The sequence below is a fragment of the Geotrypetes seraphini genome, chromosome 14, assembly GCF_902459505.1.
Source record: "Geotrypetes seraphini chromosome 14, aGeoSer1.1, whole genome shotgun sequence".
Taxonomy (NCBI): Eukaryota; Metazoa; Chordata; class Amphibia; order Gymnophiona; family Dermophiidae; genus Geotrypetes; species Geotrypetes seraphini.
The window spans coordinates 13,792,965-14,369,680 of NC_047097.1; the positions used below are offsets into that span (position 1 = coordinate 13,792,965).

The following is a 576,716-nucleotide window of genomic DNA, read 5'->3' on the forward strand; positions in this document are numbered from 1 at the left end:
CATTTCAGATCTGACATATTGTAATCAGAAAACAGAAAATAAAAATTATTTTTGCTATCTTTTGTTGTCTGATCATTTTATTATTCAAATCATGTTGGTCCCAGGCTCTGGTTTCTGTTTGTTTTCTGTTAACTTGCTCACCAGAGTCTCCTGCCCATTTGATGTTTTTTTCTTTCTATGTGCTCACCATCCATCTTCCATCTCTGTACCTTTCCTTCCACTATCATATTCAACATTTCTTTCCCACTGTCTACCATTGCTCTTCTCTGTCTCCCTGCCTTGTGCCCTGGGTCAAATCTCTCTATTCCCCTCCATGCAGCATCTCTCCCTTCCTCCCCTCCATGATCATGTGCAACATTTCTTTTTCTCTCCCCCATGCACCATCTCTCCCTTCCCTCCACCCTATGTCCAACATTTCTCCTTTTCTCTTGCATGTCTCCCTCCCCTCCGTCATATGCAGGATTTCTCCCTCTCACCCCTTTCTACCTTTTTGTTGCATATCCCTCTTCTCCAGCCCATGTGCAACAATTCTTCCTCTCTCCCCCCCCCAATACAGTACAGCAGCTGCCCATCCCCCCCTCCTTTCCCCTGTGTAGAAGGGCATAAATTAAGGAAGGGACTCTTGATCCTCTCTCCTCCTTGCCTCCCCTCTCTAATAGCCTTTCCTGCCATTACTATCACACATAAAAACAACTTTAAATTACTTCACACAGAAAACACAGATACACAGACCTTTACCAAATATAGAACTGGGAATGCCAAGAAATTAAACTCGGCAAGAGAGCTCTTAAACAAATCCTAGCTCTAGTGCATAATGCTGAACACTGAGTGCCACGATAGAACCCTGTTGAGAGCTTATGCCTCCCAGAGCTGGGCCTATCACATGGGCTGTGTGGACACTAGAGAGTTGCGTGGGGACAGAAATCCCACCCGTCCTCACCTGTCCCCGTCAAAGTCCCACCCATCCCTGTGAGGAATCCCTCCATCCCCACCTGTCCCCGCGAGGAATCCCCTCCGTCCCCACCAGTAATCCCCTCCGTCCCCGCCTGTCCCTATAAACTTCAGAAATAGTTATTTCATTTAATTATGCTACTGAATTAAAGGCTCTGGTAGAAACCCATTTACAAATAAGCAAAGAGACTTTATTAATTTGGAAATATTAATTGGGAAGAATACATACTTTGTAAACGGATTTCTACCAGAGCCTCTAATGTTTATAAATTTTTATCAACACAACTAATATACTACTTTATCCTGAAACAAAAAAAAGAAATAGAATTTTTTTCCTACCTTTGTTGCCTGGTTTCTGCTTTCCTCATGTTCTCATTCAGTTCCTTCCATCCACTATCTCTCTTCTCTCTGCGTCTTCCATTTGCTCTGTTACTGTGCCTCTCTCTTTCTCCCCCCTTCCAAATTGGTCTGGCACCCATCTTCTTCCCTCCGCTCCCCCCATAGTCTGGCATCTCTGTCTTCTTCCCTGCCAGCGTCTTCACTCCACTCTCTCTTCCTCATTTCCTTTCAGCGTCCTTCTCCCCCCCATCTTCCCCATGTCCTGTCAGTATCCTTCTCTCCCTCTGTCTTCCCCGTGTGCTTTCAGTATCCTTCTCTCCCTCTGTCTTCTCCATGTCCTTTCAGCATCCTTCTCCCCCCGTCTTCCCCATGTCCTTTCAGCATCCTTCTCCCCTCCCCCTGTCTTCCCCATGTCCTTTCAGTGTCCTTCTCTCCTCCCCCGTCTTCCCCATGTCCTTTCAGCGTCCTTCTCCCCCCTCAGTTTTACCCATTTCCCTTAAGCGTCTTTTCCTCTCCACTCCACCTTTCCTCCCTTTCTCCCTCCCTGCCCCTTACCTTCGTAGCGCTTCCCTAGCCGATTGACAACAGAGCAGGCCCGGTCCGACAAACCTCCCTGCCCTGAATCCAGCTGATGTAAGAAGGTAATTTAGATTCGCGGCTACAGGGCAGGGAAGTTTGTCGGACCGGGCCTGTTGTTGGTCAGTCGGGGGAAAGCGCCACAAAGGTAAGGGGATCTGGCCGGCTCTGCACCCCCCCTAAGGCTGCCCCGGGGCGAACCGCCTCCCCCTTGGTACGCCACTGCCTTGAATTTATCCTACCTGCCCTGCCGCAGCACACAGCCGACCGGAAGTCTTCCCGATGTCAATGCTGATGTCGGAGGGAGGGAGGGCTTTGCTTAAGCCCTCCCTCCCGACATCAGCGCTGACATCGTGGAAGACTTCCGATCGGCTGTGTGCTGCGGCATGACAGATAGGGAACAGAAGACGAGCCTCACGGCTCGAGTGCATCCAACCCCGCAGGAATCCTGCGACCCTAGGGGGAACCCGTGGGATCCCCGTGGGTCCCGCAGGATTCCTGTCATCCCCTTTCCCGTTCCGCTCTCTAGTGGACACCCAACACTGTCTTACTTGTCCAACTGAAGTGAATTCTTACTTTCATGGCATTTCAGGTTGTGAGTATTCAGGGCTTTTGGGGAGCTCTAGCTTCCTTCCTTTGGGATCTGTTGCATGTTTCTGTCCCTCTCTGTGTGTTTCATATGCTATTTGCTCATTTCTCTGTGTATTGTGTCTGTTGAAAAACTTATTTTTGAGTAAATGCTATATCCTGGGGGAAAAAGTATATTCTAAATTACTGGTTGGCTGATGTTCCTCCCTCCTTCTGGTACTGGAGGAATAAATTACACGAACTTATGGGATGGAAGGCCAGAATGGCTTACTCCTCTCGCCGCAGAAGCAGAGACTTTGTCTGTACTTGGTCTCCTTATTTGGATATTTTGCATCCCAGGAGTTGTCGTCGTATTTTGAATAGACTGCAGCAGTATCCTACCCCACCTGTCTGACCTTGGTTACCTTTTTTTTTGTCCTTGAACTTGGGGGGAGGGGGGTTCAGGGGAGGGTATGCTAGGGGGGTCTGCCAGGGGGGATTGGGGGAAGGGGTGCCTTTGTAACCCATGAGGACATTAGAGTCCAGTCCTCTTGGGGGGGGTTCCTTTCTTGTATACTTTTAAATCTCTTGTCTGCCATTTTGCATTTGTTGGTTTGTGGTTCTTTTTTATTAATAAAAACTAAACTTGGCAAGAGAAAGAAAACCAGATATTCATTTTTTGTACTGAACACACAGGGATCCTGGGCCCAGAATTTCCTAAAATTTGTCACCTCTCTTGCTGGTGGGGATCCCAAAGCACTACCAGCTGAAGACCAGCTCCTCTTGTCTGGCAGCCAGAAAGCTCCAAGCTCTGCAGCTGGCAGCAGTGTCCCCGAGCTGCCACCAGCTGCAGAGCTTGGAGAATTCTGGCTAATGGACTGAAGGAAGAGGTCTTCAGCTGCCAGGACTTTGGGATACCCCATCTACTTAGTTATTTATATTTTTCATTTGGGAAAGGGGCATGGGGAAAGGCAGGGAAAAAATTTGTTGGTCATCCATTTTGGGGTCAGGGCCACTGCCTACCATCCCTCCTCCATCACCTGTCTGCTAAACCACTGAACACAAAATAAAGATCTGTGATAAATATATCCCAAAGCTAACACATTCTGGTTAATAAATTTAAAATAAAATACTTTTTCTACCTTTGTTGTCTGGACATTTTATTTTTCCATCATGTTGGTCCCATTTTGTCACTTCTGCTTTCCTGTGTCTTCTGATAATTCTCTTTCTAGTGGTTGTTGTCCATATGCCTTTTCATCTCTCTCCTGTCTTGTTTCATTCCCTCCCTACATCTGTCTTTGATATAGTGATCTTTCTTTTTTAGCTCTTCTCACCCATTTTTTCTTTTCTGCCTCTCCATCCACTCAAATTTCACTCTTCTTTTTACTTTTCAGCTACCTACCAACTTTCTATCTCCATTTCTCATGCCCTAGCTCTCCCTTGTCCCATCTCACTCCTTTCCCAGCCCACTGTTTCCTTCTTCCTACTCCCCATTACCACATTTCTATTACTATACTCACTTCTCTCTCACTGTTTCTTATTTATCTTGTCACCCCCCTTTTGACCTCTTCCACAGGGCTCCATCATTTCCCCTTACCTCTCTGAACTATTGTCAGGCTAAATCTCTCTGTCCCTTTCTCCCCATCCCCTAGCATCTTCTTATCCCACCTCTCTTCCTGAATAAAATGGAAGGAATAAAAGAGATGCTGCATCTCTCCCTTCCACCCCCATACCTATCATTTCTCCTTCCCTCCCTTCCATCTCAAGACCCAATTTCTCTCCCTTTCTCTTCCCAACTGCCCTCCTATCTCTCTCCCTCCCTGGTCCATCATCTCCAGTTTCAAGTTTATTTTTTATTTGATATACTGTCTATCAGAAATTATCTAGATGGCACGTGGCCTCCATGCGTTCCTTCTGCTGCACTCAGCCCCCAATGATGCAACTTCTTATTTTCTCTTTGCTGCGGACTGCGGCAGAAAGAAACATGGAGGAGTCCGTGGGCAGCTGTTCGGTCAGTTGGTCAGCGGGATGGAGAAGACAGGGTGACAGTGGGCTGATGCCAAAAGAAAAGGAAAGGCATGCCGAACCACAGGAGGTCCTAACGCTAGCCCTGCTCCCATCCCCCTGTATAGCACCTCTGGACCTGACCAACCCCCTCCCCTCATGAGATTTTTTTTGTGGCCTGTTCCACCAGGGCTTTTCTCTGCCACGTCATCAGTGACGTTGCAGAGGGAAGGCCCCGGCAGGCTACAAAAAGCATAGTGTTCTCTTGTCAGAAGCCTTAACTCCCTGCTGCTGGTATTGGACCTTCCTCTAGCTTCTGCGAAGGCAGGACCTGACAGAGAAGAAGGCCAAACACCGGCAGAGCAGTGAAGTTCCCGGACCATGACCCCAACTCTGGGAGTACCCCCTTATGGTCCGCACCCGGGGTGGACCGCCCCTCTCCCCCCTTTGTACGCCACTGGCCCTCTGTGCTTTTCTTGGGCACAATAAAGTATAAAGAGTATCTGCCTGTGCCTGAACATAAGAATAGCTTCACTTGGTCAGACCAATGGTCCATCAAGCCCAGTAGCCTGTTCCCATGGTGTCCAATCCAGGTCACCAGAACCTGGCCAAAACCAAAGGTGTAGCAATATTCCATGCTACCGATACAGGGCAAGAAGTGGTTTCCCCTATGTCTTTCTCAATAACAGACTATGGACTTTTCTTCCAGGAACTTGTCCAAACCTTTCTTAAAACCAGCTACACTATCCACTCTTACATCCTCTGGCAACGCGTTCCAGAGCTTAACTATTCTCTGAGTGAAAAAAAATTTCCTCCAATTGGTTTTAAAAGTATTTCCCTGTAACTTAATTGAGTGTCCTCTAGTCTTTTTGTAATTTTTGATGGAGTGCCCGTTCTACTCCACTCAGGATTTTGTAGACTTCAATCATATTTCCCTCAGCCATCTCTTTTCCAAGTTGAAGAGCCCTAAACGTTTTAGTCTTTCTTCATGCGAGAGGAGTTCCATCCCCTTTACCATCTTGGTCGCTCTTCTTTTAACCTTTTCTAGCACCACTATATCTTTCTTGAGATAAGGAGACCAGAATTGAACGCAATACTCCAGATGAGGTCACACCTTGGAGCGATACAGGGGCATTATAATATTCTTAGTCTTGTTAACCATCCCTTTTTTAATAATTCCTAGCATCCTGTTTGCTTTTTTGGCTGCCGTCGTACATTGGGCGGAAGATTTCATCGTATTGTCTATGATGACATCCAGATTAGAGAATGACACGGGGAAAAAATATGTCCCCGTCACCGCCCCGTCCCCGGCCCACCATCCTCTGCATCATCCTGTCACCGTCACCGCCATCCCTTTCACCGCCCCATCACCGCCACTGCCATCCCTTTCACCGCCCCGTCACCGCCACTGCCATCCTATTCACCGTCCCGTCACCGTCCCCGCTGCATCCATATAAGCCTTAGTACTGTAATATTTAGCTTATTCCTTTCTTATAAATCAAAGTTCCTGCTGCTGAACTAGAGAAAGAGATGTTCAGCTGGCAGGGCTTTGTTTATAATTTTTTATCAACACAACTAATATACTACTTTATCCTAAAGCAAAAAATAAATAAATAAATTGAATTTTTTTTTTCTACCTTTGTTGTCTGGTTTCTGCTTTCCACATCTTCTCATTCAATTCCTTCCATCCACTGTGTGTCTTCTCTCTGCATCTTCCATTTGCTGTTACTGTGCCTCTCCCTTCACCCCCTCCCCCAATTGGTCTAGCACCCATCTTCTTCCCTCCGCTCCCCCATAGTCTGGCATCTGTTTTCTTCCCACTCTGTCTTCCACATTTCCCTTCAGGGTCTGTTCCTCTCCACCCTCCTTCAATGTCTGTTCCTATTCCTTTCCACCACCACCCTTCCCTCCCTCCTTTACTATCTGATCTTTTCTACCACCCTTCAGCTCCTCTTGCGTGGCCTATCTATCTACCTTCCTCCCTCTTATTTTCATGGCACATTACAATGTAATTTGTGCAAGCCACTGGAGCCTGCGAGCTCGGTCCCTGTCCCATCCCCACAAACCATCTCGCTTCTGTGCTCCTATTTTCCCCATTTCTAATATCTCCCCTATGTATCTGCCATTGTCCCCCCCCCGTGTCCATATACCATCCCCATGGCATGTCCCCTTTATGTCTCTGTCCCTATGCCCCATGCACATAATTTCCCCTCTTTCTGTTACCTTCCTGTGTCCAGATTTCCCCTATCTTCCTCTTCCATACCAGTGTGTCTCTTCTTTTCAATCCCATCTAGCTTTTTTCCCTCTTTCTTAACCTCCCCCCCCCCCCTGCTTCTAGCATCTGGCTCACCTGCCTGTCCTTCCCTTTCTTTCCTGCTGTGGGTTTTTCTTTCAGTCTTCATCCCCTTGGCCCAGAATCCTTTTCCCTTTCACTCCCTCCTTCCAGTTTGAGCCGGGAACACGAGCGATCGCACGGTCCCCGCAGCCACCACCCGCCTGCCCAATCGATCCTAGTGTTTAGCCAGCTCTCTCCCTTCTCCTCACCTTAGTTTGCAGGCTTTCTTTTTCGGCGACCTGCACGCTTTCCCAAAGAGCCGCGCACGTGCGGCTGCTCAGTGTTCAATCTTCTGCTCTGCTGCAACTTCCTGTTTCCGGTTGCGTCAGAGCAGAAGATCGAAACTGAGCAGCAGCGGGTGCGCGGCTCTTTGATAGTGTGCGGGTCGCCGAAAAAGAAAACCTACAAACTAAGGTGAGGAGAAGGGAGAGAGCTGGCTAATCACTAGGATCGATTGGGCAGGTGGGTGCGGGCTGTGGCAACCGCGCGATCCTTCATGCCTCACTGCGGGGACAAGACCATTCACCGCTCCACGGGGCGGTGAATGGCCTTGTCCCCGTCCCCGCAGCGACTGCTAGTTTTCGTTCCCCGTTTCGGCGGGTTACCCGTGGCTAAACGTGGTGGCCGCGGGTAAACCGCCACCGTGTCATTCTCTAATCCAGATCCTTTTCTTGGGCACTATTCCCCAAGATGGACCCTAGCACCCGGTAACTGTGATTCAGGTTATTCTTCCCAATGTGCATCACTTTGCATTTGTCCACATTAAATTTCATCTGCCATTTGGACGCTCAGTCTTCTAATTTACTAAGGTCTGCCTGCAATTTTTCACAATCTGCATGCGTTTTAACAACTTTGAAATGTTTAGTGTCATCTGCAAATTTAATCACCTCACTCGTTGTTCCAATTTCCAGATCATTTATAAATAAGTTAAATAGCACCAATCCCAGTACAGACCCCTGCGGCACTCCACTGTTTACTCTCCTCCATTAAGAAAAATTACCATTTAACCCTACCCTCTTTTTTCAATCCGATAACCAATTCCTAATCCACAACTGAACTTTGCCACCTATCCCAAGACTCTTTATTTTTCTCAGGCTTGTAGATCAGAGGAATTATGTTGCTTATGCCAAACTCACTCTGTACTGATGTTTCAGGAGGTGAAGACTGCTGTGATACCAGGACTTTTTGTGTGTTGCATTAGGAATAAATGTCTGAATAGGGGCAGTGGTGTTTAAGGCTGTTTGCAGGCTCTGATTCCAGCTAATAAGGCTAGTGAAGATGGGCTACTGGGCTAGATGGACCATTGGTCTGACCCAGTAAGGCTATTCTTATATTCTTAGAAGCTTGCTCCTCAATGGGTAAAAAAAGGAAATCCACAGGAAAGAAAAATAAAGGGGACATTCTATATGCAGTGTTCTTCCTAGGGCCTTTTAGCCGGGCACTCCGTGCGGCTAATTTAGATGACCATTCGGCTGCCATCTATTGCGAATCCTACCGCTGCTCAACATTTAAAAAAACAAACAAAAAAACTCCACCTCTCACCGACTTGGAGATTTCCCGCCTTAGCTCGTAGCGAACTCATGCTTCGGGGCCAGCACACACACCTTAGAGCCCCGAAGGATGAGTTCGCTATGGGCTAAGACAGGAGACAGGTCAATGACATTGGGAAGCTTACAACTTGCTGCTTTTACTTGCTTCGGGCCTTCCTCACTGCCGGGTCCTGCCTACTTTCTATTTCCGTGAAGGGAGGACCCGGCAACGAGGAAGGCCCGAGGCAAGGAAGAGCAGCAAGTTGTATGCTTCCCTCCATCGCTGATCTATGGAAAATAGGTCAGCGATGGAGGGAAGCTTGTGATTCTGCTGATGGGAGGGATGGGAAGAGAAATGCTGCTGCTGCACCCAATTGGGGAGGGGAAGAAAAGTGCTGCTGCTGCTGCACCCATTTGGGGAGGGGAGAAGGAAGACCAGGGAAGGGAGAGGAGAGGAAAGAGATGCCAAGACCATGGGAGTGAAGAAAAGGAAAGGAGCTACCAGACCATGTAGGGGGGGGAGAGATGTCGGGGCATATGGGGGGAGGGGGAGGAGGCAGATGCCAGACCAGGTGAAAGGAAGGAAGGAGAGAAAGAAAGGAAAAGAGATGCCAGATAATGGAGTGGGAGGGGGAGATGGAAGGAGAGGGGAGAGATGCCAAGGCATGGGGGAAGGAAGGGAAACTAAAGGAGACAAAATGCCAGACCAGAAGGAAAGAGAGGAGAGGAGGTGCCAGAGGAGGGAGAGGGAGAGATAGGAGGGAGATGCAAGGGCATGGGGGGAGAGAAGGGAAGGAGATAGATTTGCCAGACCATGGGGTGGAGTGGGAAGGAAGGAAGGAAATGAGAAGAGAGAGATGCCAGAGCATAGGGGAGGGGGTGAAGCTGAAATGAATCATGTACAAAGGAGAGAGGGCACAGGATATACAGTTTATTGAAGGGACATAGAAAGAGGGAAGATGCCATATGGAACAGAGAGAGGGCGGACACTGGATAGAAAGGGCAGAGAGGGTGGACAGTGGATGCAAGGTGCAGAGAGAGGGTGGCCAGTAGATGAAAGGGGTAGAGAGAGGGCAGAGGCTGGGTGGAAGGGGCAAAGAGAGAAGACAGATGTTGTATGGAAGGGAGCAAGGACAAACGCTGAATAGAAAGAAGAGAGCGAAGAGATGATTAAAGCAGAAACGACAAAAGGTAGAAAATCGATCACGTTGCTTTTGCAATCTTTTTCTTCCTGTCTCCCCGAGCCAGGTCAGGCGTGTACAAGCCAATTGCTGCCTGGCTGGCCTGGAACTTTCTCTCTGATGTTAGAATTGACGTCGGAGGTGAAGTCTTGTGAGTCCGGCACTTGTACATGCGTGGCCTGGCTCGGGGAAGCAGCAGGGAGAAATTGGTGTGGTGGCTTGGGGGGTAGGGAAAGAATCAGGGAAGTGGAGAAATCATTGCGGTGGCTTGGGGGAGCAGGGGGAGAGAGAAAGAAAGACAGGCAGGCAAGGGGAGAGAGAGAGATAGAAAGGCAAAAATAAAGAGGGGGGCAGGGGGCAAGAGAAAGAAAGACAGGCAGGGGGGAGAGAGAGACAGAAAGAAAAGGGGAGGGGCAGAAAGAAATATTGGATTTACAGTCAGAAGAAGGAAGTGCAACCAGAGATTCATGAAATCATCAGAAAAAAAGGTAGGAGAAATGATTTTATTTTCAATTTAGTGATCAAAATGTGTCCGTTTTGAGAATTTATATCTGCTGTCTATATTTTGCAATATGGCCCCCTTTTACTAAACCGCAATAGTGGTTTTTAGCGCAGGGAGCCTATGAGCGTTGAAAGCAGCACGGGGCATTCAGCACAGCTCCCTGTGCTAAAAACCGCTATTGCGGTTTAGTAAAAGGGGAGAGGGTATATCTGTCTATTTTTGTATAGTTGTTACTGAGGTGACATTGCATATTTTAAAGTCATCTGCCTTGACCTCTGAACCCCCGCCCCCCTGAATATAATAATAATTAACATTTTCTCTGCGTAGTGTGCTCTGTGTTTTGTTTTGTTTTTATTTTATTGTTCGTAGATGATTTTGACTTGGTCATTTTAAAAAGTGCTCACAAGCCAAAAAAATGTGGGCACCCCTGCTGTACTGTCTTGAAGAAATATTTGGCCTCTGAAATCTAACTGAAAAATGGATTAGTCCAATAAAATGGTATTTTCTTATTTCTCATTATTTGTTTTATTTCTATTTGTTAATTTGTAAAGTGGTGATTGTTATGTAGCAGTTTTTTTCAAATTTACATCTACTGTCTTTATATTTTGCATAGTATTAGGGGACATGTCACTGTTTCTGTGGTGTTGCATTGTATGCAGAGTCTGGTTTCTTGGTTCAGTTTAACTTTTGTCTACATATTTCTATTTTTAGTTTGTGATTATTCCATAATGGGCGAGGGTGTATCTGTCTGTGTGTATGAAAAGGACATGGCTTTCTGTTAGCATCGACTGTAGAGGATCAATTGACTCTGCAGGATCTGGTTTGTTTAGTTTTACATTGCGCTTGTTGGTGTTCTAGTGCTCTCTGCAGTGTTTAAGATGCTGCCTTTTCCTAGATGCACCCTTGTTGTGTGACTCATGGATTATTACTAAAAACATCTTTTTTATATAGAGGAGGGGGTTGTTAAAAAATGATCAGCACTGGCTGTTACATATACTAGGTACGCCACTGGATTTAATGACCCTATTCTAACTTTACTGTTGATGTAGGTGTTGTCCCACCCCTACACACACTATAAAGAATTAAATTAAAGTTGTATTAACATCAAGCAGCTTTCAAATGACGTTATAAGCAAATAAAATATTTTTAATACATGCTAATTATTACCTGCATCTTTACCTAAACTGTTTTGCCCTAGCTCTCACTTTGCACAACAGCAAATATAAAAGTAGCAGATAAAGATCAATCACACAGGTCTCCTTCAAGGCTTAGTAACACCTCTCCATAAATTATGTGGAAGAGGTCTGGAAGTGGGGATCGCATCTATTTCATATCCTCATTGAGACCTCAGGAAGAAACCTAATGATCAAAACATTATTAGAGGTGCTGTAGAGCCATTTCTTGTATGACTGGATGAGCTATATTTATCTTTTTTTTTTTTTAGTTGTTTAAATTCATGCAGAAATAAATGGCTAGATTGAACCTAATGACTTCATTAACGCATTTCCCATTTAAAAGAGAGCAAATATCTAATTAGTCCCTTCTAGAATTGGATACTTCTTAAATTTAGTAAAAATATTCTGGCACAAGTATCAAATCTTAAAAAAGGAAGTCATATTGAGCATTGGAAAATAATAATAATTAACTAATAAAAATAGTACACATTTAGGGCTCCTTTTACTAAGCTGCGATAGCGGTTTTAGCATGCGCTTAGCGAGTGCAGAATTTCCACGTTTGGTAGACACTAATGCCAGCATTGAGCTGGCATTAGTTTTCCCGCGAAGCGCGGGGTATGCATGCGCTAAAAACGCTAGTGCACCTTAGTAAAAGAGGGGGTTAATTTTCCCCACCACCAAATTTCCCCATCCCGCCTCACCCGGCTAGAAAAAATTTCTGGGGAGAACACTGCTCAGTTAGAGTTGGTTTCCCACAACGCGACCACTCCCAAGATTTCAAAATGGCCGCGGTGTGTTACAGCCAAGATTTAAATACCTCCCCTCCAGGAAGTCAGGTGACGTCCGGACCGCCTCCAAGCTGGGTCAGCAGAGTCTATGCTGACATCAGCAAGAGGGCGGGCTGACAGACCTACTGGGAAGGGAAACTTTTATGTTTATGTCAAATCTCCCTAAAGGAGACTTCTATGAATTTTTTAAAACACTCCCTACTTATCCATTAGATCACTAGGAGTTGAAAATGAATCAGACAAAACCTCATATAAGTGTAAGCCATTCTAATTCCAGATTTAAACCCAGAGGGGTAACAGTGTTCAAGCGATATATCCACCTCTGTTCCAAGAAATTCAGTTTAGCCTCCAGATCCCCCTCCACCCCTTGCACTATTAGTTTATCTATTATTCGCCACCTAATCTGATCCACCCTATGTTTTTTTGCTATCCAATGTTGGACAAGGGGGGCTGACAGAGATTCAGTATTGATCCGCGACTTATGTTCATTCAAGCGTAAATGGACCGGATGTTTAGTCCGGCACACATATACTAAGGAACATGGGCACACTATTATGTAAATCACCCAGTCAGATTTACAGTTTGTATTTTCTCGAGTTTTAATAATTCTACCTATTTGGGGATCCTGCCAACGGTCTCCTTCGATGGTATTAGGACACCATTGGCAACGAGAGCATTTTGTATGTGTACCAACCATGTTTTCAAGAAAACCTCATCCTTCTAACACCTGTCCAATAGTTTTCCCCTTAGTGTAAGCTATCATAGGTGGCTCTTCCAGGCCCCTTAATGTTAGTAAAATGGGCCAGTGGGATTTAATGGAGCTCACCACTCCTTTAGTAACATCTGAATAAGGGAGAACACATACAAGTCTAGAAGGTTTATCATCAGGATAATCAACTCCCTCCTTCTTCTGTAGCAACAACTCTCGGTTTGCGAACCTTGCTCGCAAATATGCATTTTTAATAGATTTTTGAGGGTACCCTCTCAAACGGAAACGTTCCTTCATATCTGCAGTACTTAAGCTTGGACTAGGCTTTGTCCTCCAGGAGGGCCCTGATTTCTTTAGACTGAAAATTGCTTTCCATAAATTTATACGCAAGTTACAAATTAAAATATTTTTCCAGCAACAACATATGGATGATGACGATGATGATAATAAAGAAGATAAGAATATTAATGAAGAAAGGGATTGTTCTATCTGTAGGGCTAAGTCAACTTGGACCCCCCCCCCCCATGGACCCTGCTGTTTCTATTTTTCGAGATCTAGTTTTGTCTGATATTACAAGTTTGGAAAAGAGTTACAATTTTAAGAACCAAAGATATAATTTAACGTATGGCCAGTACAAAGTATTAAAAGATTTAGCAGATAGGGATGATATTGTTATAAAGTAAGCAGATAAAGGAGGGGCGCTTGTAGTCCAGAACCGTTCCAACTATAGGGCTGAAGCTAGTCGCCAGTTAGGTGATGTAACATCTTATAATATATGTAGTCAACATCCAGGCGAGATATTGATGAGAGATATATTTAACTTCATTACTACGACGTATGAAGAGGGTCAACTTACCAAAGTGAATATAAATTTTTAATAGAGAAATTTCCTAAGACACCTAAGATCAAATTTGTTCCGAAGATTCATAAGGACCTGGAAGCTCCTCCAGGGAGGCCTATAGTGAACACTAGAGATAGCCTTCTGGAACCTCTTGAAACAGGCAGCCATCAAAGTACGATTCTTCTCATTTTTTGAGGTCCTTCAGTGAAATCCCGGAAGTTCCTGAAAATTGTCTTATGGTATCTTTGTACACTAAAATTCCGCAACAAGGTGCTCTTGACATCATTAGAGATACCCTACTGGCAAGACCAGTCCCTCAGAGGATTACTACTGAATTCCTGTTAATGTTAGCTAGATGGGTCATAAAAGAAAACTTCTTTGAGTATGAAGGCACCTATTACAAACAGGTTCAAGGGGTGGCTATGGGAGCCACGTTGGCCCCATCAGTTGCCACCTTATATGTGGGAAAGTTTGAGGAAGAAGTAGTATACCCCTCTTTATAATATTCTGTTAATATCCTATACTGGAAACGGTTTTTAGATGATATATTCCTACAGTGGTGACATTAGAGACCATTTTGCAGGCCTTGCAAAGGCTCGACAGTATGCTAACGAAATCAGCACAAGAGGTACTCAATCTCTCAGGGAAGGTGGATAATTTGTCTAATTAAATTGAACAAATTAAACATGATTCTGTTGAACAAATATCTTGTGTTAAAATTGAAGTAAAAGATTTAAAGGAAATAACATCAACTTTGGTTAAAGATAAAAGCTATGGGGTTCATAATTAAAAAAAAAAAAGTCTAAAAAGTGTCCTACATGGCTACTTGGACGATCAAAAAGCCTGATCATCCAAGTACCCATAACCAAAGCTGGTTTTTAGACATATCTAAAACCAGCTTAAGCCTTTCCACCGCCTCTAAATGCACAGAGAGAAAAGAGGCGTGTTTAGAGGAGGGGAAAGGGTGGGCGGTGGGCGGGAGGTGGGCCGACCTACACCTAGGCGTGCAACAGGTATAACCAAAACCGTAGCCAGGTTGCCTAGTCGGCACTTATACCTTTTTGACTTAGGTCTAAGTGCCGAAAAAGGGGCCGCTGAGCTGATGGCTGCTGGCGTGATCAGTTCAGCGACCCGGCAACCTACTCACCTCCTGCCCTCGACATGACCCCCCTCCCCCCAACGACCTCTCCCCCGTACCCCCGATCGCCCCCCCGGCTGACCCCAAAATAGACAAATATAGTGCAAAATATAGACAGCAGATTATAAATTCTCAAAGCGGACATTTTTATCACTAAATTGAAAATAAAATAATTTTCCTACCTTTGTTGTCTGGTGATTTAATTAGTTTCTGGTTGGACTTCCTTCTGATTGTGCATCCAACATTTTTTTTCAGCCTCCTGTATGCTTCCTCTCCTCTGGATCGCATTCCCTTCCCCAACCAACGTCTCTCTTTCTGTCCTTGCATGAATCCAACTTTTCTTCTTCTCTCCTCCACTCCTATTGGCAACATGTCTCCCACTCTCTCCCTCCTCTGTTATGATCTTGCATCTCTCTATTCTTCATCAGGGTCTCTCCCCCTCTGTCTCTTCTGTCTGCACCTCCCATAGTCTAGCATCTGCCTTCTGTCTTTCCCCTTTGGTCCAGGCTTTCTCTCTCTCTCTCTCTCTGTCTTCTGTTTACAACCCCCTCCCCATGTCCAACATTTGTTCTCCTTTCTTCCAGGTCTTTCTCTGCCTCTCTCTCTCCTTCCTTCCTCCTTGGTCCAGAATCTTTCCACCTCTCTGAAGTCTCTTTCTTCCCTCTATACACCCCCAAGTCCAACATCTGCCCCCTCCCCTTTGTTTCAGGTTTCTCTCTCTATCTGTCTTCCTACTGCTAACATTTTGTGTCCTCCCACCTTTGTTCCAGGTCTTTTTGTCTCTCTCACTCTCTTTGTCTTCCCCTTCCCCAAGGCCTGGTGTTTCCCCTCTCTTCCCCCCTCTATTCCAGCATCTGCATTGTCTTTTGGTTCAAGTCTGCCTTCCCACCCTGCCTCAAGGTCCTTTTCTGTCTCTCCCCCTGTAGTGTCCAGATCCAGCATCTTTATGGCAATCTCCATCCCGCCAGGGCCCTTGCAACGGGCAGGGCCTTACCTCCGCTGCTTCCCGCACCCAGCAAGAGAGGTCATCTTCTGCATTGTGACAGCTGCTTGGTGAGGAACAACCTTTAAAATTAATTACCACAGCCTGCAGAGGATCGCCGGTGCTGTAGCGAACCTAGCAGGCTGCCGGCAGCCTCCGCAGCACATTCCCTCTGCCGTGGTCCTGCCTCTCCTCTGACATAAGGGGACAGGTCCACGGCAGAGGGAATGTGCTGTGGAGGCTACCAGCAGCCTGCTAGGTTTGCTACAGCACCAGCGATCCTCTGCAGGCTGCCGTAATTACCTTTTAAAGGTGAGACTAGGGGAAAACATGCAGGTCTTTGGCGAATCGGGCAGCACTGGTGCCATACCACGTACAGACCCCGAAGCTGGGCCCTTAGTTGTGTTGCAAAGGGAGTGTGGGAGAGACACCCTGAGGAAAGGGGAAGTAACATAAGAGAAAATGTCGGCATAAAACTTTTTTTCAAAATGTTAATTACTCCTGGAGAAAACCCTCCATCAGCATTGAAGGTCGACTGCAGCAGCTGCTGGTGCAGCGGTGAAGAAGGGGGAAGGCGATTGCTGGGTTACATCCCCTCAGCCATTTCTTTTTCAAGCTGAAGAGCCCTAACCTTTTTAGTCTTTCCTCATACTAAAGGAATTCCATCCCCTTTATCATCTTGGTTGCTCTTCTTTGAACCTTTTCTAGCACTGCTATATCTTTCTTGAGATAAGGAGACCAGAATTGAATACAATACTCCAGATGAGGTCGCACCATGGAGCGATACAGGGGCATTATAACATTCTTAGTCTTGTTAACCATCCCTTTTTGAATAATTCCTAGCATCCTGTTTGCTTTTTTGACTGCTGCAACACATTGGGCGGAAGGTTTCATCGTATTGTCTACGATGATACCCAGATCCTTTTCTTGGGCGCTAACCCCCAAGATGGACCCTAGCATCCGGTAACTGTGATTCGGGTTATTCTTCCCAATGTGCATCACTTTGCATTTGTCCACATTAAATTTAATCTGCCACTTGGATGCCCAGTCTTCTAATTTCCTAAGGTCTGCCTGCAATTTTTCAGAATCCGCATTCGTTTTAACAACTTTGAACAGTTTAGTGTCATCTGCAAATTTAATCACCTCACTCGTCGTTCCAATTTCCAGATCATTTATACCATATAGACTCAAATATAAGTCGATCCGAATATAAGTTGAGACTCCCATTCCCCCCCCCAAAAAGGAGGAAAAATGGCTGACTCGAATATAAATTGGGCGGCTTAATATTCAAATGTCCTGCCCTGCCAGGTTCTGCACCCAGCCCCCTTCCTTCCCTGCCCTCAGTCCCATTCCCTACCAGGCTGTGAAGCAAGTCCCCCTCCCTGCCAAGCTCTGAACACTGTCCTATCTTCCTTCCCTGTACCCTCTTCCCCCTAAAAAGAGCCAACCTCATCCGTCACAATGGGTTGATTGTCCCATACTCCCTTCTGCCTTCTAACCCAGACAGATTTACCCTTCCCCTTAACTTAAACCACCTAGTGGTAGGCCGGGACAGGAGGTATCCTCCCGTCTCCTGCCCCGGCTGACATTAATAATTACCACCCTCCCTCGCGTACTTGTTCCCTAGTGGTCCAGCGTGTATCCTGTACTGAAATCCTTTAGATTGTAAAGGTAGTAGCAAGCGGTGCACCCGGGCCAGCATGCAGGAGTGAGCTTTCATGCTCCTGGCCAGCCCTGCACCGCTCCTTGATAGACTGCCACAAGTTCTTGTGGGATTCATGGTTCTCATGGCAGTCTATCAAGGAGCGGTGCAGGGCTGGCTGGGAGCACGAAAAGCTTGCTCCTGCGAGCCGGCCCGGGTGCGCCGCTGTCTACTACCTTTACAATCTTAAGGATTTCAGTGCAAGATACATGCTGGACCACCAGGGAACAGGTACACGAGGGAGGGAAGGAGGGAGGGTGGTAATTATTAGTATCGGCTGGGGCAGGAGATGGGAGGGATCCCTCCTGTCCCGGCCTAAGGCAGGCCTTCAGGATGTCCGGGAAGGTTTTGGGTGGTCACTGGGGGATGACCCGAATATAAACTGGGCCCCCCATTTTTGGGCCAATTTTTTGGCCCAAAAATACCAGTTTATATTCTAGTATATACGGTAAATAAGTAAAATAGCACCGGTCCCAGTATAGACCCCTGTGGCACTCCACTGTTTACTCTCCTCCATTGAGAGAAATGACCATTTAACCCTACCCTTTGTTTTCTATCCGATAACCAATTCCTAATCCACAACTGAACTTTGCCACCTATCCCATGATTCTTTAATTTTCTCATGAGTAACTTTATCAAAAGCTTTCTGAAAATCAACCGACTCACCTTTATCCACATGTTTATTCACACTTTCAAAGAAGTCAAGCAAATTGGTGAGGCAAGATCTTCTTCAGCTGAACCCATGCTGACTCCGTCTCAAAGTCATGTTTCTCTGCGTGTTCTACAATTTTATTTTTTAGAATTGTTTCTACATTTTGCCTAGCACTGGTCTGTAAATTCCCTGGAACCCTTTTTAAAAATCAGCGTAACATTGGCCACCCTCCAGTCTTCAGCGCTGACATGGAGTTGGAGAGGGCAAAAAGGGGGGGAAGGGATGAGGTGGGTGTTTGGGGGAAACCCTCCCCCAATTTATTTGGGAAAAGTGAATCAAATAAAAAAATGAAATTGAAATTTCCTCCCCTGAATCGGGCAGCACTAGTACATAGCACACATCAGTAGGATTCCACCAAGGATCTGACTGTTCGTTATAGGAGTGGTATTCAACCCAGTCGGGTTTTCAAAATCTGTCATCCATATTCATTGTGGATATCCTGAAAACCCGACTGGCGAGGTGGTCCCTGAGGACTGGGTTGAATACCACCGCTTTATAGAACGAACGCGGGGTTTTATTAAATCGCGGAAGAGCTTCTTATTACAGGCCGGCAAGGTACTTGCTTTAGTGCTCATAGGATTAGAATGAGCATAGGAGCATTCACCTCCCTGTCCCGCAGCAAGCAGCTCTTTCACAGTTTAGTAAAAGGAGCCCTTTAACACCTCTTACACCTTAGCACCAGCAGCTACTCAATTTTATAATTTTAATTATCATTCTGTACCTGTTGCTCTGGGACTTGTGTCCCAAGAATCTGAGGAAGTCATCTGATCTTTTGATAAATGTGACCTCAGCTGTGTGTTCTTCACTCAAAGACCCTAAAAGAAAAAAAAATGTAGGGGGTCTAAGAAATAGGTGAAAGGTGGGGTGGGGCAGAGGTGTGACTGGTGAAAGGTGGGGGGATTGGGGAGAAACTGGTGGACAGCAGGACCAGAGTGGGATAGGATGGGTTGGGATTGAGGCCAGGTCATGTGTTTGACTTTACAAATATGATAACCATAGCCTCTGTTAGAAGTGTTGACAACAGGGGGGAGCTCGTGAGCAAACCACCCACCGTTGTATGAACTGCTAACATCAGGCTGTATGTGAGAGAGCCACACACATACGTAGTAAATGACAGCAAATTAAGTTAAACTGCCAAAATTAGAAGACTCTTGTAATCTGTTGTTTGTTTTCGTTTCTCTCTTTTTTGTTTTTTATACCTGCTAAAGAAAACGTGCCTACCACACCACAACGTATGAGACTGTAGAAAAATACAAACAGTAGGTCTGAGAGTGGGTGCCGGCTAGGACGGAAACTGCGAGAACACTGCCAGAGCCTTAGCGGGCAGCTCGCGCACATTCTCCCCGTCGTCGCCTATCTCCGCGCGCACGCGTGCGTGCGTGCGTGCCTGCGTGATGCACGCCGGGGGCTCCGCGGCGCTTCCGTCGCCAGTACGTTGCGCCAGTGGGGCCCCTGGAACCGGGATCTGTGCTTTACCCCGTTGCCTTCCCTCCCCCGCTGTGCTCTCCATCCATGCGCGGCGGGTAGAAGGCAGGGCTCGGACTGCGGCGGGAAGCTGGCGCCGCCCGGGTACTGCAGGGCTGCGGTCGCTTCCTCTTCTTCCAGCCGTGGCCGAGACATGCTGGTGGTTTTGTAATGTCCTCGGAACAAGATAAGGACCCTATCGGCCTGAAGAGAGCTCGAGGTGAGGTGCCGCTTCTGTGCTTGCAGGCTTCGGCCCGGGGAAAGGGGCGGTCAGAGCACCGCGGGCCTCTGTTTTAGCGCTGCTCGGTTCGCCCTTGGTGGGGAAGGCGACTGAGAAAGCTCGCTTCACCGCTGCTGGTTGTCTGTGTCTTCCAGCGGCGGCCGAGATCTGTCACGGGAAAAGGGGAAGAATTTGCTGCTGTATTTCGGTTTGCCTCGTTACTGTCTTTAAAGCAGCCCGGCGGTGGTTCGGATTTTCCAGATTATTTAACTCTTATCGAGAACATAAAGACAATCAAAAAGGTGCAAGTGAATGAAACGGATCTTAGAATTCTAAAAACTATAAGACATTAAAGTATTGGAGTTCAGCTCCTCATCCTTCCCTGTTTTTAAAGACATGGGCCTGAATATGAGCCTTGTAGAAATCAGTAAGAACAAGCAACGATTAATGAGCCACGTTCACTGTTACTAAAAAAAAGTAACACTTTCATAATTCGCAAGGCATGTATTTCATATCTACTAGTCCAGACGTGCTTGCATGTACTGTAGTACATTTAATATATAGATATTAGTCAAAGAAAAACTGCAAATCTAAATAGTAAAAAATGAATGAATCTGTATGCTTTGCATTTTTGCAGTACAGTATCTTTCTTTCTGCAACAATGTGAAGTTTTGATTTGTATCTAACTTCTCTGATGTGAAAATGGGAGCCCCCCCCCACCCTCTTAAACTAGACAGATGTTCATTTTCTGAGTATCAAGTTTATTATTAAGTTTATCAAGTTTATTAACAGAATTTGATTTATCGCTTATTGAAATCACTAAGCGATGTACATTACAATATATAATAAGGTAAAAGAGTTTCACAAATTAACAATAAACATTTGACTAAAACAAACAAGTAGTTGGGATGGAAAAATTAAAAGTTACATATTTCGTTTAAAATAGAAAATTGGGGAAAAACGATAGGTAAGGGTACATAAAAAATCTCAGCTATTAAAATATAAAAAACATTATCTGCTTTAAACATTGAAGGCATCTCTAAATAGATAAGATTTTAAAGATTTTTTAAATATTAAGACATCTTTTTCATCACGAATATATTGGGGAAGGGCATTCCACCATAGGGGACCTGTCACTGAAAAAATATCTGCCCTTCTAGTACCAATAATCTTCAAGGAAGGAACTGAGAGAAGGTTTTGGTTAGAGGAACGAAGTGAACGTTGAGTATTATAGGGTATCAAGAGCCTGGATATAAATTGGGGTTCTTCACAAGCTAAAGTTTTGAAGATGAGTAACATTATTTTAAATGTGATTCTATGGCTAATAGGTAGCCAGTGAGAATCTATCAACAATGGAGAAACATGATCGTACTTTTTTGCATGGTAACTCTCTTATCCTCTCATGTTCAGGCTTAATCCCAAGGTAAAAAGAAGGTTACTGAAACAAGCAGGTGTAGTTAGAAACTGTGTTGGTATTCATCAACTGTCTTGGTCCATTTAATTTTTCCAGTTAGGCCTTTTGCTGCTACATTCAGTCTCTTATTATAATTTGCCTGCATACCGGATAGGAAATGATTACTTTTTCTTACTAAGCATTCAATAGGACAATTTCCCAAAGCTGATTTATATATTTTTGAAACAGAGTGGTGACAAAGTGCCCTTGAGTTCCTGGATAAGATGATGGTGTAAGTATATCGCTGTTAAATGCAGAACTAAATTTTATCCTAACTCACTGTTTACAGACAGGATAGTACTGTATAACTGAGACTGGCAGTTCTTTTGTGCACCAGAGTAGTAGTCTCTTTAACTTTTATATTTCTGTACTTGCAGTAAACTCAGGTAGGACAGGGATAATGCACAAAGTAAATGTAAAACAGAAAAAAATATTTTTAAATCTTTTAGGTGGTGATGGTGGATTGGATGGGTTAGGAGGATCAAGCATACATTTGGGAAGCCCTGATAAGAAAAAGCGCAAATCAAATATACAGGTATTTGCTTTATTACAAAAACTGTACTAATAATTTTCTTATTTAAAGGAAAGGAAAAGCTGACCTGCAGAAATCAGACTAATGGGATTAGTATTTGGAAATACTCCTGTTATTTGTACTGAAAGGAATTAGAAATCTTGTCTTAACATGGAAAAACTAGAAGGCACTGAAAATAAAACTGAATCATATTGAGGACAGTATTTGTACACTCTTGAAATTGTGTATTATATTGATAATATAGCACAGGATTCCTCCAGATCAGTGTTTAGATAAAAGTTCCTTGATGTACACTCATTTGAAGCTAGGAGAATAAAAACTTTGCATCTAGGCAGTACCTACCTGAGCAAGCAGGTGTTTTTTTTTCTGTTAGCAGATGGAGGTAGTAAAACTGATCTTTTCCAATATGCTCATAGGAAAACACCAGTATTTTTTCTACCTCTAGCAGACAGTAGGCTGTTTAGGCTGGTGCTTCTAATCCCTGGTTTAGCTTCCACCAGTGCAGGTTTTTGCCTCACAGCTTGGTCGAGCTTAACAATTGGCTTCCAGATTCCTGGATCCATGGACTAGACCTACATAAGAACATAAGCAATGCCTCCACTGGGTCAGACCCGAGGTCCATCGTGCCCAGCAGTCCGCTCACGCGGCGGCCCAACAGGTCCAGGACCTGCGTAGTAGCTCCCTATCTATACCCCTCTATCCCTTTTTCCAGCAGGAAATTGTCCAATCCTTTCTTGAACTCCAGTACTGTACTCTGTCCTATTACGTCCTCTGGAAGTGCATTCCAGGTGTCCACCACACGCTGGGTAAAGAAAAACTTCCTAGCATTTGTTTTGAATCTGTCCCCTTCCAATTTTTTCGAGTGCCCTCTTGTTCTTATATGTTTTGAAAGTTTGAAGAATCTATCCCTCTCTACTTTCTCTATGCGCTTCATGATCTTGTAGGTCTCTATCATGTCTCCTCTGAGTCTCCGCTTTTCCAGGGAGAAGAGCCCCAGCCTCTCCAATCTTTCAGTGTATGAAAGGTTTTCCATGCCCTTAATCATTCGTGTCGCTCTCCTCTGGACCCTCTCAAGTATTGCCATATCCTTCTTAAGGTGCGGTGACCAATACTGATCGAGATCGGAGCAGTGTTTTGCTGTCCTCAGTCATCGTATGATAGTGACCACTGGATGAGATATTTGGCTCGACTCTATAGGGCCCCACTAGAGGTGCAGGACCCCGTCCCCTCTCTTACTGCTCATGCACCCTGTTGACTGTTTCTCCCTGTGGACTCCCCTGCAGCTCTCAGGCAAATAATTTAAATTCAATTGGCCCTTGTCTGTATTAGCTTTATTCTCTTGTACAGAGAAAAAAACTAATTGCAAAAAAAAAAAAAAAAAGCAATAGCTGCCTTTGCAGCTTAAAAATAAAACCAACAAATGTCAGCACTCTAGAGAGCAGGGTGACAGTGGAGACACTGAAGACCCAGGGCTGCAGCTAGCCAAAAGACCGTCAGGTCTATGCATGTGGCTGGGCATGCCAGCTAGCCAATACTACAAGATCTGCAGGAGCTGAGAGCTGAATACAGCTGCTGGCTTCTTGTGCCCTTCTTGTGACAGACCGTTTCCAATTTCAGAAATGTTGGTGGGGTGAGGGGGGGTCCAAACTTGTTCTGTGGTTTCCTGCCTGAAGGCATCTGTACTATAATCCTGATATCTTCGACAGAAGCAGTGACCATTTTGTCTGCCATGGGTTTTTGTCCTACTGCTGGAGGCTTCTCACCCCCTTATTGTGGCTTGTGGGTGGATGAGAATTGTTCTCGCATACTAGCTTCAGGCAGAAGCTGAATACTGCCCTCTATGGGGGCCAGATATTGGGGGTAGAGGGTGATGACTGAGGCCTTAGTTGTGGCGGAGCACATTTTTGAGGAGCTGAAGGATCTTTTAGACCCCTGCTCACTGATTCTGAGTTAGAGCTCCCCCCCCCTCCAAGGAGGAAAAGGAACACCTCGTCATTCTACTCTTTTTAGGTGAAAAGAAATTTCTGGTCTCTTTAAGGGTGTTCACTGCTGACCCTTTTAATGGAGACCTTATTTTGGAGGGGCTTCAATGGTCTGGTTGGGCCTTGAAGCATCAATAAATGAGGAATAACCAGGAGTCTCCACATTATGAAGAAAGTAAGCCTCATGATATAACAGCAAGATATCTAGTGGTATATAAGAACATAAGAAGTTGCCACCGCTGGGTCAGACCAGAGGTCCATCCCGCCCAGCGGTCCGCTCTCGCTGCGGCCCATCAGGCCTATCACCTGTGAAGTGGTCCCTGACTATTCCTATAACCTACCTCTACATCAAGTATGCCTTATTTTAGGCATCATCAGTATGCAGGTGTACCTTTTAAACCAGTGGTTTCAAACTCATGGCCTGGGGGGGGCCACATGCGGCCCGCCAGGTACTATTTTGAGGCCCTCAGTATGTTTATCATAATCACAAAAGTAAAATAAAACAGTTTCTTGATCATATGTCTCTTTAGCTATAACTTACAATATTATTATTAAGACTTAGCCAAAAGGAAAGATTTATAAACTATAAAGAGTTTTACCTCATGCAAAATTATCACTCTTTTTATCCCAGGACAAGCAGGCAGCATAGTCTCCACTTGTGGGTGACATTGTCTACGGAGCCCCAATCGGACACTCTCGCAAGCAAACTTGCTTGAAGATCTTAAAGCTTGTGAGAGTGCCGCGCATGTGTGGGTGCCTTCCCGCTCGAGCTAGGGGATGCGTCTCCGCCTCGTGGCCTCTGTTCTTCGTTTTCCGTGGAGCCAGAAGCCCAGTTCTCTGCTCTGTGAGATCGGAGTGCCTCTTGCACCGCGGCTTACTTCGTTTTTTTATTTTCGGGTGAATCGCTGTGCGGTGCGTTTCAAAAAAAAAAAAAATTCTATTCTTAAAACAGTTTTTCTTCCGACTTCTGTCATTGACCCAGGGCTCTGGGTCCGACTTGGCCGGTGAGCATCGCATGGCTACGGCGTCGCTTGGGCCTATGTCCCGGCCGGTCTCTGGTTTCAAAAAGTGCACTCAGTGCGGTCGGGTGATCTCTATCACTGACCCCCACCGTTGATACATTGAGTGCCTCGGGACCGACCATTGTTTGGACTCCTGCCCGCATTGTGCTACTCTTCAACCGCGGGCGCTTCAGAGGTGAAGGGCCAGGATCCTCGAACTGTTTGTCATGGATCCAGTGGAGGAACCGACCTCGGCATCGGCCCCGGTGGGGGCCTCGAAGGCCTCGACTTCATTGAAGTTGCCCTCGTCTGTCAAGTCCTCGTCTGCCTTGACGAAACCTGTGGCTCCGGGTAAATCTCCTCTTCCTCCCTCAGGTTCCTTGGCGAAGAAGCCTACCCCAGGGTCTCAGGGGGGTGCGATGGCCCATGCCCTGTCCAGACCTCCTCCAAAGCATGCCTCCACTCAACGGGAATACTCTTCATCGAGGTCGCCCTCGTTGGAGCGCACTGCTGCACCTCCTCGATCTGATCCGATGGTCTTGGTGCCGATGTTCGAGGACATGCTGAAGGCCATCCTGCAGACGCAGATCTCCTCAGTCCTAAGCCAACTTGCCCCGGCTTCGACCTCGACCCCAGCTGGCCAGCCTGAGCGCCCGCTCGACGCCCCTTGCGGGCGGACCTCTAGTGGGTCGTCCCCTGCTACTTTGATGCCCGGGTCCCCGCCCCGTGTGCGTCGATCGACACATACCTCGAAGTCTGTTCCTTCGAGGCTTCCGCCCTCGAAGACGTCAAGGGACTCGCCTCCTCGGGGCAGATCTCCTGCCCCACATTCCTCGAGGCGATTCAGGGAGCCGGTACGATCTCGACACACTTCTTGCTCCAGTCGGCAGTCCTCCCCGTCAGTCTCCTCGGGTTGGGGTGGTTCGGGGTCGAGGACCCCTCCCTCGAGGCCCTCGGGGACGTTGGTTTCCCCTCCGGTTCCTCATACTCTTGGCTCTTCACCCGGTGGGGGACGCCGTTGGGGCTTCTCTGCCTCTCCGGGCCCTCGGAGCCAAACGCCTTCTCTGTCCTTCTCCCGGGACTCGGACATGCCTGCTCTTTATTCCAGGGAAGCGTCCCCGTCCTTTTCAGCGGCTCGACATTCTGGATCCTCCTCGCCTCATGAGACCCCTTCTTCTTCTCGGACCTCCTCTTTTGCTAAATTTGTCTCAGACATGGGTAGGGCTCTTCAGCTGGATCTCCAGTCTGAATCCCGGTTCACCAAGGAATACCTGGATAAGATGGAGCTGCCTCATCTTCCTAAGGAGTCCTTGTGACTTCCTCTGAATCAGGTTCTCAAACATACCTTCCTCCGTAATCTGGAAGCGTGTTATGCCATCCCGGCCATCCCTTCCAAGATGGAATCTCGATACCGTACGGTACCATGTAAGGGTTTCGAGAAGTCGCAGCTCTCCCACCAGTCCCTAGTGGTCGAGTCCTCGCTCAAGAAGTCCAACCCCTCCAGGGTCTATGCTGCCGTCCCCCCGGGCAGAGAGGGCCGGACGATGGACAAGTTCGGTCGCCGCCTTTATCAAAACTCGATGATGCCGAACCGCGTCCTTAACTACAATTTTACGTTTACTTCTTACCTCAAGCACTGCCTGAAGGTTCTGCAGTTTTACCTTCCTGACGTCCCCTCCCGCCGTCAGCAGGCGTTCAGTCGCCTTTTGGAGATGTTGTCCAGTATCCGTCTCTACATGCTGCAGGCTGTGTACGATGCCTTCGAACTGTCGTCCCAGGTCACAGCCTTTGCGGTGGCAATGCGTCACTTGGCTTGGCTGCATCTGGTGGACATGGACCCCAATTTGCAGGATTGCTTGGCGAATCTCCTCTGTGTAGGGAACGAGCTCTTCGATGACTTGATCGAAGCAGCTACGGAACGTCTCTCGGAACACGAGAGATCCTTCGCCTCTCTGGTGCGCCCTAAGGTGAAAGCCCCTCCTGCTTGGCAGTATAAGCTTCCTCCTCGGCGCTATCCGCAGAAGACCACTCCTCCTCTACCTCGTTCGCCGCCTCGGTGCCCTCAGCAGCAGCGTCCGGCCAAGTCTCAGATGCCTTTGGTGGCGAAGCCGATGCCGTCTTTTTGACAATTATGGGTCGGACACTCTGGTGTCCTGCGTCCAGGAGCCTTCCCCCCTTCCCATCGGGGGTCGTCTTCATCTTTTTACCATCAGTGGGAGGTGCTGACGGCCGACGCTTGGGTCCTCTCCATAATTTGAGAGGGGTACTCTCTTCGCTTTCAGCATGCGCCTCCGGCCCAGTCATTCTGGGAGTTTCCTTCCGACGCGGCACATCTTCCCCTCCTGCTTCAGGAGGCCCAGGCTCTTCTCCACCTTTGGGCGGTTGAGGAGGTTCCGGAGCATCAGTGGGACTCGGGGTTTTACTCCCGTTTTTTTCTGGTCCCCAAGAAAACAGGGGACTTGCGTCCCATTCTCGACCTTTGGGCTCTCAACAAATGCCTGGTCAAGGAGAAGTTTCGCATGCTCACTCTCCTGACATTGTATCCCCTCATGGACGAGGGGGATTGGCTTTGCTCCCTGGATCTGAAAGAGGCCCATATGCACATCCCGATTCATCCGGCCTCTCGCCAATTCTTGAGATTTCGAGTGGGGAATCTCCATCTGCAGTACCGTGTTCTCCCCTTCGGTCTTGCATCTACCCCAAGGGTGTTCACGAAGTGTCTGGTGGTGGTTACTGCGGCCCTGCAGATGCAGGGGCTCTAGGTTTTTCCGTACCTGGACGACTGGCTGATCAAGGTGTCGTCTCGTTCGGAGGTTATCTTAGCGACCCGACGGACTATTCTATTTCTGCAAAGTCTGGGCTTTGAGATAAACTTTCCGAAGTCCCAGTTGTGTCTGTCCCAATCTCTCCAGTTCATCGGAGTGGTGTTGGATACACTGCATCTATGTTCGTTCCTACCTTGTCCTCGTCAGGATGCCTTTGTCGACAGGTCTCCCTCCTTTCGACCATCTCGGCCTAAGGCATGATGATACTGCTGAGGCACATGGCCTCCACCGTGCAAGTGACGCCTTTTGCCAGACTTCGCGTTCCGCAGTGGACCCTGGCCTCACAGTGCCGTTGGGATTGAGATCCGGTCTCCGCCAGGATCGCGGTAACTCCTTCCTTGAAGTGATCTCTCCGCTGGTGGATGCGCTGTTCCAATCTTTCCATAGGTTTTCTGTTTCATTCTGTTTCACTCTTCCTCTGGCGCAGAAGGTCTTGACGACCGACTCGTCCGCCTACGCGTGGGGAGCTCACCTCGACGGCCTCCGGATGCAGGGGCCTTGGTCTAGCGTGAGCAGCGCTGTCACATCAAGCTATTGGAGCTTCAAGCCATTTTCAACGCACTCAAAGCCTTTCTTCATCTGCTTCGTGGCCACATAAGAACATAAGAGTTGCCTCCGCTGAGGCAGACGATAGGTCCATCTTGCCCAGCGGTCTGCTCCCGCGGCGGCCCATCAGGCCTATTGCCTGAACAGTGGTCCCTGACTAATTTTATAACTTACCTATAATCTTGTCCCTATAATAATATTCCTCTACTCTTATCTGTACCCCTCAATCCCTTTGTCCTCCAAGTACTTATCCAAAGCTTCTTTGAAGCCCTGTAGCGTGCTCCTGCTTATCACATCCTCCGGTAGCGCGTTCCATGTATCCACCACCCTCTGTGTGAAAAAGAACTTCCTGGCGTTTGTTCTAAACCTCTCCCCTTTCAATTTCTCTGAGTGCCCCCTTGTACTTGTGGTTCCCCGTATTTTGAAAAATCTGTCCCTGTCTATTTTTTCTATACCCTTCATGATCTTGAAGGTTTCTATCATGTCTCTAAGTCTCCGCTTTTCCAGGGAGAAAAGCCCCAGCTTTTTCAGTCTGTCAGTATATGAGAGGTCCTCCATGCCCTTTATTAGCTTAGTTGCTCTTCTCTGGACCTTCTCAAGTACCGCCATGTCCTTCTTGAGGTACGGCGACCAGTACTGAACACAGTACTCCAGGACATCTGGATGGACAACCAGGTGGCCATGTATTATGTCAACAAACAGGGGGGTACAGGGTCCCTGTCTCTTTGCTGGGAAGCTCTCAAGATTTGGGAATGGGCGATCCGCCACAACATCTTTCTCAGAGCGGTCTAAATTCAGGGTGAGCAGAACTGCCTGGCCGACGGGCTCAGTCTCCTCGTGCAACCTCATGAATGGTCTCTCAGTTTGCGGATTCTGCGTCAGGTGTTCGATCAGTGGGGGGCCCCACAGGTAGATATGTTTGCTTGTCCCCTAAACCACAAGCTGCCTCGATACTGCTCCAGGATCTATTCCCCACACCGTCTCAAGGCAGATGTGTTCCTCCTGGACTGGGCGGGCCTGTTTCTCTATGCGTTCCTGCCCTTTCCTCTGATTCTGAAGACTCTAGTCACGCTTAAGTGTGTGCATGCCACCATGATTCTCATAGCTCCTCGGCGGCCCAGGCAGTCCTGGCTCTCCCTGCTTCTTCAACTCAGTACCAGGGAGCCTCTCCTTCTTCTGGTTTTTCCGTCTCTGCTTTCTCAGAGTCGGGGTTCTCTTCTGCATCCCAACCTGCAGTCCCTGCATTTGACGGCTTGGTTTCTCAGCACCTGACCGCCTCTGTCCAGTTCTCTCAATCTGTTCAGGATGTTCTCGAGGTGCCTAGGAAGCTGTCCACTCGACAGTGTTATTCTCAGAAGTGGACTAGGTTTTCCTCTTGGTGTTCGTCGCTAAGCATGGAGCCACGGTCTGCCTCCTTGCCTTTTGTGCTTGATTATCTGTTGCACTTGTCCCAGTCTCAAATCCACTTCTCTTCGAGTCCACCTGAGTGCCATTGCGGCTTTTCATCGGCTGCTTGAGGGGAAACCGCTTTCAGTTCATCCAGTGGTTTCTCGGTTTATGAAGGGCCTTTTCAACATTTGTCCTCCCCTCAAACCTTCTCCGTGATCCCAATGTTGTCCTTGCTCAGTTGATGAAGCCTCCTTTTGAACCTATCAATCGGGCTCATCTGAAGTATCTCACTTGGAAAGTGGTCTTTCTTGTTTGCTCATGTCTGCCTGCAGGTCAGTGAGCTGCAGGCTTTGGTTGTGGATCCACCTTTCACCGTCTTTCATCATGATAAGGTGGTTTTCCTCACCCATCCTAAGTTCTTCCCTAAGGTGGTTTTAGATTTTCATCTCAACAAATCCATTGTTCTTCTTGTGTTTTTTCCTAAGCCCCATTCTCATCCTGGAGAGGTGGCTCTTCACACTCTTGACTGTAAGAGGGCGTTGGCTTTTTATCTGCAACGCACTCAGACTCATCGGACTGCTCCTCAACTCTTCTTATCTTTTGATCCGAATCGGTTGGGGCGTCCCGTATCCAAGCGTACCTTGTCCAACTGATTGGCTGCTTGTACAGTGGTGCCTCGCATAACGGACGCCTCGCACAGCGAACGCTGCGCACAACTAACTTCAGGTCTTGCTTCCCACAACGAACTTCGTTTCACACAACGAAGTCGCCCGAGCTGCATCGCTTAACTGCCCTCTCTCCGCCTGGCTCCCTGTGCAGTGGCGCTACATATTTTAAACCCCCCTGCCGCCGCTGCTGCATATTTTAAACCCCCCTGCCGCCGCTGCTGCATATTTTTAAACCTCCCCCGCCACCGCATATTTTTAAACCTCCCCCCGCCGCCACATATTTTTTTAAAAAAGCCACCACTGCTGCAACTTTAATCTCACCCGCTCACTCGTGGTGGTCTAGCAAATTTCCCAGCCAGAAGCGCAGACAGAGATCAAGAGCAAGCCTTCTGTGCTACTGCCTGGGCCTGCGCTGATCTCTGAATGGCTGCAGTCAGCTCTCGCGGGACTCACAAGAACTAACTGCAGCCAGCTCTCGCAGGACTCACAAGAACTAACTGCAGCCATTCGGAGATCGGCATGGGCCCACACAGGCGTGCAGAGGAATTGCTCCTGATCTCTGCGCTTCTGGCCTGTACGCCACTGGCTGGGAAAGATGGGAGGAATTAAAAAAGGTACTGGGGAGTATGTGGGGGGTGATTATAATACACAGCAAGGATCAACAAAACCCCTGTCTCCCCTCCCCTTCACATATATCCCCTCTATATCATGCTAACAGCTCTAACAAGATAAATTTATCTTTTTTTATGTCATCTTAGCATATTTTATGCTACAGAACGAATTATTTTTTTTAACATGTATTGTTATGGGAAAACGCGTTTCACATAACGAACTTTTCGCATAACAAACTTGCTCCTGGAACGAATTAAGTTCGTTGTGTGAGGCACCACTGTATTTCTTTCTGCTATGCTCAGGGTTGGGACACGGGGCATAAAGTCAGAGCGATGGCGGCGTCTGTTGCTTTCCTCAGGTCCATGCCTATTGAGGAGATCTGTATGGGTGCCACATGGTCCTCGGTTCAAATCCAAAATGTGGCCCTGCAAAGGGTTTGAGTTTGAGACCACTGCTTTAAACTGTCACTGGCTGAAAGACAGCTGACAAGCCTTCAATATAGTTGTAACCACATAGATGGAGCATTCCTTGGATTTGATAGCAACAGCTTAGATTGCCAGGACAGATGGAAAATGTCATGCTAGCTCCAAAGCTTTATGACAAGTTTCTCATCAGCTGCTTAAATGTAGGATATGTAATCCTGATGACCATTGACTGGCTGAGATGCCCCAAGGGCTTGAAGAAGCTAACAGTAGCATAGCTGCTTTGGCTCAATAAAGATGCTACTGTGACAGTGACCTCTAGAGTTGAATGACCCATCTCATACTTATGAGTAAATCGGAGTCTCATCCCCAGCAATAGAACTAGTCTGAAATATAGAAGATCTACCTCTGTGGGATACATCAGGATGAGGAGGATTTTTTATGCCTTTGCAGGGAGAAGCATATTACTCTATGGAGGATTCAGATTCCAAATATTATAGACCTTTCTGCACTTGAACTCAAGGGGTTTGGCCATATATTATGGGAAGAATTCCATGATGGAGTGGGTTTTATTTTTGGGTGGGGTGATAGGAACAAACAAACATTTCAGGTCTCATCTAGGGTGGGTCGTGACACCATGAGGCTTGAATTTGGTTTTTGGTAGTTTAGGTGAACATTCTTTTGAGCCCTTCAGGACAGCTTATTGGGGAATACCTCAGAAAGCCATTTTTCTAGTAACTTATTCTATTGACCATGAGGATCTCAGAACTCCAGGCCCTAATTTGAAGAAAGCCATATCTAATAATAGTTAAGGATAGGGTGACCTTGCACACAATACCATTGTTTTTCTTGTTGAAGGTAATTTCATCCTTTTATCTCAACCAGACAATTGAATGGCCTTGCACTGTAAGATAAGAGGATGAACAAACTAACAGGGTACTACAACTCCTGAACATCAAAAGGTATCTGAAGATGACTGAACCTTTATAGAAAATAAAAAAAAGTTTTTTTGTTTTTTTTGGTGGTCACTGAAGAGGTGTGGCAGTTTTGAAAGCCACTTAGATCAGATGGATGCAAGAGAGTATCATTTTTGGATTATGGCTCATTTAGACATAAAGGATTTGAAAACATATTTGACTGAGGCCCAGGCATCTTCATGGGTAGAATATGGTGCTCATTAGGGTGGTCCATATGGTAAAAATTCAGCCTTATCAGAACATCCCTCCACAAGTCTGAATATGTTCTACCTCATGTAGATAAGATATGGCTAAAATTTGAAGTAGTTTGGGACAAATTTAGAGGTCACTCACGGTCCTTCAATATCCTAATAATGTGGCTAGCTATTCATGGTAATGTGGTAGAAGCTGTTACTTAATATTGGTTGGACTAAATAGCTATTTTGAAGCTGTTGTTACAACAGTTTTATTGTTATTTGAATAACAACTTAGTACTAGTACTGCTGCAAAACAGAAAGTTAAGTTTAGTGATATATAGGCAGTTGAAAACCAAGTTAATGTCACATTTTAGGATAAAAACTAAGAAGTACTTATGTGCACAACAGAACAGCGGGACTTGGGTGTGATTGTATGTATCTTAAGGTAGCCAAACAGGTTGAAAAGGTGACGGCGAAAGCTAGAAGGATGCCAGGTTGCATAGGGAGAGATATGGCCAGTAGGAAAAAGGAGGTATTGATGCACCTGTATAAGACTTTGGTGAGTCCTCATTTAGAATATTGTGTACAATTCTGAAGGCTGAACCTTCAAAAAGATATAAAAAGGATAGAGTTGGTCCAGAGGAAGGCTACTAAAATGGTATGTGGTCATCATCATAAGGCATATGGGGACAGATTTAAAGATCTCAATCTATATACTTTGGAGGAAAGGCGGGAGAGGGGAGATATGATAGAGACATTTAAATACCTATGTAATGTAAATGCACATGAGTTGAGTCTCTTTCATTTGAAAGGAAACTGCATGAAAGGGCATAGGATGAAGTTGAGGTGACAGGTTCCGGAGTAATCTAAAGAAATACTTTTTTACAGAAAGGGTGGTAGATGCATGGAACAGTCTCCCAGAAGAGATGGTAGAGACAGAGACTGTGTCTGAATTCAAAAGGGCATGGGATAGGTACGTGGGATCTCTCAGAGAGAGAACAAAATAATGGTTGCTGCAGATGGGCAGACTAGATGGGCCATTTGGCCTTTATCTGCCATCATGTTTCTAAGTAATGTCAAAAACTAGAAGCAGTGCTGAAGTATGGCTGCAAGGGAAGGGCACTGATGACCTGTCCAGTTCACATCTTCCAACCAATGGGGATGTTCTTTGATTGATGATGTACTTGCACACTGACAAAAAGGTTGCTTGAAAGAGTCAGCTCATCTGGCCACATTCAAATTCAAGGGCTTGGAAATTTGGCAGCATGCAAGAATACCACATGAGTGAATAGACTCAGGGATTCACATATTGATGAAGCTTTGTGATGAATATGAGAAGCTAAAAAAGAACCAGCACAGATGCAACAAATGTGATCTGGTAAAATAAGCCTTCACAAAGAATCTCATCATAAGAACATAAGAATAGCCATACTGGGTCAGACCAAAGGTTCATCAAGCCCAATAGCCTGTTCAGGTGGCCAGTCCAGATCACTAGTACCTGGCCAAAACCCAAACAGTAGCAACATTCCATGCTACTAGGGCAAGCTGTCCAATATTTCTTTCTGTCTCCTGCACGCTTTCTCTCCCCTGGGCCTCATTCCCTTCCCCAATCAACATCTCTCTCTGTCCCTCCATGAGTCCAACTTTTCTTCCTTTCTCCTCCACCCCTATTGGCAACATTTCTCTCTCTCGCCCTACATGAAAAAGGACATAGTACTACTCGAAAGGGTCCAGAGAAGAGCGACAAAAATGGTTAAAGGACTGGGGGAGTTGCCGTACGAGAGGCTAGAGAAACTGGCCCTCTTCTCCTTTGAAAAGAGAAGACTGAGAAGGGACATGATCAAAACATTCAAGATATTGAAGGGAATTGACTTAATAGAGAAAGATAAATTGTTCACCCTCTCCAAGGTGAACGAGAGGGCACTTGCTAAAGTTAGAAGGGAAAAGATTCTGTACAAACATAAAGAAGTTCTTCACCCAGAGAGTGGTAGAAATCTGGCATTTCTTCTCAACCAGTCTTTAGTGCTGTCTGTCTTCTTTCCAAGACCACATTCTCGCCCTGGTGAATCTGCACTCCACACAATGAACTGTAAAAATGCTCTAGCTTATTATTTGGATCGGACCAAGCCTCACAGAATTTCTACCTAGCTGTTCTTGTCATTTGATTCTAACAGACTTGGAGCTCCTATCACTGAGAGCCATCTCCGCATGGTTGGTGGCTTGTATCTCCTTTTGCTATGCTTGGACTGGGACGATGCTTGACGGCCATGTCACTGCACATAAAAATTTGAGCAATGACAACTTCAGTAGCTTATCTATGTTCCACTCCCATAGAGGACATCTGTAAAGTAGCCAACTCAGGTCCTCAGTTCATATCTTCACATCCCAGTATTGTTTGGAGAATCATTCCAAACGGGATAGTCAGTTCAACCAAACAGTTCTACAAAATTTATTCTCCACTTAGATGCCAATTTCCCTCCAACCCTTTTAGTTTAGCAAGGCTTATGGTAGTTGTCAACCCTCTTCCCAGAGGCATGATCTTAACAGCTAGGGAGCATATGTGAGAATAAGCTGCCTGCTTGTCCTCAGGTAACATATATTCAACAGTTTCAAACTTTCTTAAGCATTTATTTAAGGTCAATACTGCATTGTAGAATAAATCAAAGGCAACCTTAAATATTCAACTCATAAACCTCAGTAGTGCAGCTGCGTGTAGTGTAAGTTTCACACAGACGAATAGCATCAGACTCGTCACTAGTCTTTTTTTTATATTATTTTCTAAAGTGCTTTAAGTAACAAGCATCAAGATGAATATTTGCTAAGATATATTTATTACACTAAGTTATTAAGCACTTAAACTACTTTAGAAAATAATATAAAAAAAGACCAGTGACAAGTCTGGTGCTATTCGTCTGTGTGTATGAAACTTACAGTACACACAGCTGCACCGCTGAGGTCTATGAGTTGAATATTTAAGGTTGTCTTTGATTTATTCTGTCCTCAGGTAAAGTATAGTTACTCACTTGTAGCAGGTATTATCCGAGGACAGCAGACAGATATTCTCACAATCCTCCCACCTCTCCTAGTTGGCTTCTTAGCTTTGTCACTACACTGATGGTCCTTTGAGCCAGTTACAGGTGGGAAGGCACCAGCTTATGTATGGTACAGGTGGTCTTCAAAAGAATTAGTGACAGTGCACTTTTTGACTGGCCATACCAGGGCTCCATGGATGACATCACCCATGTCTGCCTGCTGTCTTCTGATAATGCCTACTACAAGTGAGTAACTATGTATTTTCTGTGGGGGTGGGAAGCGGGTGATTACTTAAACTTACTGCAGATTGAAATTAAGTAATTTAATTTTCTTTCTAAATATTTTCAGGTGTCCCCATTTCCTCCTCTCTCGGAATATGCACCACCACCAAATCCAAGTTCTGATCATCTTGTAGCTGCAAATCCTTTTGATGATAATTATACTACATCTTACAAACCACTTCCTTCAGGAAACCCTTATTTTAGCAATCCAGGTTATCCAGGAGTTGGGGGTTATAACACTTTCAGGATGGCGCCTAGAATGTCATCACCATATCGTGGCCCATATTCACTCAGAAATCCACCACATCCATTTTCACACAACCCTGGGGGAATGGGTTTTAATCGACCCTCCAACTTCAATTTCGGTCCACATGAGAATTCCACTTTTGGGAATCAGTCAATGTTTAATAGTAGCATTGGTCAAAATGTTAATATGCCAGGCCATTACTTTAGACCCAGTCCTGGTGAAAACTATAACCCTATGCTAGCGCAACATTCAAACCAAACATCTAATTCTGATATGGCATCCAGTTTCGGGCCTAGCAACAACCTGAACTTTAACCCACAGCTAGAATCAAACTATTCTTTTATTCAGTCACAAAGTACTTACAATCAGCCCAGAGTATCTACTCAAAAGCAAGACTTTAATCAAGGAACAAATAAAACCTTTAATCAAAACTCTACTACGCAACAGCGTTGTCATAATTCTGAAGATGTGAACCAAGACAATGCTGATTTAAAAAATATGAATAGGAGCAATGCAGTAAATCAAGATAATACCCACCCCAACAGTGCAGATAATGTGAATGGTAGTCATTCAAATGGCACACGAAATAAATCTCATCTACCCAGAAGTACAGCTGAAAGGATCACATCTGAAAAGAGCAATAAAATGCCTCTCCATCACAGTCGACGTGGACATTCCTCATCTGACCCAGTCTATCCATGTGGAATTTGTACAAATGAGGTCAATGATGACCAGGATGCCATCCTGTGTGAGGCTTCTTGCCAAAAATGGTTTCATCGGATCTGTACAGGCATGACTGAGACTGCTTATGGTCTTCTCACTGCAGAAGCTTCAGCAGTATGGGGCTGTGATACTTGTATGTCAAACAAGGATGTCCAGTTGATGCGCACTAGAGAAACAACAATGTCATCCACTTTGAACATTGATGGGTGATGGCAATGTAAGTTGAGGAAAGCAGCTACATTTTTATGCATGACAGGTCAATCTGATTATCAAAAATCTCATATTTCTGTGGACAATCAAGCTTTATTTCTTATAATATTTGAATAATTTGCCTTGTGTGAACTTACATTATGGTCCTTTAGCCCTTTATTCTTATGGACTGAAACTTTAATGAGGCTGTGGTTTACCTGATCACTGACATTTTGAAGGTCTGAAACTGTATACTTAAATTTAAGTACCGTATTTGCCGGCGTATAAGACGACTGGGCGTATAAGACGACCCCCCAACTTTTACAGTTAAAATATAGAGTTTGTTATATACTCGCTATATAAGACTACCCCTTCTTCCGCACACCTTCTGCACAACAAATAAAACTTAAAAGAACATCAGAATTTATTTCAACAATTTTAATTAATTCACTAAAGCTGAATAGAACAATAAACCCATGGGAGCTGCCATGCTATTTGTTTTCTAAACTGTTAACCAAACTGAAACTGTCAATGATAGAAGGAAGATAACACATAGAGGGAGAGAGCAAGTGCCGGGCAAGTCCCTAGCAAGTTTGCTGGCATGACAGTTTCCCTTTAAAAGCCTTCAAAAGCCTCCTGTTCGCCCCCGCAACTTCCTTAAGGGCTAGACTCCACACACGGCCGCATGTGCGAGAGACGTAGTAAAGAGAAAAGGGGTGGGGCCACAGCGCCGCTGCTTCCCGCTGCGCAGGATGAAGGAGCTGGCACCCTTGTCACACTGATGTCCCGCCATGGCCCCGCTGATGTCCCGGCAGGTTTACTAGTACCGTAAGCAGGTAAGGAAGGAGATGTTAGGGCATGTAAAGTAAGGGCATGTAAACTAGAGAGTTGCGCGGGGACAGAAATCCCACCCGTCCCCACCCGTCCCCGCCAAAGTCCCACCCGTCCCTGTGAGGAATTCCACCCATCCCCGTGAGGAATCCCTCCGTCCCCACCCGTCCCCGCGAGGAATCCCCTCCGTCCCCACCCGTCCCCGCAAGGAATCCCCTCCGTCCCCACCCGTCCATATAAACTTCAGAAATAGTTATTTCATTTAATTATGCTACTGAATTAAAGGCTCTGGTAGAAACCCATTTACAAATAAGCAAAAAGACTTTATTAATTTGAAAATATTAATTGGGAAGAATACATACTTTGCAAATGGGTTTCTACCAGAGCCTCTAATGTTTATAAATTTTTATCAACACAACTAATATACTACTTTATCCTGAAGCAAAATAAAAAAAAATAAATATAATTCTTTTCCTACCTTTGTTGCCTGGTTTCTGCTTTCCTCATGTTCTCATTCAATTCCTTCCATCCACTGTCTCTCTTCCTTCTGCATCTTCCATTTGCTCTGTTACTGTGCCTCTCCCTTTCTTCCCCCTTCCAAATTGGTCTGGCACCCATCTTCTTCTCTCCGCTCCCCCCATAGTCTGGCATCTGTCTTCTTCCCTGCCAGCGTCTTCTCCCTACTCTCTCTTCCCCATTTCTTTTCAGCGTCCTTCTCCCCCCATCTTCTCCATGTCCTGTCAGCGTCCTTCTCCCCCCTCTGTCTTCCACATGAGCTTTGAGTGTCCTTCTCCCCTCTGTCTTCCCCATGGCCTTTCAGCGTCCTTCTCCACCCCCCCCCGTCTTCCCCATGTCCTTTCAGCGTCCTTCTCCACCCCTTTGTCTTCCCCATGTACTTTCAGCATCCTTCTCCCCCCTCTGTCTACCACAAGTGCTTTCAGAGTCCTTCCCCCCCGCCCTTCCCATGGCCTTTCAGCATCCTTCTCCACCCCTTTGTCTTCCCCATGTCCTTTCAGCGTCCTTCTCCACCCCTTTGTCTTCCCCATGTCCTTTCAGCGTCCTTCTCCACCCCTTTGTATTCCCCATGTGCTTTCAGCGTCCTTCTCCCTCCTCTGTCTTCAAGTGCTTTCAGAGTCCTTCCCCCCCCTCCTCCCGTCTTCCCCATGGCCTTTCAGCGTCCTTCTCCCCACTCCTTCTCTACCGCCCCGGGTGCTGCACAGCCGGCCAGGTCCCCTTACTTTTGTGGCACTTCCCCGACCGACTGACAACAGCCCCGGTCCGACAAACCTCCCTGCCCTTAACTGCGAATCTAAATTACCTTATTACAGCTGCTGTAAGAAGATAATTTAGATTCGCGGCTATGGGGCAGAGAGGATTGTCGGACCGGGGCTGTTGTCGGTCGGTCGGGGAAGTGCCACAAAAGTAAGGGGACCTGGCCGGCTGTGCTGCAACCGGGGCGGGGTGTGGCGGGGCGGACCGCCCCCTCCCTTGGTAGCCACTCGAACCGCGAGGCTACTCTCCTCCTTACCTGCACTGCCTGCAGCACAGAGCCAAACGGAAGTCTTCCCGACGTCAGCGCTGACGTCGGGAAGACTTCCATTCGGCTCTGTGCTGCAAGCAGAGAAGGTAGGGAGAAGAGCCACGCGACTGAGTACATCCAGCCCCGCAGGAACCCCGCGACCCTAGGGGGCATCCCCACGGGATCCCCGCGACCCTAGGGGGCGTCCCCACGGGATCCCCGCGACCCTAGGGGCGTCCCCACGGGATCCCCGTGACCCAAAGGGGGAACCCGCGGGATTCCCGTTGTCCCCGTTCCCGTGCAGCTCTCTAATGTAAACAGTACCCGGCGTATAAGACGACCCCCGACTTTGGGGAGGATTTTAAGGTACTGAAAAGTCGTCTTATACGCCGGCAAATACGGTACATTGCTGTTGTGATATGTGACTGTACTGACATCTAAGAAGATTAGTGTCTACTTTAATTCCACATACTAGGTACAGAACAAAAATGTGATTCAAGGATACAACCATCTGGCATTTGGCAAAGAGTAAAAATGTATGATGGTAATCTGAATTTTCTTTATTCAGCAAACACTTTTTGGTAACCAGGATTAGTTTAAATGGCTGCTGACATCTCCTTTCCATCATCGGCTTTATTGCACCCATGTTCTCCAGCTCCAAGGTATTTAAATTGTGTTCTAATTCATGGATGTTCATTTTTTGGGGGCCCAAGGATCACTGTGGGAGCCCTAACTGGGTTGGAGGACTGAGATCTAAGATCTGACTAGATTTACTAATGTACATTGATTTGTTTTAACAAATTGTTCCACACTAACGTGCATTAAACTACATTAATGCATGTTTGTTTGACTGTTAACAAGACTTTGAAATTGGCAGTATATAATCACAGTGGTTTACATATTAAAACCAATAATTGGGTGGTAAAAAAATTTAGGATGATTCTCCTGTTAATGTGCAACAACATATTGTTATAATGCACATTAATAAATCTAGCCTTTAGTCAGTGGGCCAGAATTCCCCATGGGGAGCTGGTGAGAACCCCCCCACCCTCCCTCTGGCATGCTGATTTTGGCACACGGGCCATAGATTGCTCACCCCTTCTGTAGTTGATGGCATAGATGAACAAATGAGGCCATGCTATTGGCCATAAGAGCTGATGTATCTTCCGACTGTCTGTGAACAGTTTTAGTTTACAGAGTAGAACATTTTAAAATGATCTAGGTGATTCAGTCTTCCATGAAGTGTTGCTGCTTTAAATTTGGATCCCTGAAGGAAACAAAGAAACTGTGGAGTTAGCAGACTTTCACTCATGCAGTGCTCATTGAGAAAAGCTGAAAGGGGAATTATATTTGTACAATTAGGACTCTGTGCTTGGCTTACAGTGTATTAAATAAGGCAAGAATATTCTTTCTCAGATCTGTGTGCAGGGCTTTTGAATGTGGAGGGGAAGCGCTAGCTGCTGTTCATATGTTTAAAATGCATTAACTAATAAATTGTAGCAGAGCATCTAAATCTTGTAGCTTTAAGCAGCTTCAACAATCAGTGGATAAGATTAGTATTCACCAGATAAGTTCCCCCAACTTTATTTTTGCTTCAGTTTAAACCCTGATAATTCAGTGACAGAAATTATAATGCTAGTGCAGAATGGAGAGCTGTAAGTTTTTTGTTTTTTGGGGGTTTTTTTTATGTGTATTTCTTTTTTATTTAATTTTTAATTTCTTTCTTGCATTCCTTTTGTGGTATTTTCCTGCTGCTCCTTATGAACTTCCAGCTTGGTTAGGAAGGATCTTTGTTGAACTGTAGCACCATGAGCTTTGATTTGCAACTACTGTATCTGAAATACCTTCTCTATCATAAACTTCCATATTCTTGCATTTAGAGCCATTCTTGAAAAATGAATGTAACTTCTCCCACCCAGGATTGTGAATTGTTTTGTGAGATTAGTTTCATGAATTCCAAATAACACTAATTTTATTTCAGTTTGTGCACTAAAAGATTGAAAGAGTACAGTATAATAAAAGTTACATGTACTTTTTTTTTTTTTTTTACTATTAGTTCTGCAATCTTCAGATGATGGCCTTTAGCAGAATACACAAAAAAAGCACAAAGGGCCTTCAAGTTCTTGGTAATTATACTTTAATGATAGGCCTGACACGGGCCGTGTTTCGGCATCTCTGCTTACATAAGGGATCAGAAAAGATCAAAATACTGAAGTCACAATGAAAATCTTTGCCCAAATTGGTGAAGAAGAAACATGCTCAGTCTAGCAGTTAAGCTACATGCATACAAGCATTTTGCTGTGCAATGTTAGACTGAGAGTGTTTCTTTTCCACCAGTTTGGGCAAAGTTTTTTCATTGTGACTTCAGTATTTTGATCTTTTATGCTGAACTACAAGACTGACATCTGACACAAACGGAGATGCCGAAACGCACCCCATGTCTGGACCATCAAAGTAGAATTACTGGAACTTGAAGGCCCTTTGTGTATTTTTTGTGGTTTGTACTCTGAATCCTCTTCTTTTCGCTTTAATACAGGCAGTCCCCAGGTTAAGAACAAGTTTCATTTTTAAAACCGTTCTTAAGTTGAATTTGTATGCAACCTGGATTATGTGAGAATCTGTGTATTTATGTTCTTCTGTACAGTATACAGTCTATAAAAACATTAAAGAAACAGTTTTCTAAATAAAGTATAGTCAAACCTCGGTTTGTGAGTAACGTGGTTTGCGAGTGTTTTGCAAGACAAGCAAAAAACTTCTGCAAACCGAGCATTGACTCGATATGCGAGCCCCCACCCTGGGAACCAGCTTTGCACACCCCCTGCGGCCCACCCCTAAACCCTTACCTCTAGCGGACACTGGCACGCACCAACCCACAGGACATACGTGTGCTGGTGCCGAAAGAGCCTGCCACGCCTGCCGCTGATATGCTGGGCTGTTGTGGGGCCTTGAGCATCTGCACATGCTAAAGGCCTTCTGGCTCCCACCCTCTTTGAGATTCTTGGAAAATTTGAGAATCTCATGAGAATCTCAGAGAGGGTGAGAGCCAGAAGGCCTGGTCTAGCATCTCCCCCATGTCCTGGCATCTCTCCCTCTTCCTGGTCTGGTATCTCATTCCCTTCCTTCCTTCCCTCCCCTCTTTCCCTTCCTTTCCATGGTCTAGCATTTCTTTCCTCTCCTTTCCCTTTCCTGGTCTTTGCTCTCCCCCTCCTCTCCTGGCAGAGAGGAAGGCAGGACGCCAGTAGAGTAGTAAATTGTGAACACTATCATTGCCAGAAGAAGTTCACTATGCTGGCCTTTGGAGCACCACCTTATGGGCTGCATCTGGGGTGGACCATTCCCCCCCCCCCAAACACCTTGATACAAATTGCTGTTCTGGCCGGTTCTTTCCTCCCAGCCGCACTTCTCTTCACAAAGCCTTAGCTACGGATCCTATATGCAGCTTGTTGCTGACCTTCCCTTTGATGTCAGAGGGAAGGCTTCTGGGTCAACTGCAGACAGCTTACAAGATCCACTGCTCATGGCTTTGGGAAGAGAAGTGTGACTGGGAGGAGGGAGCCGGTCAGAGGAAGTAAACGCCTGCCAGAGGAAGGCACGAATTTGGGACACAGAGGGAGGGAGGGACACCAAGGGACGCGTTGGGACACGGAAGAGAGGATGAGGGTCACATTGGGACATAAGAGGAGGAAGAAGGACGCGTTGACACAGGAAGGGAGAAGCATGACCCCAGTTTGTAAGTACAAGTTCCATGTAAGTCAGACGTTCTTAACCCGGGGACTGCCTGTACAGAAGTGAGATTTGCAGCTTTTTTTGAATACACTGTATAAAATAAAAATATTTCTATATCAGTTAATTTTTTATCCATTTATAAGGTTTTCTGTTCACTAGAAATTATATGTGGGACTCAGTTTGTAATGAGGTTAGAAATAGCACTTTAGCACTAACTAAACCTCCTTTGCTCTGGGGAATCAAACTAAAACTGGCCACCTTGTGTTGTTTTTGCCATTATATATCATTCAGGAAAATAATTTCACAAAAAATATTTTTGTGCTCAAAAAATCCATAAATAGTGCCCAGTGTTTAGTCAACAAAGGCATCCAATTTTTCTGTCATTGCACACTAATCCCATCAAAAATACAACATGCTATATATATCTAGAACAGAAGTTCAGGCTCAGAATTGATGTACTTAATTTAGCATGTGCTGATGTCCAAAACATACTTTTCAATGATGATCAATACTAAACAATATTGAATAAATAGAAAATGTTTGTTTACGGGACCCTGTTTCCACTATCAACAGGGACAATGTAACAAAAGAGAGTCAGAAAAGATACTGTGTAAACAAAAACAAACCGACTCTATAATGGTAACTCAACCCACGAGGAGGACCCGTTGTGCTAAAATACAGCTCAGAGGTATAAAACTCTAAAGAGGAGGAGGTAACCCCCTCTTAGGAAAAAGAGTTTATTTTCCAATCATTGCTTCATAACAAACGAGTCCAACTCAAAGGTTTGATTAATTGTAAAGTGTATATGTCTTACTAATGATGCAATATGCATTCAAAAACGTTTTTCAAAAAATAATCAGAATTTCTGCATTCAGGTAAGCACTAAAAACTTTGCATTCATATAGTAAATTCTCAAAAAAAGATACTTGTCAGGGTCCCGACGTGGCCCCGTTTCGGTGTCTACTTCAGGAGACCCCGTCTGGCTGATTAGCTTGCTTACAAATTGACAACCATGTAACATTTAAATGGAAGATCTGAAATGCAAAAAACAGAATCAAAAAATGCAATAGAGATGGGCTGACACCTTCTAATAGCCACAAAACCATGCATAACTTAATAAGGCTTACGACTAGCCAGCAGGACAGGAGCACAAAAATGTACGTACCGTTCAGCAGATGAAAAAATTATTTGTGCTACACAGTGTACCCGCCCCCGCTGCGGTATTTAAACCATAGAAAGGCGGGAAAACAAACGTGGCAAACGTGATGACATCACTATTATACTGAAAACAGAGTACAATGCAAAAAACTTCAGAAAATGTTCACGGGAATCAGACCTGATCAGAGGAAAGCCACCCACTCGATTTCATTATTGAGGCCATAAGGGTGAAGAGTATTAAGATCGTAGATCCATTTCTGTTCCTTTCTCCACAGCATCCGAGCTGTATCGTCCCCTGGTGTTACTGTAGCAATCCAAAACTGTAAATCGCAAATCTGTAATGGCATGATTGTTATTCTGCCAATGCTGCACCAGGGGAGCTTCTTGCACTGCTGTGCGTATACGGCTCATATGTTCCCCAATACGATACTTTAAACTGCGGGTGGTGTTCCCCACATATACAAGTTGACATGGACATGATATGGCATAGATAACGTGGTGAGTGTTGCAGTCAGTCGCACGCTGAGTATACTTGCGCCGAAGAGGTAGAGACATTTGTGAAGTAGTCACACTGAACTGACAATATTTACAATGCCCACATGGTAGATGCTGACCTCTGGCAAAACTAGTAAACTCTGGATTCAAAAATTGTGAATGCGTGACCCGCTGTTTCAAATTGGAAGCTTTGGAAAAAGCAAATCTAGGAACTTCTTGAAATGCTTCATGATATTGTAGAATGGACCAGTGACGTTTGATGATTTTCTTTATCTGAAAAGCGTGAATAGAATAAGGTATCACACAGACCAGTGAACTAGCTTCAGATCTGTGTTGTGATTGCAATAACAAAGACCTATTAGCGTATAATGCTCGTTTGTAAGCTTTTTTAAGGACAGAAGGGGGATAACCCTTCTCCAAGAATCTGTGTTGCATTTCATCCAATCTGTGTACATATTCTTCCACCGTTGAGCACAGTCTCCGGAGTCGTAAAAACTGTCCCGTAGGGATATTATTCCTCAAGTGTTTTGGGTGGAAGCTGTCATATTGTAACAGATTATTTCTGTCTGTGGACTTGCGGAAAATAGATGTATTAAAATGTCCATTGGTGAATGTGATAGTAATGTCCAAAAAAGCAATTTGATGAATGTCCATGGTCATAGTGAACTGTAAATTAGGGATTTACACTTTGGATTGGCACTCCAGAGGACCTAGCACGGTTTTATGATTGGCTCAATAGTTGTGACCCTAATTTACAGTTCACTATGACCATGGACATTCATCAAATTGCTTTTTTGGACATTACTATCACATTCACCAATGGACATTTTAATACATCTATTTTCCGCAAGTCCACAGACAGAAATAATCTGTTACAATATGACAGCTTCCACCCAAAACACTTGAGGAATAATATCCCTACGGGACAGTTTTTACGACTCCGGAGACTGTGCTCAACGGTGGAAGAATATGTACACAGATCGGATGAAATGCAACACAGATTCTTGGAGAAGGGTTATCCCCCTTCTGTCCTTAAAAAAGCTTACAAACGAGCATTATACGCTAATAGGTCTTTGTTATTGCAATCACAACACAGATCTGAAGCTAGTTCACTGGTCTGTGTGATACCTTATTCTATTCACGCTTTTCAGATAAAGAAAATCATCAAACGTCACTGGTCCATTCTACAATATCATGAAGCATTTCAAGAAGTTCCTAGATTTGCTTTTTCCAAAGCTTCCAATTTGAAACAGCGGGTCACGCATTCACAATTTTTGAATCCAGAGTTTACTAGTTTTGCCAGAGGTCAGCATCTACCATGTGGGCATTGTAAATATTGTCAGTTCAGTGTGACTACTTCACAAATGTCTCTTCCTCTTCGGCGCAAGTATACTCAGCGTGCGACTGACTGCAACACTCACCACGTTATCTATGCCATATCATGTCCATGTCAACTTGTATATGTGGGGAACACCACCCGCAGTTTAAAGTATCGTATTGGGGAACATATGAGCAGTATACGCACAGCAGTGCAAGAAGCTCCCCTGGTGCAGCATTGGCAGAATAACAATCATGCCATTACAGATTTGCGATTTACAGTTTTGGATTGCTACAGTAACACCAGGGGACGATACAGCTCGGATGCTGTGGAGAAAGGAACAGAAATGGATCTACGATCTTAATACTCTTCACCCTTATGGCCTCAATAATGAAATCGAGTGGGTGGCTTTCCTCTGATCAGGTCTGATTCCCGTGAACATTTTCTGAAGTTTTTTGCATTGTACTCTGTTTTCAGTATAATAGTGATGTCATCACGTTTGCCACGTTTGTTTTCCCGCCTTTCTATGGTTTAAATACCGCAGCGGGGGCGGGTACACTGTGTAGCACAAAGAATTTTTTCATCTGCTGAACGGTACGTACATTTTTGTGCTCCTGTCCTGCTGGCTAGTCGTAAGCCTTATTAAGTTATGCATGGTTTTGTGGCTATTAGAAGGTGTCAGCCCATCTCTATTGCATTTTTTGATTCTGTTTTTTGCATTTCAGATCTTCCATTTAAATGTTACATGGTTGTCAATTGTAAGCAAGCTAATCAGCCAGACGGGGTCTCCTGAAGTAGACACCGAAACGGGGCCACGTCGGGACCCTGACAAGTATCTTTTTTTGAGAATTTACTATATGAATGCAAAGTTTTTAGTGCTTACCTGAATGCAGAAATTCTGATTATTTTTTGAAAAACGTTTTTGAATGCATATTGCATCATTAGTAAGACATATACACTTTACAATTAATCAAACCTTTGAGTTGGACTCGTTTGTTATGAAGCAATGATTGGAAAATAAACTCATTTTCCTAAGAGGGGGTTACCTCCTCCTCTTTAGAGTTTTATACCTCTGAGCTGTATTTTAGCACAACGGGTCCTCCTCGTGGGTTGAGTTACCATTATAGAGTCGGTTTGTTTTTGTTTACGGGACCCAGCAGTTTTGCATTGCCTCTGTGGACTTCTATCATGGCCGGGAGCTGGTATCAAAAGCCTTCATTTGCAATGACCAGGTGATTTTTTTCCCTATGTTATATACAGTACTTTCCCTTGCTTAGCTTAGTTGTTACAGTGAGTGGCAGGTTCTTGTCCAAGTGCTTCTCTCCCTCACTCTCTTGTGTTCTACCATTACTGTCTCTCTCCCCTCTCCCCTTCACGGCACATCCCCACAGTTCAGGAGACCTCACTAGCTTAAGAGCTGAAGAGTCCCCTACATTAAGTCATTTCTCACTGCTGCTTGTTGACCAGCAGGAACCTCCATGGTATCCACAACCATCTTCTTGCCACTTGTAGCCCTGAATGCACAATCTGTGTGTCATTTTGACTTGGTTTATCCTGATGGATGTGGAACAAATTGCATAATTTAAAAGATGCTGGCATTGATTTAAGAGTAAAGTTGTCAAGATGTTATCTCTGTATCAATACTTAATAACTGTGCATTATTCTGCATAGTTACAGGAAGGTTATATACTTCTTCCTCTGAATTCACGGGTTTAGAACTCGCAAATTTGGTTATTTGTGATTTTTTTTGCCTCCTAATTTTTAAAGGCTGCCTCTGATCCATCCCTGCCTCCCTCCTGTGTCTCGGACCTCCCCAGACCTTACCTGGTGGTCTAGTGGTGATGCGGGGCTGACACAATCTTCCTATGCTCCTGTCCTGTGCAGAGCTGTCAACAAAAATGGCTGCCTTGAGTTCCCAGATCAGGTCAGAGTCAGCCCTAAAAGTTATTCATGATTTTCCATATTCACAGGTCGGCTCTTCCCCTAACCCTCGCAAATTCAGAGGGAGAAGTGTATCTTTAGTAACAGCATTGTATATGACTGTTAGGCAAGCAATACAGTTCTCAGGTGGTTCTGTTTAAAAAAACAAAACAAAACCCAGATTGTGTGTGCAAGCAAAAAAACCTGAAGATTTGTCTATAGTAGATGGTGCCAGTCATTAATCAGCATCCTTCTGGCCCTTCTTAAAAAGCAATAATTTATCACTGGATACTGTTTGAATTCTGTAAGTATAGTGAGCAGCGTGATAGCCAGACTTCTGATTAATCTATAAAGAATATTCTTAGAGCACTGAAAGAAAGATAAGTGGGTTTGTTTGTTTTTTGAAAAAAAAATTTTAATAAGCAGTGAAATAACTTTTTAAATGTATAAAAAAATGATTGCATTAATTGTGAGTTAATTGGGATTGAGACATTTAATTGTTAAAATTGAGTATTCTTTTTATTTCAACATTGAGAGCAATCATCTGACTTTACTATATGTGTATATATACATATATATTTTTAATTGTGTGTGTATATACACACACACTTATGTATATAATTATATATATATATTATTTTTTGCCTGCAAGTTAGTGTGTGTTTTTTAAAATAAGTCATGCCTCTTACTTTATATTATGTCACTCAAATGACTGTTTCATATTAAAACTAGTCATTCCTTATTGTACTGCTTACATATACCTGTTCTGGGATATTAGTTCAGTACTCTTAACAATTTATAAGTGTGTTCCACATTGGTGACCTGTACATTTTGGGAGGGGGGTTCAATTAAAGCATGTCTGAAGTAACACACATTATTGCTGTGGTCTGTGACAAAGTTAATGTATGTAATTCAAATTGGAGAAAAAAAACATTTGTAGACTTTGTCCAATATGAGCTTCAATAATTAGATATTAGATTACTGTGTAATAAATAAGACTATATATTGGTGTGTTTTATACAGCTCCTAAAGACACTAAAATACATTTAGTGGATTTATAAGCAAGATTTTGCAAATGAACTGTAGACCATAGGAGTTGATATTTTATATGGTACTGATCTTCATCAGTTAACCTATGAATGAAGTACGGTAAATTTTAGATAGGTGATATAGTCTATTCAAGTCTCTTCTTCCTTAGTTGTTATGTTGGTTTATTTTTTTTGGTTTTTTTGGGGGGGGGGTTCCTGGATGTTTAGGATTTTTATTACAACAGAAGTGAATCAGAGCAGAAATTTGACTACTAATTTTTCTGAGAAAACATCACAGTTTATTTTGGTGGCTAGAAATATGAAATGTGGTTCAGCCTCTCCTTTTCTGTCACAGTGGAGGAGGGGAAGAGATGGGATTAAAAGGACTAGAAATTGCACTGGGATGTGCAGGTAGAGGATTCCCAAACAGAATTCTGTGTTGTGTTAACAATTAAACGGTAAAAGTAAAAACTGATTTTATGAAAGCTGGGGAGTTTGCAAAGGAAGGCCCTGACTTGCATTTCCATGCACCTTACCAGTGATAGATCTGCTTATAACTTTGGGGCACAGGTGACTTTTCAGTTTCCTCAGAACTAGACTGCTGTGCACATAGTTTTTTTTCCCCCAAGCATTTAAGAATCAAATGGAGCTAGTAATGAAGTTTTAAGATTAGAAAATGGACCTGGAGATATGAATAACTCAGTAACAAGGACTTGGTATTAAATTGTAAGGGTTTTCCACTAATTTTCTCTTTGGATAAGGACAGTTATATAGATATCAGATGGGAAAAGAAAGCTTTCTGTAGATATGTTCCATACAGATGTTTTCAACAGAGGTATTCATTAAGTTGTAAATAAGATACAGTGGTGCCTCGCATAACGGACGCCTCGCACAGCGAACGCTGCGCACAACGAACTTCTTGTCTTGATTCGTACAACGGACTTCGTTTCACACAACGAAGTCGCCCGAGCTGCATCGCTTAACTGCCCTCTCTCCGCCTGGCTCCCTGTGCAGTGGCGCTACATATTTTAAACCTCCCCCCGCTGCCACCGCATATGTTTAAACCTCCCCCCGCCGCCACCGCATATGTTTAAACCTCCCCCCGCCGCCACCGCATATGTTTAAACCTCCCCCCGCCGCCACCGCATATGTTTAAACCTCCCCCCGCCTCCACCGCATATGTTTAAACCTCCCCCCCGCCGCCACCGCATATGTTTAAACCTCCCCCCCGCCGCCTGGGCCTGCGCTGATCTCTGAATGGCTGCAGTCAGCTCTCGCGGGACTCACAAGAACTAACTGCAGCCATTCGGAGATCGGCATGGGCCCACACAGGCGTGCAGAGGAATTGCTCCTGATCTCTGCGCTTCTGGCCTGTACGCCACTGGCTGGGAAAGATGGGAGGAATTAAAAAAGGTACTGGGGAGTATGTGGGGGATGATTATAATACACAGCAAGGATCAACAAAACCCCTGTCTCCCCTCCCCTTCACATATATCCCCTCTATATCATGCTAACAGCTCTAACAAGATAAATTTATCTTTTTTTATGTCATCTTAGCATATTTTATGCTACAGAACGAATTATTTTTTTTTACATGTATTGTTATGGGAAAACGCGTTTCACATAACGAACTTTTCGCATAACAAACTTGCTCCTGGAACGAATTAAGTTTGTTGTGTGAGGCACCACTGTATATGAACATCTCTGTTAATTTACTCCTAAATGGTTTGTTTCAATTGATATTTTATTGGACATAAGCATTTAAAATATTTTTATTACACTTAAGCCTTCCTGTTAAATCAGCTTATTCAAACCTGTGCAGAGTACAGGATAAAAGCAAGCTGGATATGTGGAGTTATAGCCAGTAGTGAGGTAGTCCATTGAAGCTGTGGTCTGACTCATCTTTTTGCAAATTTAGGAGAGCTTGGTAAAAGGTTGGTTGGTTTGGCCTTGTCAATTAAAAAAAGGTAGCTTGATGAGGCTTAATAAGGCAGCTTGATGAGGGTAAAGATAATTGCAGTTTCAACTTTTCAAAATTCATCTCTGTACAATACAGAAGCCTAGTAAGGATTTCCAAAAGCAGGTAATTAGTGTGATATATATGACACTTAGCTTAAAGGATATTTTGGGATGAACTATGTGTTATGTGAAAATACTCATTACCTTATCCCACCAGACCAATCCAATAGGTTTGTGCTGTCCTGCCAGCAGGTAGAGACTGAACTACTTAACTGTGATTTTATTGCTTGAGAACCGTGTGAAACCCCCTGGCCAATTAGTATTTCTCAGTCTCCAGCAGATGGTAGGCTTTCTATGTAGTGTCTAGTAGATCTTTCTTTCTTTCCATTTCCTTGCTCAGTCATAAAAAAAATTAAGGGTATAACACCTGGAGGTCTCAGTACCTCCCCCCAACGACCCTTAAGAGATTAGGTTTTTCTTGGGCCTTAGTTCTTCCCTTGGGGGAAATTTGTGAATGACTGAGTTTAATTGCTGTTTAATGGACAGTTTGACTTGCATTTATCAGTTTGGGTCTTTATCCCAGGACAAGCAGGCAGATATTCTCACATATGGGTGACGTCATCGACGGAGCCCGGATGCGGATGCCTCGTAAGCAGACTTGATTGAAGAAACTCGAAGTTTCGAGTCGCCCGCACCACGCATGCGCAAGTGCCTTCCTGCCCAGCATAGGGCGCGTCTCCTCAGTTCTCCGCGGAACAGAGAAGTCCGTCTTTGATTCTCTGCGTTTAACTTCATTCACTTTGTCACCTCTCTGAACCGCTGTTTGTGTTTTTTTCCTCACGAATCGCTGTTTTATTTTATTTCTTTTATTTTAGTTAAAAAAAAAAAAAATTTCTTCCGTTCGTTTTCCGGGACAGGCCGCTTGGCCACAGCCCGAGGGCTTCGATTTTGCGGCGGCTATTTTTCCGTCTGTGTCCTGGCCTGCTACGGGCTTCAAGAGTGTCAGCGCGCAATCTCTCTTACGGACCCTCACGGACGCTGCCTCAAGTGCCTTGGGCCAAAACATCATCCTAGGTCGTGCCTGACTTGCCAAACACTTCAGCCTCATGCTTTCAAGCGTTGTTGCATTTTGGTGGACAAGCTCTTCAAGATGGAGTCTCCTACTGATAACTCAACTTCGAAGGCGTCTTTGGCCTCGACTTCCACCGAGGCTCCTTCTGCGCCTACTGCTTCCACCTCGAGCCTCATCAGGCCTTCGTCATTTGCACTGGCTCTTGCTTCGACGTCATCTGCTGTATCTTCCCCTGTTTCCTCAGGTCAGATAGCTCAGCAATTGGTTCCGCCAGTGGTGATTAAAGTGTCTAAGACTCCCAAGTCGAAGCACACTCGCACTACCTCAAAGGAACCTCCAGCCAAAGCAGGTGGTCCGGTTTCAGACGCGGATCCATCCTTGCCGGCTTCTTTCCAGACCATGTTAGAGAAGCAGTTCCTTACGTTCCTTACTAACATGGGACCCAAACTGCTTCCTCTTATCCAGCCTGGGCATTCAGCAGACTCCCGCGAGGTTGAGCCGCTTCCTTTGCCCCAGTCTGAACTTACACACTTTTTGCAGGGAGCAGAGTCTCTGCGAGTGTCTGGTCTGGCATCCAAGCACATAAAGCAAGGAGCAGATTCTTTGCGAGTGCCTCGACGAGAATCCTCACACTCTATACAAGGAGCAGAGTCTTTGAGAGTGCATCGAGGTTCCTCCATTAAGCCTCTGGAGCTTCGATCTACAGCCTCTACTTCTATTCATATATCGGCATCGGCTGTCCACGTCTTCGAGGCAAAATCTCCTCGATCCTCAAGATCTGGTTCCAGACACAGTTTTCACCGACATTCGAGGCCTTCATCGAGGCATCCTTCAAGGCATAGTTCTTCCTCGAAGCCTCGATCTACTCCAACCTCGACCAGACCACCGACTCCTCGTTCGAGGTCTCCGATGCCAGACCTCAAGGATGTTCCGGTCTCGATTGCCTCGTCCAAGTCACCAGATTCCTTTGATGCCTTTTTTCCCTGCCGAAGCTTCTTCTTCGACACAGACTGCCTCGTCGTCCTCGAGTCCTTCTTGAGGCAAAGCATTGGCAGATCAGCTATCTTTCTCATCTTTCCTTCGTCAGATGGCTGTGGACTTGGATCTTCAATTAGATACTGGCTCCAAATACTCTAAGGAGTATCTAGATGTCATGCATCTTCCTCAACTTCCGGCAGAGTATCTTAAACTTCCACTTCATAAGCTTTTGAATCAGACTTTTGGTTGATGCATGGAAACATCTTTTTCCAAACCAGCTATTCCAGGCAAATTGGACTCTAGGTATAAAACTGTGCATCGCAAAGGATTTGACAACTCACAGTTATTTCATCAATCCCTCCTTGTCAAGACCTCCTTAAAGAGGTCCCATCCTTCCAAGGTTTATGCCATCGTTTCTCCTGGAAGGGAAGGGAAAACTATGGACAAATTTGGACGTCGCATCTATCAAAATGCTATGATGTCCTCTAAAGTCCTCAATTATAATTTTCAATTTATTACTTATTTTGAATTTCTTATTTATTTATTACCAAAGTTCTTGAATTATCTGGATTCTCAAATGCACTTTGAATTTCAAGAAGTTATTGCTTCTTTGTCTCAACTCCGTTTGCATCTCCTCCAGTCATCTTATGATGCATTTGAGTTGTCTGCTTGAGCAGCTGTTTGCTCTGTGGCTATGCGTCATCTTGCATGGCTTCGTACCATTGACATGGACCCTAATCTTTAAGACCGCTTGGCTAATATTCCTTGTGAGAGCAATGACCTCTTTGATGAATCTATCGAGGCAGCCACTAAGAAATTGTCTGACCATGAAAAATCTTTTGCTTTGATTATCAGACCTAAGCCAAAGCCAGCTCCTGCCAAGCCTGCACACCCTGCTCTTATCTATCAACGGCGTTATGCTCCAAAACCGGCTCCTTACACTCGCCCTCCTCTTAAGAAACAGCAACCTCAGAAGCAACAAAAACCTCAACCTTCTGCTGCACCTAAGGCTTCTCAACCTTTTTGACTGTATACAACAGAGCATAACCTCCACTGTTCTGACTCTGTCTCATTTTCCCCCTATAGGACTTCGTCTCCATCATTTTTACGACCGATGGATGTCAATTACCTCTGACCTCTGGGTGCTTATCATCATCAGAGAAGGATACTCTCTTCATTTCACTCAGGTTCCACCAGAGCTTCCTCCAAGAGAGTATCCTTCCAATCCATCCCAGTCCGCCTTTCTTCTTCAGGAAGCTGAAGCTTTGCTTCATCTCCATGCCATCGAACCAGTTCCCTTGGAGCAGCAAAACAGGGTTTTTTACTCCCGTTACTTCCTTGTTCCGAAGAAGACGGGCGATCTGCAACCCATTCTGGATCTCAGGGCTCTCAACAAATTTCTAGTCAAAGAAAAGTTTTGAATGTTGTCCCTGGCATCCCTTTGTCCCCTTCTCAAACAGAACAACTGGTTATGCTCTCTGGATCTCAAGGAGGCCTACACTCATATCCCCATTCATCCGGCCTCCCATCAGTACCTCAGATTTCTGGTGGGGAATCTGCAATATCAATACAGAGTACTACCATTCGGCCTGGCCTCGTCACCCAGAGTGTTCACCAAGTACCTGGTAGTGGTAGCAGCAGCTCTAAGGAATCATAGTCTTCAGGTGTTTCCCTACCTTGACGACTGGCTCATCAAAGATTCCACGTCTCAAGGGGTTATTGTAGCAACCCAATGGACTACCTGGTTCCTACAACGTTTGGGATTCGAGATCAATTTTCCCAAATCTCAGCTTCAACCCTCACAGACTCTACAATTCATTGGAGCTGTTCTGGACACTGTCCAACTCAGAGCATTCCTTCCACAACAACGTCTGGAAGCTCTACTTCAACTCTGTCATACAGTGTCTTCCCAATCTTCCATCTCAGCGAGACACATGATGGTACTCATAGGTCATATGGCCTCCACGGTACACGTGACTCCTTTTGCCAGACTTCACCTCAGAATTCCTCAGTGGATCCTGGCATCTCAATGGACGCAGGTTTGCGATCCACTTTCTCGACACATCACAGTCGCTCCTTCATTGAAGCAGTCTCTCCGTTGGTGGATGCTCTTTTCCAATCTTTCCAGAGGCTTGCTTTTTCAAACGCCCCCTCATCAGAAGGTCCTCACGACAGACTCTTCGACCTACGCTTGGGGTGCTCATCTCGATGGTCTCCGTACTCAAGGCCTCTGGCTCGTCAGTGTCATATCAATCTGTTGGAACTCAGAGCGATCCTCAAAGCTCTCCATGCTTTTCAACATCTGCTTCACGACAAAGTAGTCCTCATTCGGACGGACAACCAAGTCGCCATGTATTATGTCAACAAACAGGGAGGGACAGGGTCTGCCTCCATTTGTCAAGAAGCTCTAGAGGTTTGGGACTGGCAATCCGCCACAACACCTTCCTCAAAGCTGTCTACATTCAAGGGGCAAAGAATTGCTTGGTGCACAATTTGAGTCGTCTACTGCATGGACACTCCATTCTTCGCCTCTTCATCACATTTTTTCACAGTGGGGAATGCCTCGGATAGACCTCTTTGCGGCTCCCCACAACTACAAACTGCCTCAGTTCTGCTCCAAGATATACTCTCATCATCGCCTTGAGGCAGATGCTTTTCTTCTGGAATGGAAGAATCTCTTCCTCTACGCATTCCATCCATTCCCTCTCATTCTCAAGACTCTGGTCAAGTTGAAGAACGATCATGCCACCATGATTCTAATCGCTCCTCGGTGGCTGAGACAACCTTGGTACTCCCTTCTACTTCAACTCAGCAGCAGGGAGCCATACCTTCTACCAGTTTTTCCTTCTCTGCTTACACAGAGTCAAGGATCTCTGCTTCATCCCAACTTGCTGTCTCTACACCTGACAGCTTGGTACCTCTCAACATAACCCCTCTTCAGTTCTCTCAATCTGTAAGAGATGTTTTAGAGGCTTCTAGAAACTTACCACTAGACAATGCTATCACCAAAAATGGACTAGATTTTCTACATGGTGTTTTTCTCATCATAAGGAGCCTCAGCATTCCTCCTTATCTTCTGTTTTGGACTATCTTTTGCACTTATCCAATCCTGGCCTCAAGTCTACATCTATCCGAGTCCATCTCAGTGCAATTGCAGCTTTCCATCAGCCTATTGAAGGGAAACCCCTCTCTGCTCATCCAGTGGTTTCCAGATTCATGAAAGGACTTTTCAATGTCAAACCTCCTCTCAAACCCCCTCCTGTGGTTTGGGACCTCATGTTGTCCTTACTCAACTCATGAAGCCTCCATTTAAACCAATTGATAAGGCTCATCTGAAGTATCTCACTTGGAAAGTGGTGTTTCTCATAGCCCTCACTTCTGCTCGACGAGTCAGTGAGCTGCAAGCTTTAGTTGCTGATCCACCATTCACAGTGTTCCATCTTGACAAAGTGGTTCTTCGTACTCATCCTAAATTCTTCCCTAAAGTGGTCTCGGAATTTCATCTCAACCAATCCATTGTTCTTCCAGTGTTTTTCCAAAGCCTCATTCTCATCCTGGAGAATCAGCTCTTCATACTCTGGACTGTAAACGTGCTTTGGCCTTCTACTTGGAACGCACCAAATCACACAGAACTGCTCCTCAACTTTTTGTTTCCTTCGATCCAAATAAGTTGGGCCATCCTATTTCTCAGCGTACCATCTCCAACTGGATGGCGCCTTGTATCTCATTCTGCTATGCCCAGACTGGATTACCCCTTCACAGTAAAGTCACAGCCCATAAAGTCAGAGCAATGGCAGCATCAGTAGCTTTCCTCAGATCTACTCCTATTAAGGAAATTTGTAAGGCTGCTACTTGGTCCTCAGTTCATACCTTCACTTCTCACTATTGTCTGGATACTTTCTCTGGACGGGATGGACAGTTTGGCCAAACAGTATTACAAAATTTATTCTCCTAAATTGCCAACACTCCCATCATCCCATTCTGGTTAGCTTGGAGGTCACCCATATGTTAGAATACTTGCCTGCTTGTCCTGGTATAAAGCACAATTACTTACTGTAACAGGTGTTATCCAGGGACAGCAGGCAACTTAGCTTTCAACTGTGTCAGCATGTCCCGACATGGACCATGTTTCGAAATTCTTTCTCAAGGGACCCAGAGGGTGATGTAAACTGCTCAAAATGCCAATGAAATAAGAGTAGTGTGATACAGGCAAAACACTTTGTAATCATATACATAACATAACTTTGCTTCACTGCTGACACAATTGAAAGCTAAGTGGGAACTTCTTTCTCTCTTTTGCCATTGAAAATTAGTTGAGCACTTGAACAGTATCTTTTTCAAGCTCTTTTTCAAAATAAGTCATACACAGTGATGAGGCAGTGGGTTTGGCTATAGGAGCTAATGCTCTTGGTCAAATTTCACAATTCTGAGTGTGTGTGAACACTTTACTTATTTTATAAGTTAGATATATATTTTGCATATTTGCATACTGAGAAGTCTTATTCAGTTATACAGTAATTCTTTGACTTCTTTGCCCTATAAGCTACGATTACACACACCCTCTACTATATTCAGTGGGATGGATAGTAGACATAACAGTGTGAATCAGTGCAGCCATTAGTACAGGATTAGCAGGTGAACCCTTAACTGCCTACAAAATAGGTAGCAATAAGGGCTCACATGCTAATTTTTGGCAGTGGCTGCATGCTAATGGCATCTTTAGCACATGGCCAATTTTCCATTTTCTGAATTGATGGCCATTTTTCAGATGTGGTAAGAATGGCACAAGAAAATTTCACATAAGGGCATGCCGCTGCTTAGTTAAAAGACCCCATAAAGATTAAGAACAAAACCACAAGGGTGATGATACGTTTTCTAAGGCAAACCTTTTCAACAACACTACTATACTTTATTCATGATGAAAGCCAATCTGTTTCCTGTTAGATTAGGGTGAAACATGCATAAGGACTTATTTCACTATAATTTCTTTTTATTTTTTTAAGTTAATGTAAACCAGCTGTTGACTTAAAAATTGAGAGACTGTATGAATGTATATCTATATGTTTGTAGTCCAAATTGTAAATGTTAATTATTCAATGTGAGGGACAACTGTAACATGTCATTTATCGTAACTGCATCAGTGAAGATAGGTGATGGATGTGACTTTCTCAAATAATAAATGTATTATATGTTTCAGGATTTATTTTTTTTTTTTTTTTAAATAAAGCTGAACTCTTGGGGAAAAGCCTATTTTTTCTAATGACTCCTTATTTTCACATTTTGATAAAATGTATGAAATTCTGAAGCTGAAAAACAGTGCTGGTTTCTAGGAAGCTTATTCATTATGTAATTTCCCTGATAAAATTGTAATCATGTTTTCCATTAGCCCTAGATTCCAGTTCATAATCAAGAATAAGTGACATTTCCAATGGTCTTCATCAAATGCCTGTTCCTTTTTAACATTTGGTGCAGTGGTCTTTTTGAGAGGTCTTTTCCTGATGAAGGTCTTGAGACTTTCAAAAAGGGTCAGGGAAAAAAAAGGTCATTCTAGAACAAGGTCATTCTAGAACATGCATCAGCCACATATGGGCAATGTCATCCAATAGCTCAGAGGGATATATTTCTTTTTAAATCCTGTGATATGCAGTAGTTACCGTTACCCTTACCGGGCAAGCCCAGCCAAGCCCACTGCCTACCTCAGTCTGATGTACCTCTTGCACTAGAACTGGTTGTTATATTTCAGGTGTATTGAATGAAGTGAATGAATGGAAAATTGACTTTCTTTTTTCATATTTGTTTGAGAGAACTGAGAATGGATAATAATGAAAACTGAAGTTTTTGAATTTAGTTAAACCCATTTGGATGCTTATTAACTGGCATTGTCTTTTTATCCTTTTATATAGCCCCTTGTCCTTTCTCTTACTAGTAGGGATTATTTATAGCAAATGTTTTGTGTAGCAAATTTAAAATAATAGAATTAAACTTTTCCCTAACATTTCAGCTCTGATAAGGCAAGAAATAGAAGGGTAATAGTTTTTTTCTGTCATCATTCTTTTAATTTTTTTGTTCTTTTTTCTTACCTATCAGTTTCCTCCTTTACTCTCATCACCAAATCAACCATTCTCCATTCTGTCTCTTCTTTCTCACACAGACCCATTTCCTTTTTCCAACCTCTTCATTTTGGTGGGGGGGGGGGCCCGCGTTGCTGATTGATGCTGGAAGGCTCCATCGCCGTTTGGAAAAAACAATGTTGATGCCCTCCTTCATCGAGCCCCCCTGATCATTTTGGCCCTGAGGCTCGTGCCTACTTGGCCTATTGGTTAATCCTGCCCTGTTCCTGACAGCACTTTTCTGTCCTCTACTATTTAACCCTTTCACCCCTTCATTCCTTCTACCTTCCAGCCAGTAGGAGGAGAAGAGTGCTTAGCCTTCTTTAATGGCTTCAAGCTGACGGCTAAAATAGGTAAAGTACTACAGCGTATTATGTATTCAGATATCATATTTGAGGATTTAGGAACATACATGAAGCACTGATCTGTTAGCTTGAGTGGTAAATATTTCATCTGCAGATCATTACTGGGGTTGTGGAAATACTCTTCCATGGAACACTGATTGAAAAGCACAATGTAGAGGAAAACTGAACCTTTGAAGTTAGGATGGCAGCGTTTTCATGTTGCAGAAATACTACTCCAGTTGGACAAATAAAATTCATCTCTGTCCTGAGATTTACTTCTGCCCATATACATAGATGTGAAACAGATAAGTGTCGGTGGAGTCTACCTGACAAGGTAGAATATAACATTTTGCTGCAATTTCTTCTAGTTCCCTTCGGATTATAATGGGAAGTATTTTTCTTTCCCTGTCAGCTTTGGAAAATGTATCTGGGTTAAATGAAAAGTAATGCTGGTATTTATTAGTTATAGTTAAAAGAAAAATTCATGGCTTTAAGGTAAACGTGTCTAAAATGGTTGGACGAGCTGTTGGTCTGGCTTCATCAGCCTTGTTTAATCTTTGTGTTTCTTTCTCTATGAAATAGGCCTCTGATACTGTTCACTATTTGGGCGTCCAGTTAACCAAAGACACTGGTGCTATTTTTGCAGCTAATTATCCAACTTTAGTGCGTGAGGTGACCAGAGACTTAAAACGGTGGGACTCCATGAAGCTGTCTTGATTTGCTAGGATTGCCACTGTGAAAATGAATGTTTTACCCTGTTTTCTGTTTCTATTTCAAGTACTTCCGTGTCAACTCTTGAGATCCTTCCTGTCTGGTCTTCAGGACTGTGTGATTTGTTTTATGAGACATAACAAAAGGCCTGGACTTCTGCTTTCCTTTCTTTATAAGGACAACCAGATGGGGAGATTGGGAGGTCCTTGTTTAATTTGGTGGTATTGTGCAGCATGAGCTCCTCTTGAGTGGTTCCAGGGATGTCCTCACAAACTTTGGGTTCACATTTGAATAATCTATGGTCGGCATTCAGAAATCAAAATCCTTAAGTTGGCTCCCTTGTAATTCTGACACTTGGTGGTGGATTTGTCCCCAACTATATTGACCATCTTTCATTATTGGGATTCCCTAAACATGAGTTGTCTTTGTTGTGTCATACTCCGATTACAGATTTTTTCAATTTGATATACTGCAAACTTACAGTGCAATCTAAGCAGTTTACAATTTTAAATAAAATCACATATTGGAAAAGAACTCCATATACTAGATTGGAAAGACCCCACCAAAAGCCCACACAAATATCCAAAAACCCAAATAATTATTTTATTTTTTTTAAACCTCTAAAGATTGGTTTTAATCTCCCATTTTCTCTGGGGGTGCATGTTGCTGTCTTTTCATGATTGGCTTCCCAGGATCTTACCACCTGGGGGGCAATTTTTTGATGAGGACCAATTGGTATCCTTTTCTTTGTTGTAAGAAGATTATCAAATTTTTCTTTCTGATGTACCATATTTTTTGCTTTATAAGATGCACTTCCCCCCCTCCAAAAAAAAGTGGGTGGAAATAACGGTGTGTCTTATGGAGCGAATCCATCTCCCTCTACCTTAATTCCTCCGGCGGTCCAGCGCTGTAGGGCACGAGCTTTCAGCCTCCTGCCTTTTCCTCTGACTGACTCCCGAGCAGCAGCGGCAGAGTGGCATGAGCTTTTAGCTTCCTACCTTGTCCCACGCAACTCTGTGAATGGTTGACGGCAGCCATTCACGGAGCGGCACAGTGAATGCCTGCCTTCTGCGCCGCTCTGACTCTGCCGCTCAGGAGTCAGAGGAAAGGGCAGGAGGCTGAAAGCTCCTGCCCTACAGCGCTGGACCCCCGGAGGAATTAAGGTAAGGAGAGATGGGGGGCCCTGCCTGCCACTAGGCCCGCCTGTTTGTCCTGTCACTGCCTGCCTGCCTGCCCTGGCCTACCACTAGACCACCAGAGTGGAGGCAGGGCGCAGAGCCTGGCAAGGAGTGTGGGGTTGGGTGCGGGGTTGGGAGCAGAGCCTGGCAGGGAGAATTTGGTTCAGAATGTTTTAGTTTTTTTCTTGTTTTCCTCCTCTAAATCTAGGATGCATCTTAAGGTCAGGTGTGTCTTATGGAGCGAAAATTAGGGTATATACCTATACCCAGTTGAAGCATTTTTTGTTAGCTTCTACCATTTGCTCATGTGTAGCGAGGGAAAAATACTTTCTGGAGGATATTTGTGAAGACCCTAGGAGTCTTCTCACTTGTCTTTATAGGTACATTGGTTCCTGGTTTCCCTGTAGAACCCTTCACAGAGTTAATTTGGGGGGTGAACTTGCTAGGGGTGGTGATTAAGTCCTTGTCTTAGTAAAGAAAACAACAAGCTAGAGGATTTAAATTTTTATTTACTTCACATATTCACCATAGAGCTCTACACACTTATGATTTTGTTGGTCTAACTTCTTTAACCCATCCAAGAAAAATTATTGTGGTTGTGCTGCAAACCACTTGTCCACAGCTAATGTGGCATCTTCAGTGCTTGAAACCTTTCTTCCCTTGAGGTTAGGAAAGAGGTAGTAAATCTGAAGGGGCCAAATCAAGTAGGTAAGCCAGGTGTTTCAGAACTTCAAAGTGAAGATATGCCAATTTCTGCTACATAATGGCCGTTTTGTGAGGAGTGGTTTTATCTTGAAGAAAAAAGATTCCTTTCAAAAGCTTGATTTAACATTTGGAGACCAGTTGCTGCTTCAGTTTGTCTAGAAGTGCAACATAGTACCTTAGCATGATAGTTGCACCCCTTTCCAAGTAATCTACAAGCAAAATTCCAAATTTGTCCCAGAAGACAGACACCGACACCTTGCTTGATGATTTCTGTGTCTTGAACTTCTTGGGACATAGGGGACCACTGTGTCTTCATTCTTTACATAGTTCTTTTGTCTCTGGATCATAAGTAATTGTGATGATGGGCCTCATCGTTTTATATACACACTGCAAAGGTAGGTGAATCCAAAGCACAAATTATGAAAAATTATTCACCTTAACTAGAATCTCAATCTGCAGTTAGGTGAATAAGAAATAAACTTGAAATAGAATAATTTATCATAAATAGGTGGAGAAAAAGACCTCAGTATATAATTGTGCTCTAGTATAAACTGAAGTTGCTATACTTTCTATCATAGGTTATAAAAAAATTAATGATATCAATAAAATAAGCCTAATACACATGGAGTTTCATTTTCAAAAAAAGCCACATAATTTTACAGAGCCTTATTTATTTGATTTATATACCATCCTTCCTAAAGAACTCAGAACAGGTTACAAGATGACATACATAATTAAACAATAGCTGTACTTCTCTATTATCTAGTCAAGAAGGTCTCTTATCACCACCCTTTTCTCCACTGTTCTCATTCATCCAACAGGGTACCTGTTTTGCAAACAATTGCTGCTTCAGGTGAAAAAAAGGCATTAGAGTCTTTTAATCTGTGGCTCCCAAAATGGCTCACAGTTTTATCCCATCTGCCATATAGTCTAGATTTAGCACGAGATTTTGGTTTTTCCCATCAAAATTGAAGGAATATCTTTGGAGGCATCTGTTCAGCTCCACCTAAGAGGTGGCAAGGACTGTGAGCAACTTGTTGATGAAGAGATAAGATGTGGATTTCTTTTGTGACGGCAGAAATATGTGGTGACTACAGTAGAATCTCAACTGGTACTTTCATCCAACTGGTAAAAGAATTGCCAGAAAAAAAGTCCCTGAAGCACCAATGGCAGCAGTCCTGAGCTACACACCCACCTCCCTCAAACCCTAAAGCCATGAACCCCCACCTCCCTCCTGACTTGAAGCATAAGTATGGCAGTAGTCCTGAGCCACAAATCCCCCTTCACCCCACCTCCAAGCAGCAGCAGTCCTGAGCTGCAAAGCCCCCCTCCTGCAAGCCCTGAAGCAGGCCATGAACCCCTCCCTCCCTTCCTCAAAGCAGCAGCCAGTCAGCAGGAGGCAGCACTCAAGACAGGCTGCTTGTGGCCAGCCCCGGCAGGGCCTTTCGTCTCATATGTCAAAGGAAAGGCCCTGCCGGGGCTGGCCACAAGTGGCCTGTCTTGAGCACTGCCTCCTGCGGACTGGCTGCCGCTTTGGGTAAGGAAGGGAGGGAGCAGGTGAAGGGGTTTGTGGATCAGGACCACTGCTGTGTTGGTGCTTTGGGATGGGAGGGGAATTGAAATCTATCTGAGAAGATCTGCCTCTAGTGAATCTATGTTGTCTCGGATCCTGTAAGCTAGTGGCTTCCAGAAATGTCACTATTCTCCGTTTTAAAATCAATTCTTTATTGTCAAAAGAGGAAGTGTTTTGGCATAAGCCTTAACCAGAAATCCAAATCAAATTCTGTGCTGATCACACAATTATTACAGGGGTTCCAGATCTCCCTGAAACTGAAAGAGGACCAGCCTTCAATGAGGCTTTGCCCCTCCCCTCATCCAGGGCAGGATTCATTCTTCAAGGGCCCCTAGGTACACAAATGCACTGGGCCCCCCTGGCCCCACCCCCATTTATGTTTTCTTATTTTCTTCTTTATTTCCACTTGTATTTCTTTAAAATTCAAAACAAAGATTAGCATACCAGTGCAGTTTTTCTTTTATGCAACCCCCAAACATCTCTGAACAAATCTCCCTTGCTTTTTAATCATCTTGTCTTCACTCTCTTCTTTCTAGACAGCATCTGGTCTTCTCTCTTTCTTCCATGCAGCATCAGCCCCTTCCATCCACTGTCCACTCTCTCAGCTTCACCCCCTCTCCATTTTTCTGTCTTCACCCCCTCCCCTATGCTCTGGCATCTTCCTCCTTTTCTTCCTTCTTCCTTTCCTCTCCACCCCATGGTCTGGCATCTCTATCTGCTTCCCTTCCCCCATGCCCTGACATCTCCCTCCATGCTGTGGCACCTCCTCTCCCTCTGGTCTGACATTTGTTTCCTTAGTTTCCCTTCCCTCTCCCCATGCTCTGGCATATCTCCCTCCCCCTCCATAGTCTGGTATCTCCTTCCCATAGACTTGGCATCTCTCATTCCTCTCCCTTTTCCTTCCCCCTCCCTCAAACACACGTCGGCAGTGCAGCATTCACCCCCAAATTACCCCTCCTGGACAAAGTGAAGCATTTGCTTAATACTGCTGATCCCTTACCCGTTCTCCAGCAGAGTCACGCAGAGCACTGGGTTGTTGGCGTTGTCCATGGAACAGTGCTGTAGGTTCCATGTGGCCATGTGCAGCAAAGGTCGGCCCTCGTGTACACTGGGTAAGGGCTTGGGTGCTTGTGCCACCCGCAGCTGCCCTGGGCTGCCAGCGGGGAGCTCGAGCTCTTCACGCTCAGCAAGGTGGGGCTGGGCTGTGGCTTGCATGCCAGCTGCGGCCCCCTGTTGGGCTCCCAGTGGGTGAGTGCTGGCTCATGCAGATCTCGAACTTGACCTGCTCCAGCATGGTGGCACCCACCCCACTGACCAGTGCCAGGTCCTCCACCTTCTTGAAGTTGATGTGGTCGTGGTACTCAATGATGTTCTTTGCCACGACCTGGCTCACCTCCAGCAGGGTCATCAGCTCCTCCTCAGTGGCCGCATGTTCATTCGCTCCTCAGTGATGTTCATTCACTCTGGGCTCACCAGGATCTGGCTGAAGTTGCATGCAGCACTGAACTTGCGGCTCTTGGAGCAAAAGTCCGAAGGGTCTTGGGGAATGGAGCGGTGGTAGCCCAGCATGCTGCCCTTTTTTTTAAAGTTATTGATGCTTCCAATGGTGTTTAAGTGCAATTTTTAAAAAGTTGCCAAAATGATGAAACCTCCAAAACTGCTGGTTAAGGAACGCGGCAGCATAGGGAGAGTGGTTCTAGACTCGAAGGGCCCCCCTGAACATTTTGGGCCCTAGGCTCATGCCTACTAGGCCTACCCTTTAAGCTGGCCCTGCCCCTCCTTCAGGCGCCATCATGTTTGGTGCTAACCCTCTCTCTATTCTATTTCTCCCTCTTTCTTCCTGCCACCAGCTTTTTCTCCCCCTCCATTAATCCCAACCTTGCCTTGACCAGCATTTCTCTCTCCTCTCTAAACTTCCACTGTCCACTAGCTCTCCCTTCCTTGTGGCCCAGATCTATCATTTCTCCTCTCTCCCTCCCCCCATTCAGCATCTCCTTCCTAATTCCACCACCACCACCACTTTTGCATTCATCCCGAAGTTTTCTGACAAGTACCGCCAAGGTGGAAAAAGGCAGAGAGAGGGAGGGAGCTACCGGACCCCAGGAGATTTCCATTGTGTGGCTTAATTTGGCAACACCCCCTCAACAAGGGTGCACTGTTGCTGCATGGGCCCATGCCCCCACCAGTGGCTACATCACAGCATTCACTTCTCCAGCCGCGTTTCTCTCTCTTTTTTTAACACTGAAAACAGGTTCATGTGCTTTGGAAAGAGCAGTAGGTGTGTACATCAAAAAAGCCATAGCCCTAGGTTTTCTAATGCTTGCTTTTATATTTAAGTAAATGTCCAGTCACTCCTTTAGCATTGGTCCATATTTTACGTTAAACACCAAAAGACCAATGTGAGCTAACTCATCAACTTTACAATTATTTTAGGGCTTCAGACATGCCATTTTTGTTCGCCCATATTTTTGGCGATACAAAAAATTGTTTCTTAGTGGCTATGGCTGTGGCTTCTTCATTCGCCCACTCACTCAGAGTTTTTTAAATCTTTTTTCTATATATATTTTTTGTATTTTTCCTTATTTTATATATAAAGTGCTTCTCATAAATAATTATAATAAAAAAGATAGATCAGAAAGTTTGGATATCGGGATGGTCTGTTTGAACTGAAAAAGGGGAACTTAATCTTGAAAAAGCCTTACGGCGAAACATGTCGATGTGACAAGCCCCGACCCGATCCTATTAAGGAAATGACAATTGGTTAAGTTAACTTTTTTATTATAATTATTTATGAGAAGAACTTTATATATAAAATAAGGAAAAATACAAAAAATATATAAAGAAAAAAGATAAAAAACTCTGAGTGAGTGGGCGAATGAAGAAGCCACAGCCATAGCCACTAAGAAACAATTTTTTGTATCGCCAAAAATATGGGCGAACAAAAATGGCATGTCTGAAGCCCTAAAATAATTGTAAAGTTGATGAGTTAGCTCACATTGGTCTTTTGGTGTTTAACGTAAAATATGGACCAATGCTAAAGGAGTGACTGGACATTTACTTAAATATAAAAGCAAGCATTAGAAAACCTAAGGCTATGGCTTTTTTGATGTACACACCTACTGCTCTTTCTAAAATAATTATAAAGTTGATGAGTTAGCTCACATTGGTCTTTTGCTTTTATATTTATACATAAACATCCAATTAAACCCATATATATAAAACAAAAATATGTAGTCGCCTTCCTTTGAAACGTCTGAAACCAGTGACTTTCTTGCCTCCAAATTCCGCCTCCCAGGGCACAAGTTGCGGTCGGTAATTCAAGGGAAAGCGACTACTATAGAAGGTACCGTAGAGACGCTAATGTGAGGTTTGGAACACACTGAAGAGGCAATTGGAGCATTAGAATGAGGCTTGGAACGCACTAAGAAAGGCTATTTGAGTACCAAAATGAGGCTTGGAGTTGTACCCAGAGGCATTCGGAAGTACTGTATTAGATTGAAACCTGAAACAACAGTGAATACCGATCGCTTTCAAAACCACACGTACCGTGAGAAAGTAGTAAAAAACTTGTAACCTAAAACAGTCTTCTAAAGTAGTGCAACTGACCCCCACGGCCTAGCTTTCATGGAAGCGCTCCACAAGGCGTTTTGTTTCCCTTAGTAACAGTAGGGGAAGCGTCTTCTATGGCAGGATGCCGCTTATGGTAAAGGATTATACATGGGAGCAAACAACTTCTGAGGTATTTGTCTCTGTACCTATGAAAGGTGTGACCGCTGCAAAGGCTGATGTGTTCTGCACGGAAAGCTATTTGAAGGTGAGCGCCGCTTTTAGCTTTAAATTAAACTACAAAAATTGCCGTTTGTATTGGACTTTCAAGTGTAGTAAGAATTAGCCACCTGCTGGTGCAATTAATAGTTATTAACTCGTTTAACATTTCCAGTGCATTTTGAGCTAGCCTTCTTTTATCCTCTAATATGAAACTAAACTTAGCACTGATTCTGCTTAATATGGCTGCAATTAGAATTGGATTAGCTTGACTGAAAAAAACCCAACAAATTGTTAAATTTGTAAGTAAAGGCTATATATTCTTAGTCATTGCTGCATCTGTTCTGCATTTTATAGGATTCCCCAAGGTTTTCAGTGTTTCAAGGGCTAGATTCACTAACCTGCATCGATCCGATCCGACGCATTCACCAACAGTCTTTATGCAGATAAAAGGATTGGAGGCCAGCCCCCATACCGACCAGACGGATCGCTGAAGAGCGATCCTGACACATGTGCAGACCACCTTCTTTGCCTGTAGATCACAGTTCTTCAACCGCCGGTCCGCAGAAAATTCCTGCCGGTCCGCGCAGGGCTGGCGAGATGGACGCCGTTAAATTTCCTGCCCCGGTGGTGTTCGCGGAAATCTTCTGTTCCTCCCAGCCTCGGGCGATCAAGACAGGCTGCCGACGTCGGGCATTTCCTCTATGAGTCTCGCCTATGCGGAAACAGGAAGTTGAAACAAAATAGGCGGGACTAAGAGAGGGAATGCCCGATGTCGGCAGCCTGTCTTGATCGCTGCCCCTGCCGAGTCGCCAAAGAGGGCCCTGGGGAAGGTGCAGGTAGAAGGGAGATGGTCAGCGTGTGCGGGAGGGTCAACGTGTGGATTGGGGCCATCAGCAGCGTCTGTGCTGAGAGTCTGCCCACGTGCAGGATGCGGCAGGTAGGGGCCTCCGGCGGCAGGGCCTGCAGTGCAAAGCTGTTTTTGTCGGCTTGGGGGGGGGGTCGTGAATGTGCAGGGAGCCTTCAACAGTGGCTGTCTCCTCTCCTAGCAGCTCAGTACTTACCAGGGCAGTGATTCACTTTGGCAACTTCCCCTTTCCTCAGAGGCGGCAACAGACCCAAGACTGCCTAAGAAAATCACTGCTGCAGGCAAGTACTGAGAGCTGCTGGAAGGAGAGGAAGCCACTGTTGGAGGCTGGGAAGCTGCTGGATAAAGGGAGAGCTGCTACTGCACCTGGAGGGAGGTAGAAAGAGAGATGCTGCTGGGAGGGGAAGAGGGAAAGGGATGGGAAGAGAGCTACTGTTGGATAGGGGGGGAGGAGGGAAGGGAGAAGGAAAAAAGGAAGGAAACAGCTGGCAGGGAGATTAGAGGAGGGAAAGGGGAGAGACAGGAATGAGAAAGTAGAGAGAGATTGATGCTGGAAAGGGAGTCAGCAGAGAAATGAGAGAGGGATAAAGATGCTAGATCTGGTGTAGGAGAGATAAAAATGAAGAAAGTGAAGCTGGAATGAATGTGAAAAGGAGAGAGGAGGCACAGGCTGGATGGAAAGGGGAGAGGGGCATAGAAAGAAGTCAGATACATATGGAAGGGGGAGAGGCCACACAGTGGATGGAACGGGCAGACGCTGGAAGGAAAAGAGTGAAAAGAAGATGAAAGCAGAGACCACAAAAGGTAGAAAAAAATCATTTTACAGTATTTCTATTTTGTCATTACAATATATCAGATTTGAAATATATATCCTGCTAGACATAACTGGGGACTGCAAAGCCTAACACTATTCCTATCATGTGTGACTGCAGTATTCTGTTAGCATGCTATTTTTGTGTAGCATTCTGTAATAATTTGGCTTGTTCAGTATTCTTGATAGTAGAGGGGATATATGTGAAGGGGAGGGGAGACGGGTTTTGTTGGTCCTTGCTCTGAATATTTATATTTATAAAATGACAATTGTACAGAATATTGTTTCTTTTTATACTTTAATAAAATACGTTCAATATAAAATCATAACTGAGGCTTGTGCAGATGGGATCAGATGGTTTGTGGGGACCGAGCTTGCGGAGACGGGGCGGAAATGTGTTTTTTTATTTCGGTCTTAGTAGTTTGCTGGTCCACAAAATAATTCTTTTATTTCTGCTGATCTACGGGTGTAAAAAGGTTGAAGAACACTGCTGTAGATGGTCTGTGCATGTGCTTGTTCCCATGGCATAACTTTTTTTAAAAAAATTTATTCCTGAGCCCCTGGTTTTAACCTGCGGTTTAAAGCTTTAAAGCGGGGTTGCACAGAACACGGTGTAGTGCAGCGGGGCACTGCAGGGAAGGGCGGCAGAGAGCAGGTCATGGCAGAGAGTAGGAGACTCGAGGAGGCAGAGGACAGGTTCTATTTCAGAGTGGCAGAGAGCGGGTTTATTTCAGGGCTGGAAGGACAGTTGGAAAGGACTTGAGCGACTGGTCCCCAGCAGTCGCTTCTTTTTGGATCGGCCAGCCCAGTCGGTGTTCCCGATTTTGTTTAATGAATCGTGTCCTTCCTACTTTGCATGTCGTTTCCCCTCATTTGCATGCACGGATTGGATCGGATCAGATGTTAATCGGCCACAAGGTTAGTAAATCAGGTCGGGGAAAAATCAGGTCGCTAAACAATCGCAAACACGATCGGTGGGATTAGTGAATCTAGCCCCTAATTGTTTGAGTCTCAACCAATTCTTGAAACTCTGGAATCAAGGCTGGGGGTATCTGATGTTCTAGATCTAGGATTCTAGGCAAACCTTCAGCCACCTCCCCCACTTTCTTGGTGGCTGCTCAATACATTCTGCTGCCTGAAGCAAGGGGTAAAGTGGGTTTACCTCCTTGTCCCCTCACAAAGGAGGCCCTTGGAAGAGTTCTGAGTGAAGGGATCCTCCTGCTTGCTCCCAGACCAGATCACTGGGCCAGCAGTTGCTCCAAGAATATGCAACCTGTATTGCCAGGTTATATATATAAGGGGAGTGTGTGGCGTAGTGGTTAAAGCTACAGCACTTTTAATCTATGAACCACACATTCAATTTCATCATAATGAGTTAGTTCTACATCAAATTTTTACCTAAGGTAGCAAAGCCTTTCTAATTTGAGGAAATGGTGCTTCTGAAATTCTTTCCAAAGCCTCTTTAACAATCCACATGAGAGAGCCCTCCATGTAAATGGACCCTGGCTTACAGTTTCAAGGGAACAGTCGATCGAGAGGTTTATGCAGCTTTTTGTATTCTTTGATCCCAGCAGAACTGGCATACATGTTGCAAAAAACAACTTTAATAAATTGGCCGGCATCTAGTGTTCCTCTAAGTAAAGCCTCCTCAAATTAGAGCCACTGTAGCCAGAGTGATTCTCCTAAAGTCTGCCTCACTGGATATGATCTGTAAGGTATGATGTGGTTCTTGCTTCTTATGTTCACTTCATACTACTGCTTGGACCAAGCCACAGTGAAGGACTGTGCTGGCCAATCTATCTATCTGAAGTAGCAACTTTCACTTTTTTTACTACAGGCTGCTTATAGGTATGTGACCATGAAAAAAAGCAAGCAACTGTACACTTGGGTTTCAAACTCGGCCCTGCTTGTTATTGGAAAATGCATTTTTGCTCACCTATAACAAATGTTTTCTTTAGACAGTAGGATTGATCAAGTGCAGAGTCCTCTCACCTTCTCCAGTGTTACTTGAATGCACATGGAGGGCTGCTTAAGTTTAGAACTGTTCAAAAGTTTATAAGCTCTAGGACAGCTGTTCCATCCTGGTGATGTATGATAATGTCACCATACTTGTGTGCGTGATCATTCCTGCTTTCTATAGAAAATGCTAAATTGCTTCTAACTGTACATTTTTTTATGGCATGTGAAATGGGACCTGGGTGTTTGGATTAAATGTGGGTTCTTCCAGAAGAAGAAAACAAAGCCTGAAGTATTCTGCATGCAGAGAAGGTGATTGAAGAATGTACATATGAACAGTGGCAGGAAGTAGGCCATGGGGATGGTTTTAGCTGGTGCTTGTTTAAGTATAGGGAACTGATATGCTCATTTACACAAATGCTACAGGACCAGAGACACCTTGACAGATATAAGTAGAATGGACCTTATTTGCCAATATCTGCTGTTACATTATTGTAAGAAATGGAGTTGTAACATGAATGAAATGAAAGATGGATTTATCAGAAATGTTTTTTCTGTCATTTTTATAGGTTAATTTCCCCCCTTTTCTATATGAAGCCTTTTTATACGCTCCCATTGATGAAATCAGAAGTAGTGCACAGATTGGTAATGGAGTCATTATCTTTACTTTGTTTAAGAAGGAGTCTGCCTTGTGGGAAACACTTACTTTGACAGATGGTAAGTTTTCTGTGTTGAAATGCTGTACTTGTACTTGGTTCTCTAGTGATATTTCTCGTGTTGAAATTGTGACACAGGGGATCCTGAAACGTTTGAATAGTGTAGCAAACTAAGTGAGCCATCATGTATTGCAAAATCCAAACAAAGGGGTCCTTTTACTAAGGTGCGCTAGCCGATTTAAATATTAGCGTGCTAAACGCTAACGCATCCATTATAGTCTATGGATGCATTAGCGTTTAGCATGCGCTGATGTTTAGTGCGTGCTAAATCGGCTAGAGCGCTTTAGTAAAAGGACCCCAAAGTCTCTTGTGCACTGAATGTTTGGAAGACAAAAATAAAACTACCATCTATCCATTTTCAAATAGAACTGTAGGAGAGAAAAAAACATATTTAGAAGTTGTAATTATTTGTCTTGATAAATAATTGGGTTGATCAGAGCAGGATTCTTCTGGGCACTGCTGATTAGTGCCAGTGCCTGGTTAACTATGTGGGCAAATTGGGCCAGATGAAATGCTGTCCTGACTTGCCCAGATAGCTATCCAAGTATTGGTGCTGAATATAGGCGGTAACCAGATAACTTTTGGCTCTACTGAAATACCAGAGATATTCAGCATCCACGCCGATCTTCAAAAAAGGTTCGAGGGGAGACCCGGGAAACTACAGACCGGTGAGTCTGACCTCGGTACCGGGAAAGATGGTAGAGGCGCTGATAAAGGACTGCATCATTGATCACCTTGATGGACATGGTCTGATAAGGACCAGACAGCACAGTTTCAGCAAAGGCAGATCATTTTGTCTTTCTGTTTTTAAGAGCTTTTCTTGATTTGTTGTATTGCTCCTGAGTTTCAATAAAACTACTTCTATTAAAAAAAAAAAAAAAAGTTGACCGTTATGGACTGCTTGGATTTTTAAATTTTTTCTAACTGAAATAACATTGCATTATAGTGCAGATCTGTACAGAATGCCATTTACTAATGTGCATTTACCAATTAAGTTGCATTAATGCACAGCAGCATACATTAATAGGAATTAAGTTCATAGTTGGTGAATAGCCATTTAGAACAGTGGGGTATTCATTATTATAAGGTCATTTTTATAAGGAGTAATTTTTAGATAAGCTGCTACTTGTGTCTCAGCTGGAATGCATCATGTGACCCAGTGGATGCTGAAAGGACGTCAGTCACTGGGTTTAAATCTGCCTGCCACTTGCGGTCTGTTGCTGTGGTGTCAGAAGTAATGCTCTTTTTTGTTGTTTGAGATGAGCCCTTTTTCCTGAAGCAGCGAGGATACGCAAAACAAGGCTCTTGTAGAGAAAGGGTTTATTATATTTTCTACCACTGGCCCGGAGTGTGACCTGTGAAAATGAAGTGTTTAGGCGGGGCCGAAGTGAATTTGGGCCCTGGTCCATTTGTGCCACAGCAGTATCTGGAGGCTTCAATAGCTGGAATAACTTTTCTGAGATACGCTGAAAGTGTGTGAAAGAGAACCCAGTGGATTACATCAAGTGCAGCAGTGGATTGAGGTCTTGAACTGGTAAAGTGTGCATACTGCAGGTCGTGTGGATAAGTCTCTCCAAAGGGAAGCCTCTACTATTCTCAGCTAAGTACTTGGCTTTTTTTGCATTTTTTGTTAGGTACTGTTAGGTACTGTTTTGTTTTGTAGCTCTGTGTTTTATTATCTCTGTGCCCGGGTGCAGCTCAAGTTTTTCTCTGATTTCTGAGTTTTTTTTACTGTAACTCCACCCGGACACAAGAGGAGCCTATGATTATTGGACTCTAGCCAATTGGCTTGAATGGTCTGCCTGTCTTTCTGAGGCTCATTTTGATAAAGATTTGTGATGGCCAGTAGCCCATGACAACACAGTGCCTTTGTAAAAATTTTGTCAGGTGTTTGTCAATACTTCCTGCATATCCATACATGCATTTTACAAAAGGCTCTTCTGTTTTCAGCAAGCCTTAAAATACCTGAGAAGTTTTGAATATTTTGACTTGGATGTTGAAGGAAATTATAAACCTATATTTTCTGCTGTTATGAATTGTACATTTGCAGATAGTCAGTATTGCAGGAATGTGACGGGAGTGCAGAGGCCATTGATCAGTATTTCTCACTGAAGGCCATTACTGGCAAACAGAAAGGGAATCTGTACAAAAACATATATTACATATTGAACATATGTTTCTGCTGAGTTCAGTGATTTATTATGCCAGATACTGTGGGTGCTAGGAGCTGCTAGGAATGTTTACTCTTTGCCAGAATAGGTGGCACTAAAGGATATCACTCATTAGTAGGGCTGTACATTGCTTAAAAATTTTAATCACACAATTAATTTCATAAAGTGTCCCCTCCCATTTCCTCTTGTATACTGCAATATATAGATAGCAGGTATAACATAGTAAATGACAGCAGATAAAGACCCAAATGGTCCATCCAGTCTACCCAACTGTACATGCTCTATAAATTAATAATTTAATTTAAATGGTCCATTTTCTTAGATATTTCTGGGCCAGAAACCCAGAGCTATGCCCGGTACTGTGCTTAGGTTCTATCTACTGGAGTCTCTGTCAAAGCTCACTCCAACCCATCTAAATCATCCCAGCTATCGAAGCCCTCCCCAGCCTGCCCTCAACTGAATGGCCATATACAGGAAAATTACTGTGCCCAGTACTGGCCTTAGTTTTTCATTATACAGTATATCCATTATTTTCCGATTAGAGATCCTCTGTGTTCATCCCATGCTTTTTTAAACTCTGTCACCATTTTCCTCTCCACCACTTCCCTCGGGAGCGCATTCCAAGCATTAACCACCCTCTCCATAAAGAAGAATTTCCTAACATTACTCTTGAAACATAGAAACATGATGGCAGATAAAGGCCAAATGGCCCATCTAGTCTGCCCATCTACAGTAACCATTATCTCTTTCTCTCTCTGAGAGATCCCATTTGCCTATCCCAGGCCATCTTGAATTCAGACGCAGTCTCTGTTTCCACCATCTCTTCGGGGAGACTGTTCCACGCATCTACCACCCTTTCTGAAAAAAGTATTTCCTCAGATTACTCCGGAGCCTATCACCTCTTAACTTCATCCTATACCCTCTCATTGCAGTTTCCTTTCAAATGAAAGAGACTCGACTCATGCACATTTATATTACGTGTGTTGAGTAACAAAATAAACACACCTAAATCCAAAATATTTTACTTGCCAGAGATGGGCTGTAATCTCTAGTTAACCATTTGCTACAAAAAGGTGGAGAAAAAGCCTCAAGTTGCATAAATGTTTCAGCAATCACTCATGATTCAAAACTACATAAATTCTTTTCATTGTCAAAAAACTCCACCACCGCCAAAATGTAATTCTCAGTTGAGTACTACACCCATCACTGTGCACAGGGAAAAAGCAAAAGTTTACTTAGCTTGAGAACATGGTCTGATGAATCGATATCACAGCCGTTGAGAATTCTGCAGTTCAACTGTTAACAATAGCGACGGCTGCCAGATGTAAAGTCCAGAACACATGCCCTAATCCAACAAGTGCCTTGTTTTTTCGCTTCAGTAAAGCTTCATCAGGGATTGAAAAATTGCAAGAAACTCCACTGTCCTCCCGTGCACAATGGCACAAGAATGACGCACTGCTTAAAAAAACCTCCAGATCCATTTCTGGGAGCACTTCCAGGTTGTGACATCAAATCAGCTGTCGATCATCCATAGAACACTACCCATTCTATCCGCTGATTCAGCCCCTTAGGCCACAGTGTGTCAAGGAAAAAAATCCAGCGTTGCTCGTGCTGGTACAATGTGCGTTTAACATCCCCCCCTCCTCAAATGCACAAATTCATTTAAATTATGCTGCTCTTTAACACAATGACGGGTTAAAATGTCAATTTCTTTTTTATGGGTTATGTTGGACCAGTGTTCGAACAGCCTAGTTTTGAAACATCTAGACCAGGGGTGTCCAACCCTTTGACTTCCCTGGGCCTCATTGGCCGAAAAAAATGTTTCTAGGGCCGCGCAAACACTGCAGCAAAACAGAGGAGGGAGCTGGCAAACCAGTAAACACCCAGGGGCAACACAGGAAAACACTGTATCGCCCTCGACCAGGGCCGCACAAAATACTTCAAGGGGCTGCAGGTTGGACACCCCTGATCTAGACTTTTGGCCAATGTATGATAACCCACAGGGACATGTCATTCCATACACCACTCCTCTAGTTTCACAAGATGTCAAGGATCGTAATCTGACAGCTTTCCTTCCTGCTTAACATTGCATGCCATACACCTTCCACAGCGAAAATGACCCACCCTCTCCTCCTCACGTGTAGACCACACATCAGCTTTATATAACATGTCATTCAAATTCCTGTTTCTTGGGAAAACAATCTTGCACACTTGATCTGAAAACACCCCATGGTTTGCATCATAGGTCAAATATTCTTAATCTTCCTGCCCAAACATTGAAACACAGAAGAAAATTTCATAATACGTGGCACCACATCTTCATCCGATGTCCGTGATCTATACACCAATAGCTGATCTCTAGGGCTGAACTGTGCCCTCTGCCACGAGTTCTGTATAAATCTATGGAAATAACCTCTATCCCTATTGCGCTGCTTCAAAGGTTCAGCTTGCCTCAAAAATTGTTCAGTCATATTACAAATCCGCCGATAACGGAAGAATTAAGAGGCAGTAAGGTTATTCTTAAGCCCCCCAGGGTGCATACTTGTGTATTCCAAAAATGTATTTCAATCCAAAGGTTTCAGAAACACAGACGTGTAAAACTTGCCTTCTTGTAAGGTGATTTTCACATCCATAAAGAATAACTCAGTGCTATTTGCTTCCATTTCAAACTGGATTGAAGAATGACAATGATTCAGAAACTCCAAAAATGCATCCGATTCCGCCCTCGTGGAATCCCACAGGAAAAATATATCATCGATGAAGCGCTTCCACATCTGCACATGGGCAAAAAATCCAGATGAATAAATCCAACAACTTTCAAAATCTGCCATCTATAAATTGGCAATGGGCGGGGCAAACAATGCTCCCATTGCCACACCCATTCGCTGTTGAAAAAATTTCCCATCAAACAAAAAATGATTCTTAAACATGGCCAATGTCGTTAATCTCAACAGAAACTCAGTAGGCACTAAATGTGGGTGAGCTCTCCCATCAATAACTTTCTCAACAACCACAAGAGCTTCATCCTGAGGGATGCATGTGTAGAGGGAGCTCACATCCCATTTCCCCCACCCCTTTTACTAAATTAGCTTTTTCACTATTATGTGAGTTGATCAGTGTGTTTCTGATATTTTGCTTCCTCTGTGTCAATTTATTATACATTTTGAGTGATATTCACAGTATACCTTTAGCTTATTCTCATTGGAAGAACCTTTTTGTTTTGTTTTTTTATTACAGCATTCTCTCAAGTCCCATCTTGTAACTTTGTTTCTTTCATACAGTCAATGCTTTTTTCTTGCAATTGAAACATCCAGTGGCGTAGTAAGGTGGGGGGTTCCACCCCGGGTGCTGTCTTGGTGGGGTGCTGGCACCCATCCCCCTCTCTGCCCCCTCCCTTCCTGGTTGCATGTGTACGCCCCTTCCCTTCACTCATACCTCTTTAATTTTCCTGGCTTGAGCAGCATCACGAACTTGCTGCCCGCATCGGTGTCGGCTCTCTCTGACATCACTTTTTGATCCCGTGCCTTGCAAGTGACATCAGAGGGAGAGCAGACGCGGGCAGCAAGTTCGTGATGCTGCTTGTGACGGAAAAATAAAAGAGGTATGGGGAAAGGGAAGGGGCCGTGTCAGGAGGAGTCAGGAAGAAGCGGGTGGGGGAGGGGCACCACCGCCCTGGGCAACATTCACCCTCTCTGCTCCACTGGAAACATCCCACCCTTTCCCAATTAACAGCAGTTGTCTGTGTGAATACCAGTTGCTATGTGTGACAGAGAGAAAAAGAAAAATTCATGCATATTTCTCAAAAAATATGAAGAGATCAGCCACTTTGTTATTGGCACTCACAGAAGGCACACATACGTATGGGCATTACCTAAAGATTTAAAGTGACAGTGCCTGCTGTCCTCGGAGAATACTTGCTATAGGTAAGTAATCTTTGCTTTTCCTCCAATGACCATTCCAGTAATGCTTGGGATAGCTCAGAAACCTGAGGAATGCTAACATTTTTAGCCTTACAGAGACCATAACAGGGGATGGAAAGAGTTCCTTAGATTCTCAATGCCAAATATTTGGAATTTTTTTTTCCCTCTCCTCCAAACCATTTCTTTCTTCAGTGCATTTCAGTGGAAATTTAAAGACTGTTCCTTGTTTTAGTGGCAAAGGGTGTGATGCAAAGACTAAGAGAAGAGGCTGTCTTTAAAGCACAGCAGAAGACAAAAGAAGAGGCAGAAGCAAGAGCCGCCAAGAAACAAGAAAATAAAAAATATTCCCTGGATGTGATGATGAAGGTAAGTTTTAAAAATTGTACTGTTCTTTAAATCAAACAGAATAAGTACTAAAGGTTTCATGTGAAATGCTTTGATTTGACACCAATTAGGAAATAGAGCAGTGATTTCAGGTGTGCCGCGACACACTGGTGAGGAGAGTCGTCCGCGCCAGCTGACTGCCTACAGGATGTGCCTCTCATATTATGAAGTCAGCTGATGCAGATGACTCTCCTCCTGGCCGGCATTTCTCCTCCTCTCCCCACACCTCCTGGATCCCTCTACCGAAGCAGGTCGCGACCAGGTGAGCCTCTGCAAATGCGATGACATCACACACTTCGGGTGCCTTGCAGCCGGGGCACTGGATTTAGTGTGCCGCCGGCCAGAAAGTTTGCAAGACACTGAAATAGTGTGGTTGAGTAGTAGTATCAGACGCCTGTCCTTCCGGTTATCAGGTTTACTTTTAGGTGGGTGGGTGGCATTGGTTACAAAGCAGTCATTAGGCTGGACCAACAAAGTAAATTCAGGTGAAGAAGGTGGAATGTAAAATTTTGCTAAGGATAATTAGAGAGGTGTTCATTATATGTGCCACCTGGTCAGAATAGTGAGGGGTGGGTTGAGGCTTTTGATTTATTGGCAGAATTAAATTTGATTATGAGAAATTCTGGTTTGATAGTGACTTTGTAGATGGCCCTGCAAGTTCCACTGCTGAAAATGATTGTTGGAGTCTCTAATGGCACTTTTATGAGATTGTTGCTGGAGATCATTGTAGCCCCTTTGACAGCAGAGATTGCATGGCAGGAGTAACTGGGGATTGCTCCTGATCTAACCACACCAGTGGACCACCATTGAGAAAGGATTAGCTCTAAATTTGCTAGTTTCCTTGTTGCACAACTTTTTTTTTTTTTAAATTGTCTTTGATATCTATAAATTCTTCCAGATAGAAGATGCAGAGAGGAAAAGAATAGAGGATTTGAAGGAGGAAGAACGGAAGAAAGCAACGCAGGATCTGGAAAACTGGAAGGAGCAGCAGAGGAGAAAAAAAGAACAAGAGAGAATTCAGAGAGCAGAAGAATTGCATCAAGAAAGGAAACGGAGAGAAGAGGAGAAAAGGAGACACCAGGAAGTAAATAAAATGAGAATGCTCTCTGCAGAGTCTGCAAAACCTCAAAGCTTAGACAGACAAGGTATCGTATGTGAACCTTTTAGATATTGTAAATATAACATTGTGTTACTATTATACTGTTCTTCATAAAGTTTGTCCTTTACTGTTGCAGCATATAAGAATGATAGATGCTGCCGTCTCTGGGGCAAGTTACCTGAAAAATAATCTTTGTGGGACTTACAGTTCAGATTCTTCTGCAGTGGAAAGGACAGCGTTATGCTGGGCCAAGTTGTATAGTGAGATAATGGGTCTCAACTAGAGACACCCCTCAGGAAATATGAGTGTATACATAATTCAGGGATAATTCGAAAAAGAGCTGCCTAAATTTGGCTTTGGGCTATTCTGTAGCTTTGATAGCATATGGTTTGCAGTGGACATTTACATGAGCAGAGTCTGGGTAGAGCTCACACTTATGCACATAACTTAAAGAATGCTATAAGTTACATGTTCCTGAATCAAACTGCAAGCATCTATTTACACCAGCTCTATGGCTGTGTAAGTGCTTGTGCTTGATATATGTACCCAACTTCACATTAAAAAACAAATCATACACTTTTTATGCCTAGGATTAGAGAATTATTTATTATCCAAACGGCACTCAATTTTTATAAATGTTCTTGTGAGGATCACCAATCAAACTGTCACCAAGATATGTACCAGACTCAGTATACCTGTATATCTCAAACTCCTCACCTCCAATATATAATCCCCAGCAACTCAGAAGTACCACCTTGGAATTAATATTCTGTGGTCCAAAATGTCGGTGTAAAGCTTGCTAAGGGATGATAAGCCTTGAAAAAACCTTCTGTAGGTGAAACATGTTGGCTCCTATTTCCCTGAAAAGAAAAGAAGACCATACTTAAAGTTAAGTACCCTTGAAATATGCTAGAAGGGTTGTTAAATAAATAAAAATTAAAAATTAAAGTCTGTTAATAAAAAAATTGATAGCGGCTCCAGTGAGGAGGTAGTACATAAACCATAGGGCAGGGGGGGCGTGGCTTGGAAGTGCATGACAGTGGTCGGGAAAACGGTGAGCTCCGTCCCGATAGATCTTTTAATAGATTATTTAAGTTACAGAAATTAACTTTTCTTGTTGGATACAGGAAAGTTGATTAAAGCTATGGCATTCGGGAAAAATAATAAGGCTGATTCAGCTTTTGTTACACTGGCAAGCGCTAAGAGAGCCAAACCCGAGCCTCCGACCCCTTCGAAAAAACTGGCTGAGAAGGAAACTGTAGATACAGTTGAAATCTTGTGGGAGCTTAAGGCAATTAGAGAGATTGTCTTGGAAAACTCCAAAGATATTAAGGAGGTTAAGGCAGAAATTAATATTCTCAACAGGAAAATAGAGTTAGTTGAGAATAAGATTGTAAATCTTAATGATAGAATGCTGGCAGTTGAAACAGATTTATTTAAACTGAAGCTGGTGCAGAAGAAAATTGATCTACTTACACAAATGCTGGAAGATTGTAGTAATAGGGAGAGGAGTAATTTAAGACTATTAGGGATTCCGGAAGGGGCAGAAAAAAAATAATATTACTTCCTTTCTGGAGAATCTCCTCCCTAAAATCCTCCCTCTACACACGAAATATCCTATAGAAATTGAAAGAGCTCATAGATTACCAGTCAGGAGGAGTGACACTCAAAGGGGACCTCGTCCAATTATATTCAAGCTCTTAAGACATCAGCAAGTACTGGATATTGTTCGACTGGCTAAAGAAAATAAGAATTTAAAGTTTCAGGACTCTCGCATACACTTTGTGCCAGATTTTGCTCCTGCCACTGCAGCCAAGAGAAAAAGATTTCTTGATACGAGACCACAGTTAAGAAGTCTTGGGGCAAAATATGGGCTGATTTACCCAGCGTTAATGAGAGTGACTTTTAAGAACAAAACCATGAATTTCAAGGAACCAGAAGAGCTGCAGGAGTTTTGCAGAAGCAAGAGGAACAGATGATTACCTAAAGTCATATACTTTAATTTTTTTTTTCTTTTTCTTCTCTCTCAAGAGATATGTTCTTACATTTATATTTCTTTAGAATATGCATATCTCTGTATTGAAGTTTGAAATACAGTTATTACTTAAAGTTTACAGTTTATTGGCTTTGAAATGCAATGGTTTCCTATTTGGAATGTTATCCTTTTATGGGGTTGTGGAATTCATTATCGGGATGTCAGTTTGTTTTAAAAACTACAGTAGTTTATATGAGTATTCACATATTGTCTTACTTATATAACACTTTGTTTTTATGTTACATATTTTTCTTTTTTATATTTTTGGTTTGATATGATTTGTCTAGTGACATTTCTTTATTTTATTTATTCAAGAGTATAGGTTTGACAAAGGAATTTGGTATGTGTTGCTTTTTTAGTATAACACTGGTTGGGATTCTACAGGACTTTCTGACATTCTAAGTCCAGATTGAACATAGAAACATGACGGCAGCTCTCTATCTCTATCTCTGCCTCTGTCTTTATATTTTTATCTTTACTTTTCATAAATTGTTTCTTCAGGTACTTTAGTTAGATTGTGAGCCTTTGGGACAGTTAGGGAATTTTCCAAGTACCTATCTTATTTATTTTTATTTATTGTATCTTTTAATGCATCATTTTTGTAAACCGCTTAGAAACCTCACGGTTATTAGCGGTATATAAGAATTAAATTAAATTAAATATAATTTTGTCTATATGCTTATTTGCAGAATATTAGTTTAAGGAGTTTCGGTTTGTTATTAGGGATTTTGGGAAAGAAATTATTTGTTCATATATTCTTATGTAACTTATGGTTATAGATCATTTGTTTTTGATAGTTCTATGGGGGGAATTCTCTTTACCTGATTATCTATGTGTGTTTTTAAGTTTACACAATTAGTGATCTTATGGGGGGAAGAGGGGAATGGGGGGGTTTGGGGGATTTATATGGGTTTGTGTTCATTCTCAAATGTTTCAGTTTAAGAAGATGATGTCTGCTCATATGATTCAATATTTTTTTAGTTATTTGATCTCCAATAATTTTATTATTTATATTTACCATGATGGCTTTTAAAGTTTTTTCACTTAATGTAAATGGTCTAAATCATCAGATCAAAAGGAAAAAAATATTAGCCTTTCTGAAAAAGCAGAACGCTGATGTTTGTTATATTCAAGAGACCCACCTGAATTTAGTGGAATCAAAGAAACTGGAAGGGGGTTGGGTAAAGAAGTGTTTTTTTTTGCTCCTGCAGTAGGGAAAAAAGCTGGGGTGGCTATTTTAATCAATAGGAAGTGTAATGCCAGTTTTAATTTAATAAATTCTGATCCTTTAGGCAGATGGCTGCATGTTGATATGAGAATGGGAAATCATACCCTGACTTTGTTAAATATATATGCCCCTAACTCAAATCAACAGGACTTTTTTCAATCTTTGCAGAGGTTGATACTCCCACTGGCTGCTTCTAAATTAGTGGTGGCAGGGGATTTCAATGCTGTTATGGATCCTTTAATAGATAAAAAACCATGTAAAAATATAAAATCTTTGGGGTTAGATAATTTGGTTAATTCATGTGATTTGAAAGATATTTGGTGTATTCTTCATTTTAATGATCGGGAATTTTCCTTTTGTTCACCGGTTCATAAATCTTTTTCAAGAATTGATTATATTTTTATTTCTACGCTCCAGGTGGGGATGGTTTCACTGTTGAATTTTATAAATCATTTCAAATTCTTCTTTTACCTCATTTATTAAATTTATATCAGTCACAACTTACTAAAGGTTGTATTAAAGGTACTATGGCGGAATCTTTGACTATTTGCCAAAGACAAATAGAGATTTTACTTTGGTTTCAAATTACAGGCCTATCTCATTAATAAATGTGGATGGGAAAATATTGGCTAAGATTTTGGCTTTACGATTGGCTAAGGCTCTCCCTCATATTATTTATATGCATCAAACAGGATTTGTTGTTAAAAGACATTCCTCTAATAATTCTAGATTAGCTTTACATATGCTAAATTTAACCAAAGATATGAAAGATCCAGCTTTTTCTGTTTCTTTGGATGCAGAGAAGGCTTTTGATAGGGTTGAATGGAAATTTATCTATCAGGCTTTGGAATGGTTTGGTATAGGTTCCAGATTCATACAAATGATTAAAACATTGTATAGCTCTCCTTCTGCAAGATTAAATATTAACAATAATTTATCTGAAAGGTTTGATTTGCAGAGGGGAGTTAGACAAGGCTGTCCTTTATCTCCTTTGTTGTTTGATGTTGTATTAGAACCCTTATTATTGGCTATTAATCAAGCAAAGGGGATAGTGGGTATTCCTTTTTCAGATTGGGAATATAAAGTTTCAGCATATGCAGATGATATTCTGCTTTATTTGAGGAATCCGGAAACTACCATTCCATGTTTATTAGAACTGATTGATACTTTTGGAAAATTTTTAGGTTACAAAATCAATTGGAGTAAGTCTGAAATTCTTCCTCTAAATGTGCATTGTTCTAAAGGATTATTCAATTCTTTTCCATTTATATGGAAAGAGGAAGGTTTAAAATATTTAGATATCATGATAAAAAATATTCTTGATGACACAGTAAAAGAGAATGAAAAACTTTTATTAAAAAGAGTTACAGAGTTATGTGAACAATGGAATCCTTTACATCTTTCTTGGTGGGAGAGAGTTCAAACAATTAAAATGATGATATTGCCTGTAGTTTGTTATCAAATGAGCATGATACCAGTTTTTTTTCATGGGTCCTTTTATAAAAAGCTTAATGGTATCCTTACAAAGCTTCTTTGGCTTGGTAAACATCCTAGAATTGCTTTAGTATCTCTTCAAAAACCAATTGAGGGGGGGGGTAAATTTTCCAAATTTTTATAGGTATCATCAAGCCTATATAATGTGTCAGGGTATGTATTGGATCCTCCCAGAACTTATTGATAATGCACCTGATTGGTTGTATTTGGAATGGCGCCTTTTGTTTCCTTTACATTTAGCTCATATTCCTAGTATTAAACTACCTAGAAGATATAAAGATAATAGAATTTTAAATGATACATGGAAAACATTGAGGTACATTAATAATTTCACACCTATTCCAATTAATAAATCAACAAATCAATCTTTGTGGATAAACTCCAAGATTCAAATTGGCGGAAATAAAATTCTATGGAAGGACTGGATTATTGCAGGCATACGAACTCTAAATGATGTTATTTCAGATGGTAAGCTGCTTGATTTTTCACAGCTACAACATAGATTTGGTCTCAATAAATCACAATGTTTTAAATGGTTGCAGCTGAAGCAGGCTATTCAGGTGGGGTTCCCTGAATGGAAAACTCTTGATAATCAATTTAGTCTGGAGTTCCTATGTTTTCAAGCAGACTTTCTAGGACACCAAGCCGCATTGTGGTATAAATTCATATCTGGTTATGTAAATAAAAAACCTAAAAATGGTCTAAGAGACATTTGGAGCATTGAGATTAAGCAACAAATTTCTGCATTTCAATGGCCACGAATTTGGTCTTGGAAAATTTGGTCAGTGTCAGCATCTATGAGGCAAACTTGGTTCTTTTTATTGCATAGAGCATTTTGGACCCTATTCTTTACAAAAGTTGGATAGCTCTAAATCTAATAGATGCTGGCACTGTAATCTTGAAGTAGGGACATTGGATCATTTAATCTTTTTTTTGTCCCTATATTATGTTATTTTGGAATGCAATTTGGACTCAAGTTAACTGTCTTCTAGAGCAGTGTTTTTCAACCTTTTTTGGGCAAAGGCACACTTGTTTCATGAAAAAAATCACGAGGCACACCACCATTAGAAAATGTTAAAAAATTTAACTCTGTGCCTATATTGACTATATATAAAGTAATTCACTTGAGTGCCACCGCCGCCATCGGGAACAGGCCGGTGCCAAGTTCTCCCTGCTTCTCTTCCCCGCGGGGCCGACCAACTCTCGCCACCCGTCGTCAATTCTAACGTCGGAGAGGACGTTCTAGGCCAGCCAGGCAGCGATTGGCTGGCCCAGAATGTCCTCTCCGACGTCAGAATTGACGCGAGTGGCGAGAGTTGGCCGGCCCCACAGGGAAAAGCAGGGAGAACCTGGCGCCGGCCTGTTCCCGATGGCGGCGGTGGCACTCAAGTGGCTAAAGAGCCGCAGTTTGCCGGCCTAGGGACAACACTGGAGGGTGGCCAGCTGTGCACCCCCTTGGGATGTAAACCCGGGGTGGGGCAGACTGCCCCCCCCACCCTGGTATGCCACTATCTGTACCTCACTCCCTCCCTATGACCAAAAATTCTCCTTTCTTCTATTCCCCGTGTACACAACCATCTCTTTCCCTCCCTTCCTCTCTCCAAAGTCCATGCCTTGTGTCCAAACACTCATTCCCTCCCCCACCTCAGCATCTCTTTCCCTCCCTTCCTCTCTCCCAAGTCCATTTCTTCTGTGTCCAAAAACGCATTCCCTCCCCCACCTCAGCATCTCTTTCCCTCCCTTCCTCTCTCCCAAGTCCATTTCTTCTGTGTCCAAAAACGCATTCCCTCCCCCACCTCAGCATCTCTTTCCCTCCCTTCCTCTCTCCCAAGTCCATGCCTTCTGTGTCCAAAAACGCATTCCCTCCCCCACCTCAGCATCTCTTTCCCTCCCTTCCTCTCTCCCAAGTCCATGCCTTCTGTGTCCAAAAACGCATTCCCTCCCCCACCTCAGCATCTCTTTCCCTCCCTTCCTCTCTCCCAAGTCCATGCCTTCTGTGTCCAAAAACACATTCCCTCTCCCACCTCAGCATCTTTCCCTCCCTTCCTCTCTCCCAAGTCCATGCCTTCTGTGTTCAAAAACGCATTCCCTCCCCCACCTCAGCATCTCTTTCCCTCCCTTCCTCTCTCCCAAGTCCATGCCTTCTGTGTCCAAAAACCCATTCCCTCCCCCCACCTCAGCATCTCTTTCCCTCCCTTCCTCTCTCCCAAGTTCATGCCTTGTGTCCAAAACGCACTCCCTCCCCCCTTTTATGTTCTGTGTTTGCCTCCCAGCCCATCTTTACAACTTTCTCAGTAAAACGAAGCTCAAGCCGCGAGGCTTGTCTTCTGCTTCCTGCCTGCCCTGCCGCGCACAAATAGCCGAACGGAAGTATTCTCCGACGTCAGTGCTGACGTCGGAGGGCAGGCTTTGCTTAAGCCCTCCCTCCGACGTCAGCGCTGACATCGGGGAACGCTTACGATCGGCTATATGTTAGCTGCAGGGCAGGCAGGAACAGAAGACAAGTCTCGCGGCTCGAGATGTATTGAACTCCGCGGGTCCCCCGTCCAGCTCTCTCCTGTCCACGTGGGGCGGACCGCCCCTCTCCCTAGACTGTGGCCTAGGACCCTGAGGGAGCCCGGGCCCCTGAATGCAGGACTGGTGGTACTGCCCTGATGGCGGCCCTGACCGTACGGCACACCAGGCAACATCTCGCGGCACACTAGTGTGCCGCGGAACAGCGGTTGAAAAACACTGTTCTAGAGAACCATGTTGCGTTATCCTATGACACCGTTTTGTTTGGTATATCTATGAGGAAAAAAAGTCAAATTTCGTCATGTAATAATAAACTTTTGTTAATAATGACAGGGGTCGCCATTCAGCATATTACTAACAATTGGAAAAACTACCCTAATCTTAACTATACATTTTGGTGGAATTCAGTATGCCATATTTATAAGATGGAAAGAGCTATTGCTATGCAGAAAGGAACTTACAATAAGTTTATAAAGATCTGGGGACCAATGGAAAAGTATTGTAATGAGTAGACATCATTTTTTTTAAGGGAGATTATATTTACACATTGGGGGGTGGGGGGCAATATAATTTTTATTTGAAAGTTTGTTTTACTTACTTTAAGAAGGGTGGGAGGGAGGGGATTTCTATTTTTGTTTATGAGGATTTGATTAAGAATTTTAAGTGCTGTATTGAAATTATAATGGATATATTTATGTACACTTATTGTCTGTTTTAAAATGACTCAAGAAATTTAGTTACTTTAAGAAGGGTGGGGGGTAGGGATGTATATTTTTGTTCTAGATGATATGATTAAGAATTTCAAGTGTTATATTGAAAGTTTAATGGATATTTTATTGTACACTTGTTTAAGATTTAAAATGAATAAATAATTTAAAACTAAAACTAAAAAGCGTAGGGCAGTGAAAACTTTTGAGCCCAGGTGGTACTTCTGAGGAGCTGGGGATTATATATTGGAGGTGAGGAGTTTGAGATATATACTGAGTCTGGTACATATCTTGGTGAGAGTAGGATTAGAGAATGACATGGGGACATATTTTTCTCCGTCCCCGCAGGAACTCAATTTCCCCCTCCCCATGGGTTTTGTTGCTGTCCCTGTCCATTCTTGTAAGCTCTGGCTTAACTGCATAAGCCTCAAACACATATGATCTTAGTGTTTGAGGCTTGTGCAGATGAGGACGGAACTTGCAGGGATGAGGCAGGGACAGGAAAAGAACTGGCTGGGACGGAACAGGAAAATGAGTTCCCGCGGGGATGGGAAAAATTTGTCCTCTTGTCGTTCTCTACCTAGGATGGTCAATTCGGAGTACAGCTTATGTGAGCTATATTACTGGTATGCTGAAATGCTGTGCTTACTCCGTGAGTGTGCCTGATTATTTGTAAGGGCCACCTGAGACTTTTTTTCCTTCATTATTAATAGTGACTTAATACATACATTGATTTAAATTCACTGGAGTGAATGATTTGTTTTGTGAAATTGATTTTTCCTCCAGTCCTTCAGTTTTTTTGACATATGTACCCAACTGCACTACAAAGGAAAGTAGGTGCCTACTTTTCCTTAATATAGTAGGCTCCATAAAGGCTCTATAGCAATGGTTTTCAACCTGGGGGTCACGACCCCTTTGGGGGGTCGAACGACCCTTTCACAGAGGTCACCTAAGACCATCGTAAAACACATATTTCCGATGGTCTTAGGCAATGTTCTTCAACTGCCGATCGTAGGGCACGTCCATCGGGCGAAGACAGCGTTCTTCAGCCGCCGGTGTACGGTGTGATACGCCCACATACATTTATTTGTAATTAGAAATAAATATTGCACAATATATAATTACATATTGTTTTTGTGATTAATCACTATGCTTTAATTATGTTCAATTTGTAACAATGAAAATACATCCTGCATATCAGATATTTACATTACGATTCATAACAGTAGCAAAATTACAGTTATGAAGTAGCAATGAAAATAATTTTATGGTTGGGGATCACCACAAATGAGGAACTGTATTAAATGGTTGTGGCATTAGGAAGGTTGAGAACCATTGCTCTATGGGTGCTTGGAAGAAGCGCCCAAGAAATGGATCTAGGTATCATCATAGACAATACAATGAAACCTTCCACCCAATGTGCAGCGGTGGCCAAAAAAGCAAATAGGATGCTGGGAATTATTAAAAAAGGGATGGTTAACAAGACTAAGAATGTCATAATGCCCCTGTATCGCTCATCTGGAGTATTGCATTCAATTCTGGTCTCCTTATCTCAAGAAAGATATAGTGGCGCTAGAAAAGGTTCAAAGAAGAGCGACCAAGATGATAAAGGGGATGGAACTCCTCTCGTATGAGGAAAGACTAAAATGGTTAGGGCTCTTCAGCTTGGAAAAGAAACGGCTGAGGGGAGATATGATTGAAGTCTACAAAATCCTGAGTGGACTAGAACGGGTACAAGTGGATCGATTTTTCGTTCCATCAAAAATTACAAAGACTAGGGGACACTCGATGAAGTTACAGGGAAATACTTTTAAAACCAATAGGAGGAAATATTTTTTCACTCAGAGAATAGTTAAACTCTGGAACGCATTGCCAGAGGTTGCGGTAAAAGCGGATAGTGTAGCTCAGGGGTGTCCAACCTTTTGGCTTCCCTGGGCCGCATTGGATGAAAAATTTTTTTCTGGGGCCGTACTAACACTAGCAAATGAGCAAAAAAAAAAAAGATTGAGCAGGTCCTAAATTTGCAATCACTAATATAAAAGATGTACATATCTAATAATAAAACTTCATTAAAGGGACACTGTAAAGAGGAACCCAAAAAAGCAGTAATACTTACCCTGATTGAGTGATCCTCTAGGTGTACTGCTGACAGTGGGAGCAGCCACAGACTTCCGCATCCCCACTCTGATGAGAAGGGATGCACGCTCCTGGTTCTCTCATTCACTTCTATTACAGCTATGGTGAGCCTCATCAAAGCGGGGATGCTGAATCAGCTGTCGGCAGCGCACCTGGAGGATCGTTCAGTCAGGGTAAATATTACTGCTTTTTTGGGCCTCCCACTTTGAGCTTAGGCTCCCTTAAAATGAACATCTCCCCTGCTGTAGCTAGTAGGGATTCCCAAGCCTCACCAACTAATGGCCTCTTCCACCCCCTCCAACTTCCCAAGTTCTGCAGCTGGCAACAAAATTGCAGAGCTACTGCCTTCCCTCCTCCCTGCCCCCCTCCCCCCCTTGGCTTTCATGCATGCAAGTGGCAGCTTGAGGATATTGCCATTGACTGCAAAGCTTAGAGATTTTGAGTTGCCAGACTGGAGGAAGATGTCTTCAGTTGGCAGGGCTTAGGAATCCCTACTAGCTCAAGTATTTATAAATTGCACTCAGGCAGGGAGAAACTTTGGTGCCCATCCACTAATTTTGGACTCCAGTCCCTCCCCCAAATCAACTGTATATGAATACGCCACTGAATACAAAAATAATTGTGATGCACATATCCCAAAGCTAACATATTCCAATTAATAAATTCAAAATAAAACAATTTTTTTTTACCTTGTCTGGATGTTTTTTTTTTTCATCATCTTGTTTCTCTTTCTGCTTTTTGCCTATCTTCAATTAATTCTCTTTCCAGTGTCTGCTGTCCATTTTTTTCTCCTCTTCTCTCGTTCCATTTCCTTCTTATGCCTGTCTCCAATTTTTCCCTTTCAGCTTTCTTAACTTTTTGTTTTCTTTTTTGCCTCTGTCCACTCAAATCTTGCCTTCTTTCTCACCCTTCTTTTTAAATGTTCAGCTACCTCTCAATTCTCCATCTTCTCTAAGTCCCTAGCTCTCCCATTTCCCATCTCACTCCTTTCCCAGCCTTCTACTTCCTGCTATCTACTCCCCATTACCACATTTCTACCACTGTACTCACTGCTCTCTCACTCATCTTGTCATCTCTCTTTTGACCTCATCTACATGGCTCACCACTTTCTTAATCCCACTCCCTTTCTTTCCATCTCCTAGCATCTTCTTATCCCAGCTCTCTTTTCTCCTGCCCTCCCATGGGTCCATATCTCCTCTTCTATCCCCATGGTCCAACATTTTGCTCCCTCTCTTTTCTGTTTTTCTTCTTCCCTCCCCCCTTGATGCTGAACAATGAAATGGAGGGGGAAAAAGAGATATGCTGCATCTCTCTGCCTCCCTCCCTTCCATCCCCAGATCCAACTTCTCTTCCTTTCTCTTCCCAACTGCCCCCCATCCCATCTCTCCCCCTGCCTGCCTGCCTCCCTTCCCCAGGTCCACCATTTCTCCCTTTCTCTTCCCAACAGTTCTCCCTTTAAGTACCTCTTTTCCTCTTCCTCCACACCACCCCAGGTCCAACTTCTCTCCCTTCAGACCATTGCCCACCATCTCTCTCTGTCCTCTGTTTCTGGCCCCATAAGCTCTCCCCCCATGCCCAATCTGGCACTTCTTTTAATACCCTCCCTCTCTTTACTTAAAAAAAAAACACCCAACCAAAAAACAACTGTCCAGGAGGCTTCCTTGGCCAAGCATGTTCTCCCCCTTCTCTCCGCGCCCATGCATCTCTACCTCACTCCTCTCCCACCACCATGTCCAATAATTATCTCTCTCTCCCTCCTCTCTCTGCCCAACAGTTCTCCTCTTTCTTCATCTCCCCATGTGCACCCTCTTTCTCTCTCTCAGACACCCAATTCTCTTTTTCTATTTTCTCCCTCACCTCAACATCTCTTTACCTCACTCCCTCCATTATTTCATCTTATAGCTCATGCTCCCCTCCTTCTTTCCCTTCATTCTGTGTCCTAAGTTCATGCCCCTCCTTCCTTCCATCATTTATCCTGTTTGTGCTTCTTCCCTCTCAAATCCCAACAAGTCCTTCTCCCTCCCTCCCTCTCAAGTCCCAACATGTCCTTCTCCATCCCTTCCGCAGGTGTTTACCCTCCTCCATCGTGCTGTAGTGTTCACTCAAAGCCGCGGGCAGTGGCTCCTACACGCCCCCTGCAGCTGATCTGGAAGCCTTCTCTCTGACGTCGCAAACACTGCAGCAAGACAGAGGAGGGAGCCGGCAAGAATGTAAATACCCGAGGGCGGCAGAGGAAAACGCCGCATCGCCCTCGAGCGGGGACGCACGGGTTGAACATCGCTGGTATAGCTGGTTTTAAGAAAGATTTGGACAGTTTCCTGGAGGAAAAGTTCATAGTCTGTTATTGAGAAAGACATGGGGGAAGCCTTCTTGCCCTGGATCAGTAGCATGGAATATTGCTACTCCTCAGGTTTTGGCAAGGTACTAGTGACCTGGATTGGCCACCTTGAGACGGGCTAATGGGCTTGATGGACCATTGGCCTGACCCAGTAAGGCTATTCTTATGTTTTTATGTTCCTTTACAGAACACTGAATTATATAATCAGAGTACCCAAATAGTTGTGAGAGAGCGTGTCATATGAATATACTACTTCAAGAGTGGTCCAACTTCGACCACCTCTTAATCCCTCTCTCATATGATGTTAGTCACCTAGACCCTCAGAAATGCCACCAGATACTATGAAATACTCAAGTGTATTTCATAGTATCTGGCTTTATGCATTTAATCTTCAACGGGTCTCTTACAAGAATTTTAATATTTTTAGTGAGATGTAGTTATGTCCTTCAAATTCATAAATATTATAAATAATTTTTAATTTATTTAATACTTACCGTATTTGCCGGCGTATAAGACGACTTTTCAGTACCTTAAAATCCTCCCCAAAGTCGGGGGTCGTCTTATATGCCGGGTACTGTTTACATGCAGTGGCGTACCAAGGGGGGGGGGCGGAGGGGGCGGTGCGCCCCGGGTGCCAGCCCTAAGGGGGTGCTCCCGGCCTTGCCGTTCAATCCCCCCCCACCCCCGAAGGACCGCTCGCCCCACTGACCTTCCTGCACCACCTGTGAAGCAGTCCGCAGCAGGATCGCGAAGTCAGCGTCAGCGATCCCGCCCCTCCTCTGACGTCAGAGGAGGGGCGGGACCGTGGCGCAGGAAGCAGCGCAGGGATCGCTGACGCTGACTTCGCGATCCTGCTGCGGCTGCTTCATAGGTGGTGCGGGGAGGCCAGGGGGGCGAGCGGTCCTTCGGGGTGGGTCGGGGCATCAGGCCTTCAGGGTGGGGCGGGCGGGCAGGCAGGCAGGCTTTCAAGGGGGAGGGGGGTGACAGGCAGGCAGGCAGGCCTTCAAGGGGGGACAGGCCTTCAAGGGGGGAAAGGCAGGCAGGCAGGCCTTCAAGGGGGAGACAGGCCTTTAAGGGGGGGACAGGCAGGCAGAAGGTTGTGCAGAAGGTGTGCGGAAGAAGGGGTAGTCTTATACGGCGAGTATATAACAAACTCTATATTTTAACTGTAAAAGTTGGGGGGTCGTCTTATAAGCCCAGTCGTCTTATACGCCGGCAAATACGGTAACTTAAGTGGTCAGGTTCTGAGGGATTAGTAAGCCGACATGTTTCACCCAGAGGGTTTCTTCAAGGCTACTATCCCTTTGTGAAGCTAATCACCCACATAGCGACCAGAGAGTTCCTATTACCCGACATGTTTCGCACTGATGTGCTTTATCAAAGGTTCCCCAAGGCTGCTAATGTCATCCGACTCCTAGAATGCTTTAAGGAGTCGGATGACATTAGCGGCCATGGGGGACCCTTGATAAAGCACATCAGTGTGAAACATGTCGGGCCATTTCCTCCCGGGTCACGCATAATAAGATAAGTGAGGTTAAAATTTAGCATGACAAGTCAAGCTAAATCTTATTTAAAGGTTATTAAATGATATTTATGGAATCTATTATATATTATTAAATTATTTAAATTAGAGTCCAAGCAATAAGTGCTGGGGCCAATGATGAAGAGCCACATAATTCTTCCCGCTTGAAGTTTTTGCTAGGCGGTGGAGTGGTGGGTCTGAGGTCTGTGTGCTAAATAAGTCTTTGTAAATCCAGTCACACTCATTAAAAGAGGCGGATGTGCGGTGTGGTGAACAATTTTTGTGATTAAAGTAGCACCACCCCTGGAGAAACTAACGTGAATACACCACCCCAGTAATGGGTATGAAAGTTATTCAAATAATGCCCAAGGTGTATGAGGTCTGAATGATTTGAATATATTGTATCAGTTTGCTCTCTTGATGGTTGTGGTATTTATAATTTTTTGAGTAAGTTTTTAATATTTTCACTTTGAGTCTGTTTTTTTAAAATCTGTGACGTGGTTTCCATAAACAGTAGGATTATTCAGGCACACAATCCCTCTTATCTTCTTAAAAACTGCATTCATTCCTGAGCTGTGAGATTAACTGAGGGAGCTGGAGATACTGTTGTGCATGCTCAGAATTACTAAACTAAACCTTAAGTTTATATACTGCATCCTCTCCATGAATATAGAGCTCGGCACGGTTTACAAGAGCTTAATAAAGGAAAAGAATAACACATTGAGTTTGGTGGATTAAGTATAGGGAGGAAGGAAAGCGTTAACATTTTTGTGAAAAGACTAGTTTTCAGGTGCTTACGGAATAGTTGGAAGGAGACCTGATTCCGCAGAGGGGTAGTAAGGTTATTCCACAGCCCTGTGATTCTGAAGAAGAGAGATTTTCCTAATTTTCCCGCATAGAGGATACCTTTTAGTGAGGGGAATGATAGTTTACACTAACCCTAACTATCTAGCATGGTAAAATATAAAATTTCGGTATCTATTGTAACTTCAAATCTATTGTCTATGGGGAGAGCAATTTTCTATTGCTAGATGTTTGGATATGTTCCACAGCTTTCATACTTTAGTTGCAGGAAAAGCAGGCGTTTGGAGAAAGAATTCAATCAAAAATACACATACAGTACTCCCCCCGAAATTCACAGGGGTTGCGTTCCAGGAACCCCCGCAAATTTTGAAAAACTGTGAATACGGTTTTTAGACAGAGGAGACAGGAGAGGGCAGCTGGAGAGGCAGGAGAGGGCAGCCAGAGAGGCAGGAGAGGGCAGCCAGAGCGCCGGCAAGTGAAGGAAATCTTCATGTAATAAAGTTGGGCCTCACCAATCAGTAGCTGCTTTGACACTCTGGTTTTCTCCTGCTGAGCCCTACACAAATATGTGCAAAATATGCATGTACTTTTTAAGTAAAAACATGGAGTTTCAAATGTGTTAAGTGACCCATGTATTTCAAACTATATGGACTGCTTAAATATTTGTGAATACTGAATATTGCATCTTCGTTTCATGCTTTCTATGAATTTGTCCGTATATATTGGACTGGAATTGATATTCTTTTTCCTGGATGCATTTGGTGGTTGTTTTCTTGAGCTTTTTTCTTCTTTTAAAAAGCCTATTAAGGAGAGTTCTGTTTCTTAGCATGGTCTTCACGTATTCTGGCTTCTGCTAACCAATGAAATTCTCAAATTGTTACCTCTTCCAAACTGTTTCAAAATCTGGCAAAACCCTACTATATAAAAATTACTTTAAAATCCGAACGAAGAGGTCCTCATTACGTTAATAATGTGAATTTATATTATTAACATACAAACTGCTGTTTTGCATTTTAGATTTTTCTGATTTGAAAGCCATAGTGGGCTTTTAATCCAATGACCTGCCGGCAGACGCACTGCTGGGCTCGGAACTACAATTTGGGATCCACTGCCATAAGAAATCAGTAGCAACTCTTTACCCACAGCAGTTATGCTCTTGAGAATGCTAGATAAATGGAGGGAATTATAAATGTTGTAGCAGTTTTTATATGTATGAACAGAATTTCTTGTATAGTATGTTTCTGCAATCCTGTGTTTACAGTTGGGAATATATTCTCCAAAAAGCTGGAAGAAGAATCTTTGCCTGCCCCTCGGTCTGCAGGAAGCATTAAAATACATTTCACACCCCGGACCTTCCCTACAGCGCTCAGAGAATCTCTAGTTGCAGAAGAGGAGGAGGTAAGGTCAGCTGAACAATGAGCAACACTGTGCTACTTTCACCTTAGGGCTTAGAATAGCACAAGGAACTCTGGGTGCTGGGTCTTCGATGTGGGAGAAGGTGTTCTCCAAGAGCCCAATTTAGAATAATCATGGTTTAAGCTGAATTAACCAGGATTAGAGAACAAGAAAAGAATGTCATAAGTCTCTGTTTCTATTGTTTTATGTCCACAACTGCTATTTTAGTATTTTGGAAATGATACAAATTGTTGGTCAGGGTATAAGGAGGAAGAAGGGGAGAACTTGCTTGCCATTTTCTCTCCTCTTCTATTTAAGTAAGGTTGTGGGGAGGGGGGGGGGGTGTTGTCTAAAATGGTAAAGGTTTAGTTAAAACATCTCTAATATTTTAATCTTTTTTTTTTTTTTTTAAATTTCTTGTCCTTTCCTAAATACCCCAAAGCAAGTTGGAACTAAAAGCAGTTCAATACAAATACAGTATTAAAATGGAATAAAATCCCTTAAAAGCCACCTAGGCAATGGAAAGTTTAAAAACCTAAAAAACAACTAAATACTGACCTCTGTTCTTACTGCTAAGAAACTTGTTCCAAATAGCCATGCTTTCATATTTTGGGGCTAAACACTCCAGAGATGAGGGGCATAAAAGTTAAATTCTCTTATTTTGGAAATTGATAGTCTAGCAGAGCACAGCAAGTGACTAGCTAACAAGACTGAGATGATATCAGGTTCCTTCCCAGTGCATAAGGCTATAAAAGGTCCACTAAATGTTGTGGTATTATTGCTCATAGAGGTGAAAACCAATGGCCAGGACTTAGAATGTCAAACAACATTGGGTAATTCTTTCAAATTGGGATACTCGTATGTTATTAGACCTGGCATCTATTACTTCATTGCTACAGTAAGAGTGGTCCTCATAATTGTAATAAATTAGGATTTTGCCATGTGACAGAGGCCCAGCAGGTTTAATGCATCCTCAGTATTCCACTCCCGATTCTTTTAAAAGACTAGTTTGGAGGTTTTCTAGTTTCCTCTACTTTGAAGAAATAAGTAATATTTTTTTTACAATTGCCTTCTGCTTTTTCCTCTAATTGTACAGTATTTCAGATTCTCAACTTTTCATTCTCCTTGCTAACAAGGAGCAGGTTCTTTAATATTGTAAACCAATTTGTTAAATACTTTTATCCTAGAACAAGCAGGCAGCATATTCTCACATGTGGGTGAGACGTCATCCATAGAGCCCTGATACGGACAGCTTTGCAAGCAGACTTGCTTGTAAAACTTTAAGTAAGTTTGTGACTGCCACACTGCGCATGCACGAGTGCCTTCCCGCCCGACACAGGATGCGCATCTCCTCAGTTCTCAGTTTTCTGCGGAGCCAAGAAGTCCTTGTTTTGACGCTCTGCGCTAGACTTAGTTTTACTCGTGCCTTCTCTCACTGCGACTCGTGTTTTTTCCTTACAGGGTCGCTGTGTTTATTGCATGTTTCCTTTTTAAAAAAAACAAACAAAATTGAGTTTTGTTTATTTTCTTCGTGTCACAGCAGGCTTCAGCCTGCGGGCTTCGATTTAGCCGCGGCTGTGTTTCATTCTATGTCTCGGCCGGTCACAGGCTTCAAGAAGCATGATCTCCCTCACTGACCCACACAAATGATGTGTACAGTGTTTAGGACCTGACCATTGTCCGGAGTCTTATGCCCACTGTGCTACCCTTCAAACTCGAGCTCTTAAACTAAGTCGAGTTCAAGTAGAAAAAATATTTGGCGGTATGGATAAGCCTTTATCTAAGGCCCTGACCCCAATTCCAACCCCGACCTTGACCCCAATTCCAGTGAAGTCTTCTATGGGGTTACCGCCTTTCACCTCCACCTTGACCTTAATCAAATCTTCCTCGTTTGGGAAGTCCTTGTCTTTGGGAAAATTAGCTAAATCTTCTCCTGAGGAGCCATTATCCTCACTGTCTCCCTCAGGTAAGATAGCTAAGCAAACTTCCCCGGACATGCCACCCTTAGAACTGGTGGATTTGAAGCTCCCCAAGAAATGTGTCTCAAAATTGAGACTTCTTTCTTCTTTGAGGTCGTCTTCCTCGGAGACTATAGCCACACTAAATGTACCAGATTCAATGGTCTCGGTGCCAGTTTTGCAGAATATGTTGGCAACTATTCTCCATCAAGAGTTTGGTAACATACTTGCCCAATTCACTCCTGCCTCGACTCTGCTTCCTGTAGTTCAGCCTGAGCACTCAGCAATATTACAAGGAGTCGAGTCCTTGGCAGTGCCTTGAACTCAACCTAGTCACTCTATATAAGGAGTCGAGTCCTTAAGAGTACCTCCAGAAGAATCTACACACTCTATACAAGGAGTTGAGTCCTTGAGAGTGCCTTGAGCTCAGTCTACACACTCTATACAAGGAGTCCTTAAGAGTGCCTCGAGATACCTTGTTACAAGAAGCTGAATCCTTTTTGGTGGTGTCTTGACCTCATTTTCCAACTTCCAGCCCTACCTCTTCACATAAGGCGTTGCCCTTTTCGAGGCATAGAGCGAGGACGCCTCAACTTTCATCTTCCAGATTGGATCCGACTCAATCACGAGACCATGATTCAAGACATACTTCTCCAAATCAGCTGTTGAGGCATTCATCGAGGCCCAGGTCTTCCTCTCGAGACAGGTCTCATTTATCCAGGCATCAAGGTTCTTCGAGATCATGTTTTCTGTTATGGGCCCACAATGGTGGAACTCTTTACCACAACATATTACAAATGGAAAAGATCTTCTTTCTTTTAAAAAATCTTTAAAAACTCACCTTTTTAAAGATGCTTTTAATACTCAATATTAAAAATGTTTTAGTTTTTAATTTTTTACCTACCCCCGTTTCCTTATGTTTTTTCCCGTATTTGTTTTTCTAGATATAACAAATGTAATCTTTGCCCTTCTTTCCTCCCCATTTCAAGTCTGTCTTGTCTTAAATTGGATGTTAATGAATTTTAATTTGTATCTCTATAATTTTATCTCTTTTTTACTTGTGTACATCGCTTTGTAAACAGATTCAGCGATACATCAAATATTAATAAACCTTGAAACCTTGAACCTTGAACCACACACTCCTTCGTCGAGCAAACCTGTTATAGAACCTCACTACTCTCGTCAGTCGAGTTCTTCTCCTGTGAGGTTCTCTTCACATTCCAGAAGTGGGTCATCTTTGCCTCTGGACTCAGATATCAGGTATCAATACTCCAGAGAGGCTTCACCTTTGTTTTCTGCTATGAGAGGTACCTGAAGGAGTTCTCGATCACCGTCTCCCCAACGAGGTCATTCCTCTTCAGACCCGGTATCTTTTACCAAGTTTCTATGTAAGATGAGTAAAGATCTTAACATATCTTTAGAATCTGACTCAAAATACTCTAAGGAGTATCTGCAAGAACTGGGAATGCTTCATCCTCCTAGGGAGTCTCTCAAATTACCTATCAATGGCATTCTTTCTCAAACTTTCAAATGAAATCTTGAGACACAATATTCCTTTCCTGCTGTGCCAGCGAAGTTGGAATCTTGATATCGAAAGGTCCACTGTAAGGGATTTGAGAAGTCTCAATTATCCCACCAGTCTCTTCTTGTGGAATTTTCTTTAAAACGTACCAATCCTGCCAAGGGCAGGACTATGGACAAGTTTGGTCATCGCTTGTATCAAAATTCAATCATGACAACACGTGTTTTGAACTACAACTTTGTCTTCACATCTTATGTCAAGCATTTGGTCAATGCCATGCCTGATTTTTTTCAAATATCTTCCCCAGCATCAACTTCCAGAGTTTCAACAATTACACAACACTCTGGGTCAACTTCACATGCATCTTGTTTAATCTGCTTATGATGCTTTTGAACTGTCCTCTAGGGTCATTGTCTTTTTGGTGGCCATGCGTCGCCTTGCCTGGCTTCGTACCGTGGACATGGACCCGAATCTGCAAGATCATCTGGCTAACATCCCATGCCAGGGCAATGATTTGTTTGATGACTCTATTGAGACAGCTACCAAGCGCTTATCTGAGCTTGAGAAGTCCTTTGCTTCCATCATTAGACCACTGCCAAAGATTATAGGCCTGTTCCATCCTACCAGAGGCATTTTCCTAAGAAGGCAGCTCCTTATTCAAGGCTGCATCCTAAGAAACAACAGCAGCAACAATGGCAGCAAAAACCTCAGACTCCTGCTGCTTCCAAGGCCTCTCAGTATTTTTGACCATCTCACACAGAGCATAACCTCAATCGTTCTACCTCTGTCCTCTCCATCTTTATTACCATCGATTAAAACTCATTACATCCAACCTCTGGGTCCTCTCTATCATCAGGGAAGGTTACTCTCTTCATTTCATCCAGATTTCTCCAGATCTTTCCCCAAGAGAGTATCCTTCCGATCTGTCCCAGTCCACCCTTCTTCTTCAGGAAGCTCAAGCTCTGCTTCATCTCCATGCCATCGAGGAAGTTCCCCTGGAACAGCAGAGCAGGTGTTTTTACTCCCATTACTTCATAGTTCCTTAAAAGACGGGTGATCTGCGACCTATTTTGAATCTCAGAGCACTCAACAAATTTATTGTCAGAGAAAAATTTTGGATGCTGTCTCTGGCATCCTTGTATCCCCTTCTAGATCAGAACGATTGGTTATGCTCTCTGGATCTCAAAGAGGCTTACACTCACATTCTCATTCATCCAGCCCCTCGCAAGTTCCTCAGATTTCGGGTGGGAAATCATCATTTTCAGTACAGAGTGCTACTCTTCAGCCTGGCATCATCTCCCGAGTCTTCACCAAGTGCTTGGTGGTGGTAGCAGCAGCTCTGTGAAACCATGGTCTTCAGGTTTTCCCGTACTTGGACGACTGGCTCATCAAAGATTCAACATTTCAGGGGGCTATGTAGCGACCCAATGGACTTCTTGGATCCTCCAAATCTTGGGGCTCAAAATCAACTTTCCAAAATCCCAGCTATAGCCCTCTCAGACTCTACAGTTCATCGGAGCTGTACTGGATCCTGTGAAACTCAGAGCATTCGTTCCTCAACAATGTCAGGTTGCTCTCATTCAACTTTGTCACAAAGTGTCATCCCTCACTTCACTTTCAGCGAGACACATGATGGTTCTTCTAGGTCACATGGCCTCTACAGTTCACGTGACTCCTTTTGCCAGACTTCACACAAGAATTCCTCAGTGGACCCTGGCATCTCAGTGAGTGCAGGCAGCTTTCGACCCACTCTCTCAGCACATTACAGTGACTCTTTCATTGAGACAGTTTCTCCACTGGTGGATGCTCTCTTCCAATCTCTCCAGAGGTTTACTGTTTCAAATGCCTCCTCATCAGAAAGTCCTCACGACAGATTCCTCAACCTACTCTTGGGGGGCTCATCTCCATGGTCTCCGTACTCAAGGCCACTGGTCCAGCATGGATCGTCACTGTCACATAAATCTGTTGGAACTCAGAGCGTTCTTCAATGCTCCTAAAGCTTTTCAGCATCTTCTCCACAATCAAGTAGTCCTCATTCGGACAATCAAGTTGCATGTACTACATCAACAAGCAGGGAGGCACAAGATCTCTCCCTCTCTGCCAGGAAGCTCAAAAGGTGTAAAATTGGGCAATCCTTCACAACACCTTTCTAAAAGCGGTCTATTTTCAAGGAGAGAAAAACTGTCTGGCGGACAAATTGAGTCGTCTTCTGCAATCTCATGAATGGACACTCAATTCCTCACCTCTCCATCACATTTTTTCTCAGTGGGGAACCCCTCAGATAGATCTCTTTGCGTCTCCCCACAACAACAAACTGCCTCAGTTCTGCTCCAGGATATACTCAGTGGGGGACCCCTCAGATAGATCTCCTTGCGTCTCCCCACAACAACAAACTGCCTCAGTTCTGCTCCAGGATATACTCTCCTCATCGCCTCAAGGCAGATGCTTTTCTTCTGGAATGGACAAATCAATTTTGGTATGCATTTCCTCCATTTCCTTTCATTCTCAAGACACTCGTCAAACACAAACTTGCCACCATGATTCTCATAGCTCCTCGGTGGCCCAGATAACCACGGTTCTCCCTTCTACTTCAACTCAGCAGCAGGAAGCCACTACTTCTAGCAGTTTTTCCCTCTCTGCTTACTCAGAGTCAGGGGTCTCTGCTTCATCCCAACCTGCAGTCTCTACACCTGCCAATTTCCATTTCTCTTAATTGGTCAAGGACATTTTAGAGGCTTCTTGGAAGCCTACCACTCGACAATGTTACAACCACAAATGGACTAGATTTTCTGTCTGGTGCACCATTCATCACAAGGAGCCTCAATCTACCTCCTTGTCTTCAGTTTTCGATTACCTGTTGCATTTATCTCAATCAGGCCTAAAATCCACATCCATTCGAGTCCATCTCAGTGCAATTGCTGCTTTCCATCAACCTATAGAAGGGAAACCCCTTTCTGCTCATCCTGTGGTTTCCAGATTTATGAAAGGACTTTTCAATGTCAGTCCACCTCTCAAACCACCTCCAGTGGTTTGGGATCTTAATGTTGTTCTTGCTCAATTGATGAAGCCTCCTTTTGAACCAATGGCTTTGGCTCATCTGAAATATCTTACTTGGAAAGTGGTTTTTCTCATTGCTCTCACGTCTGCTCGCAGAGTCGGTGAGCTACAAGCTTTAGTAGCAGACCCACCTTTCACAATATTCCATCATGACAAAGTGGTCCTTTGTACTCATCCTAAATTCCTGCCTAAAGTGGTTTTAGAATTTCATCTCAACCAATCTATTGTACTTCCAGTGTTTTTTCCAAAGCCTCGTTCTCATCCTGGAGAAACAGCTCTTCATACTCTGGACTGTAAGTGTGCTTTGGCTTTCTACTTGCAACGCACTAAGCCACACAGATCTGTTCCTCAATGTTTCGTCTCCTTTGATCCAAACAAGATGGGACACCCAATTTCCAAGCGCACCATCTCCAACTGGATGGCTGCTTGCATCTCTTTCTGCTATGCTAAGGCTGGACTGCATCTATAGGGTCGAGTCATAGCCCATAAAGTCATAGCCATGGCAGCATCAGTAGCTTTCCTTAGGTCTACTCCTACTGCAAAGCTGCCACTTGGTCCTCAGTTCATACTTTCACCTCTCATTATTGTCTAGATTCTTTTTCCAAACGGGATGGCCATTTCAGCCAGGCAATTTTACAAAATTTATTCTCCTAAATTGCCAACACTCCCACCATCCCATTCCGGTTAGCTTGGAGGTCATCCACATGTGAGAATATGCTGCCTGCTTGTCCTGGGATAAAGCACAGTTACTTACCATAACAGGTGTTATCCAGGGATAGCAGGCAGATATTCCCACAACCCGCCCACCTCCCCTGGTTGGCTTCTTGGCTAGCTATCTGAACTGAGGAGACGTGCGCCCTGTGTCAGGTGGGAAGGCACTCGTGAACTTTCTTAAAGTTTTACAAGCAAGTCTGCTTGCGAGGCTGTCCGCATCTGGGCTCCATGGATGACGCCACTCACATGTGAGACTATCTGCCTGCTGTCCCTGGATAACACGTGTTACTGTAAGTAACTGTGGTGTATGAGTACCTGAAGCTTGTCTCTTCTGCTTCCGACAAGAAGATGAGAATTCTTTCCTGTTTTCTAGTATCTAAAGAGAATTGAAAGTCCAGTGAAGTGTTTTAAGTGCAGTGTTCTTTTTATCACAGTGGCTACAAAAGCAAGCAGAAGCTAGAAGAACAATTGATGCTGATGATCTGGCATTGAAAGACCTAACAGAAGAGGAAAAGAATCCAGAATGGTTAAAAGATAAAGGAAAGTAAGACTGAACATAACATTCCATTTTCAAACTATATTTATAGGAAACTAGTGTTTAAGCCCGTTAGATTAACGGGTGCTAGAATAGATGTGTAGACTTAACAGATCACAAAATTTAATGATAACTTACCTTGTGAGCTGTCTGACTTTTTTTTCTTTCTCTCTCTCTCCTTGGCTGCTGGCTGGCTGTTTGGTTGTTTTTTGTTTGTTTGTTTTCTTTCTCTCTCTCTCCTTGGCTGCTGGCTGGCTCTCTGGTTGTTGTTTTTTTTTTCTTTCTCTCTCTCTCCTTGGCCACTGTCTGTCTGTCTTTTATTCTTTGTCTCTCTCTCCTTGGCCGCTGTCTGTCTCTCTGGTCCCCTGTCTGTCATTCTTTCTGTTTGTCTCTCTCCCTGGCCCCCTGTCTGTCTGTTTTGCTTTCTTGCTTTCTGTCTGTCTCTCTCCCTGGCCCCGTCTCTGTCTTTCTTGCTTTCTGTCTCTCTCCCTGCTCGCTGTCTTTCTGTGCGTCTGTCTTTCGTTCTCATGCGCTGCCTACCTGTCTTTCTGTCTCTCTCTGTGGCCCCCTGCCTGTCTCTCTCTGTGGTGCCATGCCTGCCTGCCTTTCTTTCTGTCTCTCTCTGTGCCCCCCTTCTGTCTCCCCCCCCAGAGCAAAGCAAGATTCCTGCCTGCTCCCCAGCACACCCCTCTCCTCAAAGCATAGCATGTTTGCTCCCTGGCCTCCTTTCCCTCTCCCCCCCACTTCCCTGTGCAGCAGCAGCAATTCCCTCCCATCCTTCCCTGTGCAGCAGCACCCCTTGCTTGTTCCCCCTGTCCTGTAGTAGCCCTTCTCCCTTCCTTTTACCTCCCCCCTGTCCAGCAGCACCCATTCCGTTCTCCCTGTCTTGCAGTAGCCCTATTCCCTTCCTTTTACCTGCCCCTGTCCAGCAGCACCCCTTCTCTGCTCCCCCTGTCCTGTAGTAGGCCAGCCATCAGTAGCGTTTCTCATCCCCCCTCCCCTCTCCTCTCAGATCTCACACTGCCGTTGGCAGCGCAGCATTCACAACTGGCTGCTCCTGCTTGCTTCGGTCCTTCGTCGCTGCCAGTTCCCACCTACTTTCTTTTTGCGCGAAGGCAGGAGCAGGACCCAGCAGCGAGGAAGGCACAAAGCAAGCAGGAGCAGCAGCGAGTTAAAGCCTCCCTCTCTGCCCTAGGCTGGAAGCGACGTCAGCAATGGATAAAATCGGCGTTGCATGCTCCTCTTAAGCACCGCAAATCAAACCGCCACAGACTCCACCGCCGCGCATGCACCGCACATAGAACACGGCCACGGAAGCACAAATCATGGTGGCAGGGATCACGCCGTTTCAACTACGCATGTGCGGGTAAGGGTTTTATTATATTAGATGTTTTTCAACTTCCTGGTGTAGGAAGATATAGCAAACACAAAATCAAAAAGACAAAAAAAATCCCACTGAAAAATCAAAAATGATAAACGACAAAAATGTGGGGTGAAATAACTATTGCCAAAGATCATAAATACTTCATTAATCAATACTGAAAAGAATGGTAAGGCTGAGCTTTCATTCAAAACTCATTTGTGGTGCGACCTCAAAAATTAATTCCCCAACTCACTATAGGGCAGTCTAAGGTGATCCATGCGGGGGATTAATTTATCAATCACCAGTCAATCACCACTCACCACCCTTAATGCAAAATCTTATCATGTTAAAACAATATAAATATTATAAATATCATAAATATTCTGTAAACATTATAAGTGTGGAACTTAGCTTCAAACAGCAATGAAACTTCACAATCGTTTCGCCCATGGCTTCGTCAGGAGATCAAGAGAAATGACTATAACTGAACATGTTCCAATCACATTTAACATCCAGTGACCATGTCACTATGTAATCATCCTCACTAGGACTTGTGCTCCATAACTTCTGCCCTGTAATGGTGTCAGCCTGAAAAAACGCCGTGGCACTTTAGTTTTTGTTTTATCATTTTTTTTGTAGAAAGATATAGAACATAAATCTACCCAGACTGTTCTAATTTGATTATATGTCATATTTAAGAACATAAGTACCTCTGCTGGGTCATTTAATTTCAAAGTATTCAAAATATGTAGTTTCAATCTCCTATCTATAACGTTCATGGCTTTTCCTTGCTTTGATTCTTTTAGTACTACATTTTTTAAAAAAAGTGAAATATTTTCTATTCCTTTTATTTTAGCAAGTTGTTTGAAGCAGGAAACTATCTTGCTGCTGTGAATGCTTACAATTTGGCAATCCGAATAAATAGACGCCTTCCAGCTTTATACCTGAATCGTGCAGCCTGCCACCTCAAACTCAGGAACCTGCACAAGGCCATTGAGGACTCTTCTAAGGTAAGAGTTTGGAGCTATCTTTATAACAGGATGCCTTTATCCAAATTATATATAGATACCTAGGTTAAGCCTACTTTATAAAGGCCACTTAAGTGCCTATGCATCTTCGTAAAATAGGCACCCAATACCAGCCTCAAAAGTGTACAAATTTACAAGTTCTCCCAAAAAAGCAGGGTAATATTTTGCATGTATTCTTGGCTTGTTCTTATGCATTCTATAAAATACATGGGTACATTACAACTCCACGTTGGTTCTGTCCCAGTGACAATTCAGGGAACACTCATATGAACACAGTGAAGATGTCCAGAAATGCTGTGATGTTTTTATTCAGATTTGAATGACTTGGCAAGTATGTGTTTCGGCCCTATGGCCTGCATCAGTAGTCTCTATGATTTAATGTAGGCTTTGAATACAAGAAAAATTCCAATTTGAATATTTTAAATTACAAAAGTCCAAAAATAATACATTCAGATTAACAGCCAGTGAGGTGAACTATTCCAGATCAAGGAGTAGTAGAGAAAAAGACCTTAGGATAACTATAAAGCAGTCTATCCTGAAGACAATCTAGCTTCAGATCAATATTTGAAGAAGATGACACATCCTCAGTCATAAAAAAAACCCCACTCAAATAACACTACTCTTGATTTACTGATTTTCAAAGCTGTATAGAAATAATCAATCTAAACCAGACATGGGCAAACTACGGCCTGTGGGCCATATCCGGAGCGTTTAGATGTTTAAATTGGCCTGCTGACCGTCCGGCCCTTTTGCACAACTGGTGTGTGGAAGGAGCATGAGCATCGCCACCGCTGACCTCCGTCAGCTTGTGGCAGGCGCGAGCTGCAGCACTTTAGGGGAGCTGCTCCCTGTGCTCTTCTCCTGCAATCGGCCCCACTCAGGGGGCGGGCGACTGTTGTGTGGAAGGAGTGCGAGCGTCACTGCCGACCTCTGTTCGGTGCAGTTTAGTGGGTGGTGCAGTCGTGTGTCGCAAATGGCCTAGAGGAGACCTCGCACCTGAGTGGATGAAGTGCTTGTGGCAGGCACAAGCTGCAGCGCTTTAGAGGAGCTGCTCCCTGGTTCTTCTCTTGCGCAGTGGGGCCACTGTACAAAGCACCAGCACTGCTAGTCCAGGCAAGTACTGAGAGGGGAGGGTTGGGGCCTGGGAAGCTGCTGGACTAAGGAAAATAAAGGGAGAACTGCTACTGGACAATGAAGGGAGGGGGCTGGGAAGCTGCTGGACTAAGGAAAATAAAAGGAGAGTTGCTGCTGCACCAGGAAGGGAGGGTTGGAGGCTGGGAAGCTGCTGGACTAAGGAAAATGAAGGGAGAGCTGCTACTGGACAGGGAAGTTGCTGAACTAAGGAAAATAAAGGGAGAGCTGTTACTGGACCTGGAGGTAAGGAGGAGAGATGCTGCTGGGAGGGGAGGAGGGGAAGGGAAGAGAGTTACTGTTGGATAGGGGGGAGGAGGGAAGGGAGAAGGGGGAGAAAGGAAGGAGACAGCTGGCAGGGAGATTAAAGGAGGGGACAGGGTCAGGGTGGGAGAGACAAAGGAATGAGAAAGTAGAGAGACTGATGCTGGGAAGGGGTCAGAAAAATAAGGAGAGAGGGACAAAGATGCTAGATCTGGTGTAGGAGAGATAAAAATGAGAGCAGTGAAGGGGGAGAGGGCAGACAGTGGATGGAACAGGCAGATGCTGGAAGGAAGAGAGTGAAAAGAAGATGAAAGCAGAAACCAGAGACAACAGTCTGCTCTTTGGGAGGGGGGGTTCTTTCTTTCTGCCTTAGCCCTGTCTCTTACCATCATCATTTTGCAGCGCCTCAGAACTCGGTTGCCTGGTGCTGGCACCGCCCCTCCCCCCCCCCCCCGAGGTCGCTCGACCCCTCTGGCAAATTTAAGAACCCATTGTGGCCCACGAGTCAAAAAGTTTGCCCACCCCTGATCTAAACCATCTAGATAGAAAGTTGAGTGGCAATAAATCCACTTTTTGCGAAACAGGGGCCCTGTTGGGAGACTGCTATTTTGACTTTGTGGGTGTATTGCCAGACTCGATATTCCTGACAAGTACCTTTCTTGTCTTCCTATACGAAGCCGGGTCGAGGAGACATCCTTGGAAGATAAGTGTGTTAACCAATCAGGCGAGACGAGGTAGACCTGCTTTCAAGGCCACCATCTCTAGTTAGATTCGTAGAGCAATATCCTCTGCATACATTGGCTGTGGATATCAACTGCCTATTTCATTGAAAGCACATTCGACAAGAGATGTGGCCTCCTCTTGGGCAGAAGCTCTGGGAATTCCACCCAAAGAGATTTGTAAATCTGCAGCTTGGTCCTTCCTTCATACCTTTACCAAATTCTACAGGGTGGATATAGCAGCATAAGTGGATACCTCTTTTGAGTCCTCAGTACTTTGAGCAGGCTCATCTATACCACCCTAGACTTTGGGGACTGCTTAAGTATGTGCCTGTGTTTCAGCATATCATCCCAGCAAACAACCTGCTGCCTGTGTTACCAAATAGGGGCAAGGTCACCTGAGGCTAAATAAAAATAGAGGTGCTTTCCGCCAAAAATGGAGCTGAACCGCCAAAAAAAGAACCTCCATAGACCTGCAGCGGCTAAGAGGCCTAAACCATCTCAGTCACTAAGCAGGAAAACCCGTCATCAGCTGTTAAGGGAGCCCCTGGCCGCTTCACGGTATGGGAATCCTTTGTGCCTGACTGTTGGCGGCTAGGGAACCTCCCGCGTGGGCGGCAAGGGAAGCCTGGGCTTCCCCACAAACAGTTGCCGGCCACGAGACACTCGTGAAGGGGGATCCCTGGCTGCCAGCACCTGATGCCGACGAGGATTCCCCTTCGCAGCGGCCTGCCTCGCTCGAACAGGCCAGCCGCAAGTGCCTTGCGACTGGATAACAATGAGCACTTTTCCCCTTACAAAAGTGCTCATTGCTCCAGATGCGACCTAGCTAGAGAAAAAAGTGCCAGTTAGCAGAAAAAGACAATAAAATACAGTAAATTTAAAGGAAAAGAGCCCTTTAGACCAGCATAGCTTCAGGATTTTTTTTTTCTTTCAGAACAGATTTCACAGCTCTCAAAGCTGGAGGCCTGACCGGTATTGGTGGCCAGGCTGCCAACTGGGGCACCACTACAGAAATGTGGGGCGGTGGAGGAAGGGGGGGAGGGACCCAGCACAAGACCTGCTGGGTTTGACACCACCGGGTTTGACACCCCCAAGGCCTGATGGATCCCCAAACAGGACCCGTCCAAGCTCCGTCCGGCACTAAAAGGAGAACCAGGAGTCCTAAAACAAATTCTAATAGGCCTAACAGAAGGAGCCAGATTTTTCTTACTTCTACCTGCTGGAGACTGAGAAAAGACTGGGTTGGTAGAGGGAGCCTCAGCTAATATACTACAACCAAGTTTTGGTCTCAGTCTCCACCTGCTGGTCACAGTGAGATATAACCCATCTGTAAAGATTAACTACCGGTCTACAGGCTAACAGAAAAAAAATTAGCAGATAAGAATCTAATTTCTCCTTTTCTTGTATTCATTGTTCCTCTCAGAGGCTTGCTAATGTTTTAACTACATTATTGTTTCTTTAGTGATTGTTTTACATTCATCAGAGCAGATCACAGACACTTCGTTTCGGTAAATTCCCCGTACCCCTCCTCCTGTCTTCTACTGTAAGGCTGTTACCAGCTTTGGTACGAACTGAAGCGGGCAGCAAAGACCAGGGAGAAGGGGGAGGAGTTAAAAAGCTGTGATTGACATCTTCTGTAGTATGCTCACAAGCACAGATGGATTACTCTGTGGTTCAGCATGCCATCCTTATCCAATGGAAAAAATATCAAGGTACCCTCGCCAAACTTACTCTCAAATCAACCATACGAGAAGCAACCAACCACTACGTCAAATCAGTAAGTAAATGGCGAAGAAACAATAGACCACAATGGTTCTCTACGGAGATCTCAGAATGGAGGAAGACCTTGCGAAGAACGTCAAGAAGGGCGATAAATCCTTCTTCAGGTACATTAGTGAAAGAAAAAGAAACACAGATGGGATAGTACGCCTTAGGAAACCCAACGGGAACTTTGTGGAATTAGATTTCGAAAAAGCCAAACTGTTAAATAAATACTTCTGCTCGGTCTTCACTTGCGAGGCACCGGGATCCAGCCCTCAGCTGCCGACAAGGGAAAGCTCGGAAGATCCATTTCAAAATTTTGAGTTTACGCCCAGTAGTGTCTATGATGAGCTATCTAGACTCAAGGTGAACAAAGCCATGGGACCGGACAAACTACACCACAGGGTAATCAGGGAACTGAGTGACGTCCTGGCGGAACCGTTATCCGCGCTCTTCAATCTTTCCCTAAGTACAGGAAGAGTTCCGTTGGATTGGAAGACGGCTAACATCATTCCACTCCACAAAAAGGGAAGCAGGACAGAGGCTGAGAATTACAGACCGGTGAGTCTCACATCGATAATAAGTAAACTTATGGAAACACTAATCAAACGCCAATTGGATACAATCCTGAACGAGGAGAAACTACGGGATCCCCGTCAACATGGTTTTACGAAGGGAAGGTCCTGTCAATCAAATCTGATCAGCTTCTTTGACTGGGTAACAAGGAAGTTGGACATTGTGTACTTAGACTTCAGGAAAGCATTTGATAGCGTCCCACACCGCAGGTTATTGAGCAAGATGAGTTCGATGGGACTGGGTGTAACATTAATTGCATGGGTTAGGGACTGGCTTAAGGGTAGACAACAGAGGGTAGTGGTTAACGGTACCTTCTTCGATACGACAGAGTGATCAGCGGAGTGCCGCAGGGCTCGGTCTTGGGCCCGATCCTATTTAACATCATCGTAAGTGACTTGACTGAGGGGCTTCGAGGTAAAATTACATTATTCGGCGATGACGCCAAACTATGCAACATAGCAGGCAAAAGCTCATCGGACGTTAGCACAGTGCCCGACAAAATGCCTGACAGTATGACGCAGGACCTACTCCTGCTTGAGCATTGGTCAAAGACTTGGCAACTAAGATTCAATGCCAAAAAATGCAAGGTCATGCACCTTGGTGGCAAAAATCCATGCAGGACTTACACCCTAAATGGCGAGATCCTAGCAAGGACTGTTGCAGAATGCGACTTGGGCGTGATCATTAGCGAAGACATGAAGACTGCCAATCAAGTGGAGAAAGCTTCCTCCAGGGCTAGGCAAATCATGGGTTCTATCCGTAGAAGTTTCATCAGCCGTAAGCCCCAGGTTATTATGCCATTGTACAGATCCATGGTGAGACCCCCATCTGGAATACTATGTGCAATTCTGGAGGCCGCATTATCAAAAGGATGTGCGGAGAGTTGAGTCGGTTCAGCGAATGGCCACCAGAATGGTTTCAGGACTCAAGGATCTCCCGTATGAGGAACGGCTGGATAAGTTGCAGCTATACTCACTTGAAGAACGCAGAGAGAGGGGAGACATGATCGAGACATTCAAATATGTCATGGGCTGTATCGAGGTGGAAGAAGATCTCTTTTTTCTTAAAGGACCCATGACGACAAGAGGGCATCCGTGGAAAATCAAGAGTGGGAAATTTCATGGTGATACCAGAAAATATTTCTTCACCGAAAGGGTGGTTGATCGCTGGAATAATCTTCCACAACAGGTAATTGAGGCCAGCAGCGTGCCAGATTTTAAGAAAAGGTGGGATTAGCATGTCAGATCTCTTCATGGAGATAGATAGGGGGTGGGTCTTGGTGTGGGCAGACTGGATGGGCCGTGGCCCTTTTCTGCCGTCATTTTCTATGTTTCTATGGTATGAATCTAATCTCTTTATTATGCATCTTTCCATTATTGAGAGAAAATCACAGATCATAGCATATGACTTTCCTTCTTATCATGCTACCACATCAAATAGAGAAGATGTAGAATCAAGTTATTCATTTCTGGCTGCATGAAAACTAATTGTAGTGTTTGTTTGATTTGGTAAACACAAATGTACTGAATTACTAACCAGAATCCTGCTACTGTATTTCCTAAACTCAAATCGCCAAACTTACCAGAAGATCAATGCTCAAATTATCGACCAATAGCCAACCTCCCATTTATATCCAAAATTATAGAAAAAATTATCTTCAACCGAACTTCCACCTTCCTTGAAAAAACAAATGCCTTCCACCCGAATCAAACCAGATTCCATCAACACTACTATTCTACTGAACTTTCTTTAATCGGACTTACCACCTCCATCTGCTATTACATTGACCATAGGAAATCAGTCTTGCTAATTTCTTTAGATCTTACAGCAGCATTTGATACAGTTGACCATAATCTTCTCTTAAATCGACTTCAATCAATAGGTATCACAGGTTCAGCTTTAAATTGGGTTTTTTCCTTCTTCCATGACCACGAATACAAAGTATGTTTCAATAACTCCACTTCCTCTAATATCTCTCAGCAACATGGTGTCCCTCAAGGCTCCATATTAACTCCACTTTTATTCAATGTTTTTCTTCTTACACTAGCTCAATCGGATTCACCTGCTTTGCCTATGCTGATGACATGCAATTACTCCATCCCCTAAACCCAAATAATAACTCAGACATCTCAGAAATCAACCTCAAACTGTCCAAAATTAACTCAAGGCTTCAGCTAAATATGTTATCACTAAATGTCAATAAATCAAAGTGTGTACTGTTTCCTGCCACCGATACCTATCGTCTAGCTCAGGGGTAGGGAACTCCGGTCCTCAAGAGCCGTATTCCAGTTGGGTTTTCAGGATTTCCCCAATGAATATGCATGAGATCTATTTGCATGCACTGCTTTCAATGCATATTCATTGGGGAAATCCTGAAAACCCGACTGGAATACGGCTCTCGAGGACCGGAGTTCCCTGGTCTAGCTGATCCCATCAAGATAGACTCCATCCCAGTTCAGTTAAACACTAAGGTGAAAATATTCGGAATTATTCTAGATCAAAACCTCTCTTTTCACCAGCAAATCATTCGATGTCTTTCATCTTTACTCAATCCCCCCACTTTAAACATTTTTATTCACTCCCTCATCATTGCAAACATTGACTACTGTAATTCCCTTTATCAGGGTATAAACCAAAAAGAGATACACAGACTTCAAATCTTACAAAATATGGCTACCATGCAAAAAATTTGATCACGTTACTCCGCTTCTACGTGATGCCCACTGGCTTCCAATCCCTTATCATATTACATTCAAAATTTGTTATTCACCTATAAAATCAAACAATACCATACCCCTGGCTTTATAGACAAACATCTAATCCCTTACGCCTCCTCTCGCACACTCCGCTCTAATTATCAAGATCTTGTCCCCTCCATCTGAGAAATTTTCTATGACACCACCAGAAATTCCATCTTCTCAGTCATGGTGCCCTCACTATGGAACACTCTTCCCCTACATATAAAGCAAGAGTCCTCTCTCCCGCTATTCAAGACAAAGCTCAAAACTTTTTTATTCGAGGACGCCTACAATACCTAATCCAGGAATCCCGTCTGCTCTCCCTGAAATATTTTTTATACTTCAGGTTCTTAACCCCAAACGCCTCGCTAGAGGCGAACTAACCCTAATGTCTTATCCACCCCTCTCCTTCATTTATATATTTTTTATCTTGATGTATTTTTTTGCCACCTCTTGTACCTTCCACCCCTGTGATGACAGTCTTATGTCATGTTACCTCCCCCCCTCACTAAATTTTGTGATGGGTTGAGGGGTTTTTCTCTTTTTATTTTTCCTTTTTAACATTTGCTTTTAAATTGATTTTTTACTGACTGTAAACTGTCTAGATATGTCTTGGACAGTATATCAACTTGGAAACTTGGTCTGCAGTTTTGCTGATTGTTAGGATGTGCCAATTTCCTTCTGATTAGAGACTTACCATACTTAGCTTTCTGCATCCATCTTACCATCTAGGATTGGCAGCCTCTAAACTTTGATTCTCAGAATGGCTTTCTCTGTATGAATAGGATATCTATGTTTGAGATGAAATAATGAATGCATTCCTCACCCTGGATATTTCTTTGATAAAGGCGCTTGATCTGCTGACACCCCCCGTTCCAGATAATGCTGATTCTAGAGTGAAAGCTCATGTGAGGCGAGGCGCTGCCTTCTGTGAACTGGAGTTGTATGTAGAAGGTAAGAACTTACTGTGGAGTGAGAGTCTTATTGAAAAAAAACCCATGGAGGGGCATAATAATAGTAAAAAATCTAAGTTCCTTTTTGGCCTAAGACTTTAAGCACCCAAAGTAGGCAGCAGGGAAATGTCCATTCTTGAAAATAACGTCCAAAATGTGGGTTTTTTTTTTAGAATGGCCTATTTGTACATTCAGGCATTTAATTGCCCAGACCACCACTACATCTACCTTTAAGCTCTATTCTCGAAAAAAAAAAAAAATCGCCAAAGTCCCAAACATCCAAAACAAGACCTTTTAGGCATGGGAGGGACCAGTCCTTCACCTAAAAAGATGATTCTCTAACCGGCGTCTGTCATAAGTTCCATTTAGAGAATCATGAAATCGTCTCTCCCCCCCCCTTGCAATGATTGCGGCAGGAGAGATGCCCCCTGAGGACTCCTGTAGCCAAAACATGGTCCGTTTCAAAAGAATAGCCTTACTGGGTCAGTAGCCCGTTCTCACGGTGGCCAATCCAGGTCACTAGTACCTGGCCAAAACCTAAGGAGTAGCAATACTCTACGTTACCGATCCAAGGCAAGCAGTAGCTTCCCCCATGTCTTTCTCAATAACAGACTATGGACTTTTCCTCCAGTAACTTGTCCAAACCTTTCGTAAAACCAGCTACGCTATCCGCTCTTACCACAACCTCTGGCAATGCGTTCCAGAGCTTAACTATTCTCTGAGTGAAAAAAAAATTTCTCCTATTGGTTTTAAAAGTATTTCCCTGTAACTTCGAGTGTCCCCTAGTCTTTGTAATTTTTGATGTAGTGAAAAATCAATCCACTTGTACCGGTTGTACTCCACTCAGGATTTTGTAGACTTCAATCATATCTCCCCTCAGCTGTCTCTTTTTCAAGCTGAAGAGCCCTAACCTTTTTAGTCCTTCCTCATACGAGAGGAATTCCATCCCCTTTATCATCTTGATCACTCTTCTTTGAACCTTTTCTAGTTACGCTATATCTTTCTTGAGAGATAATGAGACCAGAATTGAGCGCTATACTCCAGGTGAGGTCGAACCATGGAGCAATACAGAGGCATTGGAACATTCTTTTTTATTTATTTATCAATAATTTATTCCTTTTTCAACAAAAACAATTATTGAACAAGTCAAGAGCCCAATCTCATTACAAAGATAAAACATCTAAACAAGTTAACAATAAAAAATAATACATTTTTTTTAAGTCTCTTCCATAGCCCACATTTCGAGAGAGACAGTCACACATATCAGAGGGAGTGATATTGAAACAAAATTAAAATACACATTTCCAAATTATTAATAGTGGCTCCTCCCCATTCATTTAAATGGACTAGCTCAGTATGATTCTCGGTCCCCTGCATTGATACCCCCTTTCCTTCAAGGAAGAATTGTAATTGGGAGGGTTCATAAAAAAATATAAGAATTTTGATCTAAATAAATCATACATTTACAAGGAAAACATAATTGGAATTTTGCCCCCAATGCTTTCACATTTTCTTTCTTCTCCAGGAATCTTTTCCTTCTTGTTTGCGTAGATCTTGAAACATCTGGAAAAATTTAAATCTTTCCATTCAGAAAGGAGACTTCTTTAAAAAGAGATGAAGACGTGCTTCCTTATCCTGTTGGAATACAAATGTTACCAATAGCATAGAACGCAATACAACTTCCTCCTGAGAACTTTCCAATATATTAGAAATATCTAATGGAGTTGAAGAAATCACAGAAAGCAAATTTTCAGGTTCAGAGGTGGAAGGTTTCTTAGAAGGAACTGGCAGAAAATATATCTTATGTAGAGGGGGAAGACCTTCTTCAGGGTAATAGAGAACTTCCTTCAAAAATTTGTAAAATATTTCTTTACATAACATAGTAATCATTTTAGGAGAGTTCAGCAATCTTAAATTTAGTTGTTTCGTATAATTTTCAAAATTTTCTATCTTCCTCAATAGAACTAATTTGTCCTGAACAACAGTTCTACAAGTTGTTTGAAGACCTTGTACTAATGTCTCTAAACTGCTGAATTTCTCTCCTTGGGTCATCAATTCCTCTTCACATTTTTTTACCTTTAAAGTTTGTTCTTGAACAAGAGGAAAGGTTTCCAGGCATACCTGTTACGGGGAATCTAATGCAGTCCAAATCGAACCAAGAGTAATCTTGGCGGGTCTAACGAGGGGCTGAATAGGTGGCATTTCCTCTCTCTGCGCTGAAATTGCTGTGTCCTCCCTCACAGAATATCCTCCGGCCACAGTTTCCTGCGGGGTCAACCAGCCTGAAAGCTCCACAGAAGGCGTTGGTTCCGCTGCTATCGGCACTGCAGGCACACCCCTCTCTCTCTGCAAGGGAGGCGCTGGTCCTGCAGGGCTAAGTGAAATCTCGCTTCCCATGTCCGGCTCAGCGGGAGTGCCCTGGGGCGAAGAGGAGAGGAAGCCCATGAGAACTCCGTGCCGCATTAGGACAGGTTACGGTTGTTGGGCTGAGACTGCCATCCTGCCCCTTCTCTTTGGTATAGCAGAAATGCTTCCAATCACAGAAACAGAGGTAAAATTTCCCCAACAGGCAGGAGCTCTACTGTGGATGTCCGTCCACTATGGCATCATCTTGTCTATGCATTAGAGCATTCTTAGGGCTCCTTTTACAAAGCCGCGCTAGTGGGTTTAACATGCGTGACTTTTCATCATGCACTAACCCCTGCGCTGGCCAAAAAACTACTGCCTACTCAAGAGGAGGCAGTAGCGGCTAGCACGGCCAACGGTTTAGCGTGCAGCTTTGTAAAAGGAGCCCTTAGTCTTGTTAACCATATCTTTTTAAATAATTTCTAGCATCTTGTTTGCTTTTTTGGCTGCCACCATACCCACCACACATTGGACTGAAGGTTTCATTGTATTGCCTACAATGGGCAGAAGTCAATAAAACAATTTATAGCATTATGTTCCTTGACTGATAGCAACCCCAAAAATATAATTTCTGAACAAAAACGCTGTAAAATGCCACAAAATTGTGCAAAAAAGATGCAAATATTTTGCATTTCAGCAGCCATATTGGAAGCATGCTAGCGATGCAAATGACATCATTGAATTGCTAGAAATGCAGAAAACAAATTCTAAATGTACAAAATGCCCAGTATCGATAAAAATGCAATAAATAACTAAACCATATTGAATATATTGAGGCAAAAATGTAAAAAATGCTTAAATGATAAAAAACATATTAAAATCTGTGTGTATGGAAGTCTAAAACATGAGGGAAATTAAATACTTGTAAAAATACATGAATGCTTCCATGTATATAAATCACATGGGTATATAAAATGTTAAAACATGATAAATTCAAAGAAATACAGGTAGGATGTGCCAATTACCTTCTGATTGGTAGGTCCATTTCCTGATTTAGATCTTTTAGCTCTACATTGCCAAATTTAAAAATTAACCTCTGTTCTATCTGTAACTAAGTTCTGTCATTGTCACCACTTCTCCAACATGGGTTTTCTTTCTGCATATAGGCCAAAATAGGGAGAAATATAATACAAAACCCTCTGCGCAAAAAAATATACTTCTCTAACAATTTATCACGGAGTGCAGGTGATCGAGGCAGACAGCATGCCAGACTTTAAGAATAAATGGGATACCCATGTGGGATCCATACGAGGGTCAAGATAAGAAAATTGGGTCATTAGGGCATAGACAGGAGGTGGGTAAGCAGAGTGGGCAGACTTGATGGGCTGTAGCCCTTTTCTGCCGTCATCTTCTATGTTTCTAGTATGCATTACAAAACATAATCATTAAATATGAAAATAAAATGTTTTATGTGAAGTGCTCAGACCAATCACTTACGTGTTCAATGGATTCAAGCAACTGTGGCTCATAGGGCCATCACAGCACCCAAAAAGTCCCATACTGCCCAAAACCTTCAAATAAAGCCAAGATACTTATCTTTGCCTTATTGGCGGTGTTATTCCATTTCAGTCACTACTTGCTACCCTTTGTATGCAGTTACACCATGCTACACTCCCCTGTGAAGTGACCCCCGATCTGGATTTTGCAAAATCTTCATCAGGAGAGGAAACTCTCAGAGACTACATAAACAATAAAGCGTAAATCCTCAAAAATATGAGCTACCAGAGGTTTATCACTAGCTTTTCTTTTTATAGTATTGTGTTGTTCAATAATTCTATTGAAAGCTTGTTTTGTCTTGCCTATATAAAGTAAATAGCAAGGGCACATCACAACATAGATTACATTTGTAGTTTGACAATTTGAAAACTGTCTCAATTCAAACTATTCACCTGTTTTTGGATGGACAAACTCATTTGTTTTAACGTTCACCAGACAGAACAACATAGGCATGGGAAATTCACCAAACTTTGTCTCTTACGTATGAAACAGGGAGTGCAGAAGGGAATAAATTCTTTGATTTCTTAAAAGCAACCATGAGATTTTTGTCTAAGAAACATGGAATATTTTGTATAATGGATCAATGTTTTCTTAATAATTTTATTATGTCATATGATAAGAACATAAGACTGGCCACACTGGGACAAGACTGAATGTCCATCAAGTCCAGTATTCTGTTTCCAACAATGGCCAACCAAGGTCACAAGTACCTGGCAGAAACCCAAAGAGTAGCAACATTCCAGAGCTGATATTGTGATGTCATAATGCCTCATTCCAGCAATGCCTAAGAGCCAACCTCATCAGTGATATCACAGTGGTTTGATTATTTTATACTTGGCTCGCATAAGAACATAAAAGTTGCCATGCTGGGACAGACCGAAGGCCCATTAAGCCCAGCATCCTGTTTCCAACAATGGCCAATCCATGTCCCAATGGTTGTAATAAAGTGGACAGACCACCATATCAGTACTTCTTTTAGTTTTCGTGTGCAATAATGATTTCTTGTCTTGTGATCCAGCTTTGTAAAGACCTTCTTAAATTAATTTGCTGGGATAACCTCTATCCCTGAACCTAGAAAACGTGGAGGGGCATAATAAAAAAAAACATCTAAGTCCCCTTTTGGCCTAGGCCCTAAATGCTGAAAAAAGAAGCAGGGAAAATGTCCATTCTCAAGGAGGTTTTTTTTAAATAATGGCCTGCATCTACGTTCAGCTGTTTAAACTCCCAGACCACCACTACGTCTACACTTACAACAGAATAATGAACCCCAAAAAAGCCTAAGTCCCAAACGCCCAAAACCAGACCTTTTAGGCAAAGGAGGAGCCAGTCCTTCGCCTAAAAGCTAGTTTCTGTAACCGGTGTCTGTCAGAAAGAACATTGGTTAACCCAGGACAAGAAAGCAGCATATTCTCATTGATGGGTGACGTCACCGACAGAGCCCCGGTACAGACACTTGAAGAACTTGAAAAAGTGCCTTCCCGCCTGTCGTAGGCGCGCGGTCCCTCAGTTTCTTAGTTTCCACGAAGCTAAGAAGTTGTGTTTTAAATGCTGTTGAAAAATTTTTCATTCTCTGCCTTCCTGCTCTCGCGGTTTACTGACTTTTTGTCAGTTTCTTCTTTTAGTTTTTTTATAAGTTCATACTACATTAAAACCAAAAAAAAAAAGAAAAGAAACAATTAAACTTTATTTTTTCTTTATCGTTGTCGGTTTGGCCTTGTGGGGCCTTATGGATTGCCATTTTCTTTTCTCCCCCCTGCATGGCTCTTGTCCCGGGCTGGTTTTTCCTGCCCAATCTTCCTCTACGCAGTGGTGGAACTTGTCTTCATCGACATCCTTCTGTTATTTTAGCAATGTTGGGCCCTCGGCCTTGCTGTTTTTTTTCCTTCCATTGCTTTTTTCCTCTTCAGCGCATTTTCATGTGTATTCTCCAGAAGCAGTTTTCCGTCGATGCCGGTGATCCGGTACCCAGTGTTACTTCCAGCACCGATTCTCCAGTCCCCACCGTTGGTGGTGATCTTTTGGTAAGTTGGTTTTTCTCCTTTGGGCTTCTGGTCATTGTAGCAGTGAGTCAAGTCCTGCTGACCTTTTTTTAGCCCTATATCTGGCTCTGCTTCAATGTCGATGACTGTCTTGATATGGGCATGTTCATCTTGGAAGCGTGGAGCGACATCGATGGTACCGATCATGAGACAAAGGTATTGGTGTTCTTTTCTTTTCTTCTATTCTGGAGTCACACCTATGGTACCAGTCATCAACCAAGGTTAAACCAAGGTTCTTTTCTTCCTGCTCTGGAACCACACCAATGGTACTGGTCGGGGACCATGGGTACCGGTGTTCTTTTTTTCTCCTCCGGGAGGGGCACCGATGGTACCGGTCATGGGTCCTGGGTGCTGGTGCTTTTTTCTTTCTACTCTGCACAGACACCATAGGTACCAGTCATGGACCAACGGTACCGGTGTCCTTTTCTCTCTGCTTGGCAATGACACCATTGGTACCGGTCATGGACCAACGGTACTGGTGTCCTTTTCTCTCTCCTTGGCAATGACACCACGGGTACCTGTCATGGACCAATGGTACCAGTGCCTTTTTCTCTTCTTGGGAATGACACCATCGGTACTGGTGTTCTTTCCTGTCTGCTCCGGTGGTGGTGTGTGCCTTGATACCAGCTTTTTTCATCTCTGGAGTGTTGACCCTTGGTCCATTGTATCCATTGGTACCGGTTCTTCTTTTTTAACAATGTTTTCTTTCATGCTCACGATTTCAGTCGGCATCTGCATGTTTTCATTGTGGGTAGTGATGACGTTTCTAATGGGTGTCGACCTCCCTGCTCGATGTCGACTTCTCTATCGACGCCATGTTATTGTCGTCGGTTCTGATTGATGTCGCAGTCCATATCGACATCCAGCTCGAGGTCGGACTTTCTTATTGACATTGACATGTTCAACTGTGCTCCAGTTGTTTCAGTTCTCAGCCCTATCTCTTCTAGTGCTGCACAGTTCAATTTTTTGATTCCGGGGACATTTTCACGTGAGTCTTCTCTGCTTTTGTTGACTCCTATCCCATGACACCAGCTGTCATTGCAGTTACCGGTGTCAGTGTTGTATCGATTCCTTGGTAGTCTTGGTTTTGACTGGTTGAGAGGCTTGGGGTGGCTTTTGGAATTACGCCCTATCTCTCTCTGAAGTGGTGGGTGCTTCTTCATCATATGTGCTTTTTCCCCTTGAGTGGGGTTCGCAAAGCCTTCATATTTGCATGACATGTTGTTTTTTTACAGATCCATTAGGGAATTTTCTATAACTGAATTCCTTTGGGAGTTGACTTTGTACAGTCATTTCTTTTCCTACGGAATTTCTTTTCCTTCTTTGTACTTATCTCTAGGGTCCTTTACTTCCCTTCCTTGATTTCTATAGGGACTTTTTTGACACACTCTTTGAAGCGGTTAACATGTGTCATTGTTTCCCTCCTGGTGGAGTTCATCCTCACGGTTAAGGCTTCTGTCTTTCTGGGCAGAGTATACAAGGCTAGAGACCGGTTAGCCAAATGGGCTTACTAGATTCCTCTCCTGCCTGAATGGTTTTCCTTGGCATACATTTTGTGTACACATTCCATGTAGCCGCTTTTCAATTTCCTTACCTGTTTTTGCAGATCTGTTTTTTACGGATCTGGTCTGCATCTGAGTGTCTGGTTTTATCATTACTCAACAGGACAGGTTATTGAATAAGTATGCTTTGGGGAGTGTTCCTGGGGCTGTGCTGGAATATGTTTCCTCTCCATTATGGACCTAGTGAGTTTCTCTGGCCGCATCTCTGTAGCAGTTTTCACTTTAACGGCGGCTGTCTTATCAGTTTTCATGTATTCCTAAGAGCCTAGCTTCTCTGAGATCTCTTCACGTGGAGGCTTTATCCACTTAATCATTTTACCCTATTCTCAGACTCTGTTTTCTTTTGAGAGTCTACATGGGATCTTAGGCTGTCTTTCCTGTTTTTCTCTTGCTAATTCTTCTTGCAGGGTTCTCTTCGTTTACTGGTCTTTCTCTTAATTGTCAAGGCCACTGGATGATGGTGTTTTTTCTGGATCTCAGACCTCATGGCTCTGCTTCCTGATTTTCCGGGCAGCCGCTACAGGTTCCAATTCATATGGCTTTCGAGCTGTGTTCTTAAAACCATTCTCCTTACCAGTTTTGGGTTCTTTCATTCCAGATTCAGGGGGTGTCTACTTGTGCTGGCCACATCTATTCGATTACAGGGCCGCCTTGTTTTTCCATTTCTGAACATCTGTTTTTTTACTCGGTTGTTTTTTCCCTGAGAGATGGTTCAGCCGTTTTCTCACCCATCTAATTTTCTATACCGTTTCATTTTCCATACCCGTTTTCCTGTCTGTTTCTTTGGGGTACTTTTTCACCCCACTCTTCTGAGAGTGTTTCTTTTTCAGATTGTTTCAATCTTCCACATGTTGTTTCTTTTGAACAACAGGCATTCTCCTGTTTCTGTTATGCCATGGACCGGACTACATTCTTGTACTCCTCAGTGGTCTTTTGTTTTCCAGTGGTACCAGGCGAGGGCTTGTATATCTTTGATCTCCTCTAGTCTCTAAGGAGGTTCCCTGCATGGTCTTCATGCTTGCTGCATCTAATTTCTGCTGGTGGGTTCATATGGACATTCTACAACCTCAGGGTCTTTCGACTGCCAGGCATCGGATTTTTCCCATTTTTTTCCCCTAATTTTTCTTATGATATTTTAGGACCTCATGATTTTCATCATCTACTCTGTCCTCAAGTCCTCCTTCCTTGCACAGTCCTTGGAGGTAATTGGTCTCCTCTTTCTGCTTTTCATGGGGAGCTAAATTTCATAGCAGCCAGTTTCAACGGTTCTTTTTCTCCTGGATTGGGTGAGCATATTTTTATATGCATTCCCTTTGCTTCTTTTCCTGTTGAGCTTTTTCATCAAGCTCATGAGTGCTGTTCCCACCATGATGCATGGTGACCCAATCAACATGGATTCTCCCTTCTTCGTCCACTCAAATATTAGGGAGCCCTTTCTTCTCATTTTCCTGCTCGGTTCACTCCGACTCAGGAATCTTTGATTTCTTCCAAACTTCATTGTTTTTTTTCTTTGGATCTGCGTTCGTTTCATTTACATCTTTCTCAGCCCATTTGTTGAATTCTGCCAGGACACCAGCCACTCGCCCTTGTTGATATCAAAAGTGGTTTCGTTTTCTTTCCTGGTGTATTTTTCTCTGCCTGTTTCCATCTTCTTAACCGGTGGTATTTTTGTTTGCTTCTAGTCTTGAGTCTATAGCTCTCGAGACTTCTTTTTAATGCTATTGCATTTTTCCCCTTGATCTGTCGAGAAGCGCCCTCTTTCTGTTTTCTCATCTGGTTCCCAGTATCATGTCAGGGGTTTTTCATGTGTATAACCACCATCTGTCTGGACTATTCCTGTGGTCCTTCCTGGTTGTTGATGCTACCATTTATAACAATGGTGTCCACTTGAGTGTATTCGCTGGAAAATGGTTTTTCCTTCTGTCTCTCACCTCTTCCAGAGAGATCGGTGAGTTTCATGTCCTGCTAGCAGCTTCCTCCTTATCAGTCTTTCATCAAGCCAAGGTGATTCTGTGTCCATGTCCATGTATTTTCATTTCGCTCAGCCAGTTCTTCTGTCTGTGTTGTTTCCTGCACCTCGTTTTTCCCTACTAGAATCCTGGCTTTAAATGTTTTGTCCTATAAGTGGTTTTTTGTCCTCCTTGTTACGCAGGTCAGACCCACAGTGATTTTATTCCAAACTTTTCTTTTGATTCAACTCAGTTTGGATATCCTATATTCATGGCAACGATTTTCGTTTGGCTGATTGCCTCCCTCTCGTTCTTCTTTACTAAGACTGGTCTGGCACGGGGATATCGTGTCCCAGACCCTAAGTTTGAGTTCTGGCAGCTTTTGTTGTTTTCCTTATTACTGAGGAATTCTGTACAGTTGCCACCTGGTCCTCAGTTCATACCTTCACTTCTCACTACTTTCTGGAGTCTTTCTCCAGACGGAATGGGCACTTCGGCCATTTTGTTTTACAATTGTATTTTCTTTAGCCAACTCTCCCACCATTCCATCTCTGTTAGCTTGGAAGTCACCCATCAGTGAGAAATGCTGCCTGTTTGTCCTGGGATAAAGCACAGTTACTTACCGTAACAGGTGTTATCCAGGGACAGCAGGCAGATATTATCACAACCCACCCGCCTCCCCGGGTTGGCTTCTTAGCTGGCTTATCTTAACTGAGGGACCGCGCGCCTACCACAGGCGGGAAGGCACTCGCGCATGTGAGGTGCGGGCGTCAAGAACTTTTTCAAGTTCTTCAAGTTTCCGTACCGGGGCTCCGTCGGTGACATCACCCATCAGTGAGAATATCTGCCTGCTGTTCCTGGATAACACCTGTTACGGTAAGTAACTGTGCTTTACAGAATCCACAGCTCACACCCATCCCCCAAGCAAGGATTGTGACAGGAGAGATGGCTCATCTCCCCTGCCGCGATAACGATCCCTATGTGCCGCCAACCGCGGCACTTCAGTTCGCTATCGCAGCAGGAGAGATAGCAAATCTCTCCTGCCGTGATCGCCTCCCCCCTCGACATGACCGGAGCAAGAGGGAGCCCAAGCCCTCCTGTTCGAACAACCCCTACCCCTACCCCCACTAAAATACAGGCAGGAGGATCCCAGGCCCTCCTGCCCCGACGCAGCTCCCCCACATCCAGCCCCCCGCACCCCTGATCGCCCCCCCCCCCCCCGAACACCTCCACTGACCCCACCCCACACCCGTACCTTAAGAACATTGGATGGATGGACGGGTCCCAAGCCTGTCCGTCCGTCCGGCCCGCCATCCTCAGAATAACAGGCCTTATGGCCTGGGCCAACCGGAATTGGCCCAGTTGCCTTAGGTTCATCCTGTGGGCGGGGCCTTAGGCACATGGGCCCAACCCATGTGTGGGTCTTTACTTTGTCTCTGCAGTGGTTATCTGGTCACTTTGAATACCTTTTGGGTACTTATATTTGTTTTTACATCATTTAAGTTACAACGTATACGTTCCATCCAGGAAGTCTTGTAAAACCTTCGATTATCCCTGCAGGACGACTAAGTCTAGGCCGTACCTCGAATACTGTGTACAGTTCTGGTCGTCGTAACTCAAAAAAGATATAGCGGAATTAGAAAAGGTACAGAGAAGGATGACAGGAATGACATTCCTATCAGGAAAGGCTAAAGTGGCTAGAGGTCTTCAGCTTGGAGAAGAGGTGGCCAGGGGTGATTATATGATAGAGGTCTATAAAATAATGAGTGGAGTAGGAAAGGATAGATGTGAATCTCTTGTTCATTCTTTCCAAAAATACTAGAACTAGGAGACATGCGATTAAGCTACTAAGTAGTAGATTTAAAACAAACTGGAGAAAATATTTCTTCACACAACGTGTAATTAAACTCTGGAATTCGTTGCCAGAGAATATGATGAAATCAGTTAGCTTAGTGGGGTTTAAAAAAGGTGGATTTCCTAAAAGAGAAGTCCATAGGTCATTATTGAGATGGTCTGGGGAAATCCACTGCTTATTTACAAGCTTCTTAAAAAACCGCACTTACCAGGTCAACAGCGAAGGAGCCTTTTCCCATTTCTGGTGTAACCCCTGCGGAGTCCCACAGGGCTCCCCTCTCTCCCCTTCTCTATTCAATGTCTACATGGCATCACTAGGACATATGTTATCTGATTTAAAATTGAAATTGTACATATATGCGGATGACATTACTATCATCATTCCCATAACCTCACTGTCTCAAGAGACAGAATAATTCGCTTCATCTATCCTCACTAAGGTAGAACAATGGACCACTCAATTCAAACTAAATCTGAACCCAGAAAAAATCAAGCTTTTCCTAGCAAGTCCCAACCACAAACTAACGAATACTTCCTTGAAATTAAACGGGTTAACTTACCCAATCAACCCTACCATCAAAATCCTTGGAGTCATCCTAGACCGATGCCTGTCATTTGAAGACCATACTAACGCTCAAGTAAAAATATGCTTTGGCACCCTCTGGAAACTTCGTACCATCAAACACTATTTTGACTTTCTCTCCTTTCATTTGCTGGTTCAGTCCCTAATATTAAGTACCTTAGATTATTGCAATATCATATACTTGGGTTCCTTCAAGAAAATCACTAAATGAATGAGAATCATTCAGAATACAGCCGTCCACCTCATCTACGGTCTCAAAAAATCAGATCATGTAAGCCCGTACTACAGAAAACTACACTGGCTGCCGATGGAGGCAAGGGTCATCTTCAAATTTGCCTGCCTCTGCTTCAAAACCATAACCGGTCTATCCCCAATCTACCTATCGCATCATTTTGAACTTCCAGGCACCACTTGCACACGTAATGCCTATCTGTTCGCCTTCCTCTCCCCGAAAGGCTGTATCTACAAGAGATTCCTTGACAGAACACTGTCATTTCAAGCAGGCAAATGGAATAAATATCTAACTACCCTCATTTCCAACTCACCCTCCTACCAATCTTTCAGGAAATCAATTAAAACCTATCTCTTTGACAAATTCCTCTGACTTCTTCCTGCCTTGTAACTTCTCTGAAACATTTCCGGATAGACCTAGCTATTCCCGGCTTACCAATGTAATTAGAAATTTTTCTCTGTAACATCGCTGTATATGTACAGTCTCTTCCTCTGTAAACCGCTCTGAACTTCTTGTGGTATTGCGGTATACCAAAATAAAATTGTTATTATTATTATTATTCCTAGGATAACAGCATAAAATCTGTTTTACTACTTGGGATCTAGTTAGGTACTTGGGACCTGGGTTGGCCAATGTTGGAAACAGGATACTGGGCTTTATGGACCTTCAGTCTGTCCCACTATGGTAATTATTTTGTTCTTATTTATGTAACCCAACTGCAATGTAATTTGAGCTGTCCTAGTTAAAACCTAGATTTTTTTCTGTGTTTGTGTTTTCATGCCTTGTACTACCATTAGGCAAACTGGGCACTCTCCTAGAGTGGCAGAAAATGCCCCAAAAAGCTGTTACAGTGGCAGCCTCCAAATTTCCAACCCTGTCATTATTGCTGCTATGCTCTTACCATATCTTTATGGGACCTCTTGCAGCAGTAATGCTGGTAATAAAACAAAATGAAGAGTACCAAAACCAGGACCTAAGGCAACAAGAGGGCATCTGTTAAAAATCAAGGGTGGGAGATTTCATGGTGACACTAGGAAGTATTTCTTCACCGAAAGGGTGGTTGATCGTTGGAATAATCTTCCACTTCAGGTAATTGAGGCCAGCAACGTGCTCAATTTTAAGAAAAAATGGGATAAGCATGTAGGTTCACTTCGAGGAAGTGCTTAGGGGGGAGGGTTCTTAGAGTGGGCAGACTTGTTGGGCCGATGGCCCTTTTCTGCCATCATATTCTATGTTTCTAAGTAACAACCATAAGCCCAGCAGGCTGTCTGAAGAAGTAGGGCAGCAGACTGTTCTGTCACTGGACATTTAAAACAAAGGAACAATACCACACCTTCTTGTGGAGTTCTTCACCAACTTTACCAGAGTGAAATTATATACATATAAGCTGCACATAAGTGTTGTAGAAGGCTTGGATATTTTAGAATTCAGAAAAATTTGTTATAATTTTTGAATATCAATAACTTGTGCATACTCATATTTAATTTATCCTGGGCAACAGAACCATTTTGTATTGAAGCTTTCTAAGCTAGGCATGTATCATGTAATTGGAAATCCTATATTTCACTATTGGTAGGTCTGCAAGACTATGAAGCAGCAATTAAGATTGCTCCCTCTAATGAAAATGTACAAAGAGATGCTGAGAAGATTCGACAGATAATTCAAGAAACTGTGCAAGAATCTGCTTGAAAAATGTATTGCAAATATTATTGCTGAAAGAGGCTACACTGGAACTAGCCTAATAGTCCACTGGTTTGTGGTACACATGTCTCTGTAAAAAAAAGTGTGTTCTTATATTCCTCAGACTGGCTTCAGGTTTTGCCCATGATTCCTGAGGGAAAATGGAGCAGGGCAGCACATCCTGGCAGTTGGGAGGAGAATGGTATTACTGCTTGTAGAGATTTGGAGTGGAGAAGTGGTGTAATGGCAGCTGATTGAGAACTAAAGAAGCCAGGGTTCAAACCCTGCTACTGCTCCTGATATTGGACAAGTCTCTTTCTCTTCCACTGTCTCAGATAACAAATTTAGAGCTAGATTTAGTAATGTGTATTGATCAGTTAACCTATGTTAATTTGTATTTAGTGGGTAATTTTATAACATAGGTGCCTACATTTACACATCTATTATGCATGCAAATTTGTACACATATGTGCTACCTAAGTGCTGTTCTGCAAATGCCTGCTTAACTTATATAAAATCTGTGAAACACTGACCTCTGTTGGTGGGATCACATTTTTTGTGGAGGAAGACTATTGAAAAACTACACCCCCTCTTTATGAAGCTGTGGCTGTAAAAGCTCTAATGCTCATAGAATTCCTAGGAGCACTGGAGCTAATACCACTGTGGTTGGCAATAAAAAAGCCTAATGTGGCTTCATAAAAGGGGGCCTAAATACCTTAACACTATTTTGCATTGTACATAGATTTTGTTATATTTTTGCATTTTATTTAAAAGTTTCTATAAATTATGTGATGACTCACATGGAAAGTTTTTCTTTCCAGCCAATGACTTGAATATCCTATAAGTCAATATTTTAAAATATTGTCAGGGAGTCTGAGTTTTTCCTTCTGTTTTTGACAATTTCTCTATAGCTGTAGATAGATGGGAAAGTGGCAGGTTTGGTGAACTACACTCCATTTCCCTATACAGCATCAAATAGCTTGCCATCTACTCTAAAGTGTATGTGACAGTTTGAACCATAAAAGATTTATATCCATTTATTTTTAGGTATAATACTCTACATTCTTGATATACTTAATGTCAAAATGTATAAACATGTTTTATGCATCTTTCAAGAAAAATAATTGAACAAATTTTCTGTACCATTCTGTTGCTTTTGAGACCTTTAAAAGATATCACACGGTATGTTGCAAAATTGGATCATCATACACTTTGCTTCTGTCAAGTGCAGTATTGAAGGAATGATTGCGATACATGCCACAGATTCCTAAAGGATCTGAAAAACGTTGAGTCAGGGGGTGGTGGGAACAGGGTGCTATCTCACAATAAGTAGGGAGAGCTCCATAGCTATCTGATGTAGTTTTGTACAAAATGCTGTGTGCTTTTGTCAAAGACATCTTTGATGGAGGAGCCCTAGCATCTATCATGCAAGAGAAAACCGGGTTTCCAGGGTTTGTACAGGACAGAGATTCTTTCTTTCTACTGAAGCTTGCTGGTGGCACATCAGTGGAAGCCATTTTGACCTAATTAAAATAAAGAAACAAATTAGAACAGGAAAGACTAAGATTGCTACTGTAAGGGCTATAAGTTTGTTGACAGTAGGTGCCATCCCTAGACACTTATTTTCCTGTTCATCCTCTACACGGGTTAGGTTCTCTTCTATACCCATGTCTGAAAGGTAATCCAATTACCTTCCCAGATGATGTAAAAACATAGGCAACAGAATTTTTGGGAAGATTGTACCAAAACCAGATTAAAAATGTATAGTTGGACATAATATTATCCTTTTTTATACTTTAATAAAACAATTTAAATTTAAAATCATAAGTGTTTGAGGCTTGTGCAAATGAAGACAAAGTCTGCAGGGAGCAGTGGGTACGAACTTTGTCCCCATGTCATTCTCTACTTTAAACCAGGTTCAAATTCCACTTTAGTTCATTTTTTATTGAGTTCTCCAGAAACAGAAAAATCACAGTTACTTACTGTAACAGGTGTTATCCAGGGACAGCAGGTAGATTTTTCACATGTGGGTGACGTCATCCATGGAGTCCTGGCACGGACGGTCCCAAGTGCACTGGTACTTTAAGAACTTTAGAAAGTTTGCGACTGACCACACCGCACATGCACAAGTGCCTTCCCGCTCAACGTAGGTATGTGGCTCCTCATTTCAGATAGCCAGCTAGAAGCCAACCAGGGGAGGTGGGTCGGTTGTGAGAATATCTGCCTGCTGTCCCTGGATAACACCTGTTACGGTAAGTAACTGTGCTTTATCCCAGGACAAGCAGGCAGCATATTCTCACATGTGGGTGACCTCCAAGCTAATCAGAATGGGATGGTGGGAGTGTTGGCCCTTTAGGAAAATAAATTTTGTAATATTGACTGGCTGAAGTGCCCATCCCGTCTGGAAAAAGATTCCAGACATTAATGTGAAGTGAATGTATGAACCAAGGACTAAGTAGCAGCCTTGCAGATTTCTTCTATTGGAGTAGAATGCAGGAAAGCTACTGAAGCTGCCATAGCTCTAACTTTATGGGCTGTGACTCGACTTTCTAGTTGCAGCCCAGCCCGAGTGTAACAGAATGCCAGCCAATTAGATATCGTTCTTTTGGAAACAGGATGCCCCAACTTGTTAGGATCACAGAAGACAAAAAGTTGAAGAGATGATCTGTGTGATTTAGTCCTTTGTAAATAGTAAGACAATGCTCATTTGCAGTCCAAGGCATGAAGAGCCGTTTCTCCTGGATGGGAATGAGGCCTTGGAAAATATACTGGAACTAAAATTGACTGATTGAGATTAAATTCAGTAACCACCATTGGTAAAAACTTTGGATGAGTACGAAGTACCACTTTATCATGGAGGAACACTGTGAATGGTGGATCCACCACCAAGAGTTGAAGTTCGCCTACTCTTCTGGCAGAAGTGAGAGACAGGAGGAAGACAACTTTCCAAATAAGATATTTGAGATGAGCTGTAGACATTGGTTCAAATGGAGGCTTCATTAATTGAGCAAGAACCACATTGAGATCCCATACCACTGGAGGCAGTTTGAGAGGTGGTTTGACATGGAAAAGTCCTTTCATTAATCTGGAAATGAGAGGATGGGCCAAGAGAGGTTTACCATCCATTGACTGATGAAATGCTGTGATGGCACTGAGAAGAACTCTAATAGATGTAGATTTGAGTCCAGCTTCAGACAAATGAAGAAGATAATCCAAGATTCAAGAAACTGAGATGGACGTCGGTTGCCCCTAATGAAGAAGACACCATGAAGAAAACCAAGTCCACTTTTGATGGTAACATTGGTGAGTGGACAGCTTTCTGGAAACTTCTAAGATAAGTCGAACAGGCTGAGAGAGATGAAGATCAGCAAAACTCAGCCCGAGAAGAACCAAGCTGTCAAGTGTAAAGACTGAAGGTTTGGATGTAGAAGAAAACCTTGACTCTGCGTGAGTAGAAATGGAAATATTTGAAGAGGTATTGGTTCCTTGATACTGGGTTGAAGTAGAAGGGAAAACCATGGTTGTCTGAGCCACCTAGGAGCTATCAGAATCATAGTGGCAGACTCCTGCTTGAGCTTGACAAGTGTCCTGAGAACAAGAGGAAAAGGTGCAAAAGCATAAAGGAACTTGTTCGTCCAATCCAGTAGAAAAGCATCCACTTCCGGGAGATGAGGTGAGTAAAGCGTTGCCAGAGGATGTGGTAAGAGGGGATAGCATAGCTTGTTTTAAGAAAGGTTTGGACAAGTTCCTGAAGGGGGTGGCAATTCAGCAAATTATTAGTAATTGGAAAAATTATACCAATCTTAATTATTCATTTTGGTGGAATTCACTTTGTCATATTTTTAAAATGGAAAGAGCAATTGCTATACAGAAAGGTAACTATAATAACTTCATAAAGATCTGGGGGCCATTAGAAAATTATTGTAATGAATGAACACTGTTTTCCTTTTTGATTGTTACATCTATTTAGTTGGGGGGAGGGGGGAAAATTGGATGCTTAAGATTTTAAAATAATGATTTGATTTGGGTTTTTTATGGTTATATTCTTTAAAAGACTGGTGGGTGGGTGGGAGGGGTTATAATTTTTACATTGAGGGATTATATGTATAAGAATATCAAGTGTATATCTTATTTGTATTGTATTGTTATAATGTTTATCACTTGTTTGTCAGTTTTAAAATGAATAAAGAATTATAAAAAAAAAAAAAAGAGAAAGACATGGGGGAAGCCACTGCTTGCCCTGTATCGGTAGCATGGAATATTGCTACTCCTTGGGTTTTGGCCAGGTACTAGTGACCTGGATTGGCCACCATGAGCACAGGTTACTGGGCTTGATGGACCATTGGTCTGACCCAGTAAGGCTATTCTTATGTTCTTATGAACAGAAGCGGGGTAGCTTGTGATTGTGGGGAGATGCAAAAAGATCTACTTGACGTATCCCCCATTGGGAGAAAAAGTGATGGAGAGTGGCTGGATTCAGAGTCCATTCATGAGGTTGAAGAATGTGACTGAGCTTGTCTGCCAGAGAATTCTTTTCCCCCTGAATGTAAAGGGCCTTGTGAAAGATGTTACAAGGAATTGCCCAATTCCAAATCTTTTGAGTTTCCTGACAGAGGAGAGACCCTGTCCTTGTTTGTTTACATAATACATTGCTACTTGATTGTCCGTTCAGACAAGGAGAACTTGATCTTGTATGAGATGCTGGAAAGCTTTGAGAGCATTGAAAATCACTCTGAGTTCCAATAGATTTATATGATGGCATCACTCACTGGAGGTACATAGACCTTGAGTGTGTAGGCCATCCAGATGAGCTCCCCCAAGCATAGGTTGATGAGTCTGTCATAAGGACCTTCTGATGGGGAGGCATTTGAAAAAGCAACCCTCTGGAAAGATTGGTAGATTGCATCCACCACTGTAGTGACTGTTGAAGAGATGAGGTCACTGTAATGTGTTGGGAAAGAGGGTCTACAGCCTGTGACTACTGAGAAGCCAGAGTTCATTGAGGGATTCGTAAATGCAGTCTCGCAAATGGAGTGACGTGGAAGCCATGAGCCCTAAGAGAACCATCATATGTCTTGCTGACAGAGATTGGATCTGGGCAACCTGTTGACAAGACTGAAGAAGGGCATCTTGAGGTTGTTGCAGAAGATATGTCCTCAGTTGAGTCGTGTCCAAAAGGGCTCCTATGAATTGGAGTTTCTGAGATGGTTGAAGTTGAGATTTGGGGAAGTTTATTTCGAATCTCAAACTCTGAAGAAAGGACACCATTTGGTGTGTTGCTGAAAGCACAGTTTGAGAAGAGAGATCCTTGATTAGCCAGTCGTCCAGGTAGGGAAAGACTTGAAGGCTTTGAGATATCAAGGCCGCTGCCACCACTACCAGGCACTTGGTAAAGACCCTGGGAGAGGATGCCAGACCGAAGGGTAGAACTTTGTATTGGTAGTGGTGTTGCACCATTTGAAACCTGAGGTACTTCCTGTAATTCTGATGAATGGGAATGTGAGTATAGGCCTCTTTTCAGGTCTAGAGAGCATAGCCAATCGTTGTGATTCAGTAGGGGATAAAAAATTTCTAGGGATAGCATTCTGAATTTCTCTTTGACCAGAAATTTGTTGAGAGCTCTGAGATCCAATATAGGTTGAAGACCCCACCCCCCTCCCCCCCGTCTTCTTGGTGACAGGAAAATAGCACAAGTAAAACCCTGTGTTCTCCTGTTCTGGAGGAACCCTCTCGATGACATTGAGCAGAAATAAATTCTTGACCTCCGGAAGAAGGGAGGGCTGAAGGAGATTGGAAGCACTCTCTTTGAGGGTGATCTGGAAATATGATGAGAAAATGAGTATCCTTCCTGAATGATCTAGAGAACCCAGAGGTCAGATGTTAAGTCCCAACGATGAGAATAAATTTGCAGACGATCTCTGATGGGTTGAGGAAGAGGCAGGGACAACTGGATTGAAACTATGCTCTCGAGTAGACTGTCAAAAAGACTGAGTAGATTTTGCGAGAGAAAATTGCTGAGGTTTCTGAGGCCTCTGCTGTTTTGGTTTCCTCTGATCAGGTCTTTCAGCAGCTGGTTTAGCAGTATAACATCGCTGGTAAGACATAGATGGTGTAAAAGGACGTGACACTGAAGGCTTGGGCTTAGGCTTGACTAAGGAGTCCCAAGATTTCTCATGCTCGATGAGCTTTTGAGTAGCATTCTCAATTGTATCTCCGAAAAGCTCATCCCCAAGACATGGAATGTTAGCCAAGCAATATTGAAGATTCATATCCATGTCTGCCACTCTGAGCCAGGCTATTCTTCTCATGGCCACAGACACAGAAGAAGCATGGGAGGACAGCTCAAAGGAATCATAGGCAGATTGTACCAAATGTTGCCGTAACTGCAGGAGGGTGGAAACTAGTTGTTGGGAAACCCTGAACACAGTGAGAAGGAATATATTTTTGGTACATAGGTAATTGTTTCAACAATTGCTTCAAATAGCATGTGAAATGAAAAGTATAATTGTTTACTCTACTGTCTACCTTTTTTCCCCGGTGGAAAAGAGGCATACACCTTAGCAGAGGTAGATTTTTTAGTGTACTCTACCACTAAAGATTGGTGAGAAAGCTGAGCTTTGTCATACCCTGTAGTAGGAGCAACTTTGTACATGGAGTCCAGCTTTCTAGGTGGCACTGATAAGGGAGATTCCAAGTTTCTAAAGAGTTTCCTTCAATATTACATAGACAGGAAGCTTAAGCACCTCTTTCAGGATCTGTTTAATATCCATAGTCTCACAATATTCAGGTGTATATTTTGAGTCAGCGTCCAACTTGAGACATGTCCTTGCCAAGTTGTCTAATGAAGCAAGAGAAAGAAAGAGACTCTTGAGTAGATGACTCTTTAGGAGTGGAGGTGGAGAACACTCAGGAGAGTCATCAACTTCGGTTGGAGAAGGCGAAGCACCCAGAGAAGATTGTACAAAGAGGTCAGAGTCCAGTATTGGTGATTGAGATCTATGTTTCTTTCGCCCCCGGTACCGATCCTGAGAAGGGGTCTGATGTTTACGCTTCTCCGAGTGCTTAGCAGAGAGGTGCTTCTTGTGCGCAGAAGAGCTATGACTAGAAGCAGTAGTCGTGGATGTATACCTGAATGGTGCCGTAATTCAGGAGATGGTAGCGAAGACTGAGTACTGGTACCGACATCCCTGGGATTGGTATGCTCAGGCTGGACTGGTACCAGCAGTCAGTGCCAGGGTCAAAAGATTGAAAATGTTACCATACTCTGCGCCAAAGAACTGCTCAAACTATTCTTTCAAAGTAGCTACCGGTACCTGTGGCATTGTCGCTGATACCATCGGTGCTGCTACTTGCTCCACAAGAGGCCAGTGCTTAGTTGCCAGTACCATTGGTGCTGTGACCCACTCTGAAGAGGATGAGTCTGAAGAGGATGACTCCGAAGAGGAGAAACCCCTGGAAGTTGGAACGAGTTGCATCAAGGGTCGTTGTTTGGCCGGCATGATTGGACTCAATGCCATAGTGCCTGACTCCACCTGGGAGACTGGCGACTTCCTCGCTGGCTTACCCGAAGGAGCGAGAGGTTGTGACTTCAAAGTAGAAGGCGGTGACGCCTTTGGATGATGGTGCCTTCAACAGTGTCGCGGAACGCGGTGCCTTCACTTCCAGTGCCTTTGAAGATGGTGTCTTGGAAGTTGAAGGGGAAGATTCTTCCATATCGGCACTGAAAAGCTGTTTTTGTTGAAGAAGGCGGGTTTTGAAGGTGCACTTTTTTAATGTAGAACAGCGTGTGCATGAGTCAGTGTGGTGTTCCGGCCCCAAGCACTGTATACACCAACTGTGCAAGTCTGTCACCGAAATAGTGTGCTGAGACCTGCTGTACTTCTTAAAACCCATTAATGGTTGGGACATGAAATTAGGAAAAATTGCTTCAGCCAAATCAAACTTGAGAGGCTGAGAAGGGATGAAAGGCCCCGCCATGTGCGAAAATGCGACAAAAAAAATAAGAGCAATGCTTTACTTACTTTTATTAAATATATGCAAGAAATAAAATACATATAAAATATACATATAAAATCCATGTGAGAAGGAAGGCAAACACAAAAATTTAATGAACGTTCAATGGTACAACTAAACTACTCCGTGGAAAACATTGAACGGAGGACCGTGCGCCTACGTCGGGCGTTAAGGCACTCGCGCATGTGCGGTGTAGTCAGTCGCAAACTTTCTAAAGTGCCAGTGCCCTTGGGACCGTCCGTGCCGGGGCTTCGTGGATGAAGTCACCCACATGTGAGAATATGCTGCCTGCTTGTCCCGGGATAATATATATTTAGGTACAGTATAAGCCATCTGCAAGTCTGAAGGCTAGTGAAGTGGTATACATTCAGGTACCGTATGTATATTTTTGTTCCTGGAGGGCTCAGAATTACAAAATAAGAGAGTTAAAGTGGGATTTGAACCTAGGTCCCTTGGTTTAAAGTTCAATGCACTAACTACTGGGCTGTTATAGAGATGTCCTTGTCTCTGCTTTTTTGCCATTCATATGTTGGATGTTGCAGTTTATAAATGGCTGTTCATGCTGGACATCCTCAGCACAAGGCTGTCTATCATGTATTTTTGAACAGGAAATTTTGGCATATTTTGTTGGACAACGCATGTGCGATGGATATCTGTTTTGGACATTATGAGCTGGATGTCTCTATACTGACTTGGATGGCCTTTGGAAAATGCCCTTCCACATTGTCTAGGTGCTTAATTAAATCTGCCAAAGTAATTGGAGAGCTCAGGAGAGGTGGATTCACTGAGAGGCTGAGGTACCACAAAATTAAAACTTACAATTTTGTTAACAGCATAAAGTACAGTAGTAAAATGACCAAATATAAACACAATGAATGAGGTAAAGTCAATATCAATACATTTAAATTATTAATAGGACTGCCATGAAACAGTTTAAAAAATATATTTAACAGCACTGAAATACAAAGAATAGACATACTAAATGGGAGACATAATATTTATGAAGCACCTAATGAGCACAAATCAGAACACTGAAATAACTTAGATATGATGCTAACACTTTTCTATAATACAGCTTATTCTACAGCCAAGGGGAAAAGTGTGGCGCAATGGTTAAAGCTACAGTTAAAGTTGTGAGTCATACCCGTGCTGCTCCTTGTGACCCTGGGCAAGTCACTCAATCCTCCCATTGCCCCAAGTATATTATTAGATAGATTGCCTGAATAAATTAATATAAACCATTCTGAACTTCCTGGGAAGAATGGTATAGAAAAATAAATAAATAAATTAGTACCATAAAACTGCTGCATCATTAGAGAATGACATGGTGGCTGTTACCCATGGCTAGCCAAGGGTAACCCGCCGAAACGGTGGAGGGAAAAAGTGCTCACTGCGGGTATGGGGACAAGGCCATCCACTGCCCCTGGAGTGGTGAATGGCCTTGTCTCCGCAGTTAAGGGAGGGAACGCGCGTGGTCACCGATTGCATAGGGCTCCCTCTCTCCTTCCTACCTACTGGCTGCATCTATCTCCCTCCCCCTTACCTTCCTGGCGCATTAGTGTAATTTGTGCAAGCCGTCTGAGCCTGCCTGAATTCGCATGTGTCTGCGGGCGGAAGCTTCTTCTCTGATGCAACTGGAAGGTAAGGGGGAAGGAGATGCTCAGACCGTGTAAGGGGTGCTGAAGGGTGGTGGGAAAGAATTGAACAGATGCTGAAGGGAAATGGGAAACAGAAAGTGGGGAGAAGACGTTGAAGTGAAATTGGAAGAGAGAGTGGGGAGAAGACACTGAAGGGAAATGGGGAAGAGAGAGTGGGGAGAAGTCACTGAAGGGAAATGGGAAAGAGAGAGTGGGGAGAAGTCACTGAAGGGAAATGGGAAAGAGAGAGTGGGGAGAAGTCACTGAAGGGAAATGGGGAAGAGAGAATGGGGAGAAGACAAGGGAAGAAGACAGATGCCAGACTATGGGGGGAACGGAGGGAAGAAGATGGGTGCCAGATCAATTTGGGGGGAAGGGGGTGAAGGGAGAGGCACAGTAACAGAGCAAATGGAAGACGCAGAGAGAAGACAGACAGTGGATGGAAGGAATTGAATGAGAAGAAGATGAGGAAAGCAGAAACCAGACAACAAAGGTAGAAATTTTTTTTTTTTCCTTTAGGATAAAGTAGTATATTAGTTGTGTTGATAAAAATTTATAAACAAAGCCCTACCAACTGAACATCTCTTTCTCTATTTGATTTATAAGGAAGGAATAAGCTAAATATTGCAGTATGCTTGTATGGATGCTACTGGGACAATGGTCACGGGGACAGTGGTTGCAGGGATGGGGCGAGAACAGGGACAAATTTTTTCCCTGTGTCATTCTTTATGCAGTATGCTCGGATCAATAAGCATGCAAATTACTGCTGTTAAAATTATGATAGTAATTCACAGGCTCATTGCTAAATATCAACTTTCTTATCATTATCTAAGTGATGATTGGCTCAGACACTGACAGAAAGGGTTGGCAGCATTAGATATCCATATATAAGCTCAGTCTTCTTATACAGAAAGATATCTTGATCTGTCAACTGATAATTAATTTTCAATGATATAAAGGATTGTAACTGACTATTTTCAGCTAAAAGATAATGTAACAATCTTATATCATTCTGCCCCCATCTCTGAAATGGCATCATATTAAGTCCTGCAGGGAATTGCAGATTGCACTGAATAAGCAATATAGATTTACAAGTCCATTTTCAAGCTTGACTTACTGGTCTATATACAGGATACTGCTGTATATAAGTGGCAAAATATCAAACTTGGGCATACAACAATGCACTAACATTATATTGTGAAAGTTTGGCTATTTCTATTAACATGAAAGAGAACCATGATGGCCCTTGTAGCCAATCATTCAGTTGTCACAAGCCAATAGTAGCCCCAGGCCTCCTTTGTCTTTAGTGTAATTTTAGCATAGAAGTCTTATTTTCTTTCCAGTCAATAAAAATCTGTTTATCACCCTTACCAAATGATTATGTAACCTTACAGACACCCTTTCATGGAATAATAATGAAGAATGTCTATATAAAAGGCCACAAAGTCCTCTCTACTGCCGATTGCTTACCCGGTTTTCATCTGCACCACGGACAAATAGTCCCTTGTAGGATTACCATATGGCTCCAGAAAAAGTAGGATGGATTGAGACATCTAGGCTTTACTTCCATTGCTTTCAACCCAAACGTCTCAATCTGTCCTTACTTCCATTGCTTTCACCGGAAGTAAAACCTGGATGTCTCAATCCGTTCTCCTTTTTCTGGAGCTATATGCTAACCCTAGCTGGTACTGTTCTTTGACCAAACCTTTCCTCTCCCTTCTCTGGCTGCAACTGTGGACTCCTGATTCTGTAAGTGTTGCGGATTTCGTCTCCATGTGGGAAGAAACAGCACGAGTGAATTTGTAGCAAGTGTGCACCCTGCGGTTTACTGTTCTCATGCTCGGGAGCTCTGCAACAGGAGTCTTTGGAGCCTTTGCTGTTCTGAGTTCAGATTGTAAGCTCAGCTCTTTGGGGAAGGGACTGTCTCGCGTGTTTAAGGTAAAGCTCTGCGTGCGTCTGGTAGCACTATAGAAATAATAAATAGTACTACACCTTCCGGAAATCCTACGGGGGCGAGGCTGGTGCTTCCCTCGTAGAACCCGGTGCTTCCGCTCTCAATCAGTTGTAGCTCAGTTTCCATAACAACCAGCTCTGTGAAGCAGCGAGCAATGACGTGTGTGAAGGGGGGGTTGACTTCACAATCCCCTCCCCCTCGCACTATTGTGTCATACTGTTTGGTTGATAGTCGCCGCTTCGTGTAAGCTTTCTCCCAGGGCCCGTGGCTCTCTAGGAAATGTAGTTCTGTTGCTTCGCCAGGACGGCGGCTGGTGGCGCGCAGCCTTCCACCTGAGACTACCTTTCCCGGCGCTCCGCGCGAGCTCGGCTTCTCCGTGGCCGTCTCGGTTGATCGCCGATGCCGAGCCGTTTGTTGTTTTAGTAAGGCGTCACTACCGAAGCAGAGCGGTGGTGCGGACGGAGAGAGGCGGCATTCATGCTCCACAGTGGGTAAGACTCTTTCGTATGCTGTTGAAGCGACATTGCACAGTGTTTTTCCTGTTGGTGAGCTCGCGAAGGATCGCATTTGCGCTGATGAGAGAGAAGAGAGGTCTCATTGTGGGGTTTCGGGTTATTTTATTTTATTTTTTTGATAGGCTGACATACTATGTGAAGACTTTTCCACCTGCCATGGCTAAATTCAGTTGCTTCTTTTAAAATGCCTAGGGAAGCGGGATTAATGCTTTCTGGTTACGAACGCTGCCTGCAGCTGGACTGTTAACCTTTAAAAAAAAATTATAAAGGGATGTAGAACGTGAGCCAATCAGATGATTGCACTATTGATTTTTCTTCCTGCAGAGCTGATTGCTTCTGCCAATTTAAATGCCGTTTTTCAGTTGGGCATATGACCCTCTTAAGTTTGTAAGACAATGTGACCGTCTCTTTCTCCCCTCCCCCCGCAGCTTTTTAGCTGGCTTTGTCGAGGCCGGCTTGTTCAAGTTTTGAATGTAGCAGTAGGTGGCCTCACAGTTGGTGCTAGTTCGAGAAATGATGCAAGTCATGTTCCTTTGGTGGCCCTGGCCCTTATCATATGGGACTGTCGGCTCATATCTAAAAACATTACATATTTTTAAAAAAAGTACGTGTTTTCTGCAGACCTTGCTACATACACTATAGTTATTTCATGGCTGGAGCTGTTCTAGCTTGATAGTACTTAAATATAATAGGAAAGAAGTTAATTTAAAAGCGATATATAATAATATGAAGTATTCAGAGAGAGAGAGTTAATTGAAAATATAAAAGTGACTTCTAGTGCTAGGTATGTTCATAGCCTCAGGGGCTTAAGGAGAGCATACCTGTTCTTGGGTCCCACAATTACAGTTGTTCAGACTAAGTTCTGGTGCCTGGTCCATCCCAGTTGTGGTCTGTTCCTGCCATAAATGACCTAAAGGAGCTGAAAATGGATATAAAAGCCCCCGGTAGTTACATAAATCCCCTTAGGTGAATCTCTTCATAAATGCGTCTAATAAATACAAATAAATAAATGAAAGCTCATGGGGCCTGATTCTATAAACAGTGCTAGCATGGTTTTCAATCAACTGCTAGGCACTGCTTATAGAATCACGCTTAGTGGTGCCTAGGCATCCCTGTGGTAGGCACTGGTAATTTATCGATGCCTATTTTTTAGGTAGGCATTGGAGGGCACCTCCATTTAGGCATTGCTAGGTGCCACGTGGGTATCCATGCGCAACCTAAATCATCAAATACCACGCCATTTAACCCATAAAAAGACCAAGTTGTGTGTAAATTTTAGTTAGCTGTTGCTAGGCATTTGTGATTAGAGTGTTGTTTAAAGGATCAGACCCATGGTGCTTGATCCATATCCTGGTTTTAACTGAGTTGGAGAGCCTAACAGGATAATAGAACTGAAGGGTATGATGGAGTGGCTGGACTAAATGAGTTGAAAGTAGATATACAATGATAGGGAGGAGGGTGGATTAATTTTTTTCTTAAGTAGATACATAACAGTTTTAAGATTATTACTTTAAGGAAGAAAGTTATCCTACATTCATTTCAGCCATGTGAAAAAATAACTTTTCCCTAAAATTTAAAAAACACACAATATAGCACAATAATTGCAATCAAACACTTCTTATAATTTGATATCAGGCTTTCACATTGCTCTTGAGGAATCTTAGGCTGTTCTTTGCACAACTACTTTAATTCAGACACAGTGGTAGGTTTTTGTGCATGAACTGCTGGTTTCAGGTATCTGGGTTCAGAAGGTCAGGTCAAGCTAAAAGCCATTCAGATGTAGATTTGCTTTTATGTTTTGGGTCATTGTCTTTCTGCCTTACCCAAGTATGCTTCAGCTCAGGGACAGATAAAAGGACATTCTTCTTAAGAATTTTCTGGTATAGTGCAGAATTCATGGCTCCTTTAATAATGTCAAGTTTTCCAGGTCCTGAGGCAGCAAAGCATTCAAGCGCCAACCCTCTTATCGCCACCATATTTGTGATTCTGGGCATATTTGACCTGCTGATTCCAAAAATGGCACCAGTTTTCTCCTGTCAGCTCTAGTTTTTGAGATACAGAACATGTGCCATATACCACTGTTCACTCTGCTCGCCCATTAAAAAATATTAGAATATTTTATCTTTTACGCATGAAGGAAACATATTAAAAATTAAAAGAAAAGTGTACAATGTGAAAATCTACTTATTTCATACCAAAAGCACAATTTTATGATACAAACTTTCCAGTCATTCAACACACAAGTAGCTCCTTTTGTAAAACTTCTGAGAGTGGGATCTGCCAGGACACTCCCACATAAGATTCCAACAGTGCCATCATATGTGCATCCCATCTTCCTTGGTATCTGGCTTCCGGTGTTCAATCTGCAAAAATGAAATGATATGAGTGGGAATATACACACACCTATATGATCATAACTATTATACAGTTAAGTTACTTACCTTTTATAGTCCAATGATATGTGGAGAGTGATGAGGAAAAAGCAAATGTTCTAAACAATTACTTCTGTTCTGTGTTCACGGAAGAAAAACCTGGAAAAGGACCGAGATTGTCTGGCAAAGTAACACAAGAAAATGGAGTAGATTCTGCGCCGTTCACAGACAAAGGGTTTATGAACAACTTGAAAAACTGAAGGTGGACAAAGCGAGGGGACTGGACGGGATCCATCCCAGGATACTGAGGGAGCTCAGAGAGGTTATCCCAGGACAAGCAGGCAGCATATTCTCACATGTGGGTGACGTCATCTACGGAGCCCCGATGCGGACAGCTTTTCAAGCAAACTTGATTGAAGATTCAAGTTTGCTGTGCTGCACCACGCATGTGTGCCTTCCTGTTCCACTAGAGGGCGCATCCCCTCCTCATGGTCTCCAGTTCGTTTCTTTCCGCGGAGCCACGAAGTCCTGTACTTTTAGGTCTCTGCCCAAAGGGCCTTCTAGCACCGCGGCTTTCTTATTTTTCCTCCGGAGAGTCGCTGTGCGCATGTGTTTTAGCGGTTTACATTCAGGGGGAGTGGAACTGTCTGGCGGACAAGCTCAGCCGCCTTCTCCAGCCGCATGAGTGGTCGCTGCATTCTCGGGTCTTGCGACAGGTGTTCAACGGTGGGGGACTCCTCAGATAGATCTGTTCGCCTCCCCCGTCAATCACAAACTGTCTCTCTTTTGTTCCCGGATGTACTCCCCGGATCGTCTCGAGGCCGATGCCTTCCTCCTCGATTGGGAGGGGAAGTTCCTCTACGCGTTTCCGCCTTTTCCTCTGATCCTGCAGACTCTTGTACATCTCAAGTCGGCGCGAGCCACTCTGATCCTGATTGCTCCTCGGTGGCCTCGCCAGCCTTGGCTCTCTCTACTTCTTCAACTCAGCGTCAGGGAACCTCTGCTTCTACCTGTTTTTCCCTCTCTGCTATCTCAGAGTTGGGGTTCGCTTTTACATCCCAATCTTCAGTCTCTACATCTGACCGCTTGGTTCCTTTCCCCCTGACTTCTCTTCCTTTGTCTCAGCCAATCCGGGAGGTGTTGGAGGCTTCTCGTAAAGTCTCGACTAGACTCTGCTACTCTCAGAAGTGGACCAGATTCTCGTCCTGGTGTTCGTCTCATCATCTCGACCCTGTGTCGCTGCCTGTGTCTTCGGTTCTGGAGTATTTGCTTTCTTTGTCTCATTCCGGTCTGAAGATGACTTCTATTCGGGTGCATCTTAGTGCAATTGCTGCCTTCCATCAGCACCTTGATGGGAAGTCCCTTTCCCTTCATCCTTTGGTTTCTCGTTTCATGAGGGGCCTCTTGAATGTCCATCCTCCTCTCAAGCCTCCCCCTGTGGTTTGGGATCTTAATGTGGTTCTGGCTCAACTTATGAAACCTCCGTTTGAGCCTATGGATAAGTGTCATCTCAAATTCCTCACTTGGAAGGTGATCTTCCTGCTTGCACTCACTTCTGCTCGGAGAGTTAGTGAGCTGCAGGCATTGGTGGTGGACCCGCCTTTTACTGTATTCCATCATGACAAGGTGGTTCTCCGCACTCATCCTAAGTTTTTGCCTAAGGTGGTGTCTGATTTTCATCTCAATCAATCCATTGTTCTGCCGGTGTTTTTTCCCAAGCCCCACTCTCATCCTGGCGAGGTGGTGCTTCACACACTTGACTGTAAGAGGGCGTTGGCCTTTTATCTTCAACGCACTCAGTCTCATCGGACGGTTCCTCAATTGTTTTTGTCCTTCGACCCTAATCGGTTGGGATGCCCAGTTTCCAAGCGTACCTTGTCCAACTGGTTGGCTGCTTGTATTTCTTTTTGCTACGCTCAGGCTGGTCTCGCGCTGCATGGTCGAGTAACGGGACATAGGGTCCGAGCGATGGCAGCTTCTGTGGCTTTCCTCAGGTCAACGCCTATCAAGGAGATTTGTAAGGCTGCCACTTGGTCTTCGGTTCATACTTTCACCTCCCACTACTGCCTGGATACTCAGTCCAGGAGCGATGGCTGTTTTGGCCAATTGGTTTTGCGTAATCTGTTTTCTTGAATTGCCAACTTCCCTCCGTCCCTTTTTCGTTAGCTTGAAGGTCACCCACATGTGAGAATATGCTGCCTGCTTGTCCTGGGATAAAGCACAGTTACTTACCGTAACAGGTGTTATCCAGGGACAGCAGGCAGATATTCTCACAACCCGCCCTCCTCCCCGAGGTTGGCTTCTTTGCTGGTTATGTGAACTGGAGACCACGAGGAGGGGATGTGCCCTCTAGTGGAGCAGGAAGGCACACAAGCGTGGTGCAGCACAGCAAACTTGAATCTTCAATCAAGTTTGCTTGAAAAGCTGTCCGCGTCACATGTGAGAATATCTGTCCGTGTCACATGTGAGAATATCTGCCTGCTGTCCCTGGATAACACCTGTTACGGTAAGTAACTGTGCTTTCTGGTGTGTCCTATTAAAGACTTGTACAATAAATCTCTGGAGACAGGAGTGGTTCCTAGGGATTGTAGGAGAGCGGATGTGGTCCCTATTTACAAAAGTGGTCATAGAGATGAAGCGGGGAACTACAGGCCAGTAAGCCTGACTTCAATTGTTGGAAAAATAATGAAAGTGTTGCTGAAAGAAAGGATAGTGAACTTTCTAGAATCTAATGGGTTACAGGATCCGAGGCAACATGGCTTTACAAAAGGTAAATCATGCCAGACGAACCTGATTGAATTTTTTGATTGAGTGACCTGAGAACTGGATCGAGGACATATGTTAAGAACATAAGAAGTTGCCTCCACTGGGTCAGACCAGAGGTCCATCGTGCCCAGCGGTCCGCTCCTGCGGCGGCCCATCAGGCCTATGACCTGTGAAGTGGTCCCTGACTATTCCTATAACCTACCTCTACTTCTATCTGTACCCCTCAATCCCCTTATCCTTTAGGAACCTATCTAAACCTTCCTTGAATCCCTGTAGCGTGCTCTGGCCTATCACAACCTCCGGAAGTGCGTTCCATGTGTCCACCACCCTCTGGATAAAAAAGAACTTCCTAGCGTTTGTTCTAAACCTGTCCCCTTTCAATTTCTCCGAGTGCCCCCTTGTACTTGTGGTTCCCCACAGTCTGAAGAATCTGTCCCTGTCTACCTTCTCTATGCCATTCAGGATTTTGAAGGTTTCTATCATGTTTCCTCTAAGTCTCCGCTTTTCCAGAGAGAATAGCCCCAGCATTTCCAACCTATCAGCGTATGAAAAGTTTTCCATACCTTTTATCAGTTTAGACGCTCTTCTCTGAACTCCCTCAAGTACTGCCATGTTCTTCTTGAGGTACGGCGACCAGTACTGGACACAGTACTCCAGATGTGGGCGCACCATTGCACGATACAGCGGCATGATGACTTCCTTCGTCCTGGTCGTGATACCCTTTTTAATGATACCCAACATTCTGTTCGCTTTCTTTGAGGCTGTCGCACACTGTGCTGATGCTTTCAATGTTGTGTCCACCATCACCCCCAGGTCTCTTTCAAGGTTGCTTACCCCTAGCAATGATCCCCCCATTTTGTAGCTGAACATCGGGTTCTTTTTCCCTACATGCATGACCTTGCATTTCTCTATGTTAAAGCTCATGTGCCACTTTTTTGCCCACTCTTCCAGCCTCGTTAGGTCCCCTTGCAGGTCTTCGCAGTCTTCTGCGGTTCTAATCCTGCTGCAGAGTTTGGTGTCATCCGCAAATTTAATAACCTCACATTTTGTTCCCGCCTCCAGGTTGTTAATAAATATATTGAACAGGAGCGGTCCCAGCACCGACCACTGTGGAACTCCGCTCATGACCCATTGCCAGTCTGAGTAATGGCCCTTTACTCCAACCCTCTGTTTCCTGCCTGCCAGCCAGTGTTTGATCCATCGGTGGACATCCCCTTGTCCCCGTGGTTCCACAGCTTCTTAAGCAGCCGTTTGTGGGGTACCTTGTCGAAGGCTTTTTGGAAGTCAAGATAAATGATGTCTATGGATTCCCCTTTATTCAACTGGCTGTTTATTCCCTCAAAGAAGTACAGTAAGTTCGTGAGGCACGACCTTCCCTTGCAGAAGCCGTGCTGGCTCGCCTTCAGCTGTCCATTGTTTTCTATGTGTTCACAGATGCTGTCCTTAACCAGTGCTTCCATCATCTTTCCCGGAACCGAGGTCAAGCTCACCGGCCTGTAGTTTCCCGGGTCACCCCTTGATCCCTTCTTAAAGATGGGCATGACATTTGCTATTTTCCAGTCCTTCGGGATCTCCCCAGTTTTTAAGGATAGGTTACATATATGCGAAGTGTAGCCGCTATTTCGTTTCTCAGTTCTTTTAGTACCCTTGGGTGGATGCTGTCCGGACCTGGTGATTTGTCACTCTTCAGTCTGTCTATCTGTCGGAGGACATCCTCTTGGCTTACCTCTAGTTGGACCAGCTTTTCATACTGATTCCCACTTATGATCTCCTCGGGTTCTGGAATATTGGATGTGTCCTCTCTCGTGAAGACTGACGAGAAGAACTTGTTTAACCTGTCAGCTATCTCTTTTTCCTCCTTTACCACTCCCTTCTTGTCTCCATCATCCAATGGTCCCACTTCCTCCCTGGCCGGTTGCTTTCCCTTCATGTACCTGAAGAATGGTTTGAAGTTTCTTGCTTCCCCTGCCAGTCGTTCTTCATATTCTCTTTTTGCTTTCTTAATCACTCGGTGACATTCCTTTTGGTGTCTTTTGTGCTCCTTCTAGTTATCCTTGGTTTGGTCCTTTTTCCATTTTCTGAACGATGTTTTTTTATCCCTTATCGCCTTTTTCACTGCATTTGTTATCCACACCGGGTTTTTTGTTCGATTCTTTTTGCACCCTTTCCTAAACCTGGGACATACAGGTTCTGTGCTTTGAGCACCGTGTCCTTGAGTAGGGACCAGGCTTTTTCTACGGTCTCCATCTTCCCTGAGCTGCTGCTGAGTTTCTTTCCCACCATTTTCCTCATGGCCTCATAATTCCCTTTTCTGAAATTGAGTGCTGTCGTTGTGGTTCTTTTCACCTTTGATGTTCCTATTGCTAGCTTGCACTGGATCATGTTGTGATCGCTATTTCCTAGTGGCGCTAGTACTACCACCTCCTTTGCGGGTCCCCCTAGCCCTTTGAGGATTAGGTCGAGAGTGGCATCTCCTCGTGTTGGTTCCGTGACCAGTTGTTCCATGAAACAGTCCCTCATAGTCTCCATGAATTTTGTTTCCCTCGTGCAGTTTGAGTGTCCAATACTCCAGTTTATTCCAGGGTAGTTGAAATCCCCCATCACCACCACACTTCCGCTTTTGCATACCTGCCTCAATTCAGCCTCCAGGTCCTGGTCATTTGCTTCTAATTGTCCTGGCGGGCGATAGTACAGTCCCAATTTTATGTCTGCTCCATTTCCTCCTGGTAGCTTAACCCATAGTGATTCCAAGCCGTCCGCCCGTACTATTGTTTCCATCCTGGTTGAAGGAATGGAGTCCTTTATATATAGTGCTATTCCTCCACCCTTCTTGTATGTCCTGTCTCTCCTACAGAGCTTGTACCCTGGTATGACCACATCCCAATTGTTGTCCTCGGACCATCATGTTTCTGTGACTCCAATTATGTCTAGGTCCTCCTTACTGGCTATGACTTCTAGCTCTCCCATTTTGGTTCTTAGGCTCCTTGCATTAGTGTATAGGCAATTTAAGTCCCGGTTGTTTACCTTCCCTGTTGGTTTTCCTCATGGTTTGGTGCTCCTGCCGACCCCCTCATGGGCTGCCAGTCCTCGAGCCTTGTTTCGTTCATCTTCCTCCTGTGGTATGTCTGTTTCGTCCTCCTCCTGTGGTGTGTCTATCTCGTCCTCAGCCTGCTTCCCCATTTTTGGATCTCCCTCTGGCTCCTGCTGTTCTCTCTTCTTCTTGTTCTTTAGTTTCGTTTGTTCCTTGGGCCCCTGTATTGCATCTTTGGGTCCTTTTTTTCCAAAAATTCCCACTCAGTCTCGAGGCTGGGGCTAATTTACTTAGATTTCAGTAAAGCCTTTGATACGGTTCCTCATAGGAGGCTGTTGAACAAACTTGAAGGGCTGAAGTTAGGACCCAAAGTGGTGAACTGGATTAGACAGACACCAGAGGATGATGGTTAATGGAAGTCGCTCGGATGAAGGAAAAGTGAGTAGTGGAGTCCCTCAGGGTTCGGTGATGGGCCAATCCTGTTCAATATGTTTGTAAGTGACATTGCTGAAGGGTTAGAAGGAAAAGTTTGCCTTTTTGCAGATGATACCTAGATTTCTAACGAGTAGACACCAAGGAGGGAGTGGAAAACATGAAAAAAGATCTGCAAAAGTTAGAGGAATGGTCTAATATCTGCCAACTAAAATTCAATGCAAAGTAATGCATTTGGGGATTAATAATCAGAAGGAACCATATATGCTGGGAGGTGAGAAGCTGATATGCACGGACGGGGAGAGAGACCATGCGGTGATAGTGTCTGAAGATCTAAAGGTGAAAAAACAGTGTGACAAGGCAGTGGCTGCAGCCAGAAGGATGCTGGGCTGTATAAAGAGAGGCGTAGCCAGTAGAAGAAAGAAGGTGTTGATGCCCCTGTACAGGTCATTGGTGAGGCCCCACTTGAAGTATTGTGTTCAGTTTTGGAGACCGTATCTGGCAAAGGACATAAAAAGACTTGAAGCGGTCCAGGGGAGGGCGATGAAAATGATAGGAGGTTTGCGCCAAAAGACGTATGAGGAGAGACTGGAAGCCCTGAATATGTATACCCTAGAGCAGTGGTCTTGCTTGCGGCCCGCCAGGTACTATTTTAAGGCCCTCGGAATTATAATGATTCTTTATGGAAAACTTGTGCCTTAAGGCTTGATTCTGCAAAGTGCTCATGATTGTAGGCAGCTGTAGGCATCCTACAGCTATCTAATCAGCCAATCGGGAGGCACTTTTTCTATTTAAAAAAAAAAAAAATGCTCCCCAGGTAGGCCGCCTATATTGAAGGCACCTCCAGGGAGCCTAGAGAGACCCGTAAGCCCACCTAAGCTCGCCTAAGGCTAGACAGTAGCCTTAAGCGAACCTAGGCGGCCCTACACGTCTCCCTACCAGAACGGGAGATGCTTACAATGTAGGCTAGCAAAATGCTGGCCTACATGGTAAGTAAACGCGGCCGCTGTACCTAATCGCAGCAAGAATCTTCCTGCCATGATTAGTATAGTGGCCGTGGCTATGGCCACAAGTCCCCCCTCCCCCAGCGATCGCGGCAGGAGGGTACCCAACCCCTCCTGCCGACTCCCCCAATGGCCCTCCCGACAATCGCGGCAGGAGGGTACCCAATCTCTCCTGCCAGCCCCTCAACAAACACCCCCACCCCCACCCCGGAACCCCTTCCTTGGTCTTACTTTCAAGTTGGATCAAACGGCTTCTCGCACGTTCGGCCAGCAGGCCCGCCTCCGTCCAAATGAGGCGGACCCGCCCCTCCCCTGCCCAATCCACAGGATCCTAGGCTCTGATTGATCCAGGCGCCTAAGGCCCCTCCCACTTTAGTGCCTGCCTCACTGCTGTAACCTCATGCAAGTACATGCCTGTGTCTGTACGTGATTGTCCTCTCCACTCCACCTCACAATTGCATACAGACGCAAGAAAGCGCTTGCATGGGGTTAAACCAGTGAGGTGGACAATGTTCCAGAATGTAAGGTAACCATCGGAGGCAGTGCAGCTTGTGCATGTGTCCGGTGCTGGAGGAGGTGAGAGTTGAAAGCGATTGCGACAGTGACCGCCGGACACTTAAGGCACAAGTTTCCCATAAAGAATCATTCTTTATAATACTGAGGGCCTCAAAATAGATGGTCCAAAATCTTGTCTCTTGAAGTTGATACTTTGATAGTTTTTCACTTTCTGCTTATTGCACTGCTTTCAGCTGTGTATAGCTGAATTATCAGATGCAATTAAGGAAAGATTTATAAACTATAGTTTATAAATATTTCCTTAATTAATTCTGATAATTTCAGATAATCCACATTTTGGATTTGTAGGTACTTACCTCATGCAAAGTTGTCATTTCTTTAATAAGACATTATTTTTTCTGTGGCCCTCAAAAGTACCTACAAATCCAAAATGTGGCCCTGCATAGGGTTTGAGTTTGAGACCACTGCCTTAGAGGAAAGGAGGAACAGGGTCGACATGATTCAGACGTTCAAATACTTGAAAAGTATTAACGTAGAACAAAATCTTTTTCAGAGAAAGGAAAATGGTAAAACCAGAGGATATAATTTGAGATTGAGGGGTTGTAGACTCACGAGCAATGTAAGGAAAGTCTACTTTATGGAGAGGGTGGCAGATGCCTGGAATGTGCTACCGAGAGAGGTAGTGGAGAAGAAAACAGAGTTCAAAATAGCATGGGATGAACACAGAGGACCTAGAATCAGAAAATAATAGTAAATATTGAAGGACTAAGGCTAGTACTGGGCAGACTTGCATGGTCTATGTCTATATATGGCCTTTTGGTTGAGGATGGGCTGGGGAGGGCTTCAATGACTGGGAGGGTGTAGATGGGCTGGAGTGAGCTTTGATGGAGACTTCAGTAGTTGGAACCTAAGCACAGTACCGGGTAGTGCTTTGGATTCTTACCCAGAAATAGCTAAGAAGAAAAAAATAAAAATTTAAATTGAATCAGGTTGGGCAGACTGGATGGACCATTCAGGTCTTTATTTGCCGTCATCTACAATGTTACATAAAACTACAGTTGGAAATATGTAAACACTCTCAATATATCTGCTAACCTGTATGCAAAAACAAATCAGGTAACAGAAGACAAAGTTGAAAATCCCATTAGAATTTAAATCTATGTGCAACCTTTGAGATACAAATTTATGTAGTCTAAGGCAGTGTTTTTCAACCGCTGTTCCGCGGCACCATTACTACCAGTCCTGCATTCAGGGGCCCGGAGCTGACAGGGGGCCCGAGGCAGGGGCGCCAGTAGCTCGCCAAGGCAAAGTGAGTCGATCACTCAGGACTCACTTTGTCTTGGCGATCTAATCTATCGAGCCGATAAGTCTTCTTCTCCCCGACGTCAATTCTGCAGTCGGAGAGGAAGTTCGGGCCAGCCAATCGCTGCCTGGCTGGGCGGAACTTCCTCTCCGATTGCAGAATTGACGTCAGGGAGAGCATGCGTCGGCGTCGGCTTTGGGGCCTGTTATCCATTGGTGGGTCCTGTTCCCCGATGGCAGCGGCAGTGGCAGTGGCAGTGGGGAACGGCAGGGAGAAAAAAAGAAAGGGGGCAGGCAGGGAAACAGAAGGAAAGAAGAGAAACAGAAAAAAAGAAAGAAAGGTCAGGGAGAGAGGAAGAAAAAGTTGGGGGAGAGAATGAGGTGTGGAGGAGAGAAAGCATACAGGCTGATAGAAGGGAAGAAAGATTGGATGCACAGTCAGAAGAAGAAAGTGCAACCAGAAATCACCAGACAAGGTAGGAAAAATGATTTTATTTTAAATTTAGCAAAGTGGAGGCAGTATTACCACAGTTTTCAAAGGAATTTGCCCAAATAACTTAATAGTTAACTGGGTAAATTCCCAGAGATGAAAACTTCCCTTCACTTACTATGCACAGTTCTGAATTTATATCTGCTGTCTATATTTTACAATATGGTCACCTTTTACTAAACCGCAATAGTGGTTTTTAGCGCAGGGAGCCTATGAGCGTCAACAGCAGCGCTGGGCATTCAGCGCAGCTCCCTGCGCTAAAAACTGCTATTGTGGTTTAATAAAAAGGATGGAGGGTATATTTGTCTATTTTTGTATGCTATAAAAACCAAATACAGAGAGAGACTGAGAGCTGTTGACGAAGAGCTACGTGTGTGTCTTTCTTTGATTCCAGCCAGAATATCAGCTTTGTGTTAGATTGTGAGCCTTCGGGACAGTAAGGGAATTTTTCAAGTACCTTTCTTATTTCTAATCTTAATGTATATTTTCTGTAAACCGCTTAGAACCTAACGGATGTAGCGGTATATAAGAAATAAATTACATTACATTACATTGTGTTCAGCCAAACAGGCCCAGGTTTCGCACTGAATAAAGTATTTTATAATTTTTCACTATTCTGTTTACTTAATATTTCATAATAAAGTAATTTTAAAATACTTTCTTTGTGTTTATTTGATTCCTATTCAAGAGAATTACTTTATATATAGTCAATATAGGCACAGAGTTAAATTTTTTAACATTTTCTAATGGTGGTGTGCCTCGTGATTTTTTTCATGAAACAAGTGTGCCTTTGCCCAAAGGTTGAAAAACACTGGTCTAAGGAAACCATGTTTACCATCTAAATTTTTTGCACCTAATTATGTAATATAACAGAGCAAAGGTGATTTTGTTATTTGAGCTTACATTTTTATGCCAGTATGCATTATAGGAAAGGAAGTAGATGAATAGTTGTGAAACAAAGGTCATTATACACCAAAAAGTGGATAATTTAAATACTGGACATATATTTCCCATTCAAAAAAGAAAGCTTGTTATGACATCCCGATTCTGCAGAAGAGATCTTTTAAATAGCGATAACAAAATTAATAAATTCAACCACATTTTAGAAACTTCCTCCCTCACTTTCCCAAAGCAGCAGTGTCAGCTGGTCTGCAGAGGCAGCATTGTAAACAGGCTGCTCACGGCCAGCCCCGGCAGGGCCTTTCCTCTGCTGCGCGGCTTCTGATGCAGCAGTGGAAAGGCTCTTCTGCAGCTGGCCACGAGCAGCCTGTTTACAGCGCTGCCTCTGCTGACCAGCTGCTTTTTGGGGGTAGAAAAAGTGCATCTTATGGCCCGACAAATATGGTAAATGTAGTATAAATGGAAAAAACAGTAGCAAAGTCATTATTTGTGTTGTGGTATATGAATCAACCCCAGCAAGTACAGGTGCCAATTTAGATTAAAAAAAGACTCTTCCTCTCCCATGGAGGGGCATAATCTGAGGTTGGACGTTTTGTGCAAGACATCCACAAACTCAGTAGGAAAAACAGGGCTGTGGAGTCGGTAGATAAATGTTCCGACTCCGACTCCTTAGTTTTTTGTACTTCTGACTCCGATTCCGACTCCCCGACTCCAACTCCTCAGTTTTTTGTACTTCTGACTCCGACTTCGCGTGAAACAAGATCTTCATCCGCGTAAAAAGATGTTGTGCGTACAGTGGGAGAGCTTGGTTGGATGAATTTTTCGAGTCTACACCAGGTGATTTCTACCAACGAGGTATTGAAAACCTTGTTGAATGTTGGAAATAAGTTGTAAACAACAACAAGGGAGAATACATTTATAAGTATTGGTGCTCCGAATTGTGCGTTGCGTGCCATATAGTGAAGCACGTGTTCGTTTTGCGGTTACGTGAGGCACTGCATGCATTGGTCTTTATTACAGTAGAGAAGTCATTATAACTTTTTGTGAATTGGGACATTTAAACTTGCTTTTTTTTTAATTCCAATCTAAATTTAGTCGGAGTCGGTGCATTGTTTGGCAACTCCGACTCCGGGTACCCGAAATTTCCTCCGACTCCTCGACTCCGACTCCACAGCTCTGAGGAAAAATGTCCATTTTCAAAGCCGCCAAACGTCTGTCTTTTATTTTTGAAAATGAGCTAGCTATAAGTTTTGGTCCGTAGGATGTCTACCTTTTTTGCCCATTTTCAAAAATAAAAACGTCCATGTGAAAAGCGCACTAAAGCAAGTTTTGTAGATGTACTCACCAGCTACCTTTGTCTAATCGTGGCAGAGGAATCCCCATCACCTGAGCTGGTTTCAGGAATTCCTGGCGGCTCAGCTGATGGGGAATTCCCCCTGCTGGGATCCGCTGAGCCCTACACCCCTCTTCCAACATCCCCTGACATCTTGCCCCCCCCCTCAAATTCCCCCAATTTTCAGTCACCAGAGTCTTCCATCAAACTCTGAGTGTATCCTGTGCATCAGCCATCACTCTTCCGTGGAGGAAGCCGCAGCTGATCACTCCAGCCTCTGTTTGCATGGCTGGACATGACACCTGACTTCGATCTCAGAATCAGGGCTATCCCTGCTGTATTTAGATGGTCTTTTTTCACTTGCTGCAGAATGGCTGTCCTCTCAGTACTGTGTGTAAATAATTCTACGGAGAGCATGAGCTAAAATTAAGTACATAAATAAACAACAAAACCTCATGTGGGGTCAGCAGCTTCCCCGTCACATCGAGAGCAGTGCAGCAGGTGGTGGAGGGAGTTCCTGAGAATGTGGCAGCTGTTCAGAGGAGCAGATCTGAAACAAACATGAGAAAGCCGGAACTGTGTGTTGTTCGTACAAGATAGTTTAGCCTCTATAGTTAAGCCTGATTCTCTTAGAAGTATGTCTTAACAAGTTGTGGAACACTGCTCATGTTTAGTTTCAAGTTTATTAAAATTTTGATAAAACGCAAATCAAGACTTTTAAGCATTTTACAATTTGTATTAAAAAGGGGGCGACGATAAACAAATACCCACTAAACAATACTTGACAAACATAAAAACAATAGGAAAGTTGGGAAAACTACAAATTAACAGTAAAGAAAACATAAAAGGTAAACCACAATAGGGAAGCTATGGAATAAGGATTATTGAACAACTCTGGCTGTATCCAAGTCTATTTTGCAGTCGTATGCATCTTGGAAGAGGTAAAACTGTAGATTTCCCTTAAATTTGTCTAAATTTTTTTCTCTTCTGATATGAAGTGGTAAGGAATTCCATACTGTGGGGGCCGTAGTTGCGAATGAGGTGGCCCGGCGTGTGCTAAATGATTTTCAAGGATGGTGTATGAAGAAGATGCTGAGAAGAGGATCTAAGAACTCTTGTCGGTTCATGTGGGATAAGAAGTTTGTGAATAAAGGCCGGTTCTTTAGTGTTTTGAGACTTGAAGGAGAGGATGACTATATATGATTTGATGTGGAATTGGTAGCCAGTGTGCATTTTTTAATAGGGGAGTGTTATGGTCAAATTTTTTCCTATTTGTGATAATTTTTATGGCAGTATTTAGATAAAGGTGGGTCTGAAACTCCGGGCTGCAAAGCTGGTCTGTAATGACCACCATCACTTTGAAGAATGTTTGCGGGGCTCTTGTGTGGCCAAAGAGCCACAACCAAAACTGAAACTGCCTGCCCAGAATACAGAAGCACATGAAATTTAATGTGGACTATACTCGTGCAAAAAGAAGGCAGAGGCCACAACCACAGCTACTGCTGACTGTCACAGACTTGCCCTGGCATACAACAAAGGTGGCACCTGCAGCAGCAAAGGGAGGCTGGTTATTATTCTCTGGGAGCTCACTCAGCTCCCCTGCCAACAGCTCCAACCAGGGGTCTCCCTACCTCGGCAGTTGTGGTCAATTACCTGCAAACTACCTTCTCACAGTGACAGCAAACTTGAACCTGCTGGCTCTTTTAAGAGAAACTCTGATAAATAGGTGAAAGGAAGGAGGAAGAGAAACATTTAACCCCAGAAAGACACAGTCCTGCAAGACCTCTGCTAGCTCCTTATTTCCCAAGGTGAAAGCCCAGAGGCCAAGATCTGGGTGCCCCACAAGCCATGCTGGTCAGTGCCTCACCAAGTCCAAGGCCTACAATTTGAGAAACAGAGCATGAGAGGGAACATTCTCCTGCTTCAACAGGCCAAAAGTTCATAGGCTAACCCTCGAGAGCCCATTGGTATGAAGGAGAAATAGCTCCCCAAGCCCAATGGCAGGCTACAACTGTTCCACCTGCATAGAAATATGATGGCAGATAAAGGCCAAATGGCCCATCCAGTCTGCCCAGTCTGACTGATAAGATCTGATTGGAGGCCAATCCAGAACAGTCATGGCTCAAGCAATTCGACTTGCTTGGCATCTATGCTGGGTCATCAAGTTTGCCAAGAGCCTTTTTCTATTCCAGATCTGTACTAGAACGGAGCCTGCCTTGGTAGGACAGTTCAGGTGTCTCTTGAAGGGAGTCAAGAGATCTAGCTAGGGACCTGGGTTGGCCATTGTTGGGAACAGGATATTGGGCATGATGGATTTTCGGTCTATCCCAATATGGCAATTCTTATGTTCTAATGGAGTCACTCTGTATTTCTTCTGAATGGGTTGTGGTCACTACCAACCAGCTTTTGGGGCAGGGGGTCCCATTATTAAATTTAAGTGGCACAGGCCCTGGATATGCTGGGGGAGGAGGGTTTCCATTTGAACAGGGGTTGGCATTTAGTTCCCTCAAGGTTTAGGTTGCAACACTCGCTTGTTGTAGAAGAAAGGTCTTTGGGATCTCCTTGGTGAAGCATGTGAACATTGTGTGCTTAGCTTGAGGATATCTGCAAGGTGGTGACCTGGTTATCACTGTATTCCTATGTGAAACATTACAGATTCAATGTTTTTGCCAGATGACAGTTGGCCTTTGATTGAGCAGTTATTCAGGAGGCTTTGTCCCCTCAACCCCCGTGCAGTTTTGTTTTGGTACATCTCACTTGTTCAGACTGGTATGGCAGAGATGATAAGGTGAAATTTAGAGGGATACATATTAATCTTGCCATACCACTCTGGGACCTGCCCTGGAAGGCTTTTGCTTTCCTTTTCTAGTAGTATAGGTATAAAAATTCTATGCTGCAGTGGTCAGTGTCATTTTGATCTTATGAAGAAAATCCGTGGCTCCTACCTAGCATCCCTAGGGTGGGGGAGTGGGGGGATGTATGTTCAACCTGAATCCCCGAGAACTGTTTTTGGCGAGTATAATGTGCATTCTATGCAGCTTTCCTTAGTAGATGGCTGTTTCAGTGCGATGGCATGCCACAAGTTTGAGCAAATCAATATATTTGGGTCTGTGCTTCAGAGAAGTGTGTTCTTGCTTCATGGTCTGGTCCCAGGACTCCGCAAAGAGCAATAGAAGTTAAACTCATGTAAGGGGGGGGGGGATAAAGGATGAGATTTCTGTGGTTACAGTCAAAACGGTTTGCATATTATATTTATTTTGTACCTGGGACAAGGATCTGCAATGGGAATCAAACCCCAGATTCTCAGGCCACCACTAACCACTAGACTACTTTTGGTATCACAGTGTTATTTTGTTCCTTGGCTTCCCTTTGTCCTATTACTATGCCTCCTTTTCTTATTTTTATGTCCGAAAAAAAGTGGGCACCTTTTTCTTATGCCTATACCCTCTGTTTTTATAAATCTCCTTTCCTGAAGCTACTTATGCCCTGTCTATGTGCTTGCCACAAGGAGCTATGAGACAGACCATTGCCACAGTCCTGGGTGTACTGGCATCCCTAAAGGTAATAGGGCTTATTTTCAAAGCGCTTAGACGCACAGAGTTCTATAGGTTGCTATGTAACCTTGTAAGTCTAAGGGCTTTGAAAATATGCCTCAGTGTGTTCAGAAATGAACAAAGACCCTCAGAACTGAAATCAAAATGGAAACAGATAAATAGCCTAACTGGGTCAGACCAAGGGTCCATTTAGCCCAGTTTCCCATCTTCATGGTGGCTAAACCAGGTCTCAAGTACCTGGCAAAACCCCAAATAGTAGCAAAAATAGTTGTGCACCAGAAAGCTGAAGAATCGTATTTCTGTCCTAGTAACACTACGTCTCTGTGCCTGAACTGTTTTGAGGATTTTCTCCTGCTTGAGTTCGCAGTCTGCTATTGGCCACGGAGAGGAGAACTAGAGGCTGTTAATGTGTAATCTGCTGGTGCGTGCTTGGGGGAATGTGATGTTATTACAGCACTGGAACAAAGCACGGAGGGTCCCAGCAAAATAAACTGAAGGTATCAGTTCAGATGTGATATTACACACTCACATTCTCCAGTGTAAAAACAGATTGTAACAATGCATTAGCAGTGAACTGCTTTAAGAAAGGGGGTGGGGGGCTTGTATTTGTTTTATTCATGAAATGTTCTTTAAAGTGGGATCGGGGGAATGGGACTTGATATACTGCCATTCTGCAGTTACAATCTGAATACTATGTACAGGTTCTTATTTAGTGCCCAAGTCAATGGGGGGTTAAGTGACATGCCCGTATGTTGTTCTCTGGATTTAAGATCCAGCTGAAAACAGTTTGTTGGTAAAGGGAGCAAAATTCTATGTTGCTAAACAATCTATTTTTACTTGCAGGTATTTAAAAAATGTCTGGCAATTCAAGTGACAGTGAATCATCATCCTGTGGATGGACGATCATTAATCACGAGGTATGAGTTCTTCTACTTCTACTAATCATTTCTGTAGCGCTACTAGACCTAGGCAGCGTTGTACATCAAAACACAGATGAGACAGTCCCTGCTCAAAAGAGCTTACAATCTGGTCAAGACAGACAAACCGGACAAGAAGGCGCATCAGTCAATACACAGTGCTCGGGTGGGGGAATTACAGAGGGAATGATAAGATATTGGTGCTTAGAAGGTGGGTTGGAGTTTGGAATTGAAAGCAACTTCAAATCTCAAAGCCCACGTCTTTGGACAGAGCTTGATGTGCCGAGTCAGGCAGTTTGTTTCAGGCATACGGTGCAGCAAAGGAACGGAGTCTGGAGTTGGTCATGGAGGAGAAGGGTACAGATAAGAAAGACTTACCCAATGAGTGGAGTTCCCTGGGGCGAGTGTGGGGAGAGAGATGAGAGGAGAGATACTAATGAGTTGTGGAGCTAATGCACTTGTAGGTCAGTAAGAGGAGTTTGAACAGTATGTGGAAATGGATAGGGAGCCAATGAAGCGACTTAAAGAGAGGTTGTAATGTGGGCATAGCAATACTGGCGGAAAATGAGGCATACACAGAGTTCTGAACCGATTGAAGGAGAGAGAGATGGTTTAGCGGAAGGCCAGTGAGAAGCAGGTTGCGATAATTAGGCAAGAGGTGATGAGGGTATTGGCAGGACGCTCAGAAAGGAAGGGTCTGATTTTAGCAATATTGCAGAGAAAGAAACGGCAGGTTTTGGCAGTTCTGAGGAATTGCCATCTCGTTTACACAGCAGTGAACCAGGAAGGTCTCTCATGCTGAGATTTCAAAAAGCAGTTCTGAGAGTTTAAAAGGCTTTAGTAAATAAAAAGAATTCATTCTATACCGTTCTCCGAAAGGAGTTCAGGATGGTTTACATTAATTTATTCAGATACTGAAGCATTTTTCCCTATCTGTCCCGGTGGGCTCACAATCTATCTAGTGTACCTGGGGCAATGGGGGGGATTAAGTGACTTGCCCTGGGTCACAAGGTGCAGCGTGGGTTTGAACCCACAAACCCAGGGTGCTGAGGCTGTAGCTTTAACCACTGCGCCACACTTTCCCCTCCCCTTTTCTAAAATTTCTCACTTGAGTGAAATAGTGTAATAGCTATGTTATTCTACTTTCTAAAGGTAATAATAGAAAACACGGCAATCAGACTTCTAAAAAACCTCCATCCCTGCAACCCTGTCTCCCAGGTTCTATCGTCAAATCACTAGATGTCCTTAGCCAAACATTGCGTCTTCAAGGGCCTGATGCTAGCGTTCAAATCCTTGCACGACATGGCACGGAGTTACGTGATGACCAAGCTTCCTCTTTACTTGCTGAACAGGTCCCTCCGCTTCGAGGATGAAATATGCCTCAAAACACCCCCTGACCGTGCCCTTCAACTGCAAATTGCCAAACGACTTTCCAATAAAAACATACTAGTTCACCTAACTCCCCCGCCCACGACCGATAGATTACAAAGAAATGTACATTGATACAAGATCCTCGATATGTTTGTTTGTTTGTTTATTTATCGCCTTCACTTATCCAGGGTGAGTTACATGTTAACATACAAAATAAAACGTAACATTTACCATACAAAACACATTAAGACCAACACTATAACAACTACATACATACATATAAAATCAGATTGCATAAAACATACTAACCAATCCTATCCTACATCAAAATGTGTCTTGATAGGATAAAAACTTGTATTGAAAATCTTGCACTGTAACTGGCAGATGTAACCTGTAAACTGTATAGTATGAATATTTATATTAAATTCCTAGTATGTGTTAACTTAGGATAATAACTTGTACCAGAAAAAATTTGTACTATAACTATGGCAAATTGTAACCTGTAAACTGTATAATATGTATGTTAACCTGTAATCCGTCCTGAGCTCTTTGGAGAAGATGGGATAGAAAACAAATTAAATACAGTATTACCTTGGATTACGAGCATAATCCGTTCCAGGAGCATGCACGTAATCCAAAATGCTCGTTTATCAAAGCGAGTTTCCCCATAGGAAATAATGGAAACTCGCTTTGATGCGTTCCCCCCCCACCCCTGCGATCAGGCACCCCCCCTGCAATCCGGCACCCCCCTGCCTCGAACTGGCACCTCCCTCCCGCCACGATCCGACCCCCCCGCCACGATTGGGCACCCCCCCCCCGACACGATCCGACACCCCCCCCCCGACACGATCCGATATCCCCCCCGACACAATTGGGCACCCCCCCGCCGCTGAGCATGCTCAAGGCTTGCGAGTTCACGTTCAGAACATGAACTCGCAGGCCTTGAGTATGCTCAGATGCTCAAGGCCCAGCAGACGAGGGCCGATTTTCAAGAGTGCCCAGATGAGGGTAAGAAGCGGCGGGGGGGGGTGCCCAATTGTGTTGGGGGGGGGTCGGATCGTGTCAGGGGGGTTCCCAATCGTGTCGGGGGGTCAGATCGTGGTGGGGGGGTGCCCAATCGTGGTGGGGGGGTGCCGGATCGCAGGGGGGGTGCTCATAAATCGAGCCATGCTCGGTTTCCGAGGCACCAATTTTGCAAATGTTTTGCTTGTCTTGCAAAACACTCGCAAACTGGTGCACTCGGAAACCGAGGTACCACTGTACATTAATTAATTAAACCAAAGCAAAAGGATATGATGATACCATTTTTATTGGATTAACTTTAATACCTTTTTTGACCTTTTGAAGGCAATATTTTCTTTGGGTCAAAAATGAGCAAAAGATGATAAATATCAGCATATATAGAATGAGTGAAACACATGTGACAGCTCTGTGGGAAAGCACTTTGCAAGATTAGAGCATTGTACCAGTGACTTTATGGCCAGAATACTAAGGTATTCTGTAGATTGGGTAGGATGTGCTGTGTTTTTATGTATTGTTTTAATTTGTATGTTTGTTTTGTAAATTACCTAGGTTTAGGTGGTGTATAAATTTTAAAATAAATAAGGACATTTTGAAACAATCCAGGAACATAAGACCTTTGAAGTTGAAATGATGAAATAAATCAAAACAATAAGAGGTCTTGACAAAGATCTGGGTTTCCAATCTCATTATAAACCATAAAATTATACTGCTTTTTCACCTTCAGATCAAGTATCCATCTCTCCTTGTTTCTCACCCCCTTATCTTTTCCATTGTAATGCTTTTATGTTTCACTTATATATTCTGATATTTGCTATCTTTTGCTCATTTCTGGCCCAAAGAAGAAGGTATTGCCTTTGAAAGCTAGTCAAAAATGTACTAAATTAGTTCAATAAAAAGATATTGTCCTGTCGTCTTTTTCCTTTGTTTAAGAATTCTGAAAGTTTAACTAGACAGCTGCCCCTTGTTAAGATGGAGGAAAGACATGGCATCCATGGTTAGGTAACTTTTTAAAGAAGAATGCATGTTAGTTGCCATTTCAGTACCTGAAGTATTTTTCTCTCAGTGACTTCCTTTCTCAAGGGTCTCTTTTCTATGTGCCCTGCTCTTGTTTGGAGCTTTTGAAGTTTCCAGTGTTGCTTTGGGCTCATTTATATCTGGTATGTAAATCATATTTGCCTATAGTTGTAGGAGAGGGGATATGTTCTTTGTATCTGTGTTGCTAGTTTTGTGGATATGAATTTATAAAAGCAAAGAAAACATTGTTGCATACTTCTTTAAAAACTGTGCAGGAGATTTACGCTTTTCCTTTGGCTTCTATATCTTCAGCTATACTACTACTACTACTACTTATACTTATCATTTCCATAGTGCTACTAGGCATATGCAGCGCTGAACATCAAACATGGAAGGACAGTCCCTGCTCAAAAGATCTTACAATCTAGTTATGACAGACAAACTGGACAAAAAGGTGCACCTACACAGTGATCAGATGGGGAATTACAGAGGGAACGCAAGGCAGATGGGTGCTAGCAGATGGGTTGAAGTTAGGAATTGAAAGCAGCTTCAAAGTGGGCATTGAGCATAGTTTTGAATACTGCCAGAGATGAAGCCTGACTCACCGAGTCGGGCAGTTTGTTCCAGGCATACATTGCAACAAAATAGAAGGGACAGAGTCTGGAGTTGGTCATAGAGGAGACTGGTACAGATAAGACAGACTTACCTGATGAGCAGAGTTCCTGGGGAGGAGTATAGAGGGAGCTGATGAGTGTATACACTTGTAGGTCAGTAAAAAGAGTTTTAACTGTTCCAAAATGGATAGAAAGCCAATAAAGTGACTTGAGGAGAGGGGGAGGGTGTGCATAGTGACACTGGCAGAATATGAGGCTTGCAGCCTAGTTCTGGACAGATTGAAAGGGAGAGAAATGGTTTAGTGGAAGTTCAGTGAGAAGCACGTTACAGTAGTCTAAACAAGAGGTGATGAGGTTATGGATGAGTGGCTTAGTAGTACCCTCAGAAAGGAAGCTTTGGGTTTTAGCATTGTTGTAGAGAAAGAAACAACAGGTTTTGGCAGTCTGTTAAATTTGAGGAGAGGTGGAGAAGGACGAGTCAAAGATCATCCTGAAGTTGCGAGTTGCCAGGACAGGGAGGATGAGGGTGTTGTCTACAAAAATAGAGATGGGGGAGAGGAAAGGTTGGTTTAGGAGGAAAGATAAGGAGCTAAGTCTTGGCCATGTTTAGTTTTAGATGGTGGTGAGACATCTAGTTAGCAATGTCAGACAGGCATCCTGAACGTCTGTAGAGATTTCAGATGTAGAGAGAGAGAGATCTGTGAGTTGTTGGCATAGAGGTGATACTGAAAGCCATGAGAGGAGCACCAAAGGAAGAAGTGTATAGGGGGGGAAAAAAGTGCCTGAAGACAGAGCCCTGAGGTACCCTGACCGATAGTGGGATAGCGGTGGAGTAGGATCCAAAAGAGCATACGCTAAAAGTATGATGGGAGAGATGGGAAGAAAACCATGAGATAATAGAGCTCTGAAACCTAAGTGAGGACAGCGTATCAATGAGAAGACAGTGATCTACTGTGTCAAAAGCCACAGATAGATCAAGGAGGATGAGGATGGAGTAGAGGCCTTTGAATTTGGCCAGGGGCAGGTCATTAGAGACTCTAGTAAGGGCAATTTCTGTAGAATGGAGAAGGCGAAAGCCCGATTGAATGGGTCAAGGCTAGCTTGAGACGAAAGTAAAGACAACGGTGGTGAACAGCACATTCAAGTAGCTTAGATAAGAAGGAGAGGAGTGAGATGGGGCAATAGTTAGTTAGAAGGGCAGGTAGGGTTCAGTAAGGGTTTTTTGAGGAGAGGCGTAGCGACATGTTTGAAGGCGTCGAACTCAGCTGCAGTGGAGAGTGATAGGTTGAGGATATGGCAGATATAAAGGATGACAGTAGGAGCAGTAGTGATAAGTAGATGGGTGGGGATGTGATCAGAGGAACAAATGGTGAATTTGGAGGAGGAAAGAATGAGTGGTTTCCTCGGTGATTTCAGGAAAGGAAGAGAAGGCTGCGAGGGCTGAGGTGGGGGTTGATGGAGCAGGCTGGAGGTGGCTCTGTGGAGAACTCAAGGTTAATTTTGTGAACCTTGTCATGGAAGTACTCGGCCATAGTCTTGAGAGAGAGTGATGGACGGGTTGGAGGTGGGGGGACCTTGCTTAAGGAGTTCAGTATGGGAAAGAGATGGTGAGGGTTGAAGAAGGTTGGAGCTGAGAGAATCAGTCTGGCTGAACTGGGCAGCCAGTGATCGGATTGGAGTAAAGAAGAGAAGTCATTTAGTCATAGCGATTTGCATTATCCAATAGTTTTATAGCAGTTGACTGAACTAACTGAAGGTGTTTCAAAGACACCAAGGGAAGACCATTTATAAAAGGAATTACAGTAGTCTAAACAAGAGATACCAGTTTGAGCATTCTTGTAAGTGGGGGAATGGTTTTGACTGGACAAATATGGTAGAATGCAAGAAAGAAGTTGTGAACCACCAAGTTGATCTGGGCCTTGAAAATGAGTTTGGGATCAAATATAACCCCACAGAATATATGCTGTGTCCTGATAAGAAAGACAGACTGAGCAAGAATTTGGGAGGAATTAAAAAAAAATTGATCTAGCCAAGTGGAGACAGCCTAACAGCAGAAATTAAGAGAAGAAATATCAGGAGAGTAAAAAGAATTTGTACATCAGTATAATAATAAGGGCAAGTGGGAATAATTGAAAAGAGTGGGGGGGGGGGTGCTATAATTGTCTCCCTGAGAAACACTGCAAGGTAAGGGATGGGAACAAGAGTAGGAGTTGCCACCATGGATTTGGAAGGATCTTACAAAAATATAGATTGAAACCAGAAATAAGCTACACTTGTAATCCCAAGACTGCGAAGAAGTCAGTCCGGTCAACTAAGACAATGTGACACTAGAATGACAGAATTGAGGTGATCTAGATCTCGTTATTAAGGTCTGTGAGTAGAGATTTGGTGCTGTGTCCTGAGCGAAAACCTGCCTGGCATAGATAGAGTGCAAAGAGTTTTTTATCTAAAAAAAAAAAAAAGTAACAGTTGATTTAAGATGGTTATTTTTAGCCATTTAGTGAGAAAAGAACATTTGAAATAGACCCAGTCAACCGGTTCTGCTTTAGGTCCAAGCGAAGCTTTTTTTTTTAAGATTGGAGATAACGACAGCATGCGTCCATAAACTAGGCAGGCAGTCACAGGAAAAGCTGGTTTGGAGAAGCATTTTGAATCAAGGAGAGAGAACTTCTGAAAGAGAACTGTGGACCAGTGATCTAGCAGAGAGAGTAGAGACACATTTTGTTGCTGCTGCTAGAGTGAGAAAATTAAAGAGTACTTCCAAGTAGAAGGTGGGTAAGGGGACAGTTCAGGGAGGAGGGAGCAATCACAGTCAAAGATGAATGCTCAAGGACACAGCAGAATAGAGATTTTCATCTGCCAGGCAAGAGTTTCAGGGTGAAGAAATGAGGGTAGATAAGAAGAACTGGGGGAAGAGGGAGGGACATTGGCATTAAGGATTTAAAAGAGCTTCTGAACCTTATTTAGGAAAGTGAGATAATGCCTTCAAAGTAGGAATGTTTAGCTCTATAAAGAGTAAAATGAAGTTCTCAATACTTAGCTTGAAAAATGCAATTGCTAGAGCGGATGTGAGATTTATACCACAGGCAATAACCACGTCACACCTGCTGCTTAAAGCAAGTGAAATCCTGAATGAAGCCAAGGAAAGTGTTTACTGGAACTATTTCCAAAATATCTAAGCGGTGCAAAAGTATCAAGAAGTGAGAAGAAAGATGCATAAAGAGTGCATACTTCTAATCTAGATCAAGGGGTCATTGGGCTGGAAAGCTAGGAGAGAAACCACTTGATCTAATAAGCTCATGGTCAAGAGAAGGCAATGGCTTTTTAACACAGGACAACATGGGCATGTGGACACAGATAAGAGTAAAAGTGATGAAGAAGTGGTCAGACCAAGGAAGGGAAGCAGCAGAAAAAGAACAGGGCCAATAGAACAAGGATGAGTAGGAGAATACAAGATCAAGAGTATGCCTGTGTGTATCGGTAGGAAAGATGAATGTTGAATGTACCCAAGACAGTCCAGAAGAGAGAGAAATTTCTTGGCTGAATTGGAAGGTGTAAGATTAAGTGGAGAGCATGAGAGACACAGATGAGCAAGTAAAAAGGAGAGCTCTTTGATGGGGAGAGGGTGGTAAACTAGGGCTGGAAAGAAGAGGCTGCACCAGGTGAAATTCACTTGGCCCAAACTTCTGAGAAAGAGAGGAGGTTAAAGGACTAAGGAGAGCCATTAAAAGTAGAGGAGTGGAGAAACTATTCTGCCCCCTTTCTAAAAAGGCTACAGTGGAGGGCCTCAAGAACAGTTTCTCTTGGGCTAAGCCAGGAAATCTGGAAATTGAATAAGAAGAAAAGAACTGCTATGAAGAACCTATGTCCATGCTATCATTTTCTCTGCAAAAAGCTCCCCAACCCCTATCTGTCCTAATTAGATTGTAAGCTCTTCTGAGCATGGGACTGTCTGTCACATGTTTGATTGTACAGCGCTGCATACACTTTTCAGCACTATAGAAATTATATGATGTAACTGCTAAGATAGGGCCTTTGTGCTGCATAGAGCTAGCTTTAAGAAGACCCAGTTTGAGAACAAATTGAGAGCCCAGAGGTGATCCAGACACCAAGGATTTAGCAAAAGAGTTGAGATGCAGTGCTGAGTGTGATTGAGGGAGGTTAAGGAAGGCCATAAATCTCTGTTCAGTTTGGGATGATGATGCAAGTCTCCTGGAAGGCAGCTGACATCTTCTGAGAAGAAAAACGATACAAGATAGGAGAGAGCACTTGCTTTAATTTGGAACACCACCCCAACACTACCAGTTCCCCAGGACTATTAATTACAAAGATGGAGCACTTGCTGCACTTGGGACCAATCCGACATGTTTCCCTATCCGGCTGTATCAGGGATGTCCTCTAAATTTACAGCTGGATGATGGAACATGTCAAATTTTAGTCCCTAACTGCCATTATATATGGAAATTAGGTAAGTGCTTGAAAGTATTTTAAATTTTGAAAAGGGATTGATCAAAATTAAGTAAACAAAAAAGAAAAGTAGTTATAAATTGCTGAAGCAAGAGATAGATGACAAAGACTGTACATTACCTTATGGAAGAAACTAGTTCATAAGCTTCTGCATCGTAAGTTAGATTTGAAAGGATAATGGGATGTACAACACTGATTGTGTGATATAGTGGATGATAGTAGTGACACCATGAATGCTTTGACTTAAGCCATTTATTAAATGCATAGGAATTAAGGATAATAAAAATGCTGTTCTGTTTTCAGACTCTCGTGTGTGCACCTTGTAGGAAAAGTTCACGCTACATATTCAACTGTGTAAAATTACAGATTTTTTTAACATGAGGCAATGTTAAATTTTCAAAATCCCCACCAGATTTAGCAGAATGGGTGGAAATATTTATTTTTATGCTTTGTTGGTCTGATTGCTCTTCCCTGCAAGAGCTTGTAGCGCCTGGGCTCAGCCTGCCTAAAGATCACATCTGTTTCCTTCTGGTCGAACTCCTGAATCTTGGCCCTGGCTGTGGCTTTGCACCTGTTATACTTAAATAGCTAATCAGTCTGTTTGCAAAACAAGCTGGCTTGAATCCAGAGTAAGTTAATCTTTTTCCCTCTGGCTGATTCCTGCTCATGAATGATGAAGGGTGTTGAACTGGCTTTGTGTGAGCTTCTTGTGTGACTGCGTAAGTTTGAGCCTGTCTACCATCTTTTCCTTTTCAGGGCTCTGATATTGAGACGCTGACCTGTGAAAATGGAGAAAATAATAGTGACCTTGCGTCAGAAGAAACACCTGCGATCCTTGAGATGGAGCTGGAAGATAGGCCACAAGAGTTGAGAGGTAGGGACTTTGTACAATACCAGAAGGCACCATATAAGAAAACCAATTGCCATAAGCATTGAACAAAAAAAAAACATGCTAAAAGTAAAACTTGGGTTTTGTATTTAGGATAGCAGTTAGGCTGACTGGTCAAAGGAATTTCATATTTGTTTTTCCCAGTGAAACTTTTATATATTAACATCCTTCCTGAGTGCCCTAGCAGGTTTTGTCAGGGTAAAAAGATTTTGTATTGGTCTACATTTCCAGTGACAGTAGACTCTGTTATCTAGCTCCCATGGGGATTGGTAGATGCCGGATAAATGTAGTTTCTGATTGCATGAGAGCTACCATTAAAAATAGGCCTAACTAATACTATGTACTATACCATAAACTCTGTATTTACTTGATATTAATATTGAAATACAGTAAATAAAAGCAAAGCATTCCCTTATCCCAAGGCCTGAAATTCCTTTCTGCCTTTTCTTTCTCAGGTTCCAGCCTCCTCTCTTCTCTCTCTCTCACTCCAGCTGCAGTTATGTCTCCCTTCCCACCTCCCCTTTCTGGTCTGAGTCACTCTGTTTTCCTCTCTCTATCATTCTCCCACCCCCATTTGTAGGTCCTGCATCTGTTCCTTCCTTAGCAACAGCAGCAGATGAATCCAGAGACCAATGGGATAGCACACATCTACCAGCAGGCGGAGATAGAGAAACTGATTAACAGGTGGTCCTATTGGCTGGCACTCCTCCTGTATCTCCAGTATGCTCTATCTCCCAGCAGGTGATGGTCGCTATTCGAATAGCTCCTGGATTCTGGCTGTGACTGGAACTTTATTTTCTCCTGTTGAGGTTTCTCTTCAGTGAGACTGCCATTCTGTTTCTCCTGTTGAGATTTCTCTTCAGTGAGCTGGCAATGCTATTTCTCCTGTTGAGATTTTCTCTTCAGTGAGACAGGGGTGTCCGGCTTTAGGGGTTACACCTAGACCCCCCCCCATGTCCCTGCCTCACCCTCCCTCCATTGCTAGAGGGTCTGACTGGGTCTCGATTTTTTTCTTCTTTCCCTTCTATGTTTAAAAAAAAAAAGGAGACCACAGCTGCTACATTCTGCCCTGTTATTGCTGCACAACCAGCTCTTACTGGCTTCAACCGGCCCTAACAACAAGCTTGTGAGTATGTATGTGTTTTTTACTGTTTGAACTTCAGGTTCTGTTTGGGAGTCTTAGTACTGTGGGTTCGGTCAACATGTGTTTAAGGAATGGATATTTTATTGAGGCTAAGTTTTATGACTAAAAATCCTTTGAGGGGGCCGGGACTTTCCCGTCCTTTGCATGCACGCACTTGGTTTCTTTGTTGGCTACAGTGCGGCAGTAGCGGTGCGATTTCATGCTTGCACTTGTTATCCTTTTTGGGTTTCAGTGCAGCAGTAGTAGTCCTGTTTATTCTGAGGCTCTCTTTCATTGGTGTTTGTCACGGCCATGTGCAGCTGATTGTGCAGGTGCAGGTTTATAGCAGCGCGCATGAGATGGGACATGTTTTTTCCGGCGCTGTGGGAAGCACCGCACCGTTCTTCTGGTTATTCCCCGAGTCTGATTTTCTTTCTATGCAGGCTGCGGCAGGGTAAATTTTGCAGGGCTTGAATCCGACTATGTTTCTAGGAGCATTGATGCAGCAGCCACGTGTCAGCGAGAATCAGGCGTGCGCTTGGGTCTCCGGCGATGGCGGGAGAGCTGCAGCGTTGCGGTAGTTTATTTACAGCTGACTTTGGTCAGGGTATGCCGCGGCTTCTTTCCGGTTCAGACAGGTTGTACGTGTTTCACCAGCTTTGGGACAAGCTTGGGCAGATTTATATGTCTATGTCTGTGTTCCTGCTTTATTCCCTTGAAGGAAACTGCTAGTTTAATCGGACTCTGGGGTTAGCACTCAAGGGGATTACCAGACAGACTCTGACCTGTGCTAGGTCACCCAGTCTTGGTTTGTCTCCGGACTGGGTCGACATACGGCAACTCACAGCACAGTGAGATCAGCAGCAAGATAGTGCCCTGTATTTCACACGGGTATCTCATTGTCTCTCTTGGGGTCCCTGCAGATTGAGCCTTTGTCTGTTGGTAACTGTCCTTCTTATTTGGGCCTCTGTGCTGCGCTGCATGTGTCTAGTAGGATATATATGCCTAAAGGTAGTACTAACAGTTTCCAAGTTCGGGCTGTCTCTATGGGCATAATGACACTTTGCATCTTCCTGCGGCCAGGACTCTCTTTCTCTATTTCTGAGAGGGCCTGGACTTCAGATTTCCATGCTTATCACGCTGGTTTCTCCTGTCGCCATCTTCTCATGGCACATGCTAAACGGACCCCCTGACCAGACAGGAAGGGCTGTGCAGCTCCTTCTAACCAGGAGCCAGTTACCTATTCTATCAAACCCGCGGAGGAGCGCGCGCTGTATGGTGGTTAGCCTCATCCCTGAAGCTCTCATTAGCGATGTGAGCTTTGTCTGATACCTGTTAGGATGCTGTTGTTTTCCAGGGGGCGGTAGATGCAGCATCTTGATTGCGTCTAGTACGTATTCACTTTAAAGGACATACGTATTTTGCTCACGTTGCATGGAGTTAGTACTGTTTTCGTGGTTCCAGTATACTCCTCTTTACATTGCGAAACTTGATTTTTCCTAGGAGAATTTCTTTCTTCTTATAGATCCTACAGTTCTCATCCTGCCGTTCCCTGACCTTCTGCACTTCATTCTGAGGGGATCTTGACTTCTTCCAATGACTCTTCAGGCTTTCTCATGAGGGAGAAGACGCTATAATGTCAGGTCAGGGGGCTGTGAACATTTTTCAGGATGCTTGCAACTTTGCATCCTCCTCCAGGTTTCCGGTTCGTTCTTGGAGTCTCTATGTTTTGTGTTTCCCTTTTAAGTGTTATTGGTCCTCAGGGCAGTTCTTGTAGTTCTTCAGGAGCTAAAGGACGTTGTTCCACTTACTGCATGGTGCCCAAGACAGGGGCATTGGGTAGGCTGGATCCCATTCTGCTGAATTAGTTTCTCAGGGTTACACATTTCTGCAGAAAAACTGGGAGAATATTTACATTTTCACTATGGACTCCGAATCTGCACTAGGTTTGCTTGCTTCTCTTGGAGCAGCACTTTCAGTTTTGGCACATGCCATTTCGCCTACCCAAGGCTTCACGAACATTTTAGAAGATGTGGGCAGTGGTACCGTTTTGGCGCTACTAGGCAATTCACCTAATTTCTTCTTGACTGACTGCTTGATTCGGACGTCTTCCAGTTGGGCCATTTGACTGACACGAAAAGGGTGGTTTCTTTTCCTCAGTTCTTTGGATGTGAATCTTCTAATTTGCACAGCGCTCTTTTCTCCTGTACTATTTATAGGTATATTGGGGAGATGTTTTTATTCATTTAGGAGAGAAATGTGTTTCTTCCCAGAGACTAGGGCGATGGGTCACAGTCTCAGGTTTGCATTCTTCTTTGGTCACCATGACCAAGAGTATGGGATTCTGTACAGCTTATGAGGAATTCAGAAAACGTCTAAAAACTCAATTGTTCCTAAAGTATCTAGACAACTGACCCACTCATCTTCTTTCTCCTCCATAGTGATTCCTCTGTCCTATTAATCTCTTTCTCCTCAACAACGCATTTCCGGTCCTATTAACTCTCCTCTCCCATCCCTCTTAAATTCAATCAATTTGTACCTTGCTTAATCTATTGTAAACCGCATAGAACTTAAACGGTATTGCGGTATATAAACTGTTATTATTATTATTATTATTATTACTACAGGTTCTAGGATCCATGTTGCTGACTCCACTGGGAACTTTGGCTTGCTTTCCCAATATAACGCTACAGAGTCTCTTTTATTCCGATGGTTCCCGGTATCTCAGGGCTCCAATTATTTGGTAGGCTCCTCAAGCATCGCTCTGTATGATTTGGTGGCTCAGCGAGATTTCTCTTTTCAAAGGCATGTCTCGGTCTTTGCTGGACTAGCTCATGGCCACCAATAATCCCAGGCTGTCGAGTGGGGGGGCTCGGTTCCTTCCATCCTCAACTCCAGGAGTCTGGTCTTAAGAGGCGACTCAGTACTTGTTCATTCTTCTACTCTGGAGCATGGTCAGGCTACCGTTTCTGGAGCTTCAGACCATTCTTCCGGAATGACGCTGAAGGTCTTTTCAGTCAGTATTATGATGGGGGTATTTCTCTACAGCCTGGGCAGTAGGTGATGTGCTCAGTTGGCAGGTAAAGTTGTGGTTCTACTTCAATGGGTGGACTCTCATCTTCCTCTTCTGTTGGCAGATCATTTTATGGGTCAGGAAAAGAGTTTGGATAGACTTTCTCTCTGTGAAATCTGTGCATGGCCCATTTATTGTATGTTACAGTGTACAGTGCTGTGTACGCTCTAGAAAGTGTAAATGTTAGTACTAGTGAAATCTTCTATATCCTGGAAGTTGAGAATTTTGGCTCATGCGTTCCAGCTCTTTTTATGGAAGTGAGATCTCCTGGAACTAGACCTCATGGCCTCGTCTCAAAATTCTAAGCTTCCTAGCTTCTTCGGCGGGCACAGAGAGTGGGAGTCAGAGGGGGTAGCAGCGTGGCTTCTTTCTCGCCTCTGGTTTTTCTTTTTTCAGTGTTTTCCCCTGGCTGATGATGGCTTGGATTTGTCATCTCAAGCTCGCGTTCAGGGCACAGTATTTATAGAATCTCTGGATTGGCTGCCCCTTCCTTGCTATGCGGATCTGATGAGTCTTTCGACAGCCGAACTGTTGAGTTTCCTGGTATCTCTGGATTTGCTCACCTAGGATCCGATCAACATGGATATTCGTACTACTTTGGTATTGCGACCTAGCATTTGAAAAGTCATGGCTGACGTGTAAGGGTTATACAAAGCAGGTTGTTTCTTCTCTTATCAAGGCGATACAGTCGTCTTCACCTGTGGCTTCTGCTTCCTTTTGGAGGATTTTCCTTTCTTGGGTACTTCTCAACATTAGAGGGGGGAAGGGTGGGAGTTAAGTATTTATCACTGTTACCATTGATGATTATTAAATAATATAGATATTGTTAATTTGTTTGGACATTTTATCACACTTATTGTAAGTTTGAAAATGAATAAAGAATTAAAACAAAAAACATTTGCACCCTTCCAGAGTTCTTTTTTGGCACAAGTGTATATTGCCAAGGGCTTATCGTTCAATTCCCTTCTGCTTCAAGTGCCATTCTTAGCTTGTTACAAGGGCTAGGTATATTGCTCTTCGATTACTTCTCAGCTTCATGTAGTTCAGTTCCTAAACGGAGTACGGTATATTCGTACACCTCTTAGAAAGCCCTGTCCGGAGTACAGTCTTAAGGTACTTCTTTGCAGTTTACCGAAGGCTTTATTTCATCCTTGCCTTTTGAGACTCTAAAGGGCTGTGCCATTGAACACGGGGTTTCTTGTGGCCATGGCTTCAGCTCGGCGGTTTTCTGAGTTGCAGGCCTTGTTTGGCGGGGATTTCTATTTCTGATTTTCAAGTTTTTTTCAAGTTTATTAGGATTTTATATACCGCCTATCAAGGTTATCTAAACGTTTTTTGCAATCAGGTACTCAAGCATTTTCCCTATCTGTCCCGGTGGGCTCACAATCTATCTAACATACCTGGGGCAATGGAGGATTAAGTGACTTGCCCAGGGTCACAAGGAGCAGCGTGGGGTTTGAACCCACAACCCCAGGGTGCTGAGGCTGTAGAGCCAACCACTGCGCCAATCTGGGGTGTCAGTTCGGACGGTTCCACAATTTCTTTCTAAGGAGGTGTCATCCTTTCTTTTATGACACGCTCACTTTTCCTTCCTTCCTGGGAGGAGAAATGGGGAGACGTGCTTTTGCTCACTGCATTTTTTGAAAGTGAGTAGCGTTCTCCGCAAGCTAGGTTTCTAACGACTTTTAGTTGTTTAGATCACCTTTTTGTATTCTTCACGGGATGCCTCCAATGTATGGCGGCGTCCAAAGCCTCCATCGCTCGATGGGTCCATGGGGACATTCTTTACGCTTGCTTGATGGCAGGGAAGCGGTTGGCGAAGGAACTTCATGACCATTCCGCCAGAACAATGGCTATTTCTTGGACTCGGTCCAGAGGTTTTTTTCCTTGGAGGAGTTTTGTCTCGTGGCTACTTGTTCTTCTGAGAGTGCTTTCTCTCACCATTACTGGTTGGATGTGGGGGCGCATGCGGTAGATGCATTTAGTGCTTCAGTTGTTGCGGAGGCGGCATTTGCTTCCCACCCAGATTGAGGATTGCTTTGCTATATCCCATTGGTCTCGGGATTCATCTGCTGCTGCTAAGGAAGGAAAAATTATGTTCTTACCTGTTAATTTTCTTTCATTTAGACGCAGCAGATGAATCCAGAGCTCCACCCTTTCTGGATATTGTCTGTCGGTTTTTTCTTTTCCAACTTTCGAAGTTTGTTGTTATTGATGGTTGTATTGTAATGTAATGTAATGTAATTTATTTCTTATATACCGCTAAATTCCGTTAGGATTCTGTATTATTGCCTTTTGAGATTTGTTATGGGAAAGTTTTTTAAATGCTATGCCTATTGATGGTTACGGATGCTTGGGCAAGGAGCTATACTGGAGATACAGGAGGAGTGCCAGCCAATAGAACCACCTGTTAATCAGTTTCTCTATCTTCGCCTGCTGATAGATGTGTGCTATCCCATTGGTCTCTGGATTCATCTGCTGCGTCTAAAGGAAAGAAAATTAACAGGTAAGAACATAATTTTACCTTCCTTCCCACCTCCCCTTTCTTGTCTGGGTGATTTTCTCCCCCCCCCCCCCCACCACACACACACAGCATTACAGCACTGTCTCCTCTGCTCACCGGGTACTGCTACTGCTTTGGAGGAGGGAGGGGGGTTGTCAGGACTTGCTGTCACTGCTGTTTCAGTGGCTGGAGGGAGGGAGATTTGTGGCTGGATTACTATCTCTCCAACATACCGATAACAACGACTGATTACAAAACATTCCGAAAGGAAATTAAAACCTTGCTATTCAGAAAATTTATCAAGACAAAGTGATACCTCACCTTTAACTATTCCCAATTTTGTAAATGTCCCAGCTAAGACTTAATCACGTAATTAGTACCCTATCCTGTAATTCTCCTGGAAATGTCCAGTTCTCCTCTTTTGCAATCTGCCTAGAACTGCAAGGTATTGGCAGAATAGAAGTCACTAATATAATGTAATTTAATTTGTAGCTGCCACTGATGCTTCGAGGGCTGGAGGAAGAGAGGGAGTGAGATTTGTGGCTGCTGCTGCTTCAAAGGAGGGAGTGAGATTTGTGGCTGCTGCTGATGCTCCGGTGGCTGGAGGGGGGGGGGGGGGGGTTGGGTCAGGAGCGCATGACTTTGGAGGTTGCTGAGTCAGGAGTGCGAGACTTTATTTTTTTGGTGCTGGTTAGTTGAATACCGGTTAACTGGGATTCTACTGTACCCATAATCCCTCTAAAGGGTGAAATGCTTAGGATGAAAGAGTTTGCTGGGCAGACTTGTACGATATATCCCATATACAGCAGTCCAGTTTAGGATGGGCCAAGGGAGGACTTTGATGGCAACTTCAGTAATTAGAACATGAGGACAGTGCCGGGCAGACTTTTATGGCTTGTGTCCCGCAAATGACAAGATGGATTCAGATAAGCTGGAGTGGGCTTTGATGGCAACTCCAGCAGTTGGAACCTAAGGATGGTGCCAGGCAGACTTCTCTGGCCTGTATCCCAGATATGCCAAAGAAAGACAATTATGAGTATATCGCATTCATTGTTGGTTTAATCATGAATTGATAATGAGCTTGACTGTTGGGCAGATTGGACTTGTAATTCATACATCAATACTTATCAATATTGATGGATTAGTCTTTAATCCTGTCTTGTGAATTACATTTAATTGTAGTACAATGCTCTATCATGATTAATTTGGTAAAATTATGCCAGGAGTCTCATCTTATTATTCTTTTAGAAAATCAGTAAAGACACAGCTATTTGACAAACTCGTAACTTAAGCTCCCTAATGTTTTTATATAATGTATTTCCTATGAATTGTAGAAACAAATATATTTTCTATGACTTGTACATATTCGCTGAATGTTCAGCTTTTACTTTGTTGTGAACCGCTAAGACCGTTTGTGGTCCGGCGGTATATAAGAATAAAGTTATTATTATTATTATTTTTTGACAACAGGTCTTTTTTCTACAGTCATTTAGTATGCTAGTATTAATTCTCCAGTTCAAGGGAAATTATGGTTAATGAGACATTACAACTGGAGGACCTTTTCTGGTCCCAGTAACTTCAGTTTTACCTAGTTTCTTAGAATATTAACTTGTGGCAGAATGGCCTTTGGTACAAATATAGTTTTTAGGAGAAATAAGCAGCAAATTGTACTACACAGCAGTGAGAACGCCCAGTATACACCCCTTCTTTTTTTAAAAGGTATGTTTGTCGGTGCAAGGCACCTATAGCCAATGCTGTGTCTGTTTGAATCCAGATATGAGGTGTCCTATCTCTGTCTCAAGTAGAGAATGATATCTGGACAAATTTCTTCCTGTTCATGCAGGATCTATCTCAATCCCTGCCCCATCCCTGCAAGCTCTGTCTTCATCTGCATAAGTCTTGAACACTTTAATAACTGTTTGAGTCTTGTGCAGATGACAGAGCTTGCAGGGACAAGGATGGAGGACGGATGGATGGATGGATCCCATGGGGACGTGGACATATTTGTCCACGTGTCATTCTCTTATTTGGCTGAAATCTGGTAGCATGGCCTCTTACTGAGTTTCCAGCTCTCCTATCAAATTCCATGACAGTTTGTCCATGAAGCCAAGCAGAGAAGAGGGAGTTAATGGTGCAATGAAAAACACAACACAGAGAGCATGTGGGCCTCAGGAATTGGTAAGAAGAGTCATCTTTATTGGAAGACCTGACATGGGCCGTATTTCGGCAAATACCTTCTTCAGTGGTCTGCCTGCAGAGCTCCACCAAATGCGCAAAAATAACTCTAATCTGCACACGGTGCAGAATAAGTGCATGCTGGTGCTGTGTTTTTATGATTTGGTGGAACTCTTTAGGCAGACCCCTGAAGCAGGTAGTTGCTGAAATACAGCCCATGTTGTGTTTTGTAATAAAGAATGCTCTCCACTCAGATTCCTGAGGCCCCTATGTTTTTGTGTTGAGTCTGACAGATAACAGTGGAGGTTCGAGAATCGTGGAAGTATGAAAACACACTGCACACGCTGAATATGGATTTCTACGATTTATTTCCAGAGTGACTTTGAATTTCCATTTTCTTAAAAATTGTGACCGTGAGTTACAAAGGCTCCTGAAGCAGGGCGTATTGGCCGAAACACGTGCATGTCGAGCCACCGCAAAAGACTATGATTTGTTGAATAAAATTGCACATCTTCAATTTCGAACCTCCACTGTTGTCTGTTGGTTCTGATTGTATGTGTGTAGGTTTATCTCCTGGTTTTTGCCTTGACTTTGTGTTGAGTCTATCCATGAAAAGCACCCGCTGTGGGTTTTCACAATTACTTTTATTTCACAAGTGCCTTTTCTCTCAGGTTACTGAATTCAGTTTTCTGGAACTGTCCAGAATTTGTATTTTAGAAATAAGCTGGGTATTTCACCTTTCTCCTTCACCCCTCCCCCCTCCCAAAAGCTTTTCCTACCTATAGTCAGTGTTGAGTATGATTTCAAATCAAGCAAATTGAAACAACTTGAAATCATTTTGTATGGTTTTTTTTTTAAATTATAAAATGTATTGAGTTAGTCCAGTAAAAAAGATATTACCTTATTTCCTTTTTTTGTTTTTATTTCTATATATTACTTTTTATTGTTTGAAATCACTCTTTTATCCTAATTTTTATTTTAGATCTTGAAATCACATTCAAGTGATTTTGAATCTTTTTCAGTTATTAAATCAAAAATCATTGTTGATGGATTTTGATTTAATCTTAAGATTTCATGGATGTATTATTGTGAAGGTCAGTAACACTGGCGAGGTCTAAACTTGAGCCTAAGCCACCAAAGTCCATAAACACTATTTATATATTAATTCTTGCTATATATGAACTTGTAATTCATACATCTACACTTACCAATATTGATGGATTAATGTGTAATGCTGTCTCGTGAGTTACATTTAATAGTAGTATCATGCTCTTATCAATTTTTGATTGGAAATCATTTGACTGATTTCGATTTGAAATCACACCTGGCTTACTGATTTTGATTTCAGTTTCATTTTGTACTTAGTGATTTTGATTTTGACTTGAAATTTTCATCAAATGATCCTCTGGAATTGGAGCTTGATTTTCTAGGAGACTGATCAAGCAGTGCCAAATTATGAGAGGTTTCACAATAAGGGGCCTACATACCCAGGCAGGCGTAACTCTTCCCTGAATTTGTCGTACCTCAGTTTAACTTATGGCTGTTACTGCAGAGACTAAATGTGATTTTTTTTGTTGTTGTTGTTGTTGCTTCTTTGTCAGGGATAGAAATTTGGCTCTGTTTAATTATTGCCAACATTATAGAATGAATTTGTAATCACAGGGGTGACAGAAATAGCATGTAAAATTTGTATTTTGAGAAATTCATTTGCAGTGATGGTCTAAAAACATAAGGCTTAGGGTCAGGAAATGTTTTAATTTACCTTGATCAGGATGTTTTATGTTGCAGCAGACTGTGAGGATATCACTCTGACAGCCATGGCAAGTCCTCTTTCACTCTTGGATCAAACAATGCCAGCTACTGAGGTAATTATGCTTTGTTTACGATTCTTCTGTAGGAACACGGACCTGGGAGGTTTACATACGACTGCCAGGAAACAGACGGATATCACACACTGTTTATCACACACTGTTTTACTCTTGGTTCATCAAGGTTCAAACATACTGTTTATGACATGCCTTTAAAATGGTGCATTTAATAACCTGAAAATATATTACACCAGGGTAAAGAGCCAAAAAAGACAAAGGGAGCACTCCCATGTAGGGACTGGACCAAATCAAACAGAAGTAGGAGTCAGACATGGAGTTGTGTTTCTGCCTGCCTCAGGAGTCAGAACAAATAAATAACATATAAAGCAAACGATAAATTGTACATGCTTTAAAATGAACAATGGAAAGTACACACATGCAATAAATAAATTTGTGCCTTACATATGTAGTAATCCAATTCTACTTAAATAGAAGTTCTGGATAACTTAACTATTGTAAACCAAGTTGAGCTTTCTTTGAATGAAGACTCGGTATATAAAGTCAAGCATTAGATTAGATAACCTTCTACACAGATAACCTATATGATATAAAAACGTTTATAATAAAGAATAAAATTTAATATAATCAACAGCTCCAATGTTCAGAAAAACACAACTGTTTGAAAAAGTATATGCATAACTCTAAATATCAGTACATGCCAAACTTATTGACCAAAATAGTACAAACAAGTGCTTTAAATGAAACCCGAACAGTGCCACCATAAGCTACCAAACATATCATCTACTTTAAAGAGAGCCATCTGACGTGTTATTCCAGAAGTATACATAAAGATGAGGCAAGTTTATATTAACTTGAAAGTCTTTTGGGTACCTGATCTAGTAAAAACTGAAATGCTAATGCACTACATCACCCACACAGTGAATGGCCTTTGTAGTTTATAGAGACAAGACTAGGTTTCAATGAAAGTAAGGCAGATGGCATTAATTTCTCTTAGTCTAAATCTTTGTTTTATTTCTTTAAAAAACTATAAGCATTGTCCACATAGGTATTAAACGGACCCAACGAGGGCTGTGCTTCAGTAAAACACCTTCCTCAGGGGTCCGATGTTATACAATGACATTGCTAACAAATGTGGAGAAACATAAGCGCTGCAGCACAAGTTGTTTCTCCACATTGGGAAGAATAATCCAAATCATAGTTACTTGATGCTAGATTCTACTTTAGGAGGCGGCACCCAAGAAAAAGATCTGGGTGTCATTGTGGACAATATGATGAAATCTGCCTAGTGTATGGGCAGCCAAAAAAAGCACAGGATGCTAGGAATTATTAGGAAAGGGATGGTAGATTAAAGTGCATAATGATACATTTTTTTAATGTACCTTATCTACGTTAGCTGCTTTATATTTACCTTGTTACAAAGTAGCCCTGAAGAAATTAGTAGGGGTTTTTTTTTGTTGTTTTTTTTTTTTTTTTTTTTTTTTGGGGGGGGGGGGGTTTACCTTTTTGGATTTCTTTTTTAAGTAACTTAATGGTACCAAGATTCTGTAATAGAATACTAGCATAAGTCTGCATTATCATATGTATATTTATCCCAGGACAAACAGGCAGCATATTCTCACTGATGTGTGACATCACCGACAAAGCCCCGGTACAGACCAGTTTAAAAGTGCATCGCCACTTTAAGTCTTTTAGAAAGTTTGCGATAGCCCTCACCGCGCATGTGCAAGTGCCTTCCTGCCCAACATAAACGCGCAGTCCCTCAGTTTCTTAGTTTTCGCAGAGCTAAAAAGATGCGTTTTCAACGTCCATTGAAATTTTTTTCACTTCCTTCCTTGACTGTTTTAGTCATTTTTTCTTTTTTTTTTTTTGCCTTGTGTAAAAAAAATAATAAATTTTCCTCCTCCCCCCCCCCCCCCCTGTCTCGCTGGTGAGGCCTATTCAGCCACCTTGGCCTCCGATTTTGATCTTGCCGGGGATGTCTTTACTTCGATGCCCCGCCCGCAGATGGGTTTTAAAAAGTGTGGACATTGTGCTCGCCCCATTTCCGTGACTGACCTGCATCACTAGTGTCTTCAGTGTTTGGGGCCTGAGCACCGTCCGGAGACCTGTTCCTGCTGTTCTTCTCTTCAAAAAAGAACTTTGAAGAACCACCTCATTCAACAGCGACTTCTCTTTGGCGTCGGGATGGAAGGGGACTCGACATCGCTTCTGGCATCGGCAGCGCCGTCTAAGTTGACACCGTCAGAAACAACTTCAGTGTCGCAGCCTTCTGTGGCTAAGCCAGCTAAGAAGCCTTCCCCCACCTCGTCTGGACCTCAGGTCAAAGTTGCAGTGAGCCAAGTCCTACCATCCTCGATGAAGCCCAAAAAGCGCTCTGCTCCGATATCGGTGAGTACCTCGTCATTGGCCTCCTCATTGCTGGAGCATAGAGCCGCACCAAAGGTACCTACAAAAAAGCCAGCGGTACCGGTGCTTATCCTCAAGCAAAAAATTGACAATTTGCTTAGGGAGGAATTGGGTGAGCATTTCCAAATACTGGTGCCGACCCAACTTGTGCCCATGTCAACACCGATTCACCCGATGCCAGTCTGGTCTGAGCCCTCGACACCTGTTGCAGCTGAAGTGCATACTCCATCGGTGTGCAGGCTTTCCACAAGGGAATCAGCCCCTTTGATTCGCCGGTACCAGTCATTCTTGACGCAGACATCACCAGACATCCGGTGCGGTCCTGGAAGGCATTGCAAAAGCTGAAGCACATTGAGCCTTTGACACCGAGCTCTCGACACCATCCGCATTCTGTTCAAGATTCAGACTTGTGGGGAGACTCTGAACAGGATCCTCTTCTTTCAGAGGATGAGGGTTCTTCTGATGACAACTCACTTCAAAATTCATCTCAAGAGGCTCCTGTGTTTTCTGAAAAGTCATCTTTTTCCAAGTTTCTTCATCAAATGTCAGAAACTTTGTCCATTACACTAGAAGCTGATTCCAAACATTCTAAACTGGACCGCTCAAGGAACTGCTTAAGCTTCCCCTTTATGACATTTTACGAGAAACATTTTATAAAAATCTGGAAACGCCACTTACCATTCCTGTGGCTCCTCGCAAGTTGGATTCTCTGTACAGAATGGTTCCTATTCCTGAGTTTGACTAACCACAACTTCCACATGAGTCTCTCTTGATGGAGTCTTTTTTAAAGAAGTCTTCAAGGGCTAGTGTTTACACATCTGTGCCCTCTGGTAGGGAGGGCAAAGCCATGGATCGGTTTGGCAAACGCCTTTATCAAAATGCCATGTTGGTCAACCGCTCTGGCAACTATAATTTTCATTTTTCATTTTACCTCAAGTACATGATTAAGCAGATTGCTCTTTTCCAGAAATACATTCCAGAGAGTAAACTTCCTGCTTTTCAACATCACATTTCTGATCTGTTTCAACTGAGAAAATATATGGTATGTTCTACTTACGACACATTTGAATTTACCTCCCATGCTGCAGCCATGTCCGTAGCCATGAGACGTTTGGCCTGGCTTCTTATGTCTGAACTGGATATGAACCATCAAGACAGACTTGCCAATGCTCCGTGTCTTAGAGATGAGCTTTTTGGTGCCTCCATGGACACGGCTACACAGAAGTTGTCTGCTCATGAGACCAGATGGGACACTCTGGTCAAGCCTAAAAAGAAACCTCCACCTTCTCGTCCTTTAAGACTGGTTTCTTACCAGTGACAGTTTGCTGCAAAATCTGCATCTCCTGCTCAGTCTCAACCCAGAAGGCAGAAGCAGCAACCCCATCAACAACAGAAACCACAGGCTGCTCCCCAAAAGCCTATACAGCCTTTTTGACATGTTTCTTCATGGCATCGCCACTGTCAGCATCTTACAATCTTTGCCTCAGCCCATCGGAGGCCATATCCAATTTTTCATCGCTCGCTGGGAGCTCACAACATCAGACCTCTGGGTCTTAACCATCATTCGTCAAGGTTACACACTCCATTTTCACACTCTGCCTCCATATCATCTTACAAGAGAGTCTACTTTGGACCCTGCATAGACAGACCTCTTTTCTCCAGGAAGTTCAGTCCCTTCTCCTGCTGAATGCCATCGAGGAAGTTCTCTCTCTCAACAGAATCAGGGATTCTACTCCTGTTACTTCTTAGTTACAAAGAAGGCGGGAGGACTGTGACCCATTCTGGATCTCAGAGCTCTCAACAAATTTATCCTTTCCTCAATCAGAACGATTGGCTATGCTCACTGGATCTCAAGGAAGCCTACACACATATTCCAATTCATCCGGCTTCCAGGAAATACCTCCACTTTCAGATACACCAACATCACTACCAATACAAAGTCTTACCCTTTGGCCTAGCATCTTCTCCCAGAGTCTTCATGAAGGTGCCTGATTGTAGTGGCTGCATCTCTTTGATCACACGGTCTCCAAGTCTTTCCTTACCTGGACGACTGGTTGATCAAGGCTGTTTCATCTCAGGAAGTGGTCCACGCAACATCTCAGACCATTTCTTTTTTTCAGGTTCTAGAATTTGAAGTCAACTTCCCCAAATCATAAGTACATAAGTACATAAGTAGTCGCCTCCGCCGGGGCAGACCAGAGGTCCATCCAGCCCAGCGGTCCGCTCACGCGGCGGCCCATCAGGCATATTGCCTGGTCAGCGGTCCCTGACTAATTTTATTGCCTACCTCTACACTTATCTCTAAACCTTCCACTGCTCTTATCTGTAACCCTCAATCCCTTTGTCTTCCAGGAACCTATCCAGGTCATCCTTGAAACCCTGTACTGTGCTATTTCTTATCACGGCCTCCGGAAGGGTGTTCCATGTGTCCACCACCCTCTGTGTGAAAAAGTACTTCCTTGCGTTTGTTTTAAACCTGTCCCCCTTCAATTTCATCGAGTGACCCCTCATTCCAACTCAGTTCATTGGAGCTATCCTAGACATCACTCTCATGAGAGCGTTTCTCCCTCAGGATCGTCTTCAAACTCTCATCCGCCTTTGTCAGCAACTGCTTCCTCTTCAGTCCATCTCTACAAGACACATGATGGTTCTTCTGGGCCATGTGGCTTCCACTGTGCATGTGACACCATTGGCACAACTACACCTTTGCACTCCTCAATGGGCCCTTGCGTCTCAGTGTTCTCAAGTGACGGATCATCTCTCACAGCATATATATGTAACATCATCTCTTCTGCAGTTGCTTCAATGGTGGATGACCTCCTCCAATCTATCCAGAGGTCTCCTTATTCACTTACCCCCTCATCACATCATCACAAGGTAATCACAACAGATGCATCTCCTTATGCTTGGGGGGCACATATGGACGATCTTCAGACTCAGGGTCTTTGGACCGCCAGGGAGTGGAAATTTCACATCAATTTCCTGGAGCTCAGAGCAATGTATTATGCCCTCAAGGCCTTCCATCGTCTTCTCTGTCCCCAAGTCCTCCTCCTTTGCATGGACAATCAAATAGCAATGTACTACATAAACAAGTAAGGGGGCACGGGCTTACTCCTGTTATGTCAGGAAACCCAAAAAATTTGGACTTGGGCGACGGCTCACAACCTTTGCCTAAAGGCTGTCTATATTCAAGGGGTGAAGAATTCCCTAGCAGACAACCTCAGCAGAATTCTTCAGCCTCACGAATGGACTCTCAATTCTGCAGCTCTCCAGTCCATCTTTGCTCAGTGGGGAACTCCACAAGTGGACTTGTTTGTGGCTCCCCACAATCACCAGTTGCCCCAGTTTTGCTCCAGGCTTTACTCTCCTCTCCATCTGAAAGCCGATGCTTTTCTCCTTGATTGGATGGGCCTGTTTCTATATGCATTCCCTCCAATTCCTCTCATGTTGAGGACTCTGTTCAAACTCAAATGAGAGGCGGCCACCATGATTCTTATTCCTCCTTGGTGGCCCTGGCAACATTGGTTCTCCCTTCTACTTCAGCTCTGCTCCAGAGAACCAATACCTCTTCCAGTTTTTCCTACTCTACTTACTCATCAAGAATCACTTCTACATCCCAAACTGCAATCATTACACCTGACAGCTTGATTTCTCTCGGGCTGAATTCTTCTGATTTACATCTCTCTCAGCCTGTTTGACATATTATCAATGCCTCCAGGAAACCAGCCACTCAGCAATGTTATCATCAAAAGTGAACTAGGTTTTCTTCCTGGTGTCTTCTTCATCATCTTGATTCCACTTTCTTGTCAGTGGAATTGGTGTTAGATTATATACTCAATCTATCTGACTCTGGTCTCAAGTCTATATCTATCAGAGTCCATCTCGGTGCTATTACAGCTTTTCACATGCTAGTCGAGGGAAAACCTCTTACTGCTCATCCTTTGGTCTCCAGATTCATGAAAGGACTTTTCAATGTTAAACCACCTCTCAAGCCTCCGCCTGTTGTCTAGGACCCTAATGTGGTTCTTTTCAGTTTGATGAAGCCACCATTTGAACCAATAGCCACAGCCCATCTCAAGTTTCTCACCTGGAAAATTGTCTTCCTTGTTGCTCTCACCTCTGCTAGGAGGATCAATGAGTTACAAGCATTGGTGGCAGATCCACTTTTCAGTTTTTCACCATGATAAAGTGGTTCTACGCACGCATTCAAAGTTTCTACCCAAAAGTTGTCACAGAGTTTCATCTCAATCAGTCGATTGTTCTACCAGTGTTTTTTCCTAATCCTCATTCTCATGCAAAAGAAACTGCTTTGCATACTTTGGACTGTAAACATGTTTTGGCCTATTATATCGACTGGACAAAGCCTCATCGGACTTCTCCCCAACTCTTCGTCTCATTTGATCCAAACAAGTTGGAGCATCCTGTTTCCAAGAGAACGATTTCCAACTGGCTGGCAGCCTCTATCTCATTCTGTTATGCTCAGACTGGACTGGCACTAGAGAGTTGTGTCACAGCCCACAAAATTAGAGCTAGGGCAGCTTCTGTTGCTTTCCTCATAGCTACTCCCATTGAAGAAATCTGTAAAGCTGCCACCTGGTCCTTAGTTCATACATTCACTTCTCAATATTGTCTGGAGTCCTTCTCCAGATGGGATGGGCACATCGGCCAATCTGTATCACAAAATTTATTTTCCTAAAGACCAACTCTCCCACCATCCTATTCTTGTTAGCTTGGAGGTCACCCATCAGCGAGAATATACTGCCTGCATGTCCTGGAATAAGGCACAGTTACTTACCGTAACAGGTGTTATCCAGGGACTGCAGGCAGATATTCTCACAACCCACCCACCTCCCCGGGTTGGCTTCTTAGCTGGCTTATCTTAACTGAGGGACCACGCACCTACATCGGGCAGGAAGGCACTCGCGCATGCATGGTGTGAGCTATCGCAAACTTTCTAAAAGACTTAAAGTGGCTAATCACTTTTAAAGTGGTCCGTACCATGGCTCCATTGGTGACGTCGCCCATCAATGAGAATATCTGCCTGCTGTCCCTCGATAACACCTGCTATGGTAAGTAACTGTGCTTCAGGTGTGCTCACTTCTGCTTTATCATGGGTGCATCTGAATGACACACCTAACTTAAAGTAGTCCATATGCTGTGAGTGTAAGTGGGAGATATGCTCATGTCTTACTCATGCTCTGCCTCCTTGTATGCTCCCCCTCACATTTACACATTAGAGCAGTTACAGGTTCACATAGAATACCAAGTGCAAGTCTTGACTTACACATGTAATTATGCATGATACATGTATATATGCTCAGATTCTATAACAGGCGTGCATGAATGGTGCCTACCTTTGGATGCCCTGTTAGAAAATGTGAGGGATGTATTTTTCTAGTCGGTGTTGCTGTGGCATGATCTGGAAGGAACGCGAGCAGATTCACAAAGTACACATATTCATTATTAAATATGCTAATCTATCAGGTCTTTGCACACTGTTCTCGAGCAGGCATAATGTCCTTGCTTTCAATCTAGGTGCAATTGCTGCACAGTTTTTGCTAGTATTTTATAAAGTCACATAGGCGTTTGTGTCTTTTTATAAAATAATACCAAAATAGGTACCATCCTGTTCACTTAACCTGGGAAACCTTGCTGTAAAATTACACCCTCTGAGGATAATTCGATAAGGCACGAATATTTAGCAGTGAAACATGCACATAAGAGACCAGGATACCACATATTTTACTTTTTTAATATAAATCTTTATTCATTTTTTAAAACTTACATCAAGTGTACAATTAATAAAACATTTAAGATTAAATATATCACTTGAATTTTCTTAATATATTAAGATACATAAGTTTATTCCCTTCCCACCCACCCATTCCATTCATATTTAAACAAAAATATATAAATATAAATACTCTTATTATATATGTTAAAACCTTCCATATAATTTAGACAACCCACCCTCCCCCTCTCCCCCCATTTGCAAATATACTTCCAATAGAAAACGGCATCTATTCATTACAGTAAGCTGCCAATGGCCCCCAGATCTTTATAAATTTATTATAATTACCTTTTTGCTTTCCATTTTATAAATGTGACATAATGAATTCCACCAAAAGGTATAATTTAATCTACTATAATTTTTCCAATTACTTGTTATATGTTGAATGGCGACTCCTGTCATTACTTGATGAAATCTGGCTCCTTGTTCTCATCGACATACCAAAGAGAATTGTATCGTATTAATGCTACATGATTTTCTAACATACAATTAATTTGGGACCAAATTGATTTCCAGAAGGCCATAATAAAGGGACAATAGAATAATAAGTGATCTAGAGTCCCTACTTCAAGTTTACAATGCCAGCACCTATTAGATTTAGAGCTGTCTAACTTTTGTAATCGAACTGGGGTCCAAAATGCTCTATGTAACAAAAAGAACCAAGTTTGTCTCATAGATGCTGACACTGTACACTTCATCCTCCAAGACCAAATTTGTGGCCATTGAGACGCAGAAATTTGATGCTTAATTTCAATGCTCCAAATGTCTCTAAGACCAGTCCTTGGTTTTTTATTCATATAATCAGATATCAATTTATACCACTGTGCGGCTTGGTGACCCAAGAAATCCGCCTGAAAGCACAAGAATTCCAGACTATACTGATTATTAAGATTTTTCCATTCAGGGAACCCCTCCTGAATAGCCTGCAACCATTTAAAACTTTGTGATTTATTAAGACCAAATTTATGTTGTAACTGTGAAAAATCAAGCAGTTTACCATTTGAAATAACATTTAAAGTTCGTATACCTGCAATAATCCATTGCTTCCAAATGATTTTAAATCCGCCAATTTGAATCTTGGAGTTTACCCAAGTTTAAAACATTTTTAATCCAAGGCAGCTCACAAATTTCCATACATAAGTTTCCATACATAAGTTTAGAACAAATGCCAGGAGGTTCTTCTTCACACAGAGGGTTGTGGACACATGGAACGCGCTCCCGGAGGAAGTGGTCAGGCAGAGTACGCTACAGAGATTCAAAGAGGGATTGGATGGATTCCTGAAGGATAGGGGGATTGAGGGATACAGATAAGGGTAGATAAGAGTATGGAAAGAGTATAGATGAAAACAAGGGGGCTATAGGGCTAAATCAAGATAACATGACAGGTCATGGACCTGATGGGCCGCTGCGGGTGCGGACTGCTGGGCACGATGGACCTCTGGTCTGACCCAGCGGAGGCAAATTCTTATGTTCTTATAATAAAATACAAATTTAAAAGGAGACATATATCAGGTAGAGGAAAGTACAGAGGCATGATATTATATCATCACATCTTCAACAGGACTTAAGCAATTGTCAAGTAACATCACTCTTCAATATGATACATAGCTTTCCAGTAATAGCTCAAAAAAGAGTTATATTTTCAATCAAAGAAAGCTTGAACAAACAGATGGGTTTTAAGCAACTTTCTAAAGTTCCTACATGTGTGTGTATGTATATGTGCCTAAATACCAATATTCTGGCCAGGTTCTATAAAATAGTCCCTAAATTGGATGTAGACATAGGTGGGGAAAGGCGGCGGTGCATACATAAAGAATGACACGGGGACAAATTTTCCTCGTCCCCATGGGATCTACCATTCCCCATCCTCGAGAATTCTGTCCTTGTCCCTTCTCCATTCTTGCAAGCTCCATCCTCATCTGCACAAGTGTTCGAGGCTTGTGTAGTTAAGCCAGCGCTTCAGGAATTGGATAGGGACAGAACTTGCGGGGATGGGACAGGGATATTGAGATCCCGCTAGGACGGGGCAATCTGTCCCTGTGTCATTCTCTAGTTAACACACACAAATTTTTGGATATTATAATTCATACTCGTTTTATTTTTAAACAATATAGGTAGGAGCATTTATACCAGCTCTGTGGCTTGCATAAGTGGTTGTATGAATTCATATGTGCAGATTTTACTTGTTAACACTAGTATTCTACATGGAAGATACACACCTGCTTTATAGAGTTGCCCTCAAAATATCTTAAGATTGATATCGGGGAAAATACATTGTTTCTGCTATATTTTACTATATAGAATGGCATTGTTTTCCAATGTTTGATCTGTTCAGCCTGGCAGCTGACTTAACCCTTTCAGGACCATAAGGATCGTAGGCCAATTTTTGTGGTTTTGACAACATTTTTATGGTAAAAAGGGCTTGCAGATGCCAAAAAATTGATTTTTTTTGTGAAATATCATTATTTTTATTTAAAAAAATCACACTTCTGGCTTTAGGACAGTGTGGCAAGTGAATCTTCTCATCAATCTAGCAACGACGCTAATGAATGAATGTCGGAACCAGTTTGTTTACATAAAGGCAGTATCATATGGAATCCATACATATCAAATTTAGAACTGTAGACTATCCCAATCAAAATTTATAGGATTTTAAAGTTATGGGACAAATATGTCCCTTGGTCCTGAAAGGGTTAATGTGGATTCCATCCCACAGTTTTTCTTCTGCTTTGGAAGGTGTCACCGATATTGCTTTTTTTTTTTTTTTTTCTTTTTATAACTCTTTAAGTTAACAGGTCATGCCCAGAAGAAAGAACAAATAAGAGCATGTAGTAAAAATGTCCCTTCTTAAATAAGTACAAACCAAAGAAAATTTAAATGAATATCTTCTAAAATAATATTACCCTGTTCCCCCGATGGTAAGACACTGTCTTATTTTTTTTGGAAGGCCAAAATATGCTCTAGGGCTTATTTTCGGGGGGATGCCTTATTTACATTTTTTTCTAAAAAGGGGGGGCTGTCTTATTTGATGGCTGAAGAATCGGTCGGCTGAAAAATCGTACCGTGTATGGCCAGCTTTATCCATCATACCATATATTGTACCATTTAATGTCCCCACTGTTCTCCATCAGGGAAATACAGTAAAGAGATTATTCTGTAGTGCAGCATCAGAGGGGACTTGACAATGTGAAACCATTGTTTATATACCGTATGCAATTTAAACAGGCTTTATATACAGTAAGTGGTATTGCTCATAGCAAAAGAAACCTGTCTGCGTGTCTCACTTTTGGATGTTCTGGCCGTGAACAAACTCCTGCAGTCTCCGTTACGGAGGGATGAGGGAAGCTGCCTGTGTTTCCTTGCGCGGAGTCACGTGCGCGCGCTGCAGTCCTGTCACTTCCTCCTCTTCACTTCATGACGAGGCGCGGCACGCAGTCATGGAGGCAAATACGGTAGACGGAGGGACCACACGGAGTCACCCATCGTACCACCCGATTCGGGTAAGCGCAGGTAACGGTGGGTGGCTTATTTGCGGGGGGGGTGCCTTATTTTACATTTTTTTCTAAAAAGGGGGGGCTGTCTTATTTGATGGCCCTGCCTTATCATCGGGGAAACAGGGTAGTTAAATTCAATAGTTGTGTGCTCAGTGACGTGAACATGCAAATATGCCAGTAAAGGGCTAAAAGATGTTCAATTCCTTACATCATTGCACTAGCCCTCCCTGCCTCTATTGTGGAACCGTAACTCAAAATAATATATGATAAAAAGTTACTTAGCTCAATAGTTCTTGTGGACTCTTATGATTTCCAAGCAGGGGGGCACAAATGCATGAGGTGCAATGGCGTTCTTAATCAGCTGGCATCCAAGTCTGTGTGCTCCCAAATCTCTAGTAACCACAAACAGGTGCACAAAATAAAGAATAAAAAATAAAGTCCTTAATTCACTTAGTCCATACATTAGAAATAAATCCACACTCTTGCTTCCTCGACGCAGATCGTGTTTCAAGAAACTCTTTTTCAAGAGGAAGATAACGGGGTTGGAGAGCAGAGACGACACACTACCAAGCTCAGCGGTGTATCAACCGCCGAACCAACACACACGTGTTTGAAAAAGAGTTTCTTGAAACACGATCTGTGTTGAGGAAGCAAGAGTGTGGATTTATTTCTAATGTATGGACTATGTGAATTAAGGATTTGGAACAACATATTTTATTTTTGATTTTGGACTATTTATTTTGTGCATCTGTTTGTGGTTACTGGAGATTTTGGAGCACACAGACTTTGATGCCAGCTGATTAAGAACGCCATTGCACCTCATGAATTTGTGCCCCCCTGCTTGGAAATATTGAGCTAAGTAACTTTTTATTATATATATATATATTTTTTTTTTTTTTTTGAGTTACGATTCCACAACGGCGGCAGGGAAGGCTAGTGCAATGATGTAAGGAGGTGAACATCTTTAAGCCCTTTACTGGCATATTTGCATGTTCACGTCACTGAGCACACAACTATTGAATTTATTTTAGAAGATATTCATTTAAATTTTCTTTGGTTTGTATTGATTTTTCTTGAGAATGTATTTGTTTGATGCTTTTTCGCTCGTTGGTATTTTCTTTTTGTATTAACCCTCTCAAATAAGGCCCTAATTAACAATCTATCTGTGTATATCCACTCTGAGGTATCAAGAGCCCATTATCTAGCACACTGCTCCTGAAATTTCCAGTATTCTTCCCCCCCCTCCCCAATACACACACACACACTTGATCATGAGCATCACTCTTTGTGAAAACCGATAAAACCGATAAACCAGAGAGGGCGAGATCTTCCAAAAAGTAGCAACCATAAACCATGCAGCATAGATGAGGTGTCTAGCCAGCCTTTTGTCCTCCCATAGTCCAACAAGTAATATAACGGAGCAAGAGTGAAGGACTGTTCCACTATTGCTTTTAATGTATAGATTCTGGAGAACCAACTTAATCCCTTCATCTTTTTTAGGTGGAGGATGATAAAGATAAATTATCTGAAGTTGGCTGTATTGGGAGTATCAATGATGACTCGGATATTGTTACCTTGGAGCCACCTAAAGTGGAAGAAATGGAGAGCCAGGAAGAAGTTGGGCCTGTGAACGAAGATGTTGAGTGCAGTGAGGACTTTAACATGGGCACCTCCTCCAGCAGCCAGTACACCTTCAGTCATCCAGATACTGGTGAGAAGGCAGGAAGCTACCAAGTGACTTAATTTTAGGGTAAAGAGCTAGGGGAGGGGAGGGTGGAAGAGACTTTGGCCCAGGCCTGGCTTTGTTTTGATACTATAGCACTATTTTCTGGTAGTCTGTAAATGATTTAAAATAGTAAAAAAAAAAGACTGCAGACACTCCAGTACACCTAAGATATCCAAAGGCAAGGAAAGTTCAAAAATCATCTTTTTAGAACTGGGGGAATTTGGCTATAAAGCATTTTACCATGCCTTTTAGAAGCAGTTTTTGCAGTTTTGTTGATTTCCCGTCATAGACGTGTTGGTCTTCATCTCCTCCTCCTTATTTAAATAAGAGTTCCGGTGTGAATTTCTCCAGTACTGTCTTTTAGTACGGTAAAGGTTGAGATAGGTCAAAGTCCAAGGCCTGAATTTATAAAAAAAAATATTTATTATGCACATGTTAACTACTTTTTCTGTTTGAAATTTTAAAAGGGAATACAGTTCCTGGGTGCTGATGCAGAATGCTTCTGAAAAAAAAAAATATTTTAGAAAATTCAGCCCGGGGGCTTGTAGCTGCTTTGTAAGATGATTTAGAAGAGCTTTCATTCCTCCTCCTCCTCTATAGACTGTAAAGTGACAGCATGCCAAGTGTGTTGGGTTTTCTTGAGGTGAGGATGTGTGTTTTTGAAAGGATACAGCTCAGTTGGTCTCACTGGAATCATGAAACTAGTAAGAATATAATCTGACCAGTATCCTGAATACAGGAACTTGTTTGTGTACAATTTAGTCTATTTATCCTATGGCTGATTTGAATTATTGTGCCATTTGATTAATTTTTTAATGTAAATTGGGTTTTTCCTTTTATTCTTATTTCCCATAGTGCAGAGGACTGGAATCATTGCCTTAATTTGAAAAGTAATGAGCTTGGTGTACGAGCCAAGGTACATATAAAGCAAGTCAACCCTCACGAATTACACTTCTCCCTCCATATTCACAGTTTCAGCAATCATGGTTCCGATTATTCACGGTTTTTAGCTTGCTGGCTCCTCCCCTCAAAATTACATCAGCTTGCATAGAGAAATCGCCGATGCCAAGCGTTTACGGAGAAAAATCGCCGATTCCCAGCACTTTCTTCACCATGTTTTGCCTCTCCTTCAGGAACAGACTAGGTTTCCCACCATGTTATTTGCGGTGTCACCATATTCACGAAGGTTTTTAATAGAAAACAGTGAATAGCATATGAAAAAGTAATTTGCGGTTATTCTGTATTTGCGGCTCTGTTAATCCCCTATCATAGCGGAGGGAGAAGTATACACACAAAATGCTGGCTGTAGGTAAAATCATGTATTCTTCCTCTTCCCTTCCCTTCTGCTTTTTCCATTATCTCCTCAGGAATGGTGCTGACTGCTGTAGTTCACTGAGCATTGAACTGTGGCAGGGCTGGTGCGCCTGTTAGGTGAAGTAGGCCCAACATACCAAGATTCTGGGGGCAGCATAAAGCTAGTGGATATATGTATTTTAAATTTCCTCCCTTCCCTGGTGGATTAGTCCCCAGAGCTGGCAGGAAGGAGGGCAATGACTTGCACAGATTCTTCTGCACCGAGGGTCAGTCTTCTAATATCAGCTATGAGATTCCATTCCCTTGTAGCTCATAATGAGACGCTGGCCCTGCATGGCAGGAGAAACTGACATGCTGTAAACTTGCTTCCCCCTGTTGTGCACAGGGGCTGAGGTGCTGAGGAAGCACTGGAGTGGGGCCTCCAGAAGAAGGAGAGAATTTAAAGCACCTACATGGCTGACTTTATCTCGCCAGAATCTTGAAGCGCTGTCAGACATTAGGTTTTGGCAGGATTTTTACCTAAGGCACTCAAAATTCTTCTGCTGACCCCTGGACTGTGAGCTGTTGTGTACTTGGTCCTATAGTGGCCCCACCCACTTTGAAAGCTACTTGGTCTTTAAACTAGAAATCCTTAGGGTGGGGGTGTTTCGGGGAATGTGACATGTTGGTTCTCATTAAAATTTTTCAGCCAGTGCTTCATCTACCACATGCGACTACTGATGTGCCAGGTAGTCATAGGGTGGAGAGTTGTGTGTGTGTGTGTGTGGGGGGGGGGGGTGTGGTCTCACATTTTTGAGGATTGAGAAAAGTGTGAGAGGATGAATGGTGATAGGTCTGAGACCGCTCTTCGGTATTTTATCATGATTTAAATTTCCTTGCACAGCAATGTGACCCTGTTCAGGCCTCCTGTTTCCTCTTTCTCCTCCTACTTTATTAACTAGTCTCTTCTTCAGCTCCAAATAACACAAAACCCGTTCGACCTGCCCAGCACATGCCTTGGCAGTTGGTATACAGGCAGTCCCCAAGTTAAGAACGAGTTCCATTTTTAAAACCGTTCTTAAGTTGAATTTGTATGTAACTCAGATCATTGTATTCTTCCCACCATCTTCACCTCCTTGAGGCCCCTCTTGCATCCCTTTCCATCCATCCCATTGTTCTCTCTCCACCACCATAGCCAACATTTCTCCTTCTCATTTTTCTCTTCCCCATGCATCTCTCACTCCTCTCCCACCACCATGTCCAATAATTCTCCTCTTTCTTCATTTCCCCGTGTGCACCATCTCTCTTTCCCTCTCACTCAGACACCCAATTCTCCCTTTCTATTCCCTCTCCCACCTCAGCATCTCTTTCCCTCTCTCCCTCCATTCTCCGGCCCAAGTCCATGTTCCCCTCCCATTCTGTGTCCCAGTTCATGCCCCTCCCTCCTTCCTTCCATTCTTTATCCGAAGTTTGTGCTCCCTTCCTCCCTCCTGCGTCCCAATGCATCTCCCCCTCTCTCCCTCAATTCTATGTCCCAAGTTCATGTCTCTCTCCCTTGGGTGTTCACCTTCTTGCCGGCTCCCTCCTCCTTCAAGCCACAGTTGCTTCTTTTCACAAAGCTGCGGGCGTCCAGGTCAGCCGTGGTTGTAAAGAGAAGCAGCTGGGAGGAGGGAGCCGGTCAGAAGGTAAATACCTGCGGGACAAAGCATGAACTTAGTACACAAAATGGAGGGAGGGAGGGAGGCAGCGATAGGGACGTATTGGGACATGGGAGGGAAAGGGGCACGTTAGGACTCGGGAGGTAGAACGAGGAGCCCTGTTTATAAGTATGAGTCCGATGCAAGTCGGGGACAGCCTATATATGAAAATGGGGCATTGAGCTTGACTGAGAGATGAATTTGCTTACTAAGTTTGTACCCAGTACATGGGGACAACAGAATTATCAAAGCATTGTGCCAATGCAGTGCTCATGTCAACTTCTGACATAAGGGGTTAAAGGTATTGGTGGCACTCCCTCTTTGAGTCATATTTTCCCTGGAATACATTTATTATTCCATTCAAACCCCAGGAGGCAGCATGCAACCTACTGCTTGCTATTTTCTAAAATATATTTTTTTCTCTTTATTTTTTTCACATAATATCACTTGTGCATGTTATAAAACTGAAATGCCTTAGATTTTCTTGAACCCAAACATTACAGACAGATGGTGCCATTTCCCAGATGGACTTTATCATCTAAACAGAACCTACTGGGTCCATGGTTTTTTTTTTTGTTTGTTTTTTTTAAATCAGAGTAAGATGTGCTATAAGGTATTGTCAAAGGAGTGATCTGAGGTGGGCTGACCCAGATTGTAAGTGCTGGTCCTGTTATTGGGAAAGTCTTTGGTTCAATCCCCAAGCCAGGTTCTTCGCTTTCTAGATTACTGAGGATACCACAGTAGTCCAAGTATTTAGAAAATAAAAAAGTCCACAGAGCACTGTAGTCCTTATTGAAACGTTGTACTTTGTCTGTTTTTTAATTTCATGTCTTCTCATCTCTTGTTACAAAGAAGGTTGGTTGAAGTTATGGAAGATTCCAGAGCGTGTAAGGGAATGGGGTGATCAGCTGAGAGAGCATGTGACTGGCAGCTTCACTTTCCAAGGTGGTGTGACTGTAGTTGATTGACGGTGCTTGTGCCTGGCAAAGCTTGTATAGAATGAATACCAAACAGATCTGCTCTCCTTGTGATGTCAGTTTCAACAGATGTTCAACTGGCCTTTCCCAGAGGACGTGGCTAGATTGATAGCCAGCTTTGCAGCTACTGGCTAAATCTACATTGGACTTCCCAGTATCATTTGGAAAGCAGACTCATCCAGCCCCCCCGTGTTGTAATGCTTGAGCAACTAACAGTCTGAGGAAAGCAACCTCCTCTCTTTCTTACTACTCTGAGCTGAGGCTGTGCATCACACTGGCACTTGTATTTGATAGATTTGCTTCTGAAAAAGAAAAGGCTGTGGTTTTGTTTCTTTATCTTGGCATATGGCATGCAGTTTGTCTTTATTTGACCAATGTGAAATAAGTTCTCAAGATGTTAAACTGTAGTGTAAAGTAACAGTTTAGATATGGTTGACTATTATGCCTTTCTAGCTCCATGTGGGGTAGGGGTAGGCATGTGTAAGCTGCTCCAGTCCTAGTTTTACTCCTGTTGCCTGCATGGAGATGAAGTGTGATTTCTTGGTGTGCTGTAAATAAAGCAGTACTTTATCTGCAATCATGGGAAGGGTTAAAGCCAGACCTGGCTCATCTTGTCCACCATGGACATGGAGTTACCTTCAAATTTGAATCTGAAATTAAGCTTCGGGTGAATCGATTCAAATCGATTTTTTTTTTTTTTTTAAATCGGCCTGGCCGATTTGGTAACTGACCCTCCGCCCCGTGCCTTCCTAGAGCAGGAGCGACAGTGCTGCCTCTTGCTGGCCTATCGCTCTTGCTTTAGGGGGCGAGGGGGGAGGGTCAGTTGGGAAGAGCTGCAGAAATTCTGGTTCTGCCTTGTTCTGTTCTTTGGCGCTCTTTCCTGCATCGTCTGGCTTCCCCCCGGGCCTCTCACTCTTACCGCAGCCTGCAGAGAGGATCGCCGGTGCTCTAAGCGATCCTTGTAGGCTGCCACAGTCCTCAGAAGCACTTTCCCTCTGACACAATCTTGCCCCTGATGTCAGAGGAGGGGGTGGCGTGGGACCGCGTCAGAGGGAATGTGCTTTTGAGGACTGTGGCAGCCTACAAGGATCGCAGGCTGCGATAACAGTGGGAGGCCTGGGGGAAGCTGGAGGACCTGCAAAGAAGAGGGGCGGGCCAGGCCTTGGTGGGGAGGCAGGCTTTTGGGGGAGGGGTCCCTGGTCTAGAAGTACACAGAGGGAGGGAAAGGAGAAGGGGTACTGCTGGACAGGGGGAGCAGGGAAGGTAAGGGGGAAGGGGTACTGCTGGATAGGGGGAGCAGGGAAGGGAGAAGGCGTACTGCTGGACAGGAGAGAGGTAAAAGGAAGGGAGAAGAGGTGCTGCTGGACCTGGCAGAAAGGGAGGGAAAGGAAAGGTGCTACACATTGGAGGGGAGGGTGAGATGGTGCATGGGGAGAGAGCATGTTGGGTTGGGGGGTGTAAGAGGCAAGGACAGAGAGAGACAGCGTATAGGAGACAGAAAGTATTGGACTCATAGAGAGGGCAAGATGGATGAGGAAGGAAAAATGCTGGATGAAAGGGTAGTTGAGAAAAAGAGAGATGGTGGATCTGGGGATGGGTGGGGTCCATCGATGCAGCTGCGTGGATGGAGATGAAAAAAGGGAAGATGCCAGACCTCCAGGGGAGGGAAGGGGAGGACAGAGATGGAAGCTGGATGGTTAGCACGGAGAAAGAAGAAAGGAGACTCTGGCAAGCGAGTTAGCAGAAGACAACCAGAGCCTGGGACCAACAAGATTTGAATAATGACCAGACAACAAAAGGTAGAAAAATAATTTTATTTTCTGTTTTGTGATTACAATATGTCAGATTTGAAATGTGTATCCTGCCAGAACTGGTGTTAGACTGCAAACGTAAGCTATGATTTAACAGAGAGAGGAAGTCTTTTTTGTTTGTTTATTTTGTTTACACCACAATGCCAGTGTGGGTAGGAGAGGGCAAAGGAGGTGAAGAGGCTATAAAAGGGGTGAAGAAGCTATAAAATAAACCCACCAGGATGTTTGAAAAAAACACCCACTTGGGTAAGAAAATCGAATTGAAAAATTGATTCAATAGGCTGAATCGAATCAAATTTTTTCCCCTGAATCAGGCAGCACTATTGCTTACTATGAGTGTGTTTAGGACCTATTAATAAAAATTTAGTTTTGCCTTTGTTTAATTTTAAGTAGTTTATGATTTCATCCAAATTCACAATTAAATGATGTAAATCTTATTATCTTAGAGTCAACCTGAAATAAAATGGTAATATCATTAGCATTAATAAAAACATGGTAATCTCCTTTCTCCAGTTTTCTTCCTATTGATGAAAGTAATACATCAAATAATGTGGGTGACAAAGGGGAGTCTGGCAGCATTCCTGATGGTGGGGACCATTTTTCTATTGGGAAATATTTTGGATAATAATTTGAACTGAATCAACTCAGTGAGTTGAATCAATAATGGCCATCTCTCACCTGTGGCCACCTGTAATAAGTGTAGCAAGACTTTTAGATCACCCCGGATAAATAAAATTGCAATAAATCAGGTGGGAGATAATGACAGTTCTTCCTCTGTATTCTCTAAAGAGTTGTGTTTACTCTCGCAGTTGTCCCACATCAGGCCAGTGCTGACGAGTCTAGCAGCGATGAAGCTAGTGACGAGCCAGGCCCCACACTCAAACGGCGTGCTAAGAGGAGAACTGCGTCTGTGTCAGACTCAGATGATCAACCTCCAACAGAGCAAGATGCTCTGCAGCAGAAAGAGCCGCCCAGCAGGTTGAGCAACAAACTAAACAGCTGCATTATCCTTGCTCTGGTGATTGCTATCAGCATGGGGTTTGGCCATTTTCATGGTAAGTTGGTAGACTAATTTTGTGTGTGCTTTGTGAACCATATATGGCAATACTGAGTTCTAGTATGTTGCTTGAGATCTATTGTGTGCTTTTGTTGATTCCTCAGATTTTCTAGACCAGTGGTTCCCAACCCTGTCCTGGAGGACCACCAGCCAGTCAGATTTTCAGGATATCCCTAATAAGAACATAAGAATGTAAGATTGCCACTGCTGGGTCAGACCAATGATTCATCGTGTCCAGCAGTCCGCTCACGCGGTGACCCTTAGGTCAAAGACCAGTGCCCTATTTTAGTCTAACCTTACCTGCGTATGCTCTGTTCCAGCAGGAACTTATCTAACCTTTTCTTGAATCCCTGAAGGGTGCTTTCCCCTCTAACAGCCTCTGGAAAAGCATTCCAGATTTCTATCACTCTCTGAGTGAAGTAGAACTTCCTTACGTTTGTACGGAATCTATTCCCTTTTAACTTTAGCGAGTGACCTCTGGTTCTCTTCACCTTAGAGAGGGTGAACAATCTCTCTTTCTCTACTAAGTCAATTCCTTTCAATATCTTAAATGTTTCGATCATGTCCTCTCCGTCTCCTCTTTTCAAGGGAGAAGAGGCCCAGTTTCTCTAGCCTCTCATTGTATGGTAACTCCTCCAGTCCCTTAACCATTTTTGTTGCTTTCCTCTGGACCCTTTCAAGTAGTACTATGTCCTTTTTCAGTGTTGGACGCAGTATTCCAGGTGGAGGCGTACCACGGCCTGGTACAATGGCATGATAACCTTTTCAGATCTGTTTGTGATCCCCCTTCTTAATCATTCCTAGCATTCTGTTTGCCCTTTTGGCTGCCACCGCACATTGCGCGGACGGTTTCATTGACTTGTCTACAAGTACTCCCAAGTCTCTTTCCTGGGGGCTCTCTCCAAGTATAGCACTAGACATCCTGTATTCGTGCATATGATTTTTGTTACCGACATGCATCACCTTGCACTTATCCACGTTGAATCTCATTTGCCATTTTGCGGCCCATTCCCCGAGTGTGTTCATGTCTCGTTGTAGGTCTTCGCAATCCTTCTGTGTCCTCACTACTCTGAATAACTTTGTATCGTCCACATATAATGGAGGTGCCAGCAGGGCAGGATTAATTCTTTGAGGTCCCCTAGGCACACAAATGCACTGGGCTCTCTAGCCCTGCCCCACCCATGCCCCGCCCCCATTCATTTACCTGTTTTCTTATTTACTTCTTTATTTCCACCTGACTGGCTGGTGGTCCTCCAGGACAGGGTTGGGAACCACTGCTCTAGACTTCAGGAATGCTTACAGCCATGGTTTGCAAGACCCAATGATTGCTTGCAACTTGTGACCAGTGCATTGTAGGCTATATTAACCAAGATCATCATCCTATCTCTCATTATAAGGGAGAGCCATATTCAATGGAAGAATATTTTAGAGCACTGGTTCTCAAACTGGTCCTGTGGGACCCCCAGCCAGTTGGGTTTTGAAGATATCCCCAATGAATGTGCATGAGCGAGATTTGCATATAATGGAGATGGGCGTCATGTAAATTTGGCTCATGCATATTCATAAGGGATATCCTGAAAATCCAACTGGCTAGGGGTCTCCCAGGGCAGGTTTGAGAACCACTGTTTTAGAGCAAAAGGGAGAACTACCATGTTTCCCCGAAAATAAGCCCTAGCAGGATTTTCGAAGTAGGTCTTAATATAAGCCCTACCCCTAAAATAAGCCCTAGCCCCCCCTCCCGAGCACCTGCCGAGCAGCCAAATCGCCATCCTTCCCTCCCTCCCTCCCATTGGAACCTTGCCACGAGCCTTACTTACATCCCTAAGCAGCATCGGGCCGGCAGCATTCTAACAGGTTGCTTCGGCCTTGTCTGCCCATGAACTCTGCCGCGTTACTGATGACGTCATCAGTAACACGGCAGAGTGAATTCATGGGTGGACTAGGCCGAAGCAGCCTGTTAGAGTGACGCTGGTTTAGGGAGTTAAGTAGGGCTCGCGGTGGGGTTCCAATGGGAGGGTGGGAAGGATGGGGATTTGGCTTTGTGGTGGGGTGGGCAGTGCTTGCTCAAGGGTTCTGCTGCACAAGGGATGGGAGGGAGGGGAGGGAAACTGGGTAAGGTTCCTGCTGCATGAGGGATGGGAGGGAGGGAAGCTAGGTAAGGGTCCTGCTGCATGAGGGAGGGGAGGAAAGATGCTGCACATGTGGGGGAGAGAAAGGAAAGAGGAAGATTTGGGGTGAAGGAGAGGAAGGGAGAGATAATGTGCATACCCCAAAAATAAGTCCTAGTGCCTTTTTTGGGCCTAAAATTAATATAAGACACTGTCTTATTTGGGGGGAAACACGATAATAGGCACATGCAGAAGACAAGAAATCTGAAACTGCAATAGAAGATTAACCTTTTAAATGTTACTTTGGGTAGTAATTAACATGCCACAAAATATTTTCACATTCTAAATGTGTTTTGCCTGTGTTTGATTTACTAAGCATGTGAAAATTTTACTTTCCCAGGTAAACTTGGAGGTAAGAATCAGTGAGTACAATATGAGGAATGCAAAGCTTTTGATGTATGGGCATTGTGGTAATGAACTCTAACCTGGGCTTGGATGATCTTCAAATCATCTCCTTTTAAAATAGTCTCCTCAAGTGACCATAGCATAGAAGGACAGTTTTGCTCAATATGGGACTGGGAGAAAGTGACGAGCGGCGTGCCCCAGGGCTCGGTTCTTGGGCCCATTTTATTCAATATCTTCATAAATGACCTAGAAGAGAAAACAACAAGTAACATAATCAAGTTTGCAGATGACACAAAACTATGTCGGTCAGTTGGGTCGAAAATAGACAGAGATGCACTTCAAAGAGATTTGAACCAACTAGAGAAATGGGCGGAAAAGTGGCAGATGAAATTTAATATAGAAAAATGCAAAGTGATGCACCTGGGCAGGCAAAACAAAGAACAAGAATATAAAATGTTAGGTGTAACATTGGGCAAGAGCGAACAAGAAAGGGACCTGGGTGTACTGATAGACAGGACCCTAAAGCCGTCGGCTCAATGCGCAGCGGCGGCAAAGAAAGCAAACAGGATGTTGGGCATGATCCAGAATACTGCAGCCAAACTGATCTTCTCAAAACGCAAGTCTGACCATGCCTCCCCACTCCTTGCCAAACTTCATTGGCTCCCAATAATCTCCAGAATCCATTTCAAATGTTCCTGCCTGGCTTTCAAGATCATTCACGGAATCCTGCCTCCTCTTATCCCACTGTCTTTCAACTCCTCCAGTCCCTGACTCCTCCAGAATTGCCCAAAGGCTTAAACTAGCCTTCCCCTCTCCACGCGGCATCCACTATTCAGGCAAACTGGGAAAATCCCTTCTCTTCAAAATCACAGGTCTTTGGAACGACCTCACCACCCCGCTGCGGATCCTGAGCTCCCTTCAGTTATTCCGCAAACAACTGAAAACCTGGCTTTTCAGCAAATTGTAGCTCTATCCTTCCCCCCTTTCTCTCCCCCCTTCTACACATAAGTTCATGTAATCCTTTTTCTTCTTCTCTACCCACTATTTTAAGTTCTTGTAAACCGTGTCGAGCTCCATTCTCAAGGAGATGATGCGATATATAAACTTAAGGTTTAGATTAGATTAGATTAGATGATAAAGAAGGGCATCACGAGTAGATCAGTGGACGTCATAATGCCGCTTTATAGAGCAATGGTCAGACCACACTTGGAATACTGGTCTCCCTACCTAAAGACACTGGTCTCCCTACCTAAAGAAGGATATAACCCTGCTGGAGAGGGTGCAGAGACGAGCCACGAAACTAATAAAAAGTATGGAGAATTTGAGCTACAAAGAAAGCCTCGAAAAACTGGGATTGTTCACCCTCCAGAAGAGAAGGCTGCGAGGGGATATGATAGAGACTTTTAAAATACTAAAAGGTTTCGACAAAATAGAGCAAGAAACTTCGTTATTCACATTGTCAAAAGTGACTCGAACAAGAGGTCATGGACTAAAACTGAGGGGCGGCAGACTCAGGACTAATGTCAGGAAGTTCTGTTTCACACAGCGAGTGGTAGACGCTTGGAATGCTCTCCCGGAGGAGGTTGTGACAGAGACCACCATTCTGGGATTCAAGGGCAAGTTGGATGCACACCTTCTTGCAAATCATGTTTAGGGATACAGGTGATCAAGGTGTCCATTTGGGAACACCTAGCTTGGCCTCCGCGTGTACGGGTCGCCGGACAGGATGGACCTTGGGTCTGATCCGGTGAAGGCATTTCTTATGTTCTTATGTAAGCCTATTGGTAGTCTCTACTGGTAAATTTTGAATAATGCGCTAGCATTGCTTTTGCCTCTGTATGCGAGCTTGGCTGTAGCTGAGAGGAATGGCCTGTTCATAGATTTGTACTGACTGTCTTCCAGGAGATCTTGTAGCCAGTGGATGGACACTGTCCCCTTCTCCTCTATACTGATACAGTATCCTGACTGCAGCTTAGTAATTGGTGGATCTCAGGCTGAGCTGAGGAGTTGAGGTGGAAGGGAATAGTATATAAGGGCAAGAGGGAAACTGAAAAAGACAAAAACTTTACTTGTAATAGGAGTTCTCTGTGGACAGCAAGGAAATGCAGCCACATGAATGGGGACATTATCCCTGGCAGCTCTTCCATTGAAATGCAGCCATTCTCTAATGCTCACAAAAACCAACAGAAGGGGCCTTATGAACACTGTGGATGATTCTGTGCTGGTAACCTACCCATTAATCTAGCTTACTTAATAATATAATTGTGTTTTGCGGTTGGTTACAGACTGATCTGGTAGTTGTGTAGAAAATTATTGAAATGTATGTAGAACAATGGTCTTTGGTCAACTTTCTCTCCAAACAAGTTATCTCCAAGATGCATCAGCTAAAGAGCTATCAGGCAAGTCTTCTACAAAACCAGAAGCTTCTGTTATCCCAGGACAAGCAAGCAGGTATTCTCACTAGTGGGTGACGTGATCCAACGGAGCCCCGATGCAGACGCTCACAAGCAGTCTTGCTTGAAGAAACTCGAAGTTTCGAGTCGCCCATGCGAGTGCCTTCCCGCCCAGCGCAGGGCGCGTCTCCTCAGTTCTTATTTTTCCGCGGAGCCGAGAAGTCCGTCTTCGACTCTGCGTGAAGTTCGTTCACTTGAGCCTTCTAAAGTCCGCGGTTTGGAGTTATTTTTCTCTTAATCGCTGATTTTCATCTTTAAAAAAAAAAAAAAAAATTTCTTCCATCCGTTCGACCGGGCAGGCCATGTGGCCGCAACCCAGCGGCTTCGATCTTGCGGCGGAGCTTTTCCGGCCTATGTCCCGGCCTATTACCGGTTTTAAAAAGTGTGCCAAGTGCCAGCGCGCAATTTCGCTGACGGACCCTCATCGACGCTGTCTTCGGTGTCTCAGGCCTCAACACCTTCCAAAATCGTGCCGGCCTTGCGCCACACTTATAGCACGTGCTTTCAAGTGTCGTTGCTTCTTGTGGGAGCAGTTGTTCACTGTGGAGTCTTCAATGGAGCTGTCGTCATCAAAGGGTGCTTCACCAGCTGCTTCGCCTGAGGCTCCCCAGGCTTCCACGTCTTCTGCTCCGAGCCTCATCGGCTCCGTCTTCGACGCAGGCTGCGATGCCTTCCTCTGTCTCCTCAGGTCAGGTAGCGCAGCAGCCTATTCCTCCGGTGGTGCTTAAAGTGCCCAAGGCTTCTAAGCCCAAGCACTCTCACACTGCCTCAAGGGAGCGCGAAGCCTGTGCAGGTGGTCCCATTGCTGATGCGGATCCCTCCTTGCCGGCTTTGTTCCAGACCTTACTTGAGAAGCAATTCATCGAGCTCTTTACCACCATGGGGCCGAAGCTTCTCTTTCAAATCCAGCCTGGGCACACGGAGGTCTCCCGCGAGGTTGAACCGCTTCCAGTGCCTCAGCGATACACACACTCTCTACAGGGAGCAGAGTCTCTGCAAGTGTCTGGTCTGGCATCGATGCATGCATCGCAAGGAGCAGAGTCTTTGCCCATGCCTCCACTAGAACCGATTCACTCGATGCAAGGAGCAGAGTCTTTGCGAGTGCCGCCATTGGAACCGATCCCATCGATGCAAGGACTCGAGTCTTTGCGGGTGCCTCGAGGTGCTTCCAGCCAGCCACCTCTGCTTTGATCCACCGCTTCCAGCCCCATCCACTTGCTGGGGGCCTCGGCGAAGACTCACTCGCCTCGAGCATCACGGCCTACTTCCAGACACAGCTCGCATCATCGATCGAGACATTCTTCGAGGCACTCTTCCAGGCATGCCTCGCCTCATCGGAAGCAGCTTTTCCTCAAGTATTCACCACCGGCTACTTCGCCTCTTCCTCTGCCGGAGCTCGATGACACAATGGGATCTTTTTCCCCATCTCGATCCCCGTCCTCATTGGATCCAGAGGCCTCGACGTCCTCGAGTCCTTCTCGAGGCCTTTCTCTGGTTGACCAGCTGTTTTTCTCCTCTTTTCTTCGGCAGATGGCAGCGGATTTGGACATTCAACTGAATTCTGGGTCCAAGTTTTCCAAAGAGTATCTGGAGACGATGCATCTCCCTCAACCACCTGCTGAGTCCCTCAAGCTTCCTCTTCATAAGCTGCTGGATCAGACCTTTGTTCGCTGTCTTGAGACACCCTACTCCATCCCCGCGGTGCCCAGTAAATTGGATGCCTGGTACCGCACGGTTCACCATAAGGGGTTTGATGGTGTCCAACTCTCCCATCAATCCCTCTTGGTGGAGTCCTCATTGAAGCGGTCTCGCCCCTCCCAGGTCTATGCCACCATTCCACCTGGCAGGGAGGGCAAGACAATGGACAGGTTTGGCAGGCGCATTTACTAGAACTCAATGATGACATCCAGAGTTCTTAATTATAACTTTCATTTCATCACATATTTTGAATTTTTCTGTCTGTCCTTCACAAGTTCATGCCCTATTTGGATTCCCGAGCCCAGTTTGAGTATCAGGAGGTTCTGGCTTCGTTGTCCCAACTCAGGTTACAGATGATGCAATCCTCCTATGATGCCTTTGAATTATCTCCTTGGGCTACGGCTTGCTCGGTGGCCATGCGACGCTTGGCGTGGCTCAGGACAATCGACATGGACCCCAATCTACAAGACAGGCTTGCTAATGTCCCATGTACTGGTACCGACCTCTTCGACAAGTCCATTGAGGCGGCAACCAAGAAGCTCTCGGACCATGAGAAATCTTTTCAATCTATCCTTCGTCCGAAGCCCAAGCCTGCACCTCCTCGTCCATCTCGCCTGCCTTTGATATACCAGCGGCGTTTCCTGCCATCCGTCAGCCTGTGAAGAGGCAGCATTCGTAGAAGCAGCCCCAGAAGCCTCAGCCATCTGCTGTCCCCAAGGCTCCTCAGCCTTTTTGACTGTCTCATGGAGAGCATAACGTCCGTTGTTCTGCCCTTTCCAATTTTTCCCCCGATAGAAGGTCGTCTCCATCATTTTTACCATCGATGGACGACTATTATCACTGACCTCTGGGTCCTTTCCATCGTAAGGGAGGGATACTCTCTTCAGTTCCATCAACTTCCTCTGGAACATCCTCCAAGAGAGTATCCTTCCAACTTGACCCAGACCGCCCTTCTTCTTCAGGAAGCTCAGGCTTTGTTGCAACTCTGGGCTGTCGAGCCGGTTCCTTTGGCTCAACAGAACAAGGGGTTTTACTCCCGGTACTTTCTTGTTTCGAAGAAGACGGGCGATCTGCGCCCTATTTTGGATCTCAGGGTGCTCAACAAATATCTGGTCAAAGAAAAGTTTTGCATGTTGACCCTGGCATCTCTCTATCCCCTCCTCGAGCAGAACAATTGGTTATGCTCTCTGGATCTCAAGGAGGCCTACACTCATATTCCCATCCATCCAGCCTCAGATTTCGGGTGGTACATCTTCATCTTCAATACCGAGTGCTCCCTTTCGGCTTGGCCTCGTCACCCAGAGTTTTCACCAAGTGTCTGGTTGTGGTGGCCGCAGTGCTCAGGAACCATGGTCTTCAGGTGTTTCCCTACCTGGACAACTGGCTCATTAAGGATTCCACGTCTCAGGGAGTCGTCCTGGTGACCCAAAGGACTATCTGGTTCCTATAGAGTCTGGGGTTCGAGATCAACTTTCAAAAATCCCATCTGCAACCTTCCCAGACTCTTCCCTTCATTGGAGCTGTTCTGGATACTATCCAGTTCAGAGCGTTCCTCCCTCCTCAGCGTCTGGAAGCTCTTCTTCATCTTGTCATTTAGTGTCCTCTCGCCCATCCGTCTCGGTGAGACTCATGATGGTTCTTCTGGGCCACATGGCCTCTACAGTACACGTGACTCCTTTGCCAGACTTCACCTCAGGATTCCTCAGTGGACCCTGGCATCTCAATGGATGCAGGTTTTCGACCCTCTGACTCGACACATCCAGGTCACTCCTGCTCTGACACAGTCTCTTCGCTGGTGGATGCTCTCTTCAAATCTCTCCAGAGGTTTGCTGTTTCACATGCCCCCCCATCAGAAGGTTCTCAAGACTGACTCTACGACTTACGCTTGGGGGGCTCATCTGGCTCATCTATGCCACATCAATCTCCTGTAACTCAGAGCGATTTTTAGTGCTCTCCATGCTTTCCAACATCTGCTTCACGACATGGTAGTCCTCATTCTCACGGACAATCAAGTCGCCATGTATTATGTCAACAAGCAGGGAGGCACGGGATCAGCCTCCCTATGTCAGGAAGCTCTGAAAGTGTGGGATTGGGCGATTCGCCACAACACCTTCCTCAAAGCTGTCTACATTCAGGGGGCGGACAGTGCCTTGGCGGACAACTTGAGTCGTCTTCTACAGCCTCACGAATAGACTCTCCATTCCACGCCCCTTCATCACATCTTCTCTTTGTGGGGAACGCCTCAGATAGACCTCTTTGTAGCCCCCCACAACTTCAAGCTGCCTCAGTTCTGCTCTAGGATCTACACTCCTCATCACCTCGAGGCAGATGCTTTTCTTCTGGACTGGACGAATCTCTTTCTATATGCGTTTCCTCCATTTCCTCTCATTCAAAAGACTCTGGTCAAGCTAAGGTCCGACCATGCCACCATGATTATGATTGCTCCTCGGTGGCCCAGGCAACTTTGGTACTCCCTTCTACTTCAACTCAGCAGCAGGGAGCCCTTCCTTCTACCAGTGTTTCCATCGCTGCTTACACAGCATCAGGGATCTCTGCTTCATCCCAACCTGCAGTCTCTCCACCTGACAGCTTGGTTCCTCTCAACGTAACTCCTCTCCAGTTTTCGCAAGCTGTGAGGGATGTTTTGGAAGCTTCACGGAAGCCTGCTACTAGACAATGCTATCACCAAAAATGGACTAGATTTTCTACTTGGTGTTTTTCTCATCATCAGGAGCCTCAACATTTCTCCTTATCTTCAGTTTTGGACTATCTTTTGCACCTTTCTCATTCTGGCCTCAAGTCTATATCGATACGTGTCCATCTGAGTGCAATTGCTGCTTTCCATCAGCCGCTTCAAGGGAAACCTCTCTCTGCTCATCCTGTGGTTTCCAGATTCATGAAAGGACTTTTCCATGTCAATCCTCCTCTCAAACCGCCTCCAGTGGTTTGGGACCTCAATATTGTTCTTTCTCAGCTTATGAAACCTCCATTTGAACCTATTGACAAGGCTCATCTGAAGTATCTCACTTGGAAAGTGGTGTTTCTCATTGGCCTCACTTCTGCTCATCGAGTTAGTGAGCTTCAAGCCTTGGTTGCGGATCCACCTTTTACAGTGTTCCATTATGACAAGGTGGTTCTTTGCACTCATCCAAAATTCCTTCCTAAAATTGTTTCGGAATTTCATCTCAATCAATCCATTGTTCTTCCAGTGTTTTTTCCAAAACCTCATTCTCATCCTGGAGAATCAGCTCTTCATACTCTGGACTGTAAGCGTGCATTGGCTTTCTACCTGGAATGCACCAAACCGCACAGAACTGCTCCTCAACTTTTCATCTCCTTTGATCTGAACAAGTTGGGATGTCCTATCTCTAAGCGTACCATCTCCAACTGGATGGCGGCTTGTATCTCTTTCTGCTATGCCCAGGCTGGATTACCCCTTCCCAGTAAAGTCACAGCCCATAAGGTCAGAGCTATGGCAGCTTCTGTAGCTTTCCTCAGATCTACACCTATTGAGGAAATTTGTAGAGCTGCTACATGGTCTTCGGTTCATACCTTCACTTCTCACTATTATCTGGATGCTTTCTCCAGACGGGATGGACAGTTTGGCCAAACAGTGTTACAGAATTTATTCTCCTAAGTTGCCAACTCTCCCCCTATCCCATTGTGGTTAGCTTGGAGATCACCCACTAGTGAGAATACCTGCCTGCTTGTCCTGGGATAAAGCAATGTTACTTACTGTAACAGTTATTATCCAGGGACAGCAGGTAGCTATTCTCACGTCCCACCCACCTACCCTGGGTTGGCTTCTCTGCTAGCTATCTGAACTGAGGAGATGCGCCCTGCGCTGGGTGGGAAGGTACTCGCGCATGTGCAGTGCGGGCGACTCGAAACTTTGAGTTTCTTCAAGCAAGACTGCTTGTGAGCGTCCGCATCGGGGCTCAGTTGGTTCACATCACCCACTAGTGAGAATAGCTGCCTGCTGTCCCTGGATAACAACTGTTACGGTAAGTAACATTGCTTTTTGTGTGCTCCTATAACTGTTCCTGATCCAATATCATAAGATCATAAGTGTGGATTGTATGGAATTAAATTTACGCTCATCAGACTCTTTTTGAGGAGAAGCAATGTTTTAACTTAAAAATTTGGAAGGGATGATTTGGCGACTGAGATTGTTGTATTTTACCACCTGGCGGAAGCACTGATAAAAGACAACATTGATGAACATTTTGAAAGAAACAAACTTCTGATAACCAGCCAACATGGTTTCTGCAAGGGGAGATCGTGCCTAACAAACTTATTGCACTTCTTTGAAGGAATTAACAAACGGATGGACAGAGGAGACCCCTTAGACATCATATATCTAGATTTCCAAAAAGCTTTTGACAAGTTACCCCATGAACGCCTACTTCGGAAACTGAAGAACCATGGGGTGGAAGGAGACGTACATAGATGGATCAGAAACTGGTTGGCGGGTAGGAAACAGAGGGTAGGAGTTAATGGCCACTACTTGGACTGGAGGAGGGTCACGAGTGGTGTCCCGCAGGGCTCGGTGCTTGGGCCGCTGCTATTTAATATATTTATAAATGATCTAGAAATAGGGACGAAGTGTGAGATAATAAAATTTGCGGATGACACCAAACTATTTAGTGGAACTCAAACTAAAGAGGACTGTGAAGAATTGCAAAGGGACTTGAACAAACTAGGGGAATGGGCAACGAGATGGCAGATGAAGTTCAATGTTGAGAAATGTAAAGTACTACATGTGGGAAGCAGAAACCCGAGGTACAGCTATACGTTGGGAGGGATGTTATTGAAGGAGAGTACCCAAGAAAGAAACTTGGGGGTAATGGTGGAAATGACAATGAAGCCGACGGCACAGTGCGCAGCAGCCGCTAAAAGAGCGAATAGAATGCTAGGTATAATCAAGAAGGGTATTACTACCAGAACGAAAGAAGTTATCCTATCGTTGTATCGGGCGATGGTGTGTCCGCATCTGGAGTACTGCGTCCAGTATTGGTCACTGTACCTTAAGAAGGATATGGCATTACTCGAGAGGGTTCAGAGGAGAATGACACGTTTGATAAAAGGTATGGAAATCCTTTCATATGCTGAGAGATTGGAGAAACTGGGACTCTTTTCCCTGGAGAAGAGAAGACTTAGAGGGGATATGATAGAGACTTACAAGATCATGAAGGGCATAGAGAGAATAGAGAGGGACAGATTCTTCAAACTTTCGAAAAATAAGAGAACAAGAGGACATTCGGAAAAGTTGAAAGGGGACAGATTCAAAACGAATGCTAGGAAGGTTTTCTTTACCCAACGTGTGGTGGACACCTGGAATGCGCTTCCAGAGGGCGTAATAAGGCAGAATATGGTACTGGGGTTCAAGAAAGGATTGGACAATTTCCTGCTGGAAAAAGGGATAGAGGAGTATAGATAGAGGATTACTGCACAGGTCCTGGACCTGTTGGGCTGCCGCACGAGCGGACTGCTGGGCATGATGGACCTCAGGTCTGACCCAGTGGAGGCATTGCTTATGTTCTTAAATTCAACATGGTACTTTGGAAGACTTTTTTCTCCCTGATGCATCTAGTGTTCTTGGGTCTTTACCTGGAGACATAGTGGCAAAAGCTTTTAGGGGTTTTAGTTTTTAGAGCTGCCTTTACCACCAGTGGAGGAGCTGTTTATTCTCATGGCATAGAGATGGTTCCATTTTGTATTTTATATCCAGCTGCTAGGATGGAGCTTGAGTGGACCAGGGTCTGCTATATATATCTTCAGCTTCTAGGTCTTGAAAAATTAGAAGAACTTGGCTCATAGATTGTAGGAGGATATAAAATCAAGTCTGTCATGATGTACTGCTGATATGGGTGACAATGCTCTGGAGAAAAATTTGGCATAAAATGTGTCTTCAGGCTTTTCTTGATACTTCATGTCCTCCAAAAGACTGCTGACCAGACGATTCTGGTCAGCAGTCTTTTCCTGAGGCAGGAGCTCATATCCCGAAAGTATGCTTCCTCCTGACGACGCGTGGAGCAAAACTCGAGTAGAGGGATCGGGTCAAGGCACCAGCGGGATATATGGTTTACTTTTATGAAGTTTGAAGTCATTTTGGTTTGTTTCGTGCACAACAGAGAGCAGCTGAAAGTGAATAGTCACATCTTTAGATAAGTACAACTTTACATCTAACATACATAAGTTATTTGCATAAAGTATAGTCAGTGGCTTTGGGACAGTACTGTGGCAATGACGGTCCCAACCGGCTGCCTCTGCTTTAAGTTATGTTAAACACAAGGTGAGCGGATCTGATCATAGCACTAAAAAATCCTAAAAAAATATATATAATTCTTATTGTTATTAATATATAACAATATTTTTAGTTGATGTTCTATATTAAAAATAGAAGAAGCCTGTGAGAATGAGATAATATTATGCTTTTCATATGCCATCTATTAAGTATCTTTGTCTATCGTACCAGCTTCTACTGGGCAGACTGGGTGATCTCCTTGTCCTGTGAGTTGAGACTCGCCAGAAAAGTTTTCTGGGGATTCCTTTCCATGTTCTGGCTGATTGGGAGAGTCCTGAAGATGATAGGATCCAAGGAGAGGATCTATATGCTCTGAATGATGTGATTCTTTTTGGTGGGTTGGAACAGGAGGATCTCCTGCCCACTGATGTGTCTTGCAAGAACATTTGCATTGTTCTTAGAGCTAATGTTGGAATCCTGACTGGGTCTGAAACCAAAGCATCTTGTGAACTTTTGTGATTGCTGCTTATTCTGTCCCTTTAAGAGCACTATGCTGCTTTTTGGATTTTCTTTCACGGCAGATTTACTAGAGTTATTTCTCTGAGCAGGAGAACTTGGAGAGAGCTTGAATTGTCTGTAGTTTTTAACCACATTTGAACTGCCTCCTACTAGTAAGAAAGGTGACTGCCACTTCATATTTTTTTCCATAGTAAACACCTGCAGATACCAGAAGTGGTCCTCTGGAGTAGTGGCATCTGAGCCAAGGCTTGCTATTGATAGCAAAAATAGAAAATAATTTTTGTGTGTTTTTTTCTTAATAGAAACATGATGGCAGCACACATCCACAGCCCATCCACAGCAATCACTATCTCCTCCTCTCCCTAAGAGATCTCACATGCCTGTCCCACGTTTTCTTAAATTCAGACACAGTCTTTGTCTCCACTACTTCTACCGGGAGACTATTCCATGCATTTACCACCCTTTCTATAAAATAAAGTATTTCCTTAGATTACTCCTGAGCCTATCACCTCTTAACGTCATCCTATGCCCTCTCATTCCAGAGTTTCCTTTCAAATGAAATGTGAGAACTGACAAAGTGTCTAAAGAAACTAAGCTGGTGGGGAAGTTACCTGTGCAGGAACACATCTGCATACTCAGGGGGTTCCTTCACATGTGTTTTCCTTGCAGTATGTTTGCTAAGGGGAGAAGATTGTTCTTATCATGGTACCTTTTGAAAGGGTCTTTCTTCTGTCACACAATGGAAGCAACCTTATATTGACTAGAGTGCACTAAAATAGTGGATTCCTTGAGTGTGATTAGGACATTTGCTTTACCAAGTTCCAAGTTTATTTACAGTTTGATATACTGACCATCGAACAAATATCTGGACGGTTTAAATTGCTAAAATTGGAGTTTAAAAAATAAAAATATATAATATTTTAAACAACATTGAGATGATTTTTAAACAGCTTATGGGACCTTCAAGGTAACTTTCAACGGAAGCTTCCCTAGTGAGGGTGCAGAGTTTACAGGTGCAAACTCCATGTGTATGTTACAGGACAAACCTGGTCCCCCCCACCCTCTTTCTTCGTTCAGTAGAGAGGGGCAGTTTTCAGAAGTTACATAAATAGCTTAAAAAGTCTTGAAAATGTTTTTCCATGGGAATAATTTTATAATTAGGAGCCCAGGTGGTGGAGACAGAGACTGTGTGTCTGAATTCAAGAACGCGTGGGATAGGCACTTGCGATCTCTTAGAGAGGAAGAGATGATGGTTACTGCAGATGGGCAGACTGGATGGGCCATCTGGCCTATATCTGCTATCATATTTCTATGTTTCTAGGTCTAAAAAGCCCAAAGACAGATATGTTGCACCTGTGTACCTTTTCTAAAGTTGCCTCCCCAAAAGCTCACACTACATAGTTATACCTCTGGGGCGGATATAAGTTGGTGAGTGTAGGTGCACGCACAGATTTTGCCAATCCTGCCTCAACTATATTCAGTCTCCACACCTGGGAACGCCTGTCCATATAACACCTAGCAGTAGGCAATATGTTTTCTGAGTGCCTGTTTTTATGCATGCATCCCTCTGAGCAATTTTTATAGGCACCCACTTGAGCCTGTAAAACATTGTTCTCCTAATTTGTTAAATATAAAATTAACCTCATGTGTATGTGATAAGTGTGCTATGTGCTTGTAGTGTAAACATTCCTACTGCTAGCAAAGTATTATGGCTTGGAACGCTCAAAAATTTTGCTCTGAAAGCATGAAGTATGGCTTGATGCTCACTTATATTCCTTTATATAGTGGGTTATTTATGAGCTGTTTAAAATTGAAGCTTCCATTCTGTTCACTCAGGCAGAAGGTAACTTCAGTGGCAGTATCCGGATAGAGGCTGCTGTTGAGTATCTGGATAGAATGGAGAGTTGACAGATTTAGCTGGATAGCAAAAGTATTCATCCACATTCCAGACAGCTTATCCTTTTAGGATAGCGTTTTTGCTATCTCAAGTTATATGGATTGCAGCAATGAAAATCACCACTATCCAGATAGCATGGATCTCCACCCCAATTCTGCTCCTGGACTACAACAGCACTGTTCAGAGTGCTGCTGAATAACTCTTTCAACAGCATTTCTCCTTAGCGAAATGCTTTTAACCATCAGCCTCTCTGTTTATTCTTGCCTACAAGTCCTTTATTTTCCTGATGCGCCTGCATTCATTGTATGAGGGGCTGCTGAAAAGTCCTCAGCACAATCAACAAAGTTGGGGTAGTCTTCATCAAGGGCTATACACTTGGTCCAGCGATATTTTTTTTATTTTTCTGCCAATACCTCTTCGAAGTTCACAGCGGTTCACAAACAATGAATTATCTAATATTAGGTGCTTTGAAAAAAAATCCCTAACTGTCCAATAGGCTCACAATCTAACTAAAGCACCTTTATGAACAATTGCATTAAATAGCAGGGTTAGAACCGCAGAGGAATGTGAAGACCTACAAAGGGACCTGAACAAACTGGAGGAGTGGGCTAATAAATGGCAGATGAACTTCAATGTAGAGAAATGCAAGGTCATGCATATAGGGAAAAAGAACCCGATGTTCAGCTATAAAATGGGGGGATTAGTACTAGGGGAAAGTAACCTTGAAAAAGACTTGGGTGTGCTGGTGGATACAACAATGAAGTCAACGGCACAATGCGCAGCAGCCGCAAAGAAAGCAAACAGAATGTTGGGTATTATTAAAAAAGGTATTACAACCAGAACGAAGGAAGTCATCATGCCACTGTATCGTGCGATGGTGCGCCCGCATCTGGACTACTGTGTCCAATATTGGTTGCCGTACCTTAAGAAGGACATGGCAATACTAGAGAGGGTTCAGAGAAGAGCGACGAAAATGATAAAAGGTATGGAAAACCTTCCATACGCAGACAGGTTGGAAAGGCTGGGGCTTTTCTCCCTGGAAAAGAGGAGACTTAGAGGAGACATGATAGAGACTTTCAAGATCCTGAAAGGCATAGAGAAGGTAGAGAGGGACAGATTCTTCAGCCTATTGGGAACCACAAGAACAAGGGAGCACTCGGAGAAATTGAAAGGGGACAGGTTTAGAAGCAATGCTAGGAAGTTTTTTTTCACTCAGAGGGTGGTGGGCACCTGGAATGCGCTTCCGGAGGTTGTGATAGGACAGAGTACACTACGGGGTTTTAAAGAAGGATTGGATAAATTCCTGAAGGATGTGGGGATTGAGGGATACAGATAGAGGTAGAGATAGGATTATGAAAGGGTATAGATAGAAGCATAAAGGGGAATAAAGGGTTTTAGACAAGGATCACCTGATGGGCCGCCGCGGGAGCGGACTGCTGGGCGCGATGGATCTCTGGTCTGACCCAGCGGAGGCAACTTCTTATGTTCTTATGCTCTTACTAAAGAAGAAGACCAAAAGAAAAACTAAAATAACAAAATTGAATCAAAATAAAACAAAAGAGTAATTAAAGTTAAATAAAATAACCCTGTCAGATTAAACCTGCATCATTGCACCTCTTCTCTGAGTTTTTTAGCATGGGTTTATAGATTAGGAGAGTATAAATTTTAATTGTAGGAATTCTGAGATCCATATGTCCCACCTGGTCTAATTAGAGCTTGTATACTTCTCATAAGGAAGGTCAAATTTGGAGCCACCTGCTAATTTTCTTTCAGCGATTCTTGCTACACCAGTCCAGAATGCACCAATAGAAGTCATGGCGGTATAATCTCTTGATCTGAAAAATTCAGAAAGCTAATAGTAAAGTATGTTTTAGCCCCCTCTGAAGGTAGTTCTGTCCTTGGTGAATGGAATTCTCATTCCATGACTAGAGACTACAAGATAATTTGGACAGCATCGTATTTGGCTTTGAGAGTGAATTGGAAACTCTAAAGTGTAACAGGTTGGATGTGTATTTTATCTAACAACAAAATCATAACTATAATAATTCTACAAAAGACAACAATGGGCCCCAGATTAATTTAAAGTTTTTTGTATTCCCTAACAAATCAGCGTTCATTTTCTCATATTTATAAGTTAGACATAAACTTGCCCACCAGAATGTAAAGTTGAGATGATTCCAGTTTTAGCCAAGTTTGTGTAATCATTTGTATAGCTGTACTAGTCATAATTAATAAGAGACGTCTTATATTTATCTAAGGGATCCTTGATATGTAAAATGGTACCACAAATTACTATTTCATAAGTTAACGGAATCTCAGATTCTAAAATATTATTTATATGTCCCCAAATTGATTTCCAGAAAATCAGTATCTTATGGCAATAAAACAGTAAATGATCTAATGTTTCTATGTATAGATGACAGTGCAGCATCTATTAGATCTAGAGTTATCTAACTTATTCAATCTAATTGGGGTCCAAAAAAAACGATGTAACAAAAAAAAACCTAAGTTTGTTTCATAGATGCTGATGCTATACATCTCATCCTCCAAGACCAAATACGTGGCCATCGAGATGCCGAAATATATTGCTTAATCTCAATGCTCCAAATGTTTCTAAGAGCGTTTTGGGGTTTCTTATTCATAAGTTCAGATATTAATTTATACCACTTGGCGGCTTGATGTCCTAGCATGTCTGCCTGAAAACATAGGAATTGCAGGCTATAAAAATTTTTCAAATTACGCCATTCGGGGAACCCTTTCTGAATAGTCTGCTTCAGTTGCAACCATTTATAAAATTGAAACTTTGAGATACCAAATGATTGTTGCAACCGTGAAAAATCAAGCAGTTTCCCATGTGAAATAACATCCTCTAATGTTCTTATGCCTATTGCATCCAATCTTTCCAGGCAATTTTAGACCCGCCTATTTGTATCTTGGAGTTCAGCCATAGGGATTGACACAGAGACTGTTCTATAGGAATTTCAGTTAGCTTATTAATATTTCTTAGGGTCTTCCAAGTATCCAAATCTTTAGCATAACTGGTAGCTTAATGTCCAATATATGAGACAGACGCATTGGGGACATAATTTTCCATTCCAAAATTAACCAGTCTGGATAATGTTCCATGAGATCAGGCAGGATCTAATACATACCTGACACAGAATATAGGCCTGATGATACCTATAGAAATTTGGAAAATTTATCCCTCCCTCCATAATTGGTTTTTGTAGAGATACTAAAGCAATTCTAGTTTTGCCCATCCAAACAAAATTGATAAGAATACTATTCAATTTCTTGTAAAAAGATCCTTGAAAGTAAATTGGTAACATTCCCATTTGGTAACAAACCACAAGCAAAATCATCATTGTAACTGTTTGGACTCTCCCCCACCAAGACAAATGTAGCGGATTCCATTGCTCACACATTTCTGTAACCTTTAACAATAAAGATTTTTCATTCACTTTCATTGTCTCTTCTAGTGTTTTATATATCCATATTCCTAAATATTTTATACCATCTTCTTTACAAAGAAAAGGGTACTGATCAAACAATCCTTTCTGACAATGTACATTAAGTGGAAGAATTTCTGATTTACTCCAATTTATTTTATATCCTGAAAATTTCCCAAATTTTTCGATCAAATCCAGCAAATGTGGAATAGTAGATTCAGGATTTCTCAAATGAAGCATAATATCATCTGCATATGCTGAAACTTTGTATTCCCAACTAGCATAAGGAATACCTTGAATCTCATCTGCTTGTTGAATAGACAAGAGTAAGGGTTCCAATACAATATCAAAGAGCAGAGGAGTTAAGGGACATCCTTGTCTAACTCCCCTCTTTAAACCAAAACCATCTGAGAAAGTATTATTTATATACAATCTGGCCTTAGGAGAGCTATACAAAGCTTTAATCATTTGAATAAATCCAGAACCCACCCCAAACCAATCCATTGCTTGGTACATAAAAGTCCATTCCACACGATCAAATGCCTTCTCTGCATCCAAAGATACAAAGAATGCTGGATCTTCCATGGGTTTTGTTAAGGTTAACATTTGAAGCGCCAATCTGGTATTATGTGAAGAATGTCTGTGAGCAACAAACCCAGTTTGGTGCATACCTATAATATAAGGGAGAGCCTTAGCCAAGCGCAGAGCCAATAACTTAGCCAAAAGTTTTCCATCAACATTTATCAGAGATATTGGCCTTTAATTTGAAACCAATAAAGGATCTTTATTTGGTTTTAGCAAAACTATAGTCAAAGATTCTGCCATAGTACCTGAAACACAGCCTTTATTTAATTGAATTTTATATAGATTTAGTAAATAAGGCAATAATGTATTTTGAAATGATTTATAAAATTCCACAGTATAACCATCACCTCCTGCAGTGGATCCAATTCTGAGGGACTTCAATGCTGTCTGAATCTCTTTCAATGTAATTGGTGCATCAAGAGATCTTTTTATATGCTCAGGAATTTTAGGACCCTCAATAAAATTCTAAACCATCATGTTCTTTATTGGAATAAAGCTCAGAAGAATACAGAGTGTTATAGTACTTCAAAAACTGTTTTAATATATTATCCATTTGAGAATGAGTAACCCCATTTTCATCAGTAATAGCCGCAATCTTTACTTTTCTTTTTTTTTGTTCGAGTTTCCATAATACAATGCCTGTTGATGAAATAATTCCTTCCTAGCCCATTTAGAAGAAATCTCATATTTATATTTAGCTTTTAAGAGGGACTGGAATATGTCATGTTCCCAATTTACAGTTAATTTTGTTTATAATTCTTTAATTTTTCCCTCCAATTCAGAAGAATTCCTTTTTAGATTGAGTATTGACATAAACTGAATATGAAATTATGTGCCCTTTCATGTTGGCTTTAAAAGCCTCCCATAAAGTTTCCAATGAGATTTCTTCTGAGGAATTAAGTTGAAAATATTCCTCCATTTTTGTCTGAAATTCTTAAATAAATTTTGTATCCCCAAGTAATGCATTATTGAACTTCCAAACAGGTCTATTTCCATCTCGTTCTGCCAATTCAATCCATACACCACCATGATCTGATAAAATAATTGGATCTATGGCAGCTTTCCTGACCTGTTGTACTAGATTATTTGAAACAAAAACATAATCAATCCTAGAAAATGATTTATGAACATATGAATAGAAAGAAAATTCCCTATCATTAAAGTGTAGAATCCTCCATATGTCTTTCAGTGCACAAATTTGAATCAACTTATCCAATCCTAATGATTTTATGATTCTTCTAGGTTTTTTATCCATCGGAGGATCCACAACAGCATTAAAATCCCCCGCCACCACTAAATTAGTCGCAGCCAGAGGTAGAAGAATATGTTGAAGTGTTTTTTAAAATTCGATTTGATTCGAATTAGGAGCATAAATATTAAAAAGCGTCAGAGTATCATTACCTAAACTCATGTTCACATGTACGCCTCTTCCCATAGGATTAGCTGATATAAAATTAAATGATGCCTTATAATTTTTACTCACTAATATAGCAACCCCCGCCTTCTTTCCTATAGCACAGGGGTGTCCAATGTCGGTCCTCGAGGGCCGCAATCCAGTCGGGTTTTCAGGATTTCCCCAATGAATATGCATGAGATCTATTAGCATACAATGAAAGCAGTGCATGCAAATAGACCTCATGTATATTCATTGGGGAAATCCTGAAAATCCGACTGGACTGCGGCCCTCGAGGACCGACATTGGACACCCCTGCTATAGCAGGAGCATAGAAACAGTGTTTGACCCAGTCTCCTAACTTTTTAGATTCTATATCTGACAAATGGGTTTCTTGAATATAATAAATATCTGCCTTTTGTTTTTTAAGAAAATTAAGTGTTTTTCTTTTTTATAGGGTGTTTAAGCCCATTGACGTTTAATGTAAACATTTTCATATACATTTTAAAATGTTAACAAAATCTTTCCTATCACATAAATATATAGCAAATTTAAATTTAAATTATAACCCATGTACATCCAGAGCCCATCATTCCCTATATCCCCCCTTTCTCTTCCCTCCCCCCTTTGAATAACACGAATACTTGAAAGCACTTATCTAGACCAGCAATCATCAGCTCCCTCCAGGCATATAACAAAACCATACTAAAATTTATGTAATCTTCCCTCTTTAATTTCAAATCTATATATTTTATTAAATCTTTATCTTAAATAAACATCCTCTTCTATAATTTATTAATTGTCAATCTTTTAAATGACTGCATATAAATATTAAGCTTATCTAAATTAATATTTTATTTATTGAATCATTGAGTCTTTAAAATTCTATTAAAATTATTCATCTATGTCAAATTATCCCATTTTCATGAATTAAAAACGATTATTATTTAAGTAAACACCTTTAATCTTTAACTTAAGTTCCCTAGAAATAAGAAATATTATAATAAAATCTTACAAAAGAACAATATGTCTTATTCAATTCATCATAAATGAGCACCATACAGGCCTAAACAATGTTATTTACTCTCCCCTCAATGTTCCAGTTGTATATAACTAATTCATTCTTAGGCATGTAATTTTTATTGAAGACAATTTTAAGTATATTAAAATGTGAAGAAACATAGAAATGTGATGGCAGATAAAGGCCAAATGGCCCATCTAGTTTGGCCCATCTAGTCTGATAAAGGCCAAATGGCCCATCCGCTGTAACTATATAGAAACATGATGGCAGATAAAGGCCAAATGGCCCATCTAGTCAAAATTGGAAGATGTGCTTGAAGTATTTGACCATCCTAGGGATTTGAACCTATGACCTTCAGAAGATGGAAGAGCTGACTTTAACCACTGAGCCATAAGTGCTTTGTTTTTCTATCTTTCTTAGCAAGCAGAGAATAGCCCTTGGCTACAGTGGCCCCCTCCCAAGTATGAACTTGTAATGACGTGCTTAGTGGTTTTTGTATAGTCAGCTTGTTGCAGTGAAATAGCTCTCTTCTGAACTTGACTCTTCACTATCGAAGCTGCTATCTTTGAGCCTAGCATTGCCATATTGGCTGTAGCTCAATTTGAGCTTCCCACAGTCCTGTCTGGGATAATTGCAGATACCAGCTGACAAACTGTAGGCATCTAGTAATTTTCCTTCCGAGTATGGTAGGTCATGTAGAGCAGTGAGAGAGAAGAGAATAAAGTTTATTTTCATAAGTTGAGGCTCTGCTTTAAGTTAGGTTAGATTTTAAGATTGACGTATTAAATGTTTGGAAATTAATGGTGATTAATAAAACCTTGTTTTTATAGGTACAATTCAAATTCAAGAACGTCAAAAGCAGGTAGAAAAGATTCATGAGGATGAGCTGAATGATATGAAAGATGACCTTTTTCAGTGCCAGAAGGACCAGGAAATAACAGTATACCACCATACGGTATCAATTCATTTAATCTTTTTTTTTTTTTTTTTTGCCAAATGTCTTTTTTGACTACAATTTGCTATTTTTTATTTTTTTTCTTGCTACTTCTAGGTCATTTTAGAAACCTTATGTGATATTTACTTATGTATGTAATATCTTAAAAAATGCACATCCAATAATCCACCCAGCACTACACACATCAGTACCATCGAGCCCCAATCAAACTCAAAATTGGAGAAAATACCTCAATGTCTAATAGCGGTATCTTCAAAATTCAACCCCTATTAAACACTGAGGTTTTTTCTATTATTGGATGTGCATTTTTGAAGATATTATATTGGCATCCTTTCTTGTTTTTTTGTAACTATTGTATGTATACATATAAATCAATTTTATGTTATTTACATGCTGCAAAGTTTTAGTAAAAGCTCTAATTTCTCCAAAATATTACAGTTAAACTTATATTTCATTAACCTAAATATGTTCACTCGACTCCTTTGCTACTTAATGGAAGATTACTGTATATACTCGAATATAAGACAAAATTTTTGGGCCAAAAAAATGGCCCAAAAATGGGGGTCTTGTCATATTCGGATCAACACCCTCCCTCCCAACCCCCCGGCATACTTTTTTAAATCCCTGGTGGTCCAGTGGTGTTTCAGGCTTGAGTGAGCTTTCCGCGCTCCTGCCCCATGCTGAGCCCCTCTGAATAGCTGCTACGAGTTCTTGCAGTCCACCAGTTTACCGGGCAGGAGTAAGCTTTTTGTGCTCCTGCCTGGCGCTGAGCCACCATGGGATCTCCTCCCCCCCAAAAGCAGCCACCTCAGTCAGTTTTGTTGAACTATTCCCAGCTAGTCAGCTAGCCTCTTGCTTTCAGCCACACTGCTTCCTGCCAGTGCAGCTGCTTCAGGCAGGTGCACTGACAGGTCTTGAACAGAAAGGATCTCAGAGATAACACAGGGACTAGGGTAGGGATGGAAGAAGGGGGCTGGAGGTTTATAAGGGTACAAGTGGGAGATGTGAGCTTCTGCTGGGAGAAGGGGGCTAGTGCATGAGCTGTGGTGGGAGAAAGAAGACAGAAATTGGGGCAGATGTAAAGGCATATACAAGGAAAGATGAGGATGGAGAAGCAAAGGGATGGGTTTAGGGATAGAGCTGGGAGGGCAACAAAAAGGTATTCCACTGCCCCGATTCAGGCAGTAATTTTTCTTATGATTTCGCAAAATTATAATTATCTTTACTGAATAATATTTAGAGCAATTTTACAGCAAACTTAGGCAGGTTTTAGAGAAAAAAAATTAGTTTATTCAATATTGTGACTGGTGCTCCAAAGAAAAGGGATGATGGCTTTAGAACATATTTAGGTTATTTTAGAGGGATTAGGTGTCATTGCATGTGTAAATAAAGATTTTAGAAAAACCATTAGTAATATATACCTGCAGGAGACACAGTTTTGAAGCAGACAGAACTGAAAAGTATATGTGCTTTTGCTGTTTTGGAAGGGAAAGAGACCCACTCATAGGCATGCATAAACCTTAGATTTGCAGGAACAATTGAGAGGACAGTTGTGCTTCCTTTGATAGCATCTAAGTTTGGGGGCTTGGCTCATTAGTTGTTTCCCTTTGGTTGTGTTTGTAAAATCTGGGATTTACACTAGTAAGAGATGATGCCCTTTGTTTTTGAATATATTTCTTTGTAAAATGGCTCTTTCTCCTGTATGTGTGTCAAATACATGTGTTTTTCCTGCAGTCTTATAGGAAATTTACAAAAGGTGCTGCATTTTTAGTAAGTCTCTAGTAAAATCCTTTTTCCTACCTCAATGTCATGTAAAAATTGGGCTTCACATTTTTTGTTTTCTTTTCTGTTTTCACTGCATAGGTAAAATCGAAAGGTCCTACTACCTGCTTGAAAGTTACTGAAGTAGAAAAGTTACCTTTTCAATCCCAGAAGGATAAACTTGTTGTTGAAAACCAGTATTTGAAAGAAGCTCTGCGGAAAGAAGAGAGCGCTTTGTCCTCGCTCCAGGAAGAGTTAAGGAAGCTGAGAGAACAGATTAGAAACTTGGAAGAGAAAGATATAGGAACAGAATTGATTCTTACAGAAAATCAGAAACTAAAGGAGCATTTGGATGAAGAAAAACAAAGACTCAGTAATTTTCTGAGCCAGAGGAAGACCTACTTGGCAGAGGCACAAATGTTGAGAAGAGAGTTAGACAAAGAACGCCACATCACTGAAGCACTAAGGGATGAACTGGAGCAATTGACTTCTATAAGATCACCAGAAGATGCAAACACTCAGAAGACTCTGAGAGAAAATCAAGAGATAGAAAGTTTACAAGGCAGATTAACAGAGTTGGAAAGAAAGTTGAACTTTGAGCAACAGCGCTCAGATTTATGGGAAAGACTTTATATTGAGGCTAAAGAGCAAAATGAAAAACCAGAAAACTATGAAAAAGAACAAAAGAAAGATAGCAAAGACGACAAGATGAAAAAGAAACCCAAAGGCTCTCTTTTTGGTTCAGTTAAGGATACACTTGATGCTATGAAAAACTCAACAAAGGAGTTTGTACGACATCATAAAGAGAAGATTAAGCAGGCTAAAGAAGCTGTAAAGCAGAATCTGAAAAAATTCTCCGATTCGGTAAAGTCCACATTCCACCATTTTAAGGACTCCACTAGAAACATGTTTGACAGAAACCGGAATAGGAAGACAGGTGAGAAAAAACAAGAAGATATTAGAAAAGCAAAAACTGCCTATCGGGAATACCAGGACTCCCATCCTAAGCCTCATCCAAGAAATGCACCTCGACGAGCACCAGGTATGCAAACCCAGTCTGCAGAGTCAAGGCCACACAGACCTATTCATTTAAAGTATGGGAAAGAGAAAAGTATAGAAAAATGCAGCTCTGACCAACGGGGTAGAAGAAAGGGCTGCCTTGGAGTATTTGAATGTGCTCAACAAGAAGCTGTTAGCCTTTTTAATAGAGCAGTCAACCCTGTCAGGGCAGATGAATTTAACCAATTGTTACAACAGTATCTGCAGCAAGAAGTGGAAAATTTTCATCACTGGGGAGAACTGGAGAACTTCATCAATAGGTTTTTCTGCAATGGTGTCTTCATTCATGACCAGATGCTGTTTACCGACTTTGTGAATAATGTGGAGGATTACCTGGAAGGCATGCAAGAATACCAAACACACCTTAAGGATGATGTATTTCAAGATTTGGATGAATTTGTATATAAACATTTCTTTGGGCACACTCATTCTATTCTACATAGATCCAGGTAGGTTTGTCATTGTTCCATCTTAGAAGCAGAATAAATATTCAGTTTGAGGAAAGATTCTGAGGTATAATGGACTTTGTGAAGATATCCATCTCTTGCTAGTCATCCATTTTTGATAGGTTTCATAATGTATAAATCAGGTTTTTGTAGATTGTCCATTATCTGCAGCCACATTTGTGCAGGTCTTAAAATTGTGTTTTGGAGAAGTGAGAAATGCATCTAATATAAATATTTACTTGTTTCATATTTTGAATCTCACTATTCATCAAGGTCTATACCCTGCTGATGTCAAATGTTAGTCCCTTCATCAGGGACCCTACCTGTATCAAATATAATATATACAGTATGGTATGAAGGCAGGCACAAAGTCTATGGATACTCTACTAAACTGACAAAAGAAACGAATCTAGGGATAATTGCTTATGTTTCCAAGGTTGTAAAGATAACTGGTTATGTGTTGGCTTTGAACTTTGATTTTTTTTATATGCCCATTTTCCTAAAATGGATATTTATGCATAAACATCTAACTTCTCTTATATTTGTAAACCTTCATCAAAAAAAGTCACAGCTGAACATCTTAGCCTGTCCTGTACATCTTTTGTCTCTTGGTCACTCATTCTCTAGACTGGCTGACTAAAAATATTTTCAGGTGGAGAAACACCATTCCTCACATTCCCTTTGTTCATTGTCACCATACAAGCCAACATTCTGCCTGTGACTTGCCACTGCACAAATATTTTTAGCATTTAAAAACTGTGCTTTAGTTTGCAGGTAGAAGAATTTTTTATTTTCTTGTCATATTGCTACAGTGGATGGAGAAAAAAATTATGCCATCACGCTAGCACAATACCATGTTCCCCTTGAGATAAAGATAACTGCCCTTCATAGGAAGTACTTGTCTGCTTTGTGCAATCAGTTCTTACTTTCTGGACATGCCTTATAATATACTGTATTTTTCTTTCTATAAGATGCACCTGACCATAAGACGCACTCACCTGTATAGGAGGAAAACCCAAGAAAAAAAATTCCCACTACCCTGCTCTGTACCCCTCTGGTGGTCTAGTGGTAGGCCGGGACAGGGTCCATAGGCAGCACAGGTACCGCCCCCCCTACTGCTTGTCTTCCTCGCCAATTGGTGAGTTGCGAGAACTGATGGCAGCCAATCGGGGAGCGGCACCAGACCAGGCAGGAACGCGAGCCGCAGGTGCTTACGTTCTGTGTAGCTCTGCCCAAACAGAAGGACAGCCGTCCAGCGAGGGAGACATACAGGAGCGCAGAAAGCTCCAATGGACTTAAAAAAAAAAAAAAAAGATACCCGGGGGGTGTGTGCCTGTGCTGCATATGGGGGGGTATTTGCTCCATAAGATGCACCTTTATTTCCACTTTTTTTGAGGAAAAAAGTGCGTCTTATGGAGCGAAAAATATGGCAATCTCCACAGCAGAGAAAGGGATCAAAATACACAAGAAGTCAGTAACACTCAGAAAAAGGTATATAGAAACATGACGGCAGATAAAGGCCAAATGGCCCATCCAGTTTGCCCATCAACAGTAACCATTATTTCTTTCTGTCTCTGAGATCCCATGCCCTCTTGAATTCAGACACATTCTCTGTTTCCACCATCTCTTCCGGGAGACTGTTCCATGCATCTACCACCTTTTCTGTAAAAAAGTATTTCCTCAGATTACTCCGGAGCCTATTACCTCTTAACTTCATCCTGTGCCCTCATTGCAGAGTTTCCTTTCAAATAAGAGACTTGACTCGTGCACATTTATATTATGTAGGTATTTAAACGTCTCTATCATATCTCCCCTCTCCCGCCTTTCCTCTAAAGTATACAGATTGAGATCTTTAAGTCTGTCCCCATACGTCTTATCATGAAGGCAAAGAGGCAAATCTTACCCAACAACCCTTCAGCAATATTGTTTATAAAAATGTTACAAAGAACAGAGCCTTGAGGCACACCACTGGTAACATCCCTTTCCTCAGAGCGATCTCCATTGATCACTACCCTCTGTTGCCTTTCACTCAACCAGTTCCTGACCCAGCCTATCACTTTGGGATAGGTCCCAAGGGCCCTCATTTTATTTATTATCCCAGGACAAGCAGGCAGCATATTCTCATTTATGGGTCCCCGGTACAGACACTTTAGAGCAGGAGTGTCCAACCTGCGGCCCAGTGAAGTATTTTGTGTGGCCCTGGTCGAGGGCGATGCAGTGTTTTACTCTGTTGCCCCTGGGTGTTTACCATCTTGCCGGCTCCCTCCTCTGTCTTGCTGCAACGTTTGCGCGTTTGTGCAGCCCCAGAAACATTTTTTTCAGCCAATGCGGCCCAGGGAAGCCAAAAGGTTGGACACCCCTGCTTTAGAGTGAATTGCACTCTAAGAACTTAGAAAGTTCTGCGCAAGTGCCTTCCCGCCCGACGTAGGTGCACAGTCCCTCAGTTTCTTAGTTTCCGCGGAGCTAAGAAGTTGCGTTTTCAACGGCTGTTGAAATATTTTTATTTTCGATGCTTTCCTGCTCTTGCGGTTTTCTGACTTTTTTGTCAGTTTCTTTTTTTCTTTTATCGTTAGTAAAAAAAAAAAAGGGGGGGGGGGACGTGGCTTGGAAGCGCATGAGAATGGTCGGCTAAATGGTGAGCTCCGTCCTGACAGACCTTTTAAAAGATTAATAAGTTACAAAAATTTTTTTTTATCCGGTTCAAAAAGGTGGATAAAGTATATTATGGCGTCTGGAAAGCAAATAAAGGCTGATTCAGCTTTTACAGCAACGGGAAGTGCTAAAAGGTCGAAGCCCGAGCCAGCTACCCCCTCGAAAAATCTATTACTGAAGGACAATCTGGATAATAATGATATCCTTGTTGCTAGCAACTAGAGAAATCGTATTGGATAACTCAAAGAAAATACAAGAGGTAAAGGAGGAAATTTCAATTCTCAATAAAAAAATGGAGTTAGCTGAAGGCAAAATGGATAATTTAGAGAAAAGAATTGAGACCGTTGAAGTAGAAATAATTCAAATAAAGCCTGATCATAAAAAGATTGAAATACTTACTAGGGTGCTTGAGGATTGTTGTAATAGGGAGAGAAGGAGTAACCTGAGACTATTAGGGCTACCAGAAGGGTAGATAAAAATAATCCAACTTCCTTTTTAGAGAACCTCCTCCCTAAAATCCTGCCAATTAAGATGAAGTTTCCCTTAGAAATAGAAAGAGCCCATAGGATACCTTCAAAAAGGATTGACAATCAAAGGGGATCGCGTCCAGAAATCTTCAAGCTTTTAATGCACCAACATGCATTGGAAATATGTCGCCTTGCAAAGGAGAATAAAAATTTAAAATTCCAGGATTCCCATATTCATATTGTGCCAGACTTTTTCTAGATTTAAGGCCGCAATTGAGAATCATCGGAGCAAAATACGGTTTGATTTATCCTGCGATTATGACGGTGACATACAGAAATAAAACAACCAATTTCAAGGAGCCAGAAGAATTGCAAGAATTTTTAAAACAAGTAGAAGAACCAATGTCTTCATAAATACTTTTGTTTTGAGAGGTTTTACTTGGGAAACTGAGTTATGACATATAATTTATTTGAGTCTGTCATTATATACATTAGATATGAGGAATTACTATAGTTTAAACATTTAAAGGTTTTAACAGTTCAGGAGAGGAAACGTTGACAATAGAATGTCAATGACTGCTTAGGTATTGAGACGTTACTGTTACAACGGATTTTCAGAACGGAAGCAGAGGAAAACTTTTGACAAAAGGAATTACACAACTGATAAAATTATAATGCTAGTGGGACCATGAATTAAAAATATGACAGGGCATTTATCACCAAAGGATCAGTGAATAGATGGGATCTAACAGCTTTGAAAAGCGAATAGGTAGATGTATATTGAAAAGTTTCATGACACCTATTTCTTTATGATACTAGCCCTGTTTTACATCTCAGCAAAATTATATTGTCTATTTCTTCTGTTTCCACAACCGCATATTGTTTATTTCATATTAATAACAACATTAATGTATGTTGGGTGGTCATTATAACTAATTAAAGTCTAATAATAAATATTTGTTGGTATAGTAGTGTACAAAGTGGATTTACTGGAAAACTTTGGAACATGTACAGTTTTAGAAGTTTCTGTTAATTGATAAGTTAATGATTTTATTTATTATTGATTTAAAAGGTAGATATCCAAGTGAGATATTAATTTCTTCATTCATTCATTATTTAATATGAGTTCATATTGATATAACAAGGAATTGCATAGTTAAAATAGCAAGATATTTATCTACACTGTTTACACTATTACTTTATTTTTTATGATAAAATATTCATTTTTAAGATGTAAATTCAAAAGGTAAAATGAAATTATTATTATTATTAGTAGTATTTATAGGGGGAATATGTTTCTCCATGAAAAATGCATTGAATATATAATATTAAAGGGGGAAAACATGATTAGATATGTAATTAAGTATAGGGTTGGAATACATTAACTATTATATCAATACTCTATTACTTACTCTAGTTGGGTTAATAAATTAATGATTCTTAAGGACTAATTTTAAGTTAATGATTAGCTCTGTTATTTTTGAAATGGATAAGTTTTTAGATGAATTATGATTTTTTAAGTAACTTATTTTTGTAAAAGGAGTTAATAGTTAGTCTGTCGGAGGTTTTCTCTTTACCTGATCTAATATGTGTGTTTTCAAGTTTTCACTTTTTCTATTAATATGGGGGGGGTAGGGTAGGTGTAAGGGGGGGTTTGGGTGTGTTAAAATGGGAAAAATTTTATGTTCAAAGTTTTAAATATGGGAAAATGGTATATGTTCAAGAGATTCAGAATGATATTAGATACTTGATTTTGATTAGATGTTTTGATTATAAAGATTATGATGATGTTTAAAATTTTTTCGTTGAATGTTAATGGCCTCAACTATCAGATCAAAAGGAAAAAAACACTCACTTATTTGAAACAACAGAATGCTGATGTTTACTATATATAGGAGTTATTAATAAATGCAGTAACGTATGCAACCTTATAGCCAACCAAGGGACCCGACACGGTCCATGCTTCGGATAACACGCCTTCCTCAGGGGTCCATGGTGGTTAAGGTATAAAGCAAACTGCATAAAAGATAACAAACACACGCCAATCACGATCAAATGGGGTCAAGCAAGTCTTACATAATGGCCATTGTGTAAGACTTGCTTGACCCCATTTGATCGTGATTGGCGTGTGTTTGTTATCTTTTATGCAGTTTGCTTTATACCTTAACCACCATGGACCCCTGAGGAAGGCGTGATATCCGAAACACGGACCGTGTCGGGTCCCTTGGTTGGCTATAAGGTTGTATACATTACTGCATTTACTAATAAACAATGCCTGCATCTTGTACATTATCTGCAGTCTGTTCGTTGTTTTCTGGTTGCTGTTGTTTACTGCAGACTACGTTGGATTTTCTTTCTCACTTTTGTATTATATACAGGAGACTCATCTGTCTGTGGTAGAATCAAAAAAACTGGAAGGGGGTTGGGTGAAACAATGTTTTTTCGCCCCAGCAATAGGGAAAAAAGCAGGGGTAGCTATTCTTATAAATAAGAAATGTTCAGCTAATTTTCAATTAATTGGTTCAGATCCCTTAGGAAGGTGGGTACATGTAGATATGAGTATGGGAAATAATACCCTGGCATTGTTCAATGTGTATGCCCCTAATTCGAATCAAAATGAATTTTTTAAAACATTATAGCAATTAATACTTCCACTGGCTGCTTCTAAAGCAGTTGTAGCTGGAGATTTTAACGCTGTTATGGATCCATTAATGGATAAAAAAACGAGTAAATGTATAAAATCATTAGAGTTAGATAATTTGGTACATTCTTGTAATTTGAAAGATATATGGCGAATACTTCATTTTAATGATCGAGAATTTTCCTTTTGTTCACATGTTCATAAGTCCTTTTCAAGAATTGATTATATTTTTGTTTCAAATCAAATAGTTCAGCAGGTGACAAAGGCCTCCATAGATAAGAACATAGATCCAATTATATTGTCTGATCATGGTGGTATATGGACTGAACTTCAATTAGATGAAAAAGAAAATAATAGATCTGTATGGAGATTTGATAATACATTGCTTGCGGATACTAAGTTCCTTGAAGAATTTCAATTAAAAATTAATGAATTCTTTCAATTTAATATATCAGAAGAAATCTCCATGAAAAATTTATGGGATGCCTTTAAGGCTACCATGAGAGGTAATATTATTTCATATTCTGCTTATATTATAAAACAATTTAAAAAGCAATTTTCTAATTTGGAAAAAGAAATTAAACAGCTAGGCCCTGATTCTACAAAGTGCGTCCCGATTTTAGGCAGCTGTAGGCGTCCTACAGCTGTCTAATCAGCCAATCGGGATGCACGTTTTTTTAAAAAATGCTCCCCAGGCAGGCCGCCTATATTGAAGGCGCCTCTGGGAGCCTAGGGAGGCCCGCAAGACGCCTAAGCTCGCCTAAGGGCCTTAGGCGAACCTAGGCAGCCCCACGCGTCTCCCTAGTAGAGGAAGAGACACTTAAAATGTAGGCCAGCAAAATGCCTACATTGTAAGTAGACGCGGCTGCTATACTTATGGCAGCAAGGGATCTCCCTGCTGCAATAGTATAGCGGCCGCCTGTCCCATTGCCAGCAGGAGGATGCCCAATCCTCCTGCCGGAACCCCCCTGGAACCCCCCTCCCCCCCAAACTGGTAATCGCCGGCAGGAGGATGCCTAATCCTCCTGCCGGAAAGCCAGACGACCCGACGACCCCCCCCCCCAAAACTAACTTCCTTCCCCCAACTAACCTTTAAATATTGGTCGGCTGGACGGGTCTTGCTGCCGTCCAGCTGACAGGCCCGCCTTGTGGAAATGAGACGGGCCCGCCCCTTCCCGCTAAATCTAAGGCCTGATTGGCCCAGCTGGACCAATCAGGCCTTAGGATTAGTGGGGATGGGCGGCCTGCTATGCCTAAGGCCTGATTGGTCCAGGCTTCTAGAGCCTGGGCCAATCAGGCCTTAGATTTAGCGGGGATGGGCCGGGAAGGGGCGGGCCCGTCTCATTTCCATGAGGCGGCCTGTCAGCTGGACGGCAGCAAGACCCGTCTAGCCGACCAACATTTAAAGGTTAGTTGGGGGAGGGAGGTTAGTTTGGGGGGGGGGGGCGTCGGGCTTTCCGGCAGGAGGATTGGGCATCCTCCTGACAGCGATTACCAGTTTGGGGGGGAAGGGGGTTCCAGGGGGGTTCCGGCAGGAGGATTGAGCATCCTCCTGCCGGCGATTACCAGTTTGGGGGGGAGGGGGGTTCCAGGGGGGTTCCGGCAGGAGGATTGGGCATCCTCCTGCCGACGATGGGACAGGCGGCCGCTATACTTATTGCAGCAGGGAGATCCTTTGCTGCCATAAGTATAGCGGTCGCTTCTAATTTAACCCGATTCTCTAACCGGCGTCTGTACCATGGACACCGGTTACAGAATCGGGGTTTAGTGTAGGACCGATTCTGTATAGGACACCTCTCCTGGGCGTCCTATACAGAATCAGGGCCCTAGAGTCTAAATTGATAATTAAGTCGGAGCACTGTACTCTACAGGCTCTATTAAAAACAAAAGGTAAATATAATGAATTATCTTCAAAACTGGTAAGGAAAGATTTGTTTTCCCAACAAACTCTGTATTATGGAAATTCAAATAAGGCGGGAAGATTATTGGCAAATTATCTTAAAGGAAAGAAGAGAAGAACAAAAATTATTGCAATTAATTAAGGATGAGAAAGGGTATAAACTTACTCAAATTGGTAGTATTTTAAATCAATTTCTAAATTTTTATAAAGACTTATATTCTTCCGAGCCTTATGATAATAGAGAAAGGGATGGAATAGAATTTTTGAGGTTAATTACTGGTCCGAAGATTCCTGATCATATTAAAAGAAGTTTAGAAGAGCCCATATCATTAAAAGAATTAGAAACAGCGTTGAAGTTTCTTAGAGTTGGATCCGCTCCAGGTGGTGATGGTTTCACAGTAGAGTTTTATAAATCATTTCAAAGTACCCTTTTACCACATTTATTAAATTTATATCAGATTCAACTAACTAAAGGTTGCATTGTAGGTACTATGGCAGAGTCATTAACTATAGTTTTGCCAAAGCCAAATAAAGATCCCACTTTGGTTTCAAACTACAGGCCTATCTCATTAATCAATGTAGATGGAAAACATTTGGCTAAGATATTGGCTTTACGCTTATCCAAGGCTCTCCCTTTCATTATTGATATGCAACAAACTGGGTTTGTTGCTAAGAGACATTCATCTAATAACACCAGATTGGCTCTTCATATGTTGAACTTAACAAAAGCCATGAATGAGCTGGCTTTTTCTGTATCCTTGGACGCAGAGAAGGCCTTTGATCGGGTGGAATGGACCTTCATGTATCAATCTATGGAATGGGTTCAGGATTTATATGAATGATTCAAACATTATATAGCTCCCCTGCTGCTAGATTGTATATTAATAATTTTTCTGAATGTTTTAGTTTGCAGAGGGGGTTAGACAAGGCTGTCCCCTGTCTCCTTTGCTTTTTGATATTGTATTAGAACCCTTTTATTAGCTATTCAACAAGTAAAGGAAATACAGAGTATTCCTTATTCAGATAGGGAATATAAGGTCTCTGCGAATGCAGATGATATATTGCTTCATTTGAGAAATCCTGAAACAACCATTCCATGCTTACTTGAATTGATTGAAAAATTTGGAAAATTCTCAGGTTACAAGATAAATTGGAGTAAATCAGAAGTTCTTCCACTAAACGTGCATTGCACAAAAGGATTGTTTGATTCATTTTCTTTTATAGGGAAAGAAGATGGATTAAAGTATTTAGGAATTTGGATTAAAAATACGTTGGAAGACACAATGAAAGAGAATGAAAAATCTTTATTACAGAAGGTAACAGAAATGTGTGAGCAATGGAATCCTTTACATCAGGGGTGTCCAACCTTTTGGCTTCCCTGGGCCGCATTGGCCAAAAAAAAAAGTTTCTGGGGCCGCACAAACACGCAAACGCTGCAGCAAGACAGAGGAGGAAGCCGGCATGATGGTAAACACCTGGGGGCAGCAGAGGAAAACACTGCATCGCCCTCGACCGGGGCCGCACAAAATACTTCACGGGGCCGCATGCGGCCCTTGGGCCGCAGGTTGGACACCCCTGCGTTACATCTTTCTTGGTGGGGGAGAATCCAAACGATTAAAATGATGTTGCCTGTGGTTTGTTATCAAATGAGTACGTTACCAGTTTTTTTAGAGGGTCCTTTTATAAAAAGTTAAAACAGTATTCTTACCAAATTTGTTTGGCTAGGTAAAACTCCTAGAATCGCTTTAGTATCTTTACAAAAACCAATTACAGAGGGTGGGGTAAATTTTCCCAATTTTTATAGGTATCATCAAGCCCATATTTTTCGCCAGGGTATGTATTGGGTCCTCCCAGAGCTCATACATAATACCCCAGACTGGCTATGGTTGGATTGGCGACTCATGTTTCCTCTGCGCTTATGTCATGTTCTTAGTATTAAAATGCCTAGACTATATAAGAAAAACAGAATATTAATGGATACATGGAAAACATTACGATATATTAGTAATTTAACATCTGTTCCAATACATAAATCAACAAATCAAACTATATGGCTAAACTCCAGGATTCAAATTGGCGGATTTAAGGTCATCTGGAAGAATTGGATGATAGCAGGGATACGTATTTTGGATGATGTTATTTCAAATGGTAAACTGCTTGATTTTTCACAGTTGCAATATAAATATGGCCTCAATAAATCGCAAAATTATAGATGGATGCAACTGAAGCAGGCCATTCAGGCGGGGTTCCTTGAATAGAAAACACTTAACAATCAATATAGCCTGTTCTTATGCTTTCAGGTGGACTTCCTGGGACACCAGGCCGCACAGTGGTATAAATGGATTAGTTAAAAAGAAGCCTAAAAATGGTCTTAGAGATATTTGGAGCATTGAGATTAAGCATCAGAATATTGTGTCTCAATGGCCATGAATTTGGTCTTGGAGGATGAGATCTACAGTCTCAGCATCTATGAGACAAACTTGGTTTTTCCTCTTACATAGAGCTTTTTGGACCCTAGTTAGATTGCAAAAGTTGAATAGCTCTAAGTCTAATAGATGCTGGCATTGTAGTCTCGAAGTTGGGACTCTAGATCATTTATTATTTTATTGTCTCTTTATCTTAGCCTTTTGGAAATCTATTTGGGGTCAAATAAATCGTTTATTGGAGAACCATGTGGCATTATCTTATGATACAATTCTATTCGGAATATCAATGAGGACACAGAGTCAAATTTCATCAAACAATAATAAGTTTTTATTAATCATGACAGGAGTCGTCATACAACAAATCACATTTAATTGGAAGAATTGGAGTAGACTCAATTATTGTTTCTGGTGGAATTCATTGTGTCATTTATAAAATGGAAAGAGCAATTGCTATACAAAGAGGGAATTATAATAAATTTAATGAGATCAGGGGGCCATTGACAAGATATTGTAATGAATAGATACCATTTTTCCATATAAATACAATACAAAGGAGGAGGTGGAGGGAGGGATTTTAAAATTTTATTAAATGTTTAGATCAATAGTAAAGAATATGGTATATGAGGTTTCTGATTGCATAGATTATGTTTGGGATGGGAGGGAGTGGGTTAATGTTTTAATGTTGAAGTTATTCAAGTGATGTATTCAATTTCAATTGTTATTGTTACACTTGTTGTACGATGTAAAATGAATAAAGATTTTTTTTAAAAAAATTTCTACACCAACTAAACTTTTATAGTTTATTTCTTTTTTTTCTTTACTGTTGTCGGTTTGGCTTGGTGTGGGGCTTTATGGATCGCCATATTGTTTTCTCCCCACTTCATGGCTCTCGTTCTGTGCAGGTTTTTCCTGCTCAGTTTTCTTCCACGCAGTTTTTTTTGTTGTGGAACTTGTTTTCACCAACATCCTTCTGTAATTTTAGCGATTCGGGATCTCGGTCTTGCTGATTTTTTTTCTTCCCTTACTTTTTTCCTTCAGTGCATTTTCATGTGGATTCTTCAGAAGCAGTTTTCCGTCAGCGCCACCAAGAATCCGGCACCAGCCAACGTCAGTGATCCGGTGCCAAGCTTTCTTCCGGCACCGCTCCTTCAGTCCGCACCGATTTTGACGGGCTCGATTCTGCTCTTGTTAAGTTGGTGCTCCTTTCTTCCTTGGGCTTCAGGTCATTGTAGCAGTGAGTCAAGTCCTGCCGACCTCTTTTCAGCCCCATCTCTGGCTCCGCTTCGATGTCGATGACCTTGATATGGGCATGCTCATCTTGGTAGCATGGAGCGACACCGATGGTACCGGTCATGGGCCAAGGGTATTGGTGTCTTTTTTTTTTCTTCCTGCTCCTTTAATGATGTGTGCCTTGATACTGGCATTTTCATCTCTGGAGTGTAGCACGATGGTACCGGCGCTGCATCCATTGGTACCGGTGCTTTATTTTCAGCAGTGTTTCTTTCATGTCTATCGGCATGTTTTTACTGTACCTGTCGACCTGTGTCGATATCGACGTTTATGGTCGATGTCTATGATTGGTGTCAATGCCCGTGTCAATGTTGACATCTATGATCCATGTCGACGTCTATATCGACTCTTTTGTCAACATCGACATGTTCAACTGTGTTTTCAGTTATTCGGGTCATCAGCCATGTCGACACCGTCTCTTCTGGTGCTGATCCAGTTGAGTTTTTGATACCGGTAGCATTTTCACAGGAGTTTCCTCTAATTTTGACGACTTCTATAACGCGACGCCAATTGTCGTTGCAGTTACCGGTGTCTATGTTGCTCTGGTATGGGAAGGCTTTGCAGTCATTAAATTGTATTCGGCCTTTGACATTGACTTCCTAACTGCATTGGAATTTTCTTTCTGAGAGGATAGGGGTGTCTTTTGGAACTACACCCCATATCTCTCTGAACGGGTGGGTGCTTCTTCATTTCATGTTCTTTTTTCCCCCCTTCCGTGGGGTTGAAAAAAAAAAATAAAAAAACATCAACACAGCACACCATAAGGTTCCCTCAGGGAACTGTCTGTAAAAGCATTCCTTTGGAAGTTGACTCTGTACAGTCATTTCCTTCCCTAAGGATTTTCTTTTCCTTGATTTGTAGTTATCTACTCAAGGTTTGTTTGCTTCCATGATATCTACGAGAACTTTTTGACAAGCCTTTCGAAACAGTCAGCATTTGTCATTGTTTTCCTCCTGGTGGAGTTTTTTCTACCGGCGAGTGTGTAGGCCTCTGTATTTCTGGGCAGAGTGGGCTTACTAGATTCCTATACTGCCTGAATGTTTTTCCTTGGCATACATTTGTTCAAACATTCCATGTAGCTGCCTTTCAATTTTTCTGCTTACACGTACAGTGTCTATGTTTTCAGTACCTGTTCTTGCAGATCTGGTTTTTACAGATCTGGTCTGCAATTGAGTATCTGTTTTTAGGTTCAAACAATTTTTGTTGTTGCGAACAACAACAAATACAATGCCAAGGCACCCCCAAGGTGCTCAATACAAACAAATATGCATCATATATAATAGTATAACCAGTGTTCTCCCCAGAAATTTTTTCCAGCCGGGTGGCATGAAAAAGTAGCCGGGTAGGGCGGGATGGGGAAATTTGGTGGTGGGGAAAATTAACCCCCTCTTTTACTAAGGTGCGCTAGCATTTTTAGCGCGCGCAAACCCCTGCGCTACGTGGGAAAACTAACGCCAGCTCAATGCTGGCATTAGCATCTAGCGCGTGTGGCAATTCCTCCGCGCGCTAAGCGCACGCTAAAACCACTATCGTAACTTAGTAAAAGGAGCCCTAAATGTGTACTATTTTTATTAGTTAATTATTATTATTATTTTCCAATGCTCAATATGACTTCCTTTTTTAAGGTTTGACACTTGTGCCAGAATATTTTTACTAAATTTAAGAAGTATTTGCCCTCTTTCAAATGATATAGAGGTTAAAAAAGGGAAAGGCGTTAATGAAGTCATTAGGTTCAATCTAGCCATTTATTTCTGCATGAATTTAAACAACTAAAAAAAAAGATAAATATAGCCCAGTCATACAAGAAATGGCTCTACAGCAGGGGTGCCCACACTTTTTGGGCTTGCGAGCTACTTTTAAAATGACCAAGTCAAAATGATCTACCAACAATAAAATTTTTTAAAAAACACAAAGCACACTGTACGCAGAGAAAATGTTAATTATCATTTATATTCTGCGGGTTTTCAAAGAGGTCAAGGCAGACGATTCTATGCAATGTCACTTCAGGAACAACTATACAAAAATAGACAAATATACCCCCTCCCTTTTTACTAAATCGCAATAGCGGTTTTTAGAGCAGGGAGATGCACTGAATGCCATGCGCTGCTCTCGATGCTCATAGGCTCCCTGCGCTAAAAGCCGCTATTGTGGTTTAGTATAAGGGGGCCATAGTGCAAAATATAGACAGCAGATATAAATTCTCAAAACAAACACATTTTGATCACTAAACTGAAAATAAAAGCATTTTTCCTACCTTTTTGTCTGGTGATTTCATGAGTCTCTGCACTTCCTTCTTCTGACTATAAGTCCAATATTTTTTTTCTTTCTGCCCCTCCCCTTTTCTTTCTGTCTCTCTCCCCCTGCCCCCCCAAGCCATCGCGCCAATTTCTCCAATTCCCCGATTCTTTCCCTACTCCTTAAGCCACCATGCCGATTTCTCCCTGCTTCCATGAGCCAGGCCAGGAATGTACAAGCGCCGGACTCGCAAGACTTTACCTCTGATGTCAATTCTAACGTCAGAGAGGAAGTTCCAGGCCAGCCAGGGAGTGATTGGCTGGCCCAGAACGTCCTCTCTGACATTAGAATTGACGTCGGAGGTGAAGTCTTGTGAGTCTGGCGCTTGTACGTGCCTGGCCTGGCTCGGCTCAGGGAGGCAGGAAGAAAAAGATTGCCAAGGCAACGCGATCGACTCACATTGCCTTTGCGATCTACTGGTCGATCGCGCTCGACCATTTGGGCACCCCTGCTGTTATGGTATCCCGTTCTGACCTGAAGAAAGAGGTTTAGTCCCCCCAAAACTGCCTTATTTCCATTTCCTATTTATAAACTTTAATCAATAGATACAATACTACTTGATTCTATGTAAAGCAACAAAAAAAATTTTTTCTACCTTTTGTCGTTTCTGCTTTAATCATCTTGTCTTCACTCTTCTTTCTAGCCAGCATCTGTCCGCTCTGTCTTCCATGCAGCATCAGCCCCTTCCATCCACTGTCTGCCCTCTCCCCGTTCCATATGGCATCTTCCCTCTTTTTATGCTCCAATAAACTGTCTATCCTGTGCCCCTTCTCTTCTCCTTTGTACATGATTGATTTCTGCTCTGCCACCTCTCCATTTTTCTCTCTCTGTCAGCACCCCGTCCCCTATGCTCTGGCATCTCTCGCTTCTCCTTTCCTTCGCACCCCACAGTCTGGTATCTTCCCTTCCCTGATTCTCTGGCATCTCACTCCTTTCTTTTTCTTCCATCTCCTCCTTCCTTTCCCCCTTCCTTTTCCCTTGGTCTGGCATAATTTCCTTCTTCCCTCCATGCCCTGGTATCTCTTCCTCCCTCCCTTCCCTGGCATCTCGTTTCATTCCCTCCCTCATCTTCTTTCTCCCTCCAGTTGGGTGCAGCAAGTCTCTCCCCCTCTGCTCCCTTTCCTCCTGTCACCCAAGGCCTGGCATCATGAACTTCTTCAGGCAGCAGCATTCACAATTCACTGTTGTTGCCAGCTTCGGGCCTTCTTCTCTGTCAGGTCCTGCCTTCATGGAAACAGAAGTAGGCAGTACCCGGCAGAGAGGAAGGCTTGAAGCTGGCAACAGCAGTGAATTGTAAATGCTGTTGCTAGCCAAAGAAGTTCATGACACCAGGCTGAGCACCCGGGGCAGACTGCCCCCACGACCCTCCTATCTCGAGACTCTAAACAGCACTGCTCTACTCTAAGCAGGCTGCTTCAGAGCTTTCTCCTGCCATGATTCCCTCTGGCACGTCACTGATGAGGGAAGGAGGTAAAGGAGGGTCGGATCGGGTTGGGGGGGCGCCCGGGATAATGAAGAGGTTGCTACTGCCAGTGAATCCAGCAAGGGGTAAGGCCCCAAAGCACAGCACTGGCAGGCCCCCCATGACCATTTTGGGCCCTAGGCCTGTGCCTACTGGGCCTATCCTTTAATCCGGCCCTGCTTCCCCCCTCCCACCATATGCCCTGACATCGCTCTCTTCCACTCCATGGTATGGTATCTTTCCCTCCCTCCCATGGTCTTTGCATCTCTTTCCTCCTTTTCCTGATCTTCCTTCTCCCTCCTCCCCTCTCTCTCCCCAATTGGGTGCAGCAGCATTTCTCTTCCCCCTCCCCCCATTGGGTACAACAGTATTATCAGCATTTATCTTCCCCCTCCAATTGGGTACAGCAGAAGCAGCATTTCTCTTCACCCTCCCCCCTAATTGGGTGCAGCAGCATGACTCTTCACCCTCACCCTATTGGGTACAGCAGCAGCATTTCTCTTAACCCCCCCCCCCCCACAATTGGGTACAGCAGAAGCACCAGCATTTCTCTTCCCCCTCCCCCTCTAATTGGGTACAGCAGCTTTTCTCCTCCCATTCCCCCCCTCCCCGGTCTCACACACCCGGCAGATTCCTACAGACAAAGGCAAGTTGCAAGTTTCCCTTCATCGTTGACCTATCTCCCAAAGGTCAGCGACAGAGGGAAGCTTACAACTTGCTGCTCTTGCTTACTTCGGGCCTTTCTCGTTGCCGGGTCCTGCCTTCGCGGAAACAGAAAGTAGGCAGGAACCGGCAGCGAGAAATGCCTGAAGTAAGCAAAAGCAAGTAAGCTTCCCTCCATGGCTGGCCTATCTCTCGCATGCTCCGGGGCTCTAATGATCCGTGCCGGCTTCTCTTTCCCCCCCCCCCCCCCCGATGTAACTTCCAGTTTCGGAGGGAAGCCAGGTTTGAGTTGCTTGCTGGGTTTTGTTTTAAGTCGGGCGGGAGTCTTACGGCAGCTCTTCAGGCTGCGCGTTAAGCAGTGGAGGCAGCAGGATTCGGCAGATGACAGCTGGGCGGGCATCTAAATTTGCTGGGCGGAGCATCCGGCTGAAAAGCGCTGGGGAGAACACCGAGTATAACAAACATGGACAAAAGAAAAGGAACATCAACCAAACTCCCCCAGCCCACTCTACTGAGGGCAAGCGAGGGTAAGGAAAGTGGAAAGGCACTCCGAGGCCCTGGACTCTTATGAGCCCCGAAAATGCCACACTCCCCCCCCCCATTGAATCCCCTGTACTGACCGTATCTAAGTTCCAGAACCTTCCCAAACCCCTCCCCTCCTCCCCAATCCCCTCCCCACCAGTACTCTCTCAGCCCGACTATCCGGGCGCCCAGATTAGGACACTCATCTTAAGACTGCACTGCGGCCCTTTGGATGCAATGCTTGCAAATATGGTTCCCAAATATTTAAGAACAACGTCTTTCACTTCCTAGCCCCTCCTGCATCTCGCGCCTCTCAGATGGCCAACTGAAGCAACTCGTTCCACCAATGCCAAAACTCTGGAGGGTCAGGGACCGTCAAGCATTGAAGAATATATTTCCTGGCCAGTAAACTCATCTTCCTGCACAGAGCCCGATGTCCCCTAGGCAAATGGCCAAAAGCCTCTGGCAAATCCAAGAGAAAGTGGGCAGGGGTACTGCGCAGGGCTTTCCCAACTAACCCGGACATGTAAGAGATTATACGCCTCCAGAAGCACTGGATAATGGGGCAGGTCCATCACTCACCAGGACAGCTTAATGCAGTGGTCTCAAAGTCAAACCCTTTGCAGGGCCACATTTTGGATTTGATGGTACTTGGAGGGCCTCAGAAAAAATAGTTAATGTCTTATTAAAGAAATGTCAATTTTGCATGAGGTAAAACTCTTTATAGTTTATAAATCTTTCCTTTTGGCTAAGTCTTAATAATAATATTGTAATTTATAGTTAAAGAGACATATGATCAAGAAACTGTTTTATTTTACTTTTGTGATTATGATAAACATACCGAGGTCCTCAAAATAGTACCTGGCGGGCCGCATGTGGCCCCCGGGCCACGTGTTTGAGACCACTGGCTTAATGCATATGTCTGTTTTAGGGAACATTTTTTGGTGTTCCCAGGACCATGCTGGGACATGTTTTCTCCGCACAAAGGACCAAGTGAGATTTTCTGGTCCCATCTGAGTAGCAGTCTTCGCTTTCACAGAGGCTGTTTTTTCAGTTCTTCATGTGCTACTAAGAGCTTTAGCTCTCTGAGTTTTTTCTTCATATGGCAGGTTTTCTACATTTAATGTTTTCACCCTGCTTTCAGACTCTGTTTCTTTAAGAGAGTCTCCATGGGATCTTGTGCAGTCCTTGTTCTCCTGCTAATTTTTCTTGAAGGTTCTTTTCGATTAGTGGAGTTCGGTATTCTCATCCCTTCTTTTTATTGATTTTCAAGTACACTGGAAGACTGTTTTTTCTGGTTCTCAGATCTCTTTTTTTCTAGTTCAGAAGTTCTTCAGAACTAGTTTTCACCTTATTCAGACCTCATGACCTCTGCTTCTGGATTTTCAAGGCAGCCGCCATATGCTCCCATTCATATGGATTTTGGGCTCTGCTTTTCAGTTTTACTCAGCCGTTCTCCTTCCCAGTATAGGTTTTTTCCTTTCGACTGGCATTTGCTCCCAGATTCTTCAGGAACTGTCTATTCAAAAAAAAGAGAGAGAGAGAACCTCTGGGTTTTTTTCCCCGGCTGTTTTTCATGGGAAATGGTTCAAATAACTTCTCAATCTATCTCATTTTCTTTAGCTTTTGAGTTTGCATACCCAAATTCATGTCTATGTTTCATTGGGGTACTCCTTGACAACACTCATGTGTGAGTGTTTCTTTAAGATTGTTTTCTTTCTCATCCATCTTGAGTCAGCAGTTGTTTCTTTTTCAATCCTTTCCTACCAGAGGCATAATGGTTCTTTTGAGCAACAGGGCTTCTCCTGTTTCTGTTTTGACATGGGTTGCACTATGTTTTTGTACCCCTCTGTGGTCTTTTGTTTTCCAGTGGTATCAGGCGAGGGTTCATCTCTCAAAACATGTATATCTTCCCTCTGCAGTTACTCCACTTAGGGCTGATCTCCTCTACTCTATCCGGAGATTCCCTTTTTTATTTGTCCCCTCTTTGCATTGTCATCATGCCTGTTGCATCTTTTTCTGCATGGGGGGTTCATATGGACAATCTGCAGCCTCAGTCTCTTTCGACTGCCAGGGAACAGAATTTTCGCATCCTTTTTCCAATTTTTCGAGTGATGTTTTTAGACCCTCATGGTTTTTTCATCATCTACTCTGAACTCAAGTCCTCCTCCCTCCACAGCCATTCAGTGGTTATACACTACATATAATTGATCAAGGAGGCTAGGGCTCTCTCCTGTTATGCCCTACTTTTCTGGACTTGAGAGGCAACTTGCTATCTGCTCTTGCTGCTATCCTTGGGAAGCTGAATTTCCTAGCAGACAATTTCAGCAGGATTCTTTAATCTCCTGCATGGACTTTTCATTTTACAATCTTTAGTCCATTTTTGCTCCAGGGGGCATTCTACTAGTGGATTTGTTAGCGACTCATCACATTCACCAGTTGCCCCAGGTTTTTACTCCAAACTTTTCTCCTTTCTGGCAACAAGATATTTTTCTCCTGGATTGGTCGGGCATATTTCGATATGCATTCCCTCCACTTCTCCTGTTGAGCATTTTCTTCAAGCTCAAGAGAGATGTACCACCATGCTTCTCTTTACTTAATGGTGGCCCAGGCAACATGGGTTCTCCCTTCTTCTTCAACACAATTTTAGGGAGCCCTTTCTTCTTCTGATTTTCCTGCTCGGTTCACTCCAACTCAGGAATCTTTGATTTATTCCAATCTCCGTTGTTTTTTCCTTGGCTGCGTCTATTTCATTTACATCTTTTTCAGCCCATTTGTTAATTTCTGGATGTCTCCAGGACACCAGCCACTCAACCTTGTTAATATCAAAGTGTTTCGTTTTTTTTTCCTGATGTCTTTTTTTTATTTTTTATTTGCCTGTTCCACCTTCCTAGCTGGTGGTATTGCTCTTGGCTTATTTTTTCTTTTGTTTGATTCTAGTCTCGAGTCTATATCTCTCAGACTTCTTGTCAATGCTATTGCTTTTTTTCCCTTTGTCAGTCAAGGGTCAACTTTTTCTGCTTATCCTCTAGTTTCTAGATTCATGACAGGGATTTTTTACATTGTATAACCACACCTCATACCGTCTCCTGTCATTTGGGCTATAGCCTTTTCTACTGGGTTTCCAGGTTTATTGAGGGAATTTCTTTATCCCTGTGAACCCATCTCTACGGTCTCCTCCTGTTGTCTAGACTCTTCCTGTAGTTCTTTCCTGTTTGTTGATGCTACCATCTTTAACAATGGCATCACCTCAACTTGAATTTCTTACCTGGAAAGTAGTTTTTTCCTTTTGTCTCTCACCTCTGCCAGGAGGGTCGGTGAGTTTCATGCATTACAAGCAGATTCATCCTTAACAGTTTTTCATCTTGACGAGGTGGTTCTATGTGCATGTCCAAAGTCTCTTCTACAATTTTCGTCTCACTCAGTCAGTTCTTCTGTCTGTGTTTTTTCCTGTACCTCGTTCTCCTATGGGAGCTCTTGCTTTGTATCCTTTGGAATATAAGTGGTTTTTTGTCCTCCTTAATTCAAAGCCGCAATGATTTTCTCCCTAACTTTTCTTTTGATTCAACTCAGTTCGAATATCCTATATTCATGAGAACGATTTTCACCTGGATGATTGCCTGCCTTTTGTTCTGTTATACTCGGACTGGACTGGCACGGGGATATCGTGTTCGAGTTCTGGCAGCTTTTGATGTTTTTTCTTTTCACTACATTTTTGAGGAACTCCGTTAAGCTACCACTTGGTCCTCAGTTCAAGCCTTCACTTCTCACGTTGTCTGGATTTTTTTTCTCTAGACGGGTTGGGCACTTCGGCCATTTTGTATTTCAAATTGGTTTTTTTTGGCCAACACTCCCATCATCCCATCTCTGTTAGCTTGGAGGTCACCCATCAGTGAGAATATGCTGCCTGCTTGTACTGGGATAAAGCACAGTTACTTACCGTAACACGTGTTATCCAGGGACAGCAGGCAGATATTCTCACAACCCACCCACCTCCCCGGGTTGGCTTCTTAGCTGGCTTATCTTAACTGAGGGACCGCGCGCCTACATCGGGCGGGAAGGCACTCACGCATGCGCGGTGCGGTCTAATCAGAACTTTCTAAGTTCTTAGAATACAATTCACTCTAAAGTGTCTGTACCAGGGCTCCATCGGTGCTGTCACCCATCAGTGAGAATATCTGCCTGCTGTCCCTGGATAACTGTTACGGTAAGTAACTGTGCTTTAGATGTCTGTGTGGAACACTGTCAAAGGCTAAAATCTAAAATTTACACCACATCTAGTGCACATCCTCTATCCAATTCTCTGGTCACCTAGTCAAAGAAATTGATCAGATTTGTCTGACAAGACCTACCATATATACTTGAATATAAACTGTGATTTTTGGGTCAAAAAATTGGCTCAAATATGGGGGTCCCAGTTTATAATTTGGGTCGCCACATCACCACCAGCACAGCTGTTCTCCTGTGCATCACTCTCCTGCATGCAGGTCGACCGCTATCCTCAACATGTGCAGCCACTGACATCCGTGCCCAAAACCACTGACCTCAGTGCGCAGGCCCACCCTCAAAAACCACTGACCTCCTAGTGCCATGGCAGATCCGACCACTGACCATAATCACCCCCAGAGCCGCTAACACACATATGGTACATAGAGCCGCCTATCCCATCCTGCCTTGCCCCGCCCCCTAGAACCACTGATCTCCATGCTTCCCCCCCCAATCACTCCACCCCACCCCCCGGAGTCACTAACCTCCATGCATGGAGCCACTGAGCACTACTCACACCCCGGAGCCACTGACATCCATACCAAGACCGTTGGTGATCCACTCTGTTGAGCCAGTGTGGGGACTTGAGCATCTGCGCATGCCCAAGGTCTGATGGCTCACACCCTCTCTGCCGGTAGACTCTGAACAGGTGGAGACGCTCAAGGCCCAAAACTAGCTCAGCATAGAGTGGATAGCCAATGGTGAATGGATGTCAACGGATCCAGGGGCTCTGTCTCCAGGAGGATCTGTGCATGGAGGTCAGGGACTCCACTGGGGGAGCAGCTGTTTTCGGAGGGTGCAGGAGCCGCCATGCCTTGGGCATGCGCAGATGCTCAAGGCCCCGCACACGATCAGCATAAGGAGTCGTGGTCGTCGTCGATAGATGTCTTCAGCGCTGAAAGGTAAAGCTGTTGTTTATTAGGTGATTTAATTTCTAAGTGGTTTATTGCAGATAGATTTATTCTTTTCCCTGTGTGGTCACACTGTACCTGCTAACTATGGGGGGGAGGGTGTTCATTCTTGTACTCATTCTGAAGTTGATGTACCGGTAAGGATTTCAGGGCAATATATTGTAATGCTTTAGTTTCAGGGCAAAGTATGGTAATGCTTTAGTTGGTACCTCTTTATTGGTTCTTCTGTAAAGCCTTGGCACATCCAAGGAGCATTTCAGACAGTTGAAGCAGGAGTCACTCAGATCTTGTATTATTCTATTACTAGTGTTTAACCCTTTCAGGACCATAAGGATCGTAGGCCAATTTTTGTGGTTTTGACGACATTTTTATGGTAAAAAGGGCTTGCAGATGCCAAAAAATTGATTTTTTTTGTGAAATATTATTTTTATTTAAAAAAATCACACTTCTGGCTTATGGACAGTATGGCAAGTGAATCTTCTCGTCAATCTAGCAACGACGCTAATGAATGAATGTCGGAACCAGTTTGTTTACATAAAGGCAGTATCATATGGAATCCGTACATATCAAATTTAGAACTGTAGACTATCCCAATCAAAATTTATAGGATTTTAAAGTTATGGGACAAATATGTCCCTTGGTCCTGAAAGGGCTACGCCCGTTACATTAACATGTGCTAGAGTAATCCCAATCACTTGTCTACCTTTATTTTAGCTAGCTCCTCATGAACACAACCCTCTGAAAATCGATCAGGGTCTAATACTCCTCCCTCCTTATTGACGTTTGTCTTCTGCGGTCCCGCTCCTGGCGCTTCAGCCGTGAACACAGAACAGAAATATTTGTTAAGCAATTCTGCCTTTTATCAGCTTCTACATATTCCTCCCCTTCACCTTTGAGTCTCACAATGCCACTTTTATACTTCTTCCTATGACTAATATGTCTAAAAAAAAGTCTTGTCTCCCTGTTTTACCGTGTCAGCTATTTTTTCTTCCATTTGCATCTTTGCTTTCCTGACTACATGACCAGCCTCTCTTAACTGTTCCAGATATTTTTACCTGTCATTCTCTTTCTGCGATCTTTTGTAGTTTATGAAAGCTAACCTCTTATTCCTTACCTTCCCAGCTTCTTTACTTACTTGCCTCACAAAAAGGTTTGTTGCCCTTATAATCGCTCCTTTAAGTTTTGCCCACCGCATTTCTACTTCCAGATGTTTCCACCCAGACAACAATTCCTTGACGTAAACCCCCATCTGAACAAAGTTAGTTTTTTTAAAGTCTAGAACCTTTGCTTTTGAATGAGCCCTCTCTATACCCATCTTAATATTAAACCGTACCATGCAATGTTCATTGGATGCTAGATGATCACCCACTGTATCATCAGATAAACTTTCCCTGTTTGTAAGCACTAAGTCCAGTATGATCCAATCCCGCTTGGGTTCCATTATCAACTGCTAGAACAGTTATCCTTGTAGAGAATCCAGGATCTCCCTACTTCTAGAAGACCCCACAATAGGGATACCCCAATCAACATCCAGCATGTTAAAATTACCTATTAGCAAGACTTCCCCTTTTTTAGATATATTCTGAATGTCTACTATTAAATCTCTATCTACTTCTTCCGTCTGTCAAGGAGGCCTGTATATCACACCAATGTAAATATATTCACCATTCCCTCTTTCCAAATTGATCCACAGTGCCTCTTCCTTGCCCTGCAGATCTTATAATTGTGTGGCTTTAATATGATCTTTAACATATAATGCTACTTCCCCTCCCTTTTTCCTATTTCGTCATTCCTGAACAGATTATAGCCCGGTATAACTACATCCCTTCCTGAACAGATTATAGCCCGGTATAACTACATCCCAGTCATGGTTCTCCGTGAACAATGTCTCCGTGATCACCACTATATCCAACTCCTCTTCCATCATAGCTTCTAGATCCAGAATCTTGTTTCCCTTACTTCGAGCACTAGTATATACTGCTTTCCAGACATTGCCCCCTTTTCCCATCCGTGTAGAACAGTGGTCTCAAACTCGCACCCCACCAGGTACTATTTTGTGGCCCTTGGTATGTTACCATTGTTCTGGAACATTGCCCACCTCACTGCTGTAACCTCACACAAGTGCTTCACTGCGTGTTGCACTGCTTTCAGCTGTGTATAGCTGAAATTATCAGAAGCAATTAAGGAAAAATTTATAAACTATAACAAGTTTTACCTCATGCAAAGTTGCCATTTCTTTAATAAGACATTAACTATTTTTTTCTGCGGCCCTCCAAGTACCTACAAATCCAAAATGTGGCCCTGCAAAGGGTTTGAGTTTTAGACTGCTGGTGTAGAGGTATTCAGTGATTTACTTACCTGAGGGCTTATACTCACCTGGATGCTATGATCACCCTGCCCCATCATTTCTAGTTTAAAGCCCTCTTCAGTAGATTAGCTAGCTTGCCGGTAAAGACACTTCTTCCCTTTGTTGATAGATGCACACCATCCCTGCTCAGCAGCCCTTGGAAAATCATCCAGGAAGCCAAAACGCTCTCGACAACACCATCCATGGAGCCACGCATTCATCTCCAGGATGCGAGCTTCTCTGCCCTGGCCTTTACCCTTGACAGGGAGGATGGACGAGAATACCACCTGCGTACCTGACTGCGTCACCTTCACTACCAGAGCCACAAAGTCACTTTTGAGATGTTCGCAGGGGTACCTGGTAGTATCGTTAGTGCCAATGTGGATGATCAGCATCGAATAGTAGTCATCAGGTTTGATGAGTCTCGGCAAGCTCTCTGTAACATCTTGGATTCTGGCACCAGGAAGACAGCATACTTCTCATGACATAATGTCTTGTCTGCAGATGGACGCTTCTGTACCCCTCAGAAGAGAATCACCAACTACCACTACCTTACGCCTCCTTGTGGTCACAGATCCAGTAATTTGGGGGATCTCAAGCTTTGGTCCTTCCTCTCCTTGGGATGCTCTCATCTCCACTTCCAGGACAGCATACTGGTTCTTCAGTTCAAGTGCAGGGGAAGTCACAGTGAAAGGGCGGGACCGCCGGAAGAGGAAGCAGCGCAGGGCTCACAGAAGGGCCGGGACCGCCAAGATGAAGCAGCAGGACACCGGTAGGAGCGTCTACATGATGGGGGGGTCGGGAGGCTGTGGGGGTGCGAGCGGTCCTTCAGGGTGTGGGTGTGGGTGGGAGTGCGTGCGAGCGGTCCTGCGGGGGGGGGGGGAGTGAATTGGACGTCGGGGGGGAGGGGAAACTAAACTATGTAAAAAAAAATTTGTACAACGCGCTCACGAGTATAATGCATAAGGTTATGCACGGTTTGTAAAATCGTGTATAACGCGTGCGTTATATGCGTGAAAATACGGTAATCTGGTGAAAGTGGATAATAAATAAATTGTATGGATACTCCACTTACTGATTTGAGAGCATTATCTTAATGGAAGACAAAGCCTCAGGTTTTTGTTTTGGTAGGGCATAAATGCTCAAACCTCCTCCACCCACATCGGCAAAATACTTCCGAGGAGAATGTGCAAATACCACATTCAATTATTCGTGCAGGACTGAGTCAGCTGCTGCCTTTATATTGCATGGAAACAAGTAATATTTAAGTGATAGCCAATGTTTCACTGTAAAAACCGTTTCTTCAGGGCTTGTTCACTTTCACTCTTCAATACATTTCTGTGAAAATAAGTAAATAAATACTACTTGTGTTTAATTCACTCACCGCTATGTTTCTTAAAAGTCTCTGTCTAAAATACTCACTGAGTTGCTTGCTCATTCTCACCAGCGTCCTGTCGCTGTGGCCATTTCTCATTCTTACTTTAAAGAGAAGTACACTTATCAAATTCCGCCACGTCTATTATGTGGAGAGTGTAGACTGCTCATCTTAATTGGCTGGCTCAGCCCTGGCTATCATGGATAAGTCGTCTTTGAAAAGTGCGGCTTATTATTCATCCAATACCACAATGACATGTACATGTTTCTCCCAGATATGTTTGGCTTCGTGCACTGTTGCAAGAAGTTTTGATACTATAGCATATCCTTTGGCATTTCCGTGACGACTCACTAGGTTTTCCACACAGTTTGAGTCCTGAGGCAGGCCGGTTAGGCTGAAACGTGTATATGTCAAGTCATTGTGGTATTGGATTAATAAAGCCATTTGAACCATTGGATGAATAAAAAGAACATTTTTGTATAAGTTTGTATTCACCAGACTTACTTGGACAATTCCACTCCTTATATTTCTGTTTTTCAGCCCAAATAATCTCCCTCATGGAAGATTACATTAGGAAAGAACTAAAGCAAACAAAATCAAAGCAGCAAGCTATGGAAACTGAAAGCACACAGTAGAGGTTCCTCTGTTTAAAGACCAAGGCAGCAAGTTTTATAAGAGACTCCAGGCAGGATCTGTTAAACAAATATCTGATTATCCTTGGGGTTATTTCGTTTGTTATATTTAGCTCAAGGCTCTATTTGACATTGAGACAATTATTTTTGAAAGTGAAATTAGGTACAAAACTACAGTACTCCCTTAAAATTCACAGGGGTTATGTTCCAGGAGCACCTGCAAATTAAAAAACCCGCAAATGCGGTTTAGGAGCAGATCAGAGGCAGGAGAGGGCTGCAGGGGTGGCAGCGGGTGCTAACCCCCCCCCCCCCCCACACACACACAATATTTAGAATGGCAGGGGTTTTGGTTGTGCAGAAGGCTGACGGGAAGGGGGGGGGAGAAGAGGAGGAATTGGCTATGCAGAAGACTGATTGGCTGACCCGGGGGAAAGGAAAAATCGGCTGTGCAGAAGGCTGATTTGTGGACTCAGTCATTCCTTGTATTTTCTGACCGGAAGAGGCAGTCAGAAAATACCACGAATGACTGAGTTCATGAATTGATAAGGGTCTACTGTATATAGACCACTGAGGCAGGCTTGGGCTGAAATGCTAACAGTGTCAAGTATCTCGTCAAATAAAGAATTATTGATTCCAGTGCTGGTGGCCTGTACACCTTTTTTTTTCTGAGTCCTAATATAATCTCACCATCACTATCCTGTGAATTCAGTATTAATTACTTGGGCCCCTCATTGTGGAACAGCTTACCACTAACAGCTGTGGTGAATCTTCTTATTCTAAACTTAAATCATTACTTATATCTAGACCCATCTGTTTATTGAATCATTTGATTCATCATCAGTATGCGTCTCATCCTCCTCCTCTTATTTGTATCCTTCCCAGATTTTATTTATTGTAAACTGCATAGATGCTTTTTTTTTTTTTAATTAATTGTGCTATATCAAACACATAGAATAAATAAATAAATTAGGGCTAGATTCACTAAGCCCACAATCAACTTCCAACCACTTAGTGACCCCTTTGCGACCTGATTTCCCTTCGACCCGATCATTCTCCGATCTGGCATGCAAATGAGGGGGAACAGCATTCAAATGAAGGCAGGCACCGATTCACTAAAAAAGGACACCAACTGGGCTGAATGATCCAAAAATAAGCGACTGCTGAGGACCAGTTGCTCAAGTTCTTTCAGACTGCCCTGCCTTTTGCCATCCTGCTCTCTGCCCCAATCTCCTGCTCTCGCCCCAACTTGCTGCCCTCCTCTTGCCCTGGATCTCTCCTCCTGCCCCAGCTCTCCTGCCCTTCCCTGCAGTGCAAGCCCATGGTTTTAACCCACAGGCTTGAGAAGAAAGAAAAAAAATTTCCTGCTCTGCCAGGCACGGAGGGCTAGCACATACACAGACCATACAGATGGTCTCTGCGCATGCTCAAGGATCACTGTTCAGCGATCTGATTCAGTTGGGGGGGGGGGGTGATTCTAATTGCCCTCATTTGCATGAGGGCAATTTGTGAATCAGCCTCCCAGACACAGATCGAATCTGATCTGTGCCCTTAGTGAATCTAGCCCTTAGTGTTTCTACATGTAACAACTGTTAGATTAAAATAGCCATCCTATGCAACTGACCAAAGTTTCATGGGATAAGTACCGTGTTGCCCCGAAAATAAGAGTGTCTTCTGTTAACTTTGGACCCAAAAAATACACTAGGTCTTTTCAGGGTAGAGCTTATTTTTTTCATGTACATGATCATCACTCCCTTCCTCTCCTTCACCCCAATTCTTCCTCTTTTCCCCCACATGTGCAGCATCTTTCCTCCCCTCTACAGTATCTTTCTATCCCTCCCTCATGCAGCATAACCCTTGAGCACCCCCCCCCCCTACAAACCTCCCTCCAGAGCAGTGTCGGGCCAGCAGCACTCTAAACAGGCTGCTTCACAGCCTTCTCTTGTCAGGGGGCCTTCCGTCTGCTGCATTACTGATGACATGATCAGTGAGGCAGCAGAGGGAATTCCCTGATGAGAGAAGGCTACGAAGCAGCCTGTTCAGAGTGCTGCCGGCCCGACACAGCTGGAGGGAGGTATGTAGGGCTCGGAGTCGGTGGGGTTCAGATGGGAGGAAAGGACGGAGTGTCAATGGAGGTTTGGCTGTGCGAAGGGGACAGCACTGCTGCTGGCAAATCCAGGAAGTAGGGCTTATATTATGCTAGGGCTTATTTTTTGGGAAACATGGTAATTATAGGCATCTTAACATTTTACTTAGAATTAGCACAGCAAAAGCACTTTCAATTCACCTTGGATTCCACTGAACTGGATCTAACTTTAATCTGTAATTGTTTCATACCGCTTCTAATAGGCTTGATGTAGAGCAATAATTTGCTCAATAAAGGCAGAAGCCCTAAAGAGACTTAAATGGTATCGATCATTGCACCGGGTTGTAAAAGATGTTGTGAAGTGCTAATAAATGGTTTATAAAGTTCATAAGTCCAAAAAATTGCAAAAAGGTTAATAGTCCAAATTTTAAGCAACTTTGTATGATTAAAGCTTCAGTAGAGTAAACAACTTAGCTGAGATATAGAGAATGCATAGGTGTAACTGGGTCCTGACGCGTTTCGCCTCACTGGCTTCTTCAGAGAACCCACTCGCAAACTATATATTCACTGCTTGTACTGTATATAGGTCTGTTGATTCTGTAATCTTTCAGGTCACAGGAAACTGAAAGATTACAGAATCAACAGACCTATATACAGTACAAGCAGTGAATATATAGTTTGCGAGTGGGTTCTCTGAAGAAGCCAGTGAGGCGAAACGCGTCAGGACCCAGTTACACCTATGCATTCTCTATATCTCAGCTAAGTTGTTTACTCTACTGAAGCTTTAATCATACAAAGTTGCTTAAAATTTGGACTATTAACCTTTTTGCAATTTTTTGGACTTATGAACTTTATAAACCATTTATTAGCACTTCACAACATCTTTTACAACCCAGTGCAATGATCGATACCATTTAAGTCTCTTTAGGGCTTCTGCCTTTATTGAGTTCTTTAACTTTCCATCTTGGAATCTGAGCACCACTGTATGTTAAAAGACATTTGAAGTAGATATTGTTCCTTTATGTGTTACTCTATTGTCATGGCCCTTTAGGAACATTCCTTTGAATATACCCAGTTGTTTATATTGGGAGCAATAATTTGCAACACATTTCTGAATGTGGCTAATGTCAGAGATTCAAGGAACACAGAAGGATGTTGATTAAACAATTTATTTTAAAAAACTGCAATGTAAGTTTTTAATATGGTCTATAATATGGTGAATTTAGGAAACATCTAAAAACATACCTGTTCTTGAAGTACCTAGGTAACGAATCTGCACAATCGACCCCATCACAATCTCACCCCCCATCCGATCCCATAAACTGTCAACCACTAATCTCTAGCTATGAATGTTCCATTCAATTTGTAGAATCTTCTAATTCATTGTAAACCGCATTGAATCTTTCTAATTCATAGAATCTTTCTAATTCATTGTAAACCGCATAGAACTTCACTGTCCTGCAGTATATAAACTGTTATTATTATTATAAAATATTGCTATAGAAACACAGAACATGATGGAAGTTTGGCACTCAGCTTTGCAATCCTTTTGATTTCCTTAGAGATTCTCTCTGCTTGTTGCATTTGTCTGCCTCCACCACCTTCAGTGCAAGGCTCTTCCATGCATCCACCATCCTTTCCAGAGTACACTTTTAAATATTTTTAATGCACTAGGAGTAGTCCTTTTGCCCAAATGTATGTACCAGAAGTATTGTGCCAATGTGTTTAATCTTTAAGAGTACGTCATGTTGATGTCAGCAGCTGTAACAGAAACTGTTCTGTCCAGATTATTTGTAAAGGAGCTAGCTGTTTTATAACATTAGATAAACAATTTTTTTTTTCTTGCAGCCAACATTTTAAAATGCCACTTCACAAAACTGTTAGAGGCTCTAGGCATGGAAAACCAGATGAGCATCAGCTGCATTATAAGAAGGAAGGTAAATGGCACAAACACGGCCGTACTAATGGAAGATACATGGCAAATTTGGAAATAGAATTGGGGCAGTTACCTTTTGATCCCAAATATTGACCAGCCTGAACAGCAAGTAATAATCATGAAGGGCAACCGGGAACATAGAGCCACCTGATTTTATTATATTGCACAATGCACTTCTGTATTGGGTATTTCCAACATACGTGCAAGGTACTTTGTCTTCAAATCTTAGGTATGGTGATTTTACACGGTAATTCCCAGCACCAATCAGCAGCTTCCAAACCTGCATTTTGTGTAGTTAAAGCTTTGCTGAATGATAGAACTAGTTTGGTTACAAGTTTAACGGAAGCTATGCATGGTGTGACCTGTGTGCATGAAAAATATCCCTGTCATGGCAGGTTATCAATTGTTTAAAGTTACATCATACAAGATGTAAATCATAAGTCTGTTTGATGTGCTAACTTTTAAAACTATTTTTCGGGAAGTATGTGATCTGGTGGAACTTTGTCAATGTGTGGTAATCTTACACCTGTCTACCTTCTTGTCTTTTTGGGGTAAAAGCGCCTGTTGATTTGCGAAGACAGGTGTGTGCTGCGCTGTAATCAGCTTGCTGACTTGTTCGTGTGTAACATCTCTTGCACTATGGAAGGAAAATAAAGAGGCAAATTGGGAAAAAATGGCTGTTAAGACCCCATGTGGTGTGTTAAGACAATACTATAAGAATGCATTTTAGGAATGTTACTGTTCTTCAGCGCTTGGCTTCTAAACACTCCACCTTTGCAGAGTCCTAGGTCAGTATTATCCTGACTTGGGTCCCCTCTGCGCAATATAGTGGTCTGGCTAGTTATTAAGCTGCTTCATTTAGGTTTCCTTTCATACACATAGATGTGGCTTCCAGTGCGACCATCAGGTAGGTGGGTATGAAAGAATGTTTCAGCTTTCATGTAATTAGATGAAACCAGAAATGGTGTTATTTCCTATAAGAAGCATAAAAAAACAGACTCAGGACAAATTTATGTACAGTTTTGTTTTTTTAAACTTGCTGACTACATAAGCCTGTGCTTAAGGTTGATGCCTTGTTTTCAACTGGGTCCTGGTGACAAAGACTGGCCCAAGTTCATGCTAAGAATGTGTATCCTGAGAGTTCTCCTGAATTACAATCTATTGGCCTAACCACCACACTGTTCGGTTCTGAACTTCAGCTAACCTGGTGAAATTTATTGCATTTGCCCCAATTTAGGGGTCCTTTACTAAGGCACCCTTTATATTCTATGGGCACCTTAGCATTTAGTGCATACTAAATCGATTAGCGTGCCTTAGTAAAAGGACCTCTTCATAAACTAGTTATCCAACACAAAGCAAAATAACCTCAAGCAATAAGCAGCCTACCTTTCTGAAGACACTGTGCATATAGACAGATAAACAGAAGAATCATATACTAGAACAAACTTGAAATGTTAATTATAGTACTAGATGCTGAACAAAGGAAGGAAAAAACTTTAAAAATAAAAAATTATCCATAAGTTTGATCATTTCACAGCGGGACATTAGCATGGGTCCCCTTTTACTCTCAGCAGGCTAAAGGTGAAGGATGCCTTAAACCCAATCTGCCCTTTTAAAAGATACTTAGACTAGAGGGCACATCTCATCATTTACTGTACACTTCTCCCTCCATATTCATGGGGGTTAAGTGCAGAGCCAGACTGGACCACAAAGTGTGAAAAACCGCAAATAACTTCTCAGCCAGTTCTGACCCACCCCCGCCTTCCCGGACCTTACCTGGTGGTCTAGCGGGCTTTCGGGGCAATACTTAAGTTCAATACTTAAGCAGTACTTACACCTTTTACAAACACAGAGTTTGGCCACTTGTTCTCTTGGAAGTATATTAATTAAAACATTCTATGTGATAACCATTTTGCCCATACTAAAAAGGTTGGGGTTTTTTTGTTTGAGGGGGGGTTGCTATCCCATAAAGAGTCTAAATAATGTATTTTTCAATGGTTGTCACCAGTCCACTGAAAAGCATCAGGTTCCTCCCCAACAGCCATTCAAACAGCAAGTCGAAATAGCAACTCCTAGGCTCCTGAGTAACCTGTACAGCGTCCACATTAATGCTGATTACTGACTGTAGTACACTTCTCCCTCTGAATCTGCAGTTTTAGCATCCATGGATTTGGTTATTCGCTATTTTTTTTTTTGGAGGGGGGGACGATTTTAATTTTTTCACCTATTTTTAAGCCTTACCTGGTGGTCTAGCAGGTTTTTGAGGCAGGAGTGATCTTCCTACGCTCCTGCCCCGTGACTACGACGGGAACTCCCCACAACCATTTCCTATGAGTGATCTGCACGGGGCAGGAGCGTAGGAAGATCACTCCTGCCTCAAAAACCTGCTAGACCACCAGGTAAGGCTTAAAAATAGGTGAAAAAATTAAAATCGTCCCCCCCTCCAAAAAAAAAAATAGCGAATAACCAAATCCATGGATGCTAAAACTGCAGATTCAGAGGGAGAAGTGTACTACAGTCAGTAATCAGCATTAATGTGGACGCTGTACAGGTTACTCAGGAGCCTAGGAGTTGCTATTTCGACTTGCTGTTTGAATGGCTGTTGGGGAGGAACCTGATGCTTTTCAGTGGACTGGTGACAACCATTGAAAAATACATTATTTAGACTCTTTATGGGATAGCAACCCCCCCTCAAACAAAAAAACCCCAACCTTTTTAGTATGGGCAAAATGGTTATCACATAGAATGTTTTAATTAATATACTTCCAAGAGAACAAGTGGCCAAACTCTGTGTTTGTAAAAGGTGTAAGTACTGCTTAAGTATTGAACTAAAGGAATGAGGGTTTAGGAAATCAGAACTAGCTGTTTAGTACTGTGGCACAAAACCTCCCTGCCAATTCAACCAGCTACATCGAGGGCTAATAGAGTGCATTGTTTTAAAAGGAGCTGTCTGTTACAGAACAAGCTAAACACTAGCTGTGTAATTGATGTAGTGTTTGTTCTTACTGATCATTACTGAGGGTAGAGATAGCTAGCTGTCAGGCCTAGGTACAACATTTAACCTTTACATACCTGTTCAAGTACGTTGAAGATGACTAAGTGTGTGGGTAATAATGTTTCATTATAAAACTCTGCCCTGAGCCAGGCCAGTGGACTCATGTAAAATATATCTGCTTCATCAATGTAGTTATCGTTCTCCGCGAGATCCGGGGGACATTCAAGGAAACTCATTTGTAGTTGACAGTGAACGTGGCTTAAAAAGAGAAACATTTGCTTTGACAGCTGCTATGGCTTTAGGGATACGATTCTAAATTGGTAAGAGCTGCATTTTCTTCTGTGATAGGAGAACCAGGCTATTTTCCCCCATGGCCATAGAAGCAAACTAATACAGTTCATCCTCTTTTTAAGTTACATGCTTTTTGTCTCATTTGAATGACATATTAGTTGAGCACTGATCCTCAATGTGTGCTTTTATCCTCTTTTGAATAAATTTCAGCCAGTTATTTTCTCTAGTGCATTTTGCATTATTGTTAGAGTTTAAGACATATCATTACTCCAGCAATTTCTAATAGGATCCCTCAAATTAATCTTATGTATCCAGGATTTTGTGTGGTTTGTGTTTAAGCAGGTACTGCCATCACCTTCTAATCTAGTTCTGTACAAACTTAATCCTAAGGCATCTCTTCCAACTCTGTTCTTAGGATATCCACACTCAATCATATGAAGATGTCTCATACACATGAACTTGTGTATTTTTTTTTATCCCAGGACAAGCAGGCAGCCTATTCTCGCATATGGGTGACGTCATCGACAGAGCCCGGATGCGGAAGCCTCGCAAGCAGACTTGCTTGTAGAAACTAGAAGTTTTGAGTCAGCTGCACCGCGCATGCGTGAGTGCCTTCCCATGCAGCGCAGGGCGCATCTCCTCAGTTCTGATTTCCATAGAGTCGAGAATTCCGTCTTTGACTCTGTGTTTAACTTTATTACTTTGTGCCTTCTCTCACCGCGGTTTGTGTTAATTTTCTTCACGAATCGCTGGTTTTTTTATTTCTAGTTTTTAAAAAAAAAAATTATTTTCTTCCGGTCGACTGGAAGGGCAGGCCGATTGGCCACAGCCCAGGGGCTTCGACTTTGCAGCGGCTGTTTTTCCTCATGTCCCGGCCAGCAACGGGCTTCAAGAAGTGTAGCCAGTGCCAACGTGCGATTTCCCTTATGGACCCACATCGTCATTGTCTCAACTGCCTTGGGCCGGGCCATCAATCAAAGTCATGCGAGCGCTGTGCTACTCTTCAACCTCGTGCCCGTAAACGTCATCAAATTTTAGTGGAGAAGCTTTTCGTGATGGACTCTTCAGTCACACTCTCTTCTTTGAAGGAGGCCTCGAATCTACCTTCTGCTGAGGGTCCTCCTGCCTCCATGACTCCGACCTCGAGCATCATCAAGCCTTTCTCGTTTGCGGCAGCTCTTGCTTCCAGTACATCTGCTATATCTTCCCCTGCTTCCTCAGGTCAGATAGCTCATCAGAAAGTTCCAGCAGTAGTTATCAAGGTTGCTAAGACTTCCAAGTCGAAGCATATTTCAACTGCCACTTTGGAACCTTCAGCCAAAGCAGGTGGTCCGGTTTCAGACGCGGATCCATCCTTGCCAGCTTCTTTCCAGACCATGTTAGAGAAGCAATTTATTCAGTTCCTTACTAATATGGGACCGAAGCTCGCTACTCTAATCCAGCCTGGGCATTCTGCAGACTCCCACAAGGTTGAGCCTCTCCTTATGCCTCCGACTGAAGCTACACCCTCCATACAAGGAGCAGAGTCTTTGGGAGTGCATCGAGATTCCTCCACCAAGCCTCCTGAGTTTCGATCTACAGCTTCTAGCCCCATCCATTTCTTGGTGGCAACATCTGCTTCCATCTCCGAAGCCAAGTCTCCTCGAGACCTGCTTCCAGGCACCATTCTCGACGTCGATCGAGACCTTCCTCTAGGCATACCTGCAGACATAGCTCTTCTAAGGAGTTTCCTTCTTCGATTAAGCCTCGATTATCACCTGCCAGCTCTACTAGACCTCAGACTCCTCAATCAAGGTCTCCACTTCCAGACCTCGAGGACTCAGCGGCTTCTCTTGCTTTGTCCAAGTCTCCTTATTCTTTTGATGCCTATTTTCCTGCCGAAGCTTCATCTTTGACCCCAGCTGCCTCGAGGTCCAAGAGTCCCTCTCGAGGCAAGGCATTGGCAGATCAGCTATCTTTCTCTTCTTTTCTTTGTCAGATTGTGGTTCTAAATACTCTAAGGAGTACCTCGAAGTCATGCATCTTCCTCAACCTCCTGCAGAGTCACTTAAGTTTCCCCTTCATAAGCTTCTGTCTCAGACTTTTACACAATGCCTGGAGACTCCTTATGCAATTCCTGCTGTTCCAGGCAAGTTGGACTCCAGGTATAAAACTCTACATTGCAAGGGATTTGAGAATTTGCAGTTGTCTCATCAGTCTCTGCTTTGAAGAGATCCCATCCTTCCAGAGTTTATGCTACCGTTCCTCCTGGAAGGGAAGGGAAAACCATGGACAAGTTTGGACCTCACCTTTACCAAAATGCCATGATGTCCTCCAAAGTCCTCAATTATAATTTTCATTTTGTCACTTATTTCAAGTTCCTCATTGATCTTCTTCCAAAATTTCTCAGCTATTTTAGATACTCAGAAGCACTTCAAGTTTCAAGAAGTCATAGCTACTCTCTCAACTCAGATTACATCTTCTCCAGTCTTCTTATGATGCCTTTGAGTTATCTGCTAGGGCAACTGCTTTTTCTGTAGCAGTGTGTCGCCTAGCCTGGCTTCGCACCATTGACATAGACCCTAATCTTCAGGACCGCTTGGCTAATATTACTTGTGCAGGCAATGACCTCTTCGATGAATCTATCGAGGCAGCCACCAAGAAATTGTCTGAACATGAAAAATCCTTTGCATCTATTGTCAGACCAAAACCTAAGCCAGCTCCTGCCAAGCCTGCATGATCTCCTCCAATTTTCCAGAGGTGTTGTGCTCCGAGAGCGGCTCCTTACACTTGTCCGCCTCCTAAGAAACAGAATCAGAAGCAACAGACGTTTGAACCTTCTGCTGCACCTAAGGCTGCGCAGCCTTTTTGACTGTTTAAAACAGAGCATAATCTCCATCGTTCTGTCTCTGTCTTCTCTTCCCCTCATTGGAGGTCATCTCAATCATTTTTATCACCGATGGGAGACAATTATATCCGACCTCTGGGTGTTGTCAATCAAGGAAGGATACTCTCTTCATTTCACTCAGGTTCCACCAGAGCTTCCTCCAACCATCCCAGACCACCCTTCTTCTTCAGGAAGCTCAAGCTCTGCTTTGTCTCCATGCCATCGAACCAGTTCCTTTGGGACAGCAGAACAGGGGGTTTTACTCCCGTTACTTCCTTGTTCCGAAGAAGATGGGCGATCTGCGACCCATCCTGGATCTCAGGGCTCTCAACAAATTTTTAGTCAAAGAAAAATTTTGAATGTTTTCCTTTTATCCCCTTCTGGATCAGAACGACTGGTTATGCTCTCTGGATCTCAAGGAGGCCTATACTCATATTCCCATTCATCTGGCCTCCCATCAGTACCTCAGATTTCGGGTGAAGAATCTGCATTACCAATACAGAGTGCTGCTGCCCTATGGCCTAGCTTCATCTCCCAGAGTGTTCACCAAGTGCCTAGTAGTGGTAGCAGCAGCTCTGAGGAACCATGGTCTTCAGGTGTTTCCCTACCTCGACAACTGGCTCATCAAAGATTCAACATCTCAGGGGGTTATTGTAGCGACCCAATGTACTATGTGGTTCCTACAAAGTTTGGGATTCGAAATCAACTTTCCCAAATCACAACTTCAGCCCTCTCAGAATCTACAATTCATCGGAGCTGTTCTTGACACTATTCACCTCAGAGCATTCCTTCCGCAACAATGTCTGAAAGCTCTCCTTCAACTCTGTCATGCAGTGTCTTCCCGCTCTTCAATCTCAGCAAGACATATGATGGTATTATTAGGCCACATGGCCTCCACAGTACACGTGACTCCTTTTGCCAGACTTCACCTCCGCATTCCTCAGTGGACCCTAGTATCTCAGTGGACGCAGGCTTGCAACCCACTTTCGACACATTACTGTCACTCCTTCCTTGAGACAGTCTCTGCTGGTGGATGTTCTCTTCCAATCTCTCCGAGGCTTACTATTTCAAACGCCCCCTCATCAGAAGGTCCTCACAACAGATTCTTCGACCTGTGCTTGGGGCGCTCATCTCGATGGTCTCCATACTCAAGGCCATTGGACCAGTACGGATCGTCAGTGTCACATCAATCTGTTGGAACTCAGAGCGATCTTCAATGCTCTCAAAGCTTTTCAACATCTTCACGACCAGGTAGTCCTCATTCGGACAGACAACCAAGTCGCCATGTACAATGTCAATAAACAGGGAAGGACGGGATCTTCCTCCCTTTGTCAAGAAGCTCTGAAGGTTTGGAACTGGGCGATCCGTCACAACACCTTCCTCAAAGCTGTCTATATTCAAGGGGCGAACAATTGTTGGTGGACAACTTGAGTCGTCTTCTGCAACCTCACAAATGGACACTCCATTCCTCGCCCCTTCATCACATCTTTTCAAAGTGAGGAACACCTCAGATAGATCTCTTTGCAGTTCCCCACAACTACAAACTGCCTCAGTTCTGCTCCAGGATATATTCTCCTCATCGCCTCGAGGCAGATGCTTTCTTAATGGAATGGACGAATCTCTTCCTGTATGCATTCCCTCAATTCCCTCTCATTCTCAAGACACTTGTCAAGTTGAAGAACACTCATGCTACCATGATTCTGATTGTTCCTCGGTGGCCGAGACAACCTTGGTACTCCCTTCTACTTCAACTCAGCAGCAGGGAGCCATATCTACCCATTTTTCCATCTCTTCTTACACAGAGTCAGGGATCTCTGCTTCATCCCAATCTGCAGTCTCTACACATGACAGCTTGGTACCTCTCAACATAACTCCTCAGTTTTCTCAACATGTAAGAGACATTTTAGAGGCTTCTAGGAAGCCTGCCACTAGGCAATGCTACCACCAAAAAATGGACTAGATTTGCTACGTGGTGTTTTTCTCACGACAATGAGCCTCAGGGTTCCTTGTTATCTTCTGTTCTGGATTATCTTTTACACTTATCCACCTCTGGCCTCAAGTCTACATCGATACAAGTCCATCTCAGTACAATTGCTGCTTTCCATCAGCCTACTGAAGGGAAACCCCTCTCTGCTCATCCGGTGGTTTCCAGATTCATGAAATGACTTTTCAATGTCAAACCTCCTCTCAAACCGCCTCCAGTGGCTTGGGACCTCAATGTTGTTCTTGATCAATTGATGAAGCCTCCATTTGAACCTATGTCTATGGCTCATCTGAAGTATCTCACTTGGAAAGTGGTGTTTGTCATTGCCCTCACTTCTGCTTGAAGAGTCAGTGAGCTGCAAGCTTTAGTTGCTGATCCACCTTTCACATGTTCTATCATGACAAGGTGATCCTCCATACTCATCCTAAATTCCTCCTGAAAGTAGTTTCAGAATTTCATCTCAACCAATCCATTGTTCTTTCCAAAGCCTCATTCTCATCCTGGAGAATCAGCTCTTCATATTCTGGACTATAAACATGCTTTGGCCTTCTATTTGGAACGCACCAAACCACACAGAACTGCTCCTCAACTTTTTGTCTCCTTTGATCCAAACAAGTTGGGACATCCAATCTCTAAGCGTACCATCTCCAACTGGATGGCTGCTTGTATCTCATTCTGCTATGTCCAGGCTGGATTACACCTATAGAGTAGAGTCACAGCCCATAAAGTCAGAGCAATGGCAGCTTCTGTAGCTTTCCTCAGATCTACACCTATTGAAATTTGCAAAGCTGCTACTTGGTCCTCGATTCATACTTTCATTTCTCACTATTGTCTGGATGTTTTCTCCAGACAGGATGGCCATTTTGGCCAGAGAATATTACACAATTTATTCTCCTAATTTGTTAATGCTCCCACCATCCCATTCTGGTTAGCTTGGAGGTCACCCATATGTGAGAATAGGTTGCCTGCTTGTCCTAGGATAAAGCACAGTTACTTATCGTAACAGGTGTTATCCAGGAACAGCAGACAGCTATTCTCACAACCCACCCACCTCCCCTGGTTGGCTTCTCTGCTAGCTATCTGAACTGAGGAGATGCGCCCTGTGCTGGGCGGGAAGGCACTTGCACATGCGCGGTGCGGCTGACTCGAAACTTCTAGTTTCTACAAGCAGGTCTACTTGCGAGGCTTCCACATCAGGGCTCCGTCGATGACGTCACCTATATATGAGAATAACTGCCTGCTGTCCCTGGATAACACCTGTTACGGTAAGTAACTGTGCTTTTTAGCATAACCAAATTATACAAATCAATCATGGGATTGAAATATTAAACATGGGTCTAATCTAGAAATTTATACTACCAAATTCTAAAATTCACCAAGGACTTACTCCTGCCAGCTTGCCAACACCCCACTCCCCCCCCCTAAACCCCCCCAACAAAAAGCAGTTGAATCACATTATTATGACCATGACCTGCCTTTGACATCAGCGATGCACAGCCAGTGAACAAATGCACATGTTACATGCAGACTTTGGGGGTTGCCAATATGGAAGTTGCCAATATGGTAACCATGGCTGTCATGGGGGAAAAAGCATGATCATCGGATACTAACACAAAGGCAGCAGCATTTCGGAAATGGTGCAGCTTGTGAACTGTTCACAGGCCGCTGTGGTTAAATTGTATGAATGGAACCTTTTCAATGACCCGATGTCCTAACTGCAGCACAAACCATTAATGCACGAGGTGAATGGTGACTGATTGGCATGCTACCATAGAGCAAATAAAGCAGGGGGCTTCCAGATGTGTGTCCAAAATGACTGTGCAGTGAACTCTGTTGTGAATGGGGCTCTGGAGTAGATGGCTGGTGACTTCACCCATGCTTACTTGGGTTCATTGCAAAAAAAAAAAAATAGCTGCAATTTGCACTGGAGTACTGACATTGAACTTGTAGTGAGTGGCAGAGGGTTGCCTTCTCTGATGAGTCACATTTTGAGCACCATTGAACAGATGACATTGGCATGTCAGGCATGAAATTGCCTAGAACAAATACCTAGCAACCATTGTTGGGCTTACACAAGCTGCTGGTGGCAGCCTAATGGTCTGGTGAATGTTTTCTTGGTTATGGTCTGGGTCTCTTGCTACCTCTCAAAGGCACTCTCAACTAATATGTGTCTCTCGCCATCCTTGCCGATCAACTATAGTCCATTCTTAACCGGTACTTAAATTGCCGTATAGTCCTTGTACTTAAACTACTGTGTAGTCTTTGTATTGACCAAATGTACTCCACTGTGAATGTTTGCTTGTAGGCCATTCTGAGCTACTGGGAGGACGGGATAAAAATATAAATAAATAAAATAAATAAGTAAGTACACCTGTACATGTTGGTCTTCCCTGGCCTCCAAATTTCCCAAACATCACAATTGAGCACATTTGGGACCACCTCAATCTACATGTTTCAACAACTGGATCCACCACCACCATGCAACTGTCAGCCACAATGCAGCCTGCATTGTTGTAGATACCTCTAGCAACCATCAAGCATCTTACTGAGTCACTCCCATGACATCTGGGTGCCAGAGGCAGTTATTCTGGATATTAGCAGGTGGTCATAATAATGTGACTTGTTAGGCTGGAGTGGTTTGGCAGAAGAACATGATGATATATTAGTATATTTCAACCCTGATGTATGCACACACTCCCACACAGATGAAGTCCTCTCTTCTGTTCCTTTCTCCCCAATACACTTAGCCACCTCTCTCTCCTCAGCTTCGATGTTGGTCCAAGAAAGTCTCCTACCCTGCCCCTTGCGCCCTCTCATGTTCTTCTCCTGCAGCTGCTTCACTCTTCCTCCAAGACCTCTTCAACCATTCTACCTCTCATCTGTGCTAAACCCAATGTTCCTATTCCCAGTGCTACCACTTACTCTTTCTGAACTCTGATGGGTGCTAAACGCCCTTCTGTTAATGCCTCCTCACAAGCCCTTGCCTGTTGCCAGCTCTTTTCTAGAATGTAAACTTTCACTAGCCCGCTGTCTCAAGTTTTATTTTGTTATATTCAGCGTTAGAGAAGTTTGTATGCTAAGGTTATCTTATGTTGGAAGGACTAATAAATAATTGCTTTTATAAAGGCTGGAATTTAATGTTATTTGTCTAGTCTGATTACAAGTGTGCTCTGGTGGACTAAGAGCAATTCAGCTAATTTTGCCTCCTAGGCTCATATTCTGCTCTTCTTGTCAGTTGGGCCTGTGGCTTTTGCAAAGGCAGCAATCTAAAATATGAAAGAAATACTGGCTTACAGAATGGCTGTCTCCCATCTGTTTTGGCTGAGCAAATTGCTCATACAGCAGAGACTGCAAATTGTCCAGTTAGCAAGGGCCAGTTCTAGCTTTGCTCCAGAATCTAAATACCCTGTTCTGGACACCCATTTTAGACAGTCTGGGCCCAAAATATATTCTTGGCATAAAGAAAACTGTATTAGTCCTATCTTTACCTGTAGAATGGTGTAGAGTGACAAGGCATCAGAAAGAAAACGGATGTGGTAGCAGCAGTCGAACCTTTGGTTCGGCAGAGTTGCTGAATGTGAGTCATGACATCAAGAGTCCCCCGCTGATGGATCAGACCAGTGTAAAGGGCTGGAATAAGGTTGGAGAAAACCAGAAAACTCACTGCTGCTTTCTTCCAAGTTTTCAAATGTTTTAAAGAAAACCCTGCAGTTGTAAATTTAAAGGAAAACAATTGCTAAGTACAGTAAATAACAGTGGTTTTAACGCTGTCTTTTTTAATAACCAAAAATTAATCTGACAGACATCTTTTCAACTTACCTGAATACAATGAATTAACCTTCCCAGTAATCCCGTAAATAAACTAAGACCCATTCTATTCCTGACTTTTTCCAAGACTTTCAGTATCCAAAGTCTTGCTCTTGCCTCTACATACCCAGCTCTTTCCATTTACTGCAGTGGTCTTTTATAAGAACAGGAGCCTCCAGTAGATGGAAATTCTGTGACTGCTACTACCAATCTCACCTCTGTGCTTTGCCTGGGGTGAATGGATTTTATTAGTTGGGGACATGGAGGAGCTGGCAGCAGAATCTTTATAGCAGTTGAGGCCTATAAAGGAGTTTGGTCAAGATTTAAGGGACTAGAGTGGAATGGTTGGCGGTATCTTGGGACAGCATCTGGATCTGGAAGGGAAGTTAAGCAGCTGAGGGAGAAGAGAGTGACTAGGTTGCAAAGTAAGAGACACATTTTTTTTAGTTGATGGACAGAAAGGACTGCACCTGGGTGGGACAGGAGAGTGCGCACTCACAAGGGCTGAATTATGCCAACACAACATCTTAGACATTTGGGAGGTTCTGGCAGAACGACATAGCACGTATGCTTTATCTCTGACAAGCAAATCCTGGGGTAAATTTTAGAATCTCTGGTCAAGATCATCATTTTTTCTGATATTATGTTATTGGTGGTCTTGTGTCCCACAAATTCTCCCAGGTGGAGTTTGAGGAGGGTTACAATATCAAATGTAATTTCTAGGTTAAATTTTTGTGCTTAAAATGTGAGGAAATATGGGATCTTTATTCTGAAACAACATGTACCTTGAGTAATTAGCATTTCCTCAGAGTACTGACTGAAGTCAGGGAAAAGCTTTTGATTATTTCAGCCCAATTACAGGGCCAGCTTTTCCAGTGCAACTCTTCCCTATCTTCAGTCCCGGACCCCTTTTTTTAACATATTTTTTGATGCAAGGTTGGTGTACTTTTAATAATAAAGAGATGAACTAAGTGTTTTGGAAAAATTGCTGATATTTACTTGTAATGCTTTCTTTATGGCAGTAAAAAAAGGCTTATCCACAAATCACAAAGAGTTTGGCTATGAGACAGAGACAGAACTAGTTAGTCTCTTGAGTACGGATGCTGAAGACACTTGCCAATACTGCATAAAGCAGAGGAAAGCTCGGAAACACTTACCACAGAACACCATGCAGAGTGGTAGCACTGGATAGATAAACCGGAATTCTTTGTGACTAAACAAGCTGAAAGCAAACATTGGCAAAAACATATTATAAGGACAGTTTTGAGTTCTGTTGGTTCATGAATCTCTCAGAATTTGCATAGTATAGATTATACAGTTTCCACTGCAATTATATAACTGCAGAAAAAGCACACGAAACAACATCCTGTACACTCGTCCTGTATTTTTTTCAATAATCTTCAAGTAACATGGACTCCTGAGGAAGGCCATGTGCCAAAATATGGACTGTGTTGGGTCACCACTATCTGGATCATTTAAAGGAACGCTTATGCTATCTGGATAGCGTCAGGGTGTTCTAACAATTTTCAATGGTACTATATGGATAGGGCTATTGAAAATGAACAGATAGGGCCAGCCAGTGGTACTGATCCAGCTAGTAGGACCTGTGCTTTTGAATATCAGGCCAATGTTTTTATGTATGACAAGAGACCGCAAAAGTAATTTCATAAATGTTGTAATCTACTAACAATTTTCCATTCTTGCAGATCTGACATGGAACGGTGAAAACTCTTATTTTTCACTTTACAGATTTTACATAAACTGAAGCACATAATCCCTGTGGAAGATTTTAGATCATTTGAGCAATGTGTTCTTAGTAAATTAGATTATCAATATTTTAGATTCTCTAATTAGAAAACTAATGGTATAAATTTATGAATTGAGGCCAGTACTGGGCAGACTTACATGGTCTGTGTCCCGTAAATGGCAATTCGGTGTAGGACACTGCTGGGAAGACTTTACAGTACGTGTCCCACAAATGACGAGATGGTTGGATAGGCTGGAGTGAGCTTGGACGGCAACTCCAGTAATTAGAACCTAAGGGCAGTACCGGGTGGACTTTACGGTCTATAGGCCAGAAATATCAAAGAAAAAAAAAGACAATTTAATCATGAATTTATAAGGTGTGTACCTAATGGGCAGACTGGATGGACGGTTCAGGTCTTATCTGCTGTCATTTACTATGTTACGTATTAACTTTTCTTGTATTTGGATCTTTCCTAAGCTACTATCACAGCCTTACAAATGGTACAAAATACTGCCATCCATCTTAAACAGGGTCATCAGAACAGAAATCCAGTTCTTAAGAAATTACATTGACTCTCTAAGGAATTTTATTTAAAATTCTTCTGATGCATAAGGCATTGAGTTTTAATTCTTCATTTTATGTTTCTACTATTTTTTGTAACTTAATTTTTAATGAAAAAATTGTAACAATAAGATTTATATACCAACAAGTTCATTGTAGTCACAGAGTGCCAAATAGCTAATTATTCCAGCCCTCAGAGACTAGCCATTGTGCATTTTCAATTGCGGGCCAACGCAAATGGAATCAGATTGCTCATAGATACAACAATGTTTAGGAAACAGCTGAAAGTTATCACAGGACTCTAGAATGAGAGTTGCAGTTGTTAATGTGGATAATGCAGTATTCTATGTTGTTTTAATGATTGTGTGCTTTATGGTTAAGAATCTGGTGTTCTTACTTATACTCTGCCTTAGTAAAATATAAACAAACAAATAATAAAACAGGATTCACATCAAACTGTTTAGCAATAAAGCACAATAGGAAGAATTTTCTAGGATTAATCAATAGACACGTAATATCTAAGCTTTTCTCGAAATTGGGACGATGAGTGAGGTGATTAAATTTGCAGATGACACTAAACTGTTCAAAGTTGTTAAAACACATGTGGATTGTGAAAAATTGCAGGCGGACCTTAGGAAATTGGAAGACTGGGTGTTCAAATAGCAGTTACCAGATGCTAGGGTCCACCTTGGGGATTAGCACCCAAGAAAAGGATTTGGGTATCATCATAGAGAATACGATGAAACCTTCCGTCCAATGTGTGGCGGCGGCCAAAAAAGCAAGCAGGATGCTAGGAATGATTAAAAAAGGGATGGTTAACAAGACTAAGAATGTTATAATGCCCCTGCAGCTCCATGGTGTGACCTCATCTGGAGTAGTGCGTTCAATTCTGGTCTCCTTATCTCAAGAAAGATATAGTGGCACTAGAAAAGGTTCTAAGAAGAGCGACCAAGATGGTACAGGGGATGGAACTCCTCTCATATGAGGAAAGACTAAAATGGTTAGGGCTCTTTAGTTTGCAAAAGAGACGACTGAGGGGAGATATGATTGAAGTCTACAAAATCCTGAGTGGAGTAGAACGGGTACAAGTGGATCGATTTTTCACTCCTTCAAAAATTACAAAGACTAGGGGACACTCAAAGAAGTTACAGGGAAATACTTTTAAAACCAATAGGATGACAATTTTTTTCACTCAAGAGAATAGTTAAGCTCTGGAACGCATTGCCAGAAGTTGTGGTAAGAGCGGATAGCGTAGCTGATTTTAAGAAAGATTTGGACAAGTTTCTGGAGGAAAAGTCCATAGTCTGTTATTGAGAAAGACATGGGGGAAGCCACTGCTCATCCTTTATCGGTCAAACAAACAATAAGGGCAATAATCTCTCGAAACTGAGAGTAGAGTGATCAAAAAGCAGTGAACAATGTAAACGATGAACACTCAGTATCAAATGTAAACTATTATGTACAACTGATAGTGAATCATAATGCTTAGAGATATGGAGGTGATAACAGGGAAGTCCTAACACTATCACCTCACCGCCCAATCATCGCACAATTCAATGCACCAGCTGTAAAATATATTGGGTATGCACAATTGCTTTGAGTGCACTAAGCTACTGATTTTGTAAAAAAATAACAAACACTAGTTAAGTGGTCTGAAACAGCAAACTTATCTTGAGCTTGCGGATTCCGACGTGACACAGACACGTTTCGCTCCTGCCTCAGGGAACCAAAGGAGAATTTGCAAGGATACTCAAAACGTGTGGGCGAGAGGAAACTCACATATTTAATGCATTTCTACCAAACGAACGGCTTTCAAAAGCATAAGCATGGAATGTTGCTACTCCTTGGGTTTTGGCCAGGTACTAGTGACCTGGATTGGCCACCATGAGAACGGGCTTCTGGGCTTGATGGACCATTGGTCTGACCCAGTAAGGCTATTCTTATGTCCTCTACGAAAACTAAATCCTACAAGAAAATTAACTTGCTTCAAAACCCTTAACAGTTGCCTTAACCTCCTGGAAGTGTTGAAAAGCAAAAATAAGAGCAGAGGAAGGGGGTATTTTGCTTTTGTGTCCCAGCTTCTGCTCAGAACAATGTAATTCTCTCTGTCGCACTTCGGTTGTTGGGATAGCCCACTCGAGACCTAGCTTTATATTTGAAAACCAGTTTGTTTGCTGGTCTGATGTGCTGCACTGCACTGTTTACTCTTGATTAAATTATGGTAGTATACAATTGATAGCTGATGCTCTCGCATTTTGTTGAACTGTTTTACCTTACACTCGTCCTGTATTTTTTTCAATAATCTTCAAGTAACATGGACTCCTAAGGAAGGCCATGTGCCAAAATACGGACCGTGTTGGGTCCTTTTTAACTACATTTGTCTAAATGATATAGACTTTTTATTGGGTTCTGTTTACTACCATGTTTCCCTGAAAACAAGACAGGCACAAAAAAACACACGGTCTTATTTTCGGGGTATGTACATGATCATCTCTCCCTTCCTCTCCTTCACCCCAATTCTTCCAATTTCCTTTCCCCTACATGTGCAGCATCTTTCCTCCCCACTGTCATGCAGCAGGACCCTTGCCCAGCTTCTATCCTTCCCTCCCTCCCATCCCTTGTGCAGCAGAACCCTTGAGCAAGCACCTACACCCACTGCGTAGCCGAACCCCTATCTTTCCCTCCAATCCGAACCCCGCCAACCAACCGCGAGTGAGCCCTACATAGCTCCATAAGCAGCGTCGGGCCGGCAGCACTCTAAACAGGCTGCTTTGGCCTTGTCCGCCCATGAATTCACTCTGACACATTACTGATGACATCATCAGTAACGCGCAGCAGGAACAAAAAAAATCCAACGAAGTCTGCAGTGAATCCACCAAACCAGAAAAACCAAGCAAAAACTGCAGATAATGTTCAAAGATGCAGGCAATATTTATTAGACCAAAATTAAAATACAGTTATATAAAACCTTTTTACCAACCAAGGGACCCGACACAGTCCATGTTTCGGACAACACATCTTCGTCAGGGGTCCATGGTAAATAAGGTATAAAATGATTGCCTGTGTGATTCTTCCTGCAAAGTTGCTGCCAAAAGTAAGCCTGCATCTTTGTACATTATCTGCAGTTTTTGCTTGGTCATCAGTAACGCGGCAGAGTGAATTCACGGGACAAGGCTGAAGCAGCCTGTTTAGAGTGCTGCCGGCCCGACGCTGCTTAGGGAGGTACCGTATGTTGGGCTTGCTCGCAGTTTGCAGGGTTCGGATGGGAGGGAAAGATGGGGGTTCGGCTGCGCGGCGGGGGCAAGTGCTTGGGGGGGGGCGGTGCTCGTTCAAGGGTTCGGCTGCACAAGGAATGGGAGGGAGGAAAGGGAAACTGCCAACGAATTCTGGGACTAGGGCTTATTTTTGGGGTAGGGCTTATATTTAGGGAACATGGTATTTATTGTTTATACAAAACAGACTTATTGGTCTTAATAAAACCCATTTTTACCACACATTTTTTGAACTTTTATTCTTTCTGTTCCAATCTGGGTACCATATATTTTGTCCACTTTCTCTTTGCATCTTTTTTTGTGGATTTTTCCCCCTTTTTGGGGGGCATTACTGTTGTGAACCATCAGTTTTCATGCAAGTTTATTTACCATCTACAAAGGAGACTGAATATGGATTTTCATTTACAATTGATTTAAGAGACAATAATGAATTTAAAGGACTTTTGGACAAATCTCAATTGAGCTCTACATTCGTAATGAAACTCCAGAACCTACCGTTATATTCTTCTAGAGGGGTGATGCAGTAGCCTTATAAAAGCACAACACAAATTAGATTTTAGTTTGTAAAACAATTTGTGGCTCTTATTTTTTTACTACTTTACTTTAGAGAAAAAGGTAACTATTAAAATAAAGACTACATTTTGGGAAGTGAGCTGTAAGATGAATTTGATAATTTGCTTTTTTAGGTGGCAGGATTTCTCATATCTTAATAGTACCTTGTTGCACCCGTCACCAAAGTACCCACCTGTAAATCAGCAGTGTCCAAGCCACAGCTCCCAGCAGAATCCAATACTTCTTGGGGGCCAGGAGACAGCCATGGATAAAAAAGGGGAGGTGAGTCCCCATGATAACAGGGAAGCCCTGAGTGAGGTACCAGTGCCATGGATGAGATCCATAAAATGTGGCCACATCTTGAAGTACATTAAACCTTAGGAAGTTCAGTTGGACCAGTGTCCACTGGGGAGAAAAAACCCAAATAAAGGTTAGAACAAACAAGAAAGAAGTGGCACATGGCATGGACAGCCAACCAAACTATGCAAAGCCTTAAGACAGCAGTCAGAGATAAAAATTAGTATTTAAACAGATCAAGAATTGTTAAGACATCCTATTTATCATGCTCGAGGGACATTAAAAAAAATAAAATATACAGGTTTATTTAATCTCTCTTAATCACCTTGTTTTATCTAATTCTACTTATACCAAAGTGAAGCGAGCAGGATAAGCTGAAAACGTCCCTTGAATGCCTTCTCTGGTAGAAACTGCTAATTTGTTAATGTGAAATGATCATCTCCAGCAAGCAAATAAAAAATAAACTAATTACTGAACCTTCAGCTGAGAGAGTACAGCAGAATGTAAGGATTCGGAGGATCCAAACTAGGAAGGGGGATTACAAGTTAATCCCCCCCCCTTTTTATGAAGTCCATTAAGCAATTTTTTATTGCCAGCCACAGTGGTAAAGATTCCGGCACACATAAGAATTCCGTGAGTGTCGGCAGCTTTAACCGCCGCAACTGGTAATAAAATATGCTAACGTGGCTTCATAAAGGGGGGGAGGGGATTAGTAAGTTTTTGCAGATGCTTTGATTTTTTTGCTTTACAGGACACAAGGTTCGTTAACAACGGAACAGCTTGAGGAACTGAATGTTAATGGACCTGGTGTCTGGTTTCTGGGTAAATTTGAGTAAATCAGAGATATTAAATGTGAATTTAAGGGGAGAATCGAGTTTGAGAGTTACAGCAGCTTTTTCCTTTTAGATGGGTACGTTCGACTAAGATATCTGGAGACCTACTTTGGACCCCTTGGGGCAAATCTTTATGATCTCAACTATAAACTGCTCTTACATAAGATTCGAAGGGACTTAGATAAATGGAAGAGGATGAATTTTTTGTGGTTAGGACATATTGAAATAGTAAAAATGATGATGTTACCCCAATTATTTTATTTATTTAAAAGAAAGACTACTGTTTAAGCCCGTTACATTAACGGGTGCTAGTAAAGCCGCCTTTCCCTCACATGTCCCCTATTTTCAGCCCCAGCTCCAAACCCATTTTTACCCCCCAGCCTCCTCCCATATTTTCTCTTTCAGCCCCAGCCCCCTTTTTTCACCAGCAGCATTTCCCTCCCCACCCCACTTCCCTGTGCAGAAGCACCTCCCTCTTCCCTGCTCACCTGGTCCAGCAGCAGCACCTCCCTCTTCCCTGCTCCACCGGTCCCACTTCCCTCCCTGCTCCCCCGGTCCAGTAGCACCTATTCCCTGCTCCCCCTGTCCCTCTTCCTTAATCCCCCTGTCCTGCAGCACTTCTTCCCTGCTCCCCCGGTCCAGCAGCACCTTTTCCCTGCTCTCCCTGTCCCTCTTCCTTGCTCACCCGGTCCAGCAGCACCTCTTCCCTGCTCCCCCGGTCCAGCAGCACCCCTTACCTGCTCCCCCGGGTTCTGCTCCCCCTGTCCCTTTTCCTTGCTCCCCCGGTCCAGCAACACCTCTTCCCTTCTCCGGTTCAGCAGCACCTCTTCCCTGTTCCCCCTGTCCCTCTTCCTTGCTCCACCAGTCTAGCAGCACCTCTTCCCTGCTCCCCCGGCCCAGCAGCACTCCTTACCTGCTCCCCCGGGTCCTGCTCCCCCTGTCCCTCTTCCTTGTTCTCCCAGTCCAGTAGCACCTCTTCCCTGCTCCCCCTGTTCCCTGCTCTCCCTGTCCCTCTTCCTTGCTCCCACGGTCCAGCTCCCCCTGTCCCTCTTCCCTGCTCCCCTGGTCCAGCAGCATCTCTTCCCTCCTCCCCCTGTCCCTCTTCCCTGCTCCCCCATGTTCTGTTCCCCCTGTCCCTCTTCCTTGCTCCCCCTGTCCCTCTTCCCTGCTTCCCCAGTCCAGCAGTACCACTTACCTGCTCCCCCAGGTTCTGCTCCCCCTGTCCCTCTTCCTTGCTCCCCCGGTCCAGCAGCATCTCTTCCCTGCTCCCCCTGTCCAGCAGCACCTCTTCCCTGCTCCCAATGTCCCTCTTCCTTGCTCCCCCGGTCCAGCAGCACCCCTTACCTGCTCCCCCGGTCCATCAGCACCTCTTCCCTCCTCCCCCTGCTCCCCCGGTCCAGCAGCACCTCTTCCCTTATCCCCCTGTCCCTCTTCCCTGCTCCCCCGGTCCAGCAGCACCTCTTCCCTGCTCCCCCAGGTTCTGCTCCCCCTGTCCCTCTTCCTTGCTCCCCCAGTCCAGCAGCACCTCTTCCCTGCTCTCTCTGTCTAGCAGCACCTCTTCCCTGCACCCCCTGTCCAGCAGCACATACCTATTCCTTGCTCCCACTGTCCCTCTTCCTTGCTCCCCCGGTCCAGCAGCACCCCTTACCTGCTCCCCCAGGTTCTGCTCCCCCTGTCCCTCTTCCTTGCTCCCCTGGTCCAGCAGCACCTCTTGCCTGCTCCCCCAGGTTCTGTTCCCCCTGTCCCTCTTCCTTGCTCCCCCGTTCCAGCAGCACCCCTTTTCCCTGCTCCCCCTGTCCCTCTTCCCTGCTCCCCCGGTTCAGCAGCACCCCTTACTTGCTCCCCCCCGGTCCAGTAGCACCTCTTCCCTGCTCCCCCGGTCCAGCAGCACCTCTTCCCTGCTCCCCCAGGTTCTGCTCCCCCTGTCCCTCTTCCTTGCTCCCCCAGTCCAGCAGCACCTCTTCCCTGCTCTCTCTGTCTAGCAGCACCTCTTCCCTGCACCCCCTGTCCAGCAGCACATACCTATTCCTTGCTCCCACTGTCCCTCTTCCTTGCTCCCCCGGTCCAGCAGCACCCCTTACCTGCTCCCCCAGGTTCTGCTCCCCCTGTCCCTCTTCCTTGCTCCCCTGGTCCAGCAGCACCTCTTGCCTGCTCCCCCAGGTTCTGTTCCCCCTGTCCCTCTTCCTTGCTCCCCCGTTCCAGCAGCACCCCTTTTCCCTGCTCCCCCTGTCCCTCTTCCCTGCTCCCCCGGTTCAGCAGCACCCCTTACTTGCTCCCCCCCGGTCCAGTAGCACCTCTTCCCTGCTCCCCCGGTCCAGCATGGTTGTTTGCAGCCTGGTGAGGATCGCGGCCGGCTTTTGCGAACCTCACAGGCCGCTCTACATCTCGATAGCACGTTCCCTCTGACGCAATCGCGTATGTCAGAGGAAATGTGCTATCGAGGTGCTGTGTGGCCTGTGAAGTTCGCAACAGCTGACCGCCATCCTCACCAGACTCCTTTGAAGGCGTCGGCAGTGGTTGGTGAGTGAGGGCGGGAGGGGGGAAGCTCCGGAGTGTTCCCTGCCGCCGTGTTCTATAACAGAATTCAGCCAGGGAACAGAAAACAGGGTTTTATTATTATTGATTTCTTAACTGCCTATATTTCAGACACTCCCGATATGGATAGGGTGATCTGTTTTGGATAGTTTGCAACAGAAACTTTCTGATTTTAATTGAGTTCATAGGTGACCTAAAGCGGGGAGGCAGATATTCTTTTGAGTACAAGAGAGGGGGATATGGCTGTTCCCAATCTGGTTAAATATCAAGCAGCTCAGATGAGGGTGATTCTTGAATGGCAGGATTATGAGTGCAAAAAATGGGTGGCGATGAAGCAATCTTTGATGGGCCACATTCCCCTAATGTATAGATCCTGGCTTCCTCGAGCCAGCATAAAAATGCAGTCCACAATCAGTAGAAACTACACTGTGGTATTGGAAGGGAGTTAAAGTGTTTCTTTTAGAGGGATGCCGGTACTTGAAATTTAATCCTGAATTTATCTCGAGTAGGGGAGAAGGGGTGTTTGCTTCTTAGGTGGTAAAGGGGCTAGTGCACTGGTCTCAAACTCAAACCCTTTGCGGGGTCACATTTTGGATTTGTAGGTACTTGGAGGGCCGCAGAAAAAATAGTTATTGTCTTATTAAAGAAATGACAATTTTGCATGAGGTAAAACTCTTTATAGTTTATAAAACTTTCCTTTAACAGTTAAAAGGAAAGATGTATAAACTATAAAGAGTTTTACCTTATGTAAAATTGTCATTTCTTTAATAAGACATTAACTATTTTTTTCTGTGGCCCTCCAAGTACTCTATTTTTTTTCTGCAGCCCTCACATTTAAAGTTTAATATCTTTTCTTTCTCAAAACTGACACATTTCAATTAGTATATTGAAAATAAAATCATTTTCCTTACCTTTGTTGGCTGGTGACTTTAGTTTTCTGTGCTTTTAACTATGTTTCCAAGGTCTTCTTGTCCTTTGACTGTTTTTCTCTCAGTCTTCACTTTCTGCTTTGCATCCATCTTTGGCATTAACTTAATATTCAATTTTTCTGCTTTCTTTTCAAAATCTACATTTCCATGTCTTCCCTTCCCTTCCTATCTCTCTCTTCTTCCGTCCTATTTCCATGGTCTGACATCTTTCTTTCCTTTCTCTCCCTCCCTCCTTCCTTTCCCCTGGTCTGGCATCTGTCTCCTTCCCTCCCCCCATGTCCTGGCATCTCTCCCTCCCCCTCCATGGTCTGGTATCTCCTTTCCTTCCCTCCCTCCCATGAACTTGGCACCTCTTGTTCCTCTCCTCTCCCTTGTCTTCCTTCTCCTTCCTTCCCTCTCTTTCCCCAATTGGGTGCAGCAGCAACAGAAGCAGCATTTCCCTTCCCCCTTTCCTGTGCAGCAGAGGCATTTCTCTTCCCCCTTCCCTTCCTTGCTGAGCAGCAGCGTGTCTGGCCGGCTCAGTCGATCGTTCCGTTCAAAGACGCGGGTGGCGGCTCCTCGCGAGATCCGTGCCTGCGTCTGAAGCCTCTCTGATGTTGTGACGTCAGAGAGGCTTCCGATGCAGGAGTGGATAGCACAAGGAGCCGCCACCCGCGGCTTTGAACGGAACGATCGACTGAGCCGGCCAGACATGCTGCTGCTCAGCAAGGAAGGGAAGGGGGAAGAGAAATGCTGATGTGAATGGCGCCAGGAGCCGCCACCGGCTGCACCTTTGACTGGAAAAATCAACTGCAGCAAGGGAGCAGTTGATTATCACGTCCAGACCGCAAAATAGCACCTGGAGAGCTGCATGCGGCCCGCAGGTCGTGTGTTTGAGACCGCTGGGTTAGTGTGACATTGATACTGGGCAGATTTGATCATTTCCAGAGCTCCAAGCCAAATATGGATTAGCTTCTTAGAATATATTTCCCTATTTACAAGTTAAATGTTATCTATTATCCTCTAGGTTACTTTGAGATACATTTGGGGGGAAAACTGCATTTGAAAAATTATTAAGTTCTCGTCTACAGAAAGGGGCAATCTCAGCAATATATATCAATGGTTAAATACTAATTGGGGAAAGACCTTATAAATGAAACACTGGGAATAGGACCTGGGGCAGGGGGAAGACAGAAAAGAGTGGGAATTGATCTGGTGTATTGGCAAAATCGGGAATAGCAACACAGTTGGTGGAAAATGGGTGTAACGTGCTACTGTGCTGGTACTATACTCCTATGCATCTGGCTAAAATGAGTAGGAGAGAGACTGGGAATTGCTGGCAAGGATGTGGGGAACTGCAGTCTGGTGCAAGGCTTTTGGATCACAAATATTTGGGAAAAAGATGCCTGCCACTTGGGAAGTAGCGCTTTTACATAGGTATTGGACAGATTTGGAGGAGGGGGAACTGAGCTTCTGTCAAGTTTCAAGTTTATTTTTAACTTATTGAATCGCTTATTTAATTTGCTAAGCGATTTACAAATAAAAACAAAAGGTGTACACATAAGCTTATTTATAATAAAATACATGAGTTTGACATATTGACATACAAAGGGAAAAAGGGCAGAACTACAATTGTATTTAATAAAGCATAGAAGAAGACATAAATGGTGAGAACAGGAAGGGGGAATAAGATCTAAAAAAGAAGGTAATCTAAATCTAAAGGTAATCTAAAAAAGAAGATATAATTATAAATTAAAGGTTTTCCCACCCTGGAGATCCTAACCACCAGTTGGATAAACAGAGGGGGGGGAGTGGCTTAAGGAAGATGGCCGCGGGTGCTTGGAGCTAGACGCCACGGATGTTCCCGGACTGCTGTTACCTTTGTAATGGTGAAACGAAAGTCCAAACCTCGGGTTTTTCCCGACGAATCTTTGCCAGCAGCAACGGGCCAGATGGACGCCTTTCTTCAGCGAGGGACGCCAACACAGCCGGAAGCTTTCTCGGCTGGGAGAGACACGCTGGCTGAAGCGTTACAGCTCTCCCTCGAGGCAACATCTCTAACCCCGGAAGAGCGGAGTCCTCCGAGTCGCCCGGGGGCGTTTGACCGATTGATGGAAGAACAAAGTCCTCCAAGTCGTTTGGGGGCGTTTGATCAGTCGACGGTGGAGGAAATGCCCAGGGGTGTTTGCTCTCCAGACATGCTGAGATCGGGAGTCGGCTCAGCAGGAGGAGGGGTGAAGCCAAATCAACCATCTGTGCATTGGAAGGAGTTGGAACAGAAACTGCCTCAGGATTTCCTAACACTGACTTCATCGCCTGTTGAAGTTCCAGGTACTTTTTCATCAGAGGTTCTGGGTGCTGAACTGATACCAATGCAGAGACCCAAGGTCTTTAATATGGAGACAATTTGGGAAGCAATATCTAGTTTGCAAATCTCTCTGGGAACTCAAATGCAGCAACTTACCACACGCTACACCTCTGTTGTGTCTGAAAATTTGGAAATGAAAAATAGGATATCCAGCGTTGAAAATAAAGTGGATGGACATGAAACTAGAATAAAAACAGTGGAGTCCCAGGCTTCGGTCTGGGTAAGAGATAGTGGAAACCTTAATTTTAAGGTGGAAATGTTGGAAAATATGACCAGAAGAAGTAATCTTCGGATTATCAACTTTCCAAAATTACCACTTATCTCAGCGCAGGATACATTTAAAAAGTATTTGAAAGAAGTTTTGAAAGTTCCCAAAACCTCCTATCCGCCTCTCACTAAAATATATTATTTACCAACCAGAGCATCTGTTCAAAAACCAAACCAGCAGAATCTGTCTGCTGATAGTTTGGATTTGGATAAACAGAGAACTCTCTGCAACCTTTACAGATGTAGTCTCCCAAAAGACCAGGACAGCCCTGAAGGACTACTGACGTGATAAGGGGTTACTCTGCATCCCCTGAGTGTACCTCATATGAAAAGAGACAATAGAAAGGAGAACACAAGGAAGCAAGATACGGAGCAATAGGAAAGTTAATCAAAATGGCAACTTGTGTTGTTAGTTATACAGTATGTGTGTGTTATAAAGAATATTAACTGAATAATCCAGTTGGTAATAGTCACATATCCAGCTGATATTTGGCATTCTTCAGATTTCTTCTTACCTCTAGTTATCTATACATATATAACTTGTATTTTGGTACCAAAATAAGAGAAATGAAAATATTCTAAGATGGCCACCCAAAGGGGCGTTTTCAAAAGAACATCCAAGTCACAATTGGGACACTGAAGTCATAACCATCCATCTCACAGCCATTATTCAAACAGGAAAATAGTCCAAATTTTCTATTTGAAAACATGTAAGGACATTCGTGTGCTGAAAACATCCAAAATATTAACACCAAAAAAGTAGACACATAATTGTTTTATGTGCCATCATTTGTACAAAAATTCAGAGCAAAGGGGTAGCCTAGTTGTCAGTGCAGTGGAATTTCAAACGAGACCCAGGTACAAATCCTACCTTAATTCCTTTATATGTTGTTATGAGTCCTCTGGAACAGATAAAAACCTATTGCACCTAAAGATACACCACTACACTAGCCATCATGCTTGTAGGTGTCTTATAAATTCAGGTACAGCAGGTATTTTTTATGTTCCATGTAGGCTCACATATGTGTACAGAAATAAGAATTGAATAGGAGTTACACTTGGGTCCCCTGCTCAAAGTCCACTGCACTGACCACTAGGCTACTCCTTATACTTGCTTGCTGTTCCAGGAGGAATGCCCATAATACCTGAAATTGTCATAAAGCCCAATATGACACTATCGCTTCTTGGTGTGGGAGGGGGGCTCAGTCATAACCGAGAGCTGGAGGGGTCATGCCGTTATCCCTCCAGTGGTCAGCTGGATGTGACAAACAGATCTAGATAAAAATGTCCTTTTTTTGCCTTGAACATTTCTTCTCATCCATTATCGCTGAAAGATGTCCTAATTTTATGTCCACCCTAGTCCTACCCAAAATATGCCTTCAACACATCACATTACTATTTGGATGAACAGTGTAAGATAACTAAATTCTGTCTTATGAAAATTTGGATGTTTTCGGCAGATGAACTTTTTGGGGGGTCATTTTGAAATCCATCTGCTTTGTAAATGAGCCCCACAGTCTCTTTTATGTTTAATCTTACTCAATGGTATCAGAGTCAACTGATTCAGAACCTGGAATAGGTGCAGTTGGCTGCTTAAGATTTGCAAAGTTACGATAAGAGAAGCAAGATGGCCGCGGTGTAGTGAGGATGCCGATAACTTGTTCTCCTGCCAGAAATTTCTACTTGTGTTTACCGAGGTTTGGCTCGATGCCTAAAAGGAAGGGGGAGAGCGGCTGCCACAGCCCGGCAACCTGAACTCACCTCACGATGGCAGGGAACGATGGATGGCTTTCTTTAATAACATATAAAAAGTGGCAAAACTGCGGGCCTTCTCACTGCTGAAAAGCACAAGTGTGTCCTCAACTTATGCAAATCCATATCATTACCAAATGATACTAGAACATACGCTACTGTGAGCTCTTAGTACTTTTGCCCCCGCTTTTATATTCTTCAAAAGTCATTATTAAATGCAATTGTGCACATATTTTCATTTTTAATGCTAAGGACACCCCTACCCTTCTTAATTTGGTGGTGGTTATGAAGTCAGAAGTTAAACTTACCTTACCAAAATATACCCTGTCTATCATTGCAGAAATCCCCAGAGTGACAAGTCTGCAAAAGAACGACAAACCTTACCAAAGTATCAGCAACCATTAAATATTTATTTAGTGTATGATTATTTCTAACATATTAATTATTCCATTAACTAGACCCCAAAAAGTATAGCCGCGGGTAACAGCCACCATGTCATTCTCTAGTGTGGATCGTGTAATTGGCAAAAAAAGACAGAAGGAATAGAATCTGTTCAGAGTGCCAGAAACAACTCTTGTTGAGCAAACTGGAGGAACTGGGTAGGTCTTTACCAACATTTACTATGTTACATGGCATTCTTTCCACCATAGCAGTGCATCAGGAGCTGAAAAAGACTGCTGAAAAAGACCCAGCTTTGAAACAGAAGAAAAGTTTCTGTGGCACATTTTACAAAAAGAGATTATCATTCCACTGTTACAGATGGATTTTCACTGCCGTCCTACAGATAAGCTTGGCAGAATATTCTCTGTAGAAAGAACCTACCTAGACTTAGACAAAAATGTATCAGTGCTTGTGTCTTATTAGACAACTTCTAGCAAGACCTAGCTCTACTCAAGGCTATCATATCTTTAGTATTTTAAATACATTGTAGTACATACAATCATGCAATATATATGAAATACTGAACAGTGTTTTGGATTAAAGTGCTATACAACAAGAACCAGCTTCTATTTCCCAATCTTACACCAAGAATACTAGTCTAAAGCCGGTGATAATTTGTACCTACCCAATGGGCACACAGTACTGCAGGAGGAGATCCAACTTCTTCAGTTCATGCAAAAAATGGCAGACAAGCAAAGGGATCCACAGAATGACAGCCGTTGGTCGGATAACAAATGCAAGAGCTACCAAAGTTAAATATTTGCAGCTGAAAAGAAGAAATGGATTTAGGATTTGAATTTTAAATTTAATTACCTTTTCCAAATCTGAGTTCAAAGCGAGTTAGCATTCTAAAGCAACTTATGCTAAAGTTGTTAATAATTTAGGAACATAGCATAATAATTCAGATCAAAAGTCAATCTAGCTCATCATCCTGTTTCCCAGCAGTGGCCAATTCAGGTCATAAGTACCTGGTGGGACCACAAAGAGTAAATCTATTCCTCTTTACTTAAACCAGGGACAACCAAAGTCTTTTCCAAATTTAAACAGCTGTTAATGTCTTATGGACCTTTCCTTTAGGAGCTTGTCTAAACCCTTTTTCCTTTTCATCCTGCTAAACCAGTCCAGATAAGCGAGTTGAGTCCCTTCCTACCAACAGATGGCAGTACAGATACTAGTAAAAAGTCTGGTGCAGCCTGGAATTCTTGAGTACTTCTCAACTTCTGGCATATGGTGTAGCATAATGCCTAGTGCAGGCCTGACTCCCCTGGCCCAATCCACAGTCTGTGTCCCTTGTGGCCGAGTTTGGTGGCCTGGGTGCTCTTGGGGTTCAGGCCATCTTGGGGTTCAGGCCCTAGTCCAGTAGAGGTCAGGGGTGCCCTGCCCTATGCAACCTCAAACTTCAGCTCAAGGACCTTAGCTTGGTGGGGCTCCTGTGGCAGTCCCTATGGGGTCCCTGCTGGCAAATAGGTGTGTGGTACTCCATTTCCCCCCTACAGCAGCCAAAATAAATTATTCTAATTGGCTGCTATTTATTCCCCTATCTTGTCAGGAGTATAAAGGAAACTTAAGTTCACACACACTATTTTAGGGATATGAGCCAGGAGGCAGCAATAAGCCTGGCATGGATCCTGTAGAATGTTAGTGAGATCCCAACTCCTGGATGATGAGCTGGGCCATGTCCTGAGATTTGCCAACGGCCTGCAGGAGCTGAAGGTGCTGCTGCTGGCTACTTTTGCTCTATTTGTGATGGGCAGAACCTGTCCTTAGACCTGGGAATGTCAGGAGAGTTGTTGGGATGGGAGGGGGAAAAAAATCAAGGTGTACTGGATCCCTCTCCTGATCAGTCAGTACTAACCTTGGCCCTGTCGATTTTGATGGGAGTGGCAGACATTGTGCCACCACCTTCATACCAGGTGGCCTGTGCAGATGACAGGGAATGCCCCTGGTTAGGAGTGGGGAAACCCCTTCTGAAACAGGAAATACATGTTTCTTATTAAATACATTTAGTGCAGATTTACATGTGTAAATCCCAGCTTTCTAAAAAGCAACAGAGGGATCAATGGAAATCGCTCTGAGGATGTTACCAGTGGTGTGCCTAAAGGATCTGTTCTTAGGCCTGTTCTTTTTAACATTTTTATAAACGATATTGCTGAAGGGCTGTCGGGTAAGATTTGCCTCTGCAGATGATACCAAAATGTGCAATACACCTAGGATGGTGTGGAATAACATGAAGAAAGACCTAGTGAAGCTTGAAGAATGGTCTGAAATTTGGCTGCAAAAACCCGAGGGAACGGTACAGTTTAGGGGGTGACACGACAGAAGTGTGGAACTTGGGTGTGATTGTATGTGATGATCTTAAGGTGGCCAAAAAGGTTGAAAAGGTGACAGCGAAAGCTAGAAGGATGCTAGGTTGCATAGGGAGAAGTATGGCCAGCAGGAAAAAGGAGGTATTGATGTCCCTGTTTAAGACTTTGGTGAGACCTCATTTAGAATATTGGGTACAATTCTGGAGGCTGCACCTTTAAAAAGATATAAAAAGGATGGAGTCGGTCCAGAGGAAGGCTACTAAAATGGTCATAAGACGTATGGGGACAGACTTAAAGATCTCAATCTGTATACTTTGGAGGAAAGGCAGAGGAGATATGATAGACACGTTTAAATACCTACGTGATGTAAATACACATGGGTCGAGTCTTTCATTTGAAAGGAAGCTCTGGAATGAGAGGGATGAAGTTAAGAGGTGATAGGATCAGGAGTAATTTAAGGAAATACTTTTTTTTACAGAAAGGGTGGTAGATGCATGGAATAGTCGCCTGGAAGAGGTGGTGTCTGAATTCAAGAAAGCCTGGGATAGGTACATGGGATCTCTTAGAGAAAGGAAGAGATAATGGTTACTGCAAATGGCCTTTATCTGCCATCATGTTTCTATGTAAATGCCAGCAATTGTCATAGCGCTAAAATGTCATTTCGCGCAATTGTCTTGCGCTGAGTTGTCTTGGTGCAATTGTCCGCACGCATTTGACTTGTCACCTCTAAAATAAGGGCCTATATCCTCCAATGCACTTGTATCTATTAACCCCTTCAAAACATATTGGTAAGGTAAGGCTTCCCTTTTCTAAATCCATGTTGGCTCTGTCCTGTTTATCTATCTATCCAGGCAGTAATGTTGCCCTTCAAAATAGCTTCTCTGGCACCAATATCTGGTTCACTGTCTGTAGTTTCCCAGATTACCCCAGAGCCCTTTTTAAAAATTGGTTTTACATCTGCCACCCTCTAAAATGAAACTGCAGATTTATTAGCCACCCTTATCTTCTCATTCAAATTGGAGCTGAGGATTCGAGTTCTTATAGTACTTTAGGGTGTATGCTATCTGGTCCCTGCGTTTTATAACTTTATTACATCTTCCTGGTTCACCATGCTCAGTTCCTCTGGATCAACACCCAGTGGCGTAGTGAGGGGGGTGATCCGCCCCAAGCGCGGTCTTCTTTGGGGTGCAAGCACCCTTCCCCCTGCCGCATGTGTGCACCCCTTCCCTGTTACATTTTTACTTTGGTAACAGCGAAGAACTTGCTGCCCGCGCCAGCTTCAGATCTCTCTCTGATGTCACTTCCGGGAGGAAGTGACATCAGAGAGAGCTCCAAAGCAGATGTGGGCAGCAAGTTCTTCACTGCTTGTGCTGAAGTTAAAAAGGGACGTAGATGGGTGTGCAAGACGGGGGAGGGAGGCGGGAGAGGGGCGCCACCGCCCCTGGCGCCAGTCACCCTTGCTACGCCAGTCAACACCCTCAAAGAATGTTTCTATCTCAGTCCACAAATATTTTCTTCTATAAAGATGAAAACGAAGAATCCATTTAGCCTCTTGTTATGGCCTTATCGTCCCCAAACACTCCATTTATCCTTTTGATCATCTATTTGCCCAATCAAATCCTTCATATACATCTTGCTTTGAATATCCAAAAAATGTTAGAGATTTTTCCTCTCTGGCAAGCTTTCCAAATTATCTTTTGGCCTGCCTTATTGAAAGTTTATGCTTAACTTGCCAATGCTCATACTCTTCCCTATTTTATTCATAGACCTCTGCTTTCTTGTTTTTAAAAGACATGCTTGTTCATTTAATAGTTACCAAAAACACATACAGAAATCTCTGTTTCATAAGACAATAATACATTTATTAAAAAGGAGAAATGTCTGTGTTGTAAGGATTCTGTTTAAAGCCTTCCAAAAATTCTCCATGCATGAATTTCTATGTTTAAAAAAAAAAAAAAAAAGTTGTAATGGAAAAGTCTTTATAACTTCTAGTGCAATAAGTGTGTCATTCTGGGGATTGGGATTTGTATGCCGCCTTTTTGTAGTTTTACAACCACACAAGTAGTTTACATACAGGTGCTTCAAACTAGGAAAAAATTTGTCCCCGGCACCACCATCTCTCTCATCGCCCCATTCCCGTCACCATTGTCCCGCCCCATCCCATCCATACAAGCTTCAGTACTACAATATTTAGCTTATTCCTTCCTAATAAATCAAAGTTCTGGCTGCTGAACTAGAGAAAGATGTTCAACTGGCAGGGCTTTGTTTATAAATTTTTATCAACACAACTAATATACTACTTTATCCTAAAGCAAAAAAAAGAAAATAAATATAATTTTTTTCTACCTTTGTGGTCTGGTTTCCTCATCTTCTCATTGAATTCCTTTCATCCACTGTCTGTCTTTTCTCTGCGTCTTCCATTTGCTCTGTTACTGTGCCTCTCCCTTCACCCCACCCAATTGATCTGGCACCCATCTTCTTCTCTCCACTCCCCCCCCCCAATAGTCTGGCATCTCTGTCTTCTTCCTTTCCAGCATCTTTTCCCCACTCTCTGTTCCCCATTTCCCATCAGCGTCTTCTCCCCACTCTCTGTTCCCCATTTCCCTTCAGCGTCTTCTCCCCACTCTGTCTTCCACAATTCCCTTCAGCGTCTGTTCCTCTCCACCCACCTTCAGCATCTGTTCCATTCCTTTCCACCACCACCCTTCCCTCTCGCCACCCCCTTCAATGTCTGTTCCTTTATACCGCCCTTCCTCCCTCTTACCTTCGTGGCATGTTACAATGTAATTTGTGTAAGCCGCCGGAGCCTGTGAGCACGGTCCCAGTCCCGTCCCCACAAACCATCTCGCTTCTGTGTTCCTATTTTCCCCATTTCTAATATCTCCCCTCTGTATCTGGCATTGCCCCCCCCCCCCTGTGTCCATATACCATCCCAATCACTGTGGTGCAAGCTTTCCTCCAAGTAGGTCTCAGAGTGGCGTTGCTCATGGTCCAAGTGGCGGTCCTTTCATGCTTCAGAACCTGTGGACGCAAAGCTCCCCAGCTTCTCATTCTAAAGGAGGCACTAAGGCTCAAACCACCAGTAAAACAAACTGTTCCATCATGGAATTTTAACATGGTTTTGCAGGGCCTCAGTCAGGCTCCTTACCATCAAGACCATTTTCCTCATGGCTATTATGTCAGTGAAATGAGTCTTGGAGTTGTAGGCCCTGTCACGCAGGGAGCCTTTCCTCAAGATCACGGAGGCAGGAGTTTCCTTGCGCATGGTCTCATCCTTTTTGCCGAAGATCGTTTCAGCATTTCATTTCAAAGTCTCATAACCTCACACCTAGATTACTGCAATCTACTTCTACCTGGTCTCCCTCAGTGTCGCCTCTCCCCCTTGCAATCTGTGCAAAACTCTGCTGCACGACTCATCTTCTACCAACCTTGCTATGCTCATGTCACCCCTCTCCTTAAGTCACTTCACTGGCTCCCTATCTACCATTGCATACAGTTTAAGATCTTATTGCTGACCTAAATATCTCTCTTCACTTCTCTCTCCTTATACACATCCCAGAGAACGCTGTTTCTCAGATAAGCCGCTCTTAGCTGTACCCTTCTTCTCCACTACCAATTCCAGACTTCATCCTTTTCATCTAGCTGTCCCTTATGCCAGGAATAAATTACCCAAGTTTGTCCATCAATCCCCTTCCCATGTTTAAAAGCAGACTGAAAACCCATCTTTTTGATATAGCCTTCAATCTTTAACTCTACTCCTTTGCCCTTCAATCCAGCCAGCTGATTAACTGTTCCCCTTAACTGCATCCATGACATCCTGTTTGTCTGTCTTGGCTGTTTAGATTGTAAGCTCTTTCGAGCAGGGACTGTTTTCTTCTTTGTGACTCTGTGCAGCGCTGTGTGCGTCTGGTAGTGCAATAGAAATAATTAATAGTAATCAAGAGATAAGATTGCCAGCATTCCAACCCATATGGTCAAAAAAAAGAATCAAATTCTGAGAAAGCTGGATGTGAGGCGAGTCCTCCTACGTTATCTGGAGGTCACTAATGAGTTCCAACTATCGAACCATTTTTTTGTGCTCACCAGTCAGTTTAGATGCGGTAGACCGGCATCGAAGGATACCATCTCAAGATAGATACAGATGGCCATATCATTAGCATACAAGGGCTGTTCAAAAAGTATCAGACCTTTATTCATAAAAAATACTCGTATTCAGATACAGCAATCTTATATTAATCTCCTTCAAACTAGTCTTCTTGGGCTGCCACACACTTCTTCCAACGGTTCTGCCACTGTCGGAAGCAGCGCTGGAATGCCTCTTTTGAGATTGCTCGCAAATGGTCCGTTGCATTCTGCATGGTGTCTTCTCTTGACTGAAATCTGGTCCCATTCAGGGGCATTTTCAGCTTGGGGAAAAGCCAGAAGTCACACGGAGCCATGTTGGGAGAAAAGGGAGCCTGAGGAATCACAGGTGTGTTATGTTTGGCCAGGAAACTCCATATCAAATGTGAAGAATGGGCAGGTGCGTTATCATGATAGAGTTGCCAATTGCCCACAGGTCCAGCCGTTTGCGTCTCACAGACGTTACGAAGGCGACGCAGAACCTCTTGGTACTACCCCTTGGTGATGGTTGTGCCGTGTGGTGCGTACTCGTGATGAACCACGCCACTGGAGTCAAAGAAGCTTGGTTGGGTTGTACCCATAAACCCAGGACTCATCGCCAGTGATCACTGTGTTGAGGAAGTTGGGATCATTGTTCAGTCTCCAGCATGTCCTGTGCGATCTCCAAACGGAGTTGCTTCTGCTCGATAGTTAGCAGCTTTGGCACGAACTTCACTGAAATTCTCCTGAAGCCCAAATCCTAAGTAAGAATGGAATTAACGGATCCAATGCTGATGCTCGCCTCGTCTGCAAGTTTTCTGATCATGATTCGACAATCCTGCATCACCAGGGTCCTCACTTGGTCAATGACGATCTCATTTCTGGATGTTGAGGGCCTACCAGAACGTGCTTCACTCTTCATTGATGTGCAGCCATCTCTGAAGAGGTTGAACCACTCCTTTATCTGTGTGGTGCCCATTGCTTCGTCCCCGAAGGCCTGTTGAATCTTGCAGATCGTTTCCACTTGGGAATCGCCAAGCTTTACACAAAATTTAATGCAGTAGCGTTCAACTTTTTCTATCATTTTGTCAAAAATGAAAATCTGACAGCATTCACTTACACTTCCTCACTCATTGGTGGTCTGCCGGCGACTGACAGCTTCTGTAGGCAGGAAAAAATCCAAGCAATGTGCAGTAGGATCGCCTACATACCTCCCTAGCTTTATTTATTTAAGCAAGAAAAATTAAGGTCTAATACTTTTCAAACGGCCCTCATATATTGCTTATGGAAAGCAATCACCGGTCTACTTGAGAGCACATTCCATAAGAAGCGTGGCTTCTTTGTAGGTGGAAACTCAAGCAATTTTGCCTTGGGAGCTATGAAGGGCAGCGACCTGGTTGCCAGGGAATTTTGTAGGGCAGCGACCTGGTCCACTCTGAATACGTTCTCCAAGTTCTAAAGTAGACGTGGCAGCATTGGGAGTACACCATCTTTGGGTCCTCAGAGCTACGAGCAGGTGCAGAGGTCCCACCCTAGATTTCTGGGACTGCTTTTGAACGTCCCTACTGTCCAGAATGACACATCTGTTGCACTAGAAAAAGAGATTAGGTTCTTACCTTACTAATATATTTTCTAGTAGATAGGCGTATCATTCTGGAACCCTGCCCTGTCAGTTATTTACTCCAACTGCCTACTGTCTCAATCAGGAAGTTCGAGTCAAAACTGAGATGTTGATGCCAGTCAGTCAGTCCTTAAGGGTATGAATAATAATTGTTTTAACACATTTTGGGAATGTTTGAGCTTCATAAATGTTTCTAACTGGTATGGTTACTTTAATGTTTTGATTGTTCAATTAATATGTTTAACAAGTTTGTTTATTATACTTTTAAAGCAGAACAGATTTGTAGTTTGGGGAGTCTCCCTGTACCCCCTCCTTCTTGTGTATTCCTATATAGGACTATTGCCTGCTTTAAGAGTGCAGGAGAGTCCCCTGGAGGAGGAGGCGTTAAAAACCTGGAATGGATTTCTTCTGTACAGCTTGTGAGCATGGGGAAAATACCTTACTGTCCAGAACAACAAACCTATCTACTAAAAAAGATATTAGCAAGGTAAGAACCTAATCTCTTTATGTACTACCATGGCTAAGGATTGCAGATACCAAAAGGTTCTGAACTGACCCTAATACTGAAATCTTATTTTCAATATAGATTCAGAATTTTAAAAGTTTGAAATATTTTCAGGGTAAAAGATGAAACGACTTTGTACTCATGCCTTCAATTCTAACTCCCACTCAATGTAAAATCACCTACTGATCTTTCGTCATTCTCTCTGCAAGAAACTCCCCAGCCCCTATATGTTCTGTCTGTCTGTCCAAAACAGATTGTAAGCTCTTCCAAGCAGGGACCATCTATTGCATGTTAAATGTATAGCACTGCGTACACCTTCCAGCGCTTTAGTAGTAGTAGGTTGACCCCTTATTATATGATAGGGCTCTATATCCTGAGCTGTTTAGGTTGTTGGGTTTACATATTTATAGCTCAGTTGTCTGTATCCTTATTATTAATGATATCATCTTTTCAAGACCCAATAACCAGAATAAAATTAAAATAGAAATATACCTTCCCTAATCAGTCAGTCATCATAAATACAAATAGTCAAATTCATTCACATTAAAAAAAAAAAATCACACATAAATTTATATCATATAATGACAACATATATCACTTATATCACTAATGACAACAGTCTAGCTACCTTCCTCCCACTCCCTCTCAAGTATCTTCCTATAACACCTTATTTCACCTTTAGGAGCTCTCTTGTTCCTCTCTATAGAATGTTAATTGCAAGAACAAATTTGTGTTCCCCTACATATGCCAGGGCCTAGTATGACCTGTGGTAGCCTCAAGAAACAATGCAATTGGAAGACTCACTGACTCTTCAAAGACACTGTCCTGCAGTTTGAATAGTGCTATACATATAAAGAAACCCTTTAGTACGTGCTAAATGCTAACGCGTCCATAGAATATAATAGACGCGTTAGTGTTTAGTGCGTGCTAAATCAGCTAGCACACCTTAGTAAAAGGACCCCAAAATTAACTAAATTGTCTTACTTGCTCTTTGTCTTTGATCCTTGTATCGGATAGTAGTAAAGGGTAAAGATGGTAAGGACAGTTTCCATGGTGTTTGTTAACGTCCTAGTGCAACAATACCAGGTGAACCAGGAGCATAGCTGGCAAAAATACTTTAGTGAAAAGATAAAGGTTTTGTAAAATATTTCAATAATAATGGGATTACATGAAAATATCTGAACAACAAAACACATGGTAAAAGCAAACTAATGGGGGCCAATTACCAAGGAATTTCTCCCTTTTGCTCTAAAGGAAAAATGCTTAAGAGATAGGGCCCATATTTAGAAAACTAGACCCAACAGGATCACTGTGGAAATAAGGTGATAAGCGTTTCTGTATACTATATTGTTCATTTAAAAAATATATATATATTGTGAATAGAAATGGCGCAAGGTCATAAAGAGCACAGGACATCGGCCATCCTAATAATCATTAATTAGATGGGAGAAGATATCAGGTTAGTAATGGGAAGAATTTTGCTAGTTGGATGGTCTGCAGCAGCTAGCAGTGATGAAACAAGGACAGGAGACACAGAGCTCTGTTAACATGGTAAAAAATACCGGGTTGGGAGAGATTTACTTTTACCAGGCTAAGCTCACACAAATAGCATGCAAATCATATGCATGCTATTTGTCCAGAATAGCTCGGTAAATGAAGAGCAATTGCTAGGCACAGCTCCTCCTCCTGCCTGCAGCCGCTGTTCTCCTTCCCTCTGGCCCAGCTGATGGTGGCTCTGGAGCTGCACTCAGCAGAGAGCTGGCAGAGGGGAAAGCAGTGGCTGCCCGCTCAGCTGATTCGCAAATTCCCCTGCCGGCTCTAGAGTTGCAATCAGCTGATCAGGCTCCAGAGCCAGCAGGGGGAAACTCCAGTCAGCTGACCGCAGCTCCAGAGCTGGAAGGGGAATCCATGAATCAGCTGAGCCGGCAGGCACTGCTTTCCCCTCTGCTGGCTCTCAGCTGATTGTAGCTCCGGAGCCACCATAAACTGGGCAGAGGAAAGGAGAAGGGCAGATAGCTGCTGCAGGCTGGGTTGGTTTTTTGTTTTTTTTTTAAGAGGGGCACAACTGTTATACATGTTGTGTGAGCGCACAACAGCTACCAAAAATTTCCTCATAAAGGAGGGGGGGTTGTCTCTTTAGTGCATCACAAGGAGAGCTCAGTAGAATACTAATGAGCTCCTTGCAATGCATTTGCAGTGTTCTTAGTGGCTGTTACAAGGATCAAAAGCTGTATTTCCGTACCAGTAAGACTGCTTTAACGACTCTTACTGGCATGGAAAGCTTTTGAGCATCAGGGCCCATGTGATTGTTGTAGTAAACACTTTACAGTTAAAAATGTTAAGTATTAATACTGGAACATTCTTTACTTGCAGATCCTGATGATTTAACAATCAGGATCATATTCTTTGTTCAATTAGGGAATGGCTATTTTTATGCTGAATTCTTCTAGGATTTAACCCCTAAAGTTTGATGCTGTTATTTTCTCTTTTTTGTGATTCTGAATAAAAATGATTTTAATTAAATAAATACCCAGGCTCAGATTCTGATCTTTTAGAAAGAGGAGGATATAGTGGATGCTGCGGATGGGCAGACTGGATGGACCATTTGGCATTTATTTAACACTGTATCTGTGCCTAAAGTTCTTTAAAACACAGAGCTGCAAGATCTCTGGAGTGCTATTGAACTGATGTGAGGATGGACATTATCCAAGAAAAAAAGAGGTCAGGGAGAGGGCAGACATGCTGCCTCATAGCACCTGCCCATACTATAGAGAATGACACGGGGACAAATTTGTCCCTGTTGGAACTCAATTTCTCTGTCCCCGCCCCATTCCTATAAGCTCTGCCTTAACCGTACAAGCCTCGAACACTTTATAATTTTAGGGTTTGAGGCTTGGGCAGAGGAGGACAGAGCTTGCAGAAATGGGGCAGGGCCAGGAAAAGAACTCACCGGGACAGAGCGGAAAAATGAGTTCCTGTGGGAACGGGGGAAAAATTTGTCCCTGTGTCATTCTCTAGCCCATACTCTAAACTCCAACTAGAAAATTAACAGTGTCAGGTCAAAAGCGCGCCGGGACAAAGGCGCGCGCAGACAATTGAGTGCAGCGCGGAGGTGCGCGCCGCAGAAAATTACTGTTTTTACGGCTCCGACGGAGGGGGCGTGGGGGGGGAACCCCCCCACTTTACTTAATAGAGATCGCGCCGCGTTGTGGGGGCATGGTGGGGGGTTGTAACCCCCCACATTTTACTGAAAACTTCACTTTTTCCCTGTTTTTAGGGAAAAAGTTAAGTTTACAGTAAAATGTGGAGGGTTACAACCCCCCCAAACCCCCCACAACGCCGGTGCGATCTCTATTAAGTAAACTGGGGGGGGCTCCCCAACAAAACCCCCCATCGGAGCCCCTAAAAACTGTAATTTTCTTCGGCGCGCGCCTCCGTCTTGCGCTCAGTTGTCGGCGCGCACCTTTGTCTTTCGCGGGGTTGTCTATGAACCAAATTAACATCTAAGTGTCAGTTACTGAATCTGTTCAAAACTAAAATACTTTCAGCTATCAAAATGTATATCTGAACAGCTTCCCACCTACAGGGACCATGGATCAGACACACATAATTCTGTTCGGACCAACTAAACAGAACACAGGATTCAAGAGACTTTGGGGCCCTTTTACTAAAATGTGCTATGAAACAGGCTTAGCAGGTCCTAAATAAAGGAAGACTTCCCTGCTAGCCATTACTAGTGCTAATGATATTGTAATAACAAACACAAAAATGCAGACCAAAAATCGAACTGAGCACAGTACTTGTCTAAGAACAGAGTGAAGGTAGTTTACTTTGAAACGGAGCCCCGTTGGACTTATATAGCACGCGGATCTTTTCTTTAATAACCTTGACCTGCATACAGCAGATAAGTACTGTGCTCAGTTCAATTTCTGGCCAGCATTTTGGTGTTTGTTATTAAAATATCATCATTTGCCACAGGCATGCTATTTGGATGCAGAGTACTCTCCTACGGTGGGATAGCAACGGTGTGAACTCTTTAAGCACTTTTTGCACTTATATGTTTTGCACTAGAGAATGACACGGTGACAAAATTCATCACCGTTCCCGCGGATAAACGCGGGAAACCATCTTCATATCATTCTTTAAGGAGCGAGGGAAGAATCAGAATATGAATGGCCACAACCACTAACCCTCAAGCTTTGCTTTGAAGAATGCTGGTATAGAAGGACTGAGGTTGAAATAGACACAAAAAAATGACATGGGATTATTTCCCGCGGTTATCCGCGGGGACGGGAACGGTGATGAATTTTGTCACCGTGTCATTCTCTAACTATGGGAAAGGTCCTGGGATGTTTCACAGGTAAATACCCTTTTTGGGTGTACTAGTGTGACAGCTGTGCGAAGAGGGGCTTGGTTCCCACGGCAAACAGTGAAGACTGAAGACTTTCCCTACACATATAAATTAATTATATTATGTAATTATTTTATTACTGGTTAGTAGTGACTTCATATTGGTTTCCACCCCTGCTGTCCCTCTAAGAATCGGGTTGAGGGGAGATTTTTTTTTTTTTAGTACTGCATGAGTTCCACAGCGTTTTGAGTGCTTAGAGGAAAATATCTGATGCAAACTTTAAAAAAAAAAAAGAATGTTAATTTTTAAATATTGTTCCAAGGTATTCTGTTGGCTTTATACTGCCTTTGGCCGTTTATGATTCTCTCTCTGGCAATAGTTTGGATTTTTTTTTCTTTTTTGAAATTGTAACACCGGACAGTTCAGACTTACCACCCATTTTGCAGTTTCTGCATTCTGCAGGCGCCTTAGGAAGGAGTAAATCTTCACATCTGCAAGAGCTGATAGAAGGGCTTGTGCAAGTCTAGGTGCCCAAATCTACGTAAGCAAAAAAGGTTAAGGTCCGAGTATTATATTACTGGGTCACAAAATAACAGCAGACTGATCCAAAGAGTACTTTCAGCTGCTAATATCACCAATGAACTGCCGTTATCCAGTGGCATATAAACAAGGCTGTATATGTACAACAGCGGTCTAAACCACCACTGCAAACCAGATTTACAATTGGGCTTTTCCCAGTATTGTCCATGGGAAAATACTTAGTCACAACACTGACTCAAGAGTTACATATATTTTCATAAGGTGTCAGGGTTCATAGTCTCATCAGAACATCAAAGTACGGTAGTGAGGTTCAAGAAGGGATTAGATAATTTCCTAAAGGAAAGGGGATAGAAGGGTATAAATAGAGGAATACTATACAGGTCCTGGACCTGATGGGCCACTACGTGAGCGGACTGCTGGGCATGATGGACCTCTGGGTTAATCCAGCACTGCTTATGTTCTTAACAGCCATAGAGGCATCTGCGATTGGGGTGTGGAAGTCTTGCATCCTGCGCTTTCCCGTCAGGCTCCCTATCAACTGCTATTGCTTCCATAGCTTTCTCTTCCTCTGATTCAGGTTGGGCTGTTGATGCCCATATTATTCTCAAGCTCACAGGGTCTTAAACAGCAGTGGTTGGACAGGAAACAGGAGGGCTTAGCTCGCTGAGAACTGTCTAGCTTGGTCACAATTTCCTAAATGTACGAGTTCAGCTTTTATCCTTGTTCTATATAAAAATAAGTTTATGTGCTACTATTAAAATATGTGCGATTCTGTGTTTCACCCCTATAATAAATTTTAAATCGATAGACTGAACTGAACCAAACTTTGTATAGACCTAAGTCTTGGGGGGGGATCTGAATTTGTTGTTTTTCAAATTCTGGGAGTGCACAGGGGAGGGGCATAGGCAGAGATCAGTTGCCCTCTAGGCAGAGCATGCACTTGCCTAAGCACACCTGCCCTGCCAATGGAAGTTCATTTTCTTTTAACCCGGCTACTCGAAATGATATTGAGGGGAAACTCCAAAACTCACTGCAACTCATGGGTCCGAATGCCTCCCCCACTTTGTGCTGGAGTGAGGGAGCCTTTGGGCCCAATGCTTAAGAGCAGAAGTTAAATCTACTAGTGGACATAGGAAGGGGAAAAGCTGGTATGTTCCTATTTGCAAAGATGGAAGAGGGGTAGTAGCTAAAACCACAGCTATCTAGGTCATACTTTCACTTAGTTTTTTTTCAAGCAACACCAGAAATATGCTGCACCTGATTTTATTATTTAGAGAATACTCACCAGGAGCTGAACTTTATCAGAGTTCAGCAGGTCCAATATTTTATAGATACTCGCAAATACAAGGGGGTAGGTGTATCCTCTTAATCCCTCATTCCATTCCCAGGTCAAATAGCCATAACTGATATTGTTAAGGAAGTACTGCTAAAATGTAGACTTGGTTCATCTGCCTGAAATGTAAATCTGGGATGTTTTCACTAGAATGTCAATGCTGTTGATTACATTGCAAATAAGATATCTTGAGTAGATCTCTCATAGATCATTTTGTCACAGAAATAAAAGACCCAATATAACAATAGGGTTGACTATCTGTTAAATTATATTGAATAATACTTAAATCAACCTTATAGGTAAGGGTGGAAAAGACTTCAAGTGCTCAAGGAAACAGGGCTTTAGAACATTCTGACCCTGCTTCCAACTCTGGAACTATCATTAAGTCATTAAAAAACACCCTTATCCTCCTGTACTTCAATGCCAAGATACTATATAAAAAAAAGGGAAAACGAAAAATGGGTATCACAACAATTTAACAATAACTATTTCGAATCTAATCTAATTTCCATTTTATATACTGGATCAAGGACTCAAGCCGGTTAACAAAGATTTAAAAGAATATAATATAAAACAATAATGTGATATCACATTGGCAAAGGAAAAGAAAAAAATGTTTAAAAACTGCGGAGCCACAGCTTTGATCATCCACACTGATTAAGATAAGTGCCATTTTTTCATTGTATTTATTGTTTTTTTTGGAATAATATATGCATAACAAGAGAGAGAACATATGAGCACAGGTTGGATGACTGAATAACTTCAAGATCATATCAATTAAGGACCCATAAGTGCCATGATGGTCCTGGAATAACCTCGCTATGGCTCCCATGCAGGAGATACAAGACTGAGCACTTATTATTATCATCATGAATTATTAATAATTAATTTAAAAAAAATTTAGCAATCATTTTGAACAATATAATAATTTATCTTTGTTGAACTAATAGAAATAAAAAACTGGTAAATGTAATTAAACAATTAACAATACCAAAGTACCAGTTCTATACAACTTGGACTCCTAATAATATTAAGTTATAGAAATAAAAACTACATTTTCACTAGGAATAGAGAAAGTAGTTATAGACAATATACAGACCGCAAAAAGGCGGTATATCAAATGCATGGCCTATACCTATATTTTAAAGAATACCCCACCTTGTTCATAGAATACACATGAATTAATTTATGAGCTACTGCAGAATGCATAAAGTATTAAAGAGAAGGTTCAAGTTTGCTTGCAGGAAAGAATGAAGCACCTCATATTTCCCGTTCTAGCTTCTCTTTTTGCAGACCAAGAGAAGTATTCCAAAGCTGTGCCTGATTAAACTTAGGAGACTACTCAAGCTGCAATTTTTACCTGTTCCTGGAATGTGATTAAGGAGGTCTGTTCCATAAATCATATATATTTTATATAAATACCGACTTTAATCCCCAGTACAGGTGGTTGTTCATGTAGCCGAGTATCATATGCGGCCATCACAATAGTATGGATGCACTGGGGAAAATCAGCCAGAGTCCGATTTATGCACCAGAAGAACATGCTAATGTTCAGGTAAAAATACTTTGTTGAAGACATAGAGCAGAAAGAGTTTTAATTGATTTTCGTTTTAGAGACTCATTAGGGATATCTTGAAACCTTCAGCTGGGTGTCCACACAAGCATGAAATGACAAACTTGGTCACATTCATGGCTTATTTTGCATACCTAATTTTAGTGAAAAAGGTGGCTAATTTTAAAATCCATTTCATGCACATTCGTTGTGGATATCCTGAAAATCTAACTGGCCTGGGACAAGCCTGGGAACAAGCCTGGGACAAGCCTGGGACAAGCCTGGGAACCACTGGCTTACAGAACTAGGGAACCTGCTTCAACAGGTACTGATGGTTCCCATGGGTAAAATAGAAAGGTCAGGGGGGAATGACCAATGAAGAAAATACAAAGATCAGTAGAAGAATGACGAGCAAAATGCAAGATCAGTGCCTGAAACACCCACATTCAATTGTAAAACTGTAGCACAGGAAAGGAAGATAACTTATCTAACTGACAGGCAACACAGCCTGTAAGGAAATTAAAGGATATTTGAAAACCATGCGATGAGCCACTTCCAGCGACTGCCAGTATTCATCTGGAACAAAGCTTGTCTGAACCAAAAAGCAGTTGAGTGTTCGGAAAGCTGCACTCAACAAGAGCACATAAATGTTTTCACCAAAAAAACCTGAAATAAAACAATTGCAGCTTACCTCAATGGCAAAGATCTGATCAAGGATGATAACCATCTCTTAGTATAAAACATGAAAACCTTAACAAAATGTGGGGTTCTTGACTAAGCATTTTTCCCTTACACTAAAGCCATTTTTACCACAGCCACAAAAATGGCCTTAGCATTTTTCCCATACACTAAAGCCATTTTTACCACAGCCACAAAAATGGCCCTTAGTTTTTCCCATACACTAAAGCCATTTTTGTGGCTGTGGTAAAAATGGCTTTAGTGTATGGGAAAAATGCAAAGGCCATTTTTACCACAGCCACAAAAATGGCCCTTAGTTTTTCCCATACACTAAAGCCATTTTTACCACAGCCACAAAAATGGCCCTTAGTTTTTCCCATACACTAAAGCCATTTTTACCACAGCCACAAAAATGGCCTTAGCATTTTTCCCATACACTAAAGCCATTTTTACCACAGCCACAAAAATGGCCTTTGCATTTTTCCCATACACTAAAGCCATTTTTACCACAGCCACAAAAATGGCCTTTGCATTTTTCCCATACACTAAAGCCATTTTTACCACAGCCACAAAAATGGCCTTTGCATTTTTCCCATACACTAAAGCCATTTTTACCACAGCCACAAAAATGGCCTTTGCATTTTTCCCATACACTAAAGCCATTTTTACCACAGCCACAAAAATGGCCTTTGCATTTTTCCCATACACTAAAGCCATTTTTACCACAGCCACAAAAATGGCCTTTTTCCATTTTTTGTTAATTTAATGACCATGCATGATTGTTGCCATTATGCAGCCATTAATAAAAATTACCACCCCTTTTGTGGGCAATAACAAGTTACACGGTAATCCTGCGCTAACCAGTTAGCTTACAGTAATGTAGCTGTGGTGATTAGTACAGAACACCCACTCTAAAAAAAATTAAAAATATTTCTAGCTTGCAGTTACTTAAAACTGATTTGGCAGTTACTGTAGGGCCCATAAGATGCTCATGACATCAATAGTCTTACATCCCTTCTTGTTAAAGATTTGTATTCTTTTTAGAACCCCAGTAAAACCAATAAAGGCCCAGTTCAGCCAATCAAGCCAGTGTTTGACAGAAAATGTTATATTGGTCAGCCAGTAACGGCAACATCAGATTTTCAATAAATGAGAAAAACACCACCACCATACTAGATGTATAGTTTTTTAAATCTGGGAGAAACATAAAAAAATGTCCACAAAACCAGAAACAGAGCAGAAAACAAAAAATGTGGAACTGATGATCTTGATAAGAACTTTAATTTGAATAAGGTGCAGAGATTGACAAGATAAATTGTTCAATAATGCAAAAGAACACAGTATATGAATTGTGGTATAGACCCGACACGGGCCGTGTTTCGATTGTAAAACAACCTTCTTCCGGGGTCCAGTACTGCTAAAAATCAAACTCAAAATTTGCCAGAAATGCAACAAATTACCGTGCACAAACGAGTGAGGTCTACTAAATCTTTCTTTTTGGGGGCCACATTTAAAGCATCAAGAAATTCAAATAAAGTACATTGATAACTTCCATGTTCAATACCAAAGGCTTAGTTTTGCATACAGGCACAGTAGTACACTACACAAAAATGTTATGTGAATGAACATAATACGCTATTCGTAAAATAACATTGGTAAAACTGACCATCAGAACACTATATTTAGTTACATGTGCTAGTGAAAACAACCACTGCACTCTGCTCCAATATAGAACATATTACATTTCTACATTAAAGATATAATATTATAAAGGAAGAGGGACAGGTAGAGGTAATACTGTATTGGCCTAACTAAAAATAAGAGGTTTATGTGACCAGCCATTCTGGACCTTAAACCAAGTCATTTATAAAGAGAGCAGCTTTGTGTATGCCTACCTCTCAGTGCAGGATTATGGTCTGCTAGATCTGATGACCTGGGCCCTGATGCACTGACACCACGGTAAAAAAGACAGAACCAGAGTGGAATTGTCCCAATCAGAATGGGGCACACCAAAAAAAGTGTCCTTTAACTCATCTGATAAATTCAAATACTTTTATTCATCCAAAATCTCATAAATTCATCCAATGACTCAATGACCCGACTTGCACATGTTTCGGCCTAACCGGCCTGCCTCAGGAGTCTTGTGAGTCTTCGACGAGTGTATTAGAAAAACCATACAAAGTATAAAGATACACGCACCCTCTAAACACGGCTTTTGGAAGTCGTAAAGCAGTAAAAGTCACTGCGGCCTTGCTGCAACTGGAAAAGTCTGCAGTGCCTTTTACTGCTTTATGACTTCCAAAAGCCGTGTTTAGAGGGTGCGTGTATTTTTATACTTTATATGGTTTCTCTAATCACTCGTCGAAGACTCACAAGACTCCTGAGGCAGGCTGGTTAGGCTGAAACATGTGCATGTCGGCTCATTGAGACTTTGGATGAATAAAAGCATTTGAATTTATCAGATGAGTTGAAGGACACTTTTTTTGGTGTGAACCATTCTGATTGGGACAATTCCACTCTGATTCTGTGCTTTTAAGTTTGTGGTTTTGTTTCCCCTGTTTCATTTTGCACCACGGTAAAAAATACCATGGTGGGAGCGATTTTTTTTTTACTGGATGATGTTCAGCACAACAGCATGCAAATTATATGCATGCTATTTATGCAGAGCAGCCCCAGTCAAAGGGGGAGGAACTATGCCTGGCGCTTGCTCAGAAGAGCAGTCGCTAGCACAGCTCCTCCTCCCCATCCCTCCTATCAGAAAAATAATAATAATAATAATTTTCTTGCCACTGCTGCTTCTCTGTGCCAGTTCAGCTAATCACAGCAGGGGAATTCCTGATTAGCTGAACTGGAAGGACTCCCCAAAGCTGCTGATCCTAGGATGCACCGGGCAGGGGCCTAAGGCAGGAGCTTTTAGCATTCCCAGAGTAATTTTTTCTGGCTTTCTGCTAGCGTAGGGATCTCAAAGTCCCTCCTTGAGGGCCGCAATCCAGTCGCGTTTTCATTGAAAGCAGTGCATGCACATAAATCTCATGCAAATTCATTGGGGAAATCCTGAAAACCCGACTGGATTGTGGCCCTCAAGGAGGGACTTTGAGACCCCTGTGCTAGTGCTAACATTAGCAAATAGCCAGAAGTAAAACAAATAGGAAAAAGTCCCTTTTGATGGCCAAGGTACAAATGAGATTAACACAAAGGAAAGGCTCGCATATGGGCAGGCTAAGGAGAGTATGGCGTAGTGGTTAGGGCTGCAGCCTCAGCACCCTGAGGTTGTGGGTTCAAACCCCATGATGTTCCTCGTGACCCTGGGCAAGTCACTTAATCCTCCCCTACCCCAGGTACATTAGATAGACTGAGAGCCCACCAGAAGAGAAAGAAAATGCTTGAGGTAAAAAGGTAGTATAGAAGTCCCAACCCCATTCCTTAAGCCCATTTTTTTTAGCACAGCCCCTTAGAAAAATCAGAATCATCTGGGAAACACAAAAAGGCCAAATCACAATAGTGAAGGGAGAAAACCAGAATGAAGTTATTTATCAATAATTAAAGATCAACCAGAGACAGCAGGGGGGTGGGGTGGAGTTAGGTAAAGTGGAAAATCTTAACAGCACATCTAAATCGTGTCAGAGTTTAGGCGCATTTACTTAGACTCAAAACTTCAAAAGGTGTCACAGTTCATATACTCTCATAAGAACAGCTATAGAGGCATCTGCTATTGGGGTGGAGAAGTCTTGCACTCTGTATTCTCTCTTCGGGTTCCCTATCAACTGCTATTGCTTCCATAGCTTTCTCTAGCACTCATTCAGGTTGAGCTGTTGATTCCCATGCTACTCTGTTATTCTTTTTGTTGTGAAAATAACACTGAACTATGTATATAGTATAAAGCTCAAGCTCACATGGTCTTAGAAACGGCAGTGGCTGGACGGGGAACTGGGAGGACAAGTGGCCAGACTACGTACAGTTAGTAAAGTCACCATAGGGAAGAAAAAGAGTGCATTGGAGAAGAGCTGTGAAATCAGCCATTAGCAAAGTTTGAATGAGGCTCCCAATTTTTGCTGAGGAGTGGAAACTCCTCCCTAAACGAAGGTTCAAAGAGATCTTTCTGCTCTTGAAAGCTCACGTTAACTAGCCTAGTGATTCCCAACCCTGTCCTGGAGGAACACCAGGCCAATCGGGTTTTCAGGCTAGCCCTAATGAATATGCATGAGAGAGATTTGCATATGATGGAAGTGATAGGCATGCAAATTTGCTTCATTGTAAAATTATATCAAATGTTACAAAGAAATGCATACATTCTGCTGTCCAAGAAAGGCTATTAATTCAACGAGGTTTGGTTACGAGGCTTCTTTTCATTCATATAGAGCCAGTTCTGAATCTGTATTTGCTCCTTGCATCGTGGTGATGGGGTTATTGTGATGTCCTGTAAAGCAATAGTATTACGATCTTCCAGGTTTGCAATATTGAAGCTAGTTCTAATGAATTCTTATTAGATTAATTAGGAACATACTGAAACCTTTATCTATTTGTAGTGCATCAGTGACTATCAGTGCTTTAAAAGTCCAGCACGAAAGATGGGCTAGTTCAGTGGTTCCCAACCCTGTCCTGGAGGAACACCAGGCCAATTGGGTTTTCAGGCTAGCCCTAATGAATATGCATGAAGCAAATTTGCATGCCTATCACTTCCATCATATGCAAATCTCTCTCATGCATATTCATTAGGGCTAGCCTGAAAACCCAATTGGCCTGGTGTTCCTCCAGGACAGGGTTGGGAACCACTGAACTAGCCCATCTTTCGTGCTGGACTTTTAAAGCACTGATAGTCACTGATGCACTACAAATAGATAAAGGTTTCAGTATGTTCCTAATTAATCTAATAAGAATTCATTAGAACTAGCTTCAATATTGCAAACCTGGAAGATCGTAATACTATTGCTTTACAGGACATCACAATAACCCCATCACCACGATGCAAGGAGCAAATACAGATTCAGAACTGGCTCTATATGAATGAAAAGAAGCCTCGTAACCAAACCTCGTTGAATTAATATCCTTTCTTGGACAGCAGAATGTATGCATTTCTTTGTAACATTTGATATAATTTTACAATACATATCCAATGAAAGGGAATGTAATACAGAGAGTCTTTTACTTTGAACTCCTGGAAATATATGGGGGTGTTAGTGGAAAGGCCTCTTTACCTCTCCCGTGCGCGGAGTTTGCAGCCTCTTTGTTGTACAGCTTGGACTTTCTTTTCCTGAGGCGGATTGTCTCCGAACTCTGTGATCGACGGCGGAAGAAAACTCGAGCCCTAATCGCTTCCATTCAACGACCCGTTGGTTAGTGGGAACGAGCTTGAGCATCCATAACCACCGCCTCAGTTCCGCCTTCCTTGTCGGGTAAAGTACACGTGCTCGACGCACCAATCACAGGCATCCAGCCTGAGCCAACCCCCCGAATAGGTAGCCGTGCCTAAAATGTTATTCGCTTTCTGCACTGTGCCCAATACGTGACTGCCAAAAACTGCAGAGCCTGTGACATTAGCAGCATTAAAAAGGAAACGTGTTCAGGACTGAAACTAAAACGCTATAGAGTTAGGTCGCAAGGCCAAAGCGAGGCTTGGAACGCACTGTCAACGCCTCTTGGAGCGTCACTCAGTATGAGGCTTTGAATGCACCGAGAGATGCTATTGGAAGACCAGAATGAGGCTACGAATGCACAGCGATTCGGCAGGACGGCAACTCTACCGGTGCGGATTGCTACCGATTCGCGCATATTGTGCTTAGTAGCAATTGAGCGGGTATTTTAAAACAACTAGAACTAAAAGTGCGATAAGAGGTCGCCCAGACTATGTTTTATGTAATTATAACTTTTTCATTCATTGTCTTCGTGCACACAGCTACGAGCTTCCGTGATAAATTTGTTTTGCTATTTGGCAAAAATAAGCACCTGCTTAAAAACAACCTGCGAAAATCTGCTCCAGTACAGGGTCCTGGCCTTATCAATACTTTGTAACGGTCTGCTGATGACTTTGTTGAGAATGTCCACCCTCCAGCCCACTGCAACGTGAAGATTTAGAGGGGGACCCCTAGGCATCTTGCGGTGGGTGGGGGGGGCAGATTTCAATCCATCAGTGTTGCCACTAGAACAAATAACACTGCTCTTCCCCCCAACCTCCCCCCCAAAAAAAAACCCTGGAAAAAAAAAATTTAAAACTTAGATTGGGATGGTGCCTACCATCTGAGGTCCTGAAAAAGTTACAGTTTTAAAATAAACAACTAGAAACTTGTCATTCATTGAGATTTATTAACTGCCTTTTCCTTAAGATCTTCACCTAAAGTGGTTTACTATACATTGACTAATAATCAGGTACTCTAGCAGTGTTTCTCAACTTCTTCAAGCCAAGTACCCCTGCCCAAGCTCCGCCCTAGACCCACCCAAGCTCTGCCCCTGACTCCACCCCCATAATAATACTAATTGTAATGCAATTCCTTCCATCCATTTTTCATATACACTTCTCCCTCCGTATCCACGGGGGTTAGGGGCAGAGCCGGCCCGTGAATATTAAAAAAAACGCGAATAATATTTGGGCCGGTACTGCCCCTAACCCCTGCTTCCCCCCGGTTATTTTAAGCCCTGTAAGCCCCCATTAAGCCTTACGTGGTGGTCTAGTGGGTTTTTGGGGCAGGAGCAATCTTCCCACGCTCCTGCCCCATGCAGATCACTCACAGGAAATGGCTTGAGAGACTACAGCAGCTCAAGGCAGCCATTTCCTGTGAGCGATCTGCATGGGGCAGGAGCGTGGGAAGATTGCTCCTGCCCCAAAAACCCGCTAGACCACCAGGTAAGGCTTAAGGGGGGGGGGGGGGCTTATAGGGCTTAAAATAGCCTGAAAAATTAAAATGGGTTTTTGGGTTTAAAATTGAAAATAACCAAATCCGCGGATGCTGAAACCGCTGATTCGGAGGGGGAACTGTACACACAATATAATCTTATTCTTGTAATTTGTTTTTAATGTAAAATTAAATCATGACACACAGCCAGAAGCACACAAGACAAGGGTATCATACACGTGCTCAAGAAGCAACGTTGGCCTTTTTTAGTTGGTGGGGGGGGGGGGGGTCCAAACAAAGTTGTGTCTTAATACATATCAAAATTCCCAAAGTCTGAAATCACCCTTATCCTTATTAGCACCAAGAAGACTTCAATACCAAAGATAAGGGTGATTTCAGACTTTGAGACCCCCGATATGTTTTCATTTCAATCATTTTTATTGAGCATAAAAGAATAATACAAAAAGAATAGAAATGAAAACAGCAAATATCAGGCTCAAAAATTTTCAATTTTAACTACCAATCCTTATCCCACCAACCCACTTCCCACCATCCATCCAGCCACCCACCCAATTTCCAGAACAAATGAATGTAAAAGTACAAACATTATAATGATATGTCAATGCATAATATATCAACAAAACACACATTACAATAATATAATAATTATAAATGTAAACATAACAATACAATATTAAAATATAATCAACCCCCTCCCTACATCATCTGCCCTCCCCTCTCCCAGAACTGCTAAAAAAAAATAAAATAAATCAATAATGATCCATCAAAACACGACTTCTTGCTGTTGGAGATAATGTTGCCAAAGCATGAACAACACTCATCCCTTCTTGGTTTCCCATTCAGAAACAGACATACTTTCCTTTATTAAAAGATGAAGCATATTAGAACGCCAGTGACTATAAGTAGGATATAATGGTTTAATCCAAAGAGAAAGAATGACCTTAAAACCTGAAAGCATGGCTCTTTTTAGAAAACCCTTAAGTCCACAACGAATAGGATGCTTCAAATCAAATAACCAAAATAAGCTATAACAGTTAAAATACCATTTAGTATTCCACATTACTCCAACTCAAAAAAAATTGTAGACCAAACTTTTTGCACCCAAGGACAGAACCAGAACACATGGGATAAATTAGCTTTTGGGGCAAGAATCTTCAGAGACGAGTTTTGCACGACATAAAAATTTATATCCCATTTCAAAATATGATATATCAGGTAAAAATCTAGATAAATAACTTTAAGAAATGATGTATATTGGGACCATGTAATGTGATTTGTAGTTCCTCACTCCAAGCCTGGGTCACCCTGGTATAATCTCGTAATGAAGAAAAATCCATTAAGAGAGTGTCTGAAATTTCAATGGTATTATCAGATGAGCTTCTAACCAAAATACTTCTGATAAAAGCTCATATATCTTAATAAGTAAATTGGAAGTTGGCATAGAATTCACATAATGTTTGAGTTTTGGGTCGCAACTGGATCTAAATTAATGGCTGGATCTAAATTAATCCAGCCATAAGTATTACGCAACTGAGAGAGGACAGGTAAAGTACCATCATCATTAAGGAGCTGATACAAATAAAAAATAGGTCCTCTCCTTACCATTTGAAATCTAATTGATGTCATACTAGGATGAAAAGACCCATTGCCACAAATAGGTAACAAAGGAGTAGAGCGAAAGTCCAGATCCATCTGACCACAAACCTGTCTCCATGTGAATCTTAATGGAGCAATAAAAAAATAATACGGGTTACCCAGAACAGTAGCTACTACACGAGAAGTATGAAGGAGGTAACTAAAATGATATAGTTTTCCAAATTGTATTTCTGCTTTAGTCCATGAAAAATAAGATGTGGACAGAAACCAATCATGGATATGACATATATGACAAGCCTCTACAAGTATGGTTTTCTTCCAAAGGTTGGAGGTTTGTGGTTTAAGAGGTCTGTAATTTGAGAGAGTGGAGAGATCTGCATTCTGTTACTTTGGTATTGGAGTGATTGCTAATTTTTCCCATTTCTGCCTGAAGTTGACCCTGATCTAGAATATTATTTAGAAATTTGGTGATCCACGTGATGATTGCTTCTGTTGCAGTAGCAAGAAGGCAAGAGGGAGCTGCTACGTACGGGAGGATAGGGTTGTTTTTTTAAAATTATTTTTTAGCAGTTTTGCTGTCTCAGAGGTTAATAGAAGAGTGAAGGATTTCCATATTTGGTCAGCATTGCAGAGTTTCTCTGGTTTTTCTTGCATGGAGTGTGTTGGTCTCAGAATGAGTCATTTTTCTGCTTCTGTTTGGACTGTTCTGATGTTGAGGAAGAAGTCGGCAAGGTCCTGAGCCGTTTATCACTGTCCTCCATAGTGTTTTGTGGTTGGGTGATTTACTTTTCTGCCATTGACTTTCTAACCTTTGACATGCTTGTTTTTCCATTTTCAGTGTTTCTGTAAACCAGGAGGAGGTTTGTTCACTTGCTGATCTATCCCCAGAGGATTTCAAAGTGTGGACCCAAAGTTTTCACAACCATTAAAATGTTTGCATTTCAATGTGTATTTTGTAGTTAATAAGGCTAGTTTAATTGTAGACTTAATAGTGGAAACAAAGGTTGAGTTGGTTTTTATTACTGAGATATAGCTGAAGGACAATGAAAGGCCAACTTTGTTAGTCCTATGTGTTTTGGAATAAAAGTCAGAACACTGTCCTCATATAGAGTAAAAGAAAGGGGAGTGAACTAGACTAGCAGGCTCACCTTTGAATTGTCTGATGTCATGCACTTGGTTTTGTTTGCATTAATCTGGAATGCCAGTCATCTAGCTCTATCTAGCATCTTTTGGACCCTAGATTCTGATTCGTCCTGCTTCAGTAAATGTCAGACCATCCAAACCACATTTGATGCACACATCCAGCCAAGCTTGGCATCATGACCTAATCGATGACCACATTGAACAGCAGTGATAACAACCTGTTTGAATAATAAAGCTGCTAGGATTTTGCACTATAAACTTTTACCCTGCAAGGGTGTACCATTGTAGAAGGCAGAAATAATTTAGACTAATTTCTGTGGGATTCCACTCACATTTCAGTAGCCTAAAATGGTGTCTGGACTGAAAACCAAGATGAGAATTTGTAATAATGCAGTCATGCTAGCTAGCCCTTCTCTACCTATCAGAATCAAGGATAACTGTTAGCTGAATACTTCCACAAGCTGGAAGTGTTCCAGAGGATATTTTGTGCACAATTCTTGGCAACTCGCTGGACCACTGCCGATGAAACTATTTGAGATTTGCAACAAACAATCTACAGTAGAAGAAAATATGACAATCATGTCTCCTCTGGTTTGGACATATCTGCAGCAGTGGCATAACCAGAAAGCCAATTTTGAGCAGGCCTGAGCCCAAGTGGGCAGGCACGAAGTTTTCTCTGCTCTGCCTTACTCCCATCTCTCCCCCTTTTCCCACCCTCATTCTTCCAGCCTGTGCAGCAGCCTCTCTTTCCCTCCTCATACCCACAGCCTGTGCAGACTCTCTTTCCCTCCCTTCCCACCCCACTAACCTGTGCAGCTTTGCTTCTTACAGTGTTTCTCTTCAGGACACCGGCGGCAGTTCCCACACACTGCCAGCGGCTAACTTGGAAGCCCTCCCTTTGACACAAAATGCATCAGTGGGAAAGCTTCCAGGTCAGCTGCCAGCAGCCTTTAAAGTCAAAGTCCTTCACTGCTGGGTGGGCATGCCTGAGCCCAAACTGGGTGGGCCAGGCTCACCCCGTGGCTATGCCCCTGGATCTGCAGACATTGTCCCTGGATCTGCCCCTGGATCTGCAGACATTGCCCCTGGATCTGCAGACTGGATCTGCAGAACAAAGACATTGTGATTACCAAGATGATTACTCCAAGGGGATTGACCACCTGGCTGAAAGGTTGTAAGAAGTGTTCCAAGAAGACCTAGCATGCCAAGTCATGACTGAAGCAAAACAGTTCCAACTCTGCATGTATGACTTACTGCAGCTTCTCAGGACAGATACAGCCATGGCTATCACAGCACCTGTGGGACAGCCCTACCAAGTAAGAGACCTTGATTTGACTTGAAGGAGAATTGCTATGAAGTTTAGAGAAATGCTAAAGTTTAATTTTATTGTACTTAATTTCTAGGATGTGAATGGCTTTTTGCTATTTTGCACATGTGTATTAATTACAATGTGAATTCCCCAGATAGCTGCTGGGAAAGCTCATGGTTCCAATGTCTACTAGAGGCTTATTTTAACCAAGTTAGAAGCTTAAAAAGGAGTAGGTGAAAAAGATCAGGATAAAAGCGTAGGGAAACCAGGTAAGTGTGTAGGACTAAAACATCTGGGAGGGTCCCTCTCAGATGTGCTAATTCAATGGCTCCCAAGGCATGTCATATTAATCACATTTGATATACCATTTCACTTACAAGACCTTTAATAGGCTTTCACCTAGTAAATTATTTGCTGGCAGAGTGTGTACCTGTGTTTAGGGGGCTATGGGGGGGTGGCTGATGCCAGTTTTCTTGCAGTCGGAACCACCTGGGATAGGGTTACCATATTTGTGAAGTCATAAAAAGAAGACACATGACTCTGCCCTGCCCTCACCCCTGGCCCGCCTCACTCCAGCCCCACCTCCCACCAGTCTCGCCCCTGCCCGCCCCCACCTTTCACCCATTTCCTTACTCCCCCTTTCCATCTTCTGTATCCTTTTAGTGCTTCTCTTTCCCTCCTTCCAATTCGCCCTCTTCACAGGTGCTTCTCTCTCCCTTCAACCCCCTCTATTGTTGGCTCTTCTCTCTCTTCCCTACAAACCCCCCTCCTGCAGGTGCTTTTCTCTCTCTCCCTCTTTCCAACAAGTCCCCCCCCCCCCCACAGAACAGTGCTTCTCTCCATGGCTCTCCCCTGTTCCCCTGCCTACCTTCTTGCTGAATTTTAATCTTCTAGCTAGCTGACAGCAGCAGTGTAGTGAGCCTGCTCTAGTCGCCCTTCCACAGAATCTCTCTCTCTAGAGTGTCCCTCCTATGCGGAACAGTACGTCACTTTAGAGAGAAGGCTTCCAAGGGCAGGCCAACGGCAGCAGGCTCACATCACTGCTACTGTCAGCTGGCTTGAAGATTCAGTTTCAGCTGTGCCAGAGGAAGGTGGGGGGATAGGGGAGAAAGCCATCTGGACAGTCCTCTAAAAAGGAGTACATGTCCGGGTAAAACCATACATCTGCTAACCCTAATCTGGGGCCCTGAATCTGGAACTTTTAAAATACATTTATATTACTGGGGGACCACTCTGCTTATTTTTCTAGGGCCTGTCAGAGAATTAATCTGAGGAGAAAACTACCAGGCCAACTATAAAAGGAATTATATGCCCTCTCTGAAAAAGAGGTGTGAATCTGCTATCTAGCGAGTAGGTTCTGTGCACTAAACCACAAGAATGCAGTTGGAGCAGTTTTCTTGCACCATCTAAGATGTACTTGTTTTCTTATTTGGTGGTGGGTGGCTGTATTGTTTACATTTTGAATTATGAATAAGGTGGTGTCTAAGGCAATTAGAAAAAAATTGTCTTATGTGGTTTTGGACTGAAAGTATTTAGTATTTTAAATTCTTTATTAATTTTCTAAACTTCAAAAGTACAATACACAAATATATATCATATAATAAGTTAATAAAAGCACATTCAACTTACAAATATGCATAACCAACCATTTTCACCCCCACCCAATGATTATTCAATAAAACAGAAACATATCCTCCCACCCCAGGTGAACATACTCAAAAGTCAATGTTTTCAGGTCATAAGCATGTTTGTTTAGTTGGTGTATGTCTAATAATTTAAAAATGTTCGTTTTCCAGCTATTTTAAATTACTATGTACAACGCTTTGTACCTTTGGATAAGCTTTTAATCAAAATTTAAATAAATTATGAAACTATGAAATAGCCCCCCCCCTTTTCTGGATGTGTACAAAAATAAACCAAAACTGACCTACTATAGTGAGGTAATATGTGATGTCAACAACCCCCAAACCAGCTTAAATAAATTATTGTGCCCCAAACTATCGGCATTCACTTTTTCATACCTATAGCTGGAGCACAAATTTGCCCACCAGAAAGGAAATTTTAGATGGTCATAGTTCTTCCAATTTCGGGTTACCATCTGCATTATTTATCTGCAGTATTTAGGGCTCCTTTTACGAAGGTGCATTACGGGTTTTACCGCATGCACCGGCTTATCGCGCACTATAGCGCGTGCTAGCCAAAAATCTACTGACTGCTCAAAAGGAGGCGGTAGCGGCTACCACACGCAACATTTTAGCGTGTGATATTCCACACGCTAAGGCCCTAGCGCGCCTTTGTAAAAGGAGCCCTTAGTATTTTAAACGGAGGGATGCTTAATTAGTTTTGCCTCTTCGTAAAGGTTATTCCAGTTTCACTGTTCTACCCCCCTCTCCCCCCAATGAAAATACTACAAATTTTTAGCTGTAGCAGAGTTCTTTTGTACAGGCAGTCCCTGAGTTACAGATGCCTGACTTAAGTACAACTCATACTTAAGAATGCAGTTGCGGCTTCATTTGATTTCACTGAGCAGTATTTCCAGTGGCATAGATTCCTACACTTCTCCTGCAGCAGGTTCACGAATGATGCACGGCCACATTAAAAACAGTGTGTGGTTGTGCATGCTGTACCTTAAATGGAACACTGGCCCTTTTGTCAGCTGGAAGCAGAGGTAAGCAGCAAGAATCTTAAAATCTGCAAGTTCTGAATTACATACAAATCTGACTTTAAAACAGCTTCAAAAACGTTAACTTGTTCTTGGGGACTGCCTGTATTTGCATAACACTTCAATAAATCCCTCTAAGCATTTTTCACAGGCTAAGAATAATTTCTGAGAAACATGACTTTAGGTACCTAAGGGTTACCGTACTTCAGGTATGTTCAAATCTCCTGCCTTGTAACATGTTTGATTCAAGTCTTTTAATTGTTCAGTTTTAACTATTTTTTGTTAAAGGAGACATTACCAACTCACAACAGCCATTAGTAGTAGAGCATAACATCAGAACTACATTTTGACTTTAAGAGCTAGAGTCTGTAAATGGTGTCCAAAGTTAGGCACCAAAATTAAATTTATTAATTTTTATTACATTCTGCTCTATCAATTTGTTTCTAGGCAGATTACAATTAAACATATACACTTTAATAATACAATACATTTTTAACTGTATCCTAAAATTAAGATATACATCATTCTCCAACTCAGTGTCAACTTTTAAAGGCTCTTTCATCCATTCAGTCACTACCATAAAACAGCTTATCCCAGGACAAGCAGGCATGATATTCTCACATGTGGGTGACGTCATCTACGGAGCCCCGATGCGGAAGCATTTTCAAGCAAACTTGATTGAAGATTTAAGTTTGCTCTGCTGCTCCACGCATGCGTGCCATCCTGCTCCACTAGGGGGCGCATCCCCTCGTGGTCTCCAGTTCAAAATTTTCCGCTGAGCCTAGAAGTCGTGTTTTTTCAGGCTCTGCCCCAACTGCCTTCTAGCACCGCAATTTTTTTCTTATTTTCTCGATTAAGTCGCTGTGCGAAAATTTTTTCTTGTTTCATTTTGTTCCTGCTTCGTTTTCGACCGACCCGGAGGCTTCCGGGTCCCCGTGGCCGCGTGGCTACTCGAGCCGCGGCCAGTTTCGATCTATGTCCTTGCTGTCTCTCATGTATCCCCCAGGCTTTACTGTCTCTTTCCCCTCACCTGGCTTTATTGCAGAACAATGGGCTTCCTGATTCCCCAGCAAGACTCCGCTCTCTGCGAATCTGAGCAGCAAGTCTTGAAACTGAAAGACCAATCTAAACTTATGGCACTGATCGGCTCAAACTTACAAAGATCTGAATCATGTTGGGGAAGCAGGAATCATGCCATAAGCACCAGCTCTGCAAGTGCTAGAGCACCCCTCAATATTTACCAATTCAGTCATCTTGGGGGGGAGGGGGCTTTGGTATCCAAATTTCCTTTTCCGAAGGCAGCGGTGGCAGCAGCCTTCATCCCGCGTCAGCTCTTCCTCTCTGCTGGGTCCTGCCTTTGCAAAACAGGAAGTAGGCATGACCAGCAGAGAACTGCACAGGAAGGGGAAAACAGAAACTCGCGGAGTCAGAGGGAAGGCCTCCAACCGTGTGTAGGAAGGAACGCTGCTGGTGGCCTGCAAGGTGGCCCCATAGCCAAGGGCTTCTCGGGTACCCCGCCTTATAACCACTATGGTCCTCCCAGTACCCAAAGACACACGCATACACACTATCGCACACATCTGTGGATTAGACAATAACCATAACCTTACTCTATGAAAAATGTTATTTTTCAAAAGCTCTGTATATCCCACACATGCACAGAGAACAATGAATCGCAAAATAAATAAAAAAAATACACAAGCAAAAAGGAAATCTTACAACCTAATATAACATAACATAAGACTTTATTTATATACCACTAAATGCCTTTCAGTTTAATGCAGTTATAGAAAAGTAGGTACAACAAGGAAGAAGAAAAATTAACTTGAAAATTAATAGAATATTAAAGCACAAAGAATTTCCCTGTCTGTCCCAAATTGGGATCACAATTTAAGCTAAGTGCCAAAGAAGTAAATGGTAAGATTATGTATAAAAGAAAATAAATAAATAATACAATAAATAAATACTGTAATACAAGGATGCATATAGAGGGATACAATTTGAAGATATAGGATCGGAGTTCTCATGGCAAGGCAAAAACGCTAACATCAGACCTTCACAGGTAATATGTGAGTCACAGGTGGCAAAATCACCACAGATCATAGACAGAAGAAATATACTTGCACAACTGAGGGTTAAAAACTGGGTACAAAGTAAAATATATATGAATCAGAGAATTCATATGGCAAAAATCTAGCTCACAGCTAGGCACTATTATGCTGTGCCCACTCTAACACAGGAAAAGAAGGAAGAATGGAGAAAATATGACAGTAAGAGATACACATTACATCAGTCTTAGTAGAAGCAGGTAAAGGTATTCAGCTAAAAGATACATACTCACTGCCCTAACAGAGAATTGGCAGGCAGTGGCCTAGGTCCATAGAGAGAGATCGAGATCTCCCATCATTCATACACAGAGCATTCACTGGGGAGTTCGGTTAGTCTGTTTAGGAGACAAAGTCCCTGCTGAGGCCAACTGAAACTTCCCCTGAGCCTGGGCACTTGTACTTTAAAGGGACTTTATCTAACTTTTTATATCACTCTGCTGTTAGACATGATGTCTTTAAACCTAATATATGCTATAGTATGACAACTATATTTAAGAGAAATACTCTCTCTTTTTAATATGGAATTCAGACTGGAGGTCACTAAAGGGCTTTGGTTTCCCTCCCTCTGTTAATACTTAATGGAGATAAATTCTCCATCCATAAGAATGGAAGCCAGGGAAATATGCCTAGTGGGAGATCTCTTATTATTTTGTTGCTGTCAGCTGTGGCTCTTTGCACATCTATGTATGCTCTTAAAACATGCTGCATTCTGCCCCATCCAATTACAGAATGGGTGGGATGTAGCCAGCCTTAAATGCATTATGCATATATGAATATTAAATGTTCACAGCAGCTTTAAGGGGCTGCTCTCTCAAAGCCTGCATTTTTTGGGCTCCCATGGAGGTAGGGTAGTGGGAATAATAGCTAGTGATGACCATGGAAAGGGAGAGATGCTGGACACCTGGGAAGGAGGGTATAAGGAGAGATACTGGGGACCTAGGAGACAAGGTGGGGGAGGTAAGGAAGGGGGTATGCTAGACCTGTGTGGGGTGGGTGTGAACTAGGGAAGGGAAGATGGTGGACTAGAGGCAGGGTGGGGGTGCATGGCTGATAGTTTGCTTAAAGGTGTCAGATTCCCTTGGATTGGTTCTTCACAGAAATTAAAAATAGCTATTCCCAGCTGTATTCCAAAGAAGCATTTTTAGTAGGGGGGCTGAACACAGGAATCTGTTAATCGAAGGGGGAAAAAATCTATTTAATAATACTAGAATCTCCTAGAAATTGGGTGATTAAATTGTTTTTCTTTTATAGCTTGCTTTGTAAGCACATTAGTTGGGTTTTTCCACAGACCAAGCTAAAACAAAATACATATTGATGCTGTTCCCAGGAAAAGCGCCTCCACCATGCTACTTCTCCGTTTTCCTTATATTTGTTTGCTACTGCTATAATTGTCTCTATACTATAGTAATAACTTTTTGAAAACAACCTCTATCCGCCTATTTATCATTTCTATAGCACTGAAAAGCATACACAGCGCTGTACATTCAACATGCAACAGATGGTCCCTGCTCAGAAGGATCTATAAGGGGAGGGGCGGGGAGTTGGAGAGTTTCTTGCAAAGAATGATAAATGGACATAGGTAATTTTATGGTGAGTGGGAGGAGTTGAAAGCACCATCAAAAGTGGGCTTTTAGCTTGGATACCTCTTGGTTTTCACGTGCCCCGACACTCGTGCTCTCTAAAAGTTCAGGAAGCCTAAGTAAGACGTCTTTTTTCCCCCCCCCCCAACGAAACCATCAAGGAAAGAATGAGCGGCACGACGCAATGAGACCACGCCGGCTCTGTGTTGTTGGCCACGCCCCGTTGGACGTCAATTGTAGCCAAGCGGGTGGAAACCGCCTACTAGTTGCGTGTTATGACGCCGAGGGGGCGGAGCCTCAGGGCTCCAGTGCGACCGCTGAAGTGAGACTTATAATTTCCCCTACAGTTTCAACGGGTGAGTGCGCGCTCCTGGTTTATGATTGTTTTGTAACTTGGCTTTGGGATTTCGACTGACCGCAAAGGACCGTCTGGATTAGCTTTGGTCTCCGTTTCTGATCGCGCACGTCTCTTTTCCTTCCTCCGCTGGGACTGGCGGGGAGAGGTAATAAAAACTGGTTTGGTTTCCGGTTGAAATAAACCCCGTACTAGGAGGTAGTCGGCATGTCTACAGCAGATTCCTTTGGGAGCGCTACAGTTTTAAAAGCTGTAGATTCATCTGGTTGATGACGCGCGCGCTCTATTGCTCCAAAGTAGCTGTTACTGGTGATTGACATTTTGCAGAAGTCTCGGGTCTTTTGCATCACTGACATAGGCGCCAGCATTTCAAAATGATGACAAGGGGGCAAACGCAATACAAATTGCCCCTGCCTGGACGCACTAAAGGAGGTTGCTCAATATTGGGGTGTTCCAACACCCACAGAGTAATGATTTGTCACCCTGAATGATGGTTGTCTCGTGGGTTATATAGTTTTTTCTTGGCCTGGTGGAAATGCGTGGTGGGAGATTTAATTGTTTGTAATGATGCTTATGCCACTTTAGCCAATCCTTTCAATAATCCAGGTAAAATAGGAAAAAGGAAAATATAAGCCAAAAGTTTCTTTATCCACTCACCCAACTTCCCTATGCGAACCCTCCAGTTTAGTCTCAAATCTGATAACCAAAAGCAGTGATGATAGTAGTATGCACAAACTTAAGTGGAGATCAAAATGCATATTGCCAAAGAATCAAAGCAGAGTATGCTGATAAAGGGCTCCCAGCTCTTCCAGAACACATCCACGTTCCCAAATCTTTTAAAGAGGATATCAGAAGTAGGAACAGTTCAGGTTGCCCCAAAAGTTTGCAAGCTGAATTCTTGCCGACTGCAATCAGAACCTCCAGTATTCTTCCTAGACAGAGAAAGAAAACCACATTGAAGTACATGCTGGTAAACATATATACACCTCAGGTGTGGGTTGTTCAGATTTAATGTATTGTGGTTAGCCTCTTACATTTATGTTGGTATCAAAACTTTGGGTTTAGTATATTGTAGATTTATAAATGTACTTTTTTTTTGGGGGGGTGGGGGAGGGGTTTGAATACTTTGTAACTTTTTTCAATTGGACTTCAGGACTGTTGCTGAGGTGTTTACCTATACATTAATGAGTCACTGAAGCTGATGCAACTTGATCTGGGTGCATACGGTTGTATACATCATATAAGATTCTGATTTTCTCCTCAAATGGAATAGAACAGTATCACCCACGACCTTCTGTTGGCTAAGATCTAAGTGCAAGTTGTGAGCCAGGGCTAGTCAATTCCAGACCTTGAGGTCCATAGTCAGGCTAGGTTTTCAGAATATCCACAATGAATATGCATGAGAGATTTGCATGCCCTGCCTCCTTAGTACGCAAATCTCTCTCATGCATATTCATTGTCAATATCCTGGACTGCCTGTGGACCTTGAGGACTGAAACCAAGTAGCCTAGTGAGCCATGTGTTTTGGCTGAGATGGAAAACTTGGGATGTTAATATCCTGCCACCTCAATGCCTATTGTCAAAGCAGTCATTTAGCGTAGAAGCTCCATACAAATTCTTGCCTGCAACGACGCCTAGTCGCTTGCAGTGACACTACTCTGAAGGTTGTGCTAGTGCTTCTTTTCCATCCTCTTGCCACCAGAGATTAAGGAGCCTCCGTTTGTTCTGTGCTTTTTATTATTTCCAACTGAACAGATGTTGGAAGGGGTAAGAATGTCGGTCTGAGGGTAAAATAACTCTTCAAAAACTTAAAACAGAGTCAAATTTGACTCGGGAGGAAAAACAAAGGAAAAGAAACAGACTTTGGAAGTGGGCTAGACTGGATCATGAGTTCTTGAGAAACGATGCCTTGAACAATTTTTTGAGAGTTTACCATGGGAGAAGGGAATTCTGTGCGGCAGGTGCTAGAAACCGTTGATGCATTGTACCAGTTGTTACTTTCTCCTTTCAGACTGCTCCCTTTTATTCTGTCCCAGTCAGACCTCCACAGACACTCCTGGGCATCCAGAGGTTGTCAGTTGTTCCGGGAGGTATGCTTTCCTCAACACACCCCCTCGTCCACTGCTGCCACACCTCTGTTTACGCTTGGCTAGCTCTCAGTGTTTTCTCGTATGCATTTCATGTTCTTTCTTGGAAAGAGCTGTGAAAACTGGTGATTCAACTCCATACCTTTTCTAATGGATAGAAATATTATCGCAGTTGGTTTTGTTTTATTAGTATTTCTAGACCTCTGGAATGTCTCGGAACTGCTTCTTTCAAACAGTGTCTCCCTTCTTTCCCACAGGCAGCAAAGATATGCAAACAAACATGTGCAGATGAGTTGGAGAAGAATTTCATGAGCCATGACACTGCTCCATGAATTCTGCTACTGTATTTGTTTCTAGCACTCCCTCTCGGAGGCTGTTCCAGGCTTCCATCGCTCTTTCAGTGAAAAAATATTCCTGATAGAGCTTCGGATTGGGTGTCAGGTCAAAAGTGCGCCGGGACAAAGGCGCGCCCAGACAATTGAGCGCAGCGCGCACCGCTCTAAATTACTGTTTTTAGGGCTACGACGGGGAGGCGTGGGGGGGAAACCCCCCCCCACTGTACTTAATAGACATCGCGCCGCGTTGTGGGGGCATTGTGGGGGGTTGTAACCCCCCACATTTTACTGAAAACTTCACTTTTTCCCTGTTTTTAGGGAAAAAGTTTAGTTTACAGTAAAATGTGGAGGTTACAACCCCCCAAGCCCCCCATAACGCCGGCGCGATGTCTATTAAGTAAACTGGGGGGGATTCCCCAACAAAAACCCCCGTCGGAGCCCCTAAAAACTGTAATTTAGAGCAGCTTGGCGGCGCGCGCTGCGCTCAATTGTCAGCGCGCGCTTTTGTCTTTCGCGCCGTTGTCTATGAACCTTCGGATTGTGACTCTAGTTGTAGAAGTTCCTTTCCATTGGAAAAAGGTTTGCATTTGGAGCACCGAGTACCTTTTTTTAGATATTAAGGATCCCTTTTTACTATGCTAGATGTGTTGTTTGTATATTTATTTATTCATTTTTCTTTACCGTTTTCCTAGGAGAGCTCAGAATGGTTTATATGAATTTATTCAGGTACACAAGCATTTTTCTCCGTCTGTCCCGGCGGGCTCACCATCTATCTAATGTATCTGGGGCAGTGGGGGGATTAAGTGACTTGCCCAGAGTCAGAAGGAGCAGCGTGGGTGCTGAGGCTGTAGCTTTAACCACTGTGCCACACTACATTATTTTGTCTTACCAAATTAACACAGGAGTAGTGCAGTGGCTTGACACTTAACTCTCACATTAACTATGTAGTGTTGAACAGGATGGGGAATGGGGGTGGTGTGTGCCTTGCAGTTAATGCAGGATAACTTACTGCAAAGTAATGGTTAAAGCTGCAGATACGTAATATGGATGAGTTAAGCCACCTTAGTAGGTGGCATTCAGTACATGGGTTTTTGTGTTAATTATATGAAGACAATGGGCAGCTTCCACAGAAGTGTTGCAGTTACCATATACAGTGGTGCCTCGCATAAAGAACGCCTCGCACAGCGGACGCTGCACACAACGAACTTCATGTCATGATTCATACAACGAACTTCGTTTCACACAACGACGTCGCCCGAGCTTCCACGATCGCTGCCGATGTATTGCATCCTTCCGCGCAGGCACTGCGGGCAGTCGTTAGTCACTGCGCTTAACGTAAGCACATATCGCGGCAATCGTTCTTCATTACGAATTAAATCACGCACGCACGTATCACGGCAGTCGTCCTTTTAAGATAAACTCAATATTTTTTTATATATCATGGCTTCTAAAAAAAGCAGGAAGGTGATTTCTGTTGAAATGAAACGGGAAATAATTAGAAGGAGTGAATGTGGGGTAAAACAGTGTGACCTCGTCAAAGAGTTTGGCCTCAGCAAGACCACCATTTTCACCATTTTGACAAATTTATCTTTTTTTATGTCATCTTAGCATATTTTATGCTGCAGAATGAATAATTTTTTTTAACATGTATTGTTATGGGAAAACGCGTTTCCCAAAATGAACTTTTCGCATAACAAACTTGCTCCTGGAACGAATTAAGTTCGTTGTGTGAGGCACCATTGTATTGTAATTTCTGCAACCAGCACAGGATAAACGATAAAACTATAGAACAGGTTAGTAGAAGAGGGCCTTAATGTGTCTTTCATTCTCTCCCTCCACCCCACCCCCCCATCTCTGCCTCTAGTTGTCTCACAGGGCATCTTGATACAGATTCCAAACTATTTTGGTTGCTTTTCTTGAGACCACCTCCAGCCTCTTTATCCTTTTTGAGAGATGGCCTCCAGACTATTCTGTGTCAATGAGGCAGGAGCTCTTAGTTTATTTTCTGCTGTTTGTGCCTCACCTTATGTATCTCGGCATCCTCTGGCTCTCACCGCCACTTTGCGGTACAGTTTTGCTAACAAAAAAAAATTCCAGTTTGATTTTGTGTGTTCTGTTGGTGGCATTCAACAAATGTGAATAGGATAACTACAACTTTTTTTTTTTTTTAAATGTTGTTTGTCTTGTGTTTAATGCAAGACTGATTTGAATTCACTTGACAGATGAGATTCCTGAGGAAAGACTCAAATGCATATGAGCCATTTTTCATGACTTTTTTGTATCTGTTGGTCTTAAGAATAAGCTTGTGAGTTTTGCTTTGCTCTTCTTTGTGCAAGACTTATTACACTTCAGTGCCAGGGCAGTGATCCATCTTTTTGCTTGTGAGGTTCAAAAAAACCAATCTCTCCCTTGCTGTCAGTGCTTTGTGGGGCAAAGGTTTGGTAGGGCCTTGGCCTTTGTGGCTTACCCTCTTCCACTGCCTGTGCCTAATGTATTGTCCCTTCTTTGCTTCTGAGCTCTTTCCTCCTCCTCCTCCCCCATTTCCCTGGGTATTGATATCCATGCCAAAATAATGCTGAAATGAGGCAGATCAGCTGTCAGGATCCACTTGACAAGAGGAGCTGTTGGGACAGTTTTTATCACTTTACAAAGTCTGCAGCCTTAACAGGAAGTGGTGGCGCACATGAGAAAGCGAGTAACCATCCTGCTCATTGCAGAGCTCTCCATAAACCCAAGTCTTACATTGGGAGGGAAGTTACTCACTATTGGTGTTCTCAGGGGTGGGAGCTGACTTCCTGAAAACATCCAGTTTTTAAAGGAATTTAATTTAGACTTATGAGATTTGTTTGGGGTTGGAGTTTTGGGTTTTTGTTTTTGTGTTGTTTTTTTTTTTGGGGGGGGGGGGTTAAACCTCATTTTGGCACATAGTACTCCTTAATGAGTGCTTTTAGCAAAGGACCCCATGATTTGCATAATAAAATGACCAGATAACAAAAGGTAGAAAAAAATAATTTTATTTTATGGTTAGAATGTGTCAGATTTGAAATGTGTATCCTGACAAAGCTGATGTTAAGACAATGATCATGAGCCAGAGGAAAAGTCCTTTTTGTTTACATCAGAGCGCCAGCATGGGGTTGGAGAGGGCAAAGGGGGTGGGTGGGTGAAGAGGCTACAAAATAAACCTCCCAGAACATTTGAAAAAAAAAATAAAAAATGCCAAATTGGGCAAGAAAAGTGAATTGAATCAAAAAATGGATTCAATAGGCCAAATCAAATTGAATTGAAAAATATTTTCCTGAACCAAACTGTTCAGGTGATAATATACCTATTCATAACCCATTCAGCTTCCGTCCCTTAACACAGCATGGAGTTAACACAAGGATTCATGCACACTGTCATGTTGCTGTGGTAACGGTTACCAAGGTTATGTGATAACTACGCACTCTCTAATTTACACATCAACTGCTTAACACACTTTAGTAAAAGGGCCCTTTAATATGCATTTTCTTGATGGCTTATCTGTCAGTATGCCTACTGGGAACATTTAATAAAAGAGCCATTGGGCCTCCCCTTGATATAAGGGGGAACTTGGTCTGTTGAATATTTGATTTTTTGACCATGGGTTGTGACATGCGTCATATTAATGGCTTTTATAGGAAGACTTCCACTTTTACCAGTGTCTCTTTAGAACTCTCGTGCTTTCAGGATACACATTTTAGTGCATAGTTTCACTCCATTCTGTTGCCCCAATCTGGGTCTCTTCCCTGTAGAGTTCTTCATAGTTCCTTGAAGAAAGTTTGGAGTTGGGTCTATAAATTCCATAGCCTTAAAGTTACTGTATCGCCCTTTTTACCTTTACGTTTTAATGCAAATTTCCCTTCATTTGCTCGATGGGAAGCACGGGGGATTCTATATTTATTTCACTTGGTCATGGATGAAGGGACAATTAAGCCCTTTCTTCAGCTCCAACGGGAGTATAGCATACCCCCTACAGACGAATTTGCTTATTTGTAGATTAGTCATTATTTGCGCTCCCTGGAGCCCGAGGCCATTAATAACAATCGCCAAGAATTGCTATCAACTACCTACACCATTGGCTCCCAATACCATGTTCCTCTTAAATTTCATCACCGCTACTTGAAAGATGAGTCCCCCTTGCTTGACCATTGTAAGTTACGAGCTGCTTGGGCTCGTGATTTACAGGTGGAATTACCTGAGGATGCAGTTTCTAAAGCTCTCAAATGGCTAGGTAACCTTCGTAAATATATGACTTTAAAGGAGCAACATTGCAAGCTGGTGTTGTGGCTTTATATTTCTCCTAAGAGAGCCTAACTCGCTCGTTTTCGAGCAACAGCTGACTGCCCCAAATACAATATCCTAGAGGCGGGCTTGGGTCATATGGTTTGGACTGCCTTTTGAAACCACATCCTCACTTTTGTGTAACGTATTTGGCGGATTACTATCAACTGCTCTCCTCTGTTTCTTTTTGATGAAGTTCCTAATTATCATTCTGGGCAGAGTGGTGCAGGAACTTTTCTTAAATGGACTGTGGTAATAGCCTTAAAATGTATACTCTTGAAATGGTTGGATGTGGATGACCTGGACCTATCCCTCTGGAGGACTCATTTGATGACACTTTTGATGTGGGAGCGTAGAGATATCGAGGATTTCTCATCCCTTCAAGGAAGGTCCTTTCAATGGGTGTGGGAGCCCTTCTGGACAACTATGACACTTCTAGCACGGAGTCGTCTCCTGAACTTGTGATTTGATTTCTGTTTATGCACTTTTAGTGTTTTACCCTTTTGCTGTTGCTTGCCCTATTGTATAGAGCCACCCTGGGCATGGGGGGGAGGGAGGTTGTGGAGTATGTTTCTGTTGATTTGGAAAACTTTTGAGCTTTCATTTACCTGTAAGGACACTCTGTACCTTTGCTGTATTGAGCTCAATAAAAATCATTTGACCATAAAAGAGCCATTGGATTAAAAGTTGAACTAAAACTAACAACTGAATTGTTATGATTGTGATTTTTAAATTTAAGTTTAATGTACGAGCATGCAAAAGTCAAAATTGACAGAGGCAAATGGCACTAACCAGGCTACCACAGTGGTCTGTCTATTTCCACACTTTAAACCATGTTGTTGCATTTTTCAGAATTTTCCCTCAGGGGGTGTGGCATGAGTGGAGAGTGAGTGTGGAAGTATTGATTATCCCAGGACAAGCAGGCAGCATATTCTCTACATGTGAGTGACGTCATCCACGGAACCCCGTTGCGGACAGCTTTTCAAGCAAACTTGATGAAGATCTCAAAGTTTGCTAGTGCTGCCCATGCATGCGTGTGCCTTCCTACTCCACTAGAGGGCGCATCCCCTCCTCGTGGTCTTCAGTTCTTAGTTTTCCGCGGAGCCAGAAAGCCCTGTCTCTCTTCTCTGCGTTCTCTAAGTGCCTTTCTAGCACCGCGGCTTCTTTATTTTCTATGGGAGTCGCTATGCGGGTTGTTAATTACTTGATTGTTTTCTTTTTGTTTTTTCATTTCGGCGACGGGGGCTCCCGGTTCGCCGTGGCCGCATGGCCTCGCGTTGCTGCAGCCGTATAAACCTTATGTCCCGGCCTCTCACCGGGTTTAAGAAGTGCTCCTAGTGCGGTCGGGTTATCTCTATTACTGACCCGCACCGCTGGTGTATTCTCTGCCTGGGTGCGGATCACCCGACGGACTCCTGTCCTCGTTATGCCACGCTTCAACCTCGGGCTCTTCGGCAACATAGGGCCAGGATTGCGGAGCTTTTCGCCATGGAGTCTGCTCCTGCTTCGACCTCGGCCTCGACCTCGGTCTTGACGTCGGCCTCGAAGACCTCAGCCCCGGGCAAGTCTCCCTCGACCTCGAAGACCTCGGCTCCGGGTAAGTCCCCTCTTCCTCCTTCAGGTTCAGTTCAGCTGCTGAAGAAGCCTTCCTCGGAGTCTCTGGCCATCCAGGCGGTGAGTGTAGTCCCGCCGGCCCCGACGAGACCACCCTCCAAAAGCCTCTAAGCATGCTTCCCCCCATACGGGAATACTCATCCTCAGGTCGCTCTCAGTGGAACGCACTGCTGCACCTGCCCGGCCAAATATGGTCACGGTGCCGATGTTTGAGGAGGTCCTGAAGGCTATCATCTCCTCGGAGCTCTCCTCGGCTTTGGCTCAGCTTGCTCAGGCCTCGACCTCGCGCATTGTAGACCAGCCTGAGCGTTGCGTTGAGGCTTCTCGGGGAAGGCACATCGATCTCGGCGTCTGTCCTCGTCTGACTCCTCGCCTCTTCCATCAAGGCACGCTTCTCCCTCGAGCTGGCCTCGGTCGAGGCACCGGTCAAGGCGTCTTGTGAAGCGCCCCCGGGACTCCCCCCTGAGGCGGGGTAGGTCCCCGGGTCCTCGCACTATTAGCTCCGTTAAAGCCTCGGACCTCACTCTGTCTAATCCGAGTCTGCTGAGGTCGCCGGTCCGGTTGGGGACCCCGATCCGTGAGGAGCCGACCTCGGGGGATCCTGCCTCCTTCTCCCGCGGCTTGTCTTCGGGCCGGTGTTTGCCGGAGCGGCGTCATCGGACCTCGATGGCCTGGACCCCAGGATCCCCCCCTCCAGGGACTTCTAAGGGCAAGCTTTCGTTGACCCCGCCTCGTTCCTTTAGCGGGGCTTCCTCGGTGGCCATGCTTGTGGATATGGATGTGCCAGCGCAGTATTCCAGGGAGGCCTCCCCCTCCTTTTCAGCTGCCCTGAGGTCTCGTTCCACCACTCCCCTCAGGGGGCATTCTGAGAGCAGGCCCTCTTCCTTTACTAGATTTATTCAGGATATGGGAAAGGCCTTGAACTTGGACCTCCAGTCAGACTCCAAGTATACCAAGGAGTATTTGGAGGAGATGGAGCTCCCATACCCTCCTAGGGAGTGCTTGCAGCTGCCCCTGAATCCGGTGTTGCACCAGACTTTCTTTCGTAATCTGGAGACTCCATACGTTATTCCGGCTATTCCATCCAAAATAGAGTCTCGGTACCGGACGGTGCCCTGCAAAGGGTTTGAGAAGGTGCAGCTTTCTCACCAGTCCTTGGTGGTGGAGTCTACCCTCAAGAAGTCTCACCCGTCCAAGGTCTATGCCGCTGTCCCGCCGGGCCGGGAGGGCAGGACTATGGATAAGTTCGGGAGACGCCTATATCAGAACTCCATGATGGCTAACAAGAGTCCTGAATTACAGCTTTACCTTTACGTCCTATCTGAAGTGGTGTATCAAGTCCCTTCCATCTTTCGAGGACGCTTTGCCTTCCCAGCGCCGTGCGGAGTTTCGCTGGCTTGTGGATACTCTGTCGCAGCTTCAGCTGTACATGTTTCAGGCCTCCTATGATGCGTTTGAGCTGTCGTCCAGGGTTTCGGCCTTCGCGGTGGCCATGCGTCGCCTAGCGTGGCTTCGCATTGTCGACATGGACCCGAACCTGCAGGACCGGTTGGCCAATCTGCCGTGCTTGGGGAATGAGTTGTTCAATGATTCCATCGAGGCTGCCACGAAACGCCTCTCTGAACACGAACGCTCCTTTGCTTCCCTGGTCTGGGCTAAGGCGAAGCCTGCTCCGCCCAAGCCCTACAGGCTGTCTCCCCGGTGGTATCCGCAGAAGTCCACGCCGGCATTTTCTCGCCCTCCTCCTCGGCGTCCGCAGCAGCAGAGGGCTCCTCCTAAGCCTCAGACCCCTGCTGCGCCTTAGCAACCACCGTCCTTTTGACTGGCCCTGCGGGAGGGGGCTGGCCTCCTCTGCCGTCGGTGTTTCCCCCGCTGCCCATCGGGGGACATCTCCACGCCTTTTATCAGCATTGGGTGGAGATAACTGCGGACTCTTGGGTCCTCTCTGTCATTCGGGAAGGATACTCCCTCAACTTCCGGGCTTTACCTCCAGACAGACCTCTTGGAGAGTCTCTTTCCGACAGGGCACAGCTTCCCCTGCTACTTTTGGAAGCGTGGGCTCTCCTTCGCCTGCGGGCTGTGGAGGAGGTTCCCCCTTGTCAACGAGGCTCCAGAGTTTATTCCTGGTACTTTCTGGTTCCCAAAAAGACCGGGGACCTTCGCCCTATCCGGGATCTTCGGAAGTTGAACAAGTTCCTAGTTCGGGAACGAGTGGGGACGGAGGGATTCCTCACGGGGACGGATGGGGCGGGTGGGACTTTGGCAGGGACGGGTGGGATTTCTGTCCCCGCGCAACTCTCTAATCCACAACCAGAGCATGCAGCTCACTGACTCTGCGGGCAGACATGAGAGCAACCAGGAACACTACCTTCCATGTGAGATACTTCAGAGGAGCCTTATCAATGGGTTCAAACGGAGGTTTCATCAATTGAGCCAGAACCACATTAAGATCCCAAACCACCGGAGGGGGCTTGAGGGAGGATGAACATTGAAGAGGCCCTTCATAAAGCGGGAAACCATCGGATGGACAGAGAGCAGTTTTCCATCAAGCGGCTGATGAAAGGCAGCAATGGCACTGAGGTGAACTCTAATAGATGTCGATTTGAGGCCAGACCGAGATAAGTGTAACAGATAATCCAGCACGGAAGACAAGGAGGCAGATAGTGGCTCCATGCGGTGCTCAGCACAACACGAAGCAATTCTTGTCCATTTCTGGGAATAGCATTGTCGAGTGGAGCTCTTCCTAGAGGCCTCGAGAACATCCCTCACCGACTGAGAGAAACCTAAGGAGGGAGGCACGTGGATAGGAACCAAGCTGTTAAGTGTAGAGACTGCTGTGGCAGGGCAGGTAGGGAGAAGACGAGCCTCGCGGCTGAGTACATCCAGTCACGCTGGAACCCCGTGACCCTCGGAGGCGTCCCTACGGGATCCCCGTGACCCTAGGGGGCATCCCCACAGGATCCCCGCAACCCGAAGAGGGAACCCGCAGAATTCCCGTCGTCCCCGTTCCCGTGCAGCTCTCTATTGCGGACCCGTCTTTTACTGTATTTCATCATGACAAGGTGGTCCTTCGTAATCATCCTAAGTTCTTGCCTAAGGTGGATTCGGATTTCCACCTCAACCAATCCATTGTTCTTCCGGTGTTTTTTCCGAAGCCCCACTCTCATCCTGGTGAGGTGGCGCTTCACACGCTTGACTGTAAAAGGGCGTTGGCCTTTTACCTGCGACGCACCGAGTCTCATCGGACGGCTCCTCAACTTTTCATCTCTTTTAATCCTAATCGGTTGGGCCAATCCTGTTTCCAAGCGCACCTTGTCCAACTGGGTGGCTGCTTGTATTTCTTTTTGCTACGCTCAGGCTGGTCTCTCGCTGCATGGTCGGGTCACGGGACATAGAGGCCGAGCAATGGCAGCGTCTGTCGCTTTCCTCAGGTCCACGCCTATTGAGGAGATCTGCAAGGCTGCCACTTGGTCTTAGGTTCATATCTTCACCTCTCACTACTGTCTGGATGCCTTTTCCAGGCGCGACGGCCAGTTTGGCCAGTCGGTTTTGCATAATCTGTTTTCATAAATTGCCAACTTTCCCTCCATCCCATTCTGGTTAGCTTGGAGGTCACCCACATGTAGAGAATATGCTGCCTGCTTGTCCTGGGATAAAGCACAATTACTTACCGTAACAGGTGTTATCCAGGGACAGCAGGTAAATATTCTCGCAACCCTCCCACCTCCCCGAGGTTGGCTTCTTTGCTAGCTATCTGAACTGAAAACCACGAGGAGGGGATGCGCCTTCTAGTGGAGCAGGAAAGCACATGCATACGTGGGCAGCACTAGCAAACTTTGAGATCTTCAATCAAGTTTGATCATATCGAAAATCGACTACTGTAACTCTCTTCTAATCAAAATAACACAGAAAGAAAAAAGACGGCTTCAGATAATTCAAAATACGGCAATAAAACTTATTCATAAAGGGAAAAAATATGATCATGTCACACCATTAATGATTAAATCACACTGGCTTCCTATTTCCCACCGAATTAATTATAAAATTCTATTTTTAGTATTTAAAGTTCTAATCTTTAATGAACCACAATTTATGACAAGAATAATCATTCCTTATAATGCCCCACATTCTCTACGATCATCTTCTTCAAACTTATTAACAATTCCCTCTCTGAAAATCGTTGGCACAAGAAGAAATGATATGTTCTCTGTTAGGCTCCTAAATTGTGGAACTCACTGCCAAATTATATTCGAAATGAAAAATATCTCTCATCTTTTAAAAAATTATTAAAAACTTTTTTGTTTCAAGACGCCTTTGATGCATAATACGGCCTATCTTGGACCCCTCACATCTTGCTACGAATATTAAACTCATTAACCCCTTTCCCTCCCTATTGGAAGCGCCACGAAGGTAAGGGGCAGGGAGGGAGGAAAGGAGGAGTGGAGAGGAAAAGACGCTGAACGATGATTTCAAAGATTCTGTCACATTTAGAGTTTTCTGTTGAACATCTTCTTGGCTACCTTCCACTTTTCCCTATGTATCACTAATTAATTGTGTACATCGATTGTAGGTTTACCTGTTTAAATTTTTATTTTGTCCTCCCCCCAAAATTTTTTTATTGTTATACGCATTGAAAATATTTGATATTGTGTTTATATCAAAATTTTAATAAACTTGAAACTTGATAAACATACGGAGGGCCTCAAAATAGTACCTGGCAGGCCACATCTTCTTGGCTACCTTACCAGATTCTAATTTGGAGATAGATAATTTACCTCCAGTAGTGAAGGCAATTTATTTATCTTCAGGAAGACATAAAATGTCTCTGAAATATTTCCTCAGCATCTCTGACTTTCGCATTCTTCTTGCTGAGCCACTCTTGATACTTTGGGATTGTTTGTCCTGTTGTGGGAACTCGGGGCAGGAGCGTAGGAAGATCACTTCTGCCCCGCTTCACCGCTAGATCACTAGGACTTTAAAGGTAAGGTTTATAGGGGTCAGAGAGATGGGAGGGAGGCAGGGTAGTTTAAAGTCAGCTGATACAGGGTGCAGGAAGAAAGACATCCAGGTCTTCAGGTAGGCTATAGTGGACATTGGGGGCTGGGTAGGAAGGAAGGAGGGAGGAAAGGAGGGCTAGGTGTAAGGTAGGGTACTTGAATATAAATCCCTTGGTTTATATTTGAGTCAACCTTTTTTTTCTCCTTTTTTTGGAGAAAAAAGGTCATCTCAGTTTATATTCAGGTTGGTTTATATTTGAGTATATACAATAGTGATTTTAGTTTGAAATCATTCTATTAAAGCATAAAAAGAAACAATATTCTATACAACTGTCATTTTTATAAATCACTAATACAGAGCAAGGATCAACAAAACCTGTCTCCCCTCCATCCTCCCTTACAGTGATCCCCCCCACTATCGAGACAACTGAACAAGCCAAATTTATAATAGAATACCTTGGTCACACACACCGAACAGAAATAGAAACATGATGGCAGATAAAAGCCAAATGGGCCATCCAATCTGCCCATCCACAATAACCATTATCTCTTCTTCTCTCTAAGAGATCCCACCTGACTATCCCACGCTTTCTTGAATTCAGTCACAGTCTCTTGTCTCCACTACCTCTACCAGGAGACTGTTCCATGCATCTACCACCCTTTCTGTAAAAAAAGTATTTCCTTAGATTACTGACCAAAAATGATTAAACATAAATTAAACCAAAATCTCAAGAAGTCACAATTTGCATGTAGTGCAGCACCAAAGAAATAGACATTTCCTTCTATATTGTGCAAAACATCAAGATTACACATAGCAGGGATAGTGTTGGGGCAACAGCTCCATGGCCAGAGATCCCTGTTGGAAGCTGAAGAAGGCACGGTCTGGTAGTAAGCTTTGTGGTCCCCACTTCCCAACTATATCTAACACCATCTCTGCAAGGATATCTTCTAATCGCAAAATAGAAAATGAAATGTATTGGAATTAATTAGTGATACATAGGGGAAAAGGAGTGAACTACAATTGTTAAAGAAAGTAAGAGAACATTTAAGGAAAAACAACATCAGGAGGATAATTGAAAATGTTTTACAAATAAAGCAAGGTCTAAAAGTGAAAGGGAGAAGTTGTGACCTATAAAACAGTTTCTTGATCATATGTCTCTTTAACTATAAATAACAATATTATTATTAAGACTTAGCCAAAAGGAAAGATTTATAAACTATAAAGAGTTTTACCTCATGCAAAATTGTCACTTTTTTGAGGCCCTCCAAGTACCTACAAATCCAAAATGTGGCCCTGCAAAGGGTTCGAGTTTGAGACCACTGCACTAGATGGTAAAGTCTGTGTTTTCATCTATTTATATAGTGCTTCACATAGCAGAAATCAGTAGTCTGCCTGATTAATTTAAGTACTCCAGTGGACGAGAACCTTTCTAAATTTCAACAACCAAATCATCCTGATCATAATTGAATGGCTGTAAAAAAAAAAAAAAATTAGCACGTCCTTAGTGGATTTCCTCTGTTAGCTCTTAACATTTTTTGGTCTGTATTTTCTCTTGTGTTAATTATTACATAAAGTCCTGCATTGTTAGGAACACGGCATTCAGGAATTTTTTTGCTGTGCTTCATGCAGTATGATTTATGCATTCCTCTGCCCTCAGATAAAAAAGTAAATGCTTAGGATTTTGGCCGTGAAAGTCCCCCCTTCTATGCGAGGTGTGTATGGATATGAATGTTTTGATTCTGTTCTTCCTAATACAGCACGTGTTACTCAGGAAGAAAGAGTTCTAGACTTTTAACGGAAATTAGCTCTTCCTACTTTTCAGTTTACCTTGACATCCTTCAATGAAGGCTTGTGGCTTGTAATTTGTTTACAAGGTAGAATGGGCGATTTCCAGAGCTTTCCAGTACTAGCTTGTCTTGCTGCCTTCTTAAAAAAACAAACTTCAGTATCGGAGCAGAAGGGAACAAAACTAAGAAAGGAAAAGACAGAAACACGATATGAGAGAATGATCAGCAATGCCTAAAAAAGACAGGGAGGACAAAAGCCTCCAACTCATCCTCCCATTTTTGTTGGGCTAGCAAGCTAATATATTGCAGGTAGATTTTGTAGGGACTGGTACTCTGCTTAAAATATACTGCAACTTTCAGATAAAAGTGTAGAACTTGGCTCTGATCCCACTCTGTGTTCTCTGGGTCACAGTGAATACAATAGCCCAGTCGGAACATTACAGAATAGATGGACAATCTGAGCTTGCTGTGGGCTGGCCCTAGTGTACCCACCACCAGTTGCTAGAAATGGGGGTGGCCTTACAGAGGGTTATAGAGTGCGGTGTTGGGACAGGATGGTGTGGGGAGTTTTTTTAAGCAGTGCTCTTGAGTTTTGATAAACGAAGACTGCCTTTGGAAAATTCTGTGCAAATTTATTAAGAGCTAGAATGTAGTTATTTATTTAATTTAATTATTTATATACCACTTATATCCTAAGTAATACTTTATCATATTTCTCTATCTGTCCCGGTGGGCTCAAACTCTATCTGGTGTACCTGGGGCAATTAGGGGATTAAGTGACTTGCCTATGGTTACAAGGAGCAGCGAGGGATTTGAACCCACAACCTCAGGTAGCTGAGGCTGTAGCTCTAACCACTGTACCACACACTGTCTAAGCTGAGTGGGCGTCCTCCAACTACATTACTGCCAGTATGGGATGGGTCTCCATTATTGTGTTTTCAACTGCTAGGGCCAGGCTGGTTTCATGGAGTCCTGCAGAGTCCATCATTAGATAAATTTAAGACCAAACTAAAAACTTTTTTATTTAGGGAAGCATTCTTAACATAAGCAGGGCAGGATTAATTCGTCGAGGGCCCCTAGGCACCCAAGTACACTGGACCCCCCTGCCCTGCCCCACCCCACCATGTGCCCAGGCAGAAACAGGAAGCTGTGTCAGAGGGAAGCTTTGGGCAAGCAGCACTGCTTGCACAATTACAGTTCCCGTTGCCTTTCTTACCCGCGTTGCTTGCTTGTCTTACTTTCCGTTGATTGGGGTGGGGCCTGTGTTGCCAATCAGGGGGGCCTGCATTGCCGATCGATGCTGGAAGGGCCCATCTCCGTTTGGAAAAAACAATGTTGATGCCCTCCTTCATCGGGCCCCCCTGATCATTTCACGCCCTAGGCATGTGCCTACTTGGCCTATTGGTTAATCCTGCCCTGAACATAAGAATAGGCGATTCATCCATCCTTCACTCTCCGCTCACAGTAATGAATACCAACCACTTTTAAGAAGCGACTTCCCCTCATCTGGTGTTTGTTTTTGTTGGGGTTTTTTTTTTTTTTTTTTGGGGGGGGGGGGTTCCTTATCCTCTTTCCACCTTTTTAAAATTTTATTTTATCTCAATGTATTTTTTCTCTTGCCTATCTTTCAATCCTCTTGTTTTTATATATATATATATATATATATATATATATATATACTATACACATATACTAGTCTTTAAACCAGTTACATTAACGGGTGCTAGAATAGACGTGCCTGTCTTTTTGTCTCTCTCGCTCTCCCTGGCCGCTGTCTGTCTGTTTGTCTTTCTTTCTATCTCTCTCCTCGGCTGTCTACCACCACCCCTTGCCTGCTCCCCCTGTCCAACAGTAGCCCTTCTGTGCGTGTCTTTCACTCCGACCTACCTGTCTTTCAGTGTGTGTGTCTATTTCTGTCTATCTGTCAATGTCCCTGCCCACTGCCTGTCTGTTTATCGTGGCCCTTCTCCCACCTACCTTTTTTTTTTTTTATCATGGGCAAGCGGCACACAGTAACTGATGCTGGATATAGTAAATCGCCATGCGCGCGCTCGTTGTAAACCGCCAAACGAACCGAACCTGCACTAACATTTCTTTGCCGGCCACGGAGCTACGGATCATGGATCACGCAAGTAAGAGTGCACATGTGCGCTTAGGGTTTTATTATTAGTGATATATATAATTTATTTTACCCCTCTTTTAAATTTTTTAGTATTGTAAACCAGTATTGTAAACCATCTAGGTACAAGTTGATAGTCGGTTTATCAAGTATGACATAAACTTAACAACTTGCCTGTCCCCATCATTAAAGAAGTGATAGTGAAACATACGTTGGCAAGACTGTAGATGGAGGACTCTTGCTCAACTTAGAGCTGATGTTCCCAACCTGGGCTACGAGATGGAATCTCAGGGAGTTCGACATACAATGCTTGTTCACCCACAGCATTGTATGTGGTTCAGTTTGTGGCTCAAAAGTTAGAAATTAGACGTCATCTTCAAATGTGATATTACTTTTGTAGGGGGTGTGAACATAATTAAACAATTATTAGGGGTGTGGGATATTGAGAAGGTTGGGGAGCCACTGGCTTAGAGGGAATAGTGGTTATACTCTTGATGTACTAAATTGAATTAGTTGGCTAACATGGGAATTACACGGCATGTTGGTAGACAGCTTGCAGTAATTTGTGTTAAAGACCTAAGGCAGTGTGAAATGGGTAGAGGTTATGCTTTGGTTAACATGGAGGTATTTACTGCATGAGAACTGAGTGTGGCTCAGCTAATGCAGCTAGAAGTGTAACCAACTAGCTGGCACAGCTAGAAGTGTAACCAACTGCATTGCATTTCTTGCCATTTAGTTAGCATGTGGTAAAGAACTTTTGTATTAACTGAACGACAAAAAGTTAGGAAGCCATAGCTAACAGAGATGTACAGTTACCTCAGGGTTTGGTGCTGGGGCCGATACTGTTCAATATGTTTGTAAGTGACATTGCTGAAGGGTTAGACAGAAACGTTTGCCTTTTTGCGGATGTTACCAAGATTTGTAACAGAGTCGACACCGATTAGGGAGTGGACAATATGAAAAAGAATCTACAAAAGTTAGAGGAATAGTCTAATATCTGACAACTAAAATTCAATGCATAGTAATGCATTTGGGGATTAATAATCGGAAGGAGGCGTATATGCTGGGAGGGGAGAGACTGATATGCAAAGATGGGGAGAGAGAGGGTCATTGGGGTGGTAGTGTCTGAAGATCTAAAGGCGAAAAAACAGTGCAACAAGGCAGTGGCTGCTGCCAGAAGGATGCTGGGCTGTATAAAGAGAGGCATAACCAATAGAAGAACGAAGGTGTTGATGCCCCTCTATAGGTCGTTGGTGAGACCCTACTTGGAGTATTGTGTTCAGGCTTGAAGCAGTCCAGAGGAGAGCGATGAAAATGATAGGAGGTTTGCGCCAAAAGACATATGAGGAGAGACTGGAAGCCCTGAATATGTATACCTTAGAGCAGTGGTTCCCAACCCTGTCCTGGAGGACCACCAGGCCAATCGGGTTTTCAGGCTAGCCTTAATTAATATGCATAGAGCAGATTTGCAAGCCTGTCACTTCCATTATATGCAAATCTCTCTCATGCATATTCATTAGGGCTAGCCTGAAAACCCGATTAGCCTGGTGGTCCTCCAGGACAGGGTTGGGATGACGGCAGTAGATGACGGTAGTAGATGACGGCAGATAAAGACTTGAATGATTCATCTAGTCTGCCCAACCTGAGGCAGTGGCCTTAGAGGAAAGGAGGGACAGGAGAGATATGATTCAGACGTTCAAATACTTGAAAGGTATTAACGTAGAACAAAATTTTTCCAGAGAAAGGAAAATGGTAAAACCAGAGGACATAATTTGAGGTTAAGGGGTGGGAAACTCAACAGCAATGTAAGGAAATTCTTCTTTACAGAGAGGGTGGTGGACTCCTGGAATGCGCTCCCGAGAGAGATGGTGGAGATGAAAATGGTGATGGAGTTCAAAAAAGCGTGGATTAACACAGAGGATCTAGAATTGGAAAATAATAGTAAATATTAAAGAACTAAGGCCAGTACTGGGCAGACTTGCATAAGGTCTGTGTCTGTATATGGCAGTTTGGTTGAGGATGGACTGGGGAGGGCTTCAATGGCTGGGAGTGTGTAGATGGACTGGAATGAACTTTGATGCAGATTTCAGTAGTTGGAACCTACTGGGCAGAGCTTTGGATTCTTGCCTAGAAATAGCTAAGAAGAAGAAAAACTCAACAAATTTTTAGATTGAATCAGGTTGGGCAGACTAGATGAATCATTCAAGTCTTTATCTGCCGTCATCTACTATGGCCAGGATTCACTAACCTGCCCGATTGGGCCCGATCTGGGCAGGTCCGACGAATTCAGGAAACCAAAATATGCAGATGGAGGCGATCGGAGGAACGCCCCCCATCTGCCTGCACGGCTTGCGCGTGTGCGATCGGTGCACATGTGCAGACCCGTCCCAGCTGCAACTTTTTGTTGTTGTTGTTCAGGGCAGGCAGGCATGTTTGAGCCCAACTCTCCTGCTTCCATGCAGCAGCGGCAGCCTCTTCCCTCCTTCCCTTCAGTTTGAGCCCGTGGGTTTAAAGCTTTAAACCCACGGGCTCACACTGGAGGGAAGGCAGCAGAGCCAGGGAGAGCAGAAAGGACATATCAGGCAGGCATTCGGGGTAGGCAAGCCCAGGGGTGCAGGACCACGAGAGCTAGGACAGGCACATCGAAACAGGCAGATCAGGGCTGCAGGAGGTGTTCAGGGCTGCAGGAGATTGGGGCTGACAGGGCAGAGAGCAGGGCTTCAATAGAACAGGAGAGAGTCATAGAAGGCCTCTTTCATTAGGCAGAGAATATATTTGTGGTTTGAAATGATTGGTCGGTCATATTTGTAACCTGTTTGCTGGGGGGGGGGGGGTCTCTGAACTTTATTGCCAATAAGGTAACTGAAAGAGTGCTGGGTTCCAATAAATTCAGGGCTCCTTTTATCAAGCTGGCCGCACTAGCCGCTACCGCCTCCTCTTGAGCAGGCAATAGTTTTTGGCCAGTGCGGGGGTTAGCGCGTGATGAAACGTCGCACCTGTTAACCCCGCTAGCGCGGCTTGATAAAAGGAGCCCTCAATCTTTTTCTTCTGTTGGGGTTTCTCATAGATATTCCCTCTCCACAGCTCCCAACATCCAGGGAAAACACTAAAGTTCTGTACGCTTTAATTTGGATTACAAACAGAAAATGACTGTGTTTCCCAGATCTTGAGTAGTTCCCCCCCCCCCCCCTCCGTTCTGTTATGCCACAGCTAAACAGATGACAGTTAGTTACTTAAAACTAAAGGAAGGAAATTTTTTTTTGGCTTGTGCATGTGGGAACTGCAGCAGTTACAGTCTTGTGACTTTGTGGAAATATTTAATGTGTCTGATGTGATAAGTACAAACTGCCTTTGGTTAGTACAGTTGGACATGTTTTTAAAGTTACCTATTCAAAAGGAAATAAAACTAGTACGATTAGGATCAAGGATGTTCCCTATTATGGCACCTACTTGATGGAATGCTCTCCCCAAAGACCTCGGGATAGAAATTTAATTTATGAGTACAGTATTTAAAAAGAAGTTAACAACCTAGCTTTTTTCAGGCTGGCTAGCTCGAATGGGAGCTAGAATATAAGTTATAGTGTTTAAGCCATAATAGAGTCTGTGGATATGTTATTAATGTGTATATGGAATGTTTTATTGCATTTTTACTGTATGATGCTTTGATTTTATGAACATATTTTTATGTAAACCACTTTGAACAATTTAATGTAATTTGGGGGGATTTAACAGTCCCTTCTTGAGATCCAGACACAATAAACTTAAAAATAAAAAATGTAAGGGCAGAATGATTAGCAGTGCAGCAGTAATTCAGTTTTGCCTCAGGATGATATTACGGGGACCTGAGTTTAGCTAAGGAAACTTGTAGATGTTTTCAGAAACATAGAACATGTCGGCATAAAAGGACTAATGCAGGGGTGCCCACACTTTTGGGGCTTGCGAGCTACTTTTAAAATGACCAAATTTTTAAAAAACCAAAGCACACTGTATGCATAGAAAATGTTAATTATCATTTATATTCTTAGGTTTTTTTCAAAGAGGTCAAGGCAGATGACTCTATGCAGTGTCACCTCAGTAACAACTATACAAAAATAGACAAATATACCCCCCTCTCTTTTTACTAAACCACGATAGCAGTTTTTAGCGCAGGGAGCTACGCTGAATGCCCAGCGCTGCTCTCAACGCTCATAGGCTCCCTGCGCTAAAAACTGCTATTGCAGTTTAGTAAAAGGGGGCCATAGTGCAAAATATAGACAGCAGATATTAATTCTCAAAACGGACACATTTTGATCACTAAATTTAAAATAAAATCATTTTTCCTGCCTTTGTTGTCTGGTGATATCATGAGTCTCTGGTTGCACTTTCTTCTTCTGACTGTGCATCCGATCTTTCTTCCCTTCTTTCAGCCTGTATGCTTCCATTCCTCCAGACCTCATTCCCTCCCCCAATTTTTTCTTCCTCTCTCCCTGCCCTTTCTTTCTCCCTACCTCCCTTTCTTTTTTTCTCTCTTCATGGCCCCTTTCTTTCTGTTTCCCTTCTTTCCTTCTGTCTCCCTGCCTGCCCCCTTTCATTCTTTCTCCCTGCCCTCCCCCAAGTCACTGCCACCGCCATTGGGGAACAGGCCCTCAAGCCACCGCTGCCCCAAGCGCTCTCTGCTTCCCTGCGTCGGGCTGACCAGCATTCCTCACCCTGACATCAATTCTGCCATTGGAGAGGAAGTTCCGGGCCAGCCAGGCAGCGATTGGCTGGCCCGGAACTTCCTCTCTGATGGCAGAATTAACGTCGGGGAGAGGAAGACTGATCAGCCCGGTAGATTGTAGGCAACGCGAGTCTATCATGGAGCCCGGGATCACGATCGACCTATTGGGCACCCCTGGACTAATGTGTCCATTTCTGCTTGCCCACTGATATGGGACAGGTCTTACTTGTTTTGCTGTTTCATACTAAGCGCCCCCTCCCCCCAATGCCCAGAAGCTTGACTTACAAGTAAGACTGGTTGTAGCAAATTTTACTTGCCAGGCAGCTCATCATCCGATGATCCAATAGGGTTCTTGGAGTGGAAGGGTTTACCAATTACGGTAGCAGCCACCCAGAACCCTATGCAAATGCATTACAAGGAGCTCAGTAGTATTAAAATGAGCACTCCTTGTAATGCATAGAAGGGAATGCCCACCTCTTATTGGGCCAAATTTTCGTGTAAGTGTATGTCCCACATCTATAGTCAGAACACAACTTTTTGGTGTGGGACACACACTCGCATTACAGATACACAACAGCTGCGTTCATATTGGATGTTTAAAAAATAAACACTTTAATAAATTGCTTTGCTTCCAAGCTCCAGCAATCGGGAGCTGTACTGGGCCTGCTCAGAGAAAACTTTTCCCAAGCTACTCAGCACAAATAACATGCATTTAATTTGCATGCTATCTGTGCTGAGCATAGCCCAGCAAAACAAAATTTCTCCCAACCCAGCATTTTTTTTTTTTTACCATATTGCTGGAGCTTTGTGCATTCTGCCCTAAGATTCCTGCGTGGCCATTCCATGTATTCTTGAACGCTTAACAATGTTTTAGATTGAAGGAGAGGTAGGAAGTTCAACTCCAGTTCAAGTGAGCTGGATAGTGATGCTTGGTTGCTCTGACAAAAAAATTTTCCACATCTAGATTAAAACCTGTTAAGAGACCTGCTACTATTAGCTATTAAGGGTGTGTATTGCCAAAGCAAAGTTTGGTTCTTGTTCATTTTAGAACAACATCTTGGCCTATTTTTTAGCATATTTTTGTGTTTGTTTTGACCTATTCAGTTTTTTAGGTACACGCACTTAAACTTTTAGATGCTTGAACAATGTGTGCTCCTGAAAGCACATCCCTGTTAACTAGCATGATGCATTCTGGGAAAGCAAGCCTGGGTTTCATAAAATGAATAGTTTAACTTTAAGCATAAATTCGATAATGATGGGGAGAAGCTTAGGAGGGGGATTATGTTAGTTTAATATATTTACAATATTTTGTTTGTGGCTCTGAATTTGTTTTATTGGTTTAAGAACTCAGTAAAAATATTATCATATAAAGCATACATGTGTCGATCCCAATAAAATACGGTAAATAGTCTTTCTAGACTAGTGGTATTTGCTAATTTTAAGTCAGGGCTCCTTTGGGTCCAAATGACTGAAAGAGAGCAGATAAATATCTTCATGTATGGAGCCTTGACACCGACCGGGCCTCTGTCACACTTGCAGATCACAGACAGACCCTCTTTAAATACAGGATAAGTGACTACAAATAAAATGTACTAATGTAAGCAAAAATTACATGGAAACTCTTAGATACCAGTCCCTAATCCAATGAAACACGAGAGTACATAAGTACATAAGTAGTCGCCTCCGCCGGGGCAGACCAGAGGTCCATCCTGCCCAGCGGTCCGCTCACGCGGCGGCCCATCAGGCATATTGCCTGAGCAGCAGTCCCTGACTAATTTTATGCCTACCTCTACACTTATCTCTAAACCTTCCACTGCTCTTATCTGTACCCCTCAATCCCTTTGTCCTCCAGGAACCTATCCAGGTCTTCCTTGAAACCCTGTACTGTGCTATTTCCTATCACGGCTTCAGGAAGGGTGTTCCATGTGTGAAAAAGAATTTCCTTGCGTTTGTTCTAAACCTGTCCCCCTTCAATTTCATCGAGTGACCCCTTGTTCTTGTGGTTTCTTTCAAATTGAAAAATCTGTCCATGTCAACCTTTTCGATGCCCCTCAGGATCTTGAAGGTCTCTATCATATCTCCTCTGAGTCTCCGCTTCTCCAGGGAGAACAGCCTCTTCAGTCTGTCAGTGTATGTAAGGTTTTCCATACCCTTAATCAGTTTAGTTGCTCTTCTCTGGACTCCCTCAAGCATTGCCATGTCCTTTTTGAGGTACGGTGACCAGTACTGTACACAGTATTCCAGATGCGGGCGCACCATAGCCCGGTACAGTGGCAGGATGACTTCCTTCGTTCTGGTCGAGATACCCTTCTTAATGATACCTAACATTTGGTTTGCTTTCCTCGAGGCTGTGGCGCACTGTGCCGATGCCTTCAATGTCGTGTCTACCATCACTCCCAGGTCTCTTTCCAGCTTACTGACCCCTAGAGTTGATCCCCCCATTTTGTAAGTGAACATCGGGTTCCTTCTCCCTATATTTTCTTCAGTACAGTGCAAAATATAAAAATAGAGATGAAACTTTTCAAAACTGACCTATTTCAGTCACTAAACTGAAAATAGAATATTTTTTTCCTACCTTTTGTTGTCTGGTGATAAATCTTCTTGTTCCCATTCTCTGGTTTTGCTTCCTTTTCTGCTCTTAACTCTGTTTTCAGGATCTTTTGATCATTTGCTGCTAATTTTCTCTCCTCCTGTCTGGCATTCATCTTTGGCAGTGAGGAGAGTGTGGCGCAGTGGTTAGAGCCTCAGCACCCTGAGGTCATGGGTTCAAACACTACCCTGCTCCCTGTGACCCTGGGCAAGTCACTTAATCTTCCACTGCCCCAGGTACATTAGATAGAGTGTGAGCCCACCGGGACAGATAGGGAAAATTCTTGAAGTACCTGTATGTAAACCACTTTGAGTGTGGTTGTATAACTTCAAAAAGGCGGTATATAAATCTCAATCCCTTTCCCTTTCTTTCATGTTCAGTATTCTTCCAGCTTTCTGCCTTCTCCTCAAATCTGTCTGGTTTGCTTCTCTCCCTTCCCTTCTCCTCCATCCATGCACAGCATATCCTCTCCCTCTCTTTTTTTTTTTTTCCCCTCCCATGCCATTCCTGTACAGCATCTCATCCTGACGGTCCCCACCCAGCCCACCTATCACTACTCCATCTGCTCCCTTCCCCCTTGGTTCAGCTGCAGCATAGCCTTTACTTCTTTTTTTTCCCTTGCTGCCAGCCATAGTGGCAAAATGAAGATAAAAGGCTATGTGGGATTTTACAGCCTGTGCCAGCCATCTTCTGTGCGCACTTCTTGTATTGAAGGGGGTGGAATGTCTTATGTCAAGCACAGGGTGTAATGTCCCATGTTACTTTTCATGTTCCTTTTCTGTTGCAATGTACTTGGAAATGCAGGCTTGGAAAAAGCTGCTGGGTGGTCCAAGGCATGTCTGAAGGACATTTGGGGGTTGATGGGCATTGCCATTGGCTCATGGGCCTTGTTGGGTGAATAGTGTTCTAGGCCCTTGGTTTTCACTCTCATTCTTCAAGGGCGATCAGTAGGCCACCTCCACTCTATTCAGATCTCTCTAACGCATATTCATTGGAGGTATCCTGAAAACCTGACTTGCTGGTGGCCCTTGAGGACTGAGAGCAAAGGCCAAAGTTCTAGACATGAAAGGGAACAGGGCAGGAATACTAATAAATTGGATGTGTTAGGGAAGGCAGCAGTATTTCATGAAATATAGTTACCTAGATGCGTGACTTTCTGTGGCAAGTTACTGAAATGATAACTTCAATTCATATAGATATTTCAGGTGGTGGGTTAGGCTTAGTTATGATGTGCCTTTTAGGGACAAGTTGGAGAAGAAGCCTCACATCTGGGGTATAGGATATAAACCTGGTTTAAGTACATGAACGTGCTGCAGGACAAGGCCGGGAAGCAGGTGGCGGTGACTGGTGGGGAGCAAGGATCTGGGGGAAGAAACTGCCGCTGGAGCTGCTGCGTTGTGGCTGGCAGGGAGCCCAGTTACCAGGGAGGGGGCTGGGGTGTCTCTATGGTGGTGGCTGGCAGGGAGCCCAGGTCCTGGGAGGAGAAGCGACCACTAGAGCTTTCAGCTGCTCATTGCGCAGCTGGGGCATCTCTGTCTGTGCTGCCTGAAGCTCAGCCTCCCCATAATGGGATGATTCATTGCGGCCGTTTCATCACAGCTGCAATGAAATTTCCCAAGATGAATTGTCCTATTCCATATGCTGCTTTCATGACTACAACTTTATCCTACCTTTGTTGTCTGGTGATTTCACGAGTCTCTGGTTGCACTTTCTTCTTCTGACTGTACATCCGATCTTTCTTTCCTTCTTTCAGCCTTTATGCTTCCTCTCCTCCAGACCTCATTCCCTACCCCAACTTTTTATTCCTCTCTCCCTGCCCTTTCTTTCTTCCTGCCTCCATTTCTTTTTTTTCTCTCTTCATGCCCCCTTTCTTTTTTCTGTTTCCCTTCTTTCCTTTTGTCTCCCTGCCTGCCCCATTTCTTTCTTTCTCCCTGCCCTCCCCCAAGCCACTGCCGCTGCCATCGGAGAACAGGCCCCCAAGCTGCCACCGCCCCAAGCTCTCCCTGCTTCCCTGCGTTGGGCCGACCAGCGTTCCTTTCCTCGACATCAATTCTGCCGTCTGAGAGGAAGTTCCGGCCCAGCCAGGCAGCGATTGGCCAGAACTTCCTCTCCGACGGCAGAATTGACATCAGGGAGAGGAAGGCTGATCGGCCCGGTAGATCGCCAAGGCAAAGTGAGTCTATCACGGAGCTCGGGATGAGCTCCGCGATCAACTCACTTTGCCTTGGCGATCTACCGGTCGATCGCGATCGACCTATTGGGCACCCCTGCTCTAAAATATTGCTGACAGACAGTTTTGCATTAGTTAGCTGAATCTCCTTGGTTCTGACCTCTTTCTCTTTGCGTATTGATAACCCAGAACTTTGGCTTAATTATTTCATGAGCTTTGCATGCAGTGATGCCTCATCCCTGCCTTACTTATTTTTGTGAGACTAGAGGCAAATGTAACTTCCTGTTTCAGGGAGAATGCTACATTTTATAGAGATGTTATCGTGGAATGGATGGCAGATCTACACATAGAAGCCTTGTTAAAAGGCAGTGGTCTCTACAGGGAACTAGGCAAGTTCAGCTTTGCAGTTTCGCACTCACTGGGTACCTCAGTTAATGATTATCTTGCCTTTCTGATATCATATGCTGCTTTCAGGGCTGAAGTACTGCTGTCATGGACTGCAGAAATAAAGCATTTGTGCTCAAAGGGGGCGTAGAATTTACTTTACACCTCCTGCCATAGCCTGAATTCCTGCCATTAGAGTTTGTTTATGAGCAGCTTTATTTCAACAAATGCATACCATCTGTTGTACATGTTTTGAGATGCTCAGCTCTGTAATTCACTGGGTGAGCTCAGAGAGTGACAGATTCAACAAATATTGTCCACTGTTGGGCCATTTTTTCTATCTGTTTTCTTAAGGCCTGACATTTCTTCCTGTTCCACTGAGCCTCCAGTTCCATTAGAACTAGGTGATGACTAACCAAGGATTTTTCCCTTATTCCTATTTTCTTCCCTCCTCCAGGGATATGTTCACTAGAACTCCTTCCAGAATCCTACATTCATGAATGCTAAACCTAGCTACTAGGTGTCACTAGAGAATGACACCGTGAGAAAATTCATCACTGTTCCCATCCCCGCGGATAACCATGGGAAACCATCTCCATGTCATTGTTTACAGAGAGAGGGAAGCATCAGAGTATGAATGGGCAAAACCCACTGACCCTCAAGCCTTGCATTGAAGAATGCTGGTGTAGAAGGACTGAGGTTGAGATAGATACTAAAGAATGACATGGGATTGTTTCCCATGGTTATCCACAGCGTTTGGACGTCACCTCTACAATATCCCTATGTGACCCAGGGAGCAGGAGATGCAACTTGGGGAATGAGTCATGGATTTTCCATAGAGCAGTGCATACGATTGCCATTGAACAGGTTTTATTGCTCGGATTCCAGTTGGTGGCTGATGTATTGCAGTGCAGAGGTTCCATCCACAATGCTTGGGTTTGATTTTGGATTTGGTACACATAGGGTATATCTTTTGAGTCCAAACTGCATAAGTTACAAAAACCGATCTGAGGACATCGTGTCCCATCAAACAATAACCGACTGCAGTGGCATCATCAATCAGTAGTATTTTCTATGTCATATAGTCCCATTGGGTAGATTTGTCTTGCACAAATTGGCCACCTCAACAGTAGGTAATTACAATTCCTTGTCATCAACAGCAGATGAATCCAGAGACTAGTGGGATTACGTCCATCAACCAGGTGGAGATAGAGAGCACTGAGTTGTCCTCAGGTATATCTTAGATGCACAGCCTCCAGGCCAACCAGAATACTCTTCATCTCCAGCAGGCTGATGGATGGGTTCCTCACAGCTCCTGGATTCTGCAGTGGATTTTGAGCCAGGCTTGGCTGCAGCTACCGGCTTCAGTTTCCTGGATCAGAAATATTCCCATGGTTTAGGCCTCAGTTGAGAAATATTTCTGTGGCTCAGGCTTCAGATGAGAAATAATCCCGTGGCTCAGGCCTCAGATGAGAAATAATCCCGTGGCTCAGGCCTCAGTTGAGAAATATTCCTGTGGCTTAGGCCTCAGTTGAGCTGCAGGATGTTGGCTGTACAGTGCCAACTTTGGGTGGCAACACCTGGTCTCTCCAAGGTCCCTTCCCCACCCTCTCCCCCCGAAGAACCTGGATACCTGAATCCCATAAGCTTGCTTGCTCTGTGGGAGGGGAGCTATAGAGGTCGCCGTTCTCTTCAGAGAGGGACCCGCGTAGGGAAGCTGAAGCTGTTTCGGCCTTAGGCACATGTGGTCATGTTTGGAAGTTGATTTTTCACCCTCCCCATCTTTCAGGAGTGCATTTGGTTACTCCGTTCCCGCCTTCCCTGTCTTTGGGTGGGAGTGGGGGGTTGGAGTGGAGTGCTTCCGTTAGTGACATGGGAGGGATTTCGTGATGCTGCTTCTCGCTCCTTGTGCCAGTCCAGGTTGGCCATGACAGTATAGGTGAGTGTGGTGTCATGGTGGCTGTGCTTTGCCAGAGTCCACTGGTTGCAGCTAGGTCAGGCAGCAGCAGACAGTAGGAGGCACTGAGAGCGGTCAGCCAAAGCCCTTTCCTCCCGCCATGGCTCGGAGAGGAGGGGCTGTCACTGCAGCTGCCATCGCCTTTCTGCTCTCGGAGGAGGGACACTGCCTCCAGCAGTGCTGCCTTTGCCACCACTGATTGGCAGGCCCCAGTCGCTGCCGCACGGGCAGTGTGTTGGCTTTGACTGGGGCGCCATTTCGCTTACGGTCTACTGTACCTTGTTTAGTCCCAGCCGGCTGACAGTTAGATGTGGCTAAGCTAGTTGCGGGCTATTTTACAGCTCTTTCTCTCTTGCTTAGAGTTTATTCTTTCCACTCCTTCTTGGTTCATACATGTGGAGGAGTGGACTAGTGGTTGGATCAGCTACCTCAGTGCCTGAGGTTGCCATTGTATCTCCTTGGGACTCTGGGAAAGCCACTTGACTCTTCTTGGCCTGGTACAGAATAGTGTCTGGCTACAAGGGGATGCCTTGCCTCTCCTCTGGCATTCTTCTTGACTTTGGTCAGCAGTTTGCCTCCTGTGGGTATCCTATGGACTTTGTGCTTTGAGAGGGCTTCAGTTAGATGGGGAGTCACGATAGGATGCTGCTTTGCACTCGTATTATTTGTGAAGGGGCACTGTAGCTGTGAATTCCGCAGTATGGGCGCTCTCAGGCGAGGATTGCTCCTGTTTACATGTGTTATGGGGATTAGCCTTGGTATGATCGTGGGATACATACTCTGGAATTTAGTATCTCCTTGGATGAGTGCTGTAGTGCAGGATTTGGGGACGGGAGATTTTACGTTCGCTTGTTTAGTTCCCTCTCTACGTTTGGACTGCTTTGGTACATCCCACTAGTCTCTGGATTCATCTGCTGTTGATGACAAGGAAGGTAAAATGATGTCCTTACCTGATAATTTCCTTTCCTTTAGTCACAGCAGATGAATTCAGAGCCTCACCCTGTTGTGGGGTTTGTCGCTCTCAGGCGCAGTTTGGGCATGCCTTTTGGCTGAAATTGCATTCTCGAGTTTAAAGCATCAGTGGTTCCGGTAACATATGTGAGGGAACATAAGAATTGCCGCTGCTGGGTCAGACCAGTGGTCCATCGTGCCCAGCAGTCCGCTCACGCGGCGGCCCCTAGGTCAAAGACCAGTGCCCTGAGACTGTCCCTACCTGCGTAAGTTCAGGTTTAGCAGGAACTTGTCTAACTTTGTCTTGAATCCCTGGAGGGTGTTTCCACCTATAACAGCCTCAAGAAGAGCATTCCAGCTTTCCACCACTCTCGGGTGAAGAAGAACTTCATACGTTTGTACGTAATCTTTCCTCTTTTAACTTTAGAGAATGTTCTCTCGTTCTCTATCTTGGAGAGAGTGAACAACCTGTCTTTATTTACTAAGTCTATTTCCTTCATTATCTTGAATGTTTCGATCATGTCCCCTCTAAGTTTCCTCTTTTCAAGGGCGAAGAGGCCCAGTTTCTCTAATCTCTCTCTGTACGGCAACTCCACCAGCCCCCTCTTCTAAATTGTAAATTGCATTAAACTCCTTCTGGGGCATATTAGCGATCCGTAAATACTAATGTAATGGAGAGTCAGCAGAACAGGCTTTACATATTGCACTGTAGCGGGTATTAATATCTTAGAAATACCTTTTAAATCGGAATTCACAAGCCCTCTATTCAGTCTTTTATCCCAAGATAAAAGTACTCGTGACTGAGCAACATTTGGTACTATAAAGGAACATGAGTGAACAATTTATTTCAAACAGCAGTAACCCCTCTTCAGTGGCATGTCTGGATTTTTCATCGGGGTCTTTTGACGTCCTATTGCTATATTCAGGTGGGAAACAAGCAAACAAAGAAGGTGACTGGTTGGTGCTCGATCTCCTTTATTGGATACTATAACTGACTCCACACGATTGTATTTCGGCCTAAAAAGGCCTGCCTCGGGAGTCTGATTCTGTGAACAGAGGAGATGCACAAAGGTGTGACACTTCTCTTTTAGTCTTTAAAAAGACTTTTATTTGTATGCCTCTAGGCAAAAAAATTGTGGTTGTCTGATGTGAAATGAAGATCAAAATGTCCGCCTTGTAACCCACATAGTGGCTGAAGGCAAGGCTGCGATCCTCTAAGAAAACGAAACATTTTCTTAGAGGATCGAAGAGTGTTCAATGCTCTGCCGCTCATATTCCTATGAGCACTGGAGCGTTTAGCGCCCTGGGCCATGGTGGAAATCTCCACTGCGGCTTAGTAAAAGAGGGCCTACATTTACATTGTGGATTTACATTTTTTTTGTAGAAGCTGGAGGGTTAGTGTTAAAGTATGATAGTGCCATAGTTTGCAGATTATGAAAACAGTTTTATTTATTTATTCAATTTTCTATACCGTTCTCCCAGGGGAGCTCAGAACGGTTTATATGCATTTATTCAGGTACTCAAGCATTTTTCCCTGTCTGTCCTAGTGGGCTCTCAATCTATCTAATATACCTAGGGCAATGGGGGGATTAAGTGACTTGCCCAGGGTCACAAGGAGCAGCGTGGGTTTGAACCCACAACCTTAGGGTGCTGAGGCTGTAGCTTAAACCGCTGCGCCACACTCTTCCCCCCCTGAAGATGTGATAAGTGATTTGTGTAATAAATTAGAAGTTTGGGGCTCAATTGCTGCTTTTACCATGGATTTAAAGGCCAACCAAGTTTCAGTTTGGGTTATGGTGCTGAAACTGACCCAGAATCTCTTTTCTGTCCAGTTTTGGCTGAAAGGTTATTTTAATTTTTGGCTATATTTTCAGTTTCGGATGAAAAAATGACCATATTTTTGGTAGAAACTGAAAATTTGTGCTTTTATGCTATTTGTTTCTCTCTCTTCCTGAACAGGGGTTGTTCCTCCTCCTGGACACCCCTCTTTCCCCCAAATTTTCCCCCTTTAAGCCTTCCTAGGCCTAGTTTATAATCTCTGGTATCTAGAGGTGTAATTGAGGCAAGAGCAATCCCGTTACTCCTGTCAATTCTGACTCTGCTTTCAAAATGGCTGCCATGACTATACCACAAGACCACCAAGGATTAGAAGGTAGAGGTGGGGGTTAGAGGTGTATTCTTTGGATTTTTACATTTTTTTAAACTTTTTTTGGGGGGGCGGCGGGGGTATTGCAATTTCAAGTAATGCAGTTATGATCGTACATAATAGTTTATTGGTAAATAGAGTGCTCCAAATAAATGCTGTTGATACAAACTTATATAGCGCTGTACATTTTGACATTTATAGATGGTCCCTGCTTAGAAGAGCTTACAATCTAAGCTGGACAGACAGGTGAGAGGAGTTGGAGTCGAAAGCACTCTCGAAGAGGTGGGTTTTTAACTGGGTATTGAACACTGCCAGAGACGCAGCCCGCCGTAGGGATTTGGGCAACTGGTTCCAAGCATACGGCGCAGCAAGGTACAGGGGACGGAGTCTGGAGTTGGCAGTTGAAGAGTAGAGGGGTTTGGGTTGCAAGTTCTGACAGACCCCAGCGTCAATGGTTCACAGTCAAACAACCAAACTTGAGTTTTCGGTTTAGGCTGAAAACTTTCAGACCATCTTGGATTTGGACTTTTGCTAAGTCACTGCCTTTCTAAGCTCAGATGCTCACTTTGAATCTTTTTCATGATGAGCTGACAGTATTTATAGTCACCATGAAGTGTGCTGGTTTCAAGTACATAAAAATTATTTTTTATGTCCATCTATTCATATTAACATTTAATTGACAGTAAATATTTGAGAGGACCTAGATGACTCATAAGTGACTTGTGTTATGATCCATTTTGTTTCTAGGCATCAGCAGCATTTGTTGTTGCCAATTGTACCAAGAGTAGACCCGACAGGCTGAGGGAAGCTGATTAATCATACGCTTCTCCAAATTCAGACTCAGAGATTCCAAGCTACCCAGCTCAAGGAGGGAAAATTTTGGGCCAGGTCTAAATTTCTGACAACCCCATCCTAGTGCATTATAGGACCTGCAACCCTGATTCCAATGAACAGAATCAAGGACTACAAATCCCACAGTGCTTTGGGAAGAAAATAGAGAGCCAAGACTGACTAAAGGTCTCCTTCCTGGAACTGGATCACTTGGTTTTTCTGTAGAGGGGAAGGGATTCAAATTAGAGAATGACATGGTGGCAGAATTCATCACCGTGGGAAACCATCCCTATGTCATTCTTTAAGGAGAGAGGGAAAAATCAGAATATGAATTGCAACCACTGACCGTCAAGCCTTGCATTAAAGAATGCTAGTGTAGAAGGACTGAGGTTGAGATAGACACTAGAGAATGACATGGGATGGTTTTCCATGGTAATGAATTCTGTCACCGTGTCATTCTCTAATTCAAATACTACTTTCAGTCCAAATGTTTTGTTAAAAGCATAACAGTAAGTCACGTGTACCTAGTAAAGAAAGAGGCAATTAATGGTACTGCTCAGCTTTGGAAGGAAAATAGAAATCATTTGATCAGTCAGCAAGCCCACATGACAAACAGCTGAGAGTAATTTGGTGGACTCTCTCTGCGATTGCAGTAAGAGGATGGCTTTTAAATCTTGTTTTGCTTGTTGAAGGGGTGAGAGGATAGTAAAAAGCCTCTTAAGATAAGAGGCTATGTTCTAATTAGTGGTATACAGCTGGAGAATTTTTCTTTTTATTCTTCTCTTCCCTCTCTGTTAGAAACTTCAAATGAAGACTTGCTTTCCTCAGATGGATCGCTCACCAAACGTTTTCTGAGTGCATTAATATTTGCAGCATCATTCTCAGTGTATCTCGGTGTAGATTCTGCCCTTCACAGAAGGTGAGTTCTTCTTGTTTGGGGGGGGGGGGGGGTACTTCCTCCATGTTGTGCATCTTTTATGGTGTCTTGCTCAGATGAAAAGAGATTGGAGAGCCTCTACCACTGAGGTTCTAGTACAGGGGTGTCCAATGTCGGTCCTCGAGGGCCGCAATCCAGTCGGGTTTTCAGGATTTCCTCAATGAATATGCATTGAAAGCAGTGCATGCAAATAGATCTCATGCATATTCATTGGGGAAATCCAGAAAACCCGACTTGACTGCGGCCCTCGAGGACCGACATTGGACACCCCTGTTCTAGTATATCTGCCAGTTTGGATCTAATCCATACGTGAGAAAGGTTCTGATAACTATGGAGACTGGCAGGCGGAAAGGACATTTCTTGGAAAATGCCTTCTTTTGTGCCATGCTAGATTTTTCCCACTCAATTTGTTACTTTTGCTTGCTTTTTTTTTTAAATTATCACAAAATAGCAACATTGCAAGAGGATAACAGCTCAGTTTTACATTTGCCCAATAAACGCTAAAACTATACAATTTACGGTTCTTGCTAATGAGAAAGACCTATTGTCTTCCCCCAGCCTTAAAATTGTTAATTTTTGTTTACGTCAAAGGTGTACCTTGGCACTAAGAAGCAAAAATACTCAAGAACACTTCAGATGTATTAAATTTAATTTTAAAAGTACATCACCAAAGCTTTATTGATGGATGTCCTATAAAATGTTTTGCCTTGTACAATTCAGCTATGTGACCCTTAAGTTACACTGGGGAGTAGAGGAGTAACCCAAAGGTTAGAATAGTGGATGGATAATTAGGGAAGCCTGGATTCAAATTCCACTGCAGCTCCCTGAGATCTTGTTACTGTAGAGTCTGAGCCCTCTGGGGGACAGGAAAGCACCCTGTATCGGTAGTATGGAATATTGCTACACCTTGGGTTTTGGCCAGGTACTAGTGATCTGGATTGGCCACTGTGAGAACGGGCTACTGGGCTTGATGGACCATTGGTCTGACCCAGTAAGGCTATTTTCTTATGTTCTTTACCTGAATGTAACCTACCCTGAACTTCTATGTGAGCTAAATCCAGTTCCCTCTTCCTTTCTGTATAGTTTTCTGATGCTGCCAGTGGTTGATTTTGGTTGAGATTTACCAAATATCACAATATAATGGTGTTGGTACATAAAACAATTTTATTAATTTTTCCCTTTAGACTGTGCGAGTAGCAGATTAAATGGTTAGGTTGCTTTAAAAGAGAATGTCTGTCTAGTGCAGTAAAACACTGAATGAAGCTAAATGCTGACAAAAAAAAACAGACTACATCTCCCAGACCTCTGTGCTATCGTGTACCTGCGCTCATTACTTAGAGAAATTAGGATGTGTTGGTTCTAGTCCTGTTAATATGTATTCTTGTATTGTAGAGAGAGCACTACGTCTGATAAGGAGTAAACCTCCATTTTGTACTTTGGGCACACATTTATTTGCTTGTTAACGAAAGGGTTTCACCTATTTGAAGGAACATAAATTATTTAGGTTCATGTGTGTGTTTTGTTTATCTATTTTTTTTTATTTTTTTTTTTTTAAACCCTCGCAATGGTAAACTGAACATTTTGATTTTTTAGTTGATTTAATCAAACTATAGTGTAGGATTGTGAAAAATCAATTTTAATAATGTACTTTGTGCGAATATTTAGTACTAGCAGTTACACGTGCAATTTATTTGTTTATTTAATTCGTTTTCTATCCTGTCCTCCCTAAAGAGCCCAGGACGGGTTATAGGTCAACATACACAATATACAGTTAACAGGTTACAATTTTCCATAGTTACAGTACAAGTTTTTATCTTAACTTGACACATACTAGGGATCTAATACCAATATCCATAATATACAGTTTACAGGTTAAATTTGTCATAGTTACCGTGCAAGATTTTTCAACACAAGTTTCTACCCCAATGCGACACACAGTGCCAGTTAGCACCTAATTAAACAATTAACTAACAATAATAGCAAGGCCAACTCAAGGGACTGTGGCACACTGAGACAGATTTTTCATTGACACACTTTCACCCCTAAAATATGGTATCGGTCTCTGTCCTCACCCTCCCCACCTGTGATCCGGTTTCCCCTCAAGTCTCTCCCTCATGCTGGGCCAGCAGGCTGATGCTCAGAACTCCTGCACTGTTTTCTATAGCGCAGGCGAATACCACAGAAAACAGCGCCAAAATATAACATGCAAATCATATGTGCGCTATTATTTGATGAGCATTGGGGAAGTTATTTTTCAGTAAGGAAAAGGAATGTGCCTAGCTCATGTGAACAAGAGCTGAGCAAGCGTAGAAGCAAAGCTCTTGTCCAGTCAAAGTGGGGAGTAGGGAGCCGGGAAGGACAGTCTCATAATGCACTTCAACTTACACCTACCCTCTTCAGCTGTGTAGTTGTGACTCGACTCGTCTCCCAGCAAGGTTCGGTTCATTCCCACTAACATTTCATCCGCTCAAGTGTATTGACGAGGGATTGTAACAGGCCCTCAAAGCTGCAACTAAAACACACGTGCTTCAGCTGCAGCAGTTAAACACATCCTATCCTAACGCCAACTCCGAGCTGGCATTAGATTTCTTGCGGTATGGTGCTATTTCTGAGCATTGGGAGGGAATGGCTAAGTAGCTCCCTTGACTACGTTTTCATGCTATTTGTGCTGACCTTCAGCACCCACACTGCTCCCTGCGCTCATGCCCTTTGAACATGTGTGCGGCCTAGCACTGACGCTAGTTGGGCAATAATTGCCTCTAGTGCTGGCGTTAGGTTCTGAACATCAGCCTGCAGGTGAGGTATTGGCATAGGGCACTGATGTTAAAGTTTAAGGGTGGCAAAATCCCAGTCTGGTATCTATCCCTCTAGAAGTTCAAAGTAGACCAGACTGGAATTTTGGCACCCTTTATCACCAGTGCTTTGGACCAGGGCCTCACCTGGTCCATAGGTTGAGCTTGCCCTGAATAATAGACTATAATTGGAGTTAACTGGCACTAATTTATAGTTGTGTACAATTGTCCTTAGAGGAGAGTGTGGTGTAGTGGTTAGAGCTACAGCCTCAGCACCCTGAGGTTTTGGGTTCAAACCCCGTTCTGCTCCTTGTGACCCTGGGCAAGAATCCTCCACTGTCCCAGGTACATTAGATATCTGTTGAGACAGATAGGTAAAATGCTTGCAGTACCTGTATGTGAACCACTTTGAGTGTGGTTGTATAACTACAAGAAGGCGGTATACAAATCCCAATCCCTATCTCTACACTAATTCTATAACCTTCGTGCATAATTTCTTTAGTGCCCGACTGCTAGGGTTGTGGACGTTGGAGGGGTATATCCAGCACTTATACACTAAGGTCACAGAGTACAATGAGTTACTGCAACACAATATACGTTTCCCAATTCCCTTCATTCTTTCCATCAATGTCATCTTTTCTCAACTATATTGTTATTCTTGTTGCACTTGACGTAAGTTGTAAAAATGAATAAAAATTATAAACCCTCCTGCATTTTACTAACTTAAGTGGTTTACAATGTATCAAACTAAAATGAAATTGGGTACTTGAGAAAAACTACCCATCTGTCCCGAAGGCTCACAATCGAGCTAAAGTACCTTATAAACTAAAAATAAGTAATAACAACAAATAATACAGTTCCAAGATCAAAAATTAAAGAAATAGAAATAATGAAAGAAGATAAAAAATTAAAAATAAAGTAAAACAAATTTAAGAGATAGAAAAGTCTCCAAAGTGGCCTGATAGCAAACAGTCATATTTTAGTGCAGGCCTTAATACAATTCTTGGCACAGCACACTTCACAGAAAGGTGCGCTAGCCGAAAAACTGCCGCCTGCTCAAGAGGAGGTGGTAGCGGCTAGCGCACGCGGAATTTTAGTGCGTGTTAAGGCCCTAACGCACCTTTGTAAAAGGAGCCCTTAGTGGTTAACCTTGGGCAACTTTATATAGTTGCCTCCATTTCATGGTTTTCTTGGGAAGAGAGTGAAATGTCGGTAAGATTGATGCTTCACTTTTGTTACACTTTTTTCAACAGTCCTTTAGGCTTAATCATGCGAGGGAAATGCAAGGATATACAGGCAGTGGCATAGTAAGGGGGGTGGACCGTCTCAGGTGCCTTGTTGGTGGGGGCACCGGCAGTTCTCTGCACTCCCATGCCACGTTGCGCCCTCCCTTCCCCGCCCTCATACCCCTTTAAAATCTTCACCAGCGTGAGCAACTTCTTTAGCCTGCTGCTCGCACCGGCCTGGCTCCCTCTGAAATTGCTTCCAGGTCACAGGGACAAGAAGTGACATCAGAGGGAAAGCCAGCACGAGTAGCAGGCTGGAGAAGCTGCTCACACTAGTAAAGATTTAAAGAGGTACAGGGTGGGAACGGGGAGGTAAGTGTGGAGTGGGGGTGGGGTGGGGCAGAAAGGAGAGTGCTAGGGGGCGCCACCACCCCCGGCACCTCCTACCCTCGCTATGCCACTGTATACAGGTGTGTGTGTTAAGTTCAGCATTAAACTTAGTATTTGGTTCAGCGGAAAGGGCCTGGGGCAGCAAGTTTTAGAGTTGAGGGGGAAAAAAAGAAAACCGACCTGTGTGTAGTCCGATTTATAGCTTGGGCTGTATCCATTTTTTGGGTGTGATTAATTTATGATCTTATGTGCCTTAGCAGAACATCCACCTCTAATGAGGAAGCTGGAAGGTTACCCTATACTTGAGAAACTTTTGCTTCCATAATGAGAGAGAGAGAGGGGGTAGGGTGCTGAGAGGGGGTATACTGTAGCCTTGCAGACTTGGTAGATCAGCCCATGCTCCAGTTTTCTTACACAGTGATACAGACCTACCTCTGCAGTGAGTTTCAGAAGCCTTTTTGGGTGTGCCATGTTCTAAGATCTACTGAACCAGCTGGCATTGTTTGTTCTTGCCTCTCCAGATAATGCTTTCAACTTCTTGAAATTGCTGCTTCACTAAAGTGGATAGATTTAGTGTTGTTTTCAGAGTGCTCCTAATGGAAAATAGAGAATAAGAGAAATAAGTCCTTACTTTACTTGAGTGACCCATTTCCTTCAGCCTCTATTATGCACCTGAAGTAGCTATTTAGTGCATGCTATACTAAACTGGAAAGATTCTTTTGCACCAGGTTGCCCTAGTCAGCTTTAAACTTTGGATTCCGGCACTTGCATCCAAGAGGAGCCACCACTGCTGTTTCCTTTAATAGATGGGGCAGAAGAACTGGGTCTGAGCTGGTGGAGAGTAGTGCTGTCTGATTCAGGGGAAAAAATTTCGATTCGATTCACTTTTTCCTACTCAATAGGGCATTTTTCTTCTTTTTTTTTTTTTTTTTTTTTCAAACATCCTGGCAGGTTTATATTGTAGACTCTTCACCTACCCTAGCACCCTTCGCCCTCTCCAGCCCCTTGCCATCACTGTAGTGATTGAACAATATAAGTACAGTAACTAAAACTGGAAAACGATAAGGATTGAGAAGAGAAAACCTCAGAACTGATTAAGCATTTCATATTGGATCATGAATATAAGGAACAACTGGCTTGGTCAAGTCTATGGATTACAACTCAAGGAGATATTGGGACTTTAATTGACTCATCATCAAGTTAAGTGAGCTTTATTGGGTCTGATTGGCTTCAATACTTAACATCATTAAGAGCCTTGAAGATTGATTGATGGACTCTATTTAAAGGCTTTTTAGATAGTACCTGTAGCTTTTCCCAGCCTATGATTTTGTTATTAGTAGCACTCTTCACTTTGTATTACTTGTTATTGTAGATTTTAAATGTAGATGAAATAAATTTTGTTAATTTTTAGGATATGAATTTGAATTAAAGAAATTAATAAATTAAACATTTAATTAATTTTATGTTTTGGTATTCTTCGTATAGCATTTTAATGAATTGAATATCAGTAATTGATTATATTTACCCTACTTTGTATAGTTGTGTAGCACTGTAGTGTAAACAAAATAAGTAAAAAAGACTTCCTCTCACTGTTAGGTCCTAGCTTACGCTCGCTGTCTAACACCAGTTCTGGTAGGATACACATTTCATGTTGTAATCGCAAAAAATAAAATTATTTTTCTATCTTTTGTTGTCTGGTTATTTTATTATTCAAATCATGTTGGTCCCAGGCTCTGGTTTCTGTTTGCCTTCTGTTAACTCGTTCGCCAGGGTCTCCTGCCCATTTGACATTTTCTTTTTTCATCGTGCTCACCATACATCTTCCATCTCTGTACCTTTCCTTCCACTGCCATACCCAACATTTCTGTTTCTTTCCCACTCTCTCTCTCTCCCTGAGTCAAACCTCTCTATTCCCCTCCATGCAGCATCTCTTCCTTCCTCCCCTCCATTATCATGTGTACCATTTCTTTTTCCCCATGCACCATCTCTCCCTGCCCTCTAGCCTAAGTCCTCATTTCTCTCTCTCTCTTCTCCATGCATGTCTTCCTCCCCTCCCGACCGATGCCCTCCTCCCCCACCCCCTTCAGGCCTCCTAAAGTAGCAGCAGCAGTGACCGGCGTGGCTGAAGCAGCGCAGTGAACAGGTTTCTCGCAGCTAGGCCGCCAGGGCTTCCCTCTGCCCCGTCATCAGTAACCTGTTCACCATGCAGGCCAGGAGAATATTTTTCACCGCGCTACTTCTGCCAAGCTGGTCACCACTGCTGCTACTTTAGGACGCCTGGGCAGCACTAGTGAGCAGGAGGTACCGAGATTGGTGGGGCAGAAATTAAGGTGTGCCTATAAAGACGAGTATCTGCTAATTGTTCTGTTAGCAGAGCTGTGGCAATAGCAGCAGCAGCAGCTCCTTGATCTTATTTGGGGTAGGAAAGCTGCTGCAGTAAGAACAAAGAAGGCCAGAGGTGGCTGAAGCATATGGAGTTGAAGCAAAAAGTGAAATAAGCTTTTCCCTCTGGAGAAAAAAAGGGGCAGACAATATTAGAATACATCTGTCTAGTTTTTCTTTTTTACTTTGGCACCAGCCTAAAGGTTTAGGATCCAAACTTATTTTCCAACTTTTTCCATCCCTGGAGACTTGGGCCTCCTCTTATGAAACTGCAATAGCAGTTTCTAGCGCGGAGAGCCGTGCTGAATGGCCTGCGCTGCTCCCGATGCTCATTGGCTTCCTATGAGCGTCAGGAGCAACATGGCTCTGCGCTAGAAACTGCTATCGCAGTTACGTAAAAGAGGGGGCTGGTTTGGAGTTTGTACAGATACTAGGGGACACTTGGGACTAGTATTTAGAATTAGAACTCTGGGGAAAATACTTTAGCTGTCTCACTACTCTACTACATTTTTTCAAAGGGATGAATAAAACATGGATAAAGATGGGCTGGTCGATATTATGTATCTGGATTTTCAAAAGGCATTTGATAAAGTACCGTATTTTTCGTTCCATAAGATGCACTTTTTCCCCACAAAAAGTGGATGGAAATGAAGGTGCATCTAATGGAGCGAATATAACCCACCCCACCCCCGAGCATCTCGCGCTTGCAAAAAAAAAAAAAAAACCTACTATACCCAAATTTAATACTTTGAGCAGTCATGAGCAGCCTGTCATGGTGCGACCAGAATGAGGAGGACCAACAGTGCTGCCGGAGGCCATGCAACTGGTCAGGAACAACAGTGCCGCCGGAGGCCATGCAACGGCGGCTGGACGAATCTGGGCAGCGCGAACAGCAGCTGCTGAAGGAGACGGAGACTGCCCAGGTGCTAGCGAACATGACAGCCTGGGTGGTTGCTGCAGCGGACAAAGGACAGGAAAGCGCCGACTAGGAGGCGCAGGGGAAACCTGAGCTGGACTCTACCGCTGAGGCCTGGAGGCAGAAGCCTCACCTTGCCACAACCGAGGAAGAGCCGGAATTGACACAGGCCAGGGCTGGGGGATGACAATGGCGGCGAGATCTGGGAGGCGAGGAAGCGGAGTGGAAGGAGTGCTCTATCATGTCAGTTCAGCCCGGGCCTTGGTGGTACCCGGATGCTCTAGAACAGTGTTCTTCAATCTTTTTACACCCGTGGACCGGCAGAAATAAAAGAATTATTTTGTGGACCGGCAAACTACTAAGACCGAAATAAAAAAACACATTTCCGCCCCGTCTCCGCAAGCTCGGTCAGCACAAACCATCTGATCCCATCTGCACAAGCCTCAAATAGTTATGATTTTATATTGAACGTATTTTATTAAAGTATAAAAAGAAACAATATTCTGTACAATTGTCATTTTATAAATATAAATATTCAGAGCAAGGACCAACAAAACCCCTGTCTCCCTTCCCCTTCACATATATCCCCTCTACTATCAAGAAAACTGAACAAGCCAAATTATTACAGAATGCTACACAGAAATATCATGCTAACAGAATACTGCAGTCACACATGATAGGAATAGTGTTAGGCTTTGCAGTCCCCAGTTATGTCTCTAGCAGGATATATATTTCAAATCTGATATATTGTAATGACAAAATAGAAATAAAATGATTTTTTTCTACCTTTTGTGGTCTCTGCTTTCATCTTCTTTCCACTCTTCCTTCCAGCGTCTGCCCGTTCCATCCACTGTCTGGCCTCTCCCCCCTTCCATATGTATCTGACTTCTTTCTATGCCCCTCTCCCCTTTCCATCCAGCCTGTGCCTCCTCTCTCCTTTTTACATCATTCATTCCAGCTTCACTGCTTTCTTCATTTTTATCTCTCCTACACCAGATCTAGCATCTTTATCCCTCTCTCATTTCTCTGCTGACCCCCTTTCCAACATCAATCTCTCTCTACTTTCTCATTCCTGTCTCTCCCCTTTCCCTCCTCTAATCTCCCTGCCAGCTGTTTCCTTCCTTTTTTCCATCTCCCTTTCCTCCTTCCCCCTATCCAACAGTAGCTCTCTTCCCATCCCTTTCCCTCTTCCCCTCCCAGCAGCATCTCTCTTTCTACCTCCCTCCAGGTGCAGTAGCAGCTCTCTCTTTATCCAGCAGCTTCCCAGCCTCCAACAGTGGCGTCCTCTCCTTCCAGCAGCTCTCAGTACTTGCCTACAGCAGTGATTTCCTTAGGCAGCCTTGGGTCCGTTGCCGCCTCTGAGGAAAGGGGAAGTTGCCAAAGTGAATCACTGCCCTGATAAGTACAGAGCTGCTAAGAGAGGAGACAGCCACTGTTGAAGGCTCCCCATGATCTTACTCCTGCTGTGCCCTGCACATTTGCGACCCCCCCAAACCGGCAAAAACAGCTTTGCACCGCAGGCCCTGCCGCATAAGACGAGCCGGAGGCATCCTACCCGCCACATCCTGCATTTGGGCAGACTCTCAGCACAGACGCTGCTGATGGCCCCAATCCACACGCTGACCCCCCCCACCTGCGCACGCTGACCATCTCCCTTTTACCTGCACCTTCCCCGGGGCCCTCTTCGGCGACTCGGCAGGGGCAGTGATCAAGACAGGCTGCCGACGTCGGGCATTCCCTCTCTGAGTCCCACCTATTTTGTTTCAAATTCCTGTTTCCGCATAGGTGAGACTCACAGAGGGAATGCCCGACGTTGGCAGCCTGTCTTGATCGCCCGAGGCTGGGAGGAACAGAAGATTTCCGCGAACACCGGGACAGGAAATTTAACGTCGTCCATCTCACCGATTCAGCCTGCGCGGACCGGCTGGAATTTTCTGCGGACCGGCACCGGTCCGCGGACCAGTGGTTGAAGAACTGTGCTCTAGAAGCCATGCAACAGGATCTGGAGGTGGTGAATGAGCAGGCTAACCTAGCTTTTCTGGGCTTGCGTAGAAAGTTTGGGCAACTCCAGCTGTAAAATCAAGTTCTACTTTACAGGGAACACTTACTTTAAAAATGATGTTATCGCAAAGGAATTTCAGTGTGGACCTTCAGGAAGACTGGTGTCTCATTGTGAGGGAGCACTTGCGCTAACTGGTTTACTGTGAGTTAACTTGACCTCGGGGGTTGGACTCGTTCATTCCTGTTATTACTATTATCATTAACAGCAACTGGGACAGGTTTTTAATCCAGTCAACATTTGTCTTGGCTTTTCCCCCCCCATCCTTTATCACTGAAGCTGTGGCAACCAATTTGGAACTCGCAGGTGGGGGTGCGTACTGGGACTGCCTACCACTTAGACCTGCCCTGTACTCTGTCCTGGCTTATCACTAGACCACCAGAGGGGGTAAAGGGTGCAGGGCAGGGTGCAGAGCCTGGCAGGGAGAGGGGCTGGCTGGATTGCCTGAGAGGGCATGGAGGGAAGGGGGCTGGGTGCAGAGCCTGGTAAGGTAGGGAGGGAAGGGGGCTGGGTGCAGAGCCTTGTATAAGTATATCATTTGGTTCAGAATGTTTTTTTTTTCTTGTTTTCCCACTCTAAATTTAGGGTACGTCTTATGGTCTAGTGCGTCCTATGGAGCAAAAAATATGGTACCTCATTAAAGACTTCTGAGAAAATTAGAAAGTCATGTTTACTGTTTTCAAAAGTACTAGAACTAGGGGACATGTAATGAAGCTACTAAGTAGTAGATTTAAAACAAACCAGAGAAAATATTTCTTCACTCAACCTGTAATTTAAACTCTGGGATTTGTTGTCTGTCGGAGAATGCGGTGAAAGCAGTTAGCTTAGCATGGTTTTAAAAAGTGTGGATAATTTCCTTAAAAATGGTCCATAAGCCACTTTTAAGATGGACTTGGGGGAATCCACTGCTTATTCCTAGGATAAGCAGAATAAAATCTGATTTACTCTTTGGGATCTTGACAGATACTTATGACCTGGGTTGACCACTGTTGGAAACAGGATACTGGGCTTGATGGACTCATGCAGGAGATGTCATCACGGCAATGCCCGCACACTTCCGGGTGCCTCGAGCTGTGGCCACTACCTTTAGTTTATACCAAGTAAAACTGGTGCAAATTTTTGCACCTACATTACACGCTGATCTTCCTTGTTCTATAAAATTGCATATAAATTACAGAAATGCCCCGATCCACACATACTATGCCCCCTTTCCAGATCCATGTGTAAAATTTATGTATAGATCCCAGCACCTAAAAATGTGCATGTAAACTTTAATTGATGTCAATTATTGCTGATAATTGATTATTGGCACTAATTGGTTTGTTCAGTTAAATTGCATATGCACAATTTTGAGCACCATAAATAGAACTAAGCCATATACACTTCTACCTCCGTATTCGCTGTGATAGGGGATTAACAGAATCACAAATACTGAAAAACCGCGAATAACTTTTTTATATGTTATTTGCTGTTTTCTGTTAAAAACCATCGTGAATATGGTGAAACTGCGAATAACATAGTGGGAGAGCTGGCCTGCTTCTGAAGGAGAGGCAAAACACGGTGAACAAAGTGCTGGGAATCGGCGATTTCTCTATGCAAGCTGATGTAATTTGGGGGGAGGAGCCAGCAAGCGAAAAACCGTGAATAATCAAAACTGTGAATGCTGAAACCTTGAATACGGAGGGAGAAGTGTACTTCTTTTGCTATTGGGAATTTGTTTTTCACATAAAGGAAGAAGGGAAGAGTCGCATCCTCCCAGTTGTTTTTAAAAAAAATAAGATTATAAGAAGTTGAAATTGCTAGGCATATAAGCACTGCTTTGTTGGCAGTATCTGTTAAAGCAATACATGCCCAGCATAGTTGCCGTAAGGAAGGTCCACTGTATAAATGGAAAAACTGAATGGTACGAAGAGTTGTTTCCATAAATCACCTGTGCCATTGCCTTATAATGCAAAAGGTCATTGAGGAAGCACAGAGCAGGATGACTGATTCCTATAATCTTTATAAATGATGGGTGTTCTGTGAATTAATTACAGGCCACTTCGCTGCCAGAGACACAAGCTATTCCAGATTATAGGATATATATATATATATAGGATAAATAGGATGTTAGAAAATCCGGTAGCCTTGACATATGATACCATATTATTTGGAACAACTATGAGAGCAAGAAGTCAAATATCATCAAGTAATAACAAACTTCTTTTTATTTTAACTGGAATAGCAATACAACAAATCACATTCAATTGGAAAAAACATGACAGATTAAATTATACATTCTGGTGGAATTCTGTATGTCATATATACAAAATGGAGCTCACTATAGCAACACAAAAAGGACATATAGATAAATTTCAAAAAATATGGAGACCATTAACTGAATATTGTAAAGAATGATTAATTTTCCCATGTATAGAATTTGATTAGAAGAAAAAGGGATCATATCTCTAAATATTATATAATATATTAATACTTGATTTAGAATATGAAATATGGAAAGAATAGCATTTAAAAATTTTATTCATGTATTACTGAATAGAAGGGAGGGGGGAGGGGATGGGATATTATTATATTAACTAAGAATTATATAAATTTAGTTTTCTGAAATATTAGTATGAATTTATATTGTTGATGTAACATATGAAAATGAATAAAGATTTCTCATTCAGTATTGATAGGGAGGGAGGGAGGGAGGGGAAATTATTATATTCAATAATAATTATATTAATTTAAATTTCTTACATAATATTATAACTTTATAAAATATTGATTTTCTAAAGAAATTTTAAATTTGATATTAATCTGTAAGTTAATCAAGTGTGATTATTCAAGTTTATAATGAATTTATTTAAAACACTTGTTGTAACATAAGAAAATGAATAAAGATTTATAAAACAAAAAAAAAACCAGATTATACTGTGCATACTTCATGTGTGCTTTCTCAAGCGAGTCCTAAGCTATTTCAAACTGAGGTATACAGTATATTCAAAAAACTTCTGTTATTAATTTTGAGAGGGGCTCCTAAATTGACCTCTCAAAAATTCCTAAGACTGGGTGCCTATGTTTTTTATTCTAAATTTCACTATATTTCTAACTCTAGGAACATAACAAATGGGTGGTAACAGAGATGCATTTAGGGTGGGGGGAAAAGGTAGGAGCTTAGCATTAACTTTCAGCACTAGACTTAGAAATTAGGTTCATAAATCTAGTCAAATGGCAGGCCTAAATTTTATAAGGATATCTTTTACGGCCCCACCTTAGACAGCGCATAGAAGTCGGTATTGAGATGTCCAGGTCAGAAGTTTCAGTAGTATTTTAGAACAAAATCTGCTGACATAGAGGCTGTTCTAAATTACAGGAGAAATGTACATTTGTGCCAGTACATACATGTTTATCTTTGCCATTTTTAGAAATACTTTTCTCAGTAAACCTTTTTTTTTTTTTTTAACTTTATGGTTTATGAACTATTTTTCACTTTAGAGCGCGTGACTAATGGATTAAATGGTTAGGGGGGAAAGGGGGATGGGATTTGTATACCGCTTTTTTGTGGTTACATATTCAAAGCAGTTTTACAAATAAACTAGTATTTATTTTGTACCTGAGGCAGTGGAGGATTAAGGGCTAGATTCACTAACCTGCCCAATCGTGATCGATCCATGTCTGATCCAGGCAGGTCCGATGGATTCTTCAACCTCTAATAATCAAACGGGGGCGATTGGAGGAACACCCCCATCTGCCAGCATGGATCGCTAGTGTGCGATCCTGACGCATGCATCTGTAGATGGTCTGCACATGCCTCTAAGAACTGTCCGAGCCATGACTTTTTTTTGATATACTTTACTTTTTAGCCCAGCGAGCCTGTTGTTTTAACCCGCTTTAAACCCGTGGGTTAAAACCACGGGCTCGCTATGCGGGGGAGGGCAGGAGAGATCCGGGGACAAGCAGGGTGGCAATTTGGGGCAGAACAGGCAGGAGAGATCCGGGGACAAGAAGGGCGGCAATTTGGGGCAGAACAGGCAGGAGAGATCCGGGGACAAGCAGGGCGGCAATTTGGGGCAGAACAGGCAGGAGAGATCCGGGGACAAGCAGGGTGGCAATTTGGGGCAGAACAGGCAGGAGAGATCCGGGGACAAGCAGGGTGGCAATTTGGGGCAGAACAGGCAGGAGAGATCCGGGGAAGAGCAAGGGGTGGCAGGCAGCAGAGAGCAGGGCTTCGATGGAGCTGGAGAGTCTGAAAGTCGTTTGTGACTGGTCCCCAGCAGTCACTTCTTGGGTTGATCAGCCAGCCCAGGTGGATTGCGAAATTTGTTTTGTGAATCGGGTCCCTGCCTACTTTGCATGCCATTCCCCTCATTTGCATGCGCGGATCGGAAGTGGATCGCAGGAGAGGTTAGTGAATCGGGCCGGAGGGAAATCGGGTCACAAACGCAATCGGTTTTCTTAGTAAAAATAGCCCTAAGTGACTTGCTCAGGGTCATCTGGAGCAGTGCTGGGTTAAAACACCACACTGGTATCATCTATAAAATAAGAATACTGTGCTTCTTTTTCCCTCTTTCTCCTTACACAGGCTACCAAATAAGGGAGAAATGCCCTCACCCTGCACAGTGCATTCCAGGATACGCCGTGTGGGATCAAGCATTGCCATTTTGGAAGATAGAGGTGGGAGCAGGTGGCATCACTCCTGCCTCTTCTTCAAGTTGGGGAAGGACCCGAGTGAGTCAACTAGGCTATTGGGGATTTAATTTTTGGGCTGTTGCAGGGCAGATTGAGGGGTTCAGAAGACCAGCAGATTGAGGGGTTCAGTAGACCAGAGGTTTCCAAAACATGTGGTATGGGTATGCAAAACATCAACAGGGGATAGAGAACATCCTGACCTTGCCAAGTATGTAAATTTACCATCGGGGTCTCTTTATTTACTTCCATGGGAATGTGTTGCATTACTACTGGCCAGCACTATGACTGCAGCTGACAGGCTGCTTTTCTGCATGATTAGTGCTGCCCCAGGAGGTGAAGCTTAAAAAGGATAACTTCATTGGCTGCTGCTGTGTGCCTTTCAATTGCTCTGCTCCCCATACCAACGATGGTGTGGACCATAGAGACACCCTGAGAAGGTAGCAGGAGTGTGAGGCTGACGAGGCACATGATGCAACCATGTACCTCGGCTCTGTTCAGGTTGGTGGGTCCAAGAAAAGAGTGGCCCCTCCCTGAAGCCTTCACATCTCAGTTCAGCCAGTATGTGATGGCCAAACAGGTTGAAAAGGCAAAAGTTAGAAGGATGCTAGGGTGTATAGGGAGAGGTATTGGCCAGTAGGCAAAAGGAGGTATTGATGCCCCTCAATTAGAATATTATGTACAATTCGGGTGATCACACCTTCAAAAAGATATAAACAGGATGAAGTGAGTCCAGATGAAGGCTACTAAAATGATTGTTGGTCTTCATCATAAGACATATGGGGACAGATTTAAAGATCTCAGTATATATATACTTTGGAGGAAAGGCAGGAGAGGTGAGATAGGATAGACATTTAATTCTACGTGGCATAAATGTGCATGAGGCGAGTCTCTTTTCATTTGAAAGGAAGCCCTGGAATGAGAGAGCATAGGATGAAGTTAACAGGTGAAAAGCTCAGGAGTAATAAAAAAAATCCAAAAGGGTGGAAGTTGCCTAAAGTAGTCTCCCAGTAGAGCAGAAGATAGTGGATGCTGTGAATGGGTAGACTAGATGGGCCATTTGGCCTTTATCTGCCTTTATGTTTCTATGATAGAAATGAGTAAGGGGATGGGACTTGTCTGTGTAGTTTACATAAGGCAGAATAAATAGACAGTAGCCACTGAAAAAGTTGGCAGAAGACAGCAGGAAAGCAGAAAGAGAAACTGACCAACATGCTTAGAAAAATAAAACACTCAAACAACAAAGGTAGGAAGAAGAACAGTATTACCACAGAGAAACAGGGTCCTTGAGAGATGTAATCTGACATGGTCACATTTTGCTGCTTGGAGTGCTTCAGCTGAGCAGGGGGGGAGAACGGTGGCTGCAGGCAAGAGGAGGAGCTGTGCCTTGTGATTGTTCTTCTGAACAGGTGCCAGGCACAGTTTCCCCTCTTTTACTGGGCTATTCCGCACAAATAACATGCATATGATTTGCATGCTATTTGTTTGAGCATAGGCCAGTAAAAGTAAATTGCTCCCAACCTGGTATTTTTTTTACTGAACTGACGGAGCTTTGTGCCTGTGATTTTTATCTTTGGCTTAGGAATATTTTTGCCTATGTGTTTGTCAATTTTGTAAGCCATCCTGAACTCTCAAGGTATATAAAGGGTATAAGTTTCAAATAAAGTAAAGTAAAAGAAACGGGCATTAAATCCTCATAGATGGTACTACAGAAGAAAGAACTAACTCTCTACTATGTCTCCTCCAACCTGGCATTAAAGCTCCCGCTTTGTGCTCAGCCTTAGCCTTCTTGTACTTTTCTGCATTGTGGTTAAGTAGCAAATAACGTCATTACCATTCGCTTTTTAATATGCTCTGTGCTGGTGTTCAACCTGCAAAACACTTTTCTGCATCACATGCTCCCAAAATTGCACTGGGATGTCGCCAACTTCGCACCAGTGTTCATGCAAACTTTCTGCATTGGCCCCTTAGCTTGCGAGTCCTCTAGGGTCAGGAAAATATCTAATGTACCTGAATGCAACTCACCTAGAACTTCAACTGAAAAGGCAGAACACAATTACTTCAGTGCAAGCCTGAACTTACAGGGCCCACATAGTGCTGACTCTGCTCTAACTTGGGGCAGAAGGATGTAGGAAGCCATCGGCACCAATCCCAGCGTGAGCTGTGCTACCATCTTCAAAGTCTGCTGCCCTAGGCAGATGCCTGGTCCACCTAGTGGCAAGACCTGCTACTAGGATCTAAGCTATCTGGAGGGCTGCAGAGACTGCTGGAGCTCTCTGGCTTATTTTTTTATCTTTGCTTTTACAGAGTGGTTGGTAAAAGTTTTTTTGGGTTTTTTTTTGGGGGGGGATGAGGGGCAGATTTTGGCAGTAATTTAAGTACATTAGCAACTTTTTTTTTTTTTTATTTCTACAGCAGAAATAGGTGCAGAAGATTATACTTTCACACTATATTCTCCAAATTTTCTACTTGGGTATTACTATACAGGTCTTCACAGAGAAAGCACTTGATCTTTTAATTTAATTTCTTATATACCACCTGTAAGCCCAAAAGCTATAAAAGTGGCATATGTTTAGGTACAGCTAGTATTTTTCTGTCCCTGACATTTCTGCGGGAACTTGATATACCGCAAGTGATCTGCAACAGCAACTATGCAGTATTTCCACAGCAGGAACAAGTGCATAGCCAGTCAGCAGTGGCATTGGGAAGGAAGTTGGTGCCTGGGGCCCACCACTTGTGCTGGCTGAGCCTTCTGACATCAGTTCCTGGCCCTATGAACAAAAAATGACATCAGAGCGAGGGTTGAGGCTGGCACGAGCAGCATGTAAGAGAGCCGGCGAAGATTTGAATAAGCAGTGGCGGGGTGTGCCCTTTAGAGACCTGTCCTGATACCGGAGGGGGGGAGGGGGGGAGAGGGAGGGAAGAGGAGAGAGGCTCCAATGCCCCCAATAAGTCGGTGCCTAGGACAGTCCACCCCCTTCCTTGCTATGCCGCTATCAGTCATTCTATTCGAAAGAACCAGCCTTATTTTCCGTTCCAGCTGAAACATCCGAGAGCCATAAGGAAAGTGCTTCCCTTCCTGGTACTACTTCAGTCACCATGAGGGGATTCAAGGAGTTCCAGGAGTACAGGAGATCCTGATGGGCACTACATGGAAAATTAGTCTACTTTTTTAACTGCTTCTTGTAAGAGCCAATTATGTAATCTCTTTAACCATAACATTTAAGTCCAGGAAGAAGACCCTGTGTGTCTGGGGATGTCTTAATGTGCTAGATAAGAGGCTGTGCTTGAACTTGGAAGGGTTTTACTTGACCAGCAGAATTGCAACTTTCCAGTCCTGTCAGCCCTGTGGTTGCCAAAGCTGTCAACTTCAGGCACACCTTTATCTGCACCCAGTCAGAGAGGCAGGTGACACGTAGGCTGCTCGGCAGTGTGCTAAACAGGTGGAGCCTGAAAAGTGCTCTTGCTGGAAAGAGCCACCTTTTATGTAGGAGAGCTGTGTTGCAGGTTGGCACAGTACTGAATCATAGCTGCAGGTGAGTTCCTTAATCTTTTTCAAATGCTGTTCCGAACATCCGTTTTGTTGTAACCCTCAACCTGCTTCATTGCTGTGCTCGCAGCAGCCTATGAAAGAGTTAAGCATACGACTGTAATGTGCAATTAGGCTGATAGCTAGCTAGTATTGCCTGATTTAGTGTCATTGAAGGTTGCCGTGTTTGGGAGCTTTGGGTAACCTGGTTTTGCTAATGGTATGAAGCTGCAGAGTATCACTGGCTTGGTGTGTAGAGGCCACAGGTCATTCAAATGAGAGCTGCCCCTCCCCATTTGTTTAAAGAGTTAAATTCTGCTATATTGAGTCTTTGTAATAAATGTGTTTCAAGGTATGTGGTTTGCAGACTATTTTTCTCTGAGGACAACATCCATGTGAATATGTCCTGCTGTCCTCAGAGAACATCTGCTACAGGTGAGTAACTTTGCTGTACTGCGGTCAGGAACTTTGGAAATGCATTTTACATCAATTCAATGTAATAACACATGTTCAGAAAAGGAAGATTTGCTCGTAGTAACATCTTCTAGATAAAAATGTCTTAAAAATGCCTCTATTTTAGCTAGATGTTCTCGGGAACTGTGGTGGTTGTGAGATCATATTCTGGAAATGCTACAGCCTTTTTGTCAACATTAAATACGTTGAATAATTAAGGGACCCCTTGAGAGTGAAATAGGTTAAATGTCTGCTTAATAATAATAATAATTTTATTTCTTATATACCGCTGTACCGTGACCAGCAGGCTCAAAGCTGGAAACCCAGGCTTCATTGGGTGAATGAGACTCCATTTTAAAAGCCTTGAGGTCCCTTCTTGTTAATTCCAGATTTGTAGTTTCAAGGGGAAGGGGAAACCAGCATTTTGGAACTTGCCCTGGAAACTAAGAATAGTAAATATGCACTCCACCCTTATTCAGAGCCCTTGGAGTAGGCGAGGCAATGAACAGGTACCAATGCTTGGGAGGGACTGGCAGACTTAACATGTGAGGAAACTGACTGAGCAAAGCATGGCTGGTGACTGGCATGTGCTGTGCAGAAGGTCAGTGATTTAAAAAGTTGGCATTTTCTTAACCAGAATAACCAGGCTATTGGAAGAAATGTGCGCTGGCTTTTTAAGAGCCAAGCTTTTTACAGCTATCGTGCACTATAGATTACAGTATACATATAAAAATGTTTGTACTACCTGCTCCCACAATGGGGTCAAATATTTAGCACGTTTCACCTCGGGATCTATATTTTTTTGTTTAAGGACATTCAAGAATTAAAAATGCTATGATGGGTAGCAGAAAACCAGGCCAGTAAAATAAAACATGTTTTGTACATACTTTATCACACTTTTTATGATTTGCTGTCTAATTATGTAGAAATGCGATGTGCTTTGTCTTGGAGGAGGGGAATAAGGAGGCAGTGGATGCTAGGTACCAGTGGTCATACTTCCGGGTGTATTTCTAGTACTCAGGGAGGGATGAAGGAAACCATATTTGGTTACAGATCAATGTGTTAAAAACACTTCAGGGTGGGGAAGCTGTTTTATTGATAAACTGCTGAGTATACAGATGAAAATCCCAGGATGTCTTGGCTCCTGCATTACAGCAATTTATATGTGAAGGGTGGAGAGCACTTTTTAAATATTTGTGCAAGGAGGACATTGCTGGGGCACAGGGATTTGTTTTGCTTGCTTTCTCATGAGGTTTTAAAATTTTTATTTATTAATTTTTGTAATATAATTACATGAGCAGACTTCAAGTTCAGCCACCAGAGTTGGCAAAGCTGTCTCCTTGTATATTATGTTCTTACTGTTCGCATGTCGATTTATTTGTGGTTTTGAAAATCTACAGGTATGCGAATTGTGACCACTATCAGCATGCAATACACCATGTGCTATAAAATTTGTATTTTTTTGGAGAGGTGGAGATTGAACTTTCCTGGACTGTTGTGGATGCACTAACTGATTAGTTCAGGATTGAACTCTTACTGTCTATTAAATGGGTGGTTGTTAGTGCTTATATGGTAAATTGGCCGAGTGCTAATGGTGCACATTATTTTGGGCACCTATCAAATGTGCCTGTATAATGGACACACCTCAAAAATGGCATGCTCAGCCCTGGGAAGTGAAGGTGTGTCTACAGCTAGCATGGCACTGAGGGTGCTTGCATCTTGAAGGTAGTATCCTTCAGCTGTGGAGCCAAGGAGGGGTTTCATATGTTCCTCAGGCATGCGGTCTGTGGCAGAGATCATAGGGTTGATCGGGAGGTGGGGGAGGAACTCAAAAACCCTGTGGTGTATAGTTTAAAGCAGTGGTCTCAAACTCGCGGCCCTGGGGCCACATGCGACCCGCCAGGTACTATTTTGAGGCCCTCGGTATGTTTATCATAATCACAAAAGTAAAATAAAACAGTTTCTTGAACATACGTCTCTTTAGCTATAAATTACAATATTATTATTAAGACTTAGCCAAAAGGAAAGAGTTTTACTTCATGAAAAATTGTCATCCTATATAATAAAACGTTAGCGGCGCATGCGCTTTTAAAAAAGCGTGATCCCTGCTGCTGTGGTGTGTGATCCGTGGCCGTGTTCCAGTTTAGAACCTGGCCAGGGATCACTCTGGCCACTCCCCTCCTCCCGCCCTCACTCACCAACCCGAAACAAGCCTCCTCCCACCCTCACTCACCGCTGCTGCCGCTGCCACTGATCCTCCTCTTCGGGGCAGCCTGCGATCGTGGCCGGCTTTGGAGGGCCTCGCGGGCCGCTTTCCGGCCTCGGTGGCACGTTCCCTTTGATGCACGGGATCGCGTCAGGAGGAAGCGTGCTTCCAGGTTGGGGAGCGGCCTGCAAGGTTCGCTGGGGCCGGCCACCATGATCGTGACCTGCTTTGAAGAGGAGCAGGCCAGAAGACGCCGGGATGGAGGGAGGGTAAGCAGGGGGATCAATACAGGGGGCCAGAGGGAGATGGAAAGGGGGCTGCTTTGGGGGGAGGGGTGTTCTGAGGGGAGACAGAAGGGACCATGGAAAGATAGGGAGAGGGAAAGGGGGCCGCTTTGGGGGGGAGGTGTGCTGGGGACAGACAGTTTTGCTCTGGGGGGAAGACAGAAGGGGCCATGGAGAGACAGGGAAAGGGGCTGCTTTGGGGGAGGGGTGTGCTGGGGGAGACAGAAGAGGGCCATGGAGAGAAAGGGAGAGGGAAAGGGGGCTGCTTTGGGCGGGAGGTGTGCTGGGGACAGACAGTTTTGCTCTGGGGGAAGACAGAAGGGGCCATGGAGAGACAGGGAGAGGGAAAGGGGGCTGCTTTGGGGGAGGGATGTGCTGGGGAGAGACAGAAGAGGTCATGGAGAGATAGAGATAGGGAGAGGGAAAGGGGGCTGCTTTGGATGGGAGGTATGTTGGGAACAGACAGCTTTGCTCTGGGGGGAAGACAGAAGGGGCCATGGAGAGACAGGGAGAGGGAAAGGGGGCTGCTTTGGGGGGAGGGGTGTGCTTAAGGCAAACAGCTTTGCTCTGGGGGGAAGACAGAAGAGAGCCATGGAGAGACAGTTAGGGAGAGGGAAAGGGGGCTGCTTTGGGGGGAGGGGTGTGCTGGGGGCAGACAGCTTTGCTCGGGGTGGGGGGGGAAACAGAAGGACACAGACAGCGACCAAGGAGAGAGAGATAAAGAAACACAGACAGACAGACACATCTATTCTAGCACCCGTTAATGTAACGGGCTTAAAGACTAGTTTCTTTAATAAGATATTAACTATTTTTTTTTTTGAGGCCCTCCAAGTACCTACAAATCCAGAATGTGGCCCTGCAAAGGGTTTGAGTTTGAGACCACTGGTTTAAAGTATATTCTCTTATCAGCCTTCACCAGTCTTCTGCTGACCACCCAGCTTTCCTTCCCTTTTATCAGCTTCCTGTTTAGTCTGGTTTCCATTTCCAAACTATTCTGTATCTCATCCATAATCACAAGCTCCCCACTGATTGTGATTCTGCGCTGACTAATCGGTGTGGTTTTTTTTTTTCTTTTTGTCAAAACCTTGTATATCGCCTCCCCCCAATCATCCTGGTTCAGGTTTTGATGTGTCCTTCAGTTTGTCACCTATCAGCAGCTGGCTGCTCCTCACCCTGTTCTCCTCCTCCACTACATTTTTGCTGGGCTTAGATGTGCAGTGCAAAAATACATCTAGGCTTTTTTGAGTTGAAATTTTATATTCAAACTGGATTTGAACATTTCTGATGTTTATTGACCATTTTTAAGAGTTGTTTTTTTAACAACTGAATTATGTATGTTTGTTTAACATTTTATGCTTCTTACTATGGAAACCGTATAGGTAATATGCAGTATATACATTTTTAAAGAAATAGTCAATTCAGTAAGCTACCTTAATTAGTCCTTTCTTTACACCCACTCTCTGCATCGCTTCATTTCATCATTCTGCGTTCTGTTATGTTTTAAATCTTAAGTTTTTAAATTCTTTTCCTTTTATCTCGCATTTATATTGAAGTTTGAGAGAGGAAAATTTCATTAGGAGTGACATCTAGTTTTTGTAATTAAGGACAGGGAATCGCTTGGTCTTTCTAAACTGCTTCTTTTGTTTTAGAGAGGGGATAAAGCAATTGTACTACTACTACTGTACTAATTATTTCTATAGCGCTACTAAATATACTCAGCGCTACACATCAAAGCACAGAAGAGACCCTGCTCAAAAGAACTTACAAAGGAATTTCCATGCAGGTCCATCAAGCCCAGTATCCTGTTACCAACTTTGGCTAATCCAGGTCACAAGTAGCTGGCAAGATCCTAAGGAGTAAAACAGATTTTATGCTGCTTATCCTAGGAATAAGCTGTGGATTTTCCTAAGCCCCTCTTAATGGTTTAAGGATTTTTGTTTTAGGAAATTATCCAAACCTTTTTTAAACCTGCTAAGCTAACTGCTTTTTCATCACATTCTCTGGCAACAAATTCCAGTGTTTAATTGCATGCTGAGTAAAAAAATATTTTCTATGGTTTGTTTTAAATCTACTAGTTAGTATCTTCATTGTAGACAGAGTGGGTTCTACTACTCGGATGCGTCCAGAGTGATTTGTATTACTAAATCTACTCCCCCTACATATGCTCTATCCCTGTCACCAGCTTATCTGTCTCCTGTACTCTCTCCCCCATACCAACCAGTCTCTATCCACTATTATGCTGGCAAATTGAATCATCTTCAACATTGAGAAATCCTCTAAGGTTTTGGGAGTCACTTTAGACAGCTCACCCAGAGGCTGGATTCTCTAATATCGCTGGTAAAATCAGACGGGCCGCTATCGTGGCCGTCAGTGTAACGATTTCAAAAAGATGAGTCATTCTCGAAGAGCCGCACATGTAAATGAGGTTCATGGAAGGTCACCAAATTTACATGTGCAGAATAGTCCATGGAAAAGGGGCATAAATGGGCGCATGTGCCAGGTAAAGCTACACTGTGGGCATGCAATGTTATGCACACGTCAAAGGCACGTATCACTACCAGCAAACACTATGTCATTGTATCAATCAGGCATGCCAGCACTATTGGATGGAGGGGAAGGGAGGGGAGGTGCTTATGTCGGTTTTCAACAAGCGCACATAAGACACACCTTTAATAAATATGCCTGAGACGTGCGCTTTGAGATTTTTTTCCCCCGAACTATTATATTACTATAATTTATGTAAATGATGTATTTAAAATTTTTTTTTTTTATCATGAACCACAGCCAGAAACACACCCGAGATGTGCTTTTCACAGTACTGGCACCTTTGGATCAGCCGGTAATTTTTGGTCATCAAAAACCAGTGCTGTGCTTAGAGAATCACCCAGAGTGCTCATTTATATATTAATGATCCCATTTTAATATTAATGACCTCGTAGTAATACATTTGCATGGCAGAGTTGGAGGCTGCTAGGAAGCTTGGAAAAGACCTTGTGAGCCGTTCTGATAATCGGGCTGTAAAATTACTGCCATGCTAAACCGGCTGGAGCATGTTAAAGGCACAGCAAGTTTTAAGAATCTAGCCCTGAGATTTGAAAATTATGTTAACAATGTAGTCCAAAAGTCATTTCCCACACTATTACAGTTACGGAGGGTTAGCTCCTATTTTTTATGTCAGCATTACAGGATACTGGTCCTATTGATTATTTTATTGCTAATGCACTACCTCCAGGAATTTCGATGAAACTAATGAAAAAACTACAGTTGATATAGAACACTGCAGTGAGACTAATATTTTTTTAATTGAGATTTGATCATGTTACACTACAAGGAGTTACATTGACTCCCAGTAGGAAAGTGGGTTGAATTTAAATTATGCTGTTTTAACGTTTTAGATCTTGTATGGAGATGCTCCCGATAGTTTCCCCAGATTCATTGCATTATTAGGCAGATCTGTTGAACATAGGAACTCTGGTTGTTTGACTTTGTCTTTTCTATCGCTGAAAGATGTAAAAGACAAACTGACTCACTGCAAATCATTCAGTTATTAAAATGCAAAAGTCTAGAATTCATTTCCCGTAAAAGATTTGTATTACTCTTATGTATGTTCTTGTTTTGCAAAGAGCTGAAAGCATTGCTTTAGAAAAAGTCTTTGCTAAAGGTTTAGTTCAACCTTGAATGCACTGTATGTGTGTCTTTGTGTAACAAAAATGCTGTTTGTAATCCACTGTTTTAGAATTCTATGTTAAAAATTCAGACTGATTGTAATTTTACACTGTATATTCACTTCTGTGTAACAGTAACCCACCTTGAACTCCGCTTGGTGAGGATTTGGTGGTATATAAGACTACACATAACATAACATCTTGTCTGTACCCCCAGGCCCTTCAACCTGTCTCTGTCCCTCGATATTTTAATCCTTTTCCTTTTTTTAATATTTATTTATGCAATTTTCAAATATTACAAGTTTACACTTGATAAAGAAAATAGAGAACACTAGAAAAACTCCAATAGCAATTAGTTAAGGCAATAAGACAAAAGTGTAACTCTATATTAACCTCAATTTAAGGAAAAAAGAAATAAGTAGAGAAGAGACAAGATTATAGAAATCTTGGAGGATCGAAAACAACATAAATTTCATAACAGAAATTTTCCTTTTTCGGACCAATTAGGTAACATTTTTATATAGCAAGATTAATATCACAATCAGAGAGGGTGGATACAGCTATAGGAACTGGAGGTTGCTTTGCCTCTAAGAAATTCTTTAAATGATCTGGGTCCAAAAATACATACGTTCTCTCACTCATTTTAACTATACGTTTGCATGGGAATTGAAGGAAAAACACCCCTTTGAGCTCCAGTACTTGAGGTTTGAGTGCCAAAAAGGCCTTCCTCTTCAGTTGCGTGGCCCTACAAAGGTCAGGAAAAATCATTACTGACTGACCCAGAAACTTTACATTCTTAAAACGAAAATACAATCGAAGTATCCAATTCAAGTATTTATTAATATTTGATAAATCGCTTATTCAGTTAACTAAGCGATGTACAACTTTGTAAAAACATAGCGTGTGAAGACTAACGAGAAAATACACATTTTTTAACATTAGGACAGACAAGAAACGTGAGGGTAGCAGGGAAAGGTTACAATTTTTATTGAAAAGGAGAGAACAAAAAAAAAAAAAAAAAAGGGAAGGACAAAGGGGAAGGTAACAAAAAGAAGATGAAGACTTGAAGTTTCTTGTGGTATGTCGTAATATTAGATATTAAAAGCGTCTTTAAAAAGATAAGTTTTTAGCATTTTTTTGAAAGAAGTTATGGGGGTAATATTAAAAAAAAAAAAGTCTAAAAAGTGTCCTAAATGGCTACTTGAACTTTCAAAACCAACTTAGGCCTTTCCCCTGCCTCTAAACGCACAGAGAGAAAAGAGGTGTGTTTAGAGGAGGGGAAAGGGCGGGCGGGAGGTGGGCCGACCTATACCTAGGCGTACAACACCTATAACCAAAACAGTTAAAGGTTGCCTAGTCGGAACTTAGACCTTTTTCACTTAGACAAAATAAAACCAGGTCTAAGTGCCAAAAAATGGGCCGCTGAGCTGATGGCTGCTGGCGCCATCAGTTCAGCGGCCCGGCAACCTAACCATCGCGGCAGGAGAGATGCCTCATCTCCCCTACCACGATGCCATCACTCTTCTACCCGAACTGCCGCGACCCACAGCAGTTCGGGTAGAGGAGTGATGGCATCGCGGTAGGGGAGATGAGGCATCTCTCCTGCCGCAATGCATCACTCCCACCCCCAAACACACAACATCGGGGCAAGAGGGAGCTCAAGCCCTCTTGCCCCAGCCAACCGCGGCACCCCCGACACGATCGGGGCAAGAGGGAGCCCAAGCCCTCTTGCCCCTCCAACTCCCCGACTCCCCGACACGATCGGGGCAAGAGGGAGCTCAAGCCCTCTTGCCCCAGCCAACCGCAGCACCCCCGACACGATCGGGGCAAGAGGGAGCTCAAGCCCTCTTGCCCCGCCAACTCCCCGACAATATCGGGCCAGGAGGGAGCCCAAGCCCTCCTGGCCCAGCCGATCCTGCCCCCCCCCCCGACAACATCGGGCCAGGAGGGAGCCCAAACCCTCCTGACCACGGCGACCCCCTACCCCCACCCCGCACTATATTACGGGCAGGAGGGATCCCAGGCCCTCCTGCCTTCGACGCAAACCCCCCTCCCCCCAACTACCGCCCCCCCACCCCCCTTCCCCGTACCTTTGGTTTAGTTGGCTGGACAGAAGGGAGCCAAACCCGCCTGTCCGGCAGGCAGCCAATGACGGAATGAGGCCGGATTGGCCCATCCGTCCCAAAGCCCCGCCTACTGGTGGGGCCTAAGGCGCCTGGGCCAATCAGAATAGGCCCGGGAGCCTTAGGCCCCTCCTGGGGGCAGGTCCTGAGGCACATGGACCCAACCCGACCATGTGCCCAAGGCCCCGCCCCCAGGAGTGGCTAGGCAGAGGAAGGTCATAATCAAAACATGGCCATTTGTTTTGGTTATGGACACTTTCCCTTCTTCTGGGTTGAACGTTTAGGGACTTAGGCCAAAAGGGGACTTGGACGCTTTTTTTGATTATGCCCCTCCACATGTTTTTCTTCCCTAATATACTGAGGCAATGCATTCCACAGTTGTGGGGCCATCACAGAAAACATACCTAGTCTTCTGATTCCTATCGAATTCCAGAGCAAAGGATGCAATTAAGTTAGATGTAGTCACTACTGATCTAGAATCCTCTAAAAAGCCAGTAAGATCAAAGTTGGCTTCTGATTTCCGTTCTTTAACTAAATTAACCAGCGGGCTACCAGAGTTCACATAGAATGCTATAGTAATTGGAAGGATTGAATCAGGTACAACTATACAATGGGAGGGATATTATTGAATAAGAGTACCCAGGAAAGGGACTTGGGGGTATTGGTGGACATGACAATGAAGCCGACGGCACAGTGTGCAGCGGCCGCTAAGAGAGCGAATAGAATGCTTGGTATAATCAAAAAAAGGTATTACAGCCAGAACGAAAGAAGTTATCCTGCCGTTGTATCGGGCGATGGTGCGCCCGCATTTGGAGTACTGCGTCCAATATTGGTCGCCGTACCTTAAGAAGGATATGGCGATAGTCGAGAGGGTTCAGAGGAGAGCGACACGTCTGATAAAAGGTATGGAAAACCTGTCATATGCGGAGAGATTGGAGAAGCTGGGTCTATTTTCCCTGGAGAAGAGAAGACTTAGAGGGGATATGAGAGAGACTTACAAGATCATGAAGGGCATAGAGAGAGTAGAGAGGGACAGATTCTTCAAACTTTCGAAAAATAAAAGAACAAGAGGGCATTCGGAAAAACTGAAAGGGGACAGATTCAAAACAAATGCTAGGAAGTTCTTCTTTACCCAGCGTGTGGTGGACACCTGGAATGCGCTTCCAGAGGACGTAATTGGGAGAGTACAGTACTGGGGTTCAAGAAAGGATTAGACAAATTCCTACTGGAAAAGGGGATAGAGGGGTATAGATAGAGGATTACTGCGCAGGTCCTGGACCTGTTGGGCCGCCGCGTGAGCGGACTGCTGGGCACGATGGACCTCGGGTCTGACCCAGCAGAGGCGTTTCTTATGTTCTTATATGTAGAAGATATTTGTATTGTGTCTCTTAGATATTTCTTCAACATTTCAACAGGTGATACCATTGGTGACTGTAGGAAATTCAACAACCTCAAGTTCAACCTGCGTTCATAATTTTCTAATCTCTCTAACTTTTGATGAATATTCAAATTATTTTTAATCAAGACTGATTGAACAGATTGCATTTTATCAGATGTTCCTTCTAACTGCTGAACTCGAGTTTCAATACTAGTGACTGAATCAACCGATTGCTTTACCTGGTCTTTATTCTGCTCTGGAATCTGTAAAACATTATCTAGCTGAGCAGTCAATTCAGCTGCCAGTGCACTTACCGCATCCCACAGTAATTTTCTCAGGTCTCTTCTTCAGCTTCTGGGTAGCTCTCTTTCCAGTTACCGGTAGGCCTTCCGCGCTTCCAGTGTCCGCTCAAAGGGAAAAATTCCCAACTGGGCTTCCTCCTTCAGCTCCCAGACAGACCGTCGCCGCTGGGTGTCCCATTAAACCGGGTGAGAGAGCAGGCAGCGTCCCAGCATTAGAGGGAGTCCCATTAACCACTTCGGAATTAGAGACGTTACTCCCCAACTACAACTGCGCTCCACCTCTAAGCTGATTGGGAGTCTCGCGGCGTTCGGGGCTTAGCAAGGTGTCAAAATCGCAAGCAGGTTCTTCCTCCACTGTCTGCTCTCGCTCCTGAAGATTCTGTTCCTTCGGCAGAAGGAATTCCTGTAGCGTTCGTTGACCCAAAGCTGGAGAGGCAGCCGCCTCAGCTGGGTAAGTACGCGGCTTGCCCTTCCGCTTCACCATCGCTGCAAGCGAAGTCGCTACTGAAGCAGAACTTCCTCCTGCACATCCGATCACAGCACCATCTTGTTTCATGTCTGAATCCTTTTCCTTTTTTTTATCCTGAAAGGTTTTTTTCTGGGACAACTAATTTATTTAGTTTTCTCACAACTGGTTACAGGTTAATATAAACATAATATTCAGTCAGAACAGATAACAATTTGTCATACTTATGCTACAGTGTGTTCATTCTAACTTAACCTAACCTTTACGAAGGATCTAGTTCAATATATACATTTCTATATACAATACATCATTTTTTGCCTAAATGATATCATGCAAGGTGAAGAGGTAAGTCTGTATTGCTTTCCTAAAGTTCAGGAGTCCTTTGAGGGATCTGATCTTTGGGGGCAGTTGATTCCAATAGTGTGGTATGGAATGGGAGTAGGATTGTTGTCTGGCGTTTTTTGTAGTTGAAGGGCGCGACCAGGGGGTTATCTGTAGACGTGTTTCCTCCTGAGAGCAGAATGGCCTGTTAGGTACATATGGAGGAAGCTTAGTTGATATGTAGCCTGACATCATGTTGTGCAGGGACTTATACGCTAATGTCAGGCCTTTAAAGATATAGTGTTTGGCAATGATAGTGCCTGAGAGACGGGGTCATGGGCGTGGAGGTTCTTCTGTCATTTTGTTTCTCCCTGTGGGTTTAAGCTTTAATGTGCTCCAACTCTCATAATCTCGTGAGAATAAAGTGGACATTTGGCAGCATAGGGCTCATAATTAAAGCAGAATTGTGCAGGAAGAAAACAGATCTGTTGTGGCTGTAATGCCAGCAGCAAATTTTAAGAGTAGGTAAGGGTACTTCCAGGCAGGCAAATGGAACGATTAGCTGGGTAAAATTATCACGCATTCTTCATCCTACCTCAATTCTAGAAAATCTGTAAAAACGAATCTGTTTAATCGAATTGTAACCTAAGAATTTTTATAAACTTTCCTTTTCTTCCTTTCTGTAAGCTTGTATGCGATGTCTTTGTATTGTGACCACTTCACTGTTTGTTCAGCTCCTTTCTTTGTAAACTACCTCGAATCATCATGGCTTGTATTTGATAGCAATGTAGTGTAAACTCTGTGCTATTTGTCCTGCGCATCTTGTTGTAAACTACCTCGAACTTTCATGGCTTTGGCGGTATATAAGAATAAAATTATTATTACTATTTGTGTATTGGGAGGAAAGAATTAGAGAATGGCAGGGAAGGGGACAGGGTGGGGATGGGGACAGAGCTATGGCCAAAGGGACAAACTGTGACCAACTTGCCTGCTTCCTAAGGCAGAGGATCTCCCTGTAAGCTCTTCGGCTCTTTGCAGTGTTTTCCCATTCAGTGATTCCATCGATTAGGCAAATTGTATACTTGTCCACTAGAGATCGTTCTTTTGCAGTCCTTGGTCCTCAACTTTGGAACGATTTCCAAAATTACATTCAAATAAAACATAATCTTGAACGTTTTAAAACATTATTAAAAACTTTCCTGTTTATAGATGCATTTGGCCAATGATTTGCTAAATGGAATGAGGAACCTAATGGAGACCAGTCTGAAACAAAGCTTCCAGAGCAGGTGATCAAGGCCACCAGCGTGCTTGACTTTAAGAATAAATGGGATGCCCTAGTGGGATCCTTACGAGGGTCGAGTTTAGGAAATAGGTCATTAGTACTCAGACTTAATGGGGTGGGTCAGTAGAGTGGGCAGACTTGATGGGCTATAGCCCTTTTCTGCCGTCATCTTTCTATGTTTTTAATTTTTTAATTCTTTATTTTCTTGCCTTTACTATTGATATTGTGGTTCTGCCTTTACTTATATATGTAAACTGCATAGATGTTCTTCCATTGTGGTATATCAAATGTCAGATAAACTTGGAAACTAACCTTAAACAGGCTGTTCCAACTAGATGTGTAAAATAATTAACACATCTTAAACAAATGGCAACTGAATTCAATGTTAAAAAAAAGCCCCAAAACTGCAGAAACTGCTTTTGGATTTAAATGTTCTACTGTTAAATTACATCATTTGTGTCTTGTCTGCCTTTATGGCAACAAGCGTTTTGTCTGCTGCAACATCCTTCCATCACGTGCCCAGTTGCTCAAGCATCTTGCTGTTACTGCAGTAGATTTATCCATCATTGCTGACATCAAGGAGCATTTCCAGCATTTAATAGGCACTTATTTTCCTGTTCATCCACTATACTATATTGGTTCTTTTCTACACCCATGTCTGAAAAACAAGCCAATTATCTTCCCAGATGATGCAAAAGCATTGCCAACCGAACGTTTGGAAAGGTTGTACCAAAACCAGATTAAAATAGAAGGCTCTCTTGGTTGTATTGTATCTGAATTCTGAATGTTCAACTAATGTGCATTACTTAAATTATGATTGTTAGCAGTGGCATAGTAAGGGGGGAATGAGGGGGGTGGCAGACTGCCCCAGATACCATCATGGTGGGGTCACTAGCACCTCTTCGCCCCCCCTCACGCCATGCCATTCTAGCGCCCTCCCTCCCTGTACCTCTTTAAAATCTTTGCCCGTGTGAGTAACTACTCTAACCTGCTGCTTGTGCTGGCTTGGCTCCTTCTGAAATCACTTCTGAGTTGCGGGGGCAGGAAGTGACATCAGAGGAAAAACCAACACCAACGCAAGCGGCAGGTTGGAGAAGCTGCTCTCACTGGTGAAGATTTAAAGAGGTATGGAGGTGGGAAGGGAGGGAGCGAGTGTGGCATGGGGGCGTGGAAGGAATGGGGGGTTGGCGTGGAAGGAGTGGGGGCTCGAAAAAGACGGTGGGGGTAGGGGGATGGTGTGGAAGGAGAGGGGAGGGTACCACCGCCCTTGGCACCTCCTACCCTCGCTACGCCACTGGCTGTTGGTATGATATTTGAAGCTTGGACTTTCTTTGTATGTATTGCTCCTAATTTATGGCTGTTTTATTGTAAAATGCTTTGAATATCTAAGAAAAAGGACCATTTAAACTAAATAATTACATTTATGAAGTATGTATGGTTCGGTAAACTGGATGGATCATTCGGGTCTTTATCCCAGGACAAGCAGGTAGCATATTCTCACATATGGTGCTCCGTGGATGACGTCACCCATATTCTTACATATGGGTGACATCATCCATGGAGCCCCGATGCAGACAGCTTCACAAGTCATCTTGCTTGAAGAACTTCAGAAAGTTCACGACTACTGCACCGTGCATGCGCGAATGCCTTCCCGCCCAACATATGGCACGTGTTCCCTACCCCTGCTATAACATAACATAACTTTATTTTTCTATACCGCGTCAATCAAAAGAATTCTAGGCAGTTTACAAAAAAGAGAAAAACCGGACAATCAGCGAAATACAAAATATTAATGGTAAAAATACTGCATATTAACTAAAATGACAATAAAACTATTTGTTAATACAGTTAAAATTATTAAGTTAAGAATAAAACCTCAAATTAAGAGATAAATTTATCAAACGATACTGTCTTAATTTCCTTTCGGAAGGCGCCATTAGACAGCATGGCTCCGCTAATGTAGTTACCCAACCAGGACTGTTTGCTTGCTTGAAATGCGAGCATCCTGTCTAAGAAAGACCTAAATTTACAGCCTAAAATCTTCAAGTATGCAAATAAATTACAGTTTCTGGTTAACCTCACAGGGTTATGTAGTACGAAATGGGATATCACCCCAAGGTCCCTCTCCCCATCCGTGCATATCAACCTCGCACCTCCCTGCATTTATGGTTCCTTCTGATTATTAATCCTCAAATGCGTTACTTTGCATTTCTTTGCACTGAATTTTAGTTGCCATATATTAGACCATTCCTCTAACTTTTGTAGATCTTTTTTCATGTTTTCCACTCCCTCAACGGTGTCTACTCTGTTACAGATCTTGGTATTATCCACAAAAAGGCAGACCTTTTCTTCTAACCCTTCAGCAATGTCACTCACAAACACATTGAACAGGATCGGCCCCCAGTCCTCTATCATCTCTTCCCTGACTGAAGAGGTTTAGCCGCTTTAATCTTTCCTCTTATCAGTTTTCTTGCCCTTCTCTGAAAGTCATAAAGCAAAGGCAACATTGTATTGTTTATGTGCATGTTTACTGAATTCTGAATAAAAAAGAGTTAACATAAAACTATGGGGCAATTCCAGGGCTGTGGAGTCGGTAGATAAATGTTCCGACTCCGACTCCAGGTCCCCAAAATTTCCTCCGACTCTGACTCCTCGACTCCGACTCCACAGCTTGACTCCGACTCCACAGCACTGGTTAATTTTCAGATCGTTAAAATGGAATGTCAAGTTGAGAGAAATGAGCATTTTCGACACCACCTTCTTTTTGCTTTTAATCAAAGGTTCTAAGGCCGCAGAAGCTGCTCTCAACATTTGTGCTGTGTATATAGTGGGTGCTATAGCTGAAAGAATCGCTCGTGATTGGTATGCCAAGTTCAAAAATGGAGTCGGTAGATAAATGTTCCGATTCAGACTCCTCAGTTTTTTGTACTTCTGACTCCGACTCCAACTCCAGGTACCCGAAATTTCCTCCGACTCCTCGACTCCGACTCCAACTCCACAGCCCTGGGCAATTCTACAGGGTGGGCCACGGAAAAGTAGTCCACCTCTGGTGATAGTATGACAAGATGAACGAGCAAGTGGATTCACTTACCCACAAGTTACAACAGATGGTGAAAGTGGTTCCCATTCACGTCTATGCACCTTTGGGCATGTCGGATCATGTTGGTTGATACTTCTTGCACCTCTTCAACAGTGATGCCACGGATAGTGTTCGTGATGTTTTCCTTGAGTTCATCCAGGGTATGTGTATTGTTGGCATACACTTTCTGCTTTAAATTTCACCACAGATAAAAAATTGCATGTGGACAAGTCTGGGGAACGTGGTGGCTATAACCCATTGCTCCTCTGTACACAGTTTATGAACCTGTGCCAGTGAGGCGCGTGAGATGTGGTATGTTGCCCCATCTTGTTGGAAAAAGCAGTACATTTTCTGGTGTGTATTGGTCATAAAATTGTTCAAAGATGTCCAGGTAAACCGCGCTATTCACACTTGATTCGAAGAAAATTTGGCCCGCTATTCATGTTCCTGACACCACGCACCAAAAGCCAATTTTCTGGTCGTGAAGTGGTGGTTCGTGAGTTAAGTAGGGATTTTCAGCGGACCAGTACCTCATATTCTGGAAAATTAAGTGACCTGATAAATGAAACCAAGCTTCATCCATCATGAAGTACAGCGATTTGTCCAAATGTCCGTCAGCAACCATGTACAGTAATTTACGCATTTAGCTTTGTTGTGCTCTTTCAGTTCCTGCACATATGTTATTCAGTACGGTTTGAGGTTCAGAGATTTCAGCACTTGCTGACATGTCATTCGTGATATGCCAACTTGCTGAGAAAGCCTTCGAGTTGATTTTCGGGGGTAATTGCAATCCACTTCTGAGAGCAGAGATTTAGGGGCTATGACCTTTTCCCAAGAGCGTGGCACTGATATTAGAGGCAGGCTACTTTTCTGTGTCCCACTCCGTATAAATTAGTACCCACATTTGGGCATCCTGGTGCAGCATGGCTCATGCCAATTCTGTAACAGCATCTGGGTGTCCAGATTCCAGTATAGAATAATGGCGCAAATGGGCATGACATGCAGGCACATATAGAAGGCAATTCTACAGTATAAAAGGTGTCTGAAATAAAGTGCTAAGATGCCGCATGCTCTTTTTCCTTGAGTCCAACCAGACCAGTCCAGAGATCATCCTGTGGCCTAACCTGCAGCTTCTTTCCATTTATTTCTTGTTTTAACATTTGTTTCAATTTCTCTTTTGAGAGAGGACCAGAACCCTCAAAGTTTCTCTGCTAGCAGGGTTTGCACAGCAGAAATCTGTATTCCTTTCTAAAATATTTTTTTTCCTTTTAACTGTGTTTGACATACTAAATAATTAGAGCTCTTTTTATAAGCTGCAAGTAATCGTTCCGATGTCCATAGGATTTAATGGATGTCGGAGTGTTTCCCGCGTGGCAGGCTTTGTAAAAAAAAGAAAAAAGTGTCTGTGTGGGGGGGGGGGGAGGTGGGGGGCTATTCATTTGTTAGAGAGAGATTGGTGTGATGTGCCATTGCAAAACCCTTTCTTGCATGAAGCTCACAGCTGTTAAGTCTCTGTCTCCATCTATTGGCTGACGGACATGCATAATCTGGTTAGACTCAAGGAAAGCAAATTAGCAGGTAAGACCAAATTTTTTTTCCAGAGATGCCAAGTTACCCAGTTCCAGGCTGGAGTCTTTTTGTCCAGTTCTGGTTCTGAACTTACATCCTAAAACAATTTGGGATTTGTAGTGCTGATCCTGCCCATTTAAATCAGTGCTACAAGTCCCATAATACAACAGGATAGGGTGGTCAGAAAACCAGGACTGTCCCAAAATCTCCATCCTGAAACTGGGTAACTTAACATTTCTGGTTTTCTTTATCTTTAAACCCCTTTATATTTAGGCTGAATAAGTGCATTGCTTTTTAAAATACCAATGGCAATTGTAAGTAAGAGAGTAGAAAATCAATGTGCAAAAGATTTACAACTGCTACAACTACATATTCTGTGAATATTGTGTTGAGACCTCTTCCTTTGCAGGACCCTGAGCACCACCAATATTGAACAAGCTTTTTCATAGTGTCAAGGGCGGGGTAATTGGTATCGTGTTTGATACCCCAATCATTTTGAAATATTGGGGCGTATTCTTTGCATCAGTTCTGGTGAAAAAGTTCTGGTGAAAATTTTTAGATGCTGGCCTGTGTGACTTTTTATAAAATGTTCTGGTTTGCTTTCAGGATAACTTCAGCAGGAAAGTCAGTATTGTCTTCACTTTTTTTTTTTTTTTACATTTTGTAGTGTGTCTTCAAGTGGCTGGATGGGTGACAGCCCCAGTTTTTTTTTTTTTTTAGAAATAGTCTTGCAACCCTGTCCGACAAATGAACATGGACTATTTTTTGTATAGGGCTTCTGAAAAATTTGTTTTAATCACAGTATAATGAATTTCCACTACACTTTAGGTTGAAGATAAAATTTAAAGAACCTTTAAACTTTCATGCCGGGCAGGAAGCCAAAACTCAGCCATGTAGGATTTACTTTGCAGGTTGCTTTACTTGTTACCTCATTATTTAAGCACCTTACTCAGTCCAAAGCTCAGGGGCAGATTCTCAAAACTAAAATCTGCCTTTAACGTGCTCACTAAACTGGTTCCAGCCGGTTTAGCGTGCATGTATTTTAGCGGGGGGTTATCTACAGTCATGTGAAAAAATTAGGACACCCGATGAAATATTCAGCTCTTTCTTACATATCGATGTCATATCTTTTGTTTTATTTACTATATTTTTCATTGTATAAGACGCACCTGACCATAAGACACACCCTAGATTTAAAAGAGGAAAACAAGAAAAAAAACATTCTGAACCAAATTCTCCCTGCCAGGCTCTGCACCCAACACCATACTCCTTGCCAGGTTCTATACCCTGTCTCCCCTTCCCTGCCAGGCTCTGTATCCTTTCCCCCCCCCCCCTCTGGTGGTCTAGTGGTAGGCTGGGATAGGGCAGTCTGGCCTAGTGACAGGCAGGGCTAGTGGCGTAGTGACAGGTAGGCAGGGCCCCCATCCTGAGGCAAGCAGGCAGGCAGGTCCTCCCCCCCCCCCTCCCCCACTGTACTTTATTTTAGTTGGCCTGGCGGTCCTGCCCTTCCCTCCAGCTCTCCCGAACTAGCTGCAGCAGCATCAGAGTGGCGCAAAAGGCAGGCGCGCGTTGCTACATGAACAGCTGCTGTCTGTTCTCGCACGAGAACTGATGGCAGCCATTCACGTAGTAGCATGGGTCAAGGCAGGCACGTGAAAAGTGCACGCCTACCTTTTGAGCCACTCTGATGCAGCAAGTTTAGGAGAACTGGAGGGAAGGGCAGGATCGCTGGACCAACTAAATAAGGTAATGGGGGGGGGGTGTTTGGTTGGGTATTCATTCTATAAGACACACCCTTATTTCCACCCACTTTTTTGGGGAAAAAAAAGTGTGTCTTATAAAGCGAAAAATGTTATCTCTGGTAAAGAAAGTGATGTAATTGCCGGTAAACAACAAAGCTTTTCCTTGATTTACTCATGAAACAAAAGATATCCACAAAAATGTGTATTCTAGTGGGAATAAATTAGGGCACCCTACACCCTAATAGCTAGTGTTACCCCCTTTGGCTGAAATAACTGCAGTGAGACGCTTCTTGTAGCCATCTACCAGTCTCTGACATTGGTCTAAGGAAAGTTTGGCCCACTCTTCAATGCAGAATTCTTTCAGCTGTGAGATGTTTGAGGGGTTTCTTGCATGTACAGCCTGTTTCAAATCACCCCACAGCATCTCAATGGGATTAAGATCAAGGCTTTGACTCGGCCACTCCAGGGCTCTCCATTTCTTAGTTTTCAGCCAGTCCTTGGTAGATTTACTGCTATGTTTTGGGTCATTATTGTGCTGCAGGGACCAGTTCCACTTCAGCTTTAATTTTCTTACAGATGGTCTCATATGTTCCTCAAGCACCCTCTGATACACGAGAGAATTCATGGTGGATTCTATGATGGTGAGCTGGCCAGGTCCTGCTGCAGCAAAGCATCCCCAAACTATGACACTTCCACCTCCATGCTTCACAGTTGGTATGAGGCTCTTTTCCTGGAATGCTGTATTTGGTGTATACCAAACATGTCCTCTTTTCTGGTGTCCAAATAATTAAATTTTAGACTCATCTGTCCTTAGAACACTATTCTAGAAGTCCTGGTGTTTGTCTACTTTCTCTCTTGAAAACTTCAGTCTGGCCTTGATGTTTATTTTAGAGAGCAAAGGTTTCCTCTGTGCACACCTCCCATGCAAGTTAAATTTGTGCAGTCTCTTTCTGATTGTAGAGACATGTGCTTTCACATCAACAATAGCAAGAGCCTGCTGTTAGTCCTGTGATGCCATTTTAGGGTTTTTGGAGACTTCTTTTAGCATCTTGCAGTCTGCTCTGGGGGGATCAACTTGCTTGGATGGCCAGACCTGGGCATATTGGCAGTTGTTTGGAAAGTTCTCCACTTGTACACTATTTTCCTGACCGTGGAATGGCTAATGTCAAATTCTTTCAAGATCTTTTTAAATCCCTTACCAGACTTATAAGCTGCTACAGTCTTCTTTCTGAAGGCCTCAGGCAGCTCTTTTGATCTCACCATGGTGTTCACTCTCATCGCAGCAGTCATGAGCACACCAAACTAAATGTCTAAGGTTTAAGTAGGGCAAACCTCCTTCAGAATGCTGAATAACGATGAATCGTGTGCACTTGATGTGATACACCTGTGTGTGATTTGAGCCACTTTAAGTGGGAGGATATGTGGGGGGGGGGGGGGGGGGGGTCCTAATTTATTCCTCAGTTAGAATACACATTTTTGTAGATATCTTTTGTTTCATGAGTAAATCAAGGAAAAATTTTGTTGCAATTATTTCCTTTTTCAGAGATTAATGCAAAAAAGATTTGACATCGATATGTGAACATTTCTTAAGAAAGAACTGAATATTTCATGGGGTGTCCTAATTTTTATCTTTCCACTATGCTTGTAGCACATACTCCTTTCACTATAACCTATACTTCTCACCTGCATTTAATCTCAGCCTTAGCATGTGTGCCAATGATTTGTATGAATCCCATTTTTAAATAATGTCTACAAAAATGGGATTCATACAAATCATTGGCACACCCCCCCCCCCCATTGCAAGGTATTTGAGATGGATATATTACAGCTTTAAGGTTACTATGAAGCCTGTGGTGGCTGCTTAATTCCCCGTCCCAAATTTGTCACTATCTCACAGGATAGCTGATGACTCTTTCCTGTCTCAAGACAGTTATAAAAAGCACAAAAAAGGGTAAAGGGTTATGGACTTCATATACCGCCTTTCTGAGTTATGTTCCTGGGGAATGGAGGATTAAGTGACTTGTCCAGGGTCACAAGGGGCTACAATTTGAATCAAACCCAGTTCCCCAGTAGCATATTAGAGGATCCACCTGAGCTTAGTTCCTACATTTATAAATGCTTTCCACAGACTTGTAGCATCCAAATTTACTTTTTTTTTAAAAAATCCTTTCATTAACTGAAAGATTAATTCCCCTAGCTTCCTGATTTGGCATGCCTCTATGAAGTTCTAGTTCCTCTGCTTGGCAGCCCTCCAAATTTATTGAAAATACTGTTTCTGGAGCATATCCTGTTGCAGGTTAAAGCATAACTGCTCCCCCCTCCCATGACAGGATTAAAATTTCATGGTGAAGGCTCTGAGAGTGTGCAGCATTGTACTGTAGTGTGTTTACCTCTGCGGGGAGCATTTTTCAGTTGCTTTACAAAGACATGGCAATGTTTCTGAACAAGAGAACTCGTCATGTGCTTAATTTAGTACTAGACTTAAAGCCAACTCATATTTATGCTCAGAAAATACTGGACATCATGAAACAGAGCTCATGAGCAGGGGTGTCATCCTGCTGTTTGTAAGAGAGATTAGATAGATGTAATTTTAAAGGCAGTGGCTTCAGAGAGATATTGACCTAGACAAAAACAAAGATCAAAGCCTTCTGATAGGGCAAGACTGGTTCAAAGCCCAATCTGTATTTAAGACTTGCATGTTTAGGGGAATACTGATACATCTTTTCTTGCCTTTCATGTCAGGAGCACAGGCTGGTGGCTGCCTGTACTGCGAAAGTTTTTTGTTTGTTTTTTTTAAAAATAATTTTTATTGATAAAGCAGCCAAAACCGTAACAAGAAAACACAAGCAGTGGTAGGGTGGACAGTTTTTGAACGTGTGGCCTCTTTACAAATAGTATTCTTTGTTCAGAGAGGACACCTGACCCTGCCCTGTTCTGCCATGCTCCGCCTCTAGCTCCGCCTCAATCCTTTTCCCAGTTGAACCTCCTGTCTCCTTCCTCGAGGTCTGTAGGGCCTCTGTGCATGTGTGGGTTTTCCCCGACATCTGGTAACCCTGTGCAGATAGCAAAGCAGACAGGGTCTTGCCAAGCCAGTTTTCTGACACATTACCATGCTGTCTTTGAGGTAGGAGGATGGGGAAAGAAATAATGATCAAATCTAGGCTTGTAAAAGGAGGGTCAAACTTCTAATTTCACCACCACAATCTAAATAAAGTGGTTCAGCATTAGGGCAGTATGAGAAAATAATTCATTAGTCTGGTTTTGTTATTTCACAGCGAACAAGGAATTTGAATTAGAAATTTTCTCATTTGCTGTTGGCTTTCTTGGCAAGTACAGTACGATTGGACCGCATCTGGAATACTGTGTGCAATTCTGGAGGCCACATTACCGTAAGGATGTGCTCAGAGTTGAATCGGTTCAGCGGATGGCCACCAGGATGGTCTCGGGGCTAAAGGGTCTCCCGTACGAGGAAAGACTGAGCAAATTGCAGCTCTACACTCTTGAGGAGCGTAGGGAGAGGGGAGACATGATTGAGACATTTAAGTACATCACGGGACGGGTCGAGGTGGAAGATGATATCTTTCTTCTCAAGGGACCCTCGACCACAAGAGGACATCCGCTCAAGCTCAGGGGAGGGAAGTTTCGAGGAGACGCCAGGAAGTACTTCTTCACGGAGAGAGTGATTGAGCACTGGAACAAGCTTCCAGTGCAAGTGGTCGAGGCACGCAGCATCCCAGACTTCAAGAACAAATGGGATACCTATGTGGGATCCCTGCGAGGTCATGCCAAGGGATAGGGTCACTAGGACTGAATGAGCGGGACAGTAGAGTGACAGTATAATCACAATTATACTTTAGGGGGTCAGTAGACTTAAGAGGTGGGTAAATAGTGTGGGCAGACTTGATGGGCTATGGCCCTTATCTGCAGTCATCTTTCTATGTTTCTATGATTGTTGATATGGTAGGTAAAGTGATTCCACACTATCGCACAAGTGTGTTCAGTATTTTGCAGTGACCATTATTAGGTGTTAATGTGCTTTTTGTCTTTGCCTCTGAGGCTACTAGCTAAGGCAGGGGTAGGGAACTCCGGTCCTCAAGAGCCGTATTCCAGTCGGGTTTTCAGGATTTCCCCAATGAATCTGCATGAGATCTATTTTCATGCACTGCTTTCAATGCATATTCATTGGGGAAATCCTGAAAACCCGACTGGAATATGGCTCTCGAGGACCGGAGTTCCCTACCCCTGAGCTAAGGTGACAATAGAGTGCTTTTTGTAATGAAACATCTGTCTGTCTAAAACCGATTTTAGGCTTACACATGTAACCAAATGGAGACCACCATGGATCTTTGGTTGCCATTAACCTGGCCCAACAGGTTTAGATAATATTGAGATGAGACTTTTTCTGCTGATCTAGTGAACTATTTAATCCACATATGTTGTTAGTGAATACAGATGGTGGCTCATGAAAAGCAGGAAGAGACCTCTGTGCTTAACTTCCTCCCCAGGCTCAAAAGAAAACTTTGTTTTGCAGCAACTCATCTCTCCACTGGGGAGAAGATCCTACATTCTCTGGCAATTCTTGTTCCCCCTTCTCCTAAATTTCCCTTCCTTTCCTCTCTTCTTTTGTTCAGCTTCTCTTTTTCACAGCCTAGGAGATGGGGTCCCCCGGAAATTACTTGAAGTCACTGTCCATACTTAACAAGGGATGTTTTTTTGTTTTTTTTTTACTTCTGCTAAGCTTTTGTATATTTTTTTTGATTTGGAAGTTCCTTCTTTAAAGGAGCTATCTATAAGCTCGATAACGTCCGTTTAGTTCAGGATTCCAGTGAAGAGGGCCTCAAAGATGACTTGAGTATGGTTTGGGGATGTCCTTAATTTCAGTCTGGACCTTCACCATCACTAGTTTATCATTGGAAGAGAGGCTGAATGAGATTAAGTGGCGGTCAGACCAGGGAACTGGTGTGACTCTCCTTTTGCGGTAGCTCACAGCATTTCCTGTAGTACTGTGAGCTGCCGCAAGAGGTGGTGGCAGCCATTTTAGAAGACAGCTGCAAGGAGGCAGGAGTGAGAGGGTTGCGCTTCCGCCACAAAGACCCCTGCTGGACCACTAGGTATCTTGGTAGGCCTGAGGAGGGAGGGGAATCATGGGTTTGCAAGGGAGATTAAAGGGTTGGGGTCTGGAGAGCCACAAGTTGCCGACCCCTGAGCTAGATAGATAATAGCAGAATATTGTCGATGTCCACTTAGCTGGGTGAAATGCTATACAGACATGCAAGAACAATCGGAGGAAATTTTCAGCATTGCTATCTGTATAGTGCTGCTGAAAATTCACAGTTAAGGGACTTTAGCGGCAGATCCTAAACATATTAATCCCTTTGAATATTGGGTTCCTATATTTTCAGCCAAACCGTGGTGTTTACTCTTTTGAAAAAGATACATAAATGATATGTCAAGGTCAATGTGAATTGCCTAGCAATTGTATCATCACAGCTTAGGAATCTTAGTGTCTGGGAATTATATCCTAGTACCAGCAGAATGCTGTCAGGAGGAGGCAAAGTACAGTAGCAAGCGTGTGTGCATTTTATTTATGCTATATACAGTAATTTTGAATAAACCAAAATAACTTCCAAAATCCCCAAAGTCCTATTCATATGGCAGCAGATACAGTGCAGATGTTGTTCTCTAGATGTCACTGGCATTATTAACCTGTTCTTTTTGTTTGCCCTTTCCCTTCTCAGGTGCCAGGATTTTGTTCAGTTTGGATGTCACATTCACAACCTGTGATGACCTGTACACTAATTACCAATTATAGTCAAACCTCGGTTTGCAAGTAACACGGTTTGCGAGTGTTTTGCAAGACGAGCAAACCTTAACTTGCAAAACAAGTGTTGACTCACTAAACGAGCTCTTGGCTATGGTGGCCCAGTGGTAGGTACCTGCCTGTGGGTGCCGCAGCCCCTTCAGTGGGATGGCTTCCTTTCCTCGGGGTCCCCGTGCGGCTGCCCTCCCGCTTCGGCCGATGCCTCTGCCGTCCACCAGTACCTCCTGGCTCCCGATTGAAGCCGGCCGCCATCCTGCAGAAGCATGCGCAGGACCTCTCAACTCCTGAGTCAAGCTGGCCGCAGCCCCGACAACACATGTACCACATACAAACACGCACGACGCATGTATGCTTCTGCAGGATGGCGGCCTGCTTCAATCGGGAGCCGGGAGGTGCTGGCGGACGGCAGAGGCCAAAGCAGGAGGGTAGCCGCATGGGGACCCCAAGGGAAAGAAGACACCCCGCTGAAGGGGCTGTGGCACCCACAGCCAGGTACCCACCCCTGGGCCTCCATAGCAAACTTTGGCTGTAGAAAGAATCTTCTGAGTTTGCATTATGGCCTATGGGGAACTTTGCTCTGATATACAAGTGCTTTGACTTATGAGCATGCTTCTGGAACGAATTATGCTCGTAAACCAAGGTACTACTGTACTTCTATACCTCCTACTGGTGTAAATATTAAGATTTCTAGTGCAATAGGTGAGATATTCTAGAATCTAGACAGATGGGCAATAATCCCTATAGCTGCATACATCTGCAGAATCCACTCCGGATTTTTCCTCTTGCCTCTGCTGTACTTCACTGGGTTATTTCGCTGTACTTACAGTTCTTTCCTTCTGCACGCATGCCTGCAGGATTGTTTGTTTTGCTGTCCCCATTTTATTCCTACCTTTTTCAGGAATTTTCACAGCTCTGCCTGCTTGAGAATACACAGACTTAGGTCTATAGCTGACAGGTCAATCTCACTGGGTACTCTGCCAGCTATGAAGCAGGAGGTGAGTGCAAGCTGTTGGGCACCCTTAGGAGACTCGGCGGTGTCTCGCAGGGTGCTGGCTGCATCTTCTCGCCTTCGCCCATCCCAGTGCGCATCTTTTGGTCCGCAGGGGTGGAGGTAAAGTCAGGCCAGGAGTCTGACTGGCAGCCTGAAGATCAGCTTTGCAGAAGCATTCCCAGCATTGAGGCAATGAATTTTCTGGCAGTGAATTTTCTCATCCAGCTACTTCCCTGCCCCCCCACCCCCCCCCCCCCTCCAGTCCAGATGAGGACTGATGCATTTGTTTCTGCTAGATACCTTACAACTGTGCCTCTGCTATAGTATGTGATTCATAATTTCTTCACTTAGCAAGTTCTCATTATGTCTGACCTGTACAAACTACTTCTAAAAGAATATAAAGTACATTATCTTCCATACTTCTGATAAAGGGTTTGGCTCTCCCACACCAACCTTCATATTTTATCTCGTTCTGTTTCCAAGGCGTCTACGAGTTAGCCTTTTCATTTCTTTGCACCTTTGTCTATCATCTTGACTTGCATCACGAGAGGATTCTTGGTCTCCACAGGTTCAGGAATTGTTTCGTCCTTTAATAGGCAAGTTCTTTTTTAAATACTACATCTGTACTTTATGCTTTGGTTAATATGATCCCGTGTGACAACTCAGTTATACTAATTTTAAACTTACTAGTAGGCTGCGTGAACTATAAGGCTGTTCATATGAGGGGGGGTGCTGAAAAGTTCTCAGCCCAACCAACCAACTTCCTAAATTCAGAGCGTTATTTTGCCACTCTTATTTTGTTAAGTGCCAATTTGCAGAAACAAAATTCTATGTTTTGACATTGTTTCAGAACATGAATTGAACCATATTCACATCATTCTCTTCTTGGTTGGGCGGAGAACTTTTCAGCACCCCCTCATAGCTATCCTGCATGCTTTTTAGATTCTTTAATTTTGTGATTTTTTTTTTTTCAATTTGTATTTTTGTTACTTTTTATTCTTAATTTTTTTTTTTTTTTAACTGCATTTTGATTACAATTTTTAATTGTGATTAAACTTGTGATTAAGGTATTTTTTTCCCCTTTTTAACATACCTTTAATTGTGATTGATTAAATTTTAATCGAAATGCAACCTTACTCTCTAATTCCCCAAATATTTCACCTGTGAACAGATTGTAAGTACAATATTATTCCTGGAGAAACTGCTTTAGTTTTGAACCTGAAAGAAATCTTTCTAAGACTCCATTGTGGGCCTTCTTTGCTAAGGATTTCTAATGACGAACAAAAAATAAAATCACTATGACTGTATAGCAATTTGATGATAACTAATGCATGTATTTTTTTTTTTTTTCAGGTCAACAACTGTTTGTCTCAGGATGGCGGATGGAGATTACGATTACCTCCTCAAATTTTTAGCATTGGGAGACTCTGCAGTGGGAAAAACTAGCTTTCTCTATCAGTACACAGATGGAAAGTTTAGCTCCAAATTTATTACAACAGTAGGCATTGACTTTAGGGAAAAGAGAGTGGTAAGTTCTGGTTTTACTATTAGAATTCTTTTTTAAATGGTGTTAGGCATACATATCTCTCAGTGATGTCCAGCATTTTTAAAAAGTCAGAGAATGTGTTATGGAATTTTGTTTAGTTTGATGTGATGCAGACTGTTGGGATTTCTTTTTCCTTAATGCTGGGTTTTACTAAGCCTCGGTAGAGGTTTCTACCGCAGCCTGGAGCGCTAAATGCTCTGACACTCATAGGAATTGGAGCATAGTGCTGGAGCATTTAGCACTCCGGGCCTCAGCTTAGTAAAAGGAGTCCTAAATCATCTTTTAAACATGATTGTTGTGTTGGCCATATTGAATTTCTTAATGATGGCTATTGTGTTCTGTTTAGAGAGCTGCACGGGAACGGGGACGACGGGAATCCTGCGGGACCCGCGGGCATCCCGCGGGTTCCCCCTTCGGGTCACGGGGATCCCGTGGGGACGCCCGCTAGGGTCGCGGGAATCCCGTGGGGACGTCCCCTAGTGTCGCGGGGATCCCATGGGGACGCCTTCGAGGGTCGCGGGGTTCCTGCGGGGCTGGATGTACTCAGTCGTGCGGCTCTTCTTCTCTCTACCTGCTCTGCTTGCAGCACAGAGCTGAACGGAAGTCTTCCCGACGTCAGCGCTGACGTCGGAGGGGAGAGAGGGCTTAAACAAAGCCCTCCCTCCCTCCGACGTCAGCGTTGACGTCGGGAAGACTTCCGTTCGGCTCTGTGCTGCAGGCAGGGCAAGTAAGGAGAAGGAGAGTAGCTTCGCGGTTCGAGTGAGTGGCTACCAAGGGAGGGGAGCGGTCCGCCCCGGTTGCAGCACAGCCGGCCAGGTCCCCTTACTTTTGTGGCACTTCCGCGACCGACCGACAACAGCCCCGGTCCGACAATCCTCCCTGCCCTGTAGCCACGAATCTAAATTACCTTCTTACAGCAGCTGTAAGAAGGTAATTTAGATTCGCGGTTAAGGGCAGGAAGGTTTGTCGGACCGGGGCTGTTGTCGGTCGGTCGGTCAGGGAAGCGCCACAAAAGTAAGGGGACCTGGCCGGCTGTGCTGCTCCCGGGGCGGTAGAGAAGGAGGGGGGAGAAGGACGCTGAAAGCACTGAAGATGAAGGGGTGGAGAACGACGCTGAAAGGCCATGGGGAAGACGGGCAGGGGGGGAAGGACTCTGAAAGCACTTCTTGATTCATTTTCTCTTAATACACTGATCCACTCATTAGTTATCTCAAAATTGGATTATTGTAACTCCTTATTAAAAGGAGTTTACCAAAAGGATATAAGGCGTCTTCAACTCGTTCAAAATACTGCAATAAAGATTATCTCAGGTTCCAAAAAATTTGATCACGTCACACCCTTACTTCAAAGTGCTCATTGGTTGCCAATTTCTTATAGGATTACTTACAAAATAGCTCTTTTAGTCTTTAAGACATTAAAATCCAATACTCCGGCTTTCATAGATAGGCTCTTGATCCCATACAGTTCTTCTAGAACTCTCAGATCATCTTCACAATGTACTTTAAATGTCCCCTCTTTAAAAATTATTGGAACCCGCCGTGCTTCAATTTTCTCCGTTACGGCACCAATGTTATGGAACTCTCTTCCTTTGTATTTAAGATTAGAACAAGATTTAAAATATTTAAAAAGAACCTTAAATGTCTTCTTTTTAAAGAAGCCTTTAATTGACAGATTACAAATTCTCATTTTTCTAGATATCCTTTCGGTCTCTCATTTTTCCCCTTATCTCCCCAATGTGTTTCCCTTTTATGTAATCTTTTAACAAATATTGTATTTCCTCCCCACCTTCCCATTGTTATCAGCTGTCTTCTTGTCTAAAGTTGTTTCCCAGTTTGTTTATATGAATTGTAATTGTATAAGTAAGTCCACTTTATTTTATTTATGTAAAACGCTTTGAAATTTTAAAAGCGTTCAATCAAACAATAATAAAACTTGAAACTTGAAACTTGAACAGAGGGGGAGAAGGATGCTGAAAGCACATGGGGAAGACAAAGGGGTGGAGAAGGACGCTGAAAGGACATGGGGAAGACGGGGGGGGGGTGGAGAAGGACGCTGAAAGGCCATGGGGAAGACAGAGAGGGAGAAGGACGCTGAAAGGACATGGGGAAGCAGAGGGGGGAGAAGGACACTGAAAGCACATGTGGAAGACAGAGGGGGGAGAAGGTCGCTGAAAGGAAATGGGGAAGAGAGAGTGGGGAGAAGACGCTGGCAGGGAAGAAGACAGAGATGCCAGACTATGGGGGGAGCGGAGAGAAGAAGATGGGTGCCAGACCAATTTGGAAGGGGGAAGAAAGGGAGAGGCACAGTAACAGAGCAAATGGAAGATGCAGAAGGAAGAGAGACAGTGGATGGAAGGAATTGAATGAGAACATGAGGAAAGCAGAAACCAGGCAACAAAGGTAGGAAAACAATTCTATTTCTTTTTTTTTTTTGCTTCAGGATAAAGTAGTATATTAGTTGTGTTGATAAAAATTTATAGAAGAACTAGAAAAACTCCCAAACCCCAAGATCAAAACTGTAATCAGGGGTAGAGACCACTACACAAAGAGAGGAGAAGGAACTAACATGTTCCACTATCAATAACCTTAAGAAAATTAACTCAAAATTATAAAGAGAGCCCTCAGTCACACAGCCACCTCCCGCAGGAGGCAAAGGCTGTCACTGGCTTACACCAACAGGTGTCAACTGTGAAACATCCTAGGGCTCTCTAGTGAAATTTAGTGCAAAATAACACAAACAGTGCTTAAAGTGCTTTTGTATTTTAAATTGTTAATTCTCCCATTCAATGTGGGTAGTCTCTACCCCTGATACAGGGGGGTTAGAAAAAACAAGTGTCCAATTTCAACCAGCAAAAAAGAATGAAGGTACTTAGCTTCTTCAAAAAGGCAATCAGCGTATCACCACAGTCCTACGGGACTCCGTTTCGGGGGAGTACTCCCCCTTCTTCAGGAACAGCTGACGCTAGGCAGGAGCCGATCAGTCTTCAGGCTGCTGCTAGAAGGCAATAGAAGAAAATGGCGCTTGACCAGAAAGGACGCCTCCGATTTAAACCGACAGACTGAGAGGCGTGATCCAAATGGACGATCACATGATGCTACACAGGTGAGCCACCGAAACAAATTACTATCACGTATACCAGACCAGTTCTTACATTCAAAAACAAACAAAAAAAATTTTTTAAGAGATGATAAATAAACAATCAAAAGATCAAAAAATAATGAGTACCCGAGGCCAAATCAGAATGTATGATGCCACTCAATAAAATCATTATGTCCTGCAGGGGTAAGGGTTTGGAGCTCGTAAATCCAAAACTGTTCCCTCCTTTGTAACCAAGCTACCTTGTCCCCTTGATAATCCGGAAAAACCTGCTCAATAATAGTCCATTTAAGATCTTGAAACATATGGTTACATTGTAAACAATGAGGCACCATCGGAGATGTAAGAGACTGAGTATTAATACGACTACGATGTTCTATGAGGCGCGTTCTGATAGTCCTTTGTGTGCGCCCCACATAACTCATCCGGCATGGACATGTAATGATATATATAACCCACTTAGATGTACAAGATGTATTAGATTTATGAACATATTGTTTGTGGGTCACTGGGTGTTCCCAATGCGGACCTTCGATAGTGAGGGCACATATATCGCAGGTGTTGCCACATTTGGTAATTTTGAACTTGCACTGAAGAGTATTTGGATCGGACCACCCGGTCAGCGATGTTTTTAGGCCTAGCGTAAGCAATACACGGGAAATCCTGAAACTCGGGGTGCAACTGCAGAACATGCCAGTGAGTCCTAATACTCCGGGCGACCTCAGAGGCTTGATCAGAGAAGGTTAGGACACAGATGATCTTGGTGTCTTCCCCTGTGGGAACTTGAGAGAGCAGCAAGGCTCTGTTGGCATACAGGGCCCTGTGATAGGCTTTAGAGAGAACTTTGTGTGGATACCCCCGCTCTCTAAAGCGGGCATATAATGCTCGGGCTTGCCTGCGAAATTCCTCCACATCAGTACATAACCTGCGGATACGCAGGAATTGGCTGATGGGTAAGGACGTCTTCAATTTGGTGGCTCTGGTAGAAACCCGTTTACAAAGTATGTATTTTTCCCAATTAATATTTTCAAATTAATAAAGTCTTTTTGCTTATTTGTAAATGGGTTTCTACCAGAGCCTTTAATTCAGTAGCATAATTAAATGAAATAACTATTTCTGAAGTTTATAGGGACGGGCGGGGACGGAAAGGATTTCTCGCGGGGACGGGTGGGGACGGAGGGGATTCCTCACGGGGACAGGTGGGGACAGAGGGATTCCTCACGGGGACGGGTGGGATTCCTCACGGGGACGGGTGGGATTCTTCACGGGGACGGGTGGGGACGGGTGGGACTTTGGCGGGGACGGGTGGGATTTCTGTCCCCGCGCAACTCTCTAGTTCTGTTGAATTGTCATTTTTACCTCTGCTTTCCCTGCTGAAATCTGTTTTGACCTTATTGGAACAAAGCTCAAACTGCAGAGCTGTGGTAGAACTCATTGTGCATTAGCTTGCTGTCAAGTAGTAATTTCTTAGAAACTTCTTAATCAGCTACTGGGTGGATAGGTATCTACTGTACCTTCAGCTGTCTGCTATGAACTAGATGGAAATCCAGAACTTTGATAAAAACTGGGTGTCTTTAACATATTGTACACTTGCCTTCATGTGATATGCAGGGTCGGGAACATACTGATAGTTCCGTCTCAGCACTTTCTTTCGGGATTACTATTAGCAGTTGTATGCGGCCCCAGGGGAACCTGGTTTGGAAGTTCTATGTATTTGGAGACGGTGGACTTACCCTGCTTATCAGACCAGATATATTTCTGAGGAGGAAGCAGATAGAGTGATTGCCCAAAGTGCATTACTGAAAACCCTGGGTACTTGGGCAGAGTTTTATAAGATTTGTCGCAGCAATATTACTTTGCCGTTAGTTCACATGTTTAATCATGTATAAAGAATCGAGCTATTCCGGAGGAGTCTTCGGGAAGCCCACATAGTGGTTTTACCAAAACCAGGGTGAGACCCCCTGTGTCCTGGATCATATAGGCCTATACCACTTCTTAACTATGAAACCAAGCTCCTAGCGAAAAAGTTGGCTAACAGATTAATACGGGTGTTGCCTGATCTGATTCACAAGTCTCAGGCTGGTTTTGTGTAGGGTCACTACATTGTTCGTAACCTGCAGCAAATTATTGTAGCGATGGAGACGGCAGATAGAGATTGGAGGCCTTTTCTGGTAATTAGTTTTGAAACAGAGAAGGCCTTCGATCGTGTCCGTTGGAATTTCCTTTACACTGTGCTCCATTCCTATGGTCGCTACATTGTTCGTAACCTGCAGCAAATTATTGTAGCGATGGAGACGGCAGATAGAGGTTGGAGGCCTTTTCTGGTAGTTAGCTTTGACACAGAGAAGGCCTTCGATCGTGTTCGTTGGAATTTCCTTTACACTGTGCTTCATTCCTATGGTCACTACATTGTTCGTAACATGCAGCAAATTACTATAGCGATGGAGGCGATGGATAAATATTGGAGGCCTTCTCTGATAGTTAGCTTTGACGCAGAGAAGGTTACTTCGTACAGGGCATTCATACTCTGTATAGGAGTCCATGTGCTCATCTTTGGATTAATGGCTGCCTCTCTGATCCCTTTCCATTATATAGAGGGACCAGACAGGGATGCCCACTCTCGCCATTACTTTTTATATTTACACTGGACCCCCTTTTACAGGATATTTACACTAATCTGGAGATTAAGGGAGCACGGTTGGAAGGACATGAGTTTAAAGTAGCTGCTTTCGCAGACGATTAGTACATCTGTTGAAACCCCAGACTTCCCTTGTGACTATTGAAAATCATCCATGAGTATGGAGATTTCTTGGGTTTTAAGTTAAATCTAGACAAATCAGAAGCAATGGCTCCCTTGGAAAGTTTAGGTAGGGAGTGGGGCCCCTCTTTTCCACTTAGTGAAAAGAGTCCTTTGCTCATTTATTTGGGAATTTTGCTCCCGAACCAGATTACCAATTTGTATGCTATTAATGTTCAACACCTCTTGGACACTACCAGGAAGCAGTTGGAGACTTGGACATCCCTCCCATTATCGTTAACTGGCGGATTAGCCTCTATAAGATGTCTCTCTTTCCTAAGTGCCTGTTCTTACTCCAGGTGTTTCCCCTGAAACTACGAATGGGGGATGTAGCTAGCTTACATAAACTACTTTGTAAATTTTGTTGGGTAGGCAGAAAACCCAAGCTCTCTTTATCCAGGCTATTTGGGGGTTGGGAGATGGGCAGGCTGGGGCTGCCAGATATTAGGACATAACAAAGCCTGCCTATTGAAGCATCTATGTGATTAGTTGCAGGGGAGACAGGATTATGGCTATTTATTTTTTGAATGGGCTCTTTTGGCTCCTTACCATTTTGCTTCAGTATTACAGGTGTCATTACGTCTTCCTTCCATTCCATCTTTGATCCAGCTGAGTTATATGGCCTTTGAGGGATGTATGGAGAATGCTGGTCTTATGTCTGAGGGGCAACCTGCAAATCTCTGACCTATTGCCTATTTGGGGAAACTTGGAATTCCCTAAGCCTTCTCCATCTGGGAGACCTCAGGAATCTCTTTACTGGAATGTCTGGTGGATTCTGAGTTTTCTCAACGGGATTTTCCGGGCTGGGGCTGCTGATTTGCCTTTCACCAACTTAAGCATTATTTTCTCTCTTTAGACCGTACTGCAATTGTCTTTCACTTGGGTGTTAAACTAAGAGGGTTTTTTAAAAAAAATACAATTGCTCCTGATTGTCAAGTTTCAAGTTTATTAGGTTTTTATATACCGCCTATCAAGGTTATCTAAGTGTTTTTTTACACTCAGGTACTTAAGCATTGTCCTTAGATAACAGGTATTAATTAGGCTCTACTGTCCAAAAGGCCACCAAAGATTTTTCTTCTTTGAAAGCTAGTTGGGAGCAAAACTTGGAAATAAATCTCTTACTAATTGGGATGTGGGGGCTAATTTATGTACGATACCTACTGTTGCTTACAGTGCCTCCCTTCAAGCATGTAGATATTGGTTTTTTCATAGGGCGTACATTACTCAGTCACAGCTCCATCACATCGGTGCACTAAAATGCTTTTTAGAGAGTGCTACCTATATTCATGTTTTTTTTGGACATGTCCAGGTGTGTGCCTTTTTTGGAAGAGGGTATGTGCTTAACATGCGGATAGTGGGCCAAGTGATACCCTGTACTTCTGAGTTGTTGTTTTCGGGCCTGCCGGGAGCTTCTGTTTTTGGGGGGAGGGGGACATTTCCATAGATCAGGAAACTTACCCCCTCTTTTACAAAACTGCGATAGCAGTTTCTAGCATGGGGAGCTGCACTGAATGGCCTGCGCTGCTCCCAACACTCATAGCAACTCAATGAGCGTCGGGAGCAGCACAGGCCATTCAGTGCAGATTCTAGAAACTGCACTGAAACTCTAGAAACTGCTATCGCAGTTTCATAAAAGGAGGCTTTAGCTTATTGGGTCATAAAACTATATTGCGAGTCTGGACTACTGCACAACCCTCCTCCTATTGGACTTGGAGGGCACACATTTCTCAATTGATCGTATGGGAAGTGCAGGATGCTAGACAAAGCTATTTTTGTCCCTTTGGGAGCCATACTTGCAATCCCTGACACCGAAAGCCCGAAGTCAGGTACCGAATAGGTTGGGAGATGCATCTCCTTAGGGGCATTGAATATGACCTGTTTCTATGGATCTTTGTTCTTTTACTTTTTCTTACTTAACCTGAGAATTCCCTATTGCTATTTTTTGACCTTACTTGTGATCTCATTGTTCTGTTTCTAGAGCGTGTGCCTGGACTCTGGGTTTGGGATGGGTGGGATGGTTATGGGGTATGGCTATTGGAGCTGATTGTTTTGCAACCTTTTAGTTGCTTTATACTTTGATATTGTTCTCTGTTATTATTTTTCATCCATTGCTTTTTGTAATACTTACTCTATCAGGGGAGAGGAGGGGGTTTATATTTCAGATGTCTGGTTCTGTGCTTTTGTACAGTTGTTTGGCAAATTCTCTTTAATAAAACAGATTTTACAATAACATATTGTACAACTTGGTTTTCATTTTGCAAATAGAAATCCCACAACACAGAAAGCATGCTAAAATGGGTTGCATTTAGTAATCTCTGCAAAGATTCTACTGAACAGCAGTTTTCCCTTCATTCTTCCTTGCGTTTATTTGTCACTATTTATCAGTCTGAGATATACGAGCTTGTGGTTGCTGTTTTTGATTTTTATTTGTGCTGCTTTCTAATTTTTGTTTTTTTTTACTTCATCTGCTGGGAGAGAGCTCGTGCTTGGGTTAGTGGAATATAAATCTTTGCTAAATATAACTTGTCTTCTTAGAACCATAGATGGGTTGTTTTGAGCTCTACTATTAAAAATAGATGAAAACGTAAACTGCCTTATTCGTCTGTCTCTCCTGTTCCCATCTCGGGGGCCAGTACAGTAACCCATGTTGCAGCGTGCACTACAGTTCGGTGCGTACTTTTCCTCACACAAGTGTAGAGAGAAAGTTTTGCTCCTCTGTGCAGTAAGCAAATAGCATGCAAATAAAATGTGTCTCAAAAGGTGCCATGGAAAACTGGGAGAGTGCACAGGTCTGCACTAGCAACAGCAGTATCTTGTGCAATAAGAGCTGCATGTGTGCACATCTGTGCATGTGCTGGAATACTTCCGCCGTACTAAGATTTATGCTCAGAAGAGCATTCCAGCCTGTATGCAGATGTTTGTGCATGCAGCTCTGGGTGCCGATACTGGCTTTGCAATATCAAAATTTATTTGCATACGGGCGGCCGCACATACATTATGGGCACGTGCTAGCGGGATATATTATGCTGAATCATGAATATTTATTCTGTACATGTCCAGTACTTTATTTTGCTCCAGCACTCCTCCTCCCTCTCAGCTCCTCTTCCGTGCTGTTTTCTTTTTCTAATTGATCCTTTTTCAAGGAAGCCAGCAGTTGTAGCTCTCCTATATGCTTGCAGCAGTAAGAACATAAGAACATAAGAAAAGCCCTCACCGGATCAGACCGAGGTCCATCCAGTCCAGTGATCCGCACATGCGGCGGCCCATTTAAGTACTCCTGATTGGAGACCCAGATATACCATAGCCCTCAATACAATTTGCAAGAAGGTGTGCATCCAACTTGCGCTTTGAATCCCAGAACAGTAATCTCTGTCACAACATCCTCCGGGAGATCATTCCAAGTTCCCAGCACGCGCTGTGTAAAAAAGAACTTCCTGACATTCGTCCTGAACCTGCTGCCACTCAGTTTCAGTCTGTGACCTCTTGTCCGTGTCACCTCCGAAAAAGTTAGCAATATTTCTTCTTGGTCGATTTTATCAAATCCCTTTACTATTTTAAAAGTCTCTATTAAATCCCCTCTCGGTCTTCTCTGCTCGAGGGTAAACAATCCCAATTTCCTAAGGCGCTCTTTGTAGCTCAAATTCTCCAATCCCTTGACAAGTTTCGTGGCTCGCCTCTGTACCCTCTCCAGCAGAATTATATCTTTCTTGAGGTATGGAGACCAGTGTTGGACACAGTATTCCAATTGCGGTCTGACCATTGCTCTATAAAGTGAGAAGAAACAGGCATGAAATCCTTACTAATGTCCACCACAGAAGAACTAACCTTTTACTCCTCCTCAGACTGAAAAGCCTGCCTTTACCCTTTGGGTGTTTTGCACATTTCTCTGCCTTTAATGGCTAAAGGGTCCTTTTACTAAGGCATGTTGATTTAGCATGGGTGCGTTGGCATTTAGCACGCGCTAAATCGGTTAGCATGGACCCCTAAACGAGCAGTGTGTTGACGTTGGCACAAGTTTTTGTACACCGTTCGTGCTTATCATGGGATTCCCACAGAAGTTTGCACATGAAAGCTGAGTTGAGATGTGTACAGAACCTAGCACTCTTTCTTCTAATCTAATCTAATCTAATCTTTAGTCTTTCCCCAGAGGGACTCGAACCGGTTAACAAAACATTATCTTAAGACCGTAGATAAACAGTCAAAAAAAGGAAGAATCCACAAATATCAACAGAGAGTTATCAGCTAGGAAATTCTATCAATTATCAGTAAGATATTTTGTAAATAGATACGTTTTCAAGGTTTTTCTAAAACAAGTCAGCGAAAAGAGAGATCTAATAACTGATGGAAGCTTATTCCTAATTTTGACCATAGTGAATGGCAGAGAGTGTGAAAGCCTACCTAAAGTTTTTGAATCCCTTTAATGGCAGGGAACATTAATTTAAATTTATGTATATTCCTTGTAGACTGAAAAACGATAGGAATTAAAAGAAAGAGGAAATAATGGGGGGAAAAATCCCATATAAACTCTTAAAGATCACTTTTAAACTGGATCCTCCAATATATCAGAAGCCAGTGCAGTGCCTTCAACAATGGAGTAATATGATCATAATTATTTTTACCATAAATTATTTTGGCAGCCGTATTCTGGATGAGTTGTAATCTCTTTAAGTTGCATTTACTTAAACCTACATAAAGGGAATTAGCATAGTCCAGGTAAGCCAGTATGATAGCCTGGACCAGTGTAGTAAAATGATGTTGATGGAAAAAACAGCGAACTCTCCTCAGCATCCGTAAGCTAAAAAAACATTTTTTTGGATATGTTATTAATTTGATTTGGCATAGAGAGTGTAGAATCCAAAACAAAACCCAGGATTCTAGATGAATGTTCAATCTTTAAAGAGTCGCCCCTCAGCCGTCTTGTCTTTCACCATTGTTGCCCCTCCCATTTCACTCTTTCTTTATTCCTCCTAGTGCTCTTCCTCTCCCCAACTTAGTGCTGTGCTCCATGCCATTTGCTTCGAATGTTTTTGGGAAATGGGAAAGGACAGCAGAGGGGTTTAAATAATTTAAAACACCCTAGCCCTAGAACTTTTACTGTCAAATCTGTTTTTATTGATAGACAAAACATACATAACAAATGCATTGAAAGAAATCCGAATCAATACAAGCAACAATGCTACATGGTATGTATGGCCTGTCCAAGTTTCAAGTTTATTAAAAGATTTTTTAAACCGGTGTACAATATAAAATTTACATAAAAATATATTAAAACTGGGGATACTAGATAAAATCTAGGTGTCTTAATAAAACATTAATAAGACATATAGACCAACTTCAAACAATAGGAACCTTATACAACCACCATCTCTCCCCCCCCCCAACAATAGGAACCTTTTACAACCACCATCTCTCCCCCCCAATAATCCAGATGAAACACATTTAGAATCCCTACAATCCCAAAACCAAATAAAGAAATAATCACTGGATATTCAGGAGCCGACTCATATAAAAACTGAAAACTCTGAAAAAACACTGGTGGCCCATCTCTTATGGCCTACCCAGCTAAGGAAATACAGCACCGGAATCCCCACCCCCCTTTGTTGTCGGATCGGAAGCCCTAGAACTTTTAAAACGAGACACATCAAAGGATCTAAAAGCCTGGAGGGAGAAAAGGGCAGCCCAGAAATCTATTCCAAATGATCTGGACTTCAAAAATCAAATTGAGCTGGACTTCTTTCAGTTGACTCATCTATAATTTTTCTATTTTCCTGGCTTTAGTGTGCGTGGAACAAAAGGTTAATAAATAATGTCTTACATGTCTGGTTCTTTAACTAAAGCGTGCAGGTCAATGGCGCGCTGACACCTGCGCGCAGGACGATTGTGTGCCACCGTTTCCAGCGCTTTTACGGTTTCCCGTAGCATTCTGAGGAGGGTGGAGGGAGGAAACCCCCCAGTACACTTGTAAGTGGTCGCGCTGAATTTGGGTTACACATATTTTCTTTCTATGATGAATGCAGAAATTATGAAGAAGGATTCTATATTAGTAAAACAGGCCAAATGTAAAAGACCCTCTAAAAAATAAATTCTCCTAGACATTCAAAGCTTTCAAGATACCATTAAAGACTTACTTTTTCCAATCTGCTTTTGGGTCTGATATTCCTCAAAATTAGCATCTTTACTAAGAAGATATTAATGTATTTCTTATGGAGTGTTTTTTCTTTCCTCTTGTATGATTGCATAGGTCTTTCCTATATGTCATGGAATTACTACTACTTCTACTACTATTTATAATTTCTATAGCACTTACATACACCCTTGTAGACTATCACTTAGTCTGTTTGCAGCCACTTAACACTCATAAGTGCTGGTTATCTGTAATTTATGCATGCAGCTGTTATAAAATGCCCTTTAAATATGTATCCTCCTTCACAATTCATACACATGGCCCCCCAAATACTACATCCCACAGATCTTGTATATAAGCATCCAACCATGATTGAGTCTCACCTTTGCATTTTACACATCATCACATGGCCTGTATTAGAAGGATCTGAGGTATGTTACCTACTGCACAAGTACATTGATATGGGCTGGTATGTACTGTCTGTTACCCTAGGAAACTGATCATGAATGCTACACCCTGAACCAGTTGTTACTGTAGCAGTGAGAATGCTATACTTTCCCACTGCTTAAAGTTCTTGTGATGCAGCCAGTGACGGAGTCATCCTGCCTTCAAATTATTGCAAGAATAATCTGAAAGGCTCGGGTCCTGTCCTGTCATCTTTCCTCAGCTGCATGTCTCTAAAGGAGCCGCTGGAATTATATAAGCTTTTTCTTGTTCAAGGTGAACAATAGGCAGACAAATTATACAAGGGGCCGCTGAAACGTTCTCAGCCCAACCAAGAAGAAAATGATATGGAGCGATAAAACTTACAAGTTATTCTACACTTTTCTTGACACTTTTCATTTCATACCATTAAAATGAAAAGTGTCAAGAAAAGTGTGGAATAACTTGCAAGTTTCATGGCTCCACATCATTCTCTTCTTGGTTGGGCTGAGAACTTTTCTGCAGCTTCTCATATTGTGACGTCATAATGCCTCATTCCACCAATGCCTAAGAGCCAGCCTCATTGGTGATGTCACAGTGGTTTGGTTTCCCTATATTAGTGGCCATTTGCTAGATGCATTTGCCTCATTGAAACAAAAAAGTGTCAAGAAAAGTGTGGAATAACTTGTAAGTTTCAAGGCTCCACAACATTCTCTTTTTCTTGGTAGGGCTGAGAACGTTTCAGCGGCCCCTCATAATTATGTCTTCTAAGGAGAAGTTGCATCATTCTACAACAATGTTTCATTCTGTCTGGAAGCTCTGCAAGCTACATGTACAACCAGGCATTTATGTGCTATATCTCATATCCAGAACTGGTGTTAAAATTGAACTCTATGGGCTCAATACACAAAACCAGGACAACACGTGTGGCTTTTAAAAATCTGGCCTGTATTTTACATATAATTGTGGACATATATAGAGGACAGTTCTATAGCAGTGCACTTAGAGGGCTCCTATGTGGCGCCTATTCTATAATGGAAAGTAGATGTCTACTCTCCTTTATAGAATGATAGCGTGACACATACGGACCTATATGCTGCCCATACGCTGAGAGGTTGGATAGGCTGGGGCTCTTCTCTCTGGAAAAAAGGAGGCTCAGGGGAGATATGATAGAGACCTTCAAGATCATGAGGGGCATAGAGAGGGTGGATAGGGACAGATTCTTCAGGCTGAAGGGGACAACAGGTACGAGGGGGCATTCGGAGAAACTGAAGGGAGATAGGTTCAAAACAAATGCAAGGAAGTTTTTTTTCACACAAAGGGTCATGGACACTTGGAATGCGCTACCGGAGGAAGTGATCAGGCAGAGTACGGTACAGGGATTCAAACAGGGATTGGACAGATTCCTGAGGGATAAAGGGATCGTGGGATACTGAGGGAGGAGCTGGGATGTAACACAAGTATAGAAAGCTAACCAAGTAATGAGTATAGAAACCAAACCAGGTCGTGCATGTGCAAGACCGGAGGATTAGGACTTCGATGGGAAGATAGGACTTCAATGTGAAACCAAGGTGGCAAGGGAGCCCCTTCTGGTGATACAGACAGGTCGTGACCTGTTTGGGCCGCCGCGGGAGCGGACTGCCGGGCAGGATGGACCTATGGTCTGACCCGGCGGAGGCACTGCTTATGTTCTTATGTTCTTATTTAGGAGTGAGCACATGCCTGCCATAGATTTTGCACAAGTGTTTGTTTATTTAAGATTTGATATACCGCTCCTACATTTTACTGACCTAAGCGGTTTACAATGTATCAAACTAAAATGAAATGCTCGTGCCTAAGAGCTAGAATACACTTGCAAGCTTATAAAACACGACCGAATTAAAGTTTTGAATTGCACATCAGTTTTATCATGTTTTGCTTGCTTTTCATTTTGCTGAATGATTTTGTGTGTGTAAAAGGAGGGAGAACTATTATTCTGCCAAATATAGTAGGTATATTGGCCAAATCTGGTTGATTTGGTCATACATTGCCTTATGTTTTCTTGTTTGTATTTTCTTCATCTGGAAATGTGTAGGTGTACAGAGCGAATGGCCCAGATGGTATAGTGGGCAGAGGCCAGAGAATACATCTTCAGCTGTGGGACACAGCAGGACAAGAAAGGTAAATGGTCTCTAGTCTGCAGACTTCTGCAATCCATGAACCATCTTCTTGTACATTTTCTAGTCCTAAGTGTATGCCTTAGATTTTTGAAATGATCAAACACTGATAGTAGGAACAACAGAAGTATTGTGTGTATGGGTGTTTCATATTTGAACTAGATTGCTGTAAGACCTTGGTTGTACATGGTATTAGTCTAGGGCGGGGGTAGGCAATTCCGGTCCTTGAGAGCCACAGGCAGGTCAGGTTTTCAGGATATCCACAATAAATATACACGAGATAGATTTGCATCTCAAGGAGGCAGTGCATGCAAATTTATCTCGTTCATATTCATTGTGGATATCCTGAAAACCTAACCTACCTGTGGCTCTCGAGGACCACAATTGCCTACCCCTGATCTAGGGAATCACTAGAATGAGCACAGCTGCTCACAGCTGTCATTGGACCCTGCAGAGAGACTAAAACACAACAACCCCAAAAATCCACCGGGCCCTCTATTGTAGACTGGGGGGGGGGAGAAAACTAGTTAATTACCTCAGATTTTAAAAGGAATTCCCTTGAAGTCTGGTTTTAATATCATTCTTGGTCCTCGTAACAAGAACAACCTACTTCTTTTTTTCCATAGGTTTCGTAGCTTGACAACAGCTTTCTTCAGAGATGCAATGGGGTTCCTTTTACTCTTTGATCTGACAAATGAGCAAAGCTTCCTCAATGTCAGGAATTGGATGAGTAAGTCTTTCTCTCACTTATCCAGTGCATTATCCTTTCTTTGGGTTTTTATAAATGCATCATTCCATATATTGGTACCGATTTCCATAAGATAGTTGCATTCTTTAAAAAATAGCAAAATCTGTTTTATTACAAAATGTACATCTAGTTATTTCAGTGGCAGTCCAGAGAGCAGATGGAGAGAGATTTTATTGGTAGATTATGCAGCATCCCAGGTCTTAAGCTTGGAATTGATCAGTAGTGATCTGGGGTGAGTGGTAGGTTAAATGTTTGCTCACTTGCACAGTTAAATCTACAGTTTCTGCTCTTTGACTATATTGGGAAAGGTAGGGAAGGATAGGGATCTCTTAGGGAGAGGAGGGAATAGTGGATTCTGCAGATGGACGGACTGGATGGGCCATTTGGCCTTTATCTGCCATCATGTTTCTATGTTCAAAATTACTGACAGATCTGGAGGTGCAGTTTGAACGTATCATTCTTAATTTGTAAAAACATTTTTAAACAACTGTAGTTATTTGTTTGTGATAAGTTAGCTTGTTATCCAAGATTACCCCTAATATTTTTATAGTGGTTTTCATAATTGCAGTAAATTGAAACTGTATTGGAGAAATTAATTTTTCATCACGAGAACAGTACCATTTTTGATTTATCAATATTAAGAGAGGGTCTGTTTTCATGTAACCAGTTGCTAATTTGTTCCAGATTTTGATTTATCTTTTCTATTTCTAAAGAGTTTTATGGATCTAAGGGATGTAATAATTGAATATCAAGCGCATATGCAAAAACTGTGAATCCTATACACTGTGGTAATGTTAGTAGTGGTGCAAAGAAAAGATTAAATAGGAGACAGAACGGAACCTTGTGGTACTCCAAAAGGTAACATATAGGTCATAGATGACGATTCTTCTTGTAAGACCTGATATGATCGATCTGAAAAATAGGAATTAAACCAATCACAAACTGTTCCTGTAACACGTACTGTTTTAAATCTGTGAAGTAAAAGACGATGATCAATTGTATCAAAAGCTGCCGTAAGATCAAGAGAGATTAGTTTAACTGATTTCCTGTGATCCAAATAGGGGCTGCAAGATTTCCTCTTTTTTAAAAAAAGAGGACACTTGGCCCCACCCTATTCCAGCCCCACCCCCATGCAAACCTGGCGTCTGCTTTCCCGACCTCGAGACTGCATCTGCAAATGCGCAGACATATCACGCCGACGTTGCACATGCACAGACGCCCTCCAGACGCGGCCCTGAGCTCGGGGACTTGCAAAACCCGGACAGACTGCTGGGTTTTGGAAATCCCTCCAGGCACCTTGGACAGTCCTCTCTTTTCAAAGGAATTGCTTTACATGAAATAAAACGTCTTCAAATTATACAAAATGCATCAATTAAGCTAATAACCAAATCTAGAAAGTTTGATCATGTAACACCTCTTCTTAAAAATGCACACTGGCTTCCAGTTATTCACAGAATAACGTATAAACTTTGTATAATTACCTTCAAAACCCTTTATAATATGACCCCCCGCTTTCTTATTTAAGTTATTAATTCCATATTCTGCAAAGAGAATTTTAAGATCTAATGAACAAAACTTATTGTCTATTCCTTCGTTGAAAATTATAAATACTAGACGACAATTTATTTTTTCATGTACTGCACCGCAGACTTGGAACGCTCTCCCTATATCTTTAAGGGAAGAGAAGGAATTTGGAAAATTTAAAAGTAACTTAAAAACATTTCTCTTCAAAGATGCCTTTGCAAACTAATTTTATTATCTTACTACCCTATTCTATTTTATTATATTTTTTATTCGTTATCCTCTTGTATTTTCCCTTAATGTCTTCTCTTTACTTTAAAGAATTGTATTTCATTCCTCCTCACCTAATGATATGAATATGCTAAATTGAGTGTAATTTTGTCCTTTTTTAAGTATTTTTATTTATTGTATTGTCACCTAGCAAATGTAAATTTTTAAAATGTACATCGCTTAGAAGTTTGATTAAGCGATTAATCAAGAAACCTAATAAACTTGAACATATCTGGGTTTTCCCGGATGTCTGGTAACCCTACATGTGTATTATTACCACAACAAAGAGTGAAGGGCAGTAATTCAGTTATTTACTGTTTCATTATTAGGCCAGCTACAAATGCATGCCTACTGCGAAAACCCTGACATTGTGCTATGCGGAAACAAGAACGATCTGGACGACCAGAGAGTGGTGAAAGAAGAGGATGCCAGAGAGTTTGCAGAGAAATATGGGTAAGTAGCTGCCTCTTTGTGACTTATGGAGGGCAGATCTCATTGGAAAATAAGTATGTGTGTGTAAGGGGGGGAGGCTGTGGGACGAGAGTGTTGAAATGATTGGATGCTGAAAACAAATCCTACCAAAACTTGAAAGTCTTCAATCTTCTGTTTGCTGAACATTTTGGCTGATAAGAATGTTTTCTCTCACTGCTGGTTGATGGCATGGTAACATGTAAAGGGCAAAACTAGAACACCATGGACTTATATATAGTGACTAGGTCTTGGACCACCTACTCGCTTCTCTGACCTGTAACTGCACTGTCAAAGTATATAAGCCAGAGACCCCCATGGAGCCTGGTACTAGCGTTCCAATAGCCAGCACTCTTGAGAGGCAGTTCACATCTGCTTTCAGAATAATTCCACTTTTCCAAGTCCATAATCGCTTCTCATGCAATCACATTGATGGGTTTCAAGTCAGGGCCATGCTTGAGTGCATAATACTGAGCAGTAGTTAAACATCAGTATCTCCTTTTTGAAACAAGTGCAAGTCAGAACAATGAAGAGGCATTTGTATAACTTTAAAGGCAATATACCACTTATACATTCAAGTATTTTTCCCTGTCTGTCCTGGCGGGCTCACAATCTATCTATGGTACCTAGGGCAATAAGGGAATTGAGTGACTTGCCCAGGGTCACAAGGAGCAAGCGTGGGTTTGAACCCACAACCTCAGGGTGCTGAGTCTGTGTGTTTCCTAGTCCTGTTTAAGTTTTTAATTGATTTTTTTTCATTTAACAACAAGTGTCATAAATTTTCATACAATTATCTTAATAATACACTTGATATTTCTATAATGTATTTTATACATAACATTTCTTATCTTATATTTCTTATGATTTTATATATCATATAACTGTAATTATTTTTCTTATAAAGTTATACAACATATATATTGTAATGATTTTATCAATTATTTTTTAAATTATTAACCTTTTTCCCCTCCCTTTATTACATTGTTTTCATGTAAGAATACCATCTATTAATAATATTTTATTTATAATTTATAATAAAGAGTATAAATCCCCCTCCCATATCCCCTCCCTCCCTTTCTTCTTTAACTAGTTTCCTAGTCCTTATACTTTTGAGAAGAGTAAACAAGTGATTCACCTCTACCTGTTCCACTCCTCTCAGTATTTTATAGACCTTTATCATATCCCCCTCAGCCATCTCTTCTCCAGGCTGAAGAGCCATAGCCACTTTAGCCTCTCCTTTTAGGGAAGTCATCAAATCCCCTGTTTTGTTTTGTTTTTTAGATTTTAAATTTTTATTGGTTTTAACATTTGACAATTTTAAAATTTCAAATGAAAAGAAAAAAATACAATGTAACCACCATCAATCATAGGATCAAAATATAGGAATTAAACAAAATATTACAAAGTATAGTTAGTCCACCATTTAAATGGAAGCGGAGCTAATGATAGGCTGAAATTTTTAAACAAATAAGCAAATAGTAAAAAGGAAAATGAAGGTGCAGTCTGATTGCTCTTAAACTATTCTTTCTGAGCTATCTAAGAGCCAGCCATACTCATAATTAACCAAGAATTACTCTTAGTAGATATAAATTTAGATAACTGCTGTGGGTTATAGAAGACATACCTGTCCTCTTTATAAACCAATACCCATTTACAGGGGAATCGTAGAACAAAAGTTGCCCCCAACTGAATGACCTGTGGTCTCAAAATAAGAAACTGTTTTCGTCTTTTCTGGGTATAACGAGATACATCTGGAAACATTCTGATAGTGTTAGTCAAAAATGGAACATCTTTATATTTAAAAAACCAACTTTAACATCTATTCTCTATCAGAATCAATAGCAAACTGTACCATCAATGTTGCGGAAACCTGAACCTCAGTCTCCGACTTCTCAAGGAAATTAGTTAAGTCCAAACTATCAGCTGGTTTGGACTTTGAGACTTAACTCTCTTTGGAATGTGGCCACCTAAGAGGTTTCTGGCACCTTTAGAATTTCATTCATTCATATATCTTTTAAACATAACTAAAGCATTTATTGGGAAAACTTTGGGGAAAAAAATAATCTGCAGATTACATCTCCTGATAGAATTTTCCAACATTTCTTGTTTGAAATGCAGGCTCGCACTGTCTTTAACCCAAGTTTAAGCTTGCGCTTCCAAAGATTTTGTCTGGACTTCCAATTCATCAGATTTATTTTCCAAAGTTGTTATTTTATTTTTAAATTCCAAATTCTCTGAAAGTACTTTAGTACACTGTGTAGAAAGTGGCTGTATTTGGTTCCCCAGTGAAACTTATAAATTAGTGATAGCATTCCAAATTGATTCTAAATTGATTACCTCAGGTCTCAGTAGGGGCAAAAACTCAGTTCTAGAAGCCTCTGTTGCCAACAAAGTAACTGTATCCACAGTAGCTGCCGCAGAAAGTTCATGACCGGCCGTGCTTCCCCTATCGATCCCAAGTTAGACAGCTTCCCCAAGTTAGACAGCTTCTCCTGCCTCAAACCAGAGCTGGATTCCCCGTTCTGCACAACAGAGCAGAAGAACGTCCCAGGCCAACGCTTCTTCCGGTGCCTCGGGGCAGATCGGTGGACTGCGCTCATCCAGGGACAGAGTGGCACCTTCGAAGGAGAACTCCTGCGCCTCAGCCTGCGCTCATTCTCCAGCCAAGGAAGTCCCCGGTTGTAATGTTCTTGAGCCACGCTCGATGAAGACGTCCATCAGGCCGTGGCAGCCCCCAGGTCAAAGACCAGTGCTCTAAATGAGTCCAGCTTCACCTACATATGTTCCAGTTTAGCAGGAACTTGTCCAACTTTGTATTGAATCCCTGGAGGGTGTTTTCCCCTATAACAGACCCAAGAAGAGCGTTCCAGTTTTCTACCACTCTCTGGGTGAAGAACTTCCCTTACGTTTGTACAGAATCTATCCCCTTTCAACTTTAGAGAGTGCCCTCTCATTTTCCCTACCTTGAAGAGGGTGAATAATCTGTCTTTATCTGCCAAGTCTATTCCCTTCAGTATTTTGAATGTTTCAATCTTGTCCCCTCTCAGTCTCCTGTTTTCAAGGGAGAAGAGGCCCTGTTTCTCCAATCTCTCACTGTACAGCAACTCCTACAGCCCCTTAACCATTTTAGTCGCTCTTCTCTGGACCCTTTTGAGTGTCCTTCTTCATGTATGGCGACCAGTGCTGGATGCAGTACTCAAGGTCAGGGCGCACCATGGCCCGGTACAGCAGCATGATAACCTCCGATCTGTTCGTGATCCCCTTCTTAATCATTGCGCGGATGGCTTCATCGACTTGTCAACCAGAATTCCCAAGTCTCTTTCCTGGGAGGTCTCTCCAAGTACCACCCCGTACATCCTGTATTCGTGCATAAGATTTTTGTTACTGACATGCATCACTTTACACTTATCCACTTTGAACCTCATTTGCCATGTCGATGCCCATTTCTTGAGCTTGATTATGTCACGTTGCAAATCTTTGCAATCCCCCTGTGTCTTCACTACTCTGAATAACTTTGTATCGTCCACAAATTTAATCACCTCACTCGTACCAATGTCCAGATCGTTTAGAAAGATGTTGAAGAGCATGGTTCCAAGCACCGAGCCCTGCAGCATGGCACTGGTGACACTCTTCCAGTCCGAGTATTGTCCATTTACCTCCACTCTCTGTTTCCTATGCTCCAGCCAGTTTTTATTCCACATGAGTATTTCACCCTCGATTCCATGGCTCACAATTTTCCGAAGTAGTCGTTCATGTGGAACCTTATCCAACACCTTCTGAAAATCCAGATATACAATGTCAACCGGGTCACCCTTGTCAATCTGCCTGTTTACTCCCTCGAAGAAGTGCAGAAAGTTTGTCAAACAAGATCTGCCTTTGCTGAAACCGTGCTGGCTGGTCCTCATCAGACCGTGTCCGTCAAGGTGATCAATGATACAGTCCTTTATCAGTGCCTCTACCATCTTTCCTGGTACTGAGGTCAGACTCATCGGTCTGTAGTTTCCCAGATCTCTCCTTGAACCTTTTTTGAAGATCGGCGTAACATTCACCACCTTCTAGTCTTCTGGAATGTTTCCCGATTTGATCAACAGATTGGCTATTAGTTGAAGCAGTTCAGCTATAGTTCTTTTCAGTTTCTTGATGCCCCTCGGATGGATGCCATCCAGTCCCTAGGATTTATCGCTCTTAAGTCTCTCGATCTGCCTGCATACCTCTTCTAGACTGACCGTCAACCATGTCAGTTTCCCGTCTTCGTTTCTAGCATATAGCCTAATGGGTTCCGGTATGCTGTTTATATCCTCTTCGGTAAATACAGACGCAAAAAATATGTTCAGTTTGTCGACGATTGCTTTGTCCTCCTTTAGCACTCCCTTTATTCCATGGTCATCCAACGGTCCCACCGCTTCTTTTACGGGTCATTTCCCCTTAATATATCGAAAGAACAGCTTGAAGTTTTTCACCTCCTTGGCTATTTTTTCCTCATAGTCTCTTTTGGCCCCTTTTACCGCCTTATGGCACCTGCGTTGATGTTGTTTGTGCTTATTCCAGTTTTCATCTGTTCTTGACCTTTTCTATTCCTTAAACGAAGTTTTCTTGTCTCTGATCACTTCCTTCATCTCTACAGTGAGCCATGCCAGTTCCTTGTTCTTTTTCCTCTTGGATCCCTTGTTGATACACGGTATATATAGATTTTGCGCCTTGGTGACTGTGTCCTTAAAAAGGGACCAAGCTTGCTCTAGCGCAAGGGTGTCCAACCTGCGGCCTAAGGGCTGCATGTGGCCCCGTGAAGTATTTTGTGCGGCCCCGGTCGAGGAGGATGCAGTGTTTTACTCTGCTGCCCTCGGGTGTTTACTGTCTTGCCGGCTGCCTCCTCTGTCTTGCTGCAGCATTTGCATGTTTGTGCGGCCCCAGAAACATTTTTTTTGGCCAATGCAGCCCAGGGAAGCGAAAAGGTTGGACACCCCTGCTCTAGCGTTTTTACAGTGCTTATCCTCTTCTTAATCTTCTTCCCCACCATGAGTCTCATCCCTTCGTAATTCCCTTTTCGGAAGTTCAGTGCCATGGCCGTCGTTCTAGACCGATGTTTCGCCCCTGCGTCCAGGTTGAAGCGGATCATGTTGTGGTCGCTGTTTCCCCCATCATCCCTTCTACTTCTACACCTTGTGCCGGTCCTCGCAGAAGAGGTGGTGGAGACAGAGACTGTGTCTGAATTCAAGAAAGCCTGAGATAGGCATGTGGGATCTCTTAGAGGAGGGGTAGGGAACTCCGGTCCTCGAGAGCCGTATTCCAGTTGGGTTTTCAGGATTTCCCCAATGAATATGCATTGAAAGCAGTGCATACAAATAGATCTCATGCATATTTGTTGGGGAAATCCTGAAAACCCGACTGGAATATGGCTCTCGAGGACCGGAGTTCCCTAACTCTGTCTTAGAGGGAGGAAGAGATAATGGTTACTGCGGATGGGCAGACTGGATGGGCCATTTGGCCTTTATCTGCCTTCATGTTTCTATGCTTCCTAAAAAATTTCCAGGCCAGCCGTGTCGCTTTTCTATAATACTTAGGTCTGTTGCAGGCATCCTAGTTAATGATAGTACACTAGGATCAAAACGGCCTATCCAGTCTGTGCAGCAGCAATTTTTATCTACTTTGAATTTACAGCACCCCTTTCCATCCGGTCTTTTATCCAAGCTATTTCAGTAGTACCATTTGCTTTTCCAGTTGTAACTGCTGTGCACATTACCCCTGTTGTTTTTTCATGGTGTTCTGCAGACATGTAACTGCAAGCTTCGGCTTTCAGGGGCACACAGTTTTGAATTGTTCACAAGTATAGGGCTATCGCAATGCAAACAGGATATTTCATATGATCAAAACATTCATGTTTCATCTGACATCTCTGCAGTTCTCCCTAACTCCGCCCCCTTCCTGATGTAATAGATTTAACAGTCCACAGTAACATGATGCTCTGGTAAGATTCAGTAGTTGTAATTTCATTACTTCTGATCATTTTATTATTTCCTTCCTTAAAACCCGCTCTCTTCCCCCTCCCAATTCCCTTGTTCTTCTTTCTCCTTTTTAACCCTGTAGTTTCTGCCACCTTCTTAGGACTTCAAGCTCAGTCAGAACTCTGGTTGGGATTTGAAGCCTTCTCATGCAGCTATGTATGGGTTCCCTCCCCCCACCACCAACATTTATATCCCTTACTATCAGTAGCAGAAGTTCTAATGAAGCCCCCTGAGGAGGGGGATCCAAAGAATGTGTGGGTTGAGTATGCATCACTGCTTAGTAATCATTGCAGCAACAGTCCTTGACCAGGAGCCTTTCACCAGAAACCATCCAGATCACTACAATCTTAGAACTTAATTCTGTCCACTAGATGTCACCATTTTACAATGACTGACTTGTTTTCCTCTACTCCAATGTTTCTCAACTCAGACCTGGAGTACCCCCTTGCCAGTCAGGTTTTCAGGATATCCACAATGAATATGCATGAAAGACATTTGCATATAATGGAAGCAGTGTATGCAGATTTCTTTCATGCATATTAATTGTGGATATCCTGAAAACCTGACTAGCAAGGGGGGTATTCCAGGACCGAATTGAGAAACACAGCTCTACTCCACCCCAGGGCTAGAGCATTCCCAGCTCTTGACAATTTGAAGAGTTGAATTAGATTCCTCAGAATGGCAGGGCTACTACTGAGCCACTAGGATAGCTCAACCCAGTTTCCTGTAGAAACTGGTGGGCAGATTTTGTGGCATATTAGTAAAGTAAAATAAAATGTATATTGCTTAGGGTTACCAGATTTCCTCTTTTAAAAAAGAGGACACGTGGCTCCGCCCCCACATGAACCTTTGTGTCTCCTTCACCGAGCTCTAGCCCACATCTAGCTCAGATGTGCATGCATTTGATGTCATCATGTCGACATCCGAACATGCGCAGAGGCCCTCCAAACACGGCCTGAACTCGGGGCCTTCAAAAACCCGGACAAACTGCCAACAAATAAATATCTTCCTACTTGAGGTCATGATGCAAATAACGCTTCATGACATTCATTTCTACCAGAACACCTGGCCTTGGTCACATGTGCAGAACACAGATAAACCCTATGCAAATACAGGGTCACAAACTAAAAGTCTTAATATACACAAACGAAACCCTAAGATGTCAGACTCTGCATGCAGTACAACAGAGAAACAGAAATACATTTCTTCCTGAACAGTGCAAAATATAGACAGCAGATGTAAATTCTGAAAACGAATACATTTCAATCACTAAATTTTAAAATAAAATCACTTTTCTATCTTTGTTATCTGGTGATTTTATTTTTCTAATCATCTTTTTCCAGTCTCTGGTTGCACTTCCTTCTGTCTGTGCTCTTAACTGCATTTCCAGGGCCTTCTTATCCATTGACTGTCTTTTCTTCTTCACTTTCTGCCCTGCATCCTTCTTTGGCATTAACTTTTTAACATTCAACTTTTTTTTTTCCATTTTTCTGCTTTCTTCTCAAAATCTACTTTTCCGTCTTCCCTTCCCTGTCTATTGCTTTCCTCTCCCATGGTCTGGCATTTCTCTCTCCTTCTTCCCCCATTTCCATGGTCTGACAAGCTCTCCTTCCCTCCCTGTTTCCATGGTCTGACATCTCTCTCCTTCCCTCCCTCTCTCCCCTCCCCAGTGATCTGACATTTCTCTCCTTCCCTCCCTCTCCCTCCCCCCACGTGGTCTGACATTTCTCTCTCCCCTCCTTCCCTTCCATTTCCTGGTCTGTCATCACTCCCTTCCTTGAATCATCTCTTCCTCTTCCAGTGTAACATTTTTTTCTCCCTTCCTCCTTCCTGCCCCCTGCAGCCCAACATCATGTGAAGCCCTGGCTGAAAGAGAAGTTTTGAGAAATTGGTGCATGCTTCTGATTTAGTGGAGGACCAGAGGGTGGAATCCCCCCTCCCATAAATGCCAATTGTAAAACGGGGAATATGTGTGCAGATTTTTGACCCCCAAAGCCAATACCCAAAATGTGCCCCTGCCATGCCCCCTTCAAACTCTGTGTCATTTTCATGTGTATATGCTGCTATTAACGTGGAGTTGCGTCAGAAATAACCTCCCATATATATCATTTGCTGAAAAGATTTTCCAAACTAGTCTGTTTTCTGAAATACCATGCTACTCAATCAAAAGCCTTTTTAACATCTAATGAAATGGCTTCAGACAGAATTCCTTTTGTTAGACTTTGAGCAGCATATTACAAGCTAGCCTTGCCTTTGGCTATAGAGCAATGATAATTTGAAAAGCAGACTGATCCATTTGGATTAATTTTCCCATGAGTCTACTTAATCTTTGGTCTATTATCTTGCCATAAATTTTACAGACAATAATTGATGAAAGAAGTCTCTAATTTTGAGTAAGTAGTGGTCTTTACTTAGCGCTTCCAGTGCTATAAGTGTGCCGGCTTCAGGGCCATGTTAGGGACCTTTTTGGTCAAGCTTCAGGGGACCAGTGACAGTGTGAGCTTTGGCAGGAGCCCTCAAGAGGATCAGAGGTGAGAAACATGTCCAGCCCTCGGAAACATGTGACTTCTGTGGGTTGTACTGAGGCTTCTCATAGGCTGTATTTCGTCCATTACTGCTGTAATCACAGCCTCAGAGATAACCCACTGATTTCTTCTGAGAAATGGAATCTTGGTGCAGTTGTCTGGCAATGGGTCCTTTTTTTCATTTCAACAATTATTTTGACTTTGTCCTGCAACTGTGCCACACAGTATCTTTTCAGTCAAAAATCAGAAAAAGGGGCGAATAACTCAACCAAATTGAAAATGTTGAGTGATTAAAGTAGATGTGTCAAATGTTGTGAAATAGTCACTCTATGAACCTTTGCAATAAACTAAAGCAAATGTCCTTCAACTGCTATTGAAACTTATGCTCAGAGACATGAAGGCAGATTTAGCCGCCTCACCACCCAGTCATCGCATTGTTCAATACAGTGTCAGAGTGGTAACGGTGGTAAATGTTAAACTTGTAATTGCCATGCAGGCTAAAAGCTCTACATCTTGGATTAATGGCTTAAGATTGTAAAACTTAACTTAAAGTTCACTGGCCTGCATGGCAATTACAAGTTTAACATTTACCACCTTTACCACTCTGACACTGTGACCTAGCCAAATTTTTCAACAAGAAGATCACTACCATAAAGAGCTCGTTTCCCTCAGCTATCTCTTACAACTCTCTCCCCCCGAAAGACTCCAACGCTATCCCTGCCGACAGATCATGGACTACATTCGAACTTGTATCCTAGACCCAGATCTCTAAACTTTGCCTTAAACTTAAATCCTGCAAGTGCATCCTAGATCCCTTCCCATCCTACCTTTACGAAAAAATCCCTACACAGGTCATCTCTTCCCTTACTAACCTCATAAACAAAGTCTTACTATCGGGCCTGTTCTCCACCGAAATGGGACACATGGCCTTATCCCCTCTTCTGAAAAAACCCGATCTTGACCCTTCCTCACCATCGAACTATCGCCCCATAGCAAACATCCCTCTTTTAACAAAACTTCTAGAGACCATAGTCGCCACTCAGCTCTCCTCTTACCTAGAGAGATTCTCCATTCTCCAACACTACCAATACGGATTTAGGCCCAATTTCAGCACCGAGTCCCTCCTAGTTTCCCTAATCTCAAAGGTGCAACAACTACACGCCCGAAACAAATTTGCTGTTCTCCTACAGTTTGATCTCTCCGCGGCTTTCGACGTCGTGCATCACGACATACTAATCTACCAACTTTCCGAGATTGGGATAGACTCTTCTGTCCTAAAGTGGTTCTCAAACTTCCTTCGCGATCGTTCCTACATTGTCAACACAAACGGCTCCAAATCCGCTTCATGGACACCATCCTGTGGTGTTATCCCCTATTCTCTTCAACATATATATGACCTCCCTGAAGCTCCTTAAACTATCCCCCCTTGAAACAATTTACACATATGCAGACGATATCCTCATCGAAACAGATCCAAACCTTACAAACCTCCAAGAGAACATCACATCATGCATAATGAGACTTCACGCCTGGTCCCTCTCAGTACAGATGAAATTAAATGAATCAAAAACAAAATTACTCTGGCTCGGCCCAAAATTAGCTCACCTGCCCGCCCTCTTCACCCTACCCACAGGCCCTGCTCTACAGCTTGAGTTCTCAAGCAAGGTCCTTGGCATCACTATCGACTCCTCCCTTTCCCTCAACGATCACCTGAATTCCCTGGCAAAATCTTGTTTTTTCAGCCTCCACATGCTGAGGAAAGTTAGATCCTATTTTCACCAAAAGCATTTCACCATCCTTGTACAATCCATCATCCTATCCAAACTCGATTATTGTAACACCATCTACTTAGGCCTAACGAAAAAAAGTCTTCGCAGACTCCAGCTTATCCAGAACACTGCGGCTAAGCTGATTTTTGCTAAACGCAAATATGACCACGTCTCCCCTCTACTTACCAATCTTCACTGGCTCCCAGTACTTTCCAGAATTCATTTCAAATGCTCCTGCCTGGCTTTCAAGATCATTCACGGCATCCTTCCGCCCCTAATCCCTCTATCCTTCCTCGCCCCGACACCAATTACCACTAGATCTGCCCACAGACATAAACTATCCTTCCCCTCTCTACACGGCATCCTCCACGCAGGTAAACTGGGCAGATCCCTCCTCTCCAAAATCACCGGCCTCTGGAACGACCTCACTGTCCCGCTGCGGAACCTGGACTCCCTCCAACTATTCCGAAAACAACTGAAAACCTGGCTTTTCTCTAGCATATAATAATCTCTTCTCCTGATTACATCCCCTCTTTTTATGCTTTGTAAACTCTTTCTCTTCTCTCTTCCCATATTTTTTTAACTCTGTAAACCGTGTCGAGCTCCACTTCAGTGGAGAAGATGCGGTATATAAACCTAAGGCTTAGTTTAGTTTAGTTTATATACACTAAACAGATCACGAAACAGTCTTCGTATAATATCTCCTAAGCAGGATGAAGAATTAGTAGTATATGGGTTTGGCTTGAACTAACCTGCATGTTCGGGAAGCCCCTGGGAGACCCTCCTTTTAGACAAGTGTATTGCAAACTGTGTGCTGCAAGACACTGGGGAGGAGAAAAGGCGCCGACTGCCTACAGGATGTGCCTCTTGTGGCGAGAGGTACAGCCTGTAGGCAGTCAGCCTGCACCAGTGCCTCTCTTCCTCCCCGGCACCTCTCTGTGCCTCTTCCCTTCAAGCACCCCCTACTGGCAGCTTAGGGTCCCGTCTGGAGGGCCTTCACACATGTGCAAATGTTGACATAATGACATCATGCATATGGAACATAACAGAACACGCCGTAGTGCAGCCCCGCTTTAAACCCATGGGTTAAAACTATGGAGTCGAGGCGGCAAGAGCTGGAGAGTCTGGGCAGAAAGCAGGGTGGCAAGAGCTGGAGAGTCGGGACAGAGAGTGGGGCGGCAAACATGGGATTTGGATTGTTATATTACAAATTGTTTACTCAAACAAAGCCACATTAGTGTTTTTAGCACAGGTCGCCACAGTCAATTCTATGAGCATTGGAGCTGTTACTGCGGCGGCCGGCACCAAAAACAGTAGCGCAGCTTTGTAAAGGAGGGGGTAAAACCTCATTTATTTTGTTTCTGGTTACTTAGTCGCCTCTCCCAAGTTTATTTAAAATTTGTTATTCTGCCTATTCAGCTTTCTAAGCAGAGTACATTTAAAAATAGGTATTACATAAAATTTGTCAAATGAACATAGCGAGTCCAAATTTAGTCAAACAGACATTCAGGAACAAGAAGAGAAGAGCAAGGATAACATTAGAAATAGGACAGAAACATATATGGTAAGCACATAAAGAGGGGGATCTAGTCTGAAAGTTAATCTTGGGGCGTCCTTAATCCCCAGAGAAAATTACATATTTTCTCCTTATTTTAGAATAAATGCTGTTAAATGTAGGGCACATCAATAGCTTTCAGCAAAAACAGAAGTTAAATTTTCCATTTTTACCCTGAAGGCCTTCCTAAATTTGGATAATGTAATTCTTTTTAAAGCTATACAGCAGGGGTCCCCAAACCCCCAGTCGGCGGGCGTCTGACAGCCGGGCTGCAAGAGAACTGCCGGCAACGGGCATCTCTTCCCCTCGTCTTGCCATCTCCCTCCTTTCCCCTCAACTTCGTGGGTGCTCTTCAGAGTTTTCTGAGTGTCTGGACATGGCAACATTCTCACAAGTCCCACATGACTGCACCAAAGCTTCTCCTCTTGACACACTTCCTGTTTCTGCCTGGGCGGTTTGCGTCAGAGGAGAAGCTTTAGGGCAGTCGTGCGGGACTTGTGAGAATGTTGCCGCGTCCAGACACTCAGAAACAGAAAACTCTGAAGCGCACTCACAAAGGTGAGAGGAAGGGAGGGAGATGGCAAGACGAGGAGAAGAGGTTCAGTGGCACTGGAGGGAGAGGAGGAAGGGTAACAGACGCTGAAAAGGAGAGTAGACTCTGAAGAGAAGTGGAGAGAGAGAGGAGAAGACGCTGGATGGAAGTGGGAGGGGGAAGATACTGGTTGGAAGGGGAGAGAGAGGGGAACAGATGCTAGAAGGAAGTGGAGAGGAGAGAAAGGGGAGCAGATGCTAGATGGGAGGGGAGAGAGAGGGGGGGACAGACACTGAAAGGGAGAGAGAAGCAAGCAGAATCTGAAGAGAAGTGGAGAGAGAGGGAGGAGCAGACGCTGGATGGAAGTGGGGAGGGGAGAAGAAGCTGGTTGGAAGAGGAGAGAGGGAGAAGGGAACAGACACTGAAAGGGGAGAGAGAGGGAGCAAACACTAGAAGAAAGTGGGGAGGAGAGAAAGGGGAGCAGACGCTGGACGGGAGGGGAGAGAGAGGGTAGCAGATGCTGGATGGGAGGGGAGAGAGAGGGGAGCAGACTCTGGAAGGAAGAGAGGAGAGAGAGTGAGCACATACTGGATGGAAGGAGGGGATAAAGAAAGAGAACATGCTGGATTGGGGGAAGAGGATAGATTTAGTGAGATACTGGAAGGGGTGAAGGAAAGAGGTGGCAAGCTGTAGGTAGACACGATGAAAAGGAAATTGAGGACTGGAAAGTAAATAGACAAGTGGTAATAGACAAGACGTAGAAAACAAATTGAGAAGAAAGAACAGAAAAGGAAGGGAGAGGAGCGAGAGAGAGAGATACCAGAGCATTGGGGGAAGGGGAGGAGACAGATACCAGATCTGAAGGGAGGAAAAGAGGAGAAAGATGCTAAAATCCACCTGGGGGAGGGAGTGATAGAAGGGAAGAAGAAAGATGTCAGACCATGGGGGGAGCAGAGGGAAGAAGATAGGTGCCAGACCAGATGGGGAGTTGGGGGGAGGATGGCAGGAGAGACATAGAGGCATAGAAATAAAGCAGATGCCATATGGAAGAGGCAGAGAGAAGGCAAACAGTGGATGGAAAGAAGAGAATAACAAGAAGATGAGGCAAGCAGAAACAACAAAGATAGAAATTTCTATTTCTTTTTTTTTTTTTTTGCTAGAAATGTAATGTATATTATGTATAAAACTAAAAAATTGCTCCACGTTTCCATTTTGAAATAGGATTATTAGCATTTTGTTCAAAATGGGTAGATCATGTTCTTTATCATTTTTAACTATTATCTTGGCAACTTTTAACACTTCATCTCCAAGATAACAACCATTTAGGGGTCCTTTTACAAAGCCACGCTAGCGGTTTTATTGCATGCACCGGATTAGCGTGCGCTATAGCGTACGCTAGCCAGAAATCTACCGCCTGCTCAAAAGTAGGTGGTAGCGGCTAGCGCGTGCGGCAATTTAGCGTACGCTATTCTGTGCGTTAAGGCCCTAGTGTGGCTTTGTAAAAGGAGCCCTTAATCATTAACAAATCCAAACATATCAATCGCTCTTGCAAAATTCTTACCCCCTAATTCTATAACAAGGCACTTAAACTTACCTGCATAAGTACTAGTGAAAGTACCTATGTTATCCCATCACTGAAGCACACAAATTTCATATCCCCTAATTCTAAATGCAATTTAATTGAACAGTGAGCCAATTAGCACCAATTGAGCATTAATAATTATTGGCACTAGTATGAATTTACATGTGCACCCTTATAGTCGGTATTTTATAAAGATGCGTGCATAAATTTTATGTGCAGATCCAAAATGGTTGCATGGTCTTGATAGGGGCATGGGCAGGTTAGGGGTGTTCCTAAAATTTGTGCATAGTGTAAACTTTTCGAAGCCACGGCACTGAATGTGGTGGCTGCAGCTCGAGGTGCCATCTATAGAATTTAGTCCTTAGTGTAAAAAGGTGTGGTAGGCTTATTAGTCTACTTTTATAGGTAATATATAGAAATAAAACAAAACATATTTCCCCCCCCCTGATATTCAACAGTACTTAGCCAGCTGGGCCGGCTAAGTCCCATTTGGCCAGCTATCCACCAGTATTCAGTGGGGATGGCTGGATATCTCCCACTGAATATCAGACTTGCCAGCCAGCCCGGTGACTGTTTCTTATCTTCTGACATAACTAGTCAGTGCTGATTTTTCATCGGTTGGCTGCTGGCTAAAGCACGCAGCCAGATAGGCTTACTTAAAGACCGGTCTATCTTTGGATGTTGGCCTTAGCCAGCTGATGAAAATCGGCTTGGCCAGCTAAGTGTGAGCCGTTGACCTTTGCCCTGGATATTCTCCTTATTTATGAAAACAAATGATGTCATGAGTCTATCGCGGATCCAGCATTTGGTGCGGACCCTGTCTAGCCCTGGCGGGGCCAAGGCTGTGGCCTTTCCATCCTGCTGTAAGGCCCGCTCCAAGATAAGGCCCCCCACCTCCATACTGCAAGACTCTACCACTGTGTCAAGGATCCCACAGAGCTGAAAGTTGAAATGCCTTGTTCATTTCTCAAGGTCCTCCACCTTCAATGTAGTGTCTTCTTGCTGCTCGCCCACAAACTTTCCATATCTTCCTGTGAGCCACCAACTGCACCTCCACTCTAAGTCTGATATCAGAGATTTCCTTTTTCAGATCTTCCAAGAAACCCTGCAATTCTGACTTCTCTGATGTTAGATCTGTCTAGTTTTATACGTTTATTTATTTATTTTTTTTAATCTTTATTCAAAATTGAAATATAACATATTCATGCATTAGGTAATAGAAATCAATAAGCCACATCAAAGGTTACATAACAAAAGTTAAATAAAGAAAAACTTCATAAAGTACAAAATTTAAGTGGCTATAATTCCCCTATAAGCCCACAATATAAGGGAGAGAGATTTCAGGTAAGAAGGCATCTCTTAGAGATCAAATATAGGAAAACTACAAAATACAAAAATGAAAAAGGCATCTCAAACTACTTGTCTCATTATTTCCATACTTCACATTAGATAACCATTATCCATTTTCTTTCCTCGTATCCTTAATCTGGACCTGTACTGTACACTTATTTTCAAGAAAAGCCTTTAGTTATTTGGGGTTGTAGAAAATATATCTATTATATTCAAAAAGAATTAAACATTTGCAAGGAAAACGCAAGAAGAAATGTGCCCCCAGGGCCAATACCACAAAACAAGAAAAAAAATTTTAAAACAATAAAACCAGCAAACTATGAAATCATCTGATTCCATAAGAACATAAGAAGCGCCTTCACCGAATCAGACCTTTGGTCCATCCTGTCCGGTGACCCGCACACGCGGAGGCCAAGCCAGGTGTTCCCCGATAAAGACCTGTTTATCCGTATCCATCAATGTGATTTGCAAGAAGGTGTGAATCCAACTTGCCCTTGAAACCCAGAATGGTGTTTTCCGTCACAACCTCCTCCGGGAGAGCATTCCAAGTGTCCACCACTCGCTGCGTGAAACAGAACTTCCTGGTATTTGTCCTGAGCCTGTCGCCTCTCAACTTCAGTCCATGGCCTCTTGTCTGATTCACATTTGACAACGTGAATAACGATGCTTCTCGCTCTATTTTGTCGAATCCTTTTATTATTTTATAAGTCTCTATCATATCCCCTCCAGTCTTCTCTTCTCAAGGGTGAATAAGCCCAGTTTTCTGAGGCGTTCTTTGTAGCTCAAATTTTACATACCTTCTACTAGCTTCGTAGCTCGTCTCTGCACCCTCTTCAGCAGGGTCACATCCTTCTTTAGGTAGGGAGACCAGTGCTGGACACAGTACTCCAGGTGTGGTCTGACCATTGCTCTGTAAAGCGGCATTATGACGTCCACCGATCTACTCGTGATTCCCTTCCAAAACTCTCTTTACCGTTCCTACCCTAACCCTCTTTTAGGACTTATTTACTACCTTTTGGAAGAAATGCATCTAAGGCAGTGTACAAGAATAAGTTGAACGCAGGAAGCAGTGGCGTAGTAAGAGGGGGGCGGTTCGCCCTGGGAGCCATGTTGGTGGGGGTGCTGGCACCCCTTCTTTTATCTGTCCCCCACCTCTTCCCACTCCTTCCCTCACGCGTGCCCCCTTCCCTTCCACCGTACCTCTAGTTGAAGTTGTTGCTCACGGTAGTCAACAATGTGCTTGCGACCCCGTCAGCTCTTCCGCTGACATCATTTCCGGGAGCCACGCATAGAAAGTGATGTCAGAGGGAGAGCTGAAGGAGTCGCAAGGAGCACATGGTTGACCCTGTGAGCAACAATTTTCAAGAGATATGGGGGAGGGGGAAGTGGTGGGTGGGGGGGGTGTGGTGGGGGTGTGTGTGGTGGAGGGGGATCGGGAAAGGAACAGGCAGGGGTGGGGATGAGGGAGGAGTGCCACCGCCCCGGGTACCTCTCACCCTTGCTATGCCACTGGCAGGCAGTATCTCATTGCAGCAGTAAACACTAAAAGTTAGGTGCCAGAAATCTGAGTGCTAAGTTGGTATTTTGTTTAGCAAATTTGTTCACCAAATCCATTATAGAATGCTTGTGGAAGTCAACCTGACACACCTAAATTTAGGTACGGTCACTTATGCTTGCTTTGTGGCTGGCATGAATGCATATTGTGCCTGCACAACAGACAGAATTCTATGAAGCATGCACTGAAATGGTTGGAATGCCCATGCCCCTCCCACTTGAACACTCCCCTGCAGTTACTCGTTAGAGCATGTAGTAGGTGCCAGATTACAAAATGGTGCCTAAAAGTATTTAGACGCGTCTGCTGTTTCACCTCCATTTTGGCACAGTGTCCTGTAGCATGGAAATTTATGTGCTGAATTGACACTTAATTTTTCTATAATGGGGCGCACTATATAGCACCATCGTATGCTACTTAAAATGTCCATGCAAGATATATTAAAACATCTTAATAGACCTCATATAAGATTGATAGAGCAACAGGAATTAGATAAAAATAAAGGTTATTAATCTCAGGAAAAATTGCATATGAAGTCAGAAAAGTTGCAGGAAAAAGATTTTAACTAGAGTAGAAGCAGACAAGCAACTCCAGCTTGTTTCCTCTATGATGATCTCATGTTGACTTGTGATTTCTCTTTGTGCTTTCATATCCCACTTTCTCTCTTCATGCACTTCTGATCAGGAAAACACAGTCTGGTCTTGGAGATCATGTAGTATTCATGAAGGGGGAAGAAGAAATTTTTCTAGCGGCTGGGTAGATTAATAATGCTTAGACCTAAGAAATAAATTGTCCAGGCCAGGATGATTTGAAGTAGGGTTACAATACGGCTTCAGAAAAAGGAGGATGGAAAGAGACATCTAGGTGTTTACTTCCATTAAAAGCCATAGAAGTAAAACCAATCCATCCTCTTCTTTTCTAGAGCCATATGGTAACCCTAATTTGAAGTGCATTGAACCTGAACCAGGGGCTCAAAATTGCCATCTGACTCAGTCCACAGATATTTTAACCTGGCAAACTCTATTGTCCCTCTGTGTGTAGCATGACATTTCTAGAAAGGAGAAAATACTTTTAAATACCAGATTATCTGTTTCATTATTGGGGAGGTGAGCAGCTTTTCTGTCTTGGTGGATCTCCAACTTTCTGAGTGGACTGGCAAATGCAGTACACCTACTGCAGTCTCTGATAATGAAAGTAAAGTGTGAATGGTGTCACATTCCTGGAGGAAGCCCTGGAAAAGGTTTTCTCTGTAATATGGTATGTAGGCACTCTCTCCATGTGGTGCAAAGTAGTGCTGCCCAATTTCCGATTTGTATCGATTCACCGATTCACTTTGGGTGAATTGATTTGAATCGATTCTTCTTTTTTTTTTTTTTTTTTAATCGGCCTCACCGATTCAGTGACCAACCCTCCTCCCAGGACAAAATGTTTGTTGAGCGTTTACTTCCGCTAACCCAGGGTTTTTCACCGCTCGTTGGGGGTACATGGGCTGCTGACTGCCGCCCCCCCCAACCGCTTCTCCTGGCCCACCACTGGTGCTGCTCACCCCCCCCCCCCCCCGCCGCTTCTCCCTGCCCGCCGCCAGTGCTGCTCCTTGCCCACTCACTGCCACAACTCCAGGAAGGGAAGGGCCAGCGTACAGCAATTGCACGCCACCAGCCCAAAAGCCTTCCCCCGATATTAGTTCTGACATCGGAGAGAAGGTCCAGGACAGCCAATAGCTGCTTGGCTGGCCCGGACCTTCTCTCCGATGTCAGAATTGATGTCGGGGGAAGGCTTGTGGGCCATCGGTGTGCAGTTGCTGCATGCTGGCCCTTAACTTCCTGGAGTTGTGACGAGCGGTGGTCCGGGGGTAAGGAGGAGGAATCGACAGCGGGTAGGCAGGCTTCGGCGCGGCAGGGAGGGAGGAAGGCAGGCTTCAGGGAGGGAGGGAGGAAAGGGACACTAACTTACTTAGGAAGGAAGGAAGGAAGGAGGGAGGGAGGAAGAGGGTGCTAACTTACATTGGAGGGAAGGGGGCACTAACTTACATAGGAAGGAAGGAGGGAGGGAGGGAATAAGGGACAATTGTTAGACCTGAGTAAAGAAAGAAAGAAAGATTGGATGCACAGTTAGAAGGAAGTGCAACCAGAGACTCATGAAATCATCAGACAACAAAGGTAGAAAAACTAAACTAAACTTTAAGTTTATATACCGCATCATCTCCACAAAAGTGGAGCTCGACACGGTTTACAGGAATTAATATAGAAAGGAACTCCAATGTAAAGGAGAAGGGCTTAGTAAAAAGAAAGAAAGAGGGGACTTAATATAATGGAGAGGGAGTAGTTACATTTTAGCGAAAAGCCAAGTTTTCAAATGTTTTTGGAAGCGTTGGAGGGAGGTCGAACTCCGAAGAGGGGCAATGAAGCTGTTCCACAGCTCGGTGATCCTGAAGAGGAGAGATGTCCCAAGTTTTCCTGAATGGGATATGCCTTTTAAAGAGGGGAAGGATAATTTGAATTTTTGAGTGGATCTGGTGGAGGTAGGATTCGAGGAGAGCCAAGATAGAGGAAAGAGGGGAGGAAGGACGCCGTGTAGAGATTTGAAGGCTAGACAGGCGCATTTGTAGTGAACCCTGAGGATAACTGGGAGCCAGTGAAGCTTAGACAGAAGTGGGGAGATGCGGTCAAATTTGTTTTTTGCGAAGATTAGTTTAGCCGCGGTGTTCTGAATCCGCTGAAGTCTGAGAAGACTTTTCTTTGTTAGGCTTAAGTAGATGGAGTTGCAGTAATCCAGTCTGGATAGAATAATGGATTGAACGAGGACAGCGAAGTGTTGTTGGTGGAAGCAGGATCTTACTTTCCTTAACATGTGAAGATTGAAAAAGCATTTTTTGACTAAGGAGTTTAGGTGATCATTGAAGGACAGTGTAGAGTCAATGATGATTCCCAGAACTTTGGTTGAGTGCTCAAGCTGCAGTTTGGTGCCAGAGGATAGTGGGATGAGGGTGGGCAGCTGATCTAATTTTGGGCCGAGCCAGATTTTATTTTGTTGCGATTACAATATGTCAGATTTGAAATGTGTATCCTGCCAGAGCTGGTGTTGGACCGTGAACATGAGCTAGGATTTAACAGAGAGAGGAAAATTATTTTTTGTTTGTTTATTTTGTTTACACCACAGCGCCAGTGTGGTTAGGAGAAGGCAAAGGGGGTGAAGAGGCTATAAAATAAACCTATCAGGATGTTTGAAAAAAAACAAACACCCAATTGGGCAGGAAAATCGAATCGAAAAATCAATTCAGTAGGCTGAATCGAGGATCAAATTTTTTTTTTCCTGAATCGGGCAGCTCTAGTGCAAAGTGATGAGTAACAAACTCCAAGCTGACCAAATTGATACAATGCAGCATTAAACCCCTGAAGAAAATTCCCACAGTGGTTAGAATATTTAAGAGTAATCTAGCCAGTTTTTTTTTTCTCTTTGCAAAGACACAGATGAGAAATGCAGAAATCAGATTTTCAGGTCATGTCCGTGTGTGCGACACCAAATTTAAACCAAGCATGTTCATAAGAACATGAGAATAGCCTTACTGGGTCAGACCAATGGTTCATCGAGCCCAGTAGCTCGTTCTTACGATAGCCAATCCACGTCACCAATACCTGGCAAAAACTCAAAGAGTAGCAACATTCCATGCTACCGATCCAGGGCAAGCAGTGGCTTCCCTCGTGTCTTTCTCAATAACAGACTATGGACTTTTCCTCCAGGAACTTGTCCAAACCTTTTTTAAAACCAACTACACTATCCACTCTTACCACAACCTCTGGCAATGTGTTCTAGAGCTTAACTATTCTCTGAGTGAAAAAATTTCTTCTTATTGGTTTTAAAAGTATTTCCCTGTAACTTCATCGAGTGTCTCCTAGTCTTTGTAATTTTTGATGGAGTGAAAAATCGATCCACTTGTACCCGTTCTACTCCACTCAGGATTTTGTAGACTTCAATCGTATCTCCCCTCAGCCTTCTCTTTTCCAAGCTGTTGTTCCTTTTATTATCATATTTCAGTCACATGTAGAGAAGCATAAAGCTACCTCCAATGTGCAACGCATTCCCCCAGATGACACAGGAGTGAAACGTGTAGCTGGTTGGTTATGGACATATACCTCTGTATGTGTTTGAGACTTCCTCCCTTCCCTTTTTGGAAACACACTAACAAAATTGAATCCTAAGCATTAATGTGACCTTGTCTGTAAACTGAGCTCAGTGGGTTTGAATTGCCTAGTTTGGTAGTTAAAGTTGGGCCCATTTGGCTCCTTCATATAATCTGGGTCCAAATTAGCATGAAGATATGAGAACAATTTGTGTGCAATATGTAAATTCACTCTAAGCTTTCAATAATGTAGAATACCTTTATTTCCTCCCCCCCCCCCCTCTGTACAGAATACCGTATTTTGAAACAAGTGCTGCAAATGGAAACAACGTGAGCAAAGCTGTTGAAACCCTGCTTGACCTCATCATGAAGCGCATGGAACGGTGCGTGGACAAATCTTGGATAGCTGGAGGGGTGATACGATCGAACGGGCACAGCTCTACAGAGCACTTAGAGGCGGACAAAGACAAAGGCAAATGTAGTTGCTGAGATGTCACAGAACAGCACTAGCTCCTAGATCGTGCACATAGATAGGCATCTATATAAATATTTTTTGTCAAGTCTAGTACTGTTGTAGTTTTAGTGAATTTACAGTTATGAAAACAGTTACAACAAGCACCAAGAGTTGCTCATTGTATTTGCAGGTCAATAAAATGGCCCAAGGGTTTTTCAGATACACTGTATGTAAGCTGAAGAGAGGGGTGAGCTCTCTTTTTGGCAGCAGTATGTAACAGAGTGCCTTCTAAGATGGATGAGTTTTCTCAGACATTCTTGAATAGATCATTGTCCATTTTGCCAGCTCCAAACACCTGTTAACTTGTATATTCTGTGCCTGTTGGACAGGAAAGATTGTAGCTTTAATTACCTGATAGAATGCCCCGTTCCTGCTTACAGGACTTGACGTAGATCCATTTACTTATCAAGTGAGAAGATAAGATTCAGTATTCCCCCTCCTTCCAGAAGCCATGCCCCTGTAGGAGATAAGTCATGGCTTTCATTTCCTAAATATTACCTGTATGACACAGAAGAAGACGTGAGTTACACAGTATCATGCCAGACACAGGCTCATGTGGGTGTGTTAACATGTGAATGTATGAACATATCAGTTACACGTGAACTTCTTATGTTTCAACAGGAATTTAGGGCAGGATAAGTGCCGGCCAACTTTCAACAGGGCTGGTACTTTGCGCTGACATTATTTGTGCCAATATGGGATCTCTATGCCTTCACTTTGGGATATAGAAAATTCACTCTCGGTCCTTTTTACGGTGAGAGCCACTTGGTGGTCAGATCACTGAAATCACAAATTGCCATGCTGATGGTCTTTGTTGCCTGTGGGTGTTACTTTGGATTTGTGTGCCCCCTTTTAATTCTTTTCCCACTCCAACTGGGGTATGTCTTAGTGGCTGAAAAAATTTGCTTTATCAGATGGGTGAAGGTATTCCTTATTCTACTCCCTAATCTTTCTATTTATGCTCAGTTTCAATGGAAGAGAAAAATCGATATTTTTGTAATGTTTTTTTTGTTCCAATTTCATTCTGTGATGTCCTAAAACATTCCTGTTTAAGGTTCATACAACTAAAACATTCCGTTGCCAATATGTAAGTGACCATATTTAAAAATGATTACAAATCTTGGAGACTTCTAGCTGTTTGTTTAAAGAAGTGAAATGTATGATATTTGTGCTTTTTAGAGATGCAGTTTTAACTTATTAAAATATATGTTGGCTTTCACACGCTGAATTAAAAAACAGTGCAAGTTAAGCTAGCAGTTTGGGACTTCTTAGTAATAAACTGCTTTCACACCAGCATTTTTGCATATGTACAAGCAAACTGTCTTCAGCATTAATGCTATAATCTTTTATTTAACAAATAATTAAGAGCAGTTTGGTGTCTTGGCAGCAGCTTTCTCTTTTGGTGGTTGTGTGAGCTTTACTGGGTTCTTACTGACTGTTGGCAAAGGACCCAGCAGCGACTGCAGACACACACTCCAAAATCCACAATGCTAAATCACTCACTTTCTGGGTATTGTAATACTGCACTCCCTTGGCTGAGCAAACCAGTGACACTGAAATGGCGACTTTAAAAAAAATGCCGTTTGCTTAGTGCATTTTTTTAATCTAGTCTTGAAAATGCTGGAGGACACCACGAACTGTTTAAAGAACTGAAAGGATGAATTGGTTAAGCCAAGATTCTAGTCCCTTGACAAATTTATCTTGTAACGATTGCATTTTCTAATGAAATGGGTAAAAATAATGAAAATGTGCAATATAACTTGAGGAACTTGAAGAGACATTCTAGTGTTTATGTTGTAGAGCTCTCTGATGTGGGCCGGGGCTAGAGATGGAGTTTAATCTGTGCCTTTTTGAAGTGGTCGACGGCCATGTTCTGGCCCCGTCTGTTACTGCACATGTTTAAGGAAACCCTTATTGTACATGTAGAAATGAAGGACCTTGTTTACTCAGGATTTTTACCAAAGCAGAAATCTGGGGAAATCCTCCTTTAATGGGTCTTCTAAGTTTAGCCAACAGCTCAGTTCTGAGACTACTGAAATAAAGTACCTTTTAATATGTGTATTAAATGCAAATATATTTAGATTTGATACTTAAATGCCATATTTTTCTCCTGCTATTGTATATATCTATTTACAAAACTGTATAAATTTTACTGTATCAAATTGTTTTGACATGTCCTTTATATATGTGTATTAAATCTGTTGTATGTTATTTCTTGGTGTTGATACGTTACAAAGGCCACTAGAAAAATGCACAGTGAAATATTTCCTTGAGCCAGCCAATATTTTCTTTCCAGTTAAAAGCAATTAAGATTTTATACATTGCTATGTATCTCTAGCTCAAGGCAAAAAAAGAGTATTACCACTAACTATGTCCCCTCTAAGCGGAGTGCATGAGCAAATGCTCACCCATTTTACACAGTCACAAAAATACTGACTCAACCTGACTTTCCCAAAATTAAACTATAAAAAATTAATGAAACTAAATCAATTAACATATGTGTGATGGTATTTTGTGCTATATACAGAAATGCATGGCTAATACTGGGATAAAACATTGTTGGTTTTTAGAACTTGTTTCTCCCCCCCAAAAAAAAAAAATTTGCATGTTCCTGGCCATTCCTTAGAGCAGGGGTGTCCAATGTCGGTCCTCGAGGGCCGCAGTCCAGTCGGATTTTCAGGATTTCCCCAATGAATATACATGAGGTCTATTTGCATGCACTGCTTTCATTGTATGCTAATAGATCTCATGCATATTCATTGGGGAAATCCTGAAAACCCGACTGGATTGCGGCCCTCGAGGACTGACATTGGACACCCCTGCCTTAGAGGGAGCATTGACCACAAGATGTAATTATTTATTACAAACCCAGTGTGGTTGTTCTGAAATAACTTTGTGTTTGACACTGGAATTTGCTGTATAATTGTACCCTGAAGAAGCCTGAGGACGAAACATGGCCATGTTGGGCTTATAATAAAGGATTACATCTTCCAAAGAATCTTTAATTTGTACTTTATTACCAAGTCCCTGTGGTTTCTGTCATGTACCTCTACCCTCCAGAGCAGTATGTTTCAAACAGGTTGCAGCACATCTACGTAGCCAAGGGGTGTCAAAGTCCCTCCTCGAGGGCCACAATCCAGTCGGGTTTTCAGGATTTCCCCAATGAATATGCAGGAGATCTATTAGCATACAATGAAATCAGTGCATGCAAATAGATCTCATGCATATTCATTGGGGAAATCCTGAAAACCCGACTGGATTGCGGCACTGGAGGAGGGACTGACACCCCTGGCGTAGCCTCTTCAGTGCGTCACCTCCTCCCCAGCTTATTCACTATGGGATTGATGCAAAACGCCATGCAGAAGAGCTGTTAATCGATGGCTGAGCGCCTGGCTTCTACTGTGAGATTAGTAAGAAAATATTCTGTGGCAATGCAGTGGGCTAATGAGATGAGATGTGTTCTGTGCATAAATATTGGCTTCACAAAAAGTTCTTGCATATAAAATATTTGTGAAGCTAATATTTATGCACTGACGTGTGTTAGTACTTTGTATATGTGCAACGAAACTGCTGTTAACTTATGTGCACAGCTGTTAATTCCCTTTTGCCTTTTAAAATTGCAGATATACGAGGGGCTGCTGAAAAGTTCTCAGCCCAGCCTACTTTTTTCGTTCCGTTGGGAAAAATACATAACAAAAAAGTGGAAAATTGCTGGACTAAGAGTTAAATGCACTAAACAGGATCAATAAGACTGTGGGTCTGCTCCGATCTGATGTTTAGCTGATTCCAAAAGAGCTAGTGATGCATAAAAAAGTTTGCATGCAAATGATTTGAGCAGAGGTTTGTTGTAATCCTCATCTGATCCCGTTGATGAATCGCTGTGAGAGCGACTCTCACACATGCGCAAAGACGGAACGGGAAGCCCCAAAGCTGCTTCCTGTCACTCAGCTGTTTGGGGCAGGAAACCTTTTTTTTTAATGGACACAGATGTTGTGCATGTGTGTGTAAGCCTTTAAGTTGACCACCGACCCATGACTGCATGCACAGTGAGGAATCCTCCCTGTGATGTTTCAAGGCAGAGTGTAGGAGTGGTTTGCCATTGCCTTCTCCCATGCAGTATGTGGCTCCACTATGTTGCTGCCGCCCAACATGGGTCCCTGCAGTCTAAAGCACCTGGTATTCCCTAGTGGTCCCCCATCTAGGTACTAGCCAGGCCTGACCCTGCTTAGCTTATGATAGCAAGAGCGGGCCTACCCAGAGCAGCCAGGCCGTAGCCTGTGAATGTGTTACACATGCACAATATCTGTCTCATTAAAAAATAAATAAAAAAGCTCCTCCCCCCCCCCCCCACCAATGACGGCCCTCCCCGACATCCCCTTGATGAACCAGCACTGGAAACTGATTCCCCCACCAGTGAAAATCAGCATGAGGGATATGCTCACTCCTTCCTGCCATGCTGACCCCTCCCCCCACACGAGAAAAAATTGGCAGGAGGGATGTCCACTCCCTCCTACCAACAGATGATCTCCTGCAACCCCCCCCCCCCCGTACCTTTGTCAGAAGTCTGGAGCAGGAGAGAAGCTCTATCCCTCCTGCCCCAAGGCCTGCCAGTCCAAAAGGGGAGGGGCCTTAGGCATCTGAGCCAATTGGGCCTTAGGCTCCTCCCTCTGTATCTCTTGGGAGGGGCCTTAGGCTCCTCCCCATGCATCACATGGCTGCGAGAAAAAAGAGAAACTGGCAATAAATCCTAAAAACTGGCATTGAGTCATCTCGACCAACTCTTCTATGCTGCCACAGACATTACAGCAAATTTCTTGTGTTGTATGTATGTTAAAATCCTGTTTACTTTTGTGCATTGAGGAGGAATACCTAATGGCCTCATTACCATTGATTTTAATATAGTGTGTATCCATGTGTGCTTCCCCGGATGCAGCCATTACCTTCTTACAGCAGCTTCAATACTCCAGCTGCTGTAAGAAGGTCATTTAGATTCGCGGCTACAGGGCAGGGAAGTTTGTCGGACCGGGCCTGTTCTGTTGTCGGTCGGGTGGGGAAGCGCCACAAAGGTAAGGGGCAGGGAGGGAGAAAGGGAGGAAAGGTGGAGAGGAGAAGAAAAGACGCTTAAGGGAAATGGGTAAAACTGAGGGGGGAGAAGGATGCTGAAAGCACTGGGGAAGACAAAGGGGTGGAGAAGGACACTGAAAGGACATGGGGAAGACGGGAGGGGGGAGAAGGATGCTGAAAGCACATGGGGAAGACAGGGGGGAGAAGGACACTGAAAGCACATGGGAAAGACAAAGGTGTGGAGAAGGATGTTGAAAGGACATGGGGAAGATGGGGGGGAGAATGACGCTGAAAGGACATGGGGAAGACGGGTGGGGAGAAGGACGCTGAAAGGACATGGGGAAGACAGAGGGGGGAGAAGGACGCTGAAAGGACATGGGGAAGACAGAGGGGGGAGAAGGACGCTGAAAGGACATGGGGAAGACAGAGGGGGGGAGAAGGATGCTGAAAGGAAATGGGGAAGAGAGAGTGGGGAGAAGACGCTGGCAGGGAAGAAGACAAAGATGCCAGACTATGGGGGGAGCGGAGGGAAGAAGATGGGTGCCAGACCAATTTGGAAGGGGGGAGAAAGGGAGAGGCACAGTAACGGAGCAAATGGAAGACGCAGAGAGAAGAGAGATAGTGGATGGAAGGAATTGAATGAGAACATGAGGAAAGCAGAAACCAGGCAACAAAGGTAGGAAAAAAATTCTTTTTTTTTTTTTTGCTTCAGGATAAAGTAGTATATTAGTTGTGTTTGATAAAAATTTATAAACATTAGAAGCTCTGGTAGAAACCCGTTTACAAAGTATGTATTCTTTCAAATTAATATTTCCAAATTAATAAAGTCTTTTTGCTTATTTTTAAATGGGTTTATAGGGATGGCCGGGGATGTAGGGGATTCCTCGTGGGGATGGGCGGGGACGGAGGGATTCCTCGCGGGGACAGGTGGGAGTTCTCATGGGGATGGGTGGGAGTTTGGCGGGGATGGGTGGGATTTCTGTCCCCGCGCAACTCTCTAGCCTGAGAGACAAGATTTATGAGATGGGACCAGCTAAGGCTGGGAGGCCGCTTGCTATACTCACATGTTCACTCTCAAAATGTCCAGACTGGATTTTCTTCTGATTTGAACAAACCAAAACAAGAGCAGTGTACAAAACACAGCATTAAAATGCTAATCATCATGGAATAGAACTCTTAAACAGTAAATCAAGTCCATCATCACATAACAACCCTCCTACTATATATAGTTTTTTATATTAATAAGGAAACAAAAACAACAACCCCCCAAAAAGTGGGGGTTGGGGGAATTGTATCACCAAACTAAAAAGCTATACAAAAACATCCAATAAGTGATTATAAATCTTATCGCCCACAAAATTCCAATTGCAAACAAACCCCCAAATCTTCATCCATTTAGAAAAATATTATGCCTAGTAGCTGTTAGCTGTTAGCTTTTCCATTTTATGAACAAAGTGCAATCTGGATCTCCATTTCGTTAACAAAGGAGCATTCAAACTTTTCCATGCTGAAGCCAGTGTTAATTTGGCTACATGTAAAAATGTCAAACCAAAAGCGTCTGATGCCAGCCAACATAGACCAAGGATATCCCTGTTTAAAAGATAAGAACCATGGGTCCCAAGGAATAGTCAGTCCTATAATCCATTTTACTTGAAAGCAGATAGTCCTCCAAAAATTGTCAACCTTTGGGCAAGACCACCAAATATGTCCTATTGTACCCCTGGCTGCACACTGTCTAGCACAATGCCGAAGTCTGTGAGACCCAGTGTTGAAGGTGAACAGAGGTTAAGTACAAGCGATAATCTTCTCCAGCATTAGAAGTAATTGCTGTCTCTGCAAGAGGACACTCCATAAAGTCCTAGTCTTCAGGTGAGTAATTAAGTCCTGATTATTTTTTAAAAACTGTACATAAATGTCACACTGCACAGAATGTTCTTTGATAGCAGAGAAAGCAAGGCCTGTCCCTCCTGTACTGTGCAAAATGCCATCCTTCCTCTGCCCCTTCTCTCTTCCCCGCTTCCATAAAGCGAGGGCCGTTTGGAGTCCAAAAGGGGTGAAGGAGAGCCAATAAATATATTCCTACTTTAGGCCATGACACTAAAAACACTTCTTGACATTGATTCCTACCAGAACACCTGGCCTGATCATACATGCAGAACACCCTATGCAAATATAGGACCACAAACTAAAAGTGCTAATATATACAAACAGAACCCTAATGCCAGACCATGTGTGCATGCAGTACAACACCAGAGAAACAGAAACAAATGCATTTCTTTCTGAACAGTGCAAAATCTAGACAGAAGATGTACATTCTCAAAACCAATATATTTCAATCATTAAATTGAAAATAAAATCATTTTTCCTACCTTTTATTGTCTGGCGATTTAATTTTGCTACATCGCTTTTCCCAGTTTCTGATTGCGCTTCCTTCTGTCTGCCTTTAACTCTGTTTCCAGGGCCTTATCAGTTTGCTGTTTCTCTCTCCTTCATTTTCTGTCCTACATCCTTCTTGGGGTGCCGCTTCTGACACCTCTGTAAACACCACTTGAGAATTGTTTGTAAGGCTGTGAAAGGAATTTACTGCAAAGCCTTGCAAAAATTTCTTCAGCATATAAATGGAATGATTTGCACAACTTTGTGAAATCTCAAAACCTTCTCAACTGGTTTAAGTGCTACATCCTTCTTTGGCATTAAATTTTTAATATTCAACTTTCTTCAATTTTCTTCTTCAATTCTTTTTTTTTAATTTTTATTGATTTTTAATCGAAAAACAGTGCCAAACAAATAAAAGAACAGTAGATATTACATACATTGCAGTATTATCTATACAGGTAACTTATGTATCATTCAAGATTTTCAAATTTCCTACATTATAGATTCCTATATAACATAATCTATAATATAATTGAAGAATAAAGTTACCTAAATGTCATCAATAATTATTTCCCTCCCTCCAACCCCCCTCCCCCATGGATGTGTAAAGGTAAATGAACAAAAGGAAAGATAAAATAGATAGACATTATTATAACTCCACAAATTTAGTCAATGGGCTCCAAACTTTGTTAAATACACTACTAAATCTCCTGCACTTCGCATTAATTCTTTCATATCTGTACGTAGTACACACATTTACCCACCAAAAAGTGTAACTTAATCTGTCATGGTTTCTCCAGTTACTCATAATCAATTGCATGGCTATTCTTCCTCAATTCTATCTACTGTTCCATGTCTTCCTTCCCATCTAGCCATGTGCACCTTCTTGTGGTCTGGTATCTCCTCACCTTCCCATCCTTTCTACCCTAGTCTAGAATCTCCTTCCCTTCCCTTCTCCTATCTCTCTCTCCTTCCCTCCCCCTCCAGTAGTCCGACATCTCTCTCCTTCCCTTTCTCCCTTCGTGTGGTCTGGTATCTCCTCTTCTCACCTTCCTTTCCTTTTTCCTCCCTACTCTAGTCTAGAATCTTTTTCTCTCCCCTCCTTCACTTCCTGGTCAGACATCTCTCCTTCCTTCCCCTTCCAGTAGTCTGACATCTCTCTCCTTCCCTTTCTCCCTTTGTGTGGTCTGGTATCTCCTCCTCCTCCTCACTACCACTACCTCCTCCTCACTACTTGGCATTTCTGTCCTCCCCTTCCCTAGAGGTCTGTCATCTTTCTTTTTTCCCCTCTCCATGCAGTCCAGGTTTTCAACCCCTCCCCCCCCCCGTGATCTCCCAGTGACCCACCCCCACCCCCTGTTTCCCCCCCCCAATGGAATCCAGTAAGGCAGCCACTCTTTCATTCTTTGTGCAGCTGGCAGCCCAGAAGCTTTCCCTCTGCTACTGCTTCCCACCTATGAGTGGACAGGAAGCAATAGCAGAGGGAAAGCTGCCAGCTGCCTGAAGGATGAGGTACAGAGATGGATCTTAGGTGGGGGGGGGGGGGGGGTGATGGATGGAAGGAACCTGGACTGCAGGGAAAGATACTGGGTCTGGCTATGCCACTGGTTAGACTCAGTGGGACATTTAGCCTAGAGTGCTTCAGCAGGAAGGTGAAAGTTGGGGACTTGAAGGTGGAGGACTAGGGGAGGACACAAAGTAGGAATAAGCGGTGGGGCAGATACTACACTGCCACGCCAACATACTCAGCTTAGAATGACAGACAAATCAGGAGTAGCTGCTTAGGTAAAAGGCCTAATAGATCAAAAGGCTGCTGATCTAACTGACTGAAAGAGTACTGAGTATAAGAAAAAAAAAAGTAATTGGACTGGTTAACTGTGTTAGTTTTAAACTGTGTGGTATATGGTTAACTTCTGAAATGCAAAAAAGACTGTAATCTCAAAACGCTGCTTTTAAACATTGCTAATCTTTCTGTCTTTATACACCTGTATAGCAAAACCTATAGTTCAATAAAACAGTTAAATCTTTGGACAGCCTTGTTCATGGTGGTCTTTTGGGATTTTTTTCTGGGAGGGGGAAGAGGGAGTAGACCCACCTATTAATACTTTTTTATTCTAGGTAGCCACCAGTTGCCAGAAGTTTAAGGCACCAATAGAGCTTGACCTAGGTCTGGAGCCAGACTTGGTGATGCCAACAAGGGTTTATTATGGTATACATGTTTTTACAAATTGTGTGCACCCCCTAGGCTATACTGCTGTATTTTTACTAAGATGCACTAACTGCAAAATGGGGTGGTTTTTTTTGCAGGTTTTATGTACTAATAATGGTAAGAACCTAAGCAAAGCCCTTAAAAACAACTGTTGTGCAATTACTGTGTTTCCCTGAAAATAAGCCCTAGCAGGATTTTTGGGATAGGTCTTAATATAAGCCCTACCCCCAAAATAAGCCCTAGTCCCAGGATTTGCCGGCAGTTTCCCTTTCCTCCCTCCCATCCCTTGTGCAGCAGGACCCTTGAGCGAGCACTGCCCCCAAGCACCCACCCCCGCCCCGCAGCCGAATTCCCATCCTTCCGTCTCTCCCATCCGAACACTGCTGACCGCGAGCAAGCCCTACATACGGTACCTCCCTAAGCAGCGTCGGGCTGGCAGTACTCTAAACAGGCTGCTTCGGCCTTGTCTGCCCGTGAATTCACTCTGCTGCATTGCTACAGGTGCTTGCTCAAGGGTTCTGCTGCACACGGGATAGGAGGGAAGGGAAGCTGGGCCAGGGTCCTGCTGCATGAGGGAGGAGAGGAAAGATGCTGCACATGTGGGGGAGAGAAAGGAAAGAGGAAGAACAGGAGTGAAGGCGAGGCAGGTTTGGGGGAAACACGGTAGTGTGTCTTAGAAAAATAAGCAGGTATAGTGTGTGTTATATGCCCAGATTTTATTTAAAATGATAACTTTTATTCTTATATACTGCCAAACCATTAGTTCAAGGCGGTTTACAGCAAAAAGGAACTGCACAAACAGTGAATTACTTACATAAGCCTATCAAAATTTCTCAGAAAATACAAAATGGCAATTAAGTCACATATTTATCCAACAGATGTTTTAAGAATTTTTCTAAATAAATAATAAGATTGAGCTTGGGGAATAAGCATACTCCAACATGAATTCATTGCAAAGGTTTTTCCTAAGAATCTCTTATGACATGCCTTTACTGATGGAAACATAAACCAGTAAGTTTTTGGTGTATTCTTATTTGAATTAAAAAAAAAATTCAAAATGGGAAGAGAGGTAGGTTGGAATCAATCCAAATAAAACTTTAAAACAGATACAGCCAAATTTAAACAAATCTCTAGCCTCAAATGGCAACCAATGGAGCTTTAACTAAGGGCTTACATGTTTATTTTACATAGACATACAGTTTCTTTGTGTTATATGTGTAAAAAATATGCTAAATACGTTTACAGTAGTTCTCATAGTTAATAAAGAGATGAACGAATGTTCTGCCAGTAGACCAGGCTCATGCACTTTTTGGTAAGGCCCAGAAGATGATACTTTTGCTGCTGCGGGAGGGGAAGAGAGAGAATAGAAGCCACGATGATGGCGATTTGGAGGCGACAAAGGGAGACAATAACAGTAGGGCAATGGGGGGATTTTGTCTTCTACCTTAATGAAAGTGAAATTTGCCGCGTACGCGATGAGAATAAATGCGCCTTTCAATTTATTTTGCTTTACTATTGCGACCTAATGTAACATCGAGGTGGGTGCATCAATCGATACATATCTACATTGTTTAACGATCTGAAAGGGAATCAACGCCCCCTGCTCTGCCAAGTTCAGAACAAGGCAGAAAGAGTTTAAGCTCTTTTGAGCTGGACTGCCTGCTATGTTGTCATGTACAGCGCTGCGTACGTCTAGTAGCGCTGTAGAAACGATTAGTAGAAGAAACGCTTTACCTCCGGCCAGCAGAGGGCGACATAGAAGCAGGCACCCGCTGCGCAGCGACCGCCATCGTTTTCCCGGGACGTAATGACGCACCGCTTCCTTTTCCGGCAGTCGGCTGCTGCAGTGGGTCCTGCGTGTCCGCGGAGATGCGCGTGGAAAAGTGTTACTTCTGTTCGGGGCCTATTTACCCCGGGCACGGGATGCTCTTCGTGCGCAATGATTGTAAGGTGAGCTGCTGCGTGTCTCTCCTCTCGCCTTTTCTGTTGTCTGCCGTAAGGGTAAGAGGCTTTGATCACACCCCAGTGGGTGTGCAGTGGTAAACCCCAGTGATGCGGTGGAGGGGAAGATGGTTAAAAAAACGTTATTGTATGAGCTGGTATGGATTGGCTGCAGAGAGAAAACGCGGGCATGGATACATATAATAATAATAATAACTTTATTCTTATATACCGCCAACAATCTTGCGACTTCTAGGCGGTTTACAATGAAGAGAAACTGCACAGACATCGAATTACAGAGTGTAGCAGTGAATATCTGATAGTAGCAACAATAAAAATAATAACAACAGTTTATATACTGCAGGACCGTGAAGTTCCATGCGGTTTACAATGAATTAGAAAAATTCCATAAATTGAAAGGAACATTCATAGTTAGAGATTAGAGGTTAACAGTTTACAAGATCTAATTTGGGGAGGGATTGCGATGGGGGCTATTGTCCTGATTCGTCACCTAGGTATTTCGAGAACAGGCATGTTTTTAGGTGTTTCCTAAATTCACCATAATTGTTTGTGTGTGTAATTAGTTTTTCCAAGTCTTTGCCCCGTAAGGCTGCTTGGTATGATAGAAGTTGTTGATGGTGTCTCTTATATTTGCATCCTCTGGCTGGTGGGGAAACGAATTTCTGGTGTGCTCTTCTCTCATGTCTGTTGGTTGGGAATGAGAAGAGGTCTGTTATATATTTAGGGGCTAGACCGGATAATACCTTGAAGCAGAGACATCCCAGTTTGAACTTCGTACGTGCCTCCATTGGCAGCCAGTGCAGGAGTCGGTAGGAAGGGGTTATATGATATGTACTGGTTATGTTGTTGTTGTTAGGTTTTCAGATTCTGCCGTTCAAAATGCCACAAAAACTTCAAAAAGAAGCGCAATCCCAGAAAGATCAGATGGACCAAGGCATTCCGGAAGTCATCTGGCAAAGAACTGACTGTGGTAAGGAAACAGAACATTACTGGTTAGGTAACTGGTGACATTTTAAGTAGTATCTGCTTTCACCATCCTGTTAGTGATGATGATACCCTCACAGCAACTCCTTTTTCTTCCTTTCGGGGAATAAGACGAAACTGGCCTTGTGGTTGGAACAGTGATGGTGAACTAGGGAAATTGGGGCTCTTATCCTATTTATATTTAAGGCATGCCTTTTCAGTGGTAACTCCAGGCAAATTACATTGAGGTATAGCAGATATTTCACTATCCCTAAAGAGCTTATAGTTAAAGGGCATCATAGTAACATACATAGTAACATAGTAGATGACGGCAGATAAAGACCCGAATGGTCCATCCAGTCTGCCCAACCTGATTCAATTTAAATTTTTTTTTTTTTTTTTCTTCTTAGCTATTTCTGGGCGAGAATCCAAAGCTTTACCCGGTACTGTGCTTCCAACTGCCGAAATCTCTGTTAAGACTTACTCCAGCCCATCTACACCCTCCCAGCCATTGAAGCCCTCCCCTGCCCATCCTCCTCCAAACGGCCATACACAGACACATACCGTACAAGTCTGCCCAGTAACTGGCCTAGTTCAATCTTTAATATTATTTTCTGATTCTAAATCTTCTGTGTTCATCCCACGCTTCTTTGAACTCAGTCACAGTTTTACTCTCCACCACCTCTCTCGGGAGTGCATTCCAGGCATCCACCACCCTCTCCGTAAAGTAGAATTTCCTAGGAATCACAAGGAATGTTGGTTTTGAATCCTAGGTTTGCCACTTCTCAACCTGATGGTTTAACCACTAGATTTATCCTCTACTTTACATATTCCCTTCCCCATTAGTATGCTTTTTGACCTTGAGTGAGTCATCTTATCTTTCCTGTTGTCTGGTGCTTAGAAGATGAAATGAGCTGAAATTGAAAAGATGGTCTTGAAACAATAAAATCGAGATTGTTATTGTTAAGTAGTAGGCTATATTGAAAACTGAAACTCCAATTTCTGGTTGGCAATAGCAAACATTGGATTTCAAGGGTTGCAGTTCTATGCTTTTAAACAAGGGATCGCAAACTGACATTCTTGAGGGCCACAAACTACTCATGTTTGCAGGTTCTCTCTTATAGATCTGCAGGCCCACACCCTCGCTGTAGGCATACAAATTAATCGGGGCTATCCTGAAATTGCCTGATCAATTTGTGATCCTGGTAGACTGGAGTTGAAACGCTTGCTTAAACATTTCATGACATCTGAAGATGGTAGAGAACTAGCAGTTCCTAAAGCTTACCAGTGTCGACCCAGTTTTCCAAATAAAACATAAGAATGTTGCATACACAGGAAAAATGTATACTTCAGGATAATTCTGTGCAATTGCAAAATGAAGTATTTATTGAGCGCTCCCTGGTGCAGAACTTACCTTTTTTCCCTATTGAGAATTTTTAAGTAATGGCTGGCAGGAGCACAGTGATGTAAAGAACCAGTTCTACATGCCAGCAGGAGGAAGAAAAGACACTGTAACTGAAGCTGTTTTATTCTCACACCACATGGCCTTCAGAGTGTGAACAATGCCATCCTTGACCTTCTGCACTATTTTCTTGAGGCATTGAGAACAGCTTGGGATTTCAGGAACTATGTGATTTGTACTCAGAGCCATGTAGAATAGGTGTGTGTGAATGTTGGGAACAGAGTGAGTTGTGGTGTGCTCTTACCATATTGCTGAGGGAATTCTGCCCCCAAATCTTGGTTTGCATCTTTAAGAACTTATTTCTATTTTGCAGTTTAAGTTTGTAATTGTGGGGATGGTGATTATTGCCTAGTTGTTAGTGCAGTGACCTGGGGAACTGGGTTTGATATCCACTGCAGCTCCTTGTGACTTTGGGCCAGGTACAAATAAGTACCTGTATATAATATGTAAACCGCTTTGATTGTAACCACAGAAAAGCGGTATATATAGTTCCCATCCACTTTAAAGAAAGTTGGACACTTATGCCACCAGCATTTCAGTTGTTGTTGAAACTTCATTAGTGGAGATTTTTAAAAAGTCTAAATTTAGTTTTATTTAGCTTTTAGAAGAAGCTCAGTGCCTCCATTGTCAACTTCATTGGAGTCTTACTGACTAAGCCCTGGGCATTCATTTTGACAATAACTATATATACTAATCTCCCACTCTTAGGCAGTGCAGTACCTTAGGCTGGTAGTATTAATTTATTATTTCTTAATTTGTTTTAGGGGGGGAAAGGCCTCAGAGTTTTAGAGCCATTTGCACAGTTGATCCATACTAAACCTGCTTGTTTTTCTCTTTTTGCAGTCATTGGCAAAAAAACCTCTTTATGTTAATATTCTTCTATTCTTCTTTCTATTTTTTATTTTACTGTAAATTCTCTCTCCTCTTTTCTTGTAGCTATTCATTCAAGTTTATTAGGATTTTATATACCACCTATCAAGGTTATCTAAGCGGTTTTTACAATCAGGTACTCAAGCATTTTCCCTATCTGTCCCGGTGGGCCTACAATCGTATCTAACATACCTGGGGCTACCGAGGACTGAGTGACTTGCCCAGGGTCACAAGGAGCAGCGCAGGGTTTGAACCCACAACCCCAGGGTGCTGAGGTGTAGATCCAACCACTGCGTCACACACTCCTCATTGAAAGCTTTGTTATTGTGGTGGTAACTCATTCAATCTTTCTTCTTATAGTCGAGGGCCAGCACAACCCCAAATTACCAGTAATTGAGCCAGTATTTTGTAATAATATAGTGTTTGTAACAGTTAGGTTTACCTTATAACTTTGTATCAGCTGTCCTCCACTCATAAAAGTCTTAGTTATGAAGTCAATAGTGGGGTTGCTGTATCAGTATAGTTGAGACGGAAGATTTCCTATGCCGCCTAGGACAAAGCCGACACGGCCAGGGTTTCATAGACATCATCTCTTTTTATCTGCTGCTTCAGTTCTTTCAGTGCCTTTGCTGGTATACTCAGACCCATTCATTATGAGAACCAGATATAATACTTAATTATCCTGTTCCAAGTTTTACAATTTGAAGCGATTCTTGCTGATTTGCCTATTTTATAGATTATTTGTATTTTCTTCACTTTTGGAAAGAGAAAGAAATGGTAAGAAATAAGAATAATTTGGAGGCTGAAGATGTAGAGCTTTGTCTTTCTGCTAATAGGAAACCATTTTCTTTTTGGTACCTCTGTTTAAATACACTTAAAACAAGAGTCTGGATTAGGGTGGTCAAAAAATCAAGTTCATGGAACATGACCGCCAAAAGTCTATTTTGTTCTGTGTGTCAATTGTGCCAAATTATAAGTCTTTTGGTGAACATTTAGAGGTTGCTCAGCGATTTTTTATTTAATCCATAAAATGCAAGTACACGATTTAATTTTCTGTCTAAACCTGATTTGTGAGCAAATGCACATGGAAAGAAGTTAAGTACATACCATGTTACTTACAGCAGAAAATAGATTTGTTGGCCTAATGATTTAATATGCATTGTTCAATGTTCAGTGAAGACTGGTAACTAATGACATTTTCTAGTGCAATAAGTGTGTTATTCTAAACAATAGGGTATTCTTCCCATGCTCATAAAACATACAGAAGGAATCCATTCCAGGTTTTCAACTTCATCTCCTTCGCCAGAGAGCTCTACTGCCCCCTTCAGTTTCTTTCTGATCTGCTCTGTATATTTATTATTTTTGGTATTTTTCACAGTTTTTGTGGCTGTTGGTGCACTAGGATGCCCCATTGCGAAGGAAGGCTTTGCCTTTTTGGAGAAGAAGACTTAGGTCTGCAGCCAGCAGGTTAATCCCTTGGGAACCTATTTGGCCAGCCTGTAGAAAGCTTTGTGGCACTCAGGGTCTGTATCCCTAGTAGCTTAGTTCGCCTACTGAATCGCAGGGGCTTGAGGCTGTTAGGGATCTGCAGGGGGCTTTTTTAGGAATTTTGCCTCACTTCCTTCATGTTCAGTTCTCTGGGGGTTGAGGATCAGTCTGACTTTGGTCCGTTGGCAATCCAAAGATCTCAGTGTTTGGAGGACTAGCTGATTGAGGCAGGGATTCTTCTCCCAGATCCAGCTACTTCTTAGAGCAGAGGCAGGCTGCAGTACCTTTAGAGCACATGTCACAGTGAATAAGGTTATTACAGCCTATGGGCAAAATCAGGGGGGTCTGAAAAATCAATTTTTGAGGGTTTTTGCTACATCCTCTAGGGCAGTGTTTCTCAACTTAGTCAACATTGCCAGTCAGGGTTTCAGGATATCCACAATGAATATGCATAAACTTGATTTGCATACATTGCCTCCATTATATGCAAATTTCTTTCATGCATATTCATTGTGGATATCCTGAAAACCTGACTGGCAAGGGGGTATTCCAGGACCGAGTTGAGAAACACTTCTCTAGGGTTCCCACCTCTTACATCCAGTCTTCTGAGTTTTTTACTTTTAATTTCATTCCGACGTTCCATGGTGCAAGAACTGTGAGAAGGCAGCCATTCTGAAGGGTGAATGCCTTGGCAAAATAACAAACTCCTTTACTGCTGCATTGGGATGGGAAACACCTGGATATTATTGGAAGTAAAGAAATGGTCAACAGAATTGCAGTAACATATTTTTGAGCCATTTTTGGCGCCAGAACGTTGTCTTGGTGGCCATCTTAGTTGTCAGGATTTCCCCCCCCCCCCCTCCACACACACACACACACACACACATTCTCCAGATCCTTCAAATCACTTTGCTTTGCTTCAAAACTGGCAGGGATGGAGTCCTCGGGTTCTTTTACTCCTATTTCATGCCAGTTTTGTGTGGCATGGATGCCAGAAGAATATCCTTTCATCTTGTGCCATGCAGCACGTGAAAGGGAGGTAGGAACATCGGGCTTAGCTTCCCCTTTGGTCTCTAGGGCTGAGGAGCCTTCCGGAGCCCAGATCACATTTGTCTCCGTGGGATATCAATATCCCCTTTCCATCCTTGCGAACTGTGTTCTTGCACTAGCCTCAGACGCTTTACAATCTTAAGTGTTTGAGGCTTGTACGGTTAAGTGCCTTAAAGAGTTTGCAGGAATGAGACGGGGACGAATTTTGTCCCCTTGTCATTCTCTAGTGTCTGCATCAAAAGTATCATCTGCAGCAACCTCGTATGAATCCTGGTCTATGTATGGCTAATTTTGCTGAAACATTTTGAACACATCTGGTCCTCCACTAAATCCAAACAATTGGATGAAGACGCTTCCAAGCACCAGTTCCATCATATGATGTGGCCATGCACTTCTGCTAACTCTTGTCCTATTGATGATTCGTGAAGGTGCGTGCACTGTTCTTCAGGCCTGTATTACTCACAGTGATATCAAACACTAGTCCCTGGACTTTTCTCCAAAACTCATCCAGTACTGTGAGACAAGCTTCAGCTTGCTGTTTGCTAGTTCTACTGCCAATTTTTTTGGAACTCCCAAGTAACATCTCTTCTCCATTGTGAATGACAAGTACTGCAATTCTGTTGACCTTTTCTTTACTTCAGTAATATCCAGGAGTTTTCCATCCCAATGGAGTTTTGTTTTGCCAAGGAATTCATCCTTCAGAATGGCTGCCTTCTCACAATTCTTGCACCATGAACTTCGGAATGAGCCTCTTGACAATGCCATTTCATTTCCATTATGGCCAAGTGCTTTGGCAACACCAGTGACAAATGTGGTACCCCTTTCTGGCAAATTAACACAATCTAACATTCCGGAAACTTCAGGATGTTCACCTTTGGCTGTTTTGACCAAGAATTGGAACAAAGGAAAGGGAATAGGACTTGTATACCATCTTTTGTGGTTACCCTTTCAAAGCAGTTTACATATACAGGTTCTGCTGACTTCAAAATCAGCATCTGAATTTGAACAGCTGTCAGAGTCAACTTCAGCAATATTCTTGGAATCAGATAATCTACTAGTCAGAGGGAGAGAAGTAGCAGTTGGCTGTGTAGAACTACTGATGATTACATTTTCTGCTTCTAATTTGGCTCAAACTTAATCTTTTCTTCTCATGCTCTCTTTCTATCCTCCTTGGCAAGCACAGTGTTAATGCCAGACGTGCTGCATCACGAAACATCTTGGAAATTGTCTGTCGTCTTTGATTTTCATTGTGACTAATGCGTCACAACATCAAAAAGATGGATGAGATGTTCTTTGGAGGCTTCTTGATTCACCAGGTCACATTTGTTACATCTGTGCCGGCTCTTTTAGCGTCTCGTATTCATCATGAAGCTTCAGCTATCTGCCAGTCCCTGAGTCTATTCATTGATGTGGTATTCTTGTACATTGCCAAATTTCCAAGACCTTGAACATGGCTAGATGAGCTGCCTCTTTCAAAGCATCCTTTTTGTCAGTAAGGACTTCATCAATCGAAGAACATCCCCATTAGTTGGAAAATGTGAACTGGACAGTTCATCAGTGCCCTTCCCTTGCAGCCATACTTCAGCACTGCTTCTAGTCTTTGACATTCTTACTTTTTAGCTTTTATCCTAAAATGTGACAACTCTGTTTTTAATTGCCTATTTATCACTAAACTAATTTTCTTCTTTGCAGCAGTTTTCAAAGAATAGCTATTTATTATCCAACCAAAATTAAGCAAGTAACAGTTTCTAACCACATTACAAATGGCCTAGCCAGCTGCTTTATGAAGATATTGTAGGACCATGAGTAACCTCTAAATTTGTCCCAAATTACTTCAAATTTTAACCATTTCTTATCTACATAAAGTAGAACATATTCAGACTTGTGGAGGCATGTTCTGATTAAGGCTGAATTTTTACCATAGTCTTATGGACCACCCTAATGTGAATCGCTTGTTTACTGTTTCCAAAAATATTAGGACTAGGGGCATGCAAAGAAGGTACTAAGTAGTAGATTTACAACAAGCCAGAAAAAAATATTTATTCACTCAACTTGTAATTAAACTAGAATTTGTTGCTGGAGAATGTAGTGAAAGCATTTAGGGGCTCCTTTTACGCGGTATAACGCCACATGCGCTAGCCACTACCGCCTCCTCTTGAGCAGGCGGTAGTTTTTCAGCTAGCGTGCGCTAATCCAGTGCGTGCGTTAAAAACGCTAGTGCACCTTCGTAAAAGGAGCCCTTAATTTAATTAACATTAATTAACAGGGATTTCTATTCCGCCATTACCTTGCAGTTCAAGGCGGATTGCAAGTGGTTTGTCATCACATTAGAAGTATTTAGGGAGTAGTTTGTACATTTCTTTGAGTTGCTAAGGATTACATTTGAATTGTCATTATTATCTATCCCAGTATCCTGTTTCCAACAGTGGCCAATTCAGGTCACGAGTACCTGGCAGAAACCCAAATAGTAGTAAGATTTTATACTACCAATCCAGGGCAAGCAGTGACCTTTCACATGTCTGTCTTAATAGCTTCCTCCCAGGAGATGTATGCAGATAGATTCAGAAAGAAGTAGGCAGTTGTTCAGAACAATGAACTTGTTGAGATTTCCACTGAAATGTTTGGTGCAATTTTAACAATATATGATATATATTTTATGACTAAATAATTGCAAGTTGTGATCTGATGCAAGATTGTGCCTCGTCTTCTGAGGCCCTGTTTCCAGTGCCATGTTAACAAGTTTAAGCAGCTTTTTTTCTTGTTTTCTCCAGGACAATTCCTTTGAGTTTGAGAAGCGAAGAAATGAACCAGTGAAGTACCAGAGAGAACTCTGGAACAAGACAGGTAAACGATTTCCACCACACAAGCTGCTCTTATGTTGAGTTTAATTAAAGTGAAGCTTTCCCCCAAAATACATCTTGCAGCACATTGGACAAAAAAAAATTTCATAGTTGTAACATCTTTAACGTTCGCTTTTTCAGTTGAAACAATGAAAAGGGTTGAAGAGATCAAACAGAAACGCCAAGCTAAATTCATCTTGAACAGGTGAGGATGTGAAATGCATTTTGTCCCTCTTAGGTATATATAAATCTGTGGAAGGGTACATTCAGCTATGATTTGTCAACATGGGTGTGAATATGAATCAAGGATATTCTCTGTTGAAGTAGTAAGTCAATGTGAAGTAAAGTATGTTTTGTTTTGGTTTTTTATATTTATGCCAGAATTACCCCAGGAAGTAGAAAAGTAGGTTGTAAAACACAATGAAACACATACTGGACCATTCATGTTGCCAAATTAAATGCATGCTGGGGGAGAACATTCTGGTTATCTACTATAGCTACATAGAGACAGCAAAGAGCCAAGTTTATTGTTAGAAGGAAATAATTTCTAGACCTTGAAAATGGATCTTGCTGAACCCCCACATTCTGTAATTTTGCAGGCATTTGCATGTGTAGGTTATAGAATAGTAGCAGTTACATGTGTAAGTTGATGCTAATTTAGGGTTACTAGATGTCTGGGAAAACGCAGACATGTCCTCTCTTTAGATGGACCTTCTAAAACCTGCGGTTTGTACGGGTTTTGGAAATCCCCGAGCTCAGCTGCAACTGGAGGTCCTTAAGCAAGCATGTGGATGATGTCGCATGCATCAGAGCATGCTGGAGGCCCTCCAGAAGCGGCCTTAGGGTTGAGGGAAAAAAGGGATGAGACAGAAAGGGGTGGGGGTGGAACAGGGCAGGACCATGCTAATTTGTGCCTCCTAAAGCTATTAACAGCTATTAATTGGCTCTAGATTTCAGTTACTTAGGCACTAGTCTATAAAGTTAACACTCAAATTCTACAGCATGTAACTAACTGTGAGAGGAGCATGATCATGGGAGGCATGGGCAGCACTTGTGTGCTAAGCTTTTGGAATACTGTACATTTAACGCATATAACTTCCACATCTTGGACTGAGCATTTATACCTGTCATAGAGTTAGCGTAAGTGCTTGTGCCCAAAGTTATGCATGTGAATGCTCCTTGCTTATCTGGCAGCTGGGCAGGGGTCACACAAAGTACTTTAGTTGTGAGCTGGGACCGACTTTGTGCTGGCTGTCTGCAGCAAGCACACTCCATACAGCCTCAGAGACGAAATAGTGGAGTTACTACAGCAGATTTGCAACCTATCCTTGAAAACAGGGTAATCCTGGAGGATAGCAAATGTTACACCTATCTTCAAAAAGGGATCCAGAGGCGACCCGGGGAACTACAGACCGGTGAGCTTAACCTCAGTTCCGGGGAAGATGGCCGAATCATTAATCAAGGACAGCATCAATGAGCATATAGAAAGAAATAATCTGATGGGAACAAGCCAGCATGGTTTCTGTAAAGGAAGATCTTGCCAAATGAACCTACTGCACTTCTTTGAGGGGATAAACAAACAATTGGACAAAGGTGACCCCATAGACATCATATATCTGGACTTCCAAAAAGCCTTCGACAAGGTACCCCACGAGCACCTACTAAGGAAACTGTGGAACCATGGGGTGGAAGGGGACGTGCACAGATGGATCAGAAATTGGCTGGCAGATAGGAAACAGAGGGTAGGAGTAAAGGGACACTACTTGGACTGGAAAGGGGTCACAAGTGGGGTCCCGCAGGGGTCAGTGCTGAGAACACTGCTGTTCAATATATTCATAAATGACCTGGAAGTAGGGACGAAGTGCAAAGTTATAAAATTCGCGGATGACACAAAACTCTCCAGTAGGGTTAGAACTGTTGAGGAATGTAAAGAACTACAAAGGGACCTGAACAAACTGAGTGAATGGGCAAATAAATGGCAAATGAGCTTCAATGTAGAGAAATGCAAAGTCTTGCACATAGGGAAAGGAAACCCGATGTACAACTACATGATGGAAGGGATGGTATTGCGGGTAAGCAACCTAGAAAAGGACTTGGGGGGGGGGTTTGGTGGGCAAAACAGTGAAGCCGGAGGCACAATGCACAGCGGCCTCAAAGAAGGCGAACAGAATGTTGGGCATTATCAAAAAGGGAATCACTACCAGAACCCAAAGAGGTTATCCTGCCGCTATATCGGGCGATGGTGTGCCCGCATCTGGAATACTGCGTTCAGTACTGGTCGCCGTACCTTAAAAAGGGTATGGCGATACTCGAGAAGGTCCAGAAAAGAGCAACAAGAATGATAAAGAGCATGGAAAATCTTTCATATGCTGAAAGGCTGGAGAAGCTGGGGCTCTTTTCTCTGGAAAAGTCGAGACTTAGAGAGGACATGATAGAAACTTACAATATCATGAAGGGTATAGAGAAGGTAGAGAGGGTCAGATTCTTCAGACTGGCAGGGGCAACAAGAACAAGAGGGCACTCAAAAAATTGAAGGGAGACAGATTCAGAACAAATGCTAGGAAGTTCTTCTTCACTCAGAGGGTGGTGGATACCTGGAATGCGCTTCAGAGGAGGTGGTAGAGCAGAGTACTATTTTGGGTTTCAAAAAGGGATTGGACGAGTTCCTGGAGGAAAAGGGGATTGAAGGGTATAATTAGAGGGGTACTATACAGGATAAAATGTCTTAGTAAAGGATCACTTACAAGTCATTGACCTGGGGGGGCCGCTGCGGGAGCGGACTGCTGGGCACGATGGACCTATGGTCAGACTCGGCAGAGGCGATGCTTATGTTCTTATGTTATGTTCTTTCTCACCTCCAAGAGAAGGCAGACCACATCAAAGGTTTTAAACACCAACTGAACTTTTACTCTTTCAGCATAGAAAGGACGCTTTCTTGAACAAACTTCAATCTCTTGGACAAAATCCAACTATACAGTGTCTCTCCTTTTAGCTGACAGCTCAGATGTTTTTAGCAATCACCAAGATCCATCCTTGTTGGATGGAGCGGCCCTGGTCATTCAGAAAAAGGAGATCTCCCCAAAGACAAATCTTCCACCCAAGGACAAATCTTAAGTCTTCTTCAAGACCACTAAAACCTAGGGACTGCACCCAGTTAGTTGATACCTACAGCACTGAAAACGTTTATACCACACTAGTAGTCATGGTGAACATATGCACCCCCTCTACCCCTAACCTAGAACATAATGTTCTCCCATGGCTACATGGATTTATGCAAGTAATATATAATGGCAATTTTACTTGTAATTGTTTCAAGTTTATTAGGTTTTTATATACCACCTATCAAGATTATCTAAGTGGTTTTACAATCAGGTACTCAAGCATTGTCCCTATCTGATATAATTCATGCTTAGTACACAAAGGTCACCTACATTTAGGCACCATTTCTTGCATTGACCCTGAAGTATGTATCTGCAGCTCTCTCCTTTCCAGCAGCCCTTGGACATGTTCAATAAAGGGGGAAGAGACAGGAAGCAGTCAAGAGCAGTAACATGGTGTGACTTGGTAGAACAGTAGTTTTTAAATGCAGCAGGTTTTTTTAACATTTAGCATAAGAACATAAGCATTGCCCCTGCCGGGTCAGACCAGGGCTCCATTGTGCCCGGCAGTCCGCTCCTGCAGCGGCCCCCCAGTTCCATGACCTGTAAGTGCTCCTAACCTAAAATGTTCATACCCTATTCGCTTAATTGTCCTGTAAGTAACTCTCTATCTGTACTCTGTAATCCCCTTCGCTTCCAGGTAGTCATCCAGTCCCTTTTTGAACCCTAGTATTGTACTCTATCCTATTACCTCACTTGGAAGTGCGTTCCAGGTGTCCACCACCCTCTGAGTGAAGAAGAACTTCCTTGCATTCTATTTGAATCTGTCTCCTCTCAGTTTTTCTGAATGACCTCTTGTTTTTGTTGTCCCCGCTAGTCTAAAGAATCTGTCCCTTCTCTATGCCCTTCATGATGGTTGCAAATCATTTTCCTCCTGGCTTCTCGAGCGCACCCACTATCTCCTCGGCACCTTACACACACTCTTTGCTCCCTTACATGGCGTCGCTCTTCAGCTCTGGATTGCCTGAAGCATGGTGGTGGTGGTGGAGTGGGAAGCACATTATCAACAGGTCTACTGTTTCTTTGCTCTCAAATGCAGTTTTCTAGAATATACTGTATAGTGTATGTATTTAAAAACAAAACACCTCTTTGAGTACTAATCCTTCTGGCTCCTGCCTTAGGCTGAAGAAGAGCAAGGAATTGCAGAAGGCACAGGACATCAGAGAAGTAAAACAGAACATCCACCTTGTGCGGGCACCTCATGCAGGTGAGGAATAGCTTTATGTTGAAATCTGTTTATTAGTGAAAATGAAACGTATAAAAGCCAACACAGTGGTACATCAGTAGCAGGTAACCAAACAAAGAAACTGCTATGGACAACAATGATCAAGTCACCAACAATTTACATGCTGACTTTCATGCGGTGGATTTATGAAAGTCATCTTGAAATTTTGCTGAAGTGATTTCAGTGAATTGTATTCTTGTGATTACTTTGCAGACTTTTTCTATAGGAGTTGTACATGTTTAGCAGAGTTCCCAGTAACTACCTTAGGGACCTCCACCTTCTTTCTATCCACTTGGCACTGGTTAAGTGTCTTCCAGTTTGAAACACTGATTCCATAAGTCTGTGGGACCCTGTACAGTTCATATTGAGACAACTGGAAGGGAGTCCTAGGTATCCTGTGGAGGGTCATTTAATCTTACTTTGCACAAATACATTCTAGGTGCGGTTCTATAATTGGACATCCAATTGCATGCATGACTGCACTTACTTTATATAGAATGAGGGGCATCGTCATTGCATTCAACTTTAAAAGCTGTTGACCTATGATGACTGGACTAATCTTTGCTATTTTAGATTGAATTGATTATGATTTTGTACATTGCTTTGATTATCCTATTTGGTGTTTCTTGTTCTTCTTTTAAGGCAAGGCAAAACAATTGGAGGAAAAAATGGTGCAGAAATTACAGCAGGATGTCGACATGGAAGAAGATCCTTAAGAACCCTGTGGAATTTGGTTTCTCGGGTTGGCCGGCGTGGACTTCAAATCTTCCTGCTGTGTGCTGGAACTTTTCATTCATGTTTGCCATTCATTAGTGAAATGAGTGGGAGTTAAAGGCAGATTGATGTGGCTTTTCTAGTGCATCTATTTGCTTTTTAAAAAATAATCTGAAATTGAAAATGTTCAGTGGGGGAAAATAAATTTTTATTTAATGAAATTAGCTTAGCTTCTCTAAATCATTTGTTTGGTAACAATATGCAGCAGTAGTTGGTAAAAAAATGTTGTAATTTCTCCAGTGAAGTGATATTCTGTTACTGTTCTTTTTTTTCCCCAAATGTGCAAGTCTAACCCAGGACTGTCTTCTGCATTGAGCAGCCTATGCAGTTGCCTAGGGCATGAGACTGATTTGCAAATACTGCCTTCATTGAATGCAAATAAATCTCATGCATTTTCATTGTGGATATTCTGGAAACTTGACTGGCAAGGGGGTAGTGCAGGATTGACTTGGGAAACACTGGCTTAGGGCAGCAGCATACATGTAGCTAAAGCAAAACAATAGATCCTGACACACGTTTTCTAAAGCTTTGCAAACCTACTATTGCTACTACTACTACTAATCACTTGTATAGCGCTGTACATTTTGACATTTATAAACGGTCCCTGTTTGGAAGAGCTTATAATCTAACTTGGGTAGACAAGACATGACAGAGGGTAGGGGATGCAGAACCCAAGGTGAGAGGAGTTAGGAGTCGAAAGCACTTTTAAACGGGCCTTGAACACTGCCAGAGCTGGAGCCAAGCATATGGTGCAGCAAGAGAGAAGGGACGGAGTCTGGAGTTGGCAATGGAAGAAAAGGGCACAGATAGGAGGGACTTACCAGCTGAGTGGAGCTCCGTCATAGGGGGAGAGAAGTGAAGAGAGACAGCGAGGGGCATTTGTAACCTATCCTGGGGGACTCCCCCCCCAGCAAGCTGGGGCTCTTGGATAACCACTTTTGAGCAGGAACTGTCTCCATTACTCTATGCGTATGTCTGGTAGATCTATAGAAATAATTAGTAGTAGTAATATGTATGACTTTTTTTGATGTATTGCTTTCATTGCACAAATGTGCCCGAAGTGGATATCCTGAAAACTTCGTTTGGGTGAAATTGGTGTCAGTAAAAATGTACTGACTTCAATTCCAGCTTCAAAATATAAACTTCTACATTATAATATGTGATAAAGTTATAATTTTATACTTATGCATTTTTTTTTGTCCTGAACAAAACATCTAAAGCCTAATATCATTGGGATTTGGAGTCAGTCAAAGGTTTGGTGTGCCTTCACAGCCGTGTTGCCTAAAGTATCATAGAAACATGATGGCAGATAAAGGCCAAATTGCCCATCCACAGTAACCATTATCTATTTATCTCTGAGAGATCCCATGTGCCTATCCCAGACCCTCTTGAATTCAGATACAGTCTCCGTTTCCACAACTTCTTCCAGGAGACGGTTTTACGCATCTACCACTCTCCGTAAAAGGGTATTTCCTCAGATTACGCCGGAGCCTATCACCTCTTAACTTCATCCTATGCCCTCTCATTGCAGAGTTTCCTTTCAGATGAAAGAGACTCGACTCGTGGAGAAAGCAATTTTATATTGTTGGCATATGCATAGAGGACTATTTTAGTGGAATCAAATAGACCTTTAAGATAAAAAATAAAAACACTAAATAAAATTGGGGAAAGCAGGGAGCCCTGATGCACCCTGCACATAGCTTTCCAGGGCTTATACCTCCCTCTATAAGACCAAAAAAACCTTCAAACCGAGTTACTTTCCCTACAATAACACTCTCTTAATAGGTGAGCTGCTTATGCCCCTCTGCTGTTAACATGCTTTAGATTTTCTCTGATAAGATTCTAGAATAGGGACTAAGGGCCAGATTCTCTAAAGCAGGGGTCTCAAAGTCCCTCCTTGAGGGCTGCAGTCCAGTCGGGTTTTCAAGATTTCCCCAATGAATATGCATGAGATCTATGTGCATGCACTGCTTTCAGTGCATATTCATTGGGGAAATCCTGAAAACCCGACTGGATTGCGGCCCTCAAGGAGGGACTTTGAGATCCCTGCTCTAAAGGATGCCTTAAGTTAGGTGCCTTTTAGGTGATTAACTTAATTGGCAAAATCCCCTTAATAGCTTCAATAATTGAAAAAAAATAAAATAAAAAATTAATTGGGTGATTCTATAAAATTGCAGGGCGCTCAGTGGCTCCTCATGCCTAAGTGGGAATTTTTATCTAATCTAGTCCTTGATTTATATATCGGGTCATCTCTTGTCGGAGCTCGACTCGGTTTACAAATACTCAGGAGACTAGAGTGTACATAAATGGTGTAGAATAGAGTGTTTAAATTAGAACCTATTATAAAATCGAACTTGCTTTGTTATCGGTTAGTGGATTCTGCAGGTAAACTTTTTAAATATTGTGAAAAAAGCAAAGTTTTTAAGGTCTTCCGAAATACTTGTAGTTGGCCTATGGGTCTAATAGGACCGGGTAGTCTGTTCCAAATCTCTACTAACTTGAAAGTATAGGACTGACAAAGTTTCCCAGTTGATTTAATTCCCTTAAGAGAGGGAAACGATAACTTATACTTTAAAACCTTTGTCTACATTCCCAGCACCTAAGTTTTTACATAGGCACCGCTAAGTGTGATTCTGTAAATGGCACCTAAGTGTGTTTGACATGTAACTGGTGCCATTTTTCTTGGTGCCAGCCAATTTAGGCACTGTTTACAGAATCCGAGCTTAAGTGCAATTATGTGCATAAGAGCAAATAAGTGCCAATTAACTTAGCAATTATTGTTGGTGTCAATTGGTGGTTAATTTGCCAATTAAGTTATGTGTTTAACCAGCACTATTTTATAACTTGTTTGTGCTATTTTGTACACTAAGCAAAAAAAAAGTGCATCAGGATTATAGAATCGGAGTGTAACCTACTCTGACCTTTAGCTAGCAGATATACAAACCATATTCTTAGTCCTATCAAAATGGAAATTATACACTGATTTTTGTATCCTCAGGAAAATTAACATTAAAAATAGAAAGATGCAGCTCAAAGTCCTTGCTTTCTTCTCTGATAAGACTAAGAATGTGGAGGGGCAAAATCGAAAGGGACGTCTTAAGTCCATTTACATCCATCTCACAAGTCATTCAAAGTTAAAAAGAGCCTAAGACACATTTTCAAAAGAGAAGTCCAACTTTTTTTTACTTTCAAAAATCGTCTAATTCGGGGGTGCCCACACTTTTTGGGCTTGCGAGCAACTTTTTAAATGACCAAGTCAAAATGATCTACCAACAATAAAATTAAAAAAAACACAAAGCACACTGTATGCATAGAAAATGTTAATCATCATTCCTATTCCAGGGTTTTTCAAAGAGGTCAAAGCAGATGACTCTAAGCACTATCACCTCAGTAACAACCATACAAAAATAGACAAATATACCCCCTCCCTTTTTACTAAACCACGATAGCAGTTTTTAGCGCAGGGAGCTGCGCTGAATGCCCAGCGCTGCTCTCGACACTCATAGGCTCCCTGCGCTAAAAACCTCTATTGCGGTTTAGTAAAAGGCAATTCTCTCTATCTTTGGATGCAGAGAAAGCCTTCGATTGTGTGGAATGGATTTTTATGTATCAAGCGATGGATTGGCTTGGTATTGGTTCTGGATTTATTCAAATGATTCAAACCTTGTATAGCTCCCCCTTTGCCAGATTGTATATTAATAATACATTTTCAGAGCGTTTTCATCTGGGGAGGGGAGTTAGACAAGGATGTCCGTTATCACCTCTGTTGTTTGATATTGTTTTGGAACCCTTATTATTGGCTATCCAATAGACGGAGGAGATTCAGGGTATTGCTTATGCAGGTCAGGAATATAAAGTCTCTGCTTATGCAGACGATATTTTGCTTCATTTGAGGAATCCGGAAACAACCACTCCACATTTACTTGAGCTGATTGAAAGATTTGGGAAATTTTCAGGATACAAGATAAATTGGAATAAATCTGAGGTTCTTCCTTTAAACATTCACTGTTCCAAGGGATTATTTGAAAAGTTCTCTTTCCTGTGGAAGGAAGGAGGTATAAAATATTTAGGTATTTGGATCCAGAAAACATTGGAAAAAACGATGCAGGTAAATGAAAAATCCATATTGCTAAAGGTTTCAGAGTTGTGTGAGCATTGGAACCCGCTACATTTGTCTTGGTGGGGGAGAGTTCAGACTGTAAAAATTATGATTCTGCCTGTAGTTTGTTACCAAATGGGTATGTTACTGGTGTACTTTCAGGGGTCTTTTTATAAAAAACTGAATAATATTCTTACTAAATTTATTTGGCTGGGTAAAAAAGTTAGAATTGCTATGGTATCTTTACAAAAACCGATTGAGGAGGGTGGGGTAAATTTTCCCAATTTTTATAGATATTGTCAGGCCTATATTATGCGTCAAGGAATGTATTGGATCCTCCCTGAGCTCATGGAACATCAGCCGGATTGGTTAAATCTTGAATGGAAAATTATGTCCCCTATGCGATTGTCTCATGTATTAAGTATCGGACTACCCAGATATGCCAAGGACAATATAATTTTATTGGATACATGGAAAACAATTAAATTTATTGATAAACTAACAGATGTTCCTATAATAAAGTCTACTTTACAGTCCTTATGGTTAAACTCCCAAGATTCAAGTGGGCAGTGCTGGGATCGCCTGGAAGAATTGGATGCAGGCCAGTATTCGAACATTGGATGATGTTATATCTAATGAGAAATTTCTGGATTTTTCACGACTGCAACAATCATTTGGCATTTTAAAATCTCAACAGTATAGATGGTTGCAGTTGAAGCAGGCTATTCAGAATGGGTTCCCTGAATGGAAAAGTTTAAAAACTTATTATAGCTTGCAGATCCTTTGCTATCAGACAGATTTAGTAGGACACCAGGCCGCTCAGTGGTATAAATTAATTTTGGAATTTTTGAATAAGAAGCCAAAAAATAGTCTTAGAGACATTTGGAGCATCGAGATAAAACTGTATATTTCTGCATCTTGATGGCCACGAATTTGGTCTTGGAGGTTAAGATGTACAGCGTCAGCATTTATGAGACAAACATGGTTATTTTTGTTGCATAGGATTTTTTGGACCCCAGTTCGGTTACAAAAACTTGATAATTCAAAATCTAATAGATGATGGCATTGTCATATTAATATAGGGACGTTGGATCATCTGTTATATTTTTGTCCAATGATACTTAATTTCTGGAGGTCAATTTGGGGACAGATCAATCTTATATTAGAGGAAAAAGGAAAAGAAATGTTTACAAATAATTCAAAATACCGCTGTTAAAATCATCCACAACGGAAAAAAATTTGATCACGTAACTCACTTTCTGATTGATTCGCATTGGCTCCCCCCGTTAATCACCGTATAACCTATAAAATCTTGCTTCTAGTGTTTAAAACACTGTCCACAAACGAACCTCAATTTATAAACCGGATGCTCATTCCATATAATACGCCACGCTCTCTCTGTTCCACAGCTCAAAGGCTGTTAGCGGTCCCTTCTTTAAAAGTTATTGGTATAGTAATCCTCTATCTATACCCTTCTATCTCCTTTTCCTTCAGGAAATTATCCAATCCCTTCTTGAACCCCAATACCGTACTCTGTCCTATGACTCCCTCTGGAAGTGCATTCCAAGTGTCCACCACCCTCTGGGTGAAGAAGAACTTCCTAGCATTGGTTCTGAATCTGTCCCCTCTCAATTTTTCCGAATGCCCTCTCATTCTTGTAGTTTTCGAAAGTTTGAAGAATCTGTCCCTCTCCACTTTCTCCATGCCCTTCATGATCTTGTAAGTCTCTATCATGTCCCCTCTAAGTCTCCGCTTCTCCACGGAAAAGAGCCCCAGTTTCTCTAATCTTTCAGCATATGAAAGGTTTTCCATACCTTTTATTAATCGTGTTGCTTTTTTCTGAACCCTCTCGAGTATCGCCATATCCTGCTTAAGGTATGGTGACCAATATTGGACGCAATACTCCAGATGCGGGCGCACCATCGCCCGATACAATGGCAGGATAACTTCTTTTGTTCTGGTTGTAATACCTTTCTTGATAGTACCCAGCATTCTGTTCGCCTTCTTGGGTACATAAGAACATAAGATATAGCAGAACTAGAAAAGGTACAGAGAAATGTGATGAAAACGATAAAGGGGATGGGATGACTTTTATATTTGGAAAGACTAAAGCGGTTAGGGCTCTTCAGCCTGGAGAAGAGATGGCTCAGTAGAGATATAATAGAGGTCTATAAAATACTGAGTAGAGTGGAATGGGCAGACGTGAATCGTATATTTACTCTTTCCAAAATATAAGGAGTAGGGGGATGCAATGAAGTTACTAAGTAGAATATGTAAAACAAATTGAAGAAAATATTTCTTCATTCAGATTGTAATTAAACTCAAATTCATTGTAAACGTGGTAAAGACAGCAGGGTTGAATAAAGGTCTGGATTATTTCCTAGAAGAAAAGTCTATAAGCCATTATTAAAATGGACTTGGGAAAATCCACTGCTTATTTCTAGGAAAAGCAGCATAAGATCTGTTTTACAATTTTTGGAACTTACCAGGTTATTTGTGACCTGAATTGGCTACTGCTGGAAACAGGAAACTAGGCATGATGGACCTTTAGTCTGTCCCAATTAGACAATTCTTATGGTCTTATCCATACAAGATTATTGATTGTGCGTATTTACTTACAGTTCTGTTATAATATATATTTTGTTGAACATTAGATAATGCAAATCAGGATTACTTTTAAGTGATGAATAGGTGTGCTGTCACAGGTCTGTTAATGTATCAAAGCTAACAATTAACTTGTCAGCCTGGCCACATGCTTCTAACAAAGTTGAAAAAGGTAATACTGTATAGGCAAAGCCAATCTGAGCTGAACCTCAGGAGGTGCTCCTCATGGTTCCTGTTAATTACAGCTGCCGTCCTGACAAATGGATCCTGCGCCAGTAGGTTTGACTTCCTATAGATTGAGCACATTGTTCCTGGACTGAGAGACTGCAGAAATAAATCACTGACTGACAAAAAAGCTTTAAATAGGATTTTTGCCTTTCAGTCCCCAGGAGATGTGGTATGTTTTATTTAAAGAAAATAAATGCAAGGAAATGTGTAAAGCACCCTTATGCAGGACAAAAATTTTAAAATGTGTTTTTTGCCTTACTCTATAGACAGGAAAGGGAGGGGGGGTTACAAACATTAGAGTTTGCTGCCCAAGTTGGCAGTTAGAAACATAGAAAGATGACGGCAGAAAAGGGCTATAGCCCATCAAGTCTGCCCACTCTACTGACCCACCCGATAAGTCTAGATGCTAGTGATTCGTCCTACGTAGGGATCCCACGTACATGTCCCATTTACTTTTAAAGTCAAGCACGCCGGTGGCCTCGACCACCTGCACCGGAAGCTTATTCCAGTGATCTACCACCCTTTCTGTGAAAAAATACTTCCTGGTGTCACTACTAAATTTCCCTCCTCTGAGCTTAAGCGGATGCCCTCTTGTGGTCGAGGGTCCTTTGGGGAAGAGCATGATGGACCTCTGGTCTAACCCAGCAGAGGCACTTCTTATGTTCTTATGTACTGTGAAACTTAGGGCTCCTTTTACGAAGGTGCGCTACAGGTTTTACTGCACGCACCGGATTAGCATGCGCTAGCAAAAAATCTACTGTCTGCTCAAAAGGAGGCGGTATCGGCTAGCACATGCATTTTAGTGCACGCTATTCTGCGCGTTAAGGCCCTAGTACGCCTTTGTAAAAGGAGCCCTTAGTGATTTGAAATTTACCTATGCAGTAGCACCCTTGGAAAAGCCTTCTGTAGTTGATTTACATGAGGGGTGTCCAACCTGCGGGCCAAGGGCCGCATGCGGTCCCATGAAGTATTTTGTGCGGCCCCGGTCTAGGGCAATGCAGTGTTTTCCTCTGCTGCTCCCGAGTGTTTACCATCTTGCCGGCTCCCTCCTCTGTCTTGCTGCAGTGTTTGCACATTTGTGTGGCCCCAGAAACATTTTTTTTGGCCAATGCGGCCCAGGGAAGCCAAAAGGTTGGACACCCCTGATTTAAACTCTATATGGGAAGCAATTTCAACTTTACAGTTTTCTCTGGGGACTCAATTGCAGTGGCGTACCTAGGGGGGGGGCGGGGGGGGCGGGCCGCCCCGGGTACCAGCCCTGAGGGGGTGTTCCCGGCCTTGCCGCTCAGTCCCCCCCCACGCCCGAAGGACCGCTCGCCCCACTGACCTTCCAGCACACCTATGAAGCAGCCCGCAGCAGGATCGCGACGTCAGCAATCCCTCAGCTGCTTGGGCGCTGCTTCCTGCGCCGCGGTCCCGTCCCTCCTCTGACGTCAGAGGAGGGGGCGGGACCGCGGCGCAGGAAGCAGCGCCCAAGCAGCTGAGGGATTGCTGACGTCGCGATCCTGCTGCGGGCTGCTTCATAGGTGTGCTGGAAGGTCAGTGGGGCGAGCGGTCCTTCGGGCGTGGGGGGGGCAGTAGCTTAAGGTAGCCCGGCGCAGGAAGCAGCTCCTAAGCAGCGCAAAGATAGCTGGCGTCGCGATCCTGCTGCGGCTGCTTCATAGGTAGTGCGGGGAGGCCAGGGGGGCGAATGGTCCTTCGGGGTGGGTCGGGGCATCAGGCCTTCAGGGTGGGGCGGGCGGGCGGGCAGGCAGACTTTCAAGGGGGAGGGGGGTGACAGGCAGGCAGGCAGGCCTTCAAGGGGGGGTGCAGGTCTTCGGGGGGGGGTGCAGACCTTCAAGGGGGGACAGGCCTTCAGGGGGGGTGCATGCCTTCAGGGGGGGGTGCCGACCTTCAAGGGGGTGCAGGCCTTCAAGGGGGGGACAGGCAGGCAGGCCTTCAAGTGGGGGGACAGGCCTTCGGGGGGGTGCAGGCCTTCGGGGGGGGGGGGTGCAGACCTTCAAGGGGGTGCAGGCCTTCAAGGGGGGGACAGGCAGGCAGGCCTTCAAGGGGGGACAAGCAGGCAGGCCTTCAAGGGGGGGACAGGCCTACAAGGGGGTGGGACAGGCCTTCAAGGGGGTGCAGGCCTTTGGGGGGGTGCCAACCTTCAAGGGGGGGACAGGCCTTCAAGGGGGGACAAGCAGGCAGGCCTTCAAGGGGGGGTGCAGGCCTTCAAGGGGGGGGCCAGGCCTTCAAGGGGGGACAAGCAGGCAGGCCTTCAAGGGGGGGACAGGCCTACAAGGGGGTGGGACAGGCCTTCAAGGGGGTGCAGGCCTTTGGGGGGGTGCCAACCTTCAAGGGGGGGTGCAGGCCTTCAAGGGGGGGGACAGGCCTTCAAGGGGGGACAAGCAGGCAGGCTTTCAAGGGGGGGACAGGCCTACAAGGGGGTGGGACAGGCCTTCAAGGGGGTGCAGGCCTTTGGGGGGGTGCCAACCTTCAAGGGGGGGACAGGCCTTCAAGGGGGGACAAGCAGGCAGGCCTTCAAGGGGGGGTGCAGGCCTTCAAGGGGGGGTCAGGCCTTCAAGGGGGGGGGACAGGCCTTCGGGGTGGGTGCAGGCCTTCGGGGTGGGTGCAGGCATTCGGGGTGGGTGCAGGCCTTCGGGATGGGTGCAGGCCTTCAGGGGGGGACAGACCTTCGGGTGGGGGGTACAATCCTTCGGGGAGGGTGCAGGCCTTCAGGGGTGGGGTTTAGGCGTTCAGAGGGGGACAGACCTTCGGGTGGGAGGTAAAGTCCTTCGGGGGGTGCAGGTCTTCAGGGGTGGGGTGTAGCCCTTCTGAGGGGGGACAGACCTTCGGGGGAGGGGGGTCCTGGTGTAAAAGTACACAGAGGGAGAGAGGGAAGGGGGGGTTCAAAGATACGTGCATATGCCAGACTTTGGGGGTTAGAAATAATGGGTCTAAAAACAGAGGAGTGGGAGAGAGATGGTGCATAATGGGATTTAGGGAGGGAAGGAACAGAAAGGGAGAGAACTTGGAAACAGGGGATGGTGTGGAGGGGGGATAGAGATACTGGATAGGAGGATAGTTGGGAACAGAAAGGGAGAGATGGTGGATCCTGGGGTGGTGGGGAGTTGAGAAAAGGTGAATCTGTGGATGGAGACAAAAAAAAGGAAAGATGCCAGATCTCCGGGAGAGGGAAGGGAAACGGAAGGGGAGAACAGAGATGGCAGACGGATGGTTAGCACGGAGAAAGGAGACCCTGGCAAGCAAGACAACAAGAGCCTGGGACCAACAAGATTTGAATATTGATCAGAGAACAAAAGGTAGAAAAAATAATTTTATTTTCTGTTTTGTGATTACAATATGTTAGATTTGAAAAGTGTACATGAGACAGCTTGAAATGGGAACTTTTCTATTTTTGTGAATGGCAAGGCTGAGTTCAGTTAAAATATATGCTTTATAAGAAAATATAATAATGTGTTTTATAAAGTTTATAAGCATTGCTGGCATACTCGGTGAGGTGTTCCTAGTGTTGGTGGTGGTGGTAGCATGTCAGTGTGTTGAGAGGAAGAGGTAGTCTGGGAAATTCTGCTGAGCAAACTCTGGGCCCATTTCCACCCCCAGTTAGTCCACTCCACTCAACTGGTTCACACACTGAGTGGGTCTTTGGGTGTTATTTCTGGGTAGTTGTTTTAGAATCTCTTCCAGTGGTTTGTCAGTATCTCCTTCTGGTCCAAGGAAGGAAACTTTGTCAACCTTAGCATTGACCTTCAGAATATGTTTGTAACAGCGCTGCTTGTGTGGCATTAGGCTATGTAGTGATCGAAAGAAAAAAACAGAACTTTGCACATTTTTGCACTATATGGTGGGTGTATGAGGAGATTCATTTCCTGCACAGTTAAGTCCATGTGAAGTTACCTTGTGCTGTATTTGACATCTAGCAAGGTCTCTGTTTGGAAGGAAAGATCTAAGCTTAAAAATGAAGTGGCCAGAAGTTATGTTAAAAGTAGATAGCGTAGCTGGTTTTAAGAAAGGTTTGGACAAATTCCTGGAGGAAAAGTCCATAATCTGTTATTAAGACATGGGGGAAGTGTCTGCTTGCCCTGGATCGGTAGCATGGAATGTTGCTACTCTTTGGGTTTTGACCAGGTATTAGTGTCCTGGATTGGCTACCATGAGAATGGGCTACTGGGCATGATGGACCATTGGTGTGACCCAGTTAGGCTATTCTTATGTTATGTTCTCATCTGTAGGGGCCTTTGTTTTCACTTCTTATTTTAATGTATTTTTTTCCTGGGAACTTATCAGTGTTTTTTTATAATGGGAACAAAAATGGAAGAGAATTAATGTGTGTGGAATGGGGGGGTAACTAATTTCTTCAGCTAAATAATTCAATCCACTTCAAACAGACATAGGAGAACTCACGCACCATTCACACACCCTCCAACCAAAAACGTCAAAAGAAAAAAACTGTTCGACAACCTCCTAGCCATTCGAGCTGCAACACTTGACCCCCAACTCTACAACCTATTGACCTCGACCACAAACTACAAAACCTTAAAAAAAGAAATAAAAACCCTTCTATTCAAAAAACACATAAAACCAAACTAACATAATCAGAACTGTCCCAAGCATCACCTGCAACTACTCCATATGTACTTCTGATGTCATGACAATTCCGACATAATTTATGTTATGTTATGTTTGGAATAATGGTTACATAAATGAGGTTCAATAAAAGAAAATTTTCACTGCCTGTTTCTATTCTGACCATTTATTCCATTTCATGGTTATTGCAAAAAAAAAAAAAAAAAAAAAAAAATTTTTCCATGAGGGGGGGGGGGGGGGTGTCAAAAAATGATGGGCCCCGGGTGCCACATACCCTAGGTACGCCACTGCTCAATTGCAAACATTATCTACCCATTGTTCTGGGATACTAACTGAGACACTAACTTTGCAACAAAAAGTGAGCAAATTGGAAAAAAAAATCACTTGAACAAAAGAAAAAATTGGAAATTTTTGGACTGCAAATTCAGCTCCTAATGAAAGAAAATGGTAACATTAACTTCAAGATGGAAGTGCTGGAAAATATTACAAGGAGAATTGATTAATTTTCCTAAGTCAATTACCACTTCATTAGATATGTTTAAATGATATATATCTCTCAGAGATTCTGAAAGTCCCACAAAATTCCTTTCTGACTATTTCTAAAATTTATTATATTTCCTTGGGAAAGAAGAAAACTCTGGAAGAGCATCAGGAACCTGCAATAGATGTATTGGACTTGACAAATTTAATAGAAAAGTCAGATTTAGGACAGCTTATATTTGCTACATTATTTGTGCAATTAACTTTAGATTCAGATAGAGATTGGTTATTGAAGTTGTTTTTCAAATATAAAGAAGTCTTATTTCTGAATCAAAAAATAAGAATGTATCCAGATGTGTCCAGATTAACACAAAAGAGAAAACAATTTTTGCTTTTGAGGCTCCAAAACTGGGAGCCACCTTTGTATTAAGGTTTCCCTGCAAATGTTTGATTAATTTCAAGGGAGCTAGATACACTTTTTTTGATTCTACGCAGTTAATGAGATGTATTCTGAACATGAGGCGAGGTCTGCAAGTACCCCTGTCAATAGCCAGGAATGAATGCTCAAAGAAAGAAGTTTAGTTTAGGTCCACTTCAGGCTTCCGTCTGTTTCCTTAATAAGTGAGGAGTAAAACTAGTCTTCCATCTTTATGAAACTCTTTCTTCATTTTATTGTGGACTAGCAAACAGTTGAAACATGCTTAATTTTACTTATTATATTATTTCTTACTAGTCTTTAAGCCCATTACATTAACGGGCACTAGAATAGATGTGTCTGTCTGTCTGTGTTTCTTTATCTCTCTCTCTCTGCTTGGCCGCTGTCTGTATACTTCTGTTTCACCCTCCCCCCTCCCCCCCGAGCAAAGCTGTCTGCTCCCAGCACCCACCTCCCCCCCCAAATGTCTCTCCATGGCCCTCTTCTGTCTTCCCCCCAGAGCAAAGCTGTCTGTCCCCAGCACACCTCCCCCCAAAGCAGCCCCCTTTCCCTATCTCTCCATGGCCCCTTCTGTCTCCCCCCAGCACACACCTCCCCCCAAAGCATCCCCCTATCCCTCTCCCTGTCTCTCCATGGCCCCTTCTGTCTTCTCCCCTAGAGCAAAGCTGTTTGCCCCAAGCACACCCCTCCCCCCAAAGCAGCCCCCTTTCCCTCTCCCGCTGATTTTCTCTCTGGCCCCCTTTCTCTGTTTGTCTTTTTGTCCCTCTCCCTGCCCCTGTGTCTTTCTTTCTTTCTGTCTCCCTCCCTCCCGCTGTCTGTCTGTCATTTTTCCCCATTTCCCTGTGCAGCAGCATTTCCATCCCACTTCCCTATGCAGCAGCAACAGCATTTCCCTCCTATCCCCCCCTTTTCTGTGTAGAAGCAGTAGCAGCATTTTCCCCCACTCCCCCTTTCCCTTCTCTTCCCTTCTCTTCCCTGCTCCGTTCGGCCCCTCCCCCTTCTTTTACTGCCGTTGTCGATCCGGCCTGCTCCTGACCCTCCCACCGCCGACAAACCTCGGGGCTCCAGCCGCGTAGGCAGCACTTTAAACACGCTACTTCGTGGCCTTCTACTGGCAATTTCCTCTGCCACATCTGTCTCCGATGATGTCATCAGAGACGCGGCAGAGGAAATCGGCAGAGAAGGGCGCGAAGCAGCGTGTTTATAGTGCCGCTGGAGCCGGGAGGCGATGGAGAGGGCAGGGGGTGCTAGCGGCCGGCAGCCGCCGCTCCGCAGGTGGAGAGCAGGGAAGGGCGCGCATGCGCACTTGTCTTGCCTCGCGTGAGGCCAGACCGTAAGCCGCGCATGCGCACTTCCTATGGGTTGCTACAGCTCACGGAAAACGGACGCACGCATAGGAAGTGCACATGCGTGGCTTACCGTTTTATTATATTAGATGTGATTTGTTTAAGTTGGATACTGTTGATTGCATATGATTGTTATTGTCATAAAAAGCTGAAATTCAATAAAGAATAAGTTTAAAAAAAAATCTTCATACAAAGAGATTGAATTTGTACCTGGTTGAAACTTGCAATCAGTGTCTGCCATGGACCCAGGCTTCAACCTACCAGTTCTTACTGCTCACAAATTTCAAAACGTACATCAATTTGGCCTCTTTCTGTGTGCTACCATCTGCCAATATACGTACACAGATATCACATCGAAGACAAAATGAGTGCGGACGACACCAAACTATTTAGTGGAGCTCGGACTAAAGAGGACTGCGAAGAATTGCAAAGGGACTTGAGCAAACTAGGAGAATGGGCAACGAGATGGCAGATGAAGTTCAACGTTGAGAAATGTAAATTATTGCATCTGGGAAGCAGAAACCCGAGGTACAACTATACAATGGGAGGGATGTTAGTGAACGAGAGTACCCAAGAAAGGGACTTGGGGGTAATGGTGGACATGACAATGAAGCCGACGGCACAGTGCGCAGCGGCTGCTAAGAGAGCGAATAGAATGCTAGGTATAATCAAGATGGGTATTACAACCAGGACGAAAGAAGTTATCCTGCCGCTGTATCGGGCGATGGTGCGCCCGCATCTGGAATACTGCGTCCAATATTGGTCGCCGTACCTTAAGAAGGATATGGCGTTATTCGAGAGGGTTCAGAGAGCGACACGTCTGATAAAAGGGATGGAAAACCTTTCATATGCTGAGAGATTGGAGAAACTTGGTCTCTTTTCCCTGGAGAAAAGGAGACTTAGAGAGAATATGATAGAGACTTATAAGATCATGAGGGGCATAGAGAGAGTAGAGAGGGACAGATTCTTCAAACTTTCAAAAAAATATAAGAACAAGAGGGCATTCGGAAAAACTGAAAGGGGACAGATTCAAAACAAATGCTAGGAAGTTCTTCTTTACCCAGCATGTGGTGGACACCTGGAATGCGCTTCCAGAGTACGTAATAGGGCAGAGTACGGTATTGGGGTTTAAGAAAGGATTGGACAATTTTCTGCTGGAAAGGGGGATAGAAGGGTATAAATAGAGGATCACTTCACAGGTCCTGGACCTGTTGGGGCTGCCGCGTGAGCGGGCTGCTGGGCATGATGGACCTCAGGTCTGACCCAGCAGAGACATTGCTTATGTTCTTATGTTCTCTCTCTCTTGCTTTAAAATCAAAATTAAGCAATAACAAGCATAGTAATTTGACTTGACTCATTGCCTGGATGTTTATTATGAGGATCTTTTTCACTGTAGTTGTAAAAGCTTAAAAATAAACAGCTTTAAGTCTGCAATTATCTTTTATTACTCAAATATATAACAACCTTAGCGGGAGCGCCTTTGCGAAGGAGCCTTGAGAAGGAGTCAGGAGTCCAGGCTGCGCAGCAGCAAATTCAATCTTCTTAAATAACCTAAAAAAAAAAAAAAAATTATATATATCTACTTCCTTTTCTTTATTCTCATTCTTTTCTTCTCTCTACTTTTCCAGCTAGCTACACGCCGGGCACTCCCCAGCGCACCAAGAAACTTAGGCACGAAGAAAGAGAAATGGAGGCAGCAGAATCCCAGCGAAGCTTTCCAGTATATGTAATGTAATGTAATGTAATTTATTTCTTATATACCGCTACATCCGTTAGGTTCTAAGCGGTTTACAGAAAATATACATTAAGATTAGAAATAAGAAAGGTACTTGAAAAACTGCATCGAGTGTCACATGTATGACTACCTCCCCTCCGGGAGGCAGGCTTACATATGCGGTCGATGTCAGGAACTGGAGGGACTCTGTGCCGCAGGGGAACCATGGAAAATCAAGGCAACTGACGATACCACCAGAGAGAGCCACATCAATGAGCAGGTCAGAGAGCTCGAGAGATTCATCGAGGAGGCCTGCAAGATGGTAGAGACACGGGATCACCAGCAGTTCGAAAGGGAACCATCAGATGGAGGACAGGACCCACCACCAGAATCCGGGGGAGAAGGACCTTGCGGAGGAACCAATCAGGAAGAGGAAGGACTGGAGGGTCAAATCACCGATACAGACCTGAGACTCAAGAGGAAGCGGAGAAAAGGGAAATCTGCAATCGTGGTGGGAGACTCAATCCTGAGAGAGGTGGACAGTCACATAGCAGGAGGCAGACCAGACCGCCTAGTGACATGTCTCCCAGGGGCGAGGACAAAGGACATATCTGACAGAATCAAGAGGATCCTGGAGGGAGCTGAGACGGAGGAGACAGCAGTGATAATCCACGTCGGAACAAATGATGTCAGCAGATGGAACTTCAACAGAACTACACTGACTGAGCAGTTTAAGATCCTGGGGAGGAAACTGAAGCTGAGGACAAGGAAGATAGCCTTTTCAGAGATCCTGCCAGTACCGAGGGCAGATGCAAGGAGACAGATCGAGCTGCAAGCAATAAACGGATGGCTGAGGAAATGGTGCGATGAGGAGGGTTCCACTTTGTACGGAACTGGACAACCTTCCTGGGGAAAAACAAGCTCTACAGGAGAGACGGACTGCACCTGAGTGAGGCTGGGACGAGGATGCTGGCACGCAACATCCAGACCAGCATAGACATGGCTTTAAACTGATAACAAGGGGAAAGCCGATAGTCGATCTGACCTCGACACATCGGACCACAGTATCAAGCAAGGATACTGAATCAGGAAATGGCTCGAGACTGTGTGGACATTTTCTGGACTAAAACCCAAAGACGCCTTGCAGGGATCAAAGGAACTTAAGGAACTAAAGAGTGACAAAATGAAGAAACAGCCGGAAACAGAGGGCTATCCAAAGTCGAAGAAGCGGACGGAGGACGGGATAGACACACCACAGGAGGAAGGTGAACAGAATGAGGCTCGGGGACTGGCAGACCGTGAGGGGATCGACAGGAGCACCAAACCACGAGGAGAACCAAATGAGAAGGTAACCAACCGGGACTTAATTTGCCTATATACAAATGCCAGGAGCCTAAGGACAAAAATGGGAGAGCTAGAAGTTATAGCCAGTAAAGAGGACTTGGACATAATAGGAGTCACAGAGACATGGTGGTCCGAGGACAACAAATGGGATGTGGCCCTGCCAGGGTACAAACTCTATAGGAGGGACAGGACACACAAGAAGGGTGGAGGAGTAGCACTGTATATAAAGGACTCCATTCCTTCGACCAGGATGGAAACGACAGTAAGGGCGGACAGCTTGGAATCAATATGGGTTAAACTGACAGGAGGAAATGGAGCAGACATCAAATTGGGACTGTACTATCGCCCACCAGGACAGCCAGAAACAAACGACCAGGACCTGGAGGACGAATTGAGGCAGGTATGCAAACTTGGAAGTGTGGTGGTTATGGGGGATTTCAACTACCCTGGAATAGACTGGAACACTGGACACTCCAATTGCACGAGAGAAACTAAATTCCTAGAGGCAACGAGGGACTGTTACATGGAACAGCTGGTCACGGAACCAACGCGAGGGGATGCCACTCTGGACCTAATCCTTAATGGACTAGGGGGACCCGCAAAGGAGGTGGTAGTACTAGCACCATTAGGAAACAGCGATCACAACATGATACAGTACAAACTAAACATAGGAACGCAAAAGGTGAAAAGAACCACAACGACAGCACTCAACTACAGAAAAGGAAATTACGAGGCCATGAGGAAAATGGTGGGAAAAAGCTCAGCAACAGCTCAATGAAGATGGAGACCATAGAGGAAGCCTGGGCCCTACTCAAGGGCACGGTGCACGAGGAAAGACTGGCGGGGGAAGCAAGAAACTTCAAACCATTCTTCAGGTATGTGAAGGGGAAGCAACCAGCCAGGGAGGAAGTGGGACCATTGGACGACGGAGACAGGAAAGGAGTGGTAACAGAGGAAAAAGAGATAGCTGACAGATTAAACAAGTTCTTCTCGTCAGTCTTCACGAGAGAGGACATATCCAATATCCCAGAACCTGAGGAGATCATAAATGGAGACCACGATGAAAAGCTGGTCCAATTAGAGGCGAGCCGAGAGGATGTCCTCCGACAGATAGACAGACTGAAGAGCGACAAATCACCGGGCCCGGACGGCATCCACCCAAGGGTAATAAAGGAACTGAGAAACGAGATAGCGGAAACACTTTGCCAAATATGTAATCTATCCTTGAAAACTGGGGAGATCCCAGAGGACTGGAAAATAGCAAATGTCACGCCCATCTTTAAGAAGGGATCAAGAGGAGATCCGGGAAACTACAGGCCGGTGAGCTTGACCTCGGTCCCGGGAAAGATGATGGAAGCACTGGTCAAGGACACAATCTGCGAGCACATAGAAAAAAATGGACAACTGAAGGCGAGCCAGCACGGCTTCTGCAAGGGTAGGTCGTGCCTCACGAACTTTGAGGGAATAAACAGCCAGATGGATAAGGGGGAAGCCATAGACATCATCTACCTCGACTTCCAAAAAGCCTTCGACAAGGTACCTCACGAAAGGCTGCTTAAGAAGCTGTGGAATCACGGGGTGCAAGGGGATATACACAGATGGATCAGACACTGGCTGGCGGGCAGAAAACAGAGGGTTGGAGTAAAAGGGCATTACTCAGACTGGCAATGAGTCATGAGCGGAGTCCCTCAGGGATCGGTGTTGGGACCACTCCTGTTCAATATATTTATCAACGACCTGGAGACGGGGACAAAATGTGAGGTCATTAAATTTGCTGATGACACCAAACTCTGTAGCAGGGTCAAAACCAAGGAGGATTATGAAGACCTGCAGAGGGACCTGACGAGACTAGAGGAGTGGGCAAAAAAATGGCAAATGAGTTTCAATGTGGACAAATGCAAGGTCATGCATGTAGGGAAAAAGAACCCGATGTTCAGCTATAAAATGGGGGGAATATTGCTAGGGGTGAGCGACCTTGAAAAAGACATGGGGGTGATGGTGGACGCAACATTGAAGCCATCGGCGCAGTGTGCGACAGCCTCAAAGAAAGCAAACAGAATGCTGGGCATCATCAAAAAGGGTATCACAACCAGGACGAAAGAAGTCATCATGCCACTGTATCGTGCAATGGTGTGCCCGCACCTGGAATACTGTGTCCAGTACTGGTCGCCGTACCTCAAGAAAGACATGGCAGTACTCGAGGGAGTCCAGAGAAGAGCGACAAAACTGATAAGAGGTATGGAAAATTTTTAATACGCTGACAGGTTAAAAATGCTGGGGCTGTTCTCCCTGGAGAAGAGGAGACTTAGAGGGGACATGATAGAAACCTTCAAAATCCTGAAGGGCATAGAGAAAGTGGACAAGGACAGATTCTTCAAACGGTGGGGAACCACAAGCACTAGGGGTCACTCGGAGAAATTGAAAGGGGACAGGTTCAGAACAAATGCTAGGAAGTTCTTTTTTACCCAGAGGGTGGTAGACGCATGGAACGCTCTTCCAGAGGTTGTGATAGGCCAGACCACAGTACAGGGGTTCAAGGAAGGTTTGGATAGGTTCCTAAAGGATAAAGGGATTGAGGGGTACAGATAGAAGCAGAGGTAGGATATAAAAATGGTCAAATCACTTCACAGGTCAAAGGACCTGGTGGGCCACCGCGGGAGCGGACCACTGGGCAGGATGGACCTCTGGTCTGACCCAGTGGAGGCAACTTCTTATGTTCTTATGTTCTTAAGTTAACACACATGGTTCTCAATCAACCACTAGAAGCCATTTATGGACGACGCTTAGTGGTGCCTAAATGTTCTTAGGCATCGGTAGGTGTTAAATTCTTAGGCACACTGCCATTTAGAGAGAAAGTGCATATATTATTGATGTTATACAATTACCAAAATCAAGGAAAAGGATCTCAAATACCCAACCATCACCCTTCAATGAGAGTCGTACTGGGATTTGATTTTTATCATCGGTCCAAAAAACCTTGTTAATTTTTTATTTTTAACTATTTTATCAATTTAATTTATTAATTGCAAAAAATCAAGTGAGTTTATCACCAAAATTTGGATACAGTTTTAAATTTTGGTGGTGATAAATTCACTTGATTTTTTGCAATTAATAAATTAAATTGATAAAATAGTTAAAAATAAAAAATTAACAAGGTTTTTTGGACCGATGATAAAAATCATACCCCAGTAAGACTCTCATTGGAGGGTGAGAGTTTGAAGTCCTTTTTCCTTGTTTTTTTTTGTAATTGTATAACACCAGGGTTTTCTTGGTCTAAATCAGGGGTGGGCAATCATGGTCCTCGAGGGCTGGCACACCGACAAATCCGCGCATGACAGTTGCGCCCTGACAAATGTGCCCCGACAATTGCGTGCATGGACAAGTGCATGCATGATAATGCCGCCCCGTCAATTGCGCCACGTGAAATCTGCCATAAGTAGATATCTGGAAGGCCCTGATTTGCTGAGACTCCTCAGGCCCCCTCCTTTGGGAGGTGATTGAGGCGCCTTAAGACCCTCCCAAGGGACAGGGCTTGAGGAGTCTCAGCAAATCAGGGCTGACCAGACATCCACTTATGTAAAGGGTTCCCATAATCATAATGCAACCCATACGCTAACACTAGATACCAGTAAATGTTTTAAGTGTAGTGGGGGGGGGGGGTCCCACAGCCCCCTCAGAAAAGAGGGTTACTTTGTAACCCTCAAAAAGACAAAATAGTATCCAATTGTCAGAGCACATTTGACAAGTCACCTTCTATTCAGTGTGCGCATTTATCATGCGCGCAATTGTCGGGGCGCATTTGTCGAGGCACAAATGTCCTGCGTGCATTTGACGGGTCACCTCAAGGGCCATAACTCAGTTAGGTTTTCAAGATCTCTACATTAATTTGCATGGATTGCTTCCATTGTATGCAAATCATTCTCATGCATATTCATTGTGGAAATCCTGAAAACCACCAAGGGCTGTGGCCCTTGAGGACAGTAATTGCCCACCCCTGGTCCAAATGATTTCACTTAAGTCTTTTCACGCCCAAACTCTGCCCCAAATCAACCCTTAACCATGTCTACTTTCCAAGTGGTGCTGGTAGATGTCTCAGTGTAGACGCCTACCTTGATGTGATAGGCACCTACTGATCTAGGCGCCTACTGGCAAATTATTTTTTTTAATTGGTTTATAATGGTGCTTTCAATTATCAGTGCTGATTAAGCCAATTAAAAAATATATAAAAAAATAACCCACCCCTTTTACAAAACCGTGTTAAGCTTTTTATATCACCAGCCGTGGCGTTATTAGCTCTGATACTCATAGAAATCCTATAGTTGTCGGAGCTAATACTGCCACAGTCGGTGATGAAAAAGCATAATGTGGCTTTGTTAAGTTAGGCATCTAGATCATCTAGGCATGTCTAACTGTAGGTATCTTTTATAGAATCAGGGCCAAGTGATCCTGTGTTAACCACGGTCAAATTCTGCCGAAGCTGCCGCTGCCACTGGAGAACCCATGTCCACCTACTGACATGGCATAAGTGTGCACTCCTAAGATAAGCTGCACCAATGCCAACTTGGGCTAATATTCTATGATAGCTTAAGTATGTCCCTATGCTGTCATATGTTCAGCATGTTAGTATTGGGGTACCTGAAATGAGGTACCCTATTATAGGCCTGTCTCCTAATTGCAGTCCTTAGGTCAGCGGTTATGCAGTGGGAGCCTGAATAATGGGGCGACCACAGACCACCATGTCTAAAGGCCCAGGTGCAGAGTTCTGATCGGAATCAGAACTGTAGCTTTTTTGACTCAGAACTCTATGGACACCCTCCTGATGGTCCAAACAGGAGCTAGCAACTGGGAACTTTAGTCACCCCAGTCTGACCTTTGTCTAACATGTTTATTTGCTGTTGTCCATGAAACGGTACTAGGCTGCGCTATATCTAACAACTTCACTTATATAAAAAGCAATAGTTTGGTATTAAATTGTTTCCACTGGAAAGCACAGTTTGCAGAGGGCACCATTTCGCTGCATTAGAATGTTTTCCCATTTGATCACGTTTAAAATGATTTGGGATCATGTGAAACAAAGTGTTTTGTTTTGCATAACAAAACAAATTAACATATGCAATTGCACCAGTATTGTGCTACCATGCATCATTTACTGAGTAAATTTGACAATGATTTCCACTCTATAATTTGCTTACCATATATATGTGGTAGGTGGATGTGCAGTATAAGAAAATAAAGATGCCCACTGTTCTATCAATGACGGCTGTTCATGATTAAAGCTCAATCAAGCAACAATGTCAGCCGTAATATGTTGCTATTTTCTGGAGAGGATGGGACAGGGGGAAGGAAGATTTGGTGATGCAGTTTTTCTATTCTTTAAAAAAAGAAGATTTTAAGAGCATATGAGAAGTTAAATAACTAGGGAATATATTTCAATTTTAATAGAATGCAGTACAATTTATCACATTCTTAACAGTATTTGTTTCACCTTTCTTCATTCTTCCTGAAAAAGCAGGAGAGACTTAAAGCTGACCTTGAAATATCCTTAGAATTACAGCATCAGACAGAAGTATTCATTTGCATACAGATGAGCATCAAATATTGGAAATTTCATCATAAAAAGTGAATATTGTCATCTAAAACAGTGATTCCCAACCCTGTCCTGGAGGAACACCAGGCCAATCGGGTTTTCAGGCTAGCCCTAATGAATATGCATGAGAGAGATTTGCATATGATGGAAGTGATAGGCATGCAAATTTGCTTCATGCATATTCATTAGGGCTAGCCTGAAAACCCAATTGGCCTGGTGTTCCTCCAGGACAGGGTTGGGAACCACTGATCTAAAAGACCCGAATGCATGCAAAACCAGCCATTGACACAGACCACACAGCTCCAGAACACTGATGTACAGGTGGCCTATTTAAGGAAGGGTTTTCCATGCAAAATAGGAGAACCACGGAACGACACGTCCTTCATCAGACTTTTCAATTAGAACATTCTTGATTAGTCCTGGCTTTTGCCAAAAAACAAATACTAAAGAAGTGTAGATCAGATAATGAGCAAACAAGATCACTTCCAAAACTAAACGCTGTAAGAAAGCACTCAGTGAGTTTTATGCCATGCCTCAGAGACTGAGTATTCAAGCAGGAACTGCTGGATACAGCTTTCGGTCGAAGTCTCAATCATTGGCAAATGGCATGTACTTAACGTACTATATTAATTTAGTGTTTTTATATTTTTGTATTTTTTATATTTTTATATATAAATTATTTAAATACTTTTTTAAGACAGATGTAAAAACACCTTTTATCGGACATCAAACATCATAAAATTATTTAGATAGTGCACATATTCAAACAAAGCACTTATCTTTATGAGATGTCAGCACTGTTTCAAAACCCAACGGGGCCACCGTTTCACCTGGTATGGCTTCGTCAGGGGAAAACGTAGACAGTGCCTGAAAAAGATGACAAATCAATGAACATTTTCAAGATATTTGACATCATAAATAGATTAGACATTAAAAGTCAGCGTTTAATGCAGCAAACTTACGGAGCCAAAAATGACCTGAATCCTTAGCAAGTAATTCTCAAAATGGCGTCAGTCACTACAGACGCTGAGCCATTTAAATTGCCCATTGAGGGGCTGCCAGTGAAACGTCATTCACGTGAAAACGTGATGACGTCTGGAGGTTGACGCAAAGAGTGTCCACTCTTTGCGTCAACTTCCAGACATCATCACGTTTTCACGTGAATGACATTTCACTGGCAGCCCCTCAATGGGCACTCTGTGTCAACCTCCAGACGTCATCACGTTTTCACGTGAATGACGTTTCACTGGCAGCCCCTCAATGGGCACTCTGCGTCAACCTCCAGACGTCATCACGTTTTCACGTGAATGACGTTTCACTGGCAGCCCCTCAATGGGCAATTTAAATGGCTCAGCGTCTGTAGTGACTGACGCCATTTTGAGAATTACTTGCTAAGGATTCAGGTTATTTTTGGCTCCATACGTTTGCTGCATTAAACACTGACTGTCTAATCTATTTTTTTGTTCAAATCTATTTTATTAAGCAAGTACAACAGCAAGTACAACAGCTGTAAACAGGGTATACAATTTCACCCAACAACCGCGGAGGACTGGACTCTGATGTCCTCCACGATCAAGCAACATCCCCACCCCACAGAGAGAAACCCCCTCCCCACCCCCCAAAAGAAATATACAACTCTCAAGCAGGGAACATCAAAGGCAAATAGATGCACGGAATCAAAGGTGGAGTCTGTTCAAGATACAGCTACGATTCTCAGGGATCAGAATGTTAAAGTACGGAGTCCAAGTGTTAACAAAGTCTCTGCTCCGGCAACTAGAAGAACAGGCCAAACGGACCTCCCAGCCCATAAGTTCGTGAAGTCGATTCCTCCAATGCCAAAAGGAGGGGGGTTCAGGAGAAATCCAGCAACATAAAATACATTTCTTCCCCAAAATAAAACATTTACTAAGAAATAATTTTTCAGAAGAAGTATACATGGACAGGAAGGAAAACTGGGCAAACAACATAGAAAGCACTGAGACCGGCACAGGTGTCTGCACCAGGCCCTGTAAAAAGGAGGCCAGCGCCTTCCAAAAGGCCTGAATCCCCTCACAGCTCCAGATACCATGAAAGTAAGAATTAACCTCCACTGAACAGCGTATGCATAACTGAGTGCCAATACAACCCATATAGTAAGCCTGACTTTGGGAAGCATAGGCCCGCAGGACAGTTAAACTTGTACTGAGGACGCCGCCGCCATCTTTCACAGACTTCATACTTGCGAGTCGGATGACTGCGGCGACCTCGGTGAGTTGGTGTGAGAGGGAGTAGTGATGTATACATTGAGATAAATTTGGTGGGTGGTGATGTGTAGAGAAATGTCACACTTGCTGCCCTAAGGGTGTTGTTGTTTTTTATCTTTACACAGGGAGACCCTTGAGACAGCACATGTAGTGCGAAACATGTCGGGTCGGACTCCCAGGTTTAGCTGTGTGTAGATGTTAAGTATACAATCTTAATGTGAAACACTTTCACGAGAAAAACAATAAATGATGTCAAATATTACGTGTAGACAGTACTGCTTTAGTCATAGGGAGAAAGTTCAAGCTGAACTCGAGGAAAAGCCTCAGATAGGGGCCCTCCCACCACCACAATGGTGGATAAAGGTGGTAGGGTGATAACCTCACTGGCAAAAACCTCTGTTAGCTCCCAGTAATATTTGACATCATTTATTGTTTTTCTCGTGAAAGTGTTTCACATTAATACTGATTTTTTCACGGTTCCGAGTATTTGTGCTAAGTATACAATCTTATACACTTTTTATAACTTTCTATTTATTGATAAGTAAAAAATCAAAATGAAAAATTAAAATAAAAAATATTTAAACGAATACAATCACGGCGATTTGAGACGATTTACCAATGATGAAGCACCACGTAAATCTCCTGCTTTAGAAATTATTATTGCGGTGGAGTGGTGGGGCTGAGGTATTTCGATTTAGTCTCTTAGAAGATTGATATATCAACCTAGTTTTTGTTGGTTTACATAAAAATGTTATGGCTTTTATAACCCTTTTCCTTTTGTTTTTCTACCAACATCTTAAAATGTAACTTTATCCTTTTTCCCTCTCAAGTCATGTTTGTAAATATGTATCAATTTTGTTAAATGTTAGCCTGCTTTTATTAATTGTATTAGATTATGTACATCGCTTAGTAATTTTAATAGGCGATCAATCAAATGCACTAATAAACTTGTAAACTTGTTTATTTAAATTTTGATTAAACGCTTATCCAAAGGTACAAAGCGTTGTACATAATAATTTAAAAATAGCTGGGGAACAAACATCTTAAATAATAAACATAAACAAACATTACAAACATACTGGTAGCATGAAAACATTGGGGAAAATGTAGGAGAGCTACAATTTTTTAAAAAAGAATACAAATAAGGAAATTACAATGATGGCAGATAAAGGCCAAATGGCCCGTCCAGTCTGCCCATCCGCAGCATCCATTATCTCCTCTTCTCCCTAAGAGATCCCATGTGCTTGCCCCACACTTTCTTGAATTCAGACAGTCCTTGGCTCCTCCTCCTCTATTGGGAGACTATTCCACACATCTACCGCTGTTTCTTCATAAAAAGAAGTATTTCCTTAGATTACTCCTGAGCCTATCACCTCTTAACTTCATCCTAAGCCCTCCCATTCTGGAGCTTCTTTTCAAATGAGACTCACCTTGTGTGCATTTATGCCATGTAGGTATTTAAACGTCTCTATCACCTAAATAACTGTTTTACCACTTGAGAAAAACACCATTTACTGGCTATCTCCAAATATTTTACCCTTTCCATGGCCCTGTAATTCTGCAGACTTGAGGCTTAACCCCTGGATTTGTATACAGGTTACCCAAAGCTGCCCCCCCCCCCCCCAATGCAGGCCCTGATAAAGTTAATAAATGAAATCAAATCAAATCACAAGGAGATGAGCTGATCTCACCAAGAACCAATAAGACCAAGGGATTAGACCCTAGCAGAACTAAAATAAAATCATGTATGTGAAATAAATACCCAAATCCAAGTGTAAAGTAATAGCAATAATAAATTTTGTTCGACATTCAACCAAAACTATTATATTTTCATTTGAAGTGAAAGGAAAACGTTATTGATAAATTCAAATGAAAAATTAGAACTTACCCACTCTCTGCAAACTAACTCAAGATTTCCCCCTAGCAAATGTCTTCATTTCCATTCCCCAATACACTGAGAGCTTCTTGTGCTGTTGTAGTTCTGAACATTATGTTCTGAGAATCTTTACACACCTCTAAAGACTAATTATTGTTTCTGTGTTAGAGTGCTGGAATACTCATGGTGCTGCAGATCACTTTTCCTTGCCACTAAATTCCTCAGTGAGGTGTATAATTTGCCTTCTTTGATTACAGTCGCAAATGCCCTGCACATTTATTTCCCTGAATAACAGATTCAGTGATCACACCTCAGCGCTTGATTTAGAGCCAAGGAAAGCATGTTATGATCAAGTTTCAAGTTTATTAGGATGACCATTAGTTCCTCAATAATCTTCAGGGATGACTCGACCATTAGGCAAAACTATATGGTCGTCTTGGCCGGCATTTTATTGGGGTAGCAAAGAGCAAGTGCAATCATAGCAAAACAATAGTTTCTGCCAACTACACAAACTCAAAGAACTATCAGTTCAAACTTCAAATTAAGGGGCGCCACAAGTACAAGGGGGCACTCGGAGAAATTGAAAGGGGACAGGTTTAGAACAAACGCTAGGAAGTTCTTTTTCACTCAGAGGGTGGTGGATACGTGGAACGCGCTTCCAGAGGCTGTTGTAGACAAGAAAACATTAAATGGTTTCAAAGAAGGTTTGGATAGATTCCTAGAAGAAAAAGGGATTGAGGGGTATAGATAGGTATAGACCATTGCTCAGGAAATGGGCCTGATGGGCCGCCGCGGGAGCGGACCGCTGAGCAGGATGGACCTAGGGTCTGCCTCAGCGGAGGCAACTTCTTATGTTCTTATGTTCTTATCAGCACATTTGTGCAGGATTTTTGTGTGTTAATCATGATTGTTGAGTCTAATTATCAAAAGCCAAGGGCTACAGGTTGGGCGACTTCAAAATTAATTGATGGGATTTAAGGCTGAAAGTTTGCCTAGGGTGCCTACCAACCTTCCACCAACTCTGATTAATCCTGGTATAGAAACACATAATGAAGATGACCTTGTACATTGATCAGAAAAAGAATGTTTAGATTCATGAGTTCAAAATCTCAAGTATTTTATAAAAAGCTTCCTGGGATGTAGAATATTTTATAAAATATGTATACTACCACCAAATAAGAATTTTACAACAGAAAACTACTATTATTACTATTTATTATTTATATAGTGCTACCAGATGCATGTAGCATTGTACATTAAACACGCAAGAGCCAGTCCCTGCTTGAAAGAGCTTACAATCTAATTATGATATCTACTGTCTGCTCTCTCTCTGCTCTTTCCATATGGCATCTGCTCTCTTTCTATGCCCCTTCCAGAAACTATCTGCTCCCCTTCCATCTCTTACTCCCCCCCATGGTCTGGCAACTCTATCTCCTTCCCTTCCATCTCTCCCTCCCTGCCCCCCCTGTGATTTATAGCATCTCTCATTCCTCCTTTCTTCCTCTTAGATCTGGTATCTCTGTCTCACTCACCCATGTTCTGGCATCTTTCTCTGCTCACCTCTCCTCTCCCTTCCCTTTCCTGATCTTCTTTCTCAATTTATTTTCTGCCTCTGTTTAAATTAAATTCTTTCTTATTATCCAGTCCTCAGTTTCCCTCTTTTCACAGTGTCTATCTATAGCTTGCTATCTCTTTCCCTCATCCGCTCCAGCATCTATCCTCTTCCCCCCATCCAGCATGTGCCCTTGTTTCTTTATCCCCCTCCTTCAATCCAGTATGTGTCCTCTTTCTCTACCCCCTTGCATCCAGCATCTTCTCCTTGCTCTCCTCTCCACTTCCATCCATCGTACACATGAAAACAGCAAAATTTGTAGAACTGTATGTTCAAGAGAAGCTGATTAAGTAGCCAAACTCTGCAACTCCAGCGATTGGAATACAAGGTTGTTTTGAACTCCTAAGAGGTGAGCGCTATTGCGTCCTCCTCTTCTTCCTCCAATTACTATTATTTACCATTTCCAAAGCACCACCAGACATAAATAAAAGACAATCTCTGCCCCTCAGTGTCTATAATCTATTCAAGACAAACATATATGACAAGAGATTCTAAGCAGTGTTAGGCACTAACATTTGCCTAACAGCTAAAAATGGAGTATTGCAGAACACGCTCATGTGCGTGCAGCAACTTACAAAAACTGTGTGCACTAAAAATATTTCCAATTTTTTTTTAAGAGATGTGTCGGAGGTGGAGAGTGGGCATTCCTATGCTAATCAATTAGAGCAGCAGTTCTTAAACCTGTCCCGGGGAACCCCAGCCAATTCATATGTATTAGGGATAACTTGAAAACCCAACTGACTGGAAGGTCCCCCAGGACAGGCTTAAGAACCACTGAGTTAGAGCATCTACATTTTCATGTGCTAGCTGGTTAGTGCACGGATACCGCATGAGCCCTTACCCCCCAATTCTATAAAGTGCGCCTAAAGTTAGGTGCCTACATCAGGCGGGTAGCCAAGGTAGACGCCTAAGTTTGAGTATTAAGGTAAATCAGCACTGATAATTAGCCCTCAACACCTTTAAATTTGTACTAATTGGAGTTCATTGTAAGTTAGGCATAAAACTTGTAGGCATGATTCTACAATTAGACACCTGGTGCAAAGCGCTTAGTTAAAAACTGGTATGGTTAGAGGGTGGATCGAGGGCCTGTTTTGGAGTTAAGAGCCATTGGGCACCTAACTCAGGTGCAAGCACTTAGGCCAAGAATACCTTGGCATAAATAGGGTATTTAGGTTCAAACCATTTTTATTGATGCAAACACAGCAAATACAACACCAGTGTACCCCAAAGGTGCACAGTACAAATAATAATTCATCATATACAATAATAGAACAAGCATATACAATAAAAGAGTAACATCAACCAAACTCCCTCCCCTTCCTTCTCTACATAGGGCAAGTGAGATTAATGAGGGTGGGAAGGAACTCCAAAGCCCTGTACTCTTATGAACCCCAAAAATGTCACACCACCCCTTCCTCCCAACTGAACCACTTATCCTATCTTTGACTAATTGCCAGAACCTTCAATACACCCCATTTCCCCTCCTCAAACCCCCCTCTCCTCCCCCCCCAATGATACTCTCCACCCCACCCCATCAGTACTCACCATTACTCTCCCAACCCAACTAACTAACAAATTAGGACACCCATCTTAAAACCACACTGCGACCCTTAGGATGTAAGACTTGCAGATAAGGCTCCCATATATTAAAAAACAACATCTTAGAATGCTCAGGCACCACTAACAGTGATTCTATGAGTGCCTATTATAGAATCACTTTTAGCACCGCCCTAGTTAGTGCTGATATTTTAGGCAACATATATAGAATCAGACCCTTACTACCTACAAAATGATGGTAGTAAGTGCTCACACAATAATTTTTAAAAATGACTGCTTGCCAATAGCAACATTAGTGCATGTCCATTAATACAAAAAATAGAAAATTGGCCATTTACACCAGTTATACACCTGGTGTAAATAGCCTTACTTAAATTTAGGTGTGCCAATGCCGGTTTACAGTCAGTGATGTAGCGAGGGTCAGAAGTACCCGGGGTGGTGGCTCCTTCCCTCACCCTCTTCTCCACCCCCATCCCTACACACCCCTTCTCTGCCCCCCATACAGTTGCGCATGCCGCTTCCCTTCCCCTGTACCTCTGTAACACTCCTGGCATGAGCAGCAACCCCCAACCTGCTGGCACACCTGTATGAGCTCTTCCTCTGACATCATTTCCTAGGCGCGGGTCCAGGAAGTGACGTCAGAGGAAGAGTCAACACAGGCACCACAGCAGGTTAGGGGTTGCTGCTCACCGCCAGGAATGTTACAGAGGTATGGGGGAGTGGCACACGTGTGTGGCAGTGGGGGGAAGGGAAGGAGCAGGGGGGGCAGAGAGGAGGATGGGTGCCACATCCCTATCAAGACCCTCCCCTTACAACGCCACTGTTTACAATAGTATTCTATAATCTAATCTGGGAGTCCAGATGTTGTTATAAAGCAGACCCATCTAAGGTCCCCTAATTTTATATCTGAGGCAATGATAACTAATCAACTTACCCAAGAGCTCAAGGAATAGCACTGGGATTGCACCTGAGCTTCCCTGGTTATAAGTCTAGTCTCAAATCTCTTGGTTACTCCTTCACTCCTTGGTATCAGCGAATCAGTAAATTGAGTTAACATAACTGTGATTAATTACCTCAATAGGAGCCCTCAGTGGAGAATACTTATTTACACAGTAGATCTCAAGTGTGGCAGTGATTTGAATTTGTAGATGAAACAGTTCTAAAATGACTTACACCCTGAAGCGTAAAAATGCAGCGTCTGACTTGCAAGATCAATCTCTCTCTTTTTATTACAAAATTAACAATAAACTGAGTTGCCTCTGGGCTTCCATTAATTCTGCTCTTGTAAACATGTTAAAAGTTTCACATTGTGTTGGACACATAGGTTGACATTTTTGAAAAGCAGACCTCCGAGACTGAAAATGTAGAGATCAAGATAAGGTAAAATACCAAGAGAACAAGCTGAGGAGGAACATTTTGAGGTTCTTGAACGTTCCATGGTAACCTTTGATTTCAGCTGTGGACATATTTTATGGAGGTATTAATGTTATCATCTGAAGCTTTTCTTCCACTTGTAAGAACTATATCATATGTGCCAGCCCCTAGAAGGACCTCAACTGATTGTTGTGAGAGATAAGGAGAGGAACTGAGATCTTTGGATGCAACTGGTTTTTTAAATCATTTTTGGAAGTGTTTATGAAGAGGACACTTTGGTAGTTACCTCTGAGCTAGAACCAGATCGCAACCTGGGACTGTATTTATGCTTGAAACATTTCAATGAGCTTTTAGAAGGGTGAAGAAACATATTTCCTGATTTATCTTGAGATACACAGAAAAGGTGCCAGGATTGTTTTGGCACTTAAAACCTAGGGTCCTGGCCCTCAGTGTTAACTTATTTTAACACATTTTTAATGAATGAATCAAAGAACAACAAACATATAGCACAACAACAAAATGCAATCAACGTTTTTACAAATACTCGTAATATTCTCCCCTTATCCTCCCTACCCACCTCCCCCTTAAACAACTAAAAAGGATTAAAAAAAACCCAGGATGTCCATAAAAGAATCCAGTTTTGTAAGGCTTTGACTCTTATAGCACATCAATATGAATACCTAGTCCTTAAAAAATGCAAAACTACCAACCCAAGCATATCCAACCTCATTCAAGCAACTCATGACATCCAAGTCACAATGAGTTAAGAACAAAACTTCGAGCCCTTGGAGCAAGAGAGCTTGTATAAGGCTCCCAAACCATTAAGAAATGTTTCTTACATTTAAAAGACATGTTAACTATACCTTTTTCCAATAACTTTCAGTGTTAATTTTATATTTTAGTTTGGTTTATATATGGTTTGAGAGGAGCTGCGTGGATAGGCATAAGGTGAATGTGATATGAGATTAGTTCAGGAGGATGCATTGTAACACCACGTCAGCAACTCATGTAATTAGCTCTGTTTTGTTACACCACTACAGAAGCCCATGCTTTGTGACATCATTGGAAAGCTAATGTAAACCGCTCAGAATTGTCCAGTCATTAGTAGCGGTATGTAAGCTTGAATAAACAATATTGAAATTTCCTTGTGTTTGTTTAATTTACCAAGCTACTCAAGTGGAGAAGGCTTCATCTAAGGCACGGCAGATGATGGGTTGTATCAAGAGAAGTTTCGTCAACAGGAAGCCTGAGGTCATGATGCCATTGTACAGAGCCATGGTGAGACCTCATCTGGAATACTGTGTGCAATTTTGGAGGCCACATTACCGTAAAGATGTGCTCAGAATTGAGTCGGTTCAGCGGATGGCCACCAGGATGGTCTCGGGGCTAAAAGGTCTCTCGTACGAAGAGAGACTGAACAAATTGCAGCTCTATACTCTTGAGGAGCGTAGGGAGAGGGGAGACATGATTGAGACATTTAAGTACATCACGGGATGGGTCGAGGTGGAAGATGATATCTTTCTTCTCAAAGGACCCTCGAACACAAGAGGACATCCGCTCAAACTCAGGGGAGGGAAGTTTCGTGGAAACGTCAGGAAGTACTTCTTCACGGAACGAGTGATAGAGCATTGGAACAAGCTTCCAGTACAGGTGATCGAGGCCTGCAGTATCCCAGACTTCAAGAATAAATGGGATACCTATGTGGGATCACTGCGAGAGTCATACCAATGAATAGGGTCGCTAGGATATAGACTTAATAGAGCAGGTCAGTAGAGTTAAGGGGGCCAGTAGACTTAAAAGGGGGTCAATGGTATGGGCAGACTTGATGGGCTGTAGCCCTTATCTGCCGTCATCTTTCTATGTTTCTATGTTTCTACCGGAGAGTAATTCTTATTTGTTTCTTTGACCCTAAACAGCTTTTTGATTTTCTATGTACCAGTGGTATAGCCAGTGGCAGAAGCCCACCCACTTTGGGCTCAGGCCCACACAGTAGTGGCTCATCCTTGCTATGGCTGGCAGAAAATCCCAAATTCCACCAGCTGAAGACTCCCAGTATCTCTCTCTCTTTATCCTCTTCCCTGTCCCTTGACCTAGCATTTCCCAGTGCCTCTTAACACCCCCCCATGTACCTTTAAAAACGTCTTGCTTCTTCTGGAGGTCACTGGCAGTAAATGATTCACACATGCTCTTTTGCTGGCCCTAGAGCCTTCCTTCTGATATGGTTCTGCCCATGCGAAACAGGAAGTTGCATCAGATGGAAGGCTCAGGGGCTAGCATGAGCAGCCTGTCTAAATCACTGCAAGCAACCTTTAGAAGGGAAGAAAAATGTTAAAAGATATACTGGGGAGAGTGTAGGGGGGAGGGAGGGTTGAGAGATAGGCAGAGATGCTGGATTATTGGAAAGAGGAGGGGAGTGAGAGAGATCCAGTTTGCAGGTGGGATGATGAATGGAAGAAACTGAGAATCGGTGGGCAGGGGAAGGAAGGGGCTGGCAAGAAAATTTCATGCCCACCTACCTTTGGGATCAGCCCACTCAAAATTGACCATCTGGCTATGCCACTGCTATGTGCTAGGGAAGTTACTGGACCTCAGTGTTTAGCATCTCAGAATTTGGATACACTAGAAAGCTGGCCACTTAGTGACATAGCTGCTGTCCTATCTTGAGATTTAGGGCTCCTTTTACTAAGCTGCGATAGCGTTTTTAGCACACGCAGGATTTTAGCACACGCTAAACCCGTGCTACGCAGCTAGAACTAACACCAGCTCAATGCGTTAAGGTCTAGCACGCGGGGGAATTCAGTGTGCGTTAAAACTGCTATCGCAGCTTAGTAAAAGGAGTCTTAGTTATTTCCTATGATATGTTCTATTACTTGCCCTCCTTTATACCATGGACTAATTGTGCTTCAAGTTTCCTTTCCATATTTTATCTCCTGAGTTCTGTTTGTGATTTTTGAATTCTCTTGTATTGTAGCTAAAATGCCGAGAAGAAACAGGCAGATTGACAGATCTACATTACACACACAAAGTTTTAGTTTAACATTTCTGATTGGTACAGTGAGGAATGAGATCTGAAATGGCAAAGCAAAGGGACCAAGGAATAGAACCGATGGAGGTATACTCGTCAGAGGGTTTTTGTATTTGCATGACTATGACCTTGATAATTTCCTGCATTCCTCTTTTCAGTAGGCGGGAAAATATCTTGATTACCCTTGTTGAAGATGCTCCTTCGAGTTGAAGGCTTCAACACTAGACACTCACACCTACAGTTTAATCATGTAGTTCTTGATTTTCAGATATAAAATTACCCCTAATTAGTTTCTACTTGTGTCATCTGTATTAACCGAGTGAATCCAACCTGCAAAATATCTCTGGTTTTCTCAGAAGATTTACAAGCCTGTTAAAAAAAAGGCCAAAACATTACAGAGGTTAATTATGGACTGAAGCAGAGGTGAAAGTTCTCTCAGTCCTGATTGGCTATTCTGAGGGCAAGCAATGATCCAACAGAAATAAATTATTGTAAATAAACATGTTAACATGCCAGCATAAATCTATTTTCTTCTTTGACAGTCTGTACGGTGCCTGCTGTGTTGCTCATCTATAAGAGATACATGTGTAAATACCGAGTTCAGAAAGCTATTACACAGGGAGATCCATACCACACAGATATTTCAAGGGAGTGTGGCTTGAGAGCGGTGTGGGTGGGTGAAGTTTTGTGTTTTAAACCAGTTTTACTCTATCAATGGGGGTGATACTTCCCAGCTACTCACTTACCAAGAACAGCGGTTGATTTTTGAGTGGGGCACTGTGATCCCGCAGGGTCTAAATAAAGAGATTGAGTGGCTTGTACCACACTAATAATATCAACAATAACAACAAGCTTAGATTACGTTAGATAGATTGTGAGCCCACAGATAGAGAAAATGCTTGAGTACCTGATTGTAAACCGCTTAGATAACCTTGATAGGTGGTATATAAAATCCTAATAGACTTGAAAGCACAGTTACTTACTATAACAAATGTTATCCAGGGACAGCAGGCAGCTATTCTCACATGTGGGTGACATCATCAACGGAGCCCAGATGTGGATGCCTCACAAGAAGACTTGCTTGAAGAAACCAGAAGTTTTGAGTCGACCGCACTGAGCATTTGTGAGTGCCTTCCCGCCCAGCGTAGGGCACGTCTCCTCAGTTCAGATAGCTAGCAGAGAAGCCAACCAGGGGAGGTGGGTGGGTTGTGAGAATAGCTGCCTGCTGTCCCTGGACATTCAGAATCTGTTCTCCTCTCACTCCCCTTGTCTGCCATCAGCATCTGTCATCGTCCCCACTTTCTCCACACAATAAGCCTGAAGCACCACTCAACCTCTTCCCCTTGTCGGGCTCCCTCCCTCACTTCCCTTCACCTTTGCAGTGCTTTTCAAAAACAAAGCTTTTGCTCTCAGAGGGCCCTGATGTGGCTGCCCTAACACTTCTCCTCTGACGCATTGCCCCCCCCCGTGATGAATCTCAAAGCTGCTATCCTCTGTGCACACAAACACCCACTGCTTCCACCGCCCTTCTCCATGCATACCCCACTCCCAGACATCACGCACTGGAAACCTGCTGCCACCGTCGGTGCTGTATTCTGATCTGGTGCCGAGCTTTGAGAATCTGCCTGCTCTCACCTTCTCTGAGAATCTTGGAGGGGGTGGGAGCTGGCAGCTTTGAGCATGCGCAGATGCTCAAAGCTCTGCACCAGATCAGAATACAGCACTGATGGCGGCAACAGGTTTCCAGTGCTAATGGTAAGTGAAATGTCAGGGAGTGGGGCGTGCATGGAGGAGGATTGAAGCTGTGGCAGGGATTTATGTGTATGGAGGATAGCGGCTTTGAGATTCATCACCAGGGGGGGGGGCATATATTCAGCGGGGAAAGCAGGGGGGATTGTTCTATTGAAGATTACAGCCCTGGTGGTCATCAGGAGTTGAATGGAGGACAGCTGCGCCATCGGTCCGGTGGTGGCTCAAATATAAACTGAGACCCCCATTTTTGGGCCAAATTATTGGCCCCAAAATCTCGGTTTATATTCGAGTATATACGGTAAATTATGTGAATGCCCCAACCTGCCCATGCCCCCTTTTTGAATTGTGCACCATCAAATTTAGGAGTTCCTATTATAGAACGGCATGGCTCTGTCCTGTGTCCTAACTCTAAATGAGTGCCAATTAACACTAATTACTGATTGTTAATGGCTCATTAATTAGAGAATGACACAGGGACAAATTTTTCCCCATCTCTGCGGGAACTCATTTTCTCGTTCCTTCCCCGCGAATTCTTTTCCTATCCCTGCCCCTGCCCCTGCCCCATTCCTGCAAGCTCTGTCCTCAACTGCACAAGCCTCAAACACTTTAAAATCATAAGTGATCGAGGCTTGTGCCCTTTAAGAACTGCTCAAAGAGTTCTCAGTGCTTTTCCCTCCCTCTTGTTTCTCCCTTTATTGTACTTTCCTTTCAACATTGTAGTCCTTCTGTTCCAGTTTGTCTAGAGTTTGTTTATATGTCATACTAACCACCCCTGTATCAGCTGTCTTTTTCCTTTTTAACAATGTTTTACTGAGTGTAACTTATGTAATGTTCTTTTAACCTATTGTACATCGCCTAGAAGCCAGATTAAGCTGTATATCAACCTTGTTTTAATAAACTTGGAAAACTTGGTTAAGGCAGAGCTTACAGGAATGGGGCAGAGGCAGGGACAGTGACAAAACTCACGGTGACGGGACAGAGAAATTGAGTTTCTGCGGGGATGTGGACAAATTTGTCCCCGTGTCATTCTCTATTAATTAGTTTGTGTGCAGATCTGGGATCCACATCCAAATTTGTGTATTTAAATTTGGGCAACCTCTATATCACCTAGCACAAACTATAAAGCAGAAAGAGAAGACAGTTGTACACTTTGTGGTTATATGTGGAGTCACTCTTTATATACAGAGACTAAATAAAGATAAGCCTCATTCATTTTATGATTGCACAGAACAATTACTGTACTTTTAATCTGCTGAGAGCAGTTTCAGTTACTACAATATTTCAATGAGAAACTCAGCACCGTGCATGGTAAGCCATTGTCAAAGAGACAATCATATAGGCTAATCATAGTTTTGAGATAAAATTGAATGAACATTTTCTGTTTGGAGCTTCTGTGTCCTCATGCTGGCTTTCTTTAGTGATGTGAAAGAGAAAATTACTGCTCATTTGGCGTTGATGTCTTGAAAGAAAGAATTCAGGAATGCTCTGTTACACTGTCCTTACTTTTTGTGACATTAACAGCGATGGGTAAAAATAATCATAACATTTATTTTCGGTTCATTAAGGCATGACATTAATTTAACCTGATATCATCCTCATGGCTACTTAATAGAAAATGTGGAAGCATAAATAAACTGGTGGACATAATGTCCAAATCAGGCTTACAGATAAGAACATTAGAATAGCCATACTGGGTCATTATCCTGTTTTGAACAGTGCATGATCTAGCCTACAAATACCTGGCAGAAACCCAAATAGTAGCAACATTCTATGCTACCAATCCCAGGGCAAGCAGTGGCTTCTTCCATGGTTGACTCAGTAGGAGACTATGGACTTTTCCTCCAAGAACTTGCCCAAAACTTTTTTAAATCCAGCTACGCTAACTGCTGTTACCATATCCTTCAGCAACAAAGAGTTCCAGAAGTTAATTATTCTTTTTTTAAAAAACGATATATGTAAATTTTTTTTTATTATTTTCAAATTATAAAGAAGCAAATCAATACTTGAATACAGATAAGTAATAAAAAACACATAAAATTATATTACCAAGCACCACTTAAATCAGTAGTGGTTGGAAATAAAATAATTATTAATTATTTAGTCCACTACAAAGAGAAAAGATCTAAGTTTTAGAATTACATTATCAGGGAAATTTTTCATTCATCTTAAGAACAGCTCAGGAGACATTGATCGAAAACCCCAATAGCCTGGACTTAAACTACCGGAGGGGCTATTGGGCCTATCACCCTTCCACCCCCTTCATTGGCCACAATAAATTCCAACAGTTGCTTTGGTTCAAAGAATAGAAAATTTTTTCCCTGTAGTGAAACACAGCACTTTGCCGGAAATTTCAAGATAAAAGATGCACCCAGTGCCAAAACTCTGGGTTTATAAAATAGAAAATCCTTTTTCCTTTTCTGTGTCACTTGAGCAATGTCAGGAAAAATCCAAATTGTTGAACCAAAGAACTTATCATTCATATGTCTAAAATATAGGGCTCCTTTTACGAAGGTATGCTAGTGGTTTTAGCGTGCGGTACATTGCCGTGCGCGCTACACACTAACGCCTCCATAAAGCTGGCATTAGTATTTTCTGTGTAGCGTGGGGTTTAGCGGATGCAGCATTGTAGCGCATGCTAAAAACGCTAGCGCCCCTTCGTAAAAAGAGCCCTTAGTCTAAAAAGTAAATCTTTGTTATGCTCCAAGGCGAATGTCACCAAGAGAGTAGATCTCTCCGTGACAACTTCCAGAGAACTTTCCAAGAATTCTGTTAAGTTCATTTCTCCGTTGCTCCAATTTCAATAGGGGTTGAACTATCTTGCTTCTTCCCTGTAGATAAATATTGAGCCTCAGTTATAGGTGGTAAATTTTCTTGCAGAATCATCAATATTTCCCTGAAGTATTTCTTCACCATCTGAATTGGAGATAATACTGGGGATTTAGGAAAATTCAACAGTCTTAAGTTGTTCCTTCTCTGCTTATTTTCCATATATTCAAGTTTTTTTTTTAATAGAAGATCTCTCTTTAATAATCTCCATTTCTCCATTTTTAATTTGGGTGATCTGTTCCTCATGTTTTTTTTTTTATATCATCTGCCTGTTGTTTTAAAATTTTTCAATGGGCTTCTACCCGAGAGCTAACAGAGATATAATCACGCTGAACCATAGTCATTGCCTTCTGGAGGTTAGAATCCATGATTTCAATAGCCCTCCAGAGTTCTTCTAAATTTACCACTGCGGGCTTAATCAACTGTCCAAACTGTATCTTATTCACGGAAGTTGGATTTTCCCCTGCCTCTGCCAAGAGGCCGATGCCTGGGCTTCAGTAGGAAGGTCTTCTCCTCCCTCTGCTCCTCCGGGGCTATTCAGTAAGCTCCCTTCCTGGGTGAACTGTATAGCCATGCTCCCTGCAGGGCTTCTTCCAGGTTGGTCAGGATTTCGCCCCTGGATTGGGCTGAGAAAAACCCGATCATCACTTAGGTTTGCCGGCGTACTCGCCATTCCTGCCAGAGTCGGGGCTGTCTCCTTTAGCTGGCGAGTAATCCCTGCATCCAACGTCATCTGAATCAAGGTTTTTGAAGTTCCAGGCACCAGAGGAGTCGGCTGGGTTATTCCCTTCCTCTTCCCCATAATAGGGTCTCATCTCTTGCCTGGTCCTGCAGCGTCTCAATGGACCCGCTAAGGTAATCACAATCGCTAGTAAAAATAACTGGCGATCAAAGCATCCTGCGGCGAACCGCAATTCAAAAAAAAGATAGAGGGGAAGAGGGTAATAGAAAACGCTAGCAGGAGCGTCTCACGTCTGCTCTAAACGCCATCTTGGATCCAGTTAATTATTCTTTGAGTGAAAAAATATTTCCTCCTATTTGTTTTAAAAGTATTTATATGTAACTTAATAGAGTGTCCCCTAGTTTTTGTACTTTTTGAAAGAGTAAAAAATTGATTCACTTTTACTCACTCTACGCCACTCAGGATTTGTAGACCTCAATCATATCCCTCCTTAGCTATCGCTTTTCTAAGCTGAAGAGTCCTTACCTCTTTAGCCTTTCCTCATCCAAGAGGAGTTCCATCCCCTTAATCATTTTGGTTGCTCTTCTTTGAAACTTTTCTAATTCTATATCTTTTTTTTGAGATACAACAACCAAAACTGAGTGCAATAATAAAGGTGAGGTTGCACCATGGAGTAATAGAGCAGCATTATAATATTCTTGGTCTTATCCTAATAATTCCTAGCACCCTGTGAACCAGTTTCCTAGGACAGAGGTTCCTAACCCTGTACTGGGGAACCCCTAGTTAGTCAAGTTTTTAGGATATCCACAATGAATATTGTGATGGGGAGATAGGGTCCCAGTTAGGAGGGGGGAAGTTAGATTCAACCCTTCACTTGAGGACTTCTGGGAAGCCCTGTTGGGGATGAAATATTGCCATCATGTGAATTAGCTTGTACAGGGTGGTGCATGCTGATAACATCAAAACTGCAGCCATGTCATTAACCTGCTTCCTTCAAAGAAATTCCAAAAAGTGATTCCTTAAGGGCCCTCCATGGGGCCAGAAAGAGGGTATGGAAATAGACAACTAACTCCTGGAGACACCCTGTGTGGGTAGTGACGTTCTCTTCTGAGCTCTGTGCCTGGGTAGGAGGTAAAGACTGGGTAGGTGCAGGGAGACACTAGAGGTAAATCCAGGCAACCGTGAGCAGTGGCTTGGAATCCCTTTTGAAGTGTTAATTCTTTGGACTTCTCAAAACCCTGTATGATTCAGGGTGAGTTTCAGACTGAATTTGCATAAGGAATAATTTGCATATTCTTCAGTCAATTATGTCTTATTAGTGGATTTAAAGTGAGAGAATGAGATCCTGGGCCACGAATTCCCAGAGCACTGGAGTATGTTGGCTGATTAAGGGCTCCTTTTACAAAGGTGCGTTAGGGCATTAACGTGCGGAATAGCGCGTGCTAAATTGCTGCGCGCGCTAGACCTTAACCGCCAGCATTGAGCTGGCATTATTCTAGAAGCAAACTGTGCGGTTTAGCGCACGGTAATTTTGTGTGTGCGCTAAAAACGCTAGCGCACCTTAGGAAAAGGCGCCCTAAGTGATGAAATAAATACACACAGCCTATGATATTTTTTTTTCCACCATAACTGTTATATAGTAGCACTGTTTGGATCCTGAAGACTAGGACGGGGATCTATAGGGTGTTCTTGTCTGGAGGTAAGGACAATGCTGCTGAACTGTGAGAGGCCCAGGATAGAGGAGGATCAAAGACCAAGTCTATAATCTGGTGGATTTTCTGATTGGATGAGAATCAGACTAGATAGACTTGCATGCAATGAAGGCACTGTATGCAAATATACCTTATGCGTATTCATTGTAGATATGCTGAAAACATGACTGGATGGTGATCCCCCAGGACAGGTTTAGAAATTTCTGTACTAGGATATGACTTGTATACAGTACAATTTTATTTAATATTTTCTCATTTCTATTTTGAAATCAAACACAAAGAGGGGCGTGATCTACCCTGTAACACATTCTAAGTGAATGGTGATAAGTCCACACTCGTACAATACCCATCTAGACCGAGTCTGTGAAACACCCAATCAGTCAGGGCCAGTTTTAGTCATAAAGGGGCCCAGGGCAGAAATTAAGGAGGGGGGCCCCTCTTCTACCTATTCATCTCCCAATTTCCCTACCCATCTTTAAATGACTTCTTCACACACAAAACACAAACAGACCTTCACCAAATACAGAACAATGGATCACAAATTAGAAATAGAAACATGAATACCAAAACTGAACTGGAAACCTCTGCAAGTACTTCATTTTGTACTGAACACAATCAGTGGCATAACCATAAGAAGGGGCTGGGCCTCCCACTTTGAGCTTAGGCCTCCTCAAAATGAATATCTCTCTTGATGTAGCTGGTGGAGATCCCCAAGCCTCATCAGCTGATGACCACATCCTTCCCCTCCTCAGGTCCAGTGATCAGAACTTTCAAAGTTCTGTAGCTGGCAGCAGTATTACAGAGCCACTGCCTTCCCTCTCCCCTTCTGCTTGGCTCTCGTGTATGTATGAAAAAATTGGCAGCTTCACGATACTGCCACTAGCTGCAAAGTTTGGAGACTTCTGGTTGCTCTTCAGTTGTCAGGGCCTGGGGATCTCCACCAGCTCAAGAATTTATATTTTGTATTCAAGCGGGGAGAAAATTTGGTGCCCATCCACCCATTTTGGGCTCCAGCCCCTCCCCAAAATAAGCTGCATGGCAATGCCACTGACTACAATAAAAAAATATTTGTGATGCACATATCCCAAAGATAACATATTCCAGTTAATACATTCAAAATAAAACACTTTTTTCTACCTTGGTGTCTGGACATTTTGTTTTTCCATCATCTTGGTCCCAGTTTCTCTTTCTGCTTTTTGTCTATCTTTTACTAATTCTCTTTCCAGTGTCTTTTCATTTTTTTTCTCCTCTCTTGCTCCATTTCCCTCGACCATATTGATTTTTTCCCTTTCTCATGGGTTCAACTCTCATCCTCTTTCCCCATGGTCCAACATTTTGCTCCCTCTCTTTTATATTGTTGTGTTCCTCCCTTCCCCCTTAATGCTGAACAATGGGTTGGAGAGAAAGAGAGATGCTGCATCTCTGTCTCCCTTCCATCCCCAGACCTAACATTTCTCTCTCCCTTCTTTCCAACCCCAGGTCCACCATTTCTCCCTTTCTCTTCCCAACTAGCCTCCCCCTATCTTTCCCTCCCTCCCCAGGTTCACAATCTCTCCCTTTTTCTTCCCAACAGACCTCTTTTCCTTTCCTTCACTCCACCCCACCTCACCCCCACATCCAACTTCTCTGTTTCTCTTCTCTCCTTTCAGATCACTGCCCTCCATCTCTCCCCCCTCCCTCCTCTTCCCATAAGCTTTTCCCCTTTACCTACTCCCACACTCAGTCTGGCACTTCTTTTAACTCCCTCCCCCAGTTCCCCTTTCAACTTAAAAAAAATTATAGCTAGTAACTGGGATTTCCTCACCTGTGTGTCTTCCTCCTTCTATCCACGCCGGTCTGATGTTTCTCTTACCGTCCGTCCCCAATGACGCAACTTCCGGTTTCTGCCTGGGCGGGTCAAGGCAAAGGAAAGCAGGGAAGGGAGGCGTAGGCCGCTGTTCCGATTGGCTGCCGCGGCTGGAGACCTCCTACAACAAAAATGGATTTGTCACGGATGGAAGGTAAGGGCAGCATCAGAACAGTATGGATAAAAGGGGGTTCACAGGGGCCCAGGGCAGCTGCCCTCTTTGCTCCCCCCTAACCCTGGCCATACAGATTTATCTCAAGCATATCCATTATGGATATTCTGAAAACCAGCTCGGCGGGTGTGTCTTGAAGCCTGGTTTAAGAACCACTGAATTAGTTTATAACCCTATTGGGGATGAAGTACTGCCATCATGTGAATTAGCTTGTGCAGAGTGGTGCATGCTGATAACATCAGAACTGCAGCCATGTCATTAACCTGTTTGCTTCAGAGAAATTCCAAAAAGGAGATTCAATTAACGTCTCTTGAGAGATACCTATTGCACCACTGTTCACTGTTTTATCAAGTTTCAAGTTTATTAGGATTTTATATACCGCCTATCAAGGTTACCTAAGCGGTTTTTACAATCAGGTACTCAAGCATTTTCCCTCTCTGTCCTGGTGGGCTCACAATCTATCTAACGTACCAGGGGCTATGGAAGATTAAGTGATTTGCCCAGGGTCACAAGGAGCAGCACAGGGTTTGAACCCACAGCCCCAGGGTGCTGAGGCTGTAGATCCAACCACTGCGCCATGGATCATTACAGAAAGCGGAGTCGTATTAATTATTGGCTATGTATGGTGTTTAGCCAATCTTGGGTCTCAAACTTGGGTTTAACTTCCTAGATATAATCTTGGTGTAAGAAGAAAATTGTTTCTCTGCTCGTGTGATGAGCGGATGTTTCAGAAGCTAGATATAAAGAATATCATTCTTGTACATATTTTTTTTGCTTCACTGTAGGTATTTGAAGACATAAAATAAAAACGTTATCTTTCTAAATGCATAAAAGTAGAAAGCCAGTAGAGGGCACTATGTTGTTTTAGATCAAACCTGTAGAATTTATTTTTCTAGCAGTTCTGTAAATGAAACCTCAGTTCACTGAATCTCTTTAGAATTATATTACACAAGCTTGATTGAAAATACATTTTTAATACTGCTAAGTTTATTATGGCAGTGTGGTAGAATTGTTCTTTTGCTGTGAACCTGGAAGGTTTTAAACTCTTAATATGCCTGCTGCAGAGAGCTGTAGAATGAAAATACATAGTTTTAATGTTAACTCTTCACCTAAATCTTTCCTAACAATAAAAATAATGAATGTTAGTTTTGTTTTTTTCCCCAATTACTTTAGCAGTAAAAATATCCAGAATATTTATCTTTTCAAATGAGGCAATGATAAGATTTTAGTCTGGGGAAACTGACACTAAATTAAACAATTTAAATATTGGTGGAAATGAAAAACCTTGGCTTACCTATTTTGGATGCCGCGGAAATTACTTTGCTGATATCCAAGACTGCTTGATTATTTGTGAAAATTACACGAATCTGTTCTGGATAGAGGAGTTCCTTTTCTGAATTTCATGATTAGACATTTTAATAGTTATAGTATATGTTCAATTTGATATCAGATGTATCAATTATATTCCTCATTACTTAATTATGCACCATTAAATCATGATCTGGCAGTTGGAAAAGCAGAAGGGTGTACAATAATTTGCATACAGACTCTGGAAAACTGTATTTATGAGTCTCTTGACATTTGACCACAGCTGAGTATAGAAATTAGTTCAGGGTATGTGACTCTTTAAGAGTAATATTCAGAATAAGTTATGGGTTCACAAAGAGGTGGTTAACTCGTTTATCCTTGTATTTTTAAAACTTATATGACTGTTTAATATGCTACATGCTGTGCCTTCTTCAGCTTCAGACAGGCTAGGGTTCCACCTTCTACTACGCTAACAATGTTCTTATAATTCACTATACTGATCCTGTTGCTCCTGACTTACCTTCCTTGCAGTTAGTGCTTAATAAAATCTCCCGGTTGCTATCTGATTATCTTATTTATTTATTTGTTTTTATATCCCATCCTCCCAAGAGAGATCAGAACGGGTTACAAGTTTGCATACCGTATTTACCCGAAAATAAGACCTAACCGGAAAATAAGCCCCAGCATGATTTTTCAAGATGCTCGTAATATAAGCCCTACCCCAAAAATAAGCCCCAGTTAAGATCAAGCCCTGAAGCCCCCCCCCCCCGAATGTTTGTGGAAGGAGGAGTGACCAATTCTTCTTGCCGCAACGGCGAACCCTCCTGACACAGTCCAAGGCAGGAGGGATTCCCAGTCCCTCCTTTTACTGGCCCTATCATCCCCTGAACCCCACTAAACACTCACCAACTCCATCCCTGACACTCCTCGACACCCCAACATCCCCCTGACACTCCTCAACATGAAAAAAAGACACCCCCTGAAAATAAGCTGTACTGTGTCTTTTGGAGCAAAAATTAATATAATAATAATAAGAAGAACATAAGAACATAAGAAGTTGCCTCCACTGGGTCAGACCAGAGGTCCATCCTGCCCAGCGGTCCGCTCCCGCGGTGGCCCATCAGGTCTGCAACCTGTGAAGTGGTTACTGACCACTTCTATAACCTACCTCAAGTTCTATCTGTACCCCTCTATCCCCTTATCCTCCAGGAACCTATCCAAACTTTTCTTGAACCCCTGTACAGAGTTCTGGCTTATCACCTCCTCCGGAAGCTTGTTCCATGTGTCCACCACCCTCTGGGTAAAAAAGAACTTCCTAGCATTTGTTCTAAACCTGTCCCCTTTCAATTTCTCCGAGTGACCCCTAGTGCTTGTGGCTCCCCACAGTTTGAAGAATCTGTTCTTATTCACTTTCTCTATGCCCTTTAGGATTTTGAAGGTTTCTATCATGTCCCCTCTAAGTCTCCTCTTCTCTCTAATTTATTTCTTATATATATATATAATATAAGTCCTGGTCTTATTTTCGGGGAAAAAATGGTACATAACAAAGCATGGTAAAACATAGCATGACAAACATTGGTATGGTGTGATAATAGCATGATGAGCATTGTATGACTAAACAAAGGAAGACAGCTTGGCATGGCAAACATAGTCTTTTCCAGGTCAATTATCGCTGGTGGACAGTGTGAACATTCTTACCTCAGTTAAGTGAAACTTTTTTCTTTTCCATCTGTGGACGGTGGTGGACATTTGTCTGATCTGAGATAAGATTTTTAATGTGGTGGAGTTTTTTTGCCAATGACAAGAAGTGTGGCAGCTTGAAATCCTTTTGGTCTGCTGTCCTTATGTTTAATATTTGAGATTTTTTCTCCACCTTTTGTGTGAATGAGTATCTCATTTGGCCAGCCCACCTCTGGCTTGTAGTATTTTTTGTGATTTATTTTGATTTAAAAGTCTCTATCATAGCTCCCCTCTCCTGCCTTTCCTCCAAAGTATACATATTGAGATCTTTAAGTCTGTCTCCATATGCCTTATGATGAAGACCACGTACCATTTTAGAAGCCTTCCTCTGGACTGACTCTATGCTTTTTATATCTTTTTGAAGGTGGGGTTTCCAGAATTGTACACAATATTCTAAATGAGGTCTCACTAGAGTCTTATACAGGGGCATCAATACCTCCTTTTTCCTAAGATCATCACATACAGTTACACCCAAGTCCCGCTCTTCTTTCATGCACTTAAGTTCTTCACCCCCTAAATGGTACCATTCCCTTGGGTTTTTGCAGCCCAAATGCATGACCTTGCCTTTCTTAGCATTAAATTTTAGCTGCCAAATTTCAGACCATTCTTCAAATTTCAGACCATTCTTAAGCTTCGCTAGGTCATGTTATTCATACCATCCGTCCTGTCTACTCTATTGCAGATTTTGGTATCCTCCGCAAGGAGGCAAATTTTACCCGACAGCCCTTCAGCAATATTGTTTATAAAAATGTTAAAAAGAACGGGCCCAAGAATAGAACCTTGGGGTACACCACTGTTAACATCCCTTTCCTCAGAGCGATCTCCATTGACCACTACCCTCTGTCGCCTTTGACTCGACCAGTTTCTGACCCAGCCCGTCACTTTGGGACCCATCCCGAGGGCACTTCATTTATTTATTAGACGTCTGTAGATGTCTGTGTGGAACACTGTCAAAAGGCTTTGCTAAAATCTAAATACACCACATCTAGCGCACTCCTTCTACCCAATTCTCTGGTCACCCAGTCAAAGAAATTGTTCAGATTTGTCTGACATGACCTCCTCTAGTGAATCCATGTTGCCTCTGGTCCTGTAATCCACCGGATTCCAGAAACTTCGCCATTCTTTGTTTCAAAAACATTTCCATTAATTTGTTTACCACAGAAGTCAAACTTACCAGCCTGTAATTCCCATCGTCTTCCTTACTTCCATTTTTGTATTTTAATGTTATCCATGCTGAGCCTAACAGCTGCGCAGCAGAATAAAAATATAATATTGTATTATACACATTAACTTACACATTAAGGCCCAAATTCTTTATATAGCGACATAAATTGTGCACAACACAATTGCTTTAACTTTGAAAGACCAATTTATGCCAGTAAGTGGCATAAGAACATAAGAAGCGCCATCTCCGGATCAGACCTTCGGTTCATCAAGTCCGGCGATCCACACACACGGAGGCCCTGCCAGGTGTACACCTGGCGTAATTTTTAGTCACCCAAACAGCGTGCAAGAATTTAAGAGCAAATGGGATGCCCATGTGGGATCCCTTAGAGGGTTAAGCCAAGGGAACCTGTCACCAGGAGTGGGATCCCTAGGATAGTAGACTTGGGGGTGGGTCAGTAGAGTGGGCAGACCTGATGGGCTATGGCCCTTATCTGCCGTCATCTTCTATATTTCTATGTTTCTATCCCTCTCGTAAGGAGATGTGCATCTAGTTTGCTTTTGAATCCTAGGACGGTCGATTCTGCAATAACCTCGTTGGGGAGAGCATTCCATGTGTCCACCACTCATTGCGTGAAGCAAAACTTCCTGATATTTGTCCTGAACTTGTCCCCCCTTAGCTTCAGTCGTTGTCCTCTTGTCCGTGTCACATCGGACAAAGTAAATAATTTTTTCTACTCTATTTTGCCGATTCCTTTCAGTATTTTGAAGGTCTCGATCATATTCCCTCGCAGTCTCCTCTGCTCAAGGGAGAACAATCCCAGTCTCTTTGTAACTGGCGCTAATTGGCATTAATTTGAAGTTATGCAGACAACGTGGTAGGCCCATTCTATAAAGTAGTTTGCATTATTTCTAATGCACGAATCTCAAAAGAGGCAGGATCAGGGTGGAGTGTGATCCCAAGAATTGGTTGGATATGATACAGGCTGGTGGGAGGGGAGCTATCTTTGGAGGGGGGATTGGTGGGTAGGTGGGAGGGAGAGAGGAAATAGGGATCTCTTTTCTGGTTCAGCTGATCCCAGCAGGGGAGTCCTCAATTAGCTGAGCCATCAGGACTCCCAGAAGCCGTGGTTGTAGGGAGTCCTGCTGGCTCAGCTGATCGGGGATTCCCCTGCTGCGATCAGCTGATGACAGGCCCCGGCGTGATTCTCTAACAGGCGCTGTCACTTGATTAACATGTGCAACTTTGGGGGTCTTCCTCTCATTTCTATGATCTCTCTGCAGCTCTGAGCATGGGCCCATCTCCCGAGCAGCCCTTGGTATTTGCTCACCAGTTTCTCTGCTTTAAATTTATATTTTTTTCTTCCTTTTACATATTGATCCAGTAGAATTGTACTCTGTTATTTTAGTGGCTGTTAAATTTCTGCTGTTTTGTACAGAAAATAATGTCTCAAAGGGCTTCAACCTTCTTAATGCTTATATATGTCACGTGTGTATAATACAGCAGTATCCACACTATCTTTAAAATTCTGCAAAAATATTGCTTCCTAATCCAAGTTTAGAACCTTCATTTATCTACAGGCTCTTTTAAAAAAAAATCTTTTATGGTTTCTTAAATACCCGATGAGCAGTCGTTAATTTAATCAAGCTACGCCTTTCCTGTTTCATAGACAGATCGGAGACCTTCCTGATTAATCTCTACTGAATTTACAGAGACAAATTTACTTAAATGGTTGGGATGTGTCTTTTAATAGTTTATCTTTCCACTTGATTAATCCATTTACTGTCTTTTATACCCTGTCTTTCTAAACAAAGCAGTTTTCAGTTGTAGTGCTAAATATGTAGGATATCCAAGAAAATTGGGATCAAAATAGTGGGGCTCGTTTACTAAGCTGCAGTACTAGTCACAGTGCAGGCCATGGTTTACAGCAGTGATCTCAAACTCAAACCCTTTGCAGGGCCACATTTTGGATTTGTAGGTACTTGGAGGGCCTCAGAAAAATATAGTTAATGTCTTATTAAAGAAATGACCATTTTGCATGAGGTAAAACTCTTTATAGTTTATAAATCTTTCTTTTTGGCTAAGTCTTAATAATAATATTGTAATTTATAACTAAAGAGACAAATGATCAAGAAACTGTTTTATTTTACTTTTGTGATTATGATAAACATACCGAGGGCCTCAAAATAGGACCTGGCGGGCCGCATGTGGCCCCCGGGCCGCGAGTTGAGACCACTGGTTTAGAGCAATTTAGTTAAAGGGCTCCAAAATGAGCACGAAACAAGAATTTAATATTAATTGACAGAAAACAATATTTAACAAAATAAAGAGCCAGTGGTCCAGAAATATTATCTTAGCAGCCAGCATTGGGGGGGCGCCGATCAAACTCTTTCATTTGTGTCTAGGAAGGAGTTCTGTACTTTCATGTAGAGAATGACACAGGGAGCGATCCCCGCAGCGAACCGCTGCGTGGCTGCGGTTTGGCTGCGGGTTATGGTGACCTCATTAGCAAATCGCCGCAGACGCGGGGACAAATCCTTTCACCGACCGCAAAAACGGTGAATAGATTTGTCCCCGCAGGCCAATGTCCCCCCTTCTAGGAACCGCTATTTACCTGTGTTTTCACCGTGCTCCTCATTTGTCAGATCAACCCTTCCTGCCAATAGAACCCGCCCCCCCCCCGACGATTGCCCTCACTGGTAGGAGGGTGCCCAACCCCTCCTGCCGGCACCCCCAACGGCCCCCTATATCGCCAATAGGAGGGTGCCCAACCCCTCCTGCCGGTCCCTCCCCCAACAAACCCCGCCATCCCGAAACACCACCCTTAGTCTTACTTTCCAAGTTGGACCGGACAGCTCCTCGCTCGTCTGGCCAGCAGGCCTGCCTCCGTCCAAATGAGGCGGGCCCGCCCCTCCCCTCCCCTGCCTAACCCACAGGATCCTAGGGCCTGATTGGCCCAAGCACCTAAGGCCCCTCCTATAGCGGGAGTGGCTTTAGGTGCCTAGACCAATCAGGCCCTAGGATCCTGTGGGTTGGGCAGGGTAGGGGCGGGCCCGCCTCATTTGGACGGAGGCAAGCCTGCTGGCCATACGTGTGAGGAGCCGTCCGGTCCAACTTGGAAAGTAAGACTAAGGGGGTTCCGGGGTGGGAGGGTTCGTTGGGGGGGGGTCCAGCAGGAGGGGTTGGGTACCCTCCTGCCGGCGATCTTAGGGGAGGCCATTGGGAGGACCGGCAGGAGGGGTTGGGTACCCTTCTGCTGCGATTGTCGGGAGGGCCGTTGGGGGGGGTCTACAGGAGGGGTTGGGTGCCCTCCTGCCGTGATCGCTGGGGGGAGGGGAGACTTGCAGCCATAGCTGCGGTCACTATGCTAATCACGGCAGGGAGATCTTTGCCGCGATTAGGTACAGCGGCCGCGTCTACTTACCATATAGGCTAACATTGTAAGCATTTAAAGTACATGTCGTGTTTGTTTTTGCATTGCTAGCCCCAGGGGTGGTGGAAGATTAGTGATTGAAAAACTGTATGAAAAATAACTATTTTAAATTTAGTGATCAAAATGTGTCAGTTTTGAGAATTTATATTAATTAATTTTTTCTCTGCGTGTTTTGTTTTTGTATAGTTATTAACTAATATTTAACTAAATTTTAAAGTTTTAAAGAATGTTTCCTTTATACGTAAATAAAGAAAAGTGAATGGGATTGCAGTGGCGGTGACGGGGCGGTGAATGGGGTGGCAGTGGCGGTGACGGGGCGGTGAAGAGGATGGTGAGACGGGGACGGGGCGGTGACGGGGATGGTGAGACGGGGACGGGGCAGTGACGGGGATGGTGAGACGGGGACGGGGCGGTGACGGGGACCAATTTTTTCACCGTGTCATTCTCTACTTTCATGTACACTTCTCCCTCCGTATTCGCTGTGATAGGGGATTAACAGAACCGCAAATACTGAAAAACCGCAAATAACTTTTTCATATGTTATTTGCTGTTTTCTATTAAAAAATATTGTGAATATGGTGAAACTGCGAATAACATGGTGGGAGACCTGGCCTGTTCCTGAAGGAGAGGCAAAACATGGTGAAGAAAGTGCTGGGAATCGGTGATTTTTCTCTGTAAACGCTTGGCATTGGCGATTTCTCTATGCAAGCTGATGTAATTGGGGGGGGGGGGAGGAGCCAGCAAGCTAAAAACCGCAAATAATCGAAACCGCGAATGCTGAAACCGCGAATATGGCGGGAGAAGTGTATATGCCCCATGGGTAATATACAATTTTACATTTTGAAGTGGCATGCCGCGGGTCATAGAAACATAGAACATGACGGCAGAGAAGGGTCACGGCCCAACTAGTCTGCCCACACTAATGGCCCATCCCCTAACTACCTCCTTGAAGAGATCCCACATGCCACTCCCATCTTTTCTTAAAATCTGGCACGCTGCTGGTCTCAAATGCTTTTTGTTTGGGGAAGGGGCCCAAGAGCTCCACCCTAGATCTCTCTTTCTGGCTCCCACCTCCCCCACGGCCGCTCTCATTTTAAAACTTCGGGGCAGTGGCTATGCCTGAGCCTGTTGACGTTGGCAGCTGGGTGCTGCAAAATGAAGACTTCCGGGGCAGGCCGACGGCAGTAGGCTCACTCTTTGCCCCTGCCCGAAGATTTAAAATGAAAGTGGTTTGGGGGGAGAACCATCTCTTCTGACTGACTACCAATTCTTTTGGAGGGCCTTGGCCCCTGTTCTGGTGTCCATACTTGAGAGTGGGGGATACAAGCTTTTACATGCAGAATGATGATTTTAAACAACAAAACACTGCTTAACATATATTTTTAAATGTTTAAAGTCATTTTATTTCTGCAGTTGCAAAAATTCAATAATATAAAAAATACAGTGGAAAGCAAACAGAATATAGTTGCCTTCATGACACTGGTCCATCCATCTTTTCAACCATAGACTATGCAACAGTGTGGGCTATATAATAATTTACAAATTGAAAGTGTGCTTACCTTCAGGTTATATACAGGGGTGAGTTATACACAGGTGCAGGGTGCCTTCTCACAAACCGCCTCTCCCCCTTTCAATCTCTTCAGAACTCTGCTGCACACCTCACATTCTGCCAATCTGGCTATGCCCACATTACCCTTCTCCACAAGTCACTTCATTGGCTCCCTATCTGGAGCACTAAATGTTCCGACACTCATGAAAATTCCTATGATTGTCAGAGCAGTGTTGGAGCATTTAACACCCCATGCCACGGTGCAAACCTCTACTGCGGCTTTGTAAAAGAGGACCTCGATTTGGTAGTGCCTAGACCAGTGGTCCCAAACTCACGGCCCGCCAGGTGCTATTTTGAGGCCCTCGGTATGTTTATCATAATCACAAAAGTAAAATAAAACAGTTTCTTGATCATATGTCTCTTTAACTATAAATCACAATATTATTACTATTAAGACTTATCCAAAAGGAAATATTTATAAACGATAAGAGTTTTACCTCATGCAAAACTGTCGTTTCTTTAATAAGACATTAACTATTTTTTCTGAGGCCCTCCAAGTACTTACAAATCCAAAATGTGGCCCTGCAAAGGGTCTGAGTTTGAAACCACTGGCTTAGACCAAAGCGCTGACCTAAAAGTGGGTATGGTTAAGGATGGATTATAGGTGTGATTTCAGGTTAAGTGGCCATTTTTGACTTGGGTGTCGCTGTGCACACAACTTAGGCACACACATTTAGGCCAAGAAAACCCTGGCATAAATATGGTTTACCTAAAAGGTAGGATGCCTAGTGTAACATAGTAACATAGTAACATAGTAGATGACGGCAGATAAAGACCCGGATGGTCCATCCAGTCTGCCCAACCTGATTCAATTTAAAAATTTTTTATTTTATTTTATTTTTTTTTAATTTTTCTTCTTAGCTATTTCTGGGCAAGAATCCAAAGCTTTACCCGGTACTGTGTTTGGGTTCCAACTGCCAAAATCTCTGTTAAGACTTACTCCAGCCCATCTACACCCTCCCAGCCATTGAAGTTCTCCCCTGCCCATCCTCCACCAAACGGCCATACACAGACACAGACCGTGCAAGTCTGCCCAGTAACTGGCCTAGTTCAATATTTAATATTATTTTCTGATTCTAAATCTTCTGTGTTTATCCCACGCTTCTTTGAACTCAGTCACAGTTTTACTCTCCACCACCTCTCTCGGGAGCACATTCCAGGCATCCACTACCCTCTCCGTAAAGTAGAATTTCCTAACATTGCCCCTGAATCTACCACCCCTCAACCTCAAATTATGTCCTCTGGTTTTACCATTTTCCTTTCTCTGGAAAAGATTTTGTTCTACGTTAATATCCTTCAAGTATTTGAACGTCTGAATCATATCTCCCCTGTCTCTCCTTTCCTCTAGGGTATACATATTCAGGGCTTCCAGTCTCTCCTCATACGTCTTCTGGTGCAAGCCTCCTATCATTTTCGTCGCCCTCCTCTGGACTGCCTCAAGTCTTCTTACGTCTTTCGCCAGATACGGTCTCCAAAACTGAACACAATACTCCAAGTGGGGCCTCACCAATGACCTGTACGGGGGCATCAACACCTTCTTCCTTCTACTGACTATGCCTCTCTTTATACAGCCCAGCATCCTTCTGGCAGCAGCCACTGCCTTGTCACACTGTTTTTTTCGCCTTTAGATCTTCGGACACTATCACCCCAAGGTCCCTCTCCCCGTCCGTGCATATCAGCTTCTCTCCTCCCAGCATATACGGTTCCTTCCTATTATTAATCCCCAAATGCATTACTCTGCATTTCTTTGCATTGAATTTTAGTTGCCAGGCATTAGACCATTCCTCTAACTTTTGCAGATCCTTTTTCATATTTTCCACTCCCTCTTCGGTGTCTACTCTGTTACAAATCTTGGTATCATCTGCAAAAAGGCACACTTTTCCTTCTAACCCTTCAGCAATGTCACTCACATACATATTGAACAGGATTGGCCCCAGCACCGAACCCTGAGGGACTCCACTAGTCACCTTTCCTTCCTTCGAGCGACTTCCATTAACCACCACCCTCTGGCGTCTGTCCGACAGCCAGTTTCTGACCCAGTTCACCACTTTGGGTCCTAACTTCAGCCCTTCAAGTTTGTTCAACAGCCTCCTATGAGGAACTGTATCAAAGGCTTTGCTGAAATCCAAGTAAATTACATCTAGCATATGTCCTCGATCCAGCTCTCTGGTCACCCAATCAAAAAATTCAATCAGGTTCGTTTGGCACGATTTACCTTTTGTAAAGCCATGTTGCCTCGGATCCTGTAACCCATTAGATTCAAGGAAGTACACTATCCTTTCTTTCAGCAACATTTCCATTATTTTTCCAACAACTGAAGTGAGACTCACCGGCCTGTAGTTTCCTGCTTCATCCCTGTGACCACTTTTATGAATAGGGACCACATCCGCTCTCCTCCAATCCCCAGGAATCACTCCCGTCTCCAGAGATTTGTTGAACAAATCTTTAATAGGACTCGCCAGAACTTCTCTGAGCTCCCTTAGTATCCTGGGATGGATCCCGTCTGGTCCCATCGCTTTGTCCACCTTCAGTTTTTCAAGTTGCTCATAAACACCCTCCTCCGTGAACGGCGCAGAATCTACTCCATTTTCTCGTGTAACTTTGCCAGACAATCTCGGTCCTTCTCCAGGATTTTCTTCTGTGAACACAGAACAGAAGTATTTGTTTAGCACATCTGCTTTCTCCTCATCACTCTCCACATATTTGTTCCCAGCATCTTTTAGCCTAGCAATTCCATTTTTTATCTTCCTCCTTTCACTAATATATCTGAAAAAATTTTTATCTCCCTTTTTTACATTTTTAGCCATTTGTTCTTCCGCCTGTGCCTTCGCCAAACGTATCTCTCTCTTGGCTTCTTTCAGTTTCACCCTGTAGTCCTTTCTGCTCTCCTCTTCTTGGGTTTTTTTATATTTCATGAACGCCAACTCTTTCGCCTTTATTTTCTCAGCCACTAGGTTGGAGAACCATATCGGCTTCCTTTTTCTCTTGTTTTTATTGATTTTCTTCACATAAAGGTCCGTAGCCATTTTTATCGCTCCTTTCAGCTTAGACCACTGTCTTTCCACTTCTCTTATGTCCTCCCATCCTAACAGCTCTTTCTTCAGGTTCTTTCCCATTGCATTAAAGTCTGTATGTTTGAAATCTAGGACTTTAAGTATCGTGCGGCCGCTCTCCACTTTAGCCGTTATATCAAACCAAACCGTTTGATGATCGCTACTACCCAGGTGAGCACCCACTCGAACATTAGAGTTACTCTCTCCATTTGTGAGGACCTGATCCAATATCGCTTTTTCCCTTGTGGGTTCCGTCACCATTTGTCTGAGCAGAGCCTCTTGAAAGGCATCCACAATCTCCCTACTTCTTTCCTATTCCGCAGACGGAACATTCCAGTCCGCATCCAGAGGTTGAAATCTTCCAACAGCAGCACCTCCTCTTTCCTTCCAAACTTTTGGATATCCACAATCAGATCCTTATCAATTTGCTGCGATTGAGTCGGAGGTCTGTAGATTACACCCACGTAGATAGAAGTTCCATCTTCTCTTTTCAGAGCGATCCATATCGCTTCTTCCTCTCCCCAGGTCCCTTGCATTTCAGTCGCTTGGATATTGATCTTTACATAGAGAGCTACTCCTCCACCTTTTTGACCATCTCTGTCCTTCCTAAAAAGATTATATCCCGGTATGTTTGCATCCCATCCATGTGATTCACCGAACCATGTCTCTGTGATAGCAACAATATCTAGATCTGCCTCTAATATCAGGGCTTGCAGATCATGAACTTTGTTGCTTAGACTGCGAGCATTTGTGGTCATCGCTTTTCAGCTATTTTTCAGCGGTAATCTTTTTCGTATAGATTTTTGTTTCGATTCACTTTCCGTTGCAATGCTAAGAAAGGAGTTGCTGATATTGCTTATGTTGCAGCCTTTACTACTATCGCATCTTTTATTTTGCCGGGGGTGGTCTCTATAATTGTCCTTTATACATACACCACCCCCACCTTCTAGTTTAAATGCCTAGAAACATATTGTCTAAATTTCTCTGCAAGGTTTCTTTTTCCTGCTGTAGTAATATGAAGCCCATCAGTTTAATATAGCTTCTTGTCCTTCCATGTATTTCCCCATCCTCCTATGTACCTGAAGCCTTCTTGATGACACCAGGCTCTGAGCCATCTATTAAAGCCCTCTGTGTTTTTCACTCTTTGCTCTCCTTTTCCATATGCAGGCAGTATTTCAGAAAAAGCTAAAGTCTTTACAAAAGGTTTCACGCCCTCACCAAGCTCCCGAAAAGCTTTCTGTGCTGCAAGTGTGGAGTTGTTGGCCAGGTCATTTGTTCCCAGATGGATAACAACATCAGTGCTAAAATCCTTAGTTTCTTCCTTAATTATAGTCAGTATTTGCCTGGAACTCCTGGTAGCTGAGGATCCTGGAAGACATTTCACTATTTTGGTCTCCTCGCCTTGTGTTCCAAGGTTAATGCCTCTGATGATGGAATCCCCCAACAGTAATAGTTTTCTGGTTTTGGATTTTTTATTTGTGCTTAGGGTGCGCTTGTTCTCTTGAGTTACCTTCATTGGTTCCTGTCCCACTGAAGGTAACTCATGTCGTAATACCGTTTAGGTGGTGCTAAGCTTGATTCTATACAGTGTGCCTAACTTTTACAGAATTGCGCTTAGTGACGCACTAGTTGCCACCAATTTGTTTAGGTGACGCGTACAGAATTTGGGCCTATCTGTTTGCCTGGAGGACTGTGGCAGACAAAGACCACCCATGGATTTTAGCTGCATTAACTGGATTATGCTGCTGAAAATCATTGCAGACCATCCCACAGCTATCCAGATAGCACTGGGCTGATATGAGGGCAGAGCCTGGTTGGAGGCAGGAATTTTCCAGAGACCGGGCAATATTCAACTGTTTTAAGTTGTCCATAAACAGGTGTGGGAACTATTATCTGGACGATGGTGGTGGCTGCTGGTGTACATGGATGCTCAGTGCTAATATTTGGATAGTGGCCAGAGCTGAATATTTAGGTATATGTTTAAGCACCAAAGCCAGCATTTAGTAACTTAGGGGCCCTTTTACTAAGTTACGGTAAGCACTAGATTAAAAAGGCTTACTGTGGGATGTGCTCTGGTGTAAAAGAATCGTCAAATGTAGAATTTAAATATTGATCATAAGGGGTTTAAGTGGTTAACTTTGAAGCTCACTGCATAAATTCTTTTGAATAGTGATCTCACAGTTTATGAATCATACATTAGAATAACATATTTATAAAGCACAAATGGTAGAAGATATCTAGGATGGAAACAGGATGTTGAACTCTATGTTCACATTTTACGGTGGATAAAATATTTGTATTTGGTAGAATATAAAAAACAAACAAAAAAAAAGAATATCGAACTTTGCATATATGAAAAATGTTCCCTCTAAGGTAGTGTATCTCAAACTGTGTGCCTCCTGAGATTCCAAGTGTGCCGCGGCACACTGAGGAGGAAGAGAGGCACCTGCCACCTGACTTCCCTACACGGTACAGCGCCACCCTGCCCGATTCACCAAAGGCCTGCATGTTTCCCTCTTCTCTCTAGCGTCCTTCGGCTTCCCCCCTGGCCTCCCGGTCTCACCTTTAAAGCTAATTACAGCAGCCCGCAGAGGATCACCGGTAGGTAAAATGATTTTATTTTTAATATAGTGATTGAAATGTGTCAGTTTTGAGAATTTATATCTGCTGTGTATGTTGTGTGTATATGAAAAATGAATGGAAAAAAATTGCATTACAATTAGTAAAGGGGACGGGATCTGGGGCAGAGCTTGGGTGGGCCTAGGGAGGTCTGTGGTTGGGGTACTCAGTTGATATTTGTTAGACTTAGGGGGTACGTATCTTGAAGTAGTTGAGAAACACTGCTGTAGGCAATCAGCTGGCACCAGTGCCTCTCCTTCTCTCTGGCCCTTTTCCCTGCTGGCACCATCTACTGATGTCTCAGGGCCTCTGCACATGTGCGGATGTCGACGTGATGATATTATGCTTATGTGTGATGTCATCACGACGCCATCAGCACACTTCTGGGTCCCTCAAGCTGTGGCCACTATCTTTAGTGGCTCGAGAAAGTTTGAGAGACACTGCTCTAAGTTTTGCACATATCCACTGTCTGCATTCTTATCGTTGGAGGTGGTGTAGCAATTTTTATTGATTTTAAAATGTTTATTACCCTCATTATCCACTGGTTCTAAGCAGTATTATGGTTTCAATTGTGAGAAGCAGGCAGATTTTGTGACAATATTTTTAGAAGCATGCACCTTTGAGGGAATGTTGTATGTAAGTGCCATAAAAGGAGGCAGAAAAGATCAATAGGTTCTCAAAGAGACTGTCGACTGTCTAAATACCCGCAACACACTACGATAAGCTCCAAACAGGAGTTAAGAAAATCACAGATAAAGTTTAAAGTTTTGATAGGAAATGCCCTCAGTGTGATAAGACAGCGAAAGGAGCAATGCTCCAGCGCTCAAATCATGCAGCAAGGACCACCAGTCCCTGCCCCCACACCATCATAGGGCTTTTCCAAGGTGTGTGAAATGAATCAATCAGTGCAAAAAAGTGCAAAAATTAAAGCACAAAAGAACACACGGATAAAGACAGTCAACAGTCTCTAAGAGAACCTCCCCCCCCCCCCCCCACAAACCAGAATCACAATGCCGACTTAGCTGGAATAAGGTGGTGAAGCGAACTCCCAAAAGCAAGAAAGAACGCCAAAAAGATGGGTATGTAAGTGCCAGCATTTACAAATGTAAGTGGAAGATTTTGCCACCTACCCAAGTAAATGGCAACACTGACACATCTATGTGGGGGATGTTATAAAACAGCACCTTGCAAGGGGAGCCAAATAAGAAGTGAGCTTTACAACTCTCTCTCTCTCTCTCTTTTTTTTTTTTTTGCAAAATTCCTTCCTCAGTTACTTCTCCAAAGCCCAGGTCCAATGCACATTTAGCTGACAGATAAGAGTGCCTCAGAGCAGGTGCAAAGACTGATATAGAATATTTTTTGGGAAAATACACATATAATTTTTGGTTCTGCCTAAACCATATCTAGAACATGTCTCTTCAGATCTATGTGTACAAGATTAGTATTTGACATACTGCCTTTCTATGGAATAACCAAAGGGCCAGATTCTTCAAAAGCTGGCAAACGTTAGGTGGCAGTAGCCACCCTACCCCACCTAACTTATTGGTTTAATTGGGTTTATGTGACATGATAATTGGTTGTACCATTAAAACCAAATAGCCATCGCTATGTAGCCTCCGGGACCGGCGTCTAGGTCCCTGGCAGCTAGCAGTGCATAGTGACACTGAAGCCTGGAAGTAGGCATGGTTAAGGACGGCGCTGGACTTTGGCCGCGATTCAGGAAGGATCGTGGGCACTGGATATGTAGGCCTGTAAAATCCTGGCCTAAATTTCTGGTGCCTAGGGTCCTTGGGAGCTGCGATTCTGGAAGCGGCACCTGTTGGTGATTGACACACAGCAGGCACCTGCTTTGTAGGCCACAGCAGGCGCCGCTTACATAATCGGGACCAAAGCAGTTTTACATATGTAGGTATTTTCTCTATCCCTAGTGGGCTCACAATTTAAGCTTTTTGTATCTGGGGCAACAGAGCCACAGTGGGAATCAAACCTGGTTCTTCTGGATCTCAGTCCATTGCACTAAACATTAGGCAGTGTAAATGGCATTTTTTCACATGAAGATCTTTAAAAATCATCTCCATAACTTAGCAAAAGAAATAGGAACCGGTATGAAAATATATTGATGTTTAGGCTGCAAACGTCTGCTTTGGCATCAACACTATCTGCCATGGGTCCTGGGCTAGATAGCGCACTTACACCACTAGCATATGCTACCATTTAGTAAATGATCCCTGAAAATAAATGTGGAAGGATAGAGAGGAGAGAAATTCTAGAGCATGGGGGAAAAAATGGAAGGGATAGAAACAGAGATATCAGTCCTTGGGGTGGGGTGAGAGAGATGGAAGGGATAGAGACTAAGATAATAGACTTGGGAAGAGAGAAAGGCCAAAACATTGGGGGTGAGGAAAAAGGGAGGGAGAGATGGAAGAGGAGACAGAGATGCCAGACCATGGGATGGGGTGGGGAAGGAAAGGAGAAGAGAGACATGCCAGAGCATGGGAGGAAGGAGAGAGAAAGAGAAAGGAGAGAGAAAAATGGAGAGGGGTGAAGCTACAATGAATCATGTAAAAAAGAGTTGGGGCACAGGCTGGATGAAAGGGGGACAAGGTACATAGTTGATGGAAGGTGCAAAGAGAGGGCAGATGCCATATGGAAGGGGAAGAGAACAGATAGTGAATGGAAGGGATAGAGAAAGAGGGCAAACGCTAGATGGAAGAAAGAGAGTGAAGAAAAAATGAGGAAGAGAGAAACCAGAGACAACAAAGGTTAAAAGAAAAATAAAATAAATTTTCTTTAGGATAAAATAGCTGTGTTCATAAACATTTATAAACATTATAACATATTGAATTTGATAAACATTTATAAACAGAAAATGGAAATACGACTAATTTAAATATATTTTTGATTAACGTTCGGAGACCAACACCCCTTTCTTCAGGTCAGGACAGGACATAGGCATTGGAATGGGGGGCCTCATGGGCTATGGCCCCCTAAAAATTGTGGCTACATAGTGGTCTCTTCAATGGGACAGTGGCAGCTGGCAGCAATTCTCACACGCTGCCTGCTGCTATCTTGGAAGCCTCCCCGCTGCTCCATCCTGCCCCTTCTGGCAATTTTCTGTGTCATCATTGCAGAGGGGAGGCTTTTGGGTTAGCGGCAGGCAGCATATAAGAATTGCTGCCAGCTGCCACTGAACTAATAAAAAGCAAAAGGAGAGTTGTAGAGATGCAGGACATAGAGTGAAGAAGGGGGCTGGGAGAAAGGGCGAGATAGCAGTGGGGTTGAGGGGAGGGAGATGAGATGCTTGGAGAGGAAGAAAATATTGGACATAGGGAGGGGAGGGAGAGATATTGAATAAGATGATGGAAGGGAGGAAGGGAGAGATGGTGCATTGGGGCTAGGGAACAATATTGGATTATTTTTATTTAATTTTATTTAGGTATTTATATACTGCCTATCAAGATTATCTAGGCGGTTTACAATTAGGTACTCAAGCATTTTCCCTATCTGTCCCAGTGGGCTCACAATCTATCTAATGTACAACTGGAAACTGGATGGATTAGTTAGTCTTTATCCACTCTCATCTACTATATTACTGTGCTAAATTTCATTTGTCTGCAGTATTATTTGACTTTGCTTGTCTGCTTTTCTAAATGTTGAGCTCTCAGTCTACTGCTGGGAAAAGAGAGAAATTAAGTTGTATCTAAACATCAAGCCTTCTGTGTCTTAACTTAGAGACATAGAAGATATTAGTAGACAAGGACAATTTGAACCACCGAGAAGCCCATTTGTACCTGCTGCGTGTGCTGTCTCAGACTCTACTTGTCTGTGATCTTTTCTCTCCCTATCCCTGCCCCTGATGTCTCTTTGTATCTGGCTCACACATGTTTAGATTCTGCAGCTAAATTGGCTCCTGTATTCTCTGCCAAAAGTCTATTCTAGATGTCCATCACCCTCTCAGTGAAACAAGAGTATTTTCTCACAGCAATTTCCAGGCTGTCTCCCCTCCCCTTCTCCTTGATCTTTTTGATCTGTGGAAAATGATGCCTGGCAATATCTCACTAAAGGCCATTCTTTTTTATTTCTATATAAAATGAACTCTTATCTGTAATCTTAGTTGTAGAGAGATGTCAGGTGATCATGACATCCTCCCTGTGACAAATTCATAAATCTTGCTGTAGTTTTGGAATTTCCTTGATTACCTGCCACTGAACATCAGGAATAGTCCAAGTGGCAGTCTGGATTAAATTTGAACTGCAGAGAAATAGACTTTGGGTATTTACACTATGGAGCAAATTCTATAAATGGCACCAATAGGTGGCAGTAGGCACCCTACCACCACCTAACTTAATTGTTTTAATTGGTTCGATCAGTGCAGTAATTGACTGCGCCAATCAAAGACCAATTAAAAAATTGTTATAAAAATGGAGGTGTCAAAAATGGTGCCTTTTTCCTGACTAAAGAAATACCTAAGAGTATCTTTGGTCACTGTAGGATGGTTAACGCCGTAAGTGGCCTTAGGTGTCCTTAAGCACCTTTTATGGACGCAATTCTCATGGAAGGTAGGCACCAGAAATGTAGGCCTTTAAATGCCCCCCGGCTCCCTACCTCACCCTCTTCAGGGTAACACATGATCACCACAGGTCCCTTTCCCTATTAGACATGGTGCCTTCTCTGTTTCTTCTTTCCCATGTAAGTTTAAAAAAAAAAAAAAAGGGTGTGGGGTGTGTGTGGGAATCCCGCACAGTTTGAAGGAGTAACGGCTTTCCGCAGCTGTTTCCACCTTCGGAAGGCCTAGGCTTTGTTGCTTTGAGATGCTGGTGACCCGGCCTTCTCGGGGTGTAGTTTCTTCTTCACTTCAGGTGTGTGGTGTTTTAGGTTTTGTCGCGGAACTGTTCGTAGTAACCTGCCCAACCTGATTTAATCTAAAAATTTGTTGTTGGGGTTTTTTTTTCACCCCTTCGCTATTTGTGGGCAAGAATCCAAAGCTCTACCCGGTACTGTTCTTAGGTTCCAACTACTGAAGTCTCTGTCAAAGCTCACTCCAGCCCATCTACACCATCCCAGCCATTGAAGCCTACCCCAGCCCATCCTCAACCAGACGGCCATATATAGACACAGACCGTGCAAGTCTGCGCAGTACTGGCCTTAGTTCTTCAATATTTACTATTATTTTCTGATTCTAGATCCTCTGTGTTCATTCCATGCTTTATTTTTTTACTCCGTCACCATTGTCATCTGCACCACCTCTCTCGGGAGCGCATTCCAGGCATCCCCCACCCTCTCCATAAAGAAGAATTTCCTTACATTGCTCTTGAGTCTACCACCCCTCAACTTCAAATTATGTCCTCTGGTTTTACCATGTTCCTTTCTTTGGAAAATATTTTGTTCTATGTTAATATCTTTCAAGTATTTGAACTTCTGAATTATATCTCCCTTGTCCCTCCTTTCCTCTAAGGTATACATATTCAGGGCTTCCAGTCTCTCCTCATACGTCTTTTGGCGCAAACCTCCTATCATTTTCGTCACCTTCATCTGGACCGCTTCAAGTCTTCTTGTGTCCTTCGCCAGACACAGTTTCCAAAACTGAACACAATACTCCAAGGGGGGCCTCACCAACGACCTGTACAGGGGAATCAACACCTTCATTCTTCTACTTGTAACGCCTCTCTTTATACAGCCCAGCATCCTTCTGGCAGCAGCCATCAACTTGTCGCACTGTTTTTTCGCCTTAACATCTTCGGATACTATCATCCCAAGGTCCCTCTTCCCATCCATGCATATCAGCCTCTCACCTCCCAGCATATACGGCTCCTTCTGATTATTAATCCCCAAATCCCTTGGGCTTTTGCAGCCCAAATGCATGACCTTGCATTTCTTAGCATTAAATTCTAGATGCCAAATTTCAGACCATTCTTCAAGCTTCGCTAGGTCTTTCTTCATGTTATTCATACCATTTGGAGTGTCTACTCTATTGTAGATTTTGGTATCATCCGCAAAGAGGCAAATTTTACCAGACAGCCCTTCAGCAATATTGTTTATAAAAATATTAAAAAGAACAGGCCCAAGAACAGAACCTTGGGGCACACCACTGGTAACATCCCTTTCCTCAGAGCGGTCTCCATTGACCACTACCCTCTGTTGCCTTTGACTCGACCAGTTTCTGACCAATCCCGTCACTTTGGGACCCAATTGGAGGACAAAGCAATCACCGATAGACTGAACACATTTTTTTGCATCTGTATTTACCAAAGAGGATATACATACCATACTGGAACCCATCAAGCTATATGCTGGCAGCGAAAACGGGAAGCTGACAGGATCTACGGTCAGTCTAGAAGAGGTATACAGGCAGATCGATAGGCAAAAGAGTGATAAATCCCCAGGATGCAAGGTTCCCCCCTATCTCCTATTCTTTTCAACATTTATATGTCTTCCCTGAAACTCCTCCATTTATCCCCCCTAGAAACACTTTACACTTATGCCGATGACATCGTGGTCCTCCTCGAGACCAACTCGAACCTCACTAATCTCGCAGCGAACATCTCCTCATGCATAACGAACCTCCAATCTTGGGCCCTCACTGTTCAAATGAAACTGAATGAGTTCAAAACAAAACTACTTTGGCTCGGCCCTAAATTAGGCCAACTACCCACCTCCATCCCGTTGTCCTCAGGCTCCTCACTACAGTTGGAGTTCTGTAGCAAAGTTCTGGGCATCACCATTGATTCTTCACTATCCTTCAACGACCACCTCAACTCCTTGATAAAAAAAATGCTTTTTCAGCCTTCACATGCTGAGGAAACTAAGGTCCTGCTTCCATCAAAAACACTTCACCGTCCTCTTCCAATCTACCATCCTTTCCAGATTGGACTATTGCAATTCTATCTACTTAAGCCTAACAAAGAAAAGCCTCCATAGACTCCAACTAATCCAGAATACCGCTGCTAAGCTTATCTTCTCAAAAAGTAAATTTGACCATGTCTCACCACTCCTGTCCAAGCTCCACTGGCTTTCTGTAATCTCCAGGGTCCACTTTAAATGTGCCTGCTTAACCTTCAAGATCCTACACGGCATCCTCCCTCCTTTTATTCCATTATCCTGGAATTCCTCAAATCCAAATTCCACTAGATCCGCCCAAAAACTAAAATTATCCTTTCCCTCTTTAAAAGGCATATCCCATGTTGGTAAACTAGGGTCTTCCCTCCCCTTCAGAATCACGGAGCTCTGGAATAATCTTACCTCCCCACTTCGTAACTTGAGCTCCCTTCAACTATTCCGTAAGCATCTGAAAACTTGGCTATTCTCTAAAATGTAACTTTTCTTTCCCTCTCTGATACACTAAGCCCTCTTATTTCTATAATTCCATTGGAGTTCCGTTCTTTCCTAATTCCTGTAAACCGTGCCGAGCTCCACGTTGTGGAGAAGATGCGGTATATAAACCCAAGGTTTAGTTTAGTTTAGTTTAGGCATCCATCCGAGGGTCATCAAGGAACTGAAAGGGACCATAGCTGAACTGCTTCAACTAATAGCCAATCTGTTAATTAAAACAGGAAAGATTCCGGAGGACTGGAAGATGGCGAATGTTACACCGATCTTCAAAAAAGGTTCGAGGGGAGACCTGGGAAACTACAGACCGGTAAGTCTGACCTCGGTACCAGGAAAGATGATGGAGGCGCTGATAAAGGATCACCTCGACGGACACGGTCTGATGAGGACCAGCCAGCATGGTTTCAGCAAAGGCAGATCTTGTTTGATAAACTTGCTGCACTTCTTCGAGGGAGTAAAGAAGCAGATAGACAAGGGCGACCCGGTCGACATTGTATATCTGGACTTTCAGAAGGCGTTTGACAAGGTTCTGCATGAACAACTACTTCGGAAAATTGCGAGCCATGGAATCGAGCGAGAAATACTCATGTGGATTAAGAACTGGCTGGAGCATAGGAAACAGAGAGTGGGAGTAAATGGGCAATACTCGGACTGGAAGAGCGTCACAAGTGGGGTGCCGCAGGGCTTGGTGCTTGGACCTATACTCTTCAACATCTTTATAAATGATCTGGACATAGGTACGACGAGCAAGGTGATTAAATTTGCGGATGACACAAAGTTATTCAGAGTAGTGAAGACACAGGGAGATTGCGAAGATCTACAACGTGATATAATCAGGCTCGAAGAATGGGCATTGACTTGGCAGATGAGGTTCAACGTGGATAAGTGTAAAGTGATGCATGTCGGTATCAAAAATCTCAAGCACGAGTACAGGATGTCTGGGGCGGTACTTGGAGAGATCTCCCACGAAAGGGACTTGGGAGTTCTGATAGACAAGTCGATGAAGCCGTCTACACAATGTGCGGCAGCGGCGAAAAGGGCGAACAGAATGCTAGAAATGATAAAGTAGGGGATCACGAACAGATTGGAGAAGGTTATCATGCCGCTGTACCTGGCCATGGTGCGTCCTCACCTGGAGTACCGCGTACAGCATTGGTTGCCGTACATGAAGAAAGACACGGTACTACTTGAGAGGGTCCAGAGAAGAGCAACTAAGATAGTTAAGGGGTTGGAGGAGCTGCCGTACAGTGAAAAATTAGAGAAACTGGGCCTCTTCTCCCTCGAACAGAGGAGATTGAGAGGGATATGATCGAAACATTCAAGGTACTGAAGGGCATAGACTTAATAGATAAGGACAGGTTGTTCACCCTCTCCAAGATAGGGAGAACGAGAGGGCACTCTTTAAAGTTGAAAGGGGATAAATTCTGTACAAACGTAAGGAAGTTCTTCTTCACCCAGAAAGTGGTGGAAAACTGGAACACTCTCCCGGAGGCTGTCATAGGGGAAAACACCCTGCAGTGATTCAAGACTAAGTTAGACAAGTTCCTACTGAACAAAGACGTACGCTGGTAGGGCTAGTCTCAGTTAAGGTGGTGGTTTTGACCAAAAGGGCCGCAGCGTGGGCGGACTGCTGGGCATGACGGACCACTGGTCTGACCCAGCAGCGGTAACTCTTATGTTCTTATGTTCACTCCATTTATTTATTAGCCTTCTCTTGCTCCATTTGGGACTCGGGTCAAAATGGCATTGAGTCAAATCATGCCGATCCATAAGTGCCCGGTCCTGATCTTGAGGAATGGCTCGACATCGATCTCATTCTCATGTGACCGGAGCACATCACCGATTGTACTGGTGAACAAAGCCAATGGTACCAGTGTTTCACTGGGGCTCAGCTCATAGTTTAAATCAGGCTTATTTCAGTGAAGTCCAGTAAGAGTCCAGTCCCGAACATGAGGAGGCTCGACATCAACCTTATTTTCATGGGACTGAAGCGTGACACCGATGGTACTGGTGAACAAAGTTAACAGTATTGGTACTCTCCCTTAAGCAAAACATTGACAATATGCTACAGGAAGAATTGGGTGAATGTTTTTTCAGATGTTGATACTGACACAGTCTGTATCCGTGTTGCCAACACCTCTCTCAGTGCTGGTTCAGTCTGAGCCAATCACGGCTTTGACCACAATTTTGAGCCTTCAACATTGATTCTCCGGCACTGGATTTATGGCTCTATTGGAGTTTCTGAGCAGGAATCATTCTTTACTGTAGAATGATGGTGATTCTTCAGCTATAATTGCACCAGAGCATTCTCTTTCTGCTGTTGCTTGTTCTTCTGAACAGTTGTTGTTGTTGTCTTCCGCTGCCTGACTCTGCCTCTTCAGTTTTTAAATGCAGTAAAGAGTTTTAGAAATTTTGGATTATAATTATCGCCAAGGGGAATTTTGAAGTTTTTACTTCCTCCCTTTTTGAGAGACTTTCTACATGGATTTAAAGACTCCGTTTTATCCACTTGAGTACTTCTACAGATTGGTTCCTATTTCTGTATTTGATACACCTCAACTTCTTCATGAGTCTCTAGTGGTAGAATTGACCTTGAAGAAATCTTCAGGCACTAGTAACTATCCATTTGTATCTGTTCCTTCTCAATCTAGGAGCTAAAGGCAGCATTCACGTCAGTGCATCAGGCTGCTTCATAAAAGTTTTATCAGTCTTTTTGACATGGTCCTTAGGAGCATAGCCTCAGTTGTCTTTTTTTCGACTTGAAACTTAAGACTTTCTTTTCGGTGTTGCTATGGAAGGAAAGTATTCATTGCTATTGTACACTGTATTAATATTGTCCACAGCATCATCTTCCGCTGCTTGACTCCGCCTTCTCAGTAAAAAGAGGAAATAATGAACATTGACTGATTCTGAGTGATGGGAACTAACATGGATGGAGAGCCTATCAGTTAGTCTTTCCGTTCATACAGCTACTTCTTTGTTTTGCTGCAATACAGGATCAACCAGGTGTATTTGTTCTTTATTGGCCTTCCACAGTTCCACTAATGTTAGAGGGTGTTGTTTGAGAGCATCCAGACTATTCCACAGTTTTTTATATCCCTTGTGCTTCATGCCGGAGGTTTGAGAGTGGCTGTAGAGGAGGAGGAGGCCGCTCAATCCTTTCTAGGATATTTTTTTCTTCTGGTTTCGATTGCAGCACTTCTTTCTGTTTGATCGATCGGGGGGTATTTCTTTGTATAGTGCATTTTGTGTGCTTTTTCTTCACATTGCCCTCTGGCCTTTAGAACCTTTGGCCTTTTGGCCACTGTCCGGCTGTTAATATCCCTGAGTTCTCGGTCTGGCGTTTTCTTCTTCCCAGTCAATTGGTTTTCATCACCTTTCAGTTATATTATTGTTTTTAGCACCTAGGTGCATTCTTTTCAACCTTCCCGAGTCTCAGCTCTCTGGGTTTCAAGGAAGCCTGTACTTCTATGTTATTCCTTCTGGCTTCCCGCATGTGCTTGTTCTTTTCAGTCACTCAGTTCAGTATACATTACCTGGCCCTTCTTACGGCCTATCATCTTTTTCAGTATCTAGTGGGAGTGCTTGCGTTTTGTGGTAACGACACTCCGTTCTTATGGTCTTCAGGTTTTCTTTTCCTGTACGTCTACTATTATTCAGTTTAACCAGTGACCCTAACGAAGTTTTCAGTCTTTGGCCTCTACTCTACTGAGAGCATTTCTTTTTCTGGTTTGTTTGCTTGCTCTCCTTTGCCTCTGTATACACATGTTTCAAAGTTAAACATTTTCTGCAAGTCACTTGAAGGTTTTCTGAGGCCACATGGCTTCCATATAACATGGACCACTACGAGCAAGACTCCATCTTCGTACTTCTCGGTGGACCCTTTCTCCTTAACAACAGTGTATTTTTCTACAGTTGCTTCAGTGCTGTATGACCTCCTTTGTACTCTTCGGAGGTCTCTTTTTGCACTTTCCTCAAGGGGTAATATCGACAACCCATCTTCTTATACCTGGGAAGTGCAATTGGATGTCCTTTTAAACCAAGGTTTATAGTCCATCATTGAGCACACCTTTTCATATCAACTTACTGTATTTTGAGTGATGTATTATGCTCTTAATGTTTTTTCAACATTTTTTGAGCCCTGGTGTCCTCTTTCACACGGACAATCTTCTACCCATGTTATTGAATGAGAGTACCCAAGAGAGGGACTTGGGGGTAATGGTGGACAGGTCAATGAAGCAGATGGCACAGTGCGCAGTGGTTGCTAAGAGAGCGAATAGAATGCTAGGTATAATCAAGAAGGGTATTACAACCAGGACGAAAGAAGTTATCCTGCCGCTGTATCGGGTGATGGTGCGCCCACACCTGGAATACTGCGTCCAGTTTTGGTCGCCATACCTTAAGAAGGATATGGCGTTACTCGAGAGAATTCAGAGAAGAGCGACACTTATAAAAGGGATGGAAAACCTTTCATATGCTGAGAGATTGGAGAAACTGGGTCTCTTTTCCCTGGAGAAGAGGAGACTTAGAGGGGATATGATAGAGACTTATAAGATCATGAGGGGCATAGAGAGAGTAGAGAGGTACAGATTCTTCAAACTTTCAAAAAATAAAAGAACAAGAGGGCATTCGGAAAAGTTGAAAGGGGACAGATTCAATACAAATGCCAGGAAGTTCTTCTTTACCCAACGTGTGGTGGACACCTGGAATGCGCTTCCAGAGGACGTTATAAGGCAGAGTACAGTACTGGGATTTAAGAAAGGATTGGACAATTTCCTGCTGGAAAAGGGAATAGAAGGGTATAAATAGAGGATTACTGCTCAGGTCCTGGACCTGTTGGGCCGCCGCGTGAGTGGACTGCTGGGCAAGATGGACCTCAGGTCTGACCCAGCAGAGGCATTGCTTATGTTCTTATGTACTCCGGAAAAACATGGAGCCACAGGGTCTCTCCAGTTATGTCAAGAAGCTCAGAAAATCTGGCTTTGGGCAATTGTCTGTTTTCTAAGGGAGCAAAATTCCCTATCGGACAAAATCAGCAAAATTATTCAGCTTAACCAATGGACTCCCAGCTCTGCAGCTGCCCGTTCTTTTAAGTTCAATGGGGCACTCCATGGGTGGACTTGTTGGCGACTTGCCCCACTTTTGTTTCAGGCTATACTTATTATATCGTCTGGGAACAGGCATCTCTTCTGGATTGGACGAGCATGTTTTTTTTCTGTGCGTTTCTGTCCTCTCATTTCATGTTGATGTCTTTGTTCAAACTGGGGATATCTTTTCTACTGATGTTTCCCAGAAGATATAAAGTAAAATTTCAGGAGAAAGAATATTGTTTCCTAGACCCTAAACAACTGCAAGAAAGGATTCAGTTACAGGAGAATTTGTTAAAAGATAAGAACTAAGGAACATCTTGTCATTTTCTAGAAGGTGATGATGTGTAATAGGAAGATTACCTTTATGGACCTGTACACTGTTGTCTGTTTTGCTTTTCCTTATGCAATATCCTCCTCTGTCTTCTTCTCCTCCCATTCTTCCCTTTTCTTTTCTTTTGGAGAGTTCTGCTAGAATTACTTCTCCTTATAAAGAAGTTGAGTTTCCTGTGGATGCCTGTCTTGCCCAATTAAATCTTCAATGTGCTAAAATTTTTTAACTTAAACCTAGTGCAATACACAAGAGAACTTTACCATATTCTACCCCTATGCCTAAAATTTGTAAATATACAAAGCAAGGAAAAAGTAGAAAAATGATTAGATTACTTATGGCTTTTATATTACATTTTTTAAAATTAGATATTATGATATCCTGCCTTGGAAAAAGGTGAGATAGAAATAATAAAAACATAAAAACAAACATACTATTCGTCTCAAACAAGTTTCCCTTGACTTCTGATGCAAGACAAGCTAACTTTTGGACTGCTGTCAGCCTTTCACCATACTGGTCCGTATTTTATATTTCTTTTTCTTCCTCTGTGCAGATATATTACAGGTGGGGGGGGGGAAAGGGGGGGCTTCTGGGAGAGGACCCAGCTGCTTCCTCCTGTAGTATGCTGAGAAGGTATAAAATGTACTAAAGCCTAGAAAACCTTCTCTTAAGGTCCTGAAAAACTGACACCTCAGTGCTATATCCCAGGGATAGGCACAGAAAAATGCTCAAAAAAATCTGAAATTTCCTTCCAAAACCTTGGGGATACAACTGGATTAGGTCCTTAAAACTCCTTAAACACTATTTTTGAAATCCCCTTGTTGCGCCTTGTTCAGGTCCCAAAAGACTTCTCATTGCTCACATTCAAAAAAATTTCCTGGACATCTACAGCTACCAGCTCTTATCAGGCTGGATTCTTCTTTTCCTGGTTAGATCTAGGCAACCATAGAGTTTCCCCTTGTGCTTCCTTAGCAGGAGACTCGATACCTACCTTTAATCTATATGGAGAGGGTTTTTTTTAGTTTCCACCAAAATTATTATCAGAGGGGAGTACCCATGTTAGCTAAAACAGGCACAAAAGCCCCCTCCCCCATTGCATTACTCCACTGAGATAGCTTAGGTGCTAGCCTCCAGAATTTTCTTCAGCACTGAAGGAAATTTGATGCACTGTTATGTAAATTACCTTTTATCCAATTAAAGTGGTTAGAAATAGATGTGCTAAAAATTTTTTTACTTAAACCTAGTGCAATACACAAGAGAACTTTACCATATTCTACCCTATGCCTAAAATTTGTAAATATACAAAGCAAGGAAAAAGTAGAAAAATGAGTGAGAAGCCCTCCATTAGTCTTGATAGCAGTAAAAGCTGATGAACTCCCCCCCCCCCAATGTGGGAAGTTTGCCCTTTTAAAGCAAAAGAGTAGGGAAACGTAGAAAAATATTTGGTGTAACTGATTTTGAATAGATGTAGGCAGATTATTTTCCGTTACTCTTTCCTATAAAATCTACTTCAAAATTAAGTGAATCCCTTGGAAACAGCAGCGACAGTTTGTGTGATGTAAGGTTACTCTTAGCAGTAGTAAGAATGGACTGTTTCCCCTGAAGGCAGATAAAACTATTATACTTTTGAATCATTGCAGTGGAAATTTATGTGACCATGGTAGGCCTCAAACCCACTTGAAAAAGCCTGGCTACCTGAATAAATCATAGGGAGAGTAATTTTAAAAGACATTTTCATGAGTAAAATGATATTTTACGGGCAGAAATTGGCTTTTATAAAATTGCCATCCTGAGGTACATAAAATTTACATAGCCTGACTGGCACCTTTCCTATAACTGGCAATGCAGAGAAGTTAGCACAGAGCTTCCCAAACTGTGGGTTGGGCCCTCAAATGGGGTCACAAAGCATGTGTTCGGGGTCATGACCTGAGTGGGTTCTCTAGAAGTCACACCAACTTATTTGGCCATGATCATGAGGTTACAGCCACAAAAAGATTTATAAGCAATGGGTTAGTATTTATGTACATACATTATATGCATGGAAATTAAGCCCGACAGTTTGTGTGTGCCAAAAAACAGGTGTAAATAAGGCCCTCATTTTACAAGCCCCATTCATGTCTGATATGTACATAAACTGGCATTTAAACGTGTATCTTGCATAAATGTTTGTCCTCATTTTATAAAGCCAGGAAATACATGTGAATGGCAAGAGGGCATGGTTTGAATGTGTCTTGGGTGGAACAAAGCATGGCAAGATCATAGATATTTAGTCCCCATTTCAGAAGGATGCACAAAGCTCTGGCAACCTGATAGAAAACACTGAGTAGGAAGCGATTTTCTTTTGCCAGGCTATGCTCAGCACAAATAGTGTGCAAATTATATGTACGCTATTTGTGCTGAGTACCCCGGTAAAAGGGGGAGCAACTGTGCCTGGTGCCTGTGCACAAGAGTGGAGTGGTAGGCACAGCTCTTGTGTGAGGGTCCAGTGCAGCTCTGTGATCACCGGAGCTCTAAATCAAGTTTATTTTTGTTTTATTTTTTTTGTTTTTAGTTCACATCCTATTTGGACACAGATGTGCTTGTTTTATGTGTGTGTGTGTGTGTGTGTGTGTGTATATCCCGTGCCTATGGTCAGAATGCAGCTGTTAAGCATGGAACATACACACACATAAAACAAGCATCAGCAGCTCCAGACCTGCTGGGAAATTTTGCATGGTATGTGGTGGGTGTTCCCTGCTGTGTATTACAAGAAGTGCTCATTTTAATAGTAATGAGCTCCTTGTAATGCATTTGTATATGTGACCCTCCCCCTCAAAAGCCTCTACTAAGAGCAGGAGTCACTGGATTTTTCAGAGGGGGGGGGGAGGGATGTCACTGAGTATTTGTGCTTGTGGATAGCAGAGATCAGTGGGAGGAGTTGGAGGTCCCTTTGCATGATGGTAGGGGGGAACAGTATAAAAGGGAAGTGAGGAGTAAATTCTAGGCTTTTGGTTATCTTGATTCTCCCAACACAGTCCATGAAAACCCAGTCCATGATGTCCATGAAAACCCAGACATGTCCTATAGGTATGCACGACTCACAAATGGAAGATTAGATTAGATTAGATATGTACTCTTTTTTTTTTTTTTTTCCACAAACCTGGCAGTTTGGGTTTTGGAAGGCCTCAAGCTCAGGACTAGAGGTCTGCACGGGAACGGGGATCGTGGAAATCCCGCAGGGATCCCCCTTGGCCCACGGGACTCCCACAGGGATGAAAACAGGATTCCATTTACTGAGGCCTACCTAAATTCTGGCGATGCAGCTGAGAGACAAGTCCGGCGCTGCAACGGAAACAGCCATGCTGAGCAGTGAGCTCAGCACGTACACAGCTGAAAGCCTTGCTTGCTGATTGGTCCTGCGGCACGGCGGGGCGGGATCAGCAAGCAAGGCTCTCAGCTATGTACGTGCTGCTTGTTTGCTCTATGACTACAGGTCTCCTTTCTCTGGGGCACCAGACCTCCCTCAAACAAAGGCCGGGAATGCAGAGTTGGTTCTGTTCTCAGTAGGGGATGCCTCAGTAGGCTGGACTGCATCATAGCACTGGCATTCGGTCCTGTTATGGGTGGAGGGCACTTGGAGGGAGGGGAGGGGGGGCTTGTTTGCGCCATCGTGCTGGCTGAACACTCTGCTGGCAAAAGCACAGAATCTGTCCCATTCTAGGGGGAGAAAACCTAGCATGCACCTGGCTGCACCACAATACTGGCTTCTAGAAAGCACAGTGGACTGGGGGGAGGGGGAATCTAGCAGTGTGTGACACCATTTGGACCCATGTAGACTTGCATGGCCATTCTGATGCTGACCTGAGGTCCCTTTCTCTCCAGCATCTTCCCTCTCCTCCATTTCCATCCAGCATCTGCTCCTCTCTCTCCTGCTTCTGCCCAGTATCTGATCTGTCTCCTCTCTTCCTCCTTTCTGCTCCTCTGTCATCCCATCCATCCTTCTTTCTCCCCCTTCCATCCAGCATTTGCCCATTTCCCCCCCCTTTCAGCCCAGCATCTGCTTCATTTCTCTTTTTCTCCCCCTTCTATTCAGTGTCTGCCCCATCTTTCTCTTTCCTCCCTTCCATCTGCATCCTCCCCCTCTCCTCCCTTCCATTCAATGTCTTCCTCCCCTCTCCTTTTCTTTACATCCATCATCTGTCTTTTTCTCTCTGCCCAGGCATTCCAGCTTGTCTTATCTTTCCCCTTTCATCCAGTGTGTCTGTTCCCTCCCCCTTTCTATCTACAGTCTGTCTCCTCTCACCTCCTACATCCAGTATCTACCCCCTCCCACCTGACACCTCAGCTGCCGCCAGACTGATGCGAAGCTTTCCCTCCAATGTCAGCTCTGACTTCGGGGGAAGACTTCTGGGTCAGCTACATATGGCGTGCTGCAGGCTGCCTCCAACCCCTGCTGTTATCTGGACTCGAATGAAGGGGTGGGAGGGAGTGCATTTTTGGACACAGAAGACATGAACTGGGGAGAGAGGAAGGGAGGGAAAGAGATGCTGAGGTGGGGAGGGAATAGAAAAGGAGAATTGGGTGTGGGTGTGTCAGTGAGTGGGAAAGAGAGATGGTTGTGTACACACGGGGAATGGAAGAAAGAGAAGAATTTTTGGTCATAGGGAGGGAGATACAGAATATGATAGGGAAGAAAAAGATGAGAGTGAGAAATGTGGTGGCAAGGGAACAGTGGGACAGATTGAAAGGGATGCAAGAGAGAGGAATGTTGGACAGTGGTGAAGGGAATGGAGGGAGAGATGTGGCATGGTGCTGGAGAGGGGTGATAGAAGGAGAAATGTTGGACATGGGGCTGGTGGGCAGGCACAAAAGATGAAAAAGGGATAAGTGCTGGACCATGATAGGAGGAACCAATGGACAGCAACAGAATAATTTACAGAAGATGGGAAAGAGGAAAAAAGAAACTGGGACCAACTTTATGGAAAAATAAGTCTCCAGACAACAAAGGTAAAAAACGGAATTTATTGACTAAAATATGTTAGCTTTGGGAAATGTATATAGCAGATGTCTTTGTATTGTGTTCAAAAGAAAAGGAAATGCATTTCTGGTTTTATTTCTACAGTGTTGAAGTACTTGCTGACCCTTGCTGTGACTGGTGGAGATCCCCAAGCACCGCCAGCAGAGGACCTCCTCTAGAGACGGCCAGAACTCCCCTCCACCAAGCACAGCAGTCGCTGGCAACATCCATGAGCCACTGAGGTGCCAGCATCTGTGACTCAGGGACGCGACTGCTGCCTGCCAAGCTTGGCAAAAGGGACCCTCGGCCAACTGCAAAGGAAGTCCTCAGCTGACAGCTTGGGGGTTCTCATCAGCTGAGTATTTATATTTTATATTTACATTAGAAGCTCTGGTAGAAACCCATTTACAAAGTATGTATTCTTCCCAATTAATATTTCCAAATTAATAAAGTCTCTTTGCTTATTTGTAAATGGGTCTCTACCAGAGCCTTTAATTTAGTAGCATGATTAAATGAAATAACTATTTCTGAAGTTTATAGGGACGGGCGGGGATGGAGGGGATTCTTCATGGGGACGGGTGGAATTTCTGTCCCCGCACAACTCTCTACTCAGGACCATGTCTGGATAGCCACTGAGCATGCACAGATGTGATGCAATGACATCACATGCATAAGTGTGATGTCATCAAATCAAATCTGCGCAAGCTTGGAGACCCTCCAGACGCAGCCCAAACTCAAGGAAGGAGAGATGAGGTTTGTGTGGGGGCAGAACGTGGCAGTAACATGTGTCCTCTTTTTTGCAAGAACAAATCTGGTAAGCCTACCCCAGAACCCTAGTACTGAGGTAGACTCTTGAGGTACTGACTGCTTAGGGAGGGAAAGTCTGGGAAGATTTGCTAGAAGAACAGACACCAGAGTCAGTGAAGTGAAGGTGGAACCTGGAGAGTTTCACTGAGAGGAGTTATAAAGGACTTTACTCTTCCAAGGGGTCACCAAGAGAGGACAGAGTAAAGAGTGTGTGGAGACCCATCTCAAAAGGGGAAAACAGTCTCTGGTTTGTGCAGAGCTTGTGTAGTGTCAGGCGGGAGAGATACAGTAGTCCCAGGCTGTGGAAAGAGGGTTGGTCCCAGGAGTGGCTCACTTTGTGTATGAAGGAGTGGAGTGAAGTGTTTCTTGAACGGATTTAATCTTTAAACAGTTTGGAAGAGAGAAACCAGTTTCAATATGCACACTTGAAGACACTGTAAATAGTTCTTGCATTGCCTTTGAAATCCAGTTACCATTATCAATTGCACCTTGGCTTCAGCTTGATTCCTTTGACAAGAGAATAGAGTGAGGACTGAGTGCGGTGACTGAGACCTCGGGATTGTGATCCTCTGGCCTACCAGATCTTCATCTGGCCCTGGCTTATGCCCAGCTCAAGAGACAGATATAACTGTAGAATTCACTTTTTGTGCGAGCCCTGGTCATGGGTTCCTGTCATAAAGAACTATCTGACTCCTGCACCTGAGTGAGTGGGGGCTTGAGACCGGAGTTACACATTGGATTCTTGGTTGTTGCTACCGCGGTCAGTAAAAGCCTCCGAGAACCCTTTGTGCATCAAAAGTAAAGCTACCTTGCAAGTAAGACTGTAAATAGTCTTTTAAAACACCCTTTTAAATCTCTGAGCCTCCTAAATGACCCTGTCAAATTATTCCATAGTAGCACCCCTGCCTCTGAGATTACTGAAGCCCTCATTTTTGTGTAATGTAAGTTTATTAGGATTTTATATACCGCCTATCAAGGTTATCTAAGCGGTTTTTTTACAATCACTAACTACCCGTAGTGTCCTCTGACTTCAGGGCTCGACCTGGTTGATATACTTCTAGCACATGAGTTGGATACCATGGGATTTGAAAGTATCACTTTAAAAATCAACAAAAGAACTTTATAAACCAATGAAGTCGTTTCAGTAAAGGTGAGATATGATCGAGTCTGCTCCCTCCACAGATCAACCGAGCTGTTGCATTTTGAACAACTTGCAATGTTTTACATCTGGCAGCTGCAATCCCGAGATACAATGCATTATAGTAATCTAATCGTTTAACGATAACAGTTTGCTCAAAGATCCTAAAATCATAATGTGGCAACATCCTTTTTAATCTACTTAGCACTCGCATCTGAAAGAAAGCAGACCTGATCACAGCCAACACCTGTGTCTGCATACTCAAGGTAGCATCAAGCCAACCCCTCAGTATCTTAAGTTGCTTATGTATTGGAATTCTCATATGTTTTAAATTTTGTTAACCGCTTTGACCCATGCGGTATATCAAACGACAACAAACATAAACGTACCCAGTGCATAAATGCCCATTTTCTGTATTCTAGAACAGGCTATGCTCCGGCAGATTCTACTCTAAAATGCTGGTGAAATTTGAGATGCACTGACCTATAGATCTGAAATCCTACTTCTATGACGTATCTAAAACGGTGCTGTATGTGTACATAAATTCGCTAAGATCATTTTTAAAAAGTGGGAGTCTGGGCATTCTTTTATTTTGCATAGGGATAAAGTAGGCACATGCTATCAGTTCCCCATAATGAGAGTGAGTTCTTTCTGGCACCCCTATGTACTGCGGTCTGACCACGTATTCTGTGGTGCTCACAGTCCATGGACAGCAGGAGACCAGGGGTTGCCATGGTTTCTTCCCTGCTACTGGTACAGTGATTACTAGGTGTCCATCTGTTAGTGGACTCGGGGAATTAACAGTGCTTTTAGAAATCCAGACGTGATTAGACACAAGAAAGACCACGTCGGGCATCGCTGTTAATGTCTGCCACCATTTTTTTTTTTTTTTTGTTTCATTTCGGTCAGACTGGTTTGCATTTATATACGAGTAGTTCTTTTTCTTACCCTCATCAATTGATCCTCTCTCTGATACTGTCAAATTACGCAAACACCCAAAGCTCTCTTTTTTTTGGTGTGGAAGTAATTATCTTGTAAAACAATAGGAAAATCAAAAAGTCTGTCGAAGCTTCTGGGTAAAGGAACCATTAATGGAGCTGCTGCTGCTGCTCACATTGATCTTCTTGGAGACGGCAGCTGGATCAATGTGCACGCAGCATTCCATTATGCCCTCTGCAACACTGAAAGGTCTAGAGCTGCCAGTGTGTCAGAATGTAACCCGTGGCAAAGACTTCAATGTCTCAGTTGAACATGATTTAGGAACGTCACATATCTGCTCGGGAAAACATTTAGTAAGAAGACAATTATGTCCTTTGCACGGAATCCATCTTGCATGAAATCAAATCATACCACCTACGGTACATGTTAGGGGTACCTCTCACAGAAATTGTCTGAGCGCACAAAATAATATGTTTTGTTGCAAAATTTGGGCTGCATTCAATTTATCTACTATTGTGGAGGAATAGCTTAATGGTTAGTGCAGCAGAACCAGAGGAACTGGGTTCAGGTCCCATCGCAGCTTCTTGTGACTCTGTGCAACTCACTGAGCCTTCTAGTGCCCCAGAAACAAGCTACATATCTGCATACAATATGCAAAATTGCTTTAATTTGTACCATAGAAAGACAATATATTTTAACCCCTTAACATACTGCAAAACCACCATCTACTACAGTACTAACTACAATTTGAGAAATCTATGCAACAGTATTACTATTATTTATCATTTCTATACTGCTGAAAGGCATTATCAGTGTTGTACATGTACATTTAGTTATTCATTCAATTTTCTATAGTGTTCTCTCAGGGGAGCTCAGAACGGTTTACATCACAGGTGTCAAAGTCGGTCCTCGAGGGCCGCAATCCAGTCGGGTTTTCAGGATTTCCCCAATGAATATGCATTGAAAGCAGTGCATGCACATAGATCTCATGCATATTCATTAGGGAAATCCTGAAAACCCGACTGGATTGTGGCCCTCGAGGAGGGACTTTGACACCCCTGGTTTACATGAATTTATTCAGGTACTCAAGCATTTTCCCTGTTTGTCCTGGTGGGCTCACAATCTATCTAGTGTACCTGGGGCAACGTGGGGATTAAGTGACTTGCCCAGGGTCACAAGGAGCAGTATGGGTTTGAACCCACAACCTCAGGGTGTTGAGGCTGTAGCTTTAACCACTGTGCCACACATTCCCCATTTAACATGTAAAGGATGGTCTCTTCTCTGAAGAACTTACAATCTAATTTACACATATAGGGGTACACGTCTTAAGGACACGAAGGACACTAGGTAGGACACTAAGATCAGAGGGGGGGATGGGACTAACAGCAATTAAAGAAATAGTAGTTCGCTACGTGACTTCAAAAACAAAATGTTCTGTATTACTGGTCTACATCTGTGGAACAATCTGCCTGGACATCTGGGATTGTGCACAACTTCAAGAAACTACTAAAGACACAACTACTTGTTGATGCCTATATGTAAAGTGTAGGCCTAATACCCATGCTGCTCAGGGCATGTGACCGCCATATATGCACAGATATCGAATGCTGTTCATGTTTATGGACTTTATAGATATGCAGATAATGAATGTTTTTGAAATTGGAAGCTGCCTAGATTTTAGGTGGTCTACAAATTGTTAAATAATAAATGAATAAATAACAACCAACTTTAAGGTGGAGGTGCAGGTATAACCCCTATTTTTCAGAGTAATCATTTTGCTACAGGATGATAATCATTTTAGGTACTGAGATGTTGCAGTCCAGAACTGAAGGTGGTCTATGAAGTTTTTTTTCTTGTCTATGCTTCAACCAAACTCTTTCTGGATTGTGTCTCGGTAACTTTATTACCCCTGTTCACAAAGACCCAGACTATTTACTTTGTTGCCCATTCTTGCTATTCACCTTAATGGCTAATGCACCTTTGAGATCAGGAGTGTAATTCTCTGCCCCAGAGGTTGCATTAGTCTCCTCTAAACTGATCTGTATCTTATATTATTTAGTTAGTAGGACTCCAGCACCTATCAGATGTCTGCATCTTGGAATATGAAGAAGGAATAACAGCATCATGGCCAGCTTCCATAAACATAACAATATTCTATATAGACTCTAGAGTTTTAATATTGTACGGTGGCAATTCTATAAAAGCTGCTTTTCACACATCCAAAATCAACGACAGGTTGCACAAAAGCAGGGAACATGGGGCTAGATTCACTAAACCCCCCTTACCTTTCTGATCCGTGGCCGAGTCTTGCCAGGTGACCGATCCACTAAAGGCTCCCCATACAAATTACCTGATCGGACACTCGCACGTGATCGTAACACATTTATAGACCACCATTGTTGATGCGATCCGCGCATTTGCTTGCCTTCCTGACTAAGCGAGGTCAAAACAAAGGGGGGGGGGAGGGGTGGCATAGGCGGTCGCAGCTCCTAAAAGGAATCAATGAATTATAATTTTAATATTGGGGATAACATTTGAAAGTAAGCTGTTTTGAGATCAGAATCGTGTAAGTTGTGGTTTCCCCTTCATTTGCGTTTTCACTAGGTTTAAACTTTGATACAGATACGGCAGATCCCATGTGTAACAAGGCTTCAATAACGCAAATATGTCAGAAGAGACGTTCAAAGGTTTTACGTTCAACCCAGGAGTTTTAACAACTCAAAAGAGTCTGGTCTTGAGCTGCTGTTCGATCCCAGGCAAAGGTTGTCGCATGCGCAAGTCATATCTAAGGTGATGCCGTAGTGCAGCCACGCTTTTAACCCGCGGGTTAAAAACACGGGCTCGCAGGGCAGTAGTGAGGCAGGGCGGCAGAGAGTAGGGCTTTTGCACAAGGGATATGTTTTATTTCAGGGCTGCGGGGCTAGGATTTCAGGGCGGCAGAGAGCAGGAAAGGACATGAGTGACTGGTCCTCAGCAGTCACTTCTTTTTTGATTGGCCAGCCCAGTCAGTGTTCCTGAATTTGTTTCGTGAACCGAGGCCCTTCCTACTTTGCATGTCATTTCCCCTCATTTGCATGCGTGGATCGGATCGGGTGCAGATTGGCTAGGGAGGAAGGTTAGTGAATCAGATTTGGGTCGCAGACCGGTCGGGACACGATCGGTGGGCTTAGTGAATCTAGCCCTGGTTCAGCAGTATTTCTATAACAGGAAAATAGGTGCATTCATGTCCAGCTTGACAAGTACAAGTACACACCCTTAAAGGGAATATGTTTGGGGTGGAAAGTGGGCATATGCTGTGTGAGACCAGTAACCAAACATGTAGGACGTATTCTATAAATGTCAGGTGTGCAGATGATGTGTACAAGATGTGCTCAAATGTACATAGTTTATTTAAATTTTGATTAAACACTTATCCAAAGGTACAAAATAATTAAAAATAGCTCAGAGACGAACATTTTTAAATTATTAGACATACACCAATTGAACATACTTATGACCTGAAAACAGTGGGGGGGGGGGGGGGGGAAGGGAAGAACTACAATTTCTTAGAAAGAATACATAAAAGGGAAATACAATATGAGAAGGGAAAAGTTAAAAAGGTCAAAAGTAAATCCGCATGTAAAAAAATTAGCTATAGGCATCTTTAAAAAGCAAGCATTTTAGGCTGCTTTTGAATTTCTACAAGTTTCGTTCAGCTCTAAGATATAGAGGGAGAGAATTCCAAATTAAAGGGGCGGTGACTGAAAAAATGAGAGTATGACGAGTACAAATTTATCTTTAGGGATGGGACATTAAGGGAATGCTGTGAAGTTGATCTTAAAGTTCTGGGAGGGTCATAGGGGATCAGTAGTCTATCTTCTATAAATAGTGACTAAGGGCTCCTTTTACCGCGCACTAAACAGCCGGCTGCGCTAGCCGCTACCGCCTCCTCTTGAGCAGGCGGTAGTTTTTAGGCCAGCGTGGGTCAGGCCTCACACATCCTCTAACTAGCTACCTCTCTGCTCCTACTTCCCTCTCTATTCCATTTGCCTGTTTCTGCCAAACACCCTCTCCACTCCTCTAAACACCTCCTGTAAAACCCCCTAGTGGTGATGTAAAGCAATTACATTACAGTTTAATACAATTACAGTAAATGTGAGATGTTTCAATAGGTTTTATCTTCAGTTCACACCAACACAGAGGTTAAACATTTAAATATTTGTATTTATTTGTTGCAATTAAAAACCCCCAATAACAGTTGAGCGTGAAAGAAAACTAAATAAGTATGTACAACAATTGTAATTAGATGTTGTTTAAACAAGATTAATTAAATTTAAATATAAATGAATAGCAAAGCTAATTTACCATTCATGTGAGATCCAATTTATATTGATTACACCATTATACTGTAGTTAGTGATAATATTTAAACCTCAAACAAAACATGTCATGTCTTCCAGCTCCTAAGTATATAGCAAAAAAACCCGGAAAAATGAAAAATCAATAATGTTATAGCAAACACTTTCACTAGAAATATGAATAGGATGTCATGAAAAGTTAGTGCTGCTATAGTTCCAATTAAGGGAGTTTCAAATCGCTGGAGGAAAAAGCCTCAGATAGGAACCCTTCCACCACCACAATGGTGGTCCAAGGTGGTCGGGCGAACACCTCACTGGCAAAAAACCTCCAGACCAGCTCCCGACAATAGTGAACTTAAAGCAGGACTATGGTATAAAGATAGAGGAAAATTTGATAAGTGGAAATTTTCCTCTATCTTTATACCATAGTCCTGCCTTAAGTTCACTATTGTCGGGAGCTGGTCTGGAGGTTTTTTGCCAGTGAGGTGTTCGCCCGACCACCTTGGACCACCATTGTGGTGGTGGAAGGGTTCCTATCTGAGGCTTTTTCCTCCAGCGATTTGAAACTCCCTTAATTGGAACTATAGCAGCACTAACTTTTCATGACATCCTATTCATATTTCTAGTGAAAGTGTTTGCTATAACAATAATGTCTTCCAGCTCCAACACTCATAGAATTTCTAATACCACCGTGGCCGGCAATAAAAAAGCCTAACGGGGTTTCTTAAAAGGGGGCCTATATCAATAAAATTGAGGTCTTTTCTGCACGCTAAGGCCACTTTTTGCTGCAGCCAGAAAATGGCCTATTTTCCATTTTCCAGTTTAACGGCCATGCACTAATGTCTACAAATACAATAGAGAAACACCCCCCACACACAAAATATGTAACTAAACTAATCAATAAAATATTTAACTAACTAATCAATAAAAGTGAGTCAGGGAAAATAATAATAAAAATCCTGCGATATCATTAGGAATAGAGGAAAAAAACTTTAGACACCCATACACAACTGAATGTGTCTTATTGGGGAATAGGGTGGCACCACGTGCTGTGTGAGTCGTCACAGCGGCCATTTTGCTAGTATAGCTGCAAGGGGGCTTTGCTCCTGCCCCCCAACTACCTCACTAGGACCACTAGGGCGACAGTAAGTCTGAGGCACCTACCTAGACATCCGGGAGGTTGTGGGGCTCATTAGGGGGGAACAGGAGGAGCATTGATACTTATAGGAGGGAAAGGGTATTTGGGAGGCTGGGAGGGAGATCGAGAGGGTTTTTGAACTCAAAAATAGTTATGTGGCTCCCAATTGATCTTCAGTGCCAGGGCCTGCATAGCTAAGCAAGTGAAGTTAGGACAACCTTTGTGCTGTCTAAATTCACCCGCATAACTCCCTGCCCACTTTTTTGTTGGGTGATCTGTGGTGATATTCAGGGGTATTGTCTGGTTACGTGCCACTAAAGGGGGGGGGGAGGAATTTTATCATTGTGTGCTACTCTTAAGATGAGTTAGTTTACTATAACTTGTGCATAGGGCCCTATTTTATGCAATGAGACCTTGTGCTAAAATAGCACAATTTGTGGTAAAATAACCAGTCTTAACTGTAGCACACATTGAGGAATTCCCCCCCTCCCCCCCTAAATATCCCCACTTAGGCAGCGGTAAGCAATTTAACTGGGCAGCAGAGGCTCTTGAATATTGGCTGGTATCTTTATAGGATTAGGGTAGTGGAAAACTAAATAAGATCTTGACAAATTACTTCTATATAATAGATTTTTTTCCCCCATAATTATGCTTATTTTTCTTTAATTTTGCTTGTTTCTTTATTATTCTTGCATATGGCTGATGTATCAAGTAAGCAACAACTATTATTTTGCATGGAGATATCGAAACCAGCTGATTGCTCCAGGCATAGCTGAATGAAGCTATTTAATATCTCCTTTGTTCTTAAGTACCTGACATTGGGTTATTAAATGTTCCATGGTCTGTTCCTGATAGCTACAAAGAAACTTCGGTGAAGATCTAAATTTGATTTATGTATGAGGTGTTCACATCTATCATAGCCTGTTCAGAAACAAATTTCCCTGTTTGATTTTGATGGAGGGAGCTGGGTTGTATAAATATTTAAATGAGGCAGTGTAGTGATTAACATATGGAGCAACATTTTTAGCTTCTTGCCCTTAGTTCAAAGTACATTACAGCCATAACATACTGAGAGCCCCTCTTTCTGTAGAATTCTCAGATGTTTGCGACATCAAAAAAAGGATCAGAGATGTACCGACTGGAATTCCTCCCTGCGTGAGACACCCCATTGTGCTGTAGCCAAGAAGAGGAGACAATTTTGACACTCCATCTTCCATGTGCCCTGTGGAGCTGCACTCCTTGCACAGGTTGATTGAGGGTGATACATATTCACCAGGGATCACCAAGTCTGATCCTTAAAAGCCATTGATAGATATACGAAGGGGGTGCTGAAAAGTTCCCAGACCAACCAACTTCCTAAATTCTGAGTGTTATTTTGCCAGAACGAAAGAAGTTATCCTGCCGTTGTATCCGGCGTGTCCGCATCTGGAGTACTGCGTACAATATTAGTCGCTGTACCTTAAGAAGGATATGGTGATACTCGAGAGGGTGCAAAGGAGAGCGACACGTCTGATAAAAGGTATGTAAAATCTTTCATATGCTGAGAGATTAGAGAAACTCGGGCTCTTGAGGAGACTTAGAGGGGATATGATAGAGACCTACAAGATCATGAAGTGCATAGAGAAAGTGGAAAGGGATGGATTCTTCAAACTTTCAAAAAATACAAAAACGAGAGGGCATTCGGAAAAGTTGAAAGGGGACAGCTTCAAAACAAATGCTAAGAAGTTTTTCTTCACCCAACGTGTGGTAGACACCTGGATTGCGCTTCCAGAGGGCGTGATAGGACAGAGTACGGTATTGGGGTTCAAGAAGGGATTGGACAAGTTTCTGTTGGAAAAAGGGATAGAGGGGTATAGATAGAGGATTACTGCACAGTCTTGGACCTGTTGGGCCACCATGTGAGCGGACTACTGGGCAACAATAGACCTCAGGTCTGACCCAGCGAAGGCACTTCTTATGTTCTTATCTAGAAACTGTGATGGAAGAAGATGAGTTGGATATGGTGGCAATCATGGAGACGTGGTTCACAGAGAACCATGACTGGGATGTTCAGGAAAGACATAGTAGGAAGAAAAGGAGGGGGAGTAACGTTATATGTTAAAGATCATATTAAAACCACAAAATTGCAGGATCTGCAGGGCAAGGAAGAGGCACTGTGGATCAATTTGGAAAGAGGGAATGGTGAATATATTTACATTGGTGTGATATACAGGCCTCCTTCACAGATGGAAGAAGTGGACAGAGATTTAATAGTAGACATTCAGAATATATCTAAAAAAGGGGAAGTTTTACTAATAGGAGATTTTAACATGCTGGATGTTGATTGGGGTATCCCTATTACGGAGTCTTCTAGAAGTAGAGAGATCTGGATTCTGTACAAGAACTGTTCCAACAGTTGGTAATGGAACCCACATGGGAAGGGGTTCATACTGGACTTAGTGCTTACAAATGGGGAAAGTGTTTCTGATGTTACAGTAGGTGATTATCTGGCATCCAGTGATCACTGCATGGTACTGTTTAATATTAAGATGGGTATAGAAAAGGCTCAATCAAAAGCAAAGATTCTAGACTTTAAAAAAACTAATTTTTTGGGGATGGGTATTACGTCAAGGAATTCTCTGGATGGGAACATCTGGAAGGAGTGGAAATGCAGTGGACAAAACTGAAAGGAGTAATTGTAAGAGCAACAAACCTTTTTGTGAGGCAAGTAAGTAAAAGTAAGAGGAAAAGAAGGCTGCTTTGATTCTTAAAAGTAGTAGCTGAGAAAGTAAGGAATAGAAGGTTAGCTTTCATAAACTACAAAGATCACAAAAAGAGGAAGATAGGCAAAAATATCTGGAAAAGTTAAGAGAGGCTGGTCATGTAGTCGGGAAAGCAAAGATGCAAATGGAAGAAAAAAATATCTGAAATGGTAAAACAGGGAGACAAGACTTTTTTTTAGATATATTAGTGATAGGAAGAAGTGCAAAAGTAGCATTTTGAGACTCAAAGATGAAGAGGAGAAATATGTAGAAGGTGATAAAGAAAACGCTGAATTGCTTAACAAATATTTCTGTTCTCTGTTCATGGCTGAAGTGCCGGGAGTGGGACCACAGAAGACGAACATGAATAGGGATGGAGGAGTGGTAGACCCTGATAGATTTTCAGAGGGTTGTGTTCGTGAGGAGCTAGTTAAAATAAAAGTAGACAAAGCAATGGGACCAGATAGTGTACATCCAAGGGTGCTGAAGGAACTTAGGAAAGTTCTGGTGGCTCCACTGACTGACCTTTTCAATGAGTCTCTAGAATTGGGAGTGGTACCGGAGGACTAGAGAAGGGCAAATGTGGCCCGTCTCCATAAAAGTAGAAGTAAGGAAGAAGTAGGGAATTATAGGCCGGTAAGTGTGTCTTCTGTGGTGAGCAATTAATGGAAACACTTTTAAAACAGGGAATGGTGAAGTTTCTGGAATCCTGTGGATTACAGGACCGGAGGCAACATAGATTCACTAGAGGTAGGTCTTGTCAGACAAATCTGATCTATTTCTTTGACTGGGTGACCAGAGAGTTGGATAGAGGGAGTGTGCTAGATGTGGTGCATTTAGATTTTAGTAAAGACTTTGACAGTGTTCCACACAGACATCTAATAAATAAACTTGAGTGCCCTCAGGATGGGTCCCAAAGTGACGGGCTGGGTCAAGAACTGGTTGAGTGGAAGGCGACAGAAGGAGTTCGCTCTGAGAAAAGGGATATTACCAGTGGTGTGCCTCAAAGTTCTATTCTTGAGCCTATTCTTTTTAACATTTTTATAAACGATATTGCTGCAGGGCTGTTGGGTAAGATTTGCCTCTTTGTGGATGATACAAAATCTGCAATAGTGTGGATGCCCAGGATGGTGTGAAAACATGAATAAAGACTTGGTGAAGAATGGTCAGAAATTTGGTAGCTAAAATTTAATGCTAAGAAATGCAGGGTCATGCATTTGAGCTGCAAAAACCCAAGGGAACGTTACAGTTTAGGGCAAGGGTGTCCAACCTTTTGGCTTCCCTGGGCCGCATTGGCTGAAAAAAATCTTTCTGGGGCCGGGCAAACGCTGCAGCAAGACAGAGGAGGGAGCCGGCAAGACGGTAAACACCCGGGGGCAGCAGAGGAAAACACTGCATCGCCCTCGACCGGGGCCGCACAAAATACTTCACGGGGCCGCAGGTTGGACACTCCTGATTTAGGGGGTAAAGAACTTATGTGCACGATAGAAGAGCGGGACTTAGATGTGATTATATGTGATGATCTTAAGATGGCTAAACAGGTTGAAAAGGTGATGGCGATAGCTAGAAGGATGCTAGGGTGCATAGGGAGGGGTATGGCCAGTAGGAAAAATGAGGTATTGATGCCCCTGTATAAGACTCAGGTGAAATCTCATTTGGAATATTGTGTACAATTCTGGAGGCCGCTCCTTCAAAAAAATATAAAAAGGATGGAGTTGGTCCAGAGGAAGGCTACTTAAAATAGTGCATGGTCTGTATACTTTGGAGTAAAGATGAGAGAGGGGAGATATGATAGAGACGTTTAAATACCTACGTGGCATAAATGTGCATGAGTCGAGTCTCTTTCATGTAAAAGGAAACTCTGGAATGAGAGGGCATAGGATGAAGTTAAGAGGTGATAGGCTCAGGAGTAATCTAAGGGAATACTTTTTTTTACAGAAAGGGTGATAGATGCGTGGAACAGTCTCCCAGTAGAGGTGGTGGAGACAGAGACTGGCTTCAAGAAAGCCTGGGATAGGCATGTGGGATCTAAACTAAAACTTAATTTTATAGACCGGGTCATCAACCATAAGGAGCTCGACTCAGTTTACAATAATGTAAATATAATACATAAATATAGAAAGAAGAATGTAATCTAGAATGGCGTAGTTCCAAAGTGTTTAGTAAACAAAGTTTCAGAGTTTTCCATAATAAAGCGAAGGGGACTAGACTTCTAAGTGAAAGCAGTAACTCATTCCAGAGCTCAGTTAATTTGAAAATGAAAGAGTGTCTGAATCTCTTGAAAGTTCTGTTTTTACCCCTAAGGGAAGGAAATGTAAGTTTTAATTTATTTGAACTAGCGAGATGAGATCTGTGTACATTCCAATCTAAAGGAACCAAAGTAATAAAGATGCCAAAGAGAATTTTAAATGCAATATAAATGCACTTAAATTGAATTCTAAGATACACTGGAAGCCAATGTAATTCCTTGAGCAATAGGGTTACGTGATCGAATTTACTCTTACCAAAAATGAGTTTGGCAGCAGTGCTCTGTATCAATTGAAGTCTCTGTAGACTGACCTTTGAGAGACCCAGGTACATTGAGTTATAATAATCCAACCTTGACAAGATAACTGACTGAACCAATACAGAGAAGTGTTGCTGATGAAAGAGCGCTCTCACTCTTCTCAGGATACGGAAGCTAAAGAAACACTTTTTAACAAGAGAATTTAGCTGATCTTTAAAAGTAAGAGATGAATCAATAACAATACCCAATATGAGCGAGGAAAACTCAATTTTCAGAGATTCTCCTGAGTCTAAGGTCACAGCTGAGGGAAGAGAATCTAAATTTGGACCAATTCATAAGAGTTTGGTTTTAGCAGCATTCAGTTTCATCTGAACTATCATCGCCCAGGACCGAAGCTTAGCAATGCAATGGATAATATTGGGTGTTAGATTAACAAGATTTGGGTAAACCTCAAGTAATATGAAAATGTCATCAGCGTACGTTAATAGTATTTCAAAGTACTCATGTAGATGTTAAATAAGATTGGAGACAATGGGGAGCTCTGGGGAACACCACAAGGGCTCTTCCAAGATTTTGAATTAGATCCTTCCATATTAACTGAGTAAGAACGGGAGGATAGAAATTTATTGAACGAGTCCAAGACAGTCTAATCAAGGCCAATGTCTGAGAGCAAATAATGCAGAATATTATGACTGACTACATCAAAAGCTGCAGACAGATCGAACTGAAGTAAGATAGCATGTTTCTTACAAGATTGTAAGTGCTGGATCTTAGAAAGGAGAGAGACCAAAAAGGTTTCTGTGCTGAAATTTGGGTGGAACCCATGGTGGATAGGTAAAAGGATGGAAAACTTCTCCAGGTAACTTGTGAGTTGGCTGTCAATAACTGATTCCATAAGTTTAGTTAGAAGAGGTATATTTGCATCAGTCTATAGTGGGAGGTGACAGTTGGGTCAAGGTCTGTTTTTTTCAAGAGTTTCAAGTTTCAAGTTTACCTTTATTTGATGAATCGCTTATCACAATACCTAAGCGATGTACAATTAAAAACCATCAGAGTGTGGCAATACATTTAGTTAATAAAAATCAATTAAGATACATTTAGTTAATAAAAATCAATTAAGAGACAGACATACATTTAGTTGACAAAAAATCACTTAAGAAACTGACAAAGATTGACGAACATGAAGGGGTGGGAAGCAAGGGAAGAAGTTACAATTTTGTTGTCTATTAAAGTTTAACATCCAAGGGTAAAAACACATTGGGTGAAGATGGGTTAAGATGAAAAAGAAGGGTATGGAAACCTAAAAAAGACTATGTTTTATAGGTCAAATGCGTCCTGGAATAAATATGTTTTTAAAATTTTCTTAAACGCAACAAGGTCTTTTTCGTTTTTGATTGCTTGAGGTGGAATATTAGCAAAAAGATAATTGGGAAAAGGATCAAGGGTGCATTTACATCTCATCAATTTTGTGCATAGTTTTGAGACTTGGGACTCAAATACCAAGTCAAATGAGTAACAGAAACGATCTGCTGAAGTCAACATTAAACTACCCTTGAGAGAGAAAGAGATAATGGTTACTGTGGATGGGCAGACTAGATGGGCCATTTGGCCTTTATCTGCCATCATGTTTCTATGTTTCTAAGTTTGAGAAAAGGCCAAAGTCCACTGTAGAGAGAGAATTCCTAATGGTAATGAAGAAGAGAATCTGCAGAAGGTGGTAAAACCTGAAGAGATTTATGGTCATGACTTGTCTAAAGTACCACTTTGGTGATTAGAATTGGCAATTTTACTGGCATAGTAAAGAGGAAGAGATAATGGTTATTATGGGACAGACTGGATGCGCCACTTGGCCTTTATCTGCCATCATGTTTCTATGTTTCTATTAATCACTTGAGTAATTATTAAAGAGAATACGGTATATCCCTATAGAGAAACTGCTCTTGCTCCTCCTCCTCTAAGCTGATAGGAAAGTTTGCTCAGTTATCCTGTCCTAAGTAAGTCAGGCCTGGCGGCTCTGTTGCATTCTATTTTCCAACCCCCCCATCCTTAACAGCATTATTATCTGGAACCCATAGTTCTTTTGAAAACTGCTAGGAACTTTTTTGCTTTCCTTTTCTACTATAGGCATCAGGGCAGGATTAACCAATAGGCCAAGTAGGCACGTGCCTAGGGCCCGAAATGGTCAGTGGGCCCGATGAAGGAAGGCATCAACATTGTTTTCTCCAAACAGCGATGGGCCCCTCCAGCATCGATCGGCAACATGGCCCCCCGATCGGCATCGCGGCCCCCCCCCACCATCAACGGAAAGTAATACAAGTAAGCAATGTGGGTAAGAAAGGCAACGGGAACTGTAATTGTACAAGCGGTGCTACTTGCCAAAGCTTCCCTCTGACGCAGCTTCCTGTTTCCGCCTGGGTGCATGGTGGGGTGGGGTGGGGCAGGGGGCCCAGTGTACTTGTGTGCCTAGGGGCCCTCGATGAATTAATCCTGCCCTGATAGGCATAGTTTCTTAATCAGGGCTACTCTTGATTATTTCATATATTCTGTTCCATAGGATATACTCCATTTTTAATTGTGATAGCATCCTTGGCTGTGGCCTTTATTAGTCACTTGTCTTTGCCTACAGCTACTAGCTGGGGTAATTGTTCCATGACAATAATGATTTGAAATAGAATAGACCTTGAAAAGTAAGGAATAATGGGCTACAGCTTTCTATGCTCCTTGAAAAATAAGGTCTATAACGAGCATGAATGTTGTGATTGCTGACTTTTTTAACTACTTAGGCACTATTAATTTTTTTTTTTACAAGATTACGGAATGATTCATATATCTTATCAACTACTAATTAGTTTCAAACACCAGCTCTCACTAAAGCCAACTACCCCAAACAAATAACAATACTCATTTCTTACCTGGATAATTATTTTGTAATCCGCCTTGAACTGGCAGAATAGAAATCCCTAATGTAATGTAATGTAATGTAATTTATTTCTTATATACCGCTACATCCGTTAGGTTCTAAGCGGTTTGAAGAAAATATACATTAAGATTATAAATGAGAAGTAAGAAGGTACTTAAAAAATTCCTAATGTAATGTAATGTAATTAACTATCTAGAATACACTTTCACAAGAGCAATGTGCAATGTCAGGAGATGGGTTTTGGCGTCCCGATTGAAGTTTGATCGGATACGTTACACCCTGAGTCAGCAGACTTGTGAAACGCTGGCCACCGTTGATGTACCGATCAACAGAAGATAAGTTGAAAGCTATTTCTTCTATCGTTCAGCACTAACAGCTCTGCTTAATTTATATTCTGGAGTGCAATGGAGGTTTTTTGCCAGTGAGGTTAACGCCTAACCACCTGTTAACCACCTTTGTGGAGGTGGGAGGGTTCCAGTCTGAGGCTCTTTCCTCCAATTTTTTAACTGCACACTATAATTAAGCCTAAGCTGCACTGTCTATTTTCCACCTGACATTGCACATTGCTCTTGTGAAAGTGTATTCTAGATACTTTTGAGTTTTTCACAAAATCCGTGTTCTTTTAGCTATGTAATGTAATTAATACAGGAATCAAGTGAAAATAAAGTCAATATATGCTATATCTCTTTCCTACCTAACATGCAAACTACATGTCATCGTAAAATAACAAGTATAAAAAGCATTATTCATGAAGAATTAATGCTGAGGGATATCTTTACTGCAAAGGCCAAAAGTAGATTCTCCCCTCATGGTTTCTAGTTGATTCCATTTGTCCTGCAATGGCTTTAGTGCAAGAAGTGTGGAGAAATGTGTCAATAGAACTGGAAAGGAGGGGCAGAGGTATGTTTCCTTAGTTTCAGTTGGCACTTTGCATAAATAACATAGTAACATAGTAAATGACGGCCATCCAGTTTGCCCCATTAATAATTTAATTTAAATGGTCTTTTTTCTTAGATATTTTTGGGCCAGAAACCCAGAGCCCTGCCCGGTAGTGTGCTTAGGTTCCATTTACTTGAGTCTCCATCAAAGCGGTTCCATTTACTTGAGTCTCCATCAAAGCAGCCCATCTAAACCATCCCAGCCATCAAAACCCTCCCTGTCCCGTCCTCAACTGAATGTCCATTTCCTTAGCAACAGCAGCAGATGAATCCAGAGACCAATGGGATAGCACACATCTACCAGCAGGCGGAGATAGAGAAACTGATTAACAGGTGGTCCTATTGGCTGGCACTAGTGCTGCACGATTCAGGAAAAAAATTTTGATTCGATTCGATTTAGCCTATTGAATTTGATTCGATTTTCCTTCCCAATTGGGTATTTTTTTCAAACATCCTGGTGGGTTTATTTTATAGCCTCTTCACCCCCTTTGCCTTCTCCTAACCACACTGGTGCTGTGGTGTAAACAAAATCAACAAACAAAAAAGACTTTTCCTCTCTCTGTTAAATCCTAGCTCATGTTTGCGGTCTAACACCAGCTCTGGCAGGATACACATTTCAAATCTGACAATTGTAATTACAAAACAGAAAATAAAATTATTTTTCCTTCCTTTTGTTGTCTGGTCATTATTCAAATCTTGTTGGTCCCAGGCTCTGGTTGTTTTCTGATAACTTGCTTGCCAGGGTCTCCTTCTTTCTTCTTTCTCCATGCTAACCATCCACCTGCCATCTCTTTCCTCTGGCATCTTTCCTTTTTTTCATCTCCCTCCACAGATCCACCTTTTCTTAACTACCTTTTCATCCAGCATCTCTCCATCCTTCCCCACCACCCCAGGGTCCACCATCTCTCTCTTTCTTTTCTCAACTACCCTCCTATCCAGTATCTCTATCCCCACTCCACACCATCCCTTGTGTCCAACTTCTCTCCCTTTCTGTTCCTTCCCTCCCTAAATCCCATTGTCTATCATCTCTCTTCTTCTCCTCTATTTTTAGACCCATTATTTCTTCCCCCCAAAGTCCAGCATATGCATGTCTTTTTGAACCCCCGATCCCTCCCTCCCTCCATGTACTTCTACACCAGGACCCTCTCCCTTGAAGGTCTGTCCCCCCTGAAGGCCTGCCTGTCCCCCCTGAAGGCCTTTTTCCCCCCTGAAGGCCTTTTTCCCCCATGAAGGCCTGTCTCCCCTCCTTGAAGGCCTGCCCCCCCTTTTGAAGGCCTGTCCCCCCTCTTGAAGGCCTGTCTCCCCCTCTTGAAGGCCTGCCTGCCTGTTCCCCCCTAAAGGCCTGCCTACCTGTCCCCCCTGAAGGCCTGTCCCATCCCCCATACTGAAGGACTACTCACCCCCCCCCCGGAAGGCCTGCGAGTTCCCCCTGGCCTCCCACTGGTGTCCGGCTTCCCCCCTGGCCTTCCTGCACCTGTTTACCTCTGAAGAGCACCCTGCACAGAAGATCGCGGCGTTAGCGATGTTTGCAAACAGCTTCGGAGCTGTTTCCTCTGCCACGGTCCCGCCCCTCCACTGATATTATATAGACGAACCCTGCTTCCAAAGCTTTCCATCCCTGTGGGAGTCCCGTTGGCCAGAGGGGGGTCCCCGTGGGAGTCCCATGGGCCAGAGGGGGGTCCCCGTGGGAGTCCCATGGGTTAGGGGGGGATTCCCGCGATCCCTGTTCCCGTGCAGACCTCTAATCTGAGGAGCTCCAATTTCACTTTGCTCCTGCACTGCTCCCTGGTTGATGCAGAGCCGTTTGTTCAACAGGGCTTAGAGAAGCCCAAACTCCCTGTAAACTGCCTCATCGCTAGAGTAGAAAAAGAAGCTGGGGAAACTCTAACTTTCCCAAGTCTCTTGTTCATTTTACCTAGACAAGGAGGGACCGATAAGGCTTCAACAAATACGGGAGATGAGATCCCCTGCTAAACACACTCTCCTATAGTAATGCCATCTTAGAAAAGAAAAGTATTTATTTGTATAAATCAATATGACCCATGACCCATCTCACAAACAGACCATCAAAGCAGTTCACAATAAAATCATTATAATAGAAATAGTAGGAATATAGAAATTTCATTGGTGAACTACAAACTCCATAAGAAAGAAGTATCCACAGACATCAACATATTGCTCCCCCTCCCCCCACCCTTCGAATGATAGCCGGTGAAAGGAGGAAGAAAGTTTATGGGTCAAATGCTTTGTGGAAAAAATTGATTTTAAGAAAGATTTTAAATCTTTTATGTTAGGTTTCCTGACACAGGGACAATGGAAGGCCATTCCGAAGTGGCATAGTATCAAGAAAAATGTGATGAAATGATGGAACTAGCAGAAGGTTCTGTTGTGAGGAACAACATTTTCATTGAGCCAACAGCTCAGTGGAATTGAAGACTTCATGAATGTGTCAAGGTTGAAGGAGGACTCTTTGAACACAAATTATGAATTAACTAAGATAAAACTTATGTATTTTCAAAGATTGCAAAGTATTTTATTTTTTAGTTCAATTTTTATTTATTTATAATAAAACAGACATATTAAGTATTCAGAGTACACAATATCTTAATAATACATATTCACTTCTCCCTCCGTATTCGCGGTGGATGCGTTCTGGCAATAGGCGCGAATATGAAAAAACCGTGAATAACTTTTCTATATGTTCGTTGTTTTGGGAAAATGACATCGTTTTTGCAATTGAAACCGCGAATAACGTATCAACTGTTATTCGCGGTTTTTGAATTAAGCTGCCACTATAATATTTCCAGGGCAAACAAAAAGTTCAATACTGAGAGTTCAATAAAGTATTGAAAGTTCAATACTGGAAAACCTGTATTGTACTGTACTTTTTTTTCCCCTTTTGGGAGCACTTGAACTCTTGCGCTTTGTAGCCATGGTGGGAGACCTGATCTGATCTGTTCCTGATGGAGTGGCAACCAGCGATTTCTGGGCAGGCAGCCAACCAGCGATTTCATGCATGCTGGGAAGAAGCCTTTCTCTCTAAGGATGCTGGGAAGCAGCGTTTTTCTCAGTGCACATTGGGAAACATGGAAGCAGCAAATTTGTGGGAGAAAGCATGGAAGCAGCGATTTTCAGAGTTACAGTACAGTAATGGTAAGTGATAAACTTTTTTATCGGACTGTACAGTAAAAGGAAAAAACTTTAGTGATGATGTTTTTGGGGGTGGAATCAGCGGCCGAAAAATCGTGAATAAGCGAAACCATAGATATGGAAACCGCGAATACGGAGGAAGAAGTGCATATGGTATCAAAATTAATATCTAAACAGAATACATCGTAAATGAACCATAAGAGTAAAAAAGCAGAAAAACTGCTAATATAGAAATAGAAAATAGAAAAATGCATGGATGTACATCATGAACAACAATAATATAAAACATCACAACAGGCTAGTGATTCTGCAAATTAAAAGATAAGTGAAAATACTTTCTGTTGTGATGTTTTATTTGAATTGGGTTTTTTTTGAACTATGAAACAACAGTAAGTGTTAAGTAAGACATCAAGGAGGAGGTGAAAACAAGGGCCAAGGATGTACATCATTACCCATTGTTTGAACTATACAATTGGTGTTGAATCGAGTGGGTGTTGGAGACCCTTTAGATCTCTTTCCAGCTTGGACACTCAGAAGTGGGATGATTTGCCATTGTGGACATTCATTTACACGCCTAACTTACAGAATACTGTAAATTACATGCTAAACTGTCACATTTAGGTATGCTCCCTTACATGTGCTATTGGCATGGTATAAGTGGGCACACTTGGTGCCCAGATTCCATTATAGAATTAGTGCTCAGCATGCTACATCAAGCTGCTGACCTCGAGGTGCCTAGTTATAGAATTATTCCCTAAAGATGTGAATCTTTGATGATTTTATTTCTGAATCTCCCTTCTCAGTTCTCACTTTGAGGTTGTTCATGCTGTGCTGATGTCTTCTTAGATGAATTAGTGTCTGACTGAGGCTGTGGTAAGGATCAGTACCCCTCCATTTACTTCATTCATAAGGACAAGAGGCTAAGGCAAGTTTCCAATAGTTTTCATCTCTAATGTCTCCTTGGGCGCAAAACAGAGATCAGAAGAAGATAGGGATCTTAATGATCTATTTGCTGCAAAGGAATAGTCATAAGATAATGCTTTTGCAAGAACTGCTGCTTTCAGTGAAGATCACATATGCACAGAGATACAGCTGTTAAGTGCATGAGTGTTTGGTATTCAGTTTTGGCAGTGCAACTGCCTATTTTGAGGGACATTAGTGCAGGTGCAAAAATAAATCCAAGAAGCTTCCTGAGCAAGAGACAGTACAATTGTACAGCTGGTGAGCTCCTGTGTAACAGCAAAGGAGGGAGTGAGAAAGATTATTTGGAAATAGAAGTTTTTGGGAACACTAAGTTTTGTTGTAATTAGCAGTACTTTATAAAATGTATGAGTATTTAATGCACCTGGTTCTTAGTAGATGGTTGCTTATCCGTACTGTGACTACAATCTGTGTCAAACAGATTGTGTAATGCATTACCTAAGATAAATCATTCACTAGTCAGGCTGAATAAACTAACCCTTCTGAACTCAGCGTCAACATGGCTAAAAGAAAACCTTCTTGTACTTAAACCTGCCAAATATGAATGCATCTTTTTTCCAGCTGTCTTTAATCCCCCCCCCCTGCCAATCCACCAATAGTTTTGGCCAGACTTTAAAGTTTGCAGACACAATTGGGGTTTTAGGTGTTGTTTTTGACACAAAATTGACTTTTAAACCTTAAATCAACTTGGTTATTCGTTCTTAATTTTTTTGTGCTACAAAGGATAAGATCTATTCAAACACTTTTATCATGCACACTCTTATGTTCATTAATTCATGCATTAGTCATTTCCCATTTGGACTACTGCAATTCACTATTACAGGACATGAGATTCATATTGCATACTTTGTTGTACCCTCACTTTTTGCATTCTGTAATTCACAGATTGTCCAGCCCTCTTCGATGTGAACCGCCTAGAAGTCATCTGACTATGGCGGTATAGAAGAATAAAGTTATTATTATTTTCCATTGATATCATTGAAATGTGTACAATTAATACAATTCACTGCAGTTAAACTTCTTCATTCAGCATATAGATTTGATCATATGACCTCTTTACTCAAAGAAAAATACTGGTTACCTCTTTCAGCATGTATTAATTTTAAATTACTGTATTGACTCTAGTGCAGGGGTAGGGAACTCCGGTCCTCGAGAGCCATATTTCAGTCAGGTTTTCAGGATTTCCCCAATGAATATGCATGAGATCTATTTGTATGCACTGCTTTTAATGCATATTCATTGTGGAAATCCTGAAAACCGACTGGAATACGGCTCTTGAGGACCGGAGTTCCCTACCCCTGCTCTAGTGTATACATCTCATTCTCCTACAGCTCCATTGTACAGTATGTTCCACTGCATGTTCTTTGTTCAACTGACAGTAACTTGCTGGCCTTGCCGCTCATGAAGCTTAGCTATTGTGAGTAGTGCATCTCTTTTTCTTTTCTTAACCTTGGAAGTGAGGTTTAGTATGCAATATATTTTTTCATTTGCTTTGCTTGAGTAATTCATTATTAAACATCTTTTGACCTTAATATCAAATTGAAGTCCTCTATACCCCCCAAAATAGAAGCTACGTTCACCTATATGTGGATGCCTCCAGCATGCCTAAGTGATGCCTATCTAGTGCTCAACTCATGCTCAAAAGTAGACATGCTTTTGCAAGGAGTCCTCTTTACATCAAAAAATAGAGGATTTAGTATGCTATATATATATATATTTTATATATATTGCATACTAAATCCTCTTATGAAAAAAAAAATAAATGTACTTTGAGGAACATTGGACAAGTGTTGAAGGTACATATTTGATATTTATCCAATAGAAATGACTGCTTGTAAATCAAGAGGATATAAGCTTGGCTTTGAAACTGACATGCAGTTTACTATCTGAGTGTGTGTGGTGCAATGGTTAGAGCTTCAGCCTTAGCACCCTGACGTTGTTGGCTCAAATTTATCACTGCTCCTTGTGACCCTGCACAACCAGAACAGAAGAGAAATATGATAAAGGAGCCAAATGTAAATACCACATAGGATATAAGTAGTCGATAGATAAATATAATAGTGTGCTGCATACAATTTTAATGTAAAAAAAAAAAGCATAAAATTGCCATTCTAATGATGTCATAATGCTAACACACAATACCTTTATAGACATTAGGACGTCTATGCAAAACCTAAAAGGTGATTCTACATAGGACATCTAACAATATAGACCCGCTTAGATTCGCTCAAAGCCACTGAGCGCGATTCTCTTATAGTGCGTCCATGCATTATAGAATAACGCTCAGCATTCTGTTGCTGGACGTCTAAACAATGCCTAATTTGTAGACGTCCTTTACAGAATCTGGCCCTGTGTGTACCTGAGTTTCCTCAACTGGAAGAACTCGACATTTGGATTGCTTTGATGCCATCAGTATATTTGATTTATCTTACTATGTTCACTATCATGGATCATTTTAAAATGGACTTTCCAGTTTTGAAATAAATCATAACCAGTGCTGGAAGTTCACTATGTCCATTACAGCCTTTCTCTAAAAGTTTTTATCTCCATGGCCATACTGATAAATGGTGCAAGGTCCTGTCTCCAATTAATATCGTCCATCAACTGAACTGTAACCAATGACTGGATTATTAGCCTTTATAGCATTTAGACTTTTAATAGCATAACTATAATGTTTAATAAAGATCTAATATTCTAACTGAACTAGTGAGTCATTTATACTAAAATAAATTGCTGTTCGACAGTAGTTGTAGGCATTTATGAACACATTAAACTAATAAAAGGAGGCATTCAAGGCCTTTCAAGAGGCCCCTCAATGTAAACTAACTCCCCTCCTTAACAAAGCCGCGCTAGTGTTTATAGTGCCAGCCGCCGTGGTAGCAGCTTGGACACTCAAAAATTCTATGAGCGTCAGAGCTGTTACCATGGCAGCTGACGCTACAAACGCCAGCGTAGCTTTGTAAAGGAAGGGGTAAGTCTTCTGGACATTTTATTTACTTTCTGTATCTCTGCAGCATTTCAAGGCTCTCTATGAACAGTAGTTGCACATTGTATTGAATAATAATTTTATAGTTACATCGTTATATTTTATATTTGGGACTAGATTAGTAAATGATACCCAAATTTGGGCACTGACAAAATGAGAATCTTTTATAGAATAGAGTGTACCAGTAAAGTTTAAATTTTTTTTTTCTTTAATAAGCTCTTATTTTGAGATTGATATATGGATATGAAGATTGAGAAATACACTTATCTGATATATGTGAAAAATATGGACTGATGACAGAGTTGGTGACTGTAATGTTATAGTTAGAATAACCAATTTTTTTTTTTCACAGTCTGTTTTTTTCTGGCTGGTCCTAATAAGAACATCTATTTTTTTAAATTTTTATTAGGTTTTGATATACCGCCTATCAAGTATTGGTATTCACGTTATTGAATTTCTAACAGTGTGGGGTATGTTAATTAAATCTAGGTGTGAGCATTTGCACCATATTTTTGTTGATATGAATCGCTGTGCCTACATTTAGTTGCATTTCCTGGGCATAAGTGCTATTCTATAAACCGTGCCTAACTTTAAGTGTGGCTTATATAGTAGAAAAGTGCATTTTTTTTGTGTTGATTTTTATGGGTGCCATATATAGAATTTAGCCTTATATCTCATCTGTGGATATTTCAAGACTAAGAGGTCAGATAGAGATCAACCTTAGAACTTTTTTTAATTCAGTTTCCCCAGACAGAATTTCTGTTTCTAGTTTGCATAAGGTCCTGTATCTGGCAGAAAGGAAATGAGAGTTTCAAGACCTAAAAGCAAAATGGGAGGTAGATCTTGGTGAATCCCTTCATTCCTGGCTGGTGGGCAATAGCATAAAGCAAAACTGACTTTCAATGCAGATCTTTGGGAATGCCAGTTTAGGGTAGTTCACACAATCCCTTCCATGCATGGTCAGGCATTTCTCTCTCCTTCCATCTCCCTCCAGTAGTCCAATATTTCTCTTTCCCTTTCTCCTTTCTTGTAGTCTGATATCTCCTCTTCTCTCCTTTCCTCCTCCTCCGGAGATCTGACATTTCTTTCTTGTTTTTCCTCTCCATCCCTGTGTTCCAGCATTTCTCAAATGAGTACTCCCCCCTGCAATCCCCCAGCGAATCCACTGCATTCCTTCCCTTCACAGGATCCAATAAGGCAGCTACTCTTGCATTCCTCAGGCCAATGGCAATGTGAGTGAAGTATATATGTTGTCTTTGGCAGCCCAGAAGTTTTCCCTCTGTTACAGCTATATGCTTAAGTGAGGACAAGAAGCAGTAGCAGAAGGAAAGCTTCCGGGTCACAGAAAGCAGCATGTTTCCAAGTTTATTTACAGTTTGATATACCGATCATCAACGTGTATTTGATCAGTTTACAATGCTAAAATTTTAAGTAATAAAATGTAAAATTAAAATAGAATGGAATGAGGACAGGACTGTGTCAGAGACATTGACAGAATAGATACAAGAGGTGCGGGGGGAGGGGAAGATTTGAAATTACATCAAAATATAAAATTAAAGGGAGGTAAGAGGGGAAGGGATGGAATACTGCATCCAGCACTGGTTGCCCTACATGAAGAAGGACGCGGTACTACTCGAAAGGGTCCAGAGAAGAGCAACTAAAATGGTAAAGGGGCTAGAGGAGTTGCCGTACAGGGAGAGATTAGAGAAACTGGGCCTCTTCTCCCTTGAAAAGAGGAGACTAAGAGGGGACATGATAGAAACATTTAAGATACTGAAGGGATATTAAGATACTGAAGACTTAGTAGATAAAGGCAGGTTGTTCACCCTCTCAAAGGTAGAGAGAACAAGAGGGCACTCTCTAAAGTTAAAAGGGGATAGATTCCGTACAAACGTAAGGAAGTTCTTCTTCACCCAGAGAGTGGTGGAAAACTGGAATGTTCTTCCGGAGGCTGTTCTTGGGGAAAACACCCTCCAGGGATTCAAGACAAGTTTCTGCTGAACCAGACCGTATACAGGTAGGGCTGGTCTCAGTTAGGGCACTGGTCTTTGACCTGGGGGGCCGCTGTGGGAGCAGACTGGGCGTGATGGACCACTGGTTTGACTCAGCAGTGGTAATTCTTATGTTCTTATGAAAGGGAAGTTGCTTCTTAAAAGCTGTTCTCATGGGATGTGGGATGTGGTTGGAGAAAGAATCTTATTTGATATTTTGGTAAGCGTCTTGGAATAGAAAGGTTTTAAGTTTGATTCTGAATTTCTCAAGAGAGTTTTCATGGTGGAGATGTGATGGCATAGCATTCCAGAGGGCAGGGGCTGTGGCGGAGAAGATGGTGTTTCTGGTGTAGAAGAGTTCTTTAATCAGGGGAACAGTCAGTAAGTTCTGATAGGCGGATCTGAGGGCCCTGGATGAAGTATAGGGAATAAGATGTTTGTCTAGAAAAGCTGTGAAGTGGGTAAGTTTAATTTTGAAGATGAGCAGAAGTATTTTATATGTTGTTCAATGGGAGACTGGTAAACAATGAGCTTCTCGGAGTAGAAGGATAAAGTGGTCGTATTTTTACTTCAGTCATGCTGTTGGCGGCTCAAAGAGTGAAAGAGCAATGGATCCTACCATCCCCAGATCCACCATCTCTCCTTTTCTCAACTACCCTTTCATCCAGCATCTCTCTCCCTCCTTCCCCACCATCCCAGGGTCTACCATCTCTCCCTTTCTCTTCCTTACTACCCTCTTATCCAGTATCTTTATACCCACCTTCCTCCACACCACCCCTTAGGTCCAACTTCTCTCCCTTCCTTTTCCCTCTCTTCATCTCATTGTCCACCATCTCTCTCCCTCTCCTCTGTTTTCAGGCCCATTATATCTTCCCCTTTCCCCCACTCTCAGTCCAGCATATCCCCCTTTCTTTGAACCCCCCTCCCGTCGTGTACTTCAAGAAGGGCCTTTGGGGCAAATGGGGCAGTTGCCTTCAGTCTCACGGTTTTAGGGGGCACTCAGAATGCCAACATACTTCCCCTTGTTTCCATCCTCAGCCGGTGTCCCTCTAGCCTTCTCGTTCTAAATTTAGTAGTTAATTACCAGCTGCAAAGGATTGCCGACACTGGAGCATTTCTAATAGGCAGCCTGCAGCCTCCACTGCTCTTTCCCTCTGCTGCGGTTCCGCCCCTCCTCTGATGTAGTCCTGTTTCAGACTGGGACATACTGCGGCAGAGGGAAAGTGCAGTGGAGGCTGCAGGCTGCCTGTTGGAAATGCTCCAGTGCCGGCAATCCTCTGCAGCTGGTAATTAATTAACTGTTAAAGTTAAACCAGGAAGGCTAGGGAGATGCCAGACGAGGGTGGAAACAAGGGGGGAAGCATGACAGCCTTCAAGGGGAGTCCCCCCTAAAATCATGGGATGGAGAGCAACTGCCCTGTTTGTCCTCCTAACACTAGCCCTGCGGTCATGTGATGTCCCCAAAATATTGGGGGTGCTCGGGCACCCCCAGAACTAAGCCTATGTCCTGGAGTGACATGGTGACTATGTTTACTTTGCCATGGCTGTCAGTAACATGGAGGGGGAGGGATTGCTTATGGGGAGATCTGGGAAGGGAAAGGTTTCCATTATAGTATGAGGGGTAAGAAATTGCTTCAGGTTTTTTGGTTAGGATGTTTGATTTGACGTAGGGCTTTGTAGAGGAAACAATGGAGAAAAGCTCAATCAGATCACCTTTCTGCACGGTTATTTTTTTCTTTGGCGGGGGGGGGGGGACTTGGAAGTATTGAGTATCAGCACTGGAGAATGACATGGGGACAAATTTTTTATTTTTTTTTAAGAGAAATTCCAGTTCAAACTGTTTATTGAGTTTTCAAATTACAGAAAAAGCAAAAATAAAGATGAAAGGTGAATACAATTCATGGTGCAAGTCACATCCATAAACTGAATATACTGAGGGTTGTATGAATAAAAGATAATACTCTAGTACATTATCAACACACACTGATCCCAATTACATTACTCCCCGTCCCCGCAGGAACTCAATTTCCCCATCCTGTCCCTGCAAGTTTTGTCACTGTCACTGTCCCGTCCCATCCCGTCCCTGTAAGTTTTGTCGCTGCTCCTGCCTCATTCCTGTAAGCTCTGCTTTAACCACACAAGTCTCAGACACTTATGATTTTAAAGTGTTTGAGGCTTGTGCAGATGAGGACGGAGCTTAGACATTGGTGGAATGAGGCATTATGACATCACAGTCTGAGCTCTAGAATGTTGCTACTTAGGATTTTAAAGTGTTTGAAGTTTGTGCAGATGAGGACGGAGCTTAGGCATTGGTGTAATGAGGCATTATGACATCACAGTCTGAGCTCTAGAATGTTGCTACTTATGATGTTAAAGTGTTTGAGGCTTGTGCAGATGAGGACGGAACTTAGGCATTGGTGGAACGAGGCATTATGACATCACAATCTGAGCTCTAGAATGTTGCTACTTATGATGTTAAAGTGTTTGAGGCTTGTGCAGATGAGGACGGAACTTAGGCATTGGTGGAACGAGGCATTATGACATCACAATCTGAGCTCTAGAATGTTGCTACTTATGATTTTAAAGTGTTTGAGGCTTGTGCAGATGAGGACGGAGCTTGCAGGATTGGAACAGGGACAGCGAGAAAAGTCGTGGGGACGGGGCAGGGAAATGAGTTCCTGCAGGGATGGGGAAAAATTTGTCCCCATTCCATTCTGTCCAGCACCTTTTCCACTGCCTAATAAAATTGACTCATGGTCCCCAGGTTTTGCACACCAATATTTCCTTTTCGTAGATTCTGTGGTTGGATGTAGGATGTCTGTCTATGGTGGGGCAGGTCCTAAAAAAGAACATCCACCTTTTTGAACATAGAGGTATCCACTCTCTTCCCTTTTTGCAAAAAGTGCTGGCCATCCATCTTTTGGCCCCTACCTAGTCCCACCCAAAAAACACATCTAGACTATTCCCCCTTGCCATGTGGATGTATTGTAGTGCTAGATGTCCATGTTCTGGCTGTCTAAATGCCAGTTTTCAGATGTTCAAAACATGAATAGAGCTTCTCAAATAAGCAGTTAAATATGTAGAAATAGGATGGTGTGATTTATAAAGTCAAAGTTTATTGATCTTTTAATAATATCAACATATACTGTGGATCCCATATCTCATTTAGATGAATAGTTAAATAAATCACCTCCTAGACTGCATTTCTATAAATCCAGATTTTTACAATGATTCTTTGCTACTGCAAACGAGACTTCAGCAGAACAATAAATCTGGTTTATTTCTTCATTTTGGCTCTGCACTATGGGGCTTTCATATAAAGCACCTGGTTTTCTATAAAAGACTATGAATTTTGCATTGTGCGCTTGGATCAGGCAAGTGAGAGCAGCATCTGGGTTGTGTATCTGTCCAGCTGGGACCATGGTATATTTTTTTCACCTGCTCGAGTTGCAGTGCTGTATGGACATAGAAACATAGAAATAGACGGCAGATAAGGGCCACGGCCCATCTAGTCTCCCAACCCAATGACCCTCCCCTACCTTTCTCTGTGAACAGATCCCACGTGTCTATCCCATTTGGCCTTAAAATCAGGCACGCTGCTGGCCTCAATAACCTGAAATAGAAGACTATTCCAGCGATCAACCACCTTTTCAGTGAAAAAGAATTTCCTGGTGTCCCCGTGCAGTTTCCCGCCCCTGATTTTCCACGGATGCCCCCTTGTTGCCGCGGGACCCTTGAAAAAGACGTTATCTTCTTCCACCTCGATGCGGCCCGTGAGATACTTGAATGTCTCGATCATGTCACCCCTCTCTCTGCGTTCCTCGAGTGAGTACAGCTGCAACTTATCCAGCCGTTCCTCGTACGGGCAGCTTCTCTAAATATGAAAAGCATTCTTTAAGCATTATAAAGCATGTCATGACTGCTGCTAAGATCACTAATGTAGAATTCAGAATTACCACTCATTTGCGTAGTGTGTGCCTTTTATAATGGTAAATAATTAAAGAAAAATGTTAAAGTAGGATGCCTATACATTAGCGTGGTTTAGTCCTGATTACTCGGATGACTATTAAGCTGAAAACCAACTAGAAAATCAGTAGTTTCTCACATTGGTCATTTACAGATTAAAGCCCCCTGTAAAATCAAAGTAACATACACACTATGAATATTTCAAAGAAATGGGAGGAAAAAGCCATGGACTTCAGCTTCCTTTGTAGTGAACATCTTTTGGTTTTACGGTTTATTACCTAGTGGTTCATTAATTATTAAAAGAAGGCTTATGGAAGTAATTCTATAGGTGCTGCAGGATGAGAGCACCTATAATGACATTTGAGCACCCAGATGCCATTATAGAATATTAATGTAACCTGGTATAATGGGAGGTTGATACTCAGCCAGCGGCAGTGGGTTTTCAGGTTGATATGCTTCTTTCACATAGCATTGTGCTGAAAAATATTTTGATTAATGAAAAGTTTGGTAAAATAAGTAGAAATCTGAAAAATGATATTTCAGGAGCTTTGTGATAAAGTAGCCCAGAGAAGTCTCATTTAAGAGCTAGATTTATTAATGCTACTGTGTTAGCACAAGCTAATATGTGTCATTACTAAATAGATCTCATTGTATAAACTGGGACCTGCAGGTAAGTAATAGGGGTAGTAACTTGCAGGATTTAAAATGAGAACGGAGATGTTGGAAGGTCTCCTCTTTTCATTATAAAAATCAATTAAGGTTTGCAAAGAAATCTTATTAGGCTATTAGGAATAGGGAAAGAGATTGGGACTTGTATACTGCCTTTTTGTAGTTATACAACCACACTCAAAGTGGTTTACGTACAGGTAATTCAAGCATTTTCTCTATCTGTCTAGGTGGGCTTACAATCTATCAAATGTACCTGGGTCGTGGAGGGTTAAGTGATTTGCCCAGGGTCACAGGGAGCAGTGTGGGGTTTGAGCCCAAAACCTCAGGGAGCTGAGACTGTAAATCTAACCATCACGCCACACTGAATTTCTTTAGAGTGCTCCAATTAATGAAACACTTGACCACCTGCTCTTGTAGTTTTGGCCCTCCTGATTTTCAGCCTAATTCTAGTCAGCTTGCTTTATATTTTTCACAGAAGATAGATACCCTGTTTCCCCGATGGTAAGACACTGTCTTATTTTTTTTGGAAGGCCAAAATATGCTCTAGGGCTTATTTTCGGGGGGATGCCTTATTTACATTTTTTTCTAAAAAGGGGGGGCTGTCTTATTTGACGGCTGAAGAATCGGTCGGCCGAAAAATCGTACCGTGTATGGCCAGCTTTATCCATCATACCATATATTGTACTATTTAATGTCCCCAATGTTCTCCATCAGGGAAACACAGTAAAGAGATTATTCTGTAGTGCAGCATCAGAGGGGACTTGACAATGTGAAACCATTGTTTATATACCGTATGCATTTTAAACAGGCTTTATATACAGTAAGTGGTATTGCTCACAGCAAAAGAAACCTGTCTGCGTGTCTCACTTTTGGATGTTCTGGCCGTGAACAAACTCCTGCAGTCTCCGTTAGGGAGGGATGAGGGAAGCTGCCTGTGTTTCCTTGCGCGGAGTCACGTGCGCGCGCTGCAGTCCTGTCACTTCCTCCTCTTCACTTCATGACGAGGCGCGGCACGCAGCCATAGACGGAGGGACCACACGGAGTCACCCACCGTACCACCCGATTCGGGTAAGCGCAGGTATCGGTGGGTGGCTTATTTGCGGGGGGGGGGGGGGTGCCTTATTTTACATTTTTTTCTAAAAAGGGGGGGCTGTCTTATTTGATGGCCCTGCCTTATCATCGGGGAAACAGGGTATAATTTCTCTCTTTCCAAGGAACGCCTAATCATTTTTTGTCAAACAAAGACTGTTCAATATGACAGTTCTTTTTCTAGTCCAGCAGATAGGATCTGGTTGTCCTTTACAATTTTCCGAGAATGATGTATCTGCTATACTAAAAAGGATGTCAGCTCCAATTGTGTTTTAGATAAACACCTTGTGCCATAACTTTAATAGAATTAAGTAATAGCACATCGTTCTTCTTGTGCCATAACTTTAATAGAATTAAAGTGGTAGTAAAGTTTTTTCTACTGTTTGAGACAGCCTTAGATAAACACCTGGCATACCTCTTCAAATCCTCCTGCTTTTATTATTCATTGGATGGTGGATTTGGTGAACTTAGTTTTAAGTCAGGATTACCTTTCTGAGTCAATGGGAAACATTGTGCTGACTCCTATCCCTAAAACTACTGGTCTTGATCTTTCCTTACCAGTAAGCCTACCTTACTGCAAGCATACCTTTATTGACTTAGGGGATGATTCTATAAAGGGTGCCTAAAGATAGACACCTTTTAGGTGCATAACTTATTTCCCTTTTACAAAACTATAGCGCGGTTGTTAGCATTGGCTGTGGAAGTAACAGCTTCAATGCTCATAGGAATTCTATGAGCATTGGAGCTGTTACCGCCGTAGCCAGTGCTAAAAAACACGCTACGATTTTGTAAAAGGGGGGGGGGTGTTCATTGGCAAAATACCCTTAATAGCCTCAATAATCACAAAAAAAAAATAATTGTGCGATAGGCTCCTATTGCATGATGCTTAGCAGCGCCTAACGCCAGAATGTTTCTATGGGCGGAGCATGAGTTAGGCACCGCAAAGCGTGATTCTCTAAAAACTTAGGCATATTAAATGTAGGCCTTTAAAACCCTCACCTACATTTCAGGTGCCTACGTTTTTACATAGAAGCCGCTACCCGCGATTCTGTAAAGAGAACCTAAGTGTGATTGACATGTGGCCAGCGCCAGTTTTTTAAGCGCTGGCCAATTAAGGTGCCATTTATAGAATCAGCCCTTAAGCTGATAGAAATTTTGGTTAGTTCTAACAATCTAATTGCATATTGCAATTGGATCTATTAAGCTCCTCCCAACATGGATTCTGATGTTTTTATAGTACTGGAACTTTACTAATAGTTTTAACATTGGAATTGGGAAATTACCGAGTCAAAGTTTTCAGGCAGTTTTACTGTAATTTGACATCTCAGCAGCGTTTGACGCTGTAAATCACGAAATACTGCTGTGTAAACTCTCTGAATTGGGTATCTTGGGTTGAGTTTTCAATTGGTTTGACGTTTTTTGAAAAACAGATGCTAAACAAGTTCTCGTAGATGGTGTTTTCTCTCAGGCCTGGTGTCTACCTTGCAGATTTCACAAGGATCTCCAGTTTCTTATCTTCTCAACAGCATTACTAATAACTAAAAAAGAGAAAGAAGAATTAAACTCAAATGGAACAAACAAAAGTGTCATTAGCATAGGAAAGAATTAATTCTCCATTATTGAATGTGATCATATCCAGTGGACTCATAAAAAGATGATGGAGAAGAGAAGAAACTAGTCTCTTAAGTGGGAAAAGTGCATTTTAGTGTTGGTGTTCGACATCATTAGTTTCCAACAGTACTCTGCCATTTGGATTTTGGATTTGGATTTTGTACGTCAAGATTGTGCTTTCCATCATTGTACTCATCAGTAGCCTTATGAACCCCATAGGCAGAAGGCCTTACCAATGAAACATGACCCTATATCAGATCCTTTTGAATAAGAGTGTTTATACACACTTTGGCTGATCTACCCCTACTTTTGGTTTAATTGATTATCTATGTAGGGGCTCCTTCCTTTCTTTTGGGTTTGGTTTATAGGCAATCAACACAGACCTTACTGGTGCTGCTTTTCTGCTGGGACCTTTCTTAGCATTTTTATTGCTGTGGTTGTCATCCGGATTCAACTTCTGCTAGGGAACAGAGCTACTGTGACATCTAGCTATCTTTGTTGCTTTGGCGTATTTCACCAAGCACTACAAGATCTCAGCCCAGCCTTCCTAATTTTTGAGCATTATTTTGCCACTGTAGCTGAAAAGAGTGTTATTTTATTTTGCAAAATGCCAATTTGTAGAATTGTTTCAGATCATTGATTGAACCATGTCAACGAAAAGTGTGGACTTTTCAAGTGTGGCATTCTAAGCCGTCATGAAGTTCCTATTCCTGCAGAAGAGAACTTCAAAGGAAATCCATGAATGAATGATGCAAACATTGAGTGACAAATGCCCATCATACTCCACAGTGAAGAAATGGTGTGCAAACTTTCTGCATGGAGATTTTGAGACTGAAGAGGCAGCAAGGTCTGGGAGGCCTCAAATGGTGTCAACTCCTAAAATTTTTGACATGTCCATGACATGATTTTGGCAGATCTGCGAATATCGGCTAAACAATTGTTGAGACACTACAGATATCCAGGGAATGTGTTGAGTGTATTATATTCCACGAGCATCTGGGAATGCAGAAGCTGCAGCCAAGTGGTTGCCTAAATGTTTGAATGCTGATGAGAAATGGCATCGAGTGGACAACTAGTGGAACAACTAGTTACTATTGATGAAACACAGTTACACCACTATGATCCTGAGACAAAACAACAGTTCATGCAATGGTGACACTCAGGTGCTCCAAGGCCAAGGAAATTCAGGACCCAAAAATCAGCAAGAAGGTCATGGCCATAGTGTTTTGGGATCAGGAAGCTGTTGTAATGATTGAATTGGGAATAAAAGCACACAGTCTACTAAGGATGCAATTACTATATACAAAATACTTATTAAACCTTGAAAGAAAGGAAGAGAAAGTAAAAAGGTGGGGGGGGGGGAGGAGGGGACAAAGAGATACCATTTTGTGTACAGAGTGTGGTGTATAGTGTAAAGAGAGACCATTTTGTGTATGGAGTGTGGTCAAAGTGGTATTTGCAGATATCACGCTACACCCCAAGCTTCACTTATATTCCCATCAGTCCCACTCAAATATCCTCTCTCTAATGCTCCCTGCATCCCAGTCCTCATTCTCCACTGCTTACCCAGCCATACTAATTTTTCCCTAGCATTTATCCCGTCTCATTCATACTCCTAGAAACCCCCACTATGGTTTTACTCATCCTTTCTTCTCCCTCCATCTTCACTCCTCCTTTCCACCATTGTTTCCTCTAGATTCTCACTTATCCTCTCCTAGTGATCCCTCAACCTCACTCATCCTACTGCTCCTCCACTTGGTTAAACTCATCTTTCTCCTCAGTGTTTTCTGTAGAGAATTATTCATCCTCCCCCAGTGCTCTCCTACAGCCCTACTGGCTTCGGAGTCAAATAAGTGGAATTGACAGCTATACCAGCTCTCCTTAGAGTTGGCTGGCTCTCTTTACAGGGTCCAGTAGAAAATCAACTCTGCTTGTGTAGCCTTTTCATCATGCATCCTGCTCTTCCTATGGGCTGTCAGTAGGGGCAGCATTTAAGCACATTCCGTTTCTTGCCACTCACAGCTGATCATAAGTGGCTCTGGGCCAATAGGGGATTATGTGTGCTTAAGTGCTGCGCCTCTCTCTGGCTTGGGGGATGGGCAGGATGCATATGGGCAGGGCAGCCAGGGTGCAGAAAAGTAGAACAAAAAATGAGGGAGTCTACTGATTGCCGGAATGCTGACACTTTCATTGGCCAGCTGCCAAACCCTCTTTCAGAAAACTGGCCAGGCCAGCTCAATACCAGCTTGCTGGCAACCTCCATTCCTCTTGCAATCCCCATTTCTCTTTCTTCTCCCCACACTTTAATGACTTCTTAATTTTTTAACTTTTCCCTCCTCATCAGCCCCTTCCCATCAACCTTCTATGTCCCCGCTTCCTCTCCTGTAGCCAGTGGGAAAAGTTGCAGACATATAGAACATAGTCCAGGTGGGCCCTCAACTTCTACAGGCAGCTGCTGCTCTGTAGTAAGAAGTGCCACGATAGAGGGAGGAGGATCATGGCAGCACTGTGCATGCTCCAAGACCTCATGGCTTGCATTTTAATCAAGAGGTCTTGCTGGTTAGGGTTACCAGATGTCCGGATTTCCCCGAACATATCCTCCTTTTGAGGACATGTCCCGGGGTCCGGATGGCTTTTCAAAACCCTGTACTTTGTTCGGGTTTTAGGTTCAAACAATTTTTTATTGATGCAAATATCAGCAAATACAACGCCATGGCACCCCAAAGGTATACAGAACAAACAATGATGCATCATATACAATAATAGAACAAATATGTACAGAAGAAGAATAACAGCAACCAAACTCCCCCCTCCCCCCATTCCTACTCTATATAGGGCAAGCGAGACTAATGAGGGCGGTTGTTCGTGTTTTAAAAAGCCTCTGCAATGCGATTTGTGGACAAGAGCAGACAGCGGGGAGCAGGGGGTGGACAAGAGCAGGCAGTGGGGGCGGGGCTAGGGTGGGACTGGGGGCAGGTTTAGGGCAGGGATGGGTGGAACTGGTCGGGTCTAGGGGGTCCAGATTTTCCGATTGGACAATCTGGCAACTCTAGCAATGGTAGCTCTGTGCTAATCTTCTGGTCTGCATGGGTATAAAACAGAAGCTGCATCATATGGGTCTGTGAGGACCAACTCAGTATAAAGCCATTGTCCCCTCAGGAAGCAAATGAGATTGCAAGCAACTAGAGTGGGCGCTTTTTCCTGTATAGGTCCAAATAACTGGAATAATATTTCATTATATATAAGACAACAGAGTGATTTGAACACTTTTAAAAGATTGTTAAAGCGATATTTATTCTGTGAAATGAAATATGGGTGTTGAGTGCTTTCATTTTCTGGGTTGACGCTGGATGTTGTGACTAAGGGGAGGGTTTTTATAAGTGTCTGTATTTATATGGGTGTTTGTGTAGCTATGTAAGCCACTTTGTTAAAGGTGGGCTTTAAATGAATAAATTATACACTTCTCCCTCCTTAGGGGCAGAGTCGGCCCGTGAATATAGAAATTCACGAATAACTTTTAGGGCCTATTCTGACCCACCCCCGCCTCCCTCCTGTGTTCCAGACCTCCCCAGACATTACCTGGTCTAGTGGTGACGCAGAGCAGGAGCGATCTTCCTACATTTCTGCCCAGTGCAGAGCCGTCATCAAAAATGGCTGCCGTGAGTACTAAACCCGTGGATTTGGAGGGAGAAGTATATTCCCAAATTCCACTCATGGCATAGTTGCTGAAAACTGATGCTAAATAGTTAAGTTCAATCTTTGTTTTGAAATGCCTCTTATCTCTCTCTTCCTTTTCTAAATGGAAAACTTCACCAGACATTGATTTGTCTGGCCAAAAATTATCCATTAGCTGGCCCCAAACATGAATAAAAAAAGGTTTTATGTGTTTAACTCTGAAGTTAACCACATAAATCTTGGTGAATACTGACCCCTCTGTGCTTATCACAGGCTTTCTTGAATTCTGATACAGAATATTACATTATTAGGCAGGATTCGTGCTACACAGGGCAGGGCAGCTGCTGTCTAGATTATATGAGATACGATTTATTTACCGTATTTTAGTATTTATTTGATGATCTAAGTCAGATGAGGAACAGAGAGAAGCAGAGTGTAATTTTCACAGCCATGCACTTGGGTAAATTGGCCATTTAAAAATGACCCTTGCTGGAGAAGCTAAAAATAATGCAATGGATTCAAAGACTATACCTTTTACTGTATTAAAAAAGACAAAAATGAATTAAAAAGAAAAGCATGCTATTTTACCTTCCCCTTCCACTGCTCCCATGACCCAGGGGGTCAGTTATAGAAGCTTGCTTGTACATAAGTATCATGGAGCCCAGGAAGAATAACTCCTTGTGATCTTGGGCAAATTGCTTAATCCTTGATTGAGACAGAAATGTACACTGCTTGCAGGCATTATGTAAGATATTAAAGGTTTGCTATGGTGTCAGATATCCTTGGGCAGGCCCTGCCTATAAATTCCTTCCTTGAACTCCTAAACCTCCCCTCCCCTCATGAGATGTCTTTCCATCTCCTTCTGATACAATTACTAGTTCTTTTTATCTCTTCCTCTTCCAGGATTTTCTTTACTACTTCTCCCTACTCTTTGATGCTTTTTCTTTTATGTCTTTCCCTTAGATTCTTCATTTCTTAGAGCAATGTTTTTAAAACCTGTCTTAGGGAACCGCCAGTCAGTCAGGGTTTCAAGATATCCCTAATGAATATGCATGAGGCAGATTTGCCTGCCTGTCACCTCTATTATATGCAAATCTGCCTCATGCATATTCAAAGAGATGTGTTTATAGACGATTCTTTGGTAAAATACTAGCATACCAGGCAGCTATGCGGGATAAACAAGTTAGCACTCGCGTATCACTTTCCACTTGTTATTTGGCCTTCAGAAAAATGTTGAAAACATACTTGTTTGGCAAATATTTTGATTAATTTGCGGTGATCATCTCTTGGTTTGTGAACCGCACAGAACCGAGAGGTAGCTGCCGTATATAAGAATCTATGTTATATTATTAGGGATATTTTGAAAACTCAGCTGGCTGGGGTCCCTCAGGAAAAGTTTAAGGACACTATCGGAAGGATGTGCTAAGAATGGAATCGGTTCAATGATTGGTCACCAAGATGGTCTCAGAGCTCAAGGATGTCCCTTATGAAGAACGACTAGGTAAGTTGCACCTTTACTCTCTCGAGGAACGCAGAGAGAGGGGTGACATGATAAAGACGTTCAAATACGTTACTGGCCGCATTGAGGTGGAAGAAGATATCTTCTTCCTTACAGGCCCTACGGCGACAAGGGGGCATCCACTGAAAATCAGAGGCGGGAGATTCCATGGTGACACTAGGAAGTACTTCTTTACCGAAAGAGTGGTCGACCGTTGGAATAATCTTCCACTTCAGGTAGTTGAGGCCAGTAACGTGACTGATTTTAAGATCAAATGGGATCAACACGTGGGCTCACTTCAAAGAGGAACTTAGAGGGGAGGTTGGGCAGACTTGTTGGGCCATAGGCCCTTTTCTGCCGTCATATTCTATGTTTCTATGTTTCTACTGTCTTAGAGCATTTGGACGAGAGGAGATGGTAGGGTATGTTTTTCACCAAGGGAAATTATAAGAAAATAATAATAATAATACATTTATTCTTATATACCACCAAAGCCATGATAGTTCAAGGCGGTTTACAACAAGAGGTGCTGGATAATCAGTGAAATGGTCACAATGCAAAGTCATCGAATACAAACTTACAGAATGGAAGAAGGGAAAAACTATAAGATTCTTAGGTTACAAATTGATTAAACAAATTTGTTTTTACTGATTTTCTAAAACTGAAGTAGGATGAGGAATGCATGATAATGTTACCCAGCCAATCGTTCCATTTACCTGCCTGGAAGGCAAGAGTTCTGCCCAGGAATCTTTTGTAGCGACAGGCCTTTATTGTCGGATAGGTGAACATATGAATTCTGCATGTGGGCCTAATAGAACTATTCAGATTAAATTGAGAAGACAGTGGTCATTCTAGGCCTGTTAGAGTGGTAGGCTGGGGGACTGGAAAGTCACCTTTACACTGATTATAATGCATTGGAACAGACTAAAAATGAATTCCGGATTTCCTGAAATAATATACCGACAGACCTTTTTGTTTGAAGAATATTATTGGGCAGTGTGCTGCTGTATTACATCCTAAATTCATTTTTTATCTACTGCCGTGAGTCTCTCTTTTGTTTGCTTCCCAACATTTCCTGTGGATATTCATTTTGCAATTCAGTAGAAAATTAGTAGTTGCTCTAGAGACAAAACGTTTGCTTCCTGCAAGATGCAGAATACTTTTGTAATAGGCAAACAATTTTTCAACAAACATGATTTATTGGCTTTTCCATGCAGTATTAATTCTCATTTTGTCAATTTATTTTCTATTCCAGGCTATTACATTGTTCCTCGATGCAACTAAGATATTTGCTCTATTACCGTAGATGTTCTCCGGTTGTTGGTTTTATATATGCATCCTATCATTCTGTTTTAATTCTTGTGCTGCTTTTTATTCTGCTTTGTACATTGTCTTGGGTTGTCTTTGACCAAGGAGACAGTTCAGAAATCTTTTAAACAAATTAAACTGTTCATCTTTGATTATGTGGTAAGGGCCTGGTTCTATAAACAGCACCTGACTCCTAGGCGCCATTTGGCACGATTGTCATTCAATCAAGCTAGGTGCCGTTTACTGAATCATACCTACCAACACCTAACTTAAGTTAGGCTTCGCTAGGCGTCCTGATAGTAGGCACCAGTACATTAGGCTAAGGTTTTCCCGGTCTAATTTACCGACATCTATCATGCCTATTCTCCCCCTGACTGCACCCACTTTTCAGGTAGGTGTCATTAGGAACTGATAGGTATCTCAACTTAAGTGTTGGTAGGCACTTAAATATTCTGTGCCAGAGTCCAGATATGGGTTGGCACTGAACTTCTAGGTCTAAATTAGCCAGGGGCAGCTGCCAGCTCAGTAATGACCCAGT

At 43.2% G+C, this 576,716-nt stretch overlaps 7 protein-coding genes across 25 annotated transcripts; 5 read left to right on the forward strand and 2 right to left on the reverse strand.

Annotated features, from left to right (window-relative positions):
- The first annotated feature begins 19,396 nt into the window (after nt 1-19,396).
- PYGO1 (pygopus family PHD finger 1) lies at nt 19,397-71,496 on the forward strand. Of its 2 annotated transcripts, XM_033919747.1 has the most exons (4): nt 19,397-19,715; nt 21,618-21,703; nt 35,680-36,799; nt 71,366-71,496. In XM_033919747.1, exons 1-3 carry the CDS (start codon nt 19,667-19,669, stop codon nt 36,790-36,792), a joined length of 1,248 nt encoding a protein of 415 aa, XP_033775638.1. In that variant the 5' UTR covers nt 19,397-19,666; the 3' UTR covers nt 36,793-36,799; nt 71,366-71,496. The 2 variants fall into 2 exon arrangements, with proteins under 2 accessions (XP_033775638.1, XP_033775637.1); XM_033919746.1 differs by lacking the exon at nt 71,366-71,496 and having other exon boundaries at nt 35,680-37,156.
- DNAAF4 (dynein axonemal assembly factor 4) lies at nt 66,844-127,915 on the forward strand. Of its 2 annotated transcripts, none has more exons than XM_033919744.1 (9): nt 66,844-67,210; nt 71,366-71,513; nt 77,836-77,969; nt 78,886-79,132; nt 95,126-95,262; nt 102,945-103,054; nt 105,265-105,418; nt 113,477-113,582; nt 115,825-116,222. In XM_033919744.1, exons 1-9 carry the CDS (start codon nt 67,088-67,090, stop codon nt 116,205-116,207), a joined length of 1,542 nt encoding a protein of 513 aa, XP_033775635.1. In that variant the 5' UTR covers nt 66,844-67,087; the 3' UTR covers nt 116,208-116,222. The 2 variants fall into 2 exon arrangements, with proteins under 2 accessions (XP_033775635.1, XP_033775636.1); XM_033919745.1 differs by lacking the exon at nt 115,825-116,222 and adding an exon at nt 127,280-127,915 and having other exon boundaries at nt 66,847-67,210.
- Nucleotides 127,916-128,404: 489 nt separating this feature from the next.
- C14H15orf65 (chromosome 14 C15orf65 homolog) lies at nt 128,405-139,218 on the reverse strand. 2 transcript variants are annotated; one of them, XM_033919748.1, is made up of 2 exons: nt 139,026-139,218; nt 128,405-128,906 (listed from the first exon to the last, which is right to left on the reverse strand). In XM_033919748.1, the coding sequence occupies exon 2, from the start codon at nt 128,898-128,900 to the stop codon at nt 128,559-128,561; it is 342 nt and encodes a 113-aa protein (XP_033775639.1). In that variant the 5' UTR covers nt 128,901-128,906; nt 139,026-139,218; the 3' UTR covers nt 128,405-128,558. The 2 variants fall into 2 exon arrangements, with proteins under 2 accessions (XP_033775639.1, XP_033775640.1); XM_033919749.1 differs by lacking the exon at nt 139,026-139,218 and adding an exon at nt 138,504-138,979.
- Nucleotides 139,219-139,338: 120 nt separating this feature from the next.
- On the forward strand, nt 139,339-254,590 carry CCPG1 (cell cycle progression 1). Of its 7 annotated transcripts, XR_004536910.1 has the most exons (12): nt 139,339-139,478; nt 158,046-158,119; nt 167,365-167,482; nt 178,160-178,236; nt 191,392-191,602; nt 195,460-195,552; nt 198,205-198,450; nt 200,961-200,972; nt 221,058-221,182; nt 223,046-224,451; nt 233,333-233,424; nt 254,229-254,360. XR_004536910.1 is itself a non-coding variant. In XM_033919733.1 (11 exons), the coding sequence occupies exons 2-11, from the start codon at nt 158,057-158,059 to the stop codon at nt 254,407-254,409; spliced, it is 2,532 nt and encodes an 843-aa protein (XP_033775624.1). In that variant the 5' UTR covers nt 139,343-139,478; nt 158,046-158,056; the 3' UTR covers nt 254,410-254,590. The 7 variants fall into 7 exon arrangements, 6 of the variants coding, with proteins under 6 accessions (XP_033775624.1, XP_033775625.1, XP_033775626.1 ...); XM_033919733.1 differs by lacking the exon at nt 233,333-233,424 and having other exon boundaries at nt 139,343-139,478; nt 254,229-254,590; XM_033919734.1 differs by lacking the exon at nt 233,333-233,424 and having other exon boundaries at nt 139,343-139,478; nt 195,463-195,552; nt 254,229-254,590.
- On the reverse strand, nt 253,532-304,397 carry PIGB (phosphatidylinositol glycan anchor biosynthesis class B). Of its 4 annotated transcripts, none has more exons than XM_033919741.1 (12): nt 303,975-304,397; nt 298,632-298,767; nt 296,502-296,619; nt 295,109-295,213; nt 291,310-291,440; nt 282,418-282,558; nt 281,660-281,711; nt 272,585-272,796; nt 267,417-267,481; nt 265,941-266,082; nt 257,389-257,569; nt 253,532-255,290 (listed from the first exon to the last, which is right to left on the reverse strand). In XM_033919741.1, exons 1-12 carry the CDS (start codon nt 304,096-304,098, stop codon nt 255,171-255,173), a joined length of 1,527 nt encoding a protein of 508 aa, XP_033775632.1. In that variant the 5' UTR covers nt 304,099-304,397; the 3' UTR covers nt 253,532-255,170. The 4 variants fall into 4 exon arrangements, with proteins under 4 accessions (XP_033775632.1, XP_033775631.1, XP_033775634.1 ...); XM_033919740.1 differs by having other exon boundaries at nt 265,941-266,157; XM_033919743.1 differs by lacking the exon at nt 257,389-257,569 and having other exon boundaries at nt 265,941-266,157.
- Nucleotides 304,398-316,244: 11,847 nt separating this feature from the next.
- Nucleotides 316,245-436,792, forward strand: RAB27A (RAB27A, member RAS oncogene family). 7 transcript variants are annotated; one of them, XM_033920317.1, is made up of 8 exons: nt 316,308-316,381; nt 348,718-348,762; nt 350,146-350,266; nt 395,285-395,459; nt 409,992-410,077; nt 410,700-410,803; nt 412,942-413,065; nt 434,358-436,792. In XM_033920317.1, exons 4-8 carry the CDS (start codon nt 395,307-395,309, stop codon nt 434,554-434,556), a joined length of 666 nt encoding a protein of 221 aa, XP_033776208.1. In that variant the 5' UTR covers nt 316,308-316,381; nt 348,718-348,762; nt 350,146-350,266; nt 395,285-395,306; the 3' UTR covers nt 434,557-436,792. The 7 variants fall into 7 exon arrangements, with proteins under 7 accessions (XP_033776207.1, XP_033776208.1, XP_033776206.1 ...); XM_033920319.1 differs by lacking the exon at nt 316,308-316,381 and adding an exon at nt 316,412-316,528; XM_033920316.1 differs by lacking the exon at nt 348,718-348,762 and having other exon boundaries at nt 316,245-316,381.
- Nucleotides 436,793-446,029: 9,237 nt separating this feature from the next.
- Nucleotides 446,030-460,420, forward strand: RSL24D1 (ribosomal L24 domain containing 1). The gene is made up of 6 exons (XM_033920457.1): nt 446,030-446,180; nt 447,049-447,162; nt 454,797-454,869; nt 455,007-455,070; nt 459,145-459,230; nt 459,891-460,420. The coding sequence occupies exons 1-6, from the start codon at nt 446,100-446,102 to the stop codon at nt 459,962-459,964; spliced, it is 492 nt and encodes a 163-aa protein (XP_033776348.1). The 5' UTR covers nt 446,030-446,099; the 3' UTR covers nt 459,965-460,420.
- Nucleotides 460,421-576,716: the final 116,296 nt, after the last annotated feature.

Bases quoted from the DNA above. Each gene is read 5' to 3' on its own strand.
- CCPG1 (XM_033919733.1), top strand. From the start codon at position 158,057: ATGTCTGGCAATTCAAGTGACAGTGAATCATCATCCTGTGGATGGACG. The intron at 167,483-178,159 runs GTAGGGACTTTG...TTTATGTTGCAG, and splicing joins TAGGCCACAAGAGTTGAGAG to CAGACTGTGAGGATATCACT. The intron at 178,237-191,391 runs GTAATTATGCTT...CATCTTTTTTAG, and splicing joins AAACAATGCCAGCTACTGAG to GTGGAGGATGATAAAGATAA.
- DNAAF4 (XM_033919744.1), top strand. From the start codon at position 67,088: ATGCCGCTTATGGTAAAGGATTATACATGGGAGCAAACAACTTCTGAG. The intron at 103,055-105,264 runs GTAAGACTGAAC...CTTTTATTTTAG, and splicing joins TGGTTAAAAGATAAAGGAAA to CAAGTTGTTTGAAGCAGGAA. The intron at 113,583-115,824 runs GTAAGAACTTAC...CCTCCCTCACAG, and splicing joins ACTGGAGTTGTATGTAGAAG to AATATCCTCCGGCCACAGTT.
- PIGB (XM_033919740.1), bottom strand. From the start codon at position 304,098: ATGGAAGCGATTAGGGCTCGAGTTTTCTTCCGCCGTCGATCACAGAGT. The intron at 298,768-303,974 runs GTAAAGAGGCCT...GTTTTATTTCAG, and splicing joins AAACTCCGCGCACGGGAGAG to GTTTTTTTGGTGAAAACATT. The intron at 296,620-298,631 runs ATATCCTTTAAT...TAACAATATCAG, and splicing joins GCTCATCGCATGGTTTTCAA to TTATGGCTATTTGACCTGGG.
- RSL24D1 (XM_033920457.1), top strand. From the start codon at position 446,100: ATGCGCGTGGAAAAGTGTTACTTCTGTTCGGGGCCTATTTACCCCGGG. The intron at 446,181-447,048 runs GTGAGCTGCTGC...TGTTGTTGTTAG, and splicing joins TCGTGCGCAATGATTGTAAG to GTTTTCAGATTCTGCCGTTC. The intron at 447,163-454,796 runs GTAAGGAAACAG...TGTTTTCTCCAG, and splicing joins CTGGCAAAGAACTGACTGTG to GACAATTCCTTTGAGTTTGA.
- PYGO1 (XM_033919747.1), top strand. From the start codon at position 19,667: ATGTCCTCGGAACAAGATAAGGACCCTATCGGCCTGAAGAGAGCTCGA. The intron at 19,716-21,617 runs GTGAGGTGCCGC...TAAATCTTTTAG, and splicing joins CGGCCTGAAGAGAGCTCGAG to GTGGTGATGGTGGATTGGAT. The intron at 21,704-35,679 runs GTATTTGCTTTA...AAATATTTTCAG, and splicing joins AGCGCAAATCAAATATACAG to GTGTCCCCATTTCCTCCTCT.
- RAB27A (XM_033920316.1), top strand. From the start codon at position 395,307: ATGGCGGATGGAGATTACGATTACCTCCTCAAATTTTTAGCATTGGGA. The intron at 410,078-410,699 runs GTAAATGGTCTC...TTTTTTCCATAG, and splicing joins GACACAGCAGGACAAGAAAG to GTTTCGTAGCTTGACAACAG. The intron at 410,804-412,941 runs GTAAGTCTTTCT...TTTCATTATTAG, and splicing joins CAATGTCAGGAATTGGATGA to GCCAGCTACAAATGCATGCC.
- C14H15orf65 (XM_033919748.1), bottom strand. From the start codon at position 128,900: ATGGCTTCCACTGATGTGCCACCAGCAAGCTTCAGTAGAAAGAAAGAA.